At 45.0% G+C, this 576,716-nt stretch overlaps 11 protein-coding genes and 1 pseudogene across 27 annotated transcripts; 4 read left to right on the top strand and 8 right to left on the bottom strand.

Moving 5' to 3' along the window:
- Positions 1–27,967: 27,967 nt before the first annotated feature.
- LBX1 (ladybird homeobox 1) lies at positions 27,968–32,189 on the bottom strand. Of its 2 annotated transcripts, none has more exons than XM_059899543.1 (3): positions 32,011–32,189; positions 30,296–31,005; positions 27,968–29,600 (listed from the first exon to the last, which is right to left on the bottom strand). In XM_059899543.1, exons 2-3 carry the CDS (start codon positions 30,618–30,620, stop codon positions 29,083–29,085), a joined length of 843 nt encoding a protein of 280 aa, XP_059755526.1. In that variant the 5' UTR covers positions 30,621–31,005; positions 32,011–32,189; the 3' UTR covers positions 27,968–29,082. The 2 variants fall into 2 exon arrangements, with proteins under 2 accessions (XP_059755526.1, XP_059755527.1); XM_059899544.1 differs by lacking the exon at positions 32,011–32,189 and adding an exon at positions 31,529–31,769.
- Positions 32,190–130,921: 98,732 nt separating this feature from the next.
- On the top strand, positions 130,922–316,814 carry BTRC (beta-transducin repeat containing E3 ubiquitin protein ligase). Of its 4 annotated transcripts, XM_059899705.1 has the most exons (15): positions 130,922–131,065; positions 189,339–189,446; positions 232,078–232,155; positions 248,863–248,952; positions 290,829–291,060; positions 294,345–294,531; positions 299,819–299,915; positions 300,570–300,707; positions 301,181–301,299; positions 303,130–303,379; positions 303,872–303,990; positions 305,200–305,310; positions 306,956–307,034; positions 312,835–313,027; positions 314,950–316,814. In XM_059899705.1, exons 1-14 carry the CDS (start codon positions 131,018–131,020, stop codon positions 312,994–312,996), a joined length of 1,818 nt encoding a protein of 605 aa, XP_059755688.1. In that variant the 5' UTR covers positions 130,922–131,017; the 3' UTR covers positions 312,997–313,027; positions 314,950–316,814. The 4 variants fall into 4 exon arrangements, with proteins under 4 accessions (XP_059755688.1, XP_059755690.1, XP_059755689.1 ...); XM_059899707.1 differs by lacking the exon at positions 189,339–189,446; XM_059899706.1 differs by lacking the exon at positions 232,078–232,155.
- On the top strand, positions 155,537–156,544 carry LOC132350588 (BTB/POZ domain-containing adapter for CUL3-mediated RhoA degradation protein 3-like). Its single transcript, XM_059899876.1, has one exon. It carries the CDS (start codon positions 155,537–155,539, stop codon positions 156,542–156,544), a length of 1,008 nt encoding a protein of 335 aa, XP_059755859.1.
- On the bottom strand, positions 179,682–180,116 carry LOC132350660 (guanine nucleotide-binding protein G(I)/G(S)/G(O) subunit gamma-5). Its single transcript, XM_059900001.1, has one exon. It carries the CDS (start codon positions 180,027–180,029, stop codon positions 179,823–179,825), a length of 207 nt encoding a protein of 68 aa, XP_059755984.1. The 5' UTR covers positions 180,030–180,116; the 3' UTR covers positions 179,682–179,822.
- A 22,999-nt stretch (positions 316,815–339,813) lies between the features above and the next one.
- POLL (DNA polymerase lambda) lies at positions 339,814–348,510 on the bottom strand. Of its 2 annotated transcripts, none has more exons than XM_059900673.1 (9): positions 348,447–348,510; positions 347,455–347,595; positions 346,423–346,717; positions 345,672–345,834; positions 344,996–345,313; positions 344,078–344,251; positions 343,377–343,505; positions 341,158–341,326; positions 339,814–340,709 (listed from the first exon to the last, which is right to left on the bottom strand). In XM_059900673.1, the coding sequence occupies exons 2-9, from the start codon at positions 347,567–347,569 to the stop codon at positions 340,345–340,347; spliced, it is 1,728 nt and encodes a 575-aa protein (XP_059756656.1). In that variant the 5' UTR covers positions 347,570–347,595; positions 348,447–348,510; the 3' UTR covers positions 339,814–340,344. The 2 variants fall into 2 exon arrangements, with proteins under 2 accessions (XP_059756656.1, XP_059756655.1); XM_059900672.1 differs by lacking the exon at positions 348,447–348,510 and adding an exon at positions 348,236–348,429.
- A 49-nt stretch (positions 348,511–348,559) lies between these two features.
- DPCD (deleted in primary ciliary dyskinesia homolog (mouse)) lies at positions 348,560–367,908 on the top strand. 3 transcript variants are annotated; one of them, XM_059900676.1, is made up of 6 exons: positions 348,560–348,661; positions 353,475–353,555; positions 359,493–359,617; positions 359,962–360,095; positions 367,011–367,113; positions 367,595–367,908. In XM_059900676.1, exons 1-6 carry the CDS (start codon positions 348,598–348,600, stop codon positions 367,697–367,699), a joined length of 612 nt encoding a protein of 203 aa, XP_059756659.1. In that variant the 5' UTR covers positions 348,560–348,597; the 3' UTR covers positions 367,700–367,908. The 3 variants fall into 3 exon arrangements, with proteins under 3 accessions (XP_059756659.1, XP_059756660.1, XP_059756657.1); XM_059900677.1 differs by lacking the exon at positions 353,475–353,555; XM_059900674.1 differs by lacking the exon at positions 367,595–367,908 and having other exon boundaries at positions 367,011–367,236.
- A 649-nt stretch (positions 367,909–368,557) lies between these two features.
- FBXW4 (F-box and WD repeat domain containing 4) lies at positions 368,558–448,856 on the bottom strand. 2 transcript variants are annotated; one of them, XM_059900670.1, is made up of 9 exons: positions 448,067–448,856; positions 432,347–432,442; positions 428,892–429,077; positions 428,323–428,455; positions 422,073–422,167; positions 379,752–379,817; positions 370,180–370,320; positions 369,508–369,649; positions 368,558–369,310 (listed from the first exon to the last, which is right to left on the bottom strand). In XM_059900670.1, the coding sequence occupies exons 1-9, from the start codon at positions 448,786–448,788 to the stop codon at positions 369,191–369,193; spliced, it is 1,701 nt and encodes a 566-aa protein (XP_059756653.1). In that variant the 5' UTR covers positions 448,789–448,856; the 3' UTR covers positions 368,558–369,190. The 2 variants fall into 2 exon arrangements, with proteins under 2 accessions (XP_059756653.1, XP_059756654.1); XM_059900671.1 differs by having other exon boundaries at positions 448,534–448,605.
- Positions 448,857–469,456: 20,600 nt separating this feature from the next.
- Positions 469,457–469,674, top strand: LOC132351069 (cytochrome b-c1 complex subunit 10-like; annotated as a pseudogene).
- Positions 469,675–513,156: 43,482 nt separating this feature from the next.
- On the bottom strand, positions 513,157–518,748 carry FGF8 (fibroblast growth factor 8). 4 transcript variants are annotated; one of them, XM_059899869.1, is made up of 6 exons: positions 518,717–518,748; positions 518,586–518,622; positions 517,971–518,057; positions 517,565–517,745; positions 514,287–514,393; positions 513,157–513,447 (listed from the first exon to the last, which is right to left on the bottom strand). In XM_059899869.1, exons 1-6 carry the CDS (start codon positions 518,746–518,748, stop codon positions 513,157–513,159), a joined length of 735 nt encoding a protein of 244 aa, XP_059755852.1. The 4 variants fall into 4 exon arrangements, with proteins under 4 accessions (XP_059755852.1, XP_059755853.1, XP_059755854.1 ...); XM_059899870.1 differs by having other exon boundaries at positions 517,565–517,712; XM_059899871.1 differs by lacking the exon at positions 517,971–518,057.
- A 5,365-nt stretch (positions 518,749–524,113) lies between these two features.
- Positions 524,114–526,118, bottom strand: NPM3 (nucleophosmin/nucleoplasmin 3). Its single transcript, XM_059899694.1, has 6 exons — positions 525,986–526,118; positions 525,611–525,696; positions 525,252–525,371; positions 525,051–525,144; positions 524,571–524,692; positions 524,114–524,475 (listed from the first exon to the last, which is right to left on the bottom strand). The coding sequence occupies exons 1-5, from the start codon at positions 526,101–526,103 to the stop codon at positions 524,580–524,582; spliced, it is 531 nt and encodes a 176-aa protein (XP_059755677.1). The 5' UTR covers positions 526,104–526,118; the 3' UTR covers positions 524,114–524,475; positions 524,571–524,579.
- A 1,043-nt stretch (positions 526,119–527,161) lies between these two features.
- Positions 527,162–552,302, bottom strand: OGA (O-GlcNAcase). Of its 2 annotated transcripts, XM_059899325.1 has the most exons (16): positions 551,978–552,302; positions 548,544–548,595; positions 547,988–548,085; positions 546,302–546,432; positions 544,553–544,724; positions 543,288–543,386; positions 541,521–541,805; positions 539,707–539,865; positions 538,257–538,870; positions 537,691–537,865; positions 534,226–534,311; positions 533,165–533,269; positions 532,382–532,467; positions 531,908–532,100; positions 530,536–530,695; positions 527,162–529,304 (listed from the first exon to the last, which is right to left on the bottom strand). In XM_059899325.1, exons 1-16 carry the CDS (start codon positions 552,174–552,176, stop codon positions 529,168–529,170), a joined length of 2,751 nt encoding a protein of 916 aa, XP_059755308.1. In that variant the 5' UTR covers positions 552,177–552,302; the 3' UTR covers positions 527,162–529,167. The 2 variants fall into 2 exon arrangements, with proteins under 2 accessions (XP_059755308.1, XP_059755309.1); XM_059899326.1 differs by lacking the exons at positions 527,162–529,304; positions 530,536–530,695; positions 531,908–532,100; positions 532,382–532,467; positions 534,226–534,311 and having other exon boundaries at positions 533,166–533,269; positions 551,978–552,298.
- A 4,996-nt stretch (positions 552,303–557,298) lies between these two features.
- On the bottom strand, positions 557,299–575,320 carry KCNIP2 (potassium voltage-gated channel interacting protein 2). Of its 5 annotated transcripts, none has more exons than XM_059899400.1 (10): positions 574,963–575,320; positions 562,146–562,241; positions 561,196–561,294; positions 560,414–560,538; positions 559,939–560,008; positions 559,700–559,770; positions 559,471–559,578; positions 559,181–559,285; positions 558,984–559,046; positions 557,299–558,690 (listed from the first exon to the last, which is right to left on the bottom strand). In XM_059899400.1, the coding sequence occupies exons 1-10, from the start codon at positions 575,033–575,035 to the stop codon at positions 558,643–558,645; spliced, it is 858 nt and encodes a 285-aa protein (XP_059755383.1). In that variant the 5' UTR covers positions 575,036–575,320; the 3' UTR covers positions 557,299–558,642. The 5 variants fall into 5 exon arrangements, with proteins under 5 accessions (XP_059755383.1, XP_059755381.1, XP_059755382.1 ...); XM_059899398.1 differs by having other exon boundaries at positions 561,196–561,249; XM_059899397.1 differs by lacking the exon at positions 557,299–558,690 and having other exon boundaries at positions 558,698–559,046; positions 561,196–561,249.
- Between the last annotated feature and the right edge of the window lie 1,396 nt (positions 575,321–576,716).

Here is a 576,716-nt window from a genome sequence, read left to right as displayed (position 1 = left end):
AGTCCATAGTCCATACTCCAAACCATCTTCTCTTACACTCCAGGAGACAATATCCCTCTGCCCTAATCATCCAGGGCTAGATACTAGACTACTACAGACCATCCTATAGCCCAGAGCCCACCAAAATTATTCAAATTTGCAAATTCTAAATCTCCTTACCCTCCCTTGCCTTGACTTTCCCACAGAAATCACAGTAAAGGCTTGTGCCCATGCATTCCCCTTGCTCCTTCTGCCTCCTGAATGACCCTGGTGCTTCCCCATGTGGCCCTGTGTGGCAGGCATGGCCCCTCCTCTTGGGATCTATGAGTAACAAATTATCTTTTCAATGGCAGTCATCTCCTGATCAGTTGACCTCATCATACCTGCATAAAAACAAAAGCCAGAGTACATTTAAAAACAGTCCTCCAGGCTTCCCTGGTGGCACAGTGGTTGAGAATCTGCCTGCCAATGCAGGGGGCACGGGTTCGAGCCCTGGTCTGGGAAGATCCCACATGCCGCAGAACAGCTGGGCCCATAAGCCACAATTACTGAGCCTGCGCGTCTGGAGCCTGTGCTCTGCAGCAAGAGAGGCCGCGATAGTGAGAGGCCTGCGCACCGCGATGAAGAGTGGCCCCCGCTTGCCACAACTAGGGAAAGCCCTCGCACAGAAACGAAGACCCAACACAGCCATAAATAAATAAATAAATACTTCAAAAAAAAAAAAAAAAAAAGGAAAAATGCAAAACTATTTAAAAAAAAAAACAAAAAACAGTCCTCCATAGGAAACAGGGGTGCTACTAGGAAGGGGATATAGATGTTGAGTAGCCCCAAAGTGACAAATGTCCACTACAAGAGTGCAAAGAGAAGCAGCTAAAACCAATTGAGAGAGAGAGAGAGCGAGAGAGATCGTATGACACACAGTGGGTAAGCTTGCATGACATTTGGATATAATAATCCCAGTTATCACTTTCAAGTGCCTGTATCTAGGTCCTTATTAGGCCCAGCTTCACCCCTGAAACTTGAAGTCTACGACAGACTTGCTGCTCTTTCCTTCTAGTAAACCCTGTTTTGGTTGAGCACGTTGAGTACGTTTCTGCTCCTTGCAGCCAGTGATTCCTCGAACAGGGAACTTTGTTCCCACACAGATGCACCTCAACCTATAAAAAGGTTTTTTCCCAGATGGTGGCCAGTCGTTGTAGGCCCAGGCACCTCCTGCCTCCCCCACTGCCTGCCCTCCTTGCACCCTGTCTTGTCCTCTGGTCTTAAGATTCAAGGCCAGTGCATTTCTAGCCCTGATGCTCCCTCCTCTTCTCATTCAGCTCCCTCTCACCTTGTTTGCCTTGCCCCCTAGTTTGACCTCAGGGTGGGGTTTCCTTTTGCAGAGCAGAGGCCCCTCGTTCCCCCTTTCCACCACTGCTGCTGGGGCAGCCCCTCAACCCCGGCTGGCAGATGCTGGCTCTGTAACTTCTGATTGTCGCCCCCCAGTCTTGCTGCCCTACCTTTTTTAGCCTGAATTCCAGCCCCTACCTTTAGGAACTGTCATCCCATTTAATGCCACCTCGGGAAGACCCCCTCCACCTCCCTAAATGGAAGGTATTCCATTACACGGTAAAGTGTGGATTAAGTAACTGTAGGGAAGTGTGACAGAATGTCTGTCAGAGTTGGGCTGGACTTGCCAAAACTTGGTGTAATGTGGGGACCCCATCAACGTGCCCCCTAAGGAAACGTGAGTTGAGTGGAGCCTGGGGCGGGTCAGGATGCTCCAGGTGAGAGGCAGGAAACGGTGTGGGGGAGGGGCAGACAAAGCTCAGGCCCCGGGGGGCCAGAGAAAGAAGGGCTCCCGGTGGGTGGGGGCAGGAATTTCCCCCTCGCAGCTGTCCAAGGCAGTGGACCCTCAGGATGTCCCACTGCATTAGGGTGGTTTGGTTGGGGCCCAGCTCAGCTGCTGGTGGGGTGGGGGAGGGGTATGGAGGGGGTTGGGAGGTGGGGGAGGACAGTGAGCCAACAAGTGATTCAGCCTGAGGCCAGAGGCACCTGACCCCAGAGGAAAGGCCCTCCCTCCAGAGATGAGAAGCTGGTGGTTGCTGGTGCGGAGGGCCCAAGACTGGCCAACAAGAATATCCAACAGGGTTGTCTAAGCCCCAAGAAAGCAACTGAGCAAATCCCAGAAATGGCCCCAGCCAGATTCTGAGACCTTTTGGTCTCAGTGCCTGCCCCACCCCCGGGCCTCCTCCCACATTCCTTTGTCCAGAATGGACACTCCCAGCCTCCAGCCCCTCTGTCCGTCTGGTGGTCAGTCAGGGCTCAGCCCGGCTTTCCCTCCTCGGCCTCATCCCTGCCATCCTCCCCCTCACACGTGGAAGTCGGCCCTCGTCCACCTCTGGGGCAGCCCAGGGCCTGCCAAGCCAAGCCCACCTTGCCCCAGCCTCGCCTCAGCCGGGACACGGCCCCTCCCTGCCTTGGCAGGCTGAGGCACCCGAGGCTTCAATTACTTCAAAGGCTTTCTGGAAGCAGGTGAGAGAGAGAGTTTAAACAAGTGAGTGAGTGAGTCATCCAGCCCTCCCAGCCCGCATGACCGGAACACCCTTCCTGCCTCAGTCTCACCCTCCCCGCCAGCCTCTCCAGTGACCAACCACCGGTTCGCTCCTCATGTGGACACTGTCCTGGGGCCAGGGCCCTCCAAGGCTCCTCTGTCGCCCACCATCACCTACAGCATCTTCCTCTGCAGCACACCCCCACCGTTGATGGAGCCAAAGCTCACCTGCAAAGCACTTTCCACAGATTCGTTCATTTAATCCTTACAATGGCCTGAGGTAGGTACTATTATGTCCCTTTTACAGATGACAAAAGCAAGGTCTAGAGATGTTAAATAACTTATCCAAAGTGACACAAGTTGATGGTGGACCCAGGTTCAAATCCCAGCAGTCTGACTCCAGATCAGCACTTTTAAGCACGACCTAGCCTCTCTCCTCTCTCCCTTTTAGAATTCCCAGCTGTAACACACACACTCACACACGTGTGTGACATTGCAGTGGCCCTGTAGCTTTGCCTCTGGCTCTCCTCCCATCACAAGCACTTCTTGTGCACATTGCAAAGCCCGGTTCATCCCACACTTACTCTCCCTCTTCTCCCAGATCAGGAGGGGAGAGAGCCTCTTAACTGGTGTGTGTGTGTGTGTGTGTGTGTGTGTGTGTGTGTGTGTGTTGGGAAAGGGGGCAGTTTAATTGAGGTGACATTTTTTTTTTAACTGAAGTATAGTTGATTTACGATATTGTGTTAGTTTTGGGTGTACAGCATAGTGATGCAGTATTTTTGCAGATTGTACTCTATTATCGGTTATTACAAGATAATGGGTATAATTCCCTGTGCTATACAACGTATCCTTGTTTCTTATCTGTTTTATATATAGTAGTTTGTATCTGTTAATCCCATGCCCCTAATTTGGCCCTCCCCCCATTAAGGTGACTTCTTTGTGAGATTTCTGCTCTGAATATCAGTTGTGGAAGGATCATGAGGGGACTAGGAGGGAAAGGCTAGGACATGGGCGGGGCAGGGGGGGGTTACAAAAATGACCCTGAGGCCCATTTCTTTCCATCCAACTATGACCAGAGCCTCAGCCTCAAATTTAGGGAAAGGAACAAGGAAGTAGCGTCTTCAGTGGGGCAGACAGGGTTGACAGACCATCTCGTCACCTCTCACAGCTGATGGCTTGGAGGGGCAGCATAGCAGAAGGATAGAAGAAGGGCAAAAGCACAGGCTCTGGAGTCAGACAGGCCTAAGTCTGAATCTCACTGCTTTGTGGCCTGGGACCTTTAGAGCCTCAATGGTTTAATCTGTAACCTGAGATAATAAATAGCAGCTGATTCTAGCTGTTGAAAGGAGTGAACTCCATTTCGCAACTGTCATAGTACTTGTTGATCCTGGAAAGAATCATCAGTGGATGCTAAAACTACTGGGCAAGAGTTTATGGGGGGGAAAGACAGTCTCAAAGCATCTCTCCACAGAGCATTTATTAATTTCAAAGGGAAGGGACTTCCCCAGTGGGGCAGTGGTTAAGGCTCTGCACTCCCAATGCAAGGGGCCCGGGTTCGATCCCTGGTCAGGCAACTAGATCCCACATGCATGCCGCAACTAAGAGTTCACATGCCACAACTAAGGAGGCCACGTGCCACAACTAAGAAGCCAGTGAGCCACAACTAAAGGAGCCCGCAAGCCATAACTAAGGAGCCTGCCTGCCGCAACCAAATAAATTAATTAATTTAATTAAATTTTAAAAAAATTCCAAAGGGAAAAATGTAACCTTTGGCAGGGACCACATTAACCTAGTGACCAAAGTTAATATCACCAATAATGGGACCAAATGACATCCTGTGCCTCTTGATGGATGTACCAAGGAGGACGCAGAATCACTCATGTGGTATCCCTGTCTAAATGCAGAAACCGAATCTAACCATGAGAAAGCTGTCAGACGTCCAAAACTCTTCCAAAAAGTCAATATTATAAAAGGCAAAAGAGATGAGAAGAATGTTTGCAGATTAAAGGAAACTAAAGGGACATGACAACTAACCACAGCATGTAATTCTGGATTGGATCCTGCATCAGGAAAAAACAAATGCTATAAAAGACAGTATGGGGACTTCCCTGGTGGTGCAGTGGTTAAGAATATGCCGGCCAATGCAGGGGACATGGGTTCCAGCCCTGGTCTGGGAAGATCCCACATGCCGCAGAGCAACTAAGCCCGTGTGCCACAACTACTGAGCCTGCGCTCTAGAGCCTGCGAGTCACAACAACTGAAGCCCATGTGCCACAACTACTGAAGTCCATGCACCTAGAGCCCGTGCTCCGCAACAAGAGAAGCCACCACAATGAGAAGCCCGCGCACCGCAAAGAAGAGTAGCCCCCGCTCACCGCAACTAGAGACAGCCCGCGTGTAGCAACGAAGACCCAACGCAGCCAAAAATAACAAAAATAAATAAATACATTTATTTAAAAATAATAATAAATAAATAAATAAATAAAAGACAGTATGGGACAAAGGGCAAAATTTGAATATGGACCATATATTAGATACTAGTGTGTATCAATCACATTTCCTTAGTTTGGTAGTTGTCCCAAGGAAATGTCAGAAAATATACTTGTTCTTAAGAGATATGTGCTGCTGCGGGGTGGCGGGGGGGATGAATTGGGAGATTGGGATTGACATATATACTAATATGTATAAAATAGATAACTAATAACAACCTGCTGTATAAAAATAATAATAATAAAATAAAATTTTAAAAACAAACAAAAACAAACAACAACAAAAAAGAGATATATGCTGCTGAAGTATTTAGGGATATGATGTTTGTAACTTACCCTCAAATGGTTCAAAAAAAAATACTAAAATAATTATATCTCTTTGTTTGTGTGTGTGTGTGTGTGTGTGTGTGTTGGAGAAAGAGAGGGAGAATAAAGCCAATGTGGCAAAATATTAGTTATCAGTGAATCTTGGTAAAGGTCATTTAGGAGTTTATTATACTATAGTTCTAACTTTTCTGTAGGTTTAAGATTTTTCAAAATAAAGAGGTTGTTAAAAGAGAGTTACTGATTAACACAGCCTGGCACTGATTTAGACCTTGTTAGATGATAGTTCATATTTTTGCAGGACAGTGGGTCCCAAAGGCACCACAACCCTGGGCTCGCAGTGAGACCCAGGGTCAAGGTCCTCACCTATCATCCGGCTTCACTGAAATCCCCAAGCTTCCACCTTTGTATCCACTCTCAGAATCTTCCCGGCCAGAGCTGAGAGGTGGGGAATAGGAGGAGGTGGCCAAAGGGTGTGAGGAAGACAGTCCTTCCTCTTTCCTCACCCTCAAGAATTGTATATTTTGAGAGTCTGGACAGATTTGTCCACATGTATTAAGTGGTTTGTGTTGAGCGATTTGCCAACAGAAAAGATACTGATTGAGAAGCAGGAATGTTCCACTGGCTCACCCTCCTGCCTCTTGGCGATGCCTGCACCTCCGAGTACCAGAAAGGTGCGACACACCCCCACCCCAAGGCATCACTCAGCCCTGGGAAAGCCAGCCTGAGTGTCAACACTGTGGCAGAGAGAAGTGCTAAAATGTATATTTAAAGATGTCTGAACAGACTTGTTTGAGAGACAACTGGAGCTGTGAAGTAATCCAGATGTCTCCCCATGTCTCAGTTTTGAAGGCAGGGTTTGCCTGCAGGCCTCTGACCTTTAATGTCTTTCTATTATTGTCAGCATTTAACAAAACTTTGCTTAAGACTTGGGGATGACAGAAATCAACACAGAGAGGAGCTTATAACTGCTGCTAGCGAGGCTACTTACTCTTAAGACCCTCTCTGGGACAGAAGTCAGCTCAACCTAGGATTCTGCAGGCCAAATGCCTGGGCCAGTGACGCTGCACCAGGTACACACATTTCTTCCATAAATTGACCTCCTCTGGAGCCCTAGTGGCCCCGTGAGCCAAGGTCTGCAGCCCCAGTTGGCAATACTAACCCATGGGGAGAGTTAACAGGCTCTTGCTCAGAGCCCTGCTTCTAGAATCCTCCCCCAGAGTGTAAGCAAGGGTCCAAGAGCCAGTGGGCTGAGCCCAGGCAGAATAAGTCACAGCAGGTGTCTCACTGCAGACCAGTGGACACTCCCAATCAGCTCTATTCTTTAAGGAAGCCCCCTTCCCTCCATGTGTGCATTGAGGGGCTGCCATCACACTATCCTTGCCCTCCTGGCTACAATGATCAGCCACAGGAAGGGAGTGTGACTCAAACTGAGTTATTAGCTCCTTAACTGGGATTTTGCATACAGGTAACAGGAGAGAGAAGGCCTTTTTAAAATCTGGGATCCCTTTATTTACTCTGGGTGATACAAGCCTAGAGTTGTCAGCCTTCCCCATATTCCACGTAAAGGTCCAATATGAGGGAATGAGGCCAACACAGAGGGGAGCAGAACACCAGTGACATTGTTGGCATTTCTCCATCCAGTTGTTCCTGAAGTCCTTTCCAGTCTGTTCATATCAGTTACATGAACTAATCTGTTCCCACTTTTCTTCTTGGGATACTTAGAGTTGGACTTCTGTCTCTTCTTTAAAAAAAAAAAAAGAAAGAAATGGTCCCTGACTAATACACTGTGTGAGACTCCTTGTCCCCCAGGCTAAGCAGAATCTCTCTCTCTCTCCCCGCCCCCCTCTATCATATTTTAACTACATGCAGAGATTACAGTTTAGTGGCTAAAGCTAAAAGGTTGTATACATTCAGGACTAGGGCAATCACTTGGTTTGAGATTCACTGATGGAAACAAAAAAGAAAATCGGTCTGTTGAGATAAATATAGGCAAGGAAAAGAACGAGATGGGCACACTGAGAGAGAGAGACATGATTTTTCCAATTCCTGAGCCCCAGTGTGCTTCCTGCATTTCCTTTCTGTGATATTCTGAATTCCTACAATACCTACAATGTCTTAGGCTTTCTTGGGTCTAAGTGACAGAAACCCACCCAGGCTAACTTAGGCAAAAAGGGTAGTTATCATAAGGATAGGTGTCTCCTGGAACCCAGGGACAGGGGCACCCCTGACCCCAGGAGGGCCTAGAAGCCAGGCAGCCCTTCTCTTTCCTGGTTCCATGGTCTCAAGCATCTTACTTGAGACCCACTTCCTTCAATTCTCCATGTGCACGAGGCTGAGCATGGCTGCTTCACAGCCCCGGAGTGTACACATTCAAGTGGTCACAGAGATGACCTGATCACCCTCTGGCCTTTGTCCAAATGAGGAGAAAGGCTCTGGTGGGCCCAGTCTGGGGTCAGTCTTCACCTCTGCTCTGATCAGCCACGTCTGGTAGAGTGGGGGTCGCATTGTACCCCGGCTTCTGCAGCCCACCTCCGGGGAAGGCTCAAAGAGGAGTCCTCTATGGCTGTGTTACATCAAGCTGCTTTGGGTGGGTTTCCACTCACTGCCATCAAACAGAGTTGACGAAAACAGCTACCGATAGCCTTGGGGGCCAGTTTGCCCCTCACCTCTCCCTATCAGGATGTGGGGCTCAGGGGCGTGACCAGCTGGATCGAAGGACCCGTTCTTCCTAAATGAGCGCAGAGAACATTCTTCCTCAATCAATCTCATGTGAACAACCAGCATTCATGGTGGTGGCAGTTGACTGTCCCTTTCTCCCCCACCCACAACCACCCCTGAAGGAGAACTGGCCAGATGTTTCCCATCTGGACCCATCATGCATCCTGTGTAGGGTGGCTAAGAATCCTACAGAACATTCCATAAGCAGGCCTCTACCTGGCATGTACATGACGGTTGTTCATAACTTGCCCTTTCAGGAAGGACAAGTACCAATGTTTTACCATCTCTGGACAATCCTGGAACCATACAGACTTAGCACTGAATGGAGAATTCTGGAAGTTGAACATGATTCTACAGATTTCATTAGGGCTGCAGGGGCTGAGGCAGGTCAGCATGAATCTTGGGCACCTCTCCCAACCCTGCACTGAGGACTCTAAAAGATATCAGTTCCACCCGGAGGCCAGAGGTTTCTTTCCTGAGCACCTAGTCTGCTTGGTGGAGGCCCTGGAGTATGTCTTTAACATCTCCCTCTTCCATGATTACTTGGCAACAGGAAGCCCTGGACCTAGGGTAGGATGGGGGCTGCCTGATGGAGCACAGGCTGATTGAAGGCTCAAAGTGGGAAGGGCAGCAGGATGTTTCCCATTCAGGGCTGTTAGTATAAAATGAAAATATGACTGGCTTGCATCAAAGCAGAAGCACATAATTACAGCCTAATATGATTGAAAGGGATAATTCAGAATTTAGAATAAAATATAAAGAAATGCAAACATTCAGGTGTGTCTAGATATCTCCCTCCCTCACTCATCCAGTATTGTCCTGTTCCCCATCACTTTCTAATCTAATTTTATCCTTCAACTTGAGTAGAATACACTTTCTTAAATCATTCAGAGCATATCTTGGCTTGTTCAAGGCCCAGCCTCCTGTTTGCCTCCAGGCCCCCGTGGGCAGCTTCCATTTAGCTTTTAGGCTTCATGCTGGCAGGAGACATGTGACTGCCTCAGTGCTTCCGTTGGCAGAGGATGTGTTCCAACAGGACACCTCGTGAGTAATAAAAGCATCAGAGCAACAGCCTAAGTGGCACAGGGAGGAATGCACTGGAGAGGGGGTTGGGGAGATGCTGCGGTACAAACGTGTCATTAACGACTAAAACGATGACAAACCACCAGGAAGGAAACGATAGAGACTTGGGGAAAGAAGAAAGGGAAGGTTAGGTGGGGCAGGACCTCGGCCAGATGATCGGGTTTAACACCATCAGTGATGAGTCATGTTGATTACATTTCCCCGGATGTGACGTGATATGATGAGGAGGGCACTTCACCTCGGCGGTCTTCTTCCCAAAATCCATAGCCCCAGTTTAACCATGAGAAAACCACCAGGCAAACCCAAATTGAGAGACAGTCTACAAAATCCTTGACCAGTACTCCTCCAAACTGTTAGGGGCATTAAAAAACCAAGGAAATCATGAGAAGCTGTCACAGACCCGAAGAGACTAAGAAGACGTGACGACTAAATGTAATGAGGTATCCTGGATGGAATCCTAGAACAGAAAAAGGACATTAGTGGAAAATCTAGTGAAATCAAATAACGTGGAGTTTAGTTAAGTAGTAACACACCAATATTGTTTGCTTAGTTGGGATGAATACACCATGGTAATGTAAGACATTAACAATAGGGGGCGCTGGGTGAGGGGTATATGGGAACTCTGTACTACCTTTGCAACTTTTCTGTACAGTGTTTGTTTGGTTTGGTTTTGTTTTGTTTTTTAAGGTAATGTGGGCATTGTGGGGGTGGGGGCGGGGAGGGCAGGAGGATCTGGCTTTCTGGTTGGAAGGAGAGGGAAGTTCTGAAAGGAAGAAGTCCTAGGGAATCTGAAGTAGGACCAGAGAGGCTGCAGGTCTTGAATGAAACAGGCATCCCTGCCCCCAGCAGCCCTAAGGAAGCGGCTTCCTACAAATAAGGTTAGCAAGGTTTCCCTTACCTGTGGATGGCAGAGAGAGATCTAGAGTGAACTTCTCCAACTCCAACGGGCACACGAATCACTCAGGGAAATCCTGTTAAAATGCAGATTCTGACTCTGCCGTTCTGGGTGAGGTTGAGATTCTGCTTTTCTAACTGGCTCCCAGGTGATGCTTGATGCTGTTGGTCCCAGGACCACACTTTGAGTTGCAAGAGGCTGGAGAGACGGATGTCACCGCTCGCCTGGGAGGAGGGGAAGAGATGCTGAAAGGGAAGCTGCAACCTGAAGGCATGATTCCCAACCTCCCCAGGGCCTGAGTAGAGGGGCGGGCTCGTGCGGTGGCCCCGTAAGCAGGAGCAGAGCGCAGACTCTGCAGAGTCAGGAAGCGGGTCCAGTTCTGATCGCCTGCAAACTGCCGCACTGGGCGGTGCCTTCGTCCCCAGCCTCGCGTCCCCATCTGCACAAAGGGCATCCTAACTCCCAGTGCCTGTGTCTCTAGATTGTTCTGGGGATTGAATGTGAGAGTCTCGGCACACAGAGCAAGTCCTTGTTGAAATGACTGAGGCCCTCCAAAAGAGCTTCAGATGACTTACAAAGATTGTGTTTCCGTGTTTTATTTATTAACATGGCTGTACCCTCATGAAGCCACTTTTGCTTTATTTATTCAATCATTCAGTCATTCAACAGATATACATCGAAAGCCCACCATGTACTTCCAAAGAATTTGCTGTCTGAAATCTCCAGTCTCGTGTAATACAGATTTAGAGGTTAGAGCTGAAGAAAAGGGAAAGGCCAGCTGGATCTCGCCTCTACTTGCCAAGTCCCCCTTTGTCTTTCTCCATCTGCTATGCTCCCTCCCTCTGACCTCCCTCCCTGGCTGGGTCCACAGAAGAGAGAAAACTGCACCCGTGGGCCACCTCCAGGGACCCTCCTGCTGGTGAAGGTGTGCCCTTCCCCGCCCAGCACCCTTCTCCCTGGCATTTACCTCCCCTTTCTCTGGCTGTAGGGCTTTGGCCGGAACCTCAGCCACATCCTGACCACTGTCCTCCCAGGGACCAGGGCTATGGAATTCCTGCTCATCCTCAAATTTAATGTATACAAACACATTTATATGCTCAAGTCACAGGAGTTTCAAAATCAAATCAAGGTGGTTTCCTCACAGCAGATACAAGGAAAAGAGAAAGAAATCAAGGCTGTTGACTTCTGCTGTGTCACAGACACTTTAGGAATCTGGTAACAGCATATAATGCGTCACCACCCAGAAAAACACACTTAAGCACAGCTGCAGGGGTTTCTAGGCACTGGGTTAAGAATGCCAGGTCTAGAGGCTCCTGTAAGCTTAGGGATACAGGGAGAACACAGCCAGACAACAGGCTAAGGTAGTGGGTATGATGAAAGCCCCTAGTTTTCAGTGTCATCACACGGTCTGTATGCCCTCAAGTCCCCAGCTCCATCGGTGGTCACCCTCAGCCACCCTTCACACCATCCCACAGGTCAGGGTGAAGACTTGCCCAGTGGTGCATCCTGTCAGCTGCTTCTCCTGGGACCTTCAGGAATCTCAGTGCATTGTCCCATTGGTGTGGAAACCCTGGGCCACTTCTTTCTGGCCTGTGGCTGATTCCACTCTCACTGCCCTCCAGCATTATTCTTGGTCTTCCTCCTCTTGGGCTCAGGCTAGCACAAAAAAATAATGCACCTTTTTTCCCAGCACAGAAGTCCACAGACCTTTACTCAGAACCCAAAGAGATTAGAAGGAAATAAACAAGACGATCCAAATGCATAAAAATAGTCCATCATCCCCAGGACATCTCTTTGACTCCAGACCTTGGCCACAAGCCGGTGGCCCTGGGTCTTGGTTTCTGCCCTCCCATCTCCTTATCGCTGTCTCAAGGACTTTCCTTCTTTGCTTGCAGGATCTTAGCTCCACAACCAGGGACTGAACCCAGGCCCCAGGCAGTGAAAGTGCCGAGTCCTAACCACTGGACAGCCAGGGAATTCCATCAAGGACCTTCCTTCCTAAATGATCCCTTTACTGCTTTTTTCCTCAGGCTCCCTCTCACTCATTGCTCTATCACTGTCTTCCTCAGGGGCTGTATATGAGGAAGATGTGGCTGCCCCCAGGAACAGAGAAGAAAATGCTAGTTTTTCTACCAATATCCATGATCCCTTTCTTTAGCACACCTGAGTTTTAGCTGGCACGTGGTCACACAGCTGAAGATTATACTTCCCAACATCCTTGCAGCTGAGGTGAGTCTGTGCAACTGAATTCTGACTGATGGCTATGAAGAGGTCAGCTGTAGGCCACTTTTAAGTTATGAGCTTAAAAGAAATGGGTATATGCTCCTCTTATTCTTTCCTTCTTCCCACTGACTGGGAGGCAGACATGATGGCAGGAGCTAGAGCAGCCAATTTGAGCCCGCTCACGGGAGCCACCATGGGCCTCAAACGGTGACTGATACACAGTAGGTGCTCAATAAAGAATTTTTGGAGGGACTTCACTCATTTACTCTTCACAAAAACCCTATGAGGTAGAATTACTGTGTCATTAACTATTATCATCCCAACTTTACAGATGAGGAACCTGAGACACAGAGAGGTTGAGTAACTTCTGTAAGGTCACAAAGGGTAGGATTTGAGCCCAGGCAACCTGGTTCCAGAGTCTGCTCTTAATTGCGATAGCATATAGACTGTTACATGAGGGAGAATAAACATCTATCACATTTAGCCTCTGTATTTGGGGGCCTCTTTGTTATAGCAGCTTAGATATCCCTTAATGTACCCTCTGTGACATCCCAGATGTGACTGTGGGTCTCCCCATTGCCTAAGGCCTAAGAATGAGCCCCTTGAAGGCCAGTTGCCAAGGAGGCAGACTCCTAGGAGGCAGCTGAGGGCGGCTCTCTAGGGGCTGAAGACTCCAAATTGAGTCCCTCCCTTTTCACTCCTGGCTCCGTACTATTAAAAATCAGCAAAGTCCCCATCCTGCTTGGGTCAGCAGCTCCTGAAGCACCCACACGTGCTCACTAACCCTCCCTTTCCTCCAACTTATCATCTCAAAGACATGGGCACACTCACACTACACCCCAATGAGGACACAACCCCTGAACCCTCCCCAAAGGGTAATGTTTTGTCTGTTATTTAAATCAACCAACATTTCAACAGTTTTGCAGTTTACAGTTTACAAGGTACCACCACAGAATCTAAGCATGGAAAGATATCCAGGGTCTATTATTAAGTGAAAAAAAAGTAAGTTTCAGAACAATATGCATGTTCTTTTCTTACTTCTGCATACATATGCACACATCTATATGTTTGTGAAAATGCAACCCCCTCTCTGGAAATAGTGGCTACTCATGACCATTCTGGAATAGAGCAGGTCTGAGTGTCACCCCCATTTTACAGATGAAGAAACTGGCTTTAGACAGGTCAAGGCCCAGACCATAAGGCTAGCATGGGTGAGACCCCTGTCCCGCACCTCAAAGCCCTGCTCTTTCCATCAGACCTGCCTCCTGTCTTTCTAGGTCAATGTCTAGGTTATTGTCCCCACAGTTCACCCAGCTCACTACTCCCTACCCCAACCCCAGCGTCTGCCCTAGAACGAAACCAGAGACAGGCGTTCTCGGGGGGAGCTTTTCTGGTAGGGCCTCACTGCCTTCTTATGACCAATAACACTAGATAGTCTCGGGCAGTGGACCTCACCCAGTGACAAAGGAATCCCAATTGCCTGGAGAGCATGATAAAAATGTACTAGCCAGCACCCCCCAAACCAAACTCCTGATCCAGGCTCAGCCTCCTGTGGGGTTTTTTTATAACAAGTTCTCCCCAACCCCTGGCAGGTGAACTTAACCCGCAGCCACTTTGTTAATATTGGAAAGTGACGCGAGGTAAGCCCCTTCGTGTGAAGGGTAAGGCCATGGCTGTTTTCCCCTTCGTTTTCCCACAGAGATCAGTTACATTTCTTTGGTGGAAGAGGTGGGCTGGGAAGAAAACGTGGGAACAGTGTGGAAACCTTGGGGCACTGCAAGAGAGATGGCCTCACGTGCCCACAAGGCGGAGAAATCTCTGAAGGAGGGTCCCTCTGAACTTATTAACATCTTATATCTAGCGCTGAAGTTCTTGAATAATAACCGGCATTTGTACTGAAATGTGCCTTTTACAAAGCTCTTTTGGGGAACATTAGGCTCACCCGGCCCTCATGCAGCCCTCTGAGGCAGGGATTACTGTCCCCAACTCACAGATGGAGAAACTGAGGCTCAGAGAGATGCAGTGACTTAAAGTCCCACAGCTAGGAAGTTACAGGCTTAAACCCAGGATGTCTGATCCCTAATGACAGGCATGATTTCCTCAGCTGTAAGCCATTGTGTGTATGTTGGGGGGGCGTGTATGGGAAGCTGGGGATTCTGTTCTTCTCACAGACTAGTGCGCATAAGAATCCAGGAAGGGGGCTCCCACACCACAGGGAAGATTCTCAGGCCTGGTTCCCAGGGATTCCATTTCAGTGGCTCTGGAGTACAGCCCTGAAATCTGCATTTTCTCAAGCTCAGATTGGCATACAGCTGGGCACATCAGCCACAGCTCCCCTGCTGCCTTCTCCTCCCAGACCTATGGAGAAGGGGACACGAGGTGTCCTGGCTCAAAGTGTAGTGACTCTAAGGCCCCCCAGATGTCCACACTGGAGAGAGGAGGAAGCACTGTGCCCCCTCACGGGAAACTACTGAAGACCCCAAGAGAGAAAGGATAGGAATGGAAAAGGGCAGAAGCCCCACCACCACTTTCCCCATCTAAGGCCTGGGTTTAAGGAGTCTCATCTTCCTGGACTACTTAGAGTAACTGGAAATTCCCAATAGTTGTGGCTTACTTTGATCTGTGTCCAGATGAGCAGGAGGGGCCTGGATCAGAGCTCTGGGAGACCTATACACAATCACAGAGCATCACCTCAAATGAAAGGTTGTCACCAGATCTCATTACAGGGGGACCTTCGAAGCCCTGTGCCCCTCCTTCTGTCACACACACACACACACTGCCCCCTCTCTTCTCTAAGGACAGTGCCAAAATCAAGGGCAAAGACCCAGAGTGACCTTTACGGACTGCCTCATCCCACAGCTGACCAAGGTTCCTGCCCACTCTGACCTTGCTTCTCCTAGTTGTTCAGGGCTAGAGAATGTCCTGCAGTGGGGTGGGAGCAGATACCGGGAGTGGGGCTCTGGTGAGTGTAGCTGTGCCAGGGTCAGGGGCTCAGGGTCAACAGGAGATGGTGGCAGCCTGGGTCAACAGGAGGAAGTACTTTGTATTTGGGGAGTCAGTGTGTGTCAAGCATGAGAGGGACCTTGTGGGGTTCTCTGCCAGGGAATGGCTGGCTGTCACCTGGAAACTCAGGGATCTTGGCTCTTGTAGAAGTGCCAGACAGCACTGTCACCACCTCTCACCACTTTTTAGATAGTCTCTGAATGGACTGACCTGTTGGCACTCACCCTTCCCCTAACATTTCCATCTGTAGATTACTACCTAGAAAATACAGCCTGTCCTGTCAGGCTTGACAATCATACTGTGGAGGAAGAAATTTATAACTTGCCAGACACCGTATCAGTTGGGCAGGGAGGCAGCTGGCCCAGCAGCAGAAGAGAAAGAGCACAGAACTAGCAGTAGTGGTGAAACTCAGTAGCACTGAGTCATTTCTTCCCTGTGCAAACCCATAAAGGCCAGAGAAGCCTCTTCTTCCAGTTTGGGTAAGGGACCTCCTTCCTGAAGGCAGAGGGATGGCTAAGATGACCACCGGCAGATCAGATCAGGATCAGAGAAAAACAGATCCTGCTTTTTGCCTGAGTTTTGCAGCCTTGGAGGGCGGCAGCCTGCAGCAGTACTGAACTATGGACAGCAGAGGGAGCTCTTGCCTAACCTTTCCCGCGCGGAGGAGGTTGCAAGGACCTGAGCTTTGCGAGCCGAAGGGTTCTGGTAATTTGCTTCCGAAGTCTGGGTGACTGCAGAGCAGCGCATTGCTGGAGTAGGAACAGGGATGACTAGGGGCTCATAACTTCGCCTTTAGGCACTCACCCAGAAGTAGTGGCCTCTTGCGATGCCCCAAGGAGGACCCTTTTTATGCCCCGCGCCAGCAGAGACATGGGCTTGCGCCTTTCTCAGCCCCACTCCATATCCGATCCCTGAAAGAGCGTCCTCTGCATCTGAGGGTTCCAAGGAGGTGCACCCCCGAACCCCCGCTACCAGCTGCACCCCTGCTCTTCCTTGCTGTGGCCCTCTCCTAATGTCTCAGTGCCAGAAAGTGGAGGTGTAGCGTGCTCACGTAAGGGCTTGTGGTGTGAGAGTGGGACTACGTCCGGGTGGGCTTTGGGGTTCCAGGTGGGTTAGGGGGGAAAGGGGTGGCTGAAAGGTGCATGCAGCTGTTGAGCGCCTCCACAAATGCCGCTAGGTGGCGCTCAAAGCCCGCATCTCAGAGAAGCGCAGGCTTTTTGAAGACCCTGGCTCAAGTGCAGGGGATTTGGCTTGAAGACTTAGGGAGGGCTGCAGGAAGGAGCCAGCTGAGTCCAGGGATCCTCCTCACTGCAACAGAGGGACGGACTTGGCATTTGGGAGCTATGGAGCAGCCATGGTTTCCAGGAGGCTTGGAAAGGGCGAGGAGAAGCGGGGGGCCGAAGGCATGGCACATATTGTGAGGGATAAAGGATGAATCCCCCAGACCTTCCCCAGGAGCTGGAGAGGGGTTGGAGGATCCTCCATCTTTTAATCTGTCGTCGAATTAAAACCTATAAAACCTCCGGATTTATAGGTTTTGTTCTGAGGCCACTGGGAGAAGAATTCGGGGTCTCAGAATCCGAATTCGGCTTGGGAATAAAAAAATCCAAGATCATGCCCACGTCTGTCCATCTGTCTGTTTTTCTCCCAGGATTTGTGGGTCTGTGTATCACCTCCTGCTCTTGGCCTTCCATGCTCACCCCGTGCAACCGGAAGGGGGGGGGGAAGGGGGGGGAAGGGGGGCGGGGAGAAATCTCCGGATCTTTGGCCTCTCTTTCTTTGCTCTTCCTTCAGATACTCTCAACGGCTTCCGCTGACTCTGGGAAATGTGCCCCAAGCTTTGCCCTCACCCCCCTCAGAGTCCAGGACAGAAGGGGAAGAGGCTCTAAATGCATCTGACTCCGACGCATTCCCTGGGCCAGAATTTGTCTCTCCAGGACACCCCGGAGTCAGGTGCCCTAACTCTGCTTGAGGCCTTCCCTGAACTGATCCATCGGGCCCCAGTTTAGCTTCTCGCCAAGGCCTGCAAATTACTGAGACCCTGATGCCCCAAACTTGTGGGATCCTCCCTCGGCACCATCCCCGTATTCGGAGGCTTGACCCAGCGGTCTTTTTCCCTCCCAGCTCTCGCCCTCCGCGTTCAATCGGGAGCCCGTCTGGAGGGAAGGGAAGACCTGAAGAGGCCGAGGGCACCTGCTGCCAGCAGCGCAAGTGTTAATCCCACCCAGCCGTCCAGGAGAGCGAGATCCGATGAAGGGCGATAGAAACTGTCACGCGCTGGCAGCCTCATGAAGTGCGGAACGCCGTCTGGCCTGGCGGACTGGAACTCCTAGGTGAGACCCAGACCCGCCGGCTTCCTCCTCTAAAGTAGGGGGTGGCGGGGAGAGTTTGCGTTCTCGTTATGGGGACATAGAATCTATCTGGCTTCAGAGACTGAAGGGAGCCGGGACTGGGACCCAGAGAGGTGGTGCTTCCCCTGCGGTACACGCTTACCCGCCTAGCTCCAGAGGCCTTAACAACGTCCCCAGAGGTTGCCAACCTCCTGGAATGGAGTAGGTGGGCTTGAAAGGACGCTGAATCTCCCTTTGGGCCTGCAGAGTCCCCTCAACAACCCGGGTCCTCGCTCCCTGTCCCTAGCAGTGCCAGCGCGGCGGGAGCTCCAAGGTCAGCGCGCTGGGACACGGGAAAGTGAGGGCCTGCCGAGTGGGTGACCTGGGGCAAAATGAATCCAGGGTTCTGGGAGAAATTGGGAGAAGTGGAGGTTTGGATGACCGCCGCCCCAAGGTGCCCCTTTTCGAAGCTTCGGCACCACATGCTGCCAGGCCCCGCCGGGGTGGGGGTGGGGGAATAGAGCCCGCCCCTGAGAGTCCCCTCCCCCTCCCCGAGGCCGGAGGTATTAGTGCTGCTTGATCAGACCTCATTTCCTGCGAAAATGGAAACATATCCAGGGTCCTTAATAAAGTGAATGACGAGGCTTCGGCTGTAATTGGGCTTCCTGTTGGTGGCTATTTCCTTAAACTGACAGTGCAAAAAATGTAAACCCACAGCGCCCAAATATAATTATATGATTGTCAGAAAGAGGTGCAGGATAGATTCGCCCAGACACAGAGGCAATCACCTGAGAAATGTGCACAAACGCTTACCCAGACCAAGGGACCCAGGAACCCCGGACCTCCACACCGACCCCACATCCAAGCGGGCGCCTCAGCAAGCTTTGGCCTCTCCTCCCATCCCGAGACCCGCTCTGCCGCTGCCATAGGAAAACGCAGGGCCTTTATACGCTGGGGCGTGGGTGGTGGGTCTTTTCCTTCTGAGAGGAGGAGGGTCCTCCAGTTTGGGGGGTGGGGGGCGGCCTGGCTGAAAGTCCCCGGACCGGTGCCCCGGACCGTGTACGCCGGCTGCATATTTCTGTGCATAATCCGATTTTCTCCATGACTATTTAGTTAAACTCTTTAACAACAGCTACATAATTAGAATTTGGATTCCCATTAATTTTCCCTGGGCCTCGAACCATTTGCAGCTCACACTGGTAATTAATGCGATACATCACTAACTTTACCCAGCGCCGGCCAGCCGGGCTCAGATCGCTCGGCCCGCGCCTGGCGCCCCTGTGCGGGTCCCTGACACCGGACCCGACTTTCCGAGTGGGGGCCGTTTCCCTCCCTCCAAAGCCAAATGCCTCGGCCCGCGCAACCAAAGCCTTCTTTCCAGGAAATTTCACAATTAAAAATATTTATCGGGAGCAGATTTACGTTTCTGGGTTTCCAGTCTCGGGGCGTCTGGGTAGGCTATTAAGAGTAATTAGCATCTTTTGCGCGTGCAGATTTACTTCGCTCATTGCCACATCACTCATCCCTAAAAGCCAGCGCAGGCGAAAACAGGCGCCGCCGCCAAAGCCGCTGCCAGAGCTACCGCCCCTGTCTGGGTCTGACTAGGGCTCCCCCCGGCCCTGAGCCCCCGTACGCTGCCCGCTCCTAGTTAATCTGGCCGAACTGCTTGCTCCAGGCCCAGGAGGGTGCGCGCCAAACGAAAAGGTTCCCACCCTGGAGACGACTGACGCAAGGTCGACCTCAGGCGGCGGGGGAGAAGGCCCAAGCCAGGCTCTCCCCGCTGCCGGAGCCCACGGTCTGGACCCGAGGCTTCGCGACAGTGCACTTGTGTGCGCGGGCGAGTAGGCGTGTCTGTATATGCAAGATCTCGTGCGCGCGAGTGCACGTGCATGTGGTTGTTAGTGCGCGTTCCTGAAAATGCACGAGGCGCGCGTGGAAAACGAGCGCCTCTGCCCCCATATCCAACAATCCCTTCCCAGGACCACAGCTCAAATGCCAGTCCTAGGCCACTCAGCTAGGGCACTGAGGTTCAGAGGGAAACTCGGACCCCTACCTTGCCTTGATTTCCTTTCTACAGAGCCGGCCCCAGCCAGCCAGAGGGCCTGGAGCGCGCAGCGCAGGGCGAGAGGGAAACTGGGAGGCCTGACGCCCGCTCACGTCCGAGCGCAGGTTGCCTGGTGCTGCTGGTGAGAGGCCGCCAAAGAGAGGGCAGGCGGAGCAGGGAGTCACTGAACAGCGGCTGGCAGGACCGCTGGCGGCGGCCGGAGAGGTTGGGACCAGGTGGGAATGGGGTGGGGGTGGGGTTGGGGGTGGAGGGGATGGGAGTGGGGGGCGGGCCAAGGTGCAGAGTGGTGGTGGGAGAACCAGGGCCAGCAAGCGCCGCGGTGGCTCCCGAGCTCCCGGCCGAGGCACCCACTCCGGGTTGGTTATTAACGCTCTGGGAAGTCCTCGAGCCGCCCAACTTTCTTCTCTTTAATGAGCCTAGAAGAAGAGGCTGCCCTGAAGGGGTTTCTTCATTAAAGATGTAGCTGGAGGAATATTGTCTCATTAATTATCTGGTTTTAATTACACTCCTACCCTTTGAATCCAGAGATGGGAAAAGTTGATTCAGCGGCGCCGCCCCCTTTAGCTTAAAGAGTCGGGCGGGGCAAGGGGACCAGGAGGGGGCGGTGAGGACTGCGTGTGCCCGGGAAGATGTGAGCAGGCCTCTGGGGTGTATCTGGCTGCGAATCCCCATGCGAGAGGGTTCTAAGCCTGGGGGTGTGTGTGGATGTGGTCTGCGTGTAAATCTGAAAATGTGCGTGTGTCTGAGTGTGTGTGACCACGTGCGCCTGAAAGGCCTCGTGGACGTGACTTGGGTGTCTATGTGTGCTTCCCGCCTGTGTGGGGTTCTGTGCATCTGGGTGTGCTTGTGGGTAGCTGAGTGTGTCTATGGACAGGCCCGAGTGGGGGTCTAAGTGAACAGGAGTGTGACTGCTGCGTAGCGGTGCCTGCATGTGTCTAAGAGGGTGGCTTCCTGCCCGTCAGCTCAAGTGACAGTGGCTGACCGCGTCTCTGGCTCTCTGCTGTGCCTGTATGTGGCCCCATGTGTATGTGTTGAGGGCGGATGCTTCATGGCTAGAGCCTCCCACGAGCCAGGACCTTCTAAGGACATAGCTTGGTTCTCCAGGGTCCCCAGAGCTGGGGTGCCATCCAGAAACCCCAGTCCTTCTGGAAGGGGAGTTATTTAAAGGGGTGCTCGTCCCTGCCTCGTCCCTTGTCAGGCCAGCTCGGCGCTAAAGTGGGGGCCGTTTTCCCTTTAAATCGCGGACACTTTGACAGGGGACATTAAGGACCCGGCTGCTCAGGCTGAGCAGATCATAAAACCGGACAGGCAATTTCTGCTCCCGCCAAATAGCCGGGCAAACTCGTTCTGCATCTTTGGTTTTAATGCACTAAACTGGCAGCTAAGCAGGGAGTGAACAAAGAGGGGGTGGGGAGCCCCCCACATACACGGGCGCACACATCAGCACATGCACACGTGCAAACACCCCTTCACACCCTCTCGCGACCCATGCCCCGCCCCGACCCCCCCCCACCGGTGGAATTATCAACTAGAATTTGATTAATATGCAAATCGCAGGCAAACAGCTCCATATAATTCTTTCAGTGGAGAGTAATTAATCACCAGTTAAAGCAAATTAATACATATATCAATTTTGTCAGAAACATGCTTAGTTCAATCGCCCGTAAAATTGAAGTTTGAAGTATTAAGAGGCTCTGCAGAAACGCCAGGACTAAAACTTTCAAATTGATCCTATTTAGTAATCAATCAGGCTCTCCCCTCAGGTTAATCTGCCTAATTTTTCATCTCAAATCATACACTTTACTGACACGCCATCTAGCAAACAGTCGATAAAAAGTTAACAAAAATGATAACGACTCCAGCCAGAGCCATTGTGCAGGGTGGGTGGGTGACGGGCAGCTTTGATTGCGTTTCTGGGGTGGTTGGGGACTTGGTTTTTTTCCTGGGCCAAAGGCTAGGAGCTCTCCCGGACAGCTTCAGCCTCCCTGCCCACCACCCTTGTCTGCGATTTGCTACCCTCCATCGCTTTTGGATTCCTCTCAGAACGTCAGAACATTGGCAGCATTTTCCCCAAAGTCGCCTAAACCAGCTAGCTCCCTCTCCATGCCTGTGGTTGCACAGAATGTGTGGAAGCACGTGTGTGTGCTTGTGGTAATTGTGGGCTTTGCCTCTGTCACTGTGTCTGTATTGTGTGTATAACAGTGGGGATGGTGTAACCATTAAACAGCAAAGGTTTATCTGTTTAACTGTTGTGTGTGCTACTGGTTACCTATATTTCCATGGGTGTGCTGTGTCATATGTGTCTGCACTGTTTCTGGGCATTCTGTATGTCTGCATCACTGTGTATGTGTTTGGGGTTTCTGCATTGTGAGTCTGTGCAACTCGGTGCCTGCCCTTTGTATTTGCATTGTTTCTACGATGTCTGTGTGACACTGTGTGTCTGTATTGTGTGTGCCCTGGATTGGCCGTGGCAGTATCCCTCATCTACATGTGGGCATGTGGTCCCAGGGGGTCCTCAGGCAACCAGATCAATATGCCCCATCACAGACATCAGGAGAGAAGGAACAGTCCCTATGGAGACGTAGGCACTTCACTGTGAGCAGCCTCTGAGACATGGGAGGGGGTCACTTCTTCTCCACCCTACCCTCCCTCCTAGCCTCTGTGTTGGGGGATTGTTGGGGGGATGGGTAAGGAAGGGGAGGGAAAGCCTCTCTAGAGGAGACTCCCAGCCCTAGATCCCTCTTCACAGAGCCCTGGACCCACTGCTTCTGACTTGAGCCCTTGAATTTTGAACCCAGTTGGGTATAGGCATATACCCATGTATTCAGATGATACAACCACACCCAGATGCGGTGACAACTCATCTCATCTCTATCTACACATGCTCGTAACTAAACCCACACAGGTCCCAGGATACTCACAGGTAACTACTCTTCCTTCCCTACTGCATCCACACTCACTCAAACAACTAGCCACATGCAGCTCTCCATAGGGAAGCCTGCACATGTCCACATGCACACACCAATGCACAGCAATCCCTGCACACACTCGCACACACACACACCAGATTCCAAAGCAGGCAGGACTCATTCACTCCCAACACTGCCGGCAGCATCACCCACCCACCATCCACCATGCACACCTGTGCACATTGCCATTTGTACCCTCCCCATTTGGGGCAGGGAGGAGCCCCTGCAGGGAGGAGTAACTTAGCTGGGGGAAGCTGGGACTTCTAGGGCAACGTGGGACTGGTACAGCCAAAGGTAGGTCTGCAAATTACACTAAGGTTCAGCCTGGGGACCAACTTGAGTAGCAGAGGGCAGGCTGCATCCTAGCCATTACCCAACAGCAAACAGAGGACACCCCCCCCTTCAAAAGAAGCAGAGTCTGTGTCTATATAGTGTTTATTCACTGCCTCAACTGCCTTCAGAGTAGACTTAGGCTCAGGCTGAAGTTCTCCATCCCACTTTCTGCTTACTCCTCTCATAAGCCCCCCTCCCTTCCCATCATGTGCTCTACTCCACCCCCCACCATAAGTGTAAATTTGAGAATTTGAGTAGCCAGCTTGGTCAGGCTGTTTGGAGCTAGGATTCTGGTTGTCTGTAGCTTCAGTTCCACATCAATGTTCATTCTCCCGGTTATCTTCTCACACCCGCTCCCTGCATACATCACACACCCCGGGGGGCATCACTCACCTGCTGGTCACACCCACCCCAGTGACAGCTTTACTTCTTTTCTGTCCATTGTACAAACTTAGTCACACCTAGTTTGCAACAGTTACACGAACACAGCAGCACACACTCAGTCACCCCCAGTTGCACATGCTCCGTTTCATCAGCTGCACATGTCCAGTCTCTCAGTTGCACACACTTTCCTGACACACTCAGTTGATGCTGGAGAACCTGGCCACACACACACACACACACCCTCAGCCCCAAGTTCTCTCCCTGGACTGGCAACTGTTAGGTGGAGACAAGGTAACTTGCTGATGGCAGCCCTGGATCTGGAAATGCAGAGGTGGGGCCCCAGGAAAACTCAGGGTGGGAATTCTCCATCCCGAGTATTGCTCCCCCCTCATACACATGCACCAGGCCCAGGACCACTACCTTCCTTTGCTCTAGTCCCAGGAGCCTCATCTATGGGAGACACAGCCTGTGGACCCATCCGGGATCAGGCTCCCAGCTCCCCCAGGCCTGCTAACCTCTGCCCAAGACCTCATTCGTGCACATGCACAGTCTAGGGAGGCACCCATTTTGCACACAAACCAACCATCCACAGTTCTACAGCCCAACCACCACTACCCAGCACACCCACAGTTCTAACCTGGATTCACACCACCCGCAGCCGGCCAGGGGACTCTCCACTTTACCACAGCGGCTTCCAACCTGCTGAACCTCGTGACCCCAGTTTGCTCAGGTTCCAGGTCCCCTCTCCCTCGTCTTGCAGTCCCTGCCCCTGTCCATTCTGGGTCCCTTATCTAGTCACTCCCCCTACACCTCATGCTTCCTTAGGCCCCTTCCCAGGTGTGTGTGTGTTGGAGGAACATCCGTATTCTCAGCACAAACCGCTTTCTGGGCCGCGAGAAAGAGGGGTTGGTTGTTGGAGTAGGGAGCAAAGTCAAGGTACCCTGGGTTCCAACGGCTGGAGACATGCAGGGCGATGTGAGTGGACTTCCCTGGACCTGGAGGCTCCGAAGGGTGGGGAGGAGGGGGTCCCCGCGGCGACTGGCAGGGGCGGAGGGGAGGCGCGCGGCCCCAGCCCGTCCCTTTCAGGGGGGACTCATGCATCAAACTTCAATTTTCCGGACGATTGAATTAGTGATTTTTTTTCTCCTGAACTAAAATACACTTAAGTCTTTGGGATTAATTACCACGTTCTGGTCCCTCAGACTGGAGTATTACTTATCGGAGCTGCGTCTGACACCGGCCCGACACCTCGTAAAATAAGGAACTGCGCCTCCTGGCCTCACCCGGCGCCGCCCGCAGGACCCTGGGTCGGAGAAGGCGGAGCAGGGAAAGCCGAGCCAGCCGGATCGCGGGGCCAGGCCCAGCCCGTCCGCGCCCCGCGGGGTCCCGGGCGGGAGAGCAGAACCCGCCCGCGTCCTGGGACTTGGCAAGCAGGGCCGAGGCCCCGGACCCAACCGGGAAGGAAGAGGCAGAGCCGGGCCGCTTCCCTTGGGCAGCCGGGAACCGAAAGCGGGTCTGCAGAGAGGCCAGAGTCCTGAGCAAGCAGGCCTGCGACGGCCCCACGCTGTAAAGTAACTCCGGCCACAGGGCTGGAGGCCCGGAGGGTCCCAAACCTTAACGAACCTCGCTCCGAGAATGGGCGCAGGGCCCACAGCCCCTCACACGATCCACGCCACACTTGTACGTACACTCACACTCGGAGAATAAACACGTAATGCACACGCCCGGCTCCCACGGAGCGCACATATGCAGTGCACACACCACGCACAGCCGCACCCGAGGCAGGCCCGGCCGGCGCCTGTTAGGAGACCAGGGCCTGCACTTGGATTCGAGGCCCTCTCCCCATCACAGGTCCCCGCTGAAGCACCCGAAGCGTGGCCAAGGCCATCCCAGCGCCCTGGGCGGCGTGCGGGTAGCTGCTCTCATCAGAGCCGGGATTGCCTGGGAGAGGGTGGGCTAGAGCCCAGGCCTCCCTGGATCCCCAGCTCCTCGCTCCCATCTCCAGACAAGCCCTTCAGCCCTTGCCTTCGGTCATCGCCGCCTCCCTGCGCGATAGGGCCAGGAAACTAGACCCGTGCCGCGCTGCCCGCTCGGACCAAGTCGGGATGCCACGGCCACACGCGCTGTCTGCCGGGTTCCGGAAGCCCACCGGCAGCCTGGCGGAGGCATCGAATCCAGCACAGACGAGAAGACTGCGGGGCGGCTGGAATCTGCTACCCAAAAGGTGTGCGACCCAGCGCGGCGCCCTCTCTCCAGGGCTCCTTGGGGTCAAGCCCTGGGCTCCGCGTTCGCCTCTCTCCCCTTCCCTCCGACGACGGTGCGGTCCCTCCTTCCGCCCGCCCTCGTTCTGGCCTATAGAAACAACGAATTCCTCCTCATCTTTCAAGGCCTGGGTCCAAAGCCAGCTCCTCCGTGAAGCCCCCACTACCCCGGGGCCCTAAGTCGGTTCTCCGAGCTCTGCAAAGGGCACTTCCCTGCCCCTAGGCCCAGGTCTCCTATCTGCGCTGGGGTGCGGCGGGTCTCTTCTGCTAGACTGGGAGCTCCTTGAGGGTAGGAACTGGATCTGATTCTTTTCCATTTCCCCAGCCCCCAGCGTGACCTGGCGCAGAAAAGAGGCACAACAAACATTTGCTGAATTGAATGGATTTTCCCCTTTATTTTATTAATCCTTCCCCTTCCTTCTTTCCGTCTTTCTTTTCCTTCTTCCTTCCTCCCTCGTTACTTTTTATTTCTTGGTTATATTCAATTGTCATGTTTTTCAGGCTCATTAAATCCATTTAGAGACAAAAGAATAAAAGGCAGAAGGGGAAGGAGGGGGAGGAGGGAAGGGGGAGGGGATGGGAGGGGGAGGCCAGAGAAGCAAACAAATAACCCGCTTTAACTAGACGGGCGGATAAATGGCCCCGTTTCTCCTCAGCCCCGATGCGCCTGCTTAGCTGCGCGCCCCGCGGGCTCTGCAGCTCGGGTGGGCTCAGCCCCGGGGCCGCCGCCCCCAGCCCGAAGGGACCCAGCAGGACCCGGCCCGGGGCCGCGAAGCGGGCAGCGGCCTGAGGTGCCAGGGCCGCTTCATTGGGATTCATGGGCGTGTTGGGCGGGCGGCCCCGGGCTCAGGGCGCGGGGCGGGGGCCGGGCGGGGGCGGGGTGCGCACGGCGGGCGCAGATGCCCGAGTGACCGCCGCGCCGCGGTCCCTGCGCCGCCTTTGTGCCGGGGAGGCGCGCGCGGGGACCTAATCCATCAAATTGTCTACAAATTGTGAAGAAAATTCAAAAACCATATGGTCGCCAGCGCCGGCGCGCTCTGGGCTGCGGAGGGCCGTGGCCGCGCCCGCACCCGGAGCCGCGGGGGGCTGGGCCCGGCTATTGTCGCCTGTCAGCGGCCGCCCGGGTCCATTCGTCCCGGCCTTCATGGTCCGCGCTCCGAATTACAGACCCATCCATCCTGAGAGGGCGATTTATGTCGCCCGGGAGGAACCGGCCGTACGCCGGCCCCGCTGCCCGGCCGCCTCTTTGCTTCTTTCGTTCTCGCCTCTCTTCTCTCCCCTCTCCCCATTCCACTTTTCTCCCTCTGTCTCTGTCTCTGTTTCTGTCTCTCTCTTTGTAGCTTTTCCTCTTTCTCTTTCTCCCCCGTCTCTGTGGCTCTCCACTTTCTCGCTCTGCTTTTGAAGTGTTCTGTTCTCTTTTCTTGTATTTCTCTCTCTTCGTTTTCTCGTGGACTCGCACGTTCCCGATTCAGGCCCCGGGGCCCCATCGCCTGCCCGAGACCAGATGCGCATTTCTCACATCAATTTTGCTTAGAAAGAGAGCCGAGTGGCCTGGAGGCGGGACCCTCCTCTAGTGACAGCGGCCACTTGCCAGCCCAGCGACAACAAAAGCCCAGAGAGAAACCCGCTCCGTTCGGAAAAGTAAAAGCTGCCTGTGTTCCTGCCCCAGCCGCCCTCGGGGTGCGGGGACTCCCCCAGAGTCCTTGGGAGATTGATGTCTCTGTCCCCAGCCGGGTTCGGGGCCCAGAATTTGTGAACGTTACCAGAAATCCACCCCAACTCTCAGACGCTTCGCGCTCACACCTTCCAGTGCCCGTGTGAGTAATTCAGCCTGCCCTTGGTGCCTTTGGCCTCATTTTCCTCTCTCACCCAAGGGTGAGGCCCTCTGGCGAACCGAAACTTGGGGAGCTCTCAGGCTCCAGCCCGCGGTCCGACTGAGCTATACCACACCCGAGGCTTGGCCGGTGTCCCGGGGAGCGCAGGAAGAATGCCCTTGGGTCCCGGCTGGGATGCACGAACCCCACGGCAAGTCCCCCCCCCACCCAGCCTTTGCCCCATACAAATTAATTTTGCACCCGTGGCGCCCTCAAAGTACGCACACGTTTTCTCCCAGCATCGTACGCCTCTCTTTTTACCCGGACCTGGCGAAGCCCGCTTCTCTCGCCCCCGCATCATTTGGTAGCTGCCGCGTGTTTGTGGGCAAGAAGCGCCTCCTCTCTCTCACTGCTTCCCCCTCACCCCTCATTCTCACGCCTGCCCTGAAACTCCTCCAAATCTCCAAGGCCTGGGCAGCCGGCGACCAGCAGCGGCGAGACACCGAGCCTGACGCGGCTTCACTGAATAAGGTCCACTCGTTCAGACACGGTCACCGCCGGTTCTAGTAAAATGGCAAAGACTTTATTTATCGGAGAAAGAGGCCTTGGGTACAGTCCGGGGAGGAGAGGGCAGGGCAGGAGCAGGGGAGTGGCACGCGAGACCCACCCTCATCCAGGCACCCTTGTCTGGCCAAGTCGAGCTAGGAGCAGGGCGTTGGATACGGCAAGACAGACCCAGAGCTGCGGAGGAGGTGGCGCGAGGGCTTAGGTCGGCCTCCTCTCAGTCTCTGTCACATGCAAAAAAATTCTAAAAAGAGTAAAAAATAATTCTTGGGCTTTGGATTCTGTTTTCGTTGGTTGGTTGGTTGGTTGGTTGATTGGTTGGTTGTTGGATTTCCCCCTGCTTTGTCCCTAAGACCCGGACCCCAATAGTCAGTCCCAGGCAACCGGGAGAGAGTGGGGAGGAATCTTAAAAATAGCATTACTGGGCATTAGGAGGCAGAAATGGTATCGAAAACAGACTTCTCTCGCTGGGGTGGGGGCGGGGGGGGGGAAGAAAACATCGATTTGAAACTCGCAAGTCAGGACCCGGTTGCCCCCCTCAGCCCCTTCCCATGTGGGGGGGGGGGGAATAAAGGCAGAAGGAAATAAAAGAAGTCAACTGCAATAGGCCTAGGGAGGTGAGGAGGGAGAGGGCCGGTGCATTCGCCACATGCAGAGAAAAATCAAAAAGTCGGGGCGGCCCCTCCTCCAGACCTCGAGGTTAAGTGTTCATTACCCTCGATTCTATCTCGCCCTCAGCAAACCCGGCAGCCTGAGCTTTGAGAACATGGAAATCTCCAAGATTTTAAAAAATAAAAGAAAGAAAAAAAGTCAGGCTGCGGTGGGAAGAACCCGGTATATAGGTTTAAATATTTATACAGAAGCCATACAGAATTGCACGGCGAGGGCTCCCGGGGCAACGGAGGCCGCGCGCGGCGGCCGGCTCGGCCGGCCAGCCCGGGTTTATTGCTTCGAGAGGGAAGAGGCGGCTGCTGGGAGCCGAGTCCGGGCCAGGGTCAGGGGAGAAGGCGGGAGTTGCAGAGGAGGTCCCAGCTCCCCTCGGCGGTCCTGTCCGGGAGGTGGCGGGCAAAGAGCGCTAGGAGCCCGGGGCTGCGGAAGATGCCGGGCGCCGCTCAATCGTCCACGTCGATCTCTTCGTCTTCCTCGTCCTCCGAGCAGTCCTGGCTGCTGGCCGGCTGGTCCGTGAGCGGGGAGGCGGGCGAGAGCTGCAGGGGCCCGGCGCCCGGGGCCTGCGGGGCGCCTGGGGGGAGTGCCGGAGAGCCAGGCCTTGACTTAGCCCTGCCGCAGCCGCCGCCGCCGCCCGCAGCCTCCGAGTTCTGCTCGAGTTCGGCCAGCGCCACGATGTCCATCTGCCCGCTGGGGCCCAGTTTCTTGGCGGACTCCACGTCGGCCTTCATCTCCTCCAGGTCCCGTTTGAGCTTGGCACGCCGATTCTGGAACCAGGTGATGACCTGAGCATTGGTGAGGCCCAGCTGCTGCGCAATTTGGTCGCGATCGGCGGGGGACAGGTACTTCTGGTAGAGGAAGCGCTTCTCCAACTCGTAAATCTGGTGGTTGGTGAAGGCCGTGCGCGACTTTCGCCGCTTCTTGGGGGTCTGCCGCTGCCCAAAGATGGTCATCCCGTCGCGGCCTGAGAGGAAACCAAAGTATATGCTTGCGCCAGAGGAGAGGAGACCCCACCCCGGCCCTTCTCACCCCGCCTAGACCCATCCGGCCTGCAGTCTGCCGCTGTTCCCTTCTAGGATTAGATTCGGCCACCCGGACTAGGGCAAGCCTAGGCTATGGCAAGCCCCCTTCCCCCATCTCTCGTCTACCGGAAGTCCCTAGGAAAAATTGTTTTGGTCTCTGCCGCTTCACCTGAGAGTTGGTTTGAAAGACCTGAGGTCGCTAGAACATGAGAGCCAGACAGGGACGCCCTGCCTGGGTGTGAATGTTGGCTCTCCACCTCGTCGCAATCAGCCCTGCTCTACACCTACCCAAAAGGTCCCAGCAAAGGCTCTCCATTCCCCACCCCAGGAACAGGGCTAGCAGTACCCAGCCCACTGAGAACGGGAGGGAGTTAAGCAGAGCAGGCAGACTGCAGAGATATCTTGGGTTCCTGCCTCCCCTCCGCGGTCACTCGACTCTGGCCTATCCAGAGGCCCCTAGGAAATAGGGTTTGGGTCCTGTCCCACGCATCTCCACTCCCAGCGGCAGCGGCTTGGGCTGGAGAGCCCTGACAGCCGGCGCGGGAGGGGGCGGGCAGAGGCAGAGAGCACTAAGCGTGGGACACATGGAGCCGGGAGCCTGGTGCTGGGCACCGGGGAACCCAGTGGCGGCGCCTACCTTCGGCTGCCTGCAGGACGCTGACCTCCAGCCCCTTAAAAGTCTTGCTGGCGAGCTCCTCCAGCGCGCACAGCGGCGAGGTCTGAGAGAGCAGCGCGCGGCCCGCCAGGGGCAAGCCGCCCGGCGCGTGCTTGTCCGCGGCCGCCAGCAGGTGCGCCGCCCCGCACAGCGAGTAACTTCTCCGCACAGACGGCTTGTTGAGGATGTCCTCGATGCTGAACGGCGTCAGCGGTTTGTTGGAGTTGGCAGGAGGAGGCAGGTGGTCCAGCGGGCTGCGTCGCCTCTCCTCCCCCGGCGCCGCCTTGCTGTCCTCCTTGGAAGTCATCTCGGCCTCGTTTGGGGGCCCGGCCGGGGCGGCTCGGGCCTCGGGGACCCAGCCCGCGGGCAGCTCGGGCGCCGGGAGGCGCGGGCGGGCGGCAGGCGGGAAGGAGGCCGCGCCCGGCAGCGCGCGGGCCGGGCTCGGGGCCGATTAGCGCAGCGGCAGAGGCGAGCACAGCCGCACGGGGCCCCAGGAGGAGGGCGCTGACGCGGGCGCTGCCGCCGCCGGGGCTTCCAGCAATCCGGGGCGCGAGCCGGGGCGCGCCGCGCGGGGCTCCAGTTTCGCCAGCCCCGGTGCTATTTAAAGGTGTCAGGTGGCTCCGCGGCGGCTCCTGGCCCCGGGTCCTGGCGGCGGCAGTTGGAAGAGCCGAGGCGAGGGCGCCGATCCCGTACTGCGAGGGGAGGCGGAGAGATGGGGCAATTGACTATTGCTAACAAGTTAGCCTTGATCGAGGAGTAATCAATTATCTGCAGCGGCACTTCTCTCTCTCTTTCTCCCTTTCTCCTCTCTTCTTTCTCTCTGTTCTCTCTCCTCCTCTTCTCTCTCCCCCTCTCTCCCTCCCTCTCTCTCTCCCTCTCTCTCTCTCCCTCTCTCCCTCTCCCTCTCTCCCTCCCTCTCTCTTCTCTGCTCCCCCCGTCTCTCTCCTCCTCTCCCTCTCCCTCGTCCTCTCTTTCACTCTCTGTCTGTCCAATGCAGGCAGCTCTAAGTTGGGAAGCTCATTAATTAGCGGGACTGGGGTAGGAGGAGCCGGCTGGAATTAGCCTGCCTAATGCGCCTGTCAGTCCCGGCGCTGCGCCGCACTCGGCCCGAGCTGTTTGTAAATTACATTAGCGGCTCCTTTATTGCACCCGAACCACCCGCGACTGAAAAGCCGCCGCCCCCACCCCAAACTGTGAGCCTCGCTCCCGGCGTACCCGCCTCCCGCCGGCCTGGCTGTGATGGCAGCGCTGGCCCGGAGGTCTCAGGCTCTCCAACCCGGGATTTGGCGCCGGAGAAGGGCGACAGGAGACCATCCCGGGAGGTATGCAGCCGCCGCGCGGGCCAGGTAAGACCAGGAGCCTGGGTGGGCCTCGTCGCCGCCCAGAGAGGACTTTGCCGAGCTGAGATCAAGGACCCAGCGCCCCTACCCCTAGATCCATTTGCCCCTCACCCACGGCCTTGGACAACGCGCCTGGGGAGAAGGAATCTGCAGCCTTCGGGTTGGCCCGCGGGAGGTCCAAGGAGGCTCTGCAGCCCTGGGTGAGGCAACACAGGACACAGGGGTGGGGGATCCCAGGGGTTGGGAGAGGAGGCCAGTCAGAGGACACAGCCTTCCCCAACCGAGGGGTGGAGGGGGGGAGTTGTTGGTGGCTCTAGGCACCTCTCCCCCGGCCTGAGCCTGAAGCGACAGCCTTACCTCCTCCGGCAATCTTGCACACTCTTCTCAGGCCGCGGCTCTCCGGGCCGGCTGGGGCCACGGCCCGCCTGGTGACCGGCGTCTGACCGTGGTAGCCGGCCGGGTGCCGGGGCTAACGGGGCAGGCTCAGGGCCTCCCCGCTGAGCTGTGCCCGGCCCCGGCCGGGGCCCCGCTGCCGGCCCCGCCCAGCCCAGCGCCCGGCTTGAGTGCACCGCCAGGCCGACTCCAGCTGTTCCGGATGCGTGGCGGGGGCCCGGAGGGGGCCGGGCCACGGATGGGGCTGCGATCTCAGGAACCCGCGGGGAGAGGCATTCGAGTCCGACTGGGCACTGGGAACCCTAAGGCCCGAACTCTGTGCATATCAGGCGAGCATTTATGTGTGTATTTGAATGTGTTTATGTTTTTGAATATGTATATTTGTGTGTGGTTCTCCATGTGTTTATTTGTGTAAACGTATGTGAACCTGTGGGTATTTTGGCGGCTTGAACCCCTACCTATGTCTTTCATTCCCCTGAGGCACCCAAGGGGGCTATGTCCCCAGTTTTTGGTGTTTTTTTTCTCTTGATTCCCTCCTTTGGTCTGCGTGGGGCCGCCTGCCCTGCCACCCTAATTTTCCATTTCCACCCCTATAGAAAGGAGGGGAGGAGGAGGGAGGTTGTAGCCAAGGGAGGAAGAGCTGTTCCCCACCCCACATACAGCCCCAGCCCTTTCCCTGGCTTTGTTTGTAAACTCCTGGGCAGGCAATGCAGTCTGGCAGCCCTGCATGGTCCAGAGAAGGCCCCAGAGAGGCCAGTGCAGAGGACTGTGGCCCAGCCCAGAGGTTGGGGTGGGAAAATAGGACCTCTTGGGCTTCTTGCCCCTTCATACCTGCTCCAGAGAGCAAACCAAGCTGGGCTGTGGGGCAGGGGACAAGTTCTCTTCCTGGATGCCTCTAGCATAGGGTCCTCTGAGCATCAGAGATCAGTTTCTTTATCTCCCGGTTAGTTATTCATTTGGAACAAGGCTTGCAGCTCTCCAGAGTAAAAGGGGACAGTGTAGGGAGAGAGGATTCTTGTTTGGGACCTCAGTGCCTGCCCCAGGCCTGCTTGGCAGTGTTGGGAAGATCTACTTATCCTCTTCCCCATCTTTGTCCTGCATTTTGGGGGGAGGACAGGTGCTTTAGAAGCAGGAACGGTGAGAATGTTCCCCCACAGCTGCGGAACTATCCCCAAGGCAGGCTTGTCTCTGATGCATCAGTGCTGCTCTGGAAGCCGTGAGGTGAGGCTGGGCCTGGAGTCAGAGTCCAGAGATGGTGGAGAGGGATCTGGAGAAGAGGGCTCCAGGGAGCTGAACCCTGCTAGGTTGAAAGCTCTGGGACCAAAAGGGGTCTGCTCTCTCCTCTCACTTCCTGCTCTCAGGATCCCGCCTCAGCCTCTGGCCCACAGCCCTTTCCTGCCGTAACCCCCAAAGTCCTGACCCAGAGCCTCAGGCAAGCCATATCCCCCGTGCTAGCAGAGGAGGCCCCTCCAGCTCAGGAAATAAGGACTCTTTGGTCCCCATCCTCCTGAGGAGCTCCCATTAATACTCCTCCTCCCCCATTTTTCCAGTCTGTTCCTGTCTCCACACCTGATATTGGTCGGCAAGACAGGATCTTAAGGACAGCCCTGCTGTTACCCATCTCCCAGTCCCTTAGGACCAGCAGAGTTCAGGATTATTGTGAGGCTGCCAGGAAGGTGAGGAAAGTGAATTGGGGAGCAGAGGGGTGGTAGCATAGAATTCCTCCACTGGAGCCCTGTTTCCCTGGACCTTTAGTCTCTGGCCACATTGTGTCAAAGTGGACAGGACAGTCCACAATCATCTGCTACATTACCCCTTCCACCCATCATTGCCAAATCTCTTCTTCTCTTCCTGGCAGGCACCTGCCGCTCAATCCCAAGGTTTTGGGTTTTTTGGCCTATTTGGTTGTGCTCTCTGCTGGCCAAACAGCTCTGGCCAGCATAGTTGGGCAATCAGGGGTCACGTGGTGTCATCTGCCTGTTTTGTTGTTTAGGGCCCCCTACCTCCATCACCTCATCCAGATTATCTTCAAAAACCAGCCCAACTGCCACACTGACTTTTTTCCCCCAACCCTGTGGTTTTCCCCCAACTCCAGACCCCAGTGTGTGGGAATTTGGTATCTTCTGGGATCCTGGGAGTCCAAATCCACCACCTCCTTCTGCAGAGCTAGGAGCTGTGTTTTGGGTTTGCCCTTAGCCTCACTCCCTCTCCTGCCAGAATGGGAGTTGCTTAAGGGCAGGGTCCTTGATGTGGGGATTCCATCCACTTCAGACATTCACAGGCCAGGCAAGAACCTGGGTGGGTGCCCTCAATTATTGGTTGAATGAGTTTTTGTCAAGCAAATAGAGTATAAATAATTATGTATTGTGGAGGGGCAAGGCTTGGGCTTTGGTGGTCCCACCTCAGAGGATTTTTGGAGATAGTAAGATTTTTGAAAGGGGAGTAACTCAGAGGCAGGTGGGGTGAGTGTTGGTGGGAAGGAACTCTGCCATTGCTCCAGGATCTCACCTTCTACTCAGCCCCCTTCATAGGATTCAGTGCTGGTTCAGGAAGACTTTCTGGGGTCCCCCACCCCCAGTCAGCTGGGCCAGTGTCTTCTCCCCTGGAGGTGGAAGCAGCTGGTCCCTGGAGTCTGCTCCACAGAGGGAATGCCTGTCTTCAGAGCCTAGTCTATATTGTATCCTGACTCCCGAATTCCTGCTTGCTGCCTATACCACCAGGGCCCAGACTTCTTCGTTCTCCAGTGGAAGGGGAAGGGATTATTCTGCCCAAAATCTGCTTTCTCCCTAGTTCAGTGAATATTCCAGACAAAGAGGAGGGAAAGAACATTGCATGAATTGCGAGGGTAAGAGGACCCTGCAGACTCAGACAAAATGAGTTATTCCTTACCATGAGAGAATATTCAAGTAAATCCTCAAAGGCTCCATCGGCTTTAATCCAGATTGTTTTGGTAGCCCCATTCATTTCCCGATTATTTATGTAAGCACCAGCATTGGCCTTCAGGCCAGCGCTTCCTTCAGAAAAAAGGTTCTGACATTGCTTGAAATTAGTTAACTTGACCACAAATCAGGATCATTTTTGTTCCCCAGGGACCTGCTACTGTGACACTCCTTGTAGAATTCAGAGAGTGTTTCTTCTGCTGTAGAAGTAGACTCCGATAGATGGCTTCCTGCCACCCTGGCTGAACCAGGACTGCCTACTTGGTTTTTATATTCTGCCCTGGGCCACCTTCTGCAGTAACAACAACAGTAACCATGACAATAAACACCATAAGCCCTTACCATGTGCTTGGCAACCATGTGCTTGGCTTCCAGCTAAGAGTTTTTATTGATTTTGTTTATTACTCACAACCCTGTGAGGTAGCTACTGCTATTACCCCGATTTTACATACAAGGAAAATGAGGCCCAGAGAAGTTAAGTAACACTTCCAAAGTCACACAGCTTGTTTGGGAGTAATTAGGATTTGAAGAATGTTTTTTCTGACTCAGGTCTTAATCCTGGAACCACAAAGTATCTAACCAGAGCCCAAAGTTTCCTTGAATGGGCTTTAGGGGCTCTGCAGATCCCAGAAATTGTGTGTAAAATTATGTATGTGAGCCCAAGTGTGCACGTCTTTTCAGGGGCAATATTACATAACACATTGGATTCTCAAAAGGGATTGGAGACCCAGAAAAGGTTAAGGCCAGAAGCAGGCCAATAGGGGAAGGGGGAGGGAAGTTGCCTCTCTGCAGGCCTGGGGAGCAGGGAGCCAGCTGCTCCAAAATTCAGACCAGGCTCCAAGCCTGCTTCTGGACCTGCCCTGCTGTCTCTGGCCAGGCCCAGCTCTCAGGACCTCTTCTGGCAAAGAGAGATGGGGGCAGGGTCTATGACCAGGGCACTTTTTTGGAGAGCGTCCTTCCCTGCTTCTCTCCACCCACCTCCCCAACTTCTTTTGTGAACTGAACTCCTTCAGAGCCCAGCCTCTTCCTGGCCCTTCAGCCCTGCATGGGGGAACTGACTGCCCTTTGGAAGTGTGAGGGGCATAGACAGACCACTGAGTGATATGGACAGGTAGAGATGGGGAGAGATGCTCAAGGCCCAGGTGACCATATTCTGCAGCCTCCAGGGCAGCCCTCTTTTTGGTCCCAAGCCTTTGCTTCCCCAGGAAGGGTCTCTGTTCCTTCCTTTCCTGGCACATCTCTCTCTCTCTCTCTCTTTTTTTTTTTTGGCCGCACTGCGCGGCTTATGGGATTTTAGTTCCCTGACCAGAACTCAAATCCGGGGCCCGGTAGTGGGTAGTGAGAGCACTGAGTCCTAACCACTGGACAGTCAGGGAATTCCCGCCTGGCACCTCTTGCTGTTTTTAGTGCACATCTTATCTTGGGGTGCCCAAGATGAATGACTGAGTGCCCTATTCAGTCCTCTGTGCTCCTTAGCATACCCCCCTTGGAGTCAGTGTCAGATTGCCAGGAACTGCTGGTTTGTCATCTGCCCTTCTGCCTCCCTCTCCACCTGGCTGTGAACTTGGGGAACTGAAACTCCTCTCCATGCCCTATGCCAGCCTGGCATATACCAAGAGCTCTCCATGCCTTTGTCAAATGAATACGAATAATAAGAGACAAAAGGGAGAGCCAGGTAGGGGCCTCTGCCTGTGCCCCAGAGAGAGGAAGAGGGGTGTAAGGGAAGGGTGGTATTGTTTTGCCAGCTTCGTGCAGATGTGTGAGGCGCTCCTGCTGCTCATACCTCCAACATACAAAAGGGGCACAGAGACCTCATTCTTTAATGCTTTTTGGCCATGGAGACGGGGGTCCTTGGTTCTCAACCCAGCTGTGGTGTGGCCTGACTCAGGAATGGAGTTTGTTCACCCTCTCCCTCTTTTTTTAAAAAACAGGATTGAGTCCTCATTGTATTTTGGGCCCAGAAGCAGAGAGGAAGATCAGACAGAAGAAGGAGAGAGATGGGCAGGCAGGAGTGGCAGGAAACACACCCCTACCCCAGTAGCCCAGGGGACTATGAAGAGGGTAAAGGATAGTGGGGGGAGTCTGGTTCTGTCCCAATGGAGGTGGCATTTGAAATGAGCCTCAAAAATCCAGGAGCATTGGGGTAGGTGCACAAGTGAGGACCACTTTCCTGGCAAGGGGAACAGCTAAGCAGGAGGCCAGAAGCGCCAGCCGAGAGCAGGAGACAGAGCGCCCCATACTTCTTCCCTCCCTGGCCTGGGCATCGCGCTGCTGAGGTTGGGATGAAACCCTTGGTCCCTTGTGCACCCCCATCAGGTTCTGCAGCCTGAGGCAGGGGCTGGTGGGCTCCTGGGATGGCTGTTTGGGGCTGAAGGGTGGGGGAGTTGGGGAGAGGCTGCACCCCAGCCCTTGCTGCTCCTGGGTCCACAGTGTGGGGGGCGTCCATTCTCTTTGCCATCTAGGGAAGCTCCAAGAACTGACCTCGCTCTTACTAAACAAACTCCTGGGTCTGAGCAAAACCACTAATGGTGGTCAGGCTACCCATTCCACAGCCTCTGCCTGTGGGAGGGCGCCAGGCTGCAGGCCAGGCAGAGGAGCCTGGGCTAGTCCAGGTGGATAGGCCAAGGAACCTAGGCGGGGAGAGGTAAGGAGAACTAGGAGCCGGCCAGCGTGGTTAGGCGGGCTCGGGAAAGGCCTGAGTCAGGCTTCTTGTAATAAACTGCACGTGAATAATTCAGCAGCCGCGCGGGGCGCGGGGGCTCATTGCATTAGCGCCGCCGCCCAGGCCTCCCCTCGAGTTCCAGCTGAGGGGAGGGCGGGTCACTAACGCGCTTGAGGAGGGGAGCCTGATAGAAGACCCCTGCCCGCTCGCATCCTGGATTCTGCCCGGCCCAATCCCAGGAGACCCTCTGGTCCCCGATCCCCTCGGGCCCCACCGGTCAGAGGACCGCCTACTGGGCAGGGCTGTCCCAGCTTAGCCGCTCTTAAGACCCCGGGCAAGAGAAGACGGGCGGCGGGACCTGGGCCAGAGTATGTAACGAGGGGGCCCTACCTGCGGGAAACCGAGCTGTGGTAGTGCCCAACCGCACAGAGAACGCGGGCGGCGTGGCTCTGAGCAAAGTGGCGAAGGCAGGCTCCTGTGCTCAGAGCCCAGTGCCCAGGAGCTGCTTTGTCCGGGCCGGGATTTTCCTTGTGGTCAGAGTGAAGCTCCAGGGAAGCCACGGAACTTTTCACCCACTGTGATCCCCAGGTTCTGCCTCTGCCCCCCGCCTCTCCCGTACCCAGAGATCCAGTTCCCGCCGCGCCAGCCAACGGTGTCGGCTGGGGTCCCCAAGCTCGCCCTGGGTGGAAGGGAGCCCCAGGCTGCTGGGCCTGAGAGGCTAAGTGCATACCGCCCAAAGCCTTATTTCGTTTGAGTGGAACCAGCCTCCTCTGGCTTTTCCACTTCTCACAAGTTCCTGGGTTCCTGATCTTGAGGGATCACACTCATCCCATCAAACATCCACCAACGCTTAATTTCTCCAGCTCTTTCCCAGGCCCCTTCACTTTTATTAGCTCGACCACGCCCTCTCTTCAGCAGCTTCCCTACTCCTACGTAGTGAACCTCGGGCCGAGACCCTCCCACTGGCCCCAATGACCCTCCCGGGGCCGGCGCGAACAAGGCCCCCGGCCTGGTCTCCACCGGTGTTGCGGGCAGCCAGACCCGGGGGAAGGCAGCTCGCGTTCCCCCCTTCCCTGCTCCGCTCTCCCCCCATCAGAATCTTCGTTGTTTGCCGCTGCCTCCTCCTCTTCCTCTTCCCTCAGCCTCTACGCATTTGTTTTTCTTCGTTTGGTGCCGTGCGGTCGGCCTGTGGAGGCCTGGACGTACTCTGCCCGTCTTGAGGCCTCAGCCGGGCCGCTGGGTACGAGGCCAAATTTCGAACGGCTTCTGCAGCAGACCGGCTCGGGTGTCTTTGAGACAGAGGCAGGTGAGATGGACAGACGGCACCTTGACCTCAGACAGCTCCACGGCCGGCCGGCTGTGTGTTGTTGGGTAAGTCTCTTAACTTCTCTGAGCCTTGACGGGGCAAAGGTCAAGAGATTTAAGGAGAGTGATGGGAAACTAAGTCTTTTGATTCGTTTGGGAAAAGGGGTTGCCTGCTTTGGGGCCTGAGGAGGAAATGAGGTTCGGGAGAATACTAGGTCTGAAATGACCATTTATTTTAACGAATATTTCGAGAGCAGCTGGTAGCTGCTTTTTATTTTATTATTATTATTATTATTTTTTACAGCTGATGGGTTGCCAGGCGTTAGAAACTTCTCCAATCCTCACCACATCTTGGTTCTACCGAAGAGGAAACTGAGGTTAAGATTGCCTCCCGCTGGTCAACAGCACAGGTGGGATTCGAACCTATATCCGGTTCCGAGGCGCTCGTGAGTTTACGCCACGCAGCTTCGCTTGGACTGGCGTTCGAGCCCTCGCAGGGCCGGCCACCACCTGAGCGGAGAGGGGTTGGGCTGAATCGCCAAACGTTCCCTTTTTTCCGTGCTGGGAATGCTTTCAAATTCTTATTTTCAGGTAAACGATTTTGGCGGCTCCCAGAGAAGGACGGAAGCCAGACCCGGTGTGGGACTTCCGGCTTGTTACGGGAGAGCCCGTGGGGCGGGACGGGGAGGGCAACTTTTCCCCCCGAGCCCGGGGAGGCGGCGGTGGCAGAGCCGAGGCAGAAGCCGTCGCTCCTCGATTTTTCCTCTCTGGAGTTTATTCATCTGCTCAGTCTGTCCTGTGGGGCCCACGTCTTTGAAGTCCTGGTCGGAGGGGAAGGAGCGCGGGGGAGAAGACACGCGGCCCTGCCCAGGGAAGAGGTATGGCCAGATGATCCCCCTACTCTTTCACCGTCTCCAGGGGCGCCTCTCTGAGGTAGGGTCCTCCTAGCGGCTTGCGGGGAGCGGAGTGAGGCAGGCTGGAGGCTGGGGCCTGGGGACCCCTGGCTGGGCAGGGAAGGGCTGGCATCCGGCTCCCTGGCGACCCCGTCCCGAGCTCCCGCCGCAAGGTCACCCCGTGGAAGCCCCGACAGGCCACGAGTCCCTCGACACAGGTCCCATTACATTGTATTTATGTTTCATTTTCCCCTCTCTCTTATTATTGTCTCCTCTGGGGGAGGCAAAGGATATAATATATTCATCTTTATTATACCAAATCTGTGTGAAGCATTTAATAAGACGCTGTTTCCACACAGCCAGGGATTAGTGTAAGCTATTCTTAAATTAATGCTCGGGTAGGGAGGGCGCCTCCGCCACAGCGCCTGCTGCTGGCGGCCCGGGGGAAGCGCAGGCCCTGGCCGGCGCGCCCGCGCCCACCCCCAACACACGATGCCCTTCTCAGCCCGCGCGCCCATCCTAGCGTCTCTCAGTGGCCCTTAGGGCCCCAGCCTGGGGGGAGGGGCTCGGAAGAGCCGAGTTCAAGCTCCCTCCTGCGTTTCTAACCTGCTGCGGGCCTTGGTTTGTGCCTATGAAAATGGGAAGAGCAATCCTATAGCCGCTTGCGTCTCAGGGCTCTTTCTTGGGAGGCTGAAGAAGCCGCGGGTGTAAACAGAACTTTATAAACCGCAAAGGAAAAAGCGAGGATTTGTCGGGACTGGGTTGATGGGGGCCAGAGAGAAACAAGGAGGCCACAAAAGTGGTTCTAGGCGAAATAGACCCCCAGGCTGGATCCCAGCCCCGGCTGCGGAGCAGAGTGCAACTCCACTTTGAGCGGAGCCCGAAGGTTTCGGCATGCCTGGACCTCACCCCCAGCCTGATGAACGTGACTGAACCGAGTAAGGATCTTGGCCTGTCACAGTAGGTGACATGGTCCTCCCTGTGGGTAGGCAACAATCTTTGTAGTTCAATTTACAGCTAGCAAATTGAGACTCAGAAGTTCAAGTGGCTTGTTTGAGGTGACCCAGCTGAAAAGTAGCACAGCAGATCATCCTGTCTTTAGATTCCACTCTTCTCCTTCCCCCAGCCCTCCTGCTCTCTACTTCTCTCCTCAATACTCCCCAATCCCAATCCTCCAGGGTTTTCTATGGCCTATAAGCCTTGCATTCTGCTTTCTACACACACACACACCCTACCTGGGGATGCCCATGAGAAGGAGAAACAGTCACATGACTTTCCATATCCAGGCCCACTGCTCAATGTCCTTTAGAACCCACTTGCCTGTGTTCGTTTTCAGGCCCAGATTTGGGCACACCAGCCTTACTTAGTCCCTTGTTCCAGTGCCGTGGGGAAGGGTTGGGGGCCACTAAGCCAGGCCAGAAGGAGGTGTTGTGCAGGAAGGGATTGGAGTGGTCAGGTAAGTCCCCTTAGTTAGAACTAAAACCCTCCCATAATTCTCAGTCTGCTTCTGTCCCCATCACCCCATCCTTGGGGCCATACCAGGTAACCCCACGTCTTGTAGGCTGCTGGTAGGAGCGTCTTTGGAGGCTAAGGGGACTTGAGAAATCTGACAGCTCCCACCTGGGACTGGCTGGGGATGGGTACAGACTCACTGTGTGGTAGGGCTGGGACTAGGTGAGGCAAATAAGGTGCCTAGGGCACAAAATTTAAGGAGGTACTTGTTCTCAGTGTTGTGTACCACCCCTGAAATTTTGTGCTTGGGCATCTCACTTGCCTCACCCTAGTCCCAGCCTGCTGTGTGGTCCCAGAGGTGGAATTACCACAGTTGCCAAGTGGGGACAGAGAGGATGATTTCACCTTACCATTGTGAATGAATAGCTTTCCGAAAGGTAGAAGTGTAAACAATGGAATGAGCTGCCTTGTGTGGGAGTGAGCGTTCCCAACAGGTGGAGTGTGCTTTGAACCAGCTGGGAAGGCTAATAATCAATCTTATTGCTGTCATCATCATCTTCATCATTTTACTATCGCTTATTTTGTGCCAAGTAAGAGCTTTACCCACATTATCTCAGGCAATGTATATAAATGTCTTTTGGCTGAGGATGGATATTAAAGTCTCTGATCTTCTGGGTCCTTTCCAGCTCTGAGAGTCTATTGTTGCATAAGACAAAGGACACTTCTGTTGATTTTGGTTAGTTCATTGCATTATAGTTATTATTTGAACTTGTCTTGTGGCCTTTACTAATGGATAAGCTCTTTGAGGTCAGGGACTGTGTCTAATCTCATTTTTTTTTTTTTTTTTTACTGTTCCTTCTCTTCCATGCTCCACACAGGACTAAGCACATAGCACGTGTTTAATAAATATGTACTAAACAAACACATGAGTAATCAAAAGCTGTCTGTCTACCTGGTCATCTGCTTTCCATGCTGTGACCATCAGAGCTATGAGGGTGGCCCCTGGGAGAGCCAGTACACCTCTGCAGTCATTATGCCCCTTCCCCAACAGCTGAGCTGAGTTCAGGCCGGCACTTATAAAGCCTCCTTCTTCCTCATGCTCCCAGCTCTGTTCTAGTCTGTGGGCAAGATAAAGTCCAGCCCAGGTTCCACCTGTGCAGAGGCGCTCCAGTCTCATACTGGACCAGCCTCATAAGAAACCATTCAGGTGGGGGAGGGGGCCTGTGGGAGATCAGAGCAGGCAGGAGCCCTGTAGCCAAAGAAGTCTGCCTGGCAGAGCTGGAACTAGAGCTAGGCCTCGAAAGATGGGAAGGATTGAGAGGCTGGGGGGAAGAAATAGAGAATTCCAGGTTGGAGAGAGAGGGGGCAGCAAGAGTAAAAGGACAGAGGCAGGCAGAACTGCTCACAACAGTTTTGGGAGAGAGCAGGCTGGCCTGGCTAGAGCAGCAGAGGACTATAAATGGGAAAAGATGGTTGTGGAATGCCTTGAATGTCCAGGCCCAAAGCCAGAGACCAGAAATTGGGGTTCAGAAATCAGGGTCCACATTCCCAGAGCCCAGAAATCAGAGTCTAGAACTCCAAGCCCAAGGCCTTATCCAAAGCTGTCCTCTGAGTTGGTGTAAGATGCCACCATGGGGCTCTAAACTCAAGGGGCATGAGCTTACTGGGTAACAAGATGGACTCTTCTGATTGGCTTGGCCCAGGAAACCCAAGGCCTGGTGTGAGCCCAGAGTCATCCTGGGCCCACCTGAAGCCCCATCACCTAGGACTGGCATGAGCAACTGTACTGGCTTCCCCCAAATCAGAACTAAAGTCTAGCATCATCTGCAGCCCAGGAGACCTGAGCTGGAGCAAGAGTTGCCCACCAGTATACACCCTCCCACCCATCCACTTTCCTTCCTTCTACCCTCTGATACAGGTGGAATCTAGGGCTTCTAGGCTGGACCCAGCTGGGCTAGGCCGCTGGGGGGTGGAGCCGTAGTGCCAATGAGTGTGTAGGCCTTGCTGTGCCGGCCTGTCATGGAGCGCAAGCCTGCCAAGGAGCCGGAGCGCTGTGCTGCGTGGAGAGTGTCAGGGGTGGTATTGTCGGCGCACAAATGCTCAACTTTATGTACTTTTAACTAGAGGTGTAACAGATGGCCCCGTTTCTGTCCAAGCCAGGGAGATTGGTGCCCATTCCGGCTGCAGCCAATCAATCCCGCCACTCTGGGGGGAGCTACAAGCTGGGCTGGGAGGCCTGGAGCCAGCAATCGCGCAAGGCTGTCTGCTTGGGCTGGCCCAGTACTGCCTCTGCCAGCTGCTCAGCCGTGGGCCCGGGAAGGTAGGAGGGCAGGCAAGTGGCAGCCATGCCCGGCAGCCCAGTCAGAGGCCTGTCTGGAAGAGAGAGCCTGGACCCACCCATCGGGACCCAAATGGCCAGTGAAGACATTCAAGTCCCCAACCTGCACCACTTTGTCCTCATTCTCTCTCTTGTGGTCCCTGCTTTGTACCTAAGCCCCAAATATCTAGCCTCCAAATTCTCTAGACCCATAACCCTGCAGTGCCCTGCATTGTAGACACCAGATGTTGCTTGGGACTGGGGGTGGATAGTAGTGCCTTTGGGAGAAATAGTTCATGGGACTGCAGAAGACTTCAAGAAATGCCCAAGACAGCCAGTGAAGAAGAGAAAACGAGGATCCAGGGATCCTGGAGCTGGAAGAAACGTTAATCTGTTCATACATTCATTCATTCAGTCCACAAACACTCAGTGAAAGCCTACTACGTGCTAGATCCTTTGCTAGATGCTGGGGACACAGTGATGAATAGGACAGAATTCCTGTCCTTGAGACCTTCTCGGGGAAAGACAGACAAGTACACTGGTAATTGGAGTGATGAGCTTTGGCTCATAAAAATCTCCACAAGGACCATAGAAGCACAGAGCAGGAGCATTTAACCCTATTTGGGAGATCCAGGGAAGATTCCAGCAGGAGGTCGGCTCTGAACTGAGTTTTAAAAGACCAGTAGTTTTCTTTGGAGGTAAAGGCAGGGAAGGGCATCTGAGGGGGAAGGAATAGCATGTACAATGGCATAGTAAGAAAGGGCATGGTGAAGGTAAGGCCCGGAAAAGATGTGAGTGTGATTGGAGTTGAGTACGGGGTTGGGAGGAGGGGAGGAGATGAGGCAGCTAGGCGATGCCTTGGCCCTGTTTCAGCAGACTGGCAACCTGACCCAGCGGCTCTCTTCCTTCAGTTGCCCCTCCTGTGACCCTACAGCCCCTCCTCCTGGGGCCCGAGGGAGTGAGGAAAGAAAGAGGCAAGGCCTAGCAGCATGTGGGCAAGGCCAGAACTCAGGGGACCCCGCAGCATCAGTCCTCCAGAGTGATCCTGGTCCTGGCCTGCCTTCTTTCCTAAGGCCATGAACCAGGGGGCTGTCTCTCCCCCAGATATGTACCCCTGGCATTTCTGAGTCCCCTAAAAATGGCCTTTCTGTAGGTTCCTTAGAGACGACCCGGAAACTTATTCATTTGTTCACCAAGCATTAAACATGAGCTGTGTTCAAGGCCCAGGCAGGAGACAGAGTATCATCCAGGACTGTGAAGAGCTCAAGTCCAGACCCAAGAGGAAGACGGGAGTCTGGGCAGGGGTCCTTCTGCTTACAAGAAACAGAGGTTCCCTTGAGTAACCACAAGAAAAAGGAGAGCCTTTATATGGAAGCACATGGACCAAGGCAGCTCTGGGCACTAACTTCTCTCTCATGGTAAGGTGAAAAGGCACCCTACAGGGTCTTCCTTTCTCTGTGTGTCTCTCCTAATTAATATTAATGAAACTGTTATTGTTGTTGTTGTTATAGGGGGAGAAGGAATGATAGCTAACAAGTTCTGAGCACTTACTGAAAGCCAGACAGTTTGGTTTCCATGCTTACTTCAGTTAATCCTCTTAAGAACACTGTGAGTTAGCTAATCTCATTATCCCCATTTTACATGTGAGGACACTGAGGCTCAAGGAGGTTAGGTACTCTGCCCCAGGTTCAAGCCAGGAAGTGGAGGAGTCAGAATTCTCACTCAGGTCGGCCTCCAGGGCCCCAACTCATAACTGCTTCTGACCCCCGTGCAGCATCAAGAGCTTCCTGGATTTCCTCATAATTTCTCATAACTGTGACTTACATTTGACCAGCCGGCCTCTCTGAGTCTCTCTCTACATCACCTCCGCTAACTGCTCTAGTCTCTCTGTATTTCATAGTTCAAATTCCCAGGAGAGGAAATCAGATGGCCCAGCTCATCTTTTAATGCCAGGCCACACTGTAAGCAGCCGCCCAGCAAAAGAGCTGGTTGGGAGTGGAGCTGTGTACAGCCACTGATCAGCATTTTTGATAGAGCCAAGAGTAGAAATAATATTCTACTAAGGAGGAAATGCAAAGTGCTACAAGAGAGATGCAAGAAAAGGATGAGGGGAGACTTCATGTAGGGTCATTTGTGGTCCCAGTCTTGAAACAAGAATAGGATTTGGAGGGCAGAGTTGAAGACAAGGATTTCCAGAAGAAAGGAAGAACATGAACACAGGCATGGGACTGGGATAGCATGAGTCATGTTCAAGGGCCAGTGAGTAGTTCTTATTAGGAGAGTGGGGTGCATGAGACAGAGGCTGGAAAAGTAGGACTTTTGAATGCTAGCATGAATCTAGACTTAATTTGATGGGAGTTATGAAGGCCTTTGAGCAAGAAAGGAATGTGATGAGATGGGTGCTTTAAGTAAGATGACCATATGCTCAGGGCAGTTCCAGTTTATGCCTGTTGTCCCACTATAATTATTATTATTTTTATTCTTAGGTTTCATTGTTGTTGCTATTATTATTATTATTATTATTATTATTATTATTATTATTATTATTTTACAGAGACCCCTTTGACTCTTAAAAGCATCCTAGTTTGGATAATACAGTCTATGGTTGCCCCAGCTTTAGGGACCTTGGGCTGTTGCTCTGCTAGGATTATGGTGAATGGGGCAGGATGAAAGTTGGGATGGTCCTGGATGAGGATATTGCCATAGTCCAGGTAAGGAAGGCCAGAACCAGATGAGGGCGGAGAAGACAGAACACAAAAGGCTGTGAGCAAGAGACAGGGCTAGCGTAGAATTTTCCAGACCTGACCAGTGAATGGATTTGGAGGATAAGGAAAGGAGAGTGTAGAGTCCAGGTGTTCAGCTTGTTTGAAAGAATGGTGGAAATTTGAAGGCAAGGCTTGTGGGGGATAGAGGATGGAGATAATGATTGTAGTTATAGTGAGTTTGAGATGCTCTGGAACATCCGCTCAGAGATGCTCAGCAGGAAGTTGGACATTACAGATGGGAACGCAGAAGCTGTTAGTTAGGGATTCTTCCAAAGAGATGGCTAGTGGAAGCCGGGGGAATGGTGAGCTTGCCTGCGATGGGGCAGGGGGTAGAGTAAAATGAGATGGAAACTAAATCCCGGGAGATTCCTGTACTTAGAAAGCTGGAGGAGAGAAAGGAGTCAGAAAAGACTAAAAAGGAGTAGTCGGAAAGTTAGGAGGAAAACAAAAGTAGTAAGTGGCCTGGAGATGATGGAAGTTTTTAGGGAGGAACTGTTATTGAATCCTGCAGCGTGATCAGTGAGGCAGATAGAGTCAATGGCCAGTGGATTTGGTTATTCTCAGGTCACAGTAAACCACAAGTGACTATAGGGTGGTGGGGATATTGCAGGGAGAGTGAATGACAAAGAACTAGAGGTGATGAGGGTGATTTCTCATTCATAAAGTTTATCCAGGAGAAAGAGGAAAGAGGGAGAGCTGAAATGGACAAGACATAGAAGATGCTCCATGGAGAAAATTCTGGAAAGAGGCAGGAGCAGTTGGGTCCTTGGCAAGTAGAAGGAACTCTTCTTCCTCAGAGACAGGAGGGAAGGAAAAGGGTGAGTGATGATCCAGGGAGATTCTGGGGTGGACAGCTGGGTTTGGGGACGGGTGGAGAGGGGAATATTATTTGAGGAATGGGCTTCGTATTCTTGGTCAAGTTAGAGTGGAAGGCTTGCAGAGCAAGTTTGTAATGGTTGTGGAATTGTAATGAGTTAATTATAGATGAAGAGAAAGTTTTTGTTTTGCTTTGTTTTGTTTTGAATATACTGGTGTAGGATGAGTTGAGGCTGCATGAATGGGCCAGTTTTTTTCACCTGCTCCAGGGTGTCCAGGAGTAGGAGCCAGAAAAGTGGATGGCACTGTTGCTTAAGGCTGGAGATTGGTAAGCAGGATGGCAGGAAGCATGTCGTTGAAATGACTGATATGGAGCCAGGGTAGGAAAGGAGGAAGAAAAGCCAGACTGGGAGTGATGGAGTGGGAGAAGATGGAGGGCTTAAGGGACCAGAGAACGAGCCAGTAGGAATGAGGGAATGAGTCAGGTTAAAGGGTAGGAGATTGGGATCAAAGAAGAGAATTTCAGATCCTGAAATTCTGGAGTTTCCAGGGGTGAGGGGTGGTCATGCCAATTAAAATTAGAAGTAAAAGAAACTGTCCATAATGGCTGGGTTCAAGACCTTCAAGGGACTAAGGAGGCTGGGTGGGGTGACTGGGAATTGAGCTGCTCTCAGCATCCCCAGTGACATTTCAGGTTTGTTTGTTTGTTTGTTTGTTTTTGATTTCACAAGTTGGTACGTGTTCCTTTATTTAAAAAAAAAAAAAAAAAGATCTGGGGATCTAATGCATAGCATGGTGATTATATTGGGTTGGCCCCAAAGTTCGTTCGGGTCTCTCAGCATTACATCTTATGGAAAAACTCGAACGACCTTTTTGGCCAACCCCAATAGTTAACAGTATATTGTATACTTGAAAATTGCTAAGAGAGTAGATCTTAAATGTGAGAACAAAAAGGAAATGGTAATTATGTGATGCGATGGAGGTGTAGCTAAATTTGCAATATATACATGTGTCAAATCAATGAGTCGCACACCTTATACAATGTTATATGTCAATATAACCTCAATAAAGCTGAAAAAAAAGAACATTCAAATGATCAAAATTAAATTAAAAGTGCTCATAATCCCACCCCTCAGATATTACTAAAGTTAACATGTTGGTGCTTATTCTCCTAGACTTTGATGTATATACTATGTTTTTATTGGAGTGTAGTTGATTTACAATATTGTGTTAGTTTCAGATGTGCAGCAAAGTGATTCAGTTATATATTTTTTTCAGATTATTTTCTATTATAGGTTATTACATAACCTGTAATATTGAAGATATTGAATATAGCTTCCTGTGCTTTACAGTAAATCCTTGTTGCTTATCTATTTTATTGATGTATATATTTTTAAAAAATGAAATAGGGGATCACAGTATATATACCCAATGGTTTCTTAAATAATCTTTTAATTTTGTAATAATTTTAGATTTACAGAAAACTTGCAAAGATAGTACAGAGAGTTTCAATATGCCCCTTACCCAGTGTCCCCTAATGCTAACATCTCACATTACCATGGTACATTTGTCAGAACTAGGAAACCAGCTCTGGTCCGTTATTATTAACTAAACTCCAGACTTTATTTGGCTTTTACTAGTTTTCCCGCTAATGTCTTTTTCTTACTGCAGGATCCCATCCAGGCTCCCACATCGCATTTAGTTCACATACTGTTTTGCAACCTGCTTGTTTTACTCAACATTATGTGTGAACACCTTTCAATGATGCTAAACGTTCTTCCACACCATCATTTTAATGGCTGCGTGGTTTTCTGTTGATGGCTGTGCCTTTGCCAATCCCTACTGTGGGATGTTTAGGTTGTTTCCAATTTTTTACTCTTATAAACCAGGCTGGGATAAACCCCTTGAAGCTAAAGTGTCTGGACTATCCCTGCTTATTTCCTTATGATACATTCATAAACATGGCATTGCTGGGGCAAAAAGGATACACTCTGTAGAGGCCATGGATACATCATACCCAACTGGCCTCCTGAATGGTTGTACCAGTTTACCCTCACACCAGCATCACTCAGCCTTTTTTTTAAGTTTATGACAGGGAGGGGGGCAGATGCAGAAGACTCTTAAGCAGGGCTGTCCCTCAATGCCATATCTGTCTCTATGCCCAACTCTTCTCTAGACCACGGGGTCTACACTGGCCCTGAAGGCAGCTAGCAGCTGGGATGGGGGTGGGGTGTGGCCAGGCTATGGCCCCTGGGCTCTGGGGACACCTCCTGTGCAGGGAGCTGGGGAGGGGGCCTGGGCGGCCGCCTGGGCTTTGTTCTTTTGCCAAGAGCTGAGCTGGCGGGAAGGGAAAGGATGAGGAGAGGCTGTAAGGGGAGAGGGAGCCCTCCCCCACTCCCATGAAAGCTGAGAGGCAGGAGGAAAGCTCCCTGAGCCAGCCAGAGGGGCAGCAGACGGATTGGGAAAACGTAACCTCCTCGAGACGCATGCTCCAGTTCAAGCAGGAGGCATTAAGGATGAAATATCTCCTGAGCAACAATTCATCTCTAACTGGGAGGAGAGGGACTCGCTGACATTTAGCTGTGATCAGGGGCTGCACACGCCTGTCTCCAGAAGCCTAACAGGAGCGTGGCCGCCTGTGTGTGCCAGAGAGAGAGTGTGTGTGCGAGAGAGAGAGAGAGAGAGAGAGAGAGAGAGGGTGAGGGACCATGTGCAACTATAGTAAAGCAGTGGGTATATGGATGACGGTGTGAGAGAAACTGTGTGTATAATAGGATGTGAAGGATGATGTGTGACTGTAGTGAGACTGTGTCTGCACATGTGACAGTTCATGTGTGAGAATCTGTGTGTGATTGTGAGGACTCCTTAAGTGTCAAAGTCAAGTCTGTAATGAGGTGTTCAGCCAGTGTGAGCCTGTGTGTGATGGTGCAAGTGTATGCTAGGGTATTGTGCACTCTGCGTGTGTGACATTGAGATTGACCCTGAAATTGGCCTTGAGGCATCATGAGATTGGAAATGAGATAGTTGATGTGAAGCTGACCCCAAGATTAAGCTAGATCTCAGGCCACTGCCAACCCCTGAGGTGCCTTTGTGAGAATTAGAAAAAGGTACTCCCTCCTCCACGAAGACACAGCCCCGAGCCGTGCTGTTGTGCAGCTCTCCTGAGCAGGGCACAGTCTGCAGAACAGGACAGGGGTGTGTGTGTGTTCACATGTGTGTATCTGTCTGCAGAAGTGTGGGCCTGAGCCAGGTGTTGGTGTACATCTGCTGGATGAGTGTCATTGTCATTCCCAGAAGGCTCTTCTCTCCTGTCTCCTAAATCCTCACTCCCAAATAGGCCAAGGACAGGAGTGGCCTGGAGACAGGAGGACAGCTGAGGAGGAGGAGGCCAGCTTCACCTCTGCACTGCGCTTGAGCAGGGTGGAGGGAGCAGCAGGACCGGGCTCGTTGGCTAGAGGGACAGCAAGGGGTCAAACCCTACCCCACCCACCTGGATGCTCCCCCGCCTCATCTACAAGGCCCGTTTGAGGCTCTGGGAAGATTTCTGTGAGTCGGACCACAGGTACCCAGGACTCGCCGGGCCCTGGCAGCCCTTCTCAGAGCTGGACTCAGGAGAAACTCCTACCCAGGCTGTGCAGGCCCCAGTCCCCAGTCAGCCCGTGACACACCATACAGCCCACCCTGGGGTTCAGACCACCAATGCTGCTTTGGTCCCCACGTGACTTACTCAGGTAGACATAGGATTCCTCTGCCTTTGTGAAAGCAACAGAGTTGCCAGTGTCACAGCCCCATTCCCGAGGCCCATGGCTCCGTATTTTGAGGGAGGTGTGCATGGGAGTGGGTACAGAGATGAAAAGGGTCCAAGGGGATGGGTTTGGGGCAGCTGGAAGAAGAACAGGCAGAAAATGAGCTCAGAAGGCCTGAAGGGGAGAGAAACGTGAAAGTTCTAGTGGGCTGAACAGGTTGGGGCTGAGAAGAGGTAAATGGCTCAGGACAGAGGTCCAGCCGTGCCCTTGAGGGGGGCCGGGGGGCAGAGGATGGGAGGAGTCTAGAGTTCACCAGAGTCCAGGTGGCTATCAGCACAGCTAGCCCCACCCCTGCCCCTAAAATCTGAAATGGTCCCCAAGATCCACTCACACTGGTACCCTAGGGACTGAGGAGGGAGCTTGCTCAGCTGGGGACTTGTGCTCAGAGAGTCCCTTGGAGGAGAGATGCTCTGTGTCAGAGTAGCAGAAGAGACCCGAGCTGGTGGTTGTCCTTATGTGACCAGAGCCTTAAGTTTCCACTCTAAATGAGGGAGTAGGACCGTATGCTCTGCCAGGTTTCCTCCAACTCAGACTGTGCTAATGGGACTCTCATTATGCAGCCAGATCTGAGGGCTGTACTCACTTGGTGGCTGCCTCTGGCCTCCACTTTCCCAGCAAAGGCTAAGACACAGTGTCCCGGGGTGCCCCTCGGACCCTGGAGGCCCATCCTCTAGCCCATGAGGACCCTAACTTTTTACTCTCCTTTCCTGCCCCATGTCCAACCTTTCAGAGTCTAGAAAGGTAGATACCTTGCTGTTTGCTCTGGAATCTGACCTCAGGAGCAGGCCATCCCCTGCCTCTGGCCTCTGCCCTCTCTCCTAGGACCCTCAGTGCGTCTTCCACTGGGAGTGGTTTCCAACCTGTGCAGAGACCAGCCTAGCCAGGAGAAGATGTAAAAAATATTTTCTCTGCTCTTGCCCTAGGAGACCATACCCTGCTTCTCCTCGGAGTGGGATCAGAACAGATTAGGGATGGAAGGGTGGGGCCTGCTCTCCCCTGACACCATCCTCTCCCAATTTTCAAAGCTGCTTGGCTCCGTGGATGACTGGAACCAGTTGCAGGTAATATCCCTGTCAGGGCATAGCTACACTCATCCATTACCTGCCGGAATCTCACCCACTGCCCTCTCAAGGGGACTGGCTCAGGCATGTGTTTGACCCTTGACAAGGACAAGCTGGAAAGGCCAGGGGCATTTTTTGCTTCCTCTCTTTTCAGTGATGACTGTGGGTTCCTTAAGGTTAAGAACCAAGTCTTATTCATTTTTGTGTCTCCAAGGCCCAACTCGGTGTTCAGCACACAGTAATTGGTCAATACAAAGGTAGAACAAATGAATGAATGAGAGAGTGGGGAAGGAATTACCCCTTTTCTCTGTCGACGGAAATGGGGAGGAGGTTGTATTTATTAACTGATATGTCTATCACCAAGGGGTCTACTTGTCATGGCAAAGGGTGACTGCTTCTTTCCCTCCCACTTGGCCACCTCCCTGAGTCACTTCACAATCCATTTCCCCAGTATCTGGGGAGGAAAGATGTCACTTTAATGAGCATTTAGGCTGTCCTCAAAGTGTAGGTGGCCTTGCTCACATGTCTTGGAGCCACCGACCCATCCTCTTTGCAGACAGGCAGTAAATCAATCCATTTTGCCTTGGGCAGAGCCCTATGCCAGGCAATGGGGAGGGGTCTGGCCTCAAAATATACAAAACAAGGATCTAGTTCCCTCCTTCCTACCTCAAACCCTCTGGTAAATGTCATTCAGATCTAGAGATTGAAGTTCCATTCCTTTTGGATATATGATCAGATCAAGAGTTGCACTTTGGGATCAGAACTCAATCCAGATTCACATCCTTTCTATCCCCATGAATCCCATGTGACTGGAGGGGTTGTCTACTTGCAGAAAACCTGGGTACCTGTGGATCCCTGGGAGGGTAAGAGGGTAACTGGAGTGACTGTAGCCAGAGTGCACAGGTGGCGAGAGGTGAGAGCTCCTGCTGCCTCTGACATGGCCACCACCATTACTAATACCAGAGGAGACCCCTCTCCCCAAATGCTTCAGACCCAAGATCTCTGTGTCCATGGAATAGGTGTGGGATGTCCAGGGTCTTTATCTACAGCAAGCTTTTCATAGAAGAGCAGTGTTCCTGTTATTTCTGGGGTCAACCAGAGAACTATATGAGGACAATGGTCTTATTGTGCTCTCCATTGGACAAACCAGGGAGAGCAAAGAGCTTGTCCCCTCCCCCCAACCTTTTCTCTTTCCTCTGATTTTTTCTATATACCAGGTTTCTCTGTTGGTACATCCTGCCAGGAAATACCTTTTCTCAGCTTCCTCTGGGCTTGGGAGTCACCAAACCAGCCTTCAGGGACCAACTCTACAAATCCAGCCTGTTTTCACTCAGCAAAAATCCAAGAAAAGGTATTGGCAAGATGTTGGTCCCCTGAGAGCATGGCAATGCCAAACTCCCCAGGCCTAGCCAGAAGACCTCTGTAACTGATGGCAGAATGCCCAGGGTTAAGTGGCCATGAGTTAGAGATAAACCAAGGGACCAAAAGTCAGAGAATCCAAGCAGGCAGAAAGGGATAGCAGGTTTCAATGGACAGGGCAGGGCAGGCAAGAGTCCAGAATCTGAAAAGTCAAATAGAGCAATGAGAACTTGACCCTGAGGCAAGAATGGTTGAGTGAGGGGGATGCTGGGGCACAATGGGTACAAGAGGTTATTTTGACCAGGTGGAAAGTTGGGGTACACTCTGTGGATTTCTAGATAGGAAAAGGAGAGCCTGGGGGTGACCTTACAAGAAGAGGTGAAGGAGATGCTGGAGGTTCTCATACTTATTGTGGTGATGGTGGCAGTGGTTGTCAGTGAGGTTGAGGATTATAGTGGTTGTATGATTATGGTAATAGCAGGAATGTGGTGATGAGTGGTCATAATGTTGTTATTATGATTTGTTAATGATCACTGCCATGGTGATAAAGGGAGTAAGTGATGGTAATTATTGTCATGGTGAAGGAAGTGGTAATATTGAAGCTCACAGTAACAGGAGCAATCATTTGGGGGATGATGGTAGTTATCAGTGGTGATGGTGACAATAATTATGGTCACAAGTGAAGAAGGCTGTGACAACACTAAGGATGTTGAATTGTTGTCTAGATGAGAGAGTTGGTAGCAAGGATTACATTGGTAAATATGAACTCTTCATGTGGTACTGTTCTTTCCTTAATCCCTGTAAGTGTATGAGGTAAGCCTGACCCTGTAGGCAAGCTCAGGAGGGACACGGCCCAGGGTCTCCCTGAGCCGGGAGGGAGAACCCCCTTCTCCTAATGCCTCTCTAATCAGACCTGCACTGTCTTTCCTGTTCCACTGTGTTCTGATTACAAAGTAGAGGTTGGAGGGTAACCCACATTCCACCGTTCCCTTCCCTTTCTCCATCTTCCTAGGGGTCTACTTGTTTCCTAAGGTAGCCCTTCTCCAGGGTCCAATATAGAAAGTAAGGCATAGAGGTTTTTCCTTGTGGGCTGGAGCCAAAGCGTGATGGGTGTGCCAGACATCTGGCTGGAAATGGGATAACTGCCAAAAGGCACTCCTTGCAGCAGTAGGAGCAGTGGTTACTGTAGCTGCTGTATTTGACTCAGGGCTGGTCCTCAGTCCCTAACTGGTTCGGCCTCTGGCAGCTCCCTTGGACCTGTACTGGCCAATCCTGTCGCTACTACCGCGTGTGGCTGTTGAGCACTTGAAAGGCAGCTAGTCAGATTGAGATGGGAGTGTAAATACACATTGGATTTTGAAAACTTAGTATGAGAAAAAGAATGGAAACTATCTCTTTAATAATTGTTTCTACTGATCACATGTTGAAATAACATTTTGGAAATACTGGGTTAAATAAAAGATAATATTTATTTCACCTGTTTCTTTTAATTTTTTACATGTGTCTACTAGAAATTTTTAAATAACATACATGGTTCACATTGTGTTGGACAGTGCTGCCTTAGATCCTTTGCTTTTCCTTTGTTCAGGGAAGCAAAAGGAAAGAAACGAAGCAAATTACAAGATAACAGTGGGTTAGGCACATAATGAGTTTGTCTCTCTCTCTCCCATAAAGTCTAAGCAGAAGCACTCCAGAGCAGATATGGCAGCTCCATCCCAAGTGTCAAGGCGCCCCAGTCCCCTCCTTTATTATTGCTTCACCATCCTCAACACATAGCTTCCATCTTGAGCTCTAAGATGGATGCTCTAGTTCCCATGTCCATTTCACACCCAGTGAAAAGGGGAGAAGAGGATGTGGAGGGTCAGCTCCTTCTTTTTAAGGGCAGAGCCCAGAAGGTATAACATTACTTCTGCTTGCATCTCATTGGCCAGAATCTAGTTAACTGGACACACCTAGCTGCAAGGGAGTCTGGGGAATGTAGTCCTAAACTGGGTGGCTAGGTTCCAGCTAAAACTTGAGGGTTTTATTATTTTTAAAAGAGGAGAGTGGATATTGGAGGACCACCAGCAGTCTCTGCTACACCCAGAGTAGGGTCATACTCCCAGGTTCACACATTCTACAGGTCTGAGGAGTGGCTAGTACCACTGAACTAGAGCCTTGGGCAGCAGGAGAGTGGAGCAGATAACTTCCAAGAAAAACCTGCTCTTTCTAAAGAAATACTTTTAATAAAGGCAGCCCAAGTCCCAGCATATTGCCAGATGTTCCTTGGTCAGAAAGGTTTTAAAAGAGGGAAGAAAGAGGACAGTTTGACAAGAATGAGAAAGAGGGAGAGGGCGTACTCTGTGTGGCTGACAATGATTATTTGAATTCTTTCTTTTTTTTTTTAATTTATTTTAATTTATTTATGGCTGTGTTGGGTCTTTGTTTCTGTGCGAGGGCTTTCTCTAGTTGTGGCAAGCGGGGGCCACTCTTCACTGCTGTGCACGGGCCTCTCACCATCGCGGCCCCTCTTGTTGCGGAGCACGGGCTCCAGACGTGCAGGCTCAGTAATTGCGGCTCACGGGCCCAGTTGCTCCACGGCATGTGGGATCTTCCCAGACCAGGGCACGAACCCGTGTCCCCTGCATTGGCAGGCAGATTCTCAACCACTGCGCCACCAGGGAAGCCCGATTATTTGAATTCTAAGCTCTCTTGCCTGGGACAAGAGAGCATATTTATACTCAAGGTCTTCACTGGTCATACGACATAGGAACAATGGTTGCAAACATTTGTTAAGGTGGTTCTGTTTATTCAAAGCCTGCTCGTCTGCCTTCTTTCCTTCCACCTATGACCAGTTCCACCTCTATCAGATGCAGGGCTGGCAGGGAGGTAGACACAGGAGATACACAAGACCTGTGTTTAAGGGAGTGGTCTGAATGGGGAGTCAGAGAACAACCAAGGACCACTGTCCAAACAACCAAGGAGTGAGCAAAGGCTAGGATGGGACACTGGGCATGGCTTTGACTTTCTCTTTTATCCAAGCCTTCTCCGTAAAAAGATACTCAAGAAAAGTAAACTAGGTGTCCAGGAAGGTAGGATCTAGGTCTCTCCTGGCAACTGATGTAGTCCTGTTGCTTGGCATGTAGTAAGGTTTTGATAAGCATGGTGTTACATGGATGAACGCTGGGGTTCAGTTTAGTCTGGAGTCAGGTTCAGAGTTGAGCTGTGAGGAGAGCCTGGGAGGATATTTGGGTTTTGAGGTTGGGGACTCCACAGCTGCCCCCTACCCTGGACACATACTTATCTTTCTCAGTGGCCCTGTCTCTGGCCTTGCAATGCCATCCTTCCCAGGATCTTCCCTTTGTGACTATTGAACTGATGGCTGAAGCTCAGCGTAGGCTGCTCACTGGGAACTGGACATGTTGGGCAGAGAGACGGGGCTGGTGTGGGAAGTTCCTAGGAGGCCTGCTCTGCTTCAGAACCCACCTCCCTGGCAGACCTACCTTTGTTCTCGGCCTTAGACAGGGCTTCCATGACTGCTGCTTCCTCTGTGCCGCTACCTTCTCACTCAGCAAGGGTCAGATAAGGAGACCACAGTCAGCTCTAGGAGAAGGCCTGGCTGGATGGAGGGGCCCATACTCTGGACTTCCCCCTCCTCCCGTACATCTTGGTGTCAAATACATTTTATTTCCTCACGTCTGGGGACTCAGGGGCTTCCCCTCCAGGATTACTTCCTCCTCTGGTTTGTTTTCCAGCTGGAGACTCTAGGAGCCCCACGGTAGGGGGGCGGCTTCTCTGCTGTGGCCCAGGAGGCTTCAAAGGGCCCAGAGTGGAATGCCAGCTGGGGAGACTGCTGGCCTGGGAGGAGGGGCCCAAGGGAAGGGGCTCTGGATGGGGGCCCCCACTCATTTTCAAATCCCCCCACCACTGAGGGGCTGTATCTATGGGCAGAAGGTAACTTCAAAGGTTGGGGATGGAGGACTCCTGCCACCCCCTCCCCTGGGGCTCAGAGAGGGGCAGGAAACACCCCTCCCCCCATGATGGATTAGGTGCCTAAGAGCCATGGCGAGCTCATGGCTGGGGAGACCTTCTCCCTTTTCATGGGGCTCAGATTTCACGATTTTGGGAGGGAGGAGGGGGTGAAATAATTAGTAATTTGTGATTAAGTCTTTTCATGGATATTTTGTTTCTTTGTTCTGTGATGTCGCCCGGAGCCATCTAAAAAATGACTTAATGACAAAAAAAAATAATTGCTCTTTGTAACTAATGACTGTGTCAGAACTTAGAAATCACCAAAGCCTCAGAAAGTAGAAACCGAGACAGAGACAGGGCTGGGGGTGCCGTCCTCCAAGGAATCCGATCAGCTATCGTAAAGCGGCCAAGGATCTGTTTGTAGCCGGGCGTCCCCCTTCTCTCAAGCTGGCCAGCACCCCACACTCACCCTCAGCTCAAGGGCTTCAGGCCTAGGATCCCCCAGGAGCCTCTGCTCCTGGGTCCAGAGGAACAAGCAGGATGCCTGACGTCAGCTTAGACTGTCCCAGCTGGCCTAGCCTTGGAGTCACTCCCTCCTCCATAAAACCCTCTAGGAGGGACGCCCCCTGGTGGGAGATGGAGAGGTAGTCGTGCCCTCTCCCCTCCACCCCAGCAGCCCAGATGGAGCCCCACCATGGCCCTGGGATTCTGGACTCAGGTCTTGTCTTTGGGATGGATATATGCTAACCGACAGCTCTTCCTTGGGCTGGGGCCCTGCAGAGCTCCGGCCACCTGAGCAGGGATGTGCCAGGGCCTAAGCCCCAAGGACTCAGCTCAGCTTCCTTCTGCCGCCCCCAGCGGCCTCTGGGGAGTGGGCTGGAGACGGGGAATTGCTCACGCAGCAGATTCCGCTCCTGTTCCCTTCCCGGCCCTCGCTCCAATCTCTCCCAGGGGAAATGCTGGGGGGGAGAAACCCGTTAACTTGTGCCTTCTATTTGGTTTTCCTCTGGTTATTGTTTAAAATGCAGAGATTATGAGGTCAAACTCTCCCAGCCAATATTTTTCTAATGAAAAATGTAGTAAGGCACGACTGAGTAATCTAATCTATAAGTTAAGCGTTCCACACAGCAGCGATTTTCACCGACAGAACTTCAATAAATCTTGTTTTGAGAAAAATGATATGAGGCTGATGTTCTATTTTTGTCAATTTGAATGGACTCCCCTGCGCCCCACCCCCAGTCCCCAGAAACACTGCATTGCACCCAGCCAATCTCCTTCCCTCCCCCAGAGCTGGCTGGATGAAAAGGGGGACGGGAATGATCGGCTGAGAGGCTTGAGTTCTGGTCCAGCCAGGCTCCAGGGGTCCGGGGCCAGAAGCATCTGCTTCAGCCCACCTGGCCTCTGTGGCTCTCCTCCTGGTGAGGGGGTTGGTGAAGGGGCTGGGGGTCTTGAAGGAAGAGGTAGCCCCCAGTCTAGGAGATTGTGTCTTCCCTAGCCACAGGGTCAGGTTTACCCAGGTAAGCCTGTCTCCCCCAGCTGCCTCAAAGCTGAGCAAAGAGCAAACAGCAGGCCTCACACCTTTCCTCAACCCCCAACAAGCCATTGATAGATTGGGCAAGAAAGGCCTCACGTCAGGCGGAATTCTTTAGATCCATCCTTGAAGCTGCTGCTCTGCCATAGTCTGACTTGAACAGAGTGGGTGAAGCAGAATGTGGTGAACCAACCCCCCCAGTGTGTGTGTGTGTGTGTGTGTGTGTGTGTGTGTGCGCACCTGTGTGCACCTGTGTACGTGCTCTGGGAGGCAGGCTCTCCTGATGGACGTGTGGGTCATAAGTCTGTCATGGATGATGGCTGCCAAGAAAAAAACCGAGAAAGGTATTTCGAGCCCAGGGAATACGTGGGAGGCCAGGAGAACGGGTATGGAGAGGCTGTTTCAAGAAACTGGAGAAGCGGTAAGGGCAGCCAGAAAGGATTAGGGCACCTCATCAGAGAGAAATCAATTAGGAGAGGTTTCAAAATGAGGCGCTCCTCCCTCCTTCCTCCCAACAACAATCCACTGAGGGGAATGTACTGAGACAAACAAATGCCGGGACAGAGAAATTGTTTCTGAGTGAAGACCCGACAGCATTTAGGTTTGAAAGAACCAGAGGCTGCCTCAGTCTGAAATCTGCAGGCATGGAAAGCCAAAACAGAGGAACTTGATCTCTCAGTGTCCCGGGGAGCTGAGTATCTAGGAAAGAGGCCGGGGGGGTGGGAGGGTTCCACAGATGAGAGGGCCTAAATTCTGATATTCCCAACAGTCTGACCTCAGGCCTCAGTTTTTTCATCTGTAAACGAGGAAAATAAGACCAGTCCTACTTACCTGATAGCAGTGTAAGCAGATCAAATGAGAAGATGTATGTGAACATGCACTGTTTAAAGTACTGTACAAAGTGAGCTATTGATAGAATTGTTACTGTACTGGGCGAGGGGAGAAGACCCGGGGACAACTCTCAAAGCCTCGTTATTTCCCTGAGCCAGGTTAGATTAAACATGAGGCTGGGTATCTGTCACTGGACCTGCCTCTAGAGTTTGGGCTTAGCGATTTCCTCATGGGGTGGGAAAGTTCTCATTGGTTCATCGCTGCCGAGTGTGCCAAGGCTCTAAAACATGGAGATGATCCTGGGAGAGACTGGGCTGGTGGGGATGCAATCAGGATGGGGACCTGGGAGGCTGGGAGGAGGGCTTGGGAGAGGAGTCGTCACTGAGGAGGAGGGGAAGGGCAGGGACCCTTTGTCTCTGCTGGATCAAGTTCAGGCACCAAGAGCGGGCCCCTTTCTCCCCGGGCCTTACCCATCCTTGTGCCCCCTGGTGTCATTCTGAGGCTCCCGGATACTTTCCAGGTGGAGAGGTGTGGGGGGGCGGGTAACTCCAAATGTCAAATGTTGGCTCCAGGTCCTCTTTTGTCTTCTGACCCTGCCGCCAGTTGTTCTCAGGAAAAGGGAGCCCAAGCCCAGGGCCACCTGAACCAAGGGGAGGTGGGGAGGTGGTTTGGGATGGCTGAGGCTGCTCAGAGTGGCCAGGAGCTGCCTGTAGCCTCAGAAACCATGGACACCCATTTCTAAGGAACATGGGAGGTGAGCGGAGACAGAATACTGACTTCATGCATGACTAGGGTGGGTACAGCCCACCCTAGGAAAGCAAAATTTCCTCTCCAGTTTCTCTGTGCCTAAGGGGGCGGGGTACGGCAGGGTCCAGAGCTAAAGGGATCTGCCCCCAGAATGGGCCTGGGAGTCCCTGTGGCCGAGCCTAGTCCTCCTCTTGCCCCGTGAGAGGTCCCACCCCGTGACTGGAAAAGTTACCACAGTTACAGCTTCACAGACCGTGTATTAGGACCTCTTGAAAACTGGGGGACGGAGGGGGGAGGATTGTGTTTGGGGGAGAGGGGAGCTTGCAGACTTTATGCTAACCCATACCCACTAAAAATCAGATTTTCAAGGAACTTTTAATCACACAAAGAACATTCTCTGGAGATGATGATAAGCAAAAAAAAATAGGATACAAAGCATTAGGTATAGAATGATCTCATTTATGAAGCAAAAATAAATTTATAGATTAAACAAAAAGACTAGAATAAAACCAGCAAAAGTATAGACAATGATGGCTTCTAGGTGGTAAGAATATGCGTGATTTTATTTTCTTTATATTTCTCTATAGTTCCCAAATTTCTACCATCAACATATACATTTATAACTTAGAAGTTATGAAAAAGATTAAGAAGATGACTCTGGAGTCAAGCTGGCACCCCAAAGGCATACCCAGAACTTTCGCAGACCGCAGGCCCTCTGCCTATTCCCCAGGTCTGCTTTGGTGATCCTGGGCCAGCTTCCTTTAGGGCAGCCCATGGGGGAGGGGCTGAGGCCCGGCAGCTGTGAGTCAGCTGTGCCTGGAGACAATCCCGTGTCCAATGGGAGGCGGGGGGCTCATTTCCGAGCTGGACAGGGGCCAGGTTTTAGGGACCAAGTCTGCCAAGCAGCTACCTGAGGCACCAGTATTCATAACTCCTTTTCAACCTCCGCCCAAGGGTCTCCATCCCCTACCCCAGTGACTGCTTCTGGCTTTCAGATACAGGAGAGGGGGTGAAGGCGGCCTCATCCCTAGTTCTGAGGTTCAGTGAGAACCCGGATTTATGGAGATACATTCAGGCCTATATTCACCCCTTTCCCTTGCTTCAGCTCCCTCCTGCCCCTGGACTCCCAAGGCCATGGACTCTGTCAGGGGAAGAGAATGGCTGGTTAAAGCTGGGAGGGGGCCCCACAGAATCTGGTCAAGGGGTTTTGGACCAAGGAGTCTCAGTTAATCCAAGCCCGGGGGATTAGTAAAAATATGGCTAAGAAATTCTAGCCCACCTTCCTTCAAGTATTCAGTTGTGTTAAAGAAAAAAAAAAACCAACACATTAAAAAAGGCTTTTTAGACCATTTATTTATGAGCATGTGTCAAAGTTTTATTTCAGTCTTGCTGCAAGTGAAGAGCCCTCTAAGAGGCCAATTCAAGGATTACCTCTTGGTAGACACATCTAGAGGAAGAAGAGTGGTTAGAATCATTGTTAAACTGGACACACAAAAATAATGTCTGGATAAAATGCATCCCACTCTCACAGCTGCAGAGGTAGATGGAAAACTGGTTTCTGAGAAGAAAATTGAATCCACTTAAAAGTTTATCAGCAAATTGCTTAAGTGTTTTTATTAATAATGCTGTTTTCTTCCCCCAAAATGGATTATATTGAGCAAAAAGGCTCTCTTTCAGAAAGGTTTGGGATTCTTTTGTCTTACAGTTGGAAACATTGGCTTGGCTCCTTCTCCAAGGCTGGAGGCTTAAGCATGAAGCAACCGATATGAAAACTCTGGGTTCCTATGTGCCCAAGCCTGTGCCAGGCACCAAGGCAAGAACAAGACAGTGGGCAGGATTGCACGGAGGCTGAATACTCTCCATGCCAGGGATTATTTCCTGACAAAAGGATCTGTCCAGGTAAGTATCTCCAGAAGTCCATGAAGTTCCCTCATGTTGGAGGTAAGCAAAATGGCAGAGGAAGCAGTCAGCCTCATGACAGAGATATTTTAGAGCTGTTTCCCCAAGTGTAGAAATTGGACCTCTGGCAGAATGCCAGATGATTTTTGATGGTACATTGACAAGACATTAAATCACACTGAATCCCATAGTGAGAAAGTTATTTTCTTGTCCATTTCTTTCTTTCTTTTCTTCTTTTTTCCATTGGACCCTGGGTTCACAGAACTGGATTAATCATATTCCTCTGTTCATGACACAATCTTATCTTGGTCTTTGCATGGACCACTTTATATATATATTTAGTTAGTTTTTTAAATTAGTTGCTTTTAAATAATACTATAAGCACCCCATGAATTTATCACCCAAAACAAAATCTCAGACCTTGACAATATTAACAACTAACCAAATGGTCCCTGTGTTCCCTTCCATGCTTCTGATCTGAGGCAATTAACATCCTAAATCCCATATTCATCATTCTCTTGCTTTCCTTTTAATATAGTTCATATAGTTTAATATATTTGCGCCTAAATCTATTCCTAAAAAGTATATTTAAAATTTTAACTGTTTTTAATTTTATTTAAAAATGGTATCAGGCTGTATATAATTTTCTTGGACTGTTTCACGTATTATGTTGAGTCATCCATACTGTTTCATGTCACTTAAGTTCCTTTGTTTTGACTACAGTATAATATTCCACGTGTGAGGGAATTCCCTGGCGGTCCAGGGGTTAAGAATCGGTGCTTTCACTGCCGTGGGCCTGGGTTCAATCCCTGGTCGGGGAACTAAGATCCCACAAGCCGCACAGCACGGCCAAGAAAATAAAAAATAAAATAATAATAATAATATTGCACTGTGTGAGGATACCACAGACTGTTGTAAAAGATATCACTTTCCTTACACCCATATTCTTAGCATTTTTCACGAGAGCCAAAGTTGGAAGCAGCCCTTTGGCTCTTGTGAATAACGCTGCTAAGAACTGTCCATCGACAGATGAATAAACACAATGTGGTATATACATACAATGGAATATTATTCAGCTTTTAAAGGGAAGGAAATTCTGACACATACTATGACATGCATGAACTTTGAAGTAATGATGCCAAGTGAAATAAGCCAGGCACAAAACGACAAATACTGTATGATTATACTTACATGGGGCACCTAGAGCAGCCAACTTCATAGAGACAGAAAGTAGAATGGTGGTCAAATGGCTGGGGCAAGGAAGGGAATAGAGAGTTAGTGTTTAATGGGTACAGAATTTCGGTTTGAGAAGATAAAAATAATTTGGAAGACAATGGCAGCGATGATTGCACAATAATGTGAATGTAACTAACACCACTGAACTGACTGAACTATACACTTAAAAATGGTTAAAATGGTAATTTATTTTATTTTATTTAATTAATTTATTTTTTATATATATATATTTTGGCTGTGTTAGGTCTTCCTTGCTGCGTGCGGACTTTCTCTAGTTGCGGGGAGCGGGGGCTACTCTTCGTTGTGGTGCACGGGCTTCTCATTGCAGTGGCTTCTCTTTTTGCGGAGCGCTAGACGCACAGGCTTCAGTAGTTGTGGCACGCGGCCTCCGGAGTTGCAGCTCATGGGTTCTAGAGCACAGGCTCAGTAGTTGTGGCGCACAGGCTTAGTTGCTCCGCGGCATGTGGAATCTTCCCGGGGCAGGACTCGAACCCATGTCCCCTGCATTGGCAGGCGGATTCTTAACCACTGCACCACCAGGGAAGTCCTAAAATGGTAACGTTTTATGTTTTGTATATTTTGCCCCCCCGCCCCCAACACACACACAAAGATATTGCTTTTCCATTGATGGACATTTGGGTTATTTGATTCGTCCAGTTTTATCAAAGAGAAAGTCTCAGTTTGGTGCTTGTGTATCTTCAACACCTCTGTGACACATGTTTCTCTTCTTTCCCTTTTTAACAAAGAGAGAGGAGACCTTAGGCTCAAGAGTTCTGGCAGGCAGTGGTATCCAGCTAGAATGGAATTTCATTGTTTTTTTTTTTATTTTACTTTTTTATAATGACTTTCTATTTTTGGCAACTGATGGTTGGTTTTCCAGTTACTGTAGTGCTGTAGGGTTTGTTTTTTTTTTTAAATCATAAACATACTCAAGTAAAAAATAGGAAGTTGATTTAAAGAAAAATATCAAGTAAGTAACATTATTGGTGGTATATGGATATGGCATGAATTATGAAGCTGGTACTTGAATGCTGAAGCTTGGAAAATATGATTTTAGACGTTGATCAGACTTTGGTTGAACCTGTGGTCTCTGTGGTCCTTCCAAGGTCGACAGTCTCTGATATTTTGGGTGTTCAGAGAGTACAGGCCATGGGAGCTCAGTGAGTGCTGGAATGGTCAGGGAAGGCTTTGTGTAAGAACTGGGATGTGATCTTGGCCTTAAAGGATGAGTAAGATTTAAGTGAAGATAAAGAAGAGAGTCCTTCCAAGCAGAGAGAATGGTGTGAATGAAGATATGAAGGTGAGACTAAACAAGGTATTTTTATGGGCTACTGAGTTTGCTTGGCGGAAGCAAAGAGTAGTGATAGAAAATAAATTTGGATTGAGTGGAGGAAGCTAGATTATCAAAGCCTGAAAAATCCAGAGAGGACTTTAGACTTAGTTTATGAGGTAATAAGGAACCACAGAAAGTTCTTGAGAAGGTAAGTAACATGATGAAAGGACTCAAAGCAAGTACTATCTGATAAATATTTGAGGTATGAGTGAATTAATCAGCAGTCTCAGGCTGGACAAAGAGAGAAGTTTCACCAAAAATCAAAGACCTCCCATGCACCAGATACTGCCCTGTGGATTCAGTGATGCACAAAAATATACTCTTTATTCTCCAGAGCTCTAGTGGGTGAGCCAGACATTGAAGACATAATCACATAAATAAATGTAAAATTATAAAAGTAGTGAGTCCAACCAAGCAGGTGTTCCTGATGCTATGAGCACATGTAGTTTAGGAGGCAAGGCAAGGCAAGGCTGTTCTGAGGAAGTAACATCTGAGTTGATATTGAAAGGATGAGAAGGAGTTGAATAGGTGAAAAGAAAAGAGAAAAGCATTTCAGACAGAGCAAGCAACATGCCCGAAGCCCTATGGCTTGCAGAGGAGGCCTGGAGAGTCCCAGGAGTAGAAAGATCCTTAGGAAGGTCGTTGTGGCTGGGTCTCAGGGCGTGCAGAGAACGTAATAGGAGGATGGGAGGTCAACAGAGGCCAGGCTATGCCAGAGCCCAGCAGGCTTTAGGAAGATTTGGGGCCTTTATCCTAGAAGAATGGAGAGCCATTGACAGAGCTGTGACATGATCAGATTGGTGTTTTTTTTAAAAAGAAAAAGAAAAGAAAGAAAATCAAGCATTCTGGTACATGTGAGGAGGACAGGCTGATTGTGAGTGGCTCTCTCTGAGGCAGATCCAGAACCCTCCAGGCCCTAGGTGATTGGGAGGCTTGTCTAAGGAGAGCTGCAGGAGGCTGAGGCAGGCCTGGGATGGTGGTGGAGGAGCAGCAAGGGGGAGGCCGTGACCATAAGGATCAGACAGAGGATAAGTCCAGGAGGGGCCAAAGGACACCTGCATGACTGGGGGCAGGGCGACATGGAGAGGACCCAGGAGCCGGGTCCAGCAGGTCAGTGAGGAGAGGAGAGGGGCCAGAGCTTGGCTGAAGCCACCCTCAGAGGCAGAAAGCTGCTGCAGTGACTAAGTTTGCCCAGGAGAGGGCTCCACCTTGGGAAAATGGCTGAGTCTCCATGACTCGGAGGATCTCTGAGGTTCCCTAAAGAAAAGCCGTCCAAGGGCAGGGCCGTGGGGGACCCCTGCCACAGGTGAGGAAAGGGAGCCAGGGACGGTGGTTGGGAGCTGGCTGCCCGGATGGTGATAGTTGAGCAAAGACACCAGGTTAGAGGCAAGAAGGGGACCAGGAAGAGCACAGAGCCACAGAGGTCAGGATTCATGAGTGGAGACAGAGAGGTGGCCCCAAGCAGTGTGGGCGATCAGCAAGCCTGGGGGCCTCTGGGAGCCCCGGGCTTCCTAGTCCTCAGAGGGCAGAGGTTGTTGTGTTTTGGTTCTGCTTTCTCCTAGATGTGAATGGGGGCAGGAAGCGGTGGTAGAGGGCAGGTGGAAGCAGGGAGAACATTGACCATGACCATAGGAGTAGAGCTGACCTGAAATGAGACTTCCTCATCTTACCCACCCCCCCCACCCCTCTTTCCTTCCTAAGGCTCCCTGGGCTGCAGAAAAACAGGGAAACTGAGGAGAAAATTTCTCTCTAAAAGGAGCCAGACTTTAGGTGGGGGGGAGGAAGAAAAGGAAACCTGAACAAGAACCACATGATTCTTGTCAGGATTTTTAAGAAGATGCGGAATAAGGTAAGTGTGGGGAATCCAAAGCTTGGGTGCCAGTGCATGCGGAATAAGGTAAGTATGGGGAATCCAAAGCTTGGGTGCCCGTGCATGCATGTACACACGTACATACGCTCGCTCAGACACTCGCACACTCATTCACACATACTCACCCATGCTCAAACACACACTCCCTCCCCCTACTTCCCCACCGCACACACAGGAGGACCCCAGGCAGCTGAGGTGTGTGTCACGAGCACCCTCTAGCACAAGTGAATGCCTCCATAGTGTGTGGTGTGTGTGTTGTTGTAAGTGAAAGATACAGTCAGACGGGTGATGGGGGGCAGGTAGGGATGGGGGATATCCCAAGATGTAACGTGTGTTTCTCAGGGGATGACTGTAATGATGTGTGCATTCACTCATTTCTTCATTCATTCAATCATTCACTCAACAAGGTTATGAGGGAGCCACCATGTTCCCCAAGCAGTGTGCTTGCTTAATATTGAACCACAGATGCTATTCCTGCTCACAATCTAATGGGCTTCAGAGAAGACAGGCCTCAGGACACAGGCAGTAAATGCCATGATGAGGGTGTGCAGCGTGTTATGGGAACCAGGAAGAGGAGAGCTGACCCAGAACATTTCCAGAGAATGTACCTTAGTGGGGTGAATATAGATGCTGGTCAGGGGAGTGTCACCAGGATGTGAGCTGCATGTCCACAGGTCGGAATGTGTTTTGGTGGGTATGTGGATTGGGAGGTGTAGGGTATAATATGTGCATGTATGTATGGCAATGTGTGTGTGTGGGAAGGTGTGAGGTGTGTATCATTATCAGAATTATCAGAGCAAACCAGCTCTTTATTACGTATATAATTTCCCTACGTCCCATTGGGTCCCTCTGTGCAGGGGAGGTGGAGTGGAACTAAACCAAATAGGGGATTTAGCAACTTCGAGGGGCTGCGGCAGAGCTTCAAGTGCTGCTGATGGATGGTGTTGGCAGGCAGGGGAGGGGAGTGGGTGTCCAGCGATGAAGAGAGAACGGAGGAGGGGGTGGAGGGGAGTTCTAGCGGAGAAGAAGAGGGTGTTGGGGGAAGGGGAGTCAGCCATCTAGGAGGGTGGGAGACTGAGGCAATGTTGACTGGATTTGGGACAGGGACCAGTGCCTGGTGCCTGCCTTTAGGGAGGAGGTCTGGGGACAAGTCCAGGGACTGGCAGTTCCCTGCAGTAACCTGGGGGAAGAGAATAGATGGGAGACGGAATGTCCAGCCCAGCCCAGTCCTGCTTGGGGAGGGGGGGTCCCGGCCTGAGGCCCTGGCTGTCCAGCATCCTCTCTTTTAGAGGAATTTCCTGCATCTTATATGTGGAATATGGCCTGGAGAGTTAGTGGAAAGAAGTCACTCAACACTGTGTTAAAAACCTCAGCTTTGTGGTAGGACCTTGGGTAAGTTATTTCTCAGAGTGGTGTAACAATTGGGGTAATAATATTTACCTTGTAGGGTAGTGGCAATGATTAGTATAATATATAAAAACTCTGGCACCTAGTAAGCACTCAATGAATGATGGCTTTTAAAAAAAATATTTATTGTTTTATTCAGCTGCTCTGGGTCTTAGTTGCCACATGCAGGATCTTTAGTTGTGGCATGTAGTATCTAGTTCCCTGACCAGGGATCAAACCCAGGCCCCCTGAATTGGGAGCATGGAGTCTTAGCCACTGGACCACGAGGGAAGTCCCAATGATGGTTTTTTATTAAAGATGTTGGATTTGTTTGTAGAGCTGAGTCATCTACATGCCAATCAATGTAAACCTCTCTTACTCTTTAAGGTTCAAACACAACCGCCTTCTGTACTCAAGCCTCTGAGCTGAGCCAGGCATATGGGGACAGCCCCTTCTCCCTGCTCTGGGGCTGACTGTTTCTGAGTAAGAGTGTCCATTTCTCTGGTTGCCCCTTCAAGCATGTTTCTATCACCAGTTTCTTTTTTCTTCCCTCTTTTACTTAATTTTTTCCCTGCTTAGCCAAGTAATCCATGCTCATTGCAGAAAGTAAGTGTAAAGAAACAAGACAAAGAAAACCATTAATCCCACCATTGGAAGCAATTATACAAATCACTAACGTTTCTCCAGAGCTACTATATATCAGGCCTTATTCCAGTTGCTTTGGATGCTTTATTTCATTTCATCTTCACAGTAACTCTGGGAAACAGGCACTATTATTATCCCCACAGACCTAGAAGGAGTCAAGGCACAGAAAGTAACTTGCTCAAGATCACACAGCTGGTAACTGATATATGCAAACTCAGGCAAACTACACTTTCCTTCTATTCTTTTCAGTTTTCTGAGGACTTTCCTGCTGTCTTAGTTGAGCCAGACTCAACTAAGACTTCACTTTACAAATGTTTCTTACTCATCTTCTCCAACCCTGGCACAGTGCTGTGCTCTGCTGGAAGGCAGGAGACAGGCACAGAAGAGCACCTTTCCAGGCCGAGCTTCCAGCAGTCCCGCGGGGCAAAAACCAGAGCTCAGTGTTCTGGGCCCAGTGGTGAAGGAATGCAGAAGCAGCAGCAGCAGATGCCGCAATGGGGGCTTGGGGAGGAACCTGTCTCCCTGAGGACTCCACCCTCAGCTGAGTCATCTCCTCATGCCTGCTTCTTCTGACTCCCATCACTGCACCATGGCTCCTCCTGGGGCATGACCCTGCCACCCAAAGGGACTGGGGCCCAGGATCCCACAGCCCTCGGGTCTGCAGCAGGCCCACAGGCTGCCTCACAGGGACACCCTGCCTCTTTCCCCTCCATTCAGCCAATCCACTTGCAGCCAGATGAATCTTATTTAAGCACACTCCATTAAGCCCCTGTACTGCTCAAACACTGTGGCGCCCATTTAGGTACAAACTTCTCAGCTGGCACTCAGGGAGGGTCTCGCTGATCTAATCTCAAACTGCCTCTGCAGGCTTCTTCCTCCTCCCCACCCTTCACACAAGAGCATCCCAACTGGAAAATGCCTTTTTTGTCAACAGCTCTTTCCTTCTCTACCTACCAATGCTCCATCTTTTCTTCAAGTCCCATAATAAATGCCTCTTCTTACAAAACCTTTCCTGATCGCCTCCCTAAGCATGATGACCACCGGGTCTACCTCTTCCTTTGAGTTCCATAGTCCTTTTTACTCCTCTCAAGACATCGATCTTAGGCTGCCTCATAGCATAATTATTTTTAATTGAAGTATAACTTATATACAGTCAAGTGTAGTAATCTTAAGTGAATTTTAAATGAACTTTTGCATACACACGCCCAAGCAAATACACACACACATAACCTCTAAGATCAAGATATAGCACATTTCTAGCACTCCAAAGGGATCCTTTGTGCCCCGTTCCCCAGTACCTCCTATTCTAACTTCTATCATCCTAGAATAATTTTGCTTATTATGAAACCTTATTTAACTGAATCGTACAGCATAAACTCTTTTGTGTCCAGCTTATTTTGTGCAACATTATATCTGTGAGGTTCATCTACATCCGTGCATATTTCAGTAGTCTATTTTTTCCCCTTGCTTTGTAGTATTCCATTGTGTGACTATGTCAAATTTATTTACCTGTTCTCTTGTGGATGGACATTTGGGTTGTCCCCATTCAGGGCTATTATAAAATCAGCTGCTGTGAACATTCTTGTACATGACTTTTGGTGGGCGTATTTATTTCTCATGGGCATATACCCAGGAGTAGATTTGCAGAGTTGTAGGATATACATAGCTTCAGTAGGTACTGCCAAACATTAATCCAAAGTGATTTTACCAACTTACACTCCCAAAAATGTGTGTGAGTTCTAGTTGCTCCAGTATTGTCAACCTTTTTAATTATAGCCATTCAGGCAGGTGTTATAGTTCTTTATATTTCAAATAATAGTAATCATATTTACCATCTATTGATCAGATGTGACACTAGGAACAACTCTAGAAAGCTGGTATTATTATCTCCATTTTACAAGTGAGGCTCCGAGCTGCTTATAAGTTGAACAAAATGACATGGATGATATATAGTAGAACAAGAATACAAATGCAAAACTACCTGACACCAAAGTCCCTGTTTGTCCAAATACATCATGTTGCTTCTCTCCTGCCACATAGTAGAGAGCAAGACTCTTGTCTTATTCCTCTTGAGATGTTCTATATTGCCTAAGTAAGAGCTTAATAAGGGATTGTTAAATTTAAGGAATTGATATCCAGGAAGAGGCTGAGCTTGGAAGCAGACGTCACAAAGGAGGGAGCTCTTTCATCAGGGCAGACCCATCTAGGTGTTCTAAATTCCAATGACTGACTAGATTCTGTTGGAACCTGACAAGCTGCCCTTGGAGTCAGGACACCTGGTTCCTTAATAAGAAAGAAAGAGAGATGGGACTTCCCTGGTGGTCCAGTGGCTAAGACTCTGCGCTCCCAAGGCAGGGGACCCAGGTTCGATCCCGGGTCGGGGAACTAGATCCTACATGCGTGCTGCAACTGAGAGCCCGCATGCCGCCACGAAGATCCCTTGTGGAATGGCTGAGACCCAGCGCAGCCAAAATAAATGAATAAATAAATAAATATGTTAAAAAAGAAAGAGAGGGAGGAAGGAAGGAAGGAAGGGAAAACCACTACCTTTAATCAGCTTGGGCCACAGTTTCCTCATCTATAAAATGGAGATAATAATACTGCTCTGGCTAATGAGAGAACAAGAGGCAGTGCTTTGTCATTTGTAAATTGCAATGTTAAAAACTGATAGAATTTTTAAACCATAGCCAACATTTATGGCTTTATAAAATATATGGATTCCAGGGACCCAACCGTGGAGATACAGATTGGCTTGATCCAGGGTGGAGCCTGGGCATGTACATTTTTTAAGAGCCTTTCTGCATGACTCCAAGGCTTGACTAAGGATGAAAACTGCTAGGGTAAATATATGTATTATTATCATTATCGTTAAAGTATTATCTTCATTGTTGTTATCTTTTAGGGGTGGAAATGGGGAGATGCCTTTCAGAGGAGTATTCTGTAAAGCACGGAGATCCTTTGTAAGTCCTTAGATGAGGAACACTGCCAATGTCTTTATACCCTGGCCATCTCCAGCCTGGAGTCTTAGAGGCAGGTTTGTGAGTAGGTGTGTGTGTATGTATAAGTGTGTGTGTGTTTTCAAGAATATGTGCCTGGAAAGGGCAGTGAGAAGAAAGCGAATCGTGGGGTTTCTATATTGAGAGGAGGGCACTGGGGGCAGGAGGAACAAGCAGTCGAGTTCTGGGGGGCTCAGGCCCATGGACTTTTATCCTTAAGAAACAAGCAAAAATGACCCCTGGCTTGGGTCCTGGAGGATCATGGCTGTTCCTGTCACCCTGATTTGGCCACAACTGGGGTCTGAGTTCACCGCAGTGTCAGCCCTGCCTGCCCCTGACTGCTGAGCTAGGGTGGCCTGGAATCTGGCCTGGAATACAGCAGCCATCCCTTTTCCTGTTAGACGTCTGCATATCCTGGGCACCCAGGATATTGTCCATCCCTGAGAGGTCAGAAAGGGTCAGAGCAGGGTGAAGACACCTCACCTATTCCCCTCCTGCCCAGGGCCCTTAGTCCCACTGAGCGGCTCCCTGTCCAAGGTCAGGAGTCCATGTTCTGGTTCTCTTCCACTATTTATACTCAGGAGAGGGACCCTAGGAACCCTATGGGCTCAAGTTACTGCCCCTGCTTGTCCTGGGGTGGGAGGGAGTAGAGGTCCCGCTAAAGCTCAGAAAAGGATGTGGGAGAGAAAAGAGGAAATAAAACAGAGGGCAGGATTAATGAAGTGGCTTCAAGAACTAATAGTGCATTTACCAACATCTCCTCCTCTGACTCCATCCAGAGGGAACCTGGCCACAGCCCTGAGGCAGGCTGTCCAGCTCCCAGCCACCTCTTAGGGATCCCAAGGCTGGAAAGAGGCAGGTGGTCTCTCAGATGATGGAGACAATCCCTCTTCTCTTACACCCCAATCTCTGGAAATGAAACCCCATATCTCAGCCCCTCCTGTGCAGTGCAGGCCCTTCCCCAGAGCTACCCAGCTTCCAAGTAGCAAGTGGGAGGTACAGTATTAGGCGGTGTTTTGGGATCCTGCCCCCACCCCGGCTTCCAGCCACGGGGATACAGCCCTGGCCACCTTCAATAGTTTTTTTCAGCCTGTCCCCATCCCATGCCCTCCTATCTCCCAGGCGTCCTCCCCAGAAGCTGACCTGGAGCTGGATTCCCAAATAAACAGTAACTAATTGGATTAGGAGCTGATAATATTGTTGAACTTTCTTAATGTCTGCTGGCTGTCTTTCCACCACACTGAGGCTTAATTGTATGGGGTGGGGGGAGGGTGGGGGACTTCCAGGAGTGAAATGTGACCCCTGTTAACCTCAGATAAAATGGGCTCAGTGTCTTCCCAACTGCCTGTCATCCCCCATGGAGCAGGAACACACACATGCTCCCACTCTCATCAAGTAATTACACAGATGATACACACATGCATAGGCATGCATGCAGAGATGCAAACACACCCAGAGCCACATAGGCATCTCACCCAAATCCACATATGATTTTGAACATGGATCATACATGTACACAAGTCATACTCAACTGCTACACATGCAACATCACATATATGATAAAGTATATGCACATACACAGATACACAGTCACAGAATGCAAGCACAGAGATACATCTAGGCAAATATAATTACATACCTGATGCAAATGCATAATAGATTAATAGATGTACTCATGAATGCACACAGATACACACGCATACACTGACATGTGTACATATACTCATACACATGATGCTGAAATGAGCATGCACAATACATGACACCTGTCCACATACGTGCATACCGTGCACATACCTTGCCCTGGACAAGACAGCCCCTGCCCCACTCCGCATAGGTAGTCTGGCACACCCACACCCCCATCTCTTTCACAGTCTCTGCTGCTTCCACTTTCTACTTGTTCCTGGCTGTGTTTCTGGGGCCCTGAGTTTATGCGTCTCTTGGAGCCCGGCCCCGCCTATCTGAGTGTCTCCATCTCTCCGTACCTCTGGGGCGCTGCCTCTACGTGGATCTCTCTCATTCTGGGATGCTGAAGTTGAAAAGGGCCTGGCTGGCAGCGTGGCGGGGAGGGCATGAATAGAGAAGAGATTAGCAGAGAAGGGTAGGAGTTGGGGGCCAGAGAGGGTGGAGAAGAGGGTCGGGGGAGAGGACCCAGAAAGAGGGGAGCGGCGAGGGAAGGGGGGCGAGGGGCGGGGGTGGGGCGCCTGCCTGCGCACAGCAGATGTTGCCGCTCCTCGGAAGGAGCTGTTAATGTAAGTGGAGTTTGTGCGATGGTAATTAGGAGGGCCCTCATTACCCTGGCGGAGACGGCTGAGAGCCGATAAAGCCGAGGGGGAGAGGGGCCGACATCAGGGTAATGGGGGAGCAGGGCCATTGAGGAGCTGGAGCCGAGCCGGGACCGCTCCGCGCGCAGCTGGAGCCCGGCGAGGGGGGGAGCACGGCCCCGGCCTGCAGCCCCGGGAAGAGCAGGGGTGAGAGCGGCGAGGGGTGCGAGAGGCAGGCTCTACGCTGGCCTTCATGCCGCCGCGCGGGAGAGGGTGCCCCTGAGCGCGAGGTGCGAGGGCTGGAGCTGCCTGTCTGCAAGGGGAAGGTGGCGAGGAGGGTTCCAGGCCGGCGTGCCCGCCTAGAGTGCAGCCCTGGGTGGCGACATCCCCAGAGGCCCCTGGTGGCCAGACAGCGGTGGGGCTGGAGAGTGCGGATATGAAAGGACACCCTCCTCCTCCTCTAGTGCCTCGCCTCCCCCTACCCCAGTGCCTGGGGATCTAGGACACTCATCCAGAGTGACCAAGACATGGACTCTAGAATAGAATAGCCAGGACGACAGTTAACGCCCACATGGAAGGTTCCAGAATGTTAGGTCACAGGCTGGAGGAGACCAGCACTCAGGGGTGGAGTATAAACCCTAACTCTTGCCTCCTTGGGGTAGGGGGAGGCCAGTCCCCCTTCTTCCCCTCACAGATCCTCTTTCCCTCCCTCCCACCCTCCCACAACCCTAGGGGAGGGACCCAAGCAGTGAGAATGCTGAAAGCGGAGTCCTAGTATCTCTGAGCACCTTGCTTCCCTTCCTGGCTTTGCAGGAAGGGGAAGGGAGACAGGGAGACCAGTGAAAGCTGAGCACCTGCAGCTCTGCTCCCCAGCCAGGAACCCAGGAGACCCTCCCAGACCTCCAGATTGGGGTCCAGGGTGGTGAGCCCATTTTGCTATTTACCCTCCTCATCCTGGGTTTCCAGGATGAGCCCCCAGTGCTTTTCAGACTAAGGAGTGAGCAAGCCAGTCTTCTCAGCTGACTGAGAGCCATCTCTACAGAACAGGCCAAGTCCCCCTCTCCTCCTGCTCCCCTGGCTCTAGGCCAGACAACCCTGGGAAGACTTCCAGGAGGCAAGGAATCTGCCGCCATGGTAGGGAGAGGGGAATTGTGGGGATCTTTGCAACCTCACTTCCTCCGTTGGAGGGCCCATCATCCCCTTTTTAAATCCCTTCTTCACACAGCCCCTACCTGCAGCTGCTTTCAGAAGCCCTAGTCACAGACTCCTGCCATTCTGGTTTGCCGACTTCCCAAGGACTACATAAAGTCCGCCCCCGCCACGCGCCCCCATTATGGAAAGCATGGAATAGAGAAGGGGCTTCATTTCCTTCAGGCTTTGAGGAAGGGAAAGGAAAGTCCTGCCACTACCAACCCCAGACGTAACCACATCTCCCAGAGAACTAACGGGGATGTGGTATCTCTGAATAGACCAGGGCTGAGGGGAGATCCCCCGGATGCTCCTCCCTTCAGCAGCGTGGCAGAGCAGGGGTTAACAGGGAGAGGCTGCAAGGCTGGAGCAGGCGGTGGCTCCCGCCTCCCGCCCCCCCCGGCCCCGCCCCGCCCCGCCCCGCCCCAGAGTTGCTGACTCTTCCTTTTTGTTCGGGCTGACAGCGAGCACCTGGTGTGCTCGCGCAACAATATTGTTCCTGCCTCCCTCCCCCCAGGCCCCAGGCTCCCCTCTCTCCCCCCCTCCCCACCCGCAGGCAGCCTTCCCTTCCATCTCCTCTTTCCCCTAGCCCCCTCCTGCCAGTGGCCTCCTAGGAGCCCCCCTCCCCACCACAAGCACGGACCCTGCGGTGTCAATAAACACAACATATGCTGCCATTAATGTGAAAATCGTGCCCTCTACTCCATTCACCCCCTCAGCCTGCCCGCCCGCTGGGGGCAAGTGTTGGGGGGGGGCAGAAAGGTCAAGTGGGAAACATTAACTACCCTCTTTTTTGATCTGGTCAGCCCCCACCCCCCCACCCCCAGCCTTGGGAGAGGGAGAGGAATTGGAGGAGCACGGATGGAAAGGGATAGGTGTGTTCTGAGACCCGGGTTCTCCCCAGAGCCTCCCAGATGGAAACAGGTGAGCACCCTCCTCCAGCCCACGCACCTCTTGAGCTTCAGGGGGACACAAGTAAGGCCCTGTCGGCCCTCCCACAGACGGCCATGTTGCTGACAGGTTTCTCCTGGGGGCAGGGGTAGTCATGGAGGTCCCAATCTATTGCAAGTCCAGCGATCATCTCAGCTCCCGGCAACTTTCTATCTGCCTGGATTAAAAAACACAAACCAGAAGGGTTCTCCAAGGGAATTGGGCTTCAGAAAGCCCTTGTGAAAGGAGCCAGGTACCTCAGATGGCTAAGGGAGTGGCCTCGCCTCAGTCTCCTCAACTAAATCACCAGTTCCAAGGCAGCAGGGAATAATAAAGATAAAAATAATATAATAACAACAGCTAACATGTATTGAGGGCTTATTTATGTACTAGAGATTGTGCTAAGCACTTTACAGGCTTTATCTAATTTGTTCCCCATAAGACCCCTATGGGGAAGTTACAACTGATATCCCCATTTTACAGCTGAGGAAAACAGGCTTGCTAAGGATAGCTAGCAGGTACTGAGTGCTCACTGCACTCCAGGCCCTGGTTGGATTTCTCTACGTATAATGTCAATGACCCTCTGAGGTTAGCAACACTATTGGTGCTATTTTACAGATGATGAAACTCAGGCTCAGAGGGGTTCAGTAACTTGCCAAAGTTGCACAGCCAGTAAGCAGAAGTTGGCCAGTAATTCAGGTCTGTCTGACAACAAAGCTTATGATCTTAACCTCTACACTTTGCCGCCTCCTTTCTCTATTTTTCTCCATCTCCAGTAGCCCCACAGCACATACACACACCCCCACCCAAGCCGCCCACCCTCAAGATTAGACACATAGTAGGACAATGGGAAGAGGAAAGCCAGAGAGTGGACAGAGCATGAGACAGAGCTGAGACTCTCCTTCTCTGCCCAGGTCCTCGCTCGTTCCACTGTCACTCCCTGCTGCCGCTGAGCTGTACCCCGCCCAGCCTGTATGCTCACTGTCCCCCCACCCCCATGCCCAGCCTCATTCTGGGGAGTCACTGTGGACAGGCAAAGTGCCCCTTTAGGCTCAGAGCACAAAGACATTGTGCTTGGCTCTGCAGCTTCTCACTTCTGAGACTCCAGTTGTTTTATTGATATTAACTTAACACATCCCCCACTTCCCCACCCACCCCGGCCCAATCTGACGGGCAGAAATCTGCTGCCTGGGCACCACCCTGACCTCTCTTTTCCTCTTTCATTATCCACTCCGGGCACCAGGGAGCCAGCACCAAAATTAAAACAATAACTAAGCCCGAAGTGGACCCAGCAGCCCCCACTCGCACCCAAGGGAGGGAAAAAGGCCACAAAAACACCTGGAGAGGAGAATAATCAATGGAAGGGGAGGGGGTGACCCACTCCCATGCCAGCACCCCCCACCCGCCTTAACCCTTTATCCCCTGCACAGTACCAGGACTCCCAGACCCCATCCTATAAAGAAGCAGCAGCTTCTGGCAGCTGTTCAGCCATTTAGTGCTTTGGGGTTTGAATAAACAAATCTGGGACAGTGAGGTTCCCCAGGAGGCCACGGTTAAGGGCTAAGACCCCTAAAGGAAGCCAGTGTTACCATAAGCAGGAAGTTCCTCCTTGGGCAAATTCGTGGAGAATGGGTTGATCACTTAGTGGTGTGTGCTAAACACTATATAAAGTGCACTACCTTATTTGATCCTCACAACAACCTCACCCGTAGGCATTCTTGTTCCCATTTTTCAGATGAGGAAACTGAGACTAAACAAATGAAATGACTTGCCCAAGTTCGTCTCAGCTAATAAGTGGCAGAATCAGACTTAAAACTTACACTCAGGACTCTGTTTTCAGAGCCTACAAGTTAACCATCTTGCTGAGCTTTCTGCCTGGACCTTTCCCCAGTGTTACTGGAGTCTGGGTAGACAAGTAGGCTCAATTCAGGGATCTTCCGGCCCTCAATCTCCCAGGCTACAGAATGGGCCTGCTGTGACGTCTCATCTCAGTTCCAAACTGTCTGGAAGGAAGGGAGATCAGCGGCGATCAGGTCTGGCCCTGCTGAGGCCAGCAGAGGGGACTGCTGTAGCTGAGGTCAAGTGTGGGAGAGGGAAGCTGGATGGGCCTATCCCAGGAAAGCAAAGGTGTTCTGCAAGGCTTCTCATGCACCCCTCCCCTGCAACGTCTATGGGCTAGCTGCTTCAGCAGGGGTGCCCTTCCAGGGGGAGGGGGCAGACTTAGCGCCGCTGAACTGTCCTAACTGTGGTGGGCTCTGCACAGAAGACCTCTCTCCCCTCCTCGTCTTTCTGCCCTAGGCCTCCTCTAGAAAGAGTGTCTCAGCTACGCTCTCCACCCCACCCCAGGATCCCATGTCCCCCAGCAGGCCCCATCACTGCCCCCAACCCAACACACTCCAGCCTCTCAGCGTCTTCCAACTGCCCCATTACCTTGTCCTTTTTCACCTTAATTCTGCTGACACAAGAATGGGACTTTTCCAAAGGCACTATACCAGAAAACTGAAGGAAAGATGAGAAAAGCCAACACTTATGTCCAGGCACTGTTCTAAGGGCTTTGCCTAAAATTTGCACAACAGTCCTAAGAGGTAGGTACCCCTATTCTACAGATGGAGGAAAGGAGGGCCTGAGAACTCATAAACTGAAGCTGGGAAATGACACAGCTGGGGGTTTGAATCCAGGCAGTTTGCCCTTATGCAACACTACTTTTTTTCCAGAAAAAAAGAAAGAGAGAGAGAGAGAGAAAGAGAGAAAGAAAGAAAATCTTGGGATTCCCTGATGGCGCAGTGGTTAAGAATCCGCCTGCCAATGCAGGGGACACGGGTTCGAACCCTAGTCTGGGAAGATCCCACATGCCACGGAACAACTAAGTCCGTGCATCACAACTACTGAGCCTGCGCTCTAGAGCTGGCTCTCCACAACAAGAGAAGCCAAGCCAGTGCACCGCAGCAGCAAAGAGTAGCGCCCACTCTCCTCAACTAGAGAAAAGCCCGGGTGCAGCAACAAAGACCCAGTGCAGCCAAAAATGAAATAAATTTTTAAAAAAAAATTCACTTTATAGCAGTACACCATACATACTCAATAAATATTTGTTAATCAATAAGTATTATTATTTATTTATTTTTAACTTATTTATTTGATTTATTTTTGGCTGTGTTGGGTCTTTGTTGCTGCGCACGGGCTTTCTCTAGTTGTGGGGAGCGGGGGCTACTCTTTGTTGCAGTACACGGGCTTCTCATTGCAGTGGCTTCTCTTGTTGTGGAGCACAGGCTCTAGGTGCGCGGGCTGTTGTGGTGCATGGGTTCTAGAGCGCAGGCTCAGTAGTTGTGGCCCATGGGCTTAGTGCTCCGCCGCATGTGGGATCTTCTCGGACCAGGAGTTGAACCCGTGTTCCCTGCATTGGCAGACGGATTCTTAACCACTGTGCCACCAGGGAAGTCCAATAAATATTATTTTTTAAAAAAAGAAAATATTCAAATTCTTTATTCTGAATTAGACTGTACTCTCCCTAAGGGCATTCTTGCCCATCTTTGCATTCCTATAGGGTAAAACAGAGTGAGACCTCCACAAAAGTGCACCAAAGGAATTCTAAGACAATTAAAGGCCACAGAGGACTGCCTGTCACACCCCACAGGGAGATGGCATAATGCTTCCCCTCGCCTCAACCTTGGCTCACTTGGGTGCTAGACCCAGCCACACTGACTCCCAGCCAGAGGTAAGCTCAGCCAGGTCTGATGAGGTCCTCAGGCCTTTCCATAACTCTTCCCATCATCTCATTGGTCTCCCTTGACCCTGTAGGTACCGACCTCGTCTTGGCTTCTAAGTCCTTACAGTCCCCCAAATTCCTGCCTCTACTTCCCTCTAAAGCCTAGTCATGAGGGCCCCTCATGGCCTTGCCCTTCAGTGGTCCCGGCTACCCTAGCCCAATTCTGTCTCCTCTCTTATCCTGGAGCATATCTGTGGTTAGGGCTGGCCCTGCCCATCAGAAGCTCAGCTCCCTCACCCCACAGCCTAGTTTCAAGTTGTCCTGAGGAAAGATGCCCTGGTCCCAGGAGCCCATCCACTGCGCACCTGCCCCCTGCCCACAGCTGACCAAAGACTTTCCTTTGCCACCCCTCAACACAGCCATCTCTTGCTCTGTTCCTGACAAGAGAGTTTCCTCCAAATCCCCACACTGCCTCCCATGACCCACTTAGAATCCTAACTCTCCAGACTTAAAATAGAAAACACTCAACACAAGCTTTTACACTTCCTGCTACCAGCTGAATAAAGATTGCATCGTTAGCAAAAACAATAACCGCCTATTACGAATAATAGTTGCCCACCAATTCAGAACCGGTGGCCATTCATTTGCTCAGCTCTCCCCAACAGGCACTTCCTACCTGTACTCAGACTGTGTAAGTACCTGGGGGTCTCTCTGGGTGTGGGACTTGTGTGTGGCAGTGTGCTGTGAACGACTGTTGTGTACTGTGTGTTTTCTTCTCCTTGGGAAAAACTCCGAAGTGGCTGCGGGCCCTGGGCTCATCTGTAATCTGGGGCATTGATCGGGATTCATTGATAGCTGATTGTTTTCACACGTGACTCGGTCACATTCCTCTAATCTCCATCCTTTTGCTCAGTTTGCATGACAAGAAGCGGCCTCAGTGGGGAGAGGTCGCTCACCTCTGACCAGGATATAATTGGAAAAAGAAGGTCATTGCTGCCTTTGCTTCTGGGGCAGATCAGCTTCGTTCCATTTGTGTCATGAGCTCTTGCCAGCACACACTCTCAATGACATGGAGACAATGGCTGTGCCCCACAATGGAGCCCACAGAGGTGCGCTCGACACAAACCACGAGACCGACACTTGCTCTCATCAGGACAGGCATGTACGACAACACACACACAATAGGTGCTCTCAACGCTGAGGATAATACCAATGACACACAGGACAACATGTGTGACATCTACACAGAGGACGCACAAAGAGATGCATAAAAACAATGCTTATCCGATGACATAGGTACCCAGTGACATATATACACAGTGAGACACATATAGACATTTCCATGAGGGCAAAGAGCCCAGGCTAAGCTACCATACCCAACACGAAAAAATGTTCAATAGTCATACCTTTCTTCAGGCAATGCCCATATGGGAATATATCAGAATTACCTGGGGAGCTTTGACAAAGTGCATGTTTCCAGGAACCCCTGCCAGCCCATACACACCCCTTACAATACGAGTGCACGTGGGTCGACACGTTTACATTGAAGAGCTCCCTCAAGTAATTCTGATATGCCCTCTGGTTGAGACCCATTGAACCAGGCTCCCCTCTACTGGGTGGCAGAATTTGCCAGCAGGGGTGTTGGGCTGTATTTTATTTTCTCTCTCAGTTTGGGAAGGGACAGGCAGGAGCTGAGAAAAGGATCCGCCTATAGCCGGAAGATTAGGGGCCAGATAATGGCCAGGAACCGTAAGAGTTAAAACTGGGCATTGATGCCGGCAACCTTGGCTGCCCTCGTTAGTGCCCGCACAGCACACGCAGAAGGACCCTTCGCGCGGGGACTGTCCCAGAGACTCGCCTGCACTCCGCCGCCACGTTGGGAAGGCCCAAATCCCACACCGCCACCGAAGCCATGTCTGCCCAGCCTTGGGTATCTTTGGGAGGCACGGGTCAGCCCCAGGCCCGGTGATCCAGCCCCTGAGACACTTCCCCGCCCCAGGGTCCCAGGGTGCCATGCTAGGCACTACGAAAGCCAGAAGGTTCCCTCTATTCGGGGTGCGGGGAGGGGGCGAGCTGCCCTACCCCCAACCCTGCCACGCAGGGAGGCCTCCGGGAAAGGGCAGAGGGCACCGCGCGGGGACCGGGCGTCGGAGGCGGCGGGTCACTTAAGCCCCAGAGAGGTGGCGCGGAGATCCGTGGGAACAGCACAGGGTCGCGCCGTCCCCTGGCGGCTCAGTGGCAGAGTGGAGGCAGGGGGTGGGCGGCAGCGGGGCCTGGCAGCTCCCAGACAGGTTCCCTGTTCCCAGCGTTGAGCGGGGGAAGGATGTTGAAGAGACGCCCCCACGAAGACTGTCCTGTCCTGTCCCCTCCCTTCCGCTCTCCCTCTGTCCCTTTCTCCGTTTTTCCTCTCTTCCTCCTCCCCCCATCTCGCCCACTCTTCCTGCCCTTCCCCCTCCCCTGTCCTCACTCCCTCTCCTACCCCTCTTTCTTGCTCTCGTCCTTCGCCCGCCCCCTCCCGCCCCCGCGGGGCAACGCGTCGGTGCGCCCGCTTGGCAGTTAGCCCGTTAGATCTCGTACTATTGATCCGCTTCTGAGCTGAAGCTGACAGCCCCCCTTCCCGGTCTCTCCTCGTCCCCATTCCCGGCGCCCCCCACGCCGCCCCCCCAGCTCCAGGCGGTCCAGGCCTGCGCCTTGCCCCCACCTAAAGCCCCACGCGGCCGCGCCGAAGTCTCGCCCTCACGAAGGGCAAGAACAAATGTAATTAAAGCGACCGGCGAGGGGGGTGCGCCCCTACCGGCACGGGCTCGAGCCGGAGTCCCAGTGGCCCGCCCTCTGCTCGCCGCCTCCCTCCAGCCCCCGCGCTCCCCGCCCCCCGGAGCGGGAGCATTTGGGTTGAGCTGCGCCTGTCCTATAAATCCACATATAATTCTCGCCTTTCCTGTTCAGCTAAGGAAAATAAACGTGTAAGGCTGTTTCTGGGAGCCCGGCTCAGGGACCGCTCTAAATTCTCCTCTTATTGAGTCCGGGCTGGAAATCATTCAGGTCGGCGGCGCGCTCCCCGCGCCCCCCCCCCCCCCCGCAAGCCCGCGCCCGCCGCGCACACGCACGCGCGCACACGGAAGGCAGGAGCCGGATATATAAATATCTCCAGCTCTCCCCATAGCCGGGCAGATTTATTCCGCTGCCAAGCCTGCAGAAAATTGACTTGTTCATGGAGGCGGCTATTGACACATCACCGGGGGGAGGGTTAGGGGAGAAAGCAGTGGAGCCGGCGCCCCTCCATTATACGTTAATGTAATCAGCAGTGTGCGAAATGACTGCGCGGAAAATAGCATCACTGACATTTATATTAGAGGATATTGATGGCAGGAGCTGTGACCGCATCACTCTGCCTCCCGTTTCCACAGATTGACACAGGAGCCTCTTGTTGGCTTCATCCACGCTCGCCTCCCCTCCCCCTCTCCCCCTCCCGCGCCCTCTCTCCCTCTCTCCACCGTGTCTCTCCTCGCCTCACCCCCACCCTCCCAATTCACTCTTCCAGTCAATTACTTTCCAAATAATTCTTGAACACCTACTGGGCGCCACGTGCAGGTCTCTCCCGCGTGCCTCTCCCTAGGTTTCTCCCTCTCCTTCTCCCCCACCTTGTCCTTGCCCTCTTTCTCCCTTCTCCTCAGCTCTGCCTCCCCCTTCCCCTCCCCCTTCCTTGGCTCGGTGGCTGGACCGCTGCTGTCGCAGCAGATAGATAATTGAAAAATGGGCCTCACCTTTGCAGCCAGCAGGAGTGGTTCAGGCAGTTAGGGCCGGGGTTACCTACTCCATCTCAGGCCCAGGCTCCAAAAGATATTCTGAGGAAATTGGATTTTACATGGATGTTTCATTCGGGCAGAGGCTTTAGTGTATATAAATACAGGCGAGGAGGCCTTGGCGGCAAGGATGAGTGAGGCGAGACAATCCCGCCCGGGGCCTGGAGGCTCAGGGGAGGCAGACAGGGCATGTGCTCAGCTCTGGGTCCCAGACCTGGACGTCAGTGCATTTCCTCCTCAGCATCTGAGACTAAAAGAGGTTAATGCCTATGAACAGCTCCTCAAAAGCTGCCTTGGGAATTTTAAAAGTGTGTGATTGTTGGCAGGACGATATACTGAGAAAAGAAGGAAATATACTGAAGAAGTTTGAGGACTGATTCTTTTAGTAAATATTTATTGAACCCTTAAATTGCGAGGTATTGTGTTTGGGGCACAGGAGTAAGTTAGACATGCTGCTGCTTTCAGGGACAGTTTGGAGAATGACAACCTGGGGTTTCAGATTAGGGACAAGGAAAGGGAAAGGTGGGAAAGTGGGTACAGAGATCACTTCTCTGATCATCTGATCATCTAAGAAGCCTGGATGAAGCAGAAGGGAAGTGTGTCAAGTTGGAGGATGGGGAGTCCTACCTACTATCCAGTCTCTCTCCTGGGTCTGGTTAGCAGAGCTTCTAGGAACATTTTAGACAACTGTGGTCACCAAATCTATAGGCAAGTTCACATCCAAGATGTTCGCAAGGAATCTGGTGAAAGTCTCTGGAGGGCTAAGATGATAGATCGAGGACCAAGGTGAGGCCTTCCAGGTACAAGGTGTGAAGAGGGCCTGAGTGAGAAACCCTTTGGGAAAGGCCTAAATTGAAGGCACATGAGCAAGTGAGGGGCATCAGAAGACCAGGGAAGTGGGATGTGGGTGCAGGAAGGAGGGAGTAGATGCTTGGGGGCCTAGAATAAGGAATCCTCCGGTGTCTGAATGCCCCTGTCTTCACAGGAAGGCCTCCATTTCAGTCATGGGCAGGGTCTTTTCTGTGGCTTGTCTGATCTCTGATTAGAGTCTATGTGGTTGACAGCTATAGCCTGAACCATTTTTGTTTCTTGGAAGGAGAGCTCATGAGCCACCCCATGATTGAAGGACTGGTATTAAGGTGAGTATAACCAAGCTGAGAGCTCACCGAAGGGGCCGGGGCTCCTTCTGGGCTCAGAGCAGAGACGACAGCTGCCTTATCCCAGCCACATCACTGGGAACTGGACCAGTCCTCCCCCAGATTCCAAAGCCCCCCTTCTCCTCTGCCACATTGTTCTACTGTTACATCATCAGCCTGCGGGGGCAGGACAGGTGCTGGATAGATCATGGCCATCCCTCCAGCTGCCCCACACACATCCCAGGCACTTCCAGATGGCATCTGGGAGCTCCAATCCAGCTATAGGATGGGGGTACTCTGGGGTAACTGGACTTCCTGTCTGACCTCCATCAGCACCTTCCCTCTCTCCTATGGATTACATTCACTCTGACAGCCCAGTGGGGACAGACACCCTTCCCAGCTATCAGGGAGCCAGGCCACTCCCACTCACCTTAGTTACCTCCTCCTCACCTCTGCCCTCAGAGAACCACAGGAACTCATGTCTCCACCCACCCAAATCTGTTCCTGGATTTGTCTTCCTTTCCCTGTGACTCATTTGACATGAGATTCTGTGACCTGAGATCCTGGTCTCACTCTAATCTAGGAACCCTTGAACAGGTTGGTGATGAGAACATGAGTATATGTGTGTGTGTGCAGGCACCTGGTGCTCACTTGGGCGTTGCATGCCCAGGACACAGGGGACATCATTCATGGAACAGGACTTGGTCCCACCTTGCTTTCCAAATTAGGGAATTGACATCCAGAAGAAAAGTGAAGGAGCAGCCAGGGAAGTAACTTCCCATAGCAGGAAGGATGCCTCTCAGTCCTCCATGCCTTATCAAACTGGGATTCTGGAAAGTCATTCCTCCAGGATCATCTGCTCAGTAAGCCTTCAGAGAGGACCCAGTGAAATGGGGGGCAGGGGATGAAGGTACTGGAAACAGCCATGTAAGGTTCAACCATCCATTGTGATTCAGAGCCTGTCCATTCCTTCTCCCTATGTGAGAAGTCAGCTGGAGATAGGGCTCAAAGGAGAATGGACCTTTGAAAGATAGAAAGCCTGTTTCTGGGTGGCAAAGGAAGCCATTAGGAGGAGTTAGAAGAAGGAAGTCTGTCTGGAGAAGCCAGGCTTCACAGACGAGCACTTCCAGCCTTAGCAAGAAAGCCAGTGTTAGCTGTGTGACTATGGTGAGAGTCACCTAACCCCTCTGGAATTCAGATCTCTCATTGGTTAAGAAAAAGGGGAGGGGTGTCTTTTCCAGCTCTAATTTCTGATTCTAAACTGTTGAGTGGGGACTTCCCTGGTGGTCCAATGGGTAAGACTCCACCCTTCCAATGCAGGGGCCCCAGGTTCATTCCCTGGTCGGGGAAGTAGATCCCAGATGCATGCCGCAACTGAGCCTGCATGCTGCAACTAAAAGATCCCGTGTGCCACAATGAAGACCCGGCACAGCCAAAACTAACTAACTAACTAGATAAAATATTTTAACATAAAATAAATAAACTGGTGAGTGAATATATTTGGAGAGCCCAATTTGGGATGAAAGAAGGAATTTCACAGTTAAAGATTCAGAGTCTTCCAAAAGGGATGAAGAAAGGTAGTTGTGGGCCAGTGGGGTCTGAAATTGTTCTGAGAGCTCTCTGGAGGCTGGGAACCTGCTAGGGCCAGGACAAGCACAGAGCAGGAAAGCAGACCAGGCTGAGGCAGAGGGAGGGCAGGGATAGATCCAGAAGGCAGTGCCCCCTAAATTGTCTCAGGCTCAGACTCTCTGCTAAGAATCTGGCTGGTACAGCCCAGAGATTTTTTTTTTTTTTTTTGGCTATGTGGGTTTTAGTGGCGGCAGGCGTCGTTGGGCGCGGGAGCCCCAGAGAACGCAGGCTCAGTAGCTGCTGCACGCGGGCTTAGTTGCCCTGCGGCATGTGGGATCTTAGTTTCCTGACCAGGGATGGAACCCGCATCCCCGGCATTGGAAGGCAGAGTCTTAACCGTTGGGCCACCAGGGAAGTCCCCAGCCCAGAGACCTTGGGGAGAAAACCCAAGTGCCCTGGAAGCTATCAGTCAATCCAAATGACAGGAATCTGTGCACTCTTATGTTCTGTACTTCGGAAGGGAATGGGTTACTTTGTTTCTCTGGAGTTTCTTATAAAGTTTCCTAGTTGAGAAATGTTAGCATCACTTGAGCTATTAGGCTGGAGAAGGGATCAGGGCGCCCCTAGTGGCAGAGCCTGGTGGTTGGCAACAGCAGCACCTCTTCAAGAAGCTGCAGAGTGTGAAGCAACCGGAGAGAAGCAGTGGGGGGCACTGTGAGTAAAGGAGACACCACTACCCCCTCCCACCTTGACTGGGAAGAAACAAGACAGGTGACCGGGGAAACTTTGCAGCAGAAAGCCGCCTTGGAGGATAATCCCCAGAGGGAAAAGACTAGAAGCCCAGAGCACAGGAAGCTAGAAGTCCGCGGGCAGGGGAGGAGAGAGGAGGAGAGCGGAGGGAAGATATCCCTTTCCACGGATGTGCCTTGGCCCCTGCCCAGGCAAAGAGGGGCAGATTTTCTGTCTTGTCCAAGCCCCTGCATCTGCCACCTTGTTTACTTCATGCCTATTTATAGTTGCAGGCTCCAAGCCCGGCATGGGACTCTGCGATTTATATGACTATAAACCTCCAAAGGGCACTGAAAGCTGACAGGGCATGGATAAAGACAGGGGCAGGCTTCCCAAGATCAAAATGGTCACCCTCCCACCCCTGCTGACCTTACACCCCACTAAAGGGCAAGAGGTCATAAGGCCAGGCTCAGGCAAAGACATGGGCGGAAAGCCATAATCACCTCTTTGACTCTTCCTACCCTGAGCTGGTTCAGTTTAGGACTGCAAGCAAGTTAGAGAGGACCTGTTTGGTTTGATTTGGTTTTCTCTTTGGGAGGGGGTAGGGAAGCTCACTATGGGAGGGTGTATCCCATCAGGGGATGATTGAATTTGGAGAGAGTGGATGAATCTAGCCTTCTGTGGGAGGAGAGAAAGGAGCCCACCTGCCCATCCTCTTAAGGGCAGAAAGGAAGAAAAATCACTGTACCTGGAGCACTCCTGGCCCCTGGCTGCCTTCTGGGGTTGTCTTTGGAGGCCTGGGCCAGCCCGCCTCTCACTTAGGACAGGGTATGCTGGTGTACCCAGAGCCTGGGCCTCCGATCACCATGGGATTCTGCTAGAGCAGCTCATTGCCCAAAGCCTTCCCTTTAGAGGCAACCCCTCCTTAGCCTCTGGCTGACCCTCTACTTCTTGTCCCTTTCTATTGCCTCATACCCTCCTGCCCCCCATTCTCACCCTATTGGTTCCCCCTAAAGTACCCCACACTGTGCCTGCCAGCCCTGCTCCCTCTGCTGACTATCCCAGCCTCCTTCTGTTCCCTCCCCCTCAAACCCTTTGCACTAGTCCCCACCCCATGATTTATCACATGAGTGTTCAGGCTGCACATAGCCCAGTTCTGTGTGTGTGTGTGTGTGTGTGTGTGTGTGTGTGTGTGTGTAAGGATGTACTGGGTAAGTGGACAGTAACAGATCACAGACCAGGGTTTCCCTGGTGGCGCAGTGGTTGAGAATCTGCCTGCTAATGCAGGGGACACGGGTTCGAGCCCTGGTCTGGGAAGATCCCACATGCCGCGGAGCAACTAGGCCCGTGAGCCACAACTACTGAGCCTGCGCGTCTGGAGCCTGTGCTCTGCAACAAGAGAGGCCACAATAGTGAGAGGCCCACGCACTGCAATGAAGAGTGGCCCCCGCTTGCCACAACTAGAGAAAGCCCTAGCACAGAAACGAAGACCCAACATAGCAATCAATCAATCAATCAATCAATCAATAAATCTTTAAAAAAAAAAAAAGATCACAGGCCAAATGGGTGTGAACATGAAGGAGAGGAGAAACTCAGAAACCTTCTCCTTGACTATTTTTCTCATCAACCTCTAGTCTGCTGGACTAAATCTGACGGCTTTTAGAGGGGAAGTGCCTTTCTTAGAGCCCATGTGACCCATTGGTCACTTCTGGCCCTCCTTTGGCCTTCCCTGCACCCCCCATCTTGGGTCTCAGCCCCCTCAGGACTGGACTAAACCTGATGGGAGGTAAGCAGAGCTGGGAGTCAGGGGATGCCCAGCTGGGATCAATCTACCAATAGTGGGAGGGGCACTGAAGGACAATGAACCATCAGTTAACATAGATTCCCTCCTGCCTGGGCCTGGTCTTGGTTTTGGCCTCAGAGAAGGATTGGGCTCTGGGTTAAGTAATACTTCAGGGGAAAGAAGAGGTCTCAGGGGGATGGGCCAATTCTCAGGCCCACTCCTCCCTCACCCTTTCCCACTGCAGCCCACAGGGGATGCAAATGAGTGAACCAAGTCAAAGCCCTTTCCTCCTCTGAGGAGGGGAGGCAGGGAATGGAAAAGATTCCAGATTCCAGAGAGTCCCTTTCTTCTCACCTATTAGTCCACTTTTTCTCTCATGCCTTCTGTGGGGGCGGGGGATCTGGGGGATGGAGGTCAGGGGAGAGGACAGTGTCTGAGGACCCGAGGAGAAACCAGGGACCTAGGTGGGTGTGGGGTTCAGTGGAGAGGGGCTGGGAGGAGGACAGGGCTGGTCCTCTTGCCCTCCCCCAGAGGGAGGCAGCAGAGGACCATGGGAGTTACTCCATCCAGCGATCAGCAGTTCAGTTTCTTTTGTGTCTCCTGTCCATCATGGACCCTATTCCAAGGGACTCACTTGGATGGAGTTTGTACACCTCCAGCTCCTGCTCCTCTGCTGGAGAGTGATTTGGGGAAGTCAGCCTGTTCTTGATTTGGCCCCCACAAGCCCCTCAATTCATTCGTGAGCAGGGACTCCTCTCCTACATGTCTAGAGCTTAGAAAACATACTTTTGTCTGTTCCTCCACCTCCTCAACCTCCCCAGTCCCTACCTCCCCTTGGAGGCCATGATCCAGCCCTGAGTCACCACCCTGAAGAGGCCCAGTCTATCTGAGGGAACTGCTCTGAGCCTCCTGGGCCAGACCAGCTTTTGGAGTCTGAGCCCGTGTTCCCTAGGGAGTTTTGAATGAGAGTCAGGCCCACACACTCCTGAAGTCTCTTTTCTCCTACCCACATTTAGGTACTCACCAGGCCCACTTACCTGGGTATGAGGACCAAGTCTGGACCTGGAGATGCACAAGGGCAGCAGCTAGGTGGAGGAGATCTGAGGTGTGGCCTTGAGTGAGATGAAAGACCAAAGCCTCCTGGGCTAGAAACATTCCACTTCCTGCCAGCATGGCACCTCGTAGCCTGGTTGGAAGTGGGGGTGGGGGGGTGGGTAGGTAGAGCATAGGTAGGTGGGGAGGGTGCACAGTAGGGGCAAGGGGAGGGCGCTGATCAAGGAAACCAACATCTCAGTTGCTGGCAGCTCAAAGTTAGGAAACTAGGAAGAACCCAGAGGCTTCAAAGTTACACCCTGGGGCAGAGAGAACATCTCCTGAGGGGCCACCTAGGCATGGAGTAGAAGGAGCTAGAGAGAGAATGGCCTTGGTTTGAGGATGATCTTATCCAAAAGGAAGGTAAGACTGACCAGGTTTTTCAAGAAGAAAGAGGGCCAAAGAGTTCCCTTTGAACCCTTACTGAGGTATGAGTGGCTGAGAGAACTGAAGACCTGGACTCTGGGAAGCAGAGCTGGGATCCCAACAGAAAGGAGCCCACGTGTTTGTAAACCAGTACAGCTACAGAGAGGCAGGGTAGTGGAATGGCAGGATGGCACTTGTCTCTCTCACCCAGTCTCCTGTTGTTGGTTCTAAGAAACCTGGGGCTTAGAACATCCAAGATGTAAGGCAGCAGGCAGCTTACAGATCATCTAACCTAGGCCCATTTTACAGGTAGGGAAAGAGAGGCTCAGAGGGGAAAGGGAGGCCCTAGCTCCGACTGTACCGCCATCTTCAGTCCTGCTTGGCCATCTACCAGCTTAGTTCTCAGACCCCAAATAAACTTATCCTATGGAACCCCAGGCTGTTCTGCCTCTCCATAGATTTGTTCCCAGATTAAGTGCCCCCTGCCCCACCCACCCTATTGCTACTCTAGGTTTAGATCCCTCTGGGTCTGGCTGAGCGGGGAGCCCAGGTTGAGAAATCTCCCCTCTTTCCTATTCCGGACTGGGGTTTCTTCGGGGCTCCCTTTGCAACTTGACGTGTCACTGTCTTTCTATTAAAATCTCTTTCCCACTCTGCCTCTGCCTCTCCCTCTTTCTCTCTTCTCCAACACTCCACCACCCACCACCTATCCCTCCTCTAGATAGAGCCCCTGAACTGCTGAGATGACTCTCTGAAGCTCGTGGTTCTGGCCTGTGTTCCCGGTAATTGAGTTGTGCTCCCTGGTCAGGATGGGGGAGGGGGGAAGTGGCTGCCTGTGGTCCAGGCCTCCGCCCTGCCCGCCTGATGGGCCAGCTTAGCCCACCCCACTGTAATGCAGCGGAGAGGGTGAGCAGGAGAGAGGTGGTGATGCTTCCTCTTCCCCAGTCTGCCTTCTCCAGCTCTCTGTCTCCCCCTCTCCTCCTCCCTGCTTCATCTCCGGCACAAATCACATGGTGACAGCCCCATCCAACCTTTGGGGAAGGGTTTGTAAATGTGTCTTCCTTAGCTCTGATCTCCAAATTGTTCCTATTATTGCATTTGTCACGGTGAAGATTAAAGTCCCTGGGTGGCCTGTACCACAAATCACAGAGTCTGCTCAGGGAGCAACCGCAGGTTGGGAACCAATGGAGGGGTCTGAGCCCCGTTACCGTGTGTGTGTGTGTGTGTGTGTGTGTGTGTGTGTGTGTGTGTGTGTGTGTTTGTGCGCGCGCGTGTGTGTGTGTGCGCACGTGTGCGCGCACTCACAAGCACACACTCCTATCTGTGCTGTGGACTTGTACCCAGGAATAGGAAGATGTGCCCTTGATATTGTCATTCTGAGCTGTTGGCCCCCTTTATAGCACAGTTTGTTACCTCTTCCTCCAGGCTGTCTTCCGGGATCACTCTGCTCATTCCATGGTGGGCATTGCTGTCTCCACTGATCTCTCCTTTATCTTCCATTAGGCAGGACGGGAAGCTATGTTCACATCACAGATATTTCAGAATATCGCTCTGGATCTCTGGCTGCATCAATCTCTAGATCCTATCCTGGGAACACTCTGAATGGGTCAAGGGCAGCTCGGCCCAAAGACCCCAAACAACCCGCATCCAGGCCCCCGAAAAACAGCTGACCTTACCCTGCCCTAGCACCCCTAGACTCTGACTTTTTTCTCATCCTGGGACATAACTTGGTGCAGAGGGGGCACAGCTGAGACGGAGGAGACACAGCTGAGGGACCCAGAGGACAAAAGCTCCCTTGTACACATGCACTGAAAAACAGTCCGTTTCCTTCCCCCTTATGAGGTAGGCTTCCTGCCTGTCCCTCATGCACATTCATAACATTCAAATTTATGCCGTAATCTCTGCCACTCCATATGTATGAGCCTTTGATGGGTGTTTGGGTTTATGGGATGCACCCAGCCCTCCGTTCCCTCGCCCGCCCACCGCCTCCAACCACTGCAAAGACGCTCGTACATAATTGACATCGGCAGATTCTTTCATTATACAAGATTTAGCATCTGCTTGGGGATTGCTTGCTCCTCACTCACTATAGATGACTTTTCCTTGCCTTTCCTATTATCAATTCAAATTAGCCCCATTTCCACACCAACCATTGCAGCGTTTACACTTGACAGTGAGGAAACAGCGAGGCTGTAATGGGCTCCTCAATTATTTAGGCCCAGTTAGGCCAGGACCCAGAAAGCCTCAATAAGGGGGTGTGCGGAGGTGTGGTCATCATAGCGGGGAGGATAGGGTTGCCACTACTTGGTCTTTGTTTGGCCTTCTTACAGCCCTGCACCCTCACTTTCCACTGTGGGGAACGCTTCCTCTCCCATCTGGGTCTCTAAGGGGTGGGGTAGTCCCTTCCTTCCCCCGCACTCAGCAGCAGCTTTTCTCCCTCCACCCCACCTTCCCCATCCCCCCACCCGCATCCCATACTTGCTCCACATGTGTACCTAATGGGCTACCAGCATAAACCAATGAAGAGGTCAGTAGCAGCAGCCAAGCTGACCCCTTCCCTTAGGATGTCTATCTTCAACTGAATCTCTGGGAAGATTTGAGGTGATGGGCTAGGAGTTCAGAGATAGTGGCCGGAAAAAGAGACAGACATCAGGGAAAGACATTGATATCATGCTATGGAGCCCTAAGAAGAGAGAGGAACACAGACCCAGAAATGGAGAGACGTGTGAGAGCCTAACGGATGACAGAGATGCCGCTGGAGCTTGGGGAGAAGTCACAGGGAAGCAAAAGGCTTGGGCGAGGCCCTTTCTCAGACCACGCTGGCTGTGCAGAGCTGTAATTAGGTCAGTGCTGCCCCCCCACTGGCCTGACTAGTCCAGGCCTGGTCTCCTGTAATAATTCTTGAGCCATTCAGGTGGCTATTCAGGAATCATGGGCCCCCCTGAGCCCACTAAATGGCCCAAGTACAAGGCAGAAGCGCCAAGTCAGCGTGGCGCTGGGCCTAGGTCCTGATTCCAGTCAACCCATCTCAAGGGGGGCCCTCCCTCGCCCCTCTCCTTGGTCCCTCCCCCTTCCTCTGTAGCCCTCCAGCCCTTCCGCTTCCCCAGTGCAGATCAGTTTCCAAGTGCAGTCGTGGGGGGAGGTGACAGGCACGGTCTGAGAGGCTCTGGGATTAGAGGTGTCTTTTCCATGCTCGGCTTCTTCGGAATCAAAGAACTCCTTCGTCTGATTGGATTTACCCTAAGTCACAGGCGTGTGGGACTTTCTTTCCCTCAGCAACAGCTGGAAACAGCCCTAAATATGATTAATTAGCGCTGTAAAAAGCTCCGGACACAATTAAGATTTATGTGTGTGTGTATGTTGAGTGGGGACAGGAGTAGGGGGAGACGGGTGGATTACCAACTACCTCTAGGGCCCTCCAAGGAGAATAGAGTGACATTTCCTCAGAGACATTCCTTTGACATCCATTTCAGGGGTCATTTTATCCAGCCTCCAGCTTTTGAGCAGATTAGCCCTGTCCTCTGTCTCAGGGGTACTGGGTGATTTTCTGCTTTATTCCTTGATAAGGGGGGCGGTTTCTGGGGCAGGTGCCTCATCTCTCTTTCCTCTACCACAAGCAGAATGTTCTCTGCCAAACCTCAGTTCCTCTTGCTGGGTCATTCTAGGGATCAGGGACATAGGCACAAATCCCAACATAGCTGCACAGACACAAGCCCAAAGGGATGTAAAATAGGAACCTCAGAGGAAGCTGAATAAATGAGCTGCCAGCCAAGCTTCCTGCCCTTGGAGGTATCTCGCTTTCATCCTCAAAGACTCATGCCTCCAAGACAGGATAGAGGTCATCTCTTTGGACTTCCCCCTGCATCTCTAAGATGACAAAACCTTATTCGATGGGTCCTCTCCTACCTCCTGTGTGATTTGGGTAATCATTCCCTAAGATGTGGACATCCGAGCTTTGATAAGATGCTGGTGATGATAAATGTTATTTATAATCCTGAAAGGGAAGGAGACAAGAGCACAGACAATTCCCAACAGTGAATCATCTGAAAATCAGTTCTCAAGAATCTTTGAAAGAGCGCTTGATTTTAATTTATTTTCTTTATTACAACTGATTGATCTTCTGTTTTGCTGAGATGACTGAGCCCAGGAAGAGGTTGCCTAGGTTCTAGCACTAATGGCCAAAGATGGAATGGACCAGAGGAGCTTGGAAAATTCTCAGGCTTGGCATCCCCTCTCAGGATCCTTCTAGAGTTAATGGCCTGAGTGCCTGAGGCCTCTGCTTTATGGCTTAGTCCCCAGGGGAGGGACCCAGGCAGGCTCAGGGCTGCTGAATGGTCCTTGGGAGAGGGCCATCACACATCCTGATGGAGTTTATGACAGGCAGGGACCTAAACCACTGGGACTGTAGTTTGACTTCCTGGTATCAATGCCAAAGAGTATGTGGACACTCCTTGTCAATCCCCTGCCTCAGTACAGGCTTGTTGTGAGGGTCAAAAGCAAGAGGGGCATTCCAGGGGCCCCAGATGCATGTGTGTTGGCTCTACCATATGGGTCAACTGTGTGGAACGCTCCCCCACCATTTCCATTTACACTCTTTGGGCTCTACCCTGGGTATCACCACCAGGGAGAGAGGGTAGTGGGTGTGATGACGTGAGCAGCAGACTTGGGTCCCAGTGGGCAAACAAGGAAGAGGAGGCAGGGGGTGGGAGGTTGGCAAGAGGTGGGCAGGAAGGCAAGCTGGGGATGAGCAGCTCCTCTGTGGGTGTCCTATGCTCTGCTCCTTTGGGTCTGATATTGGTGTATACACAGATTGCTCCATGTATCTTTGTAGGTTAGAGTGTCTCTGCACGTGTTATATCTCTACTCTGTGTCTATACTTTGTGACCCTCTGGCTAGGGATAGGTGTGCCACCAGAAAGATCAAGAAACTAGGGAGTTACCCAGTAGACCCAAATCAGGCCCACCTGGGTCTTTGGTTTGCTGAGCACAGTATTTAAAACAAGAAAACAAACATGAAATTGAATGCCTTTAGGAGAAGCAGTGCTTTTGAGCCACAGACCCCACCACTCCTTATTGCCTTTCACTGGTGGCGTCACATTTTTATAATCTGCCTGGTACTGCAGTCTTGAGTCTGTGACCTCTTGAAAAGAAGGAGATATGCTACTATTTCCCCATGAATTGTCTCCTGAATAATTAGTTTCCTTCAGAGACAAAGGCTGGAGTCCAACCACCAGATTTTTGCAGAGTCAGGGACACCTGTATTGAGGGAAGGAAACAAGTCCCATCCTTCTATGAGAGAGAGGTTCAAGATCATACAGATGCGACTGGAACCCAGGCTGCCTCAGTGGGACTCTTTGCACACTGCCTCTTCCCTTTACCAAGTCAGTTCTGAGCTGAGGATGAGATATGAGAGAGGTAGAGGGAGAACAAACACAGACACTGAGGGATTCACTAATTTCAAGCTGGTGTGTCTTGGACATGGGCCCCTGCCAGAGGATGGAGAGGGGTTTGGGCTGACACCCTGATGGGATGGCTGTTGGGCAGACTGGTTGCTCAAACAGCCCATTCTGTGGCCATACAAGAAGGCAGAGCCCCCTTCCTGTCCAGTTTCATATCACTACCCTGCTCCATCATCCATCTTCCTGGGAGAAAGGGAAACTTAGGAGCCCAAAGGAAGGTAGACTCTATTTTGTTCTCAAAGCTTAGAAGAGGTACCTGGGAATATGTGAGGCTTGATTTGGGGCTTGGGTTAGGACTTGTTCTTTGTTCCTGCTCCACCTTTGCAATCAGCCTTCCAGAACTTTCAGTGGATCCTGTAGGGTAAGGCCCCTGGGGGGACCATAGTAGGATCAGATCTCTCCCTGGGATCCATTCAGCCAGCAGCTTCCAGAGTAGGAATCCTGATACAAGCCTTTAATTTGACTTGCCTAGGATAGAGATGAGAAGGGACTAAAGGGTGCTTATGTAAGGGGCTGATATTTTGTAGTTATCATTTATTGAGTGTTTATTTTGTGCCAGATAGTGGACTGAGTATTTTACATACTGTATCTCATGAATTTTACCTACTATATCTCAATCATCCTCTGAGGAAGGTACTACTTACTATCCCCTAGTGCTCAGATAAAGGAAATTGAAGGTCTAGGAAGTTAAAAGCCACACAGCTTTCTTTAAATTTTATTTTATTTTTATTTTTGGCTGTGTTGGGTTTTTGTTGCTGCACGTGGGCTTTCTCTAGTTCCGGCGAGCAGGCGCTACTCTTCGTTGCAGTGCGCGGGTTTCTCATTGCAGTGGCTTCCCTTGTTGTGAAACACGGGCTCTAGGTGCGCAGGCTTCAGTAGTTGTGACACGCGAGCTCAGTAGTTGTGGCTCGCGGGCTCTAGGGCGCAGGGTCAGTAGTTGTGGCGCATGGGCTTAGCTCTCCGCGGCATGTGAGATCTTCCTGGACCAGGGCTCGAACCGCTGTCTCCTGCATTGGCAGGTGGATTCTTAACCACTGTGCCACCAGGGAAGTCCCCACACAGCTATTAAGTGGTGAATCTGATTAAATTTGAATTTCAAAGAAACAGTAGTTTATTTTAGCATAAGTATATCCCAAATATCCCAAATACCCAAAAAAGCATGGGTATACTTATGCTAAATGTGTTGTGTATCTGAATTCAGATTTAACTGAGCATCCTGCATTTTCTCTGGCAGCTCTAGGGTGGGGTCCTGCTTTCTATTTCTGAGGGAAATAGGCCTCAAGTAAAAGGTGGTCTGAGCTCAACAGACTGCTCAGGCTGCAGTGACATCCCTTTTATCTCTTCCTGATTGTGGCTGATGCCTCCCAGAGCAGTCAGGGCTTGGAGTCTGGGCTCACCTACCCCCTCCCCACCAGCCCCGGCTCTGCGCTGGAGGAGTCACAGGTCCCACCCCTTCACCAATCAGTAGGGATGGGCTGCTCAATAGGCAGCGGCAGGCCACAGGTGGGGCGCAAGCACAGCAGGGATCCCTGAACGAAATTTAAAATTAAAGAAAAAATTTTCAAGAAATGTGAGATGTCAAGAAAGCGTCTAAGCAGTCATCACGGGAAAAATTAAAACTTCCTGACATTAGTTGTCCGGTTTAGCACTGAATTTTATACATTGGGGGTGGGGTGGGGTGGAGTCAGTTGGAGAATCCGCCAAGGTTTCCGGCCTCTGAAGGTCTAGCCCAGCCCGCCCTCCAGGGCTAGCCTAGCTCTGGGCCGGCTTGGAGGGTGGAAGATGGTGGGAACTACTCGTTGCCCCCATCCCCAGGCTCTCGCGCCCGCTCTCCCCCCACCTTCCGTCAGGCCTCGGTCTGAGCCCAGGCCCTGGCCCTGCCCGAGCTGCCACTCCCTCCTCCGCAGCTCCGCGCGGCTCCACCCCGGGCTCCATCGCCTGCTCCAGCGCTTGCTCAGGCGTCAGCTCACTTTCCGGCTCCGGTTCCCACTCCCGGCACAGCTTGCTCAGCTTGCTCGGGGCGTCTCCCTACTGAAGAATTATGTTGCATGAAGCAGCCGTCACCATCTTGAACTGGCAGTGAACTTTGCTTTCTACATATAAATACAGATAGCAATCACACCCCAATCAGCGCGGAGGCTTCAGGGCATCATCTCAGCGACTCTAACTTTCCCATTACGATAATGTGATTTTCACTCAGTCTATAATATCACCAGCCATGAATAAAGCAACTGGCTCTTTCTGTCTCTCTCCTCCCTCCCCTCTTTTACTGCCTCTCTCCCACCCTCCTTGGTCTCTTTTCTTTTCCTCACTCCCTCCTCTTCTGTCTCTCTCTGCAACCCCTCCTGGTGTCAGCCTCCATCTCTATCTCTGCATCTCTGAGCATCTCAGCCTTCCTCTCCCAGTCTTTCTCCCTCCCTCCTCCTCTGGGACTCACCTTCCCTAAATACTGAAGACAGGGATTTGCAGTGCTCCGAGGGCTCAGTTAAGTTCTGTTCCCCAGCTCTGCCCTCATCTGCCTTTGCCTGAAGGTGAGAAACTCTGTGGGGTTGGAGGTGGCGGGGTGGCCTGCAAGGCTTTGGGGAGGTGAAGAGATGGGGAGGGGAGGCCAGGAGTTGGCTGTTTGCCTCCCCTCTTTCTCTTTCCTTAGGTAACAGGATGGCTCTCTGCAAGGATTCCCATCAGGAACTTAAGGATCCAGCAAGGAGAGCTGAAAACTGCCTTCTTAGGAGAGGTCCTGGAGGTTTTCTGGATATTGGAGGCCCCAAACCCAATCAGATTCCAAGTGCCAGACTACTGTGAGTAGATACAGCTGGTGAGAGGGTGCTCTGGAGAGGCCTGGGGAAAAGGAGGAGCTGGCCCAACCTTCTAGGGCTACTTCTGAGTACACTGGGTTGTGAACTTGGCAGAGCTGTCTAGGCTGGAGCTGCCTTTGCCAGGACACGGCTTAAAAGTCCACTGACAGCCTATATCAAGGTGTCAGCCCCTGTGTCAGAGCTCCTAGAAAGGCCTTCTCTTGCCTTCGTGGATATTCTCTAAGATGGTGGTGGTCCTGGTGGAGAGATTGTCTGTGCTGGTTGTTCATTTATCCATCCCCCTGGGTTTGTATTCCAATTCTTTCACCTACTAGCTTTGAGGCTGTGGACAATGCTCTTAACTTCTCTAAGCTTCAGTGACCTCATCTATAAAATGGGAATAATAATAGTACCTATCTAGTGAACAAAATAATGTATATAAAGTGCTTAACACCGTGTTTGGCACATTGTTCAATAAATGTTAGCTATTATTATTACTATCAGCAAATATTGAATAATCACCTGCCGTATATATTAAGCAGTACACCATGGAGATTATGAGCCTGGGTTTTTGGAGCCAGATTGAGTTTGGGTCCTAGCTTAGCCACCTTTCCAAGGCTTAATGACCTTGGAAAAGTCACTTAGCCTCTCTGAGACTCAGTTTCCTCATCTGTAACAGCAATAATAATTGTCCTTACTTATAGTGTTGTTGTGAGGGTTACTCAGGCTAAGATAGTGCTGGCACAGTGCTGACATATGGCAAGGGCTCTAGAAATATTAGCAATTAAGGGTCAGGCATGGCAGATCCAGCCATGAATGAAGCAAACACTGCCCTGGGTGTCCTGGGGTTATTCCCTGGGCTCTGACTTTTTCTATTGTTCTGGACCATTGATGGCCTTGACCTTTCACTTCTGTCTAGGATGAGGGCTTGCTTTAATTTCTCTGGCTGTAAAACGTGGGCTTGCACCTTTTCAGCTGCCCACCTAGCTGTAAAGGGGTGGGACTAGGATTCCTGCTTAGCCCCTTTCCTGGGTAAGAGTGGTGAGAGAAGCTGGCTTTTGAATGCGCTGTCTTAGGCAAGGGTGACAGTGTCCAGAAGGCGACTCTCGAATGTGCTCCCTAAGACAGGGGTGACAAATTAGAATCAGACATCTGCATTCTGTCCATTGCTGTGTTTCTAAGTGCTTATGGGTTGGTCTGTTTGTTTGCTTGCTTGCTTTTAGTTTTTCTTGGTTTCTCTCTGAAGATTCCTTTGGAGGTATTCCCAACCTAATCTCAGATGAAAGAAGGGAAAGAAGACTCTACTCACCTCAGTTGGGCCATGAAGGCCAGACAATCAGAGCTTCCAGCTCTGGGGCCTGGAGAGGCAGACCCAGAGGAGGAACCTAGGGGCACAGTTTCTGGCCAGTGGTTTATTTGGGTCTCTTTGCTCATACCTAGCCTCTCTGCTTGGCTCCAGGAGAAAGGAAGCTACCCTTCAAAATCCAGAGCCATAAGCCAAAGCACTCTTCTTAACTAACTGCTTTAGCCAGGGGAACTTAGAGTCTGCTCTCCTCCCTCCTCACCCCTCTTCTCAAAGGCAAATAAGACATGGTCCAATTCTTCCAGATGTCACAGTCCAGTGGGGGAGTCAGGCATGAAAACAAAGAAGTAAAATAGAGTGAGAGACAACATAATAGAGACAATTACAGGGTGCAGTGAAGACAAACAAACAGTGGTTAGTTCAACCTGAGGTAACGTTCAGGTAATACTTCCTAGAGGAACTGGTGCTTCAGCTAATTTGTAAATGTGGGCAAAATGGGAGGGGGAAGAGAAGGAAGGGCATGTAAGGTGGGGGAACAGCATATGCAAAAGCCTTGAGGCATCAAACAGCCTGGCACATTTGGAGAACTGCTGTACAGAAGGTGGGGTAGAGAGGTCACTTGGGGTAGGCCAGGGGAAGGGGACAGATAGTAAAGGGCCCATGCGAAGTTGTGCTTTTATCCAGAAGGGATTAGCAGTGGAATGATTTGCATTTCAGAAAGATAGCTCTGAGGATGATGAACAGAAGGGGAGAAGGATGCAGCCATAAACGCTGGAGGCTGGGAAGTCAGTGAGGCAATTGCCTTACAATTGTGCAGGCAAGAGACAAAGAGGACCTGAGCTCTGACAGCGGTGGGGGGTCCTGAGGAGTGAGACTGGGGAAAGCCTTACAAGGTAATTGACAGGATTTTGTACCTGGTTGGATGAGGGAGGTGATGAGGGAGAGGATTCCTGGATGACCGCCTTGGGTGAATGGTTGGAAGTGACAGAGATGGGGAACAGAAGGAGTGGAATGGGTTTGGGGAGAGTGCAGAATACTGAATTCTGATTGGGACTTGTACTTGGGAGACCTAGAGTACATCTCAGTAAAGATACCCAGGAGGTTAAGAGACTATTAAGAACAATTTTACCTCCATACATATGGACACTAAGATGTCTAGTAGGGAGTTGGAACTATGTGTGTGGGATTCAAGAGAGAAGTCTTGTCAGGGTATATGGATTTGAGAGTCACCAGCATATGGATGGTAATTATGGCCATGGGAAGGAGGTCAATTACTTGGGAAAGACACATGAGGAGAGGGACTTCCCTGGTGGTCCAGTGGTTAAAAATCCACCTTCCAATGCAGGGGACGTGGGTTCGATCCCTGGCTGGGGAACTAAGATCCCACATGCCACGGGGCAACTAAGCCCATGTGCTGCAACTACTGAGCCCGCACGATCTGCTGCAACTAGAGAGAAGCCTGTGCACCACAACGAAGAGCCCGCATGCGGCAGCTAAGACCCAATGCAGCCAAATTAATTAATTAGTTAATTTTTTTAAAAAGCTGTGATGTTAAACAATTGCAGGTGATTATTAAAAAAAAGAAAGAAAGACACGTGAGGAGAGAAGAAGGCCAAGAATAGAGTCCTAGGGAGTATCAACACTTAGAGGAGTGGTTTTCAGCCTTGGCAGCACATTTCGATGAGCCAGAGAACTTGAAAAACACTAGTGTCTGAGCCCCACCCCAGACCAACTAGATCTGAATCTCTGGGAATGAGCTGTAAAAGTTCCTCAGGTGATTCTAAAATGAAGTTGGGGCTGAGAACCAATGACTCAGAGGGAGGGCAGAGGAACAGGGCTAGCAAAGAAGGCCGAGAAGGAATGTTTAGGAAGATAGGAAGAATTTCAAGGAGGGAGAGTTCCAAAGCATCAAATGATGCAGAATAGCAACGGTTGAACCCTACCCAGCACTTATGCTATGTTGGGGGCTTTACATGAACTCACTGAATCCTCCCAGAGACTCGATGAGGCAGGTCCTATTATTCTCATTGCCATTTTAAAGATAAGTAAACCGAGGCACAGGGATATTAAGTACTTGCCCAAAGTCACATAACTAGTAACCAGAAACCAGAATTCAAGCCCAGGCAGGTGACTACCTGAGTCTGCTCTCCTAACTGCTCTGCTAGACCACCTCTTTCGCAGAGGGCTGAGTGAGGTGAGCACTGCCCGTGACTTTAGTAGTTAGCTGGTCCGTACAGCCTTCAAAGGGGGCCAGCTGTTCTCTTCTCTCTTCCCTTCTTTCTCTTTCCCTTTTTCCTCTCGCCCTTTGTTACTAAGGCAGCTGCCCCTCACCTCTCTGGCTTTCCTCTGGCTGATGGGCCAGGTGGAGCTGGTTCTCCTCCCTCTTGGTAAGACCACATGTTCTGCCCCTTACCGGGTGGCCACAACTGTGAGGCCAGTAGCCTCTTCATTCATCAGGCTGAGCTGAGCATCCTTTTAAGTCTCCACAGTCTGGAAGGCGGTGGGGAGTTGGGGTGATGCAGAAGAAATAGAGGCTCTGATCATCCTGGGAAGTAAGTCTTCCCGGGAAGTTGATGCCAAGATAGACCCTGAGGAGGAAAGAGACTGGAATCCATGTTCACGTGGAGGGGATGTGAGCCTAATCAGACACCTGGGATGCCCCTGTGCGCATCTCCTGCCTGACTTCACCAGGCCCGGAAGCAGTGGTTCTCAACCAGTCTGCACGTTAGAATTTAAAAACATACCACAAGGACCACCTTCAGAACAACTGGATCAGAATCTCCGGGGGTAGGGCTCAGGCATTGATGGGTTTTAAAAGCTCCCCAGGGGATTTTAAAGTAGCCAGAGTTGAGAAACACAACCTCAAGAAAAGAGGTCTGGATAAGTATAAAAAGACTCTGCTTCTAACCTTCACTTTATCATTTCCTAGCTGGTGGGCTTGGGCAGCCCATCGGACCTCTTTGAGCAGCCCATCGAACCTCTTTGAGCCTCAGTTTTCTTATATCTGTAAACTGGGGATAGTAACCTCGACCCTGCCTACTTTATACAAGTTGTTATGATGCTCAGGTAGACTGTTAAATGTGGTATATTTTGTTAATTATATAGGGCACTATATAAAAGTGAGGTGGAATTAACCTATACAGACACTAAAATACAAATAAGCACACAAGGGACTTCCCTGGTGGCACAGTGGTTAAGAATCCGCCTGCCAACGCAGGGGACATGGGTTCAAGCCCTGGTCCGGGAAGATCCTACATGCCGCGGAGCAACTAAGCCCGTGTGCCACAACCACTGAAGCCCGCGCGCCTAGAGCCCGTACTCCGCAACAAGAGAAGCCACCCCAATAAGCCCGCACACCACAACGAAGAGTAGCCCCCGCTCACTGCAACTAGAGAAAGCCCACACGCAGCAATGAAGACCCAATGCAGCCATAAATAAATAAATTCATAATAAACAAAAACAATAGGTATCCCTGGTGGCGCCTGCCAATGCAGGGGACACGGGTTCAAGCCCTGGTGCAGGAAGATCCCACATGCCGCAGAGCAACTAAGCCCATGCGCCACAACTACTGAGCCTGTGCTCTAGAGCCCGCGAGCCACAACTACTGAAGCCCGCGCGCCTAGAGCCCGTGCTCCACACAAGAGAAGCCACCGCAATGAGAAGCTCACGCACCGCGACGAAGAGTAGACCCCACTCGCCGCAACTAGAGCAAGCCTGCACGCAGCAACGAAGACCCAACGCAGCCAAAAATAATAAATAACTAAAAATAAATAAATTTATTTTGAAAAACCCAAAAACAAAAACAAATAAGCACATGTGTTCACTTGGCACAGTAGGTGCACTTGAGTGAGTACACACACACACACAAACACACACACACACACACACACACACACACACACACACAAGACCAGACACTGCTGGCTGGGTTCTGAAAGCAGAGCTGTGGTTCTCTAGACTTGGCCTTTTATGTTTTTAGCCTTCAGAATATGCCATTAAAATATGGAGAGATGATCTGTGTGTGTGTGTGTGTGTGTGCGTGCGTGTGTATGAGTGTATGTGTTTAAATGATTGCTAAAGTGTGGCATCATTTGAGTCCACCTGTCAGCCTATCAGAAACGTCATCTATAACCTTCACTGTTTGCAGTTTAATCTCCCCTGCCTCCCTGAGGGCCCTGTTCTGACATTTTAAACCCCATAAATGACAGTAGTGCTCTTAGCGATTTTGAAAAAAGCCAAGCATTTGGAAAAAACACACATAGACACATACCCCTAAATTCCCCTTCCCTGAACACATGCTCACTCATGCTCATAAGTGGAATCACACACCTGCTCACACCCTTGTACTGGCCAATTTAGAAGTCACAGATACTGGCCAACGTAAGTGCACACGCGTGATGGCAGGACACACATGTATGAAGGCCCAGCCGTGCATCTGGTGCCTGTGTATACGCTCCAGTAGACACACAGCAGACACACCTTTCTGCTCCCATCCTCAAGTCCCATCTATTCCTCTGCTCCTTGGCCTTGAAAGAGAATGGAAGAATCCAAGGTCCTTGGAAGGCTGGTGCTGGGAGCAGTGGGGTGACATGGGAGGCTGAGGGGCCCCAAGTCTTGGTTTAGTGTTAGGCAAGGATGTACGTTAATAGGCTCAAGGTCTCCACTCTTGGAAAGCCCATGGGTAGAGGGGATAAAAAGCAAATTGTACCCCGCCCTACCAGCAACCAGATAGCTCACCACATTTGGGGAACTGGAATGAAAAAAGAAAACCCAGAGAGGCATATTAAAGTGTTGAGCATGTGAGTATAGAAGGACGTGGTGTAAGATGTTGACAGTGAGCTCCATAATGCAGGGCCCTGTCAGCTCCTGGCTGTATCCCTAGGGTTTACAACACATCAGAGGCTCATCAGTACTTGTTGAATGAATGATTGAAAGAATGTGTAAGCTCTAGAGTGAGTAAGTAGTAAGGGGAATGTGTGTGTCCGTGTGTGTGTGTGTGTGTGTGAGAGAGAGAGATGGAGATGGGGATGGGAGATTGGATAGTTAAGGACAGTTTCTTAGAAGAGATGACTTCTGATCTAAGACTGAAATAGACGGGCCCACATCATATCTGATATCCATTTATTCCAGGGTAAGTGGCTGGCTTTTCTTGCTCTGGACTATCTCTGACTTTGCAGCAAGATCTCCCTACTCAAAGACAAGACAGACTTTTCTCCTTATATGTGAGGCAAATGTACCAGCAGAGAATAGGGACTCTGGGCAGCCCTGCTTGATTCTGAGGGGCTCTGTGGATTCTTCGTGGCAGGGCTTGCTCTTATGGCTCTCCCTCCCACCACCTCAAGTCATCATGCACTTTAAGAAACTTGTTTCCATGGCAACCAATTAGTGTCAGAAAATGAGGTCTGTGACATCAGGATGGGAGTGGGGTGAGAAACCTCCATCTCCCATATCCCTGGCTCACTGCTCAGTGTCTGCAGCCTTGTGGGAGGCCTCAGGGAAAGCTCCAGAAGAGATGCAGGACGTTGCACTCCTGAGGAGCACAGATTCTGGGTCAGGCAGGGCCCAGGAATAGGGACTGGGTTGGAGATCTGATTCACCTGGCAGTGTCCCTACCTGCCATTCCACTCCGAAACGCTGACAAGGCTGTGGGCCCATTAGTGAGACTGTGGGAATACTTAGAAGGGTAACAATAATCTGGGACCATTGCCTGTTCCCTAAGAGAGAGGGATCCCGGGCTTTCTTTATTTTGGGGGCTGTAAACAAGGCCCAGAAGGAAGGAAGTCTTAGCTCTAGGAGAGGAGACCCTGCCCTTAGGCCTCACTTAAGACCTGTTGCCACCCACTAGGGATGGATGCTTTGGTCTACAGGAGGAAAGTACGCGCTTTAAATAAAGAGTAGGAAGCGCAGCTAGAAAGGCATCTGGAGAATGTAGGAGAGAGAATCCAATGGGCACTTAGCTCACTGATTCTCGGTGCAGAGAATGAGATGTGGGTAACAGAACTTCACCAATTTGAACCCCTAGATCCTTAGGACCACAGCTAGCTTTCTGAGAGTCTGGCCAATTTGGGAAGGTCATTCTGATCAGAAGATAAAAGGAAGAATGCAAAGGACCTTGTCCTTAGGAGAAAAAAGAAGTCTGGGTGTTCATTTACGGGACTTCCTGGCCAAAGTATGTGAACCTCATCACACCAGCTGGGCAGGCTCTGCTGTGAAGATGATGAAGAGGACAATGATGATGATGAAGGTAAACAGCAGCAGCTGTGTTTCTCATGGCACTTTACAAAACACTTTCGTCCTTGTAGTAGCCCAGTCAGCAGGTAGGCAGGAATTGAATTGCCTGCAGGTTGGGTCTGGAAGCAGACTCTAGGGTGGAGATTACTGTGCGGTAGCTTCACTGGGGAGTGCCCTTGGGATCATCACAAGTGCAAGGGATGGAACTGGAAAGAAGCAGGACTGAACAGAAGGAGAAGTTGAGCTGTGCTGCAGTCTCAAAAAAGGCCTTAGTGGACCACAAGGAGGTCTCTGAGGCTGGAATGGCCCTTCAGGACCGTCCCAAGTCGGGGATAGGGGGCTGGGCCTCCGTATGCTGGGGATGACCAGGCATTGGATGCAGGCTGCCCAGGGGAAGGGCATGACCTTAAGTGAGGCAGCTCCCTTTCGACAGAGACAACTCCAAGGAAAGCTGCCAAGCCAGGGCAGCGCCTGGAGACCGTCCTTGAGTACTGAGGGAAGCAGGGCATTGCAGCCCGGCCTCCACAACAGCAGTTACCACTTTCCTTTTGAAGATGAGGAGACTGAAGTTCAGATAGATGCAATGACCTGCCGCGTCATCCAGCTATCGTACAGGTAGGGCTGGAGTTTAGTTTCAGCATCAAAGGCTTAAGCCTTGGCTTCATGGAGAAGGGATTTCAGTGTAAAACTCTTCACTGTGACTGCATGAGTAATTCATTAAGGGAACCCTCTCGCTGGGCTCCATGGAGGACAGGCCACTGGAACTGAGGGTGCCCGGGATGGGAGGCCGCAGGGAAAGCTCCGTGCGCTGTACCCAGGCAGACAGAGTCAGGGTGCAGCGACCCTGTGTCAGGCCTCCTGAGAGCCTGCTCAGCTCTGCCGAGGTCCAGGGAGCCTCCTCCACCTCTGGAAAGGGGAGACTGTGGCTTTAATCCTTCCCGGCACAGAGGCCACAGAGCTGGCTGGTCTGGGCCGTAAGAGAAACTTTCAGGGGTCCAGCCAATGGTCAACCTCCCTGGCCAGCCCCAGGGGCCACCAGCTGCCTCAGGAAGGCCTGGCAGAAGACCTTTGTTTGCTGAGGGATTGACAGACGTGAGGGAAGGAGTGGGCAAGGTGACAGAAGGTGAGAGATACCAAGGCGGAGGCCAAGAGAACAGAGAGGGGGCTGACGCTCTCAGAACTGGCCGCCCCACAGAAACAAGCTGAAGGAAGGCAGTCCCTCAGCTGGGCCATCTATGCCCTGTGGAGGATTCTGGAAGTCTCTGAAGAGTGTTATGAATACGTGCGGTAGGGTGGGGGTGGGGCCGTGACAGGATCAGGTGAGCGTGGGAAATGGAAGTCCACCTGCACGTTGGAATTGCTGGGTCCGCAGGCTGGGAGTGACAACGGTTCTTGCTCTTGTTTCTTACAAGTGTCCCTGGCTATGAGGCGGGAAAGAGCCCTGAGCCACTAAGGGGGAAAGACCCAGAGATGCAAGAGGCAAAGGGACAGGAACCTGATGGCAGCTTGGGAGGCTCTGCCAGGGAGACTCACAAGGATCTACCAACCTCTACCCAGTTGCCCTTTTGCCCTGAGGGCCATGGACATGTGCCCCAGGGACCCGGTCCTTCTTGCTCTTTTCTGGGAGGCAAGAGTGAGTGGCCACAGCTTCTGTCCAGGAGACTCTGATCAGAAAGGGATTGTTGAATATTTTTTTTTAACTCTGTCACCTTGCCCTTCCCCCATACATTTCCCTTCATGACCTTGTGACTCCTCCATTAGGTCTCCTTTCTTCTTGCTTCAAGAAAAAGCCAAGCGCGAGGGCTGGGGGCCAGGGAGGGAGGCGAGGCGGCAGAGAGGCTGAGCCAATCGCGGGTCTGCAAGGTGCAAAGCAATCAGCGGAGCCGCTGGTGAGCGGGTCACTCAGTAGTGTGCACATCAGGGTGAAATCCTTTCAGCTCTTCGCCAAACCCCTAGTGAAAGACAATCAGGCTCGCTGTCACCGAGCTAATTCTGTCTATATAAAAGCAGTAATGAAATTCACGGCAGGATTACCCTCTCCATCCAATGGGCCAGCGTCATGGTGACATATCTCTCTTATTGCCCGAATGTAACACACCATCTAATTTACGTCGTGTAGCGAGCAGGAATGAAATGTTCATAAAGAATTGCTGCATCTCGTCACCTTAACTGCGGCCCGGGGCTCTGAGGCATCTGTCAGGGAGAGGAGCAGGAGGAGGGAGGGCGGGCGGGGCTCAGGGAGCAGCAGCCGGGGGCAGGGGTTCTGGGGGTGGTTGTTTCTCAGTAGGGTGAAGTGGAGGCAGAGGGAGATGGGGGCTGGGGCGGGGTAGGGAGAAGAGTGGGAAAGGGGGCCATGGAGGGCTTTGGGGAGGCAGGGATAAATACGGGTAGGATGGAGTGGTCTGTAGGGAGTGATTGGAAGTCTGTGTAAGTCTGGGGAGCCAGAGAGTCTGAGAGAGTGTGTGTGTTTGGGTGAGTTTGGGAGGATAAATGAGTGCCTGTTTCATTGGGGAAATGACCCTCTAGGTGCCTCCCAGATACTGCGGGGCCCCTGGTAGTCTCTCTCATTCTCTGGAAGTGGAAATCCATCCATCTCTGAAGGCTATCAGAACCAAACTCTTGGGTTTGTGAGAAAGAAGACCTTTAATAGAGGTGAGCAAGGAGCAGACAGACACTAGGAGCAAGTTTACAAACCTAGGGGCATCTATGGCTCCTCCGGCTCCTCATCTGCCCTTCAGGACCTGACCATCAGCTAGCCCTTTCACCTCCACTCTAAAGTGTTCTACTCATCCATCCTTTTCTTTCTATCTCCACCACCGCAGTCCAAGGCCACTGCCATCTGTTGCCTACCTAACTCCACACCCCACTGACTGGCCTCCCCCTTGCCCTCTTGCCCCCTCAGCTCAGCCAGGTGGTGATCATCTCACTACTATCATCCCTCGACTTGAAACCCCGTTATGGTGTCCCCTTGCTCTTAGGACAAAGACGAGAACCCACATCTCCAACTTCTTTGCCCTGCACTCTCAGGCTCACGTTGTGCTCCAGCCATATTGGCCTTTTCCTGTTGCCTGAACGTGCCATGTTCTAACCAGCCACTGGGACTGTGCACAGGTTTCCTCTCCTTGGAAGACGCCTGTTGGCGGGAGCAGCACGAGCCCCACATGGCTTTAACGCCCACTCTCACTTCTGATGTCAGCTGAAGTGTTGCGGCCTGGAGGAAGCCTCCTGTGACTACCCACACTTCGTTACCTCGCTCTTTGATATGCTTTCCTATCGTCGTTTATTTCCTTTACAACACAGAGCACATATTGTAAGGAGATGTTTCCTTTTGTGACTATCTGATTAGAGCCTGTATTTTCCCACTGGACTCCGAGCTCCATGAGGGCAGGGACCCTTATGTCTCCAACACCTGGTACAGTATTCAGGGACATTGTAGCCGCTCGATAAATATTTGTGGAATGAAGGAATGAGGGGCCTGCACAACCACTACAGGGCTAGAAACCCTGCTCCTTCCTTCTTCCATTCATTCAGCAAACATCTACTGAGTGCCTTCTGTGTGCCAGGCATCTACTGAATGCCTTCTGTGTGCCAGGCACTGTCAGAGGCACTGTGGTCACAATGCTAAACAAGTGAAGACACAGTCCCTGCCCCTGAGGAGCTCACAGTCCAGGCAGGGGGACAGGCAAGCACCAAAAACAACCAGGGTACTAAACATGTCCTGTGCTGCTTTACTCCGGAGATGAGCCACATCCTGGGCCCACTGTCAGAGCCCCTACGAGGAGGGGCTGATCTTCTGGGGCTATACAAAATTCCCCTAGACACAGGTCAGACACCGTTGGGGGGAAAAACTAGCAAAAGAAAGCAACTATATTAAAGAGACATAATTGGATTTCTCTTACTAGTGCTAACAACAACAAGAAGCATTTATTGAGACTCAGCTATGTGCCAAGCACCTCACAACGACTGTGACTCCTATGGATTATTTTCCCTGGTTTATAGATGAGGAAACTGAAGCCAACTGAGTTATACAGCTTACCCCCAAAGGTCACACACCTGGCACACAGTTAATGCTTAATAAATATTTATTGAGTGAATGAATGAATGAGAAGCTGATAAGTAGTAGAAAGGGCAGGCATTAAACCTAGGCTTTCTGGCTCCAAAGCCCCTGGGCTTTCTATTATTCATTTCAGGTAACTATTTTTGGACTCTCAGGGGCTTCAGTATTAGAGAAATAACCTGAGGTTGGACTCTGGATCTATGCTTCCTTCTGACCCAGACCCTAGTCTGAACATCCATAGCCTTCCTGCAGATACACATGATACCTCAGATACCAGAGAAGATCAGACCTTAATCCCTTTGCGGAAACACCTATAACGTGAACCCTTTCCAATCCTGTCCTGTCTTTGTCCAACACCCGAGGCTTAGGTTAGCTTATCAAGAAACCTAGGAAGGGGGAGTTCCCTGGTGGCCTAGTGGTTAGGATTCAGGGCCCCAAGTTCAAGCCCTGGTTGGGGAACTGAGATCCCATAAGCTGCCCAGCGCAGCCAAAAAAAAAAAAAAAAAAAGTCTAGGAAGGGATCTTTGTGGGAGATAGAACATCATTCTCATGTGTATATAATCAACCACATCTTATACTATGTCTCTTGTGCCTAAGCTATGTGGTCTTTTCTCATTGATTCAGACATATTACTCACCAGATGATCTATATCTATGTGGGACGTTGTGTGTGGACATGTGTTCATGTATGTATATATACACATGTATCAGTAAAGCCATCCTTTCATTAGCTCTCTCATACCCAGTGGTATCTATTCTCTGTGTATGGAGACACCTGAGTCTGTACCCTGAAGTTCCCTCCCCCACAGACATCTGGGGATATGTGTCCCTGAAGCTGTCTTTCCCTCTTGCTTCTACCCTCCACTCCTAAAACCTATACATGACCTTCCAGCTACTGCTGGGAGGACACAGAGTGGGATTATGTGCCATGTGCTTCCTCTTATTTTGAGGAAAGTTCTGCTCCCTGGCAGTGGGTAAATTTCTCTTTATCAAAGAGCTAATGCATGGATGTATCATCAAAGAGATAATATATGCCTGGCACACAGTAATCTCCTAATTCATGCTAGCTATTAACATTATTATAGCTCATTTGTCCTCCCTGACCAGAGGGCGTCCCTCCTTCGCCCCACAGCCCTCCTTGGGCTGGAAGTACAAGTAACCATATCCATTCCTGCCAGGGAGCTGTGTGAGGCTTGGTGCACTTACAAGGATCTCCTGGGGTGAGAGGCTCCGAGCCATTGTCATCTATATCTCTCAGTAGGTTAAAAATCTCACACACCCCTGGCAGGCAGGACTCCCTCATATTTTTTTAAAGTTTCCATAAAATAAGTCTCAGGAGTATCTTTAGACATCTCATCCAAAACCTTAAACTTCTAAGACATTGATTGTTTCTTAAACCCATCCTCTTGCAGCTGACATCTTTCCTCCTAGACTGGACCTGAGGCCAGACCCACTGGCCAATGCCCACCAGAGAAGAGCAGTTGCAGTCATGACACCTGATAATCCTAACTCCTTTCCTTTGGCCCAGGCGGCCAATCCTTCCAGCTAGTGATCTGTTTTTTTTTTTGTTTTTTTTTTTTTAATGAAAGCTTCTTCCTTTCTTTCTTTCTTTATTTTTGGCTGTGTTGGGTCTTAGTTTCTGTGCAAGGGCTTTCTCTAGTTGCAGCAAGCAGGGGCCACTCTTCATCGCGATGCGCGGGCCTCTCACTGTCGCGGCCTCTCTTGTTGCGGAGCACAAGCTCCAGACGCGCAGGCTCAGTAGTTGTGGCTCACGGGCCTAGTTGCTCCGTGGCATGTGGGATCTTCCCAGACCAGGGCTCGAACCCGTGTCCCCTGCATTGGCAGGCAGATTCTCAACCACTGCGCCACCAGGGAAGCCCTAGTGATCTGTTTTGTGGCTCTGCCAGGAGCTGACATTCTAAACCAGGCCCACTTCTTCAGGTGAAGCAAGATATCATTCAAGTTGGATACAGAGCATTCAGTAGCAGAAGCAGGGGAGGGTGGGAATGAGAGAGAGAACAGCTATTGAAAAGAATCAGGATTCTCTGGACAATATCAATCCTTAAATTGGCATCAGGCATTCTTTTCAGGGTCTGTGGAAACCCAGGGGTCTGTACCTAGAGGTGTATTAAGATAAAGATTTGTTTGATTGTTTTTGGACAGGCAAGAGGGGGAAGGAAGATTCTATGGAACAGATAAACTAGAGGAGGTTGGTGATGGATTGAAAATTGGAATTCAACCCTGTCAATGTGTTTATTTGATTTCTACCTTTTCCTCCCCCCTTTATTCCCACTCCTCTTCCCCTTCCCCCAGACTGACATAAATGAAACCCTGATGGCTATTTCAACTGCAACCTTTCATATCCAGGGAAGCCTGAGCTTCCCAGCTGCCGGCCAGCTCTGATCCTCTAAACCCAGAGAAACCAGCTGGTCAGAGTTCTCAGGGATGGCAGACCCCAAGTGCAAATTTGGCTTCTGCTACCAACAAACTCTGATCATGGCAGATCACTTAACTTCTCTGGGTATTGGCCTTAATATTAACTTCCTCCTCCCGCCTCCAGACACACCACCCCAGGTGAGAGTAAGAAGTATCCTGAATTTCATGAAAAATGATTCTAGAAATTCACCTTTCCATTTCCCAGTATAATCACCAGATCAGAATGTAATCCCCATGAGGATTAGCTTGATCTTGTGTGGGCCAGTCCTCCTCACTGTTGGCCTGGACAGCTGTTTAGTCATCAGCCAGCAGGAGAGAGTGCGAGTGGGTGGGTGCAGCTCAGCCCTGCTGCTGAGTGCACGACCCGTTATGATAACAGCAAAGATAATTTTCCAGCTTCTTTGCTTGTCTGAGGGCTTTGTGTGTACCTCCAGATACCACATGGTTTAAAACTGTGTCAGCCCAGGGAATTCCCTGGTGGTCCAGTGCTTAGGACTCTGCACTTTCACTGCTGAGGGCCTGGGTTCAATCCCTGGTCAGGGAATCCCACAAGCCACGTGGCACAGCCAAAAAATAAAAATAAAAATAAAACCGTGTTGGCTCAAAGCAACAACCAGCATCCAACCTGCTTAGAGTTCAGTATGGTGGCGAAGGGATGTCTAGCATGTAGATAAAACTCAAAGGCCCTCAAAATAGAGACTAATTGATGACTTGAAGAAAAAGGCATAAATTCCTGTTAAGTATGGCTCAACTCCCTTGCTCTCCAGGTCCTCCCAAAGCCAGAAACTTGGTTTTGGTGGTCATTACCTGCTCAGTGTCATTAAATTCTCTGGTAATCTGCAGGGATATGTAATTATGCTATAGTTAGTGATTGTTCACTAAGTAAACCCTTGGTGTAGTTACCATGTAAGTCAACGGTATTTACAGGGTATTTTTTCTGCCTGTAACTCAAAGCCTTACTGAAACGAATTGGAATTGCCTTCTGGAGGCCGTTGTTATAAATTACAGACCCAACATCTGTCCACATCTGCAATGTCTAGACAGCCTGTCTCAGCTACGAGAGAGGGGAGAGATGAACAAGGAAAAGCAAGGGAGACATGAGGAGTGGTAGAGGGAAATCTCAGATTCGCACAATTTTTCTCTGCAGAGGTTTACCCAGGTGATTCCTGTGCTGGCTTCTGAAATGGATCTGAATCTTCAGAAGCCTAACATCAAGCTCTGGAGGGTTCAGGATCTGACCATCACCCCTGAGTGGGTTGGCAATGCAGCCATTTCCTTTGGGCCACATCTCTGACCCGACAGGCTCTCAGGTCACAGTGGGTCCTGGAAGTTACAAACACAGGGACTGATGATGTCCAGGTCAGGAGAGTTGCCTGCTTCTCCAAATTCCCTCCATCCCCTCACCTGCTCCTCCCTGACTCTCACCCCCACCTGGCTTAGCTTTTGGGGGGTGAGGCATTCATTTGCCTGCCTTTCCTGTGGTCCCTCTCCTGCACCCCCATAAGGAGCCTGCCCATCAGCTGAGTGATTGTATTTTTTTACAGTTCCTAGCACAAACCTTCTCATTTATATGTAAAGCAGCCATTAGTCATAGCTCCGTTCCCACACACTGCCTGATGTACAATCACATTTTGCAGCGGATGAATCTTTCCACACAGCTGCTCTGCTATGAATAATCCGTCTCCGGGCCCATAAATCAGAAAAAAATCATGCACCTCGTTCGCCTGATCCTTACACAAAGTCATATATTTTACATGAGGACGAGCTAAATATTCATGAGTCTTAAAGGCTTTTTCATAGGCACTTGTTGGGGTTGTTTTTTACTATTGGGGGGATACCAAGGTTGTATTCAGGAGAACCAGGGATTTTAGAGAAGAGAGAAGAGGAGGGGAAGGAGAGGGAGAATCTCTGTGTTTGAGTGTGTATGTGTGTGTGTGTGTGTGTGTGTGTGTGAGAGAGAGAGAGAGAGAGAGAGAGAGATTGAGATTCCAAGCTTATCTCTTAGTCTAGGAGTCATGCGGGACAAAGGATGCTCATGTGAGGTCTTAAAAACATGATATATACTTGTTCACCTGAGCTTCTATCCTGCTCAGAGCCATGAATATTGCCTCCCTGACCTTCAAGTTCATTTCATAACCTTTGCCCTCTGACCTGTGCAGCAATGACTTTGGCCCTTCTCGGTGTAGGGAGGTGCCTGGGAGCCCCACCCTGATTTGATAAAAGCAGAATTCAGGGTGAGGGAGGAGAGACGTGGGAAATGAGCAGATACAAAGAAAACCATTCTGATGCTAACAAAGCCTCTGGACCCACACACAACTTCAGGCCTCCAGAAGCTTCCTGGGGTTTTTGTTTATACCCCATTCTGGTTCCAGAGAGCATTTAAGGTGGCTTTCTTCAGCCTCTGCTTTATCTCCATCCCCTTGTCTATTTCCCTCCACTCACCCTCTTAGACCCCCAGGCCCTGATCCCTGCAGTCTGCTCAGAGGGCCCACATGCTCTGCCAGGATTACTCTCCCTGCACAGCCCTTCAAACTCCCCCTCCTTTCTGAAATGCAAATTTTGACCCCTCCAAGAAGCCTCCTTCCACTATACAGAGGAGAAGGAGTTACTTGCCTTGCCATGCAAGACCCACTTGCTTTCCCTAGCTAAACCACTTATCACACCAACTCGTCTGCTGGCAGGTACTTTTTCATTTTATTCTGGCATTCGCTCAACATTTGTCTGTGTGTTCAGTGACGCTGTCTGTCTGACTCATTAATGCTGTGGTCTGCAGTGGAGATGATGATGTGTCCTCACTTCCCTTGGAAGGGTAGAAAATTCTTCATCCTGGATTTCACTGACTAGATGAAGCATATATTGCTATTTCTAGGTAGATTTCTTGGATTTAGCTTTAGATTAGGGAACATATATAAGCTTCTCAGACCCTTTCAGCCTTCAGCGGATGATGATGACTTGTGTTCCAGTAGCTGTCCTCAGATGAAGAACTGTCCCCAAACTGTAGTGGCACCTCTGTGGAGAAAATCACTTCTCTGTTTAATCACTTCCATGCCTCAGATGGGCAAACTGAGGCATAACCTTGGCAAACTACTTTCTCAAGACAAATCAAGAGGAGATGACAGGAAGTTGCAATTGCATGCTAGTTAACTTTTATGATTTTGACTCAGGGCATCAAGTTTTTTCCACCAACCCCCAGGCTGAAAGGCCAGGCATCAAAGCCTTTTCCCGTTTCTCCAAGTTCCACGGGTTTACCCTCTCCGCTACCCTTTGCTTCTCTGGCTCTCAACACACTCTTGCTAATGTTCAGAAAGAATTAAGTAAAAAACCTGCCAGAGAGGAGGAAAAAGTCCAAACTATCACAGATGGCCGACTCGCAAATTTAATTTAAAATCATTCTTTATTATCCAAAATATTAAAATTAAAGCTATAATGCCCAAAGGAAAACACAGATTAAAACCCCCTATGTTTCACAGCCACTTCCTCAGGGGGTCCCCAAAACACTGAGTAAGAATGCTTTGAAAAGAAAGCAGGCATGCAGGAGCAAAGAGCCAGCTGTAGATCATTGAGCCAAACTCGGTGACTGACCCAATCAGCTTCCCTTAAAGCCAAACACCAACTGTTTCATATGCAATTAATGATTGCCCTGGCAAATGAAAGTGCATCAAGTCATCACAGGCATCATTGAATGAGAAGACACACAGCAGTCACAGGTAGCTCATCCCTGGCATCTACATAATGATATTACCAGGCTAATCTAGGCTCAGAGATTTAATTCTGCAAAACACCATGCACTAAATATTTATATTCATAAAAGGGCTAAGGTGGGGAAAAAGCCCACGTGCTGCCTCTAGGCTCCCCATTTGTTTAGAATAGGCTGCTGGCTCATTTGCTGGGGTGTATGGTTGGGGTCAAGGGCATCAGTCATGTGTCAGTAGAATTCCAGTTTTTCTGGCCCCAACTTCACCCTTCGAAAAGGCTCATTGCTGGATTGGGTATTTAGAGGTACCCAAGAGAAGGCAAAGCAGAAAAGGAGGCCCCCTCATATATCAGCTGAAAAAGGGGCAGTAGAATGGATGAGAACGTCTGTTCTCCTTTCTCTGGTGCAAAAAAAAAAAAAAGTCCAGAGAAAGAGCAGAGACTGTTAGACTCATTCCTTACAAATTTCAAATTTTCAATTGCAGATATAGTTCCAATTCTTGGTACTACCACACTTGAACTGTAAAACTGAAGAAGAGAGTCTTTCCAAATAGTCATAAATAAACCAATGCTGATGGAAAGAACAAGTGTTTTCTTTGGCTTTTTGGATTTGTCTCCATTTCCTCTGCTGGAGCCTAATTCTGAACTATGGCCCTTATTCACATGTTCTTTGCAGTGCCCTCCTGGGCCTGACACCTCCAGCATACAAGGCACAGGACCTAACGTGGCTTGGCCTCAGGGGTTGCCAGGATCATTTCTGGGTCCATCCTGGAGACTCCTCCTCTCCTCTCCCCACTCCCATCTCAAACCCAATTCTTTTTTTTTTTTAATTGAAATACAGTTGATTTACAATGTTGTGTTAATTACTGCTGTACAGCAAAGTGACTCAGTTATACATATATATATTCTTTGTTATATTCTTTTCCATTATGGCTTATCACATGTTATTGAATATAGTTCCTGACCTTGTTGTTTAGCCATTCTATATATACCAGTTTGCATCTGCTAATCCCAGACTCCCAATCCATCCCTCTCCCACCCCTCTCCCCCTTGGCAACCACCAGTCTATTCTCAATGTCCGTGATTCTGTTTCTGTTTCATAGATAGGTTCATTTCTGTCTCATAGATAGGTTCATTTCTGTCATGTTTTAGATTCCACATATAAGTGATATCATATGGTATTTGTCTTTTTCTGACTTACTTCACTTAGTATGATAATCTCTAGTTGCATCCATGTTGCCGCACATGGCACTATTTTGTTCTTTTTTATGGCTGAGTAGTATTCCATGGTGTATATGTACCACATCTTCTTTATCCATTCATCTGTCGATGGACATTTAGGTTGTTTCCATGTCTTGGCTCTTGTGAATAGTGCTGCTATGAACATAGGGATGCATATATCTTTTTGAATTATAGTTTTGTCTGGATGTATGCCCAGGATTGGGATTGCTGGATCATATGGTAATTTTATTTTTAGTTTTCTGAGGAAACTCCATACTGTTTTCCACAGTGGCTTCATCAACTTACATTCCTACCAAGAGTGTAGGAGGGTTCCCTTTTCTCCACACCCTCTTTAGCACTTGTTATTTGTAGACTTTTTAATGATGGCCATTCTGACTGGTGTGAGGTGGTACTTCATTGTAGTTTTGATTTGCATTTCTCTAATAATTAGCAACATTGAGCATCTTTTCATGTGCCTATTGGCCATCTATATTTCTTCTTTGGAGAAATGTCTCTTTAGGTCTTCTGCCTATTTTTCGATTGTGTTGTTTGCTTTTTTGTTGTTGAGTTCAAACCCAGTTCTTTTAATCCAGCCCCCTCTGCCGTTCTCTCTCCTTGGCAGAAAATGCAGATGATGGAGCCTGTCGGTTCCCTGTGCACACCATGACTTGGAGCCTTCAGCAACTTCTCCAGTGTTCTGCATATTATAATCGAGATGAGATCAGCTAATAAAAATTACTTTGGTTACAATCCAAAAAGATTAACCAGCCTTAAGGGTTTCATGGCTATACATTACACTTTTCAATTTTCCTACAATTAAGCTAACGACAAATAATATTGACAAATAAACTGCCAGGTCTGCTAGCTGAAGCCCTGCCATGGCAAGAGTGTGTTGTTCTGCTGCTGAGTGATTGTCTAGCCATTGCCTGCTCATAAGGTCCAGCCTGTGAGTTCTAACACGCTGGGGCACTGGCACTCTGGCTGCCTGGGTGAAGGGGCTATGAGGAATGGTTGTTGGCTTTGCTTTTAAAAAATAATTTTAAAAAAGATGATAATCCTGACTCTTGCCTTCCTGCCACCTCTGAAGAATATTCCTGGTTTCCACTGATTTATCGACCTCCTGCTAGAGAAAATCCAAGGTGAGGAGACCTATATTTTCGTGAGGCACAACTACAGCTCATTAACTAATTTGGAGTCACAAATCCAGGGCCCAATATAAACTAGACCTAGCACTAATAAAATCTGGGAATGGGCCCAAGTGTCTCAGTGAAAAACCCTCCCACACAGATGCTGCTAGAGGTCTATGGAGGGCAGACTTCACCCCGCCTGGCTGCCCTGGCGTTGGGAAGAATAGAAGGCTGCAAGATGTTGTGGATCCTGTCTACAAAGCTAAGGTCCAATTACTTCTCCAGATATTTCTATTACACAGTGTTGGAGAAGAAGACAGCAGGAGAAAGGGCTAGGAGAGGAGAACTACAAAGGGAATAGAGATCATTGTTACCATTTAATGAGAGTTTACCATGTGCCAAGCACTGTGGTAAGAGCTTTCACTCAGTAATTTACTTAATCCTCATAATAATCTTATGAAGTAGACCTGCATTTTACAGCTGAAGAAACCAAGGCTTGGAGAAGTTAAATAGCAGTTCCAAGAATTGAACGCAGGTTTTGGTTGCAGAGCCTGTGCTCTTTACCACAAAACCAATGAAAACTGCCAAATGATTATAAGTATAGAAAGTATCTTTCTATAACAGAATCTAAATTCTGATCTAGGGATTTCCCTGGTGGTCCAGTGGTTAGGATTCTGTGCTTCCACTGCAGGGGGCATGGATTTGTCCCCTGGTTGAGGAACTAAGATCCCACATGCCACGCAGTGTGGCCAAAAAATAAAAAATAAAATAAAATAAAATGTAAAATAAATAAATAAATAAATAAATTCTGATCTAGGTTAGAAACAGGACATCTAGCCTCAGTCATGCTCACTTTGATACAATGTTTGATCTTCATCAAAATCAAGAAATATCTGACAAGAACCCAGGCTTCTGGGCCAAATGGGAGAGTAAGAGAGTGTTGTTTCTCTAATTATGAGAAAGAGAGGACAGTCTTTAAATCATTGGAGAAGATTGTTAAAAATGCAGGTTCATGGGCCCCACGCAATCTTCTTGATCAGAATCTCTGAGTAGGAGGCTCCTGAGTCTACTGTTTAACAAGCTCTCCAGATGACTGTGCATCCCCAAAAGGAAAACTGAAACCATGCACCTCAGATTGGGACTTGGACCCACGTGCTGGGACTAGAACCCAGCCAAAACCCACAGTCTTCCAACTGAGGTCACACACCTGGTTTCAGGACTTAATGAAGCTCAGGTTCTTGATGTCTCATTGCAGAAAGAATTCAGTGAGAGACAAAGTAATAGGCAAGAAGTGGATTTATTTAGAGAGAAACATGCTCCACTGAGTGTGGGCCATCTCAGAAGGTGAGAAAGGCACCAGGGTATGAGGTTGTAAGTTTTTATACGAGTGGGTAATTTCATAGGCTAATGAGAGGGAGGAGTATTCCAGCTATTTCAGGAAGGGGTGGGGATTTCCAGGAATTGGGCCACGTCCCACTTTTTGATCCTTATGGTCGGTCTTGGAACTGTCATGACGCCTGTGGGTGTGTCATTTAGCTTGCTGATGTGAGTGTATACTGAGGTTCAAGGTCTAGTGGAAGTCGACTTGTCCACCATCTTGGACCCATTTGGTTCTAATCAGTTTATGTCATGTACTCGGCTATGTCATTCTTTCAAAGGTTGTGCCCTGCCTCCTTCCCTCCTGTTTCACTTCCTCCCTCCCTCCTCTCCCTTTCTTTCTTTTTCTTCCTTTCTTTCTTTCTTTCTTTCTTTCTTTCTTTCTTTCTTTCTTTCTTTCTCTCTCTCTCTCTCTCCCTCCCTTCCTTCCTCCCTCCCTCCCCCACCTTTCTTTCTCTTTTTCTCCCTTTCTTCCTTTTTTTTTTTCCCCAGAAATGTTTGAACAGGATTTATCTACCTACTCATTGGAATCAACACTCAGTCCGTCCTCAATGGAGTTGTCCCTGATCTAAGTCTACAGGAAGCCTCTGAGTTGCCTCCTTTTTCTGGTTTCTCACAGTTATCACTGAGACTCACAGAGGATTTCTGTTCAGGAACTCAGAGGTTTAGAATCAAGAGGTCTCATCAGTGGATTTAGCAGCTACATTGCTTTGTTCCCGAGCTAACACTGTCACCACCTGGCATTAAAGGGAGGGGATAGCACAGTCTGTGCCCGAAAGGGTTTGGCTGTGAGCCATTCAGATTCTCACCTACCAACAATGACTTGATAGTGTTACAAGCACAAACAGACCTGAGCATTCAAGTGTGGCCCTCTATCATCTGGCTTTCTACCCCCCGCCCCGACATCAGTGTGGGCCCTTCGTGCCCTCTGACCCTAGAGGGAGGCAGAGCAAGTCCTTCTACTAGTCTCTTCTCTCCCTTTCCACCTCCACCACACAGCCCATCCTCAGATCCTGTTTCAATTCTGTCTGCCATGGTCTGGCCTCTTCTCTGAAGAACTGCCTCAGTCAGACTCCCTGACAGGTGACTGAAGTAGGGAGAATGTTGGGAGGTGAGCCCTCATAACAAAATAATTAGATCTTTCAAAAGCCCAGCTGTACAACCCTTTGCACTTTTCCAGTATTATGTGATATAGCATCTCATTCTGTTAAATTCCGTGTTCTAGAGAAGGTGAATTAAAACCAATTTAAAAAAACAAACAAACTACTCTTCCATACTGAAATTCAAGTTAAGGCCTCAAAGCCAAATCTTGGTGTATGAATCTTTGTATGTCCTCTCTCTGTCCCAGTCCTTACCATCATCATCACCACCATCTAACATTTACTGAGTCCCTACCATGAGCTAGGGCCCGGGCAAAGTGCCTTATGTGCGTCTTTTCATCCTGGTCCAGCTAAACCTGGACTGCTAAGCCTGACCCAGGACAGTGGTTCTGCGGGTCAATCTCCAGGGCTGTGCTATGAATGAGGCAGACCCTCAGGCCAGCACTGGAACCAGCAGGGAGAACCCTGGGACTGGGGATAAAGTTTAGATACGTTGCTCTCTGACAGTTGGGACATGGTTGGGACAATTCTCTGACAGAGACTAGAGAGTAGAATTTGGTCATGTGTCCATTTAATAACTAGGAGAATGATACTAGCTTAGGATAGGGGAAGTCTGAGCTCAAGGAAGCCTTTTTTTTTTTTTTTTCCTGGTCTTGAAATTTTTTGCGTGTTTATTTTTTATTTATTTTTATTTTTTGGCTGCGCTATGCATCATGCACAATCTCAGTTCCCCAACCAGGGATCGAACTCTCGCCCCCTGCAGTGGAAGCGCGGAGTCTTAACCACTGGAGCGCCAGGGATGTCTCCTTATTGAAGTATAATTGATTTACAATGTCGTGTTAGTTTCAGGTGTAGAGCACAGTGATTCAGTTTCATATATATATATATATACACACACACACACATATGTATACACACACACACATATATATAAAACATATATATATATGTATATATATATTCTTTTTTCAGATTATTTTACCTTATAGGTTATTACAAAATATTGAGTATGGTTCCCTGTGCTATGAGGTAGGTTCAGGAAAGCTTTGAGATCAGAAGTCAGTAAGGAGCCTTATGACCTTATATATTGCAAGCTACCCACATATTCATAGCTGAAATGATATGAGATTTGTATCAATATAATCCAAAGGATGGGGGAAAGAAGTTGGTGGGGGTACAAATGAAATATAAGTGGCCATAAGTCAATATTTTTGAAGCTGAGTAATTGTTGCAGGAGAAGGGGGAGCAAGAGAATGGTCATGTCCCAGGTCTCGGACTAGTTCCTGGGATGGGCCACTAAGTGAGAGTCCTTGGCATTGTGCAGGGAAGAGCTCAAGAGTGAGCCATAGTAAAGTGAAAGTGAATTTATTCAGAGACCACATTCCATAGGCAGAATGTGGTCCATCTCAGAAGGTGAGAGCAGGGACTTCCCTGGTGTCCCAGTGGTTAAGACTCTGTGCTTCCACTGCAGGGGGTGTGGGTTCCCCCAAGCCACACAGAGCAGCCAAAAAAATAAAAAAGGTGAGAGCACCCCTGGGGTATGGGGTTGTTAGTTTTTATGGGCTGGGTAGTTTCGTATGCTAACAAGTGGGAGGATTATTCCAACTATTTTGGAGAAGGGTTGGGGATTTCCAGGAATTGGGCCACCGCCCACTTTTGGGCCTTTTATGGTTAGCCTCGGAACTGCCATGGTGCCTGTAGGTGTGTCAGTTAGCATGCTGATATATTACAATGAGCATATAACGAGGCTCAAGATCTACTGGAAGTCTAATCTTCCAACATCATGGGCCCAGTTGGTTCTAACCAGTTTTTGTAGTATCCTGTTTTTCTTAATGGCTGTGTCATTCTTTTAATGGTGGTTCCCTGTCCCCTTCCCTCCTGTCTCCTAATGAGTAGAAGGTAGTTCACTATATTCTTCTCTTTCTATGTGTTTGAAAGTTTACATAATTGAAAGTTACACGCACACACACACACACACACCCTTTCTTTGTGCGCATGTTTACTTCCAGGTGTTTTCTTTTCCTCCCTACTTCCCTTCCTTTCTTCTCTTCTCTTCTCTTCCTCTCTTTCTTCCTTTTCTTATTTTTAGTTGTTTTGTTATTGTTTCTCAGGTAAGGTGCCTTTATTTATTTTTTAAATGGCAGCCTGTTTTGGCTGTGGTAAGGGCAAACCAAGTCAAATGGGGCCACTGAGAAAACGGTTCCTAGGACCCTAGGGGCAGTAGTGGTAGAAGGGACAATCATGGGACAACCCCAATAAGACAAATATTCTGGGATAGGGAACCCAGACCTCCGTGAAATAGGAGAGAAGGGGGAAGGGCACAAACTTTAAAAGAATGACATAGCCTAAGGACATGACGTAAGCTGATTAGAACCAAATGGGTCCAAGATGGCGGATAAGTCGACTTCCACTAGACCTTAAACCTCAGTATATGCCATTGTAACACATCAGCAAGCTAAATGACACACCCACCAGCACCATGACAGTTCTGAGGCCGACCATCAAAGATTAAAAAGTGGGCGGTGGCCCAATTCCTGGAAATCTCTGCCCCTTCCCCAAAATAGCTAGAATACTCCTACCACTCTTTAGCCTATGAAATTACCCGCCTCTATAAAAACTGACAACCCCTACCCTGGTGCCCTTCTCACCTTCTGAGATGGCCTACACTCTGTGGAGTGTGTTTCTCTCTAAATAAATCTGCCTCTTACCAATCACTTTGTCCCTCACTGAATTCTTTCTGCTATGAGACATCAAGAACCTGAGCTTCATTAAGTCCTGAAACCAGGTGTGTGACCTCAGTTGGAAGACTGTGGGTTTTGGCCGGGTTTGAGTCCTGGCCACATGGGTTCAAGTCCCAGTCTGAGGAACATAATTTCATTTGTATAGCTGTCCTGGCTCCCTCCTCTACACTGCTAACCCTCAGAATTGTTCCCCTCAAAAATTTTCTCTTGGGACTTCCCTCATGGTGCAGTGGTTAAGAATCCAACTGCCAATGCAAGGGACATGGGTTTGAGCCCTGGTCCGGGAAGATCCCACATGCTGCGGAGCACCTAAGCCCGTGCGCCACAACTACTGAGCCCGCGCTCTAGAGCCCGCGAGCCACAAATACTGAAGCCCACGCACCTAGAGCCTGTGCTCTGCACCAAGAGAAGCCACCACAATGAGAAGCCCACGCACCGCAATGAAGAGTAGCCCCCACTCGCCACAACTAGAGAAGGCCCGTGTGCAGCAACGAAGACCCAACGCAGCCAAAAAATAAATAAATAATTTATTTTAAAAAACAGTTGTCTCTTGCTATATGGAGGAGATTGCATTTGATTTAAGGGGTAATTCTTCGACATCAAAGTTCTGACTCTACCTCCCCCCCAGCCATCTCCCAGTCTGCTCCCAGACCTCTCTTGGGCTGACAGCCTGGCTGTCTGGATTACTCTCTGTTTATCTACTGACTAATGTGCCTCATATGGAAGCTTCTTCCAGCTGCAAGGCCCCCTGGATTTCCCCCTCCCTGAATGACCTGCCCTGCCCTGCAGGGCTGTCCACATTCCAGATCTCATCTACCCACGCACCCCCAAGCTGGTTCCATGCAGAAGTCTTCTATTTGCCTTTCCAGGGACACTTTCCATCCTTCCCACCCTAGCTGGACCTTGAGAAATAACCTACATGGACTACATCTTGCCCTCTGGCTCTGTTTGTTTGGCCAACAGGAGATAATGAGATTAGAGGGTGGGGGTGGGGGTGGGGGTGGTGGGGGGATGAACTGGGAGATTGGGATTGACTGTATACACTAATATGTATAAAATAGATAACTAATAAGAACCTGTTGTGTAATATATATATATATATATATATATATATATATAATTAAATTTAAAATAAAAAGATTAGAGGGCAGGAGGAGAGTGATGTTTGGCTATGAATCTTTCCAGATCCCTCCCTGTTGAGTTAATGGGGAAGGGCTGCATCCCCTTTTGAAGGCCAATGCTATTGTCAAGTGGCCCTCAACCCACAGCTACCTCAGGGTCTTGGTAACCACTCTTTACCCTCAACCCTTCAGGCTAGGAGTGGCATGGCTCCTCCTGTTGCCAGCCCAAGGGTATGAACTATCTTTTGTTGGTCTCCCTGCGACACCTTTGCAAATAGGTCTTTAATTAAACCCTATTCAAATTAATCTAGTTTGCATGTGCCAGGACCCCGAATGATACAGGCCATACTGTTGCCAAGAGAGCCCTGAAGTTAGTATATATTTTATGTTTTGTTTCCCTTACAAATAGAAAGCTTCCTGAAGGCAGGTCCTCTCTCTTGAGATTCTTTTTTTTTTCTTTAATATTTTATTTTTGGCTGCGTTGGGTCTTCGTTGCTCCGCGTGGGCTTTATCTAATTGCGGCGAGTGGGGGCTACTCTTCATTGCAGTGCACGGCTTCTCATTGCGGTGGCTTCTTTTGTGGAGCACGGGCTCTAGGGCACTTGGGCTTCAGTAGTTGCAGCACGTGGGCTCAGTAGTTGTAGCACGTGGGCTCAGTAGTTGTGGCACACGGGCCCTAGAGCATGCGGGCTCAGTAGCTGCGGCACGCGGGCTCTAGGGCATGCAGGCTTCAATAGTTGTGGCGCACAGGCTTAGTTGCTCCACGGCATGTGGTATCTTACCGGACTAGGGATCGAACCCATGTCCCCTGCACTGGCAGGCAGCTTCTTAACCACTGCACCACCAGAGAAGTCCCGATACTATTGTTAATAAATGCATTTAGGCTCTGGGGTTAGACTACCTGCAGGAGAATCTGTATTAGTTATCTATTGCCACATGACAAATAACCCTCCAACTTAACAGCTTAAAATAACAACAAACATTTATTATCTCATATGGGTCAGGAATTCAGGAACAGTTTAGCTGAGTGTTCTACCCAGTGTCTCATGAGGTTGTGTTCAAGATGTTGGCTGGGTTTGTAGTCACCTGAAAGCTTAACTGTGGCTGTTGGATCTGCTGCAAGATGCTTCACTCATGTTATTGGCTATTTGGTGCTGACTATTGGCAGAAGGCTTCAGTTCCTTGCTCTGCGGACCTCTCCACAGGGCTGCTTGGGGTTCCTCATAACTAAGTGCCTTGTTTCCCCCAGAGCAAGTACTCCAAGTTAGTAAGGCAGAAACCACAATATTTTTTATAACCTAGCCTTGGGAGTCATCCTCCATCATTTCTGCAGTATCTCATTGGTTAAACAAATCAGCCCTATTCAGTATAGGAGGGATGTGAATACCAGGAGGCAAGAATTATTGGGTGTCATCTTGGAGGTAGACACCACCACATCTTTGTTCTTCTTACTGCATTGTATCAGGGGCACACAATTTCAATTTGCCCCATTCCTGATGATGTTGACCTTGCTTTTTTTTTTGGCCGCTCCGCGTGGCATGCAGGATCTTAGTTCCCCAACCAGGGATCAAACCCGTGCCCCCTGCAGTGAAACTGTGGAGTCCCAACCACTGGACTGCCAGGGAATTCCTGATGTTGTTCACCTTGATCGCTTGCTTAAAGTTATATCTGCCAGGCTTCCCCACTGTGAAGTTACTCTTTTCTTTTTCGAATCATTAAGTATTTTGGGAGACATATCTCCATTATTCTTTGAGTACTTCCTTGTGTTCTGGCACAAAATGTTCTAGGCTCATCTTGTATTTTCCTTGTCCTAGCTCTGGAATCAGCTATTTCCCCAAGGAACACTGATTCCTTTTAGCGGAGAATGGTACTTAGAAGCTAAGACCTGGACACTAAGTGTACTTATTGTCACTGGGTATTGCTGCTCCAAGACCCTCACAGTGGGCAGAGCTAGAGAATGTATGTATGTAACCAATCTCCCATTGCTGCTGCTAGCTTCTTCCTCCACATGGATGCCCTTACCACACCAGTTGGGCTCCAACACCCCATGCCAGATCACCTCTCAGCATGGACACCAACTTTGTTCTGCCCTATGTAATAGTTTTAAGACTAAATTATTCAGGAAGGAGAAGGTCCAAACTGAGGCCATCTTGATTGTATATGCAAATTATATGAAATTTAGAGCTATTAATTGTTAACATTTATTGAGTACTTACTATGTGCCAGGTAATGGTCTAAGAATTTTCCATGAACCTTCACACCAGCCCAAACAGATAGGAACTATTATGGTCCCCGTTTTGCTGATGAGGCATAAAGAGGTTAAGTAACTTGCCCAAGGTCACACAGTTACAGTGAGATATAGCAGAACTGTTTTACTGGACTTTTAGAACATATCCTTCAAAAGGAGGAGGTATCCTGTGTCCTCCACAGCATTTTCCTGCTGTAGGCCCGGAACACAGATATTGCTAAATGTCCTCTGGGGACAGACTGTCCCCAGCTGAGAACCACTGGTCTAGAACAACATTAATCGAACCTAAGGAAAGCTACTTCTTGATGTTTGTGCTAATGAATGAAAGAAAGGGGATAAACATAATCCAGAAGGGCAGAAAATGCAAAACTCTCATTTCTTTGTGCAGCAGAGATTGCTGGTTGCCTATTCCAACACCCATTAGAAGTGCATTTCTTCAACCTTTCTCCTCCAGCTCTATACCCCACCTGCCTTTGCACCCAAACTCTTTCCCTCCATTTCTGTCACTGGAGGCTAATCCTTCCATTTGGATTTCATTCTGTTTTTTCTCAGGACCTGACTCCATCATTATGCCCTCCTCTTTCTTTTATCTTCAACCTTTCTCTCTTTAATGGATCCTTTCTATCACCATTTAAATATGCTCAAGTCTCTCACTTCTTTTTATTCCCCAAGTTTTAATTTTGGAAATTTTCTTTAATTAATTAATTAATTAATTTTAAAATTTTTTATTTTTAATTCTTTTTGGCTGCATGGCACAGTTTGCAGGATCTTATTTCCCTGACCAGGGATTGAACCAGGGCCCTCTGCAGTGAAAGTGCAGAATCCCAACCACTGGAGCGCCAGGGAATTCCCCATATTTAGTATTTTATTTTATTTTATTTTATTATTATTGGCTGTGTTGGGTCTTCGTTGCTGCACGTGGGCTTTCTCTAGTTGCAGTGAGCTGGGGCTCCTCTTTGTTGCAGTGCGTGGGCTTCTCATTGTGGTGGTTTCTCTTGTGGAGCATGGGCTCTAGGTGCGCAGGCTTCAGTAGTTGTGGCTCGTGGGCTCTAGAGCGCAGTCTCAGTAGTTGTGGCGCACGGGCTTAGGTGCTCTGCGGCATGTGGGATCTTCCTGGACCAGGGCTCAAACCCGTGTCCCCTGCATTGGCAGGCGGATTCTTAACCACTGTGCCACCAGGGAAGTCCCCAGAGAAGAATTTTAGAGTTTAGAAGATCTTAACCTCCCACCCAAACTGAACCCTCCTATACAATCCTGCCTCTATGTTTTCAGACAATATGGTCATCCTGCCTCTATGTTTCCTTTGTCAGGACAGCTCTGATTACTAGAAAGCTCTGAGTCTGAGTCCTATGTTATTACAGTGTGGTTCAGGGAGAATAGCACAGGCCTTGGAGTCAAGCAGATTTGGGTTACAATCCTGATGATGTAATTTGCTGTATGACTTGAGCAAGTTCTCTCCTCTCAGTCTCACTTACTTCGTCTGTAAATTAGGGATAATAGTACTTGTTTTTACAAAGTTACTCTATATTAGAGATTATGACTGTAAAATACCTAGCGTAGTGCCTGGCATAAAGAGCTAATAAAGTGACAGCTGTTATCATCATCATCATAATTATTATCCCACCCAGTGGTCCTAGTTTGCCCTATAGAGCTATATACATATGCATTTCAATACTTTCAAATACTTGAATTTAGTTGCCATGTTATTCCTAAGCGCTCTTTTTTCAGAGTAAGCATCCATCAATATTTTTTCTTTCAGTTATCTTGTCCTTGGCTACGCTCCTGCATATGATGTTTATAGAACATGGTGCCCATAACTGAATAAAGTAGTCGAGGTGTGAGGACTTCCCTGGTGGCACAGTGGTTAAGAATCCGCCTGCCAATGCAGGGGACACGGGTTTGAGCCCTGGTCCAGGAAGATCCCACATACCTCGGAGCAACTAAACCTGTGCACCACAACTACTGAGCCTGTGCTCTAGAACCCGCAAGCCACAACTACTGAGCTCACGTGCCACAACTACTGAACCTGTGTGCCTAGGGCCCATGCTCTGCAACAAGAGAAACCACCGCAATGAGAAGCCTGTGCGCTGCAACAGAGTAGACCCTGCTCGCTGCAGCTAGAGAAAGCCTGCGCACAGCAATGAAGACCCGACGCAGCCAAAAATAAATTTATATAAAAAAATTAAATTAAACAAAACAAAACAAAAAACCCACAAAGTACTCCAGGTATGGTCTTAGTGCTTTAAAACAGAGTAAAACCATAAAACTCTATTCCCCAGACACTAGTCTCTTCAAGCTGCCTAGGATTGCTTTAGCTTTTTTGGCAAACTTGTCACATACTGCCTTAGTCCTATGAGAAGTTGCAGGTAGTTTTCATGTGAATGAGTTTTGAGTCTTCATTTTGCAGTAGTGTAAAACTTTTTTTTTTTAATTCAAGAGTAAAACTTTATATTAACTTAAAGTCTATTACATATTAGGTATTGTGCTGAGTTCTGAGGACGTAGGGATGAGTAGGACAAAGTATCAACATACTAGAAATGTAAGCTCCACAAGACTGGGTCTATTGCGTTCACTACTGAATCCCCCCCATCTCTTGGCACGATGTCTGCACACGGTTATATGCTGTTTGTTGAATGAAAGAATGAATAAAATAGTTTACAATGGAAAATTTCCTTATAACCGAAAAGGTATTTCCTTAATTCACTTATTTTATAAACTCAGATATTTTGTACAGCATATCACTTTTAGCCCAACCCTAGTGTTTTTTCCACTTAGGTTAAACCCAATTTCCAAAATAAATTCGTACTGTCCTTTTTAAGGCCAAACTAAATACTTACATGCTTTATTTGCTGGATGGCCATTATATTCCACCATTAAAGGCCTTTTGCAAGTACCCATTTAATCCTCAATGCAGGGCTTACATCTCAGGGTTAGCAGTAGCGGCCATGGTTTCTGAGTGCTAAACACCCGAGAATTTCCTGAGCCGAGTTCTATTCGGCCCTGATTTACTGTGGATTAGAATAAGGTGACAGGCAGAAATGTGGGGCGATGACTTAGGAGGACCTTGAAATTCTGCATTAGTCTATGAGGTGCTGCCAGGTGCCCATAGGCCAAACGCCTCTGGGTTGAAATCCGTCCCGCAGACGCCAGACATATGAATTTTGGGGGCGTCCAGTTCTCTACAACCACAGTTAGGGAGGCCCTAGGACCTCTGTCCTCTCACAGTTTTTTCCAGTATTTGGGCTACAGGTGAGGCACTGGTCGCCATCTTGATATCAATTGCCAGGCAAGCCGCCACTGGCGTCGCTCGGTAACCACGGAGACACCGATGCCCCTCCCGTTTCCCAGCCCTAGAAGCTGTAAACTACGATTCCCATACGCTGATTCTCTACTTGACTGCCCGTTGTCTAGATTCGGCTTGTCAGCCACCGAGACCCTACCGCAGTGAACCGCGGGAGTTGCAGTTCGCGTTGTGGCCTCATTTTTTGCGGCGGGAAGCCCCAGAACTACAAATCTCGTGAGCCAGCGGGCTCACGCACGCTCACGGAACAGCTGGTCCTCCCTGGCCCCCCTGCGGGTGCCTGAGAGGTAAGAGGGCGGGGAGAAGGAAGAGGAGGCGGGATCCGGGCGCTGCGTTGGTTGCGGCCTGGCACCAAGGGGGCGGCCCCGGCGGAGTGCGGACCCGGTGGCCGTTGGCGATTATGGACCCGGCCGAGGCGGTGCTGCAGGAAAAAGCGCTCAAGTTTATGGTGAGGAGAAATGTGCAGGCCGGGGAACGGTGGAGGCGGTGGCGTTGGCGGCGTCGCTCAGGCTCGGGTCTGGGCCGCCATCCCGCTGGAGGAGGGGGCAGCGGGACCCTGGGCCGAGGCCGGGGCCGGGGGCGGGGGCGGCTGAAGGGACGGGACGGGAGTTCCTGGGAGGTAGGAGGGGTTGCGGAGATGACCCGGGGGTGGGGGCAGCAGCTCCGCCATCTTGTGGATGAGAGGCCAAGTGACAGCGGGAGCTTAATCGGGGAGGGGGCTCTGGGCGGCGCGCAGGGCCCTGGAGGGAAAGGGGCGTAGGGACAGTTACTGAAGAGCGGAGGAAGCTAGGAGGAGAGACGCCGTGAGGCCGCTGGCAGGGCCTTCCTTGTGTGAGGGTTACGGGTGAGGCCCGGGAGAAGAGGTGCATTCAGGAGTGAGGAAGGGGAGCGCGGGATAGTGGGAGGAAAGATATTGGGAGTGGGAGGTGGGTGGGAAACGGGCAGCGCTGGATGCAGCTGGATCTAAGGTTAGAGGAGAGAAAGACAGGGCTGGTGGGAGACATAGATTTGTAGAGTTAGGTGGGAGAGATAGCCTTCGCCTTCAGGGTACAATCCCAGCTTGGTCAAACTAATGTTGACAAACTCTGGAAAGGACTAGGCCTTACTTAGGAAGAAAAGGACTGGGGATGGGGGTCTAGCGCTATGATGACAGTCTCTGGGAAAGGAAGGGGGTTGACTAGGAACCAGAATTACAAGTATCAGGAAAGGGGGTACATCCTCTAGTTTGAAAGGAGAAGACAGGAGAGGTTCATTGGTTAGGGAAACCTAGGTACAGGAGATTAGGGGCAAAATTAATAACTAATAGGGTAAAACAAAACTTAGTGCTAAATTGTAGAGATAGTAAAATGAGGGGGCCGGGTGCTGTACTACTTTCTGGGAAAGGAAAGGCCATGGAGAATCCAAAGACACATAAGAAGTGATAAGATCAATGGAGAAATTCAGGAGATAAAAAGGAGAATGCAGGTAGTGAGGAATGGCAGGTGTCAGGATTGGTAGTTATGAGTTTTAGGTTGAAGCACAGTATGACCTTGGATTGGATTTTTGTGGGTGTGTTTAAATCCTTTGGAATCTAGTTCTTTAACTTTGAATCATGCTTTTCTGTTTTTGATATGTGTATGTTTGACAAATTTGTAGAGTCTGATATTTGATGCTTTTAATCTGATGCTTCATTTGTATATCCTAGATGTAAAACCAGACTTTGTGGTTACAGAATGATGGGATGCATAGACTTACTTCTGTCTTAGCAGGTGGCCATAGAGACATTGATAGTATTTGCAGTCTAGTTTTGCTTTTTCCAGAAGTAATTGTAACCTGTCACTCCAAATCTTATTTCTTTTGTCAGTTATTTTGTGTCTTTGCCTGAGATACCCAAACAAATTTAAACAAACATGGACACTAACCTAATTGAATTTAGGCTTTAAACTGCCCCATTTACAAGAATACCTTTTCAGAGACTGGTCAAATTTACTATAACTTTACTTACTTTGTATTAGTGCTTTCAAAAACACCTAACTAAAGTTCAAGTGTATCTTTAACAAAATTCTTTTAGGCCTGAAGAAGGTTCTTGAGTTTCTGCCCAATGTTGAAATTCTAAAATATTAAGAAGAGGCTTTGAAATTTTTTTGGACTTTAGAAGTGAGAGGAAGTTGCTTTGTATCTACAGCCAGCTTCTAGATTTGAGTCAGAAAAGTGGCAGTTGATTATTTTTGTTTTCCTGCTTAGAGATTGACTCAATCCTGATCTTGACATGTGTTAGGTTTATGGAATAATGTGGTTTAAAGATCATAAAGAGACATTATGAGATCATCTTTGTTACTCCCCATTAGACCTCAGCCTAGGAACATTTTCAACCGATTGATCTCTGCTTGGTACCAGTGAGTTGTTTTGATAATGGTCTCCTGATTGAGTTAAAGTTGAGCTAGAGATGGCCCTGTAGTAGTTTGCAGCTTTTGGGACGCCACACATTATTAAATGTTGAGTCAGTTTCTATAGGGAGAAACCAATTCTTCAGTTTTACAATAGTTACTTTCATTTTTGACTTTGCCTGCTATTGTGGCTGCTGTTTGAGAAAAGGCCAACTGGAAGAGGGTCACCAAGAATGACACCTTAATAACTGAAACAGAATGGAGAGTTAGAGATTTGGTATTCTTTTTCAGCTCAGTAACAGTCTTATTATGAATCTGAGTAAGTCACAACTTGCCTTTGGTCCCATTTACCCTGTTATAACATGTCTGTTTCCTTAGTCAATTGAGATAGGAAGATATTTTATTTGTGTTTGCACCTAGTAATTAGTGCACAGTACACATGGAAGGACTATCCTTTTAATCAAATTGAAGTTATTGATAGTATTTGGCTTTATTTTGTCCTTATCCCTTCCCTCATTTGTGAGTTGTGAATGATAATTTTTATACCGATGCCTGATTTCCACTGTTTAAGAAAATGTAAAATTTGTTTAAAATAGCAACATGAAATGGATATTCTCTTTCATGAATTTTGCTCATTATTATATTGATGTAGTACTTTGATTAGAAATTTTATAATAAAATCTTATCAATGAGACTGCTAATTCAGATTTGACCATAATTCACACATGGTCTAGACTTAAAGTTTACCTTTGGATTTTTGTGATATATCTATATCTGTCTATCCTTCTATATCATATCTGTCTCTCTATATGACAAGTGGAGGGATGAATTTGAAGGGTTTTTAAAATATTTATTTGTTTATTTGTTTTTGGCTGCTTTGGGTCTTCGTTGCTGCGCACGGGCTTTCTCTAGTTGTGGCGAGCGGGGGCTACTCTCCGTTGCGGTGCACGGGCTTCTCATTGCAGTGGCTTCTCGTTGTGGAACACGGGCTCTGGGTACACGGGCTTCAGTCGTTGTGACACGCGGGCTCAGTAGTTGTGGCTCGTGGGCTCTAGAGCGCAGGCTCAGTAGTTGTGGCACATGGGCTTTGTTGCTCCGTGGCATGTGGGATCTTCACGGGGCAGGGCTCGAACTCGTGTACCCTGCATTGGCAGGCAGATTCTTAACCACTGCACCACCAGGGAAGTCCCTGAAGTCCCAGGATCTTAGAACTGGGAAAATTTGACACATGCATGAAATAATTTTAGGACATATAAAATAGTTTTTTAAAGAATTGAAAGATAAGTGAAAGTGTAAAGGGTAACTTGCTGTGTAACAAACATAAATCTGTGGTTGACTGATGCATTTTCTGTTTCACTTGGTGTTGGCTGGGGTACCAGCATGGCTGGAATGTTCAAAATGGCCACATTCTGTCATGGCTGGCCACTGGCTGAAAGTTCAGCTAACAGTAAGGCCTTCTGTCCTCCTTTATGTGGGCCTCCTTTCTCCACATGGCCTTTCGATTTCCTTAAAGCATGATGCCTGGGTTCTAAGAAGGAGCATTCCAGGAGATAGGAAATAGAAACCAGTCAGCCAGTTCTCTTAAGTCCTAGGTTTGGAAGTTGAAAATGTTGCTGTTGGTCAAAGACAGTCAAGGCCAGCCCAGAGTCAGGGGGAGGGAAAGTAATCTCTACCTGTAGACAAGAAGAGAGGCATGCATAAACAGAGAAAAATTGCTGGGGGCCATGCCCTTTTGAGACTGGCTACCACAGATGCTATTCTAGTTGGATGCTCAGGATAAAAATACAAATGGGATCAGCCAGATTTGTGGGTAATAACACTAGGAATGCTTTGGAGGCATCTCTTTTTCGAGGTTAACTTCTTAAGGAACTAACATGATCTCCTGCATGACTTGTCTTAATAATGTTACTGTAGAGATAATCCTGGATGAATTGATAGGATTCAGGAACTTTTCTTTTTTGCCTGAGAACCATATGTATCTAAAAGCAAGAAACTGCATTTTACAATAAGTACTCAGATTTTTCACTATGATGGGCTTTTCTTTAAATCAGTGAGGTTGATTACCAGCTGGTTGGATGGACATTTGAAACTAGTTCTTAGTTTGTCAGAATTTCTATATATCTGTTATCTGTTCTCATTTAAATTAGCCTTCAGTTTCTTTTCTGAATACTCTTATATAGTTATTGGGGTATGGAATTACAAATTAATGATAATTCTCTGTGTTCATTTTCTTGATTCATGTTTGTAATGTACGTAATAAATTATTGGAAGTGAATTATTAGATGTGGAGTAAAAATTCTTCTACGTTGAAAGATTGCCAGAAATTTATTGCTAAATTAGAAAATGAACTTTCAAAGGAGACTACTTGTTATTCTATATTTTTTGTGTATTGTTTAAATCCTAAAAGAAAATAACAGGTTAAGAATTTTTTTCTCTTTCTAAAGGGAGGTGGTACATTATGTAAGATCTTGATCATGTATAGATAAAATTATTTGTGGTAAATGGCATTACAATTAAAAAAAAGAATGAGAATGAAGAAAGGAAAAAGGATCTTTGTGGTATTAAAATATTTTAAAATACCATGTGCTTTCTAGCAATATTTTAATACAGCATGAAGGTGCTTTCTAAATGTATATAATAAGAATTCACTGTGGATAAAGTAGAAAATATTTACCAATGTTTAACAACTTGGTCACTATAAAGAAAACTGCTTTCTTTCTTAATAAATCAATCCCAGCATCCTAACATCAGCAGTGGAGGAGGGGAAAATCTCTATGGGAAAGGTCCACGTGATCTTACCATTTCAACTAGTATTCCGTAAGATTCACCTTCTACTGGGGGAATCTCTGGATAATTCCCTTTAGATTTCTGAAGCCTGATTGAAACAGAGCCAGAACATTTTACAGAAGACTCAGAGATAACAACAGAGGAATAGATACTGAGAGTAATTTTGAACTAAGAATATGATTTGTTCTCTGGGGCACTACAATCATAGTTCCTGGATTGCCTTTGTGGCTAGGGTGAGGATGGGGAGCAGGGGACCAAAAGCCACAGAGCTGGGAGAGAATTCCTGCCTGCTTAAGGTGAACGTTTTGAGTTGGAACTTCCTTCTGAGGTCTTGCTCCTTTCTGAGATTTGGCTCTCCCTTCAGGGTATACTTGCCTTCCTATTCCCAGGCTTGTGACTGACCTGACCTGACTCTGTGTCAATAATAGGATAACCACAGTAGAAATGGGAGGGTTGTGTTTGTTTTTCTTTGTTTTTTTTTTTTAATATGATCAGCCATGAATAGCTAATATGTATTTACTTAGTGTTTACTGTTTGCTATTCTAAATTCTTTACATATACTATTATTTCATTTAGTCCTCCCAATAATCCTGTAAGATAGATTCAGTACTATTGTTACTCCCATTTTCAGATGAGGAAACTGATTCCAGAGAGGTTAAGTAACTTGCACAAAGTCTCTCTGCTTAGCAAGAAGCCTGAGATCAAACCCAGGCAGTCTGACTTGAGACCCTCACTTGCACTGTGTTTCATCCTTGAAGAGCAGAGAAACAGTGGAATATGATGGCACATTTCTTTGCTGGTCCGATGGGCCGGAGTGGAGAGTTACTGTCCAGACTTACATGTAGATTTGTGATCATTTGAATTACTGAGGATACGGAGTTGTCACAGTATCATTGTATCAATTGGCTATTGCTGAGTAATAAAGACCCACAAAGTGTCATGGCAATACAATGATAGTTATTTATTCTCATGAATATGTGGATTTGCTGAATATTGGATGACATAGACTGAATTTTGTTGGGTCACTCTGGATTTGGCTGCTCACTCAGGACTGTTCCACATATTATTCTGGGACTCAGACTGTAGAGGCAATGACTTCCCAGGCAGAGCTGTCCTCATAGCTGTAGAGCAAGAGAGCAAGCCCAGTTGTTCAAGTGCCTTTCAGTCGTTGGTTTTATTATATCTGCTGATATTCCGTTAACCAAAGTAAATCACATGGTCAAGTCAAGAGGTGGGAGAGTATACTCTGCCCATAGAAGGAGTGGAAGAGAGAGCAACTTGCACAATAATTTACTATAGTAATAATAATCTAATATACTTGATTTATAGAAGAATGATAAAATGCTTACTATTACAACTATTGTGCTTTCTTTCTGCTCTCCCTTGTTGGCACTATTCTGACTAGCACCTTCACATTTTGGTTACTGAACAACACCTATTGGTTGGATACTTCCAGAATCACAATTTAATACAGCAGGTGTCTTTGTATTATGTCATGTAGGAAAAAAAAAGTGTAAAGAAATAATCAGAATCTTGACTTTAATCCACAGTGATGCCCTGGAAAGTTCATCAATATCACAATTCTGTTTTTCTGTACTTGGGAAGGATAAGGTTGATGTCACTGAGTAGCATTTGTAACAGAATTTGAACTGTAACAGAATTTGAATCAAGGTCATACATAATGCCCTAACAACTCCCTTGGTATTACATTCAGAGCTCTTAAGCCCCTTCCCTGAACCTAAACTTAAGGCTGCAACGATATTTTCTGATGTCTGGGGGGACTTTTAGGCTTTCACTGAAAAGTTGTGGAAACAGAATTGTAGCATGTGGATAATGTTTTTGCAGCACGGATACGTAAATCCTTGTACTTCTTAGGAAGTACTACGCTAAACTGTTAATGTTTTTTTGTGAGATGTTGGATTATGGGTAATATTTCAAAATATTTGGCAACTGAAGATGTATTAGGAAACACAAAAAAAGCGTCACTTAGGTGATTTTTCTTTTCTATATATTCCTTAATGTTTTCTACATTTTTGACAGTGAATATGTATTGTTTTTAATCAGAAAAATTAAAATTTAATATATTTAATGCATACATTTATAAAACAAGTACCCCAAATGAAGACCTGCACTTGATCATGGACTACAGTGTAGCAAGTGTACTGGCCAGTGGTGGCTTGAATAGACACCTCACCCTGAGCTCATTTTCTTAACTGAAAAGTCTTAACTGTTAGTCTTACCTAGTTAAGAAGGGTCTCTCTTTCTCTCTTCCCCCCCACCCCAGTTCATTTTAAATTGTAAATTGCCATGTATAATGTGTTAATTGATAAATTATGCTACTTAAACTCCTATATGTATCCAAGGTTTTCATTGGAAATTTAGAACTCTATGGTCCTAAATTGTGCTGGAGCACTGCATTTTCCTGTTAAGTAGTACTTGACAAAATGAGTGAGTTGACAACTGAAAACGAGGCATGCAGTGTGGTTTGATAAAAATATAAACATAAACCAAGTGCAAAACATTATGTTACATGTGGAGGGAGGTGGTTATGGGGGCAGGAGGGGATGAAGACACAAAGTTAAGTATTATAAAACTTCTGTCTTCTCTAGAACTTCACAGTCTGTTGAGAAGATAAGCATTTATAAATATCTCTTAAGGCACACTTTGATAAGTGCCATAATAGAGGCACAAAGTGCTATAGAAGTTAAGGGAGGGGAAATTAGTTTTAACCGGAAAGATCTTTGGAAGGTTTGAAGAAGAGAGCTTCATATTGGTCTTGTGGAATAGATAGATTTTGACAGACTTGTTTCTGAAGTGGGCAGTTCCAGGAAGAGGGAGTAGTTTGGGTAGAGGCCAGAAGATCAGGAGATGGCCAGCACTGTGTGAGTAGATATGTATGATTTGAACGTAAGGTGAATAGCAGACAAGAGGGAAAAGATAGATTGGGAGCCTAGGGAGTTTGGATTGAATCCAGTTTGTATTTAAGAATAATATTCTAGTGTACTTGGTATGTGTCTATATAAGCTTTTATTGAAGTAAAATAAGTATACTTTTTAAAGAAATCATAAGTATACAGCTCATTGAATGTTTACCCAGTGGTCACTTCTGTGTAACAATTATCTAATACCTGTAGATTAGTTTTTGCCTTTACTGGTATTTAACTTCACATAAATGGAATCACTCAGTATATATTCTCTAGTGTCTGGCATCTTTTGTCCCACATAAGAAGATTCATTCAGGTTGCTGTGTTAGGTGTAGTATGTTCATTTTTATTGCTGTGCAGTATTCCACTGTGTGAATATAGTTCAAATTTTTAGCCATTTTATTGTTGATGGACGTTTGGTTATTTCCAGTTTAGGGTTACTGTGAATTGTGCTTTTATGAATAATCTTGTACGTGTCTTTTCTTGTACATATGTACATATTTCTGTTGGGTATATACCTAGGAGTGGAATTGCTGGGTAATAGGGTATGAAAAATGTTTAGCTTTAGTAGAGTCTATGAATTTTTTCCATTTCATACTTTCTACAGCACCATATGAGAGTTCCAGTTGCTGTACATTCTTGTAACATTTACTTGCTACTGCCTTTTTTCACTTCAGCCATACTAGTGGGTGAATGGTATTATCTGACTGTTTTAATTTGCATTTCCTTAATGACTGCTATAATCAAGCACCTAAAAAGATTATTGAGGTTTTTGGCTTTTTTAGGTTTACTGGCTGTTTAGATATCCTCTTTTTTGAAATGTCTATTCAGGCCTTGGTCATTTTTTTTTTTTTTATTGGATTGTCTGCCTTTTTCTTATTGATCTATTCCCTATATTCTGAAAAATACAATACAGATCTTTCAACAAGTATATGGTTCTTTTGTAGGAACGTGTGTTTTGTTTTCAGATTTTTTCATTTAAGAGATCAGTAAAAAAGTCACAAGATTTTGTGACTACAAAATACCTACACAGGATTTACAGGGTTAACAGTTTTTTTTCCTACGCAACCAATACTTGAAAAAGAAGCACCACTGTCAGCACCATCATTTTATAAACGAAAGAAGGAGCTTTTTAATGCCACAGAAGTAGAAAACACATAATCTCAGAATAAAGGAAACTTTTTGAGGTAGGCAGAATAATGCCCTCCCCCCACCCCTCATCCAAGATAGACAGTCTAATCCCAAGAACCTGTGAATATGTTAAATTACAGGGCAAAGGGGAGTTAAGGTAAAAGATAGAATTTGGTTGCTAATCAGCTGACTTTATTTTTAATTTTTTGCCATGCAGCATGCGGGATCTTAGTTCCCTGACCAGGGATTGAACCCCTGCCCCCTGCAGTGGAAGTGTAGAGTCTTAACCACTGGACTGCCAGGGAAGTCCCTCAGCTGACTTTAAAATAGGGAGATTGTCCTGGATAATCCAGGTTGGGCTCGGTGTAATCACAAGGGACCCTAAATGTGTAAGAGGGAGGCTGAAGAGGAGGTCATAGTGATGACATGTGAGAACTCAATCCACTGTTGCTGATTTTGAAGATGGGGTAAGAGAGCCGTGAGCCAAGGAATGTGAGCAGCCTCTAGAAGCAGGAAAGGACAAGCTAAGCCTCCAGAAAAGAACATAGCCCCGCTGAGGCCTTGATTTTTGGCTCAGTGAGTCCCATTTCAGACTTCAGAACTACAGGACTGTCAAATAATAAATTAATGTTGCTTTAAGCCACTAAGTATGTGGTACTTTTTTAAAGCAGCCATAGCAAACTAATAGTCTCTCTTAAGATAGTTATCCTAATTGGGGTGTGTGTATGTGGATAAAATACACATACATATAACATCACTATATTTATTTTTAGTGTTTGGTAACTACCAGTGCAATTCTTTCTCTTTCTCTTAATATTTTATTTTGAATCAACTCAGAATTACAGAAAAGTTTCAAGTACAACACAAATGACATTTTTTCCTGAATCATTTGAGAGTAAGTTGTCACATCATCACCAAATGCTTTAGTGTATATTTTCTGCAAGCAAGGACATTCTATATAAGACAACCATCAAAATTCAGAAATTAACATACAGTACAGTTACAGATCTAACCCCTTAGACCCCATTCAAACTTTGCCAGTTGTTCTAATAATGTTCTTTTTTTTTTTTTTAAATATTTATTTATTTGGTTACACAGGGTCTTCGTTTCGGCAGGCGGGCTTCTTAGTTGCAGCTCGCCAGCTCGTTAGCTGCAGCACGTGGGCTCCTTAGTTGTGGCAGAGGGCTCCTTAGTTGCAGCTCACCAGCTCCTTAGTTGCAGTACACAGGCTCCTTAGTTGTGGCATGCGAACTCTTAGTTGTGGCATGCATGTGGGATCTAGTTGCCTGACCAGGGATGGAACCTGGGCCCCCTGCATTGGGAGTGCGAAGTCTTATCCACTGCACCACCAGGGAAGTCCCTCTAATAATGTTCTTTATAACAAAAGGGTCTAATCCAGAATCACGTACTGAAATTAGTTGTCATGTCTCCTTAGTCTCCTTCAGTCTGGGACGGTTCCTGTCTTTAACTTTCATGACTATGGCACTTTTGAAGATTATAGGCTAGTTATTTTGTAGAATGATTCCTCAATTTGGGTTTATCTGATGATGTTTCCTCATGATTAGATTTGGGTCCTGTATTTTTGGCAGAAATACCACAGAAGTGTTGCTTTGTTTTACTTATTGCCTCCTGTTGGGTGACACATAATTTTTGTTTGTCTTACAACTTTTTTTACTTGATTAAAGTGGCATCTGCCAGTTTCTTCTTTAAAGCTAATGTTTTTGTAGTAAGTATCTTGTGGGAAGGTACTTTGAAACCATGTAACTATCTTATTCTTCATCAGATTTTCAATCTATTTCTAACAAAATGAGTTTATGAATTCCTGTTTTATTTGATGGGTTATAATACTATCATTCTTTTTTTTTTTTAATTTTTTTTTTTTTTTTTTTGGCTGTGTTGGGTCTTCGTTGCTGCACGCGGGCTTTCTCTAGTTGCGGCAAGTGGGGGCTGCTCTTCGTTGAGGTGCGTGGGCTTCTCATTGCAGTGGCTTCTCTTGTGGAGCACGGGCTCTAGGCGCATGGGCTTCAGTAGTTGCAGCACGCAGGCTCAGTAGTTGTGGCACACGGGCTTTGTTGCTCTGCAGCATGTGGGATCTTCCCGGACCAGGGCTCAAACCCGTGTCCCTTGCATTGGCAGGCGTATTCTTAATCACTGCGCCACCAGGGAATCCCAATCATTATTTCTTTTGACACTTAAATTGCTCCCTGTTTGGCCAGTGAGAGTGCTTTCAAACTGCTTTCTTTGTCTTTTTTATGTATTTCTGTCATTCTTTGAACATTGTACTTTCCCCCCCAGCCCTGGAATCAGTGATTTCTCTTTTTTTTTCTGGTTTCTTTTAGTAGAGAATGACATATAGAAGTCAATATCTGGGTGTTAGGTATACACATTGCTATTGGGTGTCACTGCTCCCAAGTCCTCTCACTGGACAGAGGTAGGGAATATATATGTATGTGTAAACGTGCGTACACATACATGTGCACACACATATCGCTATTTTAATTTTATCTACATATTTATTTAAAACCATGAGTTCACACAGATATCTCCAATTCTTGTCTAACACAACAGGGTTTATCCAATAATTTGCTTTCCATAATTGTAACTCCCTTTTCTGATAGTAAGTTGGCTCTCATTATCCTCAACATAATTTCTTTTTTTTTTTTCAACATAATTTCTTAATCAATCCCCCCTGTATGTGACCAGTCTCTCCTGTTGCTGCTGTTCCTGACACCCATCATGTGGATGCCATCCTCACCTTATCAGTCTCCAAAATCCCATATTAGGCTGCTGCCCCTAGCCCCCGTTTGAAGACCCTTCTCATTTCAGGCTCTGATACTGTGCACTAGGTTGCTCTCCTCACTCCATTTGGACTCGAGCACCTTGTGCAGGGCTACTAAGGCTGCCATATTCCTGTATAGACATTCTCTTTATCCTGCTAGGGTTCTGACATCCTGCTGTAGGTCACTGCAGATCCCTCTATGCCATCTCATGTACACACTTGTTTTCCTTGACCCTCACTAAACTGAATACAGATTTTTCACTTTGTAAAACTGAAACTCTTTACCCATTAAACAGTCCCTGGCAACTGCCATTCAGTCCCTGGCAACTGCCATTCAGTTGCCTTCAGTCCCTGGTAACTGCCATTCTACTTTGTTTCTATGAATGTGACTACTCTAGATACCTCATATATGTGGTACCATACAGTATTTGTCTTTTTGTGACTGGCTTATTTTTCTTAGCATAATGTTCTCAAGGTTCATCCATGTTAAGGCATGTGTCAGAATTTCCTTCTTTCTAAAGGCTGAATAATATTCCATTGTATATATATATCACATTTTGTCCATTCATCTCTTGCCAGACACTTGGGATACTTTTACCTTTTGGCTCTCATAAATAATGCTGCTATGAACATGGGTCTACAAATATCTCTTCAAGACCCCAAAACGCTTAATATTTTTTCATCTTGATCTTTTGTTAGCACTTTTATGAATTCATCAGTTTTCCATTAGAGTTCTGAAAATGCTTATTCATTCAGTTCAGCAGTATAGTCAGTTACCAGAAACCTGTACTTGTCAGAGTCTTTTCCATGAATATTTTGCCTTTTACATTTAGATCTACAGTCCGTCTGGAAATTTTATGTTTGATACGAGGTAGAGGACAGAATTCAGTTTTGTTTTGTTTTTCATCTGTTGCGTTGCATGGTCACTTTTCTCATATACCACCTGTCTATATATGTGTGTGGGCTTGTTTCCAGGACTTTTATGTTCCAGTGGTCTATTTATCCTTGTGCCAATATCACACTTTCTTTTTTTTTTTTTTTTTTTTAATTTTCAGCTAACATTGATTTTGTGTTTCAGTGTATTTAGTAAGTCTAAGCAGAGACATCTTTTTTTTTTTTTTTTAATATTTATTTACTTATTTATTTATTTTTGGCCGTGTTGGGTCTTCGTTTCTGTGCGAGGGCTTTCTCTTGTTGTGGCAAGACGGGGCCACTCTTCATTGCCGTGCGCGGGCCTCTCACTATCGCGGCCTCTCTTGTTGCGGAGCACAGGCTCCAGACGCGCAGGCTCAGTAGCTGTGGCTCACGGGCCTAGTTGCTCCACGGCATGTGGGATCTTCCCAGACCAGGGCTCGAACCCGTGTCCCCTGCATTGGCAGGCAGATTCTCAACCACTGCGCCACCAGGGAAGCCCCCACACTTTGTTAATTACTATATTTTTAAACCAGTTCTTGATATTGGATACTGAATGTTCCTCAGCTTTTGCATGTCCATATATATTGGAATCAGCTTAATTTCCACAGAACATCCTCCTATGACTTTTATTGGAATTGCATTGAATCTATATATAAGTTTGGGGAGAACTGAGATCTTAACACTATTGAATTTTATAATCCATGAAAATGGTATATCTTTCCATTTTTGGGGTCTGTAATTTCTCTGTGTAGGGGTCTTTATACATCTTTTGTTAGATTTATTCCAGGTATTTGGTGTTTTTAGATGCTATTTTTAAAATTTAATTTTCCGTTTGTTGTTGAGTGTAAAGGTTTTTTTGAACCTGAGCTCCATGACCTTCATTCAGCATAAACACATGGGAGTACTTTTTTCTGAAAGGTCTGTAATTTACATCTGAATCTGATTCCCACTGGGGGCAATAACAACAAAGAAGATTAGAAGACCACTTTAGTTATTTGACTTTGAGTGGATTGGACTAGGGACGGGGGAACAGACAGGCAGGGAGGGTGCTTAAAGACTATATAATAGTCTAGGCAAGAAGCCATGTGGGCTTGAGCTAGGGCAGCCGGTATGGAAAGAAGGAAAGATATTCAAGGAATATTCTGGAGATACAGTGAGTAAGGTTTGCCTGGAGTAGGCTAGGAGAAAAGAAAAAGAGAAAAGAGAAGAGTAAAATATGGCTGGTGTCAGGTGTGTTCAGGGCGATTAGTTAAAGGGAAGGTTGCCATAGCAGTAGGTATGGCAAAACAAGTATTTGGTGGGTAAAGATATTGGAGTAGTCCCTAACTTTAATAAGGAGACTAAATTTAAGATGTACACATAGATAAAAATGGGCAAAATGATATAATCTTTGGAATTTGCTTTGGGATTTGGAAGGTGGCAAGCTGAGTGATGGGGATTCATTATATGCTGTTCTATACTTTTCTGAGTATATGAAAGTATACATAATAAGAGGTTAGAAAAAGATTTATCCACATAGAGAGTGAGCCAAGCTGAAGTTCTCTGGACCAGCTCTACTCAAATTCCTTTGTGATAGAAAGATCAGGATTCATCTAAATGTTACTTTTGTGTAATTGCATAATCATTGTCCATTGTACTGAGAACAGTGTTTTAAATCAAGATCAGTCAGAAGGAGACATAAAGCTACAGAGGCTTTACAGGCTGAGGTAGACCAAGTGCTTGGGGGTAGCTAGGAGCTGAGGAAAGGAAATTTAGCCAGGCAGATGGAACATGGTATCTGTTGGCAATCCAAGCAGATTTGGGGACTCAGAGAAGTTTAGAAGGGCAGGATATAATTTCAGAGGGGAAAATAGTGACAAGGAGTCTGGGTGCAGATATTCTGGGGAGATTCAATAGGCAGACAACATCAGTGAGTACTGAAAAGAAGCGGCAAGTCCTCTGTTTCAAGTTTGGGCTCAAAAATAGAACTGGAATACCCAGCAAGGAACTAAAGAATTCAGCCTGCTCATTAGTGCCCACTGCAGTAGTACTATACTTTATTATTTGGAGAATTATTTGGAGAGCATATTAACATGTAGTGCAGATTCTCAGCTCCTCTTCCCTCCACTTAATTTAGTAGGTCTCAAGAATCTGCATGTTTAATAGGCATCTCAGTGTTTCTGATAGAGATATTTTTCAGATCACACTTTGACAAAATGTCTAGACTGCTGTGTCCTGGCCAGTGCACCAACACAGAGGGAGTGGGGGAAATATTGTGGCTAGAGCCAGAGTAAAAGGTGAAGCCTTGAACATGGAGAACATAGCAGGAAGCAGCTGAGTTAACTGGATTCAAGAGTGGAGGCAGGTGATAATCATTTTGTAGTATGTAAGTATATTAAATCAACATGTTGTACACCTTACACTTGCACAGTGTTATGTCAGTTATATCTCAGTAAAGCTGGAAAAAAACAGTGAAGGCAGAATGAGACAAACTTCATGGCAGAGGCTTAGAATCTCTGAGTTCCAACTGATTAGTAATAAGTTGGTTTCTAAAAACAATTTACTTCTGGGTGCTATTTGCAGCTGGAGAATTTGGTGAACCATAGGGGCAGAAAAATTAACAAGATAATGCCATTTATAAGAGATATATCTAGTTGAAGAACAATAGCAACATCCCCAAATGTGGCCACTCTAGGTATGTTAAAATCACGTCACAATAAACTGGTAGTCCCTGCTGGTGCTATGAAAAGGTTGTGGATAGTTCTAACATTACTTTTATTGTTAATATTCCATGACCCTATCACATACATGAAGATAAATGACAACAGACTACCTCAACCGTTGTTTCATAGTGCTCTTAAGGTAATGTCTTGAGGTAATGTCAAGGAACGAAGGGAGAAGTTTGAGGAATCATTGAAGTGTTGCTTAAAGCAATAGGCATAACTGAATGGTAAGGAAGTTTATGATGAAAGATTAGTCTTTTGTACAATTACATAGACTAGAGTTGTTCTTTTGAGCAGGGTCCTCAAGCTGACCTCAAGTGAGAGGCACAAAGCCACAGGCTTTCTGGTTAGTGAGAAATTGTCTGAAAAGGTCTTTTTATCTTCATCCCTTAGATTAAAAGCAGCATCAGCCACAGCATTAGAGGAAGATGTAATTTGATACAGTTAAATGAGGTAAATGTGAAGGGGCTTTCTAGTCCATAAGGATATAGTGGTGGTAATACTTTTACAACAAAACTCTAGTTCAAAATAATTCACACAGGCTTCCAAGGTTTATTGAATAGACATTCCACCCCTATTCCATTTTACTGTTTAAACGTGTATTCATGTCTGCTGTGTGCATGTTTTTGGTCTTGGTTTTTTCTTTAAAAAATTAACGTTTAGTAAAATTGACTTTTTTTTAGTGTACAGGTCTCAGAATTTTAACACATGTGTAGATTCATGTAACCACCACCACTATCAGGATACACAACAGTTCCATCATCCCCCAAGAAACTACCTTGTACTATCTCCCCGTCTTCCTAACTCCTGGGAACTGTGATCTATTCTCCCTCACTTTAGTTTTATCTTTTTGAGAAAGTCATTTAATGGAATCATACAATATATAATCTTTTCGTACTGACTTCTTTCTCTCAGCATAATGCCTTTTAGATGATTCATCCAAGTTGTTGCATGTATCAATAGTTCATTCCTTTTTATTGCTTGGTAGTATTCCATTGTATGGATTGTACCACATTTTGTTTATCCATCTGTTGAAGGACATTTGGGTTGTTTCTGGTTTTGGGTGATTATAAGTAGAGCTGCCATAAGCACTTGTGTTTAGGTTTTGTGGGAACATATATTTTCATTTCTTTGGGGTAAATACCCAGGAGGGGAATTGCTGGGTCATATGGTTAGTGTTGTTTAACTTTATAAGAAGCTGCCAAACTATTTTCCAGAGTGGCCGTAACATTTCGCATTACGACAGCAGTGTGTGAGACTTCTAGTTCTGCATCCTTGCCAGCACTTGGGATTGTTAGTATTTTTTATTTTAGCCATTCCAGTAGGTATATAGTAGCATCTTATCGTGGTTTTAATTTGCATTTCCCTAATGAATACCTCAGTTCTTGATGACTTTATCTATTGGGCTCAAACACAAAAGCTAGTCATCCTAAGAAGAATCAGAAGAATGGTCATTAGAGTGATGTAATGTTCTGTGAAACATTCTATGAAAGACTTTTGTAACATTAGCATTCTATGAAAGACTTTTTGTAAATATTTTAGAAAGGAGTTTGTGCTAATGAATGTTCATGGCTTTTCAATGAAGTGAGGGGTACTTTGAAACCTAGATACAAAGTTTCAAGTAAGCCCTGTGACAGTGAGAATGAGAGAGTGACTTAAGAGTATTTTTTTCTGGTGGCATGTGGTCTTATGTAGAGCACTTGTGGCTTTTAAACTGAGGAGACAGGCAAATGAAAAAGAAAAATATCTGATTACCTGATAGTTTTGTTTTGTTTTGTTTTAAATAACACAAGACATGCAAAGTCTTAGCACACAGCCTGGATCATAGGAAGGATTTTTTTTTTTTAATAAATTTATTTATTTACTTATTTATTTATGGCTGTGTTGGGTCTTCGTTTCTGTGCGAGGGTTTTTTCTAGTTGCGGCGAGCGGGGGCTACTCTTCATCGCGGTGCGCGGGCTTCTCATTGTTGTGGCTTCTCTTGTTGCAGAGCACAGGCTCCAGATGCGCAGGCTCAGCAGTTGTGCCTCACGGGCTTAGTTGCTCCGCGGCATGTGGGATCTTCCCAGACCAGGGCTCGAACCCGTGTCCCCTGCATTGGCAGGCAGACTCTCAACCACTGCGCCACCAGGGAAGCCCAATTTCTTTATTTTTAATAATGATAGAGGTTTATAATTATTGAATCTTTGTTTTGATGTTATTAGGCGTGTCAGTACTTTTCTTTGATACCAAGTCCTCAGTTAGGAAGTAGCCTCCTGATTAGAACTTGTCTCCCTGGGAGAATATAGTCCACTTAGAAGCAGTTTCCAGGAATATATATTGCTGCAGAAATAGACAGTCAAGTAGTGACTCATGTGTAGCATTCAGTGTAATTTAGAAAAGATGACTTAAGTAGAGGAATATTGATGCATCTGTTTTTCAAATTGCAGTTAATTATAGTGACAGCTTATAAGATCTACTTCATTCTCTCTTGGAGTCTTGTCTAACTTTACAAATTTTACGTGATTTAGGTTAGAAACGGACAATTTAAAAGTTAGTCAAATGAATTAATCGAAAAGAATCCTGCCTTATCAAATCATGCTTCTAAAGGTTTTTCACACCCTCCAATCTTATTCAGGTGTGATGTTTTGAGAATAAGAATGATTGTTTCAGCTTTTATCAGAGTTTGAGAATAGAAACTCCTTTTATGCAGGTATGTATCATTTTTGATTATATGGTAGTCCACTGGATATAGTCCCTCTACTTGACATATACCTACTGCATCAATAAACTGTGTGATCCTAGATATGTTTATATGTGGTCATGTTAAAAAGTGTTTCTTAAATATTCTTAAATGTGTTTTATCAATATCTTATGGAAAAATACTCATAATCTTTTGAAAGCATTCATGTTAAAAAGAATTAGAAATGATGTTTATCTCATTTGGAACTCTTTCTCTTTCAATGTATCATTAAAGTGTAGGTACAGAATATAAGAATTCATACCATAGGATCAACTGAGACTTTGATTTAAATTATTACAAATTATACACGGAAGCCTGCATAAGATACTACATATTTTTTTTTTCCAAAGAAGCTTCTTTAAATGGTTTTGTTAAGTGTAGGAATGTTCTGATGATTATATTTTTAATTAAAATAAGAAATCTTTGTTTAAAGTGGCATTCTTTTTTTACGGCCTGTTACAGACTCTGTAACAATCATTTCTTAAGTCTGAACATTTTATTTCCAGGAATCCATTTATATAAAGCTATGTTTAGACTTAATTAAGGAACAATTCTTACAAAGCTTGTAAATAGCCAGGAAAAAAGGGACCGAAAATAAAACTGACATTCACGTTTAACAAAATGATTGTTACAAGATATGTAATAAGCTATAAAAATACAATAAATCTCTTTTTATAAGAGTTCATATTTTTTGGTCCTTGTTTTCAAGGGTATTTAAGGAGAATATCAAAGCTCTGGAAAGTGACATCTGTTTTGCTGAATGGACTAGTGATAACTTCTTTTGTCTCTAACTGACAGTACCGGAGTTCTACATGTCTTCTTGGTGTGCTTTCTTTGAAATACCTTCTAATCAGTTAAGATTGGGATGTAAATTTTATATTGTGCTATAGTGAAAACAAGACCTAGTTCTCATCTCACTTATACTACTTTCTAGAAGTTAGAAAACTTTGGGCAAGTTGCTTAACCTCCGAGTCTCATTTTCCTCATCTGGAAAGCGATGATAATAATTCTCTTCCTACTTCAAAGAGCTGTTGTGAGGACTAGGTGAAATTATAAATAGTGAAAATATTTTGGAAGTTATATATAGGACTGTGAGCGTCCAAGCTACATTTCTTTATCTCTCTAACCTTGGGTTGTGGAAGCAGTAGTAATAATAAAATAACAACAATAATGGCAGAAAACACTTACAGCTCAGTATGTACAGTGCAGGATTCTAGGCACTCAACATATATTAACTCATTTGATCCTCTCACCTTATTAAGTATGTGTTGTTATTATCCCTAATTTACAGACATGGAAACTGAGGTACAGAGAGGTTAAGTTACTTCCTTAAGATCATACAGTTGGAGGGACTTCCCTGGTGGTCCAGTGGTTAAGACCCCACGCTCCCAAAGCAGGGGGCCCAGGTTGGATCCCTGGTCAGGGAACTAGATCCTGCATGCCACAACTAAGACCCGGTGCAGCCAAATAAATAAATAAATAAATAATTTTTAAAAAAAGCATACAGTTGGAGAAATATGGATTTGAAGAGGGGAATGGGTGGTATCAGTCTTCTTTCAAATCTATAGAAAAATTGAGAAAAGCATTCATATACCCCTCACCTGGATTGGCCAAGTGTTAACATTTTGCCATATTTGATTTTTTTCCTCTCTGTATAGCTATACTTTCCTTTCTAAATCATTTGAAAGTTGTAGACATCATATTTCACCTCTACTAAAGCACGTATTTCCTAAGAACACGGGCATTGTCTTTCATAACCACAATGCAAGATCCCACTCAAGAGATTTAACAGTGATAACATTTTATTATTCAATATATCGTTCATATTCAGATTTCCCCAGTTGTTCCAGTAGTGTCCTTTATAGCCTCCTTTTTTAAAATTGATGATCCAATCACATGTTACACATAGTTATATCTCTTTAGTCTCCTTTAATTTACAATAGTTCCTTAGTCTTTTTATTCTTTTTTTTTTTTTTTTAAAGTTATTTATTTATGTATTATTTATTTATCTATTCATGGCTGTGTTGGGTCTTCGTTTCTGTGCGAGGGCTTTCTCTAGTTGCGGCAAGCGGGGGCCACTCTTCATCGCGGTGCGCGGGCCTCTCACTATCGCGGCCTCTCTTGTTGCGGAGCACAGGCTCCAGACGCGCAGGCTCAGCAATTGTGGCTCACGGGCCCAGCCGCTCCGCGGCATGTGGGATCTTCCCAGACCAGGGCTCGAACCCGCGTCCCCTGCATTGGCAGGCAGACTCTCAACCACTGCGCCACCAGGGAAGTCCCAGTCTTTTTATTCTTGAAATTGAAGTTTTTGAAGAGTCCAGGCAAGTTTTACAGAATGTCTCTCATTTGGATTTGTCTGATTGTTGTCCATGGTTAGATTCAGGTTAAAAAATTTGGCAGGAATATATGTTGTAGTTTCTTAGTGCATTACGTCAGAAAGTACACGATGTTATTTTGTTCCTTTATCGGTGATGCTAAGTTTGATCATTTTATTAAGGCTGTATTCACCAGATTTCTCCATTGTAAAGGTATATTTGGAATTAGTAAGTGCTCAGTGGAGTGAAACTTGGAAACTGTGTAAATAACTTGTTTCCCAACATTGTTTCTCCCAATAGTTTTGGCATCCACTGATGATTGTTCTGTAGAAGTTGTAAAATCAGCCCATTTACTTTTAGGCAGTTCTAAGTGTTTGTTTTTTTGGTCTTTTTTTCCTTCTTGACTTTGAAATGGTGACTGTTTCCTATTTTGAGAAGATAATGTGTAAACTTTGTCATTTTAATTTTATTTTTTATACATTTATTTGTTAATTTATTTAATTTTTGGCTGCGTTGGGTCTTCGTTGCTGTGCTCGGGCTTTCTCTAGTTGCGGCGAGCAGGGGCTACTCTTCATTGCGGTGTGTGGGCTTTTCTCATTGCGGTGGCTTCTCTTTTTGTGGAGCACGGGCTCTAGGTGTGCGGGCTTCAGTAGTTGCAGCAGGCGAGCTCAGTAGTTGTGGCTTGCGGGCTCTAGAGTGCAGGCTCAGTAGTTGTGGCACACGGGCTTAGTTGCTCTGCGGCATGTGGGATCTTCCCAGACCAGGGCTCGAACCCGTGTCCCCTGCATTGGCAGGCAGATTCTCAACCACTGCGCCATCAGGGAAGCCCCTACATTCTAATTTATAGGTTATATGCTTTATAACTTTTATCTTCAGTGGAAAACACTGCTAAAGCTGCTTAAATAATTGGGTTTAGTTTTTAAAGGCTTGTGGTAGTAAAAGCTGCAACAGAAGTTCCTGGAGGGCTTGTGTTTTCCATTCCATAGGCCTGGGGTGGAGCCTGAAAATCTGCATTTCTAACTAGTTTCCAGATGATGCCGCTGGTTCTGGGATCACACTTCGAGACTCACTGTGGCTTCTCTAGGCCTTTCAAGGCAATTTGCTCATAATTATTTGGGCTTTTTTTTTTCTACTTGTTTGCTTTCTCTGGTAGACGTGAGAGTAGTGTGGTTATAGTATAGTGAAATAAGTTGAAGTTTGTGTTAGTTGATTTTGATAAATGTTGGAAAAATTGTGGGAATTGGCTAAATTACTGAATAGGATCTCATTAATCTGACTAATCCAAAATTGTGTTGTAATGAAAATGGCTGTAGGCTGTTTTAAAACTTACTGTGGCGTTTATATCTGTTGGAATTTTCTTTACTTCACTTAAACACTGATCCCTTAGTTTTGACCGAATGAGATGTCCATTGTGGTCATTTTGGGCTTTCAGAATTTAAGTGATCCCTGCATACATTTCACCAACTTGGTTCTGTTAAGTCTGTGCAATTAGTAAAGCAAGTGGCACATTTGTTATGTCATAGAGATATTTTTGCTTCTATGGAATTTGGCCTGATTGTCCTCCTCCCTTGCTTCCCCTATTAGAAATGCTATAAACATCAGAAAGAAAAGGATGACCTTACTATTTGTTTCCCAGACTAAATCACAGCCTTGAAGCAGCTCTTTACTTCCGAATAAAAAGTTTAATTTCACGCCCTGACTGGTGCTTGTACGTGCAGGTAGATATTTATTTTATGCAGCTAAACTGATCTGCTTTTGCAAATTACTTGCCAGTCAGCAGAGCTATAATTTCTTATGAGTAGTTGGTGGTAAATTATAGTTCTTATTAGTAAGTTGTGTGTGTGTGTGTTTTCAGTATGTACTTATGAAGCAGAAGTGGGAATCAGTCACCAAACTTTGACCAGACTAGGATTTGACTAGTAGCTTTTTCCAAGGCTCAGGGATTGGGACTCCCCTCGTGGCTCAGTGGTTGAGAATCCGCCTGCCAATGCAGGGGACATGGGTTCGAGCTCTGGTCCGGGAAGATCCCACATGCTGCGGAGCAACTAAGCCCTTGAACCACAACTACTGAGCCTGCAGTCTAGAGCCCGTGAGCCACGACTACTGAGCCCAAGTGCTACAACTACTGAGCCCACGTGCTACAACTACTGAGCCCGCGTGCCTAGAGCCCATGCTCCGCAACAAGAGAAGCCACTGCAATGAGAAGCCCACGTACCTCAACGAAGAGTAGCCCCCGCTCACTGCAACTAGAGAAAGCCTGCACGCAGCAATGAAGACCCAAGACAGCCAAAAATAAATAAATAAAATAAATAAATTAAAAAGGCTCAGGGATTGATGAATTTGGACTAACAATTCCAATTAATTATGTAAACCAGTAAGAAAGAGTGAGATCTTGTTTTCAATTGATGTGAAAATGTACCCAGAACCTAGAAAGAGTGATGCCTGGTGGAAAGGATTAAAGAAGAGATTCTCTTTCTCATTGAGAAATAGAATATATTGTAGTTAAAATTTGAGTTTTGAAATTGGAGGGCACTATTTTTTTATTTTTTATTTTTGGCTGCATTGGGTCTTCATTGCTGGGTGCGGGCTTTCTCTAGTTGCAGCGAGCGGGGGCTACTCTTTGTTGCGGTGCGCCTGCTTCTCACTGCAGTGGCTTCTCTTGTTGCCTAGCATGGGCTCTAGGCATGCGGGCTTCAGTAGTTGTGGCGCACGGGCGTAGTTGCTCCACGGCATGTGGGATCTTCCCAGACCAGGGCTCGAACCCGTGTCCCCTGCATTGGCAGGCAGATTCTCAACCACTGCGCCACCAGGGAAACCCTGGAGGGCACTATTGGGCTGAATTTTTAATTGCTTAATTGAAGCCATGAAGTTTAAAAAATTTTTATTTTAAAGTGAGACTGACTTTTATTGAACTTGGATTAAGAGAAAATGCGATGAATCAGAAGGAGACAAAGTTCTACTTCCTTAATAAGTGGGTCAGTTATTTGGTTTAACTGAGATGTCACTAAATTTGTGTGGGCTTTGAGTCTAGAGGGGTCATCTAACTCAAAGTTTCATAAACTTTTTTGTTCATGGACCTCACTGAAAATCTTTTGTATGTCATGAGATACTCTCCCAAGACATGCACATGTGTATACCTTTTGTACATGATTTCAAGAGTTTCAGAGATCCTTGAATCCTATCCATGGGTCCCCATCTAGCCTTATTTTAATGTTGTTACATAATGTATTTTTTTTTTTTTTTAATTTTTTAAAAAAATTTTTTTTTTTTTTTTTTTTTTTAGTTTATTTATCTATTTAATTTTGGCTGTGTTGGGTCTTCGTTTCTGTGCGAGAGCTTTCTCTAGTTGGGGCAAGCGGGGGCCACTCTTCATCGCGGTGCGCGGGCCTCTCATTGTCGCAGCCTCTCGTTGCGGAGCACAAGCTCCAGACGCGCAGGCTCAGTAGTTGTGGCTCACGGGCCTAGTTGCTCCGCGGCATGTGGGATCTTCCCAGACCAGGGCTTGAACCCGTGTCCCCTGCATTAGCAGGCAGATTCTCAACCACTGCGCCACCAGGGAAGCCCTACATAATGTATTTTAATTTAAAATTTGTTGTTGATAGTTACCATTTCAACATAACTAGTTGTGACTTTAATAAGGGTATGACTATCAGGTTTGAGCTTCATCATAAAATGGCATTTTGAGAAGCTAATGAAATATTATGTTATTTGGTAGTATCAGGAAAAAGGGTACAGACTTGACTGGTGGGTATCAAACATCCTACTGGAATGTCCTGTTCTTAATTTTCTCATCCCCCTAGCCACCCAGGCAAGCAGCCGCAATTTATCCCTATCTGTGATGATAGAATTTTACTTGTCCGGGATATATGGATAGATAACACTTAATACTTTAATTGCTATCCTACTGATATTACCATGCTCTTTCTACTTTTATCAGTTTTATTAAAGAAAGAGTATGACCAAGCAAATGCCCAGCAACGTCAATTTACCCTAGTAAGTGCACTTTACATCTAGGAGATTTGGAATACACTCTTTTCTATCACGGTGAACCTTAAACACTGTCAGCATGTTCAGTTATTTATACTCTTCAGCTCTGGGAGGGCTGGGAAACATCGTTTTCCCTTTTTCTTCATCCTCTTAAGGTATCAACACTGGGAATCTGTCCACCTACTTAGCTCATTCAAGAAACAGTGGTTTGTGGTCATTTTAGATCAGTAGTAGTACACTTTGGGCAAAAGGCTTTGTTTGGATCATAGACTATGACTTCTTCCTTTTAAAAATGAGCGAAGGCCTCGCCTCCACCCCAGGCTCACGCGAGCTGGGTGTTTCCTGTCTCTCTCAGTCCGGGTTTGGAGACTCCAGTGTCCTCCGGCTTTTCATGGAAGAGATGTCAGGAGAAAGTGTGGTGAGCTCAGCAGTACCAGTGGCTGCGACCCGCACCACTTCGTTCAAGGGCACGAGCCCCAGCTCCAAGTACGTGAAGCTGAACGTGGGTGGAGTCCTGTACTACACCACCATGCAGACGCTGACCAAGCAGGACACTATGCTGAAGGCCGTGTTCAGCAGGTGCATAGAGGTGCTCACGGACAGTGAAGGCTGGATCCTCATAGACCGGTGTGGGAAGCTCTATGGTACGATACTCAATTACCTTTGTGACGGGGCGGTCCTCTTGCCCGAGAGCCGCCGGGAGATTGAGGAGCTGCAGGCAGAAGCCAAGTACTACCTGGTCCAGGGCCTGGTGGAAGAGTGCCAGGTAGCCCTGCGAAACAAAGATACTTATGAGCCTTTCTGCAGAGTTCCTGTTATCACCTCATCCAAGGAAGAACAGAAACTTATAGTGACTTCAAATAAGCCAGCCGTGAAGTTGCCCTACAACAGAAGTAACAACAAATACTCGTATACCAGCAATTCTGACAACGGTATGTTGAAGAACATCGAACTGTTTGATAAGCTGTCTCTGTGCTTTAATGGAAGGGTCCTGTTCATAAAGGATGTCATTGGGGATGAAATCTGCTGCTGGTCCTTCTACAGCCAGGGCCGCAAGATCGCTGAAGTCTGCTGTACCTCTATCGTCTACGCCACGGAGAAGAAACAGACCAAGGTAGAGTTCCCCGAAGCCCGGATCTATGAGGAGACCCTGAATATTTTGCTGTCTGAGGCCCAGGATGGCCGGGGACCTGACAGCGCGCTCCTGGAGGCCACAGGTGGGGTGGCCGGTTGCTCCCACCACCTGGACGAGGACGAGGGCGAGGAGCAGGAGCGGATCTACATTGCCCAGATCTGTTGAAGGGGCAGGCCTGTTGTCCCTTTGGCTGATCTGTGGTCTGGTGCTTGTTGGGATCCCGCAAGGTCTGACCAAGGGCAGAGATGCCCCTTCCCCTGCCCTCCTTGTTGACCCACTCCATCCCGGGAAGGCCGCCTGGCCTGCTCACAGGCATAGTGCACAAACCACTGCCCGGTGGACTCCATTCCTTCCTCCTCGGCCTTGTGCCCCGTTAAGCGAGGCTTACTGCCCCCAGCGGATGCCCTGCCCTTTGCTTAGAAGAAATTAAACACGGCCCCAGACTCTGTTCTGGCGTCCAGACAGGACCACCGCTCACACCAGCAGCCTCAGGATGGCTTTCCTGCTGTCAGTGTAGCTGTCATCTGGAAATCCCTTCCTGTCTCTGCCTCTGATTCTTACACAGTGTGGAGTGGCCTTTGGCGAGCAGACCGAGAGGACATGCAGGTCCCTTTGGGTCCAGTCAGTGTGTGTGTTCATGTTAGTTTAAGGGACGTGTGCGACTGTGGATGAGGATGTGTGTCCGTGGGGCCTGGGTGGCCCGTGCTGGATCCCTGCTGTCTGCACGGTGCTTGTGTGGGATGGATGTTCTTGGTTACCTACCTCCCTGTCTCCTCCGCGTCCATGACGCACAGAGGGAGTGGTGACGAATGTGGGTGGTTGAGACTAGGCTGGTAGAGTAGTTCCAAGGAGATCCGGTTGTGTGTTAAGGTATGGATGGGCTTTTTTTTCATATATAAATTTATTTTATTTGTTCATTTTTGGCTGTGTTGGGTCTTCATTGCTGTGCGCGGGCTTTCTCTAGTTGCGGCGAGCAGGGGCTGCTCTTCGTTGTGGTGTGCAGGCTTCTCATTGCGGTGGCTTCTCTTGTTGCAGAGCACAGGCTCTAGGCGTGCGGGCTTCAGTAGCTGTGGCATGCAGGCTTAGTAGTTGTGGCGCACTGGATCTTCCCGGACCAGGGCTCGAACCCGTGTCCCCTGCATTGGCAGGCGGATTCTTAACCACTGCGCCACCAGGGAAGCCCAGGATGGGTTTTGTCTGCTGTTCGAGGGAAACGTTACTGTTTTATGCCAAAGGTATTAATACAGGCAGCCTTTGATACAGTGTGTTCCAAAAAAACAAGTTTATATTTTGAAATGGTTTTTACAGCTCAGACTTTGTACATCCTGCCCTACTTGTGACAGTTGTATGCCTTTATTTTGTATCCAGCAACAAAGCCTACAATAAAACTTTAAAACAATCATGACCGAACCTAAAAATCATGTATCAGGTAGATGCTTTTTAAACTGTTGTGTGGGAAACTTTCATATTAGGCCATTTGGATTTTATTAAGTGCTAAGGATGGGAGGGAGGGGGCTTAAATAATGTTTTGTAAATATTTTATACAGTTTAAGTTTTAAACACCAACCCTGCTCTTTGGGTTGAACTTTTTAGAAAATTAAAGTGAATATCAGTTGTGATGTTTTCTGTAGGAATGGGAAAGCCATCATGTAAGTTCTGTTTTTTAAATGTTTACGTGAAGAGTAACTTTGTGGAACAGTCTGATTAGCTGGGGCTTCTACGCCTTATGACCAAACGTTTCTGGCCGTCTCTCTACTTTCACATTTCCTCCAACTTTGCACTTGTAGTTTGTAGTCTTTGCTTCCCTGGGATATGAACAAGTTCCTGAAACATTCCATGGTGCGTGATACTGTTAGTTGCATACAGCCGTGAGCTGACAATGACAAAGTGTTGGCTGGTCCAAGCTCTGTTATCAGACATATTTTACAAGGAACTGATTTCTTATGTGAGCACTAAGGGCAAACAAAAGTCAATATTTGTATTTAAGAACCATCCAAGTAAAACACTGGCCTAAGATTTGGTAAAGAGTAAAGTTTTATTACACTGTAATAGCTTACAATGGAAAAAGCAGAACAGCTTTGGGTCCCTCGTAATGAGGTTTTTTTCAAATAAGTCATCTTATTGTGGTGGCTGGGGGCCTGTGCCCACGATGGTTCCATGGTTCCGGGTCTCGCCTCTCCATTGTCCTCCTGCAGTGGCTTAGTGGGGCAGTCGCTGTGCAGGTACCCCTGCCCTCCCTCTGGAATGTGTGCTCTCTAGGTCTCCACCCAGAGTCATTGTAACATGTGTGTGTCACTAACCTTTCTGTCTCTTTGTGCCATGGAAAAAAATGCTATGAGCTTCAGAAGTAGTCATTGTATGTTGTACAAGCATCTGTGGACTTATATAAAATAAAAGTTATATAATGCTTCTACTTAAAAAAAAAAAGAGCAAACTGAGACCCAAAGAGGTCATGTGACTTGTTCAGGGTTACAGTTGATGACAGCCTGGATTAGAGCCCACATTTCCCTAATCAGAGCCTTGTTGGTTCCCTTTTGACTCTTTTTGTTTTGTTTGTGGTTGAGCTTGTGTTTCTTCCACTGGATGTGATTGATAGATGAAGGGTGTGTGTGTGTGTGTTTAATTAGTGCTTCTATGACTTCTTTTCTTTTTTTTTAAATAATTATGCTACTTTATAATTCTTTATTTTATTTATTTTTATTTCTGGCTGTGTTGGGTCTTCGTTTCTGTGCGAGGGCTTTCTCCAGTTGCAGCAAGCGGGGGCCACTCTTCATTGCGGTGTGTGGGCCCCTCACTATCGTGGCCTCCCCCGTTGCGGAGCACAGACTCCAGACGCGCAGGCTCAGTAGTTGTGGCTCACGGGCCTAGTTGCTCCGCGGCATGTGGGATCTTCCCAGACCAGGGCTCGAACCCGTGTCCCCTGCATTGGCAGGCAGACTCTCAACCACTGTGCCACCAGGGAAGCCCATGACTTCTTTAAGAAAGCTTTTTCTACCCTAAGGTTATGAAAATAGTCTCATATTTTCCACTAGAAGCTTGATAGTTTTGCCTTTCACATTTAGAATGTTAGTCTCTCTAGAATTGATCTTTGTGTTTGTGAGGAAGGAATTTCATTTCATTTTTTTCCATGTGGATTTCCAATGTCCCCCAGCATCATCTACTGGAAGAATATGTATTCTCCACTGATCTGCAGAGCTACCTCCATCATAAATCATGTCCTTACATGCATTGGTCTGATTTTGGATTCATTATTCTGTATATTTTTCTATTTATCCCTGTATCAGTACCATGCAGCTTTATTCACATAGCTTTATAATAAGCCTTGATATATAGAAGTTAACTATTGATAGAGATCAAAATATGGAGTTTTAAAAATATTTTTTTGTTGTTGTTGTTGTTGTTGTTGTTTTTAATTAATTAATTAATTTATTTTTGGCTGTGTTGGGTCTTCGTTTCTGTGCGAGGGCTTTCTCTAGTTGCGGCAAGTGGGGGCCACTCTTCATCACGGTGCGCAGGCCTCTCACTATCGCGGCCTCTCTTGTTGCGGAGCACAGGCTCCAGACGCGCAGGCTCAGTTATTGTGGCTCACGGGCCTAGTTGCTCCGCGGCATGTGGGATCTTCCCAGACCAGGGCTCGAACCCGTGTCCCCTGCATTGGCAGGCAGACTCTCAACCACTGTGCCACCAGGGAAGCCCATGACTTCTTTAAGAAAGCTTTTTCTACCCTAAGGTTATGAAAATAGTCTCATATTTTCCACTAGAAGCTTGATAGTTTTGCCTTTCACATTTAGAATGTTAGTCTCTCTAGAATTGATCTTTGTGTTTGTGAGGAAGGAATTTCATTTCATTTTTTTCCATGTGGATTTCCAATGTCCCCCAGCATCATCTACTGGAAGAATATGTATTCTCCACTGATCTGCAGAGCTACCTCCATCATAAATCATGTCCTTACATGCATTGGTCTGATTTTGGATTCATTATTCTGTATATTTTTCTATTTATCCCTGTATCAGTACCATGCAGCTTTATTCACATAGCTTTATAATAAGCCTTGATATATAGAAGTTAACTATTGATAGAGATCAAAATATGGAGTTTTAAAAATATTTTTTTTTTGTTGTTGTTGTTGTTGTTGTTTTTAATTAATTAATTAATTTATTTTTGGCTGTGTTGGGTCTTCGTTTCTGTGCGAGGGCTTTCTCTAGTTGCGGCAAGTGGGGGCCACTCTTCATCACGGTGCGCAGGCCTCTCACTATCGCGGCCTCTCTTGTTGCGGAGCACAGGCTCCAGACGCGCAGGCTCAGTTATTGTGGCTCACGGGCCTAGTTGCTCCGCGGCATGTGGGATCTTCCCAGACCAGGGCTCGAATCCATGTCCCCTGCATTGGCAGGCAGACTCTCAACCACTGCGCCACCAGGGAAGCCCCAAAATATTTGTTTTTGAATATGTAAAACATGCAACACAGTACAAAACTCAAAAAGTAAAAAAGGGTATATATCAGAAAATCTCTTTACCCATCTTTGTAGCATTTATTTTCCCTCCCCAGAGGCCACCACTTTTTCTTGTTTCTTGGAGATTAGTTTAAATTAGATTCTATAAGGAGTTTTCTAGGACTCACCTAGAAGACACCTACCATGTATTAAATACTAAAATTTGAAAACCTTTGGTAGGGAAGATGGCTTTTTTTTTTTTTTGATTATTTTTTTGGTTTTGTTTTGTTTTGTTTTTTAAATGTTAAGAGGCAATGGTGTATAATGAAAGAGCACTCTCTTGAGCCAGATGGTTTAATAACCATTTGACCCTTAGACAAATGCTGGAGTTTCTTAGCCCTTGGTTCTGTTTCCTGTCTATACTTTCTTCCTATTTCTCATCTTGTAAAATAGGGGTAATGATAAACCACGCGTCCTACCTCATGAAGTCATTGTAGGGAGTAAATCTAACAACATTGTTTTTCAGTTTTGATGTCCATATGATAATTTTTCATAAATGAGCTTTTTTTTTTTTTTTAATTTGGCTGCGCCAGGTCTTAGTTGTGGCACGTGGGATGTTCATTGCCGAGTGCAGGATCTTTGTTGCAACATGCAGGATCTTTTTCTTTTAGTTGCGGCATGTGAACTCTTGGTTGTGGCATGTGGGATCTAGTTCCCTGACCAGGGATTGAACCTGGGCCCCCTGCACTGGGAGCACAGAATCTTAGCCACTGGACCACCAGGGAAGTCCCTAAGTGAGTTTTTTTTTTTTTTTTTTTTTAATTAGAACAAATTTGAAAAGTAGAAAAAATAATTAAAAACAATGAACGAATGAGGGGCCATAACTGCCAACCCCTTTGTTTTATGGAACTCCCAGTCTTCCAGTGGAACAGTTGGTTTGTAGGTGACACATTTGACTGTCTAATATCAGATCAAATGATGGAACCATTTTTTGTGTATGGTGTTAAATAATGTTCTAGTTTCATTTTTTTACATGTAGCTGTCCAGTTTTCCCATCACCATTTACTGAAGAGACTGTCTTTTCTCCATTGTATATTCTTGCCTCTTTTGTCGTAGATTAATTGACCATAGGTGCATCGGTTTCTTTCTGGGCTTTCTGACCTGTTCCATTGATGTATATTTCTGTTTTTGTGCCAGTACCACACTGTTTTGATGACTATAGCTTTGTATATAGTCTGATTCCTCCAGCTCCGTTTTTCTTTCTCAAGATTGCTTTAGCTATTTGGGGTCTTTTGTGTCTCCATACAAATTAAAAATTTTTTTTGATCTAGTTTTGTGAAAAATGCCATTGGTAGTTTGATAGGGATTGCATTGAATCTATAGATTGCCTTGGGTGGTATAGTCATTTTCACAATATTGATTCTTCCAATCCTAGCATATGGTATATCTTTCCATCTGTTTGTGTTGTCTTTGATTTCTTTCATCAGCATCTTACAGTTTTCGGAGTACAGGTCTTTTACCTCCTTAGGTAGGTTTATTCCTAGGTGTTTTATTCTTTTTGTTGCAGTGGTGAATGGAGTTGTTTCCTTAATTTCTCTTTCTGATCTTTAATTGTTAGTGTATAGAAATGCAAGAGATTTCTGTGCATTAATTTTGTATCTTGCAACTTTACCAAATTCATTGATTAGCTCTAGTAGTTTTCTGGTGGTATCTTTAGGATTCTCTATGTATAGTATCATGTCATCTGCAAACAGTGACAGTTTTACTTCTTCTTTTCCAATTTGGATTGCTTTTATTTCTTTTTCTTCTCTGATTGTCGTGGCTAGGACTTCCAAAACTATGTTGAATAAAAGTGGAGAGAGTGGGCATCCTTGTCTTGTTCCTGATCTTAGAGGAAATGCTTTCAGCATTTCACCACTGAGTATGATGTTAGCTGTAGGTTTGTCATATATGGTCTTTATTATGTTGAGGTAGGTTCCCTCTATGCCCACTTTCTGGAGAGTTTTTATCATAAATGGGTGTTGAATTTTGTCAAAAGCTCTTTCTGCATCTACTGAGATGATCATATGGTTTTTATTCTTTAGTTTGTTGATGTGGTGTAGCACACTGATTGATTTGTGAATATTGAAAAGTCCTTGTATTCCTGGGATAAATCCCACATGATTGTGGTGTATGATCCTTTTAATGTATTGTTGGATTCGGATTGCTAGTATTTTGTTGAGGATTTTTGCGTCTGTGTTTATCAGTGATATTGGCCTGTAATTTTCTTTTTTTGTGGTATCTTTGTCTGGTTTTGGTATCAGAGTGATGGTGGCCTCATAGAATGAGTTTGGGAGTATTCCTTCCTCTGCACTTTTTTGGAATAGTTTCAGAAGGATAGGTGTTAACTCTTCTCTAAATGTTTGATAGAATTAGCCTGTGAAGCCATCTGGTCCTGGACGTACGTTTGTTGGGAGGTTTTTTTTTGTTTAAGAGCAAAACCATAATTTATTAGAAGAATATGAAGTAGTTCAAAGAATGAGTACAAACATCAGGTAACTAGGAATAGAGCAAGTTCAGGATATAGGCATGGTTCACTACCTTGTCCAAATGCTTCCTTTGGAATTTTTTTTTTAAATTTAACTTTATTTATTTTTTATACAGCAGGTTCGTATTAGTTATCTGTTTTATACATATTAGTGTATATATGTCAATCCCAATCTCCCAGTTCATCCCACCCCCCCCCCCCCACCCACCACTTTCCCCCCTTGGTGTCCATACGTTTGTTCTCTACACCTGTGTCTCTATTTCTGCCCTGCACATCGGTTCATCTGTACCATTTTTCTAGGTTCCACATATATACATTAATATACAATATTTGTTTTTCTCTTTCTGACTTACTTCACTCTATATGACAGTCTCTAGATCCATCCACGTCTCTACAAATGACCCAATTTCATTCCTTTCTGTGGTTGAGTAATATTCCATTGTATATATGAACCACATCTTCTTTATCCATTCGTCTGTTGATGGGCATTTAGGTTGCTTCCATGACCTGGCTATTGTAAATAGTGCTGCAGTGAACACTGGGGTGCATGTGTCTTTTTAAATTACGGATTTCTCTGGGTATATGCCCAGTAGTGGGATTGCTGGGTCATATAGTAATTCTATTTTTAGTTTTTTAAGGAACCTCCATACTGTTCTCCATAGTAGCTGTATCAATTTACATTCCCACCAACAGTGCAAGAGGGTTCCCTTTTCTCCACACCCTCTCCAGTATTTGTTGTTTGTAGATTTTCTGATGATGCCCATTCTAACTGGTGTGAGGTGATACCTCATTGTAGTTTTGATTTGCATTTCTCTAATAATTAGTGATGTTGAGCATCCTGTCATGTGTTTGTTGGCAATCTGTATATCTTCTTTGGAGAAATGTCTATTTAGGTCTTCTGCCCATTTTTGGATTGGGTTGTTCTTTTAATATTGAGCTGCATGAGCTGCTTATATATTTTGGAGATTAATCCTTTGTTAGTTGCTTTGTTTGCATGTATTTTCTTCCATTCTGAGGGTTGTCTTTTCGTCTTGTTTATGGCTTCCTTTGCTGTGCAAAAGCTTTTAAGTTTCATTAGGTCCCATTTGTTTATTTTTGTTTTTATTTCCATTACTCTAGGAGGTGGATCAAAAAAGATCTTGCTGTGATTTATGTCAAAGAGTGTTCTTCCTATGTTTTCCTCTAAGAGTTTTATAGTGTCCGGTCTTACATTTAGGTCTTTAATCCATTTTGAGTTTATTTTTGTGTATGGTGTTAGGGAGTGTTCTAAGTTCATTCTTTTACATGTAGCTGTCCAGTTTTCCCAGCACCACTTATTGAAGAGGTTGTCTTTTCTCCATTGTATATCCTTTCCTCCTTTGTCATAGATTAGTTGACCAGAGATGCGTGGGTTTATCTCTGGGCTTTCTATCCTGTTCCACTGATCTGTGTTTCTGTTTTTGTGCCAGTACCATATTGACTTGATTACTGTAGCTTTGTAGTATAGTCTGAAGTCAGGGAGTCTGATTTTTCCAGCTCCGTTTTTTTCCCTCAAGACTGCTTTGGCTATTCGGGGTCTTTTGTGTCTCCATACAAATTTTAAGGTTTTTTGTTCCAGTTCTGTAAAAAATGCCACTGGTAATTTGATAGGGATTGCATTGAATCTGTAGATTGCTTTGGGTAGTATAGTCATTTTCACAATATTGATTCTTCCAATCCAAGAACATGGTATATCTCTCCATCTGTTTGTATCATCTTTGATTTCTTTCATGAGTGTCTTATAGTTTTCTGAGTACAGGTCTTTTACCTCCTTAGTTAGGTTTATTCCTAGGTATTCTATTCTTTTTGTTGCAATGGTGAATGGGATTGTTTCCTTAATTTCTTTTTCTGATCTTTCGTTGTTAGTGTATAGGAATGCAAGAGATTTCTGTGCATTAATTTTGTATCTTGCAACTTTACCAAATTCATTGATTAGCTCTAGTAGTTTTCTGGTGGTATCTTTAGGATTCTCTATGTATAGTATCATGTCATCTGCAAACAGTGACAGTTTTATTTCTTCTTTTCCTATTTGGATTCCTTTTATTTCTTTTTCTTCTCTGATTGTCGTGGCTAGGACTTCCAAAACTATGTTGAATAATAGTGGTGAGAGTGGACATCCTTGTCTTGTTCCTGATCTTAGAAGAAATGCTTTCAGTTTTTCACCACTGAGAATGATGTTTGCTGTGGGTTTGTCATAAATGGCCTTTATTATGTTGAGGTAGGTTCCCTCTATGCCCACTTTCTGGAGAGTTTTTATCATAAATGGGTGTTGAATTTTGTCAAAAGCTTTTTTTGCATTTATTGAGATGATCATATGGTTCTTCTTCTTTAATTTGTTCATATGGTGTATCACATTGATTGATTTGCGTATATTAAAGACTCCTTGCATCCCTGGGATAAATCCCACTTGATCATGGTGTATGATCCTTTTAATGTGTTGTTGGATTCTGTTTGCTAGTATTTTGTTGAGGATTTTTGCATCTGTATTCATCAGTGATACTGGCCTGTAATTTTCTTTTTTTGTAATATTTTTGTCTGGTTTTGGTATCAGGGTGATGGTGGCCTCATAGAATGAGATTGGGAGTGTTTCTTCCTCTGCAGTTTTTTGGGAGAGTTTGAGAAGGATGGGTGCTAGCTCTTCTCTAAATGTTTGATAGAATTCACCTGTGAAGCTGTCTGGTCCTGGACTTTCGTTTGTTGGAAGAGTTTTAATCATAGTTTCAATTTCAGTACTTATGATTGGTCTGTTCATATTTTCTGTTTCGTCCTGGTTCAGTCTTGGGAGTCATTCTTAAACACCACCACAAAAATAAACTCAAAATGGATTAAAGACCTATATGTAAGACCGAGTACTATAAAACTCTTAGAGGAAAACATAGGCAGAACACTCTTTGACATAAATTGCAGCAATATCTTTTTCAATTCGTCTTCCAGAGTAATGGAAATAAAAACAAAAATAAACAAATGGGAGCTAATTAAACTCAAAAGCTTTTGCACAGCAAAGGGAACCATAAACAGAATGAAAAGACAACCCACAGAATGGGAGATAATAGTCTCAAACGATGCGACTGACAAGGGATTAGTCTCCAAAATTTACAAACAGCTCATGCGGCTCAATGTCCAAAAAACAACCCAATAAAAAAAAGGGCAGAAGCCCTAAATAGACATTTCTCCAAAGAAGACATACAGATGGTCAGTAGACACATGAAAAAGATGCTTGACATTGCTAATTATTAGAGAAATGCAAATTAAAACTACAATGAAATATCACCTCACACCAGTCAGAATGGCCATCATCAAAAAATCTATTATATAAACAATAAATGATGGAGAGGGTGTGGAGAAAAGGAAACCCTCCTACACTGTTGGTGGGAATGTAAATTGGTACAGCCACTATGGAGAACAATATGGAGGTTCCTTAAAAAACTAAAAATAGAGTTACCATATGATCCAGCAGTCCCACTTCTGGGCATATATCTGGAGAAAAACATGGTCCAAAAGGATACATGCACCCCAGTGTTCATTGTAGTACTGTTTACAAACATGGAAGCAACCTAAATGTTGGTTGACAGATGAATGGATAAAGAAGATGTGGTACATATATACAATGGAATATTACTTAGCTATTGAAAAGAATGAAATAATGCCATTTGCAGCAACATGGATAGACCTGGAGATTATCATACTAAGTGAAGTAAGTCAGACAGAGAAAGACAAGTATCATATGGTAACACTTATATGCAGAATCTAAAAAAAAGATGACACAGATGAACTTATTTTTTTTTTTTAAAATGAGGGAACAAGTGTCAGTCTATATTATAAAAATCAGAAAGCATTAATTTCTTTTTAAAATCAAATTAATTTTAGTAGAAGTTTAATTTTTTTCCCCCTGTACCCCAAAGGATCATCCTGCCTACCTCCTGGCATGTGCACATTGGAAACCAACTGGTCTAACACATAGGAGGAAGATGCCTTATGGTAGAATTGAGTTCTTTGCCTTTTTTCACATTCTCTTCAAATTTCATACATCATTGAAAGGCATTTGAATGAGAAAACTAATCTTTAAAACAAGCATAGCCAGTATAATGCAGACTTCTTATACTGTATATCATGCCCTTCTAAAGCTAAGTATATGCCTTGGAATCTATACCTAGATCTTCCTTTATTCCAATGTTATAGTAAATAAAGACTTTACAGAATATGGACATTGTTTAGCTGGACAAAAGGAGATGTTTCCATTTCAATTCTCTTTGGAAGATTAATATTCTTGTAGGGCTAGGGGTGGAGATTGATGACTAAAGGTACATTATAATTTCTTATTAAAGAAGATGACTCTTTGATAACTTTTTTTTTTTTTTTTTAATTTATTTTTGGCTGTGTTGGGTCTTTGTTGCTGCACGTGGGCTTTCCTCTGGTTGCGGCGAGCAGGGGCTACTCTTTGTTGCGGTGCGCGGGCTTCTCATGCGGTGGCTTCTCTTGTTGCGGAGCACGGGCTCTAGGCGCGCGGGCTTCAGTAGTTGTGGCACGTGGGCTCAGTAGTTGTGGTGCACGGGCTTCGTTGCTCCGCGGCATGTGGGATCTTCCCGACCCAGGGCTCGAACCCGTGTCCCCTGCCTTGGCAGGCGGATTCTTAACCACTGCGCCACCAGAGAAGCCCTGATAACTTATTTTTTTAAGTTTTGGAAATTGGACCTTTCCAGATCTAATTGCCAATGACTGATATAATTAAGCTTTATAAATCACTACATTGTACCTTGGAATGTAGAAGTACATTTAGATCTCTTGTGTATATATAGAATTCTTATCTCTTAAAATCACAGGAAAAGTACCATTTTGAAGTATTCAGTTCGCCTGGCTTGTGGACTTCACTTTGCTTGTATTGGGGACACTAGTTTATTCATAAGATAAGGGTTTTTGTCCTTTTAAATACTCAATTATATATCCGAACGAACTCTTTGGCCAGCCCAGTAGTATCAAAAGTAAAGCTAAAAGCAGGTTCTTCCCCCACTCTCCTCCTCTCTACAAAACACACAGAGATCACAGACTCACTAGTTATGAGTAGAGCATAACTACTTATCTTAGGAACAGACAAGAGAAATAAGGAAGGCCCTAACCTGGAGAGAGTAAGGGTTAAAATTCTTACCACTTTGGACAGGATATAGCACACTCTTGAGAAGAGTTGGTAGGGCTTTGTCCCAGTAGCCTGCAAGTCCCTATAGAGTGCGTGGCTAGACATGTCAGATTAGGGCAGGAATAGCAATTCCACCAGTGAGTTCCAGCAGGTGTGATAGCAATAGCATAGATCTGAATGCGTGTCGGTTCGCAGCAGACTGCCCTGGTGATGAGGCCAGAGCCTGTCTTTTGAGAGGTATTCTGGATGAGTCATGGCTGTTACCAAGAATGCTAAGCCACACATGCACAGATAATTCACCAATCCTATCAGAGTGCATCACAGAAATCCAGCCTTGAGACTCCAATTCCAACAGCATTAGCACCTCAATTCACATTATTGCACTATAATAAAATTACATCATCTTGCTTATAGCCTAGGACCTACTGGCTTCAGCTAATTTAGAAGTCATTGCAAGGTAACAGTTACTTGGGAGTTTAAGCCTTAGAAAGGAGGATTTTCTTGAGGTTCCTACCAGTACTATGGAAAGAAGAAAACAGGGTTAGCGAGAGATGGGCTTTTGTGTACGATTTTAGCCCAGTTTGTTGGTTTCATTTTCATGTGAGAGTCTATCCAGGTTGCCCAGGATTGGAATCCATTTGGTCCTAGTTTCTCTCCTTTTCTGTCAGTACCCTCTGTGCTGCCATCCCCCCTCTCTCAACCACTCCTTTAAGTAGTGTAACTACCCATTTGCTCTAGCTGCCTTTTTTTTTTTTTTTTCTTTTTTTAATTATCATTGTTTTGGAGTTCCTCATTTTCTTGTATGGAAAAGATTCTGAAGAAAAGATCTTGGACTTCCGTGGTGGTGCAGTGGTTAAGAATCCGCTGCCAGGGTTCAGCCTTGGTCCGGGAAGATCCCACATGCTGTGGAGCAACTAAGCCCGTACGCCACAACTACTGAGCCTGCGCTCTAGAGCCTGCAAGCCACAACTACTGAGCCCCCATGCCGCAACTACTGAGCCCCCATGCCGCAACTACTGGAGCCCGCACGCCTAGAGCCCGTGCTCTGCAACAAGAGAAGCCACCCTGGTGAGAAGCCCTCGCACCGCAATGAAGAGTAGCCCCTGCTTGCCGTAACTAGAGAAAGCCCACACGTAGCAATGAAGATCCAACTCAGCCAAAACTAACTAAATAAATAAATTAGAAAAACAAAAACAAAAACAGATCTTGATCCTGTCATTAGTTTTGCTCTTTACATTTGCTGACCCTCTCCTCTTTAGTCTTTAAAAAAAAATGGCTAAAAACCAAATTGTTAAATTGTTATTTCAGAGGTTGAAAGACTAGTGGATTTTTTCTTTAAAAAATGAACTTAAGAAAATGATCCTGCTATGATCCTCAGGTTTGGTTAAATAAATCATCTTTTTCAGTTCACTGCAAACTACAAAATTTATTAAATTATCTCAGCTGTGATTAAAATTAAAATGTGTCTTGTTACATTAATATGTGAAAATTAGTTCAATCCTATAAAAATACTACATATTGTAAATAATCTTTTAGATGCCTTAGGGAACTAAGGGGGAACTTAGTAACATTAGTAACATTTGCATATTTTTTCCTCAAATAGTAATATTTCCATGTTTTGTTTGTAAGCAATAAATATATATACATATTCATGGATATTTATACTATGGGAGAATTTTTTTTTTGGCTGTGCTGCACAGCTTGCAGGATTTTAGGTCCCCATCCAGGGATCAAACCCGTGCCCCTTGCAGTGGAAGCGTGGAGTCCTAACCACTGGACCGCCAGAGAATTCCCACTATGGGAGAAATTTTAATGTATCTTTGTCAGCTGATCAAAGGGCTTAAAAGATCTGAATTTAGTGATTTAAGCTATTAAATTAAAATAAGCGTTTGCATATATGGAGTCCTGTTATAGCAAATACTGGTACAACAAAGGGTTGTTAACAATTGATAGTTTTTTTTGTTTTGTTTTTGTTTCTTCCCTCTCTTTGTTTGCCAAGTGCTATTTAAATTTATTTATTTATTTTTATTTACGGCTGTGTTGGGTCTTCGTTTCTGTGCGAGGGCTTTCTCTAGTTGTGGCAAGCGGGGGCCACTCTTCATCGCGGTGCGCGGACCTCTCACTATCACGGCCTCTCTTGTTGCGGAGCACAGGCTCCAGACGCACAGGCTCAGTAATTGTGGCTCACGGGCCCAGTTGCTCCGTGGCATGTGGGATCTTCCCAGACCAGGGCTCGAACCCGTGTCCCGTGCATTGGCAGGCAGATTCTCAACCACTGCACCACCAGGGAAGCCCCGATAGTTGTTTTTTTTAAAAAAAAAAAAAAAAACACTTTTATGTTCTGACATGATGGTCCTAGTAATGGATATGGTGATCTAGTAGCCAAAATATTCAAAAAGTTTTGTGTCGCCGATTTAGAACAATAAATGCTTTTCTTTGATCTTTTCTATAAATAGGAGTTTTTATAAATACTCAATTTATACTATAAAAGAATTTGAACTGTATGAACTTCTTCAGGATTCTACTACCATGGAAAGCCTTGAATTGAAGGTAAAGATTTTAAAATGGAGGTTACCTAGTATAAAACCCACTACTTAGAGCTCTGGTATTCCTAACAAATGATGTTGGATTACCACAGCAAAGTATGCAGTATAGAACTGTATTCATTCTTGATTGTTCTGCTTGGGACAGGTATTAATGAACAGTTTGCCACAGCTCATAACCATGATGATATTGCTATCTTTTGCTTGGGGAAGTCTGTATAAAACTAAGTCACTGCTATTGGTAGATAGTCTTTAGGTTTCAGGTTTCAGGGTTTTTTTAATTTTTTTTTTTTTTTTATGATGAAAGTTCCTATCAAATTAACTCTTCCCTCAAAAGATTTTAAAATGGATTTTTTATTACTTAAATAAAATTCTTATGTAAATTTTGTTACTTTCTTCATGGGGAAGTCCAGTGTCCTTAAGAATACAATCCTAAGAGAAAGTTGTTACATATTGGAGAAAGGCAGGATGATTGTGTTGTTATGGCAACTCAAATGGAGAAAATGAAAACAGCACAGATAAGCTGCATCCTGTTGTCATAGCAACCATAGTTGTGAAAATGATTAAAGCTGGTCTAGAAAGGATGTACTGCAACCTTAGTCAATCAGAAGTATATAATGTAAGAAAGGACAGGGAGAATTGGTTTTAGACAGAAGTTAAATCCCTCTGGTGCCACAAGTTGCTAGTATCATTGCATATAGACAGATCTCTGTCCTTTCTAATTATATTTCAACTCAGTTTTATTGCCTCAGATCATAATAATGGTAGGAAAGAAAGATAAATACAATAACTATATGAAAAGCTTGTGAATAAAGCTTTTTTGGTAGCACATTTAGAAAGAAATTGAAGTCACAAAATTTTAACTGAAAGTGACTTTAAAAGAACAGTAAAATGTTTTCATTTTCTCCACTTTCCCTTCTCTTTTCCCTCATTTCTTACCCAATGCTTTATTTTCATTCTTTTCTATAATCTCTTTTCTGTATCATTTTAGTCTTAAGTGTTGAACTGCAACATAAACGCCTAATGTCATGGCAATTTGTAAAGCATCAAATGAAGCATTGTGACTGCAGATGAACAGATGGGTTTGATGATAAACAATAAGCATCTTGTAGGTGAAATTTGTTTTAGCTATATGCTTCAAACTTTCTCTATAATCAAAGCTTCGTAATTATTTTAAATGCCATTATTTCTTTCCCAACTTCTACTTGCCCACCATAGCAAAATATTTCTTCTCAGTGGAGTGGAGACATGGTAGGAATGAAAGCTGTGCTCTTTGTTCAGCATCTGGCTGTTTGCACAGGTTTTTGTGGTAATGGAATCGGAATCTCTGTGTTAGAGTATTGATCTGCTGCTTGGTAGGTACTGTGTAAAAGAAGTATCTCAGTAACAATGTGTTAAAGTGGTTTAAGAGCAGTTTCTATTACAAATGGGGTGGAGGAAGATGGAGTTCTGCAAGACTGGACACATGCTATAAATATCCATAAAACTGAGGGGTTGATCTAAAAACTGTGGTGTTGAAATTCCCATATTTCTTCCACATTTAATTGCAAATAATTGAACACTACCTGAGCATGAGTACATGAATGCCATTGCCCTTTTGCCCTTTAGTAGAGGTTTTTATATTTAATGTTCTTGTGTTGTAGTTGGAAACTGTGGTGTGAATGTAAGTCATTTATGAGAGATAGTATCGACTGACCATAAAAACAGTGTTTTAAAGTAATCCATTGAATATTTTCAGTCAAAATCCAAATATTAATGTTGACTTGCTTAAATATAAGTTAATTTTCATAAATAGGCTCTTTAAACAATGCTTGATTTTGCCTGACTAGAATCTGTCCTTTCGTATAGGCATAGGGAAGAAACATCTTTTTAAAAAAGAGGAGAAGATGGGGAAAGAGAAGAGAGAACTAGAGTTTTTTTTTCAAAACAAACTAGAGTTTGTTTTGAAAGATTTGTAAAATACTCATCCGTTTTATGCTGTTATTTAGTAGTAGTAGGTCATATGTGACTCACGTGACTTAGATCAGACAGCTTAGGCTAGTAAATGGTTCAGATACCCAGCAAACACTTCAAAGATTCCTTCAACAAGTTAACTAACATTTTGTAAAGGAGTTAGAAAATGAAAGCCTACCATATGTGCCTGTATACTGTTATGCCTAGATATTGTAGTGCACTGGGATATAACAATGCATGAATTTGAATCTCCCTTTCTCTTAACTTATCTTGGAACAGAAATTTTTGAGGCTAGTTTGTAAATCTGTAAAAACGTTTTACATTAGAATCTGATGTGCTGATTTTAAGATTGGTGTCTAAAAGTGGACAGTGTCATCATCACATCAAATGTCAATGTGCATTTGAGATTTACTAGTTTGCATCTTGGCTTGTGCTAAGTTTAGATTTTAAGATCAGGTAGTTAATTTTCTTGGAAGAAAAAAAAATTAGCTATACTCATCACTCCCCAGTTCACAATTTCTTGTCACATTTCACTTGCTCCAGAAATACTCATTTTGGAAACTTCTTGTGAATATGTAACTCTTAATACTGAAGTCCTGAGAGAAAGGGGAAGAATTTCTTATCTAACCTAAATAATAAAACCACACCATCACAGAAAATGTCCTCACAAACGCATCAAGCAATCAGATAGCCAGTAAACCTATTCTCCTGCTAAATTCCATAAACTGAACGGGGAGGGTAGATAATGTTCATTTTTGTTTCTTACTAGGGAACATGACACCTGATCTTTGAAATGGTTATTTATTTCATATATTGTAGCTGCCAATCAGCCAGCCATTTGCAAATAGTGAAATAAACACAGTGCTGGAAAGGAGTTTCTTCTCTACGGGTCTGTGGTGCCCAGGAAGTCAGATGTAATGTGGTTCTGTTTATTTATGTAGGCGTTTATTCTCTTTCTAATGAGCAAGTAGTTTTCTTTTCTCTATTCCTACACAAAAGTTAAATCAAGGAGTACCCAAGGAAGGCTGGGATACTTGGTTTGTAGTAGTTGAAATACCGTTTGATATCAGGGGATCTTTTCATAAAGAGAGTTTCCCTCTCAGTTAAGAAGAAAGCTCCAGAGAGCGCTCCCTTTTGATCTCATTGTTAGAGCAAACACATCTGTAGAGAGGGGGATGTTCCAGAAGTCCAGTGTGAGGATTTGTCTCATCTCCCTCCACCTCCCAATCAAAGGATTTTACTCTGTGGCTTCTTTTGCTCTTTTTGCCTGTGAAGTGAGGGATAAGAGCTAATTGCTCATATGGCAGCCAGCCTGCCTTAATATGTGGGTTATTAACATGATACTGTCCTCTGTTGAGTCATAGCAACTGCTATGAACAAATGTGTAAATCCATACTGGAAAAAAAGTGTTGCAAATGCCTTTCATCAAAATGAAAGACTGCTTCAACTTCTGTTTACTCCTCAAGTTGCAATCAAGCTTTCTTTTTCTTTTTTCTTTTTCCTCTCTTTTCCCTTTCTCTCCTCCCTCTCTCTTTCAGAAATACATAAAGCCTAATCCTCCCAATGAGTACTGTGATCATTTGAAGTTTGTGTATAGGCCAACCCCATATCATCAAAAATTGTTGTGTAACCCCATGATTCCCAGGCCTCAGCTGGTGGCCTAGTTATTTCAAACAATATTTAATGCAATAAATTCTAATGCAATAAAAGAATTTGGACAGTCCCTTAGAGCTTATTGCAGTGGGATTAGACTTGATTTTAATAAAATGAAATTCCAGTATAACCAAATAATTTCTTTGTGGCATGATTTAAAAGGCCTTTAAGTACAGGTATAGGAGATTCAATTTGTAAAACCTAATCTGAGATAATTGCAGTTTTATTCTTTTTTTTTTTTTTTAATTTTATGTATTTATTTATTTATGGCTGTGTTGGGTCTTCATTTCTGTGTGAGGGCTTTCTCTAGTTGTGGCAAGTGGGGGCCACTCTTCATCACAGTGCGCGGGCCTCTCACTATCGTGGCCTCTCTTGTTGTGGAGCACAGGCTCCAGATGCGCAGGCTCAGCAATTGTGGCTCACTGGCCTAGTCGCTCCACGGCATGTGGGATCTTCCCAGACCAGGGCTCAAACCCGTGTCGCCTGCATTGGCAGGCAGATTCTCAATCACTGCGCCACCAGGGAAGCCCTGCAGTTTTATTCTTACCACGTAAATGAACACTTCAAAAATATAGGAATTCTCCTTACTTAGCATAAGGTGATTTTTAATAATGTAGCAAAGGAAATGTAAGTGAACAACCTTACTTTTTGTACTGTTATGGGGAGAATAAAGATACCACCTGGCTGTATGCATAAATTTGTTTACTAAGTTGGTTGATTCCTGTAGATGGGTATTAAAAATGACTTTTTGGTACAGAAAACATGTGGCATCTAGGTATTATGATGCCATGCTGCCTGCTAATGCTGAATATTTTGTGTGATTTTTTTTTTTAAAAAGAAAATTGTTCTTACTCATTCAGATTCAACAGTCTTACAGTAAAGTCAGCCATAGACCAAATATTCAGGACTTATGTTGACACAAATGAAAGAAAAATACAACACAAGTATTTGGTAATTAAGAAAACCAGAAGGTCAGTGTTGGAAAAATTTGGTCATAGTCTTGTACTCTGGAGTCCTTATCTCAAGCCAATGACTTTTAAGATCTTTTGTTTTCTGTACTGAAGCAGAATAGTGAAAATGTTTTTATAGAAAGTTATGAAAAAAAAGTATGTATTAATTTGCTTTGGGTCATTCTAATCTCTCTGGTAAATTCATAATTAGGAAGGCCTTTTTAAGACTGTGTTCTAGTCTCACAGTACACAGCTTCTCCATATCTGGTAAATCTAAATTCATATTTGAGGAGGTTATGTTTTTTTAAAGTATATTATTTACACAATTCACTGGAATGGCTCCTTTGGAAGTTGGGTGGCTCTCTTATGTAATTATGTACTTAGTAACCCTGCGTTACACAGCAGTAGGAATTCAAGTAAGAATAATTTACTGCTTATGCATAGTTATTAGAATTTTAAAGCATTTGTGCAAAATTCTAGTTTATCAGAGTGTTATATTTGACTAATTGCATACTTAATAAATAATAATGAATAAAATTTATTTTAGAAAGCAGGCAGGTTTGAATCCTAACAGTTCTAAATAAGCATCAGGAGCTGCTTCCTCCTCTCCCTCTTCACCTTATTGTTTAAAGGGATTTCCATCCCTTTAGGCCAGATTTTGTAGTGAAACTAATAATTACTGTTAAAAAAAATCCATATTAGATGTGTTGAAGATAGACTTAAATCATAGAATTATGGAATTTTATTGCTGCAAGGTGTTGTTAGAAATATTTTAATCTACTCCATTTTACCAGTGGAGAAGCTGAGGCACATGGAAATTAAGTGAACTGCTCAAGATCTTACAGTTGGTTTGAGTAAGAGTCTGCACCTTGTCCTGGATTAGTGTCTTAACTCCTGGATTAGTGTCACACCTATTCTCAGTTGTTATGATAATTCAACAGTTCACTTCACCAGGGATTTCTTGAACACTTCTGGACTAGGCAGTGGACTAGGCATCCAAAGATTATAAGAAAAGTGTGAGTTTATATGGGCTAACAATAATGATATCAAACTAGTAATATTTTACATTTAAATTCTGATTTATCTAGTGTTTTTCAATGTTTATAAATGTTATAAATGTTTAAAGTTGGCTGAGCCTTTAAATCTAAATTTTCTACTAGATTATAATCTCCTTTAAGGCAGGGACTCACTTGCTTTTCATAACATTAATCCAGTTTCATTTTGGAAGACTTAAATTAAAAAAAATTTTTTTTGGAGCATTGATGACATTGTTGGAATAAGTGTAGCTTCCCATGGTGTCTACTCTGGGGATAATACTCATTTTAGAATTATACTTTTTTCTTAATTGAATACTTTTGATTTCAAGTTAAAAATGGTCTCATTTCCACCTTAAGCAAGCAGAAGCACCTATTTTAAGGGTACAGAGATAGCTCATGGAACTAAAGGGGAAGATGTCAGGCACCACAAAGACATGGAGCCAGGCATTGGAACACCTTTAATGCTCAAGGCAGCCACCTTGTATACCTGGGATAAATCCCACTTGGTCATGGTGTATAATCCTTTTTATATGTTGCTGGATTTTATTTGCTAGTATTTAGTTTAGGACTTTTGTTTATATATTCATGAGAAATATTGGTCTGCTAATCTCCATTCTGCTACTGAGACTGTCCAATGAGTTTAAAAATTTCAGTTATTTTCAGTTCTTATATTTCTACTTGGTTCTTCTATATATCTGTTATTTCTTTGCTAATACTTTCTATCTTTCCATTTCTTTCAAGAGTGTTTGCCCTGAGTTATTGGAACATTTTTATACTATTTACTTTATTTATTTATTTTAAAATAAATTTTATTTATTTATTTATTTTTGACTGCGTTGGGTCTTCATTGCTGCGTGTGGGCTTTCTCTAGTTGCGATGAGCGGGGGCTACTCTTCGTTGCAGTGTGCGTGCTTCTCATTGTGGTGGCTTCACTTGTTGCGGAGCGCAGGCTCTAGGCATGTGGGCTTCAGTAGTGGCTCTCAGGCTCTAGAGTGCAGGCTCACTAGTTGTGGTGCATGAGCTTAGTTGCTCCGAGGCATGTGGGATCTTCCTGGACCAGGGCTCGAACCCGTGTCCCCTGCATTGGCAGGTGGATTCTTAACTGCTGCACCATCAGGGAAGTCCTGGATTAGTTATTTTTTGTATTCCATTTTATCTCCTATGTTGGCTTAATAGGTACTTTTGTTTTCTTTTGTTTTAGTGGTTGCTCTAGAGAGTACAATATGCATTTAAAAATATTTACTGAGGGAAATCCCTGGCAGTTCAGTGGTTAGGACTCGGTGCTTTCACTGCCAGGGCCCAGGTGTGATCCCTGGTCAGGGAACTAAGATCCCGCAAGCTTCATGGCATGGCCAAAATAAAAATTATTGAGGTGAAATTCACACAACGTAAAATTAACCATTTTAAAGCGAACAGTATAGGGTAATTTAGTACATTCACAATGTTATGCAATCACCACCTCTATCTAGTTCCAAAACATTTCCATCAATCCAAGTAAAACTTATTCATTAAGCAGTTTCTGTCCATTTCCCCCTTCCTCCAGGCCCTGGCAATCACTAATCTGCATTCACCTATTCGGGATATTTTATATAAATGGAATCATACAATATGTGATCTTTTGTATATAGCTTCTTTTACTTAGCATAATGTTTTTAAGGTTCACCTTGTATCAGTACTTCATTTTTATGGCTGAATAATATCCCATTGTGTGTATATACCACAATTCATGTATCTGTTCATTTGTTGGTGAACATATAGGCTGTTTCTACCTTTTGGTTATTGTGAATAAGGTTGTTGTGAACATGTGTGTACATATATTTGAGTATTTTCAGTTCTTTGGGGAATATACCCAGGAGTGGAACTGCTAGAAGTGATCACATGGTAATTCTATGTTTAACTTCTTGAGGAACTGCCAAGCTGCTTTCTACAGTGGCTGAACTTTTCATATTCCCACTAGCAGTGTATGAGGGTTTCAGTTTCTCCACATCCTCACCATAACTTGTTATTTTCTGGTCTTGTTTTGTTTTGTTTTTAATTGTAGCTTCAAAAGCTTTTGAGACTGGGTAGGACTTTGATGATAAAGATCCTTCCAGTCTATCTGGATCTCCTGGCATGCTTTTTTCCTGAGGTATCTAGATAGCTCTGGGGTTTTTTTGTTTTTGTTTTTTACTGCCATCCTAGCGGGTGTGAAGGGCATCTTGTGGTTTTGATTTTTATTTTCCTAATGACTATTGATGTTGAGTCAATGTTTTTTTTTGTCAGTTTGTGTATTTTCTTTGGAGAAATGTCTATTCAAGTCCTTTGTCCATTTTTAATTGAGTTGTTTGTCTTTTGTTATTGAGTTGTAAAGTTCTTTATATTGATATATTCTGGATATTAGACCCTTAGCAGATATATGATTTGCAAAACAGTATGCGTCTTTAACTTATCACAGTCTCCCTTGAAGTATTGTTTTACTTCACATGTGTATTGTCAGGCCACTCAAGATGGCTGTTCTCTTGCTCTCTGTACATCCCCTGCCAGACCAGTGCCTGCTTCACCTATATATTACACACATGACTGACCTTCCTAGTACTTGCCCCAGGCCCCAGCTAGTGATTGATCTTATCAAAGGGGCGGTGAGGGGCGTGCCCTTCTACTGGTTCCCCTGGTAACTAATGAGCCCACCTGATGTCAATTCCCCTATAACTGGTAATCTCCCTTTTCCCCTGGGGGTGAAGACTGCCACCATGTCCTGCCCGCTGACTGCCGGACACAGTGGTGTGTCGTTCCAGGACCTTGCTTCAGATGTGTAAGCTCCCCCATCCATTAACCCATTGTTGTCTCTGTTGCTGACTCTCACCTCTTTCTAAAGGCTTGAAGCTGGGCAAGCACAGGCCTTGCAGGCCTGTGGGGTGCAGCCCAACAACATATAATGTATTTCCATTTCCTCCTCCTATTCTTTTTTTTTTTATTTTTTTTTTATTTTTTTTTTATACTAAGTATTTTATTATATGCTGCCACCAGTGTATATAAAATAATTACCCTTGTGAAACAGAAATTCATGAATATTCAGAGAGGTAGACTGACAAAAGTAGAAGTTTATATAGTATGGCACGTGTTATAGAGACAGGCTTTTGTACAGGCTTCAGATTTAGCTTTCCTTTGAATATTCACCGGTTTATGAAAAGTGGTTTAAAAACCTTGCAAAGATTCATTTTACTACAAAAAGGAACAGACTTTCTGAGGTCTGAAGGGATTTGTACTTGAAGATACTCCAGTCAGCAGGGGGTCATGTTGAGCATTCTGCAGACAGAATTGTTTCAAATCTGCAGCTGCCTGGGAAACCTTCACGCGGTTGAGCCCGGCCTCCAGCCGGAGCTGTTGAACCACTTTCTTCATAGCGGCGACGCTGGAGGAACCAGACATGGCGCACGCGAGAGCTGGGCAGATCGGCAATCCGTCGGTGGATCGGTGGTGGGTCCGCAGGGCCAAACGGCGGGACTGCGGGGCGGCGGAGCCTCCTCCTCCTATTCTTTGTGTTGTTTTCATATGTTTTATTTCCAAATATATTATGGATATCACAGTTCATTATTATTTTTACTTAAATTGTTATTGTATTTAAAATTTTTTTAAATGAGAAAGATTTAAAGATATTTACCCACATATTTATATTTCTGGAACTTTTAATACTTTTGTGTGGGGGACTTCCCTGGTGGCGCAGTGGATGAGACTCTGTGCTCCCAATGCAGGGGGCCCGAGTTTGATCCCTTGTCAGGGAACTAGATCCCACATGCATGCAGCAACTAAGAGTTCGTATGCCACAACTAAGGAGCTGGCGAGCTGCAACTAAGGAGCCTGTCTGCCGCAACTAAATCCGGTGCAACCAAATAAATAAATATTAAAAAAAAATTTTGTGTGGATTGTATCTGTTATCATTTCCAAATATATTTGGAAAATATATGCTTCCTCCCCACTCACTCCCTGGTTTTCTTTATGGGATACCAAATTATACATATGTTGAACCACTTGTTTATTTCTCATGGGTCACTGAGGCATGATTCAATTTTTTCCAGTCTTTTTTCTCTTAGTGCATTATTTTGCATATTGCTGTTTCTTCAGATTTACTGATCTATTCCTCTACATTGTTGTAGTTAGCTGTTAATCCCGTCTCATGAAATAACTATTTCAGACATTGTATTTTCCTTTTCTGGAAGTCTTATTTCATTCCTTTTTTATATCCTACGATTCTAGAATCATAGAATAGCTGTTGTTAGAATAGCTAATGTTAGAATAGCTATTTTAATGTTTTGGCCTGCTAATTTCTTTTAATTTTTTTTAATTTAAAAAATTTTTTAATTTATTTTATTTATTTTTGGCTGCATTGGGTCTTTGTTGCTGCACACAGGCTTTCTCTAGTTGCGGTGAGTGGGGGCTCCTCTTCGTTGGGGTGAGCGGGCTTCTCATTGTGGTGGCTTCTCTTGTTGCGGAGCATGGGCTCTAGGCACGCAGGCTTCAGTAGTTGTGGCACGCAGGCTCAGTAGTTGTGGCTCACGGGCTCTAGAGCGCAGGCTCAGTAGTTGTGGTGCACGGGCTTAGTTGCTCCGCGGCATGTGGGATTTTCCCGGACCAGGGCTCGAACCCGTGTCCCCTGCATTGGCAGGCGGATTCTTAACTACTGCGCCACTAGGGAAGCCCAGCCTGCTAATTTCATTATCTCTGTCATTTCTGGATCTGCTTCTATTGACTGATATTCCTCCTGGTTATGGGACACATTTTAATGCTTCTTGTCTCATCTAGTAATTTAATTTAATTTAATTTTTATTATTATTATTTTTTGGCCATGCTGTGAGGCTTGAAGGATCTTAGTTCCCCAGCCAGGGATTGACCCCAGGCCCATGGTGGAAGCACCGAGTCCTACCCATTGGACCACCAGGGAATTCCCTCATCTAGTAATTTTAGATTAGACATTATGAATGCTACATGATTCAGTATTTGTATTTTGTTGTCTTTTTAAAAGAATGTGTTGAGTTTATTTTGGCCAGCAGTTAAGCTTCTTGCAGTTTGATGCTGCTGTGACTTGATTTTAAGCTTTATTAAGATAAGTTTAGTGTAACCTTTTTTTATACTAGTGTAGTTTATCCCTACAAGTGAGGTGTGAGCTTTCTGGGGCTCCTACTCAATGTCCCACATGTTCAGTTAGGCTTCTGCAATCTGGCTGGTCAGAACAGAAAAGTTCCCCAGCTCTGTGTGGGTTCTAGGAGTTGTTGAGCTTATAGCTCCTTCATGGTTTTTTGCCTGGCCTTATGGAGTTTCACCCTATGCAAACAGGACTCAGTGTTTAGGAATAGACTTAAGGAGTCCCCTGTTCAGTTATCTAGAGCTTTTTTCTGCATAATTCTTTCTCCAATACTCTGACTCACCAATTCTAGTCTATTTAGCCTCCCCACATTCTGTTCTCCGTTTCCTCAATAAGTGGTCCTATTTTGCTTTTCTTGGAGTCCCCTTTCTTATGCCACGGACTAGAAAGTGCCTTGAGGTTTAAGACTTAGACAGTTTTAAGGATCACCTCATTTATTTCCTGTCTTTCAGGGATTACAGTCTGGTACTGCCTGTTGTCCAATGTTTTCAAATATATGTTTCACATATTTTGTCCCTTTTTTTTTTTTAAAACACTTTTTTATTATTTATTTATTTATTTATTTATTTATTTATTTATTGGCTGTGTTGGGTCTTTGTTTCTGTGCGAGGGCTTTCTCTAGTTGTGGCAAGCGGGGGCCACTCTCTTCATCGCGGTGCGCGGGTCTCTCACTATCGCGGCCTCTCTTGTTGTGGAGCACAGGCTCCAGTTGCGCAGGCTCAGTAGTTGTGGCTCACGGGCCTAGTTGCTCCGCGGCATGTGGGATCTTCCCAGACCAGGGCTCGAACCCGTGTGCCCTGCATTGGCAGGCAGATTCTCAACCACTGCGCCACCAGGGAAGCCCTGTCCCTTTTTTTTTTTTGATCTATGATGGGAGGGTAAGTTTGATATCAGCTACTTCCTTATGGTAGTAGCTGAGGTCTAATGTTCTTTTACTTAGAGTTTCTATTTTATTTAAATTTAATGTACTGGAAGTCCTCACTTTGCATGGTTCTGATATGCACAAATTTCAATTACTACAGTTTAGTTAAATAACACTAGTCCCCCAAAACATGGTTCAAATTTCAGTTATCAGAGTTTATTAACTGTAATTTTTGTAAAGTGCAAACTTCCTTGCTAGCTCCCCAGTCCACAGATCACTATGTGGAAAGCAGATGAACATAATGATCAGTCAGTCGCTTTCAGTCTGTTGATTAGTCACATACATACTGCACAGTGTGCACTTGTGGGCATGCCTGACCTGGGTCCTCTTTAAGATCTCCTACAAGACTATAATGAAGGTACTGGCCAGGGCTGAGGTCTCATTTGAAGGCTTGATTGGGGAAAGATCCACTTCAAGTTTATGTGGTTTTTGGCAGAATTCCTTTCCTCAAGGGTTAGTGGAGACTCAGTTCCTAGCTGACTGTTGACTGGAGGCTACCCTCATTTCTTGCCATGTGAACCTCTCTAGTATGACTACTTGCTTCATCAAAGCATGCAAGCCAAGAAGGCAGTAGAGTATTAGCAAGATGGAAGTTTCAATCTTATATAACCTAGAAGCAAGGTAGTAGGCTATCCCACACTCAAGGGGACAGGATTACTTACAAGTGTTATGAATATCAGGAGGTGGGGATGACTGGGGGGCATGTTAGAGTTTGACTGCCAGTATTATAATCCATTATCATCATTATTTACTCTGATGTTCAGTTTGTCACAGAATTAGCCTGTGAGAGCTTTTTGCACTGGCCCCTGTATCATCTTGCCATGTCTTCACCATTCTTTGAGTACCACAAGATGATACTCTGAGCTCATCTTAAACTTTACTTGCCCAAGTCCTGGAATTAGCCATGTTCTAAGGAGCTCTGGTTCCTTTTAGTGGAGAGTGATATTTAGAATCATTAACTATACTCATTGCTATTAAGGTGTTACTGTTACTAGACCCTCGCAGTTGATAGAGCCAGGGTGTGTGTTTGTGTATGTATGTGTACACACACATATACATACATCACTTACCTAGAAATTGTCTGTCTTTGTTATGAAGCTTTGCATTCATAACATCTTCAATTGTAGTTCAGCAGCATAGTATTCACTCTGGCTTTCTTCCTTTCTATATTTGTAACTCTTCTCTCATGAGAATCCTTGCTCTTATTATCCTCAATATTTGATCTACCCGCCTAATTTTTTAAAAAATAAATTTATTTTATTTATTTATTTTTGGCTGCGTTTGGTCTTTGTTGCTGCGCGCGGACTTTCTCTAGTTGTGGCAAGCGGGGGCTACTCTTCGTTGTGGTGTGCGGGCTTCTCGTTGCAGTGGCTTCTCGTTGCAGAACATGAGCTCTAGGCGTGTGGGCTTCAGTCGTTGTGGCACGTGGGCTCAGTATTTGTGTCTCGTGGGCTCTAGAGCGCAGTCTCAGTAGTTGCGGTGCACGGGCTTAGTTGCTCCATGGCATGTGGGATCTTCCCAGACCAGGGCTCGAACCCGTGTCCCCTGCATTGACAGGCGGATTCTTAACCACTGTACCACCAGGGAAGCCCCTCCCCCCCTCATTTGATGAATCTTCCTGTATAACTCATCTCCCATTGCCAACATAGCTCTCTCTCCATTTCCCACCCCATACTCTTTATGGATGCCTTCCTCACCCTTTTGGGATCTATTTGCACTGGGCTAACCCTTCCACCCTTCTCTCCCTACTGAGTCTGGAACTCTTTGCTGGGCCACTGCCCCTCACCCCACTGGGTCTGAATTCAGTGCTGTGCCACTACCCCTCTACTCTATGAATGTCTTCTGCCCACTTGGGAAACCCTCACTGCCCTGCCCTTCCCCGTCACATGGACATGCTCATTATCCTGCTCACGGCCACTTCAGTCCCCCATGTAGAAGCTCTCCTCACTCCACTAGGGCTATAGAACCCCATGCCAGGCCACCCTCTTGTAAAGATTTTTTTCTGTCACCCTACTTGGGCTCTGAAACTCTATGCCAGGGCTTTTACCCCTCAGGGACACCTTTCTCACACCACTTGGACTCCAAAAGCCTGTATTGGGCCATCATCGCCACTTATACCACTCAGTTTGATGCCCACTTAGCTTGTACTCACTTAATGGCTGTTGAAGTTCATTTTTCAGGTAGGAAAGGAGATGAGGGGGAAGAGGAATCAAATTTTATTTTTCATATTAAAAAAAATCTCACTAGTATTTTTACAGCAAATGCTTTTAACCTAGTGCATTGTAGTTTATACGGAAGCCAGTGATTGCCACATCTATGTAATGCTTACAGGTTTATACCCATGCTTTCATGCCATATTTTTACTCACATACTAGAGGTTTATTATCACGTTATGTTTATGATTTCTGAGCTTATCTACTCCACCCCCACCCCAACACCCCCAAACCCACAGGTAGTTTTCAATTTACATGTGTCTGTCAGTGCTACCACCATTCTTCCAGTCATTCATTTGGAATCTTGGGTTATTTCTGACTCATCTTTCTTTGTTCCTTTCGTCAGTCAGTAAGTCCTGTTGATCTTTCTCTTTATGTAAGTTTGTCTTCTCTTTGCCCATTACTTTGATGATTAACATGGCCTCTTGGGTGAGACTCCTTTTCTTTAGTTTCTGAGTTAGTCCAGTGCCCCTAAACCACCTTTGGCTCCACATTTTTTAATAAATGAACTAACTCCATGTGTGACTTTTTTTTTTTTTTTCTAGAATGGAAATGCGTGGTTGCCAACCATTCTTTTCTTTTTTTTTTTTAAATTAATTAATTAATTTATTATTGGCTGTGTTGGGTCTTCGTTTCTGTCCGAGGGCTTTCTCTAGTCGCGGCAAGCGGGGGCCACTCTTCATCGCGGTGCACGGGCCTCTCACTATCGTGGCCTCTCTTGTTGCGGAGCACAGGCTCCAGACGCGCAGGCTCAGTAGTTGTGGCTCACGGGCCTAGTTGCTCCGTGGCATGTGGGATCTTCCCAGACCAGGGCTTGAACCCGTGTCCCCTGCATTAGCAGGCAGATTCTCAACCACTGCGCCACCAGGGAAGCCCCATGTGTGACTTTTTAATAAAGTGCCTTTTTTTTTTTTGGCCATACCGTGGCAACATGCGGAACTTCCCCAAGCAGGGATTGAACCTGTGTCCCCTGCAGTGGAAGCGCAGAGTCTTAACCACTGGACCACCAGAGAAGTCCTTAAGTGCCATCATTTACGTGGCATTATTCTAGGTAGTCAGAGTATCTAGTTTGAATCCCATATTTACCACTTGCGTGGTACCCACTCACTTTTGGTAATTTATTTAACCTCTCTGGATCTTTCTTACTTACTAGATTGTTTTACAGGTGAGTAAGATAATGAATCGCGAAAGAGATTTATCCAAAACACATACCTTTCAGCCTGGTAATATCAGTCTCAGTAAAGTAAACAGTGTTATTTTATCAGTATTCTCACTGTTCTATAAGCAAAAACTGTTTCCTTACTTCTCTTTGATATGTAGCTTTCAATGATCACCTGCCATTAAGAGCACATTTATTGAGCATCTACTATGACCACATGCTGGAGATTAAAAAAAAAAAGACATGACTCATATCTGACAAATACATTATGATAGAGGAGGCAAACATATAATTAATTTACATACAGTAACAAGTGCTACAATAAAATTAAAGACTGTGTCTGAACTTTTTAAAAATTAGAAATTTTAACTAAACTTATATAGCAGCTATTGTCTAACACAGTTTAGTATGTTATTGTATTTTTCCTTGTAGTTACTATTTGTGTTAACTTATCTCCCTCAAATAGAGTGTAAACTACTTGAGAATAGGTCTTTATAGTGGTGAGTGTGGATTTTGGGAGGCAAACACATTGTGGTCTTATTTCTGCCACTGACATTTAGTCACTGTAACTTCTCTGAACTTGAGTTTACTCTCCTGTTAAAGTGAAAATACTAATAATTCTTTGACAGGATTGTAATGATTAAGTGAAATAATGTTTTTAAGAATCTAGCACAATGACTGGCAAACAATTTATGCTTGATAAATTTTGTTTCTGCTCTCCTTGTACTCCACTTGTGTCTATTCTGCTAATGAACACTAAATATTTGATTAATGGATGAATTTATTGATTCAATGATCTGCAGTTCATAATGGCTTCCCAGAACATTTTGAAATGCAAGTGGCATTCATGGAAGCCTGTTCTTGGTAATGATGGCACTTTATATTTTTTTCTTTTGTACCTGAAGTTTGTTTTTTTTTAAATATTTATTTGGCTGCACTGGGTCTTAGTTGCAGCATGAGGGATCTTCAGTTGTGGCATGCGGGATCTTTAGTTGCAGCATGCAGTTCTCTTAGTTGCGGCATATGGAATCTAGTTCCCTGACCAGGGATTGAACCCAGGCCCCCTGCATTGGAAATGTGGAGTCTTAGCCAGTGGAGCACCAGGGAAGTCCCTGTACTTGAATTTTTTAGATCCCTTATTTTAATTTTACCAAAACCTTGTGCAGTAAGGGTAGGCAGATATGATTATCCTATGTGACAGTAGGAGTTTCATTTTTGAAGTGAGTGAACTAAATTGGGATTCTTTTTTTTTAAATTTATTTATTGGCTGCATCAGGTCTTAGGGCATGGGGGATCTTTCTTTGCGGCGCGCAGGCTTCTCTGTAGTTGTGGTGCATGGGCTCAGTTGCCCCGCAGCATGTGGGACCTTAGTTCCCTGACCAGGGATCGAACCGGCGTCCCCTGCATTCCAAGACAGATTCTTAACCACTGGACCACCAGGGAAATCCCTAAATTGGAATTCTTAAGAGCCAGTCATTGAATTTGTATAGGTAGAGTGTGAATGTATTACATGGCCTATGGAATACTATAGTTCTCTTGGCCTGAATTTTTTAGTTGATATAGTAGTGAAAAGGGAATTCTTCTATTCCATGGCTTAAGGATACATAAACTCTCAATGCAGCAATCTTTTTATTGTTCATTATTATAGCTTCTGTTACTCTTAGAAGTTGACCAACAGGGACCTGAGTTTAGGAGATTTTGTCTTTCAGCTTTCATATAGTAAATGCTAAGGCCAGCCCTTTGCCTGCAGGGCCTTCTATCAGTGAAGAGGAACTGTGGCTTTTTCCAGGCAGCCACACAGGGGGAGGAGTCAAGATTTTCAGCTTTCTTTGTGAAAATGAATTTGTGCTGTTGAACTTCATGGGCATTAGATACTATATTCTCCTTAAAGCACTGCAGGCCCCTTGTTGCAACATTTCAGTCTTTTTCTGATTCTTTCAAGTAGTCGAAAACATGTTTCAGGCATTTAAAAACATGCTGTGTATGCTTTTTAAAAGCTGGTAAACTCATTCAATTGATTAACAGACTTCAGTTGTAATAAATTATTGGCCCACCATTTTTTGGAGTACTTTGCAGCATACTATCCTTATATCAGTTATAGATAGTGTGAACAATGAATACCATATTTTGTTTCCTTAATATTTCTCTAACTAAAGTGTTTTAAGAAGAAAAAAAGTCCCACGATGATAGTAAATATTTCAAAACTTATAAAGTTTAATATTACGTGCACTGACATATTTCAAAATATTTTTCTGTTTTTATATGTGCTGTGATCAGGTATTTAGTTTTTTAGTATTATTAGACTGTAATAGCACCCAAGTTGATGGACAGAGCTTCAGCCTGAGATACATTTAGGGAATGTAAAAATTCTTCTAAAAGATACAGTGTTTCATGAAGCTACAGGAGGAGTACCACTCATATTGTTTAATTAGTACTACTAGAACTCATAATTTCTACCTTGTTTTTTGTTTGTTTGCTGCTGAATACACTATATGTATATTCACACTTATACATTTGTTTTTGTTTCTTTAGAAGGTTTTAGGACCAGCAGCTTTTTGGGGTTCTCTTTTTTTCCTCTTTTTCTGTCCCTGTCTCTGCTTCTTTCTTTGTTGTTGTTTTCCCTTCTGTTTGGATTGCTTCCTGCCTCCTCCCTCCAATATTCCCACCCCCCTTAATCCATCTGGAAAGATGAAGAGGCAGCTGCTGTGGTAACTATGCATTTTGGTTAATAGCAGACTAACAGGATACATAAAACACATGCAAACTGTGCAGAGTTAGTTGCTGTCAAAGCTGTAGGGGTATAATACTTTTTCTTTGCCTTCTCCCCACCTTCTAAAAAAAAACTTTAACTTTCCTGTTATATTTTGTCTTCTAAGTTACCATTTCTAATATTGAAATGCTACCATGAATAATTCCTTTTTTCTGCTTAGTCTGCACAATATTTCACTCTGTGGTGAGTTTATGGGAGATGAGTTGAGGTGCGTAGAGGAAAAGAATTGATTAATTGGGTTAAGAAGTAGATTTCCTTTAGATTCATACATAGAAGATGAACAGGGATAAAAATTTTTATTAAATATTTGGATTTTTGACCTATAAATTTTTTTTCTTGCTTTTTGGCCACTAGTGTCCCTTTTGAGTTTCCTTCTGGGGTTAGAACTAGTAAGTAGTATGTTTCTTGAAGATGTGTCTATCATAAAGGCAAGCTGCAACTGGAATATTGTATTTAGCCAAGCCTTGAAAATTCCTGTAATCTGTGCCATCCTGTCTCATACTGTCCCATCTCATAGTTGTCCTCTCTCTGCAGTGCTCTATGCCCAGGTCTCTGTGGCTGGGCTGCTCCAGCCTGGCGGACAGCATGCCTTCGCTGCGATGCCTGTATAACCCAGGGACTGGCGCACTCACAGCTTTCCAGGTACTTTCTCTGTCTCTGTGGGTTATTTGTGGGCATTAGTATGTGTGTCTAATTAATTGGTGTGTCTCTCCTTCTTTCCCATCCTTTACTTACGTTCACTTTTCTCCTTCATATTGCCTATATTTCACGTCACTCAGTTCTCTAATTTATAATGTAGATCCAGATCCATCCACTCTTGAGACATTTTTATTATCGTGATTGGTTTGCCAAAATTGACATAGCGCAACTTGACTTGTTGGTTTTCATACCTAGTAGAAGTATGATAGTGAATTTTAAAGTAATCTCAATAAATAGCATTCAATATGTAATGTTTGCTCTGGGCCTATATAAAGCCAATTAATATAATCAATCAATTAATTACAACCAGTTGCCCGGGCGCCTTCTTGTGTTTTTCTTGTGATTACTAAAAATATAAAGTGCTCAATTCAGAGTGTCTCCTGGCTACTATACTATTATATATGTGTGTGTTTGTATATGTTCTTTTGGGTTTTTTTAAATAAATAAATTTATTTATTTATTCTGGCTGCGGTGGGTCTTCGTTGCTGCACGCAGGCCTTTTCTAGTTGTGGTGAGCGGGGGCTACTCTTCATTGTGGAGTGCGGGCTTGTCATTGCAGTGGCTTCTCTTGTTGTAGAGCACGGGCTCTAGGCGCGCGGGCTTCGGTAGTTGTGGCGCGCGGGCTCTAGAACGCAGGCTCAGTAGTTGTGGTGCATGGGCTTAGTTGCTCCATGGCATGTGGGATCTTCCCAGACCAGGGCTCGAACCTGTGTCCCCTGCATTGGCAGGTAGATTCTTAACCACTGCGCCACCAGGGAAGTCCCCAGTTACTTGTCTTTAATGAAAATACTTACTTTAATATAAGTATTTTAGTGATGATGATGCTGGATATTTGTCCTTTGCAAAACTTCCTTTGCTTGTCTTATGAGATACAATATGGTGAAGGGCATAGGCTTTAAAATTAGTTAAATCAGGGCTTATATACTGTCTGTCACTAGTGGTATGATCTTGAGCAAGTCATTTTCACTCTAAATTCATCTGTAAGTGGAGACTATAGTAAGGGCATGCAGTAAATAGTTGCTGTTTTTATCATCCTTATCTTCATTGTCATTAACATTATTGCTGTTAATGTTAGAGAATATTGATATCCTGAGAGTATCAATTTATTTCCAACATCGTATGTTTTTTTGTTTGTTTGTTTTTTACTATATATCATATTGATGAAGTTTCGGCTCTCAAGGAACTCAGTCTAGCTTTTTGGTTTTTTAAAATCTTATTGGGGTTGGAATGAGTTTCACCAGACTGCAGTCTGAGAGAACAGTCCGTATAAGGCTGCCCTCCTTCAGATACCAGTTGTAAGGGGGGGCCCCCCCCCAACCCCGCCACTCAGGTTTGGTAACTCACTAGAAAGGACTCACAGAACTCACTGAAAGCTGTTATATTCACGGTTTATTACAGGGAGAGGATTCAGGTTAAAATTAGCAAAAAAAGAGACATACAGGATAGAATCTGGAGGGAACCAAATGTAGAAATTCCTGTCATCCTCTCCCCATGGAATCATGGATGGCATTATTGCCTCTGGGCCACTGTATGTGACAGTACACACAGGATATTGCCAATCAGGGAAACTCACCCAAGCCTTTTGTGTACAGAGTTTTTATTGTGGCTCAATTACAGGCTGCTCACATGGCTGATTTTTAGTCTCTAGCCCCTCCTGTAGGTTACACTAATGCTTTTAGTCTCTGTTCCTTCTTAGGATTGGAACTAAATGTGGCTCAAAGCCTCCATCATGAATCACATTAGTCCTGTGGCCAAAGCCCCCAGTCAAAGTTCTGTTAGGTAAGAAGTTCCAGGGGGACACCACCTGCCAGTAACCAAGGGGAAAGACCAGGCCTCTCTTTGGGTAAGATTAATTCTTCAGTATACAGGGGTCATGTACTCCTTTGAGAATCTGATGAGAACTATTGAACTTAGAAAAATACTCATGACACATAGGCAAAATTTTATTTATAAGTTTTATATATTATGATTATTATATTTATATTATCTTAAGCTATTAAATTATTATTTTTTAACATCTTTATTGGAGTATAATTGCTTTACATTGTTGTTAGTTTCTGCTGTATAACAAAGTGAATCAGCTCTACATATACTTATATCCCCATATCCCCTCCCTCTTGCGTCTCCCTCCCACCCTCCCTATCCCACCCTCCCTATCCCACCCCTCTAGGTAGTCACAAAGCACTGAGCTGATCTCCCTGTGCTATGAGGCTGCTTCCCACTAGCTATCTATTTTACATTTGGTAGTGTATATATGTCAACGCCACTCTCTCACTTCGTCCCAGCTTACCCTTCCCCCTCCCCGCATCCTCAAGTCCATTCTTTACATCTGCGTCTTTATTCCTGTCCTGCTTCTAGGTTCTTCAGAACCTTTTTTTTTTTTTTTAGATTCCATATATATGTGTTAGCATACGGTGTTTATTTTTCTCTTTCTGACTTACTTCACTCTGTATGACAGTCTCTAGGTCCAAGTTCACTCTGTATGACAGTCTCTAGGTCCAGCCACCTCACTACAAATAACTCAATTTCGCTTCTTTTTATGGCTGAGTAATATTCCATTGTATATACGTGCCACATCTTGTTTATCCATTCATCTGTTGATGGACACTTAGGTTGCTTCCATGTCCTGGTTGTTGTAAATAGTGCTGCAATGAACATTGTGGTACGTGACTCTTTTTGTTATGGTTTTCTCAGAGTATATGCCCAGTAGTGGGATTGCTGGGTCATATGGTAGTTCTATTTTTAGTTTTTTTTTTTTTTTTAAATTAATTAATTAATTTATTTATTTATTTTTGGCTGTGTTGGGTCTTCGTTTCTGTGCGAGGGCTTTCTCTAGTTGCAGCAAGCGGGGGCCACTCTTCATCGCGGTGCGTGGGCCCCCCACCGTCGTGGCCTCTCTTGTTGCAGAGCACAGGCTCCAGACGTGCAGGCTCAGTAGTTGTGGCACACGGGCCTAGCTGCTCTGTGGCATGTGGGATCCTCCCAGACCAGGGCTCGAACCCGTGTCCCCCGCATTGGCAGGCAGACTCTCAACCACTGCGCCACCAGGGAAGCCCTATTTTTAGTTTTTTAAGGAACCTCCATACTGTTCTCCATAGTGGCTGTATCAATTTACATTCCCACCAACAGTGCCAGAGGGTTCCCTTTTCTCCACACCCTCTCCAGCATTTATTGTTTGTAGATTTTTTGATGATGGCCATTCTGACCGGTATGAGGTGACACCTCATTGTAGTTTTGATTTGCATTTCTCTAATGATTAGTGATGTTGAGCATCCTGTCATGTGTTTGTTGGCAATCTGTATATCTTCTTTGGAGAAATGTCTCTTTAGGTCTTCTGCCCATTTTTGGATTGGGTTGTTTGTTTTTTTGATATTGAGCTGCATGAGCTGCTTATATAGTTTGGAGATTAATCCTTTGTTAGTTGCTTCGTTGGCAAATATTTTCTCCCATTCTGAGGGTTGTCTTTTCATCTTGTTTATGGTTTCCTTTGCTGTGCAAAAGCTTTTAAGTTTCATTAGGTCCCATTTGTTTATTTTTGTTTTTATTTCCATTTCTCTAGGAGGTGGGTTAAAAAGGATCTTGCTGTGATTTATGTCATAGAGTGTTCTGCCTTTGTTTTCCTCTTAGAGTCTTATGGTGTCTGACCTTAGATTAAATTACTATTTAAATTACATAATCCCCAAATCCCCCAAACTGATAAGTTCTGTTAAGGAAATGTTGCAGGAAGGGGGACCCCTTCTAGGGCCTGAGAGTGGGCTCTTGTCTAACACTTGGAAATGAATTGTCTGAGGAGACGCACGTGCTGACAAAGCAAGAGACTTTTTGGGAAGGGGTGCCCGGGCAGAGAGCAGCAGGGTAAGGGAACCCAGGAGAACTGCTCTGCCACATGGCTTGCAGTCTCAGGTTTTATGGTAATGGGGTTAGTTTCCCGGTTGTCTCTGGCCAATCATTCTGACTCAAGGTGCTTCCTGGTGGCGCACGCATCACACAGCCAAGATGGATTCCAGTAGGAAGGATTCTGGGAGGTTGGTAGGACATATGGACTGGCGTCTCCTCTCTCCTTTTGACCTTTCCCGAATTCTTACGGTTGGTGATAGCTTGTCAGTTTCCGCGTTCCTTACCAGGATCTCCTGTTGTAAGGTACCTCATGCAAGTGGTTACTATCCGGCCTGGCCAGGGCAGGCAGTTTCGGTCGGTGGTTACCCTAACAGAAATGTGCAGGGAGCCATGAGAATATATAAAAGAGGAACCTGATTTAACCTGAGGGTGGGGGTAAGGAAGATCAGGTAATCAAGGTTTGAGTTAAGAACTGAATGATGAGTAGGGATTAGGCAAAAAGGGAGGTGGGGGAGAGCATTTCAGGCCAGTTCAAAGGCCCTGAGGACAGGTGGGGTTTTGTGCATTTAAGGACTCTGCTGGGAAAAAAAAAAAAAAAGAAATCATTTCAGAGAATGAGGAGAATAGAGGAGAATAGAGTTAGGAAAGACTGGGGAAGCTTGATCATGGCAGGATTTGTAGGCCATTGAATGTTTCATCTTGATGCTAAGAGTACTAAGCTGTTGAAAGTATTTTTTTTTAAATAAATTTATTTATTTTATTTATTTACTTTTGGCTGCATTGGGTCTTCATTGCTGTACGTGGGCTTTCTCTAGTTGCAGCAGGTAGGGGCTGTTCTTCCTTGCGGTGCTCAGGCTTCTCATTGTGGTGGCTTCTCTTGTTGCGGAGCCTGGGCTCTAGGCACACGGGCTTCAGTAGTTGTGGCTCGTGGGCTCTAGAGTGCAGGCTCAGTAGTTGTGGCGCACAGACTTAGTTGCTCTGCAGCATGTGGGATCTTCCCGGACCAGGGCTCGAACCCATGTCCCCTGCATTGGCTGGCAGATTCTTAACCACCGTGCCACCAGAGAATTCCCTGTTGAAAGTATTTAAACACAAGTTTGACCTGATCAGATTTGCGTTTAGATGTATTACTCTAGCTATCATAAAGATAGTTTCAGTAATTGAAGGAAGAGATGTGGGCAGTTTGGTTTTGATGTCAGGACTCCTTTGCACTCTTAAAAATTATTGAGGACTCCAAAGTGGTTTTGTTTATATGGGGTATATCTATTGATATTTATTATATTTGAAATCAGAACTGAGAAAAAATTTAAATATTAATTTATTCATTAAAAAACTGACTAAAATAGCTACAATAAATCCATTATATGTTAATGCATATGAATATTTTTATTTAAAAAAACCTATTTTCTAAAACAAAAATTTAAGACTAACATTGTATTACCTTTTTATAATCTCTAATGTCTGGATTAATAAGACAGCTGGATTCTCATGTCTGCTTCTGCATTCAGTAAGTTGTGATGTGGTGTTTTGCTTGTAATACATGTAGAATTCCAGCCTCACACAGATATATAGTTTGAAAACGTAGAAGTGTTTTAATATCCTTTTCAGGTAGTTGTGATTTCTTAAGGATTAGTTGTAGTATAGAATCTGAAAGCATATCAATGAACTTCTTGTGCTCTATTATATTAAAAGCATTGGTCTCAGTGTTTTCAACAAATCATGCTGGAACAATTGGACATCTATATGCAAAATAATGAACCTTGACTAGATATATTGCACCATATTCAAAAATTAACTCAAACTGGATTGTAGACCTAAATATGAGCTAAAATTATAAAACTACTAGAAGAAAATGAGAAAAAAATTCGTTGTGACTTCACATTAGAAAATATTTTTTCGGGTTTCCCTGGTGGCGCAGTGGTTGAGAATCTGCCTGCTAATGCAGGGGACACGGGTTCGAGCCCTGGCCTGGGAGGATCCCACATGCCACGGAGCAACTAGGCCCGTGAGCCACAACTACTGAGCCTGCGCGTCTGGAGCTTGTGCTCCGCAACAAGAGGCCGCGATAGTGAGAGGCCTGCGCACCGCGATGAAGAGTGGCCCCCGCTTGCCGCAACTAGAGAAAGCCCTTGCACAGAAACGAAGACCCAACACAGCCAACAATAAATAAATAAATAAAAATTAAAAAAATAAAGGAATTCAAAAAAAAAAAAGAAAATATTTTTTCGAGAAGACAAAAACATGAACCATAAAAAAAAATAAAATAAGTTGGACTTAATCACAGTTTAAAACGTCTGATTTTTAAAAAGATACTGTTTAGAAAATGAACAAGTAAGGCAGTGACTGGAAGAAAATATTTGTAAAATACATATTTGATGAAAGACTTGAATTCAGAACTCTTACAAAACAATAAATAATAAGATAAACTACCCAATAAAAAAGGGCGATTAATGAGCAAAAAATTTGAATGGATATAATACCAAAAAAAGATACACAAACAGCAAATAAGCACATGAGAAGATCCTCTATATGTTTAGACATCAGGGAAATGCAAATTAAAACAACAGCAAGACACTACATTGCCACCCACATGCTTCTTCCCACCCTGGAATGTGGAGCTGGGAATTCAATAGATCCTAGTAGTTATTGTATCCTAGCTTACTATGAGAAATGTTAGGCTAGAAAATTCCTTGAGAGCAGAAGCAATCTCTTAACACTTATCCATTGACCTCCTTTTTAGTAGTTGGGGCTCAATAAAAACTGATGATTTGAACTATGTTAGATAAGTGGTAAAGATAATCATGTGCAACTAAAAATTGTACAAGTCAAAATCATCTGAATTGGACACTAAGATATGAAGAACAATTCAAAATTTCTTTCAGCCTAAAACAATTTTGACTCTAAGGCCAGTAGGAAAGATTTGTGAACAAAATTACCATCACTGTCAGGGCTTTCTCTGTTTAGTCTTAGTCAAAAAAATCAACAAATATCTATTTTTTTAAAATATTGAGTCCCCTTACAAATTACTGTACTTCTGGAGTATATTTGGAGACAAATTGATTTAGAAATTTTTGCTGAAAAATTCAGAATAAATTGGTGTGTGGGCCTTGAATTGTATTGCAGGGGTGAAATTGTGTGACATAGGCAGAAAAGAGATGCTTAAAAAACATCTTAGAAAAGAAGCCCAGAGGCCAGTATATGGTGTAGTGGTTAAGAGTCCTTGTCAAACCCAAGTTCTTGTATCTTACGCACAGTAAGGCCAAACAAACTGAACTGTCAGAATTTGGAGCAGAAAAAGGTTTATGACAAGGGCCAAGCAAGGAGAATGGGCAGCTCTTGCTCAAAATTTGGTGGGGAGGACTGCAGGGTGTGTGACCTTCCTCAGATTGGTTGGTAGTGTGATAACAGGGTGGTGTTTCAGGAATCTCAATCATTAGCCTTCTGGTTCCAGCCAGTCTTGGGTCCATGTGATAGTGCTTAGCTTGAAGTTACCATCTTCCACCTGGGTGGGGGGGCCTTAGTTCCTGTAGATAAAACTCAGAGATGTGTATCAGATTGTTATGTATATCCCTTGAGGAGGAACAAGGACCCTGCCCCATTGCTGCGCTATTGTTTCTTGACTCCTTTCCTTTGTTTCTTCATTCCCTCACTTAATTAGTAACTGTTTGAATCTGCCCATTGGAACTCAGGGAAGGTCTAGGAGGCTGAAGCCTTTTTTTCCTGCAAACAAGAAAAAGGCTTTTGTACTAGGGAGGACCCTGTGGGGTTCTGCTCAGTTTCACTCTGGCACCAGACTGCTTGAGATTTGAGCCTGGCTCTGTCTACATGTAACGTTGGGTATGTACTTGACTTCTCTATACCTCAGTTTCCTTATCAGTTAAGTAGGGATGATAATAGTATCTATCTCATAGGGTTGTTGTTAGGGTACGAGTTGACTTGAGTTGACTTTTATTAAATCCTTATGAAACCATGCAACTCAGAGACTTAAACCCACTGTCTTTTAATTGAGATTACACACCTGGTCTCAGGACTTAATGAAGCTCAGGTTCTTTATGTCTCATCACAGAAAGAATTCAATGAGAGACAAAGTGATAGGTAAGAAGTGGATTTATTTATAGAGAAGACACACTCCACAGACAGAGTGTGGGCCATCTCAGAAGGTGAGAGGCCCTGAAAATATGGCTTGATTAGTTTTTTTGGGCTGTTTAACTTCATAGGCTAATGCGTGGGAGGATTATTCCAACTATTTCAGGGGAAGGGGCAGGGATTTCCAGGAGTTGGGCTACCGCCCACTTTTTGGTCTTTTATGCTTAGCTTCAGAATTGTCATGGCACTGGTGGGTGTGTCATTTAGCATGCTGATGTATTACAACGAGTGCATAATGAAGCTCAAGGTCTACTGGTAGTTGACTCTTCCACCATCTTGGATCTAGTTAGTTCTAACCATTTTTTGTCATGTCCTGTGGCTATGTCATTCTTTTAAAGGTTGTGCCCTGCCCCCTTCCTTCCTGTTTCACTTAGAACAGGGTCTGGAAGATAAATGGGTTCTATATTATCAGAAAACTGCACAGAGGGCTAGGTTTGGAAGCTTTCAGCAAATAATGTTTCACCTTGGCATAAAACAGTACACTATTGAATTAAATCTTTTTTTTTTTTTTCATACCTTACAGCCCAGTTCTGTATCATAGCAAAGCCTACACTTCGTGCAGGTATTGAGAAAATTTTGCTTTCCCCAACAATGCTATAAGTATGAATGTTTATTTTTCTTTTCTTATCTTCAGAGAAATCATTTAAGTTCTCTGTAGCAAAAATGGAAGAAATGGGCTTATATGCTGGTTTTATTCTGTTAATCCAACAGTTTGTTCTATGTCAGGTTCATTGTGCACAGGTGCTCAACATTGCTGATTGACTAAGTGGCAGATATAGACTTAAGTCTAGTCTTTCCTGTTTCCACTACTAGAATTAAAACAATCTTAGTACATTTGCATCTTTCTTGCTTGGGTTTTGCCTTATTGCTTATTTAGGTTTTTGTTTATGTAAAAATTACATATAGTAAAATATACACATCTTGTGTACCCGTAGATGAATTTGACAAATGTATACATTTGTGTAACCTCACTCTCAAGATATAGAGCATTTCCATAATCTGAGAAAGTTCCTTTGTACTCCCTTCCAGTTAGTACCCATATCCCATATGCAATTACTCTTCTGATTTGTCACCGAAGATTAGATTTGCCTGTACCTGAACCTTATATAAATGCAGTCACAGAGTATACATTCACAGAGTGCACATCGTGTCTGTTCTTTTTTTTTTTTCTGGCCATGCCACACAGCATGCAGGATCTTAGTTCCCTGACCAGGGATCAAACCCCTGCCCCCTGCAGTGGAAGCACGGAGTCCTAACCACTGGACTGCCAGGGAATTCCCTGTGTCCTCTTGATCAGCATAATGTTTTTGAGATTTATCCATTTTGTTATGTTTATCTGTAACTTATTCTTTTTTATTGCTAAGTAAATTCCATTGCATTAATATACTACAATTTGTTTTTCCATTCATCCATTGGTAGACATTTGGATTGTTCCTATTTTTGTCTACTATGAATAAAGCTACAGTATACAGTTTGTATGTCTTTTTGTGGATATGGATTTTTATTTCTCTTGGCTTAATGCCTCTCGAGTGGAATTGCTGGGTCATAGAGAAAGTGTATTTTTAACTTTAAAAAATATAGTTCAAGTAATTCTTCAAAGTGGTTGTCCCAGTAGGAATACTCATTTCTACTAATATTGCTGAACGTGTTTAAGGAAGTGACTTAGTAATAGTTTCATAGTATTTTTTTCTTAGAAATTATCGCAAATATTTAGCGAATTTGAAGCACCTTCAAAGTAAAAATTCTGTGACAATAGAAAAGGAAGAGCCATAGAGTTGTTGCTGAATATGTTGGATTATCCTCAGTAACTCAGATGGAAATGGCAACATTGGGATGGTTTGATTATTGACATTACAAACCACACATTTTAAACTAGTGACAGGGGGACTTCCTGGTGGTCCAGTGGTTAAGTCTCCACGCTCCCAGTGCAAGGGACACGGGTTCGATCTCTGGTCAGGGAGCTAGATCCCACATGCTGCAACTAAGAGTTCACATGCCACAACTAAAAGATCCTGCATGCCACAACTGAAGATCCTGCATGCTGCAACTAAGACCCAATGCAGCCAAATAAATAAATATTAAAAAAAAAAACAACTAGTGGTAAAGAAGATGCTGTAAATATTATTTAAATAGATTATTTGAGGACCTGTTTAGTTTGAATGTATTTTCATTTCCATCATTCCATTGTTTTGTCCTGGAAAGTCAATAGGTGATTAAGAGGATTTCTGTTGATTAACAGTGGGTGTATTTTGTGGAATCATTTGTTTTTCCTCAGCAAATGGCAGTCGTAATCTGTACTATTAAATGAGAATGAGCAATAGAAAGTGCTTAAAAATAGCTGAGTAATTCAGATCCTTTATTTTCTTTAGACATTAAAGAAGAAGAGAAATTCTAACAATAAGAATATAGGTTGGGACTTCCCTGGTGGTGCAGTGGTTAAGACTCTGCGCTCCCAACGCAGGGGGCCTGGGTTCAATCCCTGGTCAGAGAACTAGATCCCAGAAGCATGCCACAACTAAGAGTTCGCATACCACAACTAAGGAGCCAGCAAGCCACAACTTAGGAGCCTGTGAGCTGCAACTAAGGAGCCCGCGAGCCACAACTAAGGAGCCTGTGAGGTGCAACTAAGGAGCCTGCTGGCCACAACTAAGGAGCACACGTGCCACAACTAAGGAGGCTGTGAGCTGCAACTAAGACCCGGCACAACCAAATAAATAAATAAATAAATATTTTTAAAAAATGTACTAGTCAATGCCTTAAAAAAAAAAAGAATATAGGTGGATTTATATGGCTTTATAATATTTTAGGTGTCAAGTATAGCTAGTAATTTTAAGGAATTTTTGAGCTTGAATCATATATTTTAATATTAGCTAGGGTTCCTTGTCAAAGGTTGAAATTGTTGAGGATTGACTTCAGGAGAGATTATGTAATATATTTTACTGTTTAAGAATACTTAGATTTCGGGGAACTATATTCAGTATGTGATAAACCATAATGGAAAAGAATATGAAAAAGCATATGTATATGTATAACTGAGTCAGTTTGCTGTACAGCAGAAATTAACACAACATTGTAAGTCAACTATACTTCAATAAAATTAAAAAAGAAAAATACTTAGAAGTCTACTAAATCTTACCATCTGCTACATGAAATGTTAATGTGGAGCAATACTAGGAAAATTAAGCATTATTCAGAATATACGTATATATACATGTATGGAAGCCTTATTTTACATTTCAGGTTTTAGGGGAATATGGATTATCACACTGAATGTAAATGAACATGTAAAACTTATTACAAAACAATACCATAAGGAAAATTACCCCATGACAAAAATGCTTACTTATCAAAGTCCTAATTGATCACCCTCCCACTGTATATAAATCATCTCAGTACTGCATAATTTCTATTCAATAAAAAATTCAGTTCCTTTTGAACGCTCCCAAAGACATTCTGTGAAGCCACCGTCACCCTTATACCAAAACCAGACGAAGACACTACCAAAAAAGAAAATTACAGGCCAGTATCTTTGATGAATGTAGACGCAAAAATTCTCAGCAAAATATTAGCAAACCGAAACCAGCAACACATAAAACCATGACCAAGTTGTATTCATCCCAGGGTCACAAGGATGGTTCAACAGTGCCATACTAATCAGTGTCATACACCACATCAACAAACGAAAGGACAGAGACTTCCCTGGTGGTCCAGTGGTTAAGACTCCGTGCTCCCAATGCAGGGGGCCCGGGTCTGATCCCTGGTCAGGGAACTAGGTCCTGCATGCTGCAACTAAGACCTGGCACAGCCAAATAAATAAATAAATAAATATTTTTTTTTAAAAAAAAGAAAGGACAAAAGCCACATGATCATCTCAGTAGACACAGAGCATTTGATAAAATTCAACATCCATTCATGATAAAAACCTTACGAAAATGGGTGTAGAGGGAACATATCTCAACATAATAAAAGCTATTTATGACAAACTCACAGCCAATATAATACTCAATGGTGAAAAGCTGAAAGCCTTCCCACTAAAATCTGGAACAAGACAAGGATGCCCATTCTCACCACTTGTCTTCAACACAGTATTAGAAGTCTTAGCCACAGCCATCAGACAAGAGAAAAAAAAAAGGTATTCAAATAGGTAAGGAAGAGCTAAAATTGTCATTATATGCAGATGACATGATACTATATATAGAAAACCCTAAAGACTCCACACAAAAACTACTACAACTGATAAACGAATTCAGCAAGGTAGCAGGATACAAGATTAACACACAGAAATTGGCTGCATTTCTTTACACTAATAATATCAGAAAAGAAATGTAAGCAAACAATCCCTTTTGAAATTACATCAGAAAACAAAACAAACAAACAAAAAAACCTTAGTAATAAATCTCACCGAGGAGGTGAAAAACTTATATGCTGAGAACTACAAAACATTGATAAAGGATACTAAAGATGATTTAAAGAAATGGAAAGATATCCCATACTCTTGGATTAGAAGAATTAATATTTTTAAAATGGCAACACTGCCCAAAGCAATCTACAGATTTAATGTGATCTCTATCAAATTACCCATGATATTTTTCACAGAACTAGAACAAATAATCCTAAAATTTATATGGAACTATAAAAGACCCAGAATTGCCAAAGCAATCCTGAGGAAAAAGAACAAACTAGGAGGCATAACCCTCCCAGACTTCAGACAATACTACAAAGCTACAGTAATCAAAACAGTGTGGTATTGGCATAAGAACAGGCATATGGATTAATGGAACAGAGTAGAGAGCCCAGAAAAAAACCCATACACCTATGGTCAATTAATCTTCAACAAAGGAGGCAAGAATATAAAATGGGAAAAAGTCTCTTCAGCATGTGGTGCTGCATGTAAATCAAAGAAGTTAGAACATACCCTCACAACATGTGCAAAAATAAACTCCAAATGGCTTAAAGACTTAAACATGGGACTTCCCAGGTGGTCTAGTGGTTAAGAATCTGCCTTCCAATGCAGGGGACACAGGTTCGATCCCTGGTCAGGGAATTAAGATCCCTGGTCAGGGAATTAAGATCCCACATGCCTCGGGGCAACTAAGCCTGTGCACCACAACTAGAGAACCCGTGTGCCGCAACTACAGAGCCCACGTGCTCTGGACCCCACGTGCGGTAACTACTGAGCCCGTGCGCTCTGGAGCCCACGCACCACAACTAGAGAGTCCATGCACCGCAACTACTAAGCCCATGCATTCTGGAGCCCACACGCCACAACTAGAGAGAAGCCCACGTGCTGCAACGAAAGATCCCGTATGCTGCAACTAAGACCTGGCACAGCCAAAAAATAAATAAATAAATAAATAAATGTCTTAAACGTAAGATATGACACCCTATAACTCCTAGAAGTGATCGTAGGCAAAACATTCTTTGACATAAATCTTATCTACCAATGTTTTCTTAGGTCAGTCTTCCAATGCAATAGAAATAAAAATAAACAAATGGGACCTAATCAAACTTACAAATTTTTGCACAGTGAAGGAAACTGTAAACAAAATGAAAAGACAAACTGTGGAATGGGAGAAAATATTTGCAAACAATGCAACCAACAAGGGCTTAATTTCCAAAATATACAAACATCTCATACAACTCAACAACAGAAAAACAAACAACCCAATTGAAAAAGGGCAGAAGACCTAAATAGACATTTCTTCAAAGAAGACATACAGATGGCCAATAGGCACCTGAAAAGATGCTCAACAGCGCTAATTATTAAAGAAATGCAAATCAAAACTACAGTGAGGTACCACCTCACGCCAGTCAGAATGGCCATCATTAAAAAGTCTACAAATAACAAATGCTAAAGAGGGTGTGGAGAAAAGGGAATGCTCTTACACTGTTGGTGGGAGTGTATTGGTGCAGCCACTATGGAAAACAGTATGTAGGTTCCTCCAAAAACTAAAAATGGAGTTGCCATATGATCCAGCAATCCCATTCCTGGGCATATACCCAGACAAAGCTGTAATTTGAAAAGATACATGCACCCCTATGTTCATAGGAGCACTATTTACGATAGCCAAGACATGGAAGCAACCTAAATGTCCATTGAGAGATGAATGGATTAAGAAGATGTGGTATATATATATACAATGGAATATTAGCCATCAAAAAGAATGAAATAATGCCATTTGCAGCAACATGGATGGACCTAGAGATTATCATACTAAAGGAAGTAAGTCAGAAAGAGGAAGACAAATACCATATGATATCACTTACATGTGGAATCTAAAATACGATACCAATCAACATATCTACGAAACAAAAACAAATTCACAGATACAGAGAACAGACTTGTGGTTGCCAAGGGTACGAGAGGGAAGGAATGGGAGTTTGGGATTAGCAGAGGCAAACTATGTATATGGGATGGATAAACTACAAGGTCCTACTGTATAGCACAGGGAACTATATTCAATATCTTGTGACAAACCATAATGGAAAAGAATATGAAAAAAATATATATATATATCTGCATAACTGAGTCACTTTGCTGTACAGAAGAAATTAACACAACATTGTAAATCAAGTACAATAGAATTTTTTTAAAAATTCAGTTCTTTTTTGTGCATATATTGACATTTGACCTATGTTTATCCTAGCTATACTCCTTACATTAGGAGTTTGCATATAGTGAGAAGTCAAAAATGTTTTTGTTTTGTGTGTGGGGGAAACCCTACATTTTCATCTGCTTATAAAACTAACTTATTGTTTATAGTAGAATATGTAAACTATTTGGTAAATATATAAACAAGAAAGTATCACTCATACTTCTTCTACTTTAAGATAATCATCAATCAGTATGCTAGTTTCCTTCAGTCTAGAATGACTTATCCATTTATGCATGCATGTACACACACAGGCATGCCCAGGCAAATATAATTTTGTTTTAAAATATATTTATTATTACCATTTTATTATAAAATTATAAAATAAAATAAAAATTTAATAATTATAGAAAATACAGAGAAGTAGAAAAAAGGAAATATTTTAAATGTCCTCCCAGGTATTACTATTTTATTGATAGTAATACTTTCTGATTTTCAACTTTATTCTGTACTTAATTAAATTCTATGTTTGTCACCTGGTTACATTGATTTTGGTCACTCTATCCCATGTAATTTTTAGCCATTTCAAATTCACAGTTCTCCAAAGGTGCTGTGTTCTCCCATGCTCTGTGTCTTTGCATATCCTGTTTTCCCTACCTGGAGAATGCTACTGAAAACACCTATCTTCCCTTACCCCCTGCCTCCCACTTTTATCTACCTGGCTAATTAAATTCCACAGTTCGCTCAAGTTGTTTCACCTCTAGGATAAAGGCCCTCACTGATCTTTTCACTCCCTGGCTTTAACGTAGAGCATCTGTACCAACAGCATGCAATAGATACCTCTGTCATAAGCACTGATATGCTTATTGTGATTGCTCAGTTCCTTGAGAGTAGGACTATATTTTGTTTATATTTCCAATGTCAAGCACAGTATCAAGTGCTTGATACAGAGTATGTGCTTTATGAATTTTTGCTGAATGAATGAATGGACTTAGATAATTTGAAGAAAATTATTAAATAACATATATAGGGTGGGAAGACCTATACTCATAAACACAAGTGTTTATGCACATACATATACACAAGTGTTCTGTATTCAGAAAGAAGTCATGATAATTAAACAATCATTCCAAAGACTACACAGTTACATGGAAAAAAGGAAAACATGCTGAGTCTGATTTATGGGCAATCCTCAAATTTTATACATTTGGCTTTCATACAACTCACACTACGATGATCCCTTCTGAATTGGATTTTGTATGCTGAATTTGGACTCTTGTTGATGAACAAATGCACATTTCAAGCTATTAAATAGTGGCACTGCCAGCCAGCTAACAGTTCAGTTTCAATGATGTCAACGTCTTTATCTTCACAGCAGTGTGTTTGTACAATTATTTGACTTTTATTGCATTTTACCCTTATTCTATACAAGAATAGACACCGGGAAAATTAAAATGATGGTAGTGATAAACTACAGTCTACAGAATGGATGGAGATCATTAGGGACACTGAAAGTGACCCTTTAGCCTTGATTGGGAACAAAATTAAAGTATATGTGCAAAATGTTGGAAATATATTATTGAAGATCATTTATTAAAAAGAAAGTATAATTATGGATTTTAAAACATTTTAGCTAAAATTGAAACTTATTGTTCAGCTTCTACCCTTTCAACTTTTATGTATATTTAACTAAGAAAAGTTAGAGATGACCTGAATTTGGTGTATTTTACTTTATGCTAGAAATTGTCTTGGAAGAATGACACCATTAGGACTGACTTGTCTTTCAGGATGCCTACTTGGTTGTTGTAAATACTCTGTTTTAAGTTTGGTAATAATAGATTCCTCCATTGCTAAGTATTTTGATGTGTCTGTGATGCAGGTAATGTTCATTTACAGGCTAATATGCAACATTATCTAATATCTAGATTAAACCAGATCATCTTATTGTGAGAGGATCAGATTTCCTTAAAAATTTTTTTTGTTGTATTTCCTGATGGATCTGAAAAATTAAACTTTTCACTCCACAAAGAGGGTTTATTGCTTTTATGTTGAATAATGTCAGATTTTACCTAACTGCCCTAACTTAACATGACCCCTAATGGCAGAAGGGAGAGTATAGGTACCCCCGGGCGCCTGGAGTTACCCCAGTATAAGAAGCACAGACCGGAAAAATCAAATTGATGAAAACTTTAAGGGTGGTGGGAGCCTCTGTGGATGTACTGTCCTTACCAGAGAAATTCTTCCTATGGGCAGTTAAGACTCACCTGTATCCTCTGGAGAGGTACATATTACTTTCTTTATATTCCAAGATTACCTTCTTGTTATTGCCATCTGTGTGCTGAGTAGAGGCCAGAGTACCACAGGAGTTCTTTATGTGCTATTCAGGAATCATTGTTGGTTGTTTTGTGACTGCCACAGCTATTTGTACCTTCTTTCACTATTGTGCTGTTTTATGTGGTAGTGTTTTTTTTTTTTTTTTTTTAAATTAATTAATTAATTAATTTATTTATTTATGGCTGTGTTGGGTCTTCGTTTCTGTGCGAGGGCCCTCTCCAGCTGCAGCAAGTGGGGGCCACTCTTCTTCGCGGTGCGCGGGCCTCTCACTATCGCGGCCTCTCTTGTTGCGGAGCACAGGCTCCAGACACGCAGGCTCAGTAGTTGTGGCTCACGGGCCCAGTTGCTCCGTGGCATGTGGGATCTTCCCAGACCAGGGCTCGAACCCATGTCCCCTGCATTGGCAGGCAGATTCTCAACCACTGCGCCACCAGGGAAGCCCTGTGGTAGTGTTTTATTGTCTTGCTGTCCTTCCTTGTGTTAGTTTTTAGACTTGGTATTTTATGTGGACTGTCAGGATATGGAATCTTGGTAGACAGGCAGCATTTAGGAAACTCTTTGTCATTTTTCATGATGAGAGAAACCCAGGTTATTTATGTAGGCCTCATTGGGGAAAAAAAAAAAAAAGACCAATCTCTTGACTGTTTCGCTGCTTAGGCCTCTGAGAATTGCAGTACTTTACCATTGGGGGGTGATACCCATGAGTTCTGTTTTTCCTAAGAGTGATGTTGAATAGCTGTGAGCTTTTCTATATTCTCTGGCCCAGTCCTCTGAAAACCAAGTCTATATTTTGAAATAGTTATTTGGGCCTAAGATGTAGTACATCATCATGAAACGGGATTTTGCAGTGTACTTTTTCCCTGCTGGGTTGGTCTGTCACCTGTGTTTTAAAATTCTCAGGTGTACCATTCAAATTCTCGAGACCTTTGTTGCAAACCTAGTATCTATGGCTTGGTATGAATTAAATTGGAATTCTGTACCCAGTAAAATTGACATAAAAAGAGTAAATTCATTTTTATATATGATCCTTTAGCAAGAAGTTCACATCTTAGCCTGATTTGGTCTAATTTTTTTGTGTTAAAGATCATAAACAGAAGAGAAGGTATACAAGGATAAGTACTCGTTTTATCTTTTTGTGTTTCACACACACAAATATATATTGCAGTATTTAAAACTAGTTTATGCACAGCTTTTGTATATGAACATGAGAAACACGGCTTGCATGAGCCGTGTTTTGGGGAGTGCCTGTTTCTTTACTGGTAATAAAACGTAAGGGAAATTTCTAGTATAATATTAGTATATTTCCCCTAGATTTTTACATTGTCAGGTCATTAATTTTTTTTAAGCATTTCAGTTGTAGCATAGTGCAGTCCTTTGGGGAGAATTGGTAAAATGAGGATAAAATGGGTACAGGATTCCAACAGCTTGAAAATAACACAGTATTTGACCAAAATCTCTTTTGTATTCCCTACTCTGGTTCTATTCCAGTAGTCTTGGAAATGTGCCTACAGACTATTTACAGTGAGATTATAAAACTGAATCATGATTTTGGTGAATAGAAGCCAGAGCATGTGGCTCCAGCACCCCAGCTGGCAGTAAGCTCTCCCTAGGTTTATGAATGTAGTTAGATGGCCCCCAACTGTTTACAAGACAGCAGAGGTGAGATCTTTGATTGACAAGTCAGAAATGCATTAGATCATTCTCTCTGCCAGTCTCTGGTTCATGCTGTTAAAAATGTCAGCCTCCAAGTTTGAATGGCAGCCTGAGGGCCTTAGAAGCTTTTTGTTTTCTGAGATGGAAACACAAATTGGATGTGTGCCTGAGCACTTCATCCTGGGCTGTAATTTCATCTTTTAGCTAAGAACCACAAGGTACACGAGCAAAGCACCCTGTAAACAATAATACTGTGGAAAAAAAATAAACAAGGTCGTGTTTCTGGTACGTTGATCCGATGGTGTCCTGACCTCTATCACGTTGAACATCTCCACTCTGATTGCTGTTCCCTTTGGCATTACAATGAGAGAAAGAGAGACTGACATAGGAGGAAAAGATTTAAAGTTGCAGTGTTGTTGCACATTCCTTGTATTGGCTATGAAATATTGAACTGTCAGAATGTGACACTTGGTTTTTTAAGCAACCTTTCTTGTTTGAGGTGTTTGCAGTTCATTCCTTTGTCCCCTATTTGTCTGCTTTCATTGATAAGGTTGGAAGTAGTTGCCTTAAATGCATGAAAAGGGACAATGTTAAAGAGAAGTGGTGCTGATGGAGCCAACAAATGAACTTAATACTGGAACATAAATGCAGGCTGTGAGGTGTGGGCAAAAGGAGACTAAAGCTGGGTTAGTAAACTAATATTGGGGTTTATGGAATACATTCTGTTCTAAGGAGGAATTAGCTTAGGTCCTGATTCTGTTTTTGTGGAGGCAGGAAGTTGGGAAGGCGGTAGTGGGTAAGGATAGGAAATGGAGTGACATAGTTTGTTAAACTGATAGCCTTCTATATGGTAGTATTGCCAGTCAAATAAAAATTAACCCAACCATGTTATTTATTCCTCTAATTATCCACAGTTTTGGCAAGTGGTTCATTAAGCCTTAAACGTTTGGCAAGAAAAAAATACCTTTTTTTAAAAAAAGTGCAGAATTCATATTTATAGTAAGAATGTTGATGAATAGATAATATGTAAGAACCATTATGTTTGTATTAGTACAGCTTAATGGCACGTGAATAGAAAATTTTTGTTGAAAAAGCCAAATCATAAATTTCTTGGAAAATATATTCTAGTAATAGAATGAGTTTTCTATTGCTATTTAAGTTGCAGTATATCTTTTTTTTAAATAATTATCTCCTTTTTTTTAAAATAAATTTATTTATTTTTATTTATTTATTTTTGGCTGTGTTGGGTCTTCGTTTCTGTGCGAGGGCTTTCTCTAGTTGCGGCAAGTGGGGGCCACTCTTCATCGCGGTGCGCGGGCCTCTCACTATCCTGGCCTCTCTTGTTGCGGAGCGCAGGCTCAGTAGTTGTGGCACACGGGCCCAGTTGCCCCGCGGCATGTGGGATCTTCCCAGACTGGGGCTTGAACCCGTGTCCCCTGCATTGGCAGGCAGATTCTCAACCACTGTGCCACCAGGGAAGCCCCTAAGTTGCAGTGTATCTTAAAACAACATATTTTATAGAAAAAAAAATTTTTTTTTCGTTCTAAGGAAACAGCTCTATTGTCAGATATGTGCTTTTATCTTAATTCATTTTGGGGGCCTAGACCTTACAAGTAAAGTTTTAAGTGAGAATGACCTTTTGGAATTCTTCTGGAGTCTGAAAAAGTAGGAGTTTGTGTTGAAAGTACTTGAATTAAGTCTTATTGATGCTTTTAAAGCACAGCTGTTTAGCTTAGTCTTCTCCCTCTGCAAATGTGAAAGGCAGGAGCTATTCTCTATCATGAATATATAGTGAAATGCACTGGAAAAATGGTGATAATCATTCCTGACATTTCTTAATTCCCTGCTTTGAGGGCATGCTAGAAAGAGGAGATGGTATTTGTAAAATAATGTCCTGCTCCCTTGTACCCAGAATTATGTCCTCACTTACCAAGTACAGCACAGAGAAAGCAAGGCAAAAGGGAGGGATATTGAGAATTACTTACTGTTGTTTTAAGTATTGCTCTATATTTTTAAAGCATAAATATTGATGTAGATTTGCATTTAAGCTATGAGAACCCAGTGTCTTGACTCAGTGGGGGAGTTTTCAAAAATCATTCTTCTAAAATTGATTTCTCATTGGCTGATATCCTGAGGATAAGTGAAACCAAGCCATTCTTTTCAATCTTGGAAGAACAAGAGGAGTGCAAGTGCTTATCTAAGAAATAAGACTAGAAATATCTACATTTATGGGACCTCCTAAATCTTAAAACAGAGAAACCACAAATTTTCTTCTTCCCTTGGTGTATTATCATGCAGCAATCACTATGAAAATGCCTCACAGCCCATGGGCTTTTATACAGCCACTCCTCCATAATAATGATTAGCTTTATTACTTAAAGTCCAGGCTTGCCTTATAAGCAAAAATCAGTATATTCATAGAACCATAGAATTTCAGTGTTGGAAATGATGTCAGAAGGCCATCTAGTTATATATAGGAATCCTTTATGAAGTGTTTTTGGCAAGGGGTCATCTAATCTCTGCCTGATCACTACCATTACTGGCAAGCTGAACTTCTTGAGGCATCTTGCTTTCTTCTTCACTGTTGGTTCTGTTAGAAAATTTTCTCTCAAGGAGTCAAACTTCTTATTCACCTACCTTTTGTGGTAATACAAAGTAATTGTTTTCTTTTTCATGTATTTATATGTTTGAGGATAGCTATCATGTTGCTTATATTTGCTGTGCCCAGAGTGAATATTCCTGGTTCTGTTAGTATTTCTTTGGAAAATGCTAATAATCATTCCTGTCATTTTCATAACCCTGTATTTTGATGGAGGGTGTTAATCATTGTGATTGTCCCTCCTTATGAATGCATTCCATCTTGGCAGTGTCCTCGTTACAGTGTGGCATGCATAACTAGAGGCAGTGCTGCAAAAGTGTAGAATACAGTGACACATCTTGTTTTGAACATAATTTGGGTTATATAATTTAATTACTGCAGCCTAAAATTGAATATATTTCTTTGGTGTAGATGATGGAAAAATCTCTAAGAACTTAGCCTGAGTGTGTTTCTTCACCTTTTCTTTGAAGTCAGAAAGGCATATGTAAGTACTTTGATAAATGATGTAATGTAGTGGCATATTTGAGTGGTACAGGTATTTTAAACCTAGCTCCAGTTCTTGAAGATGGTGAACATCTGCTTAGAGGTATTGTAGAGCTCCACAATGCACTAATTGAATTACTCTTTTCTGGAGTTGCCGACTGCACTAATTGAATTAGAATCAGTGTGTGTGTGTGTGTGTGTGTGTGTGTGTGTGTGTAACTGAGATAATTCCGAGACTGTGGGAGATATGAATGATGGTGTGTACTGTGCTGCTATCTAATGGCAGCGCGTGGAAGTACTGCCTGGTCTCCAGGGAAGACAGAATGTAGTCATCTGATCTAGTGTGACCTTAGTCTAACCCCATCCAGTTTAGTTCAAAAGGTCTCAGGATGTATTTTTGTAGTTCTAAATCTAAGAAGAAAGAATGTGATTAATTTACCTATTAAGAATTAAGATATGTTTTATTAGGCATAAAGTTTTTTACAAAGTATTAAGTCTCAAATATTCAACTGAATTAAAAACTTCTAGCTTCTAATATCAGTATAATTGGTGAAAACAAATCCAAATGTACTGAGTCAATGGGTCATGTTCTTTTTCATTTTGCCTTTCATATGACATAAATGTAAAAAAGAATTACCTTTTAAAAATTCTTAGCATAACAGAAAGTAATGATATAGGGCTTGTGTTCTTAAATAAAATTTCTTTCTGGTTGTCAAAATACTGAGAGTCAGTCAATTTAAGGGTGTTATCAAATTTTACTATACATAATTATGCTTATATAAAATTTTTAAATTATTATAGGAAATATTTTAATTATAGCAGTCTCAGAGCAAGTTTTACAGATTTCTGCTGCTCTAGTTAATTGTTTAAAATTTAACCTTATCACAAATTTGGTCAAGTTTGAAATTCTCTGAAGTGAAATAGGTAATTCTTCCTTTTCTAAAAAAAAAGAACCCATTAATCACAATTTAATGATTTTTGTAAAACATGAAAATATAATTCTGTACAACTTTAAAAGCAAATACACTGAGGACAACTCAGCAAGCATGAACTGTATTTTGACTCAGTATAACTCTAGGCATTCTAACTTATAAAATAACCCTTAACAGAAAAATACACATGTATAATCACTTGATTTATAGAGTGTGTATGTGGACCTGTAATACCACTTTAACAATAGAAAAGTGCTGTTGGATGCCTTTCTTATATAAAAGTTTCAGTCTCTTATATATGATCTTCATTATTAAAATAAAAAGTAAGTTTTAACATTCCAATATTTTATAGGCTAATTTGGTTTTTATTGTAGGATTGAGCTACGTAGGTTTCAGAGCTATACAAATAGCATTGATTAATAGGACTAAAACAGGGGCTTCCCTGGTGGTGCAGTGGTTAAGAATCCGCCTGCCAATGCAGGGGACACGGGTTCAAGCCCTGGTCTGGGAAGATCCCACAAGCTGCAGAGCAACTATGCCCGTGCGCCACAACTACTGAGCCTGTGCACCACAACTGCTGAGCCCGAGTGCCACAACTACTGAAGCCCGCACATCTAGAGCCTTTGCTTTGCAACAAGAGAAGCTACTGCAATGAGAAGCCCGTGCACCGCAACGAAGAGTAGCTCCTGCTCACCGCAACTAGAGAAAGCCCGTGTGCAGCAACGAAGACCCAATGCAGCCAAAAATAAAAGATAAAATAAATCAAAAAATTTTAAATGACTAAAATATATGATATGCACTCTTTATATCTGCTTTCAAGGGCATTTTACTGATTTAGAAAATGTATTTTGACACCATGTAGATCTAAAGCTTTACAAATAACATTGCCATTCACAACTAGCCACAACTCAATTTAATTCATGTATAGAGTACCTTCTGTGTGCCAGGTACTGTACAAAGTACTGGGCATAAATTAAGATTCAGACCCTGTCCTCAAGGAGATTACAGTTATTTATTAGACATTTATTGAGAACTTATGTACCAGGCACTATGCAGATAATTTGAGGGACTACTGCTGTGAATAACCATTAGTTTCGTGTATTTTTCCCATTCATTGAGCTAGAGGTCTGGCTTAGTAGCAGGTCTAAGGAAGCAGTATACTTATTTTCGTATCAGATATAGCTCATCTCAGCAAAAAGAGTGATCTTAAATGGTTTTCCCTTCTGCCTTTACATACCTTCTAAGGGAGCAGTGATGGGTTTTTTTTTTTTTTTTAATTAATTTATTTAAGGCTGTGTTGGGTCTTCGTTTCTGTGCGAGGGCTTTCTCCAGTTGTGGCAAGCAGGGGCCACTCTTCATCGCGGTGCGCGGGCCTCTCACTATCGCGGCCTCTTTTGTTGAGCACAGGCTCCAGACGCGCAGGCTCAGTAATTATGGCTCATGGGCCTAGTTGCTCGGCAGCATGTGGGCTCTTCCCAGACCAGGGCTCGAACCCGTGTCCCCTGCATTGGCAGGCAGATTCTCAACCACTGCGCCACCAGGGAAGCCCAGCAGTAATGGTTTTGATAGCTTTACATGTAGCTTTAAAAAGAGATGGGTAACATTTATTACAGTGCCTCCTGCTGGTAAATCATAGATTTTAAACCCTGTTGTCTCCAGAATTTGTAGTGCCCACTTGTGGTTTGGTAGTTACTTCAGGTTTTCTTCTGAGGCTATGAGTGGGAAAGAGTCTACTGCATACACGGTATAAAGTACTTCTTTAAACCATCTATTTCTAGAACTTAAATTGTCCTGGGACCCGCTCTTGATATAAAAATTCATAGAAACCTGTTTTTCACAGAGTGTGGTAACTCCTTGCCATAGTGCTGTAGTGTTAAAATTCACATTGGCCAGGTTGTTCTGTAAATTAAACACTGACAGCTGCCCTCAGGGGAACAGCCAATGTATTTATGATGATGTGCTGATTACACAAAATACACTGCAAGCAGAAAACAGCTGCAGAGAACAAACCTCTTAAAAAGAATACAATTACAAATAGCACCCTCAGTATTTCTAGTGGTGAGTGTAGAATATAGCATGCTAATGCAGGTTTCTTACTTAGTCTGCCTGAAAACAAAAAATCTGAAGGAGATAAGTTAAATTATGGTTGGTTGCACGTGTGCCCACATTAGCAATGAACAAATTTTGTTTCTGAAGAGCATAGCTATGAGTGCACAAATATAAGGTGTGGAGTCATTTTAACCCCCCCCACACACCTTTTTTTGTTAGTAGGCTTTATTGGTGCCTTTCTCATATATAGTAGGGCATGGCCTTGTGTCGATAAGGGTTTGGACATTTGAAGGATATTACACAATTGAGCAGGAGAGTATCAAAAATTGTGTTTAAAAAAATTCAGTAGGAATTCCATATGTTAGGGCTTGGATATCAACATTTTGTTTGGGACTTCCCTGGTGGCGCAGTGGTTAAGAATCTGCCTGCCAACGCAGGGGACACAGGTTCGAGCCCTGGTCCGGGAAGATCCCACATGCCGTGGAGCAACTGAACCCGCGTGTCACAACTAGTGAGCCTGTGCTCTAGAGCCCGTGTCACAACTACTGAGCCTGTGCTCTAGAGCCCGTGAGCCACAACTACTGAGCCCACGTGACACAACTACTGAAGCCCACACACCTAGAGCCCATGCTCCACAACAAGAGAAGCCACCGCAGTGAGAAGACCGTGCACCACAAAGAAGAGTAGCCCCCGCTCGCCGCAACTAGAGAAAGCCCACGTGCAGCAACAAAAGACCCAACGCAGCCAAAAATAAATTAATTAATTAATTAAATTAAAAAAAAAAAGACGAAACATTTTGTTTGCAGATACACCTCTATACATTCATTGTTATAATGGCTTTGAAGACGTTTGCCCTTGGAATTAATAAAAGGAGTCACAACTGTATCTATGGTAAGGTCTCTGATTTCTTAGATTCTGTTTTTCAAGAATTTGGTGTTTTAGGACACTGTAATAGCTGGGCGATTACATATTTTTAGGAGAATCAATTCTCAGGTATGTCCCCTTTCATCCCTGCATGTTCCTGGTCATGTGCAGACAGGTGAGATCAGAAAAAAATTTAGTTTTCCTTGTTTGAGATTCTCTCTGTTACAGTTTAGGGTCTGTATCTATAAAATATTTCAACCGCTGAGCATGCTAGCTTCTGTTTAAATCAGTAGAAAATATGTTGATCTTCCAAGACATGGATTTACTCAAGCCAGTGGTAAGGTGTAGCAGGGGGATATAGTTATTGGAAACAGTTCACTTCACCCGCCTGAAACTAAGAATCAACTCTTCAGTATATGGATCACTGGTATGTAATAATCGACTGTTATTGGTCTGTCTGTTGGTCTCTTTTTAAATCAGTTTGGAACCTCCTGGAGTTATTTTCTTGCTCTGCTGACATCAATCCCATGTGGCAGAGGAGTTGTGTATAACCACTTTGGTTTAATCAATGCAATAATTGATAAACCAGATAAGATTTAAACTGATTATAGCCCCAACAGAATTCCCCAGAGGCCTTGGACTCTCTTAATTTTGACATGTGTGTTTTGTACCCTGAGGATGAAGTGCAGTTTGAATTATCTGTTTTTATTTGCTTAATGATGGGGAGGGTGTTAAAGTCAAATGTTTAATTAACCCAGCAATGGGCTGCGTTGTCACTTACACACAGCTGATTGAGATATCTCATGGAGAATAGTGAATAGGAATGATAATGTGGCACTGGGACGGAAGATTGCTTTTTCAATCTATTTGCTGGGTCACTGCTTTGAATGTCTTATTGGATGAAAGGCATTCAGCCTGGAGAAAAAATTCAGCATTTAAGTACATTTTGTTCTCTTCTCCCTCTCTAAACGCCCCCCCCCCAGAAGTTAACTAAAACAGATATGTTCTAGGTTTAATAAGCCATTCATGTACTAGTAAGAGACCAGGGTAGTCAGTAGCCTAAAGCTACATAATTTCCTGTGGAACAGAAAAATCCTAGTAGCCTCCAAGGTATTCTAAATGTGAGCTCTTTTGTCCCTCACATCCCTTGTCCTTTGCCATTATTGTGGAGTTGTCTTTGGTTCCTTGTCTCTTGCCTCTTTCTGCAGTGTTTGCTTGATGTGCAGCTACCTCTAGGGCCACAGGCAGACCTTTTTCTCCTACAGAAGCATATTCTCCAGTACATTTTTGCCATTTCATGCAGCTGGCTTCTATTTGGTTGTATTTCTGATCAAATATTATAGTGAGATTGTCGAACTATTTAAAGAGATGAAAATGTGAAGCATATAGATTCTTGCTCCCTTTGCCACTGCTATTATAAAACAGTTGGTTCCATGTATATTTTATTTTGTTCAGAAGCAGTTTGCTTTCTGTATGAACTAAAATCTAGGCCAGGAGAAATTCTAATAGCCCACATATCAAAAATGCAATTCAGGCAACTGGAGTTTTAATGACTTACTACCCACAAAAAATTCCTTACTAGCTTTATAATCAATGTAAAAGTCTTTGGAGGCATATGAGCAAAACTTAAAAAATTTTTTGTCATGACTTTCCTTTTTTGTAGTTCTTATGCTTCTTCCTTTTATCTCCCAAAGATCTAAGTCAGGAATTCACTAATTTTTTTTCTTTGCTTTAGTCATTTGTATTCCAGAGAGCACAATAGGGAGAAGGATACAAGATTGATTTTTGTGTGTGTGTCCTCTTGAAAGCATAGTCTGGGGCATGACTACTTGTGTGAGGGGGTGTGGATTTACAAAGCAACAGAAGCATATAGCTAGTTTTCAGGCACAGGTTGGACTTTTGCAGGTCAAGGCAGACCATACGAGTAGCTTATTTTGAGGGACGCAAGTAATAGACGAAATATAGAGCAGCTATTTCAGGAATCATGTAGGTCATTTAATTATCCATTATGATTGAGTGGCTAATGCTCTTTTGGCAATTACATGACCTCTGTTATTCTTGAAACCTTTCCAGGCCCCCGTGGGTCAAATGACCCACCAGTCAGTGCTTGCAGACTTTATTCCACTCAAAAGGAAAGGAGATGCTGGGTGCTACTGGCATTTAGAAATGGCTGTGCTTTCTTTACCAACCACTACCCAGAATATCCTTTGTACAGCAGTCAGTGATAGGCAGCTGGTTTTGAAGTCTACCGTTCCTTCCTCGTATGCAGGAGCACGAGGTATATCGGTTTCCACAAGAGGGAATTGTGGCTAACAAACTTTACTACCAAAGTTGGCTATTATGGTATTCACAGTTTCTGTACTGCAAAGAACAAGTACTGTGGTATTAAAACTAATGTTTGATATCTCTCAAACCAATCATTCATTATCAAACTCTGAAGTTAGTGATTTTTTCATTCCATACTCAACAAAATAGCATTGACGATACTAATAACAGATTTTTTTAAAGAGATCATTGATTAATTTAGCACAATCTGAATTGGTTAATCATTATTTATTCAACTAAATAAAATTAAATAATCATGCTTATATGTGGAATCTAAAAAAAATGATGCAGATGAACTTATTTACAAAACAGAAGTAGACTCACAGATACAGAAAGCAAACTTACGGTTACCAAAGGGGAAAGGGGGTGTGATAAATTAGGAGTTTGGGATTAACAGATACATACTACTATATATAAAATAAAATGTCTATATATAAAATAGACAAGGATCTACTGTATAGCACAGGGAACTATAATATCTTATAATAACCTATAATGGAAAATAATCTGAAAAAGAATATATATATATATAGCTATATCTGAATAACTTTACTGTACATATATAACTATATCTGAATAACTTTACTGTACAATAACTTTACTGTAGAAACTAACACAACATTGTAAATCAACTACACTTCAATTTAAAAAAATCATGCTTAAATGATTATCTGATTTTAAAAAAGCCACTTTAAAATTGAGATGCTGATCCAAGACAGAATAATTCTGCAACATTTAGATGAATGTTTCTGACTTTTTTTTCTTTAATCAATAAAGGATCATTAATATTTCTAAAGAAAATTCTTTACTCCTGCTAAATGATAGTGAAACTTTTGCTTTTTATAATTATAGTGACATCGAGTAATTCTGAGAAAAGAAAATAATGTAGGTTTCTTGTGATTCTTTAGATTAAGAACAGTTATGGCGTGGAAAGTAATGACCACAATCAAACTATTTATAGGGTTTGTTGGAAATGTACAAACAAAATTCTGTATACTTAGCAAAATGGAAGATTACCATTCTCTAGCGGTCTAATAATTTAAAACCACAGGCTTAAGAGAAATAATTTTGTTAGAATAATGCACAAACATATCCTTTAAGTAGAGACCATTTGCATTGTTACAGGAAAAATAATCTATTGGAGAAAAAGAAAAATCTTTTTAAATTTGTTACTTACACAACAAAGAGCATTGTTAACAACAACAACCCTACAAGGTTGTTTGTCCCTGGGGTAGTAAAATTAGCTATCTTTCCAAATAAATGTATCAGACCACTCTTGGTAGAAGTCAAAGTTGATCTGTTTTCTTTTTTTAAAAATTTTGTTGTTTCGTAATATTAACAAATGAAAAATTGAAGACATGAATTGATGTTTATAACCTTTGACCCTTCAGAAATGGAAGCCTTCTCACTTAAATTTTAAATCCTTTAGGCCAGTACTACCTTGGTATCTGGCTACTTAGAGACCTGTGAGAATGTAGTCAGTGTGAATTATATTAGTTGTTTTCTGTTTAAAAACATATTTTCCCTCATTATATATAAATATATATATATGTATATGTATATATATATATATATATATATATATATATATATTAAAATTTCTGTAGTGGAGATGAGCAGAAAATGAGAAAGCAGAATTTACACTAAAAGCAAAAGTTAGAGCTTAAACTCAAGTATCCTGAATGAGTATAATTTGTCTACTGGGCACTTTAAGAGGAAAGCAAGGACTATAAAGCAAAGTGTGATGTTTGATTTCTTATCGGTAAGTTGCTATTCTTTAAGGCATACCCTTCAAGACCTGTGTTGGACTGTGTTATTCACCCATGGAAACCAAAAATCTATATAAGTAAATGAGTGGAGACGGTATTTGTAATTTTAAAGACCTGAAAATTCATTAAGAGTTCGTATAATTAGTGGAAAAGTCCACAGGATAATAAGCCCACAGAAGAATAATTTCTTAATAATAATAAGGAAGAACGAGAGTGATTAAATAAGGGATAGTGCACAGTAGAAATATACACCTAAATACACATCTTAACCTAACCCAATCCAATTTCCACAAATTTACTTATTTACTTGGGATGATTTTATTTTCATTCCAAATGGATAGATTTGGGGATAAGTTTATCAACTGTAAAGGAGCCCTAAATTTCTTCCTCAATATTGTTGAACTGTAATAAAATGGGAGCACCAAAGCAGGGAAGATATCCAAGGTGTGATGAAAGTCATTTAGCAGAAAAAATTCAGGAACAGGAATGACAGAAATAAATAATAACAGGAATGACAGAGAGAACGGATTTTGGCATACCTCCTAAGGGTTCTATAGTTCTCAACCCCATTTTGAGAAATCAAAAAGATCTACCGAAAGCAGATGTCTCTGAGTTACAAAAATAACCAGATGTCCTTATTAGTAGAAGCAAATGTTTGCCTCTTAATTCACACAGAACTATATGCATAGGATCACTGGATGAAATATTGTGTAAATATGGCAGCAAAGAAAATTGTGGCATGAAAGGGTCTGTCCTAAACATGTAAGCATAAAGGTTCTATCTTGAAAAGGAAAAAAAAATATTTTAGATTCATGTAGATTTAAAGGTAAGAGAAGTAAATTAAACTATTTATACTTTTGTTCACTGTGATAAGTGAGATTGGTTTTTTTAATTATGTATGTCTTTCTATCCCAAATCCTCCTGGTGAACCTTTATTCATTTTACTGTGCTTGTTTAGCTACTCTGTGCATTTTCATTGTATTTCAAACAGTGAAAGCATACGCATGAAACACATTTTTTTCTGAACGAATGATAGTCATCTTGGTTCTGTCAAGAAAAAACAAACAACCTGCAGTAGTGTATAAATGCCCTCTTTGCAAGCCTATTGGGATTTAAAAAATATTAAGCCACATTGTTATAAATAGATGTAGTTTGGTGACTGCATTGGGTTGTTAAGCAGAATAAAATGAAAAAAAAGGGCAAGGTATGAAGTTTTTCTGTTTGTTTTTAAATCAGGCCTTTAGAGTCAAAAAACCTTTAGAATTTAAATGGACTCTTACTTCTGATGTGGAGCATGTTAACATAATTACAAGCTCTTTTATATAGTACTTATAGTCATTGCTAAGTTAATGTTCAAACCTTTGATTAAGAAGTCACAAAGCTGAATGTGTTCAGACAGCTGTGTAATAATACCTCTCCTGTTCACAAAACAGAGAACTATTTTATTTTTTTTCCCTGTTCCGCATATTTATTGATAGAAATCTCTCCTCCTATGCTAGCTATATTTTTAATAGTGAAATTTTAAAATGCTGTATTATGATACATTCTATAATTTGAAAGTTAACAAAAGCAGCTCTGCTCCTTCATGTCCTTGCCTTGTCACGCCCTGGTGCTGTTCATCTCTTCCATCCTTCTTATCAGAGTATCTCAGTGCTTAGTTGAGCTTGTTTATCTTAAAAGAGCAGGAGGCAGGCTTTTAGGGAGTAAGCTGCGTGTTCCAGTATAACAGGCACCAATGCTGTTTGACTTGAAAAACATTTGATCTCTTACATTAACAGCCCATGTCACTGTAATAGGACTACAGCCGGGCTGTTGTTCAGTTTTCTATTATTTTAGCTTTGAAAGAACTGTTAGAGCTGCTCCAAAATCTCCGTGTTTAAAATTGTATATTGGCAGTCCCCCCAGGACTCGTAAGTAAACAAGGTGATGTGTGTGGCCAGAGGGAACATATTTTGTTAGCTTTCTTTTAAATAAGAACCTTCTCTATCTAAAGATGGTTTTTGTCTGATCCCTGATAGTGTGCTGCATGACTTTGCTTTTGTAAATTTGCACATCTTAAAACAGATTTTTGTTTGTTATTAATGTGTGTGCTCAGTAACTATTCATTTTGAACTTTAATATTTTTTCTCAAATAGTTTTCTCATGAAGCTTAACTTCAAATATCCTGCACAATTTCCCTAAGTACAGCAGTTTGTGCAGCAGTTGTTGGAAACGGGCAAGCAAGAATCTAAGGGGTATGCTTGTTAGACTTAAATATTACTTAGTTTTATTTTTAAATATTCAGTTATTGGTAATTTCTATGCCAGAAATAGTTGACAGTTGGAATCAGGTAGCAGTATCTAAAGAATAGAAAATAAAATTTGTAAAATCAGGTGGGTCTCTTCCTTTTTAAGAGTACCTCTTATTGTAATAGTGATAGAATGGCAGCTTATTGTAGTAGTGGTGGAATGGCAGCAATTTTACTCCTTCCTTTCTTCCTTCCTCTATCTATCTATTTTTAAGAACCTAGTTTGTTTTCCTATTCTGATTCTTTTCTGATGTAATACAGCATTGCCAGGCCACCCAGCACTTTCCTTGCATTTAACCTAAAATACATACATCAGCCAACACAAGCATAATTGGTTGAAAGGCAGCCATCTATCTGGGGAGTTCTTCTAAATACTGAATGTGTCATGCACTTTGACATGACATATCTGTAATATCTGAATACAGAAAGCACTTTTTGCATTAGCTGTAGGTGTTAAAGCAGTAGTATGTTTTAAGAATGTCTGCTGTGCAAATTCTGGCTTGTGAGGTAATGACAAGTGTTTGCCTGCATAGACAATATATTTTTCCCCTTGAGGTCCCCACACACCTAGTTTCCCTCAAGCTCATCATCTCTGTCAGGTTAATCAATAGGCACCGTATGGCAGAGGGTCAGTAATCAGTGTCATCGTGCCTTTAAATCGTGTTGAAAATTTGCTTAAAGCCTGGGCCAATTAACATCGAGATGATGAATGGATGGGAAGATGGAAAGAGCCTGACGCTCAGGGGCTTTGTGAGGAGGAGATGCTCAGCTGTTGAGCAGCAGACACCAGCGAATAAAATCAGCCATTCATGTGAGCTCAGTCCACCCACTCTTAATGATAATGTCAATCTAGCAAAATATATACACATTGGAGTTGTCACAAGTTCATAAATCAAAGGAGTTTGTCAAAGGCATTCAGATTAACGAGGCAGCAGCAATAACAAGTCAGATTTGCATAGAGAATTGCTCGAATCTCAGTAAATTATGATCCTGTTTTTCATTTGATTATTTGCTAATGTCTCAAGAGGGAGAATGATTATATTAGCATGCAAAATCTACTCCAGAAGTAGAAATCTGAGGTAAAGAAGACCAGCACACTATGACAATTAATCAGCTTCTGCATACTAGCATAAATGTTCAAGGCCCAGAAATGAACTTCTTTTTATTATTATTTCTCCTTGCCACTGATCCAAATGGTTCAGCTTGACAGAGACTTTATATTGCTTTAACAGTGTTTTGAATTGTGCCTGCAGGCAAGACATAGTTATGCAGCTATAACCAACCTATCCATCTGCCAACCAGATTGGAATTCTCCTATCCAAGGCTTCCATTAACCCCCACTGACAGCTCCAAACAGGATTAAGAATTTGCAAGCATAAAAAATAGTTGTTCTTTGCAAATATACACAATCCCTTTGCATCTTGAGAAGGGCTACATCTGTGTTTTGTAATTAGTGTTGGACAGTGTAGCAGAGGGAAAAACCTATTTGGCGTTTTTTGGACTTTTGTCATAAGGGAGTAAGGCAGTACTAATGGAAGTTCTGTGTTTGGTTGTCCCAGAGAGTGCTTTCCATTCTATCCGGTTCCTAGCACTGTGCTTGAATTGGTGTTATTACTGGAAAATATCACTTCTTGAAAGGTTTAACTAGTGGATCTTGTTGAAGGTGAGCAGTATAGGGAGGGTTTGATGTGGCTGTGGTTTAATAGAATATGTCAAATGATAAACGTGCTGGAGAAGCAATGTGCATGAAAACATGCCAGAGAATATTATCTTATGAGGACACTTGAGGCCCTCCCTAAAATAAAACTGGTACTTGAATAGGATTCTTCAATCAGCTTCTGAACTTAAATGACCTAAGTTTTCTCCATTGTATCCTAGAAGAATTAATTAAAATTTGCTTAAACACACAACACATACACTACCCCCCTGCCACACACAGTGTTTTGTCATTTTCATTGAAGAGTTTGAATGATTTTTATTTATGTAGCTAAATCATCTTTTAACCTTGTAGAAGAATAATTGGTCTTGTTTTTGAAAATTGCAAATCATATATATTGGGAGGGTATAATTAGCTCCAAATCATGTAATAAGGTAAGGGGAAAAATATTAATCCAATGAGTAATTTACAGGTCAAGCCCATGATATGATGTTTGCAACTAGCTATGGAAATTGGTCTCAAGATTTTTCTCTTCACATGGGTTGTCATTTTACATGATGATGAACAAGTGATTCAAAATCATAGTTTTAATTCACCATGATTTACCTGCTTTGCTAAAATGATACAATTTTCCTGTTACAGGGACCATTGAATTCTCCCAGTGAAGAATGTGGCATAGGTGGAAAATGTTACTTCTAGTTTTAGAGCTGGTAATTTTATTTTTAACAGATGTCTGTTCAAACAGGCTCAGGCTCTGTTGCACCATCCAACCTTTAGCAAGATGCTTACTCAAAGATTATTGTAAGTCATTATGAGTGGCTTGACTTTTCATCACTGTGTAAATTAGTTTAGTTTTTTATTTGATTATATAATCAACTCTTAATTATCCATGTCACCAGGAGTTGTGTGTTCGAATAGATAACTGAAAACAGTAAATAAGCCACTTACTAGGTTGTGGAGAATATTGCTCCCGCCATAAACATCTGAAAAGTTAGGAATGCTTTGCTTATCAACAGAAGAACATTTCCTTGTTAATGAAAGGTTGGCAAACTTTATTTGTAAAGGACCAGATAATAAACATTTGAGGTTTTGTGGGCCATAGGACCTCTGTCCTGACTACTCACCTCTGCCATTGTAGTGTGAAAGCAGCCACAGACAAAAGGTAATGAACAAGGGTGGCTAACTTTCAATAAAACATTATTTGTAGAAACTTTATTTAGAGCAGGAGCTGGTAAACTCCTCCTGTAAATTATACTGGCATTAAAGTTTTGGGATGGGGACTTCCCTGGTGGTCCAGCGGTTAGGACTCCACGCTCTCAATGCAGGGGGCACGGGTTCGATCCCTGGTCAGGGAACCAGGATCCCACGTGCCACGTGGCATGGCCAAATAAATAAATAAATGAATAAGTAAAGTGGTGGGATGATAGGACTGTAGTTGGGCTATCACTTTGAAGTTTCTCTGCTATGAAAACCTTTTATTAAAAAATTTATTTATTTTAATTTATTTATTTTTGGCTGCTTTGGTTCTTTGTTGCGGTGTGTGGGCTTCTCATTGCGGTGGCTTCTCTTGTTGCAGAGCATGGGTTCTAGGCACGTGGGCTTCAGTAGTTGTGGCATGTGGGCTCAGTAGTTGTGGCTCGCGGGCTCTAGAGCACAGGCTCAGTAGTTGTGGCACACGGGCTAAGTTGCTCTGCGGCATGTGGGATCTTCCCGGACCAGGGCTCGAACCCTTGTCCCCTGCATTGGCAGGCGGATTCTTAACCACTGTGCCACCAGGGAAGCCCATATTAATCTTTCTTAATCACCACTACTGTCGTGGTGGTCTTTTTTCCTCAAAAATTTTTAGTGGCTCTTTGTTTCCGTGAAATTAAATATGAAGTTCTAGGCCTGGTTTTCAAGACCTTCCAGAATTTCTGCTACATTATATCAAGTTACTTCCCTCAACATACATTTTTCTGCCCTAGTGGCTGTGCACCTAGAGCCTGTGCACCTAGAACCTGTGCTCCACAACAAGAGAAGCCACTGCAATGAGAAGCCACTCGCCGCAACTAGAGACAGCCTGCAGCAATGAAGACCCAACTCAGCCAAAAGTAAAATAAATAAATTAATTAATTAATTTAAAAAAATTGACTGAGGATTTAAGTTTGGGATAGAAAGAAAAGTTGAGAAGGAAAGAGCTAGCCTAGAATGGGTGAGAATGGTAAAGAGTGCTTTAAATTTGGATATGTTGGACTTCCCTGGTGGTCCAATGGTTAAGTGGTCCAGTGGTCCAGGGGGTGCAGGTTTGATCCCTGGTCTGGGAAGTTCTGCATGCTGTGCGGTGCGGCCAAAAAAAAAAAAAAAAACCACACAACAACAGAAAAAATAAATTTGGATATGTTGATTTTGAGACAGTTTAAGTTTTTTTAAAAAAAATGTGATTCCTTTTTCTTTGTTTTTCACCCCCAGGTTACTTCTGGAAACATTTTAGCCAAAATACATCCCTGAGATCTAATGCATGGGCTTTAGCAGTATTTCACTTTGACTTTTTCCTACCCAAATTTCTGTTACCATATCTGCATGTCTGCAGATGTTATAACTCTAATGCTTCCAGTTTGAAGTTAAATTCAAAGTTGTCAGTGAGGCTTTTATTCTGCCCTTTAAAGTTCTAACCTAGTGAATGCTGGGTTAAGAGATAAACATTCAAGTTAATATAAAAGGTAACAAGTTATATAGTATCTTTTACAGAAATATTTTCATGTAATGCTAATATTTATACACTATTGTTGCTCCAGGACTTACAGACACATTCTGCAAATGATTTACTATAATGAAATGTTCTATCTGAGTGTTGTGAATGAGTTGTTCTGAGCAGTCAGGTTTTTCTAGTTGGCTCAGGGTTAAGAGGTAGAATATAACTTTTATTTTTATTGAAGGAATTTTTTTCCCTCAATTTATTTTTCATTTATCTAACTTCTGTTTTTCCATTTCTTAACATATTTTCTTCTAGGTTTCATCTGTTTGGTTAATTTTTATTTTGACAGATTTACAGAAAAGTTGAAAGAATAGTACAAAAATCCCCTTATACTTTTTTTTAAGAAATATTTATTTATTTATTTGGCTGCATCGGGTCTTAGTTGCAGCATGTGGGCTCTTTGTTGACGCGTGCGGGCTTCTCTCTAGTTGTGGCGTATAGGCTCAGTAGTTGTAGCACGCAGGCTCTCTAGTTGTGGCATGAGGGCTCTGGAGCGCACGGGCTTAGTTGCCCTGCAGCATGTGGGATCTTAGTTCCTTGACCAGGGATTGAACCCATGTCCCCTGCATTGGAAGGCAGATTCTTAACCACTGGACCACCAGGGAATCCCTTTATACTCTTCACACAGATTCTCCATATGTTAACATCTTACCATGTTTGCTTTATCTCTATACATACACACATATATATACTAACATCCATTTACTTATATTTTCTGAGTTCTTTGAAAGTTAGTTACAGACATATGTCCTTTTACCTCTAAATGTTTCTGTTGTATGTTTTCTGAAACCAAGGACAGTTCTTTTAAGTAACCACAGTACAAATGATACAAATGAACTTATTTACAAAACAGAAATAGACTCACAGACATAGGAAAGAAACTTATGGTTACCAAAGCGGAAAGGTGGGAGGGGGGCGGGGGGATAACTTTGGAATTTGGGATTAACACTACTACTAAATATAAAATAGATAAACAATAAAGGACCTACTGTATAGCACAGGGAATTATATTAAATATCTTGTAATAACCTATAATGGAAAAGAATCTGAAAAAGAGTAGATATAAATGTATAACTGAATCGCTTTGCTGTACACCTGAAACGTAAATCAACTGTACTTCAATTAAAAAAAATAACGACAGTACAAATTGTCAAAATCAGGAAGTTGAATGTATAAACAAACTTTGGTACATCCATACAGTGATAATACTTGCCAATGAAAAGGAAGGAACTGCTGATATATGCAAGAACACAATGAACAAATGAATCTCACAAATGAATGTATTATGTTAGGTGAAAAAAGACAGACTCAAAAAATTCATACTATATGATTCATTTTATGACATTTTAGAAAAGACAAAATTATTGAGACAAAAAATAAATCAGTGATCACTGGGGAAAGGGGTTGTAACTATCAAGGGGGATTTGGGAGGTGATGGGACTGCTTTACATCTTGATTGTGGTGGTTACAGAGCTTTATGCTTTTGTCAAAACTCAGAACTATACAACAAAAAAGAATAAATTTTTCCATATGTAAATTTTAAAAGTGGGGAAACAATCAGGAAATTAACATTGATACGATGTTATTAGTTCATCCATAGACTTGTTTCATATTTTTCCAATAATGTCCTTTATACAAACCTTATGTCATAATACCCACTCAGTAATACCCACTCAATAATTACCCATCAAGAACAGATAAAGGGTGGGGAGGAAAAAAATTGTGGATATAGGCTAGATAGTTATTACTCATCCTGTTAGGCTCAGATCACTTATTTTTCACTGTATAATTCAGTGCAGAGGAGTTTACCATCAATTTTGTTTCAGCCCCTCCCCCCCCAATAACCTCAGATCACAAACTGCATTCAGTTACATCTCTTTAGTTTTCTTTAACCTGAAAGCAGTTCCTTATGACCTTGACATTTTTTTAAGTACAGACTAGTAATTTTATAGGATGTCCCTCAATTTGGGCTAGTCTCTTGTTTTCTCATGATCAGATTGAAGTTATGTGTTTTGAGCAGGATGACCTCAGAAGTAATAATGTGTTCTTCTCAGTATATCATATCAAGAGGCACATAAGGTTAAGGTGGTGTCTGCCAGATCTCTCCACTGTGAGGCTACTGTTTTTTTCTTTTGTAATTATTAAGTATATTATGGAGAAATATTTTGAGATTATGTAACTCTCCTGTTATTTGTCACCCACTAATTTGTGTGATAAGTCTTACTTGCATCTTTTAGTTACCCTTAAGTAGAACTTACTGGACATAATGTAGCTTGATGACCCAGGGCAGTTGTGAACGTTGCTTATTGGGATGCATCATAGTTAAAGATACAGGGAATAACTGTGCTACTGAGCTCTCCTAGGTGATGTTGGAGAGCACAGGCTTTGAGAACCAGTTGAGGTGACTATTAGGTATACACAGCTATTTCATCATTCCCGGCCACCCTCGACTGTAGAGCTATTAATTTCTTATTCACTGGGTTTCTGGCTCCCCTCTTCACTATTAGTAGGGTACCTTACTCCTTGCTCCTGATATCATGACTGTTGAATGTCCCTACTCCTATTTTATGCAACAGAGTTGAATTTTTTATATTGATTTGTTTCTCATGGTGGATGGTCCAGTAAAAGTAAAAAATGAGTAAAAAGTTGGGAAAAAAGAGTAAAAAATGCTGGGTTAATCTATCTAAAAAGAACTAGTTATAACAATGTTTTTCTCTTTTTCCTTTTTGTTAATGTTGAGTTACTTTTTTTTTTAAAAAACAACACAATATATAATATATATATCCTTTGCCCTGATGGGGTGGAGAAGGGAAAGGAGCTCCTCTACAGCTCTATGTTCTGCTCTCAGGTAGTAATTATCCTTTAGCTCCCTTCATCTTTTAATACCTTAGACATTCTTATAATACCTACTCAATAGTTTACTATCTAAATCAGATAAAATAGAGGGTCAGAAGGAAGAAAAGTATTGATGTGGGCTAGATAGCCACTACTCATCCTATTAGGTTCAGATCACTGTTTTGCACTATGTAATCTAGTATAGAGAGTTTGCCGTCAATTTTGTTCCATCCCAAGCACCTGTAGAGTAAAAATGTGATTTATAATGTCTTCAGTATAACAAACTTCCACCAAAAAGTAATGAGGCTTCCAACTTTATTATAATGACATTTTAAAAAAACAATTAATTTTGAAATATAGGACCTTACATTGAATTAAAAAGGTTTAGGTGATCTGAAATGGTATTTTATTTAAAGGAGGGTGTAGAACTTCATGGTCTGGGAAATAGTTACTTGCAAATTATAAGTTTAAAATTGAATACTGGCTTAATTGAATACAGTTAAAATTGAATATTGGCTTAAGTTTTTATTATATAAGACATTTAATTTTAGCATTTAAAACATCTGATCTGTACTTTTTTTTTTTTTAAGAAAAGTTAAATATACAATTGATTTTATGGGTTTAATGTTGACCTTTCCCTTCCTTTGATTCTCTTATAATGGCGTATATTGCTAGTTTCCTTATCTGGAATGCTTTATTTTATTTTACTTTAGTTTATTTTTATTTTTAAATTTTTTTGGCCACACCACATGCCTTCCTAATTCCCCTACCGGGGATGGAACCTGGGCCCTTGGCAGTGAAAGCATGGCGTCCCAACCACTGGCCTGCCAGGGAATTCCCTGGGATGCTTTATAGTCATTAACTCAACTATACCTCTCCTTCATTTTTTTGTAGATAGTCTACATTCCTTTTTTACCCAAAACAGAGAGAAAAAGCAGAATTCTAAAGTTATTGAGCCTCTATCCCTTGCTTGTAACATAGCATTTTTCTTCTTCTTTGTCCCTAAAATTGACCTTTAATTTAAAGTGATCATTACAAATGTAAAATTATCAAGTTAAACCTCATAAAAGATTTCTGCCCAAAAGGACCTTAATGTATGGCCTGTCAAGGTGACACACAAGGCACACAGATGTTAGCCACAGAGGGCCTTTTGATACTATATGTATGCTATTTATCCTTTAATATCTTTTAAAATATAATATTTGATACAAAGCAAAAAATTCATAATACCTAAATTTAAAACACTGTTATGATCCTATATTCTAATAATGATTTCATACTTGTATGAAGTTTTTCAGATAAACTCATATGTTGGATATAATTTCTGGATATAAAAGTAACTCCTCAGTTAGAATGTGATGAATATATGTAATGTAATGAGTAAATCAGCTGCAAATTCTAAAATGTTAACATTACACATGTAATTGTGGAAAATAGAGCCCAAATAATGTGTACTTGGATTTTCTGTATTTTGTCTTGCAGAGAGTGATTTACATGTGTTACCAGATTTTTTAAAATTATTTTTTAATGTGATAAAATACACATAACAAATTTTATCACCTTTAACATTTAAAAGTGTACAGTTCAGTGGTATTAAATACATTCATAATGTTGTGTAACCATCACCCCCATCCATCTCCGTAACTCTTTTCATCTGGTAAAACTGCAACACCCTACCCATTAAACAATAACTCCTCATTCCTTCCTTTTCCCAGCCCTGGTAACCAACATTCTACTTTCTGTCTCTATGATTTTGACCACTCTAAGTGTCTTATATAAGTGGAATCATACTGCATTTATCTTTTTTTTTTTTTTTTTTTTTTTAATTTATGGCTGTGTTGGGTCTTCGTTTCTGTGCGAGGGCTTTCTCCAGTTGCGGCAAATGGGGGCCACTCTTCATCGCGGTGCGCGGGCCTCTCACTATCGCGGCCTCTCTTGTTGCGGAGCACAGGCTCCAGACGCGCAGGCTCAGTAATTGTGGCTCACGGGCCCAGTTGCTCCGCGGCATGTGGGATCTTCCCAGACCAGGGCTCGAACCCGTGTCCCCTGCATTGGCAGGCAGATTCTCAACCACTGCGCCACCAGGGAAGCCCCTGCATTTATCTTTTTGTGACTGGCTTATTTCACTTAGCATAATGTCTTCAAGGTTCATCCATGTTGTGGTTTGTGTCAGAATATCCTTCCTTTTTAAGGCTGAAGATTATTCCATTGTATGTATATACCACATTTTGCCTATCCATTCATCCCTCAGTGTACACTTGGATTGCTTACACGTTTTAGCTGTTGTGGATAATGCTGCTATGAACACAGACACACAAATATCTCTTTGAGACTCTGCTTTCAGTTTTTTTGAGTATGTACCCAGAATTGGAATTGTTTGATCATATAGTAATTCCTTTTTAATTCTTTGAGGAACAATACTGTTTCCCATAGCTGATGTACCATTTTACATTCGCACCAAAGGTGCACAAGGGTTACAATTTCTCAGCATCCACATCAATGCCTGTTATTTTCTGTTTTTTGTTTTTGATAGTAGCCTACCTAATGAATGTGAAGTACCTTGTAGTTCTGCTGTTCATTTCTGAAATGATTAGTGATGTTGGACATCCTTTCATGTGCTTGGTGGTCATTTGTATATCTTCTTGGATAAATGTCTACTCAAGTCCTTTGCCTATTTTTTAATCAGGTTGTTCTGTTTTTTTGTTGCTGAGTTTTTACAACTTCTCTCTGTATTCTGGATGTTTATCCTTTATCAATAAATGATTTGCAAAATTTTTTCCCATTTTGTGGGTTGGCTCTTACTCTGTTGATATTTAGAACTCTGAACTCGCTTCCAGTTGAATTGTTGTTATTTCCCTCTTTTTAAGTATTTAAAAATCTCACTGACGTTTTAGGGCCTTCTAGCTGCTGTTTGAAGTGATAATGGCAAGAGTGGACTCTAATTGTAAACTACTGATAAATTTTATTGCTTTGAGCTAACTAAGCACTATGCTGTTTTTAATAAAGAAAAGAAAATCAAATCAGAGAAAAGAGGAAGAGAAATAACTAATTGTTTTTAGGATCCAGACATGAGAACTTGGGCCAATCAAACATTTACTATGGTTTAAAACTAATTATTTAAAAGAGAAGGCAATAATCCTGGTTTAAGTTATCAGCTCAGTATAGACTGGAGGTTTCTTGTGTCCAGTGCCAAAGAACAATAAACTAGACTTATAATGAATATGATCTGCTAGGCAGTGCTTAAATATAGATGAAATACTTTTCCACCTAGATCCCTACATATATTTATTTATATACATGGGCATATGTTTTCCTTTACATAAGTGTATGTCTGTATGTATATAAATCTTCAAATGAACAAATGCATAAATATACACGGTATTCTAGCTTACAGAATTAAAAATGTAATTCAGTTTACTCCCACAGAATAAGACTGAAGATAATGAGAACTGAATTAAAGCTTACTTTCTTTCACAGAATTCCTCAGAGAGAGAAGACTGTAATAATGGCGAACCCCCTAGGAAGATAATACCAGAGAAGAATTCACTTAGACAGGTATGAAATTCAGTCTTACTTAAAAAGCTACCAACAACAAAATAAAAGACAGGAAACCCTCAATTTGCCATTTGTTAAGTACTGGAGCTTAAATTAAGAGTACTCTGAAGTTGGTCTGGCTCTAGCCATCAATTTCAGTCAGTTACATTGTTTTCCCAATCATTTAAAAATTATCCTAGCTATAGGAGTACAGGGCAGTCAGTTGTTTATGTGTAGTGAAAACAAAATCAAAGAAAAGGTTTCTTGTTTAGGAAAAATAACTTGAAGTGCATCTTAAGTGCAGGTAGTAGAATAGTTCTCTTTAAACCTTACTTTTCTATTAAGATTCTTCATACATTAAAAAATAATAATCAAAAGGGATCTACCTATGATGAAGTTAGCTCCTTTTAGTCTAAGCAATATTTGTTTGCTTTTTCTAGAAGTAAAGGCCATTATTAATGACAACTTTAAAATAATTTTTACTCACCACGGTGCCCCCACTCCTCAAAGTTTTTCTTTGAAAGTTCAATTCCATGGTGCTCTTTTTAAAAATTAAAATGTTCAAAAACGTTTGGTCAAAAAATTGGCTCTTCTTACTGCCTGTAGCAACCTCTAACATCTTCCGTCTCTCACTGGCAACAAAAACAAGTTCTTACAGTATTGCCAGCAGTAGTAAAAATAATTTTATTTTACTTGCATTTATGGCATTATTCTAAGAAAAAGGAGAAGAGATTAAATATTTGTTGAGCACCTACCGTGAACCTGATACTTATTTTACTTCACTCTCACAATAACCCTGTAAAGTTGCTAGGTACGATTTCCATTTTATAGATGAAGAAAATGGAGGCTGAGAGAGATTCGATGACTTGTTTATTTAGCAAGTCAGTGATTTGAAACCCAGATCTCAGTGTTGCCAAAGCATTTCTACTTCTGCCTTCTAACTCTATAGGTTGTAGACAGTGTTAATTTAGGGGAAAAGTAGTTGAAATTGTGACACACTCATTTATTTACTATATGTTAAAACATTTTTGGATGGGCAAAATTTTGTTTATAAAAATAATTGTGTGGTAAGTAGAATTGAATCAGTTCAGGGAGCTTTGTTAAATAGCCAAAAGATCAGGGATTGATATTGTTCAGTTAGAGTTTTAACTATTTGGAGATAAACACCTGACCTATGAATCTAAATATATAGGACAAAACTGAATAAGATAAATTTGGAGGTGGAAACACTCTGCCCACTATACAGAAACAACTGTCAGAAAACAATGACATGACAAAAAGTTTTGGCAACTTTATTTAAGCTAACAAACGAATTTTCACTCTGCAAAGTTATAAATTAATTTTAATAGGCTGATCCAGATGGTCCATTTGGAAAATGGATAGGCTGATCTGTTGAAAATTAAACTAAATTTATCTCTCTCATACTTCAAACTGAAGCAAGAGAGAGAATCGTGCCTATTAAGTCCAGCACATACAGATGGACCAGCAGGTCACACATGGGACTAATCTGATTCATTTTAAAAATGAATGCATACATTATTGAATCATTTTATACTTGCAAGATCTGTTGTGTGCAGTATTTGAAATAATGTTGTTTTTTTCATTGCTTTTTTAGCAGGTTCTCTTTACCCCCTCTGCTTTAATATAACAACCGTTTTTGGGTTTGTTTTTGTTTGTCCTCCTAGTGCTCCAAACTGATTTTTCTAATATCTGTCATTCAGTGTTGAGATCCAAGCTCTGGAGATTAATTAGGTCATGAGGCTTTTCCCCCTCCTTTCTTTGTAAAGGGTTTTATCTCCATTCTCTTTGTGAAGAGCATGAACTCAATGTTCTTGGAAAGAGAAATGGCCTTTAGAAATGGGGACGTAGGAGATCCTCCTGGGGCACTTGGAGTCTTTTAGCTTCTGGGTGTTTTAACAGCCCCATGAATGCAGATTTGTAAATTTATTGCAGTGCCATCTGTTTTTTTGCTCGAACCAGATTACTGTTGGCTTGTGTCTGTCTATTGTGGTGGTCACTCCCTAGGAGCTTGCCCTCTCAGTCTTAGGGATGAGTGATGAATAGCAGGGGTCAATAGAAGCGGGTCACAGGGCAGCTGTCCAGGATTGCCCTGAACTTGATTACGCCACCGCCAAGTTTTTTAATGTAGGATGTAGTATATAAGCTGTTGAAACTCCCTCTTTTCGCTAATGCATATGACAATAATGAAGTGCCATTTGCTCCCACACCCCACCTTTAGTCAAGTTATTATAGATAAAAAGATGTCAAAGCTGCCTTTTACCTAGTGTTGATGTAAGTAGGATTTGCATCATGTGGGCCAGTCTCTTGAGATTCTTTTGCAGACTATTTCTAATGGGGTTTCAGGAACTCTTTCACCACTGATTTTAAAATGCTAAGTTATGTTCTAATAAATTTAGTGTTGTTTTAAACTAATTTTAGAGTTTACATATATTATTCTAAAGTATAGTTTTACCATTGTTGATAGGATATGACCACTGCCTGTTAACTTGGAGTTATTTAACTACTGGAGGAGCTGAAAGAAGTATAATCATTACAGTTCTTACAGACATTAAAAGGGTAAAAGGGAATATGACAAATAACTTTAAGGCAAAAATTTGGCTTCTTCAATGATACGGATGAATTCCTTGAAAAACACAACTTACTGAAACCAAAACAAAGTGAAACAAAATTTGAATAGCCTTATGTCTATTTAAAAAATTGAATTATCAAAACGCCCATAGGGTTTCCTGGTGAACTCTATCAAACATTTAAGGAATAAATAACACCAAAATAGAAAATAGAGAAGGAAAGAACACTCCCTGACTTGTATTATGAGGTTACCATAACCATTATTCCGAAACTTGACAAAGACCTTAGCAGAAAAAGAAACTATTGAAGGAGAAAGTCACGAGACCGTTACTCCCTGTGTCACCAAGTCATTTTGTATACCTGCTTTTCCATTTCATTTCCAACATCAGAAGGCAGTAGAGTTCGGGGCGGGGGAAAGAAATGCAATGTATTCTTTTAATTTTCTAAGTTTTTGAATAATCTTCTGACATCTTGGCATTAAGTGTAAACTTTTATTTAAAGGACGTACAAAGTAGCTACAATTTTCTTCTTACTTTTATTCCTAGAATGTGAAGCCAAGAAAACCATAGCAAATGTGTTCATATCTTTTAATTCATATATGCAAACAAGGGCAAAGGCCTGGGAGGATACATGAAAGTACTCATTACTTTTTGAAAACATAACCTTACAACACACAACTCCTTCTTTGCTTCACATTGGTGCTAATAGGATCTGTCAACCCTGCCTTTCTCTGTAATTGAGTAAATTGTGACCTCTGTCTAATCCTTCTCCCATCCCCCATTCCCTTTGTGTATGTGTCCACTTACCATCCTGAGAACGTGGGTAGTGATAAATAAAGCATTGAGTAGTGCTCTCTCAACTCTTTGAAAGCAGCATGATGCCAGCCCTCTAGTTATATTTCTTTAAGTGTTTACGTTTTTCTGTATTCTTTCTCTTGTGTAGCTGGAACCCTGGGGATGCAAAGCCATGAGAGAGGCCAAGAAGCTAACAAAGTAGCTGTCTCCCTTGTTAGCTTGTTCCTTTATTCTTTAAAAACAAGATAAAAACCATCTGGCTCAGGGCATTACATTTTCCTCCCCCATGCACCTCTATAGATGGAGACTTCACCTGCAGTGAGGGTTTACATTGATTAGGGAGGGAGCAGTAATTCAAGCTTCCATCCTCTTCAAGGATACTTTGCAGTCTTTAAAGGTGCTGACCCACTGAGTTAAACTGTCAAGGGAGGATAAAAAAGTATCTTCATCCCAGGAGGTAACAGCTGCTAGGTTTTCAACACCTTGCATGCTGCTGGAAGAATGTCACAATTGTCAGCTGAAAGAAAAATGACTCTGTTGTCATCTTCTGTTAATGACTGGGCCTTATAAAAGGAACTACATAAGCCTTTTAGAAGGAATAAGTAGCTGTTTTCCTTTCCTACCACCTTCCCCCACCTCTCCCCCAAATGCCTGTGTCGTTCTAAACATTACCTTGGAGTAGATGCACAAAAAACAGCGGTGAAGAACTTAAAGTTAAAACAACCCAGTGTAAGCATGGAGGTCTGATTGGCATAGCTCCTTTATACAGTTGGCTGAGTAGGAGGAACAAGCACATCACTGACACAGAAAATGACATTATCGTGTGTATTAACCAAACAACAACAACAACAAAAAGTCATTCATAAGCCAGTGAACTGAGAGAAAACATACTGTATTTCTGCTCTTTGGAGGACAGTTTGTTTTCAAGCAGCATCCAGATGGGTAAATACCACGACATTTCTTTTTTCAAGAGATCCACTTCTTTTCTTCCTTTAAAAAAAAAAAAGGGAGAGAAACTCACTGAATTTTACTTCCTTTGATAGCTCTGTAATGTTTGTATATAATGGCATTCCCTTCTTTCTGATTTGATTGATGAGGGGGAAAGGTTTAATGAAGTCCCTGATATCAGGCAGACAGGTTTTTTTCCTATTTGTTTTTGGTGAGTCATTTTAATTGTATTGAGTAATTAGAAGGTACACACAGCCAAGGGAGCTTTGTTCTGATAATTGCTCAAGAAAATCCATTCCCTATCTGCCTTTGCTTTGTGTTAAGACATTTCTCCCCCTAGTGGCAATAGTAAGCACTTTGTCTTGGCAGTAGGCAAGGTGTAATTGCAATATGACAAACTATGCTTCAGGGACTATCTTGTAAATACTTTAGTTTGGGGTTTGGCATTATTTCATTATATATGTGTGTTTTTTCCCCCTAAGAAACTTCCTACCTCTTTTTTTTTTTTTTCCTGAAGTGCTTTGGGCTTTGGATGGAAAAAAATTGCCTGAAATGTTTATTAAAAAAAAAAAAAAAAACAACCGTAGTACATCCTGGGTAATGTTTTGCAGCTTGACTTAATTTTAGTCATCTGTTTTAATTACCTATTTATAAAAATGCTTTTGCATTTGTAGACATTATTTAATACTTTGGAAGAAGCACCTCATTTGAAATAAATAAATAAATTGTACTTATTTTTAAATAGTCCATATAAAAGACCTTAAAGGTAATTAATGTAGGTCCCTTAAGTAAGACAAAAATGATCTTTCCAAGTCTGATGAAGTGATTTGTTTATTTAACTTCCCACTTTGGCTGAATCCTTCAGAGTCTAATAACTTTTTTTTAAAAAATGGTTTTTGCAATTTGTGTCTGGCTACAAGAACCCTTCTTCAAAAGCAAGCAATTTAATAACCAGCTTTCTTAAAATTACTTTGAGGAAGGAAGACTGTATAGGGGGTTGGTGTTTTGTTTTATTTTTATTTCAGTGTAATCATTCTTCGATAAATTGTGTAATTGCTGATTTAGTAGAAAAAATATTATTGAACTCCTGGGTTGTAGTGACCATAAAAAGTGTATTTTCATATAGAGACTTGAGATATTGTGAATAAATTATAAAGGAAACAGCTTATATGTTGGTTGAAGTCCATATGGGCCCAATTTATTTTGTGTTCAGTGCTTAATCTGGATGTACCATTAAAAAGGTGGGAGGGGCTATTGTATCCAGTTGTGTGAATCCTTAAAAAATCTGCCCTAAGAGCAACATGGAATGAGATCAGATACAACTTTGCATCTATTGAATGCGATTTGGTAGCATCATTGAGGCATTTTTAAAGCCCAGTTCCACCTTCCCTAGATGTCATTTTTTAGTTTGCTTTTTCTATCCCACATTCTTGCTGGGGACTTGATATTTTTATTTTATATATATATATATATATATAATCTGAAGGTCCCTGTGTACCCCTCCCCACCCCCTAATTGCTAGCCATTTTCGTTATAACTGTATCTTGTTTTGCTATAGGGCTGCTGAACAGATTTCTTAAGCAGCTTTTTGCAAGGTTAAAAGAATGCAGCCCGGTAACAAGTTTGTGTCATTTTAAATATATACCTTCTAGTAAATAAGGAGAAGTCTGGCAATCAATCCCTTTTAGTGTGTTATATGTTTCACCTGACAACTAAACCTTCTATTGATTAGCCATTACTTTGTTAGATAATCCTATGTCATTGAATCCATTGTAAAAAATTAAACTCTTTAAAATGTTTTACCCTAGCAGCAGTGTGAAAATTGAAAACTTGTTCAGAATTACAGCCTGCTTTCACAAAGAAGGTAGTTTTCAGCAAGGCATCTTACTGGTTTATGCTTACGTGCTTTATATGCAATATAAAAACATATTAAAGTACTCTAATGCAAAACTCTCTGTCTCTGGTTTAGCAATGAAGCTACCTTTTCAGATGTTGCATGGGTACAGAACCTATCTTGCCTGTGGCTCTTATACTCACTAGTTTATTTAGCTGGAAGGAGTCTTATAATAGTAAAATACTGAATGTAAAATATTTGATTCTTTAGAAAGCCTTTTTATTCCAGAGTGGTCTAAGGACTGTGATCAGTTTTGGTTTACTAATCTAGGTGACTTCCTTTGGGGAAAAAGAAGATCATATACCCATTTTACAGATGGAATGTCTAGAAAATAAAAACCTATATATACCCTTACTCTAGAAACTCCTGCAGGTTCCCTAATGTTCCCCTGAGTGTGTTATACTCATTTCTGAGGGGAAAAGGAATTTTGGAGGAAAAATTAGTTTTCTACCTGCCATGACTATTTTATTCAGAAAAACAAAATAACATTTTTATTAATTAACTGGACAGAGCTCTAATACTTTATCCCCTAAATATTAACTGCAGACTTTTATATTTTCATTGAAATAAAGTTTTCATATAGTGAATTATATAGATATTAATTGCATAAGTCAATAAATTTTTGATAAGTCTTTCCAATTGTGTAACCACCACCCCAATCAAGCTATAGGACATTTTCATTACCCAAGAAAGTTCCCTTGTTCTCCTTCCCAGTTTCCCCACCCACAATGAATCAAACATTTATCAGCTTCCTGTCATAGATTAGTTTCGCCTTTCTTGAATTTTATGTAATAGAATCATCCATGTTGGGAGTCTCACTATCACTCAGCATAATGCTTATGAGATTCATCTATACTTCTGTGTTTATCAGTGGTTTATTCTCTTTTATTGTACAGTAAATTCCATTGAATAAATATACTACAGTTTGTTTTCCATTCTTTTGATGGACACTTGAGCTATTTCTGTTTTTATAAATGAAGTTGCTATGAATGCTCTTTAAGCTTTTTTGGTGAGCATATGTTAAATACTTTTTCATGTGCTTTTTGACTATTCACATATTTTCTTTTGCGAAGTATCTGGTTTTTTGCCATTAAAAAAATTGCATTGTCTGCCTTATTAATGAGTTCTAGATAGTCATCTGTCAGATATGTGTTCTGAATATTTTCTCACAGTCTGTATCTTGCCTGTTTATTCATGGTGTGTTTTGATGAGAAGTTTCTAATTTTTGAATGAAGTCCAGTCAATCAACCCTTACCCCATGATTATGAAGATATTCTAGGTTTTGTTCTATTGATAGAAGCTTTATAAGTTTTAGCTTTTACCTTGAAGTCTGATCCATTTCAAATTAATTCTTAAGTGTACTGTGAAGTAGAGTTTGGGGCTCATTCTTTTCCCCATACTTCTTTTTGACTAAAAAATTTTAAGATAGTTTATTTATTTTTTCCTGCAGTTTATTGTTAACATTTTATTGTGCTTATTTTCTGATTGTTTGGTTGACTAGTATTTGTTTGCTCATTTATTATTTATATTTTTTATTGAAGTATAGTTGATGTATCATACGTTACAGGTGTACAGTATAGTGAGTCACAGTTTCTAAAGGTTATACTACATTTATAGTTATTATAAAATATTGGCTATATTCTCTGTGTTGTACAATCCCCATACTTTTTTATTCAGTTGTTTTGGAACCATCATTGAAAAGGCTTTCCTTTCCTCCATTGAATTACATGGGTGCCTTTGTCAAAAATCAGTTGGCTGTACAAGTGTAGTCTATTTCTGAACCTCCTGGAAAAGAGGCTGCTTGCTGCTGTATGCAGAGTAAAGGGTAACAGTGGCTGAGGCACTGACCAACTCCTACTTCATGTCCCTGCATGACACAGAAGATGAGCTCAAAGTCCTCTATTTTTTTTAGAGTTGTCTATCCTTGCACCAAATATTACACTGTCTTGATTGTTGTAATTTTAATAATTCTTGAAATCAGGTAATGTGAGTCCTCCACATTTTAATTTTTAATATTGTTTTGGCTATTCTAGGTACTTTACAATTCTATGTAAATTTTAGAATCAAGTTAGAATTTCTATTAGAAAGAAGTCTGTGGGGTGTTGATTTGGATTTTTTTGAAGCTATATATTCATTTGAGTAGAATTAACCTCTCAATAATATTGAGTCTTCCAGTGTGCAGACAGGGTCTGTATCTCTGTTTGTCTTTTTAAATTTTTCTAAGCAATGTTTTTTAGTTTTCAGTGTACATTTCTTGCACATAGTTTGTTAGATTTATTCCTAAGTACTTAATGTTTGTCAATGCTATTGTAAACTTTTCTCATTCTCTGTTTGTTGCTAGATTATATAAATGGAATTGGTTTTTGACTGTTGACCTTGTTTCCTATCATTTGTGAATAAAGAGAATTTTATTTTTTCTTTTCCAACCTATTTGCCTTTTGTTTCTTTTTCTTGCTTTATTTGAATGGCTAAGGCCTCCCTATAATGTTAAATAAATGTGGTAAGAGGACATCTTTGCCTTGTTCCCAGTTGAGAGAGAGTATTACGTCTTTTGCCACTAAGTATGATGTTAGTTGAAATTTTTTAGATGACCTTTATGGGATTGAAGAAGTTCCCTTTTATTCCTAGCTTGCTGAGGTCTTTTTTTTTTAAATCATGAATGGGTGTTTAATTTTGTCAAATTCACCTCCCCATTCTATTAATATGGAGAATTACATTAATTGACTTTATTAAGAAATTTTGTGTCTGTGTTCATGAGGGATATTGGTCTGTAGTTTTTTTTCAAACGTCTTTGTCATGTTTTGGTGTCAAGGTTATGCTGGCCTTATAAAATGAGTTGGGAAGTCTTTCCTTCCTCCTCCATTTTCTAAAAGTGTTTGTATATGATCCTGATGTTCTTCTTCCTTAATATTTAATAGAATTCACCAGTGAAACCGTCTGGGCCAGAAGTTTTCTTTGTGGGAAGATTTCTTTTTAAATTTATGTGGCGTGGTTTTTAATAATTTCAACTTCTTTAATAGATATAGAGCCGTCTAGATTTTCTGTTTCTTATTGTGTCAGTTTTGGTAATTTGTGTCTTTCAAGAAATGTGTCCTATTTTATTCGACAGATTGTGAACTATTAATATATTTTATTTTATTTTAATACTCTTACATTTTGGGCCAATGAGAGCCCATTTAGGCTGGCATCTATTTCTCCTCTGATGTATGTCCAACATTCCCTGAGTGTTTCCAGGTTCATCTTGTATTTACCCTGTCCAATCCTGGAATCAACCATTTCTCCAGGGAACTATGGTTCCTTTTAGTGAAGAATGGTATTTAGAAGCCAAGATTTAAGCATTAACTTTTATTTTACATCTATATTATATGTTTTGAAAACCATGAGTTCACACTGATACCTCCAGTTCCAATACAGTGACGCAGAGTTTGTTTTAGATTTCTCCCTCTTCATATTTGTAATTCTCTTTTCTAATGGTAAGAAACCTGGTTTGAGTTTTTTCCTTTTAGCACTTAAAAAAATCATGTTCCCCAGGGAATTCCGTGGTGGTGCAGTGGTTAGGACTTGGCGCTTTCACTGCCAAGGGCCCAGTTCAGTCCCTGGTCGGAGAACTAAGATCCCGCAAGCCTCGAGGTGCAGCCAAAAAAAAAAAAAAAAAAATAGTGTTCCCTTGTCTTCTAACCTTCATTGTTTATGGTGAAAAATCTGCCATTATTTATATTGTTACTCCCATGTGTGCAGCATCCCTTTTTTCTTTGGCTGCATTTAAAGTTTTGTCTTTGTTATTGGTTTTCAGCAGTTTTGACTGCGTTGGGCCTAGGTCTTGTTTTCTGATTTGGGGTTTTTTTGTATTAATCTTCTGGGGTTTGCTTATCTTAGATCAGTAAGCCAATGGTTTTTACCAAATTTTAGAAATATTTGGTCACTATTTTTATAACTTTTTGTGCCCCATTCTTGCCTCTCTTCTGGGTCTCCAATTACACAATGTTAGAGCATTGAAAATTGTCCCACAGGTGGCTGAGACTCTGTTCTTTTTTTCTTTTACTCTTTCTGTTCTTCAGATTATTTCAGTTGAATCTGTCTCTGAAGTTCATTGGTCTTTTCTTCTGCCATCTCCAACCTGCTTTTAAGTCCATCCAGTAAATTTTTAATTTCTAGAATTTGTTTGGTTCATTTTAGTTTTTTATTTTAAGGGTGAAAATTTCCATCTGTTTACTCATTGTGATTGTATCTTTCTTTAAGTTGTTGAACATATTTGTTATAGCTTCTGTAGAGCCTTTATGTACTGATTCCCATAACTAGATCATCTCGGGGTCATTTTCTATTGATTTCTTTTTCTCTTTACTATGGGTCCCATTTATTTTCTTCTCATGTCTAGTGTTTTTGATTGTATAGTGGACATTATAAACAATACATTGTGGAGACTCTGGTTTCTTTTATCTTCCTCTGATTATCTTACTGGCTGATCACTGTGACTTCATACAGTCTTGGTTTATGTTTGTTAGGGCAGGTATGTTTTGGTTTTGACCTTAGTCCTGAGGCACATCCCTTAGTCCTGAAGACTTACTCTTTAGTCTAAATGCAAGGTCTTTCTAAGTTTTCAATGGAAAGTTTGAGACGCTTATTAAGCCCCTCTAATTTAGTAGGAATCAAATTCAAAACCTTGTCTCCCCTCATGGGCAGCAGCTGGAGTCTCTGCTCAGATCTTGCAGTCTTCTAGCTTTTACTTTCCATTGGAATATTTGGAGTCTCCCATTTATGTAAGTAGTTTGAGGGTTAGCCATGGATTTGAGGGAAATTTATATGCATGTTTTGATGCTTCATCCCTGCCCTGTCTCTTTCTATTTTCTATTTTTCTTCTCAATTTCTAGCCACTATGGCTGCCCTGAACTCCATCTTCTGACATCTCAAGCTGATAGGCTGTGGCTTTCTAACTGAATTTTAGTCACCCTGCACCAAATAGCCTAGTGAGTACCCTCAGGGAAAAAGCACGTAAACATGGATCTTACCCAGTGTGAGTCTCCTTTTTCAAAGTCAGTCCACACCTCCCCCCAATTTCTGCCTACTTTTGGTCAACCTCTAGTGCCGTTGTTATTTTAAAATATTTTTTCCATGGTTTATAATTGTTACCTGAAAAGGGGTTAATCTAATACAAACATCTCTGCCATTACTGGGACCAGAACTCTTTGACTTAAAGTTTTATTTTATTTAGTATATATCAATTGCTTCATAAATGTCTTAAAAACACATTGTTTCATTTTTTAAAAATTGTGTTGTCAGATGACATAAATCACAACAAGCTCCTTTTTGACCCACCTCCTAGAGAAATGGAAATAAAAACAAAAATAAATAAATGGGACCTAATGAAACTTAAAAGCTTTTGCACAGCAAAGGAAACCATAAACAAGACGAAAAGACAACTCTCAGAATGGGAGAAAATATTTGCAAATGAAGCAACTGACAGAGGATTAATCTCCAAAATTTACAAGCAGCTCATGCAGCTCAGTATCAAAAAAACAAACAACCCAATCCAAAAATGGGCGGAAGACCTAAATAGACATTTCTCCAAAGAAGATATACAGATTGCCAACAAACACATGAAAGGATGCTGAACATCACTAATCATTAGAGAAATGCAAATCAAAACTACAATGAGGTATCACCTCACCCCAGTCAGAATGGCCATCATCAAAAAATCTACACACAATAGGGCTTCCCTGGTGGCGCAGTGGTTGAGAATCTGCCTGCCAATGCAGGGGACACGGGTTCGAGCCCTGGTCTGGGAAGATCCCACATGCCGCGGAGCAACTGGGCCCGTGAGCCACAATTGCTGAGCCTGCGCGTCTGGAGCCTGTGCTCCGCAACAAGAGAGGCCGCGATAGTGAGAGGCCCGCGCACCGCGATGAAGAGTGGCCCCCGCTTGCCGCAACTAGAGAAAGCTCTCGCACAGAAACGAAGATCCAACACAGCCATAAATAAATAAATAAAATTAAAAAAAAAATCTACACACAATAAATGCTGGAGAGGGTGTGGAGAAAAGGGAACCCTCTTGCACTGTTGGTGGGAATGTAAATTGATACAGCCACGATGGAGAACAGTATGGAGGTTCCTTAAAAAACTAAAAATAGAACTGCCATATGACCCAGCAATCCCAGTACTGGGCATATACCCTGAGAACTCCATAATTTAAAAAGAGTCATGCACCTCAGTGTTCATTGCAGCACTATTTACAATAGCCAGGAAATGGAAGCAACCTAAGTGTCCATCGACAGATGAATAGATAAAGAAGATCTGGCACATATATACAGTGGAATATTACTCAGCCATAAAAAAAATGAAATTGAGTTATTTGTAGTGAGGTGGATGGACCTAGAGTCTGTCATACAGAGTGAAATAAGTCAGAAAGAGAAAAACAAATACTGTATGCTAACACATATATATGGAATCTAAAAAAAAAAAAAAAAGTTCTGAAGAACCTGGGGTCAGGACAGGAATAAGACGCAGACGTAGAGAATGGACTTGAGGACACGGAGAGGGGGAAGGGTAAGCTGGAACGAAGTGAGAGAGTGGCATGGACTTATATATACTACCAAATGTAAAGTAGATAGCTAGTGGGAAGCAGCTACATAGCACAGGGAGATCAGCTCGGTGCTTTGTGACCACCTAGAGGGGTGGGATAGGGAGGGTGGGAGGGAGACGCAAGAGGGAGGAGATATGGGGATATATGTATATGTATAGCTGATTCACTTTGTTATAAAACAGAAACTAACACACCATTGTAAAGCAATTATACCCCAGTAAAGATGTTAAAAAAAAAATTGTGTTTTCGGGACTTCCCTGGTGGTCCCGTGGTAGAGAATCTGCCTTCCAATGCAGGGGATGCGGGTTTGAATCCTGGTCCAGGAGCTAAGATCCCACAAGCCGCGGGGCAACTAAGCCCGCACGCTACCACTACTGAGCTTGCGTGCCTTAGCTAGAGCCCGTGTGCCGCAAACTACAGAGCCCACGCACTCTGGAACCCGTGTGCCACAACTACAGGGCCCACTTGCCCTGGAGCCTGCGTGCCACAGCTAGAGAAGAAATAAAACCCACACGCCACAACTAGAGAGAAGCCCACACGCCGCAGTGAAGAGCCCGTGTGCCACAACAAAAGATCCCACATGCCTCAACGAAGATCCTGTGTGCCACGACTAAGACTCAACACAGCCAAAAATAAATTAAATAAATAAATCTTTTTTAAAAAAAAATTTTGTTGTCTGTACATGAATAGTGTTTGTGGTATTAGCAGTTGCAAAAGAAATACTGAACCTGAGTCCAGAATGTATTAGTACATGTCCCAATAGCGCCTGTACACTAATGTCAAATGATCATTTATTCTTTTAAAATATGTGTTTGAAATAATTTCAACTTAAACAATATAAGAATAAAACAAATGGATAAATTTTTAAAAGTTTAACTTGTTTAAATGGAAAACCAAATTTATAATGTTATTTTTCCCTATTTTCTTAAATTTTATTCTTGTCTATTTACTCTTTTCCAAAGAATGATAATTGACCAAAAATGAATTATTTAAAATATCTATGCATCCATTGCTAATATAAGTAAATACATAAATGAATAAGTAAACAAACAGGGGAAGAACTCATAGCGCTTCCTTAAGAAGAATTCCAATTGATAGATGTAGATGGAAAGAGAAATTTAAAAGTCACCATTAGAACACCACAGTAAAAATTACAACAGGCAAGATCCGCCAGTATGCTACAATTAGCAGGCAAAAGTTGAAGCAGAAGCAAAATATTTGCGTAGTCTTCAAGTATTTCCTACAATATATTTAGTAATTTCTAAAGGAAAAATAATAAGCTTATAATAGAGAATCTTGGCAGACACAACCTTAGGCAAGTGGTCAAGGTTAATATCACCAGAAGCACTCAGCAACATACCTCTTGACTTGATGCATTGAGAAGGGCATATCACCTCTGTTGTATCCTTCCCAATAATGTATAACCTCAATCTGATCATGAGAAAACATGAGACAAACCCAAACAAAGGGACATTCTGTAGATTAATCAGTACTCTTCAGAAGTGTCAGAATCATGAAAGACAAGCAAAGACTGAGGAATTGTCAGAGGTTAGAGGAAACTAAGGATACACAGCAACTAAATGCAATGTGGGATCTTGGATTAGATCCCGAACAGAAAAAGGATGTTAGTGGAAAAACTGGTGAAACTCAAATAAGTTCTTAACTTTATATTGTACCAAGGTTAATTCCTTAGTTTTGACAAATGTTCTGTGGTTGTGTAAGACATCAACATAAAGGGAAGCTGGGGGATTTCCCTGGTGGTCCAGTGGTTAAGAGTCCAGCTTCCAATGCAAGGGACGCGGGTTCGATCCCTGGTGGGGGAACTAAGATCCCACATGCTGCAGGGCAACTAAGCCCACGCACTGCAACTATTGAGCAAGCCCACACGCTGCAACTAGAGAGCCCATGTGCTGCAACTACAGAGCCCGTGTGCCACAACTAGAGAGAAGCCCGTGCACCACAACTAGAGAGGAGCCTGCGCACCACAACGAAAGATTCTGTGTGCCACAGCTAAGACCCGATGCAGACAAAAATAATAAATAAATAAATATTTCAAAAAACATAAAGGAAAGCTGGGGAAGGGTATACAGGAACTCATCTATTTTTGCAACTATTCTGTAAATCTAGAATTTTAACAAATTGATTCTTTCCTATTATTGGTTATAAGAGATCACCCACGTCTTAAGATTTTTCTCTTTAATTTCAACACACATATTTATATCAATAGTTCTCAAAGAGTGTTCTTAGACCAGCAGCATTAACATCAGCTGGGGACTTGTTAAAAATGCAGATTCTCAGAAGCTCTGGGGATGGGACCCAGCGATCTGTGTTTTAACAAGCCCAGATGATTCTGACATGCACTATTGTTTGAGAGCTGTGACATGTACTATCAGTAAAAACTTGAGACTAAAAGGAAACATTTTAATTAATACATTGGCAAGTTTGATTACAATAAAGTATAACCAGTGTTTTTTTTTAAATTGTGGCAAAATACATGTAACATAACATTTACCATCTTAACTATTCTTAAACATACAGTTCGTGATATTAAATACATTCACATTGTTGTGTAATAGTCACCACCATTCATCCGCATAACTTTTTTTTTTTAATTTTAAAATTTTATTTTCGGCTGCATTGGATCTTTGTTGCTGCGCGCGGGCTTTTCTCTAGTTGTGGCAAGCCGGGGCTACTCTTTGTTGCGGTGCGTGGACTTCTCATTGCAGTGGCTTCTCTTGTTGCCAAGCACAGGCTCTAGGCACGTGGGCTTCAGTAGTTGTGGCTCACGGGCTCTAGAGCGCACGCTCAGTAGTTGTGGTGCACTGGCTTAGTTGCTCCACGGCATGTGGGATCTTCCCGGACCAGGGCTCAAACCCATGTCCCCTACATTGGCAGGCGGATTCTTAACCACTGCGCCATCAGGGAAGTCCTCTCCACATAACTCTTAACGTCTTGTAAAACTGAAACTCTGTACTCATTAAACAGTAACTCCCTATTCCCCGCTTCTCCCAGCCCCTAGCAGCCACCATTCTATTTTCTGTTTTGACTATCTAAGTGGAATCATACAGTGTTTGTCTTTTTGTGACTGGCTTATTTCACATAGCATACGGTCCTTAGGTTTCATCCATGTTGCAGTATATGGCAGAACTTCTTTCCTTTTTAAGGCTGAATACCATTCTACTGTATGTATATACCACATTTTGCTTATCCATTCATCCATCAGTGGACACTTGGGTTGCTTCCACATTTTAGCTATTGTGGATAATGCTGCTATGAACATGGATGTACAAGTATCTCATCAAGACTCTGTTTTCAGTTCTTTTGGGTATATACCCAGAATTGGAATTGCTGGATCATATGGTAATTCTATTTTTAATTTTTTTGAGGAACCACCACTATACTGTTTTCCACAGTGGCTGTACCATTTTACATTCCCACTAACAGTGCACAAGGGTTCAAATTTCTCCACATTTTCACCAACACTTGTTTTCTGGTTTTGTTTTGTTTTTTTAATAGTAACCATCCTAATGGGTGTAAGGTGGTATCTTATGGTAGTTTTGATTTGCATTCCTCTCATGATTAGTCATGTTGAGCATCTTTTCATGTGCTTTTTAGCCATTTGCATATCTTCTTGGATAATCTCTGTTCAAGTCCTTTGCCCATTTTTGAATAACTGACACCCCTACCTTTCGTATATACAGTAAAGTCACTGCTGCTCACATACTTCTTCATGGGCACATCAGTGGCACTTTTGGGCTCTCACTTTCTTTACTTCCCCCTGTCTACCTTGTCCTGCAGCTCCCGTAAACCTGGTATTTACACATAGGATCTATTTGTGTGTTGATTTTGAGAAATAAGGCAGAATTTGAAAACTATACGACAGTATTTCAGTATTTAAACCTATTTCCAAAAAATTCTCTTTACAGACCTACAACAGCTGTGCCAGACTCTGCTTAAATCAAGAGACAGTATGTCTAGCAAGCACTGCTATGAAGACTGAAAATTGTGTGGCCAAAGTAAGTAATATTGCACATCAATATATATTATATACCACATCATAATAATGGTTTATCTATAGACATCTTTACTCAGTATTGCTATTAAAGACTATTATAGGATTTTAAAATATTTATTTATTTTATTTTAATTTATTTGGCTGCGCTGGGTCTTAGTTGCGGCGTGTGGGATCTTTTAGTTGCGGCATGTGGGATCTTTAGTTGCGGCATACAAGCTTTTTCTCTTTAGCTGGGCATGCAGAATCTAGTCCCCTAACCAGGGATTGAACCCAGGGCCCCTGCATTGGGAGCACAGAGTCTTAACGGCTGGACCACCAGGGAAGTCCCTATTATAGGATTTTTAAAAAGAATGTAGGAGGCATCATTTTATCCAAAGCAGATTGCAAGTTGGAGTTTCTATCTCTTCAGTTGCAGCAGAATTTTTTGATTATGTGTTCTGGTCACACTTTAGCCTAATTCACATTTGTTGCTTGACACTAGTTATGGATTATTACAGATAAGATCTGTGTGGGACTTCCCTGGCTGTCCAGTGGTTAAGACTCCTTGCTTCCACTGCAGGGGACACGGGTTCGATCCCTGGTTGGGGAACTAAAGATCCCGTGTGGCGCGACCAAAAAAAAAAGATTTGTATAAAAAAATATACAGTTATTCTCATAAGTTTGTTGGTGGTTTTAAAATGTAATAAGTATAGAGTACACCATTGTAGGATTGTGAAATATGCTATAGAAAATCCAATTATTATATCACTATTATTATTTATTGAGCGGCTATTGATAAAAATACCGCTTTTGGTGATCTTGATCTGACTGGACAAGTATGTTTAATCATGCATATGGAGCTTCTTGTTTCTTATGTATAAATGTGTGCCATATCTATAGCCTAAATACAAAAATAATCTTATGTATTAGAGATCTTACAATCTAATAATTGTATCAACTATGCCTCAAGTTTTCCATCTCTAATTACTCAGGAACTTTGACCAAAATTTAGATTTCAGCCATTTAAATTATTCCAGGAGTAAGTAAAAGTACAGTACGGGCTCTGTTTCTAGACTTCTACTCTGCATATCTGCAAAATTACTGCCTTTTATAACTATTTAGGGATTTGTCACTTTTACAACATTCCCAACTTTAACTAGTTTAATCTATTGTGTTATACACTCAGGGTCTCTGTTACTGTTATTATTAGAGCCAGGCCTGGTATCATGTGTCTCCATTCTTTGCTACAAAAATCAAGGAACAGCAATATTTTTAATTTTGTTTTATTTCTTAAAACAGGAAGTAGTTTCAGTTGATAAAGGACATACTTTATCAACTGAAAATATATCATACAAAACAGAACCATTGGAAATGATCCATATAAGAAATGTCGCAATTTATTAAAAGTTATAGTGAAAAAAGGTAGAGTTAATCAGTTCAATTCTTAAATTAGAATGTCTTAATAATTTACTGCAAAATATGAATATTATAAATTAACGTGTATTTATTTTTCAGTCATATAGTCACAACTAGCCAAGTGCTGATTGACCCTATTTTTTATCTAGCATTGGTACATTGAGGAGACCAATAATTTGGGCCTTTGAAAGTAATCTTTTTCCTTTTTGGCCATGCTGTTCTCAGTTTCATCACAAGTGGGTGACTTCTGGCTAAACAAGGTAAAATCTTAGCATGAGCACCGATCCAAGGACAGGGTGACGATTTTAATGAGTTACATTGAGAGCTGGCCAAGTGAGCATCTGTTCCTTTTGTTTTCTCAATACTTTGTCAGCCAGGATCTCTAAGCTACATAGCTATGTTGGTGTATGTCTGTATGATGGTGTTTTTTTTCCTCTCCTACCTTCTACTTTAGCGGTGCATGGTTAGAAATCTTGTGGCATCTGGCACAATGGCATACTATGCTCTTGAGTGAGGAAATAAGTTTGCTCATTGCTGCTGTTTCCATTGCTCTCAAATGGTGACCCTCTCATCCCATTCTTGCTTATTTTAGCATTATTCTGCCACCTATATCCTTTCATCATCTCCTTAAACACCCTAATTTAATAATGATTTCTATCACTTCCTAGTTTAGGAACCCACCTAACTTTCTGATTCCTTTTATTGGCCCATCTTCATCTTCTGGTTCATTGCTTCAGATTTGAGCCAAATAATCAGTTGGTCAATGGCAAATAAAAACATGTAGCTGAAAATTCTCTTTCTTGCAACAGTCTCCAGTGAAGTGCCAATAACATGGGAATAGGAAGAGTTTTCCCTTTTTTATTTACATGTGTTATGTGTATCTCATGATTCTGTGCTGCTTCTACTGGCCTCATTTATTGCTTGCCCTTTGAAAAGTAATGACTTGCCATTATTTTTGTAGGTCTGTAAGCTTGTCCCTATTTCATGCTCTTCACCTTTAGCCCTTAACTGGATAGTTTCACCTGCTATACTTGATATGGCTGCATTGGTTTTTAACTTGGTACAAGTATGTGTCGTTGATTCAGATTGTGCTCCAAAGTGGCCTTGAATGTCCATTTTCATGGAGAGCAGCTATAATATGGTGATATCAACCATTTTGGTCCTCTAGTTCAAAACAACTAATTCTGATAGGTGTGACTTTGGTTTGGGTGGAGATGGTAATTAAAGTCTAAGACCTTATTATTGAATACTGTTTATATAAGACATTAATACCAGTTAGTCCCTTTAAAAACAGCAATCCTGTTATGTTTGGACCCCTATACTATATTGTATGTGACTTCTTTGCCAGAGATAATCTTAAAATAAATGTTTTATAATAGGTGTATGAAAAGAGACCCTTAGTCCTCTTTAGAATACAAGAAGACAAAGTTGTAAGGCAAACTGCAGCCACCCTCGGTTAATAATCTTCTGAATCTCTGACTTGAAGAATGAGTCTTAAGAAAATATTTTAAAATAAAAATGGAGGAAGGGTCATTTTATAGTATAACTTAATCCAAGTAATATTTGGAGGCATTGAGATGTTTTTTATTTCTTCCAAAGCCTTCCTTCTTACTAATTATAGCCCTGTAGTTCATGAGGTTTGTGTTTGGAACATGATAAGCTCTGTATTTATTGTAGCTTTAAATGGACAGTCATTATTGACTGCCAACTTAATCTTTAAAATCAATAATCATGTTGTACCTAATTGTCAACCTTCATGATATTTTTTAATTGGTAAAGAAAGCTTACTGGAAAAATAAAGAGCATTAACTTTTGTTATATTTTTATTGACTTCAAGTATTATTGAAAATTTTTGTTTTCAGGCTTTTCCCTAATTTACCCTTACACATACACATACACATACAGTTAAAACTGAGTTGTTTTTGAACACATCTGCCTGGATTCCTGCCTAGGTCGGAGAAGTTCTGCCTCTTTATATTTAGAAAATAAACCCCTTCCATAGTCCTCTGTAGATATGTTCTGTATTGTATTTGTTGTTGTTTGTTGTTATTGTTTTTTACTTTAGACTAATAATCTTTTTGCAACTGAGACAGAAAAATGTGATGTTCCTTTCCACTCACTCCAGATTTTGATAGAAGACTTGTTTTATTTATTTCCAAAATTATATCCGCAGGAAACAAGCTGTTTAAATTCAGATTATGCTGAAGCAAAATGGTCCTGGTATGAGAAGCAACGTGCTGTTTTACGAGCACAGAGTCCCTTTTCTCATAACTGATTGATAGTAAATATTTTCCTGAAGAATTATTGCCAACCATGAACAGTGCAACTGTTTCACTTTTTTCCTGTGCTACTTGCTGTACCAGCCATTGTCGGTAATTAAGATCTACAATTCACAATGCAGACGTTTGCACTTCCTCTGGGTCTGTGCTATTTATAAGGCATTTCAGCTGTTCAGAGTTTCTTTTGAGTTTTAAACTACGTGTTAACAGACTTCTTTAATACTCTGTTCCACAAGTAGCATATCAGATGGTCCATTCTGTGCACAAGCTTCTCTGTTGGGTCTAAAGAGTAGCTTTGTGGAGAATATATTAAGATTTAACCATATCATTGAGGCTGATGTGGTTGGAAAAACTGAAGTATAATGTTTTATACATTAGGCTTATTGCTGTATTAAGGAGGCAGGAATTAAGTTCAGAAGTAATGTTTTTTCTTCCATCTTTAAATATTTATATGAATTTAATGAATGTTAATGGGGGTTACAGAGAGGTTCTGAGAAATACTAGTACAGTGACTTTTCCAAGCTCACTTTGAAGTAATAATAGAATCAAGAATCCTCATTATAGACAACAGTTCGTGTGTTTGTCAGATTAAGGATATGAGAATACATAACCTTCTAGATGTGCATGATATTTAAGAATACAAACATGGGGCACCAAAATGGATCAGCAGATTGACTGCACATTTGTTGTGTAATCAGCTTCAGGAACCCTAAGTAGCATATGCCACTGGAGGGGAAAGTGTAAACAGGAATCCTGGTCTGTATTAAAATTGGTAAAATTCAAAGTCATTTTCAACCATTTCAGCAAAGTTAATTAAAAAAAAAATTTAGGACCCCAGTGAGAATCTTCATGAATTATAGTCTAGATTCACAGTAAATACTTGCACAGTCTCCTTGCTACCTGCGCTCATTGTTAAACATACAAGAAAAAGAAACAAGAAACTGAAAGCTGTTATCAAAATATGTTAAACTTTTGCCCTGAATGGGGATCAGACTAACTGTTTTTAAGTCTGAAGTCAGAGGCATTGATTCTGCACATTGGCCACCAGCATCATCCAGCAGAGCAGATCCGTGGAGAAAGGCAGGACACAGGTTCAGTGCTGATTTCTTTTTTTTTTTTAATTTTATTTATTTATTTATTTATTTTTGGCTGTGTTGGGTCTTTGTATCTGTGCGAGGGCTTTCTCTAGTTGTGGCAAGTGGGGGCCACTCTTCATCGCGGTGCGCGGGCCTCTCACTATCGTGGCCTCTCTTGTTGCGGAGCACAGGCTCCAGACGCGCAGGCTCAGTAGTTGTGGCTCACGGGCCTAGTTGCTCCGCGGCATGTGGGATCTTCCCAGACCAGGGTTCGAACCCGTGTCTCCTGCATTGGCAGGCAGATTCTCAACCACTGCACCACCAGGGAAGCCCCAGTGCTGATTTCTTGATGGCTCCTTGAATAGAGCTTATAACAAAGCCTTTCCAAGGCAGTTTTATTTGCCAAAACCTAAAACTTTCTGTAGTTCTTTTGAACTACAGTGTTTCTGTAAACCTTTTCCCTTCAGTGAACTCTTTATGAGCCTATTTTTAGATAGCAGCAGTGGTTCAACTTTTGGGAACCACTGATATATCTGACTGAGGCGCTTCAAGATGCTAGAACCTATTCACATTTCTATCTAGCCAGGGAGCTAATAAGATTGAGTTTGTCTTTGTGGGTTAATCTAGATTAGCATGAGATGAGTCCAATCATTGTCTCCCTCAGTGGAAAAGGAAAGGTTGGGAGAGAGTGTGATGAAGGAAGAAAGTTTTTCATCAAGAACTGACTGCAGTATTGCCTGCCTGATGCATGTCGGATCACCCGCACCAAGAGATCACATGGCTTCTCCAAAAGTCAAACGATCAATTCGCCTCGTTTTGGCTCTGTACTTAATGCACAAACAGTGCGATCTGCGGGGCTGTAATTGCATTGTTAGGGCCAAGGAACAAGCCTGTGCCTTTTCAGCAGACAGCTGGCAGGGAGAGAGGCATGTTGTTAGGAAAGAGAGAGGCAAGGCAAATAAAATTACTGCTAACGCTCAGAGATCGGCAGGAGTCCTACTTGCCTAATCTTACCGGTGGGAGCAAGCGGCTGTTGTAATCCAATTATAGCAGCATAAGCAATTTGTTAGACACTCCGCATAATGTAACAATTTCCCAATAAACTCTGACTTGTAATAACGTCAGCAAGAGTCCGCATAAATCTGCCCGAATGGTGGGGGCTGGAGCGTTCGGCTGGGGGCTTGTAATTGGCACCATCAGCACGTTTTACGGAGTGCAGTATGGTGCAGTCTTTAGTGCAGGAATTTTAAGGAGAAAAGCGTGGCACACGTTTCTTAGAAAAAGAAAAGTGGCCATTAAAGGGGGAGCAGCAAGAAGGGCATACTCTTGCCTTCACATTACCTAGGAATCTTAGTATAGAAAGAAAACAGGAGGAAGCCATGTTTCCTTCTAATACTAAAAAGGGGAATGGGGGTAGAATGTGTGGATTAAATTCCTTTATTTAAAAGGCATCAGTTTCCATTATTTATACCCTCCTTCTCCGGCCCCCCAAAATGCTGTTCAGGCAGCATTTAGCTAACATTTTTACAAAATGTTCTCAGCTAGGCAAGCCTAGAAATGCCAAATTAACATATATTTTCTTCCAGAGTTTAGCATTTTCTTTACAACAGGAAAATATATTTTCTTTGTGCCCAGGACAAATCTTTTAAAGATAGTATCTCATTGACTATCAAACCTTTGTGTAGAATTTTGTCTTCTGCTTTAAGAAACCATCTCTTACTGAAGGGTTTAAAACCCAGATTGTTGTTTGCTTAGCTGGCTTTATTATGCTTCTTATTTTCCAATTCTGAAACATATTGTGAATTTCTGTGATACTAGGATTAGTAATCTTGTTGATCACTTACATTGTATAAGAATACTGTTTTTATTATTTAAACCTATACCTATATAATCCATTTATAGAAACCATTTTGATTCCTAAGTCATAAAATTACTGTTTTAGAAAAATATTTGTTGTTGTGTTGTGCAAAGTAGAACCTGCACTATTTATTGATTGATTAGCATTTGTAGTCACAGAATAGAGTTTCTTATTATACAAGGTATAGGAGGTGAAGAGTGCACACATATTCGAGTTAATAGACAGATTTTCATGCTACTATGTGTGTATTAAATGTTATCTACTTTCTTATGCCAACCCAACTCTTCATTGTTGTTAATGTGTGTCAAAACCAAGCTTATAAAATAAGGACAGGATTCTTCAAAATACCATGTTGCTGTGGGTATTATTACAATAAATATTTACTTTCAGTATAAACATTTCCTTCTACTGAAGCAAATGCTGCCTTGTTTGACTGGAGCTACATCAATAAACTGCAGTGCCTCTAATAAAGCCACTCAGTGTCTGGGTTTAACTAATGGCTGATTTTCATGGCTTTGACAGTGAGCTGTGTGCGTTATTTTCTCCTGATATTGTAAAAATAATGAGAGCAAATTAGAACAATCAGTTTACACAGATAGCTCCTGATTGGAGGCGATAGGCAATATGGTAGCAGGTAATCCATCTTCGGGCTCCTGTCACATTAACTTCAGCAGTGTGAAAAGATCAGGTGGGGTAAGCAGGGATCCTGCCCAATCGGAACACTGAAATTAATGAGAAGAGCATTGTTCTGTGATCAACCTTTTAATTAGCAAGACTGGAAATGTTGGGAGTGATGAAGGCAACACCACAGCTGCACAATGCCAGGCACAGTTCCTTAAAAAAGAATGAAAAAGAAAAATCTTTGGGTTTTACATCATACTTTTGTTGCTGTACACCGGCATTGTGTTTGCACTCTAGAGCTGGTTTACAGACTTTAAGAAATACTGCCTATACACTTGAAACTAATATAGTGTTATATGCCAATTTTACTTCAATTGAAAGAAAGAAATACCACCTACTTTCCAAAGTATTGTCACAAATATGGTTGATGTATTAATGATCTGTAGACGGTAATTCTATCAGGGGTCATTTAGAACTTTACAGTTTCCTTGGCATTGCACTCTGGGTTTTAACCTTTGATTTTTTAAAAATCAGGTAACCAGAGAAATTAAAATTTTAAAAGGTCTGCCTTCTCAGCCTCATACCACCCCACCCCTCCAATATAGAGTTTTCCTTGCAAGTAGCATGTGAGTTTTCTGGTTTGGAGGACTTCTGTCACTTTGAATTATTTAAAAGAGGACCCTAATGCAGGCAGTAAGCTATGGCATATTTAAATTATGTTCCTTTCCTGATTCTGTTTATTAGGAAATTCACTATTTGGTTTTTTTTCCCTATGCCGTTGACTTCTCTGTGTGGGGGACTGTGTTATTTCAGTTTATATAATTGATAATTGACTATCAATGAATGGTGTTTATAGGAGGAAGAGGGGGGCAAATCTATGCAATAACTGAGACTAAAGGCTTGTTCATCCACTTAAAGCTCAGTTATACTAAAATTGTAACCATGTTAATCATCCCTGAAATATTGGAAAATATTGTATAAGGCTGTGGAAGACATTAATGAGCCAAATTTTCTCTACCAAATCAGTGGCTGTTTTCTTGGCCACCTTTGACAGGCTTTGACTATGGGAAAGTATATGAGGCCACCAGGATTTGCAGTATTTTAGAGTTTATATCTTAAGTTTAGTGGCTTACTGTAAAAGCAAGTAATATAGACTATGTAGATGAATCCAGATATCTTCCAAAGATATATAAAATAAATTTGTTTTCTTAATATTAACAGTCAGTTGTCTTAGGCATTTATTTAAAGTATTAATACGTAAAAGCCAGTTTATCGGGTACCCATCTGAGTATAGAATTAACAGGAAAGAGCCTAAAGTATAGTATGAAATATTCAGGTTAGGTATAAGCTAATCTTTTCTCATCATAGTTAATAGAACTTTTAAAATAATATATATAACTAACAGAAATTCTTTATTGCAGCCCTAAGATACTGTATTTGCAGAATATAAGTCCCTGATATTCTACTTCTTTGCAGAACTCATAGAACAAAAGGCCCTTCACTTTCTCCTAGTACCTATCTCCCTACCTTCCTTTCCCCTCTAAAAATCTTTAGTATAGCTCTTGCAATTCTGTCAGAAACCTGACTTTTTGTTTTGCTTTGTTTTGTTTTTTGACTAATAGCTTTTCCTAAAAATATTCATTAAGACTTAAATGTATCAGTATTTTAAGATCAGTGACTTAATACTAAATAGTCTCTAGGACTTCCCCCCACATTCTATAAGAGAATGGTGCTACTGTGCATATTAGTATTTTAAAGTCCACTTGTTAGAATTTTGCGTGATAACTTTTCTGCATTTCTTAATCTGGAAGAGATTTTTATTCTTACTGCTTTTATGGATTTGTGTGGCTTTTCATTCTCTTCTCTCTTAGTGACAGTTCCAGAAGCCTAGGCTCATAAGCTCTCCATAAATAAGTATGTTCTTAGTCATATGGTATAAATAGATCGCTTACAAAGCTTGTGAAACCTGAGCTCTCCTTTTGAACCTTTCAGTACCCATGAGCTCAGGATTCATATATGTAAAATTTTATTCTTGTGTTGTGAGTTCAGCTTCTTGTAAGGCAAATGAGCTATGAATTTAAATGTTCTCTATACCAAGTTTCTACAAAAATAAAATTGTGTTTTTCCATTTTCCTGTGATTCTGGAATTCCATCTGACTTAATGATCTTGCCAATATTTGTTCTTGTTGTTAGAGCTCTTTTCCGGTAAGATTTGTTTCTTAAGATGAGTGTTAAAATAGATGTCTCTTTTTTTGAGGGCATCTTTTTTGTTTGTTTATAGTAGTAATAACAGAAATGTCTAACTGGCTGAATGACCACGAAACTACCTTTTAATTTCCTAACAGAGCTAGAGTTGCCAAGTCACCTTAAATTCTAGTAATCCAAAATCTCATCAGTAGGGTTCACTTTAGAGAAATTTTCATTAGTCTAGTCCTTTGGAGCTCACCTAACACACCCTTATTTAAAGTTCTTACGTATGGAACCAGTTTTATCTCTGAGGCTGTGATAATCTTTTCTAAGTTCCTCATCCCCCTCAATTATTAGTTTGGGGTATATTCCTATACAAGGAATTTTTAAAGGTCCATTTTCTTTCTCTTGTAACTTCAGGATGGAAGATATTTATTTATTTTTACTTTTGTACTACTCAAAAGTTTGAGGAGGAGAGAGAGAATATGTTAATATTTATTAAGCCCCTGTGTTTAGGCACTTTTGTGCTAGCTATGTTGTCTGTTTCAACCTGATGAGATGGATGATACTATCCCTATTTTACAGATAAGGAACCTGAAGCTTAGAGAAATTAAAACTTTTCACATCTCTAAGCTGTAGAGTTTTGAGTCAGATCTCTCTGACTTCAGAGTCCTTGCTCTACTGCGTATGGTTGATTTTTAAGTAGTATTTGGAGGCCCTGTGTATATCTTCTTTTATACTTGGCCTCACACTACAAAGCACCTATAGCTTTTCTCCATTTGATTTATATAGAACATTTGACATCTAGCAAATATTATTTCTTCATCTCCCCCTATCCCCCCACTCCTTACTGCTTGTAAAATATCTTGTTCTGCCTGAACTGTGGCAAGACTGTTTCCAGAAAATTTAACTAACTGCGTTAAATACTCTGGGTTACCTAGTCAATAATTCTATGCAATTTTAAATGCTTACTCAATAATAATCACCTACCTTGTAAACATAGGTCTTTAAAGGATTGAAGATGACCTCATGTCATTGGACTTATGAGTATGGTAACACCTTAGTATGAGTCCAGTACAATTTGTTCAAGGTGGTAACCTTATCTTAGTAATTGTTTTAGAAATTGTTTTGGAATACAAATCTCATTTGAATTGCTGTGTCAGGATTTCCAGTGTAAGCATATATTGGCAGTCCTTTTATACCAAAAACTTATTTTTCCTGGTTAAACTTGGTAATTAGTTTTATCAGTTAAAACAAAAAAATGTCCCTTAGGGCTTCAAAGCCCAGGCTCTGTCTGATTACACTTTAGTAAATATTTTTTGTAAGTATGCGTGCTTTTAGATAGTTTGGTGATTGTAAAGATATGATGAGGGTATCAGAATTAATAGTTGGACCTTGAATCCCCTGTTTCAGACAGGAAAGAGGAGGATTGGGACAGGAGTGAGTAATTAAGAAACAGGTTGATCAAAAGCAAATGAAAACAAAAAGCAAACAAACATGAATATTATTCTGTGGGGTATGTGTGTGAGTGTGTGTGTGTGTGTGTGTGTGTGTGTATAAAATCTCCCTGGATATTCTCTAATGGAAAGAATAGAAGTTTTTGATAGTTACAGTTGACATATATGTAAGAAGCACTTGCTCACATGGAGCACTAAGACCACAACAAACAGAAATGTTTAAATATTTCTAGAAGAATGACCATAAATTTAATTATGCTTTATACCTCAGACATCACTTCTTTAACTTTAGCCACATTTTCTTGGACTATCTAATAGCATAAGAAATTTAATTATAAAGATTAAAAAAACAAAAAACTTTGGAGCAAGCCTAAAGGGAAATACAGAGAGAAAACCATGTTTAAAAAGAGATGGTTCCTACAGTGTTAACTATGGAGTGTGTAGCGTGACTCTGTAATGGAATATCATGGCAGGGGGTATAATACTGTAAATAAGATGAATATGCCACTTGTGGATTAATGGGCAACCTAAAGAGTGGCTTTATTTACATCTATGTGTGAGGTTCATTTCCAGTTTGTATATTTTTTCTTATTCTTGTAATTGGAGTACTTAAAACCTGATGGTTTAATTAGGAAACTTAAAATCAGTTTCCTTGAATCTTAATATGTGTGGGGTTTTGTTTTGGTTTGGGGGTTTTTTGGGGGGTAGGGGGTAGGATTAGTATAATGTCACTTTTGACTTTAAAATTGGTAGGTTGAAGGAGTTTTCTTTTTTTCCTCTAGGTAATACTTAAGGAGAAGAGGTGGGTTCTGAATATAAGTCCAAGAAATACAACTTTTTTATATTTTACATTTTAATAATGAATAGGTATAGACATCACATTATAGATTATAGTAGATTCCATTTGCAGTGATAAAAGGATATGGGATGCTTTTCAAAGGTTTGAGTACTGAGTAATGTAAACTTGAATACTTCTAGCCTGGGACACTATAGGAGCCACTATCTCAACATTATAACATGAGAACATGCAATAAGAGTAGATTCTAAGTGAGAGTTTTATGTAACTAATTTTTTTAAAATTTATTGAAGTATAGTTGATTTACTATTTTGTGTTAATTTCTGCTGTATAGCAAAGTGTTTCAGTTATACATAAATATATTCTTTTTCATATTCTTTTCCATTATGGTTTATCACAAGATATTGAATACAGTTCCCTGTGCTATACAGTAGGACCTTGTTGTTTATCCAATTCTATATATAATAGTTTGCTTATATAACTAATTTTTTACTCAGCTGTGTAGGTTGCTGTTGGTTTCCAATTAATGCTATTATTTAGTGCTCTTGAAACTTCAAATTTTGAGATTTAGACTAGTTTTTACTCCCTGTTTCCCCTCAATTGAAAATGTGTGGTAAAAGTTGCCTATGAAAGGCAAATTATATGCAAAAGTAAATTGCCTTCATTGTAGAGTCTGAATAGGACTGATTTTCACTTGCAGAAGGTAGATTCTCAAATTATATTTGTTGAGTCTGATATATATTATTTAAAGTATTAAAATCCAGAGATTGTGTCATCAAATTTTACAGCATTTGTGTGCCATTATTTATTGAATGTTTACAATGTGCCAGACACTAAGGGTTAAGGGTTTTATATACACTCTCACTTAAATCCCCACAACAATCTCATTAAGCATACAACCCCATTTTTATATATAGATTAACCAGAACTCAGAGATATCAAGCAATTTGCCCAAGGTATGTTGCAGAACTAGAATTTGAACCCAGACTGTCTGACCCCCATGGCCATGTGCTTTCAATCATTGTGTTTTGTGAATTTTAGTACATAGAAATTAGGGCAAGTGTAGCAAATGTGGGGGGATTATCTAAAAAGTTCTCTGTGGTGCCTATTAAGTGTTAACAATTTATTAACAAATAGCCATGATTTGGAAAACACAGAAGTATGCATATTGGTTATATAAAATCATGATACAGTAATACATTTTAGGTTTGTGTTCTTCTCTTACACTTACAGTATTTTCCTTTTCAGCATTCTATATGAGATGATAAAAATTAGAAATACCTCAATTAGCAACCACAAAAAAGTAAAACTGTTAATTGAACCTTGTAATCTCCTCTTACTGTCTGTTAGGCTTTTCTTTTCAGGCTTTGATTGTGTGTAATAAAACTGTTGCTTAATTAATGCCAGGATTCTGAAGCCTTTGGATGCCACAAAAGAGCGTGAAGTGGAGAAACCAAGAGGCAGCATCAAATAGCTTTTCTGTTGTGTTAATTTAGATCTGTCATTCTTGTTCCAGTTCATGATATATGGCTCCCAGCAGATACTAGGTGAATTACAAGAGAAGCAAGTAGTGGATCCTGTCTCAGGAAAAACACAAATGATTGAAGCTCTCAGTAGCTTAATGAATAACTGTTTTCAGATAATATTTCACCCCTAGTTTGAGCTGCCCTTGGAATGAATGTGGCCGTGTTAATGTGACCAGCAGACATGATGCAAAGCCAAACTAATTGGTAACTTGGCATTATGGCTTTGTGGTATGTGCAGGAACGATCCAGTACTGATGTCCATGCCATACTGTCTTTGGCAGAGTGTTGCTTGTGTGTAACCAGAGCATGAGAGAGGAAATCATCCTGACTTGTATTAATCTCCATTTAGAATGCTAAAAAAAAAAAAAAAAAGGTAAAAATTTCCCTTGGAAATTGTTAAAGTTTCCTATAATTGTGGACACACTTTTTGAGGGATCTGTATGCTAAGAAAAGGTTGTAGGAAATGTTTGTTCCTTATAATAGCTCAAAAAATGTTTCTTTAGGATGCAGAATAATGAAGAACACGTAATAGTCTTAGCTAAAATGAATTTATTTTTTAAGGTGGTTCTTTATATTCTCTTCTTTTTCATTCTCCTTGATTCAAGGGACTTATTAATTAGCTTGTTTTATATTTGTATTAATTTTAACAAGAGTGTTGAAAAGCAGTGTTTCTTTCAGAGGGGGGAAGATTTGAAACCCAACAATGAAAAACGAAGCCCCTTTTATTTCTGGCTGCATTCCCAGATAGTGTGTATTATAATCATTGAACTTTTAGAGACTGCTCAAATGCTGCCTGAAATGTGTAGGATTACAACATTATAACTAAATTATACTTTCTGGCATATCCAAATGTGAAACAGACATTGCTGAGTGGAAGCATTGATAACATAATTTCCATTGGTTAAGGTGTCAGTGGAGAAGGGAGTTTACAAGCATGGGCAAAGAATACAGGCTAATTTGAATAGGTTGCTATTGTCCAGGGGGTTATTTAATGCTAATAAATACTTGTTTTAGAATGGATGGAACTAGGTTAAGTGTTACAGCCAAACCTTCCTCTTCTCCTCCACGAAAGAGCAAGGTTCTCCTAACACTGACCTACTTTGCTCTTGTATGGTACTGTAGGTACAATATATAGATATGAAGCCATGAAGAGAAAAATTGATGAAGATCAGAAGAATTTTTAGTAGGAAGTGCTTGGTAGCATGCTTCTTTGTTGGTGAGACATAATGTTGCCACAAATCATGAATAAATGTTCCGAATTCTCTAATATTATAGCAGTTATAACCATTTTTAAGCCTCCTTTCTAAGTAGATATTTCTCTCCTGGCTTTCTGTATTGTGAACTTTACAAAACTGGCTTAGGCGGCCTATTAATTATTCATATCATGGCAACAATTAAAGCAAATTAAAAATAAAAATCGCTATATTGCATTTAACCGTGGGCAGCACCAAACTGTGTCAGCTCTGTAAAGGCCTGTGCTGTTTCCTTAGTTAAAAGTGCTAGAGGGAGCTCTAACCTTGTTCAGAGTAGTGGCATATGGGAACAGTTGTCTGTATGTGGCCAAAGGGTCGTAAGTGAAGATAGAGGCTAAGGCTGTGCCATGGAAAAATTTTAAATCTTTTTTATAGAACTCCCTGTTTCATTTATATCAGAAAATAAGGGTTAGGACTATGTATCTGTAACCAAACAGGACTTTATTCACTCTTATTTCTCTTTTTATGAATATAATAATCTGTTCCTAATACAGTATTCAGGAGACCCTGAGTTAGGCTCAGTGAATTTTCACAAAGTGAACAACACATCTGTGTAACCACCAGCAAGATTTTTTTTTTTTAAACAAAGAAGGAAAGGAAAAGAACCTTACCAGAAACCCACTCCTGCCCTCTTTGTCATTCCCCTCCCAAGGGTAGCCGTTATCCTCTCTAACATCATGTGTTAGTTTTGACTGGTTTTGAACTTTGTGTAAATGGAATCATACAGTATACGTTCTGTACTGTTTGACTTATTTCACTCAACATAATGTTTTTTGAAGTCATATTATTGCATATGCCTGTAATTTGTTTATTCTCAATGATGTGTAGTATTTCATTATGTAAATATACCAAATTTATGTATCCACTTTACTGTAGATGAACATTTGGGTTGCTTTCAGATTTTGATAACTACAAAATTTTTTCGGTGTATATTTACAATGAATACATGTATTCTATTGTGTATGTAACTAGGAGGGGAATTAGAATGTCCTGACAGTGGTACCAATTTATACTCTCTCCAGCAGTTAATGAGCGTTCCATTGTCCCTTTTCCTCACTACACAACACTTGTTGTCTGGCTTTTTCGTTGAAGCATTCTGGTGGTGTGTAGCAGTATCCCGCTGTGGGATTTTGTGTTTTTTCTTAATTGTGGTAAAAAAAAATTTTAGATAACATAAAATTTACTATCTTAACCATTTTTAAAGTGTACAGTTCAATAGTGTTAAGTATATTCACATTGTTGTCACGTGTTCTTAAATTTAACTTTCCCTTAACACTTAAAATGGAGTGTTTCTTTATATGTTGATTGACCACTTAGATGTGAAGTGCCTGTTCAAGTCTTTTGCCCATTTTTCTATTGTGTTTTATGTATTTTTCCTAATGATTTGTAGGAGTTCTTTATGAATTCTGGATATAAGTCCTTTGATACATGTATTCGTACATGATACATGTACGAATATTTTCTCCTACTCTGTGACTTGCCTTTGCACTTTTAAAATGATGTCTACTGATGAACAGAGGTTCTTAATTTTAATATAGTCCAATTTATCAATCTTTGCCTCACACAGTTCTACTTAAGAAATCTTTGCCTACTCCAGTGTCATGAAGATATTCTCTTATGGTTTTTCTAAAATTTTTATTGTTTTTTACCTTTAACGTTTAGATCTGCACTCCATCTGATTTTTGTGTGTGGTGTTAGGCAGAGGTGAGAGTGCTTTTTTAAAAAAATGTGATATTCAGTTGACCTAGCACCATTTATTAAAACATGTATTTCCCACTATACTGCATTGTTTTCTTTGTCATAAATTACATGACCATATATGTATAGATCTTTGTCAAATCTTGAACTCTGATAGTAAGCCCTCTAGCTTTGTTGTTATTCTTCAATATTACCTTGGTTATTCTTGGCCATTTGTATTCTCATATAAATTTTAGAATCAACTTATCAGTATTTACCATCTATGTGACCTTTGCATCGCCTAAATATAGTATTGGCACATAGGAAGTCCTCAATATATTTGTTTAAATGAGATAACTCAGTACACACAAAAATTCCCTAAGTTGTAGTTTCCTCTGATTTCACCCAGAGGCTTTGAGCCTGGCTCTGCTGAGCTGCTCTTACAGTCTAATCACATCTTAAATTTTCTTTTTTTCTTCACAGTTCTATCCCCAATCACATCAGCTAATGGTGACCAGACAAGTTAGCATATTTTAAAATATTCCAATTCATAATTCCCCTTCCTGGGGAATTTGGTATGGAGTTTCAGTTAAAACTTTACTTTCAAAGTTTGGTGGGCAGGTCCTGATACAGGCCGAATTGCTCTGATGGTTTCTACATACTAGCAAATGAAAACAACTACCTTTATTAGGCATTTATGTGCCAGACCCTGTGCTTAGCATTTTATACATAATCTCCTGTTGTTTCTTTTAACAACCCTGGGAAATATGTGGTATTATTCCCCTTTGCAGGTGAAGAAATTTGAGGCTTAAAGAGGGTAACTAGCTTGCACAAGCCTACATAGTTTGTACATTACAGACATAGGGCTTGAACCTAGGCTTGTCTGGTACTATGTAGTACTGCCTCTAAAATCACAATTCCTTTTACTTCATCTACAAGGAGCCCAGGCTCCTTGCTATTATCCCTAGGAATATATCCTCCCAAATGTCTTGATTCTGTCTCCTTCCCAATCCTACCCAACATAGTCACTGCTACTGTCTTAGTCCATGTCCATTCTGCTATCAGCCTACTCTTCCAGCTTTATTTATTTACAATGTAGGCCCGTTAGATTGCTCACTATTGAAAAATACTATCACCATGGCAGATGGTGCCACAAATTATGTTTGTAACTTGCAGTGAAATTTAATCTTTCAAATGGAAATTGAGGCCCAGTTCTTTTTCATATATCTTTATTTATTAGAGTAGCTGATGTATCACCTTGGCCTTGAGGACACTTGATGGCCTTTGGAATTGACAGAAAAAGGTCTCTAAGATACAGCAAGCTATGGGCTATCATGCTGAAAATTAAACTGGCTGAGAACAGCAGAACCTTGATAAAGCATTAAGAGGATCCCAGTAGGTTTTTCATATCTATTTGCAGACTCTTCATGTAGCCCTGCTGCTTTGATTTGACCCTAAATAAGACAAGTTGGTATATTAAATTGATACAATATTTTACCTCCATGGGAAATAAAGGAATTTTTAATAGAGATACATTCATTTATTGACAGTTTTCTTGAAAACCTTCCCTTAAATACTGGGAACTATGGAGAAGGATGGGTGGGGAAATGAGAGTAAATTATGAAAGAAATGAGGCACATTGAGACACAAAACCTCAAGACATCATTAGGTCTTCAGATCCTCGAGTCAGCCCTGAGAAAGGTTAACACCGTAAAGTTTTAAATTCTTAATTATGGAATATTTTAGCATGTAGAAAACTAAGAGAATAATAATGTTACCTGTGTACCTGTCACACTCAGAATGATAACATTTCTTTGCATTAAAAACTCAATTGTTGCAGAAAAGTTTGACTTATTCTTGGGATTTTGGAATATATTGCCTGTCCAAATAATATTATGAAAAATATTTCTTTTTACTTGAGGTGTGTACTTAAACTCTAATATGTTAGTTTTTTAGTAAGAAAATGTGAAGAATGATTCTTTTTAAATGTATTCCCTCAGCTCTATTTTAATTTACCATGGAACTGAACCATAAACTCAAAATATAAAAGCCAGACTGAGCCTGAGATTATTCCATCCACCCACTCATTTTACAGATGAGATCTCAAACAGTAGAGACTTATCCAAGATCACATAGCTAATAAGTGATGGGACTAGGCCATCATGCTGTCTTACTTTTGCTGTGGGGCTGTTCACATGTGAATCAACTATAAGAAAACTTTTCATAATGGTTTGTTTCCAAAGCATCAAATTTCCTAAGCCTCTGTTTATTCCTTAAACAGCAAATGGAAATAGAGTAACTTCAAAACATTTGGCACATAGGAAAACTTCATTGGAAAAAGTTGTTACCCTTGCATTTCGTATTGATAGTGCTCCATGTGAGCTTAAGCCACACCCAGGTGAAGTAAAAAGTTGGGTAGTAAAGCAGGAAATGTCTTTATAGAAACTATTTCATCCTTTAAGAAAAGCCAAGTTCTGCAAAGAAAAGATACAAGTCCTATTTCTAAATTAAGCACATAAACAGTATGGAAGTAACTATCTTCCTGATTTTCATTTTCTCATCCCACCTTCACTCCCAACAAACACACACAGAATCCCTGGTGGGGGTTTGTCCCATTTTGAAAAAGAAAATTTTTGTGACACCCAAGATTCAGTATTTCCTCCAAAACACCAAAAATCTGCAGTCTCTGGCCCACGAAACCCCATAAACATAGTGCCCATGTGGGGGAAATGTAAATAACCTTCAGACAAAATCACAAAGTAATCGTTTTTCTGCTAATTTTTGAGAAAAAGGAGGGTGGATGCTGATGACAGCTGGAATTTCAGTCTGACTTCTGCCCTAGCTACGTCTTTGCTGATTACTAAAATGAAGTACAAAGTCTGAAGGAAGCAAAATGTACTCTGTACCCTACAGGATGTAGGAATCATCCTGTATTTACTGTAGAAATCAGTAAAGTGGATTTTCAAAATTAGGGTACTGTATTGAGAATCTTGTTACCATTCTAATAATTTCCTTATGGTTCTTCCCTCACTAAATTTGAGTGATATGGGACTATGTTTTGGCAATTGCTCTGAAAGATTGAAAATGAAAAATGATTGATGTTCAAATGTCTTTTATTTCGAGGTCTTCCTTTTGCTCTTTCTTGTCTTCACCAGTTGTTAAATGTCACTCATCATTAGTTCAGTTTTACCCTCATTCTTAAATTTTTACATAGTAATATTTTATATATTTTATTGCATTAAAATGTTGAAACTAATCTTAGAAAACAGTGGATTAAAGGTTATTAAGTTAGAGTACTTAGGGACAAGCATCAATGTAGTGATAGTAGCATCCTTGTTGGTAAGAGAAGGGGACTCCAAATATGTTTATAACCACAAAGCAATTTACCACTACTCCCCAAAAGCAATATCCACTCCTTACATTAGCTTGGATTGAAATTTCAATTTACCTAATATTTTTGAGCTGCTGCTACATATCTATATAGTTACGGTATATATCTAAATGGCTTATGTCGATCTCTGTCCTTCAGAGTTTAAAATCTAGTTTGAAAGTGAAGGTTGCTGGGCATATATTATTGTAAAAGTGAAGAAGATTGTATTTAATAAAAGTATTAAGCTAATAAAAATCAGCAACTATGTACATTGCAGTGCTCTCTAGTTAAAAGCATAGTGAGAGCTAATGCCCTTACTATGTGCCGGGTACTGGTCTAAATGCTTTTTCATATGTATTATTTATATCCTAACATTAACCCTTCCAATTAAGTACTGTGAGAATCACCATTTTACAGATGAGGTATTTGAGGCACAGAGAGGTTAAGTAACTTAGCCAAGATCACATGGTAGTGCTCGGATAGAATCAGTGCAAAATCATGGTATTATTTTTTTACGATATTCTATTACATAAACATGAACTCCTTCAGAAGGACATTTGAACTGGCTTCGGTGTAGCACTTGTGGTCTTGGTGTTCATGTAAACTTCTTTTGGCTATAGAAAATGTCTTTATCCTTTTATACAAAGTAGTCCTAGTGTTCTGTATTTATCTTAGTCATTGACTTGGAGCTTCATTGTTATTAGAAAGCCAAAGGTCCAGAATTTCATTTTAGAAAAACTGTACACTTGTTGTAACAACTGCATTTTGAAATTTAGTCTGAACTCTACTAACTTATGTGAATTTGAGCAAGTTATTTTGATCACCTCTGCTAAAAAAAAAAACAGATGCTGCATCCAAACTAAGCTTTTCCTGGATAAATTAAGAAGACAATTACCCATGTATTCCAGAGAGAAATGTCTTTTGTCCCTTGATGCTCCAAGGGTTATTAAGGTTTTACCTGCAGATAACCAAGACTTGCAGAAGTTACAAGTCATTTACTTCATTCACTGCAGCTAAGAGAGGCCTGTGCTGCTGCCTCATAGGTTTATTTCTTGCTGCATTTAACATGCATTAACCAGCATTTGGAAAGAGTTGAATTTCTTCTAGAAAGCTGAATTGGCTTCTTGAGATCCTATCCCAAAAAACCTTGAATTTTCCTAATCCAGGTTTTAGATATAGCTTCTCAAAGGCTTTCTTCAGGAGCCAGTTTTACCAAGTCATTGAGACCTTTTATTGGACCAAAAAATGTAAGGATTAGAGCACAAAGAGGAGGAGGGTAGTTTTTTCTTCTTTATTTAAAACTGACTGTATTTTTTCCCATGTCCTTTTTAATTGCGTTTTAAGTGTGTCTCTGTGTTTTCCTGTGGCAGCCAGTGCCTCTATCATTCCCTGTTATTTATTGGTAGAACTTAGCTTTCTGATGCTAAACTTAAGGGAGGATGTCAGGGAGAAGTCAGGGAGAAGTGTCTTAGTTAAAACTTTCTCCATCACAGAAATTTTATTTTGGTAATATTAATATTATTTAACATCCAGATGAGCAACCTCTATCTGAGGAAGTTTACAGAAAGAGCAACAAGATTCCAGACAATTAAACTTTATTACTCTGCCTGAAACATTAAGTAGTGGTTTAGAAAAGTAGTTTTTCATCCCCTCTCCCTCTTGATGTTTACTGTATGGGAGAGGACCTTTTCATGCAACAGGCATATTGCTTTTCTTGGGGTAGGTGAGCTTGGTAATGTTAGGTCCCTTTTGCATTTGGTTATATTTATTCCTTTCCCCCTCATCTGTCTCCACCTCATCCCTACTCTCTCCCTCCATATCTCCCTCCATCTCTTTCCTTGCCCCTCATCTCTTTTCCCTTTGCCATTTCTTCCTATCCATGCTATCCTTCCCATCTCTTTCCCGTCTCTCTCCTACCCACTCTCTCCTGTTCCCCATCTTCAGTCACTTTCATTCCTCTCCCTTCTCACTTCTCCCCTCCTCCTTGCTTTCTCCTTTCTCCCTGCTTCCCTTCCCTTTCTCCCCGCTCTTCCCCTTCCTTCTCCCTCCTCCTCACTCCTTCCCTCCTCTCTCTGCCTCTTCCTCCTCTTCTCTCCCCTCCTTTCCACACTCACAATCACTTATAATTCTGTATCCTATAGGATCAGATCTTGACTTCTCTGAGGTGTTCAGCAAAGGAGATAAATTTTGCCTGCTCTGATTAATTTGAAGTTATAGACAAAGAATTCTCTAGATGACACAGAAACACTCTCCCACATATCAAATAATTGACTAATAATTTTTTTTTAGACCAGAAAGATATATACCCACCAAAATGTGAACACTGTGTATTTGTTGATGGTGGAAATTATGGGCAATTTTTATGTTCTTTGTGTTTCTGTATTTTTCATATTTTCTAAAGTTTGTCTATTATAAATGCTGTTTTTTTAAAAATCAATTGATCTTTCTTTGCTTGACCCCAATAATCCTTATTTAAAGAAAGAAAACCAAAAAAAATGAGGAATCAAATTTGATCCTTTAGTGAATATGAATTTGATTTGCCATTTTGATACTCAGTTTTCCACATCCTTTCAACTTTCAAAATGGTGGCCCCTTGATTGCAACATGAAGCCTTCAGCTGTTGGCGCTAACATAGCAGATAATGGATGTTAAAAACAGTCTCACAAGTTAGGCTTAAACTCTAAGTCCTACAAGACCTTTTCTGCCTTCCTCTACCTTTCCCAAAATTTAGTTCATATTTTGTTGTTTGTAATATTACTATACTATGAGGCTGGTCAGTTTAACAGACTTAGCAGTTTATATACAGATTTGTTTTGTTTTGGGGGATAGAGGGGACTGACACTGGTGAGCAGCCATTCTATGATTTGTTATACCTTGTCTATCGTCTTTGCTACCGTTGGTTATAAAAGGCTTAAAATTCATACCTTACTAGGCCATGGTGCCAATTCGCTCGCAGTTAAACGTTAAAATTCCAAGTTCAGATTCAAGTTTGACCAAAAGAAAAAAATTCCAGACTGTTTCCTTCTCAGTTGGCTAGCTTAGGTGTGGAAGGTGAATGTAAGACTAGATGAAATGTTCTACACAAAGTTATGCATTTCCTAGCTATAGTGTACTTGTTTCAGAAAGAGTTAAATGGTGTAGTTAGTAAATGGTTTTCTAGCTGCAGGGGTTTTTGAAAAGAGATCTAGGAATTCTGCAGTTAATTGGATTCTGCAGGCATGGACTTATGGTCATTGAAAAAATTTGAGTGAGTGAAATTCTCTTGCTTTGCTCCTAGGTATAGTTCATAGTGTCTTAGAAGTCCAGAATTATTATTTTTTTTAAGGATCTTATGCCTATTTGTGCTGGTTGGACATTTTATATGATAAACATGACATTTTGAAAGATTTTACACAATATATTCCCTTGTTTTGCCCTTCTCCGTGTTTTTTTTTCCTTCTTCCCTCATTTCCCCAAGTCTGCATCACTGGTGCTTTTTCTCATTTTTCCCCATCTTGTGAGCAAAGTCTTAACAGTACGTAGAAAGTTAACTGCCTGGAGTCTTTTAAATATAAGTAACACGCAACCAGTAATAAGCTGTTGGTTGTTTTTTTGCTGCCTGCAAAGAAACATAAACACAGCGCTCATTTCTGGCAGGTTTTTACTGTCAGAGTTTCTCCTATTATATTTATCTTACAATTTGCCAGGGGGTGAAGTTATTAAGTTTTAGCAGCAGCCATCGATCAAGTTCACAAGTTAACACGATAAAGGCTCTATGCCGCTCGGATCCGGGGAAATGATGATCCTCACTCGGTAATTAACTAAATGAGAAAGTTAAATCTTACTTGAGAGCTGGGAGAGATGAAAGAGAGGTGTTTGTCAGTTTCTCAGTGGAAATTAGAAGCAGTTTTCTGCAATTCCCTAAGCTGCTGCTCTGTCATATTTTACATAAGCACTGGGAAAACGTCTTGTAATTAGTGCTGTCATGGAGGATTTTTTTTTTTTTTTTTTTTTGCTGAAGGATGTTGGAATAATTCATTAGATTATCAAGAAAGGCTTGCGTCCTGAAATGATTAGCACAGTGAAATTTAAACCATTAACGATAACAAGTTTAGAGCTTGCTGCAGTGCAGAGGCACCCGGGGTATGTCTGTGCCTATTTCAATCATTTCTTATAATTAAACATTATGTCCTTTTTTTCCCCCCCCATCACTAAGACCCATCCAAAAATACTTTTAAGGTGGCACTGTCTACATCAGTGCGTTTACCAGCCTTGGAGGTGTGCGTGGTTAGTAGCTATCATAATGCAGCAGTAAATTAAACTGCTGTGAGCTTCTTGGTTTAGAACAAAAGAACCTATCACCCTGGAAGCTATGAAATTGCATGAGGGAACCCACTACAGAAACAAGAGCCCTGATTTGAAACCTAAATATGTTAAGTGACTATCCTATCCCTTTAGCTACCTCAAAAATCTGGAAGTAATAAAAATGGCTTTGTTGTGATTTTGGTGAATTTTTTTATATGGCTTTTCCTATAATTAGTAAATAGAAAAAAAGATTGCCAAGTGTCAGTCTTTAAATAATCATTTATACCTGGGCATTTGTGAGTTCATTTCCTGGTAAGTTTTATTTAAAAGAATTGGAGTGATTGCAAGCTTTTTCTTGTTGGTTATTAGAAACCAGTCAAATTCATAATGTGAACTTTCCTTCTGCTGACAAGTCTGCCCCTTCCTGTCTTCCACGTTCACTAATCAGATCTGACATATTTATGAGTTCACCTAATATATAATCATATTTAGTAGAAGCTGTTAAAATATTAATACAATAATCCCACTGAGAAATGTGATGCTTACTCCTGTTGAAATGTTTGTCCCGTTCTATACATGCAGCCACCATTTTCTTTTATTTGCACTCTTACCAGAGGTGCTCCCCCAAAGATAAGGGACTACTTCTTTGGTCACTGAAAGTTATAGAGATTTTTTAAAAAATGGAAAATTGGAAATGTTAAAAGTTATGGTTCCACTTTTGAGCATTCATTATCTTTTACTCTGCATGTTCAATTTATGGCCAAATTATTTCAGTTTCTCTTGAAACTCTCTTGTTAAAAGATGCTCAAGTGCCAGTGGACTCTATTGAACCTTCTGGGTCCCTTTTTCTTTTCTACCCTAGCTCTTTGTAAGTTCTAGAGCTGTTCTGGATCTCCCTGCTATCACCATCTCCATCCTTAGGTGTGCTTACTTATTTCTTTCAGTCCTAATCAAAATGTAGACAATATCATTTCCTCTTAATTGAACCAAGACAATGTTGACTTTTTTTTTTAAGAGATATTTTTACAAAGAAATCAAGGGAAAATAGTAGGAAAACACTTTGAAATCAAAGTTTTTGTATTCTTATTTAGCTGAAGCCTGGCAATAATCAATAGAGAATAGTATAGACCTAAAAACTCCTCCTCTTTCCCCTGCAAAACTCTTGAATGTTTTACCTTGTTTCTCCTGGCCACAAGGAGCAAGAACCCTGGTTTTATCCCTATCCAGGTTAATGTACCAGATTAAATATTTGAAGGATCGGCTCTACTGAAGAAGTAAATCATTATACTGAAATAAATGTGTATTATAACCTAGATTTATAATTCTCAACAGGGCTTTTCTCCTCCTTCCTCTCTTGTGAGGGTAAAATACCTTTCTTCTAAGCACTTCCTAATCTACCTCTTCTAACCTTAGCCATGATCACTTCTTGCCTGGATTATTTTATCAGCTCTAATTGGTCTTCCTTCCTCTGCTCTTTCAACTTGCCCTTGTTATCCCCTCCCCACTGCCCCAGATGCCCCCCCTCCCCTTCCTCTGTGTGGTACCTAGTATAAGTATTTCTAAAGCATAAATTAGATGATGCCATATTTAACTACCTCTAAACCTCCAGGGGCTCTCCTTTACACTTAACAAGAAATCCAGACTTCTTACTGTGACCCAGAAGGCCTTATATGATCTGGCCCCGCGTCACCTTACTAACCTCGTTTCCCACCACTTTCCCCCTCATTCAGTTTGCCCCAGCCATACCAGTCACCTTTCTTTCTTTCACTTGAACATACCTTTGACTTGTTCTTCCTTCTGTCTGGGAGGCTTTTCCCCCAGATCTTCACAAGGCTTGACTCTCATCTTTCAGATCTCAGCTCAAATGTTACCTGCTTCAGCGTCATTTCATAACCACCTCAGTCAGAGTAGGTTGTACTATTCACTTCCTGTTTTTTGTTACCTTATTTTGTTTTCTTCACAATACTTACTGGTTTCTGAGATTAAAATATTTATTACATATTCTCCCTCTACTCCTCACCAGAGAAAGAAACTTTGTCTACCTGTTCACCAGTTTCCCTAGCACCTAGAAGAATGCCCAGCACAGACTAGTCATTCAATAAATGGTTGTTAAAATTATGGTTACCACGGGGTAAAGGGGGAGGGATAAATTGGAAGATCAGGATTGACACATACATACAACTATATATAAAATAGATAACTAATAAGGACCTACTGTATAGCACAGGGAACTCTACTCAATACTCTGTAATGGCCTGTATGGGGAAAGAATCTAAAAAAGAGTGGATATATGTATATGTATATGTATAACAGATTCACTTTGCTGTACACCTGAAACTAACACAGCATTGTAAATCAACTATAACCCAATAAAAAATTTTTTTTTTAATTTTTTTTTTAATTTATTTATTTATTTACTTATGGCTGTGTTGGGTCTTCGTTTCTGTGCGAGGGCTTTCTCTAGTTGTGGCAAGTGGGGGCCACTCTTCATCGCGGTGCGCGGGCCTCTCACTGTAGTGGCCTCTCTTGTTGCAGAGCACAGGCTCCAGACGCGCAGGCTCAGTAATTATGGCTCACGGGCCCAGTTGCTCCGCGGCATGTGGGATCTTCCCAGACCAGGGCTCGAACCCGTGTCCCCTGCATTGGCAGGTAGATTCTCAACCACTGCGCCACCAGGGAAGCCCCCAATAAAAATTTTTAAAAAAAGTAACACAGGGAGGCCCAGGGCAGGCCAGCTCAGGCCAAGACATCACTCTGATCCCACCCCGGTAGCCCTGTGTCCCCTCCCTGTATGTGTGAAGGTGGGGGTTTATGTGGGATCGGTCTCCCTCAAGCAAGAGCAGGCTGATGAGGGGTTAGAAGTCTGATGGGCCAATTATGTCCACACCCCAGGTCAAAGCTGGCTGGGCTGGATGTAGAGAGCCCAGGCAGTGCCCTTCTACCAGAGGTTTATCCCAAGCCCTCTAGATGTATACCCTTCCTCCTGGGTGCATATCTAAGCAGACACAGGTCTGTGCCTGATCTGGGAGCAGAAAGTCAAATGGGCAGAAGAAGCAGTGATAAGATACTGGCCAGGCAGGGCTCTGATACCTCCGGGCCGGGCCAGCTGCTGGTCACTGTCATAGCAGAGCCCCACCCCAGAGACTGGCGAGGAGCTGGTTGATGGGGACATCCAATTCATCTGCCCGAGTGAGGGGCCGGTGCACCACACTGCCAGCGAGGGCCAGTGCAGGCTCCCGGTGAGTGTGGCCACGGAGGGTTCTCCAGAACCAGGGCCCAGAGGTGAACAGGAAAGGCCTTGGCCCCGAACATCACCCAGGCTACTCCCAGGGTCCTGTCCTGGGCTCACAGGGAGCTTATTAGCACATCCGGCTCCAACATGGAGCGCCGTGTCAACCTTCCCTTGAGTCAGCTGTAGGACCTGGAGCCCACCGAGGCAGAGTCTGAAGCTCCAGCAGGAGACCCAGCCCCAGATGATGATTCACCACCTGGGCAGGGAGAGCCCGCCACTGCTCCTGCAGGAGACCCAGAGCCAGGTCAAAATTCACCACCCCTCCAGGGAGAACCTGCACTAGCTCCTGCAGGAAATCTCCACCCACCACGGGCAAATCAGGCTCTTCAACCACCACCATTGTCAGCTCCTTATCTACACCATCAACCTGCTACCCCAACCCGAAATTTACTTTCTTTCCTCAGTCTTTGTGTTTGGGTGATTTGTAATTTTATCTTTTTCTTCCCTGTTATTTATGGCATTCTGTACTTTATGTTTTAAGTGTAAAGTAATAAAATTTAAACATTTTCTATTTTTTTTAAAAAAATGGTTGTGGGTTGATTGATAATACTGAAGTTCCAGCCTTAGTCAGAATTCTTGTCCTATCCCTCTTAGGCTGCAGCCTTATCCCGAGCACAACTTTTACCCATTTTATTCTTACGTTCATTCATCATCGTAATCATTATATCCCTTTCCCCCCGCCCCCCATGGGTTTCAATGCCAGAGTCTTTCCTCAGAGTCCTTCTTAAGGCCAGACAGAATTCTTAAATATCATTTGCATCTCTCTAGTCATCAATATTATTCTCTGTATCTAGTCGTTGCACCACCAATTCCAAATGTTGTCCTATATCTGGAACATTTTCCTTTCTCTACTGAACATACCCTTCCTTGTGATTAACGCAGGGTTTACACGCAAACTAGAAACATCTGTCATCTTACCATCAAGTTCAGCCAGTCCATGCTGTATCTTGCAGCCTACACACAGTACGGTTAGCAAAGTCAGCACACTTAACGTTGCCTGGTGGTGGTTAGGCTAGTTGGTGTCTGCAAGTATATATTTTTCCCTCCTGGCCCAGGCAGCAGCTTCAGAGAAATTCATGGTAATTTTGAAAGTGATGCTTTAATATATTTTCAAGGAGGGAAATGTTAGCCCTTGGCCTTTGAGGACTAAGCTGAGGACAGTCGTATAAATACTTAAGTCCTTTCATTTTGTGTGTTTGTCACCTGACAGCTTCTTTCTTTCTTTCTTTTGGAGATAACTGTTCATTGTAAACAGAAAAGCAGAACAGGAGATGTGCAGGGGTGGCAGAAAGTTAGTGTTACCATTAAACTGAGGTTGTTTGTCAGCTTTCCTAGACATTTGAACAGTAGTGGTTGAGTCATCAGGCTTTTGCTGGGAAAGCCAAATCAATTCTACTGCCACAAGTAACCATTACCGTCACTTCCATACACTCTAATATACAACCTTTTGATTTTTTAATACTTGAACTTTTTCACTGTACCCCTGTGGATTTTCTGAGGTTCCCAAATTGAAATTTTGCTGCATTTACTTTAGACATTAGTAGAAATTCTGTAAGGGAGAAGGATAGAGGGAAGAGGCTTGATAACAAAGACCTTTATCTCCAGAGTTCTTTACAAATATAATATCTTAGTTATGAATGAAATTAATATTACGGTGGCATTTATCCTTAGGAATATGCTATCCTTAGAAGTTCTTAAAATCTATTTTATTAAGGTATAATTTACATACAATAAAATACACCCATTTTAAGTATCCAGTTCGATGAATTTTGGCAAATGTATATACCTGTGTAACAGTCAACCTATAGAACATTTTCATTACCCCCAAAACTTCACTGGTGCCCTTACCCAGTCAATCCTATCCCCACATCCAGACCCAGGCAACCACTGTTCTGTTTTTATCATTATAAATTAGGTTTGTTATTCCTAGAGTTTCATATAAGTAGAATCATAAAGTATATACTCTCTTTGTGCCTGGCTTCTTTCATTCAGCATGTTTTTGAGATTCATCCTTGTCATTTTGTGTATCTGTAGTTCGTTCTTTTATTGCTAAGTACTATTCCTTTGTACAGATATGTCACAATTTGTTTATCAGTTAAATGCTTGATGGGCATTGGGATTCTTTCAGTTTGAGACTATTAGGAAGCAACTATGAACATTCATGTACAAGTTTTTGTGTGGAAATTTTTTTTTTTCATTTGGGAAGGGATAAACACCTAGGAGTGAATTTCCTGGGTCATATGGTAAATAGATATATAACTTCATAAGAAACTGTCAACCTGTTTTATAAAATGGTTGTGCTATTAAACATTACTGCCAGCAATGTATGAAAGACCCAGTTGCTCATCATTGTTGCCAGTACTTGGTATGGTCAGTCTTTTTAATTTTAGCCATTCTAATAACTGTGTAGTCGTGTCTCGTGATTTTAACTTGCATTTCCCAAGTGACTCATGATATTGAACATCTTTTCATGTGTTTATTGGTCATCCCGTATATGGATCCTTTTTTGTGAAGTGTCTGTTCAGGTCTTTTGCCCTTTCAAAAAACAAAACAAAACAAAATAGGGTTACTTGTTTTCTTACGGAGTTCTAAGAGTTTTTAAAAAATATATGTTTGTTCTTTTTTGCCTTTTTTGCCTTCTTAAGGCCAAACAGAATTCTTAAATATCATTTGCATCTCTCTAGATAAGGCTTTTATGCCTTATCTATGAAATGTTTGCCTATCCCAATAACACCAAGATTTTCTGTTTTCTCCTAGAAGTTCAGCTCCTATATATAAGTCCAGAATCCACTTATGTTAACTTTTTTTTTTAAGATTTATTTAATTAATTAATTTATTTATTTATTGGCTGTGTTGGGTCCTCGTTGCTGCGCACGGGCTTTCTCTAGTTGCATCGAGTGGGAGCTACTCTTCGTTGCGGTGCGCAGGCTTCTCATTGCGGTGGCTTCTCTTGTTGCGGAGCAGGGCTCTAGGTGCACGGGCTCAGTAGTTGTGACTCACAGGCTCTAGAGCGCAGGCCCAGTAGTTGTGGCGCACAGGCTTAGTTGCTACGCGGCATGTGGGATCTTCCCGGACCAGGGCTCGAACCCGTGTCCCCTGCATTGGCAGGCGGATTCTTAACCACTGCGCCACGAAGGAAGCCCCTAATTTTTTAATAAGATCTAAACTAGAGAACAAGGTTCATTTTTTTCTATATGGATACCCAGTTATTTCAGCATCATTTGTTGAAAAACACTATTCTTTACCTATTGAATTATCTTGCACCTTTCTCAAAAATCAACTGGCTATATATGTGAAATTGTTTGTGAATTCGCTATTCTGTTCCATTGATCTACATGTTTGTCCTTACACCAGAGCCATGCTATCTTGATTACTATTACTTTTTTTTTTTTTATAGACTATACTACAGAGTTCCATCCATCAAGTTACCACATGCTGTAGTTTAAGGGTGTGATTCTTTTATTTTTTAATAAATTTATTTATTTGTTTATTTTTAGCTGTGTTGGGTCTTCGTTGCTGCGCACGGGCTTTCTCTAGTTGCAGCGAGCAGGGGCTACTCTTCACTGTGATGCACAGGCCTCTCATTGCCGTGGCCTCTCTTGCTGCAGAACACAGGCACACAGGCTCAGTCATTGTAACTCACGGGCTGTAGAGCGCAGGCTCAGTAGTTGTGGCGCACGGGCTTGGTTGCTCCGAGGCATGTGGGATCTTCCCGGCCCAGGGCTTAAACCCGTGTCCCCTGCATTGGTAGGCAGATTCCTAACCACTGCACCACCAGGGAAGCCCGATTACTATTACTTTATTGTGTAAGTCTGGAAATTTAGTAGTGTGAGTCCATCTTTGTTTTTATTTTTCAAGATTGTCTCGGCTAAAGTTTAGGTCTTTTGTACTTCTGTCTAAATTTTAGAATCAGCTTGTCAGTTTGCCTGTTAGAATTTTGATTGATATTGCATTGACTTTATAGATCAACTGGAAAGAATGAACCTCTTAACAATATTGAGTCTAATTTGTGAACATATATTTCTCCATTTATTTAAGTATTTTAAGTTTTCCCTCAGCAATGTTTTGTAGTTTTCAGGTGTTACACATATGTTGTTAAACTTATTCCTAAGTATTACATTTTTTTAATGCTACTGTAAATTGTATAGGCAGTTTTTTTAAAAATACATATTTTAAAAAATGAAATGAAGAGACCTTCAAGATGGCAGAGGAGTAAGCCGTAGAGATCACCTTCCTCCCCACAAATACATTAGAAATACATCTACATGTGGAACAACTCCTACAGAACACCTACTGAACCCTGGCAGAAGACCTCAGACTTCCCAAAAGATGTATATTTTTTCTTCCTTTTTCTCTTTTTGTGAGTGTGTATGTGTATGCTTCTTTGTGTGATTTTGTCTGTATAGCTTTGCTTTTACCATTTGTCCTAGGGTTCTGTCTGTCCGTTATTTTTGTTTGTTTGTTTGGGTTTTTTTAGTACAGTTTTTAGTGCTGGTTACTATTGGTGGATTTGTTTTTTGGTTTGGTTGCTCTCTTCTTTCTTTCTTTTTTTCTTATACTTTTTATTTTTAATAATTTTTTTATTTTTTATTTTAATAACTTTATTTTATTTTACTTTATTTTATTTTTTTCTTTCTTTCTTTTTTTCTCCCTTTTCTTCTGAGCCGTATGGCTGACAGGGTCTTGGTGCTCCAGCCAGGTGTCAGGCCTGTGCCTCTGAGTTGGGAGAGCCGAGGTCAGGACATTGGTCCACCAGAGACCTCCTGGCTCCATGTAATATCAAATGGCAAAAGCTCTCCCAGAGATCTCCATCTCAACGCTAAGACCCAGCTCCGCTCAATGACCAGCAAGCTACAGTGCTGGACACCCTATGCCAAACAACTAGCAAGACAGGAACACAACCCCACCCATTAGCAGAGAGGCTGCCTAAAATCATAATAAGGTCACAGACACCCCAAAACACACCACCAGAGGCGGTCCTGCCCACCAGAAAGACAAGATCCAGCCTCATCCACCAGAACAGAGGCACTAGTCCCCTCCACCAGGAAGCCTACACAACCCACTGAACCAACCTTAGCCACTGGGGGCTGACACCAAAAACAACGGGAACTACAAACCTGCAGCCAGCGAAAAGGAGACCCCAAACACAGTAAGTTAAGCAAAAAGAGAAGACAGAGAAACACACAGCAGATGAAGGAGCAAGGTAAAAACCCACCAGACCAAACAAATACAGAGGAAATAGGCAGTCTACCTGAAAAAGAATTCAGAGTAATGATAGTAAAGATGATCCAAAATCTTGGAAATAGAATGGAGAAAATACAAGAAACGTTTAACAAGGGCCTAGAAGAACTAAAGAGCAAACAAACAATGATGAACAACACAATAAATGAAATTAAAAATTATCTAGAAGGAATCAATAGCAGAATAACTGAAGCAGAAGAACGGATAAGTGACCTGGAAGATAAAATAGTGCAAATAACTACCGCAGAGCAGAATAAAGAAAAAAGAATGAAAAGAACTGAGGACAGTCTCAGAGACCTCTGGGACAACATTAAATGCACCAACATTCGAATTATAGGGGTCCCAGAAGAAGAATAGAAAAAGAAAGGGAATGAGAAAATATTTGAAGAGATTATAGTTGAAAACTTCCCTAATATGGGAAAGGAAATAATCAAGTCCAGGAAGCGCAGAGAGTCCCATACAGGATAAATCCAAGGAGAAACATGCCAAGACACATATTAATCAAATTATCAAAAATTAAATACAAAGAAAAAATATTAAAAGCAGCAAGGGAAAAACAAGAAATAACATACAAGGGAATCCCCATAAGGTTAACAGATGATCTTTCAGCAGAAACTCTGCAAGCCAGGAGGGAGTGGCAGGACATATTTAAAGTGATGAAAGGGAAAACCTACAATGAAGATTTCTCTACCCAGCAAGGCTCTCATTCAGATTCGACAGAGAAATTAAAATCTGTACAGACAAGCAAAAGCTAAGAGAATTCAGCACCACCAAACCAGCTTTACAACAAATGCTAAAGGAACTTCTCTAGGCAGGAAACACAAGAGAAGGAAAAGACCTACAATAACAAACCCAAAACAATTAAGAAAAATAGTAATAGGAACATACATGTCGATAACTACCTTAAATGTAAATGGATTAAATGCTCCAACCAAAAGACATAGACTGGCTGAATGGATACAGAAACAAGACCCGTATATATGCTGTCTACAAGAGACCCACTTCAGACCTAGGGACACATACAGACTGAAAGTGAGGGGATGGAAAAAGATATTCCATGCAAATGGAAATCAAAAGAAAGATGGAGTAACAATTCTCATATCAGACAAAATAGACTTTAAAATAAAGACTATTACAGGAGACAAAGAAGGACACTACATAATGATCAAGGGATCAATCCAAGAAAAAGATATAACAATTGTAATTATTTATGCATCCAACATAGGAGCACCTCAATACATAAGGCAAATGCTAACAGCCATAAAAGGGGAAATCGACAGTAACACAGTCATAGTAGGGGACTTTAACACCCCACTTTCACCAATGGACAGATCATCCAAAATGAAAATAAATAAGGAAACACAAGCTTTAAATGATACATTAAACAAGATGGACTTAATTGATATTTATAGGACATTCCATCCAAAAACAACAGATTACACTTTCTTCTCAAGTGCTCATGGAACATTCTCCAGGATAGATCATATCTTGGGTCACAAATCAAGCCTTGGTAAATTTAAGAAAATTGAAATCGTATCAAGTATCTTTTCCGACCTCAGTGCTATGAGACTAGATATCAATTACAGGAGAAAATCTGTAAAAGATACAAACACATGGAGGCTAAACAATACACTACTAAATAATCAAGAGATCACTGAAGAAATCAAAGAGGAAATCAAAAAATGCCTAGAAACAAATGACAATGAAAACACGATGACCCAAAACCTATGGGATGCAGCAAAAGCAGTTCTAAGAGGGAAGTTTATAGCAATACAAACCTACCTCAAGAAGCAAGAAACATCTCAAATAAACAACCTAACCTTACACCTAAAGCAATTAGAGAAAAAAGAACAAAAAAAACCCCAAGTTAGCAGAAGGAAAGAAATCATAAAGATCAGATCAGAAATAGATGAAAAAGAAATGAAGGGAACAGTAGCAAATATCAATAAAACTAAAAGCTGGTTCTTTGAGAAGATAAACAGAATTGATAAACCATTAGCCAGATTCATCAAGAAAAAAAGGGAGAAGACTCAAATCAATAGAATTAGAAATGAAAAAGGAGAAGTAACAACTGACACTGTAGAAATACAAAGGATCATGAGAGATTACTACAAGCAACTATATGCCAATAAAATGGACAACCTGGAAGAAATGGACAAATTCTTAGAAAAGCACAACCTTCCGACACTGAACCAGGAAGAAATAGAAAATATAAACAGACCAATCACAAGCACTGAAATTGAGACTGTGATTAAAAATCTTCCAACAAACAAAAGCCCAGGACCAGATGGCGTCACAGGCGAATTCTATCGAACATTTAGAGAAGAGCTAACACCTATCCTTCTCAAACTCTTCCAAAATATAGCAGAGGGAAGAACACTCCCAAATTCATTCTACGAGGCCACCATCACCCTGATACCAAAACCAGACAAACATGTCACAAAGAAAGAAAACTACAGGCCAATATCACTGACGAACATAGATGCAAAAATCCTCAACAAAATACTAGCAAAGAGAATCCAACAGCACATTTAAAGGATCATGCACCGTGATCAAGTGAGGTTTATCTCAGAAATGCAAGGATTCTTCAATATATACATATCAATCAATGTGATAAACCATATTAACGAACTGAAGGAGAAAAACCATATGATCATCACAATAGATGCAGAAAAAGCTTTTGACAAAATTCAACACCCATTTATGATAAAAAACTCTCCAGAAAGTGGGCATAGAGGGAACTTACCTCAACATAATAAAGGCCATGTATGACAAACCCACAGACAACATCATTCTCAATGGTGAAAAACTGAAACCATTTCTTCTAAGATCAGGAACAAGACAAGGTTGCCCACTCTCACCACTGTTATTCAACATAGTTTTGGAAGTTTTAGCCACAGCAATCAGAGAAGGAAAAGAAATAAAAAGAATCCAAATTGGAAAAGAAGAAGTAAAGCTGTCACTGTTTGCAGATGACATGATACTATACATAGAGAATCCTAAAGATGCTACCAGAAAACTACTAGAGCTAATCAATGAATTTGGTAAAGTAGCAGGATACAAAATTAATGCACAGAAATCTCTTGCATTCCTATACACTAATGATGAAGAATCTGGAAGAGAAATTAAGGAAACAATCCCATTCACCATTGCTACAAAATGAATAAAATACCTAGGAATAAACCTACCTAAGGAGACAAAAGACCTGTATGCAGAAAACTATAAGACACTGATGAAAGAAATTAAAGATGATACAAACAGATGGAGAGATATACCATGTTCTTGGATTGGAAGAATCAACATTGTGAAAATGTACTACCCAAAGCAATCTACAGATTCAATGCAATCCCTATCAAACTACCAATGGCATTTTTCACAGAACTAGAACAAAAAAATCTCACAATCTGTATGGAAACACAAAAGACCCCGAATAGCCAAAGCAATCTTGAGAAAGAAAAGCAGACCTGGAGGAATCAGGCTCCTGGACTTCAGACTATACTACAAAGCTATGGTACTGGCACAAAGACAGTATGGTACTGGCACAAAAACAGAAATATAGATCAATGGAACAGGATAGAAAGCCCAGAGATAAACCTACGCACATATGGTCACCTTATTTTTGATAAAGGAGGCAAGAATATACAATGGAGAAAAGACAGCCTCTTTAATAAGTGGTGCTGGGAAAACTGGACAGCTACATATAAAAGAATGAAATTAGAACACTTCCTAACACCATACACAAAAATAAACTCAAAATGGATTAAAGACCTAAATGTAAGGCCAGACTCTATAAAACTCTTAGAGGAAAACATAGGCAGAACACTCTATGGCATAAATCACAGCAAGATCCTTTTTGACCCACCTCCTAGAGAAATGGAAATAGAAACAAAAATAAACAAATGGGACCTAATGAAACTTAAAAGCTTTTTGCACAGCAAAGGAAACCATAAACAAGACAAAAAGACAACCCTCAGAATGGGAGAAAATATTTGCAAATGAAGCAACTGACAGAGGATTAATCTCCAAAATTTACAAGCAGCTCATGCAGCTCAGTATCAAAAAAACAAACAACCCAATCCAAAAATGGGCAGAAGACCTAAACAGACATTTCTCCAAAGAAGATATACAGATTGCCAACAAACACATGAAAGAATGCTCAACATCACTAATCATTAGAGAAATGCAAATCAAAACTACAATGAGGTATCACCTCACACCAGTCAGAATGGCCATCATCAAAAAATCTACAAACAATAAATGCTGGAGAGGGTGTGGAGAAAAGGGAACCCTCTTGCACTGTTGGTGGGAATGTAAATTGATACAGCCACGATGGAGAACAGTATGGAGGTTCCTTAAAAAACTAAAAATAGAACTGCCATATGACCCAGCAATCCCAGTACTGGGCATATACCCTGAGAAAACCATAATTCAAAAAGAGTCATGTTCCACAATGTTCATTGCAGCTCTATTTACAGTAGCCAGGACATGGAAGCAACCTAAGTGTCATTCAACAGATGAATGGATAAAGAAGATGTGACACATATATACAGTGGACTATTACTCAGCCATAAAAAGAAATGAAATTGAGTTATTTGTAATGAGGTGGATGGACCTAGAGTCTGTCATACAGAGTGAAGTAAGTCAGAAAGAGAAAAAGAAATACCGTATGCTAACACATATATGTGGAATCTAAAAAAAAAAAAAAGGTTCTGAAGAACCTAGGGGCAGGACAGGAATAAAGACGCAGACGTAGAGAATGGACTTGGGGACACGGGGAGGGGGAAGGGTAAGCTGGGACGAAGTGAGAGAGTGGCATGGACTTATATATACTACCAAATGTAAAATAGATAGCTAGTGGGAAGCAGCCGCATAGCACAGGGAGATCAGCTCGGTTCTTTGTGACCACCTAGAGGGGTGACATAGGGAGAGTGGGAGGGAGTCGCAAGAGGGAGGAGATATGGGGATATATGTATATGTATAGCTGATTCACTTTGTTATAAAGCAGAAACTAACATACCACTCACTGTAAAGTAATTATACTCCAATAAAGATGTTAAAAGAAAAAGTGAAATGAGTATAGTGGTTACCCTTAGGGGTGCTAGTGACTTGAAAAAGGGAGCACAAGGCAGGGCTTGTGAGGCTTGTGATAATCTGTTTCTTCACCTGGGTGCTAGTTACATAGTATGTTTACCTTGTGGAAATTCATCAAGCTGTACACTTAAGATTATGTACTTTTACGTATATTATACTTCAATGAAAATTAAAATAGAAAAAATATATTACATAATAAGAAAGAAGGATATATTTTCAAAAAGAGAGAGAAGGCCTAGCTCCAGCAGTGTCATAAATTCATTGACTGTTGATTTACTGAGCACTTTACTGTGTGCCAGGTGGTGAGCTAATTAAGCATGGCTTTTCTTAGATTATTTTATTTGATCTTCACAAACACCCAATGGAATAGATTCTATAATTAGCCCCATTTTACAGACAAGGGGAACAGAGACTCAAAAAAAAATCAAGTTATTTGTTCCATGTCACACAGCTGCTAAATTGAGGAGTTAAAATTTAAAACCAGGTCTTTCTACTCTAGGGCCAACGCTCTTAAAATAATGCGGTATGGTGTAGTGATTAAGAGTACTCATTTAAAGTGATGATGGATCTGAGGTGTATGTCTTTCTACCTACAAGGAAATACTCTGTTTTGAGGGGTGGTGACTAGAATGTAGTACCAGCAGACATTTGGCAAACACATGAACTCTCAGGTTATACTTCATTTCTAATAGCCAGTGTTTTAGGTCCCATTTATGATTGGATCATTGAAAGTATGGCAAAGTCTTGACTGAACTTTAGCTCCTGTGGTGGGATAATCAATATGTGAAATCCTTAGGCATTTTTATCTGTTAATGGTCTGATAGCCGCTGATCCCATTTTTATAGAAACATCTGGTTCATTTAAAGTATAAACAGAATAATTTCATTACTTTGCTGATTATTGTTTTTTGTTACTGACGTTTCTGGTCTTTAGCCAGAATACAATACTCTGGTGGCATCCAACTCCAGTCCGTTTCCACCTTTTAAAAGATAAAAGACAAATATATAAAAGGTGATGGAGTGAGAGGTTTTGGATGTTGGGATCAGAAGTGGCATTTGGTCAAGCTTGTAAACCCACCTATTTATTAGCTCTCAAAATCTTACTCCATATTTCACAAGTTTTCATTTTCTGAGATACAAACAAATAACCTACATAAAACAGCCCAGAAGTCCCCCAAGGCCCATGTCCAACAAGGTTCTTATTAATCATTTTTGGTCTTATAGACAACTGTGGCATTTATGCTGAAAAACATACAACTGTGTGTACACCAAGGCTTGCTGTTTATGGTGTCCGCTCCTTCTATGTAAATAGAATGGCTTGGGACTTCCCTGGTGGTGCAATGGTTAAGAACCTGCCTGCCAGTGCGCCAATGCAGGGGACAATGGTTCAATCCCTGGTCCGGGAAGATCCCACATGCCGTGGAGCAACTAAGCCCATGCACCGCAACTACTGAGCCTGTGCTCTAGAGCCCACAAGCCACAGCTACTGAGCCTGCGTGCCACAACTACTGAAGCCCTTGCACCTAGAGCCTGTGTTCCACAACAAGAGAAGCCACCACAATGAGAAGCCGGTGCACCACAACAAAGAGTAGCCCCCACTTGCCGCAACTAGAGAAAAGCCCATGCACAACAGTGAAGACCCAACGCAGCCAAAAATAAATAAAAAATTTTTTTTAAATTAAAAAAAAAAAAGGAGAATGGCTAATACCATTCTTGGAAGTATACTTTCAGCTGTGTATCTGGAATCATTTGTAAAGAGGCCTACAGGTAGGAGTTAAACTTTAGAAATTAAGGCAAGTCTGTGCCTTTAATAGCAGAAGTTGATTATCCAAATTTGATACAGTTTTATGGCACATTCAATATGTCTAGGCAGGTATGAACTCCACAGTAGCATGGGTCTCCTTGCCACACTGGGTTTGCCTCTGTCAAATATGCCAAAGATCCATCAAGTTACTTTGAAAAGTACAAAGCAGGGGACGCGGGTTCAATCCCTGGTTGGGGAACTAATATCCCACATGCCACGGGGCAACTAAGCTCACACGCTGCAACTACTGAGCCCGCGTGCCACAACTAGAGAGAAACCCACGCGCCACAACTAGAGAGAAGCCCGTATGCCGCAACGAAAGATCCTGCGTGCCGCAACTAAGACCTGATTCAGCCAAAAAAAAAAAAAGTACAAGTACCTAGTTGTACCTACCACGTTGTGGTTATCCTCTAAAGAAAATCAACTTTTAGAGTAGCAAAAATTTCAGTTAATTTCTGAATCTTACCCTAGTGTTCCCCAGCTTCAAACTTGAGTATGGTCCTTGTCTCCTTTTTTCCCCTCATACCCCATATTCAGCCTATCAGCTAATTCAGTTAGCTCTGCCTTCAAAGTGTATGTGGAATCCCAGTTATTTCTCACCACGTCTGTAGCTACCTTACTAGTCCAAAAGATTGTTGTCTCTTCCATGGACTACTGTGAAGTAATCTGTTAATTAGTCTCCTAATTTCCATTCATGTCCCCTGCAGCCTATTCTCCACATAGCAGTGATCCTTTATAATGTCTCAGATTGTCATGCTCAGGCTATGTGCTTCTCCATGTGACCTCTCTCTGCATAGCTTCTCATCCTCCAGACTTCCCTCTCCAGCAGGGTACTCTGAATTTCTTACATGGTGGCTCAAGGTTCTAAGGTGGAGTAGGCAGAAGTTACCTGGACTCAGAAGTCCCAGAATGTCACTTTCTCCACATTCTGTTAGTCAAAGGCCAGATTCAAAGGCTAGGACAAACTACTTCTTGATAGGAGGAACAGAATTCATGTTCAGGGAGGGATGGAATTGTTTGGGGCCATCTTTGGAGATAGCTACTACCGCCCAAATGACCTGGATCATCTGGCTTGGACTACTTCTTAACTGTATTTCTTCTTGCTTTGCTCACTTGATTCTAGCCACGCTGGGCCCTCCTGTTGTTCCTTGAACATGCCATTTAGACTACCACCCAGGACCTTTGCTCTCAAAATGCCCATTGCCTAGACCATTCTTCCCCCATGTAACAAAATGTCTAGTCCCCTCATTTCCTTCATGTGTCAGTTCAAATGTCATATCTTTAGGGAAACTATCTCTGACCCCTTAGACTTAAATAATTGTTAGGTTGTTTATTTTTTTTAATTGCTACATAACAAATTACTACAAACTTAGCAAGTTAAAATAACACCCATTCATTAGCTCACTGTTGTCTAGGTCGGAAGTCTGATATAGCATGACTGGGTCCTCTGCTCAGAGTATCCCAAGGCTGAAATCAAGGTGTTGGCTGGGCTGAGTTCTCATCTGGGGAAAAATCTTCTCAGCTCATTGTTGTTGTCGTTGTTGGCAAATTCAGCTCCTTGCCTTTGTAGGATTGAGGTCCCCATTTCCTTACTGGCTGTCTGCTGGGAGCTGTTCTCAGCTCCTAAGGATGACCAAATTCCTAGTCAGGTGATCCCCTTCTCTTCTGCAACCAATTGGAGAAAACTCTCTGCTTTTAAAGGGCTCATGTCATTAGGTCACACCCACTGGACTAATCTCCCTATCTTAAGGTCCTGATTTGGGACCTTAATTAAGTCACGGCAGTACCTACATGTTTGTTTGAATAACTGAGAGAGATGCTTGTACACCAGGGGTCAAGAATTTCTTGGGGGACCATCTTAGATTTTTGCCCGTCACAATAGCATATATTAATTTTTCTATCCCTTTATCCTGCTTTATTTTTCTTCAAAATACTATCTACATTATATTTTCTGTTTGTATGGTAATGTTTTTAGCTTGCTGTACCTACTACAATGTAAGTTACTGATGGTAGAGACTGTATTATTTTTGTTCAATCCTGTATTCCTAGCACCTAGGACAGTGTTTGGCACATTATAGATGCTCAATTAATATTTATTGAATGAACCAATTAATATAGAAGACTTTATGGCATATAATTTTGATGACAGCAGAGATAGGATTTTGGGGGGGTTGGGGGGAGGAAAAGGGTATACTGAGCATTGATGTTATTTAAGCTTTATCTCCAAAGGTACCAGGGTCTCAAATTATTCATTGGCTTTTCTTTGCATGGAGGATTTCTTACTTGACTATTAAAAAATAAGTTGTGAGTAAGTAATTGTATAAATGCCTAGTAACTGGTGTATACAAGAAAAAGCAAATTAGCTTTTTTGCTTGCTAATAATAACATGCTTTCATGGGTTTTCATCTATATATCTCCAAATAATGCTTTCCTACGAACTTTTGGAAATGGATACCTTGTCATCCAGCAGTATTCCTGATTTACCAACTTGCTGTGGTATTTCTGTGGCTTTTTCCATGTAACTGCTGTTTGCAAACATCCAATTACTAATAGAGTAACAGAGTGAGCTCCATCATATAGACATACATAACATAGCATGCCAGACTGGAAAATTATATAATTTCCCTTATTTTCAATACTTATATGTTTCTTTCAATCCACCTCTTCTACAGACAAAACTTGCCAATGGCACTTCCAGTATGATTGTGCCCAAGCAACGGAAACTCTCGGCAAGCTATGAGAAGGAAAAGGAACTGTGTGTCAAATATTTTGAGCAGTGGTCAGAGTCCGATCAAGTGGAATTTGTGGAACATCTTATATCCCAAATGTGTCATTACCAACATGGGCACATAAACTCGTATCTTAAACCTATGTTGCAGAGGGATTTCATAACTGCTCTGCCAGGTATGTCTACAGATGTTTGTGAGCCATTAATTTGCCTGGAAGACATGTTACAATGATAATCATACTAAATCTACAGCTCTATATCTCTCTATTTTAAAAAATCTTTGTTGGCTTGATTTTTACAAACTGAGTATTTTAATTATACCTTCTTGGGATATAAATACAAAAAATCAAACTCTATAAATAATAGAGACTCCTCTTTCCCCTCTCTTCTCCCTGTCTCTATTCACCCTATTTTTACTCACACGTAGGTTTAAATAGAATCTTTTCTGAGGTGTTGTCTGGTTTGAGATGTGTCTTAGTTTTAAGGTATATTAACTAATGTATTTGAATTTGGATTTCTATGGGAATTTATCAACAGAATATTTACATTATAGGAATGAATAAGAAACATTTTTAATTGAATATTTTAGAAAGAATGGTATCTCAGGAGCCTTGTTGTGATATTAAATATGTAAATGCCAGGGTTAACAATCTCACTGCTCAGGAACTAAATAGCTATTATAAACTATATATTTTTTAAAATGTATATATATATTTGTACATACACAGACACACATATACACACACACACTTAAAATACTTTGGAGAGTGCTGTGGTTGTTTCACTGAATGCTTGATGGTGATCTAGGATACTATGTAGGCATCAGTATTTGGGGGAAATGCTGTCTCAGGAAAATACAAGTTTCTCACCTGTGTTAATAGCTTATTTTAAAAGAAAAATAGTACAAAAGTAAGTGAATCTCTAAAATAGCTTATCTTGTTTTTATTTTTTTTTTCAGTTGTTTGCTGATTATAGCACTTATGGGAAATTTAGAAAATTCAAAAAAGTTTAAAATATAAAAATAAAATTTACCAGAACCCTACCATTCAGAGAGAACTACTAATATGCTATTAATATTTTTCCTAGGTGTGTATATTTCCCTCATAAGTGTTTGTAACATTTTTTTCTTACTGTATTCTCTTAATGTGTTTTTCTAAGTGTTGGTTCTTTTAAAAAATAATTTTTTTATAGTATTTATTATTTATGGTGATTGAAGCACATATTATTTAAACCCTTTATTGAACATTTAGGTAGTTTAAAATGTTTTTTCCATTATAAACTGTGCTGTGGTAGACATTCTTATTCATCTTTTGGGCATCCTAGGGAAAAAAATACCAGAAGTGGGATTTCTATATTAATGAATTATGAACATTTTTTAAGGCTTCTAATACATATGCCAAACTATCCTCTAAGAAAAATATACCAACTTATACCTTCCCCCCCAAACTGCGTATTACCACTTTGCTTAACCTTTGCCAATTATATCTTTTTAAAAATTTGTTTTTCCAAAATTGGAATTTAAATTGCCCTTTAAAATAAAAGAAATGCCTATTTATATCTTAGAGATAACCATTTTCAAGCTGAGTTTGTTCCTATATCTTTTGTTAAGTAGAATAGATTTCTGCCCCTTCTTCACTCATTGGATTTTATTTTAGTCATAGGCAAACAGTTTTCTTTGTGCGAACAATCTGTGTGTACCTCATTACTGTGCTCTTCCCAGTCACTGAGACATGTTACGATCTCAAGCATATACCACTAAGAATTGAACAGGAGATGATTAGACTTGTGTATCCTTTGCCTAATACCAATCTCTGATGTATATCTGCTGACCACTTTATAAGACACTAAATCATCAGTCTAATGCTTTATGGCCACTTTAACTTATGAACCTACACCATCTGGCTGCATTTAGTAAACCAAACTACTTCAAAAAATGCCTGTAATCCATTAATGTAATGGGTTTGTTTGGAGTGTTAGGTGAAATTACTTCCAAAGACTTATTATAGGGACAGAGTGAAAGATCAGGAGCAATTTCATGCCAGCCATTAAAAACAGGAATGCATTTTGGGAACTTCTGATGGTGTAGGAAGTTTCAATATAAAGATGCAGAAATTGTGCCATTACTGTATTTTGTATAACGAACTAATTATTATATCTTTAATTGGCTTATAGTCATGTTTCTTTAATAAGAATTAGGTGATGAATGCCTCCATCTGCTTATGCTTAAATATGAACATGTGATGCCAGCCAAACAAGATCCATTTAATGCTTTCTTTTCCAAATCTGCTGAAAAATGTGACTGACATCCATACAATTTTTATAATTAAAATAGTGTTTAAGCACATTTGGATTTTTGCTAATGGCATCCAAATGTGTCTTTGTATGATTCAGGGGAAAGACACAAAATGAAATGTGGTATTCTCTCTCCTGTTTGTTAAGTTTGTGCCTAAGGGAATCAGAGTATGAAGGAATCTTTTCTGCACTATTTAAGTCTTTAGCAAACCTCTGATATGTAACCTGTAAAGAGAAATAACTTTGAATGTTTTTGTCTCACTTGTGAGTTAGAACAGCAGCCAAAAGTTAGTGCGGATATCCTATTTTATAGGATTTGTTCCTCTGAGGCCCCAGTACAGATTTGGGTAGTAGAGAATCGTAATTGAGAAGCCCACCCAGTTAACACAGTCCAAGATCTACTTCCACTGTTTTTCTCTGTATATCCTACAAAAATAGTCTCTGAAATTCTAAGTTATCTATTGGTCTGGGATTTTTTTTTTTCCATTTTTGGCCAACTGTCATTTAGGCTTTATAGCAGCAACTGTTCTCAATTATATTTTTTAAACATCTAAAATTAAACTCATACTTGAACTTAAACATACCTCTCGGTCATTCCTCTTGGGATGTTTCTATACCAATCTGTATTTCCTTCTTCTCTCCTTTCTGCATGCCCAGAATTCTATAATCCAGAACATTCTGACTTAGTGCCTCTCCCCCAGTACATTTAAAGGATATTTCTTTTACTGAACAGCTTAGGAACTGCAGCAGTAATAGAAGCAGAATGAGAAATGGACCTAATATAGAGAATTAGGGTGTGGGGTGTCTGAACCACAGAGTTTGAGATGCCATCCATAGAACATCCCCTAGTGCCAAAATCCATATAGATAGATGTGAATTGTTTCCTGGAAATGTTTTTATTTTTAATATCTTGGGGGGTTTGCTGGTTGTTAGTTTTCACTTCCTTATCTAAAGGAAGATGGAAAATACTGTTCATTTCTGTAACCTTATAGAAAAATTATTGACACTCATTTTACCCCAGTCTGTTTGAAAAAGAAACTGACCACACTAGGGACAGTAATGTGCCTTCATAGCAGAATAAATGCTGTTCTGATTTAAAAGACCTTTTGTAAAAAATCATTCACCACTATCTATGTTCTTTTTCTTTGCCTCCTCCCCCCACCGAAAGCTCGGGGTTTAGATCACATCGCTGAGAACATTCTGTCATACCTGGATGCCAAATCACTATGTGCTGCTGAACTTGTGTGCAAGGAATGGTACCGAGTGACATCTGATGGCATGTTATGGAAGAAGCTCATCGAGAGAATGGTCAGGACAGATTCTCTGTGGAGAGGCCTGGCAGAACGAAGAGGGTGGTGAGCCTTTTAACGTTCTTACTATTACAGAGCTTCAGGACCTGGCCTTTTCGTCTCTGGAATACAGTATTATTGGGAGCCATGAGACCACTTATCTTTTGATACAGTGATTTTGCTGTTTTATAGCAAAAAATGTTAAATAGTTGTTCGTGTACTTGGCAGTTTTTCTCCTGACCAGTAACTCATAAGTGACATAATAATGTGTTAATACTGCTTTGCAAAAAATCATAAAAAACTGGCCAGCCATTCTATTTGAAGCGTTCTGTTCTCTGGGCAGAGATTGGTATCCTGAAAAAGGGCTGATGGGCAATTTATAAGGCAAGTAGATGGCTTTGAATCACACAGAAGCCATCAGATCTAGCTTTCCCCTAAAATAATCCAGAACAAATAATTATTTTCTTTTTCAGATTTCTTGCCTTCAGCCCTTGCCTGTGGTGTTTTATCATCTTTGTAATCAAAATTATTTTTATGCCCAACTAGAATATGAACTCAAGCCATCAGAAAGAGGGAAGATTGGAATTTAGTATAAATCATTGTTTCTTTTTAAGACTCTTATATTTTCTCAAGATTTTACTGCTTAATCCTGAATCCCTTAAGGCATTATATAGTTAGCAGCCCAAGAGATAGTCACCAATTTTGTTGTTCTCTTAATGTAATGGTACCATTTCATTAGAACTTCTGGAAGATGTCTTCTATATATAATTTTCTCTCGGAGGATGTCTCTATAATGTCACTATAAGAAAGTTGGGTGTGAATGTTTCATAAATAAAATAAAGGTGACATATTGAATGTTTTAGTTGGTAGATATGCACCAGCAGGCATATATATGCTCAGTGATATCCTGAGCAATTAATTTTATGAATTGTTTATCGTGGATCATAAAGAGATACAGAACAGTTAAGAATGGAGGATCAGCTTTTCTTAGCAATTTTCATAAAAATATAGTCAGCTCCCTTTCTTTTTTTGCATCTTTGAAATTCATTAAAGCATAATAAACATAATGACCTCTAAATATTATACCAAGTGCTTCAAGAGATTTCTGTCATTCTGGCCATTAGGAAGACTTTAAAATTTCTCCCAAATTCAATTAAATTAGGAAGCAAATGCCAGGCAATTTTTGGCTATATAAAAATTGCATAAGTGAAAGTTATTATTTCTCCTCCCCAAATATGTTTTCTTTATTCTCACTTATTTCACTATATAGAAAACTAGAAATCTTATCTTTCATAACTTATTTCATAATTTGGAAATAAACTCTTTATATTGTATAAAAAAGCAAAAAAGTATATAGTTGTATGGCATTCAAAGTCCATCATTTTGCTAAGCATGCCAGGATGAGCCTTAGAAATAGAGGAGGCAGTTGCTTACATGGGAAAATTTTAGGGCAGCTAGGAATATTCCTCCACCCTTCAGGGGAAAAAAAAAAAAAATGAAAAGAAACTCCCCTCCAAATAAGTCCTGACCTGAAATTTCAGTTGTAGAGACTTATTCCCATAGCTATAAAGGTTTTGTTCCCTGTTAAAATGTACTTTGTTCCCATTTGGACTGTAAATGACAATAAGCCTTTATCACACCTTGGGACTTTACAAAGTCTCTTTTTTTGAAGGCAGGGAGAACAAGAAGTAGATGGACAGATCTTGACACATACGTGTGAAAATGTCAAAGATAAATGTAGGCTCCACAGTTTTGCTTAGGGTTGGCACTAAAGATCTATTATGTTAGTTATACAGAAGAAAAAACCAAGTAAGATCATTGAACAGATGGCTTTTTGGCCTTTTAAAAGGGTATGTGAAGGTATAGCTGAGAAATAATTCAGGATTCAGCACCAGTTATCACTCTTCCCTCTATCTCTTCAACCATAGAAACCCATTCCTGCTCTTTTGAGTATCCTTCAGAGTTCTGACTGTATTCCTTTGTCTTTGGCCATATTTATCATCTTAGCTTGATATAGACCCATGAAATTTCAAATATTTGTTCACCCCATGAAGATCGCCTCCAGTATCCCCCTCACATTCTGTGGCTGCTTATTTTTACATGTTGCCTTTCTTCCTGTGTTAGTTGTCCTTCCCCACTTAAAAAAAAAAAATTAATCTATGATCACTTTCTCATTTTTTTCTTGCAAGTTGTCTTAACCAAGCCTCCTTTGTCAATAAAGTCTGTTATACTACCTTTCCCCAAATACTGTCTTTGAAAGTTTCTTCCATTTCTTCCAACCAAAAATAAATAAATACAGTTTTCTAAAAAAGCTTTGGCTTTAATTTCCACTCTACTGTTATATTTTATATCTAGATGAATTTGACAGTCTGCCCCTAGGACATGAACTCTTATTTTCTCTCTTGAATAATACTGAATATTCTCTCTGCTCAGTAATGGTGACTCTTAAAAGTATAATAGAAGACCGCTTGGGAAAAGTCCATTTTCTTAATCAGCAGATCACATTTTATGATAACATTCTGAATTTAATATTTAGCATTTATCATGTCCTCACACTCTCAAAAGTACTAGGCGTTTCACATAGAAGTGGCCCCTGTTGTCAAAGGGCTTCCATCATAAAAGGTTTTGACTTAAAAAATAAATATAGACTGAGAAACCAGTTTTCAACACTTAGCCACTCTTTTTTGTAGCACCTTTGATTCAAAGAAATTCAAATACTTTAGCAAGGTGTGATAAATACAGTGAGGTAGAAAATGAGATCAGAGGTTTGTATGATTTCTCTTTCCTTAGGGTATAGTTTCATTGCATATGAAGAAAATCCTGGGGTGCCTGTATACGATTGCCAGAGATTAAAAGGAGGACAGGAATCTCTGAGAAATGGTGGGCCTTGAGAGACAATAAAGTAGTTAGGGCTTCCCTGGTGGCGCAGTGGTTGAGAATCCACCTGCCAATGCAGGGGACGTAGGTTCGAGCCCTGGTCCGGGAAGATCCCAATGCTGTGGAGCAGCTAAGCCCGCGAGCCACAACTACTGAGCCCACACGCCACAACTACTGAAGCCTGCTCGCCTAGAGCCTGTGCTCTGCAACTAGAGAAACCACCACAACGAGAAGCCCGCACACCACAACAAAGAGTTAGCCCCCACTCTGCAACTAGAGAAAGCTCGCGCACAGCAGCAAAGACCCAATGCAGCCAAAAATAAATAAATAAAAATTTAAAAAACAAACAAAAAAACCCACCAGAGATATAAAGTAATTAAGAGTGTGGCCTCTGAAGTCAGACTTAGATTCAAATCCCAGGTCTACTCACTAGCTGTGTGACCTTGGGCAAGTTGCTTAACCTCCCTGACATTTGATTTCTTCATCTGCCAAATGAATATAGTGATTCTTACCTCATTAAAGGATGTTGACGTTGAAACTATTAAATCGTAATTATTGACCAGATTTTTTTTTTTTTTTTTTTTTTGCTGAGCTGTGCAGCTTGCGTGATCTTAGTTCCCCCACCAGAGGTTGAACTCGGTCCCCCAGCAGTGGAAGTGCCGGGTCCTAACCACTGGACTGCCAGGGAATTCCCTATTAACCAGATTAGAACTTCTTCATTCAAAATCTGTTTGCCTGCAATGTGTTTATAGAATAATATTGTTCAGAGAAGTGTATCTTCAAGCCCAAATTATTTCATAGTGTGTCTTGTTTGTCCTTTTCTTTATGTTGATGTATCATGTTTCTTGTTCCTATTAGTCCCTTTTAAAAAAAAAAACTATTATTTTAGCTTCTCTGTTGCAGATTACCCTTTTTGTATCAACACAGAAGTCAGAGCCAGCTACCTTCCTAATAGGAAATTTTCTCAACTAATTTTCAAGGTGTATAATAGGAAGAGGGCAGGGGAGACGTGCTCCTAGAGACACTGAACAATTAATTATTTTGTAATGGAGCTACAGAGGGAGGAGTGGATGACTGGATTTCAGTGGATGAGTGGAAAACATGATTTCTCTGGTGCCAGGATTACACTCAGAGGCATTTCTGCCTGTCTCCACTTTGCAAGGCACAGTGCCAATGAGAACAGCAGTTAGTACACCCATAGTGGGGTTTACTAGCTTGCACACCGTGTTTGGTGGGTTCTTAACTTCAGGATGAGGAATTAAATTTTTTACCCAGCAGGAAGTGATTGCCATTTACTGATTTTTTTTTGTAGCAAAGATCTAGCTTGGGATATGAGTATTCCAGAGATGTGCTGTCATAAGGAAGGAGATGCTAACAAATGTTGCTCACTGGAATCAAGGAAAGGCAATAAAATCTATGTATGTATGTACATAGCTAGGAACACACCTGTGAAAGTCAATTTTGTGCCTTAGACTGGACAGCACAGTGCTCTTAGGCATTTCTTTTTTTTTTTTAATAATTGTTTTATTTATTTATTTATTTATTTATTTATTTTTGGCTGTGTTGGGTCTTCGTTTCTGTGCGAGGGCTTTCTCCAGTTGCGGCGAGTAGGAGCCACTCTTCATCGCGGTGCGCGGGCCTCTCACTGTCGCGGCCTCTCCCATTGCGGAGCACAGGCTCCGGATGCGCAGGCTCAGTAGTTGTGGCTCACAGGCTTGGTTGCTCCGCGGCATGTGGGATCTTCCCAGACCAGGGCTCGAACCCGTGTCCGCTGCATTGGCAGGCAGATTCTTAACCACTGTGCCACCAGGGAAGCCCTAGGCATTTCTCTTTTTTATCTGCTTTCATACTTGCTGCTGGACACTCCTGTGATCCCTTTGTTTTCTGTCGAAATTGCTCCTTTTAAAGCATAGCTACACTGATCACCAGCAGCCTGGGTGCCTGAGCCGCCAACACACCTTACCCCATATAACTGGAGACTAGAAAAAGTGATCTCTGTGACAGAGCCATTCCTGCTGCCCACAATGCTAGACTCCACTGACACTGGCACAGCTTTTACTCAGTGAAAACGAAAGTCTTTGGGGCATGTGCCTAGTTCAAAGGTGGTAGTTAATCATCACTAACAAAATTTTCAAAAGATAAGGCTAATGAATCTGTCTATACAGAGGTCTGATAGTCAGCAGATGAATTCTGACTATATGCATTCCATTTGTCTATTGACATAATATTCCTGAAGGCCTGACACTCTGATGTTCTGTTTTACCCAAAAGCAAATCAATGTTGGCAGAGTTCCTTTGAGCCCAGAAAGTTCCTCCTTGACATGGACTCCTGAAATCGAGCTTAACTTCACACCTCTCCAGGCTAGTTATGGAGATTATATGGAATGGTAACTGTGAAAACACTTTGAAGAAATAGGAAGTTCCTTGTAAATGTATAATATTATGATTTTTATTTGGAAATATTTGTTGTTTTTTAGGGGACAGTATTTATTCAAAAACAAACCTCCTGATGGGAATGCTCCTCCCAACTCTTTTTATAGAGCACTTTATCCTAAAATCATACAAGATATTGAGGTAAGAATCTATGTATATTTGGGTATTCGCCAAATACTAGAGAATCATCAACATTCTTCAGTAACAGCATTGTTACAGCAAACCCATTAGGGTTTATTGTGTGGGTTAAAAATCAATTTCTTTACAAGTGAGTAGGATAGGTAAAATATAGTAAATTCCCAGGCAAAAAAAATTTAAAGCTTTTAAAAATTGTTTACTGATAGATAAATAGATGAGAGAGAGAATACGATAACAGCAGTGAAACTGCTGAAGTTGCACTTATAAGCCATTATTCAAATATCTTCTGAATTGAGCCTCTGTGGAAGTTCACTGGTAGAAATGGCCACCGTAAATGGAAGATGAGCACTGAGTAGGTAACCTCATGTGGTTCATAGCTTGCCCTCTGTTGGTGAACAGTCTCTTTCCAGCTGGTTTATTATTTAGTTGAATGAGTTATATACAGGAGAGTTCTAGGAAATAAATCTTTAATTACTTTGCACATGGAAAAATGCTTTACAGCGTTAAATAGTGGCTTTTTTAAAAAAATGCCTTAAGTTTTATATATCCAGTAGAGTAAAGCATTGAGCATTTGTCATTGGTTGCCATGAAAGTCAGATAAGAGCTTAGTTCTAGTCCTTTCCTAATTATTGCTTCTTTACCATTCCTTCTTCCTAGACAATAGAATCTAATTGGAGATGTGGAAGACATAGCTTACAGAGAATCCACTGCCGAAGTGAAACAAGCAAAGGAGTTTATTGTTTACAGTATGATGATCAGAAGATAGTAAGCGGCCTTCGAGACAACACAATCAAGGTGAGGTCTCTTCAGTTATGGGAAAGTAGCAGAAGGGGTGAGGATGACCACAGTATAAAGCAATCTAAAGCATAAACTCTAAGCAGTATTTCCAGAAAGTAAGAGTTTTAGATTGTTTCCAGTCCAAAAGCCAAAATTTCCTTAAAGGAAAAATGCCTGCTTCCCTCCAGAAACACATGCAAATGGATAGGGCTAGGGTTAAATTCTCTTCTTGAAGTGCACTGAATGGGCTATTACTCTTTTGGCCTTCACATAATTATAGGCTGCCGCTGTTCCTTAATGAAAAGGATAAAGTCTGCATTAGTACTGAAGCCACATATATATAGGTGCTTAGCTATACCTATAGGAAAGAATGCATTCCACACTATTCCGGGCTTTGATTCTTTTGGGGAATCAAACACATAATAGAGCCAGCAAGCCTCTGCAGCACCCCATTATCACGATGATCAAAAGGATCTTGTTTGCCATCCTAGATCTGGGATAAAAGCACATTGGAATGCAAGCGAATTCTCACAGGCCACACAGGTTCTGTCCTGTGTCTCCAGTATGACGAGAGGGTGATCATAACTGGATCATCGGATTCCACAGTCAGGTAGAAAATTTCAAATGATCTTTTGAACTCTGAAATATCAGATTCACTCTGTTCTGTCTTAGATAGTAATTTTGTATGCATCTGCTGAACACAGTTATGAAACTTCATAACCAAAGAAGAATAAACCACCAGCTCTCCCCATCATTGTGTCAGTCTAGAACTAGAAAACTTGATTTAGGAATGGTTACGGTAAGTTTACATTTTTGTACATTTAAGAAACTACAGGGACTTCCCTTGTGGTCCAGTGGTTAAGACTTTGCAGTGCCAATCCAGGGGGCCCCGGCTCGATCCCTGGTCAGGGAACTAGATCCCACGTGCCGCAACTAAGACCCGGCGCAGCCTAAATAAATAAATAAATATTTAAAAATAAAAAATTTTTTTAATTACAAAAAAATAGAAACTACATAATCTATTTTGATTTGGGGGAATCATCTATTATAGAAACTTGGTAAACCTTGCATTTCTTACAAAAACCTCCTCACAGGGGAATGACATGAATGGAATGAAGCCTTCCTTTCTAGTGGTTATAACTGTAGTACAGGCATGCCTATCTCCTTTAAAATGTGTACAGGTGAGCAAAGCTCTCTCTTTGCCAACCCCTCCCCTGCTGTCCCTGCAGTTTTTAATTGCAAGCTTCACTCAGGGAGGGACCTTCAATTTCCAGAGGCGTTAGTGATTTGATGACACAGCCATTATGCTGCTGGAGTCCAGTGTAGCTTGAGTTCTGGGTACTAGCAGCACTACTAGACTAGAAACCTCTGTTAGGAATTTTGCCTTGAGCTAAAGGATTTAGCAAACATAATGCATCAAAAGTAACTTTAAAAAAATAGGAAAAAAAGCAGTTAACTGCATTGTTAGATTCTCTGAAGTTAAATGTTTACCATTCCAAGTTATCCTCTGTGAATAGAAAAGGCCATTCCTGTTTCTTGTCTTTTGACTTAAAGGCATAGCAAATTCTGTTCTTAGAGTTATCAACATTTAACATTTATTGGTGCTTGTGGAGTGCCTCAAGGAAGCCAAAAGATTGTAGAGGCTAACATCATTTATAGGACAAGGGAAAAAATGATTTTCTAAAAGAGGGTTAAACTGAAAAAAGAAATAAAATGTGTTGTAAAAAACAAAGTAAATATACAAAAATAGAGTGATCAAAGTAAAATATACCTGCACAAAAAATTCTCAAGCTATCCAAGGGTCCCACACTATGCTGTGAAGCCCATATTGATATTGGGATGGCTGTTCTTGATCCCTACACTCATTTAAAGCACAGAAATGGGGCCTTACATTTAGAGTCTAGATAATTTTAGGCCTTGACCTATGTGGTGAAAACTAAGGTCCAGGGTCATCAAACTCACATCCATAGTACTAAGTCAGTCTGTTAGGGAAGCTTCTTGGCCTATGTCAGTCTAAGACCTGAGGGCTGTCTGTGGGATCACCAATGCTGTAGTTATTAATCAGATTCCCAGTTTAAAATGTATCAGATTGAATGTTAGAAGGTTTATGATAATCTTGAAGTCTGTGGCCAATTCTCTGGCGATGGTCACTGCAACCTAATTCCAGCCCCCTGAAACTAGCCCAGGTTTCACATTGGCAGCATCCCATCCCCTTCCTCTTCCTACTCTCCCAGTCCAGCCCTCTGTCTACCACTTCCCCATGGTCCATCAGTACACTTTAGCTCAGCTCAACTTCAGAGCTGCAGAAGGAAAGTAGGGTGTAACACTAACTATGAGAATAGGGTGGGAAGGGTGGGGAGTGAGGTGGTCCAATACTTGTAATAGATTGTAGCATGAGTTCCTCCTCAATCTAAGATAACCTTAATGTTGTTTGTTCCAGGGTGTGGGATGTAAATACAGGTGAAATGCTAAACACATTGATTCACCATTGTGAAGCAGTTCTGCACTTGCGTTTCAATAATGGCATGATGGTGACCTGTTCCAAAGACCGTTCCATTGCGGTGTGGGATATGGCCTCCCCAACTGACATCACCCTCAGGAGGGTGCTTGTTGGACACCGAGCTGCAGTCAATGTCGTAGACTTTGATGACAAGTACATCGTTTCTGCATCTGGGGATAGGACTATAAAGGTAATAAGGCATTTTTCAGTAAGTCCCCAACTTAGAAAAGGGGAGTTCATGTGGAAATCTGCTCAAGGGCAGTTTCATATTTAACCCTCACTGTAGAATACTTAATATTTAAATCAAATACTAGTTTATACATAAAAAGGTAATGAGTGAGATAGGTTGTGTGACAATTTGAATTAGGTTTTTATTCCTGTAAATAATGGTGAGTATGAAAAGGGCAGGGGTGAATTTAGGTTCAAGAAAATTTGTCTGCAAGACCAGACTAACCCCATAAGAGTACATCAATTTGAGGATTCTCATGTGACAGCAGCCAGCTACAAATTAGCTGTATATTACTATGAATTAAACTTGTCATTTTTTGGTTTGATTTGGATTGGTTTGAAAAGTTGAATTCCCCCTATTCAGTCCTATTTTCTGCTTCCCAAAAACTCCAGTTGCCATAGATTTTACTAGTAAAAGCACCAGATCAACTGCCAAATGCTATTTTTGTTTCAGGTATGGAACACAAGTACTTGTGAATTTGTAAGGACCTTAAATGGACACAAACGTGGAATCGCCTGTTTGCAGTACAGAGACAGGCTAGTCGTGAGTGGCTCATCTGACAACACTATCAGGTGAGCAGCAGGTGCCCTTGCCCAGAAGGGATCACTGTTATCCTGCCATTCATTGTTTGTGCACAGATCAAACAAATCTTCAACTGTGTTATGTTTATAATAAAACATTTTTCAGTTTCTGTAGCTTCTTACAGATCAAAAGTTTGCCCCAAGCAGAGAGGCAGCATAGCAAAGCCTTTTGTTGATGTGTTTCCTTCCCGTAATAGTTTTATCACCAGATAGACCTATTTAAAAAGTACTGCTTGAAAGAGGAAGTGAGCAAGAGAGATAAAAATGGAGGTTGAAGGCCCTTCTCTTTAAATTTCTCCTGCCTGCAGTTGAAAAGTGCTAATAAATAGCTAAAGGCCTTTTCTCTTTGCCACTGTTCTAAAAAAAGAAAAAAGATTTGTTTCCCTGCTAGAAATTGTGCATTTTGTTTTCTTAGCGTTACATAATTGGCCAGGGAATTGCCAGTCTTTGAAATTATAAAGAAATTATGAAGAATCCACAAATTGAAGTACTTTTTGGTATTTTTCCTTCATGAAGATGAATGACACACATATGAATAGAATTTGGAAGATTTATCAACCCTCTCCCCCTCCTTCAAAGAAGTACTAAGGAATGAAAAGGCCATTGAAAAAACAACAAATAGAGATATTGTTATATCTAAGGAAATTATCATTCCTACAAATCCTTTGGATTGGTCAGAAAGCATACATAATTTAAATTAGTATATAAAAGTTTTTGAGAACTTACTTTGCATTTCCGTTATATGAGAAAAACTGTCCTGGACAGTGGGGTGAAAGCAGAGAGTGTCCTCGGTGACAAAGGTGGACATACTTTGTGAGGGCAGGATGTCACTCATACTGCGTCTCTTTCTTATTAATTGTGATTTTAGGAAACATTATTTTTCTTGGCTTGGTCATTTCCTTCATAGGCAACTGTGTACATTGAATTCATCTTTTATATTCCTTGGTGACCCTGATTACAGAATTATATGAAGATTGGTGCTTTGAAAATATATACTGCATATTTGAACTTAAATCGTACATTTTTCTGCTTATATGGCAGAAAAGAAATAAATTACACTGAAAGTAATACATTTGTGTATGAGTGTTGATTGATTTTATTTTTTGGATATTTTAAAAGACGTATGGAGTATGTTATTATAACATTCTAAGCTTAGAAAAGAATACCTGAAAATTCACTTGACTCAATTTTCTCTTTTAGATTGTGGGACATAGAATGTGGTGCATGCTTACGAGTGTTAGAAGGCCATGAGGAATTGGTGCGCTGTATTCGATTCGATAACAAGAGGATAGTCAGTGGAGCCTATGATGGGTGAGTTTGCTAACAGCGTTTTTAAAAAATCTGCCTGTTAATCCCTCCTGCCTTAGAATGTTAAATATAACCTTTCCTTGTCTCTAAAAGATATCACAGAAAAAATCTGATACAATATTTCTTGTGTCTAATCCATACATTCACCTCTCCTTTGTTTACTCTTTTCTAAAATATGCTTCCCAATCATTTAATTGTACTTGTTTGCTCATGAATTTCATTAATATTTTGGTTTTTTGGTTATATATTTATCTGTTTAGCCCTATAAAACAAAGAACTGGGTAAACCCACTATATCAGGATATGAATATAAAATAGTGACTTATTAATAAAGCTGAAATGTTGGAGAGCAATATCTTGGGGGAGGGTGGCGCTTAGTATGGTAACAGTCTTGAATTTTTATCCCTTTGAGTGATTCCTAAAAGTACAGCCCTCTTGTCCTCACTTCTAGCATTTCAGTCACAATGAGTTAAGTAATCTTTACTTTCCTTCAGTCTGATTTCGAATGGTCATAGAGTCCTTTCATGTTGTGGATAGATCCCATGTCCAGCAATGCTAATAAGCACATAGTAAATTCTTACAAAAGTGTATTCACTTATGAAGTGCTCTCTATCATTTCTCCTCATCAAGGTGCCTGATTTGGGGAAGTAGGCGGCCACAGTTCAAATATTGGCAGCTTTTAATTTTATTTTATTTTAATATTTATTTATTTAGCTCTGCCGGGTCTTAGTTGCAGCACGTGGGATCTTTTTAGTTGTGGCTTGTGGGATCTAGTTCCCTGACCAGGGATCGAACCCAGGCCCCCTGCCTTGGGAGTGAAGTCTTAACCACTGGACCACCAGGGAGGTCCCTGGCAGCTTTTTTAAATATCAGAAACTAACTTACAACATTATCTTAGTTTATGAGCTGGCTATACTGATATATTAAGACAACTCAAGCAGCAGCAGTAAGTGTTAACAGACCCACTTCCTCTGCTTTGAGTCAGCCATCACTGTTCTACCCTTGGGAAATTGTTCAGGGTATGATGACATGTTCCAGATAAGTCCAAGGTTGTATTTTCTCATTGCCCTGGTTTTGATCTATACCCACTTTTCTTGGGTTTTGTCTGTTATTAATACTTACCTTGAGGAGACATGACCTATACTTGATTTATAGAAGAGCTATACTTTTCTTATTTAAATCAAAATATGAGGATTTGCTTACATAAACTCCAGAGCTCTTAAATGGACCCCAGTCCTCTGATATGTGTGACATGAGCCATTCTTAGAATTGACCAGAAAGAAGATGCCTCAGAGTTATAGGTTTCTAGGTCTAAGTGATCTCTTCTATCATTAAGAGTTCTAATGTATCGATATAAGAACTCCTTTTGGCCCAAAGTATGGTGTAACTTTACCATTCACTCTCTTCAGTTTGGTTAAAGCTAACCTGTTTCTCAGTTTTAGGTTAATCACGTACATTTTCCACTTTTAAGAATGAATGCAAGGACTGAGTCTCCAAAACAAAAATGTTTTTGTATATTCCTGTGAGCTGCATTTATAATATAAACTATCTTCGCTGTACATATTTATTGCCGTGACTTTTTGCTATTCTTCCTGTGTTCCCTTGATTTTGCTTTTAAGTAAGATTTTTGTCCCCTTTTTGATCTTTAGAAAAATTAAGGTGTGGGATCTTGTAGCTGCTTTGGACCCCCGTGCTCCTGCAGGAACTCTCTGTCTACGGACCCTTGTGGTAAGAGCCTTATTGTTTAGAGGGGTTTGGGGAGCAGGAAGGGAAAGAAATTAACATTGATGTGCTGTGGAATACAGAGCTGGATTTGATAGTTAGAACTTCACAAAGCCTACTACTAAGTGGAAAGGCAACCAATACATGACAATAAAATATGTTTATATAGCTGCCTTTCATCCAAAAGTGCTTTAGAGACTGTATATGGAGAAGAATGTGGCAGCTGTTCAACAGCTGCACAGCAACTGTATACAACAGTTTAGTACAGGAAGTGAATAAGAATTCTCTATCCACCAGAAACAGTAGGGGGTACTTAGGGAGAGAGAACATAATTACTCAAATTGGAACCTGTCCTGAATCTGAGGACCTGCACACCTGTGCCTGCAAAAAGTGCCAGGGGAGTCTATGTGAACCCCCTGGTCAGCCCCTGAGTTACGCTTCCTATTTAAGGCATGCTGCCTCCAGCAATTTAAATCTCGTCTCTTTTATACTAATATACCCCCTTGCCCAAACATCTTGGTATTTGAGCAAAGAAGTGACATAGAAGGAAGAATGTCACCTCAAAAGCACCAAGTTCTTTATGGTGGTGTTAGCCAAAGGCCCAGATCAGAAAGTGGCTTAAGGTTTGAAAGCTGCTTCCATTAGAAAAAGATTAGGTGGGCCACCAGGGAGGACATATCTTTTGCACAATTCAGGGAAAAGATGAGAGCAAGCATTTGAAGCCCAGTGTTCTGAATCCTGACTCTCAACATTTAGGCAGCCTCTGCTTTGGAGAAGAGAGAGATGCATTTCTTTGTCTTCCTTGTTGGATTTAAAGCTCGTTCTTAAAGCACCAGAACTGCTTTACCTGCATGTTTCACACATGGTTTTTTAAAGTGTGTGCTCTAATTCATTTGATTTTTGAAGTATAATTTACATACAGCAAAATTTGTCCCTTTTTTAGTATACTTCTATGAATTTTGCAATTGTGTAAACACCACAGTCAAGATATAGAACATTTCCGTCACCCCAAAAATGATACCCCTTCCTATTAATCCCCTCTCCTCAACCCCTAGCAACTGTCCCTATAGTTTTGCTATGAGTGTCATATAAATTAAATCATATTTATGTAGCTTTTTGCATTTGGCTTTTTTCACTTCTTTTGAGATTCATCCACATTGTTGCATGTGTAAATACTTTGTTCCTTTTTATTGCTGAGTGGTATTCCATTGTATGGATGAACTAATTTCTTTATTCATTCACCAGTTTAAGGACATTTGGAATGTTTTCAGTCTTTGGTGATACTGAAAACATTCCCATACAGGCTTTTGTATGTACATTTTTTTCTTTCATTTCTCTTGGGTAAGTACCTAGGAGTATGATTTCTGAATATATATTTAAATTTAAAAGAAACTACCAAGCTATTTCCCAGAGTAGCATTTTGGGAGTTAGCAAATGCAAACCATTTTACATTTCCACTAAACAATGTGTGAATGTCCAATTTTTCCACATCCTTGACAGGACTTGGTGTTGTCAGTTTTAAAAAACATTACAGCCATTTGAGTGGGTGTGTAGTGGTTGTAGTTTTAATTTGCATTTCTGTGATAGCTAATGGTATAGAACATCTTTTCATGTGCTTATCTTCTTTTGAAGTGTCTTCACATCTCATCCTCATTTATTTATTGAGTTGTCTTACTAAGTTTTTAAAAACAGGTTTATTGTGGTATAATAGACATACAGTAACATGGACATATTTAAGTATACAACTTGATAAATTTTGACGTATGTACAAAACAGTGAAAACATCACTTCAGCCAAATAATGAACATATCCTCATGTCCCCTATTACATAGTAATCCCTCCTTCCCATCCCACCCCACTTTTCCTTGTTCCTATCCCCAGGCAGCCACTGATCTGCTTTCTGTCAGTATTGATTAGTTTACATTTTCTAGTGTTTTATAAATGTAATCATAACAGTATGTACTCTTTTTTGCCTATTTCTTTTCACAAAGCATAATTATTTTGAGATTCACCCATGTTGTTCATATAGAGCAATTTTCCTTTTTGAAAATTGTTGAGGAGTATCCCATTGTATGGTTATACCAAAATTTATTTATCCATTTGCCAATTGATGAAAATTTAGGTTATTTCCAGTTTGGGCCTATTACAAATAAAGTTTCTATAAACATTTTTGTACAAGTTTTTGTATGAACATATATTTTCATTTCTCTGGGATAAATCCTAGAAACAGAATGGCTAGGTCACATGGTAAGTATATTATTAATATTTTTAGAAACTGCCAAACTGTTTTCCAAAGCAGTTGTACAGTTTAACATGGTAACACAACTGTGCGTGAGAGTTCCAGTTACTCCATATCCTCACCAATACTTAGTACAGTCTTTTTTGAATCCTTCTAATAAGTGTGTCATTGTACTGCATTGTGATCTTAATTTTATATCCCTAATGTTAATAATGTTGCGCATCCTTTTTTTTTTTTTAAAGGGGGACTTTTTAAAAAAATTTATTTTTGGCTGCATTGGCTTTTCATTGCTGCACGTAAGCTTTCTCTGGTTGCAGCAAGTGGGGGCTACTCTTCGTTGCCATGTGCGGGCTTCTCATTGCGGTGGCTTCTCTTGTTGCAGGGCACGGGCTCTAGGCGCACAGGCTTCAGTAGTTGTGGCACGCAGGATCAGTAGTTGTGGCTCGCGGGCTCTAGAGCGCAGGCTCAGTAGTTCCGGTACACGGGCTTAGTTGGTACATGGGCTTAGTTGCTCCACACCATGTGGGATCTTCCGGGACCAGGGATTGAACCTGTGTCCCCTGCATTGGCAGGCAGATTCTTAACCACTGCGCCACCAGGGAAGCCCCAATGTTGAGCATCTTTTCATATGTTTATATGCCATCCGTATATCTACTTTGTTGAAGTGTTTGAATGTTTTGCCCATTTTAAAAATTGAGTGGCTTTCTGATTATTGAGTTTTAAGATTCTTTTGCATATTCAGGATACAAGTCCTTTATTAGATATGTGATTTGCAAATATTTTTTTTTCCAGTCCATGGTTTGTTTTTTTATTCCCTTTAAAGTATCTTTTGAAAAGCAGAAATTAATTTTGATTAAGTCCAGTGTGTCAATTTTTCTGTTAGGGATTATGTTATTAGCTATTATATCTTTAAAAAAAAATTTATTTGCCTAATCTGAAGTCACAAAGATTTTCCCCTCTATTTTCTTCTAGAAGTTTTATACTTACAGGTTTTACATTTTAGTCAGTGATTCATTTTGAGTTAGTTTTTGCAGATGGTACAAGGTATGGATCAAAGTTCATATGGATATCCGATTGTTCCATCTCCATTTATTCAGAAGACTATCCTTTTTCTTCTTCGTTTTCTTTTTTTTTTTTTTTTTTTTTTAGATTTTTATGTTTTATTTATTGCTGTAGAACAAGTGCCTGGCATAGAGAAGATGCCATTAATGGCTTTGGAGATTTGTTTCCCCTTTTTCTTCTTAATAGCAGCTTTGTCAAAAACAAATTGACCATATATGTGTGGGTCTACTTACGGACCTACTCAGTCCCATTGCTCTTTTTGTCTATCTTGGTTACTGCAGCTTTTTAATAACCCTTGAAGTCAAGTAGCGTTAAGTCCTTCAACTGTGTTCTTTTTCAAAGTATTTTGGATTCTTTGAATTTTCATGTGAATTTTAGAATCTGTTTGCCAATTTCAACAACAAAAAGTCTGCTGAGATTTTCATTGGGATCATGTTGAATCTAAATTGATTTGGCAAGAATTGACTTCTTAACAATATTGAATTTTCTTCTAAATAAAGACCATTTATTTAGGTCTTTTAAAATTTCTCAGCAATGTTTTATAGCTTTCAGTGTAAAGGTCTTATACATCTTTTGTCATATTTATCCTTAAGTATTTGTTATTTTTAATGCTATTATAAATGGTATTTAAAATTTTTGATTTCTGGATTATTCACTGCAAGTATGTACAAATACACTTCTTTTCCAATCTGTGTACCTTCCTTTTTTTTTTTTTTTTTGTTTTACTGTACTGACCATCAGTACAGTGCTCAAAAGAATTGGTAAGAGTGGATGTCCTTATCTTTGGGAAAAGGCATTTGGTCTTTTACCATTTTATATATACTTTTATATAGATATATGTTAGCTATAGGTTTTTCATGATACATTATCAGGGGATTAGGAGGTTCCTTTCAGTTCCCAGATTGCTGAGAGCTTTTATTAGGAATGGATGTTGGTTTTTGTTAAATGCTTTTATCTGCATCCATTGAGTTGACCATATGGTTTTCACCTTTATTCTGTTAATTGCTGTATTACATTGATTTTTGATATTAAACTTTGCATCACTACAGATCCTGTGGACATTAAAAGGATACTAATAAAGGAATACTATGAACAACTCTATGCCCCCAAAATTGATAACCCAGATGAAATGGACCAATCCCTTGAAAGATACAATCTTCTACAACTTAGGAAGAAATAGACATTCTGAACAGACCTATACCTATTAAAGAAATATAATAAATAATTAATAACCTTCCAAGACAGAAAGCACCAAGCCCAGATGGGTTCACTGGTGAATTCTATTAAATGTTTAAGGAAGAAATTATACCAATTCTCTATAATTTCCTCCAGAAGATAGAAGCAGAGTGAATACTTGCTACCTAATTCTGTGAGGCCAGCATTACCCTAATACTGAAACCAAACAAAGATATAACAAGAAAAGAAAACTACAGACCAGTATGTCTTATGAACACAGATGCTCATCTATCTAATGAGCTCATTTACATCTTGTAAAGAATGTAAAATAGTGCAGCCTCTATGGAAAACAGTATGGTGGCTCCTCAGAATATTAATGATAGAATTACTGTGTGATCCAGCACTCCCACTTCTGGGTATATATCCCAAAAAATTAAAAGCAGGATCTCAAAGAGATCTTTGCATACTCATGTTCATAGCAGTATTATTCATAATAGCCAAGAGGTTGAAGCAACCCAAGTATCCATTGATAGATGAATGGATACACAAAATGTGGTGTGTTTGTGTGTGTGTGTGTGTGTGTGAATATATATATATATATATATATATATATATATATATATATATATTCACACACACACACACACAGAGAGAGAGAGAGGAGAGAGAGAGAGAGAATGGAATAGAATAGAATATTATTCAGCCTTAGAAAGGAAATACTGTCACATGCTACAACATGGATGAAACTTGAGGACATTATTCTAAGTGAAACAGGCTTATACCTGCTTATGGGAGCCAATTGTTAGACGTTCATGAATTTTGCAAGCTGGTTGAACTCAGATGGGTAGCTTGAAACTGGCCAGGATAGAAATTTTTAGACCATAAAATGTGCAAATGCTTTTACAAATTGGGGAGAGTTAATTGATAACTATATACCAGCACACTAGTTATTATTGCTCATCGGTCCTTGGCCTTTGATTGTAAAAGAATCCTAGAAATACAGAGAAGAGGATAAAGCCAGGGAGGTACTGAGGAATGTTCTCATTCAGCCTAAGTCTAGGAGAGTTAGTAATGAGAAACTAGTGTACTATTTGACATGTATCAGCTGTAGTAAATATTACTTTGATTGTATACGAAATCAACTACCCAATATTTGACTTTTCCATCCTGCCTTTAATCCAAGTTAAGGTTTTTCTCTGTATTCTTGAAACAGCTAAATGGTAGAGAAAACTATCAGCATAGCCTTTCCATAGACTCCTTTTGACAAGTTGCTGAATTTGTGTCCTTTTGATTTTGAGTAGTTCAAAAGTTTTGTTTCTGCTTCTTTAGGAGCATTCTGGAAGAGTTTTCCGACTCCAGTTTGATGAATTCCAGATTGTCAGTAGTTCACATGATGACACAATTCTCATCTGGGACTTCCTAAATGATCCAGCTGCCCAAGCTGAACCCCCCCGCTCCCCTTCTCGAACATACACCTATATCTCCAGATAAATAATCATACACTGACCTCAGACTTGCCCAGGTATGAAAAAGAATTGTGTACATAGCACTGTGGGTAGGAAATGGAACATTGGCTGTAAGGTATTGTGAGTTCTTGGAGCCTTCTCATGCCCTTTATATCTCCAAGTCCTGTAAAGCAGAAGCTGACACCATGAGACAGGGCTGGGGCTGCACATTGGACACTGCTTTTGGTTGAGGTAGCCAGCCTCAGTTCTTAGATGATTCTTGAACTAGATCTAGATGATCCTTGTGTAGTAGAACTAATATTCCTGCCTCAGTAATCTAGTAGGATTTTTAAGAAAATAAAATGAGATTTGAATCAGTTTCAAAACTAAGAGTATTGACCCCAAAGCCTATGGCTTTGTAATTCCCAGATTAAACTAGCACCTATAATGGAGACCCTTTAACCCAAGTAGATAATCTAATGTGTGAAAGGAAAAATCTCTTGGTGAAATATCGGGCTGCTTTCTCACAGCTCTGCCTTGTCAGTATCATTTGATTGTAAAAGGTAGCTTTTCTTTTATCCTTATCCGCATTCCCTACTGCATCCAAAAAAGAAAAGAACTATTTTTTGACCTTGGAAGTAGCTCTGGAGTTGGTGAGAACTCCATATAATCTCCCACTCAAGTCTCCATCCTCTCTCTGGGGCAGGAAAAGATCCTAATATTCATCTTAATCTATAGCCATGGTATATTTAGGTCATACTTGGTGTCCTAACCAGTTCAAATATAGGTAATCACTGGTTTGGGAAAACTGTACTAGCTACTGGGGAGGATTGCCATTATTGTCGTTTCTTGTTTCCCATACCTGCCTCCGTTCTTGTGCCAGAAGTACACATTTAGTACACTTTTCTGCACATCTTTCTATAGTGGTTCTTCTGAACAGGGTGTTTCATGCCCTGCTGGGCTCGCTTCAGTCCTCACTTCTCTCAGAGAGGACGCACTGCTTCCTCAACCAAGACACACAGACAGGCCTAGGTGAGAATCCTAGCTGCATGCCCTTGGGCAAATAACTTCGCAGAGCCTTAGTTTCCTTATTAGTAAAATGAGGGTTGCAATACCTACCACACAGAGCTGTTGTGAGAATCCCCTTGAAATGTTATATGTAAAATTCTTAGTGTAAAATTCTAATTAGTATTAGTATTAATATTGTAGTCGTCATGTACCTATCCCCTCCTTTTGCCAAAATTTTCTCCTTAGATTTTGATGGCATTTTGCCATTTTTAATATTCTTCCTGGCTCTCTGATTGTTTATGTCTCCTTCTTTCTCTCACCCCTAAAATGTAGACGTCCACTAAGAGTCTGTCTCGGGCTTTTCTTCCTTATCTGAGTTCCCTGCTTTGTCTGCCTTATCTCTTCCCGAGGCTTCAGCTCTCAATTCTAATTTGTATCTGTAGTCCCAACCTCTGCCTAATCTCCAGGCCACATCTCCAGACACCACCTACACACCTGTCCTTGAAGGTACCAGGAGCACTTCTAGAGCACACATCTAACAATCAGGCTCTCCCCTCATCTACACTGCCAGTCCCCTCCAGCCAAGCAGCCAGATAGCCTCACCTCACTCCCCCACTTTTGTTAGTGGCACATTGCGTTCATGGCCACTAAGGGCCGGAGCCTCAGAGCTGTCCTCGCCCACTCTACCATTATAGGGAGCAGCTGAAAGCTTGATGCTACACCCACCATAGTCATTCTTAATGTCTAGCTATCAGAGTCACTCTGCATGAGCACTACAGCCCTGACCATGTCAGTGAGCCCTGCCGAGTCCCCAAACAGGCCATGTAGCCTTTGACAGAAGCTCCTGCATGGCATGGACAGAAAGTGGGCATTAGGAAGCACCTCTGAGCCTTTCCCCCAATTGACAGCTAGTTTAATATTCTTTTCCTCTTAGAGAAAGTGAGAAATATAGGAAAAGGGACTAATGACTATGTGCTCTGTTTTCGCACAGGACTCATTAAAGTTGCGGTATTTAACGTACCTGCCAATACCAGGATGAGCAACAACAGTAACAATCAAACTACCACCCACTTTCCCCGGACTAGCCGAGGAGCGGGGCTTTAAGACTCCTGTTGGGACACAGCTGGTCTGCAGTCGACCCAGGATGGTTTACTCAGCACAGCTGACTGCTTCCGTGCTGCTATCAGAAGATGTCTTCTATCTTTTGTGAATGATTGGAACTTTTAAACCCCACCTCCCCTCCTTCTTTCCTCCTGCACATGTTTTTTCCTCATTTGGTTCCAGACAGAGATGACATAAATATATTTAGTGTTTTGCCAGAATCTCTCTTGCTTTGCCGTTAAGCAGAAGAACTAGTTTCCTATGTAGCCTACTGGGAGAGAGCCACTTCTAGGGGACGGGGGATACAACTTCAAGCCAGATAGCACCCAGTGTCTCCCTGTAAACTGCAAGAATACCCAGCACCTGGCAAGATCTGCCCAGCCTCACTGTGCTTAGGAGGAAACAGCTGTCTGTGTAGCCTCTGGGGCAAGAAAGAAAGAAAACAAGAATGTACACCCTGGAAGATCTGGGCCTCTTTCCTTCCATCTCTTTCTCTGTTTCTGTCCCTCTTGCCCCTTCTCCCACTCCCCTTCAACATGTTTATCTGCTCCACCTGAGAAGAAAGAGTATGAAGAAAGTATCCTCAGTTGTCATAAGGCAAATGAGAAAATGCAATACTTAGAAGAGTTAAGTACTCTTCAGTCAAAATTTCAAACCCAGGCTTTTGCTGCAAGTGACCCTATGTGGCAACGATGGATTCTCAGACATGGTACTCTCGTCGTATTTGCACCTCTTCTCTCTTCTCCTTGTAACACCCACCCACCCACCCCCCCCAAAGAAAGGGGGGAGGGGCAGAAATTTCCTGGGCTCCTTCAATGGCCACATCTTTTCTGGACTCAGCAGTCTCCTCGATTCCATGTAGAGTGTGGAAAGGAGTTGCTGATTGCATTTCCTCTCATTAACAATTAGATGTGTAATAAAAAGCGTTGTACTTCATCTTAAATCACTGCTAAGGCTCAGCCTACAGAAAGGGTTGAAATGGCCAGAGCCAGTCGCTCATTGCATTCTGCATAATGGTTCGCGTCTCTGATTTCCTCATCAGGGCCTGCAAGTACCCAGGCGCGCCTGTATCTTTGCCGAGACCATGATCAGACTAGCTTACCAGGTAGTCAAGACTAAAAGGTGATGTCTTTTTCATTTAAGCCAGTAAATATTGTCTCTCAAAAATCAAGCTAATCATCTCAACCTTGCTCTGCAGAACCTTCCTTCTGCTTTTCCAAACCTGGTATTTATAAAAGGCAAAACTGCCAGAGAGAGAATCAGGGTGAAGTTTGGCACACAGGGTTTATTAATGGCACAGGAACTGCCTTCTCTTTCCTTTTCTTCCTTCTCCTGGCCTTATTTTACTCTCCACTCTCCCCAGTAAAATTCCTCTGGCAGTTGGTGAGCAACATAAATAAATGGACTTCAGCAAGGGCCAAGGCTTACTGGCCACTTCAAAAGCAGCTATAGGGGCTTCAGGTGCAGGGCATGTGTGCCCCCCAACCTGGGGGCACAGGGAGTACTATCAGTATGTGCCCGGCTTGTTTCCCTGGGCAGGAATGGGCCTTCACCAGCCATATTGTGTGGCACAGACACACCCATCAGTGGGCACAGGGAAGTCTCCAAGCCTTCCCTTGGAAGCTGAGCAGACAGGCCCATTGTTTCCGTTATATCAAAGCAGTTGAGTAAAAGAAAGGCCCCTTTTAACCAGCTGCTGTAAAAACTTCAGAATGGGATCCTGTTGCAGGCGACCTCAAAGCCAGGCCACCTTTAGTTCGGGGTGGGGGGGGGGGGGTGGTCATCCTCACTCTTTCCTCTGCTTTGCCAGAAGGAATCCTCTTTCCAAAATATGCCCAGACTGAATTTTGTTACATACTGAGAGGCAGATTGTGCATATGCATTTTCCCTTTCCTGCTTTATGAGTGCTTTTAAGCGTTTAGTTCCAGGTTATAGCCAGAAAATATTTCCCAGTGAAATGATTGTCATTACTTGGGAAATTCTGGGTTGGCCAAAAAGGTCGTTCGGATTTTTCCACACGTCTTACAGAAAAACCCAAACGAACTTTTTGGCCAACCCAATATTTTCTGAATATAATTTCCTTACCAAATACCCACATGCTAGATGTATATCTTCTATTTAGCCACTATCAGGGTTCCTTGTCTATTGTCTTGACTTTGTGTGTGTGTGTGTGTGTGTGTGTGTGTGTTGACTATTAATGGCTTTTTGATTGGTTAAGGATTTTGCTATAGATGGGGCAGAGGGCCATCCCAGGTCAGGCATTAAAGAGGCATGGATTTTGAGCTATTTCAAAATATTGTCCAATAGCCATAACTTTACCAGTCCTTCTCTTATATGCTGCTGTTCAGAAGTGGAACCATGGAATATTCATTGGTCCCCAGGGTTTTGCTCTCTCATCTAGGTTCAGTTGAAGGTATGTTGACAGGAGCTTGTCCAGTACATCATAAATGAGATCAAGGGTGAACCCTGCAGTCCGGAGCCATTAGCTCTATCGAGGATATTCTCCAGGTTGTCCTCTGCTGCTCATGGAAATGGGAATGAAGTTAAGTGGTCTGAAAAACTTGTCGGTCACATTTCTCAGCTCTGGGGGTCATTTACCAGTTCATTGTAGAAGAAATAATCAGGTAAGTAGAAGTTCATTTCCAGAGAAAGTAAATGCCACTTACCATCTCTGCATGATTTCAGTGGGAATTGATTATCACTAATCCCCAACTGGGCTAGAAAAAATGTAGTTTGACCTTTTTAAAAAGACAAGAGAAATGAAGTCTCAGCACCTCCAAAGGAATGGTAGAAAAGGAGCTGAAGGTGTTTCTGGGCTCTGAAATGAAATGTCCCCATTGTAGATTAGTCTCTTCTCACTAAAATTCCAATTTAGGCCTGAAAGAAACATCTCATAAAGATGGGAGGAATCCTGTTCAAAGGCAGGCAAGGAGCGTGTGCATGCCCCTGCACCTGGTTACTCTGTGGGCACTTGTGAGCTCTCTGTTCACACTGGGGCTCCTTGGACAAAACCAGCATGCCTTGCTACATGTGTGTATATTTCCACTGCTGAGAACATCCTTTTACTTTCTTATGTGCAGTTTGAAAATGGACATGAATTGTGAGTGGGAGGCCTTTTACACCTGTCCCTTGGCAAAATTCTTTCCAACGACTCTTCACCAGAAACTTCAGAGACAGGGACTCTCTGGAATTCTATTGACAAGTAATAAAGTCTGGCCCTCGTAGCTTGTTTCTGGGAAAGACCCTGGGACCCCTAAATCATTCTGTTTTCTGCTTGAGTAAGAAAAATCCTTTTTATTTTTCTTTTGTAAAATCAAAAGCTGAAGAGAAGAAAATATGCACTCTTCTCCTTTGCCGTCTCCTGGTACCCATTGGTCTGAATAGCTGTGGTTGGTCTGTTCCTTACTTAGCACTTGATTGTACATGGAAACACAGGGCTGGGGGTGGAGTGGCAGGGGGAATATTGGAATAACTAGGGCAACATTTTCTTCCCCAGAATTAGACACCTTGGTATTGTTGACCTTCTTGGCATCTTAGATGGTAATACCTTCCTGCCTAGAACAGCGCAGGCCAGAGAGGCTAGGCTGCAAGTTTGATTCTGGAGGAATCCGAAGTACTTCCAGGTGTCAGAAGGGATGCTTCGATGCCTACCACGTGTTTGATGATCAGGTTTGCCATATGACTTTAATCCATATTTCTGATCTCCTCCTCCATTTCTCTGAGTTCAACAGACTTCCCCAAGCTGGAGAACAGAAAAAGGTGCCCTTGCTTCTTTTTGCCTTCCTTTCTTCCCTCCTAGAGTAACCCTCACTTCTACCAAGTGTACCTGAACCTGCAGGCTGAGTTTATCTCCCCAGGCCTCATCCACATAGCTGATTGCTGGCAGACCACAGCCCCTTACGTTATTCACAGTCTCAACATAATCAGTGCTGAAAAGACAGCCGTCTCTTAGTAGAATAAAGCTGAGTTTCTCTTCTTGTTACTTTACCTGTAGTTCATTTGTGACTTCAGAATCCTTGGGACTGAGGAGAGAAACCAAAACGTGATTATGGCTGCTGATTTCAGGTGGAACTTAATGCATTGATATCCAGAAACCTCTTCTGTTGGAAGTTGAGTACCTATGACCTAAAATTTCCTGGAGGCAGATGACATCTGCCAACATCTCTCCAGCCCACCCAACTGGTTCCTGGGTGGCTGTGTGGGTGTTTAAGGGTCAGTGCAGTAAACAGCATTATAAAGCTTCACCTCCCCTCTATCCCTTTCTCTTCTTGGACACTGATGGAAAAGACCAACAAGAAGGGTTAGATCTCTGGGTACCAAGGACACTAACACTTTCCCAAATCAAGCCCAATGCAGACTGTTCTGACGGATGTTCACTGGACTCCAGCTAAGGGGCAGGCCTGGCAACAAGTGTGAGCCTCCCTGTGAGCTTTTGGTTGGCTCAGCCTTTATTCTCTAGACTCTTCAGTACTGACTGCTTTGACTTTTGTGATTATGTTATGGTGATGTGTAGTCAATGTACCAATATGTTCACAACCTAGGATCATGGTAATATAGTGTATTTTGTTTTGTTTTTAACTGTTCAGAAAAAAAGTAACTTAAATTACAAATATAAGATTAAAGTGAATGTCCTGGGTGTCTTATCTCTCTATGCCAACATGAAGAGGACAATGACTTTTTCAATATAGAAATTGAGGGAGTAAACAGAGACCTTTTTAGGATAATCTGACATGAGAAAACAATATTGAGAGAAGATAGGGCCAAATGGGTATGAATAAGTATGGGAAAGGGAACCCAGGCATATAATTAGTGTTCCATGTTGAATTAAATTGAAGCCAAAGTGATATCTAACTTGGGAACTGGTCACTATAGCCTTGGCCTACCAATCTGAGCTCAGAACTTAAGTTTTCCTCTGCCACCTCATTAGGTGAAAAGACTTGGGTTTCCCCGGCATCCCATTTGATCAGTTTCGAGATGGGAGAGCTCACGTTTGGGAGTAATTTCAAGAGAGATTCCAACAAGCTATAAAAATGAAGGGAGCATTGACTGGGGAAACCCACCCTCTTTCCCTCCTTAAATCAAACCTAGGGAAGTGAGTACCAGGTTGCAGCCAGACCCCTCCCTCCTCTCCTCCCTCTTCCCCTCTAGTGCCACAAGCAGGAACCTCAGCAAAAGTAACTCATCTTTGTTCTACATCTATGGGCTTTTAGTAGTGGTGGTCCTCCCTGCCTGACTAGGCCCCCTGGCTCTGTCAGCCTTGTGGTCTCAGTGCCTGTTGTACCTGGATTGACAACTGTGGTCATTAGAGCATTCTCAGACTATTAGATGACAGGGCCCCAGTGCAGAAGTATCCCTGCTAGAACAGGAGGCATGTCAGAGCATCAGGTGCACCTGACATTGTGCAAATGAGGAACCTGAGGAACAAGAAAAAGGGCCCCCCACACTGCCCAAGACCACACTGGAGTCTCCTCCCTAAGAGCTAAGGAGAGGGAAGGGGAGGAGTCAGTGGACAGTCCTGGGGCCACTGGCATCTACTCAGTTGTCACTTGTAGGCTGGACTCCTGAGCCCAAAATTGAGCAGAGGCTGGGCCTGGGAGGGTTATGGGTCTCACCTTGAAACCCAGTGTCAAATCGCTCCCCCCTAGGAAGACTGGGGTCTAGGGCACACCCTTGGAAGACTCAGCCCTGAAATCACTTTCCTAAAGCAAGGCTGGGCCTGGAATCCCTCTCCCCTTGAAACCTATAGCTGTACCACCATCAGCAATGACTAAGGGGAGGAGACCTCTTTTCATCCTGATTGGCTCTTGCCAATTAAGAGCATTTTATTAGGCTGCTAATTAAAGGCACTTTGTTAGCAGCAGGAGAGGCCGGTGGGTGCCTGGTGAGATGGAGCCGAAGCCAGGAGAAATCATTTTCCTACCCCCCATGGCAGCTGAGCCTCTCAGGGAACCCTCTCAGTCCCCCAACCTCTCCCGCTGCGCCTACCACGCCCCTTGCTTTCAATTATTGGCTCTGAGGGGAGTGAGGTCATTACCAAGTCCAGGTGGAGAACCATCCCCTGCCTCATACCAAATGAGGCCTTCGGGGGGGCTGTCCCTGTCCCAGTCCCAGTGCACTTGTGTACCTCCTTTGGAGTCTGGGTCCAGGAAAGGAGAAGCCCAGGGGATTGTGTTTGTTCTCCCCACTGGGGAATGGCCCTTGGGTCCCCATCATTCAGACTGTCACTAACTTGGGTCACATGGTTTGAATCTCCATGCCCACTTCCTCACCAAAGGCTCAGGAGGTTATTAGGAAATGTGACCGTCCTATCACTTTGCAAGAGCCGAGCCCGCTTAGACCCAGAGTGGGTCCAGGAAGAGGGGCTGGACCCCCACATTTCAGACACTTAACCCTGCCTGGTCCAGCTGAGCACCAGGAAGGAAAGTCCCCTTCCTCCAACAAGAGAGGAGGGCCTGGCTATGACTTAGCACATAGGGGCTGGCATGCAGGGTCAGAGATACCCCCTAGCCAGAACCTTCCCTGTCCCATCTTGCTGCCCTCCTCACCCCCTCACTTAACTGCAGAATTAGCACCAGCCCAGGCTGGGAGGGCAGATTTATGGCTAGGCCTGCCTCCTTCTGTTTAACCCGAGGCCGGCCCAGGCTCCAGACACTAAATTAGATTTTTGACAATTAGAGAGACTAATGGGCACATAGCCATCCCCAGAGCCAAATATCCAGCAAGGCCATCCTTTAATATCCACCATTGGCCAGCCAGCCCCTCCCTGGCTGCCCTCCTCTCTCCCCTGGTGGGCATTTCCCTCCCACACCCTGTATCTCTCTGCCCCGGCTCTGAATGCACTCCAGAGGTTTCTCTGGTTCCCTCTCCCTCCATTTCTTACCCTCTCCTTCCCACCCCTGACCCATTACCAGTTCGGCTCTGGGGCTCTGCCCCTCCTTGCCCTCCAGTCACATCTCTCCATCTCTGCCTTCCCGAGGCCCATCCCTCTGTAATCTTTCCATCGGCCCCTAGCAGACAGCAAGCCCCTTGAGGGCAGGGGTTTGTGCCCTACCTGTATCCAGCATGCCTAGTAACCAACGGGTGCTTAATAAATGTTTATCATTTCCTGGGCCTGTCTCCATGCCTCCTCCTTCTGAGTCCCTGGATCTCTAAGGCCTGCCCACGCTGCCCTCCTGGCCCCAGGCCCTGGCCTGGCTGTGCTCCAGCATGGGCTGGGTCCTCTTTCCTTGCAGCCCCTCAGCTCTGGCCGGTCTTGGGCTGGGCGGGTAATGAGATTGCAGTAAGTGGCGTTGGTGGGGGGAAGCTGCTCACATTCACTCAGGCGGACTCATAGCTCTGTCAGGCTGATTGGTCCTGAGTGGAGGCACAAACGGCCCCCCACGGACACGCTGAGATTGGTTATAAAATTACAAGCATTTGTTCTGCTGTCAGTGGCCTTCGCTCCCTCCCTGCCTGCCTGCCTGGGCTCCTCACCGCCCCCCACCCAGCCCTCTCTCCCCTGGGGTTAGCCCATACACCCTGAAGGACCCTGGCCAGGGGCTACCATGCCAGATGAGGCCAAGAGGCTAAGGCCACCAGGCTCCCCATCCAGGCTGGCCTTCTTGCCTTGGCCCTGGGATTGTCACAGCTCAGGCTGGCCTCAGAGTGACCTGACCCTGTGCTCAGGGTTCCTATTCTCTGAAGGTACGTGTGGGTGGGGGCCCAGGGCAAATAGGCCTTGGAATCCAGACGCTCCTATCCCAAGTAGAGGAAGATGTCCCAAGCCCAGGCCTCCCTGGGACTACCAGTGCCCACGACATTTGAGGGAGTCCAGGGCAGGGGTCGGGGTGGCTGGGAGGCTTCCATGCTAAAGGAGGGAGCAGCAAAAGCCAGGTTGGTGGGAGAAGTCCATCTCTCTTCCCTTCATGTGGCCAGTCCCCTGCCATGTACCCTAACCCCAGGTAAGGACAAATCAGCTCTCAGGACGGTCCTCCCACCCCTACCCCCAGTCCCTGGAGCCTGAGCCAGACCTAAAAGCCAATTTGGCCCACCAGATTCCTGCTATGGTACCGTCTACAGACTGAGTCCCCTCAGCCTGGCCCTTGTACTCACCCTCTAGGACCAAGGGTCAATCAGTCCTTCTGGCCTTTGCAGGGGCCCAATTACCCCAAAGCAGATGTGCCTTGAAATCCTGTTTTGTGCTCTGGTGATACTCTCACAGTGACCCACTCCTTACTGGCCCTGCTCCCCTGCCTGACACACACACACCAGCCAGTCCCTCTTACTCTGGCCTCTCAGCCTCCTTCCCGCCCTCATTCCTCCAACAAGGCCCCAGGCCCTGGCCCTTTCCTGGCCCCTCAGCTCCAGCCTCAGTCCCTGCCTGACTGTCACTGTCCTGTTGGGAGGCACCAGGGTGCCCTGCGACCAGGTGCTGGGTTCCCCAGCTTGGAGTGGGAACTTCAGGGAGCATCATTTCCCGGCTGCTGCCTACAAGGTGCCTTCCTGCCATCCGTCATTCATTCTCAGCCCAGAATGTATTTGCTGCAATTACATCTTTAATTAGGGTGGTGATGGCTCATTGTTCAGCAATGATGGATCAGATCATCCTACTTACCTTCCTCCCTCTGTCCAGCACCCTCCAGGTCAGCTCTCCCCCAGCCCTGGGGTTGGGAAGGGTGCACAAGAACTTGCCCTCTCCTAGGGACCACCAGATGTCTCCTTGGTCCAAAGTGGCCAGGTTGTGACAGGGGGGCAGGCTGATGTTGCCCCCATAGACACACATGCCACCATCACCACCCCAGGCTGGGCCCTGAGCCACACACTCATCTGAGGGGCTGACGAGCACAGAAAACCTCACAACAAGTGTTGGGTGTATGTGTGGGCAGCCCTAACTCCAAGCTCCCCTGTGCATCAACCAGGGTCTCTGGCAAGTTCTCCACTCCCATATACTTGCACCCACTCAGGCCATAGGCCCAGGTCCAAATCTGAATGTAGTGGCTGTTCAATGACAGTGTTCAGTAAAGGAACGTGTCCGTCAGTGAGGGGAGATCTGCCCTGAGAGGGTGAGGCTCAGCGCTCCTCATTGGAGGCCCTGGGCTGGTTGGAGTCCGTGGTGAGCAGAGGGGCCAGGATGGGCAGTGAAGGCCCAGGATCCTCCAGGAAGCCTTATGGGGTAAGATCCTAATCTGGGTTAAAATCCCAACTTGGCACCTACTGACTGTATGACACTGGGTGAGTTTCCTAACCTACGTCTCAGTTTCCTCATTTGTAAAACAGATATGAAAGCGGTACCCTATCTTGTGTGATGGCTGCAGATTCACGGAGACACTGCACGTACAGCGAAGAGTCCGGGAGAAGGTGGTGGCAGCGGCAGGGAAAGGTGGTAGCTGAGCAGCTGTGGGGAACCCATCCCTACTGTGGCCGGCTAGTGGCACCCGGAGCTGGGAGGTAGCTTCCATCTTGGTTTGAGGAAGGCCTTGCCCACTCCAGGCGCTGTTGGGCACAATGGTGGGGGTGGCAGGGCTGTGACAAGGCTGGTGTAAGATTAGGTGCACAGTGGTTGCACAGGGCATCTTCACTGATAGGAACTGGCTGACCTCCTTTCAGAGCTGCGGGGGATCTTCCCCAGTGTGGTCAGGGTCTGGTCAGAGCAGGGTCCTGGCCTGATAGTATGGGAGGGGCTGAGAGGGAGAGCCTGGAGGCCCAGCAGGGGAGCTTAGCCTGTACCTAATCTTTAAGGGGACTGGGCTTCCGGAAGGTGGGGAGGGGAGAGAGCTGGGGTGGGACCTCTATCCCTTCTACCTTTCAGCTCTAAAATTCTATGACCCCCCCCCCTCCATGGGGCCCTGTCGTCTCCCACAGAGCTTCCTCGCTCTCAGGGGTCGCCCCTCTGCATTCCTTCTTCCCCAGTGATGCTCTCCACCCTGCAGGGCCCACCCTCCCCAGGGTGAGTGACTCCAAGGCCCAGGCTGAAAGGATGAGCCGTACCTAGCGGTAAGTATGTGCAACATTACATATGTATATTGGAGAGTAAATAACCCCAAAAAGCGCCTTGTAAATAGACTCCAAGTTTATCCTTTATTAATGAGGCACCGAGTGCCCCGCTGTTTTAGAGCAGCGAGACTTTCATAATATCAAAACCTAAATTACACTTGCGTCTCTCATCCCAGGGACGAACATCTTTCGGCTTCGCTTTCAGAGTGAGTAAGCAGGGATCCCTCCCTGCCTGCCTGGGATTTGTTGGCACCTTTCTTTGACTGGAGGGAGGGAGGATGTACACACACGTGTGTACACACACACACACACACACACACACACACACCCCGAGTTCCCTTAGCTTCGTGTCTAAGGCCTCAGGTCCCAGTGTGTGAGGGCCACCTGGGATGCTGGCCTTCATTCCAGGAACAGAGTTTACAGGATCAAGGGGTCACCCCAGGCCCTGGGGTGTGGAAGTGGGGATGGGTCACTGGACCCTTACAAGCTCTGTGACCAAGCTATTCCCTATCTCTTAGCTTCAGTTTCCCTGTCTGCGAATGGGGATAACAATAGCTCCCTCCGAGGATCGTTGTGAGGACTCAGTTAATGGGTCAGAAGTGGGATTTGGTGTATAGCAAGTCCTTGGTAAATGTGAGCTGTGATGGTGATGATGATGAAGACGATTAGTCCCCTCTTTGGAATGGGACACCAGTGTCTTCTCTTCAATTCCTGGAACACACCACATGTGGGGTCACAGAGTTCCAGCCTCATCCTGGTACCAAGGTCCTGCACTGACCATGGCCCATCTCACCCTTAGCACGTGCAAGACCTGACCTTCCAGAGGCCCCCAACCCTGAGCTCAGCCAGGGAAGGAGCCTGGACCCTCTTGGCACCCCTGATTCCCCAAGTCCAAGGCTATTCTCAGACCCCTTGGGGATTGTGCCTACTCTACTCCAGTCCTAGACCAAATGGATTAGCTGGGCAGGTGGGCAGGCGGGTGCTGTGTGGGCAGGATTTACAGCCTGGCTGGCCAAGCTCCTGGTGCTCCGGTGGGCGTCATGTCGAATCTGTCCCATTATATGGACAGTTGAGTTTAATAGTCATTGTGTGCTTGCTCAGAGCCCAGCAAACATCGCGGGGCGACACCCCCTTCACGCGAGCCACCCGTTCCCCACCCACACAGCCCATCCGTACAGTAAATTAAAAATATGAATCACTTCTCCCCACTGCCTCCCCAAACGCTCATCTTGTCAGCCTCTATGTTGCCTTCATTTGTATTACCTTAATTTAATGTTAATTATGGTCTTCATTTACAAGGAACAAGCGAGCCCTGCTCTGCCAGGGGACCTTCCCCCCACCCCCTCCCCCTCAGCCCAGGAGGGAGAGGCTAGAGGAGAAGGGGAATTTGGGGGGGCTACAAAGGAGTAAGGAAGGGAGTTGGGAGAGGGCAGGAGATGAGATCTGAGCCATCAGTGGCTGATGGACACTCAGAGAGGGACTAGGAAGACACCCCCCACCCTGTCATCAATCATTTATTCATTCAACAGTTATTTATTGAGCACCTAATAAGTGCCAGATAACCAGGAAACAGAGAGATTGGGCGGGGGGGGGGGGTCTTCCGCCCTAATAAGGGCTAATGGAGTCCCCTCTGCCATCCTGAAGTGAATGTGCTAGAAAGCAGCATCAGGAAGACAAGCCATCCATGCCCCAGGTGGGCTGGTACCTGACTCAGCCCAAAGGGCACAGGACATGGGCAAGAGATCTTCTCTTCCTTCCAAGCTCCTCCCTTGGCTACTAGTGCCATCCCTACTCCAAACTGCTTCATACTCTTTCCAGGCAGGAAGTTCTTTCTGAAGTCTTTCCTGAGTCCCTCTTGCTGCAGATCATCCTAGGCTCAGAGCCTGAGTGGGGTCAGGAGTGGAAGGGTGACTCCCAGGCTGCACTGTCTCTGGAGGGTTGGGAGGAAGGCATTGTGGGGATCACCACTCATCACACCACCACTCACCACCTCCACCACCCAGCCCTGCTGACTTGCCCAAAGTCCTGTGTCTTTGAGAGGCCTGGGAGGCCTGAGTGTGACCGTTTTGGCTGTCCCTGTGCTGCCACATTCTGCCAATGGGACACACAGTCACATGCAAGCCTGTAGAGCCTGTGGGGGGGCTCAATAAATGTTGGTGGCTCACGTCACACAGGGAGCTGGCAGAGGACCACCTGCACTCAAGCTGCCATTAACCACGAACACCAGCCCCTCCCCCCAGCACACGTCTCCTCAACTGGGGAAGGGGATCTCCAGCTGGGAATATCTGCTTGACAGATGAGGCTGTTCTGAGTGTGTGTCTGCATGTGTGTCCGTCTCCAGGGAGCCTTGATCCACACACAGGGACGTGTGTCTCCCCAGTTCCGGTGTGCCCCCTCAGGTTCCGTGTGCCTGTGTGTATGTGCGGGAGCGTGTGTCCAGCAGGCCCACGTGCGTGTGTGCGCGCCTGTGCTCATGCACGCGAGCCACCCCCCCCCCATCCCCGCCTGTCAGCGGCGCTGGTGACATTGGCGCAGAGGAAAGTGATGACAAATGCCCGTTATCAGCGAACGAGGCCGATGACAAATGGGCAGGCGCCCGAGCAGCCCCATTACGCTGTAATAACAGAAGATGGATGGTCTAGCGCCCCCCACCCCTACCCGCCTTCGCCGGTAACGGGAGCCCATCCGGCTCCGCCCTCCCGGGAGGGAGCCAAGCCGCTCGCTGGGCCGCCAATCACGGCAGGGCCGAGAAGCCCAGGCCCAGGCCGCGGAGCCGGGAGCCCACGCGGCTGCCCGCGGCGGAGGAACAAAGCGACGCGCTCGGGTGGGAGCAGGAGGCCCCCAGGGCATCCGGCCCGCCCGCGGCCAGGACACGCAGCTGTGCACACACATGGCCTGCACACGCGCCAGCCGCCTGCGTCCTTGCACGGTGCACCTGCAGCTCCTGTCCAGGCACAACTCCCACGTCACGGGAGCACGGACACATGCTTTCCTGCCGTGCGTGGGCATACCATGTGCAGCCCAGATCCGGGTACACACCCACCAACATATAAATCCATGCACACACAGCCACGCAGACCCGTGCACCTGCAATTCATGCACGCGACTACAGAAACCACTTATGTCTGTGCACACGTATGCTGCCAACATGCCTGCACATGGATAGATATGGAACTATGCACACACTTAAGTAGAAATGCTTATGCATGGACACAAATCCTTACACTCAGTTCTGTGCACACAATTCAGGGCCTCCAAACATGCCCACACCCACACTCCAGAGATGCTCACAGCTGCATCAACAAATGTTAACTGAGCCCCTACCACGTGTCAGCTAGGTGCTGTGGAGTTACAGTGATGACTATGGCACCATCCCTGGCTTCTGAATTTTAAGTCTACTAGACGGGGCAAACGGCTGTGAGTGAAGGCAGAAGATTATTTGTGTTTTGACCCAAGTACATAGTTTGTGATGTGAGATTTCCAACTGGAAAATCAGAAAAGTCTTCCTGGAGGAGGTGACTAAAGGAAGAGTAAATTTTCAAAAGGAACTGAATTTTGAAACAAAAGTATGGAAATGGGAAAGTGTAGGGAGTGCTTGGGGCCAAGATACCTAAGGGGCCAACAGTCCAGGCAAATAGTGCGGGGTGAGTGCGGTAGGAGTGAAACTTCCCAGATAGACTGGGGCCAAGAGGCTGGAGCTGGGAAGAGGCTGGGGCAGGTCCAAATGAGAGACCAAGGAGCTAGTTCCTGACATAGAAAAGGAGAGGACCAGAAGGTCAATGAATGGGGAAGTAAGTGAACGAGAGGTGCCAGGCAGGGCCAACTTCCTAGGTGTGTGACCTGGGTGGTCCCATGGGGCTGTGCGTTTAGAAGAGCCCTGTGCTTGGTTTAATGCTGTCTTGAAATTCTTTATAAATTTATAATAAGGAGCCTGCATTTTCATTTGGCACTGGGCCCTGAAAATTATATAGCCAGTCCTGGAGCTAAGGATCTCTCAGGTTGGTCAAGTAAGACAGAAGGAGCAGACTGGGGGAAGAAGACGGTGAGTTTTGGGGGGCCAGAGAGTATATGAGAGTCTGGATATGGAGCGAGGGGTTGAGATGATGGGTAGTGTTTCCCTCCTTGGAGTGGGAGTTGGTGCCTTGCTTATGCCTCTGCCCATGCTCGTTTCTACTCCACAGAGAGTCCACACACTGCCACATGCCATAGAGGTTCCTCCTAAAACATGTCTATGTACCCCCTTGCTGGAATATAAGCTCTCCAGTGTTGCCCCCATATCCTCAGGGCATGGAAAATGGTTGCCACTCAATACCTGTTTGTTGAAGGAATAAGTGAAGGTATGCATGAATGAGCACATGCGAGTCCACATATGTACACACACTGGGCACCATGGGAGGGGTACATGAAAGCCCGAATATGGTGCTGCTACCCCATTGCCACTTCAGGGGTTGTTCTGTCACCCTGTGTCTACTTTAGGGAAAGAATGCCCTTGTCCCAGGGCCCCCTCATTGGGTGTCTCCTTTGCAGACAGACCTGGGCAGGAGTTAACGGTGTGCCCAGGACCCTGGGGTGATGGGCAGGGAGGGGCTGTGGTTTGGAGCCAGAGGATCTGAATTCAAGCCTCAGCTCCTCCCTTGGCTGACTGCTCCTCTCTCTGAGCTTTAACTCTTCATCCGCAAAATGGGACTATAAGATGGAAAAGCATTTATGCCAGCACCATGATGCTGACAGAGATAATTAGGGGAGATATATTCAATCAAGTCAGGTATTGAGAGAGCTGCTTCCTTCCCCCAAACTCTGGGTTCCCTATGGTGTCAAAAATAGGCTGGGGATCCAGAGGATGATCCAGGTGACCTCAAACAGGAGGGGAGCTGGCAGACTGGAAGAAGGGAATGGGAGTTGGCAGACTGGAAGTAGGATGCTTTGGTCTACTCTCAATAGGAGCCGGATGATCGAGGAGCTGAGACTCAGGCCCTGCAACACCCCTGCAAGCAGGGGCACGTATAAGGCAGGGCAAATAGAAGGTGCCCTCCATGGCTAAAGTAAACACTCTGACTTTGGGTAGCTTGGGTGGGGAGAGGCAGAGGACATCTCCAGAGATATGGACCAGTTGAGAGAGCCAGGTGGAGGCGGGTAAAGGTGAGTGCAGGGCACCAGTGTTGCTCTCTATTTCTTTCCCAGGGTACCCTGCCTTCTGCCCCACGGGAACTCCACCTGCTAACTTTGGCTTCCTAATATGTGACTTTCTCCGGTCTACAGAATGGGGGTGGGGGAGCATTTCCAGGAGCCCCCTCTGGTCTCCCTCACCCTCATGTGACCCACTTTGGGTCTCTCCAGTATGTCCTGGTCCCTGTCTCCACCTCCCCTATTTCAGCTGTGTTAACCATCACCTTTCAGTCCCTGTCAGGAGGCCCTCGGGAAACCCCCAGCGGAAGGGGCCTGCAGCAAGAGGTACAGGGATTAGAGAGAAGATGCCCGGAGGAAAGCGATGGGCCAGCTAATGGGCCTCGTTCCTCCTCCCTTACCAGTTCACTTTTTCTGTAGCGTTATTGACCCGTCATTAGTTATCCGTCCAAGGTCGCCGGGCCTGGCCCAGCTATAAATCATGGAGGCTGGAGGGGGGCTACTGGCAGAGCGATAGCTCCCGGAATACAGCGGAGAGCTCAGCCCCCAGCACAGCCCGGAGGAGGTGCAGATGGCCCCAGTCTCGGGAGAGCTTCCGCTGAGAGGGCTAAGCCCCTCTTCTACTCACCCATCCCTCCCTCCTTCCCTTCCTCTTCCTCCATTCTCCCCTTCCATTTGCTTTTCCATCGCCACCTCTCCTTCCATCACACACTCTTTTCTCCTCTCCCCATCTTTTTCTACTTCCCGCCAAGCTCTGTGTTCAAGGTTGGCGAGGTCAGGGGAACGGGGCGGGGGGGAGGTGGGGTACCTGAGGCGTACTAGTTCCCTTTCACTGGGTCGTCTCACCCCACCTGGTGTCCTAGTTTAGAGCTTCCGGGAGCAAGGACAGAACTCACGCAGGGGGAAACTGAGGCACAGAATTTCGACCAGAGGTGAGTCTGAAGAAGGGGTCCCACCCGATTCAGCATCAAAGGTCACCAGTCCTGAATCCGCGGACCGTGCTCCCTTGCCCGGTAATGGGGAGGGTCTACCCACCCAGGGAAGGGCGCGCCGGGCCACATCCCAGTCGGCCGCCTCCTCCTAAGGAGCAAGGGGCCGCGCAATCCGGACACTTCCAGCCCCAGCTCCCACCCCGGAGTTCGGAGAGAAGCTCCTGGGCGGTTCCTCCCCGGCACTTGCCGTCCTCTCTACCACACCCCCGTCCCCGGCCTTCGCGCACGCCGGGCCTCTTGGCCGGTCCTCGCGCGCCCTCTGCTGGCGCCTCCAGAGAAGCGCTCCCGTCGGCCTACGTACTCGCTCCATCTCCAGCCCAACACACCTGGCGGCGGCGCCCGGCCTCCCCCAAGGCCCCGCCCACCGGCCGGATACACATTTGCGGTGCCGCCCCCGCTCGCAAGGAGGCACCCTGGAGCACTCCTCTATCCCGCCATCCCCAGCTTCCGAGCAGTCGCTGCCATTCCAGATCCCAGGCAGGCCCGTTTGCCTGTTCCAGAAGAGTGGAAGGAGTGAGGTCCAGCAAGACAGAACTTGAAGCTTGGAGTGGAGAGAGCATTTCTCTTGCCCGTGGAGCCACGTTCTGGAGGGGCATCTGCAGTCCGAGTCTATACGGCACAGGGCAGCAGGTGGGGTTCCTTCAGAGCATCCCCCTGGACTTGGCCCTGCAACTTCCAAAGGTACTTTGGTGGGGGAAGGTCGGGGAGGCCCTCAAGGTAGGGGGACCTTGGTTCTCAGAAGCTCTGAGGTGGGGGCTGCAGTCCTTGGCCCATGAGATGGGAAGCTGGGGCTGCTCAGCGCTCCAGGACTGTTCTCTGGCATGGAGAGGAAGCACATGGCCTCTGGGGGCCTCTCTCCTGGGGCCAGACCCGAAGGGTCCTGGGCTTTCTCCCCATTAGGCAGCTTGGGAGGAAGAGGGACAGGCCAGGGGGTGATCCTTTCCACTGGGGTGTCTGGCCCAGTAGGTAGGGAGGGTGGCTTGACCAGAGGCTCTTGCCACACTGGCCCCAAAGTTCTCCAATACAGCAGAGTCCAAAGTCATGGTGATGAGAGAGGATTCCTCAGGTGAAGCCGGGAGCTGAGGGGAAGAGTCTCTCAGGCTAGGCCGGGCCCCCATCAAGCCCTGTGTGGAGTCCATGTGGGAACAAGTCAAGTATGTGTGGAGCTATGAGGGAGGGGTCCAGTGTGTGCAGGGACATGTATAGGAGCTGTGGGGGACAGGCTGGGCATGTGTAGGGATAGATGTGAGCTATAGAGCCAGGACCCTTGCCTCTAGCAGGGCTGGAGTTTGAGAGTCAATGACCCCACACCACTAATTCCCTAATGGAGGTGGGAGGTTAGGGGGTCCCATCTCAGGGCAAATGGGCATTTGCTGATTCACAACTCCAGTTCTCAGGGGCAGGGATTGTGTCTTTCAACATCAGCATCAGGAACCTCCACAGACTCTGAAAAGCTCAGGGCTCTTTGCTTTGTGGGAGAAGCAAAGGGAGAGAAGCTAGCAGACAGTCCAGTTAGATCTGGGCTAGAGCCACTTCTTAGGGGGAGCCAGGGAAACCAGCTGGGCTTCCTTGGGTCACAGAGATCTGAGAATGAAACCCAGCTGTTCTCACATGCTGTGTGACTTAACACAAGTGAATGAATCTCTCTGGGCCTCTCTTTCCTCATCTGCCAAATGGGGATAATAGGGCTGTTGGGAAGGTTACATGATATAGTCCATGTGCAGGGCTGGGTTAAGGGTAGACTGGCCAGGCTCAGAGTCAATCAATAAATGCTGCTGGAATAAGCCAGAAATATGGTGCAGCTAACCCAGGTCTCCTCAGTGGAGACTCTTTCCATAACTTGCAAAATGTCAGTTGGTCTTCCTCAAAATCCAACGATGCTGGGAGCTTCCAGTGGGAATCAAAAACATCTTCTGCCAGCACCCACCCAGGACCCATGAATAAATACTTTTTGAAAACTCTAGTTTGGGGGGAAGGGGAACTCTGGTTTGAAAGTACGTTAAATAATCAGCCGTGCCCTAACCACATCCTAGAAGCCTCTGCCTACGCCAATTCCGTAGAGGCTTCTCCTGTCAAGGATCCATTCCTGTGAGGTGAGCTTGCTACTCCTCATTACCCAGGGGTCCAGACTCCACCTGGCAGGAATCATGAATTTAAATGCTTACAAGGGTTTGGTCCCAGGTGAAACAATAGGGAGTGATGAGAACTTTGGCAACTAGGAGCAGCTCCAGTCAATTGTTGCCATGTGGGAATACGTTGGGGGTGGGGGGCGAAGTAGCATTAGGATAGAGCCTTAGACCTCTCCCAGCTTCATCTCCCTCCCCCATCGTAGGGCCCTCCTCAGATACCCTTCCCCTAAGTCCTGCATATTAGGTTTCTATTGCTGCACAACAAAAGTGATAACAAATCACAAACTTAGCCCCTAAAAACAAGACCCATTATTTCACAATTCTGTAGACCAGAAGTCCAGGCAAGCTCAGCTGAATTCTCTGATTAGGGTTCCACAAGACCTAAATCAAGGTGTTGGCCAGGCTGGGCTCTTATCTGGAAGCTCTGGGAAAGATCAGCTTCCACACTCATTCTCACTGTTGACAGAATTCAGTTCCTTATGGTTGTAGGACTAAGGTCCCCATTTTCTTGCTGGCTGTCAGCTGGGGGCTGCTCCCTGGTCCTTGCACAAGTCCCCTTCCATCTTCAAAGCCAGCAAAGGTGTGCTGAATCTTCATGCTTTGAATCTCTCTGCTGCCCCTTCTGCTAATAGCCAAAGAAAACTGCTTTTAAAGGGCTCACATGATTAGACCAGAGGCACCCAGATAATCTTCCTTTTGCCATATGAGGTAACATAACCACAGGAGTAACACCTCATCAGAGTTGAAGGCTCTACCCACACTCAAAAAGGAGGGTGTTATACAAGGGCAAAAGTCACTAGGGGTTTTGCAGAGAATCCTGCCCACCACACCCAACCTTCAAGATGGGGTAGAAACAGCCCCCGCACCCCGACCTAGACCCGAGACTTCTGTGAGACATTGAGTCAGTCACCTCCCATTTCTGGTCCAGTTTCCTCATCTGTAAAATGGGGTAACGTGGTAGATAAAGTCTAAGTCCCTCCCAGGTCTCACATACTAATTATGAGGCAAGAAGACGGAGAATCTGACCCTTTGGACTGCAGAGGCCCCACTGCTCAGGAACTGCATAACCCTTCCAGAAACACCCCCTGCAGGCCTTCGAAAGGGCCTTACCAAGAAAAGCAGTACAGCCACACAGCACAGCCAAGGTGCTTAGTGTAAGAGGCCCAGCCACCCGGCTGGGCTGGGCTGTAGGAAAGTGGCCACTGCTGTTGGCCAGAGACTATGGGCACCTGTGAGGCCCCACAGACTAGAATGGGTCCCCCCTGGAGTCTGCACAGGGCAAGGTAGCCTACACCTAGTTGGTGGGGAAGTGGGGTGAAGACCAGGTCCCCTCCCCCCACCTCTCAACTGGAACTGACCTTCAAAATCCATCTCCCAAATCCATCCTGTCTGACCCCAGTCTCAGCCTCTGGGTACCCAAAAGGGCCTTCTCGGCCTCTTCCTGCCCCTCCCACCCAAACCTAGCTGGACAGGGGTAGTTGATCCTAGCATCCCAGACCCTCTGGGCTTTTCTTGACCAGGGAGGGGCCAGGGGTCTCAGGAGTCTCTCATCTTGGGAGTCCCAATCAATCACCCCACATTCCCCCCCGGCACCCCCCCCCCACGGTAACAGAGCCCCTCTTCCAGGCTCCCCTCCAGCCCTCCCAGGCTCTACTTTCTGTTCTGCAGGCAAGCTCCCCTGCAGGGGTCCCCACCTGCCAGGCTTCCACCAAGGCCTGGCAGAGGGGCTGGAAGGAGACCCTCCCCAACTCCATCCCAGCGCCGGAACTGGGTAAGAGGCGGGGAAATGAATATTAATTTATCATGATTAGGCAAATCCGGCAGGGAGAGCAGATTCCGGAGGAGGCTAAAAAGATGAATTTCAGCAATAAAATTAAATAAGGACGGACGGGCGGCCCCTCCTCCCTCCTGCTTTGCTGATCTCTCTCTTTCTTACAATTTATGAGGCCAATTATGAAGATGAGGTTGGAAGTTCCTGGAACTTCACTAAATGCAAACGGCGGTCCCTGCTGTTCCCATCAAATTAATTAACCGCGCGCTATTGATGGCCGCTCAAGGCTGACGCAGGCGGCCGCCTCCAGGACACGGGGACTCAGAGTCCGCAGCCCATTGGGCCTCCACCACCTTCTGCAGTCCCTGCCCAGCACCACAGGGGACTCCAAGGACTCCCCTTCCAGCCCCAGGCCCTGCCTGAGCCCTTGATGACCCTGGGGCGTGCACACCGAGGTCTAGATTGGCAGACACACTGACACACACCCAGGTTGTCCACACACGTGTGCAGATGCAAAATCATGAACTCACAGCACACAAACACAGGGCCAGGGATGTACTTTAGGCACACAGGCAAATGCCCATGCAGTCAGACACAGGCACAGTGGCAGCTGAGCTGAGGGAACCAGAGCCTGGTGGGTGAGGACAGCAGGGCTAAGGGAGTCTCGCTGCGGGAGGAACATGACGTCTGGGGCCATGGGCCTGCTCCATCAGCGCCAGGCCCGGGTCCAGCAGAGAGAAGGGTCAGACAGAGGTTCTGAGCAGTGGCCCACTGCCTGGTGCCCGTACTGCCCTCCCATGGTATTCTCAGAGCCCTGCCCACAGTCCCTCCACTGCTGGGTCCTCTTCTCACCTCTGGGACCTTTTTCAGTAGTGTTCCCTGTAGGTCTTTTGCTAGGGCTCAGCTTCTGCACTGACCTCCAGTGTGGGGGACCAAGGCTTGCAGAGCCCCTGGTTCAGACTATGGGGATGAGGCCTGGCCCAGAGTCTCAGGCCAGTTTGGGGACTTCAGCCCTGAGGGTCTGCCTGTTCCAGAGCTCAGAAGCAGGGCTGCCCAGTGGCTCAGGCGTTCTGGAAAACTATCTGGCTGGTGTCTGGACTGAAGGGCAGAGTCGACAGAGGACTAAAGGTCTGGGGGCTGAGCCCGTCCTAGGCCTGGTGCAGCTGGTGTCTGCAGAGTCTGGGTAGCAGCAAGTGCCCCAACAGCTGTAGCTGCCATGTGAGGTTGATCTCTGGGATGGTGAGGAGGGCCTGGAAAGGGGGTCTCTCCTGTTGGGGAAGTGAAGAGAGGAAATGATGTCTTCTCCAAGCTGTCATTCCTAGTCCTGGCAAGAAGCATCCCATTCTGTTTAAAGGGACAGGAACTCGTAACCCTCTTGTGGAGAAGCAGGACAAAGGGCCTGGGTTTCCCATTCCCAGCCCTTGGGTCCTGGAGGGCAGGACATGGCTGGGCCTGTCCACCTTGCAGCACCCACTCCAGGCCTGGGAAACCCTGGCCCTGTGCCCACACCTGCTCCCCCAGGAGCAGCCAGAAGCCAGGAGGAAAGTTTGGCCTGGTCTCGTTCCCCTTTCAGTGCAAGTCTTGGGCCAGTGTTATCAATCCAGGCCCTGGGAAAAGATGAGGCTCCCGGGTTGGCAGGGCTGGGGCTGAGCAGCCTGGAGAGGATCGTACCTTAGGCACAAAGTGCAGAGGGAAACTGCGAGGCTCAGACTGAGCACAGGGCAGCCAGCCCATGAGGACTGGGCTCCCAGCTTTGCCTACCACCTGCCCCTCCCCTACTGCAGCCATATAAGGAGGCCCCTCCGTTTCCCCACACCCCACTGCACTTCCAGGGACACCCTCCACCTCACAGCAGGGCCTGCTCACACCCACCATCCCTCTGCTCACTTTGTACAGGGTAAGAACAAGACACACCCTGTCTATTGGTCCTCTATCGCTGCAGTAACTAATTTCCATACACTTAGTGGCTTAAAACAACGCAGTTATTACTAAACAGTTCTATTGTTTAGAAGTCTGACACAGGTCTCCCTGGAATAAAACTGAGGTGTTGGCAGGGCTGCGTTCTGTTACAGAGGCTCTAGAGTAGAATCTGTTTCCTTGCCTCTTCCGTTTATAGAGGATGCCCACATTCCTTGGCTGGTAGTCCCCTTTCTCTGTCTTCAAAGGCAGAAACATCACATCTCTCTAACCTTCCTTCCTTTGTCAGCTCTCTCTCTGATTGTAGCCAGGAAAAGTCCTCCACTTTTAAGGACTCATGATTAGATTGGGCCCACTGGCTAATCTCATCTCAAAATCCTTAACTTTAATCACATCTGCAATGTCCCTTTCTTACCAAGTAGGGTAACATATTCACAGGTTGCAGGGATTAGGCTGTGGACATCTTTGGGAGACTGTTACCCTGCCCACCACACCTGTGGTCTGGCCAGAGACCACTGTGGCTCAGGGAGAGAGTGACGATGAGCTGAGCTAGGGGCAGGAAGTAGGCCTGTGGGGCCCTTCCTCTTTGTTAGGACCAGGTGGTGAGTGGGTGGTAGTTTTGGGGTGCTCAGTTGCTAGATAGGGTGCCGATTCCCACCAGGGCTCCAAAATTCAGTCTCCCTTTTAGCAGGATGGGGCACTGGGATGAAAGCCTGCCCAGGAACCAGGCTCGGCTCTCAGGTGGCTGGGGAACCCCCTAACACACCCTTTGCTTAGTTTGGACTCAGAGGACCGCCCCCTCTGCCAAACTGGGCAGCCTTCTCAAGACACAGAATCCCTCCATTAGCTCTTCTCCCGGGCTCCTGTGCCACACTGAGCAGCCCAGAGGACACCACCCGCAGGATGGGTCTCTCTGGAGGGTGTGGGCACTCTCCTTTTTAACCCGTGATTTCCTGTTGCCCTTACCAGGATGTGGGACCAGGAATTTGTACGGTTTGAAGGTGGTCTCCAGAATTCTGAGTCTCCTGGGGGGGGTGGGGGGGGTCCTTCCCCTCCTTCCCACAAGAGATGGCAGGAATGGGGGCCAGGCCCCTGGTACCAGATCCAGAAGTCAGCACTGTCCCTCCCTATGGTTCTGAAGACTTCCTGTGTGTAGGAAGGGGTTAATTGGCCAAGTTATCCTGTGACCCACTGGTTCCCTCTTCTCCTAGCCCTGGAGGCCCTGCTCCTCTGGGTCTGGAGAGGCTGCTGAGCAGGCTGGGGCACTCAAGTGGGAAGCGGAAAGAGAGGAGCAGCAACGTTTGGACACGGACACCCCAGGCTTTGGGCTTCTGTCAACGCCACCCCTTACTGGGGATGGTGGTGGGCGCAGAGGGCCCAGTTGAGTAGACTAGCAGAGCTCCTAAGGGGGGCTGAAAGCAGCCCTAACACCTGGGGGGCCCAGAGATGTCCCAGCTCCTCTTTTCCACTCCAGGCCCTGGGCAGCCACACCTCCCTGGGAGTAGAAGCTCCGAGGAGAGGCTCGCCCCTCACGAAAGCTTCTGGCCCTTTGATGTGGCTTCTCTGGTACTGAGCTGTCCACGGCTTTTTTTTTTTTTTTAATTTTTATTTATTTATTTATTTATTTATTTTTGGCTGTGTTGGGTCTTCGTTTCTGTGCGAGGGCTTTCTCCAGTTGCGGCGAGCGGGGGCCACTCTTCATCGCGGTGCGCGGGCCTCTCACTGTCGCGGCCTCTCTTGTTGCGGAGCACAAGCTCCAGACACGCAGGCTCAGTAGCTGTGGCTCACGGGCTTAGTTGCTCCGCGGCATGTGGGATCTTCCCAGACCAGGGCCCGAACCCGTGTCCCCTGCATTGGCAGGCGTATTCTTAACCACTGCGCCACCAGGGAAGCCCCCTCCCATGGCTTTTGATTCCTTTCCTGGCATGACCCATGCAGGCAAGGCCCCACGGCTTGGACTTCAAGGTTCTGAACTAGAGTTGAGGGGCCCATTCTAAGGTTGCTGGGATCTCCTGACTGAGACCAGGCCAACAAAGGCCAGCTCTGGGACTCTGCAAGTTACCAACAGATGCAGGGCTCGGCACCCGCCCCCTCCCTGCCTCACAGCCAGCACACTCAGGTGGAGCCCATCTCTGCGGCCCGGGCTCCTTGGTGCTCCTCCAACGCAGCCACCTTCTCCAGCCTCTGAGCCCGATATTCTTTATATTGTACTTGGTATGCCCAACCTTCCCACTGCTCCTCTCCCCTTACCAAATGTTTCCTGTCCTGCAAGGTCCAGTCTACGAAACCATCCTGATGCCACTAGCTGGACCCTCCTAGCTGCTATACCAAACTAAGCCCCTCAGCTTGACTTTCAGTCCTGTACCAGCCTGGCCTTCTCCCAACCCCCAGCACGTAGCATCCCCTCTAAAGCAGGTTCCTTCGTTGTCCCCAAACAGAGCTGCTTACCACTCTCAAATAGGCTATTTCCTGCCAGGCTGTCCCTCGCCTCCTCCAGGCAGCCTTCCCTGACTGCCTCAGCCCTGTCAGTGGCACACAGGTCACCATTTAGTTCTTCCTAATGAGCCTTGCCACCTTTGTTCATGTCCTCAGATAACCTGTTCTAGGGCAGGGTCCACAGGATATGCTGATGGGTAGACAGGCGCTCCTAATTCCTGACTCCACGAATTCTCCCTTTTAATGTCCACCCCTGCCCCCTTCTGAGTTGTTCAGGAGCTGACTCAGGCCCGGCCTGTTTGGAGAACAGTTAACTGGCCTCTCTGGGTTCCCATTCACCTCCTATCTCTGTCCCTGCCTGGGAGAAGAAAGGCAGGCAGAGGCTGCAGCAGCTCACAGACACACCAGGCAGGTTGAATGTCAAGTGCACTTTACTGGGTCCCTGGGCCTTCCAATGCTATCCTCGTCGCGCCTGGGGTGCCCCTTCCCTACACTGCCAGCTGCACAGGAAGTGGGGTGGGCGGAGGGAGCACACGTGGAGTGGCTCATTCTCCTGCTCTGAAGGGTCTTGGGTGATGTTGGGCCTCAGCTGTGCGCCTCTCCCCTGCAGCCCCCATCCCATGCTAGACCCTCCTTGGGGTAGAGAAGGGGGATGCCTGGGCCTTCAGCACAGGAAGCTGGCCTCAAACCAGGCACCAGTTCCTGCTTAAAATGGGGCAGGGGGCCATGTGCTAAACTCTCCCAGGGGCAATGGTGAGGTAGAGGGGGCAGCACCCTGTTCCTGTCGGGGAGAGGGCTGGGTAGCCCTGGGAGCCAGGCTGGCCTTTTCCATCAGGCCCAGAGGACTTGGTGGTTGAAAAGAGTGAGGTTCAGCCAGCTGAGGCTGGAGGAATGGCCAGGAGGGCCAGCCGGTCCAGCTTGGCACCCCCTCCCCCAGCCGTGGGTCACCAGTCCCGCTCAGCTGGTTCTCGGTAGGGCAGGCCTAAGAGCCTGAAGACATCCTTCTCAGTGGGGGTGGGCAGTACTCGGCCAGGCCCCACCTTGAGGCCTTGGGTGTCCCGGACCACAGCTGTGCTGAGCGCATGCTCCGACAAGCTCATGGCCTTGGTCTTGGCCAGAGCCCGCATGGAGCGGTTGAAGTGGGCAGAGCCAGTAAAGTAGAGCAGGGCACAGGCAAACTCGCCGTAGGGAACTACAATGATGTCCAGCCGTCGGTGCCGCCGCCCTGGCCCTGGGAGCTGGCATACACCCAAGTACTTCTGCTGCTGGCCATTCTCCTCCTGGCTCACCAAGTCATCCGTCAGGAACCCTGGCCCAATACAGGAGGGCTGTTAGGAGGGCAGGGAGCCAGGCCCTGGGCTGCCCAGCCCTGGGCCGCCTAACCTCCCAGGCCTCTCCTGATGATCCTTGGGTCCTCTATTCCCCGCTCATCTACTTATTTGCTGGGCGACCTTGCCCTCTCCAGGTCTGTGTCCTTTTCTGTAAAACATGCATAGTAATTCCTCTCCAAGTCCCCCACAGGGGCACAGAACGATCAGAGGAGGCACTCAAACTGCAGCTATTACTGAGCACCTCTTGGGAGGTAGGGGGAGCTGATTCATCTCTTCCCTGAAGTGGTTCTGGCCACAGGAGAGAGGTGGAATTTTCATGAAGCAGCCTTCCCCTGCTTCCTGCCTAGAGATTGCCACTTTGAGGTTCTCCCTCCTGGGGGCCACTCCTCCCCTGTCCCCCTGCTCACCCAGGGGTGGGGTTTATACCTCGCTGCCGGAGGCTGTCCAGGAGGCGGCTGAAGATGCCCTGGTGAGACCGGCCGTCCGGGTGGGTGACCAGCACGTCCACGTCACCGCAGGTTGCCTTCCCCCGTCGGTACGAACCACATGCCACGCACAGCAGCCCAGGGTTGAAGGCCTGAGCTGCTTCCCGGACCTGAAAAAGGACAGCGAGGGGGGTGAGGGCTGTGGGACTCAAGCCCTGCCAGGAATTCATCTCCACAGCAGCGCAAGGGCCTTCCCTGACCCAGGAGCCCACACGCCCCCTTGTGCCCCAAGCCAATCCCTGGATGCATGATCCAGCCTGAGGGAGAGAGCCCCAAGGAACAGAGGCAGAGCTCCACCCTGGAGAGTGGCAGTTCTCCAGCCTGGCTAGGACAGAAGAGGAGAAAACGTGCTCACATCACCGGGGGTGGCCTGAGGAGAGAGATGAGAAGATGAGAATATGTGCTCGGATTCTGAGGGAAGGCACCGCTCTTCAAGAGCAGAGAGACATATCTTCTCTGGGCTTCTGTCCCAACCCATGCACCCAGGTCTGTGAAACTCCACTGAGGACAAAGAGCCAGGTGCCGAGAAGCCCTCAGCCAGGTCTCCACAGCCCCAGGTATCTTTGGATTTGGAGCTAAAGGCAGAGTGTGTGAGTTGGGGCTTGAGGCCTGACAGGTGGCTGGCAGGGTGCCCCGGGCCCAGGCCTCGGAGGAGACGGAGCCCAGAAATACAGCTGCACGTGTAACAAAGGAAAGGAGGGAAAGCAAAAGGGAAGCACTTCTGAGCCAATGCCCACATCCTTACTTGGAGGAATAGGGCTCGGTGGGGAGGGAGCTGAGACAGAGGGAACTGTCAGCTGAGGGATCATCCCTCACTGAGCGGGGGTAAGCCCATCAGCCTCCACCCCAGAAACACTGAGGTCTTTCATATGTGGATATCTCACACACACACGCACACACACGCACACGCACACACACGCACACACACACACGCCCGCTTCCACCCCGGGACACTGAGATTTCTGGGGCCCTGGATACCTCAATTCTCCTGACAGGCAGGCTCTGCTAATCCCCTCAATTCCCTCCTTGAGCCTCCCAAGAGGATGGAGGAGGCCTAGGATGAGTAATCCCATCAAAACCTCCTAAGGCTGGAGACCTTAAATGGGGAGAGTGGGCCAGGTGGGGAGCCACTTCTGTTCCAGTGGGTCAGGGCTGGAGGCTCGCTGGGGCATTCTCTATGCCCAGATACCGTGGCTGAGTGACAGGTCATCACTAGCACCAAGTCCTGGTGATGGGTGGACAAAGGGGCTTGCCTGTCCCTCCCACACTAGCGTCAGAGTCCTGTGGCTGGGAGTACAGCGGGAGGCTGATTTCAACTAAGCTGGGCCAGAGTCTCCAGGGAGTCCTACCCTATCAGAATCATAGACCAAAGTAGGAGCAAATCAGCCCCTACTCCTAAGGCCAACTGAACAAATGTACCCTAGTCTCCCTCTAATCTAGGTTTTATATGAACTGAATCCCTAACCCAACTCTACACCAAACACTAATCTTGGCCGAACCTTATTTCCAGGACAATCACAAATTTTAACTAAAAGCATCCAACACTAAGAAAACCCTACTCCTAATTCAGGCCTAACCTTAACTCTTGATCTAGCTTTCCTCTAACCCCAAACCTAGTCCTACTGGCACTGTGCTTCTACACCAACCCTAACCCAAACCCTGAACCAGCCTTGGGTGACCTGCAGAAGGTGTGTACTTCTGGAGATATAAAACTTTGTACATTTAAAAAAATTGTGGCGAGAAAGAGCCCATGGTTTTCATTAAGTTCTCAAAGAAGTTTGTGAATCAAAAAATGTTAAGAATCTCTGCCCTGATCACCCTAACATAGCCCAGTTCAAATCCCAGTATCCTCGGGTAGTTCTGACCATAATCCATCTCTAATCTAGCCCTAACATTAACCCAGTCCTAACACCATTCTAGCACGTAAGCCAGTGCTAACTCTGCCCGATACTGAGAACCCTACCGCAGAGAGCTAGTGTTGCAGCCCTTCCCTACCTAAGCCAATTGCTCTTTCCCCACTAGTCCCAATCTCTGGCCCCCCATAGCTTCCTCTGCCTGCTGGGCTCCCCTGCTGAGGGATCGAGAGTTCTTGGCTTTGAGCCAGGCCCTGACGTTATAGTAGGACCTGGCTCTCCTTGCTGGTCTGGGACACCTGCTTACTGTCTGCTCAATCTCTGCAGCCTCCTCCCTGGGCATGCGGTCCAGGAAGTCATCGTAATGCTTCAGGCCAATGGCCTGCTGCGTAGTCAGAGAGGCCTGGTTTCGGATGTCTTCTAGGCTCCGGAAACCCTGAAAAAAAAGCCAGATGGGAAGGCTATGAGGATCCAGGACCAATGAAGAGGCAGTGAATAAGCACACACACAAGGCTTCCATCACCCCCAGACTCCAAGGAAAGCCTGAGGCAGGACCAACCCCAGGAGCGGTTGGGTCTGTAATCAGTGGGACTTGGGAAATGCAGGTGGCATGGAAGACACACCTCAGTCCAGCCCTGCCACAATCCTAAAACACTGGTTCATGACTCCATCGATCTGGGGGTGATTCTGGGCATGGCTGGGTTTGGGAACCACTGTTCTGGATACTCAGCCCAGAGGCCTGGTCTCCTCAGGAAGGCCCTTGCTGGTCTGGGGGACAGAGAAGTATACTTCTTGTCTCTGCCTACACCACAGATTAAGCCTCAACGATACCAAGCAACAGGGCAGTTCTGAGAGCCAAGAGAGGGATCTGCATGGGCCCTGGTCCCTTTGAGAAGTGGTCTCTCTATAGTCTGGGTTCATTCTCATCAAAGCACAGGGTAACAGGACTGTGGGACAGGAGCTCTAAGATATAGTAAAACTGAAGTGGGGGCTGGGACAGGGTGTGACCTGATGGTACCACATCTGGGCAGTCTTGGTTCCAGCTCCCCAGATGTTGGAGAAGAGCTCTAAGACAGGCACGCTTTCACTGATGTGGTCCAGCTTCCGCAGATGCCCACTCTCCAGGATCTCTACGATCTTCTCAGCCATCCGCTTTCCAATTCCGGGGATACTGAAGGCCTCCTAGAGGAAGGGGAGGCAGAGGCAGGAAGGAAACTGACTCCTTTAGCAGATGTCTGAGTAAAAGCCAGTATGGCCGGTGGGCAACTGATAGCTGTATAAAGCTTGGGCAGAGTTGAAGATGAGAAGTTTGGATGGAATGGGCTGGGAAACTTATCTGCTGGTTCCCAGAGGGATGGAGATCAGCACAGGAAGCAGAGGAAAGGCAATAATGACGATACTAGTCACCACTGCCATCATAACAGTGGAGCTAACATTTATGAGGCTTTACCCTGTATCAGGTCCTGCATTACAGGGGTCATCTCATTAAGTCCTCATGGGAATACTGTGTCTGTTACTAAGTCCCTTTTTACTTTTGAGAAAACAGATGCTCAGAGGGTTTAAGTAACTTGCTTTAGGCAAGTTACACTTAGTGAATGATGGGAACCAGAATTCAAACTCTGGTCTGTTGACCTTCAGAGCCTGAACTTTTAAAAAACTTTTTATTATGGAAAAAATTCCAAAGTAGAAAGAACAGTATACTGGACCCCAAGTACCCATCACCCAGCTTTTATAATTATCAAGATTTTGACAAGCCGCTTTCATTAGTCTCCCCATTTTTTTTTCTTTTGTGCAAGTCCCAAACATCAGAGAATCTTAATCACTCCACCTGATCACCACTTGTGACTGGTGCTTCCACCGACCTCTGGCCAGTAAAGAGAAAACCCCCCCCAGCCCCCCACATACCCTCCCCTGACCCCCAGGTACCTGGTAGGAGGTGACAGGCTTGTGGAAGCTCTTGAGGGCATTAATGGCCTTGGCATAGCCCAGGGCCCTCCACTTGTCCCCCTGAACAGTGTAGGCTTTGGCCAGCACTTCCAGCTTCTCTGTGATGTGGTGGTTGTGGTTGGTCGCCTTCTGGCTCGAAGGCTGTGCACAGACCCACTTATCCAGGCCCTCAGGGGCTGGGCTAGGCTCACCATCTCCCTCAAGGGGGGTTGGGTAGCGGCTGCTGATCAGGGCTTCCAGATCAGCTGCGCTAACCTGGGTCTCTTCCCCATCACTGGTTTCACCACCAGAGCCGGGCTGGACATAGGGAAGGAGAAGAGACAATAAGTTCATGCCCCCCATGAGGAGGGCTCCTCAGAGGTGGGGGCTGAGTTTCCTAGTCAGACCCAAGAAGGATGCTGGGTCTTCTACAGCAGATTTGGGTTCCACGTGGCTTCCCCTAGGGCCCAGCCTTAGGATCCCCAGTGATATGTGGTGGCTATGGCCTGGGCAAATGCAGGAGTGATGAGTGTTGGGAAGAGTTAAATGGCTTCACAGTAAAGAGAGCCCTCCTCTCTCAGGAGCCTGGGACATTCTGAACAACCACCAGGCTCTCCCTGTTTCTGTGATCTAGTTCCCAGGAGAAGAGAGCTGTGGGGCCTGGGAGGCTCCTCACCTGTGCTTGGAGGCTTGTGACTTCCTCTGCCCTCCAGGAAGGAGATACAGGTCTGGTGGGAGGAGGGGAAGGAGAGAGGGCTGTCCTGAGCTGAGCCTCACTAGCTCCAGGAGGAGTAGAAGAGTCTTGGTCTGCCTTGCTGAGCTGTGCTTGATCCAGGTACCTGCAGGATGGTGATGGGAGGTTAAGACACCAAAGTCTCATGCTACCTCTGTTCCCAATCCTTCTCTACTCTGAAATCATGGTTTTTTTGGTTTTTTGTTTGTTTGTTTGTTTATTTTTGGCTGCGTTGGGTCTTTGTTGCATGCAGCCTTTCTCTAGTTGCGGCGAGCGGGGGCTGCTCTTCATTGTGGTGCACGGGCTTCTCATTGCGGTGGCTTCTCTTGTTGTGGAGTACGGGCTCTAGGCGCACGGGCTCAGTAGCTGTGGCATGCAGGCTCAGTAGTTGTGGCTCACGGGCTCTAGAGCGCAGGCTCAGTAGTTGTGGCTCGCGGGCTCAGCAGTTGTGGCTCATGGGTGGGCTCTAGAGTGCAGGCTCAGTTGTTGTGGCGCACGGGCTTAGTTGCTCCGCGGCATGTGGGATCCTCCTGGACCAGGGATCGAACCCGTGTCCCCTGCATTGGCAGGCGGATTGTTAACCACTGCGCCACCAGGGAAGCCCTGAAATCGTGTTTTTTTAATGTGTCCAATTAAGACGATGAGAGTTTAATAGCTCAAGAAAACATCTGAGGAAAGACTAGGACCAGCCTACCTCTTGGGGATGAAGATGCTGAATCCTGCTGTGTCCACGAGGCTTCTCTCCTGTAGGCACGAGCTCAGCCAGGCTGACTTCACCAGCTGAGCACCTGGGGGCAGCCAGGGCAGTCTAAGGAGGCGGAGGGCTCGCTCACAGTCTATGCCTTCATCCACCACAATGTGAGTGACCCCTGGGGCCTGGGCAGGGCATATCTGGCCACCATGCTGGACAATCTGCTTCTCAAAGAGTTCTGCCCGGGCTCGCCCAATGCCAGTGGGTACAACATGCGCCCGCACGGAGCTCAGCCACTCTGTGGAGGGGACATCCAGATGCCTACTGTCATACTTTCAGACATGATCCCAATGAACCCTTCACAGTCCCCTCCCCCCACTCGTTTTCCTCCACCCAGACAGCCTGCCTTCTGGGGATTCCACCACAGGCATACAGTTAATTTCCTGTGGGCCATCACTTGATGTAAGGCGCAAGGATTCTGATACGTCCTGTTCCCTGATATAACCTAGAACAGTGTTTGGCACCTTGTAGTTACCCTGTAAATCACTTCATTTGATCATTTATTCTTTCAACACATATTAGTAGACACTTATTATGTATCAGGCACAAAGCACATGTTTTGCCACTATAAGCCTCACAGTCTAATAGATTCACCTCCCCCAACCCAGCCCACCATGTAAGCTTTTGCCATCTATTTGTCAATTTGGCTGCAAAATAACTTATAAGTCTGGGGACCTGAGAAGGATTCCCTCCCTGCAGCAGCAGGGAACCTCCTAGAGAGCAAAGGATTCTACCAGTCATTTCCTTAGGGGCCAGGGAGTATTTTCTGATTTATGGAGGTCTCAGGGCGGGGTAGAAGATAAAACAGCAAGTCGCCTGTCAAAGACTGGGGACCAAGCCTAGAACAAGGCAGGTAAAAACAAACCTGCAGGCTCTGGGCGGGCAGAGTCAACTGCAATATCTGATTCTGGGCATGAATGATGTAAGAAGCCTCAGGCTCAAACACATGAGGGTTCTGAGGCTGGGTCCACTCACCTCCTGCTTCTTCTCCGTCTTCGCTCTTGGGAATCTTTGCAAGTGCTTTTGATGATGGATTGGTATGAATTTTCCTCCTCTTGGGAAATGCCTTCAAGATGCCCCTGGGGTCCATTGAGGTATGGCTGGAGCCTGGCCTTTCTGTTGGAGGGTTGATCAGGGCAGCTGTCATGTGGAAACCCAGAACTGAGGCCCCCCAACCCCTTTGACTATGAAGGTGGGGTCTCTACTGACCAGGCCTTGGGGACAGTAGCCAAGTTCCCAGGAGTCTCCCAAAACCCAACTGAACTTGGGTGGTTTAGCCTAGCTCTACACTCACCACTTTCAAAGTCAGAGTACTGGGGAAAATAAGGGGAAGAGTGGAACTATTGGGGGAACTTTTGATGGGTACCAAACGATATCATTCCTCAGGGAGGTGCTCTGAAGATTAAGTGTGCAGTGTCTGCTCCTGCTGCATCCCACTTCCAAAAGGCTTTACCAAAACGAGATGCCAGGCTAGGAATGGAGCTCCATCTTTAGGAAGGACTTGGGCTCTCAAAATGAGTGGGGACTTCGGGGGACCTGTATATAATCTTTCTCTACCCCCATCACACACCCGCAGAGGAAAACCGGGGTGGGGGATGGCAGGTGGAGGTTAGGAGGTGGGGTGGGGGAACGCCCTGCACCTGCCCTGGTCTCGGATCTCTCAGCGCGGGGGGCGCGCAGGCCCGCAGCTGCAGGGAGATGCACGACTGCAGCAGGTGTGGGGCGCCTTCCCGGATTGGGGGAGTCTCGGCCTCACAGCGGGGGGTGAAGAAGACGCTGGCAGGTGTGAGGCACCCGCCGCGTACGCAGCTGGCGCGCGCCAGGGACTCCCAGCTGGGGGCCAGGCGAGGGCTGGACGGTCTGGATCCTGCCCTGAGGGCTCCGCCCCACTCCCCAGGTTCGGTGCCGGATGGGGTCAACTTCAGGCTGGACGGGTCACCGGCGGTGGGCAGGAGTAAATTACTTACCAGAGCAGCCAATGAGAGCAGACGAAGGGCGTGAGGGGTTGCGGGGTGGGACCAAGCAAATGTCCAGAACATCTTCCGGGTCGTCCGGAAGTGACCCTAAGCGGAACGGTTGCCATGGCAGCGGCCGGGCACGCGGCTGGGCTGAGGGAAGATGGCGGTGACGGGTTGGCTGGAGAGTCTGCGGGCGGCAGAGAAGACGGCGCTGCTGCAGGACGGTAACTTGAGGCACCCCGCGAGCACCCTCGTCCTTTCCCCCAGGGTCCGGCCCTCCGCTCTGGCGCCTCCGGGAAGGGCCTCAGCCCAGGACGGCAGGGCTGGGAGGTCGCGGCCTCCCCCTAGGGCCGTTACTGCATTTGCAGATGAGGAAACTGAGGCCCAGAGAGATGAGGTGACTGGAACACACGTCTCTGGACACCCTAGTTTCCTGGACACCACCTCACTCCGCTCTGAGTTCTGTTACTAATAAATAATAATTCTTTTCACGTTCACTGTCATTTGCTCCTCACCGCTGTCCCGAGAGGTGGTTAGTTTTGACCCCATTTTACAGAAGAGGAAACTGAAATCCAGGATTTTAGATCGGCCCCAGCTCCCCCAGTCAGTCAGTGGTACAACTGGATCTTGACCTGGGATCCCATGAACCTCAGTCTGGAGGTTCTGTTGCTGAAAGCAGCCTGGTATCATAGAGAGGCAGGACACCTGGGCTCTAGTTAACGACTCTGCCTTTAATTTACCGTGGGCTCCCCAGTCGGCCTCTTTTACTTGTTTGAACGTCATTTTCCTCATCTGTAAAATGAGGTGGATGGATTACCTGTGTTGTCTCTGAGGTCCTTTCCAGCTGTAATGTTATGTTTGTAAGTGAACCTCTAAATGTTCCCTGGGTCTTTAGAGGAGACAAAGCAACCCCCTACCCCCACCTCGTGCTGGTCCTGGAAGAGGTGGGCACAGAGGTATGGATGGAGTTCTGACTTTCTTCCACCCTAGGACTGGCCAGTGCTTCAGGGTCCCTTCCTGGACTCACTTGGCAGCCAGAATGAATTCGGTCTGAATTCCTGTAGCTTTCAGGAAACCAGCAGGGACTGACATCCACAGGCAGAGGCCAGTTAAGAAAGAGTGGAAATTGAAGTCAGCTGGTCATTTGCTCATTTATTCATGCAGTATTTAGGGATGATTTTTACTGTGTGTCAGGTTGTGTGCTAGAGCAGATAGAAAGAAAAAGACATGTCCCAGGAGTTCACATAGTGGTCAGGAAAAAAATGTAAATAAACAAAAGCGTGTGTGTTAAATAGAGGTTGGACTCTTCTATAAAATGCTATGAGAGCACAGAGGTGAAAATGATTATCTCTTTGAAGGAGGACCTGACAGAAGAGGTGATGTTTATGGGTCCTAAAGGATGAATAGGTGTTTGGTAAGTGGAGAAGAGGGGATAGTTATTCCAGGAAGAATGACTCACGTGTAAAGGCACAGAGGTGTGAAAGTATATGGCTGATTACTAGGGGCATAACAAAACATTTAGTGAGGCTGAAGCATTCACCCAGTCATATCTCCCTACACTGTGTCAGGTACTAGGTGCTAGGATGCAATAGTGAATAAAAGGACACTTTTCTCAAGCGATGAGGGGAAATGGTGGAAAATGAAGAGAGATTGCAGATAAATTGAGGTATGTTGTGATAGATCTCCTATGCCAAACCAAAGATTCTGAACATTATCTCATCGGACAGTGGGTTTTGTTTTTATTGTAAGACGTACATAACATAAATTTACCATTTTAGCCTTTTTTAAGTGTACAGTTTTGTGGCATTAAGTACATTCACATTGTTATGCCACCATCACCACCATCCATCTCCAAAACGTTTTCATCTTCAGCTGAAACTCTATACTCATTAAACACTAACTCCCCAGTCTCCTTATCCTCAGCCCCTGGTAATCACCATTCTACTTTCTGTCTTTATGAATTTGATTACAACAGGAACCTCATATAAGTGGAGTATACAATATTTGTTCTTTTGTGACTGGCTTATTTCACTTAGCATAATGTCTTCAAAGTTCATCCATGTTGTCGCATGTGGAAATGAGGAAATGTCGCATGTCGCTTGAGGAAATTTTGATTTCCTCCCTTTTTAAGGTCTGAATAACATTCTTCCATTGTATGTATATACCATATTTTGTTTATCCACCGGTGTGTCGATGGACACTTGGGTTGCTTCCACTTTTTTTATTGTGAATAATTACTGCTGTGAACATGGGTGTACAAAATATCTATTCTAGTCCCTGCTTTCACTTCCTTTGGTCAAAGGACAGTGTTAAACAAATATTTCATCAGTCAGGACTTCGTTAAGTTTTTTTGTGAGTAACATCACAAAACAACATTGTTAGTCCCCCCACCAAACCAAAACCAAAAGAAAGAAAACAAACAAAAAAAGCCAAATGTGTGTATATGCCTTGTCAAACCTCTCCTATAGATTTACCCTCCTAATGTGTATGTGAGTGGGTGTAGGATGCTACTAACTTCCCGCCAAGAATCACTTCTGTTGCTAATGAGAACCCAATACACTTCTTCATAAATAATTTATGTTCACTGTGGAAGTAAGAAAAATTAATAAACAAGTCACTGGTAATCCTACCATGCAGAGATAACCACAATTGACATTTTCATACAGAAACTTCCATATTTTTTCCATGCATACAAACTCATATATTTTTTTCTTTCACCAAAATATCATAGTAATAAACTTAAGATTTTTTAATATTCAGATACATATGTACACATAGAATAAATATGTATTAGAATGAAGTATAGATAAATATTATATGATCTTGGGTACAGGAGGATATTCTAAGCACAACTTCTGGATAATAACCACAAAGGAAAAAGCAATTGACTATATAAAAATTAAACACTTGTTTGGGAAAACCCACGTTAAACAAAGTTAAAGGGCAATTAAAACTGAGAACATTTGCAACATATATGACACGTGCTTAATATATACAAAGTTCAATCAGATTAGTAAGAAAAAGATGAATACCCAAATAAAATAGGCTAAGGCCTAAACAGGTAATTCACTAGAAACATGAACAATAAACCCTTGGAACATTGTTCATCCTTATAACCTTAAAGCCATATAGATATACTAGTATGGTTATTACAGGATCAACTTTGGCCTCAAGTGAGTTTAAGCCTGGGCTGTCATTTCCTAGCTTTATGACCTTGGACAAGTTACATGACCTTTAATCCTCAATTTTCCTTACTTGTGAAATACAAGTACTGGAGGCACATAGGATTATTGTGAGAATAAATGCAATAAAACATGTAAAGTGCCTGGCCCATAGTAAGCACTGCATCCTGCCTGCACTTAAGACTGGACTCCAGGGGAGAAGAGAGTCAGGCCAGACACCCTCAGCTACTCACAGGGAGCACCTTATACCCCACTCCTGATAGGACAACCTCTTACAGCTCTATGAGCCAAACAAATGAGTAAAGGTGGTGTAACCTAGGGGCCTACTGAGAGGCCCTGCAAATTTGGGGGTGAGTTTCCCCAGAATACAAATTCGGAATGACTCAAGGGAACTATGTCTCAGAGGAGTGAATGGACAGTGAAAAGGCTTGGTAGATCAGATAACAGTTGCAAGTTTTGGCTAGTGACTCCTTTAGCTGGTTAAGGGCCTTGGGGCTCTATTCATCAAGCATACGTTAGGTACCTGTCTACTGGGCATTGGTACTGTTATTAGTCTCACTGAGGAGCCTACCTATATCTACTTACCTATCTGTAAATATAGGGGAAATTATATAGCCACTTTTAAGAAAATGCTTAGTATTATATTACATAGGTGGAAGAGCTGGTCTAAGAGACGCCATTGGGTTCTTCTGTTCTTTCAATGAAAGATGAAGCAATGTTCATTCACTCTCTCAATCAGTATTTAGTTGAGCTCCTAAAATATGCCAAATACTATACTAAGTGATAGGGAAACCATAGGTAGGGGGGATAAAACCCCTCTTACCTTAGTAGAAGAGACAGGCAATAATCCAAAAATCACACAAATACATGTAAAATCATACCAAGGTAAATGCTGTAAGGAAAACACACGGGGACTAACATCGTGTGGCTGTGTGATAGGGATGGCCTAGACATGTACAGAAGAAGGCAGAGCGAGGGCACGGCTGGAGGGGGGCTTTGGTCGGGAAACCCAGTTCAATATCCTGAGCACATAGGCTTGGTTTTAGGAACTGGGGAGAGAAAGATAAATATGATATCATTCTGAAACAGATGCTTTTAAAAGCATAGTATGTGATAAATGCTCCACTGTGGATATGAATAAAGCACCAGGGAGGCATAAACAAACAAGTGATGAATTTTGCCAAGGTGGTTAGGGGTGATAGTTTAGGAAGATTGCACAGTGGAAGTGACATTTGAGCTGGATTTTGAAGGGCAAGGAGGAGTTCAGCAGTTGGGAAGAAGTTTGGAGCTATTTCTGGTAGAAGAATCAGCAGAGTAAAGACATGTTCAGAGAAAGCTTAGAAAGGAAATGAGTCCCAGGACATGTCCTAAAGTAGTGGTGGGCGATGGTTGGCAAGGAGTTCGTGGGAGGCTCTGGGAAGGTTTTTTAACATGCCCAAGGCTGTTAGTGTTTCCCAGGTAGATCTCTTTTTTTTTTTTTTTTAACTTATTTATTTATTTATTTATATTTATTTTTGGCTGTGTTGGGTCTTCGTTTCTGTGTGAGGGCTTTCTCTAGTTGCGGCAAGCGGGGGCCACTCTTCATCGCGGTGCGCAGGCCTCTCACTATCGCGGCCTCTCCTGTTGCGGAGCACAGGCTCCAGACGCGCAGGCTCAGTAGTTGTGGCTCACGGGCCCAGTTGTTCTGCGGCATGTGGGATCTTCCCAGACCAGGGCTCGAACCCGTGTCCCCTGCATTGGCAGGCAGATTCTCAACCACTGCGCCACTAGGGAAGCCCCCAGGTAGATCTCTTGACCTGCAAGGCCCAAGGCAAGAGGAGTCTCAGAGGTAAGGCACTCTCTGTTTTGTGCCTAGGGAGAAGGAAGGTGCACTATTTGTTCCCAGATGGGAAGGAAATGGCCGAAGAATATGATGAGAAGACAAGTGAACTACTTGGTAAGTGACGGGGCCCCCAGCGGGCCCTTAGGAACACTTGGGGTGACCTAAGCAGAGGTAAACACGCATAGCTGAGGCTTCAGGGAGGATCCCAGCACCGCATGTGGAAGCTCAGGGAGACTGAAGCCCTTGAGGCAAGATTGTTCCTGAAAATAATCTGAGGTCAGGGCTGGACACCAGAGATGGAGTGGGCGTCTGCTTGACCAGTAAACCTCACTCCACCCCCAGACAAATAAGAGAGTGAGTAATTCTTCTAAGGTGGGAATGGGCATGTAAAGAAACCATTGGGAAAAAGCTTTACAGAGAAGGTGGAATTGGAAGTAAGCCTTGAAGGCTGAGTAGTGGTAAGGGCAGGCTTTCCCTGCAGTTTTTTTGCCTATTTTTTTGTTTTGTTTTCTGAAGCCACATCGGGAACAAACAAGAATCAGAGGCACAGCTTTTGACCTTGCCTCAGAAGTGGCTCTATTAAATATGTCCCTCATTTTGGAGAAGGTCTGAATCAAAGGGAGTAGGAGGTAGAAATGGTGATTTTGCAGCATTGTCACTTTCATTCCTGCAGCCCTTTTCCTCTAAGAATACGCTCATGAATAGGGGCCGTAGCTCAGATTTCTGGGAATTATTTGATTTGTTCATTCTCTGTTCTCAGGTATGCACATCAGCATTAACCGACTTCCCAGAGCTAGGTGGCTGGTTCTTTGACCCAGGGCCTGAGGCTGTCAGCAGTGGGAGTTGGTCTCTTTATTAAATTTCACCTGAAATGCTAAGACCAATGATAGAATCATGGGCTGGGTTATTTTCTTGTCATTATTCTTGACTTTAATTTCTTCCTGGGCCTGATCGACAGGTAGTATTGGCGAGGGAATTTCTTTTTCCCTTTTTCTGACAGCTCATAAATGTCTAGAACCGACAACACAGATTACACTGGTTTGCATTCTCTTAGTCTCCAGTCTTAAAATATGTGTCCTGTGCATGTTCAGCCGCAGAGTGAAGTGTTGATCCCTCCTTATTATGAGCTGCTTGGGTTCCAGTCCCAATTGGTTTAGTCTGGTGCTATTAAAAATCTTGATGTGTTTAGCATATGACACTGATTTGGTGGAAACCAATACAGTAGTAATATCCTCACAAACCATTGTAATTTATAGCGCTCCCAAGGGGTGACAGCCTTGGAATGCCTAACAGGGGTGAGCTTATGAAAGCAGAGGTCACGTGGGCTGACCACCACCATCACCAGGCCGGGGACTAGCGGTAGCTCTTCTCCCCCAGCCCCCAGCGTCACCTCTCTTCTCCACACAGAGCAAATAATACAGCTGTCGGGGCTGTGGCTGTAAAAACAAACAAACAAATAAAACCCAAGGCCTCTTAGTTGTGCTTGGACATGAAATTAAAATGAAAAAAAGTCCAGGTCCCTTCATTTGTAGCATCCCACATGAACTTGTCATTTTCCCTCTTGGCAGGTGGAGAATAGACAGTGGCCTCCAAACTCCTTTTTCTTAAAAGTAGAAATGGTGGTTCATAGGAGAATGTTGTCTGACTAAAGTTTACCTAATGATAGCAATGCCGTAACTTTTATTGGGCGCCATGCTAAGTGGTTTACATGAACCAACCACATTACAGCCGAGTGTGGTAGGTTACTGCTGTCTTCATTTAACAGTCGGGAAAAATGGAAGCTTCAAGAGGATAAGCACCTTGCTCAGAATCACACAGCTGGTTAGTTACAGAGCTAGGATTTAAGCCTAGGTCTATCTGATGAAGAACCCATGCTTTAATCCACAAGAACATTCTGTTGGGAGTTGAGGTTATTTAATCCCGTTTTCTTTTCTTACTAAATCTTGTTCTCCCCACAATGACCCGGGTAGGGGCTGGAGGGAGCAGGACAGAGATGGGCGGCAAGGAACACCCCACTCAAACCACTGGGCCCTTTGAACAGCTGATCCTTTTCTCACCCATCTCCAACCACCCCACCCCACCTCCGCCAGCTTGCAAAGTACTGTTTTTTTTTCATTTTTAAGTATAAATAATCCCAGGGCCTGAACTGACTTCCATTTGTGCATTCTTTGAAGCAAAATATGGACAGGGTTTTTGTGGGTGTAAATGGTAATACTTTCATTTTCTCAGCTAATTATACAAATTGGATAATTGGCCAAACTCGTTTTCTGTCCGAAAAACCCAGAAAGTAATTTACAGAGAGAATTACCAATAGGACATCTGTCTGGGTCGGAGCTCTTCCGGTCGGTGTTAATAAGCATAGTAGTGTCATATTTTTTTTCGACCCTCTCAGTGCTATTCATTCCCACCCCCAACAGTGAATGCTGTATGTGTATTCATAGAGGAAAAAACTGAAGGGCCCCATAACAATGATCGGAACATCAAACCAGCCCTAGAAGAACACAGCATGTCCAGGGGGGCAGCGGCTGAAGGGCAGGCCATCCCCCAGCGATTACATTCGGATTACCGGCTTAATCTGCTTTGGTATTTGACCGCCAGCCTAACCACCCCAGGCTGCATTTGGAGGATATTGAGCACTTTCATCCCCAAGCACTTCACCGGCTTTATAAATGACCCACTCGATTCCCTTCAGCCTCCTCAGGGATGGGACGTGGCAGCTGTTTAATAGCCACATAGCAATGTTGCAGTGTTTTAGGGCAGAAAAGAAGAATCCTGCATCCAGTTTAAGCTGCAGGGAGTATTTAGGAAAGGGGAATGTAATTATCCACATTGGAAGTGGGCCAGGGCTTGGAGCTCTGGGGAAAGAGGCCTTTAGGACCTCCACTTTCCAGCCCACCTGAAAGATGGGGCCTCCTTTCAGCAGTCTGGGACATCAGCCTGCTTCCTGCTGACTTAGGAAAAAGGCCCCAGGCGCTGCCTCCTTCATATATTCCCCATCAGACCCTTTACAGGGTCATTGAAAGTCTCCTTTCCAAGGACTGGCCCTGGCTCAGCCGGGAAGATATGACAGCGTCCCAGGGAGCTGCCTTGCACACACCAGTTTGGGTTTAACATATAATCAAATCAGAGTGACAGCAGGTGGAAACAGTCTTCTGTTGCCGCAGGAGCTGTCCTTGAGTTCAGGAACAAAGACAGGACAAGAAAGACAAGACAAAATGTGTATTTGCATGTGTGCATTCATGCCCACGTCCATGGGAGAAATAACAAGGACTTCACCGATTCATTTGTTGGATCTTATCTCACAAGGGAATGAATATGGAGACTTTCTTCATATTCTAACAAAGAACTTAATTCCAAGGTGTTAAAAAAAAAAAAAAGGGAAACAGCCAAGGGTCCAAATTTCTGTGACCTGAGTGGCTTTCAAGGTCAGCAGTAAGGAAACCAGTAGCTGACTTTCCTCCTCCTTAGGGTACTCCTTGGGAAGGTTTCTGTTCCAAACCCAGTATTCCATGGATAAAAGAGTAGACAGGAAATCCTGGTATCGGAATTGCCTCTCCTGGCCACACTGGCATCATGCCTCAGGACACATGATTTAACAGGGTCCATGATTACAGGACGCCTCACTTATCCAGCCCCAGATAGTTAGGTGTTTTTCATAAATTATCAATACATTTTCAAATAATTGAAGCTTTTCCTTTAAATGCTAAAATACAAAAAACAAATAGAGCTACTTTTTTTTTTAAAGTGAACCTTTTAAAATATCATATATGCTTATTGAATGTTTATAGAATACAAGTTAGCCTTTTACTAATGATTCAAATTCTGGTCTTGAAGTTAGGAGACCTGAATTTTAGCTGTGGTTTTTGCAAGTTAGTGTATCTTTCTTTTTTTTTCTTCTTTCTTTCTATCTATCTATCTATCTATCTATCTATCTATCTATCTATCTATTTATTTATGGCTGTGTTGGGTCTTCGTTTCTGTGCGAGGGCTTTCTCTAGTTGCAGCAAGTGGGGGCCACTCTTCATCGCGGTGTGCGGGCCTCTCACTATCGCGGCCTCTCTTGTTGCGGAGCACAGGCTCCAGACACGCAGGCTCAGTAGTTGTGGCTCACGGGCCCAGTTGCTCCGCAGCATGTGGGATCTTCCCAGACCAGGGCTCGAACCCATGTCCCCTGCATTGGCAGGCAGATTCTCAACCACTGCGCCACCAGGGAAGCCCTAGTGTATCTCTCTGAGCCTTGGTAATTCTTCATACTCTCCCCTGGAGAGTGGTGGCAAGGGTTGAAGGAGAGCAGGCAGGGAAGAAATGCTGTTTCCCATTTGAAAAATACAGGTACTGGACTAGATGCTTTCTAAAGGAACCTCCACCTTTAAACTCTGTGATGACTGTGTTCTATTATATCGTGATCCCGTCAGGGTCTAAGGATGCTTGTTTGTCCTCACACCAAATGGTACCACATCCTTTTTAGTTCTGTCGCTGCCCTTGATGTGAGCTATCCCGTCATGCTGTTGTCAGTTTGCCTGGGAAAAAATTAATTTCCTGCCTTATTCTACACATAGCATTTTATACATGTCTGAGTGAGAATCTGGGAGTGATCTTTCCTACAATAAAGCGTGAGCTACATGGGTCTTGTCACAGGAAACCGCCACTTAGAGGCATTTGTCGCTTCTGAATTTGCAACTGTGAACACTGCAGCCCAGAAGGCTGGCTTCCAGTTAAGCGAAGTATTACATGAATAGATTTGGATATACTTCTGGTCACAGTCCATTCACTTAAGAGAGAAGAAGTATTTGTGAGAAAAAGAAAAAAGTTGCCTTTAAAGCATATTTCCAAGTTTTACTCTTCCTTATTAATTTTCATTGTAAACTTGGAAATGTGTTTCTAGGGAGAGTTTTTGGCCCTGAGACGTAATAAAATCGCACTGCAGAATGCACCAGACCTTATAAAAGCACATATTAAAGGGAAAATTCAAATTGTGCCGCATACTTTTGTGTTCAGCTTGTGTGCCTTACTTAGAGCATGAGGGTGTTTGGGTTTGGCACCGCTGCCCAGAAGGTCTCAAAGAAACCCATCCTGAGAATCGCATTGCAGCTCTCACCCCCCGGCCCAGAAAAAGGAGCAACTGCGACAGGACGCCAGGCACTTTCTGAGTTGTTTGGTTCCTCACAGCAGCTTCAGGAAGGCTGCTGGCCTGGAGCAACACTGGGACTGCCACCTGGAAGACCCCCATTGCTGCGGGCAGGGAAGGAACACAGGGGTCGCGCTCGGGAAAGCCCCCCGTGGCCATGGTGTGCTGACGGTAGTCACTGTGACAGGGCTGAGCGGGGTTCCTGAGCATCCCAGCAGGGGCCTTCAGTTAGTGTCTACTGCATTAGTCTTTTCACTTTTATGCAAACATCTGGGTTGTAAAATAGAGATGATTATTTGCATTATAAAAGGATGATTCCACTCTATAAAAAATGTACATTAGATCTTTTATAAATAATGCATTTAAAATATGGTGTGTGCCTAAAATTTCCTGTAAATACAACTCCGGGGCTTTTGTTTTAAGCCATGTACACCTGAGATGAGTGAATTTCTATATTTGGACTTTCTGAATCATGAGACAAATCTGCCTATCAGCTTTCACCCTCTTAATTCATTTTTCCTCTGCCCATTTTTAGAGGGAAAAATGCATGTCAGCTCACACTTTTGGGGATCCACATTTTCCCTGTTACTCGTAGCTACACTTTTCCTAACATTCACATCTTCCCTTTGCATGAAGTCACACCTGGGGGTTTCTGAACTCCACTTGGCACCTTTCAGAGCTTTGTTCTAATTCCTTTTGTCTGAGCACCCATGATATGGGCTTTACAAGTTGTCTAATATTGAAATACTCTCCTGAGATTTCAGAGGTTGTGAGGTCCCTGCTCAGATGGATAAAGCCAGTGTAAAAGCCGGTAGCTCCCACTTTTATCCTGTTCCAGTTACCTAATGTGATATTGATGATTCAGCAGAAAGAAGCAGAGTACCTTTCTTCCCCATAATCCCACTGCTTCCTTCTCTCCTCAGTGAGGAAATGGCGTGTGAAGAGTGCCCTGGGCGCCTTGGGCCAGTGGCAGATTGAGGTGGGAGAGCCAGCACTCCCAGCAGCAGGGAGCCTGGGGCCTGAACTCATCACGGAAAGCAATTCCAATGTATGTCTGTCTGTCAGGTGTCTTGGGGAGGCTGGGGGAGTGGGCTGCTGGCCCTCGGGGGCAGGCGCCATGTCTTGTTCACCTCCTCATCTCCAGTGTACCCACCTGGACACAGTGCTCTAGAAATGTTTGCTTCAATGAGTACCCAAAGTGTTTTGGCTTAGTCATCCCAGGGCGAGGGCTCCAGGCCTAGAATGTCACAGCAATGGCAGTATCAGAGGGGAGCTGTGGGGAAGAGCTGAGGGTCTCCCATTGTGCCCCTTGATAGAGATTTGTGGAGGGGGGAGCCATCCTTTCCCACCCCCCTCCAAGAATAGTCCTCAAGTTGGCTTTGCCTTCTGCAGCCCATCTTCATGCGCAAGGACACCAAGATGAGTTTCCAGTGGCGAATTCGAAACCTCCCATACCCTAAGGATGTCTACAGTGTCTGTGTGGACCAGAAGGAGCGCTGTGTTGTCGTCAGAACAACCAACAAAAAGTAAGTGGCATGGTGGGCACCTGCCTGCTTGTGTATGCGCGAGGTGGGGGTGCGGTTTGACCTGGGGTTAGGGCTCAGACGGCTCCCCACCTCAGAGGGCAGAGAAGCCTGCTGTCCAGCTCTGAGGGAGGCAGGAGAGCTTCACTAAAGTCCTGTAGGAGGTGCTAAAAGCTGAAGGGCTTTCTCTCTGCAGGACCAGCTTGAATATTGTAATCAGTTCCACCAGGGCAGGGAAATTTGAACAATGAGTATCTGGCCCAGTACTTGGCACATACTGGGGCTCAATAAATATTTGCTGGATGAATGAGAGGATGAGGGAATCACCTGGCCATTGCCTTGTGATCTTAAGTGGTTCTGCTGTAAGGTTATTGTGCCTTGACCTCTGGCTGGATCCAGTCCATGATGAACTTGGCCTGGTAACATCACTTTTGGAGCTGGCAGGGGGCCATGGCCTGGAAGGTGCACCTGTCTGAGGTGGCAGTTACCGAACTTTCAAGTACTGGTCTGGGAGCAGCAAACCTATCCCTCCCTGAACTGAGGGACAGTGAGCCGGTGCTTTGGCCTCTTGGAAGTCTCTTGCATGAAGTCTCTTGCATTATGTTTCAAAGGGGGTACTAGACTTCCTTTTGCTCCTCTTCTCATGGTCTGCTAGGGGAAGGCAAAATGTGGGGTTGAGGGGACAGAAGGTGACCAAGGTGGAGATCTGATCCTGGCATAGCTGCTTCTGGGCTGATCATCTTGGAAATGCATTGATCTCGTTTGGGTTTCTGGAGCTCTGACTGATCACAGGAGAAGAGAAGAGCCCTGTGATGACTCGGTCATGACCTGAGTCAGAGGGATTTCAGAATAGGACCAACTCCCATGAAATAGATTTGGGGCAGTGAGATGGGAGGTTTTATGAGTTACTGGTCCACAGACTGTGAAGCCACCCGACATGTCTCATGGGGTGCTAAGCTTAGGCCAGAGGTGTCCCCATCCATCCACTGGTTTACAAGCAGTAAGGAAGACCCAGCTATTTGTCCATCTTCTCAGGTGGTGTGGTGCCAGCCTCCCGTCCCATCTCCCTCAAGGTCCATGATGCCCACGGGGAAGCAGTGTGCCTCTCAGGCTCCCCTGGTGCAGCCCTGGGTTCTGCCCTCCTCTATGACCCCCACACCCTCTCACTTTGGCAGGGTTAAGGGGTGGGGAAGGGGTAGAGATGAATGAATTAATTTCAGGATTATTGCTGTACACGCAGCCAGCAGCCCCTGAAGTGGGCCTTGTCTATAAATACAAAGTCATAATAATAAGGATTTGCGTTTATAAAGCACTTCGAAGCCCTCAGATAAAAGGCAGTTTATTCCTGTTATTGTTCTCATCATTAACAGCAGTCAGTGCCTAAAGTGGGATTTAGTAATTTCAGACAACAGAGAAATTGCCTTTAGGAAAACAAACTCCGTGCTTCAGCAAACATTCCCTGGCGTAAGAGGCCCTGGGTCCAAACTAGGAACAAAAGTGCTTCTGATAGCACTTGAATCTGCAGCCCAGCAGTTTGTGGAGCTGGCTGCTGCCTCCCTTTTGTCCCCCAGAGGTCACTGTCGAATACAGATACCAAGCAGAAATGTGATTACCAGGGAGTGAGAAAAGAGAGGCTAGCTAGCTCACCAAAAAATTCATCTGCAGGCAGATCCTCTGGGTCCCATCTCCTGTGCGTATTCAGCCATAGGTGGCGCTCTTGGCCAGGCGCTCCATGACCAGAGGCCCACTCCGGCGCCCAAGGCAGGGGGAGACATTTTTGAACTGATGGGTAAGGCCAGGTGGGATGGGAGTAGTGCCCCACAGGGAGCAGGGCCGGGATTGGATTCCCAAAGAGGGGAGAGGAGTATGTGAGTGCCCACCTCAGAGCCTACAATGAGATCTCAGGTTCAGTGGCCCAGCCTGGCTCAGCACAGCCTTCCTCAGGATCCTCTGCTGGGAGGAAGGTGAGAGGCTGCTAAACCCCTAACAGGCTCTTCCTGAGCCTAGTGGCATTTTCATCTTCTACCTGGAGTAGATGTCCTATACCTTTACTACCCCTAAATACACAGAACTCAATAGCTATTCCTTTGAGCAGTGTTTAGCTTTTTCAAGATACTTTAAAAATCTGTTTTCTGATCATCACACCATCCAGTGGTGGACAGGGTATGTTTTTTTAAATTTTATTTATTTATTTATCTATTTATTTATGGCTGTGTTGGGTCTTCGTTTCTGTGCGAGGGCTTTCTCTAGTTGCGGCAAGTGGGGGCCACTCTTCATCGCGGTGCACGGGCCTCTCACTATCGTGGCCTCTCTTGTTGCGGAGCACAGGCTCCAGACGCGCAGGCTCAGTAATTGTGGCTCACGGGCCTAGTTGCTCTGCGGCATGTGGGGTCTTCCCAGACCAGGGCTTGAACCCGTGTCCCCTGCATTGGCAGGCAGATTCTCAACCACTGCACCACCAGGGAAGCCCCAGGGTATGTATTTTTATTCTTGTGCTATATATGAATGATTATGTATCTATAAAGTCAGCATGATGAACTGACTTACTGAAGGGATAGTTAGTGATGGTTTCAGTGCCCAGGCCTCTTCAGTTTCCATCACACTGTGGCTTTTCTGATTTGACTTCCTTCACCTGGAGGTTCCATGCCTGCCCCGATTCTGATATTCTGGATTATGGTTACCAGTAAAAGCCAGAGTTCCTTTGTCTATACCTGCCTTGTCTCTGAATAACTGGGTTGGCCATTTCTCTTGAAGGAATTGATTCCAGTGTATTATGTCCTTGGCCCTAGGTAATAGCAAGGGATGAATCAGGAAAGGAAGAAAGTGCTTTTCCAGGATCCCATTGTGGCACCATCTATTCCCAATAAGAGTGTTTGTGCAGAAAGAAGGTTCTTAGCCTCAGCCTAGAAGCTGGCAGCTATAAGTGGAATGAACTAGGATGTGGAGTAGGAAGATGTCAGCTTGAATCTGGCCTCTGCCACATATTACCCGTAGCATTTTGGGCAAGGGTTCCTCATATATCATAGGAGAATACTCATACGTACGTCACAGATTGTTTGGGGAATTATGAAATCGTATATGTACAAACACTCAGCCCCATGCCTGGCCTGAAGCAGGCCCTCAACAATTCTTTGAAAATTAGAACCTGAGGAGAGCTTGGCTGATTTGACATCGGTAATACTAACACTGTGGGAGTGTTAATAGGCATCTCTAGAAAAGAGGATTCTGTGGTCAAATAAGTTTAGGAAACTCACTTTGGTAGGACTTCTGAGTGCCTTTAGTATGTGAATGTGCGCTGTGACTCTCTACAAGGGGCTACTGTAGGCAGGGGTGACCAGTTTACCTGGAGTGTTGATGTTTAAGAAAGAAGGGGAGATTTGCCGACTGATTCTCTAAGGGACGGACTGGCTAGAGGCTTCTCTCGACCAGTCTGGCCGAGCCTGTGTGCAGGTGTGCAGAGCACCCAGTGGAGGTGTGTGGGGCGTGGCCCATGTGACTCCACAGCCATCCTGCTTCTACTTTCAGCCTCCTCCAGAGTCTCTCTCTAAAGGCCTGGCCTCTTGTGCCCTTTCTCAGTTCACTAAAAGGGAGAATGGGTTGGGAAAGGACTGGGAATTGGGAAGGGGAGACAGCAGAGAGAGAGTGATAGGGTGCAGTGGATCATTTCTGAAATAGCCAAAGTGAAGGAGCTGTCCTTTTGACACAGTTTTGAGAGAGGTACAGAGTTGGCCTGTTCCGGTCCCTTTGACAGTGACTGAAAGTTCATCTAGGGCAGCTCCTTTATTTTTAGAAAGGAATTTGGAGGAAGAAACTGAGGCCCGGAAGTTAAGTGGCCTGTCCAGAGTCACAGGACAGGGCCAGGAGTCCTCCTGAGAGCCTTTGCTTGCATGTACATCTTTTGGACACTTTTACATTCAGAAAGGAAGCCCACTCTGTGTTAGAGGGAGTGCCCAGGAGACCTGCAGGGTGGCTGGGTCCTGGGGGAAACCACCCCCCATATCTGCCCCATCCTTGGACAGACACAGGGAACCTAGACCAGGTGGTCTGTTACTTTGAGGTGAGAATGTAGAGCGATGGCGGGGGGGGGGGCGGTCAGGAGATTGGGGGGATTATCACTGTAATAAGGGTATCTCCGTTTACCAGTTTTATGACTTGGGCAAGATACCTAACTTCCCTGTGCCTCAGTTTACTCTTCTGTAAAAGAGGATAACAGAAGCAACCAACCTGAGAGGGTTGTTTTGAGGATTCGATGTGTGTTGAACAGGGCCTGGCACAGATTTAGCATTCATAAATGTCACCTTTCACTGTGTGGCTGAGACCAAGGACAGTGAAGGCGGCAGGTGAGAATGGGGGTTGTTGTGCATCAGCGAGAAGTCCAGGAACCACCACACTATAAAGGCTTAGCTTTCAGCAGAAACACAGGGTCTCCTCGGGCAGCGATATGGCCTGTTTCTTCTTCATCCTTAAATCCCCAGCTCATAGCTCAAGGTCTGGGACACAGTTGACGCCTAAGAAATGTTTGCTGCCTACCTAGGGCTGCCTGAGGCTGAGCATTTGGGCTTTTCCAGAAGCACAGTGGGTCCCTCTCCAGTCCAGGTGCTGGTGAGAAAGTGAAGCATGGTTCTTCTCAGGGCAAACCCCAAGGCCAGGGATGGAGATAAGGGAGTGTGGGCTGCTCCCTGAGGAGAGAAAGCAGATGCCCCATACTCCCTTGAAGACTGCCCATCAGGAGCCCCTGAGGAAAATGGTTTAACCTCAGCCAATAAACTAAGTCCATTAGAATGGACTCATAACAGAGCTGAGCCTCCAGACCTACTCTGCCTCCATCCCCCCACCTCGTGAGAGGTGACGGGAGTAGAACAGGGAAGCTGGGGTAAGTCATGCAACTCAAGTTCCCTTTGATCTTGTCATTGCTGTTGAGACCAAGCCCTGGGACTCTTTTTCCAGTCCTACTACCCCTGCCTGGGGAATGTGCCTTGACAGTGCCCCTCTGAGAGTACACAGGTGTGTCCCTGTCCCCCCTCCCCGGCACACAGCCAGGTAGGCAGAAAGGATGTCCCCACGTTCTGCGCAGCAAGGCCTTACACAGTCCCCCTGGGTTCGGCTGAGCTGTGTGTGCCAGGCTGCTTCTCTCCCGGTTCTGCTGCTTGTGTATGTTTGCAGGGAAGATGTTAACACTTCCTAACAAGCCTTTGTGTTCATCTAATCTCTGCTGTTTAACCTTTGACTCCCTCCCTATTATCAGTGTCTGCCACCTTTGCTGGCCAGACCAGAGGCCCCAGAAAGAGCCCTCAGCCTGGGCTGGCTAGGAAGAGGATGAAGCCGACATTCCACCCCGGTTTGTAGGCAGATGGATCACCTTTCCCTGGGGCAGAGTTTGGAAAATAAAGCAAACTTGTGGTGCCATTAGGATCCCCCAGCCCCCACTCCTTTTGAACTGTCAGCCTTTAAGTAAACATTCTTTTCCTGCCACGGGTCCCAGCACCTTGGCGGGGAGTGAGGAACCTGGAGGATAGGGCCCCTGAGAGCCTTCACTAAACTGAGGGATTTGGGCAGGGAGAGCAGGGCAGAAGTGCTGCATTGATGTCAACTCTCTTGAGTCCCCAGGGCATCAGGGCTTTTGAAGTGGACTGGGGGTACCTGCCACAACGACCAGGCCCCTCTGACATATTAAAAGCCCTATGCTCTCCAGGCCCCTCACTTGAGTTTGTCTGTACCTGTCTGCAGCATTTCCCTGCCCAGCCCACATAACCTTGCAGCAGCAGTGATGCCATGCCTGGGTGACAGGTCTGGTAACCACTGGCCAGAGCCTAGGTCATACTTCCACCAAGGAAAATGCCAAACAGTCCTATTGCTAGAGATGAGGAGGCCATTGCTTGTGCTCCAGTGTAATAAGCACCAGACCAGGAGCAGGGAACTTTAATCCTGACTCTACTGACAACTGGCTGTGAAGCCAGGCGAGATATTTCACCTCTCTGAACCTGAGTTTCCTCTTTGGCAAAGGAGGTCAAATTATAGACATTATGGGTTGGATGTTGCTATCTGGGTTTGTTTTTTGTTTTGTTTTGTTTTTTAGTTTTTTGGCTGTGCCACGCGGCACGTGGGATCTTAGTCCCCTGACCAGGGATCGAACCCATGCCCCCTGTATCGGAAGCGAGCAGTATAACCACTGGACGGCCAGGGAGGTCCCAGGGTTGTTTTGTTTTTTTACTAAAAGGGATCATCAATCTCTGGACTGCCACCTGCCGATGAGGGGGACCGAGTGTGGTATGTGAAAATGGAGGAGTGGGGTCTCAGGGCCAGCAAAGTAATCCAGGGCCCCAGAGATCCAGCTTCCTTGATGAGTCACATGGCTTGTTCTCTTAGGGATATTTCTCCTTGTGGATGTACTCCCCTCTCTGGCCTACAAGTAGAGTCAGGCTAACAAGGCCTTGAAAGACCCCAAAAGAGGAAAAGGTAGCTGAGGTCCTCAGTAAAGTGCCATGTAAGTGCCAACTGTCAGTTCCCAGCTTTCGAGGACAGCCCTAGATGTCCTTATTCTGTTTCTTGTTAGCACACATATCCCATTTTCTTTGGGTGCTGAGGAGGTAGGGCTCGCCTGAGCCAATTGTGTATTCCAGGAGGCTTCTTCCACGTGTCTTTGGGAGGACTGAGCTTGAAGTATGAGTCACTCTGACCCCTGGTCTAATCAAGGAATTATGACTGGCCCTGTTCCATTGCTGGACTGGCCATAAGGCCTTTCATTCTTTTCCTTCCAGGACCACTAAGCTCTAAAGTACTGGCATTCTAACTGGCTTCCCTTCTTCCTCTTTGGCTGTGTGGGGGGAATTGTATAGAAGTTTGGCATCAGAGGGCCTGATGCCCAACTGTTGGGGTCACTTTGTTGGGTGTTCTCATGGCCTCTTGGTGTCCCCACAGGTACTACAAGAAGTTCACAATACCTGACCTAGACAGATATCAGCTACCTCTGGATGATTCCTCGCTGAGCTCTGCTCATGCCAACTGCACCCTTGTCATCTCCGTAAGAGTCATTCAGACTTCTTGGCCACTATGTCAGGGAAAGGCTCCTTCTTCCCCTGCCCACTTCCCATCCTACTGGAGTCCTCAGTTCCAGCCCCAGCTACTCCTGGGGTGTGCTTGCTAGAGAACAGGCCTGTCTGCCTCAGCATGGCATGAGCTGGTGAGGGCTCAGGAGGAGCCTGATTTTAAAATCATAGCTGGAAGAGGATAGAGGGTGATGGGGAGGGGTGGAATCCACAGAACTGGGGTTCTAGACGGTCCAGAGGCCTACCCCTACCCAGCCATGTGACCTTGAGCAAATCATTCAACCTTGTAGGCCTCAATTTCCTCATCTTTGAATAAAGGGAGTAGAAGGGGCCCTGAGAGAGAGAGAGAAAGAGAGAGAGAGTGTGTGTGTGTGTGTGTGTGTGTGTGTGCGCGCGCGCGTGTGTAGGGAGGGGTGATGTGACTGAATCATGTCCTCTCCTTGGCTCCATCCACAGTACCAGAAGCCAAAGGAGGTCCTAGTAGCTGAGTCAGAGCTGCAGAAGGAGCTGAAGAAGGTAAAGACGGCCCACAGCAGTGATGGGGACTGCAAGACTCAGTAGCGGACCCCTGAGGCCTGCACTTCCAGCGCTGAGTGTGGGTGAGGCTCTTCCTGTAGACGCCTCTGAGACTTCGAGGCTTGGGCCTTTCCGGCACAGGGGCAGCCTCTTTTCTCCCAGGAGCTGTCCAGGCTCTGTAAGAACTGGGCCTCAGGGCACTCCTAGCCCCCGAGTCGTGGTCTTCTCTCCTGAGTAAAGTAATTCTGAGTCACTGTGGGTGCACTGCCCTCTTGTCCACCTCTGATGCTTCTGCCCCCAGGGAGGGTGCTGCTGATGACATTTCCTTCTCCTCTAGCCTAGGGACCTTCAATATAGAACCTTCCACATAAAGGGAGGTGTGGGTCTTAGATGGAGAAGAGGATCAGGGAGCCCTGACCCCAGTAGGGCAGGGCGTCCTCCCCAACCTGTTTGCATAAACTCAGAGGAAAACCAGGCTGGAAGCGCCCCTGTGCTACCTTACCTTGTAGACCCTAAGTGAAGGGTGAGTGAGGAAGAAGTTTTTAAACTGCAGAAAACCTGGAAACAGCCCAGGATATTAAGACGCTGTGGGTGTAAAGCCAGCCTAAGGGTTGCAGCATTGTGGAGCGCTGGAGTAGGGTGAAGGAGGTCACTGCAGGCGGACAGCAGCTTAGCAGCCAGGAGCCTTTCCACAGTCCCCCTCCATACCCCACAGGTGACACCCACCCTACCACCAGGGCCAAAGGGGTGGAGGGGGTAATGAGAGGTTTTCCTGAAGAAAAGAAACGTTTGTTCTTTGAGACACTGAGCCACGAGATCTTACCCTTCCCTAGCATGCCCAACCCCAAGTTTAAATCTGTTGTTCCTTCTCCCTGGGGTCTTGCCAGCCAGTGAGGAACCAGATCTGTGAACAATCAAGCTTTATTATTTCTACAAAATCAACATTTTAGCATGTCTCAACAGCTAGCCTGAGGTTGGGCTGGCTCAGAACTCATTCAGAATTTCGGGGTTCCCTTTGTCCTTTCTTGGTTTCAAAGGAAGACCAGGCCACAGTACCCCAGGAATGAGTCCCCAGCCCAAGAGCTTGGTCAAGGGTGGGGTCTGACTGAGGTGGAGGCTGGTGTCACAGGGTATTGGCAGCCTCCCCTCTCCTTCCAGGGAAGGGGCAGGAAGGGACCAACTGGGAAGGCTGGAGCACCTCACCTCACTCTTGTGGTGAGCTGGCCCGGCTCTAAGAAGGGGTGGGCCTCTCTCCCCAGGCCAGATCCTTGCTCTGGCCAACAGGGAAGCGAGGCCCGGCTAAGTTCAGCTGAGCAGCAGCAGGTCCCTTCTTTCCAACTGGTTCCTGAGAGGGATTGCACCCCTGGGTAACCCCAGTGCCCAGGAGTCAGCAGCCTTTATCTTAAGGTGCCTGAGTACCATGGTCACAGGTCTAGGCACCCAGGCAGGGCCGGGGAAGAGGTATCACTGCACCCTGCAGGCAGCAGAGGTCCCTGAGTAGCTGGCTCCTCTGGCCCACAGGCTGGGGTGGCCCTGTCACGGGGTTTGAAAGTCCAGGCCATGGAGGTTGTAAGACAGCGCAGCGTAGAGATGCCTGGTGGTGAAGCGCAGGCAGTACACAGGACTGCTGAGGGGCGTCGACGTCAGAGGGAAGGCCTGCACGGGAGGGACAGGAGTGGCGAGAGCGTCCCCACCGGGAGCCGGGGGAACCCAAACCCAGGATTCCCAGGCCCAGTGCCAGGGGACAGGGGCCACTGTAGGCTTCCTCCCACCCCCTCCAGGCACACCCACTACCAGCGCAGCCCCCAATAAGTCCTGGCATCCAGGAGGCCTGCGGTGGGCAGGACGCTTACGTGCAGGCAGGCCCTTTGGCGCCGGTCCCACAGTCGCACCACACCGTAGTAGGAGGAGCCAGTGGCCAGCAGGTGGTTCCCATCCGTCTGCAGGCAGTACAGGGTGCTGTCGTGGGGCTCTTCCCACTCCATGACACACTTCCTGTCCGGGAGGAGGTGATGCAGGGGGAGGTTTGGGGGTGCCCTCCACCTCCACCCCAGCTTCCCCAGAGGCCTTAGGGAGCCACTCTGGCTGGGAGAAAGAGATGCCGAATCACCAAATTCCTTTAAAACCAGACTTAATGGGGGAAAGCCTCCTCAGTAAAGATCTCTTTCTCAGCAAGTCCCTGGCCCCAGGCAGGTTTATGCCTCGTTTGCGCATCACATGGCTGCTGTGTGTCACCAGACTTAAGAGGCAAGAAAGGCCTCAAGAAAGCTGGGACAGAATGCTGAGGGACAGCACCCTGATGGCTCCCAAGGCTCTTATCAGGGCCTGGTGGCTATGGTCTCCCGGGTCACAGGACCAGGGCTGCCAAGGTGGGGAGCCTAAGCTTGATCTGACCTTGTCAGCTGCTCTCTACCAGCCCCTGATATAGAGTCTCTGTCCCTCTCCTTTGGGCCCGCCAGGACTGGAGGGAGGGCCAGGACTGGCGTGGGGTTCTCACCACCTGTCCTCCTGCCCGGCACACTCACCGGACACTGGCTCGGAGGTCCCAGTAGCGAACGTAGGTGTCGTAACCACAGGACAGGAGTGTGGAAGGGGACTCGTACATGACGTCCAGCACCCCGGCCCCTGGGGGAAAGTCACCGCCCAGGTGCGTCATCAGCTGCCCACTGGGAAGAGAAGCAGGGCAGAGGATGAGAGCTTGTCCCACCCTGGCCCACACACATTCTTTTAACCTTCAAATGGCATCAGTTCCTGGGGAAATGCAGCTCTCCTTCCTGAGCTAGATTCCCTTAGGAGGGCGGCCAAAGGAGGAGATGCCCTAGACTCCCACCCCTCTCCCCACTTCCCAGTCCCTGCCTCTCCCCCAGCTGAAGGCCTCAGTCAGCCACCAGCAGCCCCTCCATCACACCTGCACGCTGGCTGCCTGCCGCCCAGCCACTCCTCCTCAGGACGATGAATGGGCCTTGCTGAAGGGGTCGGCCCCCCTCACACACACACACACACTTGGTTACTTTATACGCCTTGATCCCGCAGGTCATGCGGTTCTGCGCTGCCTGAGTCCAATGCCTTAATTCCTGCCTGTAATCTGGGGCTCAAACCTCACTGGGGATAAAGACCACACAAAGGGAGAAGGGGAGTCCCAGGAGATGTTAAAACAAGTAAACACCTTTGTGTCTGGGGAGAGAAATCGCTGAGAAAGCAGCTTAGCAGGCTGGTCCCTGGTGTTCCTGGCCCGGCTGGCCCCCGGCCCGGGGCTAGCACGCCTCTGTGATCACAGCCACCAGCCTGCTGGGCTCCAGCTTGCTCCCCCCACCCTTGCCCCTCTCGGTGGCCGAGAGCAGATTACCGAGAAGAACAATTTCTTTGTGACTGTGTAATTCCCTCCGTGACCGCGGCAGTGGGCAGACCCCTCGCCCCGATGCCAGACCCCTAGCAACCACGTAGGGGGGCCTCCTGGCCCTAGCAACTACCCCTCAACATCAAGTGTACCCGCTAATTCCTGTGGCTAGGGGACGGGTAGAAGCGGTGAGTTTCTGCAGAATGACTGGGGGGAATGAAGAAGGGGACACGCTCCAGGCCAAATCCCTCAGCTTCACCCAAGAGATGCTGGGCTCTCCCCCGTGACGTGACGGGAGAAACTGGGCTGTGGACACTTCATAGGGACACCCAGGTGAGAGGCCCCGGCACGGGTTAGGGAGGACTCTGTGGTCTCACCAGCCCAGCTTCAGCCCAGGCAGGTTTCACCAGAGAGCTTGAGGCAGACGAGGCCACCAGCCACATGTGTGAACGTGGACCTTAGCTCCAGTCCTTCTACCTCACACAGACTCTCTGACCCTCAACCTCCCTTCTCCTCAGTGGAGCCGCCATCTTCCCTGAAGGAGTAAAGGAGGAGGCTGTGGGTTCTTTTCTGCCCAACTCTGCCCACGAGTCCCGGGCAGTGCGGTGACCCCCAGCGAGAGCACTGCTGCTCTCCAGTCAGGGCGGGGGGGTGGGTAGGCCTTAAGTCAGCACCCAGGTCCCCAGCCTCCTTCCAAGAGAAGCGCTTCTTCCTCTGTGTGCTGAGGGATCAGACAGAAAGCCTTCTCCCCAGATCAGCACCTCCTAGAGATCACTAACCTCAGCTCCCAAGAAGGCCCACCTTTCCAGATGGGCCACCAGCCATGATTCACCACCCCTGGGCAAGCCACAGCCCTGAGAGGGCCTGGGGTCATATTCTTTCTGTCTGTCTCTGTCTGTCTCGTCCACTGGGTCAGGGCTATTTTGCTCCACAGTTCTCCCTCCTTCCATATTTAGGGGCCCTGCCCCCTCCATTAGTGAGGCCTTCAGGAATGACTGAGGAGCTCTCCCCTTTAATCTGTAGAAGTAATTTCATGTTTGTCTGTTTGAAATAGAAGATGAAAGGCAGTGGAGATTGGGGGGCGTGAAGCCCAGCATGGCTCTACCTGCCCACCCCTGGTCCCAGGGTTCAGAAGGAAGGAGAGCTGGGCACCCATGGACTGAGGGTCGGCAGCAGAAGGGCCACACCCAGACCGAGTTGCCACCCTGGGCCCCTGCCCAGGCAGGGTGGCATCTGAGCCACCGCTGGAAAGTGTCATGCCAGCGTGTGCAATAAGAAACACAGAACTCTACCCTCTGGGGAGACCCAAAGGCCGAGCGAGCACCAGCCCCTGGAGGCCAGGACAAGTCCCCAAAGCCCCCTGTCTGCCAGCCCAGCCTGGCCCGGGCCTGAGGAGTTTCTGCCATGTTAGTTCTCTGATTCTCTGAAAGGGCCACACACACTTTAAATGGGCCAATAAAAAGATACAGTTTCTTTTGCCTCTGGGCCTGGGACCCTCGAGGCTCTGTTGTGCAGTGCCTGTGAGGTTAAGTTCAGAGCATAAACTGACACACCAGGCTCTGGGAAATGGCCCGTCTCTTCAAATAGCAGCCCAGCGGTGCCATAGGAGCCCCGCTGGGGCTTTGATTTGGGAAAACAAACAGAAATGGCACCGTGGGCCCTTCGTGGCCCCCACCACAGGACCAATTTAACTAGAAAACTCTAGCTCAACTGCTCTGGTGGAGGAAGCAAGATGAGCTCAACAATAGCCCCAAACTTTGGGGGGAAGGGGGACAAAACAAGCTGTTTGTCTCCTCAGCCCCTCCTCCGGGTTCCTTTTCTTACTGCAAGTGTGTTCTTGTAAAAACGATTAGATTGCAATTTGTATAACGTGGTGACCCCCAAATTCAGACGTTTCACCCCTTTCCTCTGGAAAGAATGTTAAGAATGCCTCTCGGCCTCTCACGGTGGGGGGCGCAAGGGGGGCGTGCAGAGCCTTGGCTGTCGCACAACTTGTGTGGGAAAGGGGCTGCCGTTTAGAGCCTCAGGCCAAGACAGGAGCAAGGGCCAGCTCTGTCACTATAGAGGGCCAGACAAAAAGTCCATTCCCTTCCAACTCCTGCGCACAAAGCCGGGGCCTCCAGGAGCCACTGAGGGCTGGGGGGCCTCCGCCCCAGCCTCCCCCCAGCCTGACTCCAGCAATTCTCTCTTGACCCAGGGGAAGATAAAGACAGATGAGGCTGCCCCTGTGAGCCTGATGAATGAGACACAGGCCGGGGAGGCCTGGCTGTGTGTGGCTTCCCCCAGGAGTCCCCAGAGTACCTGGGCAGGAAAAGCAAGCAGAGTGTGGCCTCATCCCAGGGACCCTTGAGGAGGGGATCAGGTGAGGGAATCAGATCTCCCTGGCCCATCCCAACCTGCTGCCCAGGCAACTCCACTGAAGCTGGAGGAAAGTAGGATGACAGGAACTTCCTGACAGTCAGGGAGGAGGAAATTTAAATAAGATACTTATACCCCACCCCATCACCATCTTTGTGGGGACAGCTAACTGGAGGTAGGCACTGGCCTTGAAGACCCAGATGCCCTGTCTGGGAGAGGCCCTAAGCACCAGGCTGGAGTTGGGCACAGAGGGTCAGTCCCTGGAAGCCCCCCTCCACCCTACCCCCATTCTGGGTCCTGCAGGCCAGGGAAGCCGGGTGACCTGCTTCACTGCCTTCCTCCCTCTGAGTTCCCTCATCCCGGCCTCCACACGCCTCCCTTGCCTGGCCCGCCTGAGCTCCCAGCACAAGCCGTGGCCCATAGAAAGTCCTCCTGTGCTAAACTGCCCTGAGGTAAGATAATCCTGGCTCTACCTCCTCACCCACATCTAAGAATGCCCATGGCCCTCACACCATGTACAGCCACTGTTAACACACTGGGTTCCTGATGATGCTCCTTGGAGATTCTGTGGGTGTTCATTCCTGCATCTGTTTGGGTGTGAGGATACCCCATCTGGCACGTGCAACTGCAAAACTGCAACGATGGCTTTTGGTGAGAGGGTGGAAGGGTGACAAACACTCCACCTTCCTATATCTTCTGTGCCCCCAGGGGACAGATGGCCTGAAGGTATAAGCTGGACCCAACATGGTCACTAAGAAAATAGGAGGGTTTTGCTCCCTTCTTTCTTTCCACCCTCTCCTTCCCTTTCTTCCTTTCTTTGATCAATAACCATTTACTGAGCACCTTCTGTATACGAGGCATTGTGCCTAATAGAAACTGCAGGGAGATGTGAGATAAGACTTTGAGGGAGACACTGTCCCTTCTTCAAGGAGTTTTCAGTCCAGGGAGAGAGAGAAGTCTGTCATCTATCCAACCAACAATACAAGGGGTGGCTCGGTGGGTACCAGAAGAGAGATGAAAGAGATTTTTGTAAGGGGACAGATAAAAGAACATCTCTTCAGTGAGTGACAGGCAGTGACAGGAGATGGGGGATGGCTCAGGTGAAGGGCCAGCAACAACAGAGGTGCAGGGCTGGGGCACCTGGCTTGGCTGGAGGCGTGGGTATGTGAGGGGCACAAGCTGGTGGGATCCGGCTTCCTGACCACGATGGGCCTCCGGGTGCTCACTGCTCAGCCGGCAGGAGAGCAGGGAGTGGTTATCCTCGTCCAGCCCTCTGGTGGGGAGGGGGAGGGAATCAAGGAGGCAGACAGGTCCCAGGGATAACCACAGAGTCCATGGAGACCAGGAGAAGCCCACCGAAGCTTCGCCTGCCCCAGTCCCATCAGGTTGAGTGGGAAGGGCCCTCCCCAAGCACAGGCCTCTCACATGCATGCATGTGCGCGTGCACAGCCCCAGCACCCACACATGCACACGTGTTCAGACACAGTGGCTCAAAGGCCAGGCAGACGGGCAGCCCACTTTGTACTGCTAACAAGAGGACCGTAATTACAGGAAGGGGCAGCCGGGCAGATAAAAGGATACAAAATTTCAACATCTTGTTGCCATAAAGGGATAAGGAGAAGTGAAACGCAAAGTATCAGTTTGGTGTCAGCAGGCAGAGAGCCAATTTCAAAGAGTTGGTTGGGGGGGGGGGGGACGACAGAGGGGACAAGAAAGAAAAAGGGAAGGGGTGGGGGGAGAAAGAAAGAAAGAGAAAGAAATTACAGGGTTCCTCAAAGAGGTAAAGAAAAAAGAAAATGAGAAAAGCTGTCAATAATACTTTCAAAGGAGAAGGCAGGTACTTTAAAGAGGGGCAATTCCCCTGATCACCCCGACTGAGGGCCAGGCCCCCTGCCCCAGGTGGAGGTGGAGGGCGGGGTCAGAGACAAAGCCACACCTGGGTGGGATGGGCACTAATGGTGCCCTCAGAGTGGCCCAGCCTGCGCTCAGGACACCAGTTCTTTCTGCAGACAGAAAGGGTTGCAGCCAGGCGCCCCTTGTCATTCCAAACACCATCGGATGCCGTGACATGTGTCTCCGGTGTTCAGTCCAGGGTTTCAAGATAAGTTCCCAGCCTGAAGGGAAGCTATACCAGGCCACATGGTGGCCATCAAGGGGGCCCTATGAATGCTCTAAGGGTCACCAATTCCAGCCACAGGGGTGAGGATCAGGGAGGGCTTCATGGTGGAGGTGCTATTTATGCTGAAGAATGAGCAGGGTTTCAGTAGGCAGAGAGGGGGTATCCCAGGCACAGGGGTCAGCTAGAGCAAAAGCTCAGAGGGGAAAAATATAGGGTGTCTGTCAGAATATGTGAGAAGTTTCTTTGCACCTGCCTTTGCTGAGAAAGAGGAGATTTAAGGGCTAAGGATGGAAATGGAGGAGTCATGGGGAACTGGGGATGATGCGGGCCTGAAGGGGAAGGGGAGATGAGGTGGGATTATGCAGGGGCCATGAATATGGTCACACACATACAGAGCAGCGCAGTACCTAGCCAAGGACTCAAACCCTCAATGCCCTAGGAGTAGCCAAGTCGCCAAAACCCACCCCTACCGACTTCCTTACCCAACAGTTCCCAGGCTGGCTTAGGACCACAGCTGGACCCACTGTGACATCTCTAATGCTGAGATCACAGGCCTCTCCATCCTGGTGCCTGCCTCCCCACTGCCACTGGGGTTGCCCACTGTGCCCTGATCTCAGGGCACCAATGGTAGATCCAGCTCAAATGTACCTTGGCAGAAAAGGTAAAATACACAGCAAGGGCAAACCCAGGGGAAGATCACTGGCTTGATGTGTTGTCAAGCCAGTCAGAACCGCCACCCACCCCCGGGGTCTTCCAGCAGCCCCCACACAGATAACACCTTCCCTGGGGCTGAGCCAAGGGCCCTGATCAAATGCAGATGGAGAACACAAGATGGGCCTTAATTCCTCAGACCCAAACTCAGGAACAGGATGGCTTTGGCACAGTTCCTCAGGGCCTAGCTAGGGATACTTCAGTGGTTGGCTATCGGTACAGTCTCTCAGGATAGGGCCCTTGGGGGCCAGGGACTGGGCCTGAATGCCATCTATCCTCGGAAACAGGAACACTCTAGCACGTCCAAATTGGGTGAAGGACTCCATCTTTCTTCCCATCTGATTTAGACAGGTTAGAAATCCCCTGTCCTTGGGCCCGTCCCCAGCTCTAGGAGAGAGAAGGGCAGGAAAGGAGGAAGGGAGAGGGGGACAGCCAAGTTCCTTACCATCTAGGCAATGGCTTTGTGCCCACGGCTGCTCTCAGACCTGTGTGCTCCAGCTAGCACCTCCCCATCCCTAGCCCAGAGGGAGAACAGAGTCTCCAGGAATCCTGATGAACAAAGGGCTGAGGGAGCCATGGTGACCTTGAAAGAGGTCTCCAGGCGCTGTGAAAAGCAGCCTAGGCTGCCTGAGGACCAGTACCCGAGAGACACAGATGAGGGTGTGCTGGTGCCCAGCAGGCTGCCTGCACCTCTGAGCCGCGTCCCAGCCCCCACCATCATCCCGAGGGCAGCCCCTGGAGGGGCGATGCTCTGAGCAGAACTGCCCCTCCGGTACTCCTCCCCCGCAAGTTGTAGCACACACATAAAAGAGAAAATCCCAGAACTCCTCAAGTTTCAGCGGTGACAGGTTAAAAGCAAAGAATCCACCCAGCACCAAACACCGCCCGCAACTGAGTCCTGCTGGCGATGCCGCTCCACCTTCCAGATTGGCCTGTCAGTCAGGCTTTGGCGTTATTGAAAGATCAAACTCTGTCCTGCCTGTTCATTACCTTAATCCTATTTTCTACATGGCTTTATTATCTGCTTGGGCTTCTCTGGGAAAGACAGCTACAGACAGTCGTCCTGTCCATCCGTTTCCTCCCACCGAAAGCAGATGCCTCCACCAGGGCATCTTTCCCTCAGTCCCCGCACCACTGGTCCTCCAGGCTTCCCTGGGAATGGAAGAGATGTTTAAGCAAGGCCTGGCTCCTCAGTGGTGAGGAGGGGAGTCTGGGAGCTAGAGAGGAGGGAAAGCCAAGTGATGCCCAGGGCGGCCTTGCCTCAGGCTGGCGTAAGGGTGCAATGGCTATTTGTTGTCTGGCTTCAGTGAGAACTGAGGCCATAGCTGTCTTGTGCCCATTTTCATTTGGGTCCTTTCTGAGTTCTGTAAAGACCCAGTGTTTAGGGTTAGTGAGGTCTAGGGATTTCATAAGAGAATACTGTTGAGGCAGCTGGTGCCTTAGAACGCCATCCTGACCATAAATCTGTGCCCAGAAGCATCCCTACCAAGGCAACCACGGGCAGAAGAGGCCAAAGACTACTCAACCTTCAAGATAAAGCTGGGTCACAGTGGGGTGGTGTACACCCTCCCTGCCCCAGCTTGTCCGCCATCCCAGGCCCAGATCAATATTGATGCCAAGCATAAGGTCCAGCTATGTGACTAAATAAAACTGACTTTCAGCAGAAATGTCCATCTCTGCAACCTCAACGGTGAAAAAGCAAACAATCCAGTTAGAAATGGGCAAAAAACATGAGCAGACATTTCACCAAAGAGAATATACAGAAGGCAAATAAGCACAAGAAAACTTGTTCAACATCACTAGCTATTAGAGAAATTCAAATTAAAACCACAATTAAATAACACATCCATGAAAATAGCTAAAATAAAAAACAGGGACTTCCCTGGTGGCGCAGTGGTTAGGAATCCGCCTGCCAATGCAGGGGACACGGGTTCGAGCCCTGGTCCGGGAAGATCTCACATGCCATGGAGCAACTAAGCCCATTCGCCACAACTTATGAGCCTGCGCTCTAGAGCCCGCGAGCCACAACTACTGAAGCCCGCGTGCCACAACTACTGAAGCCTGCGCGCCTAGAGCCCGTGCACCGCAACGAAGAGTAGCCCCCGCTCGCCCCAACTAGAGAAAGCCCGTGCGCAGCAATGAAGACCAAACACAGCCAAAAATAAATAAATTTAAAAAAAAAACAACAAAAAAAAAAACAGTGACACTACCAGATGCTGTTGAGAATGTGAAGAAACTAGATCTCTCAGACACTGGGGTCAGAATATAAAGTGGTAAAGATACTCAAAATAGTCTGGCAGGTAAAAAACTAAACACACACTTACCAATGACTCAGCAATCGTATTCCCCCGCATTAATCCCAGAAACCTGAAAACGTATGTCCACACAAAAGCCTATACACAAATGTTCATAATATGAACATTATGATACTGGATCTGCAATAGTCAGAAAATTGAGAACAACCCAAACGTCCTTCAGTGGGTGAATGCTGGTCGATGGGGAAAGAAACTTTGGTACATCCATACCAGGGAATACTACTGAGCAATAAGAAATAAAGCACGATTGACACATGAAACAACTTCTGTGGATCTCAAGGGAATTACGCTCAGTTAAAAAAAAAAATAAAAATAAAGCAAATCTCCAAATGTTAGATATATTATTTGATTTATATAATACTTTCAAAATGACAAAATGACAGAGATGAAGAGCACCTAAGTGCTCTTCACTTAGGTTAGGTTGCCAGGGGTTAGGGGCAAGAAGGAGTGGAGGAGGGGAGGACGATGGGTGCAACTATAAAGGGGTACATGAGGGGTCTCTGTGCTGATGGAACAAACAGTTCTTTATCCTGACTGTGGTAGCAGTTACATGACTCTACACATGGGATAAAACTGCAAAGAAATACGTACACACGCACACCCCCCACACACGAATAAGTACAATCAGATAAAGGTCTGTGGACTGTACCAATGTCAACTTCCTAGACTTGATATTATGTAAGATGTTACACAGGTACCTTGCCTTCCTACTTTTGTAACTTCCTGTGAATCTATAATTAGGTCAAAATTAAAGATTAAAAAAACCCCAACAGAATGGCAGGTAATCAGATGGGAATGTGTCAAGCTTGCCAAGGCAAAGAATTGTGAATAAAAACTGGATCTATTTTAACTGTTCTGTATTGTTCTTCTTACGGATCTGTGGGCCACTTCTAAAACTTCTTTATTTTAGAAAAATCATCTCTGAGGATAGATGGGATTTTATATAGCCACACAGTCAGGCACTCCTTAGAGAAGAAGTAGCATACATCCAAACTGTTGTTGTTATCATAAATTCTACATGACATTATTTACCTATTATAAATTACTTCAACAGTCTCCTCAAGCTAACAAATGATTCCATGTGCGAAGGGGCCACAGCGGAGGCTGTCAGTGGGTTTTGAGGCAGGGTCCTTCCAGCATCCTCCTGGACCACTCGGCCAACTGAACCAGGGGCTGGCTCAGCCAGCTTTCCTCTGCTTCCCAGCCGCTCCAGCCCCGCCCACCCTGGAAGCCATGGTGGGCTCAGGAATCTCTTACCTGTTGAGGTCCCAGATTCTTAGGGGTGAGAAGTGCCCACAACAAGCTGTCCCTGTCACAAAGGAGCTGCCAAACAAAAGGAGAGCAGTCAGGTCTGGCTTGTCAGAACTTGTGGCGGAAATGGCTATACAATTGGAAGTGCTGTGCTCATTCTCCAGGGGATCATGGGGTTAAGCCAGGATGAGAGAAGCAGCCAAGAGAGCCATCAGAGAAGTTGTGGGAAAACCATATGGAAGCACAGTGAGGGCTGTAACCTCCCAGAGCTGCTTGGCCAGAGGACCCATGGATTCAATAGCTGAGTTTGCTGCTCAGACCTGGTTGGGTGGTCTCTGCCCACCATAAAAATGGATCTCTAGATGTGCAACTGAGGCCAAGGGAGAGCAAGCCTGTTGGGCTTCGGTTGTATGAACACCAAGTTCACAATGCCACACCACAGAAATGGTCTCCTGGGAATAGGTTGCGGGGCGCCGGAAGGGGATGACCTCCCTGGTCAGAGGTGAGGGAGGCTGGGGGGCTTTACTGAAGGTTTTAAGAGCTGGGGGAATATGGTAACATGGTACAAGCACCAGGCAGGTATAAAGGCACCAAACTGAGAAAAGGCGAACTATGAAAGGTGGGTAACAATGTGAAAAGGTGAGGGTGGGAAAGTAGGGAATGTGAGGGGCCAGGCAGGCAGGACTGCTATGGAGTGGGACAGGAGTCAGACAGAGTTTAAAGGATAATGACAGACACTGCCAAGAGGCAGGAGAGAAGGAACACTCAGTATTTCCCAGAGTCTCTCTTAAACCCCTAAAAAGTTCAACATATACAATCTGCAGAGTTTCATTTTAAGTGGAGGCCCAAACCCAGTGAGAAGAAATCTGTGCAATGAGCCAGGCTGGTCATAGTGCTAGGACTAGAACTTGAACCCACACGCCAGACCACTCTTTTGTTAAGAGGATTTGGAAGAGGTTGGGAGGGGGAGCCTGCAGGAACCCTGGGCTTGAAAATCTAAACTGGAACAAGAGAGCTGAAAGCAGTTATGTCACTCAGGAGCCCTGGGGCAGGGAAGGGCCATGTCCCTACACGTCTGGGCATGGGGGGAGGAACTGGACATACTAATGACATGTTAGCAATGTGGGACAGCAGTCCATTGGCCCTGGCCTTGCCCAGCACCTGTGGCTCTCTGATCCCAAGCACGTCAGTGGGGAGGTGGATTTCCGCAGTCGGGGCTCTGAGAAGCCGATGGCTTTGGCTTGGCGGGGGGTTGGCCTGCTAGTTGCTGATGGGGAGATGTTAGGGCAGGCATTGGCCAAGCCACTGATTTACAATCAAAATTGCAGGGCAGGGATCTATGTTTCAACCCCAGGCTGACAAAAAGGCCACATGAACCACCCTGGAGCATCCATGCCTCAAGTCAAGACTTCTCTAGGGACATGCTCGGTCTTCCCAGCTTCCTCTCAACCCATAGGCATGCCAGCAGCCACTAAACTAGAGTGACATGCTAAAACAGCCACTCCATCATGCCCCAAGTGACTCCCAGCCTGGGAAGCAGCCACTGGACACTGAAGCCCCAAACTACAAAGCCAGGTGTTATCCTCACTTCCCTCCCCCACCAACATTTTTCTCTTGAGGGTAATCCATTAATAACTGGTAAAGCCAATTACTTTGGGTTGGAAACATAATAGCCACTTAGAAATCATTCGAGCGGGCAATTGGGCTCTCCAGACTTTTGAGGAGTAGGGGGCCAGGTGAGGGGCGCCCGCACAGACATACAGACATCTCTTAAGGAGGCCTATGGCAGGCCTCTGACAGGCAACAGGCCTAACTTAGCGTCAAGGTAAGTCAATGGAAAGAGATGGGAGGCACCTGGAAGCTGAATCCCTGCCGCTCCCACAGCTCTGACCCCCAGCAGGCCGGGCCAGGGATGGGAACACCTGGCCCTGGACTCCTGCCCTCTGTCCCTGCCCACCCGGCCCAGCCCCGGCCCGGCCCCGGCCCTCTGCCTCCAGGAGAAGGGCCTTTCTTGATTGCCTGGACATGACGGCCATGAACATTTCTTTCCAAAAGCTGCCCTTTTCCCTTGCTTAACCATGTGAAGCAGGGAGGAGGAGCAGGAGGGAGAGTAGAGAGTCTCCATGGCATTTATGAGGGCTTAAGAGTTTAATCAAATATAACACTCAGTAAAAAAAAAAGAAAACCACGTATGCAACAGTCAAGCAGATTTGGAGCCAGGTCCTGCTTGGAACGTTCACCAAGTCTCACATCCAAACCACAGGAACTGTCCAGGGACAGGGATGACAAACCTGTGCCGAACAGGCAGAGGCAGGAGCTGCTGGCTGCTTGGTGGCTTGACTGGCCTTCCTCTTAAGTCCTGCTACACCCTGATCTCACCTTCATGAGACAAATGGTATTTGGGGGGTTATCTTCCCATCTTCATTTTGAGATCATGGACTGTCTGGTGGCTCTCGTGTACTCCAGTGCCCAGCACGGCGCCTGGCCCCAAAGAGGTGCCCCAAACAAACCTGGGGGCCTCAACTGAAAGGGCCTTCCAGAGCTCACAGCCAACAAGGCTGGGCAAGCTCGTCACACGAGCTGTGAGGGGGGTCCCTCTGCTTCTTAGAGGAGTAATTCCCAAATCACCAGACTCAGACCTGAATGACACATGACACAGCCATACGTCATTGGAACGGTGAAGTCCCTCATAAGCAGTGCAACCAGATAACAGATGAGAAGTACCAGCAATACCTAAAAATGTCCACACACGCATAGACACACATGCTCTCACACAAGTGCATGCACTCTCTCACCCTGAGCGTCTAAAAGTCATTCTGACTCCACAAACTCTACTCTTTTTGGACCAGAAAGCCCTTATCAGAAGCCAGCCTTCTACAATTTCTGGTCTGGGATCCAGTCCCAGACCCTGCCCAGATCCCCAACCTACCATACTGGCCTCCTGGCCCCAACTCAGGCAAACCTGGCATCACAGAGATCATCATCAGGCCCAAGAAGTAGACATAGGAGCCCTCACATGAGAGAGACCAGGAAGGTTAGGGGTTCTGGTACTCAAGTTGAGGAATAGAAAATAGCAAGATACAGAACAGAGGAGAGGAAAGTATGAAGGAAAATTAGTTGGGTGTGGACAGGGTGAAAAGAAGGTAGACCCTGCTGCCTCTGCCTTAGTTTAGACCCTCTTAATTACATTAGGAATTGACTGAGCACTTGCTGCGTGCCAGGTTCTTCTTTTTTTTTTTTTAATAGGCTCTCAGCCATTTTACTTTTTTAATTTTTTTTTAACTTATTTAATTAATTTATTTTTGGCTGCGTTGGATCTTCGTTGCTGCGCGCGGGCTTTCTCTAGTTGCGGCGACCGGGGGTTACTCTTCCTGGCGGTGTGCAGGCTTCTCACTGCGGTGGCTTCTCCTGTCGCGGAGCACGGGGTCTAGGCACGCGGACTTCAATAGTGCGGCATGCGGGCTCAGTAGTTGTGGCATGCAGGCTCTAGAGCGCAGGCTCAGTAGTCGTGGCACAAGGACTTAGTTGCTCCTCGGCATGTAGGATCTTCCTGGACCAGGGCTCGAGCCCATGTCCCCTGCATTGGCAGGTGGATTCTTAACCACTGAGCCACCAGGGAAGCCCGCGTGCCAGGTTCTGAGCAAGTGTTTCAAAAGCATTTCCCTGTCTAATCCTTGTAACTCTATGTAGCAGGTACCACTTTCCCTATTTGACAGACGAGGACACTGAGACACAGAGAGGTAACGTAACTTGCTCTAGCTCACATAGGGAGCAACTAGTAGGACTAGAATTTGAACCCAGTTAGTCTTAATTCCAGAGCCCAGGTGATTTTACACCCCGTGCCCCATAAGTTCTCTCCCTAGCACCTAGTATCATGCCTGACACATATTGAAAACTCAAATGCTTATTGAATGAACAAATAGACAAGTGAACAAACGACTCCACCTGGAAGAAGAAAGGAGCGACTGTGGGGCTCTGAGGAGGGGCAGCAGAAGGGGCGTGCTCGGCAGCTGTGCCCCGTGGCTGGCCTGGAGCTGCCCAGCTGGCCCAGGCCCCAGCCGCCTCTGAGCTGGGGCTGACACACTTTGGCAAGGGAGGCCACCAGAGCTGTCACATCATTCACCAACATGCCCATCAAGGGTATTCAGTTCTCTTCAACCCGCATTGGCATTTTAATTACTGTTGGGTAAACTAATTTGTACAAATGAAGGCCGGGCTGCCTAATAGAATATGCAAGCTCTCTGACCTCTGACAGGCACTGACACGAGATACAAAGGCCGCCGAGGAAGGCTTTTTATCTGAGCCTTATTACTCTCTATTACTCCAATTAGTCAGGCTCCAGTGCTCCTAATTGGAGGAAAAATTGCAATTAAATCAATTTTTGATGGGCTGCAAGTGGGCTCCCGAACCGCCCTGCTTGTGAAACACTGATATTATAGCAGCAAAGGTCACAGGCTTCATCGGCACCTGGGGACCCCCGAATTCCCTCGGCCCCCTCCTAAAATGCCTCAAGGAAACCTCTGCCCCTCCATTGGCTCGGCCAGCAAGGGAGGGAAGGAGAGAGTCATTAGAACATGTCAGGTCTCATCGCTGTTGCCGCCATCTGCTAACCTGCGCCATTGACATCATTATAGCGGCTAAGTCCCAAAGCATGAATGCAGTGCGAAGGTCACACAAACTCACTGGGTGAGGAGAGGCCAGGAGCAGAAGTGCAAGTGACAGCACTGTGAGGGAGGGACCAGTGGAGTGGGAACAGGAGGTCAACAGAAGTCAGGAAGAGAGACATAGTCTAGGGCAGGTGAAGGGTGAGGCAGCCAGTTTCTAAGATCCAGCCAACAGGGCACCCCAGGCCACCCAAGGGGAAGGGAAATAGATGTACTTGGGAAGGAAAAAAAAGAAAGACAAAGAAGTGTTGTTCTTACCAGCAAACATCCCACCTCGCAGTGGGGAAATATACACCTGAATGCTGTCCACAGACCCGAGAGTCACATCAGTGATGGGGGCAGGAGCACACTGTGGGGCCTACCATCTATAGCAGTGCCTGCCTGTAACGGCTGGGGAGGGAGCGCACAGAACTAAAGCTTAAGAGCAGGGAGGGGAAGGTAAACACAACTTCATTCATCAAACTAAAGGATAACAAGACCAAGAAGCCTATCTGAAGCTTGAATGAGTAAAGTTTAAGGCAAATGAAAAGAAGTTCCATTTCACATAGCAACTGGCATACCACTACCTCAAAGAGATGGTGCAGACAGAAAATATAAATTCAAAAGAAGGTTAGCCAACTTCATGGGTGATTGAATCAAAATGGATTAAAAGGGAAAGAAGGATGTGCCTTGTCTTTAAGGGGTCAAGACCAAAAACATGTTGAATAAATGATGGTCCATCTACTTAATGGAATATTACACAAACATTTAAAATGATTTTCCCAAAGAATATAGACAAGATGTTTATGATACTATTATAAGAAAAAAAAGTAGGGTACAAACAGCATTAACAGAACTATTTTAAAAATAGCTTGTGAGGGGAAGGTAAACACAACTTTGTTCATAAAACTAAAGAATAATAAGACCAATTTTTTTAAATTACAAAGGAGGCAAGAATATGAAATGGGGGAAAGGACAGTCTCTTCAATAAATGGTGTTGAGAAAACTGGACAGCTACTTGCAAAAGAATGAAACTAGACTATCCTATACTATACACAAAAATTAACTCAAAATGGATTAAAGACTTGAATGTGAGGTCTGAAACCATAAAACTCCTAGAAGAAAACATAGGCCATAAGCTCCTTGACACCAGTCTTGGCAATGATTTTTTCGATCTGACTCCAAAACAAAAGCAACAAAAGCAAAAATAAACAAGTGGGACCACATCAAACTAACAAGCTTCTGCACAGCAAAGGAAATCATCAACAAAATGAAAAGGCAACCTACTGAATAGGAGAAAATATTTGCAAAGCATACATCCAATAAGGGGTTAATATCCAAAATATATAATTTTGGATATATATTTATATTATATATATTTATATTATATATATATCACATATATATAAAGTTGCAATTTTGGATATATATAAAGTTGCAATTTTACAACTCAATTGCAAAAAACCAAATATGATTAGAAAATGGGCAGAGGACCTGAACAGACATTTTTCCAAAGCAGACATAGAGACGGCCAACAGGCACATGAAAAGATGCTAAACATCGCTAATCATCAGGGAAACGCAAATCCAAACCACAATGAGATATCACCTCACACCTGTTAGAATGGCTATTATCAAAAAGACAAGAGATAACCAGTGCTGGTGAGGGTATGGAGAAAAGGGAACCCTCGTGCACTGTTCGTGGGAATGTAAATTGGTGCAGCCACTATGGAAAACAGTATGGAGTTTTCTCAAAAAAATGAAAAATAGAACTACTATATGATCAAGTAATTCCCTTCTGAGTATTTATTTTTTAAAAACCCAAAAATACTAATTTGAAAAGATATATGCATCCCCATGTTCACTGAAGCCTTATTTACAATAGCCAAGACATAGAAACAACCTAAGTGTGCCTTGGTGCATGAATGGATAAAGAAGATGTGGTATCCATATATACAACAGAATACTACTCAGCCATAAAAAAAATATGGAATCGTGCCATTTGTGACATGGATGGGTCTTGAGGTATTATGCTAAGTGACATAAGTCAGGCAGAGAAAGACAAATACTATATGATTTCACTTATATGTGGAATATATAAAAAACAAGCAAACAAACGAATCAAATCAAAACAAAACAAAATGAAAAACCATGTTCATAGATACAAGGAACAGACTGGTAGTTGCCAAAGGGGAGGAGGTAGGGGATGGGAGAAATGGGTGAAGGGGGCAAAAAGGTACAAACTTCCAGTTATAAAATAAGTCATGGGGGGGTAATGTGCAGCATGGTGACTATAGTTAATAACACTGTGTTGCATATTTGAAAGTTGCTAAGAGAGTAAACCTTAAAAGTTCTCATCAAGAAAAAAATTCTTGTAACTATGTGAGATGACGGATGGTAACTAGACTTATTGTAGTGATCATTTTGCACTGTATACTAATATAAAATCATTGTGTTGTACATGTGAAACTAATATAATGTTATACCTCAATTAAAAAAATAGCCTATGTGTAGGAAAGGAAAGAGTGGAAGGAAACACACTAAAATGCTTTAAGTGACTGTGTTTGGGCAACAGAGTGATTAGCAATTCTTTCTCCTTTTAAATTTTATTTTCCAAATCTTCTTTAATGAGCATGTGCTACTTTTTAAAGGGAAAAGCATATTATTTACATCTTGTGAGAGAAAACACAACATAACCAGACATTCCTGCCCACTGACTCACGGCCAAGAACAAGTGGACCCGATAATGAGCTGCCTGCTGGAGCAGGTGTCAGCAATGGTGGTCTTGGCACACCTTGGGCTGAAGCTTTGGGATGGACCAGTAGCCTGAGGTTAGGACAGGAAGCCCCAGATCAGAAGGGAGGGATCTTTCTCCCAATTAGGTGCCAGCCAGTAGAGAGCAAGACTGACTCCTGATTCCCACAGCGGGCAGAGGCCTCGAACACCTGTCCCAGTGTCCGTCTGTCTGCCTGCCTGTTTTGTCTGTCTGTCTGTCACACACACACACACACACAACCCAGGCACCTCTCAGCCCATGTGCATCAGGACAGGATGGTGCAAGTAAGCCACCTAAAAGGTCAGGCTCTGGAAAGAGTGTCCAGAGGCTGGGCCTCCCAAGGCTCACCCTCCTACTGCAACTCTAACAAACAAGGGCAACAAAGCCGGCTTTCTGCTGCCCCACAGAGGAGTACAGTTCAACAGCTGGGAAATTCCTCTATAGAAACACAAAATGTTCATTTTCCATTTTAACCAGTGGTGAAAGGGCAGCCTGGCCAAGCATATAAGACCCTGGCCCAGGCTAAACAAGTGGAGGCTTGAGGTAGCGGCTGCTCTTCCCAAATAAACCAATTCCACTCAAGAAGCAGAAACTTAAGGACCTCCCTGCTGGTCCAGTGGTTAAGAATCTGCCTTCCAATGCATGGGATGCAGGTTCGATCCCTGGTTGGGGAAATAAGATCCCACATGCCGCGGAGCAACTAAGCCCACACGCCACAACTAGAGAAGCCGACACACTGCAACTAGAGAAGCCCGCATGACACAACAAAGACCCAGCACAGCCAAAAATAGATAAATAAAAATAAATAAATCATTTAAAAAAAAATCAGAAACTTAGAAACTTGAGCAATGGAAGGGCAGAGTTAATAAAGAGAAAAAATTAACTACATTAAAAACAAAGACTCACAGTACAATGGAGTAACATATGTTCATTCAATCTATTGCATTTAACAAGATATGTTGGAGAAGAGTTTCTACACTCTATTTTCCATCTATATGGCCTCTAAACACAAGCTTCATCCACTCCCAAGAAGAAGAAATGGCAATATGTTCCAGTGCTAAAGGAAAAACTGACCGGGTCAGACTTCCTGAGAAATGATGGACATTGATTCACAAAACTATGTACCTAACAAGAGGCATGGAAAAAGAAGAAATACATATGGTCTTTAATTGCAGACACTATAACTGTCTACCTAGAAAATCCAAAAGACTCAACTAAAACTATCGCAACAAATTCCAGAGTAGGATGAGGTGGATGGCATGCTGTGTATGATAGTGGAAAGGAGTGTGGGCTCAGGGGTGCTGTCTCTGCCACCCAGTAACCATGTGATCTTGCATGAGCAATTTAACTGGGCTCTAAAGCCCAGTTTCTTTACCTATAAAACAGAAATAATATTAGGATCTAGGCACAGGCTTACTGTGAAAATTATATGAGATAAGATGCTTAAATCATTGTACGGCACACAGCAAATACCCACAGATGTGAGCTACTATACACCAGCAATCACCAACCAAAATGAAATTAGAAATCCATTCACAAAAAAGAATGACTTCTTTACAATTTCTTTGTAAAATAGCCAAGAATAAATCTAACGAAACAAAACAAAAACAAACAAAAAACCAAGAGAGCTCCATATGAAAATACTCTGCTATATCCTTTACTAATGGACATAGAATTGCTGCATAAGTGGAGAGATATATCATGTTCCTGGATGGGAAGCCTCAAGATTATAACTGTCAGTTCTCTCCTAATTAATCTATAAATTCCATACAGTCCCATCCAAACAAGATTTTTTACTTAATCAGTTGACTCTAAAATTCACCTGGAAGAGAAAATGCACAAGAAGAGCCAAGAAATATTTTTACAAGAACAATGAGAATCAAGTCGCTTGACAATGATATCAATGCTAGAATAGACAAATAGATCAATGGATCAGAATAAAGAATCCAGAGTCATACCCATATATTTGTAGGGTATCAGCAGATCCTAAATGTGGCATTTAAAGACAGTGGATGAACGGACCTCCCTGGTGGTCCAGTGGTTAAGACTCCATGCTCCCAATGCAGAGGGCGGGGGTTCGATTCCTGGTCAGGGAACTAGATCCCGCATGCCGCGACGAAGAGCCCACATGCCGCAACTGAAGATCCCGCATGCTGCAACTAAGACCCGGCGCAGCCAAATAAATAAATATCTATTTAAAAAAATAATAAAGACAGTGGATGAAGGATGAACTAATCAATAAATGGTATAGAAACCATAGGGCACACATTTGGAAAAAATAAAATTAGAGCCCTACCTCAGAGCAGACATCAATTCCAGATAGATTAAGGACATAAACATTTTTAAAAACTACATAGAAACCCATAAACGTGTTAGAAGAAAATACAGGAAAATAGTTTTACAATCTTGAAGTAGGATAGACATTCATAAGACAAAACAAAACTCTGAAGCCATAGGGCAAAGATGACAGAACTAACCTCCAAATTACAGAAACTTCCACACAACAGCAGACACTGTAAACAACAGGCTGAAAGGAATTACCAAATATATGTAGTAGTCAAAAGATTAATACCCAGAACATATAAAGATATCCTATAAATCGCAGGGGAAAAAAACAGATGAATGAGGAAAAATTTTCAGTAAGTAATTTATAGAAAAAAATATATACCTGGCCAAAAAAAACACATGAAGCAATGTTAAACCTCCTAGTAATCAAAAAATTGCAAATCAGAAAACAACGAAAAATAACTGCAAACACATATAGCATTTACCACATACCAGGTACTGTTCTAATCACTTTATATAATTAGTTCATTTAACCCTCAAAACATTCCTACAGGGCTTCCCTGGTGGCGCAGTGGTTGAGAGCCTGCCTGCCAATGCAGGGGACACGGGTTCGAGCCCTGATCCGGGAAGATCCCACGTGCCGCGGAGCAACTAGGCCCGTGCGCCACAACTACTGAGCCTGTGCGTCCGGAGGCTGTGCTCCGCAAAGAGAGGCCGCGACAGTGAGAGGCCCGCACACCGCGATGAAGAGTGGCCCCCGCTCGCCACAACTGGAGAAAGCCCTCGCACAGAAACGAAGAACCAACACAGCGAAAAATAAATAAATAAATAAATTAAAAAAAAACATTCCTACAGGGACTTCCCTGGTGGTCCAGTGGTTAAGACACCATGCTTCCACTGTAGGGAGCACGGGTTCAATCCCTGGTCTGGTAACTAAGATCCTGCATGCCCTGCAGGGTGGCAAAAAAAAAAAAAAATCCTACATATTTGATGATATTTTTCTAGGTATGATAATGGTATTATAATTCCATTTTAAAAGCATCACTATCTTTTAGAATATACACTGAAATATTTATTTATATGCCTGATATCTGCTACAACATAATATGGGAAGGGAGTGTGTGGGCAGTACTGATGAAGCAAAATTGGCCAAGAGTTAATAATTATTCTACTTTCGCGTATTTTGAATTTTTCCATAATAAAAAAAAATTTTTAAGTCACTATGAGGTATGTACTACCACTATCATCCCCCTTTTACAGATGAGGAAATTGAGGAATAGAGAGGTTAAGTAACTCTCTAAGGTCACAAAACTAGCATGTGGGAAGACTCATGATTTGACCTCAGCCAGTTGGGCTCTAGAGTCCAGTTCTTAATCACTATTCTATACTCACTCCCAAAATTAGATATCATTTTTACCCTCTAGAGAAACAAAAAAAAATTTTTTTAAAAACCTGATATTATCCAGTACTGATAAGTGTAAGAGGAAATAGGTATTTATATACTCTGTTTGTGGGGTATATAATCTGATATAATCCAACTGGAGGGCAATTTGGCAGCATCTAAAAACTTTTAAATGTACTACCCCTCAATCCAGCAAGTTTTTTCTAAGTATCTTTCCTAGAAAAATATCTGACTATATGTACAAATAGGCAAGTACACAGATGCTTCCTGAGGCACTGTTGGTAATAGCAAACCACTGAAAACAGCCTAAGTGTCCATCAACAGCAGGATGGCTAAGTACATGATGGTGCATCTATATTATTCTGAATTAGAATGCAGCAGTAAAAAGAATGTGTTCTAACAGCAAAGGACCTCTAAGCCACATGGGTCCAATAGGAAGAATTCAAGTTGCAGAACCAATGCATATTGTGAGCCTAAAACAAAGCAAAACCACGTATTTGTGTGTGTATACAGATACACATACACACTCATGAAATTATATGATGTCTGATGTTCGCTTCAAATTAAAAGATCTGGAGTGACATATACAGACTTCCTACAAAAAAGGGGAAGGATGGGGGGAGGGGCCACAGGAAGCTGAAGAGAATTTTAATTTTATATTCTCATATATATTTATATAATTCTATATAATTTATATATTTTTAAACTGAACTTTTTACAATTGGAACATATTTATATATTACTTATCTAAAAAACAAAACAAAATAGAAAATGAGAAATTAAAAGGAGGATGGTAATAAGAATTTCATTTTAAAGTTGCCTGAAAGAAGGGTTGGGGACTTCCCTGGTGGCGCAGTGGTTAAGAATCCGCCTGACAATGCAGGGGACATGGGTTCGAGCCCTGGTCCGGGAAGATCCCACATGCCGCGGAGCAACTAAGCCCGTGTGCCACAACTACTGAGCCTGCGTTCTAGAGCCTGCAAGCCACAACTACTGAGCCCATGTGCCACAACTACTGAAGCCCGCGCGCTTAGAGCTCGTGCTCCACAACAAGAGAAGCCACTGCAATGAGAAGCCCGCGCACCGCAACCAAGAATAGTACCCACTCAAGGCAACTAGAGAAAGCCCATGCACAGCAACGAAGATCCAACGCAGCCATAAATAAATAAATAAAATAAAATAAAAAGAAAGAAGGGTTGCATATCACTGGCATCTGAATTCAACGTGATTCTGAATCTCACACAAACCACACAGTCTCATGGTTCCCTCCTGAACCTGGCTGAGGCCCTTTGACAGAGACCCTTCACCTGAAACTCCACAGTGTCATCCCTGCTCTTGTAGTATGTACTCCCTAAACTTCTGCTTCACAACCACTCTCTCTGTAAAGAGGTTAACAACCAGTTTCTTCAAACAGGTGAGCTACTGAACTCTGCTGGGAGCCCATCAGAGGTCGAAGGCACGGCTTACCCCACAACGGTGCCCTGTACTAGGTACTCAAATGACTGCTGCTGCTCCGGCTAGCTAAGCACAAAATATATTTCCAACTTCAAAACGAATCTACTTTTTCCTTTTAGACAGTCCATTTTGTCATCATAGTAGTGGTCACGCCCAAGGCCAGGGTCATCAGGCTGCTAATGTCTTCTCCTGGGCATGGGTGGCCCACATGGTCTGGTGTTACGGGGAGACTGAGGCCTGACAAGCTCTGGTGTTTTTTCAGGTTTCTTGATGAACATCAGTGGCTGGCATTTGAATAGGCGCATGAGATGGAAGGAAGACAAGAACCACTAGAACCAACTGTGGCCCTACAAACAGAAAGGAAAGTAGAGCTCAACTGGACAGATGCACAGATAACCCAGATACCAACTCAACAATTAATTTTAAAATCTGATTCTTCCTAAACATGCCCACATTAACAAACCACAGAGGGACCCTGAGATTCAGACTTGAGCCAGATTTGGGCAGGAGCATTAAGTGTTTATAACACAAATAGAGAAGAGAGATGAGGACAGGCCAAAGAGGACTCTGTGTGACCTACGATCCTGAGGTCCTATGTCCCTGACCCACTGTCACATTTAAGCCCAGCAATGGAGTTCCCTAGAGATTGACTGGCCTGGCTCTTATTTTTATTCTCAAAATTACATAAGCACCAATGTAGGGTATTTTCATGTGGCAAGCATCAAAGTATAATCAAGACCTTCTAGAATGAGGTTCTCTCTGAGGAATCAAAGGGCAGAAGAGCCCACCCACACTACCCACCACCTGACTGCATGGCCTTCCTCATCCACTGGCCTCATAACTCTGACAGGGCTTAAAGGGAAAGAGGCCCTGATGACTTTCCAAAAAGAAGCCCACAGTGACCATCAAGCAAGCTGAAAAAAGGGAGGCAGAGGGTATGAGTGTTGACCTATGGATTCACCACCACCATGTGCATCCCTGGATCACCTGTCTTCCATCAAAACAGGGGGAGGAGAAGGGGAGATGAAGCTCTGTACTCCTCAACCTGGTCTGATTGCTGTGGCATTTTCCTCCATTACCCTGAAGGCTATTAGTGGTAGAGGGGTGGTCAAGGAGAGGGAAGGGGGTGTCATGGAAGTTGATAGGCCAGTAGGGCCTGCTATGCATCATAAATTATACACAACAGGGCTATAAAAGTGGGATCCATGAAAAGAAGAAAGGAAACAAGAAAAAAGGAGAGGACTATGTCTATGTACACAGTGGGAAAAACCGAGCCCTCAAGAAAGAAGGTCTCTATCGTAGAGGAGGACCACCAGCTTGGTGTGAAAATTCAACTAATAACTCTCGTGTCAACTCCTTCCCTGTGATGATAGACACCAAAGGCCCCAGAGTCCTCATGCTGGCACAGACTGAGGCTTACTGTACAGGGGGAAGTGGAAAAATCATACGGCTGGAGATAGTAGAAAAGTAAGAATACTGAGGTCCTTTCCTGCAAGACTTCCATTACAGGGTTTCTCAGGAAGGCGAAGTTCCAAGGAACTTCCTTGTTTCCAGATTAGCTGGCAGCACCAGGAATTTTGAACTTGAACTTTGTTCCTCCCCAAGATTTCCTGCCCTTTTGACAATGGCACTGAGGAGGAGAGAGGCAGGAGTCTGTGTGTTCCATCCTGTTCTGCTGGAGTCCTGGACCCTAATGCAGGCCACCTGCTAGTCATTTTCCTCTGGAGGAGGCCCAGCCAGGTCAGGTCTGTGCCATCCCAGGACTTGGCTCCAGTCTCTCTCTGCCCCACTGGGAGGGTCCTGGGCCATTGCTCATTTGTCCAACTTCCCGTGTCTACAGTCAGGTTCTTTCCCCTATGCATGTCACGTGAGGAAAGTGGCAGGTTTTACTAAGGACACCATCAACAGCTTACAGAGGCGGAATCTCTGAGCAGCAGAGCAGTAATGAAGTGAGAAAGAGGAGGTAAAAGGCTGTAGTGCCACCGTTCCCTCCAGACTGACTTTGAGAGCTGGCAGCCAAGGCTCTGAGCTCAGTTACCATCCACATACTAGTACCATCCACCTAGACACTTTGGGACTGGATGTCAAGGAGTAATTTGCCCTTTATGAAAATAGTAGACACGATTGCTCTGTCTGCACTATACGCTCTCTCCATACAGGTGATTCCTGAGAGACTTCCCATGTTCTTACATACTCTCCCTCCCTGGCCACAGTTAACTGGTCAAGGGGGGGGGCAGCTGACCCAAGCAGGGCCAGTGAGTCTCTGCCCTAGGGTTTTTGGATGCCAGTCACTCTCCATGGCCTAATCTACGAGCTGCCAAACTCAGAAGCTCTTGGCAGAGAAAAAGGAAGGAGCTGAGATCAAAGAAGAAACAGAGATGAGCACCCCAGAAGGGTAAGTCCTGGCACCACTGTGGTCTCTGGGTCCAGATATTCCTGAGCCCCGCTGCATTTGTGCTCTTCCTTTGGCTTGGTTGCTCAGCTTTGCCCTTGGATTTATGAGCCAAACATTCCCAGTTTTATTCAAGTTAATGTGAATTTGGTTTCTGTCACTTCCAACCAATTTGTCCTGACCACTATAGAACCTCTATTCAGTAGTCACTGGGCTTCTCACCCACCTGAATGCCCTCACTGACAGATGACCAAAGGGCCTTGCCAGGCACCTATGGGACACCTTGAGGCCTGGCTAAGAACCGACACCTCGACCATGAAATCAACAGCTGGTGGGTCTGCTAGGAGAGCAGATAAACAGGGCAACACCATCTGGCCTGGAACTTCAGACGGGGCATGAGGTGTTCTCTTATACTTAGGCCCAAGGAGAGCGCCGGGGAAAAAATCTACTCTCCCACACAGTGGTGGGTGGGGAAGACGGTCTGTACAAGAGCAGATAACAAGGATGCTGCTTGAGGGATGGGATTACAGTTTCTAAGGAAGAAAGCCCTGATCTTCAGAGATCCGACCTCTGGGATTCCTTTTTACAGACTGATGAGAGTGAAAGTTCTGCCTGAAACCACAAGGCTCACTCTGACAGGACAGAGTTTGGTCCACTCTCAGACCCTTCCATTTTCAACAACTATGGTGCGAGGCATCTGAGAAATAGGCAGTTTAATGATACTTTCCAGGCACTTACCTGACTTGAATAAAGACACACAAAATAATTAAAATAGTGATGAAAACATAGGAGTTAATTTTACTATTTTCTCTTTGTGTATGTTTGAAATTTTTCAAAATTAAAAGTTTAAAAATACACACACCCAAAATTAAAACTTTGTAACCCCAAGCAATTCCTTTGTTACAACTTCTTTTATCTTTTTCCTATCTTGACCCAGTACCAATGGTACCAAAACCAAGGGAAAAATAAATCTGACCCTATGAGCAATCTCAAATATTCCACTGCTGAATCCCTCTGAGTGACAAATACCAAAAAATGAAGAAGGAACCAAGCAGAAAGTTCATACATAGGATGTAAAATTTTGTTTTTCTTAAAAAACAAAAAACAAAAATAAAACCAAAAAACCCACATTCTGTCATACTGAATGTCTGAAGTAAGCCAGAAAGAGAAAAACAGGGACTTCCCTGGTGGCGCAGTAGTTAAGAATCCACCTGCCAATGCAGACGACACGGGTTCGATCCCTCATCCGGGAAGATCCCACATGCTGCAAAGTAACTAAGCCCGCACGCCACAACTACTGAAGCCCGCGCACCCTATAGCCTGTGTGCTGCAACTACTGAGCCCGCATGCTGCGACTACTGAAGCCCACACGCCTAGAGCCTGTGCTCCACAACAATAGAAGCCACCACAATGAGAGGCCTGTGCATCGCAACGAAGAGTAGCCCCCCGCTCGCTGCAACTAGAGAAAGCCCGTGTGCAGCAACAGAGACCCAATGCAGCCAAAAAACAAACAAACAAAACAAAACAAAAACACAGACACACACACACACACAAAAACACAAATGACAAGCCAGAGAAAAATTCTAAAAAAAAAAAAAAAGGAAAGATAAAAACAAATACTGTGTGCTAACGCATATATATGGAATCTAAAAAATCAGTACTGATGAACCTAGTGGCAGGGGCAGGAATAAAGACAGACATAGAGAACGGACTTGAGGACAAGGCAGGCAGGGAAAGGGAAGCTGGGACGAAGTGAGAGAGTAGTATTGACATATATACACTACCAAATGTAAAATGGATGGCTCGTGGGAAGCTGCTGCATAGCACAGGGAGATCAACTCGATGCTTTGCAACGACCTAGAGAGGTGGGATAGGGAGGATGGGAGGGAGGTTCAAGAGGGAGGAGATATGGGGATATAGGCATACATATAGCTGATTCACTTTGTTATACAGCAGAAACTAACACAACATTGTAAAGCAATTGTACTCCAATAGAGATGTGAAAAAAACCCCACATATACCTAAAGCAGTCCCCCCAAAAACTCTCACTCTTTTTTCTTTCTGGTCGCACAGTGTGCCACGCAGGATCTTAGTTCTCCAGCCAGGAATCGAACCTGTGTCCCCTACAGTGGAAGCACAGAGTCCTAACCAGTGGACTGCCAGGGAATTCCCCTCTCTTACTTTTTTTTTTTTTTTTTTTATGAAGCTGGCCCTAGGTCAGAAAGACATTTGAAGTCATAAATCAGAAATTAAGTATGAGGAAACCAGGGCCCATTCATGGACAACCACATTCTGGAGCATAAAATAATAAATAATATCAGATGTTGTATAAAAACACTATAAACATATCACTATATATTGCATGAATAGACATGTGTACATGTGTTTATGTGTATCTATCTACATACACCTATAAAAAATTTGAAGCAAAACATGACAAGCATTTGAGCTTCAGGTTCCTCCAAAGACCCATCTCCTTACAGGTAGTTACTGTGTGGAGCCAGACACAGTGAGCAGCTCCCCGTTCCTGCTTCTCTCCGAGCTATTCCACACCCACCCAAGACCGCCAAATTCCACCCAGTCCTTGCTCTCCGTAAAACCTCACCTCCATGCTCCTGCTCAGGACTTTGTTAGCAGCCCTCATCTCCCCACGGCCAGCCTGAAGGCACCAAATTCTACCTCCTAACGCCCCTTACTAGGCAAATAACTTGGCATATTTGTTTTCTGGGAAAAGTCAGCCCCTCGATGTTTCATTTCATCTCTTTGGAACACTGGAATAAAGGCCAAACACATCAGGAGGCACAGGGAAGCGCTGGGGCCAGGGCAGTACCTGACTCAATGTCATGCCCACCATCAGCGCCACCAGAACCTCCCTTAAAGTACCAAGATATGGGGTACGGTACCTACCTACCTATGCCACCTGTGATCTGTGGGGACACGTGTGCATACACACCTATAAATTACCAAATTACAGGCTTTTGATGTATAAGTCTACTGCCCTCCCCAGATAAGATAAAATAAGATCACCTTATCTTTCCAATTTGTGCTTCTCCTTGGGGAGAAGAAATTTGAGGGGAGGGGTTTTGCCGACTGGAGAGTCCCACCGTAAGCCATATCAGCCAAGCCAGAGACCAAGAAAGCATGTGCCAGCCCAGGCCACTGATTCCTTTCCTGCTGAGTCACCAGACCTCACCCCTACCCAAGCAACATGAAGAAGAACACTGAGGAGATTAGCAGGTCCATCCTTCACCACCTCCCCCTAGACCATTCTTAGCCCAGGGCCAGTAGGTGGCTGCCGGCCATTCAGCCCTCAGACTATCCGAGGTGGAAAGCTATGCTGTGGCTGGACTCCCAGGTGTAGGTATTTGGCTCCTGCGAGGACAGAGAACATGGGCCCAGTCACAGCCTTGGGAAGAGGTGCATGCCCAGCTGGGTTGTCTTGGCCTTGCCCTCCTTTGCCGAGAAGGCACACATAAGTAGACACACACACACAGCCTGTGTTTGCTCCTTTCGGTAAGGGGGCACCCAAGACGCCGCACACATAATCACACAGCTACACCCACTGCTTGGTGTTTCCACTCCTGATGAGGAGAGGAGAGCAGTCCATGGGCACACGCATGCCCCACACATATAAACCCCTATGTACCCACTGCGCCCTGCAGGAGGAGTCTCTCTCCTCAATCTTCCTGGGTACTTGTGATTTTTAGTCAGCCCAGGTGTTAAGCCCCTGCCATTTTCTACCCCCTTTGGCCTGTCTCTGTCCCTCCCTCTGCCCTCCCACGGTAAGTGCTTTCAGGCCACACAATGAGTGGGAGGAGGAGAAACACTTCTATTAAGGAAGGCGTTTTGTTGTTTCATCACTAAGGGGGGGCTGGGGTAGGGGAGGAGGGGGGATCCACAAAATTTCTAATAAGCAGTTTCTCTCCTCAAAGCTAAAATGATTTTCTTTAATTGCTCAGTGGGCCAGTTTACTGGGGGGGGGGGGGGTGTCTCTGCACCCCCCAGCCTAATTGACTTACTGAAGTTTAACAGGGGCTTTCACCTGGAGAGACTGCAATTATTCCCCCCATCCCACATTCGTACCTGGGCTCTCCCCGCAGGGGGCCTTTGTTCCCCCTAAATACAGCAGTGACACAAATGTCCTCAGCAGCAGGGGAACGCAGGGAAGTGGTAATTTTCAGCCCAACGCAATTAGCTGAGGGCTTTTCAGCCTTCCCCTTGAATGGTGGGGAAACTTCGGCATGTGGGAACGGTGAGCTGGGGCTGCTCGGTGCAAGTCAAACAAAAGAGGCCTCTGAATTGGGCCCTGTGGCGAGCCAGACCAGGGCTGGTGGGGGCAGCTGGGACTGGGGCCTGGACAAGGGACCTACATCGTCACCCACCCAATCTGTGTCTTCCAAACAGGGCCAGTGGCCCAAATAGCTTTCTGGGAGGCAGAGGCACGCAAGACGGTTGACTTGTACCTGGCACCACAGATCTGCATTTATGAAGCAAAGAAGAAGGAAAAGGTGGTGGATTGAGCTGGGGTGGGACAAGGGGGGCCAGAGGGCCACAGTGCTGTGTCTGTCCGGCTCTCTCCAGAGGTCCTGGGGCTGGAGCTCACATTATGTTTGGGCCTTCACGGACAGCCCTAAATCAGGAAGCTTTAGGGAAAGAGATAGGCTCCCCTGGGAGTGCAGAGACAGGAGACCCAGGGCTCCTCTAACACTTAGGTCTACTGTTGCCGCCCCAGCAGTCCCTACTGCGCAGCTAAGCAGAGGAAAGCGAGTCCTCTACTTAGGGGTGGCCCTGAGGCTAGGGAGGCACAGGGTGAAAGCAGCATGTGGCTTACCTGAGGTCAGTGCCAAGGTATCCGAATATGGGCTCCAGCACTGGAAGTAGCCACTGAGCCGGCAGCAAGCAGGCCTGCCAGCCTCTCACTACCAGCCCTAGGAGAGCCCTGACCCCAGACCCAGGAGAGAGAGAAGCAGTTCTCCTTGAAAGAATGAAAAAATGAAAACTAGAAACAGAAGGGCTGGGTGACAAATGAGCTGTGCATGGGTGAGGGAGAGAATGAGGAGTTGAGATCCGTGCCAGGCAAGAACACAGGCCCGGGTGGGCAGCAAGGCAGGCAGCACTGTGGGCACTGGAAAGGGCCCGGAGCTGGGACTCAGCAGGCCAGCTTTCAGTGCCAGATCGGCTGCTCACAAGCTGTCTGACCTTGGGCAAGCCTGTAACCTCCCAGGGCCTCACGTTTCTTGTCTGTACAATGGGAAACAGTTGTACCAGAGCACTGCTTTTAACTTTTTATAAAAGAAACAGAACACTTTTGGGAGTGAGCATCTCTAATAGATTTATAAAACAGGAAGCAGAGGAGCTGATCCGGCTGAGCACAGGTGAGGGGTGGGGGCCGAGCCACACCCACGTGGCCCCCAACCTTCCTGCCTTTGACGCAGACCTCAGAGTCCTGCCGGGAAATCCCAGAACCGGAAACCATCCAGGACTACTGTACTACTAACACTCCACTAAGAACATTACGACCCAGCAGAACCCAGGACTGACGAAAAGGAACAAAGCTGAGCTTCCCGTAGCTCAGGTCACTCTCTACAGCCCTGCCTCCCAGCTGCCCTCGAGTCACACCAACAGAAGTGGGATCGTGCCCCCATTTGCCATCAACAACCTCACCACACACGACAGTCTGCGAGAGCCCGGATGAACTATATTCAGGGGCAATCATGTCTGGGGCACCTGGAGCAGTTCCACATGTGGCTGATAGGCAGTGGTCAGGTCAAACTTTTAACCTCTTTATCCAACATTGAGATCTGGCCATAAACACTACTACAGTATGACATGCTCCCCCCACCCCGCTCCCTCACTGGCCTGGACTAGCTCTTAGGAACAACTGTTCCTGCCCTCACCCCACCTCCAGCCCTGCCGAAAGAGGTGCAAAGTGATTCCCTGCAGAGGAGTCTACAAAGTAAAGGGTGGCTAGTCCAAACACCCACGGTTCAGAGACGTGAAAGTGGACCCCCCCACACACCCTGCCACCCCTGGGACAGCCTCCTCCTTCTGGGAGCAGCCCACGCTGACGACCTGCAGGGGACAAGCAGGCCTGTTGCGCAGAACAACTGGCTCGGCTCCAGTCACATCGGGCCTGGATTCTGTCTTCCCACCTTCTGCTGCCCCTGCATCAGCCTAGTGTCCCACCTGCACAGCCACCCTCCCCCCTTCCAATGGATGCTCCTGCCCTGGGACTGACCGCCAGTCTCATGGAACAAGGCCTTGCCTGGGCAATTCCTGAGCTGGAGGCAGGCAGAGATAGGGGCCTCATTCTTTCAACTAGTACCTGAAGGCTATCCAAGCCAGCCCTGTGCTAGGAGCTAGGATGTTCAAGAAAATCAAAACTCAGCTTTAAGGTCCAGCCAGAGAGTTAAGTCTTCAGTTCATTTTTTTTTTTTAATTGGAAACAATTCAAGACAATCAACAAGTTCTAATCCCAAATGAGAGCAAGATCCCTGTGGGCCGAGAAAGCAGACAGGGTAACACAGTGGTTAAAAACCACGAGCTCTGGAGTCAGATGCCGGGACTCAAACCCTGGGTGCGTTAATTACCAGATGTGACTTTGAGCATGTTAATTAACCTCTCTTAGGCCTCAGTTTCCTTGCTTGTAAATTGACAATGGTGACGGTACCTATCTGGAAGGATTAAGTGAGATATAAAGTGTTCGGCATAGTGCTTGGCGTTTAGCTGGCACCCGTAAGTGTCAGTCATCCTCGTCCTCATCATCATCGCCATCATCGGCTAGGCATTAGAGAGGCACCGGGGACTCTTGATCCTGAAATGGCCTAGTAAAAGGAGGCTGCATCATTCCCCTCCTGAAGCACCAGGAATTGGGTAAGAAGAGAGACCTCGGGTTCCCTGTCCCTATTCTGCAGACTACTTCAGAAAGCTACTGTCAATGCTGATGACAGATATGACGAATTTAACCTGGCCAGGGACGCAGGAGATCTTGAGCCAACCGGGGGCCTTAAAGGGGCAGGTTGGAATCTGTGCCCCCTCAAACTGACCACAGCCCCCTTAGCCCTCTCCCTCGCTCCCGCTCACTCTCTCCCATCAGCCTGCTGGCTGGAATGCAGGGGCCCCTGTGCCAGAAGGCTCAAGCTAGGCAGGAGGCCGGGAGGCACAGGTGGTTCTCAGAGGAGATCCCTGAGCTCCAGAAAGCATTTCCCCCACAGGCCCAACAAAGCTGGGGCTTGTTGTTGGTCAAGACGCCTTTGCTTGTTTGGGCTGCAGCCCAGACGGTGAGGCGGCTGGGGGAGGCCAGGGGACGCAGGGCTGCAGGGTGTGTGTGTGGCAGGGAGGATCGGCCAGCCCTTCTGGCACCAGCTTCCTCCTTCCCTGGGTTTCTCACTTTGTTCAGCACGGCAACCCAAAGGAGGCTGGGGAAAGCACTTTTCACTACCCAGCAAATAAAACCACAGGGAGAAGGAGAAGGATGAAAGGTTTGGGGGTTTTAAAATTTGGTTTTGGGGTATTTAAGTGGTATTAAAAAATAATAAAAGGAAGTTGTTTCTGCAACCCAATTAATTTCAAACCCAGGATTCAGATCATAAATAGCCAACAGTGATCTCACAGCACCTAACACATATTATCCCTCTTCTGAGACCTGAAGTCCCAGTGGAGCGAGAGTTGGTCCCAAGAGGCCAGGAGGGACGTTTTCTACCTCCTGGATGGGAGTGGTTAGGGATGGGGCACAAGCATGGCTTCAGTCAACCCCACCACAAAACTCCGGGACCTTCAGCTCCCCAGGTCCACAAACACCCCTGCAGTCCCACTAGGCATGGGTGTGCATGGCTTTCCAAATGGAGGTATGACACCAGAGGCTGCAGAGCCCACTTATTCTTAAGAATCATGTCCTCCGAGCCCCAGGCCTCGGCAATGGGCAGAGGAGATTCCAATGGGGACCTTAACTTATCTGTTTCCTTCATTATTTCCAGGAAAGGAGCCCTCACTCACAGGTCATTCTGCCTCTGTTGGCTCTCTTCCACTGGGCCCCAGAGCACTGACTCCAGACCTTCCTTGGTCCTACTACCTTAGAGAGAATGAGGGGAGGGATTATTCACACTGGGTCTTTGACAAAGGAGAGCTTTTCACACAGGAGTTTAAGGAGACGTTGGGACTGGGAATCCCTTCCCTAAGCAGCTGCCTGCCATCCCGTCCAATTCCTCAAGTCTAGCTCAACCCACTCACACCACATGCCCAACAGTTGCTTTGGAACAGATTTTTTCCTGGTGGCATGTTTTTGTCATGCATTTTTGAAATCACAAACTATAAAAACTATGGGTTTTTCTCTTTGGAAAAACATTAGGATACCAAAAAGCTCATTTGATTGGAAGTTTCCTTTCTTTCCCACTAAGGCACTTGGGATAGGATACAAACCTTTCAGAAGAATAAAAGAAATGACACAGATTTGCAAACACACTTGACAGTGCTATGGGTTCCTGATTTACTGGCTGGGTGACCCACTTCACTTCAGGCTTTCATTGCTACACAGTACCTGTGCCGCATACTGGGTACTGTTAGCTGCTGCTAAGTTGAGGTATCCTCAAGTCAAAGGTTTCTAGAGAACCCACTTCCCATCCATCTCCCTGCTCCTTCTGTGGAAAAGCCAAGGAGTTTAGACCCTCATGATAAAGCTCCTCAGAACCCTCGGGTCAGCTGTCACCAGCACAGGCCTGGGCCTCTGCCACCTCAACAGCTCCTGCCTCTTCTGTGCTCAGGCCCTGCATTCTCCCAGATGACCACAACTACCCGCTGTGACTTGCTTGAGAAGCACACATCTTCTTCCAGAAAACGACATTTCCTTGCACTCCACCACCAATAGGAGGAAAATTTACAGAAAAGGGGAGTCCCAAAAAGAAGACTGGGCAAAAGATAATCTGGAGAAAAATATAAGACCTTCAGGAAACACAGTGATTGCCAGAAACTCAATAACCAGGTCCCTAGCTCCTCCTCCATGCTCTAGGGAAGAGAAAATGATGAAACCCAGTGGCTTTAAGAATCCACATATATGTACACTCACTTATGTCGAGCTGTCTTCTTGAGGTGACCCCGTCCCAGGAGAAGCAGTGACATCAACATAAAGTAATGAAGGTTAAGGCAGAGGATTCCATGTGGATCATCTCAGGTTGTTCTTGCTTGGGGGGAGGGGCACCCAGAGACCAAGGAACCTGCCTGACACCCTGACACACACTTTACAGGTGCCTGGGCTCAGAGACAGGTGACAGATGCATACACACAGAGCTGCGGAGAGAAGGGCACAGAACCTGTGCCTGAAAATTAAAAACCCAGCATTGGCTATCTATTATTCAGTTAATTTTCATCAGGTGCTAATTGCTTCCTCTGATCATCTCCTCTCCTTTTCTTTGGAGAGGTAGAAAGTGCACAAAGGGATACTTTTCCCTCTTTGTGGGGAGGAATGGGGAAAAATGAGAGGGGGCAGAGAGGAAGATAGAAATAAGCTGCCTCTTAAGCACCTGAGAAATAAGGTGCTCAGTGAGCTCGTAAATCTCACCCAATCACCTGAAGAAAGGGATCAGGCCTCCATCAGGGATTAGGTCTACCCACCACAGGAAGACATCCTGTATATTTAAAGTCCCAGGAACCTCAAGGAGGTTGAGCTAAGTCAGAGACCTGTGGATTAAAAGCAAAGGATGGTTTGAGTGGGAAAAAGCAAAAACTCTAGTTCTTTGATGAAGTCACAAGCAGCACTGATTCTAAATGAGATTTTTTAGAACTACCATACGACCCAGCAATCCCACTACTGGGCATATACTCTGAGAAAATCATAATTCAAAAAGAGTCATGTACCACAATGTTCACTGCAGCTCTATTTACAATAGCCAGGACATGGAAGCAACCTAAGTGTGCATCCGCAGATGAATGGATAAAGAAGATGTGGTACATATATACAATGGAATATTACTCAGCCAGAAAAAGAAATGAAATTGAGTTATTTGCAGTGAGGTGGATGGACCTAGAATCTGTCATACAGAGTGAAGTAAGTCAGAAAGAGAAAAACAAATACCACATGCTAACACATATATATGGAATCTAAAAAAAAAAAAAATTGTTCTGAAGAACCTAGGGGCAGGACAGGAATAAAGACGCAGACATAGAGAATGGACTTGGGGACACAGGGAGGGGGAAGGGTAAGCTGGGACGAAGTGGGAGAGTGGCACGGACATATATACACTACCAAATGTAAAATAGCTAGTGGGAAGCAGCCGCATAGCACAGGGAGATCAGCTCGGTTATTTGTGACCACCTAGAGGGGTGGGATAGGGAGGATGGGAGGGAGATGCAAGAGGGAGGAGATATGGGGATATATGTATATGTATAGCTGATTCACTTTGTTATAAAGCAGAAACTAACACACCATTGTAAAGCAATTATACTCCAATAAAGATGTTAAAAAAAAAATTTTTTTTAAATAAAATAAAAAAACAAATGAGTTTTTGTACCCCTGCTCTTAGGACCCCAGCCATGGGAAAAGCTCTCCCATGACAAAACAGTACCTTTTCTCAGCTTCCCTAAGAACACTGAACACCAGATAATCTGACTGACTAAACAGAATCTAGACAAGTTGCGTCTTTGAGCAAGCACCCTAGATCAGAGTTTTCTTGGGGACTGACTGTACTTTAGACAATGAGCCCTAGGGAAGCAGCAGCAGGAAAAGGAGTCAGAACTTTAAGGCCAAGCTCATCTGACTGACTCAAATAATCATCCATGGACAAGACCAGGGAGCCCCTGCCTGGACAGAAGTTAATATGCATCCCAGCAGGCCCAGTTAAAGGCCAGCCCAGCCCAGCCCACCCCTTCCCTGGCCCCAAAGGAGAAGGGCCTATGCTTTCTAGGAAACAGCAGTTGTGTTAGACCATTGCACTGCATCTGAATTCCTCCATTTTGTAATTTTAATACAAAAGTTAAGATGGTCAAATATCAAGTCTCCCAGGATGGCAGGCTTTCTGATCAACATTTTTCTTGTCATTCCAAATTCTTCAATCTTAGTTCCAGAATTGAGGTGCCCACCCCACCAGGGGTTTTTCGCCTTTTACTGTCAAGGAATGAGGGTGGACTCTAAGCACTCTCCACTGGTCCATCGCTCCCTCCACCTTGCTCCAAACTCTGCCTGAAATCCCTGGGCGCTCCACAACGTTATCAAGAGCAATTCCTGCCTCTTCTTCCAACCTAAATACAATTATACTTTTAAAAGGGAAAAAAACAGCCCAGGGAATCCCCAAAGAGGCCTGCTGCACTCTTCCCCCCTGTAATGAAGCTTAATAATGAAATGCCCTGTGCTCCAATTAGTAAGAAATGCTCATTTTCTCCAGCTGAACACCCCCTATAGATACGTCTAATTTGTTCCCATGCTTCCATCTCTCTCCTCCATCGAGTTTGCACTTAAAGGTTATGATCTGTTGATGCCTCCCAGCCAGGCCCTGGCAAGACAACCTGGGGGAAGAGACAGTGTTTTCTATAACCTTGGAGCCCCAGCTTGACTATCCCTGATACCCCTTCCCTTCATCATCACATCCATACACATAATCTGTCTCTTTCAGGTTCTTTATGAGTTGTCCACAAAATGGAAGAGAACAGAAAGGAGAAACAACATTTGGAAAAGTTAAGGGAAAAGAAGAGTAAAAGAAAAAAAGAGGGGGTGGGTATTGCTGTGAGTGCCCATTTCTCAATGAAAGAAATGTTCTTTGCCACGGAGTGACCCAAAACAGGAGCTGCTCCTTACTGGTGGGCCCCTTTGGAACTCAGGTCCCTCAAAGGTCTTGGAGCTCCAGCTTCTTTCCCCTCATCAGGCCTGGTGTGTGACTGGCACCAATTCCTGAGACAGTCTGAAGGGTGCCAACAGCAGCACAGAGGAGCCCCTGTGCTCGGGGAACCCTGGCGGGATGTCTCTCCCAGGCCACCTCATCTCAGTGGCCAGCCTGCACCTCTGTCTTCTGATTGTATGGAAAGTGAGGACACAGTCCCTTTCTAAAAACCTGACTCCTAGGATGAAGGCCCCACCCCCAGCACCACACCAGATGCCAGGACCATGGCCTGGCTATAGGTGTGGGGTGGGCAGGTCCTCCCTGACTCAAAGGTATCCCTAGGTTTCCCTCTCCCCAGAAGCAGAGCAGGCCACAACCAGGCTGATGCTCCCAGAGTCTTCCTCTCTTCAAATCATGCATATGCATCTTCTCTCCAGCCAGGCTAGGGGCCCAGAATGGGTAAAGACACCCTCTCCCCCAGCTCCCGGCACATGGCTATACTGCAGCGAGGCGAATGGTAAAGACCGAAGACATCCTGTTGGACCACCCCTAGTGGGTCTACCTGTTACGAGGCCCCAGTTCTTCTCACTGGGGAAAATGCCTCCCCTTCTGTCCCTGGTTTCTAGGGCCTCTCCCCTTAACTGCAGGAGATGAGCATTTGAGATTTGCCGATGCTCCCCCAGACACTTTGCCTCTTTTCTGCCTGGTCCTGTTCTCCCCTGACCTTTACCAATTGCTGGGTAGTCATCTGCAGCAGACTTGTGCTCTCCCAGCACCCCTCCTGCTCGCCTCCACCTTCTCCGACCCCTGGAGACAAGGCCCTGCCCTGGCTCCCTGAGACTCACAATCTGTGCTCCTGCCGTACTCAGTTACAAGGGGGATATAACTCACTTCAAGCTTTACATGGTAGAACTAACCGCCCCCCTCGGGGGTGGGGAGGGGGGCAAGCAAGCGTGTGCCTGAGCATCCCAAGGTGCTCTTGTTTTCCAAGCACCCCGTCGTAGTCTATGACAGACGCACGGATGGGGGAATCCTCTGCCAGCCAGAGTTGGCATCTCACCCTACCTCTCAAATCTGCCACTAGCCTCCAGGGCCGAAGACCCTCCAAGAAGAAGAGGCCCTGCAAGACAAAGACCTGAGGCCCCCCAGCCTGGCCTCCCAGCCCAACACAGGCCCGCATTAAAATCAACACTCCGTGAACACACAAAACTGACAAGGCAGAGGGGGAGCACACATCGGATACAAAGATCGGGCTCTCGGGAGACGCGGCCTGTTGGTCTCCCATGTTAGCTCCAAGTGACTAAGCGCAGGGTGGGAAATAACGCCATCGTGGCCGCCAAAGCTCCCGCCTGGGCTCCAGGTTGGGCAGCCTTTTCACGGGGAGGATGCCTCTGCCTGGAAAAAAATGCAAGCATTGTGTGGGAGCCATTAACGCATGAGCCTCTGCACATTCCTTCAAGAAGCAGGAGCACACTAGTCCCTGAGCCCCCAGCCCTGTGCCCCAGCAATTGTACAGGCTTGGAACACACTGCACATGCCACCTGGTCCTTCCCCCCAGGCCCCTGGCTCTGTGAGCAGTGGGGAGGGCCCCGCCAAACACCCTGGCTTCATTGTGCCCCAGAAAGAGGGGACTAATTACTCGCCTACACTCTGGAGCGCCCAGGGAGAAAACAGAAGCCAGTGGGGTGGAGAGGGTGGGAAACGGGGGTGGGGGGGTTTGAAGAAGGGATAGAGAAAGCCACAGGATACATTTCAAAGTTTCTCTAGCTATTTGGGGGTGGGGGAAAGAAAGCCTGGTCCTGATGTGAAATCATACAGAGGTCAGGGCTGGGTCTCCCACCCTTGTGAGAAAGTGGTGAATCGAAGACGGTTTATCAAACGATCATTTTTTTCTTTTGAAACTGGGAGGCAGCAGCTTGGACAATTCTGCAGATGTGCTTGATGAATTAGGGACAAAAATGGCCCTTCTCTGCCCCCCTCCTCCCCTCCTTCTATAAGGGCTCCCATCGGGGGTTGCTTCTCCCTCCACTGCCTCCCGGGCCCTCCCCTCCCTTCTTCAGTGGTCAGCTGAGACCCCACCCACTGCTTGCTTTTGTACTCTTGGCCTTTGGACATACTGACAGGGGCCTTTATGAGACCCCAATCAAGACCCCCATGTCACAGGTACCTAGTAGAGACACCAGACCTTTTCAAACAAGGGACAACAAGGAGAATCGGCGGGCCCATTGTCTCTCCTCTGTGCTAAGTGAGATGAAAGGGGCCCGCAGCCCCCTCCCCACAGCCCGCCTGCCAATCACCTCTAGTTATTAAGGTCACAATGTGTAAATTCTTTTGACCTGCACCTAATCAAAGATTCACCGGCCCTTTCAAACCCGAATGGGGAGGAGGGGAGAGATTCCCTCCCATAAACCCAGCAAATTCTCCCTCAATAAAATTTCTCTCTCTGATTCCTTCTTTGCTTCCCATCTCCACCCCTTCGCTTCTCTTCACTCCGCCCTCTTCACCACTAGCTTCAAACACAACTGACAAGCCCCATGGAATTACTACCCTCAAAAACCCAAGGAGGATTTGAAAGTTTCTATTTAATTCTCTTTAAATAAAAAGTTTTTGGACAGGCATAGTTGCCCAAGGAAGCCCAGAACCTGGGCAGTCTCTGGGCTCTGATGGCAAAGTGGTCGACTGACTTTTTTCTCTCTCCTAAATCAGCCTCTCTTGCTTTGCCCAGGATACCATTATACATGGAGAAAAAAACTGGGATGAATGATACTCCCTCACCTTGTCACTTAGCATCTCTAGCTCGGTTGCTGACCCTCCAAAACCCAGCTTACACTGAGTGGTTTTGGGAACTGAGGTGAAAAAAATTACCAAGCCCAAAGTAGGCAACCCTCAAGAAAAAAAGAAAATAACCATAAGGTAGAACAACAAAGAACAGAATAGGAGCCAGAGGAAAGAACTTGAGAGAAAGCAAAACTTAGGATTTTTTGTGGTTTGAAAACTACAAAATGCTTAAATCAAGCAAGGAGAATAAAATGCTTGCCAATCTCCATCAATCAATACCAAGCTACGCATTTTTCTCTTATCTCTTATCTGTCACTTAGAATAGGGAGAAGGCATAACAAGCAAGGTAGTGATAATTTATGTAAGTTGCCCCCAAATCCTCATTTGTCTACTGTCTACTCTTGGGGATGCCTCTCTCTCCCTTTACCTGTCTCTCTCCTTCTTTCTCTCTCTCTCCTTCTCTCTCTGCTCCTACTTTTCCTCCTGCCTCTGTGATGGTACCTTTTGCTTCTTGGTTTCTCCCTGCCCAGCTGTCTTTACTTCTCTCTGAGCTTCCTTTTGGTGCTAATCCCTCATGGTATTTCAACTGTCGTCTCCATGCCGAAGCCTTCCACATCTCAACCCTGTGTCTGAGCTCCAGGCCACCACTCTGGGCTGTCTCTGGCCATGGCTACCTCATTGTCCCTTCACTGCCTCAAACAGAACTCAGTCTTCTCAAAGCTAGGGCCCCCTTCTGCCATCAGGCCCATAGAGGAACTCATGCAGGTCTCTCCCCTCTCTCCCCCACAAGCAGTCATGACCACCTACAGACTTTTTCCTGTTTCTCCTGCTGTCCTCAGGAATCCAGTCCGTAACTGCTAACAAAGTGTACTCCGGAAAGGCATCCAAACAGCTTCAGTCTCCCCCCCTCCAAAGTATCCTACACACTGTGCCACCACATTAATCATTTAACTGCTTCAATCTGGCCAAAAATCTTCCATGGTTCCCTATTATTCTCAGATTAAAGTCAAACTCTGCTCTTCAAAGCCCTCCAAAACCAGGCCCTGAAGCTCCCCTCCAGCCACATTGCCCACCACTCCTTTACACAAACTTGTCTACTCTGAACTCCCAAACTTACCTGCTCTGAACTTCCAAACTTACATTGAGCTTCCCTATCCCTTAGTATGTCTTTGCTCATACCACTCCTCTGGCCTCAAGTTCCTGTCTGCAATTTAACTAGAACCATCTTTTAAGTCCCACTTCAAATTCCATGCCATCCAGGAAGCTCTCCTTATTTAACAAAAAGGCTACTGCTTTCCTCTGATTTCCTATCGATAACCTTGACAGTTGATGGCACTCACACTGTGTATATACAGTGTTGTCTGAGTACATGCATTATTTTCCCAACTGGAATATAAGTCCCTGGATGGTAAAAACTGTCTCTTGTGCTTCATATTCCCCATGTATCCTTGCACACAGCAGTATTCTTGATACATCTATAAGGCTGGCACTCAGAGATATGCATTACATAGAAAAATAGTTCTGAGTTTGCCTTGCCTTTTTAAAAAAATTTCAGTATTTTAACTTATTTCTTTTCCCACAAAAGGTCCCAAGTATGAAACCATGTTTAATGCTGCAAAAGCAAATGTAAGGAAGGACCTTTTCAGGGTGATGGAAATATTCTAAACTGAATCGTGGTGATGGTTGCACAACACTGTAAATTTGCTAAAACTCATGGAATTGTACACTTAAAGTGGGTGAACTTTACAGTATGTAAATTATACTTCAATGAAACTGTTTAAAATAATAAATAAAATAATAAATAAATGTAGGTCCATGTATCCTTAATTTAAATAACTGTAAGGGAAAAAGGAAGGGTTCTCACTACAGTTACCTGATATTGAAATAGACATTTAAATGTAATTTATGTTTTTTCTATTAATAAAAATAGGCTCATTATAAAAAAAAACTTAAATACAAAAAAGTAAAAAGAAAGTAAATGTCAGCAGAAATCTACCACATAAGAAATAACTGAAAAGATAGTCAAATAACTATCATACTGCTTTGTGACCTTTTTTTATTCAACACTATGTTATGACATCTTTGGGGGTAAATAAATATGTACATCTATAGCATCCTTTTAATGGCTACATAGTATTCTATTGGGTGAATGTAAAATATTTAACCAGACTCCTACTAATGGATATTTATGTGTTCTTAATATAAGTCTTTATGTATACATCTTGCATACTTGTCTGATTATTGCCTTAGGATAAATTTCTAGAAGAGGAATTTATGTGTCGAAAGGTTTTTACATTTTTATTTTGATACTCACTGCCAAACTAATGTAATTTTAAAACTAACTTTTCCTCTCCTTATTCCTAGACTTACCATTACCAGCCTGCAAAGAAGGATTTTCCTGGCCACAAATCTCTAACAAGTGAAGAATCCTTTGAATAATCTTTATTTTTTGTGTTAATTTTTTGTTTTTATTCTCAACCACAGCTTACCGTGGATGCTAGTGAGACTCAAACTGGCCAGGAAAGTAGAGTGCTTCAAACACATTAACCCGTGTGTCCCTCTCTCTCTGCCAGATGTTACAAACCTCACCTTCATGCCCAGCTGACCCTTCTCTTGGGTCACCTACCATAGGACCCACTCCAATCACTCACTTGGTCTTTTCTCACTCAGGCCCAGGAGGAAAGAGGCCCAGCCTTGGCCAGGACAACTAATGCTACCACTGCAACAAAGCAGAAAATAACAGGAGAAAAAGAAGCATTCTGCAAGAGTAGAGCCCTCAGGAGAAAGAGACGGTGGGTCACATGCTCTGAGCTAGGCCCTCTCTGTAGCCCCTGAAGGCCTCGGTGCAGTGAGTTCAGGGAGAGGAGCATGTGCTAAGTGACGGCGGAGTGAATCTGGACAGCGTCCTATACGGAAACTGTGCTCCTGAGACTCCACAGAGTTTTGATCAGGCACCACAGGACTGAGCCAGGGCAAGACTCAAGCTAATCTCTCTCAAAATTCCCCAGTCAACAAAGAAAGGAGGAACGGACACTTATGGTGGCCTCAAGCAGAAAGGGGTCCATTTCACTTTACCTTGCACATCTCAGCTTTCCCTCCCTCTCTGTCCAGCCAGCACATGTCACATGTGCAACAAGCCACACACAAAGGAGAAGAAGTAACCCCCACCATTGCACGGTGGCCTCTATGACTGGCGAATATTTATACTTGGAAAGCTCATCCTCCACACGGCCTTCTGGCCTCTCTTTGTGTCTTCCTGTCTAGCCCAGCTCCTAGAAAGAAGCCAGTATGAAGCTTCACACCTGACCACTTGCTATGCCAGCATAATGAAAGTGATGCCCATCCTCTGCCTATCCTCATCACCACCACCGAAGCTTCCGGAAGCAACATAGACATAAGTGTCTCCAGCCTGAAGCCAAAAGCCACACCTCTCTAGGTGGGGCAGACGAAGCATGGAAAATCAAGAACAAGGCCTGGTGACCCCACATTCTGCTTCACCAAGCCTGCCCATGGTATTAAGAGGATCAGAGAAAGCAGAAGATAAAGGGCCTTGGCCTTAATGCCTTCTCAAAGCAGGCAAGCTCCTGCCTTCGGGAGGTGTGCTCTTTAACCCCCAGCACCGGTGTGCACATTGTCTAAAGTGCACCAGCTTTAGATAGGGCTGCTGTTTCCAGCCTGCTGAGAAAACCAAAATACTACACCATGACCACCATGGCCACTGTTCGAGAAGCTGGATTATGGCTTTGCTGTAGGAAGGTGCAGAGGAGGAGACAGCAGTGCACGATGAGCAGGGCTAGAGACCAGTGTGAACACGACAACATAGAAAAGGTGTGTGTGGTGGAGGAGGGAATCGCAAAAAAATATGAGTTATAGTTATTTTAATCTCCTAAAAGGTTCTCTCTCAATACTTGAAATCCTCTTTTTCAAATTAAGGCCCTGCTGAAGATTTTGGATGTTATCACATCCCAACTGGCACCCCACCTGCCCCTCCTATACTTTTCTGTGCCCCATTCATGTTTTAAATTTGCATTGCAAACTATGAAAAAGGAAAGCTTCCGCAGAAAGCAATTTCCTGGGCCAGCAGCTCTTGGACTAATACTCCTTTTGCAGTTACCAGGGATTCTGCATGCACGTACTCCCTTCCCTCCTCCCGCCAGCCCTCCTCCTCCCCCCACTCCTCCCTCCCTTGCCAGCACCTTCTGTCTGAGCCAAGACTATCTGACAGGGAACTACGGACAGTGTCACAAACTAGCCCCTATGAAAATGCCCTGGACAGAAAAAGGAGCAAGAACCAGCTGGGAAAGAGGGGAAGGATTTGGGGTAGTCAGCTTAATAGAGCACCCCAGAGGCACAGCAGTTTGTCTGTAGTACAAGGCTCATAACTTATACGAAACAGGAAATAAAACCCCTGCCCCCAAAAGTTCACAATCTGAAACTTCAAAAAAATTTCGCCACCAGGGAAGTCTCTCATAGAACCTTTACAGGCAGTTTTCCATACCAATGGTGTCAACATCTGTCACCGCTAGTGGTATACAGGGATGTCTATTGTCTTCCCTGATGGTGTGAGGAAAATGTTCCAGTTCTTGGATCCCAGGCTGCTAACCCCCCAAAAGGAACTACTACAATGATGAAACTCACGACACTCATGGATGCAGGGTAACTGTCATGGACAGGAGAATTCCTGTTCTTGGGTCTTAAGGCCATGACCAAGGTGAGCCACATGTGACTGTCCTGAACTCAGAGAGGGGAAGAAATACAGCTGACTCTGTGGACTGCCACCTGGAGGTCCCAGGGACCAGGACTCTGGTGGATGGAAAGGTGGTGGGGAGGAGAAGACACCATTTCAAAAAATTTCATTTGAAATGAAAAGGAAAACAAGGAACTTAAGTCTTGACTCTAAACTGATGTACTGAAATCTGCCCCAAATGGCCTGAGAGCCACCTAATGACAGGAGGATGGGGTGATCCTTCCACCTCTGACATGACCCCCCAATATACAAAAACACATTATGCTACTAATCCAGCCACACATTGCCTTTTTCACTCGGGCCCAGTACAAAGCCCTCTCCACCCCCCAGTCTACTTACAAGAGTGAGCTCCATTGGCTCAAAAAACTAAAAGCACAGATATTTCATGAAGATCCCTCTTTGACTGATCTGAGTGTTGCAGCTAACAGGTGGGGAAATCTTAAACATACGAGTGTTATCATGACAAGACCACTGGAACGGATCGGTGCCATAAGTCAGACAGGGCTAGAAGTTTCCGCCCCACCATCAGGTTCCTCTTTAGCCTTGACAGATCAAACTCAAGCCGAAGCAGGCTACAGAGATCAGTTCAGTCTCCGAGCCAAAGGTCTTCACAGTGAGGGACCAAAGCTGCCCGGGCTGGGCCTCTGCCGGCCCGTGTCCCAGATTAATCACCACCAGGAGGGGCTTGGACACCAGGCTGCAATCTGAGCCCAGCAGCACCTGCACAGGGGTCACCCCGGCACCTCCCTCACTCCCTCGGGCAAGACTCCAGGGCATGAGGGTGTCCACCTGTTGACTACGCTACTTGGAACAGGCAGGCCAGACGCTTAGCCATCTTCAATCCCGCAGGTAAGTCACAGGAGGTTTGAGTTAGTGCAGAAGGTGGAAAGATATGGTGACTCAAGGAGTGAAGCCAGGGCTCCATGAGAAGGAAAATTCTCAGCCTCTGAACAGAAAGAAAGAGAGAAAGGCCTCAATGCCCCTGTCACCACTGTCTAGAGAGAAAATCTAGCTCAAGACCAGCAGTGAGTGAACTAAGCCCTCAGAGGTTATGAACTAATGAGATGCTCCGTGAGTGTTTGGGACACATTCTCGTCAGCTTCAGATCCACTGGATGCTGACAGGAAGGAGGGAGACCAGAGCAGGGATTTCTTTTCAAAACACCCCCAAATGCTGCCAATACGCCTGTGTGAAGGAAACTTAGACATAAATTCACTCTGTGAAGGTGCAGAAGAGCTTCCTCTGAATGCCAGGACCTTGGAGAACAGTTTCCTCAAATGATCTACATCAGTAAGCTATTTCAAACACCTGTACACATAGAGCTAGTGACTATGTATGGTGCATGTACACATGTCTTTCCATGCTAGAATGCACTCTTTAGGACCAATGGACCCTATTATAAATTCTTCTCAGATGGCAATTTCTTTTATATTGTTGCTTCTCTAAGTCTACTAGAGTAGGAGAAAGTATTCTTGAGACAAAAAAAAAAAAAATCAAAAGGAGGAAGATAAGCATGAAGATCTGTATCTTAGAACGCTCTGTCCCAGGCACTAACTTGTGATATAAGGAGAAACCACTCGGATGGATGCACCCTTTTCCACCTGCCTCATGCCCCAGGGAAGGAAGGGTGGGAGGGGTCCGAGTCAGATTGAAGTGTGTGTCCCTTGAAAGAGCAGAGAAAAGCACAGGTCAGATAAGAGGAGAAAGAGCTCCTACCCAGCGCCTTCATTTGAGGAGGAACACCCACATCCTGACTGTTACACCTTGTACCTCCAGAGCTCCATCGCCAGGAATTCCCTTTGAACTCCCGGCTGCAACCCAGAGTTAGGATAGAGCAGTGGCTACAATTACACACTTGCTTGTGGAGGGGTGGGGGGATGCTGTATGTGACAGGCCATGAAAGGTCCCTGCCTATAAAACAGACTGGAAAACAAACCCTTAATTTAAATGTTAATGAAAGTGCTGTGGAGACATCAGAGGCTTCCCGGCTGCTCAGAGAATAGCTACACCAGCCACAGAATTTATGGCTCCCCTTCACCCTCCTGCCTCCCTCTCTGCCTCATCACCCACTGAAGTTTAAAGAGTGTAAAAAAAAAAAAAAAAAAAAACACAACTAATTTTAACATTAACTCCATGCTTCCACCTTGGGATGTGATTGCTAAATTATCTGTTGGCAGAACACTGATCAAAGGTGGAAAAACACAGGCACATTGCACACACAACCCAGAAAAGTCAGCTGCAGCTAAGGCAGGAAAATTACCTTCTCTCTTCCTGATGTGGGATGGGTAGAAGAAATAGCGGTGCAGGTAGGGACTGGAGCTGGGAGGTGCAGACAGCAGGAAGAGGACGAAGACCCTGATCCCTCCCACGTGTCTGCTCCCCATCTGAGAACTTAGCATACCATATTTGCTAAGTTTGGTCTGTCTCTCCATCAGACTATGCTGTCTAGTTCACTGTTGTTTCCCCAAGGTCTAGCACACTGTAATGCTTAAGAAGTATCTGGAGAGAGAAAGAGAGATAGGGATGGGAGGAGAGATACAGAAACAGAGACAGAGCGGAGAAAGAAAGAATTTAAACAGAGACTGAGGGATGGAAATGTATCCCTGTAGCAGGGGCACGGTCTTGAGGCACGGACTCTATATCCACAGCATCCCGCCTTCCGCAGCAGCACTCTCTGCTTCTAGTTGTAGTGCTTTATTTAAGTCAGTTCTTCCCAACTAGCCAACCTTCCTGGCCAGGGAAGGAGTCACTCCCACAGATGGGGTCTGGGCCAGCCAGAGCTGGCTGGGTTGCTGGTCTCAGGCCAGCAGCCCAGTACATGAGATTCCCTGTGCCCAACATGCCCTGGGTAGTGGCAGAAATCCAGGGTCTTGAGGAAGTGAAACCCACCCCTGTGGCATTTCGTCCTTGCTACTGATGGATGTGTTGGCCGGAGAGGCTTGACTTAGCACCAGCAATGAACTCTAGGGTGGCGGGCGCTGCCCTGAGATTCAACAGAACCAGACTCTGATTCAGTTGTATCTCTACACTGATCTCTTTCCAATCTTAGGTCATTTTAGGCTGGACCAGTGGGCCCACCTAGCATCATGCAGAGCTTCCTTCTCTCTCCAGGCATCATGCAGCCCCTTCCAGCCATGCCAGCCTCTGGTCCTTCCATGCTGTCTTTGTGCCTCAGACTCTCTCATCTAGGGCCACCACATGCAGGCGACTCCCTCTAGTGTGGTCTTCAGCCTGGCAACAGGGGACACTGAGCCACTCCTTGCCTAGAGAAGGTGTCCTTTCCCTAGACAAGCCCCTGATCCTGGGAAGGGAGAAGAGACAGAGCTTGATAGCTGTGGGCCAAACCATCAGGATGAGCAGCTACAATGTGAAGCACGACAAAGTCATCCATCAGAGTCTTTCTTCAGGTTATCAAGGTTAGGGATCCCCTTCAGGAACCAGCTCTTTATCACCAACTAGAAAAAGCAAAACTCAGAGGCACAACATTTACTTTTGATTTGTCTTCCCCTAAAAGCACTGAGTGAGTTAGGAAGCCCAGGGCCAAAGAGTTGCTGAACCACTGGGAACCAAAAGAATCTAAACTAAAAGTTGGCTGCCTCCTTTTTTCCAATCTTTCAAACCTCTGTCAGAGAAAACTCCAGATGCAATTACCTTTCACTAAAGAAGGGCGTATTTCAAAAGGCTGGTGAATGTGTCTGCCACACACAAAACACACAGTAAACCCTGTAGCCACTGGGAACAAACACCCACTCTCCCCAGAAATCCACCCCCTTACCAAACAGTACACAGTGATGGCTTTCCTTCCAGACTCTCCCTCACCTCTGGGAGAAATGAGGCAAGAAGGGGCAGCTCCTCCATCAAAACCCCCCAGAGGCCACAACTCACTTTACAAATTTGAATCGGTACATTTCAGGCAGACTTGGACTAATCCCCCCCAAAACAAACAGGCCACCACAGTGAGCAAAATTACACTAAATTGTATTGTATATTTAATAACACAGCTAAGTCAAGTTTCTACACCTATACCACTCATATGTTTCCTTAACGACAGAAACGAGAGAAGGGATTAAAACCCAAGGGTCCTGGGAAGCCTTCCTGACCACACTCACTCACATCATAGCAAGTGTTGTTCGGAGATGGGGAAAGGATTCTTCTGAGCACCCCCTTTTTCTTGGAGGGCAATAAATATGGTGTCTGCAGAGGAAGGAGGCACTGTGGGCTCCTCTCTCTTCCCCTCCAAGGCAAACAGGGCAATGGGGCTCCAGACTCATTTCACCATCAAGGCACCCCCCAGCCAGCTTGGAAGGGCCCTGCAAACCGAAGATCTATGTGCACTAGCACTCCTGGGATGGTGTAAGCCTTCACAGCTACACGAGTGAGCCCAGGCCTTGATTACATACCGCCTTCCTCTCCTCCCCCTCGCTATCTCAACTCTGGCCTCCAGAAAGAGAATGTTCCCAGATCCCCACAGAGGCTTTCAAGGGCCACAGCTACTATCCAAGATTCTGGTGGATGAAGGCATTGCAGTGACATAGAGGCCTGCCTCGTGGCCCTCCCTCAGTACCACAGCATGTGGCAATAAGCTGGAGACCTGAGCCTCTTCTGCCCCATCCCACATGTGCCCTTCTCTGAGCCTCAATTTCTCCATCTGCCAGGAGGGAAATGACCCTCTCCCTTCCTCAGCCAGAGACAGACTAGTTTCAGGCACTTAGTATCATCTGGCAACCACTACAGTTGTGCCCCCATCTTTCCCCCACCACTGAATAAGATCCTCAGGAGAGCTACCCGACAGCAAGTGTTCAGTCAATACACAGGGAGCACAGAGGAAAGGGAGTGAGAAAAAAAGAGATGGAAAATAGAAGGGATGAAATCGAGTCTTTAACAGTTCTTCATTTCCTTACTCTGAGTATTTACTAACTTTATTCAGCTAGAAATAATCTTTTAATGGAAATACAATGTACTGCATGTTTTAAAAATTCTGCTTTTCTGTGATACTTACGGAAAAGTGCTCAGAACTCTATGTGACCTCAGGAGATCGTATCCTGAGACCAGTTAGGACCCACAATTACACCCAGACGTGTGCCCTTCCACCTCCAGCATCTCAACTCAGTTCCATCTCACCCAGTCCTTTCACTCATCAAAAAGCTCCAGGTTGGGCCTCCTCTACAGAAGGAAGGCTGCATCTATAAGTCATAAATCCTAAAAGCAGAGTTATTAGTGTTGGGACAAGAAGATGGGTTGGAGGGCACATAGGAGGTAGAGGGAAAGGTCCTTGCCTGCCACCTTCCCATGGAGTCTACTGGTTTTCCTTCTGTTTTTTGAGTACCTAAACATGGCTCTGAGCACATGACTGGTATTAAATATTATCCTCCAAGAGTGTTTACAAACCAAGAACTCAAGGTCAAGAAAGGAAGAAGAGGTGACATTTGGACACAGGACAGAATACCTGCTTTCTCCCAGTCATGAACACCTCAGATTAAGCCTAGGGCTTGAGGTTTCATGCTTCATACTACAAGTTTCTAAGTACACACATATGAAAAGAAGGCAGATAAGTCCCAGCATCAAAGATAAATACGATGAATAGCTCTGACAAATTATTTTAAATAGAAGAAAGAGACTGAGATGTGCTGGGTCTCCCAACTGTCCAGGTTCCCTGGAGGACAGCTGCTGCCCACCCACTCTCGTGTTTTTCACAAGGGGTTCACGGCCACATCACATTAGTGACACTGACGACCACACTCAACAAGAAAGGTGGCAGGGAAGGGAACAGAGGCAGCCATGGAGGGCAGGAAAACCACAGGGGAAAAGGAGAGGAAAGAGATTCCTGCTGAGTCCCCACCTCAAGAAGACTGCAAAAGAGCAGTGTAACTGCATGAGGGACAGGAGAAGCCCCAGGGAAGGGTGGAGACGTGAGAGCAGCTAAAGCAGCTAAACAAATGCTTTACCAGCTGGGAGAGATTCTGGCTGACACAAGATTCTAGCCCTTTTAGCTTTGTAGAGTATTTTCATATTCATTGTTTCAGATCATCTTCACAATAACCTAGTAAGGACTATGAAAGAAAGAGTATTCAAATTTAACAGATGAGGAAACCATGGCTCCAAGGACTTACCGGAGGCCACTCTGCTGGTTGGTGGCAAAGCAGAACTCCAGTTTCCCAGAACAGACCCTACAGCTAGGAGGCAGTGTCTTCCAAGATTGGGAAAATGGTTCAGTTTACTGAAAGGTTCAAATTCATTGACACAGTGAGAAGAAATGGATCTAATGATAAGATGACAAGATTCCTATCCCAATATATTTTGGGGGTAAGAGGAAAAGAAGCAGAGAGAACACCAACATATATACTCTGGTCATTTAGTGTAATGACAGAATCCCAAATACAAACTACTTTTTTAAAACAGTCCAAGACATCATTTGTGGACTTGGGGAAAAGGTCACCTCAAATAACTGGGTCATGGAGCTAAACAGCCAGCCAACAGGGAGTGAAAGAATCATCCCAGGGGCAAGAAAGTACACCAAGAAGACATTTAAGGATAATGTTAAGAAAACATGAGACCTAGGTTTTCACCAAAGATGGGGCATATCAAGGACTTAGCAGAGGGTCTGGCATAGAACATATGACTAATAAATGTTAGCTGCTGGTAGCAGTAGTAGTTACAGAGCAGTGCTAGTAATATTAGGAAGCTAGGTCCTTCCTCAAAGCCAGCTTCCAAGTTGTGGCCAAAAAAGCCCCAAAGTCAGTTTATTGTGATCTAAACTGCTTCTCAGTGATGAAGGCAGACACTGTCCTCAACCTTTTATTGACATCATCTTCAACAGCTGCCACGCTCTATTCTGTTAACAGGTAGCCTAACGTATTCCAGAGGAGGTGGCTGGAGTAGAGGAATATGAAGATGGGGATGCTGGGAGAGCCTGTATGTGTCTTTAGCCTAATTCCATGTGCAGGAAGCACATGGACCATCTCCAGCCTTAACAGCATCCCTCCACCACTGACCTCACCCCAGGCCACCCCAGTCTCCTGAAGCCAGCAGGAGTCTCAGGTAACCACCAAGATGAAGTCACCAGCCTACCTGTCACCTCCCACCCTTACATATATCCAGCCCACAGACACCCAAGCCTGGCTAACTGGCTTTAAAGGGGGCAGCATTAGGAAGAAACTGAGGAGGGGCCAGAGCGCAATGGCTCCATTTTCCACCCTCTGCTCCCACACACTTAGGCCTCTCTACTCCCTGCTGGTCTTTCCTTCCCTTTTTCCTAGGATTGCTAGAATGATTTGTTCTGAACAGCGACAGGTTTATAGGTTAGCCGACACCTCCGCTCTGTGGAATTTTAATTAACTTCTCCCATCGTCAATATGCTAAGGAATGGGGTCTCCATTCTCTGAGGTCAGCAATGTGTTTCAGGTCCTGCTATATCAGCCGTCAAATTGAAGAATTAATGACGTGGCTAATCGGCTCTAATTCTTTAGGAAGAAAAAAATTTGAAAGAGAATTGTGGAAGGGGCAGGAGGAGGGCTGCAGGCTCCTTGGGGTGAGGAGAAAAAGGCTGAAGGGGGCTGAGCCAAGAGGGGGGATCAACTCTCTCATAAAACAAGTGACTGACTCAAACCCGATGTTGGAGGGTAGCAGCCCTACAGCTTTCCCATTGATCATTTGGTGGGGAGTGAGGGGTGAAGGAAGTGGGAGAAGACACTAGATAAACACCCTGACAGAGCAGGTGCAGAGAGGGTGTCTATGTACCCTGCTGGTGGGGAGAGAGGCCCTGCCTCGGTTCAAGAGAGCCTAGAAAGCAGAATTCAGGATGCAAAGCTCATTCAGTCACAGGCAAAACTAGAGAAACACCAGTCAGACCAAAGGGTAGGGTAAAGCCGTCATCAAAATTGGCACCTCTGCTATAATTGTCAATGAATCTACTCCACATACATGACTTTGCATGAGGGCCCAACTGGACGTGGGCCCCAAGTCTCTCCTGATGACGCCCACCTGACCTCATAAAATAAAAGCATTATTACATGGGATAAAACCATACCCCAAAACATCTCCCTTACCTGTGCAATGGGCTGATAGCAATGGACCAGACTCGGTCTTCAGTCTGGATGGTGTGTAAGCACTGCCCCAGCCGGCCTGAGGCCAAAGGCCATACCTGGAAACAGGAGAGGAGATGCTCTCGTTGGCGTTGCCTGGGATCGGGATGAGGGTTGGAAAATGCACCAGGTGGAGTCACTGTTCCTAGGGTGGGTGGGGAAATGGAGAATCCTTTCTATCCTGTACACACAGAGCTCTGGGTAGCAGCAGAGGGGCCTCTCCAGCTTCTGCCTTGCCTACCGCCCAAATAGACGCTGGCTCCCAGTCCTAACCACCCTTTCACGTCCACCTGAGAGCCCTTACGCAGCAGCCAATTTTATACCAGGGAATCAGAAGCTCCATGTTCCTCAGCTGAGACCTGACTGAGAAGCGTGAGCAGGTGAGGCTTGCCTCTCTCAGTAACCTCCCCGTGTTTGTGGATTTTCCTTTTCCTATCTCTCACCAAGATTTTACTTTGGGGAGGTAGGGAGAGGGAGGAAGATCAAGGCCCAGTATGAGAGGACAGAGATAGAATTAGATTAGAATTAGGGAGAGAGGAGTAAAAAGAAAGATCCAAGGGAAGGAAAAATGGAAGAAGAGGACTTCAAAGTGGGAAGGTGGTGTGTTGTTGTTTGTTTGTTGATAATGCCCAGAATCCAATGCTATTCATGTCAGCAGGGAATTTAGCACCTAGTGTCACCAAAAGTAGCAGAAAAGCTTAACTCGTTTAAGCTTCCATATCTCCTACTGGTTAAAAATATTGCTTGGAGCACATTATCTGGTCCCTATCAGTCAGGAATGTACATTAGCAGCCACTCTGGGCTTAACTCTAATCAACACTCACAGAGCCCTCTCAGCGGTCAGTGCATTTAGAAATCTCCCATTAAGCACAAGGCCCCTTCACCTCATCCTACCCCAGATGACACACACAGGGGACTAAGCCTCTAACCAAACAGAGAGGAAACCTCAAATGTACAGGGCTGTCCCCAGACAGCAGCCAAGGAGGGATCCTGAGGAGGCCAGATGATCAGTGACCTCTCAAGGTCCCTGCAGTGCTATAAGGGGAACACAAAAAAGTCAGACAGGACCTTAGATGGAAGAACTTTCAGGAAACATTCCTTGAGTTTAAGGAGTAGGTGATGGAGTGGGGGTGGTCCTGACTTCTTAGGATCACATGATATCTCTTCTCTATAAAAGGAGAAAGTGTTTCTTAGATTTTGTGTGTCTGTGATAGGGGGAGAAGGGTGTGAGTTACTTTTCCCAACACAGGGAAAAGAAAATAAATTTAACAAGAAGATCCTGAATAAGGAAGGGCAGAAAACAAAGGTAAACACCACAACTTTCCTGGAATGCCAGGATTCTGGCTCATTCTTCTGGATTAGGTCACTTTGGTAGTAACTAGATGCATCTAATGTCCTCTTTCAGACAGCCTTGGCTTGGAAGAGAAGTTTGCCTTTTCCCTGATGCAAACTACCTAGGAGGCAGGTTCTTGTTTGGTGTGGGTGACTAGAGACTCTGATTACAAAATCTCTGGGGACAGCCCTAGGCCTGAATTCACTAGTGTCCTCCACTGAATGGGCTGGTGGATCCCCAGACTGTGAAAACCACAGAACAAGGTTCCTGGTCTCCAGGGGTGGCTCTGGAAGCATGCTGCCAATTTCCCAAGCACGATCTGGGGAAAGCGGCCCTCCTGACCTGCACCAGTAGCACACCATCCACCAAAACATGAGTATGCTGATCACATCTTAACCCTCAGTGATCAAATTCAAAACAGACCCAACCCTGGAGCAGATATAACTCAGTGGGAGTGGACATTTATACAGTCCTTTTAAAAAGCAGTTGGCAATGTGTATCAAGATCCTTAAAATAATCAAAGCCTTCGACTCAGTAATTCTATTGCTGAGACTCTATCCTAAGAAAATAATCCTAAAACGAAGAAAAACCTAAATGATAAAAATATTCCCTGCAGCCCGCAATAGCAGAAAGAGCATACATGGGCTTTAGAATTAGACAAATCTGGGTTTGAACCCTAGTCGCTACTTATTTATCTCTGATGTTAGGGATATTTTATAACTTCTTAGCCTCAGTTTCCTCATGTATAAAATGGGAAATAATGCCTATCTTTTAGGGTTGCAGTGTGGAAAAATGAAGATAAGTGTAAAGCACCCGGCACAGAAGCACAGTATTTGGCAGACATTAGGCATCAATAATGGTGGTCCTTATTACTATAGGAAAAAAATAGATACAAACATCCACCAATAGGAAAAATAGTAACTAAATTATGGTAAGTCCATTGTGAAGCCATTAAAGATGACACAAGTAATTTGCAATAATAATGGAAAACCTTATAAAATAAAGTAGACACAGCAGGGTATATTGGGTATATAAGATATATTATGAAAGCGAATCAAAACTACAATGAGATATCACCTCACACAGGTCAGAATGACCATCATCAAAAAAATCTACAAACAATAAATGCTGGAAAGGGTGTGGAGAAAAGGGAACCCTCCTGCACTGTTGGTGGGAATGTAAATTGGTACAGCCACAATGCAGAACAGTATGGAGGTTCCTTAGAAAACTAAAAATGGAACTACCATATGATCCAGCAATCCCACTCCTGGGGCATATATCCAGAGAAAACCATAATTCTAAAAGATACATGTACCCCAATGTTCACTGTGGCACTATTTACAATAGCCAGGATATGGAAGCAACCTAAATATCCATTCATGGAGGAATTGATAAAGATGTGGTACATATATACAATGGAATACTACTCAGCCATAAAAAAGAACAAAATAATGCCATTTGCAGCAACATGGATGGACCCAGAGATTGTCATACTGAGTGAAGTAAGTCAGACAGAGAAAGACAAATATCATATGATATTGCTTGTATGTGGAATCTAAAAAAATGGTACAAATGAACCTCTTTACAAAACAGAAATAGAGTCACAGATATAGAAAAAAACTTATGGTTACCAAGGGGGAAGGCGGGAGAGGGATAAATTAAGAGATTAAGATTGACATATACACACTACTATATATAAAATAAATAACTAATAAGAACCTATTGTATAGCACAGGGAACTCTACTCAATACTCTGTAATGACCTATATGGGAACAGAATCTAAAAAAGAGTGGATATATGTATATGTATAACTGATTCACTTTGCCGTAGAGCAGAAACTAACACAACATTGTAAATCAACTATACTCCAATAAAAATTCATTTAAAACTAGATATATTATGACCATAACTATCTGGGGAAAAATTACCCTAAAGGATAAAATGAGGAAATGAATAAATGTAAAGTGCTTATTAGCACAGTGCCTGGTTACATTCTATGTTATTATAAAACAAAAAAAGCAAACCTATGCACTGAAAAACACCTAAAAGAAAAAAAAAAACAGTTCAAATGTTCCCTCCTTCATAAAATCTCCCCTTCCAAGTCAAATGTGATCTCTCCACCCTCCAAACTTTCTGGCCCTTTCCCTAGAGCCTTACAACTTCATAGTCCTGGCCACTTCCAACCAGCTTCATAGCTTCATAGCTAGTGCATGCAGTCTCAACTCCCCTTAAGGAAAGGCTGTATCTTCCTCCCCTTTGAAGACGGGCATACAGTAAGCACTTATCAGAATGAAAGAAAGAATAAAGAAAACGGAAAAAAATGAAGGAATGATCAGACCTGGCCCAGGCCCAGCAAGAATGTAAGCTACCATCCTATCACATCTCAGGATGGGGCCAGCCTCACCAAAGCCGAGAGAGGCAATCCAAGCTAAGTCACAGTAAATCTGAAACTAGGATTGGGGGCAGAGGAAGGAAGCTCTCTGGGCAGTCCCTAGCTCAGAAGTTTTGCAAAGAAAATGTTTTGTTTCCCTTCACCTCAATAAATCTCTTTCCTAAAACATAGTCCATTTTGGGGAACTCCCAAAAAACAGGCTATAGATGTTTACAGACAAACATGACTAAGTTCTTATGTAGGTTCAGGTATTAGAAACCTGCAGAAGCAGCTGGAGAATTACAGATGCCACCAAAAAGAAATGGAAAGTCAGTTATAAAAGACTAAATGTGGGTAATGTGAAAATGGTCCAGGAAGATGAAGACGGCTAAATGCAAAGACAACAATAGAAGGAGAGAACAGAAGCAGCATCCAGAAAGCCAGAAAAGATGAGCTGGCCTGGAGGTCACTGGGAAACCGCAAAACAGCTGACTAGCTTCCTGGAGTTGAAGAACCAGGGGGGAGAATTCTGTCACTGACTAAAAAGAAATCCTCAAAAGGAATAGGATCTACTGCAGTGACAATTTTAGAATTAGAAAGTACCAATCTTAATGCTTAAAAATACTAAACCACTAAATAATTGTACTTAAAACATGAAACTAACCCAATATCCTAAATAAAATTGCTGTCAATCTTCAACTGTAAGCAGTCTATAGCCCTGAATTGCTACCTGTGGTCATAAAGCTTAGCTGTACACTGCTCTGGGTGTCAGACCACAGAGAAATGGATAGAAGAAAGAGATGTCACTGAAGGCTTCACGGGGAAGCTTGAAGCCGTGACAAGAAAATGCTAGAACGAGATGAGAATATCTAGGTCCCACATGCACAAAAGGTTTCTGCGCAAATTGACTTCTGAGCAGTATAGCAAGTTAAGGTTGGTCTCTTTACAAGGAATGGTACAAAGACAGTGACCAATCAGAAACCTGAAGTAAGTATGGGGTGGGGGATTTGGAAGCAAGAGATAGGAAATTCAGTTTCCATGTTGGTTCAAAAGATTTTCTGGGGTGAGATGAATTGGGAGATTGGGATTGACATATATACACTACTATGTATAAAATAGATAACTAATGAGAACCTGCTGTACAGCACAGGGAACTCTACTCAGTGCTCTGTGGTGACCTAAGTGGGAAGGAAATCCAAAAAAGAGGGGATATGTGTATACGTAGAGCTGATTCACTTTGCTGTAGAGCAGCAGCTTAATGCAATATTGTAAAGCAACTATACTCCAATAAAAATTAATTAAAAAGAAGAAACCTTGATTTTAGACTTCTGGCCTCTAGAACTGTGAGGTAATAAATTTCTGTTGTTCTAAATTAAAAAACAAAAAGAAGAAGAAGGTTTTCTGAATTTTTCTCAGGCTCCCTGTGCTGATGCACACATCTCTCTGACAAAATACAAAGTGTAAGGAAAAAATTAGCAAAGGGAGGAGAAACTTCCATAAATAAAAAGGAACATATTTAGTCCTTCTTTTTACATAAATTAGCAACATTTTCACATGAAGGTGTAATCACTAGAGGGAACATGGAGCCAGAAAAGTTAGTAAAGATTGCAACTTCTCTCTCCTGAGTCCCCTCCCTATGTGTCTTAGAGTCCCATTTGCTGACATGGTCAAGCACTTTGCTCCTATTAGCACTGTGGAGTCTCCAGATGCTGGGAAACACACAAGCAAGAACCTATCGAGCTTCCTGCACCATTAACTGAATTATCAGCAAAGTTCCCACAGCAGTCCCAAAGGATCAGGCATGTGTGGGCCCTAGCAAGGGCTACTGGACACAGGGATGGAGAAAGTTCTTCTCTGCCTCATGGGTGAAAGCCTATTTGACCCAGACGTGGAGGAGCTGAGTCCATAAAGCAGGGGTTACACTACTTTATCAGTCTCATTCTGTTGGGCCTTGGCAGATGTCTGACTTTAGACCAGGCAACTTGGCAATGACACAACGAACAATGCCCTCCTCTAGTCGTCTTTCCACTGCTTACTGACCACATCACTCTCCAGAGAAGCAGTAAAAACACATTTTAATTATCAGCCCGATTGCTTATAAACAAGGTGGTAAAAAATTAACTTTCTCAAACAGAGAGCGAGCAAAAGGAGGGAGATTTTAAAATAAAATATTGGGGTTAGAACTCAACCCACAAACTTGAGGAAACTCAGCTCAGGGAGGAAAAGCTGGCCAGGCCCTCTGTTTTTGAGTTCACACCACATTTCAAGTGAGTGGCAAGCTTCCCAGCCACTGTCCACTCCTTTCCCAGGCCAGCTGGCAGGGACATAGCCTGGCATGGCAAGCTGCATGCCAGAGGCACATAAGTGAGTTCTTTATTGTGTCCTTCCCCCCCTGCCCCAACTCAGTGCCCTCAGCCAATCCTGAGACTCAAGGTCCTATCCACCCTCTCCCACCCCACTCCCTATAGACAGTAGGAAATAACAGTATATAAGGGGGAGACCACCTCACCTTGGCCGTCCTGTCTCTGGAGCCACTCACAATGATGCCCCCTTTGCAATCCACACAGTTCACCTCCTGTTCATGGGCTGAGTACTTGACAGTGAAGGTGCTATGAATCTTATGAACGCCAATCTTCCCATCTCTACAAGAGAAATAAGAAGCCAACCCCCAAGAGACAGTTATTCTCTCTGTAGGAAAAGAACAAGTCTACAGGAACAGCCGGAGTCTCCAATGACTTCCAAATTTGCTAAGCTTTAGGCAATTCAGCCCAATAAGGTGCTGAGTTTCTAGATACCTTTACTTCTTCAGTATACTTGGGGCTGAACAGAGCTGAGAGACAAAACAAATTTCCCACTTGAGAGTATCAAAACCAGTTTCACTTTTCATTAATGGTTCTTCCTGTTTTCCTTCTCCAGCTAACCCTATGAAGTACCTGCTTTAAATGGAAAAAAACACTACCCCTTCTACTAGTCTCCCTACTCATCCCTTTGGAGTTGAAACAGAAAAGTCAGAGGCAGGCAGAAGGTCTCTGAAGAATACTGAGGAGGAGGAAGGAAGGAGAAGCCTGCAGCACTTACCCTCCTGCACTGATAATATGCGAGTTGGCCAGCACAAAGTGGCAAACGTCCTCATCATGCCCAGCAAAGACTCCCAGGGGCCTCCGGTTCAAGCTGGCACCATCTGGGCGGAACTGATAGGCCAGGATGAAATTAGCCTGGGATATGTACAGAGAATCACCCTCTAGCTGCATCCAGGGCATCTGACTGCAGAGATGGAAAACAAAATTTAAGGACCATCAAGATATAGCATGAAGGGACTTCCTTGGTGGCGCAGTGGTTAAGAATCCGCCTGCCAGTGCAGGGGACACGGGTTTGAGCCCTGGTCTGGGAAGATCCCACATGCCGCGGAGCAGCTAAGCCCGTGTGCCACAACTACTGAGCCTGCACCCTAGAGCCCACAAGCTACAACTACTGAGCTCGCGTGCCACTACTACTGAAGCCCACGCACCTAGAGCCCGTGCTCTGCAACAAGAGAGGCCACTGCAATGAGAAGCCTACACACCACAACGAAGAGTAGCCCCCGCTCACCGCAACTAGAGAAAGCCCGCGTGCAGCAACGAAGACCCAACACAGCCAAAAATAAATTAATGAATTAATTTTAAAAAAAAGAAGAAACCTCCTCAAAAAAAAAAAAAGATATAGCATGAAAATTCAACTTCAATCTTTGGAGAGGCTGACCAATTCCCAACTTAGCAATAACCTGCAAGGTTAAGTCTATACCTCACCCCCTTCCTTCAAAACTACCTACCCTTAGGCTACCTTTAGAAAACTAGAGTGATTGAGCTTTGTGGTGATCTAATCTTCTTTGGACTTTCTAAAAGAAAGTCAGAATAAAAGACCAATTAAATATCACTTTTAAATGGAGAATGCTTGGGAGTTTCCTGGCGGTCCAGTGGTTAGGACTCAGCACTTTCACTGCCATGGCCCTGGGTTCAATCCCTGGCCAGGGAACTATCCTGCAAGCTGCCCGTGGTGCGGCCTAAATAAATAAATAAATAAACAGAGAATGCTTAAGACTTGAATTACTGGCTACCTATACTTCTTGTGGGTAGGCAGAGCAACGAAAATGCAATGATTGAGGGGTGGGGAAGGGCAAAAAGAAACCTTCCATCCAGATGAAGTAATTTTTTCATTCTGTGTCCTCACTGATCTGAAGTTTAAGTGATAAGTTTCAAGGTTCCAGGACCTCCGTACACACCTCTTTCCCAATAGATCAGTTAGGGTGTGATAGAGAAAAGAAAAGAGTGAGCCCAGGGAAGCCCCATTCCCTTGTCCTACTAGAGCAAAAGGGCCTTTTTTTTTTTTTGGCTGTGTTGGGTCTTCGTTGCTGTGTGTGGGCTTTCTCCAGTTGCGGTGAGCGGGGGCTACTCCTTGTTGCAGTGCACAGGCTTCTCATTGCCGTGGCTTCTCTTGTTGCAGAGCACGGGCTCTAGGCGCGCAGGCTTCAGTAGTTGTGGCACGTGGGCTCAGTAGTTGTGGCTTGCGGGCTCTAGAGCTCAGGCTCAGTAGTTGTGGCGCAGCATGTGGGATCTTCCTGGGCCAGGGCTCAAACCCGTGTCCCCTGCATTGGCAGGCAGATTCCTAACCACTGCGCCACCAGGGAAGCCCAAAAGGGCCATTTTTAAGTAAAAGGAATAAAGCCATTTAGGAAAGGATGCTAATGTACTGATTAGATTCCTAGATCCTCACAGAGGATACCTACATTTCTGTATTAGAGGGTAAGTGTGGCAATGGAAAAACATAGCTCCAGAGCAGTCTACTACAGTTCAGAGACTACAGAGAAATAGTTGGCTCTCACAGGCAGCTGATAAGAGAAATCCACAAATAGTTAAAGATTCCCTCTACAAACTGGCAGGAGGAAGAAAGGTTAGAAACCACAGGCCAGTCCCATGGCACAGAGTGAGCCTTAAGAAGAAAGAAGACTCTGCCAGACACCATGCTCTCTGGTGGGGACTAAGCCCCTTGCACAAGGTACATCCCAGCAGCCTGTCCTACACCACATAGGGGTCCTAGAGCTACCAGGTCCCAAGCAAAGCATAGGGACAGATGATTCATCCCCATTTATAGAGACACCATCTCCCACTGCCAAGCCTGTCTGAGCAAACTGGGCTGTGTTTCTTCCCCAGACTCCTTAATACAAGCGTCATGGGAATGTGGAAAAGTTCTGCAAAGATGGACCATTAAATGCAGCTTGGACTTTGTAGTAACTAGTTTCTGCACATGAGGTTTTTACAAGTGTGTGCAAATATTATATGGAACATGTGTAGAGTGTGTACAGATGCCTGCACTCTCATTCATTATGCACATTCCTCTTCAACATCCCCTTGCATGAGTTTGTGGCACACTCAAGTGGGCAGCAAACAGAGGGGTTTGGAATTCATGTGTTTAGAGCCATCTGGTAAACAGCCATTTGCCCAGGACAAGAAACCAGGTTCATGCCAGGTGAACAGTGGAGAATCGCAGGGCAGCCTGGTAACCATTTTGTGTATTTATTTGCCAAATTGCTTGAAACCAGCCCAAATAGATGTCAGGAACAAAACCTTGTTAGAGAAATAAACTCTTCTTTCTGGTAAGAAAAGGCAAAAGTGGGAAGCAGAGGGTAAAGCCCCTTGTCATACAAATCCATCTTTCTCCCCTGTAGTTGCTTTACCATCATCACCACCACATAATTTGCAGTAACCCGTGTCAGTGAAAGCAGAAATTGTACACAAGCAAGAGAAAAGGTCATCAGATGAAGAAGCCTGCCTGAACCTATCAGCACAGGTCCAGGTCCGCTGGAATGTGGAATCATGATGTTCCCTATCCATTCCAACCAATCAACAAAGAGCACTTTTTTGGTAGGGAGTCAAATAATAACTATGAAATAATTCAGAATCAATGAAGTATAAAATTTGTGGCATTAGCAGTGCCAAAGCCATTATCTAAATTTCCTGCCATTTTTTTCTAAGCTCTACCTCCTGTAACATACATATCCAAACCTTCAGATCCTATTTTGCTTTTTAATAAAAGTAGGGGAGAGGGCTACAGGAAGCCAAGAGTGAAGGTGTAACTCTCTAGAGTAGAAAATTAAAAAAAAAAAAAAATTGTAAAATAAGATGAGTTGAAATATTGGCTTCATTTATTTCTTTTGATGAGGTGCATTAACAGAAGTTACCTCTGAGTGGTAGGATTATAGGTAAGTTTTATTTTCTTCTTTAAGCTCTTCTATTTTTTCAAATTTCTACAATAAACATTTATTATTTTTTTAATCATAAAAATATGGGATCTGTTAAAATAAATTACATTTTTTATAATCTTTTTTTAAATGTGAAAAAAAGTTGTCCCTCTGATGCCCCTTTTGTGGTATTTAAAGGATCACCAGTGCCCCATCACCCAAGACAGGCACATTTATACTCCAGCTAGGACTAGATTTTTCATTTCCCAGCATTCTTTAATGTCCCAGGTAGCTTTGAAAGAGTCAAGAGGCTACTTACCTGCATTTCCACTTCAGCAGAATCCCCTGTCGGCAGCGCCCCAACCTCCAGTTCTGAGATACCTTCACCCGTTCTTTCACTGGTACACTGGCCATCCTGTGTCCAGACAGAGCAGATAATCCAATCACTACAACTCACTGCCAACCAGAGAAAATTCCCTGGGCTTTTTTACAAGTCAGGACTCAGAACATCCAGAAAATATCTGAATATAAGTGAACAGGTTAGGAGACAAGTAAGAAATAACTCTTCTCCCTCCACACTAGGATAATCAAGAAAGCCAAGGAGAACAGCCTGTCCTTTAGAGTGTCCATAGTGATGCCAAAGCTATCTAACAGAGAAGGGATGACAAAGAGTACTGGGACCACTGGTTAGCCATGTGGAAAAAAATCCCTACCTCACACCATACAGAAAAATTAATTCAAAATAGATCACAGATTTAAACATAAAATCTAAAACTATAAAGCTGTTAGAAGAAAAAATATAAAAATATCTCTGTGGCTCAGGAAGTAGACAACAGTTTCTTAAGACATAGAAAGCAATAACATAAAAGAAAAATCCAATAAATTCGATTTTATCAAAATTAAAATTTTCTGCTCATCAAAATGAATATACAAGCCCAAAAATATGAAGAAATCCTCCCTGTATGTGTGTGTGTGTGTGTGTGTGTGTGTGTTTGAATAAGGAACTCTCCTACATTCTTGTGAGAGATGAAAATGGTACAGCCATTTTGGGAAAAGGTCTGGCAGTTTATTATAAATCCAAACATATACCTATTCTATGACCTAGCAATTACCCAAGAGAAATGAAAGCATATGTCCACAAAAGGCTTACTGAAGACTATTCATAGGAACTTTAGTCATAATAGCCAAAAGTTGTAAACAGCCCAGGCATCCATCAAGAGGAGAATGGATAAACACACTTCGGTGCATATTCATACAATGGAATACTATTCAGCAATAAAAAGGAAAGAATTATTGATACACACAATGATGTGGGTGAATCTCAAAAACATTCTGAATGAAAGAAACCTTACACAAAACAGTTCATATTGTATGATTCCATTTATGTGAAGTTTGATTAGAAGAATAACTAATGAATGGTGAAAAAATCAGAACAGTGTTGACCACCAGGGTGGAGATGGGAATTGACTGGGAAAGAATATGTAGAAGCTTTCTGGGGTAACACTTTATATCTAAATCTCGAAGGAATTTGGGTCATGCAAGTGTGTATGCATTTGTCAAAAATGTATCAAATGATAAACTTAAAATTTGACCATTTCATTGTATATAAATTTTTCTTAAAAAAAAAGAACCATAAACCAATATACTCTAGTCAATGATATGCATGCATGCAAAACTGTTTAGAGGTGAAGTGTACTGCTATCTGCAACTCACTTTAAATGCGTGATAAGGCAAACATAGTAAAATGTTCACTGTAGAATCTAGGTGGCGGGTGTATGAGTGTTCATTATACAATTCATTCAACTTCTATGTTTTAAATTTTTCATTCAAAAAATGTTGAAGGGGAAGTTTCAGTAGTACTTTCTGGATGAAGAAAGTTGGAGCAGTAAGAGATGAGGGAGCTCAGCAGCAAAAAGAATGGCATAGTTTTGGGGTGGGTTGGAGTGGTAGGGGGTAGGGAGAAGAGCTCAAGTCCCTCGTGAAAGTGCACATTTGGACGGAATTTTGAAACTGGAGGCAAGAATTTGAACATTCCATTTCAGGCCCCCATATTTCCCCTGTGTCTCCTTGGCTTGCTCCACTGGACAATACAAGGTACACTGCTTGGGACACAGAGTAATAACTTGTCATGTCTACCGAGAAAATGAGAGAAACAAACATTTCTTCCAGTATTTGCTGTATCTTCATATTTACTACCCTTTACTAAAAGACAGCAAGCAAGTCCTGCTTTCAAGATTCTAAAAGATACAAAGTAAAATTTCAAAGTTAGGAAAGAAATCACTACTTAATTAGTGCTGTTGGGTTTCTATTACATGTCCCAGCTTTATTAGAAAGAAGGGAGGGAAGAAAAATATGCATGCCTAGAAAGAACACTAGAAGATTTCCAGACTCTAAAATAGTTAACTGTGGATAGCCAACTTTGGGTGTTTTAACTTTCTTCTTTGTGTTTTTATGTATTTCCCAATTTTTCTACAATGTAATATTTTGGTAAAGATAAAAATACTCATTAAAATAATAATAATGCTTTTGATAAAACTGGATATCAATAGAGCAAAAAATTTTCATTTCATATCACAATAGGTATAATAAATTCCCCCAAAATGAAAGAGTAAATTTAAAATAGTTCTTTTAACTAAAAGGTTTTAAAGTATTTAAATTTTAAATACTGCATAGAAGAAAGAAAGAGATTAAAAAAGATTAAAAAGAAAGCAACAGAGCAGGGGAAAATTAACAATGAATGCTATGGGTTTTATCCCTAAAGTTTTATCCCTAAAACTTTTAGGGAACTGATAAAAAAATCTATCAGGATAACACTCTGTCATCCATATCAAATAGCAGATAAGAACAGTCACACAGGGGCTTCCCTGGTGGTGCAGTGGTTAAGGATCCACTTGCCAATGCAGAGGACATGGGTTTGAGCCCTGGTCCGGGAAGATCCCACATGCCGTGGAGCAACTAAGCCCGTGCACCACAACTACTGAGCCTGCACTCTAGAGCCCGCAAGCCACAACTACTGAAGCCTGCACGCCTAGAGCCTGTGCTCTGCCACAAGAGAAGCCACCGCAATGAGAAGCCCAGGCACCACAACAAAGAGCTGCAACTAGAGAAAGCCCGTGAGCAGCAACAAAGACCCAACTCAGCCAAAAATAAATAAATAAATTTATTTAAAAAAAAAAAAAAAGAACAGTCACACAGAGTTCCCATGATAAACACTGGAGAAACATCCCGAAACAATAATAGTTTACAAACATGCACATTAAAACAATTAATATAAAGTACCACCTCACATCTATTAAGTGGAAGAACCACATACTAGCTTTGGTTTGATAAAAGGATTTGGGTTTGTTTATATATTGCTGGTAGCACTCTGGTACAGCCTTTCGGAAAGGCATTCTGTCAAGAAAAGAAGTTAAATGATAGCTTCTGACCCAGCATTCTCAACACTATATCAGAAAGAAATAATTCAAAAGAAAAATATTTTTTTACAAAGATATTTATAGTTGCAGCTGTATATTAGAGCTAAAATCTAGAAATAGCCCAGATGTCTGTCTGTGGGGGAAAACGGTGTACTAACACAATGGAACATATTGCTATTAGAAATGACAAATGTGAGCACTGCAAAACATTTTGGAAATTACTGTAACAAGTAATGGTAATTTTAAAACAAAGTCAAATTTATAAAGGTAAAGGTGAGGAGATACTACATAAAATTATGTCTCCATAAATAGCTCAGAAGAGGTAAACAGATGGAGTTTAGGAAGTATTTTTTAAAATATGTATCACATAATTGCTGACACTTTGGTCTTTTCATTTACCTTTAACCTTTTAATTTACTTTCATTTAAATAATAGATTAAATGAAGTTGTGAGAAAAACACAGAATGCAGACATAGGAAACTGGGATCTGGGCCCCAGTTCCGCCTCTTATTAATGATACAACCCTGGCTACCTAGCTTCTCTAATTGTCCATATCTGCACTTATGAAATAAGGATAGTATTTCATACAATTATGGTGTTTTAAAATGACAACTAAAACGAAATACAGGATAAGTTATAAATCACTTGAAAAAGGTTAATTATTTTTACATAAATATAAATATAGTAGTAGTTTATATCAATGAATAGTGACATCACTAAAGCTAATCTAATAATCATTTCTTTTTCTTCTAACTAATTTAATTATAACTCTTAGAAATTGTTCTTCTAATGTCAAACATTAGCCCTCTTTCAGGCTGAGTGATTAGGATTTGGGTACACACATGTTAAAGCTAAAATATATTATTGAATTCTTCCACTGGGTGAATGTGGTCCCCAGTTTCACATTTCTAGAGAGCGACCTACACTACTAGATGGTTAGAAAACCAAGGACCATAAAAGACAGTCAACAGGATGGACCAAAAGAATTGAACTCGTAGTGAAAAAGATTAGACCCACTATCAAATCTTACCTACAAGTCCCTCCCAGATATAAAAGAGGAGATTGTTCATAGTTAAACCTCTCCTCTTGAGTTAGGTCTAAGTTAGTAGGTGGAGGTGAAACCAAAAATTGAATATTCTGGATCATAGCAGGAAGGAAACAAGGGAGAAAGAATCAATATATTTCCTGAATTGGGATAAGGACAATACTTCTCTCATCTCCCTGGTCACTTAACTGCCATTTGGTGACACTTTACTAAGGGTCAAAGCACTGCCCTGAGGGCCTGATCACAGAAGCAAGAAACTTTCAAAGTTGAACTTTAGATGCTGCTACCAAGCAGCAGGTGCAGGCATCCTCTCCCACAACCAACACCATAATCAAAATATTTGGCTCTGGTCTTTCAAATCAAATTTCAACTTTTTAAAAACATTCCATTTGGCTTTCACTTGAGAAACAGTTACACTTTGTTAAAAGCAGCTTAACAACTCAGCTTTTTTTTTTTTTTAATCCCTTTTGTTTGTTCAGTTCTTTCTGATGGTTAGTTTCCCTAGCTGGTGGCCAAATCATATCTATATTCTTATTGGCTTCAACACTTGAAAAATCAGAAGGAATAAAAAAACTCCTCTCTCTGAAGACAGGTATCCCTCCCTCCCTGTAGGGACCTATCACAACCTAGTCAAAGGGAGTCGGTAGAACAAGTCCAAAGTGCCTGAGAAGACAGGAGTAGGTGCCCCTGGGAATTCAATAAGGACTCTTGCTCCCATCCTTGAAATGCTCTCAGCTTGGCTGTTTCTTCAACAGTTATTGGTATAAAGTGGGGGTGCTCCCCCCCAAAATGATTAGTGCCCTGTAAATAAACCTCTGGCGCAGCTATTAATGCATGGAGGAATCTCTAACCTGGCCTGTGGGCCTGGTGGAACTTCCATTTTCCCAGCCCTCTTTCTCTTGCCTCAGGCTCATTTTTCCACTTGGCCCCCCTCCCTCTCAGCTTTCCGGCACTTAGTCACCATTATAGTTTGACTGCATTCCTGGGTGCATGACCTATTTTAAACAAAAACAACACAACATGCACCCACGGTAAGCTATCAGGCCCCTTAAAATCTTGGCAACAGTGAGTCCAGAGGGACAGAAATTAATCTAGGCAGTTATCTAGAGTCCCCTTTCATTTCACCTCTCCTCATTCACACCCCAAACCAAAAGCAAATAAATAAACCGAATTTGAAGAAAAATGGCTGGGGGATGAAGGAGGGGAAGTGTGAGTATATTAGAGAGGTCTTTACCTGCACAGTCTCTGAGATCAGAAACCTCCTGGATCACAAATCAATTTCCCTCTTTGCCCCATCTTGAAGTTTGATTCCCCTTGATACCGCCAATGCTGCCTACCTGCGTGACTAACATGATTTCCATTAAGCATAAGTTCCTGCTGCCTTGGGAATTCAGTAAAGGAGCGTATCTGTCCACAAGTGTAGAACAAGGCCATCTCAAGGGGAAGTGGGCTAAGGATGGGAGACAGGGCTATGCAAAATGATGCTTGGGGGCTTGGAGTTTTAACTCAACACTGTCTCGATTTCTTTGATCTTCTTGCTCACCAGAAAGCAGATTTCCCCCCATATTGGCTGTGCCCACCAGCTCTGCTACCAATACTAAGAATCTGGCTCTAATGTATGTACAAGTATTTAAACAGCCCAAGACAAGAAGCTTCTAACTCTTCATTTATACACGTGTTAGACTAAATCCTCCAATGGCCTCAGGAGCAGAGGTCTATAATTAAGGTTCAAAATAAATCAATGAAAAATCATATTTTGTGTTAAACTGCCTATCTTTCTGGCCAGGGAATAGGGAACAGCCTCAACACCCAAGGAGAAGTGAGATTACAGGGAACATGCCCATCATGAGGACAGGACCAAAGGCAAGAAGAGCATGGAGCAAACCCACATCTCCCTTGAAAGGCCTCCAAATGTCAGCTCCCTTTACTCAATTCAACCTCACCTCCCATGGCTCCACACTCTGCAACTGAACTCCAGCCAAGCCATCTCTCTTTTACATTCATTCCCATCCCAATACCTTCTCCTATATTGCCAGAACCAGCCTACCTTTGTCCCTGACAAATGCATGCTTCCCCCTTTGGGTAGTAGTCAAATTCACCCATTTTTCTTCAAAATCCAGTTTAAGCCTCTACTTCCCTGACTCCTCCAAACATTCTTCTCTCTCTCACGTGAACCCTTAGACTGAACCTACCATAAACTGAGGCACTGTTAGCTTTTCACAGCTGTATGTCTTGTTTGTCCAATACAGTCATAAATTCCACAGCATTGACTCTTAAAACTCTTAGTACTTCTAAAAGTGTATCTCAACCAGCATGCTGCAGAGCAGTGGTATACCAGGAACCCTGAACAAGTGTGCCATAAAATTTTTAATGATTTATAGACTTTATTTTCATTCAACCAAAGATCCACATTTTTATGAAGCTATCTGTCAGACAAACCACGGAGCCACAATATGGCTCATGACACAATTTGCTGCGAAAAAGAGAAAGATTGCGTGTTCAGAGGAACATATATAAACTTTACCTCAAAAGATATAAGAGAACAAGGTCAGGACAGTAAACAGTTCTACTCAAACAGTAACATACCAAACAGTGAACAAGTAAATGCACAGGTTTTTCAACTTTCTGAAACCTGCTTTTTTTAAAAAAAGACATTCATCTTTTAATCCTTTAATGTACTATCAAAAGTTCTAACACCATACAAAAATATGTCTTAGACAAAAAGGTAAGAACCATGGTCCTAGCATAATAGGTATTCTGATAGATACTGCTTAGGTATCTATCAGAAATACAGTTCCCCCTTTGGCAAGTCACACTTTCAACAATACCTATAGATTTTCAGGAGCCTAGACACACTACCTTCAAGCTCCAAAGGCCCTTCCTAAAAATGTACAGTATACCACATCTTCAGAAATTCAACCAAGCCCTCCAAATTCTTATGCTAGAGAGGCTCAAGGGAAGGAATCTGAGCAGATGAAGTATCTTAATGTGGCACCCACACGTCAAAGCTGTCCAAAGCAGTTTCTGAAGCACTGGGCATAACCCTGATTCTTTATGTGAGCTGAGGATTTAGGGCCGTGTTCACATTCATTTCCTCCTGCTATTGGTCAAGTTCTATATTTGCAGGGCACTTGACCAGTGTGTGTATTCTGCAAGGGGTTAAGAGATATTAAGCAGGAGAAAAAAGAATTTTATGGTCAAAACATTTTGGACAATGCTGAAATAAAATTAAACAGGTCTCTCTAGCACAGGACTTCTCTGAGCCTTTAATTTACCAATGGGCATTGTGAATCCCCAAGAGAGGGGATGTGGAACACAGCATTTCCCACACTCATTTAATCACAGAATCAGTTTTTCAAGAATCCCACAATACAGCTTTCAGAAAGGCTGATGTAGCACTTTCTGAGAATAAACAACAGCAAGAAAGATGCCACTGTTTTTTGTGAACAGGCCATCTTCTGAGTCATGAATCAGGCACTACCACAGACTCAGAAGTGGATTTTGTTCTCATACCTTCCAAATGACTTTTCCCTGGGCTCTCCATCTGAAATGTGAGGAATAATTATACTGCTCTGCTTCTCAGGGTTGTTTTTTTATTGTTTTTAATCTTGCAACTGTGTTTCATATTAATCACCAAAACAGGTTCTCAGCCCAAGTGGCCAGGCTTCAAAAATCCCTGGTGCCCTTCCAGCCTGGATGAAGAGATGGAGAGAACATGAACCAGACGCCACCCAGAAAGTTTTTACTCCAGTTTCTCCAGAAATCTCCGGTTTCTAGGCCATTATGATAAAGTCAAACCGTAGTGAAGATAAGGGATGAATGAGAGGTTCCCCTTTAGTAACTCACTTCTGGAGGGAGGCCACTTTTAATCACACACACCACCTGTATCTGAATCTTGACTCACCTTTTCAGTGTGGACTTTCTAAAGGAAATTCTAAGAAACATAGGAGATCAAAGCTGGATCTACAGGGAAGAAAGAAAAAGAAGTACTGGAAGAGGACTATTTCCCTTTCTCCACAGAGAAAGTACCAATTACAGAGCTAGTGAGCAGGGGAAATATCATTCCTTTCAGTGAAACAGCTTTCCAGGAAAAGTATCTCAACATATTTACTATAAAACAATTTAATTTCCCTGTCCCATCACCTGCCACCCCATCCCCATCCCCCCCAAAAGCCCACAGGTTGTGGATTTCCTCTCATTCTTGGCAGAGTTACCAGAAGAAATATAATACCCCCTTCAGACTGCTCCCAACAGCTGCTGGAACAAGAAGGGGAGCTGGGGGTAACCTCCCAAAGCTGCCTCTAAAAATGACCATTCCCCCTGCCAAACCATGTAGCCAGTGAACATAAGACAGCTCTTTTTCTACTTTCTTAAAGGGGAGACCCCAAAAGCAACAGTGTCCCCTAGACCAAAATACTTGCCTCCAGCCTTTCTGTTCTCCTCAACTTGACTCTAAGCTGAAACTTCTAATACCTATTTCTTCCCTAACATGCACTTCTTTTTTTTTTTTAATTAATTAATTAATTTATTTATTTATTTTGCCTGCACCAGACCTTAGTTGCAGCATGCGGACTTTTTTTTTTTTGGCTGCATTGGGTCTTCGCTGCTGCGCGCGGGCTTTCTCTAGTTGCAGCGAGCAGGGGCTACTCTTTGTTGCAGTGCTTGGGCTTCTCATTTCACTGGCTTCTCTTGTTGCGGAGCACTGGCTTTAGGCATGAGGGCTTCAGTAGTTATGGCATGCAGGCTCAGTAGTTGTGGCGCACGGGCTTAGCTGCTCCGCAGCATGTGCGATCTTCCCAGACCAGGGCTCGAACCCGTGTCCCCTGCATTGGCAGGCGGATTCATAACCACTGGGCCACCAGGGAAGTCCCCCTAACATGTACTTCTTAAAACAATCATCTACTACTTCACAGGACTAGCATTTTTTATTTGCTTGTTTAACCCACCAATATCCAAGTTAGGGTTCTTACCAAACTCCTATTCAAGGTAATTTCCTTGTCTCTGTCCACCTCCCCAATGCCATATTCCGCATGTGAGCGTGCACAAACACACACACACACACACACACACACACACACACACACCTCCTTTCAGGTCAAAAGCCTTCCTAGAGAAAAGCCTAGGAACAAATTGCACTGGTTGCACTGTACCCCGGCCCTTTTCCCCTTTCCCAACATCATCATACACTAAATGCACCTCAGTTCTGTCTAGAAAACCCCCTTGCCAGGCAGCAGAGAGACTTCCAGTTAGCCTTCAGCCTCTCAGCTGAGACCACCAACAAAGAAGTTCATGAATGTCAATTGGGGGCACAGGCAGTATCTCTCTTTGCCGAGGAGAAACTGGACAGAGCCTCCAGCATCATTCCCCAAAGGTGACAGCCGGGGTCGAGTGAAGACTGTGAAAACTGTACAAGGGCTGGGGGAGAAAATATAATGTAAGGAATGATTTGGAATCAGGGGCAGGAGGAGGCGGAGGCATGAACTGGCTGACCCCAAATGTCTTTTCCATCTCTAACTCCTATGATTCTTTGACCTCCAATTTTGTGCTGCGAACAAGGAATGGAAAGTCAACAGACGTGGTGATGTTTTGAAAGAGCCTGGCAGTCTGCTCTTGTCATTTAGTGGCCTTTGCATGTATTTTTTAAGGTGTCTCCAAGCCCTGTCTTCATTTCACAGTTGTCACCTTTCTCAACAATTTGAGCTCATGTCAAATACCAAAAAAGAAGGAGAAGAAGAAAGAATGTACTGGCAATTAATTGTCGGCTAAAGAGGGGCAGGCACAAAGGCCCATTGGGTGGCCCAGACTCCCAGGGAGGGCAATGTGGACAATTTGGATATAACGAAGAACTAACTCAAAGTTGAGACAAAGGAGCCAAACCTCTAACAAGAGATAAATTCTTTCTCCAGATAGTCTCATAGTCAGTTTTAGATACAGTTCAAGCCTTTACATGATTCAAGATTCATAAACATATTCTTAATTAGCACAACCATCTTGCTTCTACTGATTACACCTGGAGTTCCATCTGAAAGCTGTTCAAATCTGGGCAAGATTGCTGAATAGAAAGGACTTTCCTCAAGGATAAACCAAATCTTTGGATTCTCAACCTCATCTGATGGTTGACACACCTGAGATAAATTCTGGAGTTTATCAAAAATCTGTTTCTGTAGATCAGAGTAGGGGGCATGTCAATTTTCACTGGAAATTCAAAACTCACTTTTTCCTCATTTTTCCAAACAGTCAATCTCGTCTTAAATTTTCAAAATTTATTGGAGCTTGGTCTCAAGAAGAGTCTACCTGAAAGTCTCCCTATTCCATGGTTATGAGTTAGGACCAGAAACTAATCCAATGCCAGAGTCAATCCAGAGTTAAGGTTAAGTTGTCACACAAAGGTAATTCTTTTCTATGTAAAACACTCAAAAATAATTTTTTAAAAAATGTGTATGCTTCATCAGTAACCTCACTGCCAGTTTGATTTCAAGCAGCTCAAGCACAATCTCTACCTAAGGTGAAATGGCTAGACACAGAAAACTGAAACTAAGAAAACTGAGAGTATTGAAGTATTTTCAGAGGTTTCATTCAAAATAAATTGTTTATCTTGTAGATTATGAGGACTTTGGATTTCTCCATGATTCTGCCTTGAAAGCTAGGAAATTCATCCCCTACTATTCAAGTTTTACAAGACTGAAAAGGATATAAGCAGCTTCCATATTCTCACAGTCTTGGAGGAAAAGGCCTCTTGCATTCCTCCAGTTTGCATTTGGAGGTACTGACTGTACTAGACCATTTCCTGCTTCCACAGGTGTATTGTTTCATTTATTTTAAACATGTAAACTGAACTCACTTTTATTAACTCACAAAACCATTAAAAATAAGGCCTTTCCAAAACAGTTGAAGATAAATACATCCATATAAGAAACCTTTCAATGAACCAGAGAACAAGTAAGTGACTGCTTCCTAGGTAAGGCAGAAAGGTGAAGGAGAGAGCCAAAGCTACTTTAAGTTGCTAATTGTTTTCTGAAAATCACTGTTTAGGCCCTAAAAGTAACCAGTGAGCAATGCCTTCTCTGTTCAGAGTTAGGAAACTTTATGCTTTCTGGGTCAAAAAAATGCTCTTAGGTGCAATCATTTTAAAACAAACAAACACACTCTGCTTATCTGTGTCCATCTCACCACTCTGGACGTTAATCATCACTGAAATAGATACCCCATTCCCCTGGCCTCAAAGAGCTCCAAGCCTACTAGACCCTGGCTGAGGAATGAACGTACATGCCAGGGCAAACACCTCAGAGCCTGACTCCCTAAACACCTATTGTTAATTCTAGGCAAATCTATCACAGGCAAATGCAAGAGAGCACCCAGGTAATGCTCAAAGGATATTTGAAATAAAATTCAAGTTTGAAAACATACAGGACTTAATTTAGGAGGAAGAAGATCAAGACTGGCAAAAGTATTTAATATAAGACTGCAAAAGTATTTTTAAAAATAGATTTACATACATAGATATACTTTTTTCTTTCCATTCTTTGCTCTTGTTAATTTTACAGTATCAGAATTTAAAAATAGCACCTTTGCTCTTCCACCTCTCATACTTTCTAACTTCTTACATTTAGCCTACATTATAAACTGACGGAGTTAAATTTCACTGTTTTGTTCTTGAAGACTGAACTAGCTTAGTTTTGCCCCTACTGTTCAGGAAAAACTTAAAAGATTGCTATATGAAACATTTCCTTGATTTTTATATTAAAGATATTTCTATTCCCCCAGGCTTCATAAAACTTTCAAATAAAACTGATTTTAAACCAGATGACTGACTCAAGCTGTCTTTGTGTCCACTTAAAAAAGAAGTTCAGGATACCTACCAGTGTTCACTGTTTGGGCAAGAGGCCTAAAGGGAAGCAAATTATTTGTTTGTGGTTTTAAAGTGGCCAAAATGCCTTCAAGCACAAGTATAGACCATTAACAAATCACAAGGAACCAAAGCAGTTCATCTTACTCAACAAAGCTATGATCAGTTAGGAACAGCCAAACTGAATGGGACTTGCCCTGGGCCGGAAGGTCAGTAAACCTTACTTTGTGTTTCTGAGAATTCATGAGGCTCTTCGGCAGGGAGTGCAGACCCTAAAGCCCACAGGTTCTGCTGTCATGTTTCCAAAAACATTCAGGACAGGTGAGAGAAACTAAGCAGTGTGTGTGTGTGTTTTCCCCCACCTCCTGTCTTTAGGCAGCATCTCCAAGTCAAACCATCTTCACTTTTGCTATATAGACTGACTAGAGGAGAAGCCAAGCAATTAAAGTGTTCCATTTTACACCAATTTATTGAGTGCCTACCATGTGCTGAACACTGTGCTATCACTTACACATCACAACATTTAAGCCTCATTTTACTGGATATGTTATTCCCATTGTTTATAGATGATAAAACTCCGGGGCAGTGAAGTTGTGTGGCTTCTGATAAAATGCAGTTTTGTGTTGTGCTTATAAAAACTTATCCTACTGTCCAGTGTGCAGTTAATTAGCCCAAAATATGAACTACAGCCCTGCCACTATCCAAGCAGCCGTACTTTCATTGAACTTTGGGCCCAAGCTCCCTGATGCCCTAAGAGAGCTGGGGTACGTGCCATCTCCCTCCAGGGATGACAACCACCTCACCTCTCTTGGTGGCTTATCACATCTCTGCAGCTGTCCAAAAACAGACCACACTGGTAAACATTCTCTCCACCTGCTGTAACACGCATAGCTTTTCCCCTCAACTCAGAAAACGCGAGCAGTGACCCTGCTCTTTATCAAGTGCTGGGGTAAAACAACTTCCCTAGAAAGTTGGAGATACCACATCCTAGGACATAGGCAAGAAATCAAAACACACATGGCTAATAAATAATAAAGCCAAATCACTTGGCAGTCTCAAAGCACTTTATACTATAAACCCATTTTCATTTTGTTATTATTACTTACAGAGTGCACACTCATTCACATTATCTCTCTTTTAGAGCATTTGAAAAGGAAAGAAAAATAAACATAAATTCTTTCATTTGTTCATTCAATCTCTATAAACAAGAAAGCCAAATTTTGCCATGGCTGACTTGGGTTTCGGGCATTTTAGACAACTGCTCTTCTAGGTCAACTGACATGTTCTTTGAAAGAGTTTTTCTTACAAAAAATGAAGGTAATAAGACTTGCATGCCCCCAAAATCCCAAAGAATCATTATCATCAACAACAAAATTGTACTAGAAATAATAAAAGTTAAACAAAATATCAGGTTCAAAATTTCCAAAAGATTGTAGCAATCCTGGACATCATTAATAATACCCAGCTGGAAAACATACTGAAAAAGAGATTGCATTCGCAATAAAAACAAAATGAATAGCATATTTAGGAATACTTAGGAATAAGTGTAACAACAGACATGTAGAAACTTTATAGTGAAAACCACAGAAACTTTTGAAAAGGCATAGAATTTTTTTTTTTTTTTTTGCTGGGGCGTTGAGTGAGAGTGAAGACATCACATACATACAAATCCAACAAGGATAATCTAAACCTAACAGATATTAGACTCTGTCAAAAGGCAGCAATATTTAAAATAGAATGGAAATGGAAAAATACATCAGTGGAACAAAATGGAGAGTTCAGATATAGATCCAATATATATACATATATAATATGTATGTATGTGTGACTGTATATACACATAGCTATATAAACTTAATATCTGGCAAAGTAAGCTTTCTAAAAATGTTTTTGTCTTTCTAAAGGGAAAGACAAGAATTATTTAACAAAAAGTGTAGTGGTAACTAGGTAGCTGTTTAGAAAAAAAGAAGGTTGAACTCACCCCTTATACCAAAACAAAAGTGATATTAATGAAAGTGTTAACTATTTTTAAAAATCAAATTTTAGGAAGACCAGCAGAATATCAGAGAAGACTTATCAGGTCTGTGGAGAAATCATAAATTTCTCAGTTTGTGGTGGGGGGAGGGGGAGATTTAAAAATCACATAAAAACTGACAGATTCTGATATATTTAAATGTACAACTTCTATAGGCTAAAAACAGTGAAGTAAAAAGAACAAACTGGGAAAAATATAATATTTGCATCAAAGATGACATACTAGAGCCTAATATCTATGACCCACAAGAATTGGAATCCTTTATAAGAGTAACTTCAGGACCCCAATAATAAATGCGCAAAGACTAGGAAAAGACAATCTCACAGGTGAAACAAACACAGGGGAAAATATTTATGCTGGTCAGTGGTAAAGGAATGCAAAATAACAAAATTTTGAGATACCATTATATGTCCACTAACATAGCAAAGATTTTTTAAATTCTTACATGAAATTGGCTTAATAATTTGTTGCTATTGTCACTGTAACTTGGTACAACACCTTTTTACAAACCATAACCTTTGATCCAGTAATGCCAATATTGAGAATTTAGACTAAGGAACCAATTCAAAAAGACATATGTATTATACAGTATGTGACATATCTCAATAAAGCTGTTACCAAAAAGTGCATTAAATTATTCATTTCCTTGTTATCTATGATAGCAAAAAGCTGCATACAACCTGAAAGTCTAATATTAGAGGAATGTTTTTAATCTCATGGTACAGCCCACAAACATTTATTATGTACCTATTCTGTTAGGATCAGTAGGATAGCAACTAAGAGGAGGAAGAAGAAGTGTGCAAATGAAAAGTAATTTTTAAAACTGAATAGTTATCTAGAGGTGGTGGTATTATAGCTTTTTATGTTTTAAACCAACTTTCTTTAATATTGCTATACTGTATTAGAACTACCTTTTTTCTTTTTTAACCCAAATTGGATGGAGTTGGGTGCAATATGAAAGCTTTTACTCCCCCAATTCCACACTTTTTTTTCCCCCTCCCTATTAACTGCTTACGTGGTTAAGTTTTTCATTCACAGGTCTCAGATCCTACCAAGTACAGGCCAAATTACAATACCATGCCTTCGTGTACAGTCTTAACTGTACTCATCCAACCCCCTGCCATAAGCAGGCACCCTTTTTTGTGTCATTCTGCCTCCATCAAGTCATAAACTATGGTTGACACTTGGACCAAGGGCCTTCTTTTGGGGTGTGAACCCTTTTCTCCATATTCTATTTTATCCACGCCCTGAAGCCTAACAACCCTTGGAAGGGGGTGAGAGGGTGAATGTCCACAAAAACGTCCTGAAAGGCCACATAGTGGATATGGGTCCTACACCTGGACGGGAGGAGGCCTCTAAAGCCACAGACCAGCCGGGCTCCTCTGGAGCTGAGGAACCCAGGCGGTCAACGTCTGCGAAAAGACACAATTAAAAGCTGAAGGGAGTGCTTAAGATGGCTAATTGTGAGGAGCCGCCCACGGGGAGGGTGCTGACTGAGGGATGCTGTTGGGAGGCCTCCTCGGATGGGGGCCTCTGAGAGGAGCAGGGTGCTCGGGGAGGGATCGGCGGAGGCCGGGTCCGGGCCTCGGAATTCGGGGGGCGACACAGCCCCAGGCCGACCAGGCCGCGGCGCCCCGCCCTTTCCCGGGACGCGGGCCGGCCCGGGGCGGGGAGCGGGTGGGCGAGCGGGCGCTTACAGGTCGGTGCCGAGACGCGTGAAGCCGGAGTTGAGCGAGGCCCGGGCTATCCGGCGCCAGAGCAGGTCGCAGTTGGTGAAGCGCCGCAGCCAGCGGCACACCTGAGCCAGGCGGCCGAGGGCCTGCATGTCCAGGTAGGAACAGATGAGCAGCAGCAGCTCCTCCGGCAGGCGCAGCAGCGCGGGCCCCGCGGCGGGGCGGCCGGCAGGCTCCCGGGCTCCCGCCTCTTCCTCAGCCGCCGCCGCCGCCATGGCCGCCCCTGTCCCAGCGAGGCGGCCCCAAGCCTGAGCCCCGCGTCCCTGTGCTCTCGCCGGCCTGGCCTCCTCCCGCTGTCCAGTTCTGACCCTCCACTCCTCCTTCTTTCCATTATCTCTTCCTTTGGCCTCCTTCCGCGCCCCTGCGCTCCCCTCATCTCCCCTGAAGATCCTTCTCGCCCCTTCCTCTACGCTTCCGCCTCCCTCTCGTACCTTTCCCAGGCCTGCCCTCTCTCCCGCCTCGGCCCCCAGCCCCGCTGCCTCCTTCGCCTGTGGCGGCTGCGGCTTCCCTTCCGCCCCGCTTCCTCTTCCGCCTTGCCCTGCTCCTGCTTTCCCCTTCCCCTTCCCTTTCCTCCGCTTTCCCCTCGCGGCTCTCCCTTCCTGCAGTTTCCGCGTCTCCCCGCTCTCGCCCTCGCCCTCGCCGGGCCCGCCGTCCCCGGGGGGCCCTAAGCCGCCCTGGCTGCCCATGAGCGGCCGCGGAGCCGGCCCGACGCGGAGCCAAGCCCGAGCCGCCGCCACCGCCGCCGCCGCCGCCGCCCCAGGAGGAGGCGACACCATGTCGGACCGGGTCACATGGGGCGGCGCGGGCCGAGGCCTGGGCCCGCCCCTCACACCCGCGGCCGTGGAGCGGCTTTGGGGTGCGGGCCGAGACCGGGGAGAAGCCCCCTCCCATGCCCCGGGCCGCCCGGAGCGTGTGCAGGAAGCGCAGCTTGCGTTCATCTAGCATGCGAGGCCCGCCGAGCGCCTGTCTAAGGCCGCCAAGAGGAGCTTCGGCATTCAAGAAGCGCTTAGTTCTAGCCCCTGCCCTCAAGAAGCACCCACTTGGGTGGCCTTCCCTCTCCGGTAGCCCTCCTCTACTTCGGCTGATGCCTGCTTTCCAAAGGCCACGTACCAGGGCCCCACGAACTGCATCCCTAGAAGTAGGCCGGGTTCTCACACGGGGTGTAAACCACAGTCCTAGCAATGAGCTGGCATTTTAGAAGTTTTGGGAGGTTGCAATCCTCTAGATCCTGAATCCATAACTCCCCAGTCATGTATCAGCAAGTGGTAAAGCTATTAGTCACCACGCAACGGCAAGTGGATTCTCCAAGGTCATCCAGGAGCCCTTTCCCACACCACCCATTCCATTCACAAGGCCACCAGTTTGAAGCTAGAGCTTAGATGAATCTACTGAAGTCTAGACATGCTGTCCTGCACAGGCCCCTCTAGTGACACATGGCTTTGGGGCATTGGAAATGTGACTAGTCCAAATCGAGGTGTGCTGTAAGTGTGAAAAACCCACCAGATTTTGAAGACTTAGAAAAGAAAAAGAATGAACTATCTTATTAATAGTTTTATATTAATTACATGTTGAAGTGATAAGATTTTTGATACATTGGCCTGAATATACTTTAATGTAACTGCTAGAAAGGTTAAAATTATACATGTGACTTGAATTTGTGGCCCACATTATTTTTTCTACTGGACAACATTGGGGGAGGCAGTAAGATTGGGAAGTGGGGGAGGAATATGCCTATCCCTGTCTGTATCCTGTACCCGAAATCCTAACAGTAAGGATTTGAGGGTTTTATTTTGTATTTACATCTTAAGATCCATTTTCAGAAGCAAGAATGAATGAGAAATCGACTCTGGAAATTATTCAACACCTAGCATAGGCAAGGAGAGACTTAGGAGAGCAACGACATTGCATTATGTCACTGCAGAAGCATCATGTAACAAGGTCAGACCGGAATCTGGCTTTGCCCTAGAATTACTTTTTGATCTTAGCAAAACAACAACAAAAAACCCCACCTATCTTGGCCTTTTAGTGTTCTCAGTCTGTAGTGGAGATAATGCCTCTGCCTTACTTTCGAGGGATAAATGAGATGATCCCTGTAAAATGCTTTGAACTCCTCTAAGAAAATTCTCAATAATAGTTACAGGTCAAATCCTTTTACAAAAAATACCCTACAAAAGGAAGAAAAAAAAAAAAAGGTACAACAAAGGCTTTGTGTAGAAAAAGATTTCCAAACCCCAGCCAGTGGTTTACTTATTAAAAGCAATATTTGACACATTTCAGTACAACTAAAGAATTTAGACCATCTCTTAGAAATCATTATAAAGAAATCTACTGATTTCATACTGTTAGAAGGCTGTTGAGGTAGGAATGCTGAGTATTGAGGTAATATCATCAACTCAACACTTATTGGTTTTGCTACAGTTGTGTACTGTGAGCCACTCTGAAAGGAAGAGAGAGATGAATATAGCATATGGTTCCTACATTTTGTGTTCATATTTGTGTTAAACACGCTTGTAATTTCTTACTGTTTGACTATTTTTTAACCGTTCCTTTACACAGAGTAAAACTAAGTAGTTCATCCACATTGTACCTAGTTTTTAGTGGAAGACTTGAAGGCACAGAAAATTATTTAATTAACCCAACATAAATCAAGTCAGTATTAAAATCCACAATCACACAAATGCAACTTATTCTTTACCCCATGTTGCCCTCATTGTTGGAGAAATTAAACCATCATTTAAAATTATCAAATCACCCTCTTTCACACCCAAACTAGAGATCAAGTGAACTGTTTAAGCTAGAATTTATGGTTTACTGATTTACAAAATAAGCCAAAGTACTCACTAGGCGGAAAGGCAAAGCCAAAATGGAAAATTGGCATATATTCTATTATTTGGTGGTGATGTGTATCCCTAAATTCCTGAGCTTAAAAAAAAAAAAAAAAAAACCTACAGTTTAGTCTCAGCTCAGAGAAGCAGCTAGAATTCTTCATCAACCCTCCCTCCCCCACAAAACAAAACAAAACAAATCCAATGTGGGGTTTAAACCAAACTTGGAAAAAACTACATCACAAAAAGCACTTTTAAAATTCTTTTTGGAGACAGGTTATTTAAAAAAACCAGCTGGATGGGAATTCCCTGGCGGTCCAGTGGTTAGGACTCCATGCTTTCACTGCCAAGGGCCTGGGTTTGATCCCTGGTTGGGGAACTAAGATCCCACAAGCCTCATGGAATAGCCAAAAAAAAAAAAAAAAAAAAAGGATAAAAAATCAGCTGGGGCTGAAAAGATGATTTGTAACAAAAGTAAATGCATATCTTCATGGAGAACCTGAATAGTGTTTTATTATCAAAGAAAATAGATATGTTAATAGCCAGAAAAGAAAATAGAAAGAGTACACTGGACTTAAGAACATCTTTCAGAAAAGTCATCAACTCCCTTGAAGTTCAAATCCAGGAACCAATCATAGTGAAATAATATGGGGAAGGGGGTGAAATTTACCTTGTTTTTATAAGGCATTTTATTTTAAATTTTTAAAATTTGCATACTAATAAATAAACTGAAAACATTGGACTACTTTTAACTTAGAATGCCAAAAACATAGAATTCATAATATTTTAAAACGTTAAGACTCAATATGAATTTTTTTTTTTTTTCATCGAAGTATAGTTGATTTACAATATTAGTTTTAGACGTACAGCGTAGTGATTCAATATTTTTATAGATTATATTCCACTTAAAGTTATTATAGAACTTCCTTGGTGGCACAGTGGTTAAGAATCCGCCTGCCAGTGCAGGGAACACAGGTTCGAGCCCTGGTCCGGGAAGATCCCACATGCCGCAGAGCAACTAAGCCGACGTGCCACAACTACTGAAGCCCATGACCCTAGAGCCCGGCCTCCCCAACAAGAGAAGCCACCACAGTGAGAAGCCCGCACACTGCAACCAGGAGTAGCCCCCGCTCGCCGCAACTAGAGAAAGCTCGCGCGCAGCAAGGAGGACCCAACGCAGCCAAAAATAAATAAAATTAAATTAAAAAAAAAAAACTTTCAAAAAAAATAAAGTTATTATAAAATATTGCCTATATTCCCTATGCTGTATGATATATGAGACAATATGAATTTCACACTGGGAATTTAGAAATACTAATATTAGTTTACTTTTAGAGAGAATTTTTAAGTACAGATAGAAAGTTCTTTGTGTATGTCCATGTAACTGACATGCATAGTAGTGATTATTGTTATAGGTAATGTATAATATATGTTTAAGATTGTGAAAAGGCTAGAATTGTGTGTTCCATCCATTCTTATAAACAGGTGACAATCTCAGACAGGAGCGTGTTCCCACATCCAGCACTCCTGCACCCACATGCCCCTTAGATAAACCCTCAGGGCCCCAGCCTTTAACTTTAAAGGCAGATTTAGTAGGGGAATTATTCTGAGATGAATGAGAGAGAGTGAGATTATTTTATGAATGACAATTTTCAATGTCATACATTGGCTCAGACACCATTATTCCTTTATAATAATAATAGCTTATATTTATTGAGCACTTACTATATTTCAGGAACTATCATAAGAGCCTTCCATGTATTGTCTCATTTATTCATATCAACAACCACATAAGGAAGATACTATTAACCCATTTTTTGCAGAAGATGAAACAGGCCTATGGTCACATTTCCTAAATGGCAGAGCAGGTATCAAATCTAGACAGTCTAACCCCAAAGCTTGTACTCTGAACTGTGCCTTCACCATACACAGCAGAAAATGGAATAGGAATAAGGCATTGAATTCAAGGTCCTCTAGGATCCCTTACAACTAATATAGACACACCTAGTAATATACTTTACTTCTGACCATCAGGCAGGTCTGGTATCTAAATAAAAGCTGCTTCTAAACAAAAGTAGATCTTGCATGTCTCAATTACTTTTTAAGGGTTAACCATGTAGAACCTACAGCCTCTTATGCTTTTCATAATCTTCTTGCAAAACTTTAAAAGGATTGTAGGAACTAATATATCTTGCAAAAGAACATATAACTAAAGTTTAGTAATTCCTTCATTTTGCTTCAGCTTCAATTTCTTATGTTAAATTTAAGTAACAATGTGTGTATGGTATGTATTATGAGCCTTTTTTGTAAATTTGTCCCTACCTATATATATTCAAAGTGAGACTTTGTAGAATGATGTTAATAATGGTTATTTCTAGGTAATGGAATTTTGGGATTTTACTTTGTACTTTTCTGTATTGCTTGATTTTTTTTTAATAAGCATGTATCACCTTTACAAAATCAATAAAGTCTCTCAAAAAGAAGAATAGAGTTGTCATGCATCCAAACACACCATGCAACAAGAAGGTTGGAGATTTGAAGCCTAGATCATTGCCAGAGTTTTTAACTAGCCACGTAAGTTTCTTCAAACTTTATTTATTCCATTAAAATGTGTATCATGTAATAGTAAAATAATGAACAAAGTAGAGTATTAGAAAGAAGAAATAAGAGGCCTAACAATGAATACAAAAACATTTGAGGATCTCATAAATAGAAGGATCAAGTCTAAAGTGTTGTTTTCAGAAATTATCAGGTTGGTAGTTTATATTCTGAAATCCTGTTGGAAACACAACCAAGATCTGCTCTGTTTTTCTGTGAATCCACTGTCTTTGTCATATTCAAAGATAAAATATTTTTATTTCATATGAAACAATTTAAAGTATTGCTTAAAAATAGTTACTTTATGCAGAAAAGACTAGAAGGAAATATGTCCAGATGCTAGAAATGGATGCTGATGAGAGGTGGAGTTATGGGAAGTTCTGCTGTTGCTTTACACTTTTCTGCATTTTCTAAATGTTCTGCAATGAGCATATATTACATAATCAGTTTTTCTTTTCTTTTTTTGAATTTATTTTTTTATAAAGCAGGTTCTTATTAGTTATCTATTTTATACATATTAGTGTATATATGTCAATCCCAATCTCCCAATTCATCCCACCACCACCCGCTTTCCCCCCTTGGTGTCCGTACATTTGTTCTCTACATCTGTGTCTCTATTTCTGCCTTGCAAACTGGTTCATCTGTACCATTTATAGATAATCAGGTTTTTTTTAAGTTCTTTTTTTAAAAAAAATTTTATTTATTTATTTGCTTATTTATTTATTTATTTATTTCGCTGAGCCGGGTCTTAGTTGCGGCACGCAGGATCTTCGTTGCCGCGTGTGGGATCTTCACTACAGTGTGCAGGATCTTTCATTGCAGCATGCAGGAGCTTTAGTTGCAGCATGTGGACTCTTAGTTGCGACATGCGGGATCTAGTTCCCTGACTAGGGATCGAACCTGGGCCCCCCGCATTGGGAGCATGGAGTCTTAACCATTGGACCACTAGGGAAGTCCCCATAATCAGTTTTTTCTTTAAAGAAAAAACCTAAGAGGTGTTTACACCTAAATGTAAGAAATAATTTAATTCAATATAATTTAATTAAGCTAATTAATTTTAATATTTTTTAAAGTTCATTTTACAAATCTCCCACACAGAAGAATTCCAAATAATTTGTTATACTTCACCTTCATGGAGGTGGAGCATAACTACCCCCACACACACACACGCACACACACACGCACACACACACATTCCTAAGAGGACTGCATGTGGTGACTTCCTTCCAAAGAATACAACATGGAAAGAGGAGGAAAGAGTAACTTTACAGTGGAGAAGGCTGACAAACACTATTTCAGCCAGGCGATCAACACCTGTTCAACATCAACAGTGGTAAGTCACATTGATAGTAGGTACCCTTGATATACTGTGATGAAAATGGTACTTTACCTCTGTGGTCGTCCTCCCCAAAAGCCATAATCCCAGTCTAATGAGAAAAACATCAGACAAATCCAAATTGAAGGATGGTCTACAAAATTACCTGACCAGTCCTCCTCAAAAATGTCAAGATCATCAAAAACAAGGAAAGTCTGAGAAATTGTCACAGCCAAGAGGAACCAAAAGGGACATGACAAATAAATGTAATGTGGTATCCTAGAGTAGAAAAGAGAAAGGACACTAGGTAAAAACTAAGGAAATCTGGTTGGTCCATTAATCATTACAAATGCACAATACTGATGTAAAATGTTGATAATGGTAGTGTATAAGAACTCTCTGTTTGGGCATCACAATTTTTCTGTAAATCTAAATGTATTATACAAAATAAAGGTTTTTTAAAAAGTTTATTTTAGCCTTCTGTGACTTTTTACAGAAAATCTTTGCAAAACTTGTAATGCACATGAAGGCAGTGTGTTTACCAAGTTACAGAGATTTGCAATATTATGAAACCCTATCCTGTCATCCCAAATGCAAAAGAAAAAAGTAAAAATAATGTCCCATAAATCATCTCCAACAAAAATTAAACTACTACTTAAGATTTCTAGTTATCCAAATTTACAGCTATACTAGAAAGATTCATTTTCCAAAGGGTAAGATGTCATTCTAAGATACTGTCCTGACTTTACAACTGTGAGAAATAGACATTTCCAAGCACCAATTTGTGTATATAAGTTATACACATATGTACACAAAATTTAAGGACCATATGGCAAGTAAGGTAAGGGGGTGGGCAAGACAGAAATATAAAATGTAACTGTAGGGATAAAAAAGCAGATTTCTAGATTTCCCAGTTAAGTAATGTTATCATTAGTTAGTATGAGATAGCCTTCTTATGTGAATAGGTGGTGTTCAAAGAGATTTTGAACAAAATGTAGAGCACGCCATCAGCATTAGGATCTAAGATAATTTATGTGCTATCAGAATTTGTGATTTTTCTGATCTCTGTCAGTCAGGACAGTGAGTCATTTGGCAACAGATGATGGAAGATATAAAATTTGAAAATGAAGGGAACTACAAAATCTTGTGAAATTTTCATGATTATCTGGGAATTTCTTTAAATACATACATACATACATAAAAATAAAGTTACCACTGAGATAAAATATATACAAATATGAGTTCTTTTTCAAGAAAAGAATGATAAGTTCTAGAAAAAAAAATTCTCTTAAGCATCTTCAGTTCTTCTGGAAGAAAGTACCATGTCAAATATAAAATTCTTATTTCTGTTCTATAATTATTACTATTAAAGAATGCCTAACTTCAGGTAAATTTTTTCATTTGAGACATTCATTACACTGACTGAAACCACAGTATATAATTTATTTATCTTGTCCTAGGTTTGGGGTCCTGTTAAAAATGTGAAAAACACAAAAGACAACTTTTCTGGAATATCATTCAATTACATTATTTTGAACTGATGGTGGGTTGTGTTCAGTTGTTAAATATAAACAAAAGTTTGGATGTGAATGGAATAAAGATAGGTCTTATTTAATTGGGGGATTTTTACTTTAGTTTTAAAAAGCATGTATATATATATATATATATATATATACACACACACACACACACATACTAAGTAAAGAGAATTATGACCTTTAGACGCATATTTAACTGTTATCCTTTGAGAACCTATGTCACTGCTTCTAAAGAATTATACACTCTATATAATGTGCTTTTCCCCCTTTCTTATGGCAGCTGTTTCAAACCCAAATGGAAAGGTGAATGAGAAAAATCCCCTACATTTAAAACCTACCATGGAGAGAAAAGCAGGAAGAAGTCCAAGCTAGCCCCTGGGGATCTTCCCAGGTTCAGGAGATTGACCTGAAAAAGGAGTACAGCTTGAGCTCTTCTTCCTTAGCAGCACAACCACCAGTCAGAGAGGTTTCCAAACACATGGAGTTTAGCGAGACCACCTGCTCCTAACACAGGAAAACGGCCACTGGACCACCAACTCTGTTGCCTCAAGTCAACACCAGCTCCCCTTCACAACAGATGACAGACTTTCCGCTAGCAGAGTCTCCCGGTAAAAGAGTGAGCAAAGAGAAATTAAACTTCACATCTGTGATAGAAGCTCATGAATTAGGAGTAAAATGGACAGATGAAAAACCTGAAACTGAAGTCAGTCTGAGAGTAGAACCAAACAGTAATTGCACAGATATCAGCCTTGGCGAGACAGAGCGAGGAGTTCAAATCCCCACGTGGCCAGGGCATGGGCCTCCAGGTGCTATGGAGCCAACAAGAAGTAGAAAGGAACTTTTGCTTCCTCAAGCATGACCAATCTCAGTGGGTGTGTGGTACAACCCAGGAGGCTTAATCTATAATCTCTCAATGCAAATCAAAACTATAATGAGGTACCACCTCACACCAGTCAGAATGGCCATCATTAAAAAGTTTACAAATAGGGAATTCCCTGGCGGTCCAGTGGTTAGGACTCCATGCTTTCACTGCCAAGGGCCTGGGTTCAACCCCTGGTCAGGGAACTAAAATCCCACCAGCCGTGGTATGGCCAAAAGAAAAATGTCTACAAATAATAAATGCTGGAAAGGGTGTGGAGAAAAGGGAACCCTCTACATTGTTGGTGGGAATGTAAAAAATTGGTGCAGCCATTATGGAAAACAGTATGGAGCTTCCTTAAAAAACTAAAAACAGAGTTGCCATATGATCCAGCAATCCCACTCCTGGACATCTATCTGGAGAAAACTCTTAATTCAAAAAGATACATGCACCCCAATGTTCATAGCGGCACTATTTAGACATGAAAGCAACCTAAAAGTCCACTGACAGATGAAGGGATGAAGAAGATGTGGGGTGTGTGTGTGTATGTATAAATATATACATACATACATACATACATACATACATACATACATACACAGTGGAATACTACTCAGCCATCAAAAAGAATGAAAGAATGCTATTTGTAGCAACATGGATGGACCTAGAGATTATCATACTAAGTGAAGTAAGTCAAAGAAAAATATCATATGATATCACTTATATGTGGAATCTAAAAAAATGATACAAATGAACTTACCTACAAAACAGAAACAGACTCACAGACATAGAAGACAAACTTATGGTTACCAAAGGGGTAAGGGGGAGGGAGGGATAAATTAGGAGTTTGGGATTAGCAGATACAAACTACTATATACAAAAAAAGGTGAATAACAAGGTCCTACTGTATAGCACGGGGAACTATATTCAATATCCATAATGGATATGGATTATTCAATAAACCATAATGGAAAAGAATATGAATATATATATATATATATATACGAATCACTTTGCTGTATACCAGAAACTAACACAACATTGTAAATCAACTATACTTCAATTTTTAAAAATCTATTTCTCAAGAGCTCCACCACTCAGACCATGCAACAGAGGAGAGGAATCACTATGATCGGGCCCCACAGCTTGCCTAGCTCTCCCAAGAGTTGAGGTCAACCGAAGTTCCAGTTTCCCTGATTTGAGTCTTTAGTCATGTATTGAGATAGCCTGTTGAATTGGTGTTCAGTTAAAGGTGTATAAAGCAATATTTAATATTTTGCAGGTGAAGAGAATTAAAATTAATATCAGCTATTAGAAGGAAATTCTCAATTCAGTATCCTATGTTAACCCACATAGGGAAATCAATGAACAATGGAATTTTAAATGTTGAAGTGGATGGGATCCATGATGAGATGAAGAGGAAGTAACTAAAAGTCTTGGCATCACACAACTTCCATAATGTCAGATTTTTGAAAACTATAAACCCATATTCCTTTGGGTAATTTTTTCAAGTTTTAAAGATTTTAATTTTAGAAAATAAAAATTTTTAGTTTTTTCAAGAGCCTTCCATGTTACAATTAAAATCCATATTACTTATTCAGCAGTACCCATGATAGAGTCCTAGAAACAACCTGAGAAGAAACAAGAATAGAATAGACAGAGAATAGAAATGTTTGGAACAAATGTATTCCAAACTGTTTAAATACATCATGGGACATCCATAGAATAGAATAGTAAGCAGCTGTGAAAAAGAATGAGGAAGATCAGATCAGATGCATTGCTACAGAAGGATCTCTAATATACATTAAGTGAAAAAAGCAAAACGCAGAGTGTGTATAATATATTGCCATGGCGGGGGACGGTGGGAAACTATATTTGCCTGCTTTGACTTTTTATGTGCCAAATCTCTCTGGAGAAATACACAAAACCTAGTACTAGTGTTTGCTTCTAAGGAGGAGAAATGGGTGGTTAAGGGACAGGGTTTTTTTTTACTATACACTATTTTATACCTTTTGAAGTTTAAACTATTAACTATTTGTATTACCTATTGAATAATAAGCATTATCTCTAAAAAAAGGTAAAAGAGTATTTTCAAGCATATTTCGGGAATAATGAAAGAAATTGCCACTACCTTGCAGTGGCACTACAATGAAGAAGGGGGTGGGGGGAATAAGCAATATGTTAACTAGGATGTCAGAAGGTAGATCAAAATTAACATGCAGATTGTGAAAATATGACAATTACTGACAGAAGGAAAAAGAATAAAGTCCTTCTCATTGCATTTAAGTAAGCAGGGATATGTTAGAAAAAAAGACTAAACAGAGATAAAATGCTGGAAATTAAAAAATTATAAAAGAAAGTCATTTGTGAAACAAAGCTTCAGAATGTTGTAATATCATAGTAAAATATATAAAGAGATTTTCAAATGAACCCCATTAGATCCAGAAATCAGTAAAACAATTTCTCTTTCTTAAAATGCTTACACAAACACATCCCTAACACACACATTAAGACACACACTGTAAGCAGCCTACGAGACCATTAAGACAATTCTAGACTTTTATAGCTATTTCTTTTTTAGGGGTCATTCTTTGCATTTTTACTGCCCTAAATTTACCTCTTCAAGTCACAGCAATGAAGAATTGAGCTTTCTTTCTTTTTTAGTCTTATTTCCAGCCGAATCTTTTGTACATTTCTGGAATTTAAGCCACCTATGTTACCGCTACTTATCTGTAACACCATTGCTTTGAGGGATTAAAGCAGGTTTCTTGTAATACACTTAGATCAAGAGTTATCTGAGTTGAGAAGAATATCCTGTTTGTGTTGGGGATGGGGAATCTTTATTTTTTATTTTTTATTTATTTATTTATTTTGATCTTGAGTTGTTTTGATTTCCCCTGAGAGCAGTAATCTTCAGCAAGTGATATTTTTAAAAAGCCCACACACTACAAAACATTCCAAGTGATTTTAACTCCTGAATGAGGTTGGGCTACCTGAGTGATTCTCTCTCTTCTCTTCTTTGGCAGAAAGGATTAGAAACCTCCACAGAACTTGCTCTCTATTAAAGTGGAGTGCTGTGCATTCATTGGCAAGAGGTGAATTGTTTTCAGATTACATGCGAAAGAGTGTGTGTGTTTCTTTCCCACATCAAAGACTTGGATGGAAGCAGTTCTGAGTATTGCCAGGGATGCAAGAATTGGTGCTAAAGTGATTAACAAAATTGCTTTCCTGCAAAAGAAGCACAAAACATTACCTAGGGATTAGAGGAGGAGAGGGCAAGATTAAAGGTGATGTTGAATTTTGGGTGGAATATCTTATCCATCTTTTTCAAATCATGCTTCAAGGATTCTGTGGCCCCTCCTTAAGGAAACTTGAACAAATCAAAGTCTCGCTTTCTCAAGTTTTGTACACGGGGCACTGACAAGGTAAAATTAAAACTACTAACATAAGCGGCACTTACTTGTGACCTCCATATCTTTATCTCACACCACAAATACATTTTGAATGTATTTTATTCAGCACACACCAGCAACTCCATTGATCAAAGATTCTTTCATTTGTAATTGGTTTGTGTGTCCACCTGTTGGACTTAAATGCTAGCGTTCTATAGAATTTCTGAAGTTGTTTGGTTTTAGTGAATCTTGACTTGATTAGTATACATTCCTTTTTAAACATAGCTTTCACAGTCGAAACTTTCACCTAACCAAAATGTAAAAAAAAAAAGCCATAAAACCTATATTCTGAATAGTGAAGGAAAGATCATACAGCAAACCTCACAATTCCTAGTTTAGGACATTATTTTAAGGGGTCTCTCTGAAATGCCCTATGACATTCTTTGTCACTTAGCATTTTTTTCACCTCTTTCAGAAACTGAATGTAGGCCTCCCTTCTTCCAAGAAGTCCTCCTGACTTTAGAGTCCCAATCAGAGTCAGACAGAAACATATAGGTACATGTAACTGTTCTGGTATGAATAAACATTTTCTTCCTTTAAAACATTAAGTCCAAAAAAGGAATGAAGCAATTGTCTGGACAGGTAGAAAAAACATAAAGTTGAGTGTAATAAGCAAAATAAATTCAGAGCAGTATATACAGTATGATACCATTTATGAAAAAAATTTAACACAAAAAACAATATCATAATTCTTTAGAGACCATATACATGCATGTAAAAGTAAAAAATTGGAACAGAATTATATACCTCAAACTCATGGTAGTGGCTGCCTCTGGGAAGGAAGGTAGGAGGTTTGGGGGCCATGATGAAGGGGAATTTTAGCTACATCTGTAATGTTTATTTCTTTTAAAATTTCTCTTTAGAGAATTAAGATGATTCACTTATACACAGTTAGGGCATGTGATGTGTCACTGAAATTCTGGTCTAAAAGTCATGCATTGCGTGTAGGGTTTTTTTGGTCTGATACAATCTCTCACTTTCTTTATAACAATAAAACCTGTTTCAAATTGATTAAATAATTCAGGATGGTTGTGACCTCTTCCTCTCCCACAATAACATCATCCTCATAAACTAATGTACTGTGGAGATGGAATTTATCTTTGTGTGTGTTCCGTAAAGAGTAAGAACACACCGCTGAGTTCTCGGTAAAAAGAATCAATAGATGAATAAATAAATAAGCATTGTTTGCTTGCTGCCCTGCATGCAATAGTTTGTGGACATTTTCGTTTTGAAGTTGTTTCTTGAGGTTGCCTGTGTGACTTCTTCGCTTTCAGGAACTTGTTGAGAACAATCATTTTTTATCTGTCTTTCCTTTGGGGTCCCGTAAGGTCACTGGACATAAGATAGCTGTGAAATTTGACATTGTTCCAATTTAAATGCTTTACTCCAGCAAGTGCAAGACTGTGGATGCTTCGGTGTGGATTGCCACGGCCAGGCTGTTCCTGAGACTCGCCAGCCCTCCAGGCTTCAAAGCCTGCCATCCTTGATCTCACTAAAGAATGTTTTTGAATTCTATGTCCATCTAGTGGTTGCCTGCAAAGATCTACTTGGCTTTTTCTTTCTTCCTTTTCTTTCACACTTGATCAGTGAGATTCTGTTTGTGATGGGGGTTTTGCCCCCCTTGGTCTTTAATTCTTTCACAGGTGGTTTCAAAGTGTCTATCCTTAGCCCCTGCTTTCTATAAACAAGCAGGAATTCATGAACCGCAGTTACTGATGGCTGTCCTCACGGAGCAATTCTCCTCTCACTTTGAAAACAGGCTGTTTTGTGGACAGTAAAGTACAGTTCTTTTTCGTAGATGAGATTAGAGGCTTGAGGGAAGGCTAGAGGGAAGGGAGATTTTTCCTTTCTCTTTTTTATTTTATTTTTTAACTGGAGAGCCTTTGTGATGTAACTCGTTTTAGCAAATTCAAGAACTTTACTTATTTTACACACAGTTGCACCTTTGGTTAAAGATGACATGGCACTAGGTAGAAAATGCTGGGAATTGCTGATTTGCTCATTAATTCCAACATCTCCAGCATCCCAGGTGTAAGGTTAGGAGTTGAAGGTCAGGTGGTGACAGAGCTAATGTGGTTGCATATCCAAGGGATCATATTATATCAATTCTACCTAAGAATTTTGATGTGCCATGGGGGTTGACATTTTCTGTCATTAAATATTCTTCAACAATATCATTTTAATGGCTGCATAGCATTCCACTGAATAAGATGTACCACAATTTACTCAACCAATTCCCTATTGTTGGAAACAGGTGTTTCCAATGTTTTGGCATTATAAAGAGCACTCCATATTCACATTGTTGAATTTGCTGATAAATTCCTAACAGTGATACTGCTGGGTCATAGGGCATATACATTTGTTAAAGCTTTGAAGATCAGCATCCAGTTTAAAATTCAGTTAAAAAGGAGGGATTGAAGGACAGAAAGAATTGCTACTGCAGCTACACACTTAAGACCCCAAGCAAACTACTACTTAATCAGTGGAGAAATTCCCTCACACAATGTAAGGAGTGGGCATTGTCTGTTAGCCCTCCAGCAATTTGTCTTTCACCATTGACCTACACTGAAACCTTCAGCTTAGGAAAAGAATGTAGAAGCCTCTTACAGGAAGGCTTGATTCAGTGGTACTCAGGGTCCTATAATAGTCTTTGTGTGAGCACTTTCCTCAGTGTAGTTCACTACTGGATCCAGGACCAAGCTGAATCTTTTTCACTTTGCTCATTACTGAAATATGATGCTATCTGTGGGGTGGAAACTGCAGTATTTAAGAGTACTCAGGAATAACACAATCGAGAAAATAAGTTCAAGAGGAGGAATCATTCAGGAATAAATGACAAGGGGGTAGCTTTCTCCCTTCTGAACTGCCTAATTATTAGTTGGTACAGCCTATGCCTCCACAGCGCCTTGAACTTGGAAATCCTGGACAATCTTTAGTTATGTTGCTCACTGCTCACAGACCTTTGCCACTCTAGGCTTCGTTGTCAGTACAAACCCCTTTGCCGCGCCTCAGTATTCTGGTTTACCCTGACCTCTTTCCATCCTCAGTGCCCCAGCATGAAACTTTCCGTTCCATCCAAACTGAAACTATTTGCTGTATTCCAAACAAGCAGCGTATACTGTGGAAGGAATTTTGGATTTGGTCCGGATAATCTGGATTTGAGCCCTGGCTCTGCCATTGCTTTATTAGGTGACCTTGGGCAAAACACTTAATCTTACTGAGGCTCAGTTTCATCATCTGTAAAATAGGGATGACAAAGCCTAATTCACTGTGTTATTATGTATATGTTAAACTAGACAACAGCACGTAAAAGAAGTTGAAATGCAGAGCCTGCGGGGAGTGTTTGATAGGTGACATGAATATCTTGTTTATCCTGGCCTCTGAGCATTTGCTCCCACCTGTTCTCTTTCTGGAAAAGTTCTCTTGAATCCGAATCCCACCCACCCATCAAAGCAAATTCATGTTTCAAGCCCTCCCGTGAAAATTCTTAGCACTCCTTGACTAGACTATTCATTCGGCAGGCCAATCCTTCTAAATGGACTCTCTCCTGGGACAATTTTCAGGGAGTCCTGATACCAATTGTGCCCCAACAATAATCAAAATAGTACTTTACTGCTTACAACAACCTATAAGGTCAACGAAATGGATATTATTGTTATTATCATCCCTATTTCTCAGACTCAGAGAGGTCAAGTGATTTGTCAAAAGCCACAAAGCTAGTGTATGGCAGAACTGAAAACTGAACTCAACTCGACTGATTGCAAAGCTCATGCGCTTGACCTCACACAATAAAACCTACCTCCTTATTTAACTGTTAATGGACATTTGTCCCTCTGTGAAGTAATATTATTATTGAATTTTAGGTCCCTGCCTAAGAAGAAAATGGTGGTGTTCTTGGGTATAGTAACCACCTAAAGAAACTTATTTAGTGTTTTCAGAGGCATGAAAGACATGTACATGATATGCCAGTTCTTGGGGAAATGTTCCAGGTCAAAACTTTGCGTAAATTATTTCCCTGGGACTCAGAATGAAAGCTGGGCCTTTGGTGGGAAGACGTCCTTTCCCTTATACACCAAGTAATCACAACTCAGAGCAGCCCTCTTAGAAATGGTTCCCCCTTGGGACTTCCCTGATGGTTCAGAGGTTAAGAATCTGCCTTTCAAGGCAGGGAATGTGGGTTCGATCCCTGGTAGAAATAAGATCCCACATGTCATGGGGCAACTAAGCCCACCCCGTCACTACTGAGCCCACACGCCTCAATTAGAGAGCCCTCGCAACGCAATGAAAGATGGCGCGAGCCACGACAAAGATCCCATGTGCCTCAACTGAGACCCGACGCAGCCAAGTAAATAAATTAATTAATTTTAAAAAAAGAAGTGGTTCCCCCACTGCACTTGCTACCTCTTAGTTGCCCTTCTGCACCACCCCTCAAGACTCAAGGGCTTCCACTCAAGGGAATCATAGGTGATCCTGATTAGAAGAGATTCTAAGGGCCATCCTATCACTACATGGTCCTCCAGCACACCAACATATCTCCCTAGCTACACATTTCATTCTGTGACAGCTCAGCAGACATTCTGCAGATTTAGGGAAGGTATGAGTCCACAGACACCAAAGCAGAGCCATGTCTTCAGCTACCTCAGTCACTGAGAGAGCTACTGCCTTCTGTCCAGAGTGTCGGTCTTACCGGTTGTCAGTAAAAATCCCTGAAAGCCACATGAATCTTGATTTAACTGTTATCCTCGATTATGTTAATAACAGTTGCTTAAACTCATCTCTATCCTGCCCCCACCTTGGACACATGGGCATTAAAGTTAAATTTGCTGAGTTGCTTCCAGATTTGTTCAATATACATGTATTGAGAGCTACTTCCCAGGTACCTTGCTAGGCACTGGGGGATAAAAAGGTTGGGGATAGAATCTTCTCATTAAAAAAAAATTTTTTTTAATTTAAGTATAGTTGATTTACAATGTTATGTTAGTTTCTGGTGTACAGCAAAGTGATTCAGTTTTATATATACATCTACCTATTCTTTTTCATTATAGGTTATTACAAGATATTGAATATACTTCCCTGTGCTGTACAGGAGGACTTTGTTGTTTATCTATTTTATGTATAGTCATTTGTATCTGCTAAACCCAAATTCCTAATTTTTCCCTCCCTAGAATCTTCTCATTTTTCTCAACCCAGTTTCCACTGAAAGCCCCACTTTGTCACAAGCAACAAGCATCAAGTCAGCAACGAACCCCAAGTCACACAGAGACTGTTCATGTTTGCAGTCTGGTTGTTTTCTGAAACCAACATTAGCATAAACGTTAACACAGCAATGACTTAATTATACTCTAATTACTCTGAGCCAAAAATGGGAGTTTGATGTCAATTCACATACTATTTTGGTAGATTATTACATATAACGCCAGGCATAATATGCCTTCATTTTTACCCACGTCGTCTGGTGAAGCCCTCTCTCCCTTTTCATGATGCTGCTACCTCTAATTTTCCCACACCCACCATTCTGTCTCAAACACTAAGACCTCAAAAATCTCTCCTCCAAAGATCTTAACCTCAAGACTTACACGTTTTCCCTTATTTCTCAACAGTACCCACCCCTCCCTAGAAGTTCTTTGGCATAACATCAACTCGGTCAAATGAAATAAACAAATATTTACAGAGTGAGGAAGGAGGGAAAGATGGTGAGGGGGACAGCTGTGATTACTGACCCATCCTGCCCCAGCTTTCCCTCACTAAGAGTGTCTTTGGGTACAAGCTCAAAACGGCAGTTAAGATAAAAGTCTAGTTTCTTATGCTTTCCTAGAGACCAGCAATGAACAATTGGGATTTGAAATTATTTTTAAATACCATTTACAATAGCACCAAAAAATATAAATACTTAGGTATAAAATCTAACAAAACATGTACAGGATCTATATGTAGAAAACTACAGAGCACTGATGAAAGAAATAAAAGAAGATCTAAATAAATGGAGAGAGATTCCGTCTTAGAAAGTCAGTATACAAAAACCAATTGCTTTCCTATATACCGGGAATGAACAATTGGAATCTGAAATTTTAAAAAAGATACCATTTAAAAGTCTTGTTTCTTAGAGTCATTCAGTTCAGGTGATTAGCACATTAGCTTGGTGGCTTAGCAATTTCAACTTGACTATGTCCTGTAGTCAGAAATCCTGGGATTACTGAGACCTTTCATGTAGTGGCCCAGATCACATCTTCGATTTTGAGTCAAAGCTGTCTTTTGAGGGATCCTAACCATCCCTGGATTCCTCTGAGGTACTATTTGTCAAGTCTTTTTTTTTTTGTCCTCCAAGCCTCTTTCATTTAGGCAGCCACATCTTCCCTACAGGCTCCCATTCCTCATTTTCAAACTTCCCTGCCTCTCTTGCCTCCAACTGGTTACTGAACTTTGGTCTGACACTTCCAAAGGCACCTCCAACTTCCAGCAAGTCATCCTGCCCTGTGTCCTGTTTCCCAGCTAAAGTCTGGCTTCTCTATTCCTCACTCTTCTCCACCTCCGTCTCCTCCCGTGCTTTTCCCCAGGCTACAGGTCAGTCCTTCAAGAGTGTACTTACCATGTTTAAATCGTTTTCTCGGAAACAAATATTTGCATATGCAAACCCCACATTTGCCATATGGTTTTTCCTACTTCCCAGCCAGAGAAACTCTCAATTTCATATATATTTTGGGAAATGAAGTTTTCCCCAGATGGTCTCTCCAAAGCACCAAAGCAAGGTCAGGGTTTATGCATTCCTTCAAAGGTTCTGGGCAGAGGTTAGAATTACTCATGTTTTCTTGGTCCCATCAGCAGTTATTTCATCAGTGCACCTGATAATGGGATACAACCTGGCTCTTTCTGAGCTAAAAACACCCCAGAGTTTAAGGGAGATGTTGAACCATAAACTGGTATCCTCAGGGAAGGGAGAAAACCTGCTCAGTTGCTCAAATAATTTTAAACCAAATCCCCTAAGAATACTTCCACAGGGAGAGAAAAAGAGTTTGAATATTAGAAAGATGATGAACCAGGTGTGCCGAAAAGGTTTCTTAGTCATTCTTAGCCCTAGAAGGGGATGGGGGGGCCCACACCTCTACTGGGAAACATATTTCCCCCTTTTAAATCAGGAAAGAAAAAAACAACAACACAGCCCCAAATAGAGAATGTTTTCTTTTGTAACTGGAAGCAAACATCACTGATGGCTTTAACAGCTGCCTGCCAACATGGCCTGAGAAGCAGGCAAGCTCAAACATTTTTTGAGATCAACACATGTACAGACATACAGTATATTAGGTCAAGTTATAAATCCAGGAATAAAAGAACAAATAAACAAGTTTCAGCTTTCTCTAGGCTTTCTGAGTCCAATACCAGCTAAATTAGACTCTGAAGCAGAGAAATCTAGCTTCCAAGAAGGCAGGTCTCCCAGGAGTTCAAGTCAAACCTCCCTCTGGTAGGAAAAGAAGGTGCCGTTGTAGATTAACTGGCTGATGGCTGACCAGGTCCAGGCTGATGGCCCTGCCTAGCAGGGGCTTCCCTGTGTCTTAGCCTAGCAGACCCTGAGGATGTCTGCCATTGACTTGATCTTTGACCCCAGTAAATCATTTAATATGCCATGCGCCTTTGTCCATATGTTCATGTTTGGTGTAATTTGGATGAGAATTCCAGCAAGTCTGGGTGTGCCACCCATTAGGGCTAAATCTTTCCCTTTGGAGCTTCTAGGAAGAGCCTTCTGGACAGCTGCATTGCAGAGAACCAAGGTATCTGGACAAACCAAATTGAAATGCCTACAGATGGTGAGACCAGCCTTGCCTTAACTGCGACTGAAAAGCAAAAGAACAAATTTGTTCTTTGGTTACCAAAACTGACACAAGACTTTTGTGATAGTTTTGCCTTAGGGCAAGAAACCCACTAGAGAGTCATAGATGGGAAATACTGGATTATTCTCCCAATCCCACCACTATACTAGTAAGATGACCTTGAGCAAGTCACTTAGGCCAAGGTTGTTCACACATTAATTGGTCATGAAATAAATGAAATAGATTAGAACTAAATATTTTTTAATGAAGTCAAGTTGAGTAGAATAGAATATATCAGTGCTTAGTTCACATTAAGTTAACCCCTATTGTATGTGTGTGTGGATGCATGTTTCCTGGGGTCATGATGAATAATAAATTTCTTACTGTGGGTAACAAACAAAACAGCTTCCCACAGTGGCTTAGACTGTAGGCTTTTGATTTCCTCGTCTATCAAGTGAAAATCATTCATTTTATACATATACGTATATACGCATAGATATTCATACACACACACATATACATGTATAATGAGCACCACAGTGTGTCAGGCACAGTGGTATGTGACATATACAGGTACGACAAAGCCCTGTCCTCATGGAGCCTCAGCTAGTGGGGGAGCCAGTCATAAAGTAATTACCTAATTATTTAACTACCATTGTGTGAAGAGAGTGTGTAACACCAGGTTCCTAACCTGGGCTGCAGGATCAGGGCCAGCCTTCTTAGGAAGTGACAAAGAAAGAGGCAGAGAGTGATGCAGGCAAATAATGGGGGTGGAGGAAGCATTCCAGGCAGAAGGACCAGCAAGTGTGAGAAGACCCTGAAGAAGAAGGAACAGTGTCAGTTCTACCTCAGAGATTTCTATGAAGACCACGTGAGATGACCGTGGAAACACTTTGTAAACTGTGGAGTGTTGTTCAAATGTGGCAGATTATTATTAAAACAATGAATATAAACATGCCTTAAAGATGAGTTTAGTTTCAGCAGGTGGCCCCGGGGCTAGGGTCACCCCGAGCTGGGACGCTGGCACCGTGAGGCTAAGCAGACTCCTGGGCCCACACTGCCAGAAGCTGGCCAGAAACTGGATTCCCACAGCAGGTACCACGGGGTTGATGTGGGCCACCGACTGGGGCTGATTCTGGACTGGGTGCCCTACTTCAACGGCAAGTTTAAGAAGAACAATTAATGAAAACAAACCCCCTCAGACCCCTCCTCTGGTATCTAGTGGTGCTGCCTCCTTCCATCTGAGTCTGGAGCAGCCCAAGCTCTTGGGGTGGACCGACCTCAAGGAAGTCCACAGCGCAACTTAGACTTTCTATAGTTTTGATGTGTGAATGCACACAGCATTAAACCTTGGTCTGAAACCTACCCACCTGGATGAGCTCATGCTGGGGCTTGGTTACCTTGACTGAAGGCCCAGGGGCTCAGCTGACCCGGGGATCCTTTCAACTCCAAATCTAGGAGTTTTCCCAATGGCTGGCAGAAAAGGTTTGATTATTTAAGATGTTCAGTGGATAATACCTGCACAATGTTTTTATCTATCACTGCCTTAACAAGTTACCCCATGACTTAATGGCTTAAAACAACAAACATTCATTATCTCACAGTAAAAAAAAAAAAAAAATGAGCTTAGTTACCTTTATTAATCCGTTCAGTGACTAGTTGAATACTGCTCAGAGTCAGATATTGTTCTAGATTTTGGAGTTACAGCAGTAAATAAGACAGGACCGTGGGCTTCCCTGGTAGCACAGTGGTTAAGAATCCACCTGCCAATACAGGGGACCTGGGTTTGAGCCCTGGTCTGGGAAGATCCCACATGCCACGGAGCAACTAAGCCTGTGCACCACAACTACTGAGCCTGAGCTCTGGAGCCTGCGTGCCACAACTACTGAGCCTGCATGCCACAACCACTGAAGCCCACGCGCCTAAAGCCCATGCTCTGCAACAAGAGAAGCCTCCACAGTGAGAAGCCCGCACACCGCAATGAAGAGTGGCCCCTGCTCACTGCAGCTAGAGAAAGCCTGTGCACAGCAACGAAGACCCAATGCAGCCAAAAATAAAATAAATTTATAAAAAAAAAAAGATAGGACAGCTGCCCTGGAAAGGTTCCCTTTCAGAGAGACAGACACTAAACGCAACAGTAATTTCAGAGAGCGGTAAAGTGGGGCAGAGGAGTAGAGAACAATGGAGGTAGACAGGAAGGCAGGGCTCTCTGAGGGGGTAACGACCAGCTCTGAATAAAATGAGATCTGCCACTTTCTGATGATGTGACCTTGGATACCACCTAACATTTCAGGACTCAGTTTCCTCATCTGTTAAATAAGGATACTTGTACCCATCTCTTGGGACTTCCCTGAGGATTATCTTGCCTGAGATAAGGAACTCAAGGCCTCCAGTACAAAGCAGCTGAGCTGGCATTAAGAGACACTTCGTTGCTAAATAATTGAGTGTCTACTGATCTGGTGCTCAAGATATTAGGAATATGTTTAGAAAGATATAGAATGACAAGGAGGAGAAAGTAGGTCTTCTATTTTCAGACCAGGCTGGACAAGTCCCTCAGATGGAGTCGTTAGTGATCTTCCACTCTGTGCCAGTTGGGTCCTCTGGGAAGCAGATGCTGAGACAGTGAGGTGTGCGAGCAGTATGGGGTGGGGGGCAATGGTGTCTGTGAAAGGGAGAAGAGGGAAGAGCGGCACTGGGCAAGAAAAGGCTCTAGAGGAAAGACTGCTGGTTAGAGGAGTCCTACACTGGGCAGAAGAGGCCAGGCTTCGCACCCCCGCTATGCTCAGCCATTAGCCAGCGCTGTGAAGAGCACGGTTTCAGCTCCAAAGGGCAGCCACATGGTAAGTTCCTCCTTGAAGGGAGATCTGGGTGTTGCACCTCCATAACTGCCACAAACTCCCAGTCTCACACCGAAGACCTTTTGCTGTCAAAGGAACAGTGCTTCCTTGGGAGAGGAGAATGAGATATATCCTGACTTGGGGAAGGCTGCACAAAGGAAAAGCACTCCAAGGGCCAGAGAACCCTAGGCCTGATTTTATGATATTCTGCGTCCATTAGGATGCCTTTGACCACAAGTTACAGAAAACTCACCTCAAAAAGGCTTGAACAATAAAGAACATTTATGGGACTTCCCAGGTGGTCCAGTGGTTAAGAATCCACCTTCCAATGCAGGGGATGTGGGTTTGATCCCTGGTCAGGGAACTAAGATCCCACATGCTGAGGTGCAACTAAGCCCGCGCACCACAACTACAAAGCCTGCGAGCCACAACTAGGGAGAAGACTGGGCGCCGCAATGAAAGATCCCACATGACCCAACTAAGACCCGACACAGCCAAAAATAAATAAATAAATATTGGATTGGTTCAAGATGGTGGAGGAGAAGATCGTGTGCTCACTCCCTCCTGTGAGAGCACCGGAATCACAACTAACTGCTGAACAGTCATCGACAGGAAGACACTGGAACTCACCAAAAAAGATACCCCACATCCAAAGACAAAGGAGAAGCTGCAATGAGACAGTAGGAGGGGCACAATCACAATAAAATCAAATCCCATAACTGCTGGCTGGGTGACTCACAAACTGGAGAACAATTACACCACAGAAGTCCACCTACTAGAGTGAAGGTTCTGAGCCCCACATCAGGCTTCCCGACCTGGCAGTCCGGCAATGGGAGGAGGAATTCCTAGAGAATGAGACGTTGAAGGCTAGTGGGATTCAACTGCAAGACTTCGACAGGACTGGGGGAAACAGAGACTCCACTCTTGGAGGGCACACACAAAGTAGTGTGCTCATCGGAACCCAAGGGAAGGAGCAGTGACCCCACAGAAGACTGAACCAGACCTACCTGCTAGTGTTGGAGGGTCTCCTTAAGAGGCGGGGGGTGGCTGTGGCTTACCGCAGGGACAAGGACACTGGCAGCAAAAGTTCTGGGAAGCACTCCTTGGCATGAGCCCTCCCAGAGTCCGCAATTAGCCCCACCAAAGAGCTGAGTAGGCTCCAGTGCTGGGTCGCCTCAGGCTAAACAACCAACAAGGAGGGAACCCAGCCCCACCCATCAGCAGACAAGCGGATTAAAGTTTTACTGAGCTCTGCCCACCAGAGCAACACCCAGCTCTACCCACCACCAGTTCCTCCCATCAGGAAGCTTGCACAAGCCTCTTAGATAGCCTCATCCACCAGAGGACAGACAGCAGAAGCAAGAAGAAAAATTCTGCAACCTGTGGAGTGAAAACCACATTCACAGAAAGACACACAAAATGAAAAGGCAGAGGACTCTGTACTAGATGAAGGAACAAGATAAAACCCCAGAAAAACAACTAAGTGAAGTGAAGATAGACAACCTTCCAGAAAAAGAATTTAGAATAATGATATTGAAGATGATCCAGTACCTCAGAAAAAGAATGGAGGCAAAGATCGAGAAGATGCAAGAAATGTGTAACAAAGACCTAGAAGAATTAAAGAAGAAACACCTAGAAGAATTACAGAACAAACAAACAGAGATGAACAATACAATAACTGAAATGAAAAATACACTGGAAGGAATCAGTAGCAGAATAACTGAGGCAGAAGAACGGACAAGTGACCTGGAAGACAGAATGGTGGAATTCACTGCTGCAGAACAGAATAAAGAAAAAAGAATGAAAGAAAATGAAGACAGCCTAAGACACGTCTGGGACAACATTAAATGCAACAACATTCGCATTATAGGGGTCCCAGAAGGAGAAGAGAGAGAGAAAGGACCTGAGAAAATATCTGAAAAGATTACAGTTGAAAACTTCCCCAACATGGGAAAGGAAATAGCCACCCAAGTCCAGGAAGTGCAGAGAGTCCCAGGCAGGATAAACCCAAGGAGAAACACACTGAGACACATAGTAATCAAATTGACAAAAATTAAAGACAAAGAAAAATTACTGAAAGCAACAAGGGAAAAATGACAAGTAACATACAAGAGAACTCCCATAAGGTTAACAGCTGATTTCTCAGCAGAAATTCTACAAGCCAGAAAGGAGTGGCACAATATATTTATCATGAAAGGGAAGAACCTACAACCAAGATTACTCTACCCAGCAAGGATCTCATTCAGATTTGACAGAGAAATCAAAAGCTTTACAGACAAGCAAAAGCTAAGAGAATTCAGCACCACCAAACCAGCTCTACCACAAATGCTAAAGGAACTTCTCTAAGTGGGAAACACAAGAGAAGAAAAGGACCTACAAAAACAAACCCAAAACAATTAACATTAAAATGGTAACAGGAACATATATATCGATAATTACCTTAAACATGAATGGATTAAATGCTCCAACCAAAACACAGAGGCTCGCTGAACGGATACAAAAACAAGACCCATATATAGGCTGTCTACAAGAGACCCACTTCAGACCTAGGGACACACACAGACTGAAAGCGAGGGGATGGAAAAAGATATTCCATGCAAATGGAAATCAAAAGAAAGCTGGAGTAGCTATACTCATATCAGATAAAATAGACTTTAAAATAAAGAATGTTACAAGAGACAAGGAAAGACACTACGTAATGATCAAGGGATCAATCCAAGAAGAAGATATAACAATTATAAATATATGTGCACCCAACATAGGAGCACCTCAATATATAAGGCAACTGCTAACAGCTATAAAAGAGGAAATCAACAGTAACACAATAAGAGTGGGGGACTTTAACACCTCATTTACACTAATGGACAGATCATCCAGACAGAAAATTAATAAGGAAACACAAGCTTTAAATGACACAAGAGACCAGATAGATTTAATTGATATTTATAGGACATTCCATTCAAAAACAGCAGATTACACTTTCTTCTCAAGTGCACATGGAACATTCTCCAGGATAGATCACATCTTGGCTCACAAATCAAGCCTCAGTAAATTTAAGAATATTGAAATCATATCAAGCATCTTTTTTGACCACACTGCTATGAGATTAGAAATCAATTACAGGGGAAAAAAGCAGAAAAACCACAAACACATGGAGGCTAAACAATATGTTACTAAATAACCAAAACATCACTGAAAACATCAAAGAGAAAATCAAAAACTACCTAGAGACAAATGACAATGAAAACACGACGATCCAAAACCTATGGGATGCAGCAAAAGCAGTTCTAAGAGGGAAATTTATAGCAATACAATTCTACCTCAAGAAACAAGAAAAATCTCAAACAACCTAACCTTACACCTAAAGGAACTAGAGAAAGAAGAACAAACAAAATCCAAAGTTAGCAGAAGGAAAGAAATCATAAAGATCAGAGCAGAAATAAATGAAATAGAAACAAAGAAAATGATAGCAAAGATCAATAAAACTAAAAGCTGGTTCTTTGAGAAGATAAACAAAATTGATAAACCAGTAGCCAGACTCATCAAGAAAAAGAGGGAGAGGACTCAAATCAATAAAATTAGAAATGAAAAAGGAGAAGTTTCAATGCACACCGCAAAAATACAAAGCATCCTAAGAGAATGCTACAAGCAACTCTATGCCAATAAAATGGACAACCTGGAAGAAATGGACAAATTCTAAGAAAGGTATAACTTCCAAGACTGAACCAGGAAGAAATAGAAAATATGAACAGACCAATCACAAGTAATGAAATTGAAACTGTGATTAAAAATCTTCCAACAAACAAAAGTCCAGGACCAGATGGCTTCACAGGTGAATTCTATCAAACATTTAGAGAAGAGCTAACACCCATCCTTCTCAAACTCTTCCAAGAAATTGCACAAGAAGGAACACTCCCAAACTCATTCTATGAGGCCACCATCACCCTGACACCAAAACCAGACAGAGATATTACAAAAAAAGAAAATTATAGACCAGTATCACTGATGAATATAGATGCAGAAATTCTCAACAAAATGCTAGCAAACAGAATCCAACAACACATTAAAAGGATCATACACCATGATCAAGTGGGATTTATCCCAGGGATGCAAGGATTCTTCAATACACACAAATCAATCAATGTGATACACCATATTAACTAATTGAAGAATAAAAACTATATGATCTTCTCAATAGATGCAGAAAAAGCTTTTGACAATATTCAACACCCATTTATGATAAAAATTCTCCAGAAAGTGGGCATAGAGGGAACCTACCTCAACATAATACAGGCCATATATGACAAACCCACAGCAAACATCATCGTCAATGGTGAAAAACTGAAAGCATTTCTTCTAAGATCAGGAAGAAGACAAGGATGTCCACTCTCGCCACTATTATTCAACATAGTTTTGGAAGTCCTAGCCATGGCAATCAGAGAAGAAAAAGAAATAAAAGGAATCCAAATTGGAAAAGAAGAAGTAAAACTGTCACTGTTTGCAGATGACATGATACTATACATAGAGAATCCTAAAGATGCCCCCAGAAAACTACTAGAGCTAATCAATGAATTTGGTAAAGTTGCATGATACAAAATTAATGCACAGAAATCTCTTGCATTCCTATACGTTAACAATGAAAGATCAGAAAGAGAAATTAAGGAAACAATCCCATTCACCATTGCAACAAAAAGAATAAAATACCTAGGAATAAACCTACCTAAGGAGGAAAAAGAACTGTACTCAGAAAACTATAAGACACTGATGAAAGAAATCAAAGATGACACAAACAGATGGAGAGATATACCATGTTCTTGGATTGGAAGAATCAATATTGTGAAAACGACTCTACTACCCAAAGCAATCTACAGATTCAATGCGATCCCTATCAAATTACCAGAGGCATTTTTTTACAGAACTAGCACAAAAAATCTTAAAATTTGTATGGAGAAACAAAGACCCTAAATAGCCAAAGCAGTCTTGAGGGAAAAAAATGGAGCTGGAGGAATCAGACTCCCTGACTTCAGACTATACTACAAAGCTACAGTAATCAAGACAATATGGTACTGGAACAAAAAACAGAAACATAGATCAATGGAACAGGATAGAAAGCCCAGAGATAAACCCATGCACCTATGGCCAACTAATCTATGACAAAGGAGGCAAGGATATACAATGGAGAAAAGACAGTCTCTTCAACAAGTGGTGCTGGGAAAACTGGACAGCTACGTGTAAAAGAATGAAATTAGAACAATCCCTAACACCATATACAAAAATAAACTCAAAATGGATTAAAGACCTAAATGTAAGACTGGACACTATAAAACAGAGGAAAACATAGGACAAACACTCTTTGACATAAATCACAGCAAGATCTTTTTTGATCCACCTCCTAGAGTAATGGAAATAACAAAAATAAACAAATGGGACCTAATGAAACTTCAAAGCTTTTCCACAGCAAAGGAAACTACAAACAAGACAAAAAGACAACCCTCAGAATGGGAGAAAATATTTGCAAATGAATCAACGGACAAAGGATTAATCTCCAAAATATATATACAGCTCATGCAGCTCAGTATTAAAAAAACAAAAAACCCAATCAAAAGATGGGCAGAAGACCTAAACAGACATCTCTCCAAAGAAGACATACGGATGGCCAAGAAGCACATGAAAAGCTGCTCAACATCACTAATTATTAGAGAAATGCAAATCAAAACTACAATGAGGTATCACCTCACACCAGTTAGAATGGGCATCATCAGAAAATCTACAAACAACAAATGCTGGAGAGGGTGTGGAGAAAAGGGAACCCTCTTGCACTGTTGGTGGGAATGTAAATTGATACAGCCACTATGGAGAACAGTATGGAGGTTCCTTACAAAACTAAAAACAGAATTACCATATGACCCAGCAATCCCACTACTGGGCATATACCCAGAGAAAACCATAATTCAAAAAGACACATGCACCCAATGTTCATTGCAGCACTATTTACAGTAGCCAGGTCATAGAAGCAACCTAAATGCCCATCGACAGATGAATGGATAAAGAAGATGTGGTACATACATACAATGGAATATTACTCAGCCATAAAAAGGAACGAAATTTGGTCATCTGTAGAGACGTGGATGGATCTAGAAACTGTCATACAGAGTGAAATAAGTCAGAAAGAGAAAAATATCGTATATTAACGCATATATGTGGAACCTAGAAAAATGGTACAGATGAACCGGTTTGCAGGGCAGAAATAGAGACACAGATGTAGAGAACAAATGTATGGACACCAAGGGGGGAAAGTGGAGGGGGGGTGGTGGTGGTGGTGGGATGAATTGGGAGATTGGGATTGACATGTATACACTAATATGTATAAAATAGATAACTAATAAGAACCTGCTGTATAAAAAATAAATAAAATACAATTCAAAAAATAAATATTTTTTAAAAAAAGATCATTTATAATCTCATACAATAAGTCTGGAGGAAGGAGGGCCCCAGGGTTGTTTAATTTAGAATTCAATGATGTCATCATCGCATCGTCATTTTGGATGAAGCATTTTTCAATTCTGACATCCTCAGCATGTCACGACTATCTCCATTAGCATCCTTCATGATTCCGAGATTGCTGTTGCAGTTCTAGGCATCTCAGGTGGACAAGATAAGATCTAGCAGAAGAAGACAGGCCCTATCTTCCCATGTGTCTTTTTTTATCAGGAAATTCTTCTCAGAAGCCCCTCCCCCCAGTGGACTTATCCTCATATCCCATTGGCCAGAATCTCATCTTATACCCACCTGTACGCAAATCACCAGTAAGACCAATGGGATTGCCACGACCTGCAGACCTGGTGGGCCTGCAGACCTGGGATAATGAAGTTAAGAAAGTTCTTTTATTTTTAATATGTGACTTTATATACATATATATGTATACACTCACTTATATACACATATATACATCAACTATGTTGAAATACAATCCTCACACTAACATATAACATTTTTAACTGAAAAAATATTGATCCTTAACTTTTTAAAAATTGTGATTGAGAGCTGAGGGCCGGACACCAGGGAGGAGATGCACCAGTCCCGAGTGACAGGCGGAGCCCCGATGACATTGGAACAGCCCTGGGTCTGAGTGGAGGTGAGAAACAGACTCAGGGAGATTTGGGCTGTGCCTGGGTTCCACAACCAGCAAGTGACTGAGGCATCACTTCATCCAGTTCTTCTGACTTTAAACCCTTCTGCTCTCTCAAGTGTCAGGTGCCTGCCACAGGTCATTCATAAGGATGTTAATCATTTAGAAGGATGGGAGCTTTCCCTACCTGCAGAATGCTTTTTCCTGAACTCATTGAAAGTCTCTTTGATTTGCCCAAGAAGCAAGAAAATAAATTCTAGACTAAGTGGGAAAATATTCTGCGTGAATAACATATTTATAAGCTCTGGGTGTTGTATCAAAATCCCCACATTGTGGAGAAGCCTGCTGCCTGCTCCCACTGGCAGAATATGTGGTTGCCTATATAGTATGTTTTAAAGTTTGCTAGAGGGCTTCCCTGGTGGAGCAGTGGTTGAGAATCTGCCTGCCAATGCAGGGCACACGGGTTCGAGCCCTGGTCTGGGAAGATCCCACATGCCGTGGAGCAACTAGGCCCATGAGCCACAACTACTGAGCCTGCATGTCTGAAGCCTGTGCTCCACAACAAGAGAGGCCGCGACAGTGAGAGGCCCGCGCACCGTGATGAAGAGTGGCCCCCGCTCGCCGCAACTAGAGAAAGCCCTTGCACAGAAACGAAGACCCAACACAGCCATAAAGAAAGAAAGAAAGAAAGAAGCTTTCATTAAAAAAAAAAAGAACGTTATTAAAGTTTGCTAGAAAAAGCTTCCTGCCCGTAAATATGTTGCCTTGGACTCTGCCATTACAGAATGTAACTTAGTGTTAAATAATTTTGCCCTCTATGTTCTTGTGATAGGGGTGAGAACCTCTTTTAAAATCAGAATACTCCTAAGGTGATTTTCAGCTAGAATTGTGTTTGACTTGGTAACAGAGTCTGGATTGAGCTTTACCAGGTGTAGCAGATGCTGCTAGTACCTCACCCATGCCTGTCTATAGGCTTCTCACTGCTACTGAAAATATCCCCAGTCTTGGTCCGAGGGCTTTTTCAGGCTGCGAATGTATGTTTGGCCTGTGTATACGGCAAGCCAGTGTACTGGAGAATTAATGGCCAGCAAAAGTAGCCCTCCCCCAAGGATGGATGGGATTTCATGGGTGCATACTCCGACCCCCTCTCCCCTTGGTGGGATAATTCTGGTTATGTGTGCTACATGGTCTCTGGGACTTCCTCAATGGGACTAATCTCCAGTTTCCCACTGTGGTAACTGAATAGATGACACACCATTTCTGGCTTCCTTCCCTTCCCTGTGTCACTTCCCATCTCCCTACTGGTGTTTCCTGGGATTATTTCCCAAATAAACGACAGTTGAATTCTTGTCTGAGGGCTGCTTCTGCGGAAACCCAAACCTAGACACCAAGAAAGAGTAGGAAGGCACAGTCCACAAAGCATGAAGGATCCAGGCTGCTTCTTCCAGCTCCACCAACTTGAGGCTGTGGTTTTCAACGTCATGGTGGCAAGAGAGCTGCTGCCTCTCCAGGCATTAGGTCCATGTTTCCGTCAGGAAAAAGGAGAAGACACCGAAAGCCAAGACAGAGACCAAGACCTCCTCCATCAGAGGTTCTGCCATTTTTAAACAGGAAAGTTTACCTTCTCCAGAAAGTTCTGCCTGCACCTTTTTTGTCCGAATTGTGTCACCCCCGCTCCCACTGTTAGGGGAAACACTGACTGAAATCGCCTGCCCTGGCCAGGCAAGATAGTAGCCACTTCCATGAGTTATCTTAGAACAGGAGGTCCTGGTAAGGAACGCGGAACTAACAAGCTACCACCAACCAGAAGAACTTGGGAAAGGTCGAAAGGAGAGAGGAGATGCCAGTCCATATGTCCTACCAACCTCCCAGAGCCCTTCTCACTGGAATCCATCTTGGCTGAGTGATGCACGTGCCACCAGGAAGGACCCTGAGTCAGAATGATCGGCCAGAGACAACCCAAGAACTAATCCCATTACCATAAACCCGAGACTGCAAGCCACGTAGCAGAGCAGTTCTCCTGGGTTCCCTTACCCTGCTGCTCTCCCCCCAGGCACCCCTTCCCAATAAAGTCTCTTGCTTTGTTAGAAAAAAAAAAAAAAAAAAATTGTGATTGAATACACATAACATAAAATTTAACATCTTAACCATTTTCAAATGTATAGTTCAATGGCCTTAAGTACATTCACATAGATGTGGTACCAACACCACCATCCATCCACAAAACTCTTTTCATATTACAAAACTGAAACTCTGTACCTATTTTTTTAGAGGGGCCAGCACAGCTCCCCACTCTCCACAGCACCCACTGCTGGGCTCCACCACAACTGAGGGCAGCCAAGGGCCCTTCTCACCAGAGCCTTTCCTAATGGGCCTCCAGCCTTCTCGGCTGGGCTCAGCTCTGGCGTGGGGGTCTGGGGGCACTCATGCTGCTACCACTGTTGGGCCACCCATGCTAGATACTCACCCTGGGGCTGCCACTCTCAGCTCCAAGCTGCTTGCCCTGGTTTGCCCTCCTGGCTCCCTCCCTATGTGCCTATTAATCAATAACTGCCCCCCAGCCCCTAGCAACCATCATTCTACTCTCTGTCTCTAGGTATCTGACTACTCTAGATACTTCATATAAGTGGAATCATACAATATTTATCCCTTTGTATCTGGTTTATTTCACTTAACATGTCTTCAGTTTCATGCATATTGTAGCATGTATCAGAGTTTCTTTCCTTTTATTTTTTATTTATTTTATTTATTTATTTTTTAAATTAGTTAATTAATTTATTTTTGGCTGCGTTGGGTCTTCGTTGCTGTGCCCAGGCTTTCTTTAGTTGCGGCAAGCAGGGGCTACACTTCGTTGCGGTGCGCAGGCTTCTCATTGCGTTGGCTTCTCTTGTTGCAGAGCACGGGCTCTAGGTGCACAGGCTTCGTTAGTTGTGGCACACGGGCTCAGTAGTTGTGGCTCGTGGGCTCTAGAGTGCAGGCTCAGTAGTTGCGGTGCATGGGCTTAGTTGCTCTGCAGCATGTGGGATCTTCACGGACTGGGGATTGAACCCGTGTTCCCTGCATTGCCAGGCAGATTCTTAACTACTGTGCCACCAGGGAAGCCCAGAGTTTCTTTCTTCTTAAAGGCTGGATAATATTCCATTGTATTTATTTATCCATTTATTCATCAAAGGACACTTGTGTTGCTTCCACCTTTTAGCTATTGCAAATAATGCTGCTACAAACATGGGTATATAAGTACCTCTTAGGATCCTATTTTCAATTCTTTTGGGTATATACCCAGAAGTGGAAAGTGGAAATGCTGGATCAAATGTTCAGTCTTTTTTTTTTTTTTAGGAGCTGCCATGCTCTTTTCCATAGTGGCTGCACCATTCTAAATTCCCACCAACAGTGCACAAGTGTTCCAATTTCTCCACATCCACACCAATACTTGTTATTTTCTGTGTTGTTTTTTAATAGTAGCCATCTTAATGGGTACAAGATAGATTCCCATTGTGGCTTTGATTTGCTTTTCACTAACAATTAGTGATGTTGAACATCTTTCATGTTCTTATTAGTCATTTGTATATCTTCTTTAGAGAAATGTCTATTCAAGCCCTTTGCCCAGTTTGTAACTAGGTTGTTCGTTTTCTTGTTGTTGAGTTGTAGAAGTTCTTTATATCTTTTTGGATATTAACTCCGTGTCAGATTTATGATTTTCAAATATTTACCAATATGTGATTTTTTTAAAGGTTAAAAGCTCAGGCTGTGGAGCCGATTGCTTAGATTCAAATCCTAGTTGTGCCACTTACTGGTCTGAGGGTGGGGAAAGGGTGAACAATCATAAAAAAATCCAGGGTCTGCCAACAAGGAGAAAGGGTAACATCAGTTAAGTAGGCAACCAGAAGAGTCCTTTACACAGTACTAGATGTCAAAAGCAGGTAGGTGTAGATGTAGCTTAATGTCAGTTTTCAAATCAAGAAGCAAAATGTCAAGTCATAATAGAAGATAGCATTTCATTGAGTCTGACTATGCCAGGTGCTCTACATGCATGATCTCATTTCATTTATCCATTCAACAAGTATTTAATGAAAGCCTAATATGAACCAGTGACTGGTGAGGTGATAACAAAACAAAGCAAGAAATCAGACATTGTGCCTGCCCTCAAGGAGTTTACAGACTTTGGTGAAAGAATCAAACAACTTACAACAATGCTAAGTGTTATAAAGGACAGGCCCATAGTCCTATGGAAACTGACCTGGTCAAGCAGTTCAGGGAAGAAGTAGGTACAATTATTATCCCCACTGGAATGTAAACTCTGTGAGTACAGTGTCCTTGTCTGTCTTATTCACCAATATATCTCTGTTGCCTGGGACAGTGCCTGACACAAAATAGCTCACAATAAACATTTGTTAAATGTTTCATTTTACAGATGAGGAACTTAAACCTTCATTTTACAGATGAGGAACTTAAATCTCAGAAAGGGTAAGTAATTTGACCAAGGTCACAGTCCTAGTTGATGCCAGGCAGTAAGAACTGCAGCTTGAGCTTTTAACCTTTTAAACAGTTACACATTAAAAAAAAAAAAAAGAAAACAAAAACACTAATTTGAAAAGATACATGCATCCCAATGTTCATAGCAGCATTATTTACTTTAGCCAAGACATGGTAACAACCTAAGTGTCCATCAACAGATAAATGGATAGAGATGTGGTATATACATAAATGGAATATTACTGTCATAAAAATGAAATTTTGCCACTTTCAATGATTTGGATGGACCTGGAGGGTATTATGCTTAGTGAAATACATCAGGCAGAGAAAGACAAATACTGTATGTTATCACTTAAATGTGGACTCTAAAAAATAAGACGAATGAATATAACAAAATAGAAACAGACTCACAGATATAGAGAAAAAACCAGCAACTACTATGTATAAAATAAATTAGCTATAAGGATATATTGTCCAGCACAGGGAATATAGCCAATATTTTATAATAACTTTTTAAAAAATTTATCTTTTTAAAAATTATTTATTTATTTATTTTTTGGGCTGTGTTGGGTCTTCGTTTCTGTGCGAGGGCTTTCTCCAGTTGCAGCAAGCGGGGGCCACCCTTCATCGCGGTGCGCAGGCCTCTCACTATCACGGCCTCCCTTGTTGCGGAGAACAGGCTCCAGACGCGCAGGCTCAGTAATTGTGGTTCATGGGCCCAGTTGCTCGGCCGGCATGTGAGATCTTCCCGGACCAGGGCACGAACCCGTGTCCCCTGCACTGGCAGGCAGATTCTCAACCACTGCACCACCAGGGAAGCCCTATCTTTTTTTAATTTAATTTTATTTTTTGGCTGCGTTGGGTCTTTGTTGCCGTGCGTGGGCTTTTCTCTAGTTGCAGCGAGTGGGGGCTACTCTGTGGTGCGTGGGCTTCTCATTGCAGTGGCTTCTCTTGTTGCAGAGCACGAGCCCTAGAGCACGCGGGCTTCAGTAGTTGCAGCACATGGGCTCGGTAGTTGTGGCTCGTGGGCTCTAGAGCGCAGGCTCAGTAATTGTGGCTCACGGGCTTAGCTGCTCCACGGCATGTGGGATCTTCCTGGACCAGGGCTCAAACCCGTGTCCCCTGCATTGGCAGGAGGATTCTTAACCACTGCGCCACCAGGGAAATCCCTTTATAATAACTTTATATGGAGTATAATCTACAAAAATACTGAATCACTATGTTGTACACCTGAAACTAATATAATATTGTAAATCAACTATACTTCAATTTTTTTTAAGTAAAAGGATTTCCTTAATTCCATCATCACAGGCCTATAGAAATAAGTATTCTCTTCTTTGGCCTCCTGAAGCATTTATTTCAACTTGCAAGTATGGCCCACATTGTACTGTAGAGTACAGTACAGTACTGTAGCAGATTTCACACATGACTGTCCACCTACCATCTTCCCAGCTCCAAGCCTCCTTCCCCCAGAGAAATAGTGAACTGTGAGCTATTTAAGAGACAATATCTAAATGTATGCACAGTGCGGCGCTCAAGAATGCAGGCTCAGAGTTCAGACAGACCTGACGAGGAAGCCTGGTTCTGCCGCTTACTAACTATATGACCTTAGGTTCTTTACTTAACCTTTCTAAGCTTCTGTTTATCTGTAAAATAGGGATAATAATACAACCCACACCTCACAAGGTTGTTGTAAGGACTGAGACAACGCCTGCAAAGTATTTAGGATAGTGCTTGGCACAACGTAAGAACTCAATAAAAGTTTGCAGATATTCTATACTGGAAAAAATAAAACCAACATCAACAACCCCCCACCCCCAACTGGAAGAAAAATTATATGGTGTTTTTTCTAGGGCAGGGATGGGCAGGCTTCAGCTACTTTGGTTTTCCTTCATTCAAAATGCCCTACTGGCAGCACTGCCCTGAGCCACAGTCTCTTGTGGAAGGAAGGGATTGACCAGTAAGCGGGTGACCCAAGAGGGTTCCAGGATCACCAAGTTACTTTCCCCTCCCCAACTCTGAGGGTTCTGTGCTGCTTCTGCTCAGGACTTGCCAGTCCTCCACCTCTTCCCTTCTTTTTTCCCATCCCTCCCTCCCACTTCAAACCCTGGGAAAAAAATAAAGAAAAGCACACCAACCAAGGAGCCTTTTCACTTCATTGTGTTTTCCAGCTAGACCTGAACAGACGTCGATCAATTCAGCCCGCTCTCACCCTCCCTCCTCTCTTCTCTCATGTCCTCTTTGTTTTGTTTTTTTTTCTCTCAGACTGTGTCTTCAGGCTTAGGAAAAAGCAGTTACCTCCCAGCAGCATGAGGATACAAGAAGCTTCAGTTGCCAGTAGCAAACACAACATGATTGTAACAGGTCCCCCTGGCCCTTGGCGCTGAGAAAGGCCAAGAAGCAATGGAACCCATTTGGATTCTCTGAGAAACTCCTCAGCTTGACCACTTCTGTCCCAACCCAGGCTCAGCTGCAACGAGTCACACAGAAAACCTCAATCTCCCACTTCTCTAGCAAAGAACCTTCTGAAGTCCACCCCCATCCCCAGACAAGGGGTTTTCATTCCAAGTTTGAGGGAATCTGGCCAGTTGGACCTGGAATCAACGAAGATGAAGACGGAATACACCTTTTCCGTTTCAAAGCAGCCTAATGGGATTTTGTTTTTTTCCAACAGGGTGACTCCAAACTGGCAGGACTTTCAAAGCTACAATTTCCATGTCCCCAGCCCTCACTAAAGAAAAATTTCCTGGTTAGCTTGGCATGTGTGGAGGTTTTGGTGTGCACGTGAGAAACGTTTAACAAATAGTTAAACCTGAGCTATGAATCAAATTAGTCTAAACAAGATTCTCCCCCATCCCCATGCTGTACTAGTTACCCTAATTCCTACCCTAGACATATATTCAAAAATAACTACTATTTATCAAGTACCCAGTAAGTACCAGGAACTGAACTAAGTGTTTTATTTACTTATATTGACTTATTTTATCTTCACAACTATGCAAGACAGAAATTTGATTTATTGTTTCCTCTGTGAAGAACAGACAGGTTAAGTAATTTCCCCAAACTCAATGCAGTTAATAAGTGGCAGAACTAGAGTTCAAATCTCATCTCCAACACAATAACATGGATGAATCTCAAAATCATCAATGCAGAGTAAAAGAAGCCGAGGGCGGGGACAGGGGAGAGTATTTACTGTATGATTCCATGCATATAAAATTACAGAAAATACAAACTAATCTATAGTGATAGAAGGCACATCAATGATTGTCTGGGATGGGGTGGAGGGAAGGGGCACAAAGAATTACAAATCCTTTGTAATCTTTGAGTTAGAAATCCTTTGTAATCTTTGAATTACAAAGGGGCACAAAGAAACTTTTGGGGATGATGGAAACGTTTGTAATCTTGATTGTGGTGATATTTTCACAGGTGTACACTTATATCAAAACTGATCAAATTGTACACTTTAAATATGTGCAGGTTAGTGTACTTCAATAAAGTTAGAAAAAAGTACCCCCTAAAATCCCATTTCTTAAATCGTTTCCACAAATGTATTTACTCTTTGATATAATTGATATTACAGGGCCTAGCCTGACTCTGGTTCAGGTTTTCATACTGTTGTCTCTGGGTCCTGCTGGGGTGAGAGGACCTAGCTATTACTGGCTCTTCTTACAAGAAACTCCAGTTGCCAGGATTGTGATTCTAAAAACCTTTTGCTCCACTCACAGTTAGACCTAATATAATGTCAGTGTGATGCTAGTGATGATCTAAAGCAGCAGTTCTCAACCTTTTTGGTCTCAGGACCCTTTGACATTCTTGAAAAGTGTTGAAGATCCCAAAGAGCTTTTGTTTATGTGGGTTATATCTACCAATATTTACCATATTAGAAATTGAAATCGAGAACTCTATAGATAGTTAATTCATGTTCTAAATAATAAACTCATTACATATAACATAAATGACATATTTTTATTAAAAATAACTATATTTTCCCAAAAAATTAGTGAAAGGAGTAGAATTGTTTTGCATTTTTGTAAATCTATTTAATTTCTGGCTTCATAGAAGACATAATTCTCATATTTGCTTTTTTATTTAATCTGTTGCAATAACACATAATTCTGGGAAATTCCACCATATACTGGTGAGGGAATAAGAGTGAAATAGGCAAATAAAATCTTAGTATTATTATGAAAATAATTTTGACCTTGCGGACCCCTGAAAGAACCTGGAGGACCCACGGGTCCCCAGAGCATACTTTGAGAATTGCCGATCTAAAGTGTTCAAAACCATAAAGTATTTATTCCAGTTCTTATGTTCCCACCTCCATTATTTTACCTCTCCTCCCCAAGACCCTGTGAAATCCTGAGAGACAGAGGAAGAATCTGGGGCACAGAGAAGCATCAAATGGAAGGTTGTACTAGTAACTCTCCTTCAAAGTCCTTTCCACCCCTGTGAGTCTGAGGCATGGGCTATTTTTCTTTTAAACAAAATCAAGAGAGCCAAAAGCTCAGCAGGGACTAGAGCACAGGATGCGGGGACTAAAGCGCAACAATGAAAACATCACAGAGTTTCCTTATGACCCCCTCACAGAAAGAGAAACAGCTGCCTCCTCTCTGATTTACCCCATAGAGGGTGTCAGAAGAAGAACCTGGAGTCCTGAAGACATTTCAGACAGATCTCTGCTCTTACCTGTTCCCTAAACAAGGGCCTGCGGGGTCTAAACCAGCTCTGGTCCAAACCCTTAATCCAGATCAAAACTTTGCCCCCCTGCCAGGGGGCAGCGGACAGGCCATGAGCTTAGGAGTCAATCAATGGGAGTGTGAACATTGTTTCTCCTTCTTACTAGCCACGTAATCTGGAGTACAACTTTGAACTTGGGTTCAACTTTTCTGAACCTCAGCTTCTTCACCTGTAAAAGGGGAATACCTATCATATCTCTCTGAAGGGATTATTGTGCAGATTCAATGAGATAATAATACATGTAAGAATTCCAACAGAGCACCTGGCACATGACAGAGGCTTACTCTTAGTGACTTACATTTTTGCAGAAAAGCAAAGGGCAAGATGGAAATATCACAGCATCCAGCACCAGCTAAGCCTAGGTTCCAATCCTAACACCGGCTTTGGGCAAATCATTTCACCCACCTTGTAGAGTTATTGAGGACTGATTGAAACAGTGTCTATAAACTGCCTGGCATCTAGCCCATGCCCTATAGATGGTCATTGTTATTATTATTGAACATTTGCAGCTGTGGCTACAGGGTCATTAATTTCCAGGGGGAACCCCTCATCCTCAGGATCAGCCCCTTTGTGGTCCAGCCCTTAGCATCCCTGGAAACAGGTGAGGATGGCTGGCTCTCAGTCAGTCCTGGTAGGACTTTTCCGAAGGAGTTAACCCAGTCCTCACTTGACATTTCCCGTCTCCTAAATATCCACCAACCGGGGATGTTGCGCAGAGGCCATAAAATAATAGGAGAGTTAATGTCTCCCAAGACAGAGGGAGCATAGTCACTGCATGTAAAAACCACCCGGTACAGAAGAGAAGCTGTACCTGAGCTCAGGATTCAAACTCAGATTCAAATCCTGGCTCTACCACGTATTTGCCAACAGCAAGGTCTAGGGCAAATGACTTAGCTTTTGTAAAGCCAGTGTCTCATTTGTTATTGGGAATAATGATAATACCAGTACTAAACACATACAGCATTTAAAATAGCGTACATAGAAAATATTGATAAATTTCACCTATTATTATCACTACTTCTATTATTGTTACAGCAGCATTCCAATATTTTAAAAACAACACAATATGTAGCTCATATTCCCACCTGGACGACCGTAGGACCACGGAGGGGCAGCACGGTTTTGGAAGAAATTTCCTGTTTTCACTTTATGTACTTTCAGAAGTTTCTTTAGCAAGTACTAACGACCAGGATAACATGGAAAACTTAGCAAAGAGGAGGAGGAGAAATTTTAAGGCTCAAGCTGAGCCCAGCCCCATCAGAAAGTACGAGTCCCAAGCTTCAAAGGACTAGACCATGTGACTGGGGTGCGCTTGCACACTAGGATAGTGGAACTAGGAAATCCCATCTGAGAGATCCAACCAATCAGAAGGCACGCGGGTGAGACCAGTCGTTCTGCCGCTGAGGCCACTCTGGGCCCTGAGGAGCCGCATGCCCTGCTTAAAGTCACGCAGGGCCCCTGGTGCCTGCACGGTAAGGCTCTTCCTTGAGGAGGGGCCCAGAAAAGAGTTGAGAAAGTGGGAGGAGAAGGGGGTAGTAGCAGTAGCAGAGCTGTAGAAAGGTTGGGAGGCGAGCAAAGATGGGGAGGCGGTGTCAGGGCGGCCCCCAGAAGTAGAATGCCTGTGGGGTGAGCGTGGGGCGAGATGAGAGTGTGTGAAGAAAAGATTGCACAGGTGACTGGTGGTTCTGGAACCTGTGCAGAAGGGTCTCCTACTCTCTTCTCCAGTGTGGGCTTGAAAAGGATAAGGCGTGATTATTGAGAGCTCACTGAATGCTACTTTATATACCTTTAATCCTATGAGGGAGGTTGAGTAATTTGCTCATAATTCCACAGTTATTAATTGATGCAGCCAAATTTCAACCTCAGATCTGACTCCTAGATCCCTGGCTATCTTCTGCGAGATGAGCCGGAGGGCCTTCCCAGCTCCACATCTGTACAAGGGACACACTGAGAGAAAAGACAAGGGAAGAGGAAAAGGATGGCAGTGGGGGGAGATGAGGGAAGAAGGGAGTAATCAAGATACGGAAAAGAAAGGAAGAGTTTGAGAACAGGAGGGAGGTAGGAAAAGCGAAGAAGAGACTGAAAAAGGATAGAGAGTGAGGAGGAAAGGGAAGCGTCAAGGGGGAGCAATAGGAAAGGAGGAATCAGGAGAGGAGAAAAGATGGAACCATGGTGGAACAGGGGGTTAAGCCAGAGGAAGAGGAAGAGGGATTGGGGGTGGGGTCTTAGAGGAGTCAGAACCACCTGGAGTATAAGCCTTGGAGCTGAAGGAACAAGGGTTGGAGTTTAGTAGGGGTTTGTGGTTTGTTTTTTTCTTGCTGCGAAAGTATGGAGTGTGGAGCTGTCAACAGGCTAGTCAGCTCAGCCAGAGTGTCTGATGGAGGGAAGTTGGAACCGAGGTCAGACGCCTTATGGCCTGTACTGTGGTGTCTCTTATCTGAGGCTGGGTTGCCATGTTCAGCTTACTGGTGTAACAAATGTGTGTGTGCACGCAGCACCCTCTTCTAGAGTCATCAGCAGTTTGAGTTGAAGTTCTTCTTTTTATTTTTTTAAATATTTGTTTCTTTATTTATTTATTTTGGCTGCGCCGGGTCTTAGTTGCAGCACACAGGATCTTTGTTTCGGCATGAGGGATCTTTAGTTGCAGCATGTGAACTCTTAGTTATGACATGCATGCAGGATCTAGTTCCCTGACTAGGGATCGAACCCGGGCCCTCTGCATTGGAAGCGTGGAGTCCTACCCACTGGACCACCAGGGAAGTCCCTGAGCTGAAGTTCTCTTCCCTTTGTGGGAAACCAAGCTGTGGTTTTTCAGTTTAAAAAAAAAAAAAGTATTTTGTTACTAATGTAATGATTTCACAAAGTCTTTATTTTCATTTTTTCTCTAAAGATCTGGACAGATCCTGTGTTTGATCTTAAACACTGTAGACTAGGAAGGGCAGATTTTTCTTTTCCTTCTCGGGTTTTTGCTGAGGCCCTGGGCTTCAGTCTGCAAAAGCAAAGTTATTGGAAGAAGAGGGCATACCAGAAAGGAAAGAGCAATGGGATATAATTCAGCAACAAAAAGGAAGGAAAGAACTGTTACATGTTATGACATGGATGAACCTTGCAAACATTATGCTAAGTGAAAGAAGCCAGGGACAAAGACCATATACTGTATGATTCCATTTCTATGAAATGTCAAGCATAGGCAAATTCATAGAGACAAAAAATAGATTAGTGGTTGCCTAGAGCTAGGGGAGGATGTGGGGAATGAGGGAGACTGCTAAAAGGTATGGAATTTCTTTCTGGGGTGATGAAAATGTTCTAAAATTGATTGTGGTGATGGTGCACAACTCCATTTAATTTTAATATATTAAAAACATTGAACTGTACACTTTAAATGGATGGATTGTATGGAATGTGAATTATATCTGAATAAAGCTGTTACCAAAAAGAAAGGAAAGGAAAAGAAAAAGGAGAGAGCAAGAAAGTAGAGGTGGAAAGTATTCTCTATCTATTGTAGGGGGCATAGAATGGATCAGTCTGGCTGGCATTTAAGGAAGCAGTTAGGAATAAAGCTGAGGCCCAATAACAAAGGGCCTAGAACTTCATGTCAAAGACTTTGCACTTGGTCTTATAGCCCTGAGCTGTCCAATATAGTAGCTACTAGCCATATGTGGCTACTGAGCACTTAAAATGCAGCTGTTGCAAATTGAGGTGTGCTGTAGGCATAAAATGCACGCCAGATTTTGAAGACTTAGTATGAATGAAAGAATGTAAAGCCTCATTAATAATTTTATATTGATTACATGTTGAAATAATATTTTTGAAATATTGGGTTAAATAAAATACATTATTAATCTTACTTTTTAGAATAATGTTTATTTTACTTTTTAACATGGCTACTAGAAAATTTCAAATTACATATGTGGCTCACGTTACATTTCTATCAGACAGCGCTGTTATAGATAGTGCGAAGCCACTGAGGGTTATTGAGTCAGAACAAGGGTTGGCAAATGTTTTCTATAAGGGGCCAGACGGTAAATATTTTAGGACTTGAGGGCCGTACAGTCTCTGTCACAACTACTCAGTGCTACCATTGAAGTATAAAAGCAGCTATAGACAATGCGTAAGCAAATAAGTGTAGCTGCATCCCAATACAACTTTAATTATGGATGCTGAAATTTGAATCTCATATAATTTTCACAGGTCATGAAATATTATTCTTATATTGATTTTTTCCCCAATCATTTAACAATGTAAAAGCCATTCTTAGCTTGTGGGCCATACAAAAACAGGCAGTGAGAGGGATTTGGCCCATGGACGATAGTTTACCCACCTCCGAGTTAGAGTTAAGCTGAAGTCTCTGAAAATCTCTTGTACCCACTGACACCACTGGTGCTCTCCCCACACACAAGCACACAGTGCTTGGAAAATTCCTTCTCCTTTGCAAGCAGCATGGATTCACATAACATTTGATCTGGAAGGGACGGTAGGGATCATGTCCTCCTACTTTCTCATATTACTTTTGAGGAAACTGAGTCTCAAAGAGGTAAACTCACATAAACAAGGTCACATTGCAGTGAAGGGGTTCCAAATAATGGGAGCTATTGCAAGACTATTAGGCAGCAGCTGGCAAAAAAAAGGAAGGGTCTAAGGTCAGACTGAGTACCTAGGTCCCATTCAGGGACTCTGCATTCTAGCTCATCCATCTAACCATTCATCAATTCTTTCATTCATCACTTATTTCTTGAGACACTCTGGGTGCCTGACCCTATGTGAGGCTCTGGGGAACCAGACACAAATTAATTTGGTCACTAACCTTGAGGAACTCATAGTATAGAAAAAAGATATTTTAAGACATATATCCTAGAAGGGTAAGGGTGAGGGCCTCTGAGTGGTTATGGCCCAAGCAATGATCAGAAGGCCAAGCAGGGCCTAGCCAAGTGAAGGAGAAGGTGGGAAGAGTGTTCTAGGAAAAAGGAACAGCATATGCAAAGGCCTGGAGATGACAGTACACAAAATATTCAGGGAACTGTAAGTAGATCACGGGCGTGGAGCATTAAGTAGGAGGTGAAAGTGGGAGGGGTGAGCCTGGAGGTCAGTAGGACCCAGAACATGGAGATCCTCTGTATGAAGTTAAGAAACTTCGTCTTGATCACATTAGGTGGTGAGGAAACACAGAGAAGTTTTAAACAGTGAAGTAACACAGTCAGACTGAGTTTTAGAAAAATCACATTGGCAGTTTGCCAGGCAGAGAGGAGAGAAAAAGATTCCATGTGAAAGTAACGGCCTGTGCAGGGAATGGAAGAATGCGAGGACCAGTAACATGAGTGATCTGGTGTGACTCAAGCATGCGGTGCATGACAAGGAGCGAGAAGAGATAAGCCTAGGAAAGAAATTGTACAGATGGTGGAGGGTCTTCAGATTCAGGCTGGGGAGTTTGGATCTGATTCTTCAGGTACCAGGAAGAGGTAAGTCTGTCATGGGAATAAGTGGGAAGGTAGAACATGGACTTAAGGTCAAGTTTTCCTAGCTCTGCCATTTATTAGTTAAGCCTCAGAGGTATAGCAGAGATAATAAAGCGATGAGCGTTAGGCAAAATAACGTACAAAAAGTACGTATCACCTTTTAAGAGCCTGACACACAATAAGCACTCAAAATATTAACTCTAAAACCTATATGGGACAGGTCACATCAAAGGGCTCTCAGTTCCTCTGTGAAGGAGGAGGCTCTGGAGTGGGATACCCCTGACCTCCTATTTTTTAACTCTGGCTGACTTTCCATTTTCTATGTGGAAAAATCATTGTGGGACCACAACTACACATTTTAGGAGAGTTCTCTTTAAGAAGCGCAGAGGAGCTCACACACCTGCCTCAGGCATTATGCAGAGATTTCTCTAAAGCAGAGCACGGAGAGCCAGCAGCTCAATTTGAGAGTGCTGGGCAGTCTCTCCAGGACCTGGAGACCAACTTTGGGTTTGTATAGTCCTCCCAACCCCGAGTTTCTCTGAATTTCATATTCATTTTAACATGGCCTGTATGTGCAGAATAGTTTATATATCAAACGTGAGAAAGGAAAAATATTTTATGTATATATTTATAAATGCATAGAAAAGCTCATCAGATCCCAGTAACTGGTCTTCTCCAGGATAGGTAATGGTGTGCATAGAAACAGAGGTTGGGGGACTTCCCTGGTGGTGCAGTGGTGAAGAATCCGCTTGCCAAAGCAGGGGACACGGGTTCGAGCCCTGGTCCGGGAAGATCCCACATGCCGCGGAGCAACTAAGCCCGCGCACCACAACTACTGAGCCTGCGCTCTAGAAGCCGTGAGCCACAACTACTGAAGCCCGCGCGCCTAGAGCCTGTGCTCCGCAACAAGAGAAGCCACCTCAATGAGAAGCCCGCGCACCACAACGAAGAGTAGCCCCTGCTCGACGCAACTAGAGAAAGCCCTCAGGCAGCAACAAAGACCCAACACAGCCAAAAATAAGTTAATTATGATAATAAAATAAAGTGGATATTATAATAACGCCCATCCTCTAACAGGGTTCCTCTGATGATTTAAATGCAATAATGTTTGTTTAGGAAAAAAAAAAGAAAAGAAAAGAAACAGGTTGGGGGGACACTTACTTCCTACTCTTTTGAACTTCTTGAAGAACCATGGATGTGTATTAGCTATTTAAACAAATTAAATTTTTAAAATATAAAAGCCTTTCTGCTTTCCTATGACAGAAGTATACCAGATGCACTGTTTGTTTAACCTCCAGTCTTACTTTCCAGTGCCTTGTTTAGTCCGAAGTCAGAGCAGTGAATGAGAAGGTGACAGTCTTGGTTTCTATCCCTCACTGCAGGGCTTAGAACATTTCTGTGACCCAGGCCTCCCAGCTGGGGAACGGGGAGAGTGGCACTGGCCACATTTCCCACAGGGGTAGCATTGAGAACTGGCTATCTACTGGTAAAGGATTTCAGGATCTGAGAATGAAAGAGAATAGATTAACACAAAATACTCTTGCTTTTTAACCCCACATAGTTCTAGGGAAATCTAATATAAAGGCTTCAGATCCATTTACACTTGCTGCACTAAAGATGAATGTTAGTGACATTGACAATTGTCATTTTCTTTGTAAACCTACTTGGTGACTGGGAGCTACAGGAATCTTGCTATACGAGCCTGCTCTCTTTGAACAACAAAGTCTCAGTCTGACCTACCTGAAACAGACAGGAAACCTGCCCACCTGAATTACAGGTCTCAGCTGAGAAGCAAGGTTTGGTATCCACACAGTCTACCTGGATAGCATTTGCCTAACTGGGTCCAGTGACTGTGGCTTATCTTTCAATGAGGTTCTCCCTTCCTACCCTCTGTAGTGCCCTCATCCAGGGTGGGACGCACAGAAAGCATTTAACAAAGGATGGCTGGACTAATGGCTGGCTGGTTGCTTGGCTGACTTGGGAGTGCCCTCACTTTACAGACAGGGGAACAGAGGCACACGGAAAGGCACTGCCTTGAATGAGTTCCATTATATAAGGAATCACTGGTTGAGGCAGGAGTCCTAGTTCATCTCTTCTCATCTGAACAGCTCATCTCTTCTACTCTCTGAACAGAGAATGCTTGGGAAACTCCTGCATTTCCATCTTCAAAGTCAAGGAAATAAGAGAAGCAGTTGTAAAACAATACCTGAATCTAGACAATCCAAGTAAATGACTAAGCCCCCATCCTTCCCCAGATCTGTTTCCCCATCTGTAAAATAAAATAACGGTATAGGTAGGGTGATCGCTTAGGTGTTCCCTCTACTCTGTACACACAGCCCTATGTACACCAACCACCTTGGACCATCTCTTCCTCCAAGTAGTATTCTTTAATTCCTTGAGTTTCTCAAGAGTTTCAAGGGGGCGCTGTGAATCTGGTTACCAGGCAGCCAGCAGGCTCTCCCTTCCTCGGAGCTGCCCAGCTGCTCCATCTCCCTGCTGGTAACCAAGCCCTTGTCTGCCTTTCGAGCCACCCAGCCCTTTCTTATTGTTGCTGTCTGTTTCCATTTGCTCTTTTTATTCTCCAGGTTTTCCTTGACTCTGATGTTTTTCCCCCTGCTGCACAACAAGCCCTTCTGATCTCTGTGAAAGGCAAACCCGTGTCATTCTTCCAAATCATCATTGTATGACATGTTTTTATATCAGCCGGACAAAGGAGCTATTTGATCAGCGGGTATGGTGTGTGATTGTAAGAAATTCAGCTAGTCGGTGGCAACCATTGTTCCCCAAGCGGCTCCCTGACCCCATTCTGTTCCAGGAAAAACTCCCTGAGAGTGGCCTCTATTCATGGAGTCACACCAGTCCCCAGCCGCGCTCCAGGAGCGCGCTCAGTTCCTAGCGCTGTCACCGATAGCTGCCCGGGCCACCCTTTAACTCTTTCATCAGCATTAGGTTTCCAACCCCACAGCTGTTATCACGGCCGTGAGCTCAGGGGGTTAGAGATATAGGCATGCTCTCTGCTCTCCCTCTTATCTGGGAGAAATTCAACCTTCCTTTGAAATGGTCATTTGGAAATTACCCGTCTGCTGCTTTCAGCACAGCAGGCCTGGCTAGCACGCCCTGCCCTCCTCGGTTTTCCCCCAAGGACAGCCTCCCCAGGTCTGCCAACTCACAGGCCCTGCTGCTCTGCTCTGGGCCTCCTGGTTTGGAGTCTGGTGGTACCCCATGACAACTGTTTCTGATTGCCTGAGGTGGGGGCCCCGAGTCTTTGGCAGATTGTTAATTAGCCCCCTAAAGATGAGGAAATACTTCCACACACTAACAAGTATTACTCGCTTGGTCTTCCCTTCCCTCCAGTACACGTGGGGCCCCTACATGTGTAAGGCTTTGTGTTGGGTAGTGTAGGAGAGACAGAACTATATAAAAATTGGTGCTGAGAACTCAACGCATCAGGGAAAACGAGACAAGTAGACATGTACCTGCAGAAACATCCATAATATTTTCTCATTATTAACGCTGTGCCATTAAAACAGTGTGAGATATACCCAAACTATCCTGGCCTAACTGCTTGGCACACAAGCTACCCAACTTGTGGCAGTGCTCAAAACCACATACAGTTGGGAGCTATATACCTTTCAAAAGACCCACACACTTAGCTCCCTAAGTGTGTGGATCTTAGCATTACACATCTGCAGAACAGCGCAGAGAACACTGGAAGATTCTGTGAAGCATCTTAAAACCTAATAGCTTTGGGATTTTCCTTATTATCACTATACAGAGACTAGACATGGAGGAACTCACGCAAAGCCAGTGGCTGAGCAAACACTCAAACCTAGAGCCTGTGGTTCATTTCTCCCCTGGTTCATTTTTTAATTCATTAAGTTCTGCTTTTCTCCAAGAAGGTGGCAATAGATCAGACTGTTGCCAGTTCTCTCTAACTTCTGTCAGGGTGTCAAGGAGCTCAAAGCCAATAAATGTGCCAACTCAAGAGTCTAGAATCCTAGTTATAAAGCAGAAACTAACACACCATTGTAAAGCAATTATACTCCAATAAAGATGGTAAATAATTAATTAATTAATTAAAAAAAAAAAGAGAGAGTCTAGAACCCTAAATGAGGTTCCTTCTCGGCCATATCCCCCATCAGTGTTTCTGTGCCTTGAGCCAATAGAATGGCCTTTCCAGTAAGAGAATCTTAGTCTGGCTCCTCCATCTCAATTCCTCTTTGGCCCCAAGGCAACACCCACAATGCAATAGCTACAAAATTAACAGCTATACGTAGTGACCGAATAATTTGTTTTCCGAAGTACTAATTCAGGTTACAACATAGATGAACCTTGAAAACATTATGCTAAGTGAAAGAAGCCTGACCCAAAAGGCCACATATTATATGAATCCAAATATATGAAATGTCAAGAATAGGTAAATCTCTAGGAATAGAAAGTAGATTAGCAGTTTCCAGGGGCTGGGAGGAGGGAGGGAATGGAGAGTGAGCGCTGATGGGTACAAGGTTTCTTTTTAGGGTGATGAAGATGCTCTGGAATTAGATAGTAGTGATAACTGCACAACTTTGCCAATATACTCAAAACCATGGAATTAGATAGTGGTGATAATTGCACAACTTTGTCAATATACAAAAAAACCACTGAATTGTGTGCTTTAAAGGGGTAAATTTTGTGGCATGTGAATTATATCTCGACAAAAACGAAAAAAGAAAAGATGGGGGGAGGGTAATACCACCTAAAAAAGAGAATTTGTCATCCAAACCAGGATCAAGACACTCCGAGGTATTAATAATTACTCTAGGGAAATATGCATATGCCAGGATGTATGGTCAGTCCATCTAGAGACAATGAACTTGATCCCTGTGTGCCACCTCCCTTTACATCTTCCCCAAGGGGCTTAAGAATGGCCTAGAGTCGACTCAGTCCAGGATTCTCTGGCCACTGTGGCTCCAAGGACTATGTGAATTCATGGTCTCATTCTTCTTAGCTTTTCTGCTCCTGAATCCCCCAAGCCATTTGAGATTCTGTTTCTTCTTGAATGTCCCTCCTCTTTTGTAATAAGCTTTAAAGGTTTTCTCTACTGTGACATTGGACCTCTTCCTACTCACCCAAGATCCATCCACTCATCAATTCATTCAGTTATCAGACAATTAGATGGTACCCCCTGTGCCAGGCAGTCAGTATAGGGGCCGAGGAACACAGATTAAAAAGTCAAGTTTCCTTCCTTCCAGGAGTTCACTTTCTACTGAGAAGGTTGACATTAAAGTGAAAGGAAGTAGAACCACTTTTGAGATAGAAGAGTGTATTGGGTACAGGGAGGCCCAAAGGAGCGGAGAGTTAACTCTTCCTGAAGCTGGGGGTGTCTAGATGCCCACCACTTGATTCCCCAGAGGGACTAGGAATGGACCTACTTGTGGCATCCCACACGAGGAAAGCAGCTTTTTCTGCCTTTGGTTTCCTCTCCCGTTTCCCCACTCCCTCATGGTGCCTGCTCCTCGGTGGGCCCTCAGCCCCTGCGACACACTGGGACACTACTTCCTGGAGCCTCTTTCCTGGGAGTGACCTAAACTCCAACTCAGACTCCCATTCTCTGGATGCCATCTGGATCTTTCCTTCCTAAGTGTACTGTGTTCTTGCCCACTTTTCTGCCCACTCACAAAGGCTTATAAGGTTAAGCCTCTTGACCAAGGTCACACAGCTGGTTAGTAACAAAAGCCAGGCTAGAACCCAGGTTTAGTCCTCGAAGTGAAGTCCTTCTGAGCTTCCAATGAGGGGTTTTATTTTCCTAACAAAGTGCCTGTAACCTGAAGAGGGAAACCCCAGTCAATCTTAAGTCAGTTTTTTGTTTTGTTTTGTTTTCTATGTTTTTGCTTTAGCCATCAGCCTAGGCCATTCCAGGGGTGGTCATAAGTAAGTGATTAGCGACCCCCCCACCTCAGGGGGCATGTCAAGGTCTCAGCACAAACATCAAGCTGGAACTTCTGATCGCTCACAGCCTGCCTGTGTAACCCCAGTCCCTGTGCCATGCAGCTCAGAACCCACATGCCAATGGCGCTTCTAACTAGGCAGAAGGAGCAATGGGATTTGTTCCCACTTAATACAGAAGAAAATGTTCACACTTGGAGGAGTCTGAGGCAGAAAATCTGGGAAGTTAAGAGCTTGGGTTTTAAGCGCCAACAGATATGGGTTTAAAGTGAAAGAAGGCATTCCTTCACTTTTCTGAACCTCAGTTTCTCCAGTGTAAAATGGGGATAACAACTTACTTAGGGAATAAGATCTTCATGGGGATAACCACTACTGCAGAGAAGTGTTGTGAGGATGAAATGAGGTGAGGCATGTAAAGAAAGGGCTTACTTAGCACAGTCCCTGGTAGAGAGTAAGCACTTAATAAATGGTAGCTATTACTATAATTTTCTAAAACTACTTCTAATCTTCAAAGAATCCAAAACTCTGGAGATTGTTGGTCAAGTCTCCTCAGATCATGTTTGCAGCCCCCTTATTTGCCCCATAATGGCAAGGTCAAACACTAAGGCATGCAGATTGGACTTCATTCGTGGATTTACCAAAATTTATGAAGCACCTACTATATTCCAAGACTACTGGAGGAATTATAGTTATCAATAAGTAGTTATAGCTCAGTGTTCTCAACAGAATAACACGTGAGCCCACAGAGGATTGCCTGGGAGATACAATGGGGAGGAGGCAATTTCAGGTTTTGAAGGGCACATAGGGGTTCATCTAGGTAGTGAGAACAGCGCGTGAGAAGACAAATACATGGGAGAGCATGGAGTACTTGGGAACTGGTCAAAAGATCTGTATCACTAGACTCTCCCACAGAAGTACAAAGAGATAAGTTTGGAAATTTGTAGCCAGACTTGAATTTTATCCTGTGGGCAAGTGGAAACAGGGGAGATTTTTGAGCATGCAGGTGACTTGAAACAATCTTTGGCTTTGTTTAGAAATTTTTGTTTTGGCTGCTTTGTAGTAGGAAGATTGCAGAATGAGCCCCAACATTTTGGGGGCTGGGGAGGGGGTCCTGGCCTGCCTCTGCTCTGGCACCCAGGAGAGGGAGAAGTGGGTTTCCTCCCCACTTTTTGCATGTGCTTTCAGTTCATGCAAATGTCACACAGGTTCTGAGGGGCTTTCAAAGACTTCAGAATTTTATCTTTAACAAAACAGTGCTGAGGTGAATTCCTCTCAAAGTTCTTATTGTCGGTAGTATTCAAAACTGGTATTGATCTTGGAATCCAGACTCCTGAATTTTTTTTTTTAATCCACACTTTTTTAATTTAATTAATTAATTTATTTATTTTTGGCTGCGTTAGGTCTTCGTTGCGGTGCACAGGCTTCTCATTGCGGTGGCTTCTCTTGTTGCAGAGTACCGGCTCTAGGCGCGTGGGCTTCAGTAGTTGTGGCATGCGGCCTCAATAGTTGTGGCTCGAGGGCTCAGTAGTTGTGGCTCGTGGGCTTTGTTGCTCCACGGCGTGTGGGATCTTCCCGGACCAGGGCTCGAACCCGTGTCCCCTGCATTGGCAGGTGGATTCTTAACCACTGCGTCACCAGGGAAATCCCAGACTCCTGAATATTACCTCTGACTCCTGGTTAATCAGCTGTATGACCTTGGGCAAGTAAGTTTCTATTCCTTAATGCCTCTTCCTTTCAACCAGGGGGGAACTCTTCCCTCCTAGAAATTCCCTAGCACCATGTTGGTGCCTGTCTTAGGTAACTTTTTCCATTACATTCTGCTCTGCATTGTTAGTCATTGGTGTGCTTTGCAGATTGGAAAGACTAGAGTCAACAGATCTGGCTTCAAATCCTGGGTCAGCCACTGACCAGCTGTGTGGCTTGGAGACATTATTTAACCCTGCTCAAGCCTAATTTCCTCCTCTGTAAATTTGGAATATTGATACCTAGCAAATTGAGTCATTAGAAGGTCAGTAGAAAGAATAATTGAAATAAAGTATGTAAACACTGCCTGAAACATTAGGCACTCACTAAAGAATATTTATGTGAACACACTACACACACACACAAACACACACACGAGTGCACTGTGGTCCTGGTACCTAAGCACTTTGCTTAAAACATTTATGAATATGGACTCAGTAACAATATCGATATTGCATTTATGCCTTGATTTTCTTATCTTGAAAAGGTAATACTATCTGACTCATCCTCACAGAACAGTTGGAATAAAATCGAAAAGCACACCGATTTTTAATTGCCTATTTGATATCTGACCATCATTTGTATATGCAGTTTCTCCTACTAGACTGTAAACTCCCCAGAAACAGGAACAAAATAATTGCTTTCCCTGTGGATGAGAGGTGGAGTGGAGCCTAGGGCTTGGTGCCTGGCAGTGGAAAGGATCCTTTTTAAGCCTCACAAATCACACGGAGCCTGTCCCCATGTTGGGAGGTGCCCCCCTGCCCAGCTCACTACCCATTCTCAGTTGTCACCTTTGCTGACCACACAGGCTCAACATAGGCACCACAAAAGTTGACTTCAAGTTTGTCCTTGAACATGGTATCCTTAGTTTCTTAGTCCAAGCCCCAGTCACTAATGGCAGCCAGCAGCCAGACCTTCAGATGCCCAGATTTTGGGGAAGCGAGCAGGGACCAGCGGGGTCTGTCTACCCATGGGGCAGAACCAGTCCTTGGTGCTGACCCCAAAGGATAGTCATCTTGGAAGTCTGATCTAGAGAGGCTGCAGGTGAAGGGCAAGCCCACAGCCTCTGACTAAGCTCCTGGCCTTCAACACAGCAAAATGACTCCTCCTCAGAGCCCAAAGCTGCCTGCCACTCAGCGGTACCACACAACGACAGTCCAGCCCCCGGGACCCAGCCCAACCACCTTACCTTTTCCCCTTTCCCAGGTCGGATCAACTTCAAGGCTCCTCTGAAACGAAACATTCTGCTGGGCTGGGATTCGCTGTCCGCCTTCAGAGCCACACCAGAGCAGCCTAGTAGCTCAGCTAAGAGCCAAGTGTCTCAGCCACTTGGAGGGCCTGGAGCTGTTCTGGAGGTGGGAGAAAAGAGTCCCTGTTGGCTCCCAGAATACTCAAAGTCCTTGGCCCTCTGAGGTTCCTTCTAACCTACGTTTGAACCCTTAGAGGCAGGCAGGGAGGGGCGTGAGCTTGGGATAATCCACTCGGCCCGCTGAGGGCTTCTTCTTCAGGACTCTGGGCTCCTGGGCAGAAGGGGGAGGAATCCTTCTAACAACAAGACTAGCATTTATTGAGTGCTTCCTCTGTGCCCAACACTGCTCCGAGTACTTTATCTGTGTTACCGTTTTGGGCCTCCACCTATAAGTAGGCATTATCATGAATCCTATTTTACAAATGAGGAGATTGAGCCCCAGAGCAGTGAAATCACTTTCACAAGGTCACCAGGATCCAAACTGGAAAAATGACCACTCACAGCATTTGCATGGTCACACACGATGGCTTGAGGGGGAAAAAAGAGTTTATTTGGACATTAACTGGGGTTCTTGGGTTCTAATAAGGGATTTGAAGACTTTATTTTTTTTTTATTTTTATTTTTTAATATTATTGTCTTTTTTTTTTTTTTAAAGACAGTGAAATAGAGAGAAAGTCTTTATTTATTTATTTATTTATTTATGGCTGTGTTGGGTCTTCGTTTCTGTGCGAGGGCTTTCTCTAGTTGTGGCAAGTGGGGGCCATCTCTTCATCGCGGTGCGCGGGCTTCTCACTATCATGGCCTCTCTTGTTGCAGAGCACAGGCTCCAGACGCGCAGGCTCAGTAATTGTGGCTCACGGGCCCAGTTGCTCCGTGGTATGTGGGATCTTCCCAGACCAGGGCTCGAACCCGTGTCCCCTGCATTGGCAGGCAGATTCTCAACCACTGCGCCACCAGGGAAGCCCTGAAGACTTTAGAGCCTGGAGAAGCAGAAGGTGCTTTAGCACTTCAGAGTCCAAAAGCCCCGGGGAGATCCTAGGTTAACCGCTAACTAGCTCTATCACTTGGGGCAAATTGCTTAACTCCTCTTAGCCTTAGTTTCCCCAACGGTAAAATGGCACTGGTCATACTGACCTTACTGGGCTATTGTGAGGATGAGAAATAACACATGCAGCTCCCTGGCACCTGATGCGTGCTCAGTAAATGGTAACTGAGGTTCTTACTCTTCCCTCCCCTCCCTTGGGTGTCCTGGCAGGCCCGCCACTGACCGACCCAGCGGCCCCTGGAGTAAGTGGAAGCAGCTGGGAGGGGGGGAGGAGGGGAGGGGGCCGCCTAAGGAACTGCAGACCAGCCCTGAGGGCCTCACAGGGGATATTGGCCCTAGCCACAGGTGCACCAATTACTCTCCCCTGGAAAGCCTGGGGGTGCACTTCCCCCTCGTTTTCCCACTCGGCTCCGTTGACCTCTGGTTCTGCAGCAGGCAGTGGCAGCTTCCCGGCACCAGTCCGCTGGCTGGTCGTTGGTCTTCAGGTTTCACAGCCTCCCTGAGGCTCCCGGTGCTTTGCAAGTTTTCCCTCCCTTTCCCGGCCGCTTCCCAGTTAGCCTGGGAGCCTCTCCGTGGCAGCTCAGGTTTCATTCCTGGGAGCTTTGTTCCAAATGGAAGTTTCTGGTTGGGATAGTCCCTGGGTGTGAGTGGTCAGTGCAGGAAGAGATGGGAGCCTCTCTGAGAGGCTGTGGGAACAGGCCCGCTTGTTCAGGTGCTGAGGAGGGAGAGAGCTCGGCACCTTCCCAGCGGGGCCGAGGGGGTGGCCTGAGCCCACCCAGCCCTTCCTCTCTGGAGGCTCCTTGCCACCATCTTGCCCTAGAGGCACAGAGGACCCTGCCGGGCACAGGCCCCCCCATCTCCCTCACCACCCGCCCGAGTGGGGATGTCGGGCACGAAGGGTGAACCTGAGGGGGTCCCGACCCCTGAGCCGCCCACAGCAGATATCGTTTACATCTGTTTTATGAAATACCCCCCTATATATACAGGTTTTCCTCAGGAAATAAGGTTCTGCCGCTAAAAATTTTTTGAAAACAAATAATCTAGGTCAAACCTTTCACCTCCTAGATGACGACACTAAGGCTCAGGAAAGACGAATTACCCTGAGGATTCCACAGCTACTCCTTCTCAGCTCCTATCTTCTCTGTGAGGGCTTTTACGATTCAGCCAGTGGAGCACCGGGTGTTAACCCACTGGTGTCCACGCCCCGTGGTACGGCAACCACAGGCTTACACGTCTGCGAACCCCTGTACCTGGGCGTGACCTGAAGGAGGGGCTGTGCCTTGTCCTCCTCTTGAGCTCCAGCGACTCAATACTCTGTGCACGGGACTGAGCTGGGGCTGAGAGGAGTCAAGCTGAGCTCCATCTGGAGGATCTCCCACCCGACGGCCTCAGAGCCAGCATGGCCTCAACCCCAAGCCATCTGCCCTCCTCCCCGGACCCCTTTCCTCGCCCAAGCCCTGCTCTTCCTCTGTCTCGGCCTTTCCCACACCTCATCAGAGTTGACTGTCTAATGGTGGCCATCGGCGCTGGAAGGGAAGCTTCGGGGGTCAGGGGTCCGTGTCACGTGCTCACCGTTGCCTCCCAACACTTGCTTTAATGCCTGGCGTAGAGGAGAGGAAGTGCCCAGTGGGTTGGTCACGCATCCGTGTGAGGCCCTGGGGAAGGGAAGAGGCCGGAGCAAAGATAAGATGTCTTGAGTGTCGATGCCCTGTGTTCTCCGTGTGCCTCTCTCCTTGAATTCTTCCCAACTCCCGACATCTCGGGCTTGATTCTCTCCCCAGCTTGCTGCTTTGGGGGTTGGGAGAGGGAGGCAAGGCTGGGTCCGAGGAGCAGGGCGGGAAGGACCTGCACGAGAGCCTCAGAGGTGAGCAGGAAGCCTTGCAGAACAACAGCGTCTCTGCGCACTCACTTCTCCCAGGTCTCCGGGGCCCAGGCCTTTGGCTGGCACACCTGCTCCAGTGAGTGCAAGGGAGAGCGAGGTCAGATTTATGTGCTTGAAGGATGTGCCCTTTATCTCACTCAGCTTCCTGGCTACCTCGGGCCCAGGAACACAGCCCCCTGGAGATTCGGCCGCCCTCTTGGGCTCCTCATGGTGCTGCTTGGATGTCATCATGGTGCACACCTGGGCTCCCAGAGCCTTAGCTCAACTGGCCCGATCCCTCCCCCAGAGCCCGTCCCCACAGCAGACACCATGTATGAGGAACCCTTGTTAGGACACTCTGCAGGACCCCTTACACACTCCTAGTGACAACTCTATAGGCTGGAGCATGTTCCCCATTTTGCAGGTAAGGAAACTGAGGCCTGGAGAGGCTCACACAGTCAGGGAGTAGCAGGGCCAGGATTTAACTTACTTCCGTCTGATTCCAAAGCCACAGCTGATTTCTGGCTGCTCCCGGCGCCATTTCTCTGAATTCCTTCTCTGACTTAACTGAGGCCTCGGGGGTGGAGTTGAGGGGTGCCTCATTAGTGTCAGCGGTCAGTGCACGCTCCAGGGGTGTTGGGGGAGTAAGAGGAGGCTCCCTTCCCTTCCTCTCCCTTCCCTTCCCTCTGTCTGCTTTTGATGAAACTACCCCCACCCGGAGGCCTGCTTCCTGGGCAGGCTCCTGGAGACGGTCCTCCACCCACACAGGACCCGCCCCTCCCTCACACACCTGTGCACACTTCCATCTTACCGGGCTCCCCGAGGCAAAAATAACCATTCCAGACACTGCACGCTTAGGCCCTGACTCTCCTCACTCAGCACAAACCTTTAGCCTTTCGGTCATGGCTCACCTTGTCTCCAGCTTTTATCCAGAGCCCCAGCTACCTGTCATGCCTGGCTTAGGAGTGCCCCCAGGAACCACCTCTCCCTCCCCGGACTGCTAGCACCTCCTCGCAGGAAGCCCCTCTTCTAATCTACCCAGGACCCTCCACCCCACCAGGGAGGATTGGGCCTGGCTTAATGGAAGTCACTGGAACTTGAACCCAAGGCACAGAAGTCAGCCCCAGCCCTCAGAAGCCTAAGACCCAGCAATACTGACCCGGCTCCCCTATCAGAACTGCGATCAGGCAGACCCTACATGGTGTATTACCCACGATGAATGTTTTATGAGTTTGCTCTTCATTACTGAGGGCTGCAGGAGGCAGGGAGGGGGAGGTGATACAAAAAAACACAGGGAGAGACTGGGCAGGGAGACGAGGTGGGAGGGCATGAAATGGCCCAGTGTAGGTTGTGATGGGACAGGGGGATTTCTCTATGAAGAAAGACTTAGCAAGAGTTGGTCACGTCTGTCCAATTGACATGATTAAATGTCGGTGGCTGGAAACAAGGAGGAGTCCAAGAAGGCAGAGGTTTGAGCCTGGGTGTTTGGGAGCTGTGTGCCTGTGGGCAGACAGAGGGACAGCTGGAATTTGGTGTTGGCCCTGGCTACTCCCAACCTTGAAAGTCACTGGCTGGTTCTCTAGGCAGTTGGCTTGGGTATCAGGGCCCAGTGCCCCAGCTCCTGGGGAGCTCACCATTCTGCTGCTCCCAGGCTCAAGGCCCAGGCGTTTTCTGGCCCTCTGAGCTCAAGGTAGGAGGAGGCTGCAAACCGTGCTGAGTTCTGTGCAGGCTTCTTCTTACTCCCTCAAAGCAGTGTCCAGGCCGAACCCTTGTTTGAGCACCTTCAGCCAGGCCCAAGCTAGAGCCCATCTGATCCTTCATGACTGGGGGTCTGGCCTTAATCCCCAAGTGCCAAAGCTTGGGACCTCGCTTGGCATGGGTTCATGCCCTGACTCTCCTCCCCCCATGTCCTCCCCGACCATACACAGCCAAGGAAGGGAGGGAAAAGGAACGCAGATCCCCAAACCGATCCAGTGGCCGCAACTTGTTTCACTAACATCTGCCATCTGCATTGTTTCATCTAGCATCTGCCAGCCAGGAGGAGGCGGGAATACATGAGGGTGAGCCCTAGGGCCTGCGCAGATGGACAGTTAGTTCTTCAGGGTCAGCAAGAGACCCAGATGGGGAAGGGGGGCAATCAGAGGGACCTTACTGGCACAACCTCCCGCAGTAACATGGGACTTGGGGATCCCTCAGAGTTCTTGCCAGCTCCCCATCTGTCTTGCTACCACTTACTCCTCCTCTCTCCAGCTCCTAATTCCCCTTCACTCTCTCCTGTTAAATCCTCTGGTTGCTATGGAAACCCAGCGGTGGGGAAGGAAGCAGAATTTTGGGAGGTTCTGAGACTTCCATCCCAACAGGCTCTCTTAGATGCTCCTTTGTCCGGTTTAGGAGACACTTATTTCGGCTTGAGAAAAAGGAGGTGAGCTTGTGCCAGATAGCCGTGGACTCTCTTTTAGTAAGACTGTGATGTCCAGATGGGCTTAGAGGGTCACCCATCCCAGGACCATCCTCAAGTCTCCCTGACCTTCAGGCATTTCCTAAATCCAGACCCAAGTCCCGGATGCAGAGAACCCCCAATGCACCTTCTCCATTCAACAGCCTCCGCATCTACTCTCATTTTATTAGTTGATTACCAATGTTTACTGAACACCTACGATGTACCAGGCACTGTTCTAGTCACTGGATATTCATCATAAGCCAAGTCAAAGTCCCTGCTCTCTTGGGAGGAATAGGCCAACCAAAAATGAGTAGATAAATAAAAAACAAGATAATGTCAGATATTAATAAGTGTAATAAAGAAAAGAGAGCAGAGAATGACAGCAGAGACGTAAAAAATGAGCAGTCAGCCCTCCAGCAACCTAAAGGAAAAGCATTTCAAGCAGAGAGAACAGCAGTGCAAAGGCTCTGAAGCATATGGGAGGCCAGCTTGTTTGAGAAGCTAGAAGGAGGTGTGGCCAGGGTGCAGCGGATAAAGGGAGAGAGGTTAAGCCATACAGTTAGATAGGCAGACAGGGCCCAGAGCATGGAGGAGACCTTGCAGGCCATGGAAAGGAGTCTGAATTTAATTCTAGATACGGCAGAAGTAACATGATCAGATTTATGTTTTGGAAATTCTGGCTACTGAGTACAGAAAGGATTGTGGAGGGATATGAGAGGAAGAGCAGTTAGGGGGCTGTTGCCATAAGCCAAACAAGAGCTGATGATGACTTGGAGCAGGGAGGTGGCAGTAGATAAACAGAAGAGTAGATGGACTAGATTTGAGTAGTGTTCCAGAGGTAAAGGTGGCAGGATGAGAGGCAGGGGGAGGCTGAAAGAGGAGTCAAGGAGACCCCCAGGTGAAACCAACAACCCCCTTGTTTGCTGGCTACTTCCTCTTGGCCCTGAGATCGGTTGGGGATAGGAGGGAAGGGAGACAGTTGATGACAGTAAAACTCTACCCAAAGCCCTCTTAAAGCTTTGGGCTCAGAAACTGGTGTATTTTTCCTATATCATCAGGACACACTCCCTCTTGGTTTTCCTCCTACCTACCTCATGGACCACAATATTTGCTGGTTCCCCCCCTTCACCCTGACCTCTAAATGTTTGGAGGATACCAAGGCTCAGGCTTGGCTCTCTCCTCTTCTTTGGCTACGCTCACTCCCTAGGAAATCCATTCCATCTCCTGGCTTTAAAAGTTGTGAGTTGAATACTCCCAAATTTATATCTTCACATGAGACCTCTCCCTTGAATTCCAGACTCACATACAACTGCCTACTCAACATCTCCACTTGAATATTTATTTAGTCAGCTCAGACTTAACATGTCCAAAACAAAACTCCTACTCTTCCCCTCAAAATCTGCCCCTTCTAGAATCTTCTCCATCTCAATAAAGGGCCTCTCCATCTTTTCAGTCGCTCAGGCTAGAAACTTTGGAAACCCCTAGACTCTTCTTTTTCTCTCACAAACCACGTCCAAATCATCAGCACATCCCTACTTGCAAAAATGTCCCAAATTCCAATCTCTTCTCACCACCTCCAATGCCCTATCATCTCTCGCCAAGATTACTGCACAAACTTCGTAACTAGTCTCCCTTACCCCCCTACTGTCTATTCTCAACACAGCAGCCAAAGCAATCTTGTTATTAATAAAACTTAATTCAGATCATGTCACTCTAGTGCTCAAAACCCCACAATGGTTTGCTGTCTCATTCAGGCTCAAGACTGAAGTCTTTTCAATGGCTCTACATGATCTGCCCTCATCACCACTACTTATATGTCTCACCTCAGCTTCCATCATTCTCCCCACTCCACTACACTCATACTACACACACTACACCTGTATCCTGTCTTCACTCTGCTCTAACCACACTGGCCTCCCTCCTCTTCCCCTGATGCTATAAGCTTGTACTCGCTGGTCCCTCTACCTGGATGGCTCCTCCCCCAGATAGGTGCATGCCTTACCACCATCAGGTGTCTGCTCCAGCATTAAGTTTTCAGTGAGGCCTCCTGTGACCACCCTACTTAACATTGTTACTACCTTACCCCACCTTCCACACTCATTCCCTCTATTTTTCTCTGTAGTGGTTGCGAGGGTGTGATAAACTATATACTGTTTGTTCTCACCCCACCCACAGCCTCCTGTTACAATTTGAGCTCCATAATGACAGAGTTTTTGTCACTTATTTCCTGCTTTGTCCCCTCTACCCAGGACAGAGCCTGGCACATAATAGGCACTCAATAAATAGTGACTGAATAAATGAATTAGAGAAAGACCTGCAGTCCTCAAGAGGCAGCCTGGATCTGGGAGTTAAGACCTGATCTTTCATACTAGCTTTCACGCTGGCTGTGTGACTTCTGGGCCTCGGGTTGTCTGTCTGTAGATGGTGGAGAACTCCTGGGGTCCTTTGCTACAGCAGCTTTCTAGAAAGATGCTTGGCCATAGCCTCACCTGTTGCCATTCAGCTAAGGGTAGCAGGTAGGGATGGACAGGACCTAGTGGAGTGAGAGGAGAGACCTCTAGTGCATCCTTTCTAGTCAAGGCTTGGGTGGAGTCATCACTGGCTTTGAAATGAAAGGTGAGGTTCTGGCTTGGACTTGGCTGGGCTCTGGCAGCCCTGGGAGAGGGAGGAATGGGTGAAGAGGTCCAGGCCCACTTGCTGAGTGGGGACTAGTAGAGGCCTGGCCACTAGGCCTGGGCTCCTCCCCATGGAGAGTTGTCCCTGTGAGGGCCTCACGGGGACCAGTACTGTAAGAAGAGAAGGAGAGGGGACGTGGGGAATCAGGGTGAGGTAAGAACTGGGGAGAAGGGAGGACTGGAGAGGGCCTTCTGCGTGGATCACCTGGGCCCACACACAGATCCTCAGTGAGTTCTGGGAGGCCAGGCCTCCACGCACACCTCAGCTGGCCCCCAGGGTCCTCACAGCCAGCACCCACTCCTAGACAGAGTGGCAGGCCTTTTGGCTGAGGAAAGCCCAGTCCTCCTCCCTTTTCTGGGCCTTGCAACAGCTCCCTGCTTGTTTTCTCCGAAATAAATGGGCTGAGCATATTGGGCCGGCAATAACCCCTTGAAATCAGTTGTTATCACAGTTAACAACCAGTTTGGCTTCAGTTCAGGCTGTTAACTATCAAACCACTAAGTGCCGGTAATGATTGATTCTTGGCCAGTTGCAGCTTGAGTGGGCTGTAAAACCCCATTAGCGAGGGCTCTGTGGAGGCAGCAACGCAAAGATAAACAAGGTGGTGGGTGCTCCGGCCCAGCCCAGCCCCACTGCTCTGGGCTCAGCTCCCCAGGGTCCCTGGCTGGGGATCCTGCTGGGAGTCAACCCCTTCCCAAAGCCTCAGGTCACCTCAAGGACCAGATCGCCACCCTCCTGTCCACCTCTGCTCCCCCATCAGTCATCTCTCCCTTCTCCATGAGGCAGGTCCGGCTCTCTGGACAACCCACCTCTTCTCCGTCATCGCAACCATGGCACAGTTCCACCCCACCACCCTGGAGTATTCAGGCATCCCCAGCCTGGGGGCTTCAGGGTAGCTTTGGCCTAGCCAGTGACCACCTTGGCCCAACCTGGCCCCACTTTGTGGCCAGGATCACAGGCAGGGAGAGTCTGACATTCCATCCACCCCCTGACTCCCTCCTACCCTGTGGTTTCCCCCAGGAATTGCTCTCAAACAAATGAAATGTGGGTAATTACTGGGCTGGGGGCTGGACAGGCGGCCGTGCAGATGAAAGCGTTTCCTGGACGGTCTCTTCATTTGCATGGCATCAGAAGCTGCTCAGAAGGTGTGACTTTTCCCACAGTGAGACCCCAGCTCCTTGCACAATAAAGCCAGGCTGCTCACCCAGAATTAATTAAAGGGGGAGGGGAGGGGATGGAGCAGAAGAGGAGGCACTAAGAGCTGGGGCAGCTGGAAGAGAGATGTCTAGAGCCCCCTCCCCACATCCCCCGTATCTATGCACCAGGAGAAACCTACTCTATCCAGAGCCCTGCACCCCCATAGCAGGCCAGAAGAGGCCCCATGGTACCCCAACCTCTCCAAGACTTCCCACTGAGCCCTGGGATTCCTGATCCATCTGGATGGCCTGAGCCTGGGATTTGTGGCTGCAACTCTGGGAGGCCCACGTGGTTAGGAAGCCTTGGGTTGCCCTCCACCCAAAGGACCAGAGGCCCAGAGGGAAGAGGTTTCTGGATTCATCCAGTAACTGCGCTCTGGGACCAGCCCAAAGAAGGCAGTGGAAGCAACCAGAATGAGAGCTCAGGTATGATGACTGGGCCAGCTCTGACCTCAGGAGACCTGCTGCCTCTGGGCTTGGGCTCTCTTCTGGGTGGTGTGATGCCAATCTCACCAGTCCACCTCCAAGAACCCACCCCTCCACCCACCACAGGCCAGTCCTCTTGCCCACACCATGAATGACCTGCTCTACCATTGTCATAGCGTGACCTGGTCTTCCTTCGTCCATAGCAGTCCTTCTTCACAGGCTAGTCCTTCTGACTTACCCCCTGCTGCTTCTTCCCCTGGCCAGAGTTTGAGTTCTGCTCTAGGCCTGTGAGCTTCCCTTCCCGGCCAATGCCAGTTCCTCTCCCTCTAGGCCTGGTCTCTCCAAGGTTGGCAGCCTCTCCCTGGACCACAGTCCACTGGGCTCTTTTGCAGCGCCTGAGCTCAGCCCCTTCTGCTCATAGCTTTCAAACCAGATATCCCAAAGTTAACACTTGTTTCATGTCACAATTGTCAACACCAGCCTTGGCAGCCCCCCTCCAACATACCTCCACCTTGGACGCCGGCAGCTGCTCTTTTCTTTCATTTTCTGGAGCCTGGTACTCAGAAAGAACTAGCTCTGGCATCTCTGATCTGTCTCCCACACAGACCGAGGCATACACAGAAAGGCACTTTTTAAAGGACCCACTGAACCCATGATTACAACTCCGGTCCTAGCAAAGTCATCATTTCTGGCCCAGAGGTGGCCTGGGGAAGTGTTAGCAATGACTCCTATTAAAAGCCCATGTCTGAGAGGTCCCAGGACCAGCTAAGAGCCTCTTCTTGCTCCTTTCCCTGCTTCTGTCCTCCCAAGAAAACCCCTCCAGCAACAATGATAGGGACGGCCAACAGGTGTGGATCCTTAGGTAGAAGGGAGGCTGCAGTCAGAGCTGCTGCCTGATTTTCTGCATCTCTCAGCCGCCTGCCAGCTGGGGCAGCGCGGTGGGAGGGGGCTGACCCCAGGAGGACTCACTCTCCAACACACATTTTTAATACGCCAGTTAAATAAATATTTCAGTCATTTAATAGCAACTAATACCCAACCACCCTCCACTGACACCCGCCCTTGAAAGATCTGACCTAAAGTTCAGGCTCTTTCCTCCCTGCCCCCACCTGGGGGTGCAGTGGAGCCCCTGGCGGCCTAGCAGTCTTGCCCTGCAGCTGCTGGGGTCTCAGGAGCGCCTCTGCGGGACTAGAAAAGCCCCCACCCCCAGGAAACCCCCGCCGGAATCCCAGTCTAGGCCACTCACCGGCCTTCCTGAGAGTTAAGAAGTCAGACACCACAGCCAAGTGGAATACAAAAATAGAGCCTCTCTTTTGTTTAAAAAAACAACAACAAAAAACCCAACAGCAAACAATTATCAACAACTAGGGCCCAGGGCTCCCCCAGCTCCTCCCCAGCCTTCGGTAGCGCAGACCTCATCCTGCACCAGAGGAAACCTCCGGCGCTGGGAGCGGCGGGGAGGGGCCGGGCAGGGCCTATCGGGGCTCCGGGGCCCAAGTCCTCTGGCTGCCGCGCAGACTGCGCGTGAAGGGCGGGTAGTTGAGGAACTCGAAGCGCAGGCTCTGCTCTGTGGTGTGATGGCCGCGGGGCAGTCGCTTCATGAAGTGGACCTCGCGCTGGTGCTGCCGAGTCTTGGAGCCCTTGCGGGGCCGACCCTTGCGCGTGAAGGCCATGTACCAGCCCTCGTACTTGGCATTCTGCAGGGCCGTGTAGTTGTTCTCCAGCACGATCTCCGTGAACACACAATCCTTGCCTTTGCCGTTGCTCTGCAGGTAGGGGGGGCCAGACACGGTGTCACCGGGCTCTGTCCGGAACCCGCCCCCATCAGAGGCAGAGGGGAGGCGGCCCCAGACAGCAGGTGGGCACCCCAGCAGATGGCAGGGTGGGCAGCCCCACCCCCTGCCCGGGCACCCGCTCTCTAATCCCTGACAACTCGCAGCCCACCCGGCAACTTCCTGTCCTCCTGGGTAGCAGTGACACATGGCTGTCTACGGAGGGGCTGGGCCCCAACACAGAGAGGCAGAGAGGGGGCCCAGCCCCTGCCTACCCTGGCCTCCTGCCCACCAGTCTGGCCCAAGCTGCTAGCACCCGTTTCCCCACCTGCCCCCCTCAGCCCCTCAGGATGCAGGCCTGCAGCCCCAGGGCTGCCACCCTATGGGGGAAGGAAGGCCGGTGAGGAGATGCTGAGCCCCAAGCCCCAGAAGCCCAGGAAGCGGGGAGCTCGAGGCTGTAGAGGAGCCGTGACTAATGGGGCCATTTCAGAGCTCCACCGAGGGGCTGGGCCTGCGGCTTACTGAACATTCCAAATGCTGGTACCATGTAATTGGACATAATAGCAAAGCAATTTGGCGATTTGTTAAAAAGATATATGGAATTTACCAACCCCCCCCCCGCCCCTTCCCTAGCCTGCCTTCTTCCTCCTTTGCTTTTATAGCTTTTCATCTCTCAGTTTCCTCCTCCCTCACCTCCCCCACCATCCAATCATTAGGTAACCCCAAGGTGGCCCTCTGTCTCTGCCCACCTTTTTGGGATCCTGGAGGAGCTCAGCCAGCCCAGCCTGCTCCCCAGGCCCCAGCCGCCCCCTCCCTTCCTTCTAAGACCTCACCTTGGCAATCAGCTTCCCCTTCTTGTTCATGCAGATGTAGAGGCCTGTCTCAGCTCCTCGGACTCGAACCCGGCTCCCAAAGGTGTCCGTCTCCACAATGAGCTTTGCTGTCAGGGAATGTGGGGGGAGGGTGGTTACTGGCAGCTCCCTGACCCCCAGTGCTCCATGTCCCCATCCCAGCTGGCCCATCCCAGAAGCAACTGCTCCAAGAGCCAGGTACCCAAGCCGTTGGCTCCAGCCACTAACATGCTGTGCAACCCTGGGAAAGTCAAGTCTCCTTTCTGGGCTTCAGACCCCTTACCTGGGTTTACAGAAGGGGGGTGGATGAGATCATGGCATATGAACTGGTTTCTGCAGAGGGGTCTTGGAGCCATCAAACTGAAAAGACCCTCTTTTAAAACCAGACTAATAACTTTTATGTCGAGGCTTCAAGTAAATTTTAATTTGACTAGAATTCCGCTTCTAATCAAAGATCTCTGAGGATTCTTCCAACTCAGAATATTATATGCACATGCCTCATAGATCATTACAAACGTCCGGGGTGCAGTGGTGACCTCCACTCCTGAGGTCAAACATAAAAGCACTCTCTCTTGTTTCTGGTGCCTCGGGTTCTAACCCACAGCCATGGCCACCCCACCCTACCCCTGCTCTGCTGAGAAGTTGATAGGGATGAGACAGCTCTCCCTACACCCACAGCCCATGGCCGGCTGCTTTCCCAGAACCTCAGACACCAGCTGGGAGGATGCTATCTCTTCCCCACGTTTCCCAGTCACCCCGGTCCCCAGCCCCAGTGCTCAGAAATCAACAACTCAAAAGTCTTTTCTCTCACCCTCCAGCAGCCCTGGGCTTCTCACCCCAGTGACCAAACACTTTCTGTAGGCGAGGAGGTGTGCTTGCCTCTCGCTGAGAGCCAGGAGACAGGGAGCTGAATTCTGTGCCTTCTTCCCACTCCCCTCTCCCCTTAGACAGCCCGCTTGCCACAGAAGCCCTGGTCCCTGTCCACTCTCTGCACAACTCCTCCCTTTGAGGCTGTCACCAAGAAGGGAGTGGGGGCCGACTTAGCTGTTCGGGATGGGACAGAAGGCGCTGGGTCTCCTGCCCTCCCTACTGCAGCCTTTTCCCTCCTTGAGAAAGAAGTTTGGGTACTCCCAGGTCTGCCTCCCAGCCTGTACTGACAAGGTGGCACCTTCTCTGTCCCTGAAACTAATGGGAGGTGATGGGCACAGGTCAGCAAGGCAGCCCTCACTGCCCAGCCTGTGACTACCTGCCCCCCTTCACAGAAGCACAGAGCTGGGACCCAGTAGCCAAGTCCCCAGTCTGGCTCCAAGTCAGCCAGGGAAATGCAGCTGTCACCTCCCCTCCCACCCACCTCCTCTTGGACCCAGCCAGTCTGCTCATCCCTCTCCTGGTCTGCCTTCCCGGGCAAGGAGCAACTACTTGTAAGGGCCAGGAAGGACACCGACTGGAGAAGAGGGGAGAGGATTCCATTCTGAGGATTCTGGCCAAACAGGGCAGACAGGGATGGAGCCCTCTGTCCCTTCCTGGGGCCCATAAGGAAGGAACTGGGACTTCTCTGCTGTTCTCCCCCAGATTGTTCCTGTCCTGGCTATACACCCTAAGCCTTTGCTCTTGGGCCCTCCAGCTCCTGCTCCTGCCCACCAGGCAGGGACCAGGGAAACTGGGAAGCCTCCTATAATTGTAAGGAGAGAAGTGGGCATCAGACCTCTGATGTCTGAAGAGGAATTCCCCCATGAGCAGCTTAGCCTCTTCTTCCCTCCCCAAAACCGAAGGATGCTGGACCATTTGTTCCAATGGGAGCAAACCCAGGAGGAGCCAGGCATTCATTCCCTTTCCTTGGAAGCTGAGAAGGGCAGCAAGTAGCCAGTTTGGAGGGACAAAGGGACGGTAGGCTGGCCCTGCCAGCCCAGCGGGGGAGCTCGGCCACCAGGCAGGCCACCCCCAGCCCCACCCCACCGCAGAAAGCCCCCACTCTCCTTCCTGGATGGATCTGGGGAGCTGGGGCCGAAGTTTACAGCAGCTTTCCCGACTGGGCTTTTGGAAAGCTTAACATTTTCAAACCTATTCTTCCACCCCAGTGACAGATTTATCCCAGGAAAATTATGTCTCCTACTCCAGCTTTGAAGGGAAGTCAGCTACGTCGATGCAGAAAAAATGCAGCGAGACATACTCGATCCCCCAAACTGGCTCGAGAAGAGGAGAAAGTATTCAGGAAATGTTAAAAAAGGTGAAAGTAAGAAGAGTTTTAATCGCTCTGCCAGACGCGGGGGTCTCTCCAGAGATTCATAGAGAACAATCTTGAACCTCTTTTTTAACATTTACAGACTTGCAACTCCTTTCAAACTCCACATCTGAAAAAAAGCCTCGTTCTTTTTCTGTTTTATATCATTCTTCATTTTTCTTCTTAGCTCTTAAAACGCCTCACCTTTTTATTACATTTTAATAGAGTCTTCCCCTCTCCTTTCATGCTTGTTTAACTTGGTCATTATTTAAAGGTTTTTAAACTCACAATAATCGCTCTCTAAAAACAACACCAGCAGCCCAGAGGGCTTGCTTTTCTCTTGGTACATCCAGGACTCTGGAAATTGGCCTTGTTTCAAGGAAGGAATATTGAATGCTTTAGAAATCAATCAGTCCTCAGCCTCTCCACCTCGCAGTAGCTCCCTGTACTCACCACCCCACCGGCAGCCAGGAGCCCCACTCTGACTGACCGCCTGGGTTCCTGGACAAGTGGAGAGGGGAGGGCCCTTCTCCTAGCCTAGTCCCCATGTGTAACTGACCCTCCTGATCAAAGTATTTAAAGGTTCACAGCAACACCCCACCAAGCTGGGAGAGTTGAAGGGATTTCTCTCCCTTCTCTTTCCCACTCTCCTTTTGTGGGCCCTGGTGACATATCCTCTTTCAAGAGCTTCCCTTAAACCTGGGCCCCCTCCCCCTGAACCCTCTGCCTCCACCTGCAGTGGGGAGGGGTATGAAAGGGGGAGGTGGAAAGGGAGATTCCTGGATTCATTCATCTGCTGGGCAGGGAAGGGGCACCTGTGGGCCGAGTACTCCCCGAGGTCCCTTCCCCAACCCTCTCTTCTCCAGCTGACCCCCAAGATGCTTTTTCGCCTTAACTCTTTCCCTTCTGAGCTGGGGAGCGTGCAGGCCTCTGGCCAGCGCAGATGTGACTGGTAGGTCCAGTCATAGCAGGGCAGCCTGGGGAAGAGGGGCCCATTCCACAGGCTACCTTTACCCCACTGCAGTGCAGCTCGCCTTACCAAAGGGGTCCCCGTCTTCTGCCATGGCGTTGATGCGCTTGTTGGCCAGGACCTGCACGTGCTTCCCGCTGGTGCGGCTGTAGAGTTGGTAGGTCCGGATGAGACGGCGGCTGAGCTGATCCGTCACCAGGCTCTGCTCCCTCACATGCTGTGTAAAATTAGGTGAGGACTGAACAGTTACCTTTAGGAAATTGAAAAATACACAACACGCCATTATAATGCTACTCTGCCCAGGGGCCCAAGTGGCCCCCATCACCCGGCACCTCCCTCCACTGCCCCAGGCAGCCGACTGGGGTCCCCCCAACATACCAGCTCAGGTCACCCGCCCGCCCCCCCCCACCCAGGAAAGTCGGACAGACCCAGCTTAGCATGGATGAGCCCGGGATGGAGAAGGATCTGGACCCACCTGTTGGGAAACACCCTGGGACTCCCGGCCAGCTCGGAACAGGGAAGCGAGCTCCCTGCCCAGCGCAGGCCCCCCGCCCGGGCCTTCCTAGAAGAGCAGGGCGCTTTTAAGTCGGGAGGCAGCGCTGCCCGACCCCTGACATTTATAAAGACAAATTCACGGAGCAAATGTTGAGACCGCAGAGGACCTAGGCACCTGATCCTTCCGCCAGTCCCGCCGCAAGTCTCCCCAGAGAGCCGCGGAGAGGGTCCCTGCGACAGCCACCGTACCTCTGACAACGAACGCCCCCGGGCCCCGAATGCCTCCATCCTCGGCGGCCGGGTGTGGCTGCCCGCAGAGTTCCCCATCCACCCCCACCTGGCTGGGAGGCGTGGGAGACAGAGCTGGACTCCGAGACCTCGGGTTCTAGCCTCGCCACTCACTGGCTGTGTGACCTTAGGCAGGCGCTACCTCTCTGTTCCTTAGTTCCCTCCTCGGGGTAGTTAGGGGTTGCATTTCTAAGGTGCCTTCCAGCCCGCCGCGCGGCCGCAGGGTCGGTCCTCTTGCCCCTGCCCGACCTTGCCCCCCGGCGTCCCCCGCCGGCTCCGGCCCCCGCCTCCGCGCAGCGCGCCTTACCTGGGCTTGGAGGCAGAGAACCAGCAAGTGCAACAGCCTGTGGGAGACAAAAGCGGGCGGGGAGAGAGGGGCGCAGGGTGAGCGGCGGGCGGGCGGGCGCGCGGCCGGGGGCGCGGGGCGGCGGTACTCACAGGCAGCTCAGCGCCGAGCGGGGGCTGCCCATGGCGCGCGGCCGGGGAGCACGCACAGCCCCGGCGGGATCACGCCGGTGCGCGGGAGGCCGCGGACAGACGAGCCGAGGGCGGCGGCGGCGGAGGAAGGCTCGAGGGCGGGAGCCCGGGCGATCCCGACGCGGCTCCGCAGGTCCCAGGGAATGTCGAGCTCGCCGCGCCGCGCCGAGTGCCTCTGCGCCGCAGCCGGAGCCGGTGGCCGCTGGCTGCTGAGGAGCCGGAGCGGGAGGGAGGGTAACGGGCCGGCAGGGGGGGTGGGTAAGTGGGAAGGGAGGGGGAGGGGTGGGGGCGGGGGGCGCCGCACCGGGCGCGAGGGGGGAGCTCGGGGCGGGCGGCCGGAGCCCGCAGCCCCCGGCTGGGAGCGGGGGCCGGGACGCAGCCCGGGGCGGGGGCGGGGCGGACCGGGGCGGGGCGGCCGGCGGGTCTGGGATTGGGGGTCTGCGCGAGGGGAGGGGTCTGGGGACCGTCTGGAGGGGCGGGGGCGGCCGGTGTGGGCGCCTCCCCCCAACCCCGGCCTGTCCCCTGGCGCGCTCTTGGGGTGCAGGCGGGCGGGGATGGGGGGAGCCTCGGGCCTCCCGCCCCGTGGAGTCCCGACACCCTCGGTTGGAGCTTCCTGGACCGCCGTGGGAAGGTGCCCGGTCTCCACCGTGGGACCCGGTCCACTTACGCCTCAGGCTATACGGCGGTTCTCTGAGCCGCCTACTGTGTGCTTCGCTTGGGCCCGCCGCCTGCAAGTGGCCGCTAACACTGGAGTGAACTGCTGTGCGCTCGTCTCTGGCAGTGCGTGCTTGCGTCGGGGACCCGACACCCACTTCCATCTTTCGGCTGAGTACCCCGCCTTGCCGGTCTCTCCTGTCTCGCTCAGTCTCCAAGAAGGCCCTGAGATGGAGAAACATCTTCTTCTCCCCTTCCTGCCCTCATTATCACCATCATCCCTGCCCCTGTACCCCCCCCCGCCCCCATACACACTAACCTGAAGCTTGAGCCACCTATATGGGAGAGCCCAAAGGTCCCTGGTAAGACCCAGAGCCACTGCCACCACCCTCATCCCCCCGCCTCAAAGCAGCAGGCAGAGGGCGCAAAAATTACTGCTCTCAGCTACTTTTCCTGGGGAAGGGACTTAGATCCAGGTTGCCCAGGCTTTTTTTCTCAGAGTCCCAATATTTGTGCATTGAACAGGTATTTACACACCTACTGTGTACTAGACATGGACTGGTGGCTTTGTGTCAACTGTGGGGGAGGGGGAGTATCAAGAAGGTAAGGAGTCGTCTAAGCCTTTCCCAGCCACTCATTGCTTCCCTCCAGGGGCTTTGGGAAACCCTGAGCCATGGTGCTTCTTTGAGAGCAGCCTGGGTGGGCAGAGGTGCCCTGGGACAGATACTTTTGAGGAGCAGGTGGAGTCACTGATGCTTTGCCCAGCTGCTGGCCTCGCCCAAGACCTCCCCTGCCCTACTGCCCCGGCCATGTCCTTGGGGATTGGGCTGGAGGGTTTGGGGTGGTCCCAGGAAGCCATTAGACCAGAGGCAGTAGGCAGCACAGCAAAGTTCTGCCTACCTCCCCTTTCTCTGTGGCCTACCTTTCCCACTCCCAGCCATAACGCTAACACTGAGCGAGGTCTAGATGGGAAAACAGAGTCAGAAGACTTGTCCCAAGATCTCATCCCTCCCCAGAGAAGTAGACTTCCTGAGCCCACCTGTTACCCACCTCCAGGAGTCTGTTCCCTCAACTGGCTCTTGCCCACACAGACCGCCAGGCAAGGACCATGTCTTACTAGCTCAGAAGCTGCAGCTCATGGCAGAGAGCTGGGCAGGGGTTGTTCTGCAATCAGTATTCGATGAATGAATAATGGGGAAACTGGCTGAGCATTTAGACCTCAGTGCATGTGGGTCTTCCACGGGGAGGCTTGCCTTCACCACCCTCCCAACAGATAATAATCATAAGCACCACCATTTACTGAGCACTTGTATTTGCTAAGGGCTGGGTTTGCACCATCATCTCTCAACCCCACTGGGAGGTGGGCCCACTGGGGGAAGACAGGTGAGGTGGGCTGCTCCAGTGCCCACAGCCCAGACCAGCACATTTCCTTCATTTGAGCTCCTCTGTCTTAGAGGTTGCCAGCCACTTGTTGGGTGTCTAACTCCCCAGCTGCACCGCTTCAAGCAGGCAAGATGTTCACCATCTTAACCTCATGCCCTGCACATAGTAGGCCCTTGAAAATGTTTATTTGTATGCATTAAACAATGAGTGGAGAGATGGGGAGCAGAGCATGAGAAGGGCCTTCTCCTCACCAGGGACACAGCCCTCTGAAAATAGACTGATGAGAACAGCGGGGAGCAGGACCCAGACAGGGGTCAGGGCATCCAGCCCATCCTTAGTGTGCATAGTCCTGGAGTCACAACCTGAGTCACTCTGGGCACCTGTCCTTCCCCGGACTGGGGTGGAGACAGTCCAAGCTGTCTCCACCAACCCTGGTTTGGAGCCCCCAGAAGGTTTTGAAGGAGCTGGGCTGAACCTCAATGATCTTAATCCACCCTCCTCCCTCTCCCCCAGAGGTGAGAAATCCAGGGCCTAAAAGTGTGGAGGTCAGGGTTTGAGTCCTACACCTTAACCTCCACCAAGGGGCCTGTACAGACCAGAATTCCTTTATATTTGGAGAATTTCCCCCAACTGGACCTTCGTCGATTTCGGGGGGATTCTTCTCATCTCTCCAAAAGTCCCTGTCTCTAGAAGGAGGGGGGCGGCAATAGGGACACCTCCGCATCAGGCGCCGGGTACTGCCAGGGCACACCCCCGTGAGTGACAGATGCAAATATTCCATCGGGGCCCCAGCAGACCGCTCTCTCCTCCCTTGCTCTCTTACTCGCCTCCCGGCCAGCTCGCTCCTTCCTTTATCTTATCAAAGCCCCGTAATTACAATTGCTATTTTGTTTCCTCGAATCTGCAATCAGAGCTCCCTGGCCCTGATGAGGGAGCGCCTGTCAACCTGATCGCTGAGTGACAGCCGGCCACCTTTCCCGGCCGCCTCCACACTCCGCAAACACAAATACACACACACACACACAAACACACACACACAGTGTCCATCGCCTCCTGCAAACACAAACACACACCTCTCGCCAACACAAATAGCCCCTCTAAACACACACCTTCAGCCTCTTTCCAAGTGCATCGGTCGCCCCCCCAGCACAACCCCGGGCCCCTCAAATCCACACCAACCGGCCGGGGCCGCCTGGACCGCCGCTCGCTCAAACGCGCGCCTCCTGCGCCCGGCGTTCAAAGCGCCGCAGACCCTCCGCCGACCGTTCAAATGTAAATCGCGGAGACTGTGTTAAGCACTTTAGGCCCGGGTCTGGGAGTCGTCCCACTTCACCCCCCAAATACAGTCCTGCCCCTCCTCCAAGAGTCTGCAAACCCCGGCGTAAGCCTTCATCCCTCAGCTCTCAGGGGCCAAAGTGAATTGGCAACTCTCCTACTGTGCGCTGAGAGGGCAGAAAGGGGGATCGAGGAGAGGCGGGAGCGGGGAAGGAGAAAAAACAATTCCCAGCTCTGTCCGCCGGGCGCCCCGTCGGGCCGGGAAACTCCTGGACGAAGCAGATGTGGATTGGGCCCCCACCGCGGGCAGGAGAGCGCTCGGCGCCGGCCGGGGCCGCGGGAAAGACCCACCAAGAAACCAGCAAAGGCGTACAATGAGCGATCAGCCGCGTCGCGGGGGGTAAATATTTGGGCGGGGCCACGCACAGGGGGTAGATATGTCTGCTGGGGAGGCTTCCCAAGAGGGATGACTCTTCGCTGCACTCAGCCAGGCTACTGCGCCTTCAACCATGCACGTGCCAAGGACTTTGGAGGCTATAGAGGAGAGGAGGAAGGGAAGGGTTCTAACAGGAGCCCTTCCAATGAGTGAATGAACGAACGAACGAATGAAGTCGGCCTTAGTCGCCCAGACCACTGACGGGGCACGTAGGACCCTGCACCGCGGCGTACCCCTAAGAGCCCCTAGAGAGGCGGCGCGGGAAGCCGCACGGCCACAAGCGGTTTCAACCTCGCCCACCAGAGGGCGCCAGCTCCACCTTCCCCTCTACCTCCTGACGCCGTGCCGCGAGTAGGTGAATGGTTCTATTCTGGCTGCCCCCTCCACCCCGGTTCCTGGTGGAAGCACTTCAGGAAAGTCCTGGAGAAGAGAAAGGGGCCTGCGACCCTGATCACCGCAACACAGAGAGGGATCATCTTCCTTTATCCTCAACTTGAGGAAAAAGGCAGGTTAAAAATCGGACCTGTTTGGTCCTCACCACAGGGAGAAGGGAAACTCCTCCAGGGATGTGTTGAGGAGGGAGTGCTTTTCAGTGTTGTGGGAAACACTCTCCAAAGTTTACCACCCCTGCCCCAATACCAGCCTCTTCGGGTTATCTAGGGACCCCTCCCACTTGTTCACTGCTTTGCCCAGGGGCCGGTGTGGAAGGGAGTGGGCCCAGCCCCACCAGGCACTGTTCTCTGTCCCTCCTCAGCATGTCTGGCCCCAGGCTGTCTCATGAGGTAACCCTTTGTTTGTTTGTTTGTTTGTTTATGGGGCACCGAGACCACCCCTCCCACCCCCCAATCGACACAGCTGCTGAACTGCTGACCTCAGACTTGGTCATATACACACTCATGCTCACACCAGGTACATCCCTTTCTCTTCCTGGCACAGCAGCAGCCAAGCCCTAGAACCACCTTATTTCAGGCACCAGAGACTGCCCCCGCCCCCCACAGACCAGGCAGAGGGCTGGGGGGCAGGAACCCCTTAGCCCAGGAGGCTGAATCCCAGGGGCTCCTCTCTACCCCCATATGCCAGGCCACCCAGATTCTGGTTTCCCTGTCACCCAATCTGGCCAGCCCCCTCCATCTGGCCCCTGGAATCAGGTTTCTAAGGGCCCAGGCTGTCTCAGAGATGGCCTGCATGCCTGGAAGGAGGAGCAAAGACTGGCCTCTACCCTACCCCTCTCAGGCCCTCTCAGGGCTTGAGCCCCCTCATGGGGCTAGGGATGCACATTCCTCGTGCTGCTTAAGCCCCCTTATCTGTCCCCCTGCCCATCAGCCTGAGTGCTGACAGAGGCCCAGACCCCTTGTTTTGATGCTGATAACCTCCTGGGATGGCCCTCCCCCACCTTTAGGGACTGGGAACGGGCTTGGTGTTGGGAGGTCCTCTTCTAGGAAGGCATTTGGGGCCCAGGCCTGGGCTAGTCCCAGGGCCCTGGGAAGAGCAGGATCCCACATTTCCTCACCCTCCCCCAGGCCCAGGGCCACCCTTTGTGCTGCCACAGTGCCACCTGGTGGTCCCTAGGGGAATGCCACCCCAGCAGGGAAAGAAGCCACACAAATGAGTTGCAGAAAAAACTCCACACCACTTTATTTCAACCTTTATCCAAAAATGTAAAAAAATGTTAAAAATGTGTAGTCCTGAGCATCAGATGCTGACCTCCAACCTCATAAGCAAGTGGGGAGAGAGGGTCAGGATGGAAGTTCAGAGTTCCTCCCACTCCTGAAGAAAAGGGAAGCTCCGGGTGTGGTACAGGATTAGAACACCAGGGCACTATGGAGACTGGGACTCCCTCTCTCCTAGCACCAGACCAAACCCCACCCACCCCACCCCACCACTACCCATCCTCTTCAATGGAGAAGACACAAAATTCTTGAAACTTGTACAGGAACCTGGTGCATGTGCATGTGGCAGGCAGCTAGCTGACCTGAAGAGAGCAAACAAGGGGTCAGCATCTAGGTCCAAATCTGCTCCTCCTGTCCCCTCCCAGGCCCTGCTGGGCATGCGTCCCACCCAACTCACCAGGGAGGGTTAGAACCTGCCCCCCTGCTTCTTGGCAGGCAGGATGGGGCACAACTCAGCTTCCTCCTCCTCACTGCCCTCTTCTTCGCTCTCTTCCTCAGAAACATCATTGCTTATAGTAACTGGTAGACACACAAGCAGTGAAGGGAGGAAGAGAAGTTAAAGCCACACCCCCTTCATACTACAGGTCATTTATTCATGCCCTGTGGCTCTAGGCTTGTAGGGACCCTGACCTCCCAGAACTTATGGTCTAGGTGGGAAAAACCTCAGATACTAAACTAGATAACAAAGAGGCAAAGGAGTCCACATCACTGGAGCTGGAGACGCTGGGACAGGTTCCATGAAGAACGGCTTGAGTAGGACAGTAAGTGGAGGGCACAGCATACAGGGTCTGTATGGGAACCGCATTGGGAGATAAGGCTGGGGTGGGGTAGGAGTCCTGATGGAGAGTCTACTGGAGGCAAAGGAGAAGACTCTCACCAATCTGGTGCCGCCCAGTGATCCGCACAGGGCCAGAACCTGACTTCAGGCGGAAGGTTACAGGTGGTTGGAGCTGGAAGTCATCCAAACTGAGCTGGGAGGAAGACAAGGATGAAGGCCTGGCCCACCCCATCTTGTGAGAAATCCTGAAGTCCTCAATTCCTACCTCCCAATCCCCCAAGGTATGGCCAGGGAACTCACCATGGGTTGGCAGGACAACTTGAGGTTGGCCACAGGGACTGCGATCTCCTGGTGGTCATGATTCCGGGCCACGACTTCTACCACATTACACTCATCTTTGGCCCCCTCGGTGAGGCAGAGCTGGGAAGGGTACACAGGGCCTCGGAGTCTCCCCAGTGAGGGTGGACACCACAAACGGAGGCATCTACCCTACGACTTGCCCAGCCTCAGGGGTCCCTGGATCACCTGGCCAGGGGACCCCATGTGGGGGTTGAGCAGAGGAGGTGACGCCCAGTAAAGCGGGGGAGGGGAAGAGACACGCGGGTAGAGGCCCGCTCAGGTCAACCTATTCCCCGCCACCCCCCTTACCCGCCCCTTACCATGGTCAAAGCCAGCACGTGCTCCGCATCATCCTCTTCCTCTACCTTGAAGGTGAAAGAGCGGGTGTGGCCTGAGAGCTCACAGCCTGGAAGAGAGAACAGGGTGAGTGTGCGGGGGCGTTTCTCCGAATCCCGTTCACGTGCAGCCATGGACTGACCGGCCATTCACACGCCCGCTCCTCAGGAAAACCTGGAGCGCTCGGCCCGGACCTCGCCCAGCACGACTAGGGTAGGAGCCTGGCTACCCCCTTCCGCTCCAACTGCCGCGTGCGAGGCCCCCTCCGCCCCCACCCACGTCCTGCACCCATCTGCCTTCCTGTTCCTCAGCCCTGCCTCTGCCCCCGCACCACCCTCAGCTCCTCCTTTCCTCAATACCGAAGAAAAAACTGTCCATAGTGACCGGGGTAGGGACTCGCAGACCGCCGATCCCCCCGGCCCGGGCTCGGCTCTCCTGACTCAGAAAAGCCAAGGCGGCGGCAGCGCCGGCGGCCATGCTGCAAGGGCCGTCTGCGGCTCCGCCCCCGACACGTACAAAGCCGGGGACTCGCGGGGGTTCCGGCCCCGCCTATTAAAGGAGACGCTCGCGAGGCGCCCCCGGTCCCGGGCTCCATCAGCCCAGTCTCGTTCAGGAGCCTCAGACCTGTTGCGTCTGTGAGACCGCAAATAGAGTAAGTAACATCACAGAAGCATCAACTTGGGACTAATGTTAACGTCCTTGCTCACTTCAACAACCAAGACTTTGAGGGCGGTTCCTGCCTCCATTTTCTCTAGTTGTGCACTCTGTCTAGTGTCCCTCTCTCCCAATCCAGGGTAAGCTTTCGTTAAAGAAGTATCTGAGAATGGAAACCTTTCCAATTCCCCCAGCAAAGGCGAGATACAGTGCAGCGTTTTTCCTATAAAAGCGAATACGCTCAGATTTGCCTTCCCTTCAAGGCAACCGAGGAGTCTGAAGGAAGACTTGCAGCTCCGGGTACTTTGTATCCCAACCACTCGATCCTCTCCTGGATGTACTCCCTGCTCTAACAACCCTTCAGCTCACTATCCAGATGGTGGCGTATCTTCACTGAACTTCAGATGCTGGCTGGATGCTGGTGCTTGCTAGCATAGCACGTTAGCTCAAGCGTGGGACTAATTGCTGCTCCTGACAGAGGAGGCTCGCTAGTCCAGGAACACCTTTCTGTCTTAGACTCCCGCCTCATAATTTGGGCTACGCCCCCAACTTTCACCTTTTGACCAAATTATCAGGCAACTGTGTTCCTTATTCTATTAGGTGGCAGGAACTCAAACTAGCTGCCCTAACTTACCCCCAGGTTATAATTGTGGCAAGAGGGTGGCTTAGCCAGTCTACTTTTCTTTTGTTTTGCCTTGAGGGAAAATATGGAAGGCAATCTTTTAGTGGAGATAGAAGTGGGAGAGAACTGCCTTTAAGATCCAGTCCCTAAGGTGGAATAGCTGTGGAAAGGAGGAACACTTGCTCAGGAATGCAAGGGCAGGAGAAAAGGTAGGAGGCAGAAACAGGAAGGAGGTTTACACAGTACACGACCACACACATTCACTTCAAGTTTTATTTTGCCTCTTGTATGGTCTTCAGATGGTTTTACAGTTCGTTTTCTACAGGAACTGAGAGCTGTGATCTAAACAATCAATGGAATACCACCCAACCGTAATAAATAGTCGTAACAATAGAAGATGGATAGCATAGCACTGAACAATCCTAGCAGCGTGGACATGTTTCATAGTTAGCTCTGTGACCAGAACACCAGCCAAACTTATTAAAAGCCAAGATAAAGCTGCAGCAAACTTGCTAAAAATCCTGATTCCACAGGATGACGACCATTGAATGAATCCTCCAGATAAAATGCTAGAACTGTCCACTAGTGTACAAAATGTACTTAAAGAGAAAACCAAATGACATTAAGCCGTTTTAAACCGTATCTTGTAGAGACCTTCCCTTCATCTCAGCCCTTGAAAACGCAAACTTGGTTCCCGTTGTCCAACATACCTTACATATCCTGCTATCAGTTGCAGGTTTCTAACCCTGAATGTGAAGAGGCCTCCTTCGTTCATCTCACCCATTCACACTCACAGGCTTTGGTTGAAAGTCACTAGGTACAATGCTTTAAAAGACTCTCTTTTCAAAGCCCACACTGATGGAAATCTATGAAAGAAAATGTTTTAAATTTCCTTCTCCTTGACCCTCCCCACTCTCAGCTCAAAGTTAAACTGCTGATACAAAACTGCAGGGAAGCAAGATAACAAAATACTGTTACCAATCTATGGAGAAGCCAGCCAGCCATGATTAAAAAAATGAATCCTGCAGAGATTACCTGCTAGCCTCATGCTCAGAACCCTTAAACACACCCAATCTAAATTAAAATACTTGAAAGCTTTCAGAACCTGTGGTTAAAGGAAAGAGAAAAGGGTAACCGTAATTCATTGGTTAAAGTGTGCTCATTCTTTTAAATCTGATACAAACATGCAAGAACTAAAGACTCTGATTTAATAAAACCAGTAGTAACAGGTCTTGAAATTAAAGGACAACTGACCTGTGCGCAAATGGGATCAATCAGTCCCTGAACCCTACTTGCCAGAAGTCAAAACTAACATTTCACATGCTGACCTGAACTGAGGTTAATTTCCAGAAGTGACTGCACTTTGCAACAGATTGAGTCCTATGAAGTTAGGCTCTGGTACCCAAAGTGGTCATGGCCTAGCCCTAGGTGGGAGGCACTTCGAAAATAATAAAACTTCTAAAAAAACAAAGACAAAAGTAAAGAAAATACACTTTCCACTGATTTACATATTCAAAGTGCCAGCTTGAACCACACCCTTTCATTTTCAAAAGGAAAATTACAAAAACAGTAAACACAAAGGATAGTCAGGTTACAGCTAGTTTAGTTTATATACAAAATAATTTACAAGTTTGTCATTTTTAGGCTTTTGCCACAAACAACTGCACATTTGTCCCTACAAAGCACAACATGCCTGAACCAATAATGGTCACAAGAGACAACTGGCCAAGGCTTTACAAAAAGCAGAAAAACCGCCCAAATTGAAATCATTTATTCAGCTTAAACTATGCCATAACCATCCCACTTGGACTCTCCACCCTGAAGCCTCTGAAACCAAATCTTTCTCATCTTTGCCATGTCCCCAAAGAATGAGGTACATTTCATTCAATAAGCCAAGGAGGATGACAAATGATTTTGATTACTCTTAGGTGAGAAATGCAACCACACTGGATGCAGAAAACAGTGCTGACTACATTTATTGAAGACCCCCTCCCTATAAGCCCACGTAAGAGGTCTTGGCACCTAACACAAGACCCAATAAGGAGGCCCACATCTCTTTCATACAGGATTTACAGCAATACTATCTTTTTCCAACCAGCGAGTAGTCTCTAAGCATGATGAGTGAGTTTTACATAGTCCTCTTTATTTCCAATCTGAATTAGCCGATCTGTTGCTGCTCCAGAGGCTGAGCTGTATGAAGACCCCAACCACCACCCACCAGGTGAAGTGAAGAGACTTCCCAACAGTTCATAGTGCCAACAAACGTCACAGGCTCCGACCAAGTATAACCACATCCTTTGGAAATCCTTCCATTTTTGCAATTTCAAAACAGCCTAACTTGCTGTAAAATTCCAAAATTCTTTTATCATCAGGTCTCACTTCACAGAAAGCCCCTCGAGAGCCTAGGGAAAAAAAAAAAAAAAAAAAAAATCAAAATATAAATGTCACTTAATTCGGAGAATTATGAATATGAATTGTAATTAATCTTTAATATATTTCAAAAAGATCATAGTACTGGCTTATCTATACCAGCCCCTAAATTTCATACAATTTTTAAAATTTATATCAAAAGCCAAAATTTATATTCATCAATACTGCAGTGATAACTACCTTAAAGTAATGGATACGTTAACTAGCTTTAATATGGTGATTATTTCACAATGTATTTCAAGTCATCAAATTGTACACCTTAAATATATACAATTCTTAATTGTCAAATATACTTCAAAAAAAATTTTTTTTTGCATGGTAACTCTTCCCCAGAAAGAAAATCTTTTGGCAAAGAGGTTGTAAGAAACCTCAAGGCAAAGGATACCTCTGTTGAATGTTACAATATATTTATGTAAAGTATCTTTGAGGGACCTACAGGGCAGAGCCTATTCCAGCCTATGTCGCAAGCCAATACAACCAGAATGTGTTTTATATGTTAAAGACATACCTCATACACCTGCATGATTCAGTTCCAAGCACAACACTGAGAATTATACTTTCATCGAAAGAGGTGTTTAAATTATCCCACAAAGGGGACACCACTGAATCAAATGATATAAAGATGCAACAAAAGTCCATCCTCACACATCAAGAACCCTCTACTTAGTGCTCCACAAGCTGCCCATTTTTGTATTGCCAAAGGCTAAAAAGTTGTTTTTGTTTTTTTACAGCTTTAAAAGGTTGTTTAAAAAAAGAACAAGCAACGGAACACTGTATGTTGCCTTTTTAAAGCCCAAAATACTCAATACCTGGCCCTTTACAGAAAAAGTTTTCATACCACTAAGGTACAGCAAAGTATTTTTGAAGGTTTAAGTAACAAACTCAAAAAACATTAGCGACTCTGCATTCCTAAATGAAGTCTTCCCGAGGTTCGTTTAATTTTCAACTATCATTTATAAGTCTCCTAGCAAAATAAACGTACACTTCTCATTTAATTGGGGCTCAAAATAAGCATTCATAGTGTAAAAGAGCAGTATTTTTCAATGATTAATACACATCCAATTCTTGCAGCACTAATAATTCAGAAGCAAAACCATAAATGGTGGAGAAGGGAATGTAAATTCACTTTTTTCTTTTTATCCTAAAATAGAGTCCTGTCCCCACCTAGCCCAAATACCAGCAACTCTACAAATATGTACTCACCATTAGCCTTCAGTGAAGACAGGAGGCAAGCCATCATGCTTTTGGCTACACTTGGATCAGTTACTTTTTTGTGAATATCCATCTTTATCAGAGAAGGGAAGTTGGCAAGGAAAGTTTCTGGCAACACTTCCTGTTCTTCATGGAAACTCAACATAATTTTCTGTAAAAATTAGGAAGAATCTCTTGACTTTCAGTAGCTACTCATTATGAATCCATATATCCCAACTACAGAACTCAGTAACAGGAAAAGGAAAGCAATATTCAATAACTCTTCTGGTAATTATAAAATTACCACATGCAGAATTAATTAGCTTATAATTCTAGCTGAAGCGTTTTTATTTTTTTAAAAGTTTGTCTAAATGTAATGTGGTATACTGGATTGGATCCTGGAACAGATAAAGGACATTAGTGGAAAAACTGGTAAGTAAGGTGAGGAGTTTATAGTAATGTACCAAAGTTGGTTTCTTAGACTAGGACAAATGTAGAAAATGGGTGAAGGGTATACTGGAACTCTGTATTATCTTTGTAACTTCTGTACATCTAAAATTATTCAAAATAAAAAATAATTCAAAATAAAACAATTTTTAAAAAGCTTGTATTGCACAAAAATGTGAATGTATTTAACACTACTGAACTGTACACTAAAATATGGTTAAAACAGTAAATTTTATGTTATGTATGCTTTACCACAATTTTTACAAAAAAGTTTATAAGAGACACACTGGTTTTTCTTCATAGGTTCCTATGCTGAGAACTGTCAGATATGGAAAAGCAACACATCAACAGCTCAATCACCAGCATGCTGCAGTCATGTCGATGAAATCCCAAGTAAGGGAGCCTAATCCAACCCAGCCTCCTATTACATAGAGACAATGTCACAAATACGAGTCTAAGTATATTCTCTAAAAGTATTTATTGAAAATAAAAATTATCCTCAAGAAGAAACTATTTTTAAAGTTCATTCCTATTAGTTTTTAATTACCATGAGAAATGCATTATTGAGAAAGTAAGTTAGCTTCATTAGCACGCAAATGAGAGATTTTTAATTACCTAAACTTGCCCTGAGTACCCAAAGAAGAGACCATAACATCCTTAAGTTTGGTGCTTCAAAACAGAAAGAGAGGGAGAAAGAAGGTTCTTTAATTGTCTACGTTGTGCTTTTACTTGAGAAAGTATTACAACGCTTCCAAATCAAAAACTGTAGGGAACAGTGGAAAATACCATGCTAATAAGAATAAGCCCTAACAATTCTTCTCTGTAAGAAATTTAGTAAGCATTGGGATTTTAAGATATATCTGCTTGTTTTTTTATTTTAATAAGTATTTTATTTTCTAAAAAATTACCATTGTATAATTCTAAATCTGTGTATTACCTCAGCCTCAGAGAGTTCTTTGTCACCATTTGGTTTGGTATACTTCTCCTGCATGAAGGGAATCCAGGAAATTTTACATTTTTTAATGAAGGGGGTCACATCTACAGTGCCCAGGGCATAACCACATATGCCATCTTCATCTTCTAGGACAAAACAGTAATCCAGGCTGAGGGAAAGCAGCCCTCCTACTAACCTGCTCACAAGAAAAGAGACCAGAGTGAGTTAAGTTACTTACACAAAACATTAGAATTCAGTGATGTAAGGCCCAATACACTCGCATGACAATGCGTGGAATCTACATTTGATGTAAATACAAACTGGAAATATACACATATTAATGCTCAGATTTTATTACAACTAAAGTAGGACTTCTAAAAAACTCTATTTCCAGTCAGCACCTCCCCTCAACCTGATAAACCTGGCTATGAAACGTCTACTCCCAAATCCAACAAATCCGAATACTTCATCACATACTTGTCTCCAATAAGGTCAGGCTGACTTTGAAAAGGTAAACCGACTCCATCGTCATACATTTCTCTGCAAATCTTGTACACGGAAGCCTGAAAATATAATCTAGTTAAGCAACACATCAAGAAAAATGGCAACAGAATTTAACAACAATATGACTCGTAAGTCAGAATGGACTTCTAGAAGAGGGAGTAACAAAACGTTTGGCTTGTCATAAATATCACCTCTGCTTTGTTAAATAGAGATTTATTGAGTCTTATTTGTAAAGCCAGTAGAAAATAGCATGGTTATAGTAAACAGTGAGAACTGCTTTGCAGGGGATAGTTTTAGACAGTAAGTAGTGGATTCAAAATCCAGCAAACTATGAGGCTGAGTCTCTCTCAGTTTTCTGAGAGATCCCAAATGCTTAAAACATGTTATTGTCTTTAAGCAGGCATGCTTTTTATTTCTATAGCTGATTATCAAGCAGCCTATAAGCACTTCACAACTGAAAACTGCAGAAAATATATAGGAGAAAATCAGCTGAGAACAACAGATCATTCAGACATCGCTCAGTAATTCCAACTCTGAATACATTTCATCTTTTTTTTTTTTTTTAAAGAACTGACACGAGATGTTGAGTCTAAACTCCTTCAGCTCTTCTTTAAACATCCCATGTTCAATGTTTTAGTTAAACTTTCTCCATCTAAAGTTTTAAGACACAAAACTGATTCTTTTAACCAGGGAGTTCAAAGGAAAGGATTAAGTGTTCACCATAACCATACACCAAGTTGACAGGTAGACGATTACCTCATCTTTAGGAAAGTATGGTCTGATAGTATAAACTTTGGAGGTTGGAGTCAGTGGGGGTGGTTGAAAAAAGAGGTCATTTGCCCCATCAATTGGCAGCAAACGCTGTGGGAAGAAAAAAAAGGGAGATGATTAGTGTTGGGAAGATATTTACTTTTTTTAATGAGTGTGCACTGCAGATTACCAACTTAACATTAACTGGCTACTGCAGGCAGACCTAAAGAAGAGGGGTGTGCTATGCTTTACTAATAAAAACACCTCTTTGCTGGGGAAGGGGAGTGCTTCTGAATAGAAATTACCCAAACTGAGTTACATAGCTTTAGTGGCATACTACTGGGGATTTAAATATACAGTAAAAAAAAAAAATTCTATTCCAATTATGACAAATCTATCTTTTAAACCAATCTTATATAGACCATCTCTCACTAAAAGATGGCAGAACAGACTGTCAGGAGGAGAGGTTTGGTCTGAAGAGGGTTATCTGTCCAGGAGACGCTTTATCCCCAAAGCAATGCGCTTCAGTTTGCTGTGCGCAGCAGAGCACCTGTTGGGGGGAGAAAAGTAGAGCACCTGAAAGTCCATGAACAAATTCCAACAGCAAATAAACTTCATATTTTGTTCAAATTTTCATTCCTGGACTGTTCTTTCAAGTACAAGTATTACTTATAAAATAATTGGGAAAATATCCAAAAGCCCTTTCACCATTCATTTGCATAATTATTCATCCTTTTTGCTCATGGAGTTTCCACTGGCAGACAAGCATGCGCGCATTGTGCATTGCGGGCGCAGATTAAAATGCTGTGCGACCTGCAAAGAAACAATGTGAAGTGTATACCTAGAGCCGCTGCGCTTCGCAGGCGCGGGGGGGAATTGGCAGCATCTCCTTCAGAAATTACTGCGAAAGAGGAGGAAAATTTGATTTAAAATCCAGCTATGTAACTAATTGAATTTGGGACTAGAAAGCCTTCGGCAGACCAATCCTTCCAGCCATCTGATGCGCAACATAAGGTTTCTCATAAGACAAAGAAAACGTCAATTCAGTTGTGAATTCATATTGATACCTGGAACTCTCCTGCTAGACCACCTCTAAAGGCCCAGGGTTCTTGGTCTCCAATTAAGAACTGTGCTGAAGAATGACTACGACACCCTGTTGAGATCAGATCCAAGCGGAGAACGTTACGAGAAAGGGGATTTCCTGGGGTCTCAAACGTCCAACAAACTAACAAACACTTTGTGGAAACAGCTAACAGTAATAATCCAGGGTTTCAGGACAAGGCTGTGATAATAATTTTTTTTAATTTGTAATGGAATTTCAATACTGATGTTCCTTCTTCTGATCAATGAATAATCACTTTTCTAGTGAAAGAGTTCTACCCTTTCTTAAATTATTGGAAGGAAAAAGTGTCAAGTTTGTCTGGGTCACGCTTATATATTCCCTAGGTACAGCTGTAAAACTCAAGGCAGCTGCTTGCTCTGTAGCAAAATTACAGTAACTTTAAAGTGAAATGAAGTGAGATTGATGAGACATTTTATTATCACAGCCCATGAAGGAATTAAACTTGTCTGAAGTCACATTTTACATTTTGAGGAAGGGTACAGGGAAGGGAAAAAGGGGGGAAAAGGGGTTAATCTTGTCAGAAAACTACGGTCAGCAGAATAAGTAAAAGAAACTATTCAGTAAGTTGACAATGAAACACAGTGAGTACTTTTTTTTTTCTGACAAGGACAATCCAAATTCAGACTTGGCTAGTAACAACACCAGTCTGACAGATTCTGAGAACTAAGGAGAGCCAACTGATGCTCCTAATTTGTCCACAGCTAAAACATACTTTTCTTGAAAGTATGACAGTTATCTGGCTCCTCTGATCAACCACTATAATCTTTGCAGTGCACTTAGCTCACACATGGAGTGGCAGGCTTTGAGGCCCAAAAGTCAGCATTTAAGGTCACCACTTAACCAACTCCACAGGCAATAAAGGAAGCTAATAATAAGAGATAATTAAAAGCAAATTATAATTGCCTTCCATAGGCAATAAAGGAAGCTAATAAGATAATTAAAAGATAATTTGGAGGCCAAATCAAAATCACCTGCCTAGTCTTCTGACAAGATAAAGCAGCGCAATATAGTTCTTTTCCAATTGAAGACAGCATTCTACCTCCTGTTCAAGTTAACAGTCTCATCAGTACGATACACAGTGTGCTAGTCAGACAGTCCCAAAGCAAACCAATTTTTTTGTTGACAATTCAGGCCCATTAAGAGATTATATCCAGGGTTGTCATTTTTCAGGGGTAGGGGTACTTAAGAATATATATATAATGTAATATTTGTAAAATAAATATGAAATAGGGTCAAAATTTAGGTTATGAAGAGAACCTGCCCCATTCCATAGCTCAGTGTAAACTTACACTGCAGGAAAAAACAACACGTCTCAAACTTTAAGATGAGCCAATTTCCCCTACCCCTCACTTTGAGACTACAACATAACTAGCACTTCCAACTATTACAATAAAAAGCTGCATGTACGAAGAGCTGTATAAATGAAAACATGGTTAATGCCTCAGTCGCTGCGCAAACGTGACTTCAGTTCATGCCTACTGCCCTTAAATCTACCTGAGCTACCTCACAGAACCTTTTAAGTTAAACTAATTAATCATGACGCGCTGTGAACATCTGCCGCTGTCCATCCAATAGTAGTAGAACTTGTGCTGAGGATTCTCCCATCTGTACACAATGGGGAAGAAGATAATAGAAGTCGTTAGTAATCAAAAGTACTGCATAGCCACATTCTTTAAAGGACTGAATGCCAGCTGGACTGGAGACTAGAGGAAAACAAAGGGCACTAATCAGTAACTCCCTGAAATTACTATAGAACCATGAAAATACTCTCTTTTTCGTGAGCTGTTGTAAAGCTATGTGGATGCCTAGATGATTATTTAAAGCTTCTAAAATGCTCTGACCTTGAGATTGTACAACAGCTATATACAATCTGGGAAAGCTGCCCCCATAACTGCACAGTACAGAGGTAAAGCCTGAGAGGAAAAAGCAGCAATACTGTATAAAATCAAGAATTTTTAGTAATTCTTGAATTAAAAGCTGAGTATCAAATGTTTTAAGCAACACTTTCTCAAACTTAATAATCCGGATTGCAGGTTGGAAACTTAAGGACTTCAATCTCTGTAAGGGTTAATTATATCCTCCTGGCCAAAAGCCTGGAAGGCAAATGCCATCATCCAATAATCAATACAGAGATTTTTCCTAAGCCTAAGGGCAGATGTGTATCACAGAGAAGAGGTATCTTGGAGCCTTTTAACAAGAGGAGGTCAAAATTCTTTTACCTGTTGTGCTACATATACAGGAACCCAAAATTCTCTATTTTCTTTTTTCCCCAATTTATTTATTTATTTTTGGCCATGCCTCATGGCTTGTGGGTAGTGCCCGGACTAGGGATCGAGCCCATGCCCACTGCAATGGAAGCGTGGAATCCTAACCACCGGACAGCCAGGGAATTCCCTCTACTTTCAAATTAACAATGAGAGACTCTATTTTTAGCTAATTAGCTGTATCACAAGAAAAAATTTTTTTTTATATTTAAGAGTCCAAAAGTATATACGCAGAAAGTGAGACATCTTTTTGCTACTACTCCTGAGTTACTCTAAGCTCACAGGTTTCACACTTCTATTTCACAACCAACAGTATGTAACCCATCATAGTATTTGTGACTACTATGAAAACTATGACACGTCAGTTAGCCTTGCTGCCTGCTGTGTGCTATGCATAAGTCCATCAGATATTCCTTATAGCTGGACTGAAAACCTGGAAATGAAATGCGATCCCTGAAGAAACTTGGCCATGCTGGTGCTTTTTACCAAGTTTGAGAATTAAAAAAAAAAAAAAAAAATCACTGTTTTCAAAAGAGAAGTCCATTTAATGAAGCAGAGTTTTCAGGGGATTGCAATTTTTATCCCCTGCTAAAACCAATTACTTGGTAGAGGCATAAAGAAAAAGCTCTGTGAAATAATACCAAGTAGCACCAGAATAGCCTACCACTAAAGCTCGCATGCGCACAGGGCTGGGAGGATGGCTTCCTCTTTCCAGGCCCCCTTAGGTCATTTCGGCAATTGTTCTGTTAAACACAGCATTAATGTCATCAAGACACAGCAAGCAGCAGAGAGCTTACAGAGTCACAATTCATAGTGTCTCATCTCCAAATCAAATAAAAGTGGTATACATGGTTCCATCCAGGAAGCATTCAGTCAGAGCAAGTTAAAGTCAGTACTTTCTAACACATTTTCAAGATATTTATGCTGAATTAGCCCAAGGGAGAAAAATCAACGTGCTCAGTGTATTTACTGAGGCTTGCACCTCAAGTCTGTAACAATGGGTACACCTTTGAAATCTAGGCAAAGAATTTAAACACAGTTGGAAATTCGTCAATTCCCTAAATGTTTTTCTCCCTATGGGATAATGTCTTTTTTTTTAAGGGACAATATATCTGAGGAGAAGAGATTACTACTGGTATACCTACCTAACCACTGTACAAAAGACTTCACCATAGACATTATACTCTTGATATCCCAAACATAGGAGTACATGTCATAAAGGATTGTCCTGTTGGCACAATTGGAGAGCCGAGTGAACATGCCCATCACTAGTCCGCACATCTCTTCAAACTTGGCTGCCCGTGACCGCCATTCTTCAATCTATTGAGGATCAATAAAAACACTCAAAAAATTGAAAGTTTAACAACAATCTAAAACACAGCTTATAAACTAAGCTGTTTATATTATCAGGTACCTGCAAATTTATACTAAACATTAAAGAATCAATGGGCTTCAACTTTTAAAGACAAACAATAAAAGTCTGTCTCCCCAAACTGACAAATATTCCTAAAATAATCAATTTTGACTTTCCTTCATTCCTACCTCCTATAAGGTCAAACTAAGGAACTGTATATATCAGATTCAGCAGAGTCCGTACCTACTTTACAGAACACATTCTAAGATGTGGTCAATTCTCATTTAAGACCTCCCCTGTATCAACAGCATGGGGACCCATCCAGGCCAGAGAAACAGATAAATTAAACATACTCACTTTTTCAGAGTCTTTTCCTTTACAATTGACACTGACAACACTGCTATTTGCTCGAAGCCACTGGAACTCCCGTAACATCTGCGCTCCTTTGGGTCCATGCTCATAAGGAAGGTAGAATAGGTCAGCAAGTAACTGCAAATCCTCCAGAGTTACCGGTTCTGCAGTGTACAAAGGCTTCTCATTTGGACCAGGCACAAACTGCTCCTTGTTTGTCTGTTCATCAGTCTGCATCGGGGCAATATCACTAATGCAATCTTCCTGCATAGACATCTCTGGGGATTTTGATTCAGCTATGCTCTCTTTATCAGTGTCCATTGGTTTCAATTCCTCTGCCATTTTAGCTTCAACAATTTCAGTTAGTATTTGATTGTCATTCTTGTGGTCTGTTTCTTCCTGTTTTTCCACTACCATGTCCATGGGTTCCTCATCTGGCTGTTTCTTTTCTTCTTCCTTGGTCATAGCTGTAGGCTCACCACTCAAGGCTGCTCCCTGGCTCATAATGGGCTCCTGGTAAACGGTTGTAACTACAGTTGTGGCATTTAAAGAGGGTGCTGCAACTAGAGGAGTCCCATCTACTACATTTGCTTTAGCCCCACTGTGTGCAACTTGCCTACCTATAAAAACAAATTGCCAGAAAGATAATCAGAATTAGAAGCAGAACAAATTAGATCTAGAGAAATGTTTTCTTCTTATCATATCTCTAACTAAGAGCCTCAATTTGAGATTCCAAATAATTTGAGCCCCAAGAAAGTACAATTTCTCTAAACCACTGGGAGGTGGGGAAGGGAAGAGAGGAGGGGAAACACAGATCATAAACATGCCAACACCTATTACTTTCTTCTCTTTTGAAGCTCTGTATTTAAAAACTACTTCAAAAAAAGATATTTAAAAACAACTTAGCGAAAAAAAAAAAACAAATTAGCGGGCTTCCCTAGTGGCGCAGTGGTTGAGAATCCGCCTGCCAATGCAGGGGACAGGGGTTCGATCCCTGGTCTGGGAAGATCCCACATGCTGCGGAGCAGCTAAAGCCCGTGCGCCACAACTACTGAGCCTGTGCTCTAGAGCCCGTGTGCCACAACTACTAAAGCCCACGCGCCTAGAGCCTGTGCTCCGCAACGAGAAGCCACCGCAATGAGAAGCCCACGCACTGCAACGAAGAGTAGCCCCTGCTCACCACAACTAGAGGAAGCCCATGCGCAGCAACAAAGACCCAACACAGCCAAAAATAAATAAATAAAATAAATAAATTTATATATATATATAAAAAAACAAATTAGCATTCCGTCAAAATAAAAGCTATTTAAGACCAAAAGTAAAATTTTAAAAACCTTATCCTCTAGATTCCTAAATTTCATTTTGCTTGGCAGGCCTATAAGAAGACACATCACAAATGTTCTTTATGTCTCAAACAATGTGATCCAACCCCCTTACAAAGAAAGGCCAAACTCACTGCTGTACTGATGAGGTACGCCAAACTCCTGCAACCATTCTGTTAAAGCTAACTTTAGAGCCATCTGTGGACTATAGAGTACATCAGTTTCTATATCTTCGTCACTGCCTTCATTTTCTAACTTTATCTGGATTGACACAGTACTGTCTTCACTGTCAGCTGCAAAAAAAAAGAGAAAGAGCACAAAAACAGTTTTCATTACAAAACACTAATTGTTACGGTAAAACCAGAGAAGCAAAGAACTGGAACAAGAACAAACCTTAAGCATAATAATGCAAACACAACCAAGACCCTTCACTGAACCACTTCACCTAGAATAGTCATCTAAATGCACTGCTAAATGTAAAATTCCAACTGAAATAATAAACATTAACTTTAGAATCACTGGACAAGTCAGTCATAAATGTCCACTTATAATCAATTATTGGGAATGCAAGGTTAAAGGCACTATACTTCCCATAAAGAAAAGATTCCCTATCAGGGGCTTATAACTTAAAAAGGCAAATAATTATGAAAAAATAATGGGCAAATTAATAAATGCATTGAGGGGAGAAGAGAAAATTGATAGAGAGCCCACATATGAGCACAGATAATAAGCATATAATGAAGAACCAGGAGAGTGGTAGAGAAAATTAAGTCTGAACTCTCTTTGGCTTGGTATTCAAAACCCACTATTCTTAGCTTTCCTTCTTTTTTCCCTGCACATAGGCCAGTCTGGCTAAGGTCCACTAGTCGTTAACGTGCTTCATGCTCTGCCTTAAAAGAGGTAGATACTAACAGCCATGTATACAGAGAGGACTGAGATTATATCCCTAACTCTGTGTTTTTTACTAGGGAGAAGGGGGTGACAATGACTGAGCCTTGAAGGGAAGCATTAATTCAATAAACAGAACTGGAAGTAGGGGTACAGAACTGAGACACAACACAACTTTCAACTACATACCACTAAGCACCATAATGTGACATTTCAATACCCCCCAATGGGCCAAAATTCAGGTAACTTGAAATTTTCAGTGTCTAGTATTTTCATCTCTAGCCCACCAACCCTTTAATGCCCAGCACACTTTACTCATACTTTGACCCAGTGTAAGTAACTCCTCCTCTATGAAATCATTTATCAGCACTCTTGCTTAGCAGAAGTAATCACTGCCTCCTGTGTTCCCCCTAGCACTCTGTAGATAATTATCTCAGCACTTATCATTCTATAGTACAGTTGCCTATCTGCTTTATCTAACACCAGACTAAATTCTTTCGAAGTAGGGACTATTTTATTCTTTGCATCCTTAGTGTCTGATAAATAGGTGTTTAAATGTTAGTGAATAAACAACTAGTCAGCATTCTCCTACTTGGAACTCAATTAGGAATTTTTCATAAATAAAAATCAGTAAGCCAATGTCTAAAATGAGAAAATGTTTCATAAATGTAAGCTGAACTTAAATTATATGTTAAGTAACTCAGAGGAGAATATTTAGCCATCTAAAATACACCATTTAATAAAATCACCTGAAAACACAAATTCAATCAGAATTATTCAAGGGATAACAGGAACAGTAAAAAACTACCTTGTCTAGTTACTCAGACTTCAAAGGCTAAGTCACATTTTAAAAACAAAGAACTGAGGCCAAGAAGTTATTAAGTAACTTGCCCAAAGGCAGTCCAAGCAGCCCTTTTTCTATCATATACATCTCATTCACAGAACTAAACACCTTAAAAAAATCCTCTTAAATCTTGATGACAAAAGAATGCATACTTGCCAATGGTTCTACTTAATCCCAACTCTCCTCCCAAAGTCAAGAATTAAGTCATCTACTTACTCATCACTACATCTTTCCTCACTCCATTCATGTTTGATTTGTACCAGGTGGCAAGGGTGTGGATAGCAACATAGTTGGCTTCAAATTCACAATTTGGATTAGTCAAGACTCCTTTTAACCGCGGGATCAGTTCTGTAGATCTTCCTTTGTATGGGCCCAGAAATAGTCTCTTCTGATCATAATCATTAGCATGAATGTTATCCCAGATTACTGGAGCTCTCTTAATAATCTTAGAAACCTCTTCAATGGATTCTACTGGAATTTCTTTAGAAACAACTTTGGGACCTAGAAATAATGACCACCATATATTAAAAGACCCTCATACAAGAGAGTGGCATGAACATATATACACTACCAAACGTAAAATAGATAACTAGTGGGAAGCAGCCGCATAGCACAGGGAGATCACCTCGGTGCTTTGTGACCACCTAGAGGGGTGGGTAGGGAGGGCGGGAGGGAGGGAGATGCGAGAGGGAAGAGATATGGGAATATATGTATACATATAGCTGATTCACTTTGTTATAAAGCAGAAACTAACACACCATTGTAAAGCAATTATACTCCAATAAAGATGTTTTAATAAATAAATAAATTAATACATTAAATAAATAAATAAATCCTCAGAGGAAATTTTTTAAAACAAAAACAACAACAAAAAAAGACTCTCGTACATGGTTCTTCAAAATATACTGCATATAATTTTTTATTTTCCTTGTTATATTTTCTAACAATTTTTCTTTTTAAAACAACACAGCAACATGTCCTTTTACTCAGCTTTATTCCCCTTGCCCTATATTTCCTCAGATCAGATTCCCAGAAATAGAATTAGTGGTTAAAAGGTAGGAATATTTAAGGTTTGGGTAACTTTCCTCAAAGTGATACATCAATAAGAAAGAAATTTCCATGTTAACCATTTTTTACCATTATAATATATCCTCAATTAGACAAAGTCTAATTAACCTAAACCCTGGGAGGGTTTCTGCCCTTAATTCTTAGAATGAAAGCTAATACAGCTCACTGATTACTAACTGTCAATCTAGCATTACAGCTTTCATTTTATAAAATACAACATTCTCCTAGTGCTGGGATCAATACCTGTTAGCCCAGATCCCTACAGATCTACTGTTTATCAGTAACTGATATTCAGACTCACTGAAAAATCCTCAAAGATTTTTTTTTTAACATCTGTGTTGGAGTATAATTGCTTTACAATGGTGTGTTAGTTTCTGCTTATAAAACCTCAAAGATGTTTTTAATACTAAGTGAAGAATGTGTACTTTGTAAAAGAAAGAGAATTAATAACAAAATGTTCTGGTTAAGGCTCAGCTTTTTAAAAGTATCCAATTAGGGGCTTCCCTGGTGGCGCAGTGGTTGAGAATCCACCTGCCAAAGCAGGGGACACAGGTTTGAGCCCTGGTCCGGGAAGATCCCACGTGCCGCGGAGCAACTAAGCCCGTGCGCTACAACTACTGAGCCTGCGCTCTAGAAGCCGTGAGCCACAACTACTGAAGCCCGCGAGCCTAGAGCCCGTGCTCCGCAACAAGAGAAACCACCGTGATGAGAAGCCCGCGCACTGCAACAAAGTGCAGCCCCCACTTGCTGCAATTAGAGAAAGCCCGCGTGCAGCAGCCAAGACCCAACGCAGCCAAAAATAAAAAATAAAAATAAACTTTAAAAATAAATAAAAGTATCCAATTAACCAGAACAACCAACTCCCAAGGTCCGAGTTAATTAAAAGTTTTACTGTCTAAATCTTTTAAGACTTACCTGTCCACAGCACCTCAATTCCAGGTAGGAGCTTTTCACCCACAGTCCTTAAATAAGGAGACTGAGACACATTTGGATAACAGAAAGTGCCACAATATTCTGAATGTAGGGGGAAAAATTAATCAGTAAAACAGTCAGGAGTGAAATGGTCATGAGTTTTTGAATTCTAAATTATTTTCATCCAAATGATAAAAGGCCTCCATGTCATGTCCCAAAAGAAGTAAACTCAAGTGGGTAGTTCATTTATGACTCAACTTATTAAAAAAAAAAAAATCAAATCATAAAATCTGATATTCTTCCTCCAGTATTAGGACAGATCAATCCTTATGGTCCTACGGTCACCAGAAATACAAGTTTACTAAAGAAATAATTAGAATTTTTACCATTTTCTACATAATTCTGAATTGCCTACATTTCTCAGTTACAATCAGAGGCCAGATAGACTGGATTGATAATATCATAATAGAAAGAATGCAATTATTAGGCCCCTGGCTATTAGTACTCAACTACAATTGATTATAATTTGCAGTGAATTAAGTAATTACCAAGTATGATCTTATTAAACACTGAGTATTCCCATAGTATCAGACCACTGAGATAAGGTTCATGGCTCACAATACTCTAAGACAGACATATACACAGTTAAATAAATTCAGTCTAAAATTTCTTAGAACTTATTTAACTCTTCCTGAACAAGAAGTCAAGCCTAGGGAAGTTTTCTTATAGGCTGAATTTTGAGAGGCAAAAAAAGAGAGAAAACATTTTCAATGGAAGAAACCAGGGAGAGATGAGAGGGGGGAAAAAAAGGAAAAGGGGGAAAAAATTATTAAGCTTTCTATGCTGACTACTGCAAGTTAAGAGCCCAGATGGGAGTGGGAGGAATGAAAAGGGATACAGATATGCAAGGGCAGAAAAAAGGAACAAGTAGGAGGATATGAGAAGTGACTAAGTTAAAAGCAATGTAAATTTGCTTTTTTCTAGCTTTCATTTTTATAATACTATCCCCTCCTCTAATCCTGAACATGTAATGTTCATATACTTCCAGTACCGAAAAAATACATAAAATCTTTTGCCTATTCAGTTGTCATTTATTAATCCCTAAAATCTCTGCAATTTAAGATGTACAGAAATATCTTCTAGAAAAAGAATTCCTACCTTTATATACCAAAGGGAGAGGGGACAACACAATAAAGCCCATACATGGTCTTTTGAAAGTTATATATTTCAAGAAGACTAGTTAAATATAAAGCTATTATATACAATACCTGTGGGACAGAAGAGGAAAGTTTCTGGCTCTCCTAGGTACTGATAAATTTCATTTGTGATGGAGACCTGGGCATGAGCAAAAGAACTGAATACCTCTTTGTCAGCTGCACACATATTATGGTCAATATCATCAAAAAGCAAGGCAAATGACCTGCATCCAAACTGAGAAACCTAGGAAAAGAAAAAAAAAACAAGATGCTTTACCAGCTCATCTTACAGAGTAAAAAACACAGAATTTCAAATATTAAAGTATATACTTAATAGTTATACTTAAAAGTCAAATATTTTCCTTAGTAGAATGTTCAATGCCAAGCCATTGCCTTTATATTTTCCATGTTAAACAGCTAGACAGTTTTGGGACCCATTTTTTCATTTGGGTTTGAATGCAATATGCCAGTATGTCTAACAAAGCTTTTATAATGCGGCTTATCCTTCTACCTCCTTCACTGTCAACTACAGAAAACCAAACAGAAAAAAACCCCAAAAAACCATGAACAATAAATAAACTCTAAGACATGACAAACCCAAGTCACCTGTTCCAGTCAAGATACACTGATGCTAATTAATTTCTTTGCACATAAATCTAAGCCATCAATCAGAAAGACCAACATAGTAGAATATGATCAAATAGGTAAATAACCTTTTAAAAGCTTATTCACAGAAATTTAACTACTTTAAAATTTTTTTTTTTTGGCTGTACCACACGGCTTGTGGGATCTTAGTCCCCTGAAAAGAGACTGAACCTGGCCCCAGCAGTGAAAGCGCCAAGTCCTATCCCCTGGACTGCCAGGGACCTCCCAAACTACTTTAAATTTTTTACCAGCCACTTTAATGCCACCAATAATATAATTTGTTTTTTTTTTTTTAAAGGCCACACTGCGCGGCATGCGGGATTTCTTCGTTCCCTGACCAGGGATCGAACCCGCACCCCGCGCATTGGAAGCGCAGAGTCTTCACCACTGGACCGCCAGGGAAATCCAATATAAACTTTTGCTTAAAGAAACATATGGGGACACATCCCTGGCGGTCCAGTGGTGAAGACTCCGCGCTTCCAATGCAGGGGGTGCGGGTTCGATCCCTGGTAGGGAACTAAGATCCCGCATACCACACGGCCAAAAAAAAAAAAAAAAAAAAAAAGAAACATATATATATTTTAAAAAACAGCACACTTAACTTTACCAAAAAATATGTGCAGCTTTTATGTTAAGCAGAATTTAGACTCCAGGTTCACCAACAGCTTACACGTTTACCTAGTTTTTCTTCTCATTTTGGGAAACTAGCCAATCATGTCCAAACTGAATTACATCTCTTGTCCATATACCTGAGTGAACCCTATTTCTATAACCTCACTCAGAAATTCAGTCAGGCACCCAAGAGAGGTTCCAGAAATGTGACTCTGGACCACACAGAATCTCCTGGAATCTGAGGTAAGTCTCCACCTCAAGTCTATATTAAGAATCTCTGGGAATGGAGCCTATAAGAACCCTTTTAAGCATCACTTCTAAGCATTGTTTTTAGGTAGTTCTCATGCAAACTGAAGTTTGAGAAGCAATGGTACCTCCAGTAAAGCTCTTTTGACTCACTTTAGAAAAGATTCCTCTTATCAAAAGAGTTAAAGTAAAAAATTTGCACAGAAACAAAGAAGTACTATGAATTTGGTTTCCTTTTTACATCATAAAAGCAACTCAGAAAACTTTTAGTTTCATGTACTGATTCAGGGAAAAATAATGAAAAAGTAAGGAAATTACCTGGTCCAGTTTGCGTTTCAATGTAGATACTTCCTTGGGGTTAGAAAAGGTAATATCCAATCCAGGTGAGATAGCATAGATGAACTCTATCTCATATTCCCGTGCAGCAGAGATGAGAGTCATAAGTTGCTCTAAAGAATAGAGTCCGTGATTTTAGAAAGCACCACAAAAACTAAAAGAGCCGTCATCTTTAAACTGAAGGTTATTTTTTCCAATTTTCAATGAGTCAAGAAAAAAAAAAGTCCCTTAAATTCTACAAAATTGTCAGGTCCAATGTGACAATACGTAATGGCACAAACCTGATGTGATTTAACGTCACCCTGAACTCAATAAAAGCATTGCCATTTCTCAAAAATACTGAATTAAGCATCAATTCTCTTACTGAATACAAAACATTTTTATTTCCTATAGTATTTCAGAGGTATGCTTTTGTTTCTGCTGTCTTTGTAAAACTGGAATTCCTAAATAAATACATCTACATATAGCAACTTTATAATTTGGAAAAAAAGAAAAATGTGTTCTTAAGAACCAGGGTTAAGTGACTGATGGCCTTAACAATCTTGACACCTTTGTTAACTACAAGAAAAATATTCATCACAGTTTTAAGTCTCTAAAATGTGAAAGACAATTTTCCTAATTGACATTCCATAATGTCATAGCTCCATAATTCCATAATTCCTAAGTAAATTGACTATTCCATACCACAGGATATATCTTTAAATAACTTTCAGTGGTATCTCAAGATAGTCATTTGACTATATTTTGATCATATTAAATTTCATTACCAGCATCACCAGAAAATAATCAAGTTGAAGACACTTAAGTTATATAGAGTAGTAAACAACAACACTAGATCGAGTTTTAATTGCTTTTCATAATTTAAGAAAACTTTCTGCCTTCAGTGCCTTGACTGGGCTCTGTAACCAAATATCTTGTTAGCTACCATTTAATTCCAGGTATGAAAATGTTCCCCCATTCAATCAAGTCCCCAAAGAAAAGCACCACTTGTCTAATTTACTTCTCTTATTTATGAATTTTATGTAACTAACTCAACATAAGAACACATGTAACAAGGATAGTTCAGGATGGCTTTCCACTTCAGTATAGGCCCAGACTAGGGTGAGGCCCTTCTTCATTTTAAATAAAGACAGGACCAGTAACAGAAATCAAGTGGTCAAGACCAAGCCATACTTGAGCCTGAAGCAGAAGGATCAGTAGTACTAACCCTATCTTTATTTAAAATTTTGGTATTTTGTTCGTGGATTTTTTGCATTAGTTCTGGTTTAAAAAATGGATAATAAAGTATTATTTATCTTGATTACTGATTTTTGGAGTCCTTTAAAATTTGCACTGCCGGCAGGCCCCTCACTTGCCTTGCCCTAGGCCTAGCCCTGCTTCAGCACCTCTTTGTCTAATGGCCCACTGTTTAGTCCACTGGCAGAAGTTAAAAAGCACAATTTATGACCACAGAACAGGTGAAGTCAGACTGGCATACCTGTAAATCACACCATGGCTACACATCGTTAGAGCTACTCTTTCAATATGCACTAACACACAGAGTTACCATATAAAAGAAAACTACCTACAAAGTGAAAGTGGAATACTTAATTCTTGTACAACTACATTTAAAATATAGCTGTTTTCTCCATGTACTCAGAATTTATGGATTAAAAAGAAAAAGATTACCAGCTTCCTCCACTGAATACATCTCTCGCCAAAACATCCTATGTTTGTAGTCATCTTTTGGAGCATACAAATATGTATTTAATTCCCATTTCTGGAGCCTTAAGAGGAGAAAAAATTACATGTATATAAACAGGCAACATGTATAACCTGTAAATCTCACTTTTTTTCCTTTTCTTGGAGCAGCTCCATCTCTTAAAAAGCTAATATTCTGGGGCAGTAGCTTTTAACCTTTTTGTAATCCAGTGGAGTTGTAAAAAATTAAAAATTATAAGGAATGTCAACATATTAAACAGTCTTAAATAAAAATACAACAGCTCTGAGTAAGACAGGTGAGCCCAAAACCTATCCAGCTTTCCCAGGAAAGTTTGAGAACCACTGGCTTAGGCGAAGAAGAGGAAAAAGACCAAGGTAAAGTAACTTCTGCAACTGAGAAATCATCAAACTGCACCTGGTCTATTCAGTGCATTTCTCAAACAAAAGGAAATGTTAAAAAAAAAAAAAAAAAAAAAGAAACGTTAATCGTTTAAGACTCTCCTTCACATAATAAAAAAATTACCTTCTAAAGAGTTCTTTTCTCTGCTCCATAACCCATGGTCTTCCATAAAATCCTAGATCCAAAGTAAGAATGAAATTATAAGAATGTGATAAAACTGTCTACTGAGAAAAGCAGGTTATAATACATACAATACCACTTTGTAAAAAACATGTACAATATACAAAGAGCTGAAGGATGTTTAGTAAAACATTAAGGTGTTTTGGGGCGATATTTTAAAGTGATTTTAATTCCCTTTTTGCTTAGGTAAATTTTCTGATTTTTCTACCATGAACACGTATTATTTATGTGATAAAGTCACCTAAAAATAGCTAAACATCATCTCTTTTCACTGCCAAAAAAGACCAAATATATTTAAATCTAACTTATAAAAAGATTATCTCAATCTTACAGTGGGGAAAGGGGAAGCAAAGTAACCACAAACTGCTAATAATAACTATTACTACCTAGAAGGGGAGTTAAACCACTTTTAGAGGGGGAAGGGGCAAAAACAAATAAGGTAGGGAAAAAACCAGGGACAGAATTAGAAAAGAATCTGATTGATCTAATTTTATGATGGCTTTTTTTTTTGGTTCCCAAAATTATAAAAGGTATCCAAAAAATGCCTTAAACTACACTCAAAACAGAATTCAACATTGGAACTGGCCCAAACAGGAAACTCTCAAGCAATCTCAATTCCAGAGCAAATGTATGAACAACTGAAAATTCAAGAATGTGACTCACTCCAGAGTATCCTATGTGGGGGCAAAGCAACAGTAATGCACACTGCAAGAAACAGAACTGCAGAATGATGACTTAAGTAGTGGTATAAGCACCAAACTGGTATTTAGAGCTGTGGCTTGTGCTAATCACACCTTACAGCTTGCCTAACCTTTATTTTCCACCTGTTTCAGTCTAATCATCTGCAAGAGATAAGGACAACCTCCCAGGAGTATCATAAAAATGGTTCAAATTGTGTTTTGAACACATAATGTTCCTTACACACACACACACACACACACACACACACACAGTTTAAAAAACTAACTCAAAAACCAAAATTTCTGAACAGTAATAAGCTCCACTCTAGATAGAATAGTTACTCTGCACCACAAAGACAATGACAGGCCAAAGAAAAATTCGTTACATACTAATATATGAAACTGTGGCACTTTCAATCTGGACAATTCAATGGTTACTCTCTTACAGGTGATTTAAAGTATTAGGTGAATTTTACAAGTCTTTATAGCTTTCCTACAACACTCTGTATTATCATTTTTCTCTTAAAGTAGTAGGCATTAAACTTTCCTTTAGAGCTGCTTCAACATGAAAAAAAAAAATTTTTTTTTCAAGTGCCTAACACTTTAATCTTCAGAAATCCTAACTTTGCTCTTTGAGAGTAAGGTTCATGGTTTTAGTTATTGGCACGGCAAAGAGGAAGCAGTGCTGTTACACATGAGTTAAAATCAACAAAGGTCTGTCCATAGAACATGCAACACTATTCACTTCATTAAACTGAACCTAAGATGAACCGGGGACTTTGGTGATTATGATGTGTCAGTGCAGTTCATACTTGGTTTAAAAAAAATCTTAAAAAAAAAAAAAAAAAGAATTAACACTCAGGGTAGACGTTTTTAGCAAAACTTTTGTTTCACTTTTATATATGTATACATATTATATACGTGTGTGCATTTGTTGGATTGTGATGTAAAATATACTTTTTAGATCAAAAAAGCTTGCAGGCCACTGTAGTTAAATTATACTGACAAATAAAAGTACAAATTAACCTCAAAAATAAATAATAAATAAATAAAATCAACAAAGGTCTGCGAGGGAAAGAAAAGCAAAACAAACACCAAAAAAATATCAGGTGCTCAGTCACCAAGAAAATATACTAGGGAATTGGAAGGAGAAAAGACGACAGATAAGACAATTCTAAGTAGACTAGTTGCCTTTTAATACTATTCTGAAAAACAAACCAACTGATCTAAACCACAACTAACTTTTCTCCATAATTACTGAAGGTGTAATGGACAGGCAAGTTTCCTTAGACTCACTTTAGTCTAGCTGTAAAATTTCTAATCCCCCAGCACTCCTTTCCCACCCTCCACCCCAAGATCTAACATAACAAAAGTACAGATTCTAGCCCTATATATACATCAATGGATAAATCAAACAAAGCAATCATGTTTTCATAAACACTGACTCCAGTCAAATACACAGGCAGTTTTCCATTCTGTTTTCCCGAAAATTCTGCAAGACAGTTAACTTTGCTGAACCGTTTCATTCCTTATGGTAGCTGCCAATTAGTCTGTTCTCTCCTGCAATCAAACTTTATCTAAAATAGCATAACCACCACCCATCTTTCAAATGAATACTCCGTGAGTACCAAAGCTCTCAACCAAGAGGACAATCCTTTCCTTTTCCACATCTTTTTTTTTTTTCATAAAGACCAGTATTTTTTACAGTGTTACTCCTATGCACACCACATATAGGAGAGAACTAATAAAGTATACAGCTAAAAAACCCTGGGTCAGCCAAAATACTTAAGAAAGTTCAAATACATGCTGTACTCAAGGAAAGAGCAATAATGAAACTGATTCATGCTTCGCTTAGAATGCACAGCCGAACATTTGTTCATTACATTCATAAACTGTGAATCTTCTGGTCATTTTCCCCAACCACCAAAAAAGTCCATCATTCCTTTTAAATGGAAATGGGAAGGAAGGAAGCGAGAAGGGAATTTTTACACCTCTTCTGCAGTCACTAAAATTCCGTATCTCAGATACTATTAAAGTCAAAGCTTCATCCCTCAGAGCCAAGGCACAGTAGTTGGCAAAGGGCAATTTTCTAGGCTGCAAATCAATCTTCAAAGGGTGGGGGGTTCGGGACTGGCCAGCAAAAAAAACAAACAAAAACACAAGAACAAACAAAAAAACACAAGAACAAAAGTTCTAAGCAAAAAGGAATTTTTAAAACCGTAAGCCGACAGTGCTTCTCTTCACTCCAGGAATACAAAGTAGCACACCTGTACGGGTAGTCTTTTTTCCAAAGGGTGGGGACAACAAAACTACACACATCTCTCCATTTGAACACAAACCACCCTAGGGAATAACATCCCAAGGTACAAAGACGTAAAACTCAGAGCCTAAGACTAGGCTCCTTACACCGCCTCCACTGGAGCATGCCTGGCTCCAAGCCCAAGGCGGGTGGGGTCAGGCTTGTTAATAGCCGGGAGGGAATTCGACGCCGTTTCAGAACGCGAGAAAAGACCTGCCCATCCTCTCGCCTCTTCCCTCATTTCAGCAGGGTCAAATTTCAGACGGGTCAAATTTCAGACCCAAGGGAATAACCCCCTTTTAGAGCCCCCTCCCCCCGCAAAAAAGGAAAGAACGTATTACTACTAAGGTGGAGAGAGATGAAAGACGCTCTTGCCCAGCCCGCGCCACAGCGCTCACCTTCCACCACGCCACAGAGGAACCTCCGAGCCCCTCCTGCCGCCCCGGCCACCGCTGCTCCCCCAGCCCCGGTTGGGTTGTCTTCTCCGGGGGCTGGAGCTGCCTGCGGCTCCAACGATGCACCCGCGGAGGCGGCAGGGTTGGAGTTGAGCTCGCTCTCCCGCTCCTCCAGCGCCGCCTGGCTCTCCTTCTGCACCATCCTCCTGCCCCCGGCCGCCGCCACCTCTGCAGGTCTTCCTCGGCCTCCGTCCGTAAGGCCGCCGGCCCGGAGAGCCCCAGACAGGGCCTCGGCTCTAAGCGCGCGCCCCTCCGCTCTTTCCCCTCCCCCTCTGCCCTTCCCCCTCCCTCTCCGCAGGGACCCTAATGCCCGGATGAAAAGGGCGGCGGCACCAGCGCAAGCCCTTTGTCAGCCACAGCCTCAGCCTTAGCGGGGGAGCCGGAAGCCTAAGCGGAGAGCGAGGCTGCGACCTCTCGTTCCTTGGAGGCAGATGGCCAAGGCTCCTTTTCTCGTTCTCAATTAGCTTCTACTGCCCTTCCGATAATGCTAGTTCTCCCGCTGCCTTCTCCCGAAGCCCCTGGATCTCCTCTGCTGCTGCCCCTACCTCCCGCTTCCTGTTTATCCGCACTGCGCCTGCGCCGGAGACCGGCTCAGACCGGTCCCCTCAACCCGGCGCCCCCTCCTTCTTTTGGGCCAGTCTATTGAACTTCATTCGGTAGGGGGAAGTAGAACAGACAAGCCGCGAAAAGCGGAAGGTAATGAAGGCAGTGGAATGTACCATTTGTATGCTCGCCACCCTCCAGGACGAGCCAGACTCCCTGGAACGGACCATTACCCCACCCGAAGAAGGGGAGAATGGGAGGAGGCTGGGTTGGGGCAATAAGGATGTGGATAGGGCGGGGGTGGGTGGAAAAGAGAGGTGTTTACTCTCTCAATGCGCAGGCGCGGAAATCAAGCCTCTCGTTCTTAAAGAGACAGGAAGAAACTGACCTACTTTCTACTGAGAGTCTTCTGACAGGTTCGTTCATTACATCAGCCCGACCCAGGCTCGGTTCTATAAAGACAACACTCCAAGAAGCTCAGCTCACTCCTCTGCCTTGAAACATTTTCCCCTACCTCCAGCTTGGCGCTAACCCCTTTTAAAAATTAAATCATTCCTACATTCCTTCATTCAGCTGACACCTATTGAGCTTGCCCCGTGCTGGCCTCTTGGGCCACTATGAGCTCACAGCATGGTGGTGCAGACTAGCGAGTACACACATAATACCCACACGGTGTACCCAAGTGTTGTGGGAGCTCAGAGGAGAGACCGACTCCATCTTCCTTTGGGGAGAGGCAGCGGCCATGGCTTCACTTTCGAGCTGGGTCATAAAGGTTAAATAGGAGTTAGCCAGGTTGAGTAGGGGGGAAGAGACGAGAGCACTCTAGGCAAGTAGAGTACAAATGTAGGAAGGGGCGAAAAGGCCTGGCCTGTTTGGGAATGGGGAGTGTGAAGTGTGTGTAAAGGAGAAGTGGGACCCCTTGGGCTTCAGCATAAACATCATTTCCTTGGGGAAGCCTTCCCTGAGCCCTAGATAGGCTTGGGTCCCTTTGCTATATGTTCTCAGGGCTCCCTTTGGTTCTGTCATAATGCACTTGTTGGCTGAGAGATCTGTGGCTACATGTGAGGTATAAACGTGAAATAAGCATCTCAGTCTCATTCTGATTATTAAGACTTAGCATTGTCCAGGGCTTCCCTGGTGGCGCAGTGGTTGATAATCTGCCTGCCAATGCAGGGGACACGGGATGGAGCCCTGGTCTGGGAAGATCCCACATGCCGCGGAGCAACTAGGCCCGTCAGCCACAATTGCTGAGCCTGCGCGTCTGGAGCCTGTGCTCCGCAACAAGAGAGGCTGCAATAGGGAGAGGCCCGCGCACCGCGATGAAGAGTGGCCCCCACTCGCCGCAACTAGAGAAAGCCCTCACACAGAAACGAAGACCCAACACAGCCATAAGTAAGTAAGTAAGTAAGTAAATAAATAAATAAATAAATAAATAAATAAAATTTTAAAAAAAAACTTAGCATTGTCCATCTTACACTTGAATCTCATATTAGACTCCTCCAGCGATAGCCCAACTTGTAGCTCCATGGACTCTTATAGTCCCTCTTCTTTTTAGTCATGGAGTGTTAAGATGGGGGTTAGGAGCAAGTATTTTCTTAGGGGACCTCCTGTGATGACAGTTGGGGGCCATAGCAGCTTCACTGGATATTGCGGTCCTTTGGGGGATTTGGGAGCTGTCATTCCAGCTGACCCCAGCCCTCAGTCTCATGACACTTTCCTCTCTGCTTCACACTTTACACTGTGGCAACTTCTAGCAAGTCATCAGCCACAATTTCATCTACTCTCCATAGCCAACACTCTGGGGTCTATGACCCAGGCAAGATGCACCTTCCACATCTGTACTTCTCAAACTTGAAGGGCAATTCTTGCCACACACTTTCTCTCTGTACCACAGCTCTACCCGCTCAGCACCTACAACAGGAATCAGAGCCTAGTAGGCCTATGATAAACATTTGAGGAATGAACAAGATAGGGTCCTGCTCTCACAGAGCTTACATTCTGCTTGTGGAAACAGTAACAAATTCAGTACACACACAGGAACTCAGTTTGTGATAAGTGCTATGAAGGGAGGAAATCTAGTGATACGATGAAGAGTAACCACAGCAAGGAAGGGTCTACTTCAGATGGAAGAATAATAATCTAGTTAAGCAATGATGGTGGCTTAGACTAGGAACAGCAATGGAGAGAGATGGTGCACCTTTGATGGTGGAATTAGTGGGTTTTTTTTTTCCCGGCCCTGCCACGCGGCTTGCGGGATCTTAGTTCCCCAACCAGGGATCCAGGGATTGAACCTGGCCCTGGGCAGTGAAAGCACCGAGTCCTAACCACTGGACCACCACCCCCCCCCAGGGAATTCCCCAGGATTGGTGATGAATTAAAGGGGAGTAGAGGGAGAGTGAGAGGAAGAAAGGAAGACTCTTACATTTTGACCTGAGCAACTAGGTAGATGGTTTATTGAGATGGGGAGGACTGGGAAGGCATGAATCAAAGCTCCATTTTGAACATGTTAAGTATGACCATTACAGATCCACATGGATATGTCAAATAGGCAATTGGATATATGGGTCTTGGAGCTCAGAGGAGAATTCTGGGGATAAAAACTTAGGAGTCGCCTGCATACAGATAGTGTTTAAAGCCATGGGATTGGATGTGATATGGAAAAGAGGCTCAGGTCTCAGCTGTGGGGCCCAATGTTTAATATTCCAGTTGAGAAGGATGAGTCATCAAGGGAGGGCTGAGAAGGGCTGGCCAGAAAGGTAAAAGGAAAACCAGGAGAGTATGAAATACTGGAAGGCAATAAAGAAGAGTGTTTTGAGATGGGGCAGCTAACAACATTCAGAATCAAACCAGTGGCCAGAAAAAAATGATCAGAATGCCAACCTCCTGTTTTTTTCTGATTTCCTAGAAATTCTCAGCTTCAGACTTCAATTTCCCTTAAGCTTGGATCTACCCTAAAATATAGAGTCTGTCTCCATACCTAACCCAGTTATATACATACACTCACCATGTCCATTTTTCCAAGTCTTACAGTTATTCATACAATTATGGAATGCCTATTATGTGCCAGGCCCCAGCATAGGATGGGGAGGGCGAAAAAAAACCTAGTCCGGGCACTCAAGGAGCCCTCAGGAGTTTACAATGTATCGAAAAAGACAATCAAATAAATATACCTAAATATACAGTTACAAACTGAGAAGTGCCACGAAGGAAAAGTATAGGGCAACATGAGAGCCTGTCACAGTGTCACCTTGTCTGGATTATGCATGACATGCACAGCATCCATCTTTCACACACAAATTTTTACTGTGCCCCAAGGCCACCCTGGACAGAGACTTGGGGGATTGGGTCTAGTAGTATCAATCAAGTATCAATCCTCGTATAAACTCACCAGGTGACCTTGAGCAAGTCCTCTCCACTCTTTGGGCCTTTTTCCTCTTCTGTACAATGGAAGGCTGAGAGGTAGACTAGATCACAGGTTCTTAACTTAGGGCCCATGGATGGGCTTCAGGGACACAAAAATATATGGAAAAGTGTGTTGTTGTTTTTTTTCTTCTGGACAGTGGGCCCACAACTTTAATTAGATCCTTCAGAGGGGTTGTGACCCAAAGAAACCCAAGGACCTAAGGAGCAGACAGTTGTGTGATGATGTGAGCAGTGGAACCAGATGACAAAATGATGGACTCTGGAAGTAAGTTTTTGTTTCTTGGACACCCATACCCTTCCCTTGACCTTGTCAACATGTACAGTGTTGGAAGAGAAGGCCTGATCCCCCTCCTATGGATAGTGAAGCTTAATCACCACATAATGGTGCCCTAGAGAAAGGATGGGAGGAACTTACCATTGGCGGCCCCTCTCCAGGAGCAGAACAAAGAAAGGTTCCCACCCCACACAGGAAGTTTCTATTACCCTTTGTGTCACCTGCTCCACGGTGACCTGCCCTGGGTCCACTTCATCTGCTCCCCCATCATTCTTGGCTGGAGTATAGACACAAATGTACCTCCCTACTAGAGGCAAGGTTGGGATGTTTATACAAAGGAACTTTCATTAGAAACTAAAGGGAATTCCCCTCTCAAAAAAAAGCACTTTGGGGCTTCCCTGGTGGCGCAGTGGTTGAGAATCTGCCTGCCAATGCAGGGGACACGGATTCGAGCCCTGGTCTGGGAAGATCCCACATGCCGCGGAGCAACTGGGCCCGTGAGCCACAATTACTGAGCCTGCGCGTCTGGAGCCTGTGCTCCGCAACAAGAGAGGCCGCGATAGTGAGAGGCCCGCGCACCGTGATGAAGAGTGGCCCCCGCTTGCCACAGCTGGAGAAAGCCCTGGCACAGAAACGAAGACCCAACACAGCCATAAATAAAATAAAAAAAAAAAAAAAAAAAAAAAAGCACTTTGAAATTAACTAAGATGTCTGTAAATTAGAAATTCTGGATTCCACTTGTAAGAATGTTTAGCCAAAAGACAGCTTGCTTGGCATAGTCTTCAGGACATCAATCACCTTTCTCTTCCTTGTCTCCTCTAAGGATGTGGGAGGGAGATTTGGGGGCCTCTCTGAGGTCCAGTAGGTTTCCAACCCTTCCAGAACCTGTGTCTTGATCTCCTGCCAAGGGTTGGCCATACTATAGGAAAGGAAGTATTTTCTCTGGAATCCAAAAGGCTGTATGAATTATGGGTTGTGAGTTATGTGCGGGGTAGGAGAGACAAAAAGGCAGAGACAGAGCCTGTGCATAGCCATTGTGTTTTATTGGATCTGGTGTACTTCTTATTTTACAAAAATTACAGAGGAACCAAAAATGCAAAGCAGTCAACAGTGTTCTGATAGGAAAGGGGGCTCCCTGGGGACCCTCCCCCTCAGATCACAGCTGACTGGGAGAGTGAGCTAAATGGGACAAGCAGATATATTAAGGGGTGGCGGCACGGCAGCGGTGCTGACAGTGAGGTGGGACCTGGGTCCTAGGGTCCCTGCCTTCAAGGTGTGCTCAGGGGCATCTCTGGGTAGATTGAATAGAGCAAGAGGAGACTCTGGGTGGGCAATGAGGAGGCTATGTCGGGGGGGCAGGAATAGAGCCTGGGTATATCACAGAGTCTAATAAATGCCCCCACACTGGGTTCAAATCTATGCCTGCCTCCTTCCTTCCTTTTTCTTCTAAGGCATCCACTGTGTGGTCCCTGACTTACTCTGTGCCTCCAAGTCTAGAGGAAATGGCAAATGAAAACTTAAGCTGTAGCCATCAGAGAGGGTAGGCTGAAACTTCGGCAGGTATCAGCCAAGACAGCTCCCACCTATCTTCCCCCTGCTGCCACCACCACTACACAAACAGGAATGGAGGAGAGGAGGGAATTCCAGGGATGAGCCAAACACCAGGATCTCAGACTCTCCTGGGATACTTGGAAATTTTCTGGGGTATTTCCAAGGAAACAAGGTCTTCTGAAGAGCCTGGAAATTCATATTCTGCCAGCTTGGAATGGCAGACCTGTAGAGCTCAAAGCTATAGCCTGGCATGCTCTCACTGATAATCCCCAGGCCCTTCTGTTCTCTACCCCAGCTACCTCCTAGGACCTAAGCACTGGCTCAGGCCCAAGATTACTCCCTCTACATTCCTGTCCACCTCCTACAGGGCTCTCAAAGGCCCTGGTCTGAAAGACCAGTCAGTGCCAAGGACAGAACAGCCTTTCTGATAACGCAGTCTTAGGGGAAATGGTTATGAGATCAGGGATGGGGGAAGCACCATAGCAGGAGACATTTTGTCTAGCGTTGTGGTTTCTCAAGTGGGGGTGGAAGGGGAAGGATCACTCAATTCCTATAGCAGGGGCACCCTCAGCACTGAGTTTCAGGCAGGAAGGGGGAGCTGTTGGGAGTTGGGAACACCCCACAGATACACTCTGCCCACTCCCTAGCCCCCTCAGCTCCAGCAATCTGGACCACTGAATCCCCAGGCTCTTGGACTCCTATAGCCCCCAGGGTAGAGCTAGGATGAGGACAGACCTGGGAAGAGAAGGGTGAGGTCCACCTGGACTAGGGCTAGAGCATGGTCCCCCCAGGACAACTGACCCCCTCTCCTGGGGAGCTAGATGACATTGTCAAAGAGCTGCATGGACCTCATGATGTTCTCGTCCTGTAGCCATGGTGGGAGAGAGGCAGATTGGAGAGAAAGAAAAAGAGCTTATCAGAGACAGGGAGAAGAACACTGACTCAGAAACGGGGACGTTCAGAGACAGAGAGAGGCAGTGAGGAAGGAGACACCCAGAGAGGTGGGGAAGGGACAGGCCTCCCCAAGTTATGAAGGAAAAGATTCAGAGGCGGCAGTGAGTTAGGGAAATAGTACTCTGCCCAAAGGAGCCTTCTCCTACATCATTGAATCAGGTCCTGAGTCCAGACCAGGGAAATGTAGAGGGCAGGGCCCTGTACCTTTTGACAAGATTCAATGAATTCCTCAATAGTCACCACGCCATCTTTGTTCCTGTCCATCTTCTGCAAAAAGGTAGTCAGGTAGGGAAAACAGGAGGGATGACAGGAGAGAGGCAGGCAGAACTCGGGTAAGTTCCCTTCTGGGACCTCACCTCCTTCCCTTCACTCTAAAACCCAGCCTACCCAGTCCCAGGCACCTGGAAGAAGCTCTCCACGTGTTCCCTTGGGGCCTCCTCCCGGAGTGCAGGATACGTATACTTGCCCATCATGTCATAGATGGACTTCATGATATCAAGCATTTCCTGTTAGGCCGAGAGAGAAGAGGATCCCTCCTCAGAGCCTCCAGCCTCCAAACTAGAAGGCCTAGAGCCTAGGGCAGACCCCACCCCTTGCTGGTGATGTATATGTGGGTCATATATCCCTCCTATGGGCCCTTTATACCTGCCCACACACATACAACCCCTCCAGCTGTTCAGTTGCCTTGTACCTCCTTGGTGATGCAGCCATCCTTGTTGAGGTCATACAGGTTGAAGGCCCAGTTCAGCCTGTCATCTGTGGTTCCCCGAAGAATCACTGACAAACCAGCCACAAAGTCCTAGGAAGGAGGCAGGGGAAAATGGTTCTTCTGATACCTTTCACCCAACCCTCTCTCTGGGTTTGGCCTGGCCCTGAAGCCCCAGGAAACATGCTTCCCTGGCCCACAGTCTCCAGCTCACCTCAAAACTGACTGAGCCATCATGGTTGGTGTCAAAGGCATTGAAGAGAAAAGTGGCATATGTGCTGGAGTCTGCAGGATAAGTGTGGATGAGTAAGCTTGGCTTCCAGACAGGAGAGGACTTCCTACCTCCCTACCTCTATGGGGCTCCTCAAACCCCATTCACTTGGCATTTCCAGCCCTCTCCCCAAGTCAGCCTAGAGATGGACAGCTGCTTCCTCTCAGGACTTGTCCCCTCACCTCCTTGAGGAAAGAACTGGGAGTAAATCTGCTTGAAGTTCTCCTCATTGACAATTCCGCTGGGACATTCCTGGGGGTAGCGTAGGGAAGGAAACCAGACTGAAGGAAGAGACAAAACCCCCTTCCACTCACCGCCCCCCGCCCCACGTTCCCACCCAACCCTCCCTGTCCAGAGACTCCCAAAGAGAGGGGAAATCTTCGTGTCTCCAGGGGGCTCACCATGTAGCTCTTCTCCTGGAGGAAAGACTTCTCCCAAGCGCACAAATAAAAAACACAGAACTGACAGACCAATCTACAGGCTCCGCCCCTTCTCAAACCAGCAGGAACTCCTATCTAGAAGTTCGGTCTGTGGTGGAAGGGGAGCTGTCCCTTCTCCTCCCCTCCCCTGTCACTCCTCAAAGCCTCCAGGCCAACCTTTCAGAAAAGTCCTGGATAGGCCCTGCCCCTCCCCAGTTTGGTTCAGCTTTGCACTCACGTTTTTGAAACCACGGTACAGGACCTGCAGCTCCTTGCGCGTGAACTTGGTTTGCTCCTGCAGCTGCTCCAGACCCTCGGGCCGGTGACACACGGTGGACAGTTCAAACTCATCCTCCACGCTGTCTGCGGGGTGGGGGCGGTTGGGGGGGACAGCCGCGCCTCAGGCCTGTCCCCCACGACCCCTCTTCAAAATCACTGAACCATCCATCCCCCCATATCCGACGCCGGAGACCAGCCTGCCAGTTCCCCGGACGCAGAGCCAAGGACATCAAGGCAAGGAAAGAAGATGCTGGTCGGCTTCGAGGTATATCAGCGGGCCCAGCGCAAGGCCAGACCTGGCCCCAGAGCCCGGGGTCTGAGTCAGCGCTGGCCCCTGGGCCCTTGATCCCTGGTTGGAGGGGAAGGCCCCCAGCCCCGTCTTCGTCCCAAAAGGCCAGGAGTAGGAAAATTGGGTTGGAGAGGGGGCTTCTGAGGGTTCGAGCCCTGGGCCTCCGCTTACCAACTCAGATCCGCCCAGTCTCACCCTTGCCCCGCCCAGATCCTTCCCTCCAGCCAAGCCCCGCCTATCGCAGCCATGCCCGAGCCATGCCCCGCCCAACTCCAGCCAAGCCCCCTCCACACCCCACTCCTGCCACACCCCTAGTGTGCCTTAGAGAAGGCCACCACCCCTGGCCCCGTATCAGCCCCGCCCCTGTTCCCAACATCCAGTCCCCAGGCAGGTGCCCCCACCCCAGGCTCCCGAAGTCCCCCGCCCCCGCCCCCACCAGGAGAGTAAGTCACCTGGGTCCAGCGGGCGGGGTCTGTGGGGGCGGAGGGAGGCTGGGGCGGCTAATGCTGAAGGGAGCGAACTGTCACCGAGAAAGCGGAGGACCCGGCCAGCTGCACACACCTCGCCCCTCACACTCACAGCAAATCTCACAGACCTGCGTGTTACAGTGCACACACCCCAGCCCCCCACGCGCACAGAGGCACACGTAACGAATGAGCACAGACACACACGAATCGGACCCCGCGCTCATCCCCCTGCCCTTTTACCGAATCGACCCCCATTGTGGGACCCAGCAGAATCAAACACAACGACCTTCTCAAATAATGTGTACAAACCGGGCCTTTATAGCTTGCAAAGATGCAGTATGTATAATCCTGTGAGGTGGGCAAAGCCCAAATGAGGAAACTGAGGCCTACAGACAAAGCTTGGTCACTCAACTGGGGACCAGGCTGGTACTAGGAAACTCAAGTATCCTGGCATCTGGAGGAAGGCGGGCTCCATCATTACACTTGCATCCATCTAGTCAAGGCACTGGTGACCTACATCTCAAGGCCCAAAACATGCCCAGGGGCGGGGAGGGCGGCCAGACACTAACCCCAGCTGAGCCACGCACAGACCCTCACAGCCGCCTGGTCCCACCCCTGCCACACTGGCCACACTCACACAGGCTCAGAGTGGCCTCAGCCTGTCACACTGACCACGCCCAAACACCCAGATCCTGCCCATTTCGCACACCCAGAGGGCCCACACACTCAGGCCCCGCCTCCAAACTGACCACGCCCACACATTCCGCTCTGCGCTGCGTAGCTACGCCCCCTCACACTCCTGGTCAGCCAGTGCCCAGCCCACCTCCGCCACATTGGTCACGCCCACACACACTCACGCCGGCCGGCTCCCCTCACACCGGTCACACCCCGACACATACGGGCCCCACCCCCGGAAGCACAGGAGAGGCACTTGCTTTCACTGACTGAGGGCAGGGCTTGGGGCCCGCAGCAAGGCAGCAGCTTGAGGAACCGCTGCTTCAGCGCTTTTTTAGTGGGCCCTGGAGGGTGGCCTGGGAAGAGAGAAGACCCCAGGAAGGTACATTAACCCCACTGTCCCTCTGTTCCCTGTACCCTCCCCACCATCACAAATCAACCCCGGCTGGGGGCGGGTGTTGGGGGAAAATGGGGGGTGGGTAATGGTGAGAGTAGCTGGGGCCGGTTAGGGGAGTCCAGTGGGTTTCACAGGCATGGAAAGTCCACCAAGGTGGCTCGGCACTTTGTATAAAGGGACACAGCTGGGAACAGCGAGGTGGCGGGGGCGGGGGTGGGGGGGGTGGAGTAGCATTGGCCTCAGTCTTTGTTGACCCAGCGTCCTTGGCTCCAGTGCTACAGCTGGACCTCTGAGGGTGATGTCCAACCCGGGGGCTGCCTGCCTCTCTCACACACACACACAGTGACAGGTGTGTATACATAGTGTGATAAATCAGAGTGATGGATGCCACACAAGGACCGCTTGATACCTAGTACCTCATTCATACCCAGTGGCCTCCCAACACATGCACACACACACACACACAGACATACACACTTTGACCTAGTACTTCTTAATACAAACATATACAAATGTGACTGACCTGGGGAAAACATGACAGACATACATTAGGAACCATACAGGCCATCTTACACACAGCATGATCAAACCACACAAGAACACACGATGACCCTGGGACATCACATCACAGTGTGGTCACCATGACATATCAAGGTCACCACACACATGCCCATATCATATTGTGACCTAGGTGCCCATGGCACCCAGATACCTAAGACTGCACCTCACCCACAGAACCTGCATTTGCCCTGGGTACACCCCCACCTTTCTTTCCTATAACCCCTCATTCCAAGGCACCTAGAATCTTCCCGCCAGCAGAACAGAGTTCTCAGCGAACTCATCCGCCCTAAAAGTGTGTCCCTTCCCAGTCTTTTCCAGTATGGCTTACTCTTTGAAGGTGAAATGATAGCAAACTTTGAGGCAATGACAGACCTTGGAGATGAGTATTTTGTTGTAATGTGGGACTACCCGGAGCCCACTGATCACAGTTCCCCTCACTTCCTCTTATTTACACATGTGTCCTATGGCTCTAATTGTACCCCAGGGAGACCCTCCAAGTTCCTGTTGTGTGTCTGTCTCCTGGCTGCACCCACCTCCAGACTCCAGGGCCAGAGCTCACTGGACCTGGCATACTGACTGAAGCTGGCCTCAGTCCATTCCTGGAGGGGCCCAATTTCCTTTAGTTGTAGATTGGCACCCCAGCTCCCTTGCAGGCCCTGCCTCCCAAGCCGGCTCCACCCTCAGGAAGATGCTGTGCTCCCAGGAGGGAACTGCTTGAAGTCAGCGCCTCCTCTCCCTCCCATTTGTCCTCTCTCCCCAGGAGCTATGGAGAGGTGGGAGGGAGGCAGTGAGCTGGGTGAGGGATCGATGGCGGCCTGGCCTCTGGCCCAGGGCTCCGTTAGCCTGGACTTTGGTTTCCCGAAGCCGATTGTGCCTGGGGCCTCTGGTGGTGTAGTAGCCTCTGGACTGGGGGATGGCTCCCCCTGCCTCTCCCAACCTCCCCCTCTTCACACATCCCCCCATCTGGTCCCCTGCCTGCTCCAAGGACTCAGTCTCCTCTAGGCTCCTCAGAAGGTGGGAAGAGAAAGGGGGTGACTTCAGCAGACAGGATGCCTCCCCCCTTCCCACCAATAGTCTAAAGGGGATGGAAAGTTAGAGCCCAACTGACTTAATCTTTCCAGGACTGGATGAATCCCAGTTCATCTAGGACCAATCCCTGCGACCCACCTCACCCCACCCCAATAAATGCAGCAGAGGATGGAGGGTAGACTAGGAGTTTTCTGCTCTTACGGAACCCTAGAGCAGGCAATTCACGGACCTTCTTCCCTAGCTCCTTTCACATTTTTTCAGTTCTCCCAGGTGTCTACCCTGCAGTCCTCTTATCATGGTTCTTGCCTGTTTTCCTGTAGCCATGCTATCGAGCTGCACAGGTCTCGGCATGAAGAAGAGGGAGAGGCTAAAACTCCCTGGGGAGGCAGAACATGTTCCCCTCTCTACCTCCAGTATCACTCTCCCCACCTGACATTGGGGTTGGGTGGAGAATTGCCTTCCCACTCCCAATGTCCAGACTCTGGAACCCATTCTGCCCTTAGATCCTGAGAGGACCTGGGAGAGGCAAGGCGGCTTGGGAGGCAGGGTCCCTGATCTGATCCACCCCTCACTCTCCTACCAGATTTGTCTATGAATGTCTCATTCACAGTGATCCCACTCCTGTCCCTCCAGAACCCACCCCATCCCTAGCCTTGGGTATGGAGCTGGTATTTCATCAGGGAACTCTGGGAATAGCCACACACACAATCAGATGCCCAAAGAGGCTCAGCCACACACTCCGTGCCCCTCAGGCACAGTCACATCTGCCATCTCATAAAGCGACACACTCTGTCACTCAGACACATTAAATCACACCCCTGTCACATACACAGGCTCAAGTAGTCACACGTTTTGTCCTTTCTCACACACGTGAACACACAGCCACACCCCCCTGTATCTCTCACACACTGAGTCCACACACACCCTGTAACCCACGCCTGCAAGGATGGAGGTGTGGAGAGTCACACACATCTTCAGAGCCGTTGTGGGTCCCTGGCCCCAAAAGGGACTCCCCAGAAGTCTGGTGTTATCTCAGGACCCCTGGAACCTCCTTCCTCTATTCCAGATACCCCTGCCTGTCTCCAGACTTTTCCTCATTCCCCCCAGTTTACCCTTATCCTCAATCCCAGTCCCCCCATGCTGTACCCCCTCATCACCTCCCTGGCTCCTGGCCCTCTCTCTTCACCTCCCTCAGACACCCAATCCCCCAGATTCCCTCCTCGCCTCCCCCAGATCCACTCCTTGAGTCCCCCTCTTTGCCTCTCCCAGATGTCCTGTTCCCCCAACTCCTCTCCTCCCCTCCCCCAGATGCCCCATCCCATCACTAACCTGCTTACCCCTGCAGCCCTCACCCCAGTCATAAAGTCAGAGTAATCTTCTCCCCAACCCTGCGGGCCACTGTCCTTCTAGCCAGCAGCCCAGACATGCCCAGACACCTGGGTTACCTTCCAAGGAGACAGGCTCAAAGAGGCCAAACTGCTCCAGGACCTTGACAAACAGGGCGAGGACCACAAGCACAGCGACCATCTCCAGCCCTTCCAGGTTCATGGTGGGCCTGGGGCATGGCCCCACAGGCTGAGGCTGGCCCTCCCTACTCACACTTCCTCCCCCTCAGGCTCCCCAGCCTGAGTAGGACTGCCCGCAGTCTCCCTCCCCCTCTCGCTCCCCGGATCTCCTCCCTCTCCCCCTCCCCCCGCCTCCCCACAGGCCTCCCAGCTACAGCCTCCAAGCCACAGCCTCTTCCTCTTCACGGGGCCACTTCTGCCTATGGATTGGTATCTCCTCCGGAGCTTTTGGTGTGAAGGCTACGGGCCAGGCCAGACCAGAGAAGGGGGGCAGTGCCTTGCCTCTGCCCCTGAGACAGCTTCCCTCAGACACCCTGTGGCTACTCTGTGCCAAAGAGAGGGGGCAGAGGGAAGACCTGTGCTTAGAGAGAAGGCAGGGAAGGGCAGGGTGTGTGTGTGTGTGTGTGTGTGTGTGTGTGTGTGTGTGTGAAACTAGGAGCTGCACATGCATAAGTAATAGATGTGTGGGTCAGAATATGTTATGGGTGTCTGAGTGTTTTCTTGTGTGTATATTCCTGTATGTGTATGGAGAGTATGTGTACCTCCTCTTACGTGTGTCTGTGTGTGTGTTTACACATGATTGTGCACCTGTCCTAGGAGTGTGTGTGGTGTATATGGGTATGTAACCTGGGTGTCTGTGGGGTGTGTGTGTGAGAGTGTATTGGAGTATTTCTGAGTGTGTATGGGGTGTGAGGTATCTGTATTTTAGCAGGGTGTGGCATGTGGGTCTGAAGATTGGTAGTATGGATGTGTCATATAATTAGGAGTATGGGTCTATGGTGGTTGTGTAATTGTATCTGCATGAAAGTGTATGAGAATATAAGGGAGGAGAAGGTGGTGACCTCTCCAGTCAGGAGGACACCACCACCATCGACTGCGTTTGCCATGGAGACTGAGAGGCGGGAAGCACTCTCTTCCCACAGGCCACAGGGAAACTGAGGCCCAAGGGAGGGAGGATTAGGTCCAGTAGCCTGGGCAGGAAAACAGCCACTTAGCCCTATCATGACCCTCTGGGGAGGGGACTTATTGCAGCTGCCTTTGGGACCCAGAGAATCAAGCTCCTTGGGAGAGGAGGGATGTGCTCTTCCTTTCCTCCTGGCAGGGGCCTCACCCAGGAGCTGCCAAAACCCTCCCTGTTCTTTGGGAATCTTTACTGAGCTGATGGAGAAACCCAGAGTAGGAGGGAAATCTGAACCTTCCAAGGGAGCCACACAGCCCTGGTGTATTCCTGGAGCCCCTCCCCCATCTTCCCATCTCCCTCAAGGTGGTGGTGATGGCGGCGGTGGTGTCTGTAGTGGGGTGGGGAGAGGCTTGCAGAACCAGGGAGCCAGAAGATAAGAGCCTCTGGGTTACTGCCACAGCTGGCTAGGGATTGAGCACTCAGTATGTGCTAGATAATGTGCTATGTGCTTACAGACATTATCACATTGAATTTTCACAATAAACCTATGAAAGAGGTACTGTTATCCCCACATTATGGGTGGGAAAACTAGACAAAAGGAGCTTAAGAAAATCTCCAAGATCAATAAGTGTCAGAGCTCAATTTTAACCCAGCCTGACTCAGCCTGTGCTCTAAACCACCACGCTACACTGGCTCCTTTCATAGACAGCTTGCCCAGTTTAGGAGGCCCAGTTTAGGGGGATTAACGCAAGGGACCCTTGCCACCTCGTCCAGCTCTGGGATGTGTTTCAGCCTCAATTGTGGGGTGGGGGTGGGGATGGGGATGGGGGCTAGTCCCTACTGCTTCATTTGAGGTTCACGGATCTGCAGTTCTACATGGCCACCACTGGGGGGTCAGGCATCCATCTCACACCGTATCTTACCCCTTCCCTCTCCACCAACCCTTCCAACATCCTTGGGAAGGAGGGTATGCCTCCGGCAGACTTGGTCCTCTGCTTGTCCCCCCTCCCTCCCCCAGGAAGAAGTCAACTCAGGGACTGTTTTTGGCTTCTCACACCTTTGGAGGTTACAGGTTTACAGGTGAAATGAGCAAGCATCTCCCTCTCATCGTCCAAAATCCATGCCTGGCATTTAATACCCTTCCCCAACCCTCATCAGCAGATCCCTATTTTTTTTTTTTTGTTTGTTTGTTTTTTTGTTTTTTTTTTTTAAATTTATTTATTTATTTATTTATTTATGGCTGTGTTGGGTCTTCGTTTCTGTGCGAGGGCTTTCTCTAGTTGCGGCAAGTGGGGGCCCCTCTTCATCGCGGTGCGCGGGCCTCTCCTTATCGCGGCCTCTCTTGCGGAGCACAGGCTCCAGTCACACAGGCTCAGTAATTGTGGCTCACGGGCCTAGTTGCTCCGCGGCATGTGGGATCTTCCCAGACCAGGGCTCGAACCCGTGTCCCCTGCATTGGCAGGCAGATTCTCAACCACTGCGCCACCAGGGAAGCCCCAGATCCCTATTTTTGAGCCAGTTTCGCCTCCTCACTGTCCCCCAAACACACCAAACTCAGTGCTATCTCTGTGGCTTTGCTCCTGCTATTCCCTCTGCCTGGAATGAACTCCCTTTTGCTCTCCTATCCTACAGTTCTTACCTGTCCTTTAGAGATAGCTTAAATTCCCTTCCCTTCAGAGCCTCCAGCCCTCAGCAGGCTCCCAGCTACCTGAAATTCTATGGTAGCCCACTGGGCCCTCAAAACTCAGCACCTAAGTCTGTAATGTTATCAGTGGGAACAGTAAAAGGAGGCAGCATAGCATGGTAGGTAACAGTGTGGGCCAGGGTGCCAGACTCCCTGGGTTCAAATCCCAGCTCTGCCCCTTGGAATTAACTGGGAAAGTTCTTAATCTCTGTGTGCCTCGGTTTCCTACCTCATATGGTTGCTAGGCCCTCCTAAATGAACTAATACACGGAAAGCTGTTAGAATAATTCCTAGCACAGAGTAATTGCTTATAATTGTTTACTGCCATTATTAATAATATTATACGCCCCCCTTACATATCTTAGCAATTTACAAAGCATTTCCACAAACATTGTTATTTCCATGTCTTCTCATGACAACCCCATGAGGTAGGCAGAGTGAATAGTATTGTGCCCATTTCACTGATGAGGTAAATGAGGCCCAGAAAGGTAAAGGAACTTGCTCAAGGTCACCTAGCTAAGAGGAGATGTTGCAAATTTGAACTCAGGTCTTTCTGGATCAGTCCTATTTCCTCAATTAGATTCCAAGCTCCTAGAGGGCAAAGATGTTAAAAAATTGGACATATACAAATTGAATGCCAGACTCTGAGCTGGTGCCTGTGGAACAAAGGTGAACCAAACAGGGTTCTGGCTCTCCTGGGCAGGGAGAGACAGCCCACTGACAGAACTATAAGGTATCTACTCATTCAAAAAATATTTGTTGTGTGCCTACTATGTGGTAGGAACTGTTCAAAGCAGGCCACGAAATGAGCTCTAGTCTTCTACCTGGGAGCCCAGGAAAAACCTGGAGAGGGTAGTTTTTGAGCTGGTTCTTAAAGGATGGCTAAAATGTCAACAGTCTGCCTTAACAAAGGGACCAACATTTATTGAGCATGTTTTTTGTCCTTGATACTTTACACATGTTATCTCATTTAGTCCTCATAATAGACCTGAGGGATAGGGTCTATTATTCCTGTGTTTACAGCTGAAATGGTCAGATTGAGTAGCAGTATACCCATTTTGCAGATGAAGGAACTGAAGCTCAGAGAAGTGATTGTCCCAAGATAACACAGATGATAAAGGATAGGTCGAGACTTGAACCAGAACCAGTGATCTGCCAGCTCCCTCAGGCTGTCTCTCCAACGTGTGTGGAGGTGTCAAGGAATCCTGAGTGACTGCAGCTTAGTTCGTATTGGGGGAGCTATGAGTGATAAGACCAGAAAGGGGCAGATTCCATGGAGCCTTGAATGCCAAGCCAGGCTATTTGATTGGAAAGAGGCAGCACAGCAGCATTTCCTTGCTCTCTGCTGCTGATTCACAGATGGACAGGTTGACAACGGTTTAGCCGGTTGTCCTGTCTGCGGACCCTCCTCTTCCTTCTCTCACCCTCACCCTCAACCTTCAGAGACCTTGACCCAGCCTCACAGGACTCAAGGTCCTAAATCAACGAGGCCTCTGGTGAGAGAATCTGATATAAGTGAAAGAGCAAGTTGTTTTTCAGGCTCTCTCTTCCCCCCACTCAGAGACCTCTCAAGTCTCTGGGCTCTGTGAGAAAGTTGCCCAGGTCTGTCCTCCCCAAGCATCCCTGTGCCACTTTGCTCTCCACCCAGAGGAGTGAAGTCTTAATGAAAACACTTCAAGCAGAGTGAGGGCTGAAGGGAAAACTATCTTGAAGCATTAGGTGAGCCCTCCCTTAGATCCCTCAAATCTCACCACGGAGATACACCTATCATTTAGTTATTTACCTCCCGAAGTTCAAACCCAGAGAAATACTGCCGAATGAAGGGGGCCCATAGTATGTAACTGTCCCACTTTCCCATCTGCCTTTGCTCCCCTAGTGAAGAACCCAACCAGTAAAGACCCTTCTGTCAGCCCTCCAGCCCCACTCCATCCCCAGCCAGGCCAGAAGACAGAGCAGCCCCCAGCTGCATCAGGTAATTAATGACCTCCCTAGGCCCTGGGGCTATTTCAGGGCCTAGAAGTCATGCCTGCTATGATTGAGAGCTGGCCCCGCCTGGCTCCAGCCATCTGTCACTTGAGACAGGCCTAAGCAGGGGGCTTGGAGGACAATTGCTTCCCAAGAGACATCCAAGCATGGCTTTGGCTCAGCCCCATCTCCTCTCCTTCTGGGAGCACATTGTAAGGAGAGGCCTGCTTATACTCCAGGGGCTCAAGGGGATACTGTGCAGAGAGCCAGAGAACTACAGATCCCAGAGTGCCACCAGGCTAGGATGTTTTGGTCTCCCCAGGTCAGGTGGGGAGGAGATGCTGGGTTCTGTGGGCCCTGCCCAGGCAGCTCTAAGGAAACCCAAGTGGAGGTGTGCATAATCTCAGCATTGCCATGATATAATACCCACAATCCATGTCATAAATTCCACAAATCCCACACCAAGTTACAACCTTATGAAGTCTATACAGCTAACTTAGTGTGACTCAGGAACCCCCAACCCAACTCTAAAGCATAGAACTCCAGGTACATGCAGTCTTAGTGTCACAGAATTCCAGGGATACGTAACCCTAGGGGTGCACAGCCCCAGTGATCACAACCCCATTGAGGCACAAACCCCCTTAATACAGACTCCCAGAGATAGACAAAACGGTGACATACAATCCTTATGCCACACAAGTCTATCCATCCATCATGCATAAACTCACTAGCTGAGTTCATGTTGGTCCAGTCCCACCTCAGGATTTTTTCCTTCTGCACACTGCCCCTACTCATCTTAAGATCCCATTAAACTAAGCAATTCGGTAAAGAGCTTTGCCTTTTCCCTGCTCTGCTGCAAGCTTCCTCCCTTCATCCCTGTGAGGGGCCTTGCCTCTTACATCCACCTGCTTGAGGCCCCCACCTCTGCTCTCAGTAAGGAGCCCTGCCCCCTCTTCCACCATTGTGAGGGACCATGATGCCCCTTCTCCTTTCCTCTTTGAAGACCCCTATGTCCTCCACCTTCTCTTTACGGGACCCTATCCCAAGTTCCACTTCTGTTGGAGTCTTGCCCTTTAAACTCTTTTCTTTGAAGGATCCTGCCCCTTCCACCTCTGTGAGGGGCCCTTTCTCTCCCCACCTCTGTAAGGCTCCTATCCCACTTCGCTTACTTTTTGAGGGGTCCAGCCCTTTCCTCCCTTCCTCATACCTGGCGACAGCGACCCAGTCACCAGCTGGTAGAGGGATCGCGCTGCCTGCCCCAACGGGCTCCGGCACCTGCTGGGGCATCTGTTCATGGTCCTGCGGTGAGCACAGAGGTCAAGCTCCGCCCCCAAAGCCCGGGGCGTTCTGATCTCCGCCCCCAACGGAGTGGGCCCTGCGTGGGCGGCGCGGGAGGGCCGGACCCATAGGACCAGGATCTCAGGCAACAGAGCCTCGTTCCGCTTCCCGTCTTCTCCCGGCCACACGAGGGGAACTCACCCTGGCCCCTGCGCCTGAAGCACCCGTTCCCCAAATTCCCAAACTCGGGCGGGGCGGGGCGGGGCCGGGGGGGAGGGGCGGCACGGACTCTCCCTCACAGCCTTCTCTGGGAATATTTTCTGAATTTCCGGTGGGGAAGGGGGCACCCACGGTTTTTGAAAAAGGAGCTGGAGAGGGAATGAACATTATCTTTCATTGCCCCGCTTCATCCCCTCATTCTCTGCCTGTCACACCCCTCCTCTTCCCATTTTGACACAGAGATGCGAAGGGGTTAGAGGACCCAGTTGTCATGGCAACTCCCCACACTTCCATACTTCCTGGACCAATGGGCGCGAGAGTAGGAGGGAAGAGGAGGAACTGACCAGTGTATTGGAGTGACAAAGGGGCGGCAGGGACGTGCCCCTACTGGTCTCTGTCTTCTGGCTCTGAATATCTTTTTCTTGTAACTGTTTTGCGTCCCTGTGTCCCGGTCCGGCGGGTTCACACTCTCCCCTCATATGCCGATTGTCAGCCAGATGCACCGAGGAGAAGCCCCCCTACCCACAGTCCTGGCCCTGGACTCATCCCTATCTGGTTATACCCAAAGTAAACCCTTCCAGGACCCACTAACGCCTTTAAAACTTCTGACAGAGCCTATGGGGATCCCACTCCTCCGACTGGGATCCCGTATTTTTGGCTGAAAAGCCTACATTTACGAGACGAGGGTCACCCTGAACTCCATGGAACCTTGCCACTTGATTTGGCAACATCCTCATCTGGCATCAGCTCCGCAAGCATGGCTCCTCTAAAACCACACGGGGGCGCGCCAGTCCGGGAACGATATTTATGGCCGGCGGGACGCAACTCCGGAGATCCCAGGCCGGGACCCGAGCTCAGGCCTTGGCCAGCCAGGTCCCAACTCTCTCCTCATCTTCTCCAGTCCTTTTCTTGCTTCCGGCTTGGACAGGACCGCAGCGAATCGCTGCCTTTTCCCACCTCGCCGCACTGCCAATAGGTCATGCCGGGCCCGGAGGTGCTAGATGCGGGACGGGGCGGGGTGAGGCTCAGATTGTTTTCTCCTAAAAGTCTCCCCCAGATTTGTTTTGAGCCTGGGGTGGGAGTGGGTAAGGAAAGAGGCTCGGGCAACCCAGGATGACCTGAGGTATGACTTTAGCGCCCCCTTCCTGTCAGCCTGATAGGCCGGGATGACTGAAGCCAAAGAATATCCACCAGGTCCGATTCCAGGAATCCCGCCTGCACAAGGAAGGAACATTGGGAATTTGGCTGGCCCTGCTGCACTTCCGCCTTGCAAGCGCTTCAGCACCGCGGACAACGACTCCCCATCCAGCTTCAGCTCAGGCGTCTCCGAGCACCCACCGCCTTAACACCCACCGCCTTAACACCCACCGCCTTAACACCGGCTTCCCAACCCCATTTATCTCCCGCTGTAAGATAAGCCCTCCTTCGAAAGGAGAGCTCCTGGTAGTCTTATTTCTACTTCCCAAGTTGCGTGTGGAGCTATCTACAGCGAGGATGCTCATTACGTGGAACACGATTCTTGATGCTTGTCAACATTTGAACTTTCTATTTCCCTTGGGGGGCAAGCAGGTGGGAAGTAGTATTTCCCATTTTACAGATGAAAAAAATGAGGCCCAGAGAGCAAAAGTCATACAGAGCTGGTATTCACACTTCTATTCCTGCACCTTCCCATACAAGGGCTTCCCCACTTCCACCCAGTCTCTGATTCAAATAGCCAAGTGGGGAGCAGATGATTCCACTAAAGGGGAGAATCAGTTAAAGCAGGAAGCAAACACTGATTAATGTGGTGCTAATGAGGGCGCTGGGGACCTTACTACTCTCAAGGATCCTGAGTTGGTGAGAACACAGTTTAAAGCAGAGCTAGTCACCTGGACCTTTGGAATCCATCCAGGCCTGAGGCACATCTAGGGCACATCTGGGGCCTGCCTGAGTGGAAGGGCTCCCCCTTCTGGGAGTCTGGGCATAGTGACGAGAACCTCCCCAGGGTGTGTTAGTCAGGGAGACACTTTTTCAAGGCGCTACAACCTAGTCCTCTCCTCTTCCCCAAGTCTTAACCTCACTCTCCTCAAGACAGACAAGGATCATGGCCTCCCTTCACCTCCCCAGCTTGTTTCAGACACAGGGGAGACAGTCTCCCTACTCCCATTCCCTGTTGGAGTTCTTGGGCAGGCTGCACACTGAGAGACAGAAACACACGTATATGGAAATGTACACAAGGTGACACAGTCACCCACACAAACACGTGGATCTGCCTACCAAACCCAGGAATATGCACAGGCACAGATGTACTGGTCTCACATACCTCCCCAGTGTGGGAGAGAGAGGATGCCTGAGCAGCAAAGTGGTTTGGGGGGATACTTAGAAGGGGAGGCCACATGGTACCTCCCAAGCCTAGAGCTTCTATCTCTGGGTCTGGAGGGGAGGCTAGAGGGTTTGTTTTCCTCTGGGTTTGGGTGAAGTTCTAGGAGGGTTGTTGGGGGTTGAAGGAGCTTCAGTTGTAAGAATGATCTCTAAGTACTTTGTGGGGGGGATGCTGATCCAGCATTAACCAAAGCCTCCCCACAGGAGCCGGTGACGCTCCTGGAAGCCAGGCTGGGTAGATGGACACCAGAGTCCTTCCTTGGGCCGACCCAGGCTATTTGTGGAAAACGTGGGGAAGCAGTGGTGTGCACTAAAGACCCCCTTCTGCCCCAGGAAGCCAGAGAAGCAGCAAGGGTAAGACATGCCATAGACACTCACAGAGCCCCACTGCAGACATCACCACATGAAAGTACACAATCAGTATCAAACACCAATATAACCCGCACAGTCTCACAATTAAAACACAACACAACCCACTTTAACACATGCTTGTCCCAGGAGGTTCACAGTCATAAAGTCTTACAAAGAGACATACCACCTTAAAGTGAAGACCTGACGCATACTGGTAGTCACATGCCACTTCATACAGAAAATCACACACTCAAAGCACAGAGTTGCACACAGAACAGAGATACTTGGTTAAAACAACTTCATTAGTACAATCAGGGTCCAACACAACCTCACTGAAACATCTGACAAGACATACAATTGCACAATCACACACAATCACACTCACCCTGGCTGTCACCAAGCCCAGGGCACATGGCAACCAGCTGTGGGAGGCGCACACACATACATACACACAGACACAAAGAATGACAGGCGCTCTCGCACGTAACACCTCCCACTATAGACACCCTCCTAGCCTTGTGTCATGCATGCCCACACCTGCTGCCTCTCCCCACCTGCCCACGTGCTCTGCCCCCAACCCCTCCACCCCACCCCCCCGCGGGACCCAAGGCTTTGAACCTCAGTGTCCTGCCGCCCAGAACAGCCGGGAGGGTACCTGGGAATGGGTCAGAGTGTGGGTAAAGGCCTGGCAGGGGTTAGAGGGGCTTAAGGGTCTGAAGGGATGGAACCTACCCTCCTTCCCCCGACCCCCAAGCCACTGACTCACCCGTGAGCTGGTCATAGGATCCGTCCAGGTCTCGGGAATCGGACAAACTCTCTTTACGGCCCTGGCCCCGCATGGCCCCCGGCGCCCCCCTCCCGTCCCCACCTGGGCCGTGGGAGGGGGCGCCGGGTGGCTGGGATAGAGAACTCACACGGCGCCCCCTGGCGGCGTAGTGCGCTGCCGGGGGCTGGGGGCTGGAGAGTCCGCGCTTGGGCTAAGAGCCTGGGGACCGCCGCGGTCTAGGGCCCACCTGGGGATCCTGGGGCAGGAGCGGGAGGCTTGGGCAGTAGGTGAGCGCAGAGCCGGAGGCAGAGTGGAGCGGAGAAGAGCCCGGAGCTGGAGCCGAGCCGCCTCTCCTCCCGCCCCCTCCCCGCGGCTGTCACCGCCACCTCCCCCCTTTGGCGCTGCCGGGATTGGCTCCCCCTACCCCCGCCCCCTCCTCTTTGCAGTTCGGGGGAGGCACCCGGTGAAAGGGTGAGCTGAGAAGTGCGGGGAGGGAGACGAGCTCTCTGGCAACACTACCCCCTAGACCTGAAGCCCCGGGTATTGCGGGTGGAGGAGGGAACAGGGCCAGAAAGGCTCCACTATGAGGAATCCCCGCCTCCGATTCTCAGCACTCCTTCCCCTACCCTCAGCACTGGCCCGGGTATGTATGAGTCCCTTGTTAGTCTCCCTGTCAGCCCCTATTTTCTCTGTTGTTCTCCACCCATGTATGAGTCTCTTTGGCCCCCACCAGTGCCCACCCTGCTTGAAGGGGGTTAGGGATGCAAAGGTCAACTCAGCCTCTAACGCAGGTTTATCTCAAGCCAGTGGACTACAATTTTCTCTTCTCTTGGAAGGACCCCTACCCTCACCCACTCCAGGACCCTGTCTCTGGGCCCTATTCACTCTCAAGGTGCCTTCTTCCCTGATCTAATGACCCCCGCTGGCCAACTGGGAAGAAAAAGAAAAGAAAGAGTGAACCAGGTCAGTTTCTCAAGACTTTCTTGTTCTTCTGTTCCTTTTTTTTTTTTCTTTCAACTTTCCTGCCCTGCTCTCTTCTATCATCTGCCCTGTCCTAGATTCCTTCTGTTTTCCAGAAGATTTGGGAAATGATTGAGGGGTTTGGGGATGCAGGCAAGAGTGGGGGAGAAATGCCCTTGTTATGAGGCCCCCTTCCCTTAGACTAGCTCTTTTTTTCTGAAGCTAGCGGCTAGCACAAAGCTCAGCTACCTCCAGCTCCAGGAATGGCTACTGAACGACTGAGCCTACTAGTTTGACCTCCCCCACGATCCTTCGTGGGCTCCTAGCCCATGAGCCCCCCAACCACCATGAGGATTAGGGGTGGGGGCAATGTCTGATGTGTTCTGATGGTATGGTGGCAGTGTCCCAGGTAATCCTGCCTGCCCAATGGCTCCTCTGGAGGAGTGACCTGCTGAGACGGAAAGCTTCAGCTAAAGTGACCCCAGCATATTTAACCTCTTCAGCTGGATTAATTTACAAGCACTTGATTCAATTAACCCAGCAGGAATTGTGGTGAGAGTTCAGACATGAGAAGGGGACAAGCAGCCGAAGGAAGGATTATCTTTGGGAGCAATGCCCTACTCCTGGCTTCTCCCTGACTCTGGAGGGTCCTCCACAGACCTGGTATAGACATTGGGGCATGGACAGAGCATAGACGGCTCTTTTTGGGGTTAAATTCTAAGAAGGGATGGGACTCCTATTTGGAGTTCTTAGAATAGGTGTATGTAAATGGGCCAAGAGATGGGCTTTTAAAA

Source organism: Balaenoptera ricei, chromosome 16, assembly GCF_028023285.1.
Source record: "Balaenoptera ricei isolate mBalRic1 chromosome 16, mBalRic1.hap2, whole genome shotgun sequence".
Classification (NCBI taxonomy): Eukaryota; Metazoa; Chordata; class Mammalia; order Artiodactyla; family Balaenopteridae; genus Balaenoptera; species Balaenoptera ricei.
Note: the sequence above shows the minus strand (reverse complement) of the source record. Positions and strands in the feature narration are given on the sequence as shown.

Coding starts and splice junctions, on each gene's coding strand:
- LBX1 (XM_059899543.1), bottom strand. CDS start 30,620: ATGACTTCCAAGGAGGACAGCAAGGCGGCGCCGGGGGAGGAGAGGCGA. Junction 29,601..30,295: donor CGTCCTGCAGGCAGCCGAAG/GTAGGCGCCGCC, acceptor GTTTCCTCTCAG/GCCGCGACGGGATGACCATC.
- BTRC (XM_059899705.1), top strand. CDS start 131,018: ATGGACCCGGCCGAGGCGGTGCTGCAGGAAAAAGCGCTCAAGTTTATG. Junction 248,953..290,828: donor CTGAAAATTGTGTGGCCAAA/GTAAGTAATATT, acceptor CCTCTTCTACAG/ACAAAACTTGCCAATGGCAC. Junction 299,916..300,569: donor AAATCATACAAGATATTGAG/GTAAGAATCTAT, acceptor CCTTCTTCCTAG/ACAATAGAATCTAATTGGAG.
- LOC132350588 (XM_059899876.1), top strand. CDS start 155,537: ATGAGCGAAGGCCTCGCCTCCACCCCAGGCTCACGCGAGCTGGGTGTT.
- LOC132350660 (XM_059900001.1), bottom strand. CDS start 180,029: ATGTCTGGTTCCTCCAGCGTCGCCGCTATGAAGAAAGTGGTTCAACAG.
- POLL (XM_059900673.1), bottom strand. CDS start 347,569: ATGGACCCCAGGGGCATCTTGAAGGCATTTCCCAAGAGGAGGAAAATT. Junction 345,314..345,671: donor TCACAAGCCTCCAAGCACAG/GTGAGGAGCCTC, acceptor CCCTATGTCCAG/CCCGGCTCTGGTGGTGAAAC. Junction 343,506..344,077: donor CCCAGATGTGGTACCATCAG/GTCACACCCTGT, acceptor CTTTTTTTTCAG/GGTTTCCGGAGCCTAGAAGA.
- DPCD (XM_059900674.1), top strand. CDS start 348,598: ATGGCGGTGACGGGTTGGCTGGAGAGTCTGCGGGCGGCAGAGAAGACG. Junction 353,556..359,492: donor GAAGACAAGTGAACTACTTG/GTAAGTGACGGG, acceptor TTCTCTCCTCAG/TGAGGAAATGGCGTGTGAAG. Junction 359,618..359,961: donor TCACGGAAAGCAATTCCAAT/GTATGTCTGTCT, acceptor TGCCTTCTGCAG/CCCATCTTCATGCGCAAGGA.
- FBXW4 (XM_059900670.1), bottom strand. CDS start 448,788: ATGGGCAGCCAGGGCGGCTTAGGGCCCCCCGGGGACGGCGGGCCCGGC. Junction 428,456..428,891: donor CATATTATCAGTGCAGGAGG/GTAAGTGCTGCA, acceptor TTTCTCTTGTAG/AGATGGGAAGATTGGCGTTC. Junction 369,650..370,179: donor GACCTCCGAGCCAGTGTCCG/GTGAGTGTGCCG, acceptor CCTCCCGGACAG/GAAGTGTGTCATGGAGTGGG.
- FGF8 (XM_059899869.1), bottom strand. CDS start 518,748: ATGGGCAGCCCCCGCTCGGCGCTGAGCTGCCT. Junction 518,058..518,585: donor TTCTCTGCCTCCAAGCCCAG/GTAAGGCGCGCT, acceptor CTGCTCTTCTAG/GAAGGCCCGGGCGGGGGGCC. Junction 514,394..517,564: donor AGAAGACGGGGACCCCTTTG/GTAAGGCGAGCT, acceptor ATTCCCTGACAG/CAAAGCTCATTGTGGAGACG.
- NPM3 (XM_059899694.1), bottom strand. CDS start 526,103: ATGGCCGCCGGCGCTGCCGCCGCCTTGGCTTTTCTGAGTCAGGAGAGC. Junction 525,372..525,610: donor ACGTGCTGGCTTTGACCATG/GTAAGGGGCGGG, acceptor TACCCTTCCCAG/CTCTGCCTCACCGAGGGGGC. Junction 524,693..525,050: donor CACTGGGCGGCACCAGATTG/GTGAGAGTCTTC, acceptor TGTGTCTACCAG/TTACTATAAGCAATGATGTT.
- OGA (XM_059899325.1), bottom strand. CDS start 552,176: ATGGTGCAGAAGGAGAGCCAGGCGGCGCTGGAGGAGCGGGAGAGCGAG. Junction 534,312..537,690: donor GTCTTTTGTACAGTGGTTAG/GTAGGTATACCA, acceptor TGATCTCAACAG/GGTGTCGTAGTCATTCTTCA. Junction 532,468..533,164: donor CATACTTTCCTAAAGATGAG/GTAATCGTCTAC, acceptor TTATATTTTCAG/GCTTCCGTGTACAAGATTTG.
- KCNIP2 (XM_059899400.1), bottom strand. CDS start 575,035: ATGCGGGGCCAGGGCCGTAAAGAGAGTTTGTCCGATTCCCGAGACCTG. Junction 560,009..560,413: donor TGTACCGTGGTTTCAAAAAC/GTGAGTGCAAAG, acceptor CGCTACCCCCAG/GAATGTCCCAGCGGAATTGT. Junction 558,691..558,983: donor TCATTGAATCTTGTCAAAAG/GTACAGGGCCCT, acceptor CCATGGCTACAG/GACGAGAACATCATGAGGTC.